The following is a 566,726-nucleotide window of genomic DNA, read 5'->3' as shown; positions in this document are numbered from 1 at the left end:
TATATATATATATATATATATATATATATATATATATATATATATATGGAATATTATTCAGCCATGAGAAAGAAGGAAATCCTGCCATTTGCGACAACACGGATAGACCTTGAAGGTATTACACTAAGTAAAATAAGTCAGACAGAGAAAGACAAATACTGTTTGATATCACTTATATGTGGAATCTAAAAAACTCGGACTTCCCTGGTTTTTTTTGCAGTACGCGCAGCGGTTAAGAATCTGCCTGCCAATGCAAGGGACACGGGTTCGAGCCCTGGTCCGGGAAAATCCCACAGGCCACGGAGCAACTAAGCCCGTGCGCCACAGCTACTGAGCCTGCGTGCTGCAACTATTGAAGCCCGCATGCCTAGAGCCCGTGCTCCACAACAGAAGCCACCGCAGTAAGAAGCCCTCGCACCGCAACGAAGAATAGCCCCCACTCTCTGCAACTAGAGAAAGCCCGTGCGCAGCAACAAAGACGCAACGCAGCCATGAATAAACAAACAAAGAAATAAATAAATTTATTAAAAAAGCTGAACTCATACAAACACAAATTAGAATGGTGGTTACCAGGAGATGGGGGTTGGGGGGAAAGGGGAGATATTGGTCAAAGGACAGAAACCTCCAGTTAAAAGATAAATAAGTTCTGGGGATCTAACGTACAGCATGCTGACAATAGTTAATAACACTGTATTATATACTTGAAAGTTGCTGAAAGAGTAGATCTTAAATGTTCTCACCCCAAAAAAGAAATGGTAATTATATGAGGTGATGCAAGTGTTAGCTAACGCTATCGTGGTAGTCATTCTAAAATAGATAAGTATATCAAATGAACATATTGTACACCTTAAACTTAAATAAGTCAGTTATCTCTCAATAAAGCTAGAAAAAAAACAAAGCTGGCACTCAAACCCTGCTGGGCTCACTTCAGGTTCAGACCCTTCCTACCACATCACACCACACCATACCCCATACTCTCCATCAAAACATCCTACGAGCATCTTCATCAAGTTCTGAGACTCCAACTGCTGACTTGCAATGCTACTGGAAGGATAAGATCAAGTGGGCACAGAGCTTAGCACACAGAGAATGAACAGTACCAAAGCAGCTCTATTTTTATGAGTTTCCAAATATCTAAAATAGGTTGTTGGGGGTCTTTTTTTTCATCTGCAGTATTATGATAGCTCTCTGAGGCCCCTAGGATACAGTTACAAATGATGAAGAAAGATTTGAGTTGCAAAAAATGTACAACTATTCCGGATTGCAAATAGATTTGTTTCTAAACATAGCGAGCAATGGAGAGCTCACTTTTTAATTCCAAATAACGGTGGTATTCTCATCATAATATAAATAGATGACAAACACCTGTAATGTCAACGATGAATATTGTAAGTGAAACATACAGCTAGAGCAAAATACCCTTAGCTCCAATATCAAAGATCTCAAAAGAGAGTATAGTCAGAAGGAAGTGTGGCCTTGGAGCACTCAGGTAGAAAAAGACCAAGGGAGGGGGTAGTGAAAACAATGACAAAGGACAGAAGTGAAGTTCTAAGGGGCTAGTTAAAGAAATACAGGGCTCCTTGCAAGGCAAGACCACTTTTCTATATGCACAGAAGACATAAAAGTGAAAGTAATGAGTTGGAATAGATATTATTAACTTTTAATTAAGTTACTCTTGCAAATAACACACAAACTCACCATCCACCCAAACATCTCAATTAAGAATGTATAAACGTGCACTCCTTCCAGCTTTTTGTCAGCTTTGTCTCAAATGGTCCAAATAGCTGAACTAGTTCAAAGACGCTACATGGAATAAATAAGCCTGGGGCTTGTTTTGAGCTTTCTGTAGAGATACTAAAATGGTCTTTTTTTTTTTTTTTCTGTGGTACGCAGGCCTCTCACTGTTACGCCCTCTCCCGTTGCGAAGCACAGGCTCTGGACGCGCAGGCTCAGCGGCCATGGCTCACGGGCCCAGCCGCTCCGCGGCACGTGGGATCCTCCCAGACCGGGGCACGAACCCGTGTCCCCTGCATCGGCAGGCGGACTCTCAACCACTGCGCCACCAGGGAAGCCCTAAAATGGTCATTTGGAATGTCATCCATCTTCAGAAAGAAGTAGAGCTGGGCATAAGTCTTTTAAAAGCCGAAAGTTCCCCACCCCCAGCCAGGTAGGCAAGGTCATGAGAGACCGGGAAACAAGCTAAGGTCCTCCACAGACAGGAAAACATTAATTAGGAATTCATAAACTAAGGTTACCTTTACAATTATACTTCTAATGTGAATTATAGTCAATTGTTAGTTTAAGGCTGACTGTATATTTCATTACTGTTCTCAGCATGAAAAAAGTTCTGGTTATACCTGGAAATTCAAACACACTTGATTCATGGCCATCAAAAACCCCAAACAATGCAAACTTTTTACTTGGAACTAATAAATTATTTGCTTTGATAAAGTACAAACAGAACCCTATATTACTAATTTTTTGACAGCCCTTTCCCACAAAAAAATTAGCTGGTGATCAGGTCTCTGCTCACAGTGAATTTCACCCTTTCAAAAAACATTCTAGACTCGTATCTCTTAAACTGTGCTCCTCGGAATATTAATAGCTTGGGATGTTAATATGTCTTCCATAAAAAGAGACTTCGGCGACCATATAACGTACTTTCTTAATTTTCAAGTTCACATTTTAACGTTTCTAAAATGGAGCTTCTCACAAACAATGTCAAAAAATTTTGCTAGTTGAATCTTTTTCCCCTTAAAAAAAAACTATTAAATTAATTTAATGGCATCTTAAAATGGAGGGAACGTGGTCAGTTTGTAAAAATAAAATTTTTATCACTTATACGATTCGCTCTGCACATTATCTTATTAAAGGGCCTGAAAATCCTATACTTTGAAAACAAAGCTGTTTACTTCACTTAACCCAGTTTTTCCCAAATATATTTGCCCATTGATCCCTTCTGGCATAAAACTCATTGTAACATTTCATGAAACTAATGTTCTGGTAACACATTCTGGTTACTCCTTCATTACCCTCAGCCAAGACGCTTTGCTCATCAGCTTTACCAAGACCCAGTGACAGGAGCCCTTCATCAGGAAGTGAAGGTAAACATGTTTTGGGATTGACAGAACTGAATGGATAACCTAAAACTCTCTGCAGAGGGAAAATTCCAAATGGGCCAGAGGCCGATTTATTCTGCTTGGGAAACATCTGTGGTGTATTCCTACTGATTGCTTTCTCCAACAAATGATGCACAGCTTTGTCTGTTTCAAATGCCTTTATGATGTGACAAGTGAATAGACTGAATTGAAGCCATCTGCATCATAGGATGGCACACAGTGTTTGGTGAAAGGCGTCCCTTTACATTTCCTAACATGTGGGGAAAGAGAAATCAATAATTTTCTAGGACTAGTTCCTAAATGTACCTGATCAGCAAGTTTCTGTTTGTGCATTCCTGTAAAATTGAATGATGTAAGTCATACGGCAAAATAGCAGGTGGCAGGAGAGTGTGAGAGCAGACACACAAAATGGAAGCAGTGACATGGCACTCGGAGACACAAGGGTCCATTTTCAGGCCCAGAATAAGTCCTAAATAAACTCATGTCACACTGCACAATATTTACCTGGCAATACCATATTAGCTTAGTTTTTAGCAAAAGTATTGAATATGGAAATAAAGCTAAAAGCTTACCACATGCCTTTTTTTTTTTTTTTTTTTTTTGCGGTACACGGGCCTCTCGCCGTTGTGGCCTCTCCCATTGCGGAGCACAGGCTCCGGACGCGCAGGCTCAGCGGCCATGGCTCACGGGCCTAGCCGCTCCGCGACATGTGGGATCTTCCCGGACCGGGGCACGAACCTGTGTTCCCTGCATCGGCAGGCGGACTCTCAACCACTGCGCCACCAGGGAAGCCCCACATGCCTTTTGAAAGACATACTCAAGCATTGTCTAACAGGTGCACCTGTAACGGTCACCCGCTTCTCTTGAACGAGGAGCATCAGCTTTACCTGGGATCTTATCAGAAGTGCCAGATCTCAGGCCCCATTCCAGACCTACTTGGCCAGAATCTGACTCGTAACAAGATCCCTAGGTTATTTTATACACATTACCGTTTGAAAAACACTGGTCTAGGGAATATACCCTTTGTCTGACTTCCTATTTATATTGATTGAGGCCCAGATGCTGTTAATCTTATGAAGACTGATAAATTGCAAGTTATTTTTGTCCACTAGACATGCAAATGATTTCTGCCTGGTAGAAAAGATAACTTCAAGGTTACAGTTCTTTGCCCTGCAGAACATAAAACATTTTGCACCTTGTTCCAGGATTCTTTCTTCCAGTGACTAGATGGTCTGTCTCTCAAATTCTTCTTGGAGCTACATCTACCATCTTGCTTCTCCCTCATGACTGAGTTAAATAAACCTTTGACACATGCTCAGCATACATGTACGACAGTCATGCTTGTGACGGTTTAAAGCAAAACCAGTCACCTCTCAATAGCAATAAGATACTTATTTCTAATGAAGATGGTAATAGCCATCCTTTCTTGGGAAAAATAGTCAGTTGTCCAGTAAGCAGTCATTGAGAACCTCCGATATGATATAAAGATGAATCTAGCATGGGCTGGTCACTCAGCATGGTATAGTATCATGTATAATCTAACTTTAAATACAAGGGCTGGCAACTGAGAGCCTAGAGTTCTGGTTCAGCTTGCAAACATGATTTGCAGCCAAAGAACATTTTGTTTTATTTTCACTTTTGAATTTGAAGGCCTTTAGGTGTCATGTAATGTGTATTCTCTAGTTCTCCACAGGCTCCAGTACTCCTCGTTATCTTCTACCAGGCTATTTCACACATACTGGCTACCTGTCTGGCCCCTGAAGGCACTTACAATTACAGTCCTTAAGGAAGACACTCATCTATTAAATCCATGTAAGCCAGTACTACAGTGGGAAATGGCTGGTCTGGAAATTACAGCATGCGCTGTGCAACCCTTTTGGGGCATCCTTTTGCAGATCTATCATGCACAGAACCTGGACAGCTATGATGAGTATGAAAAGGGTGCAGCTGCCAATCCAGCGGCCTTATTCATTATCCACCAGAGGGCAAATTATTTACGTGGATAACAATGCATTTCACATACAGTTACCAAGCATCATCATCAATTTCTTCAGATACAAAAGAGTTTCATCTAAACGGTTCTCAGGGAGCAGGCACCATGCCCACATGAAACAACAGAGATAGCTTCATTCTCAAAAATGAGCATTATTAAAATGTCAAAATAAATATCATGCAGAAATATAGCAAGAAGAGGCAGTGGGTATAGGCAATCACCTAGTCCCTCTGAAATCAGACCCAGAAGTTCAGAAGCAGCTTTGAACAAAACAAGACTTTGGCGGCGCCCATTATGTCTGGGGGAGGCTGTTTTCTGTCTTAGATGGATTGGTTGACAGCACATCACAGAAAGTTATTAAGTGTCTACTTTCACCAGGCATGACTTTCTTTTTCAAAAGTGCTTAAATTCACTAAACAAGGAAAAGCAGGCACTATACAAACAGAGTCATTAATAATATAAATCTCACCTAGAGTAAAAGAATAATATGGGCTGTCTCATTGTTCTGCATAAATAGTGATTTCTGTGGTTTTCCATTTGTCCCCTCTATGGATTTTTCTCCTTTGGTGCATCTCATCTCTCATTTTGTTCAAGTACTTTTTCAGGGGACTTAATGAACACAACTTGGAGGAAATCAGCTAATAATACCTCCATTTCTCATCTGGTCAGCCAAGAGGCCTCGCTAACCACCACGCTTCCCCTACCATTGGACCTTTTTACCCCTCCCAGTGAGGGCTTATCTCTTAATCTCTTAGTGCTTGCAATGGGGTCCTTAAATTGGTCTTCTAGCTTCAGTATATGGCTTGACAGTCCTTAATATGCATGCCATCCAGTAGGTTATTTATTCCTGGGTTTACTGTGAAACTGCCTGGCTGGAATCTGTGTTTTCTTTTCTTTTTTTTTTTTTTTTTTTGCGGTACGCGGGCCTCTCACTGTTGTGGCCTCTCCCGTTGCGGAGCACAGGCTCCGGATGCGCAGGCTCAGCATCCATGGCTCACGGGCCCAGCCGCTCTGCGGCATGTGGGATCCTCCCAGACCAGGGCATGAACCCATGTCCCCTGCATCAGCAGGCGGACTCTCAACCACTGCGCCACCAGGGAAGCCCTGTGTTTTCTTTTAAAACCAACTTCCAGCAGTTTTATATTCACTTTGTTTTTAACTGAGGACTGGGACGTGGTTCTAGAAGTCAATGGCAGCTACAGTATCATTTCAGAGAAAAACCTCCCTAGCTTCCTCACACTGAGCCCATCTTCCTCCATATTCTCCCCATCACATGGAAAAAGCTTTCCAAATTTCTCTTTGGTCTGCAAAACGCTTTTCCAAGTAAGTGGGCAGTCTATAACATTGGAAAATATTGGACCTGCAAGGCTTGTGAGAGACAGAAAATCAAAGAGAGCTGAGGTAGGGGCAACATGCAACATCAGGAAAAGAGAAATGAGCAGATCAGGCAAGACCTTGGTGAGGCACCACCCCCAGCCCGAACTTCTCCACTGCATTTAGAAGAGACTCAAAATCTTTTCAGTCTTTTGAAAGTTTACACTCTCTTTGGTATAAACTTTCAAAAGACTTAAAGTCAAAGCTACTATGAGGTTCCAGACATGTTGGCTCCCTTGGGAGACCCTCCATCCTCCCTAACCTGTCACCAATTATTTCTATACAGAGAAGAACCTCTCTGCTGGTCCCTGCCCGATTCTGAGCCCCAGTCTCCAACAATGAACTCAGAATTCACACGCACTTAGAAGACTGGCCTTAAATCCACTTCTCCTACATATCTGCTTATGGACGTAAATAAAAGTTAACACTGACTCTGGGTTTTCTGTATTTTTGTGTACTAGATCGTGAGTTCTTTGAAGTAAGTACAACTTCTTTGTCTTTTCCCTATTCCTACCTCATGGTACCTAGGATTCTTTAGCCACTTAAAGAATATCTGTTGACTTGAACTGGCTTCTACAGAAACGCAGGTACATTCTAGGCAAAGAACAACTGAAAAAGAGGACAAAAGAAAGTGAGAGAAACAAGATTAATGATCTAATGATCTCTAATAGATGGAAGTGGTTTTGGCTACCGGGGCTAGGGCAATGCATGGCCAGGGGTGTTGGAACCATACTAAAGAATATAAATTCCAAAAGAAAACTTACTCATTCTCCAAATTCACTGGCCCTAGTAAAACAGGTTTCAAGGTTCAATTATTAGTTTTATCTTGCAAGTGTAAAAATAGAAACAATAATGGCTCCCCAAAGATATCCATGTCTTACTCTCCAGAACTTGTGAATATGTCACCTTTGCAGACATGGACTTTGAATGAATACCTTTGAATTATCCAGGTAGACCCCACATCAGTCCTTAAAAGCAACGGTCAGGGGCTGCCCTGGTGGCGCAGTGGTTTAGAGTCCGCCTGCCAATGCAGGGGACATGGGTTCGTGCCCTGGTCTGGGAAGATCCCACATGCCGCGGAGCGGCTGGGCCCGTGAGCCATGGCCGCTGAGCCTGCACATCCAGAGCCTGTGCTCCACAATGGGAGAGGCCACAATAGTGAGAGGCCCGTGTACCGCAAAAAAAAAAAAAGCAAAAAAAAAAAGCAATGGTCAGTGAGAGAGTGAGACAGATGTGACAATAGTAGGAAGGTCAGAGAGATGCAGCATTACTGTTCTGAAGATGGAGGAAGGGGGCCACAAGCCAAGGAATGCAGGCAGCCCTTAGCAGCTGGAAAAAGCAAGGAAATAGATTCTCCCCCAGAGCTTCCAGAGAGGAACACAGTCCTGCTGACACCTTAATCTTAGCCCAGTGAGAAGTGTGTCAGACTTGTAACTTTATGAAACTGTAAGATAACAGATTTATATTGTTTTAAGTCAGGAGTAATTTGTTCATTGTAATGATAGAAAATGAACACAAAAGGCAATCCTTGGCTTCAGCATTGCCCTCTAAACTGGTGAACTGGCATTCCCTGTGTAGCCCCCAAACCAGAAAGATTTCTTATTCTAAATGAATAAGAAATGAATAAGAAATGAATTCTCTACTATTCCTTTCCTCCTTCACTTGGCTGGCTTTTTCTCATCTTTCAAGACTCAGCACAAAGTTCCTCTCCTCTGACAAATCTTAGTTTTATCTATATAGACTATGAATTTCTGAAAAGTGAGGACCCTGTCATATTCTTTGTAAATGTTAGTTTGAATGATGCAATTAATCAATCATCATTTAATGAAAGGGACAATAAAACTGCTTTCTTTCTAAGAAAGAAATTAGATCACTCACTAGGATCTACCTACATTCACATCCATGAAGTTCTACCTCATTCCTTCTCCTCTCTTTGGACACATGGGCATGCGCGCACACACACACACACACACACACACACAGCCTGGCAGGGTTGAATCCCAGTTTGTAGCTGTTCAGAATAAGACTAGTAAGCAAAACATTCATCTCTGATCAAGAGTATAAACTGTAGGGATCAAAGGCTGAAACCAGAACATTTCAAGAGAAATTTGAAAGGCACAGAAAAGTTCCAAAATGTGGAGTCTAAAGCCGGAGCTTAGGTTTGAGAATTAAATAACAGGACTTATGTTGTGGTGGTTTTAAAATACATCTACAAATATTTTGATGCTCCTTTCTCCAAACAGTGGAGACGAATTCTCCTCCCCTAGAGTATGGGCTGAAGTGAATCCCTTCTAATGAATAAAATGTGGCTGATGTGATCAGCATATGATCAAGCCACAAAAGGCATTACAACTTCCTCCCTCAGTAACAATCTCTGTCTGCCTGTCTCTTCCCTTCTCTTTCTTTCTCTCTGTCTCTGTCTCTCTCTCTCTCTCTTCTGAAGGAAGCCTGTTGCCAACAGCCACATGACTGAGCCATCTTGGGAGAACTTTCCCAAACCTGAAGACATCTATGGGCCCAGCCCACATCTTAACACCAACCACAGGAAAGTCCCTAAGCCAAAACCACTCAGCTAAGCTACTCCCAAATCTCCGAACACAGAAACTATGAGATAATAAATGTTTATTCTTTTAAGCCACTAAATTTTGGAATTACTTGTTACGCAGTAATAGCCAATATAGGTGAGATACAATCCCTGGAGTACAGGTTACAGATTGGAAGCCTAGCTCCTAATTCAGTCTACAAATATATTTTCCTCAGCTTGTAGTGATAGATTTCTTTTTAAGAGCCAACATTTTTTTTTTCCTTGCAGTATGTGGGCCTCTCACCGCTGCAGCCTCTCCCGCTGCGGAGCACAGGCTCCGGACACGCAGGCTCAGCGGCCATGGCTCACGGGCCTAGTTGTTCCGCGGCATGTGGGATCCTCCCGGACCGGGGCACCAACCCGTGTCCCCTGCATCGGCAGGTGGACCCTCAACCACTGCGCCACCGGGGAAGCCCAAGAGCCAACATTTTTAAATCATTAAATTTCGCTTAGAAATCTAGATTTCCAGCCTCTCTCAAAATTTTGGAGGTCCAGCCACACAAAGGCCCACATTCCCATCTGGCAGCCTCGTGCTGTAGAAGAGGCATGCTCTCCTGAGTCCACTGCAGTCCCCATTCAACCCTGCTCATCCCCACACTGACGCCAACAGCATGGCTTTTGCACTGCTATTTCTCTTTTAGTAGAAAAATATTTCTCAGTTCCTGTATCTCTATCAAAATTAGGAAACCAAAGGTATACTGAAAGGGCTTTGCATCTTAAGAAATCTAGGAGAACACTTGTTTCTTGGTGGGAGTGAAGAATATTCCTACATGCCTAATACGCCATCAATGTGTGTCTGTGTCAAATACATACAATTTAGGATCCTATATTTTCTTCCTCCAGTACCTTTGCTCATTGAGGCTAACAGACTGGACCCTGTAGCTAAGTGAGCTTGCTAAACCTGCTCTTTCTTACTCGGGGCTCCTTGAAATGGGGCTAGGATGTGGCATATGAGCTTGCTAGAGCTGGCTCTTCAGCAGCTTAAAGGTAGCCGCCAACATGACACCTTTCCTCTCATACTGATTGTTTTGAGAAGAACCTTGCTGAGACCACAGTATCTATTAACTCTTCTTCTGGTTTTGCACTTATAATAATTGTTTAGCATGAGCTGCTTATTGCTGGCTCAAATTGTGTCTGACCAAACCCATACTGACTAATCAGAAATAATCCTGAGTACAACCTCTACTTTACCATAAATGCATAATTTTCATTATTACAAATGTTTCTAGGAAATAAACATTGAACTAGAACAAGAGTTGGCAAATTGCAGCACACAGGCCAAATCTGGCCCACTGCCAGCTTTTATAAATAAAGTTTTATCAGAACACAGCCACACTTATTCATTTATGTACTGTCTGTGGCTGCTTTTACACCACACTGGCTGAGCTAAGTAGTTATGACAGAGACCTCATGACCTGCAAGCCTCAAATATTTACAATCCAGCCAATCCCTGAATGAGAAGGATAAAATACAAAGATTTTGACAGTTAATAGGCCAAGAACACATTGCGCTTCAAAGGAACACACGTGGGGAAAAGTAAAGACGCCATGCCCTCTCCAGAGTGTTTGCCTTATCACTCATAGTCAGTAACTCTAAAACTTTCTTTACCTTACGAATGGACATAAACAGAATGGGTTTTTAGGTTGAAAATGAACTCACTGTGGCTAGTTTCTGAACGTCTTCATCTGATGCTCCCAGAGATGCCAGGCCTATTTCTTGTGAAAACTGAGCAAACTTAGGATCCGCAAGTAGAGGAACATGTCCCAGGAGTTCGTGACATGTGTCTCTGAAAAGAAAAACATCACAGAGAAATGTTAGACAAGTTAAGCTATCACTGGCAGAACAAGACCTAAAATTCTAATTATAACCTTGCTACTGTAATTAATGTTACCAAATTTCACCAATCCTAAGATTTTTTATCAACTCTGAAATCCAGATACATCTTACAACCATGGCATCTTAAATTATGTGATATATAATATGTTAACAAAATAATAGTGACTACTATTTTCAAGAGCGTATCATATGCCAAACATGTGTTAAGTGTTTTATTACATGCACTGTCTCTTTGAATACTCAAGAGAAACTTGAATTAAAGTAACTTATTGGTGCAATATTCTATAGACCAGGGGTGTGCAAACTACAGCTGCAGGTCAAATCTGGCCTACTGCCTGTTTCTGTAAATAAAGTTTTATTGGAACACAGCCATGTCCGTTCATTAATGTATTGTCTATGGCTCCTTTTGCCTAAAACGGCAGAGTTGAGTAGTTGTGACTGAGACCATATGGCCCACAAAGCCTAAAACATTTACTAGCTGGACCTTTACTGAAAAAGTTTGCCAATTCTTGCTACAGATAATGATAAAGGCAAAACTTGAATCCAGCTTATCATGATTTCTAAACTCTTGTTCTCAACCCTTAAGTTACACTGCATCCCACGTTACACTTTGCAGGGCACTGGGAAACAGCAGAAGATCCTATTGTCATCAACAGATGTCTTTTCCCGTGGACCATTTATCTGTCTATAACACAAGCAACTCTTTTGAGCCTTCCCACTGGAAGACCCTCCCAGTCCCCTTCTTTGACTAGCCTGAACTAGGTAATAATAGAAGTTTACATCCTCTCTCATTTGCCTGTGCTTTCACTTGGAGCCAGAGACCAGGCAAAGGCAGGTATGTGTCACCATGAAGCAAGGCGGATGCCTTCCTGAGTCATTGCCATGAATCACAAACCGTTTCCTGATACCAAGCTATCCTGGAATATATGACTGGAAATGAATCAAAAGGCAACAATATTTTATTTTCTTGACAAAAACTAATGAGCCAGGTAGTAACTGAAAGATGCTTCCTAATTTCACCTGAGTTCCTTGTAAGTGTATCACTTCAAATAGATGCTATAACATAAATGCCAGGTACTACCACCAATATCACAAGTATAAAGTAAGTTGGATGGTCATGAGGCTGAAGCAAGGGAATGGTGGTCAAGGGCAGACGATGGGTGCCAACATAAGACATATGGCATTACTTGGTCAAAAAGTTCTGTTCCCACAGCTCAAACCACATGCCCAACCCTGGCCAGCCACTTCCCAGACACATCAGGTTGAAAAAGCAGCCAAATGAATACGTGGACATGATACTGAAAGAAACTCCAAATTCATTCTCTATCAACTGTGTGCCAACAGCCTCCTTTTTGTACAGAAATTGAATTTGTGGAAAAGCATATGTGGTGGTTACTCTCCAGTCACACTCCTTAAGGTGGTGAATCAGACTCATTGGATTTTAGGGCATAAGGAGAATTTAAATGTTATCAGAGCCCTTCATTTTACCTATGATTAAAGACGGAAGGAGGAAAAAAAGAAAGTTAACATAGTGCCTTCCCTGGTGGCGCAGTGGTTAAGAATCCGCCTGCCAATGCAGGGGACATGGGTTCAAGCCCTGCTCCAAGAAGATCCCATGTGCCACGGAGCAACTAAGCCTGTGCGCCACAACTACTGAGCCTGCGCTCTAGAGCCTTCGAGCCACAGCCACTGAAGCCTGCGTGCATGGAGACCGTGCTCCGCAACAAGAGAAGCCACCGCTCGCTGCAACTAGAGAAAACCCGTGCACAGCAACGAAGACCCAACGCAGCCAAAAATAAATAAATTTATTAAAAAAGAAAGCTAACATATACTGAGCTCCTATTATGTGCTGGGTACTGGGCTAAATGTTTTCATATCCCATTAGTAATTTCATCTTCACTTACAAAGAAGTCTTATTACTCCCATTTGACAAACGGGGAAACTAACATTCAGTAAATTTAAGCATTTTTTTCCCAAGGACACACTGTTAATAAGAGACAGAGACAAGATTTGAAATCAAATTCCTCTGACTCAAAGCTGTGCTCCTTCTGTTCTATTAACTTACAAGGTTGAGTAAACGAGAAGGGCTGGGCGGGGCACAGCTTCAGTTGTGGAGAACGTTTAACCAAGCTGGTTAGCACAGGTAAAAATGTAGCCAGTGTGTCCTAAGTCTCTTTTCCTGCCACTCAGTCTTCAACCCTCCAGATTACCCGAGGAGCCATTTTAAAAATACCAATGGGGCTTCCCTGGGCGCAGTGGTTGGGGGTCCGCCTGCCAATGCGGGGATGTGGGTTCATGCCCCGGTCCGGGGGGATCCCGTGTGCCGCGGAGCGGCTGGGCCCGTGAGCCACGGCCGCTGAGCCTGCAAGTCCGGAGCCTGTGCTCTGCAACAGGAGAGGCCACAACAGTGAGAGGCCCGCGTACCGCAAAAAACAAAAAAAAAAACAAAAAAACAATGACTGGGCGCTACATAAGATCAATGCAGTCAGACTCTCTGGGACAGGCCTGAGCAGGTATAAGACACAGGCAGGGTGGAGACCCTCTGTCGTAACAGACGATGCTCGGAACACCCTGAACAGGCTTCAAGCAACTAGTACTTAAAACTAAAGCTAAATGTGATTATGTAATTTTGAGCTGCCCAAATTTAATGCCACTAAAATTACATCATACAAACATACATACATACTGAGGAACAACGAAAGGTGGTAAGGAAAGCTCACTAGGTAGCAAGTTACTCCTCCACATGCACTTGACTCAGTTAGAGATCAGTTAAAGGTGTTTGATTCAGCATACTTCTATGCTGAGAGTGGACCCTGTAGACGCACTCCTGTGATCAGTTTTTTAAAGGTCATGCAGTCTGCACCAATGTTGGAATTGAGAGGCCCACCATGGATAAATCTGAGTACCCCCACTGTAGCTTATGATGTAAGTACTAAAACACTCCTACTGAACCAGGCAGAAAATATGACAACAATAATTTCAAAATTAGACCAGATGTCAAACTCCAGGGAAATACTAAAGATGGTGAGTATTAGCTCATGGTATGAATAAATAAATTAAACAGTAGCTAAAAGAACAACTATTGTGGCCAACAGGTATTGAATGCTTCCGATGGGCCAGGCACAGTGCTGGGTGCTTCCCAGTGTGAGAATGGGACAGGTCATGGTTACAGTGGTGGATTCTTGTTGCAAAACTGGGTTTACTCTTGAGCTTGTTAAATACTTGAAGAAGACAATCTTCTACCTGCCTAAGTACCAATGGAGTCCAAAGGCTTATAGGTAGAAGGGAAAGTGAAAAGTTGGCAGTTAAAAAAGGAAAGAAGAAGGAAAATACGAGAGATCCAAAGACTTGGAGTCAATTCTTTGTGGTAGAAAAGGAGCTATCACCTGAAATTTAAGTTAAGGTGTAATTATCAGAAACCTATAGCCCACAGCCAACTTAAGAACCTTTAATAGCATTACAAGGTAATCCAACCATACACAGAAGAGAAAGTATAAATTTGAAAGAAAAAAATCATACAACACAGCAGAATAAGTTATACTGTTTCATTAAGAATGAAAGCCTGAAGCAAGAATTCTAACAGAATTACTAATGGAATGCTCGGGATGCCTTTGCCCTGTTCTAAGTAGAAATGATTGCGCTACTTTGTACCTTCTTCTCCGCTCTGTCTCCACGTAGAGACCCTAAGAAGGAACTGCTGTTCAGATCTCTGAGCAAGTAGAGATGCAGTTCCTACAGGAACCCCACTTCTCACTGAATCAAGGCTCAAGCACCTATTTTTCAAGACCATAAATAACGTTATTATTGTTTATGACTTTGGTGGAACATTCTCAGAAATAAACACTGGGTTGTTCTCATCCCAGTGTCTTTGGCTAAGACACGTGGTATAGACAAAGGAAACTGAAGTCCCTGGAAACTCTTCAGACAACAAAGAAAGATGTTTAATGTTGCTAATTAAAGCAATTAATTAACTTTGAAAAGTTGACATTTTTTTTAGTTTCTTTGAGACCAAAGGACTTGGAAGCTGGGGTGACTAGCTTTCAGGGGCTGAAAGAGATTCCAGACTGTTGGGAATCTGCAGGAGAAGCCTGAGCCTCCTCTTCAAACTTTGTATCAATTAATTTCCGTGGGACTGAAGTCATGCTGTCTCACACCGCTTCACAAAGTGCAATAGCTATTATGTCCTGTCTGTAAAGTAGTTCACGATCCCTATGCTGGTGTTTCATCCACAGCTGGAACCCTGAATATCTAATTATGAACAGGTTTCCGATATGAGTCCACAACTACTGCCTTATCTCACCAGATCTCTCTTAAAAGATTCAATTATTTGGCTAGAATTGCACCTGTCAGCACACGCTGCCTCCAATCTCCATCCACAACAGCAAACTTTTCTCTTTTTAACTCACATCCCTTTGATGCATTTTCGCCTGAATAATGCTTCTCAGAGCCCTTTTCACAGAAGCACTGTTCACTGGAAATGTAGGACCTTTCAAAACTGTTAACACTGTAAAACATCATGTCTCCTTTTGAAAAAAAAAATAGAAAGAAAGAAAAAGAAAAGCTAGAGCTGATATCAGACACTAAACTTTTTGCTGCTCTAAATTGGAATCTTCTCTGATAAGCCCTGTTAAGAGGATTCTAAAGCTTACAAAGGGACCCAGGCAAAATGCCTCCAGGGAATTCTTAAATCATTCTAAGGAAGCTGCAATCACTTTGCTGCTGGGAAAAGAAGGGTCCTAGTTGTTAAGTTCAAATTCAAAATGGGTCTGGCATTCTTCTCCTCTTATCAGTTTTCAAAGCTGACTCATCCGCGTTGAACAACTTTTTATTTTTGCAGTAAATTAAAGCTTTTAAGAAGCAGTGAGTGGGCATGCAGTCTTTGCTTCCCATCCCAAATCAGCACATCTGTCTTTGAAACCCTATTGCTATAGGTTTTGTTTGTTCTAAATAACAGGGAAGCCAACACTTTAGCTAAATCATGAAGAGAGGAAAAGGAAGATGGGGTTGGGGGATGGGGGGTGGAGGTTGCACTGATGAAAAGAAGCTGGAGGAGGACCTGGAAGCCAAAATAGGGTATTTTTTCAGCTTTCACGCAACCTTTGGTGGGCAAGTGCGAGTAATCTGGGATAACACACTGGGACGCATTGAAAAGGGGGTGACTTGGTTTGTTTTCACTTCACTGAGGAGATAATAACAGGAATTAATTTGGTTCTGAGGCAATTGTTTTCAGTGCTTGTTTTAGACCCGTATACAGAGTTTCTTTAGATTTAAAATAGCATACTGTAAAATCTGGCCGATAAGATAAGGTTTTAGGCAGTTCTGAGGGTCACTCCGCCTTGTGTCCCTGTCAGGTTATAGATAAATACATATGTGGCCCTCTTTTTATGAAGCCAAGCACCTGGATGTTGCCCTGGTGGAAAGCTTCTTTCTTTTTTTCCCCCTAGGAATCATAAGGAAGGCCATCAATGCTACTCTTCTTCAGTACAACTCTATTAAGACTAGCAGAAGATATTACACTTATTTTTTTTTTGGAATTTAGTTCAGGAAGCATTTTTGTGTACCTGTTACATACCAAGTGCTATGTTAGGAACTGAGACTTAAAAGTAAATAAGACATAATCCTAGAATAACCCTTAGCAAAAGTTACCTCATGGTTCCATAAAAGAGCAAACAGCAAGTACTAACTTTCCTGATCTAGTGAAAGAAATAGTTTCCAGTTCTTACAAGTACCACAAAAGGGCTTCAAGGGAAACTGTCCATAGGTTTCCAGTTCCCCTTCATCTCAGATATTTCTTATCTCTTGAATAAATAAGAGATTTTTTAACTCTTTCCCCGTGTGCTCCCCCTCCCCAAATTTTCACTAGATGTTAAGGAGGTAATATCACATAAGGGTTATAAGAACTGTATACAGTCAGGAGTCAGCCCTAAGTCCATGTTGCACATTCCTGTGTAGGCAAGTTACTTCGCGCAGTGATGTGCAATAGGGCTTCCTGCAATGATGGAAATATTCTGTATCTGCATCGTCCAATATGGTAAGCCACTTGGTTCAGGTGATTACTGAACATCTTAAATGTGACCAGCACTACTGAGGAACTAAATTTATGGTTTTATTTCATTTTACTTAATAAATTTAAATAGTCACATCTCCACCATATTGGACAGCACGGATGTATTGTCTTTTCGTCTGTAAACTGGAGATTATAAGGGTCCTTATCTCATGGAGTTCTTAAACAGTATCGTAAGATAATGCATTAGAAACATAAATTCCCAACAAGTTAGGTATTATCACACATTAAATTATACTTACAGCTAAGTCTATTGTACTTCAGTAGGTTTTGCCCTTTGGAAGATATTTTATCACTTCAATAAGCAGCAGTAAGTTTCTCCAGGACACAGGACGTGCCATGTTCATCTCTGGGTTCCTGGTGCTTAGGAAAGCCTGGCACGTAATAGATGTTCAGTAACTGCTTTCTGAACTCAACAGAATCAAACAGAGATGGTGGGGTTCTACTGTACCATACAGAGGTGAATCTAAAGGAATCCCAAGCACAGTTTTCCTAATTTCCAGTGTAGCATAAGGGCTTGGTCTAGATCTCGGTTTTGGTATTTTCTAGCTGTGCGTCCATAGGGAAATGACCTGACTTCACTGATCTTCGGAATTGCCATCTGTAAAATGGTGACAGTCCTGCCTACCTCGTAGCCATGAGTGGAATGACGTCAGCCGAACAGAGCACATGTGGGAAATGTCAGAAAGGACATTTTTCCTTCTCTCCTGTGGTGGCTTCTCTGCCTGTCCATAGATATAATTCTCGACATGGTGGTGAAGAGGTACAGCCAGTGGGTTACCTCTTCCTTGCCTAAAATTCAGTCACTTTGAATTTCTTCTGAACTTGCCATTTTAAAAAGCAAATATTCCTAAAATAATTTTTTTCCCAGGTCACCTCCGTCTTCCACACCTGAAAGTACCTAAGTGAGCTTCTCCCTGAGGACATGGCACTGAGGGACTATGAACTGTGACTCAGGTGTGGATGCTTACGAGTGCTAATTTTGGGTTACAGGCACCACACAAGGAAGGCAAACCTTGGCGAGGGTGGAGCAGTAGGGAAAAAAAGGGATCCTGCTTTGAGTCTGCTAAAATATATACATACACAAGCTGAAAGCTGTATCCCAAGTCACTACCATTAACAGCCTAAGAGAACAACAGGGCTCTAGCAGGCACTTAGGTACAAATTTGGTTTCAAAATGCACAGGTTTTAAATAATGTATAGGGTTGTGTGCGGGGTGGGGGGGGGGTGGTTATAGAATGTCTATTGTTAGAGTGCTCGGAGCTTTGGAGACAAAAGGCTCCCATAAAAAGTCCTAGGGGTTATTTCTGCTTTGAGGCACCTCACAAAACTAGACACAGTATTATGATTGAAAACTTGGGAGTCCAGGTCTAGGAACGTGGGCCTTGTAACTAAGGATGCTCTGGAATGTTACAAGGCACCTCAGCCTCCACGTGAATTTAAGAGGTGGCAAGGAAGAGTAAACCTATTTGGTATTTATATAAAGCCTTTTTCTCTGCAAAGATCAAAGCATTATTTCATCAGCCCTCACACAGGGAGGTTAAGTGGCTTACCAACAGTCTCACTGAGAGCTGATAGTGGGGCCTGGAGTTTGGGCATGTGGTCCATAGGGCCTTCTGCCTGAGGATGCAGACAGAAGGATGCATCACTGCTCTGTAGCGAGGCACTTTCCCCTTCTTTTTCCCAGTGAAATAAAAGATGCCTCCTCTAGGGCTTCCCTGGTGGTGCAGTGGTTGGAGGTCCGCCTGCCGGTGCAGGGGACGCGGGTTCGTGCCCCGGTCTGGGGGGATCCCACATGCCGCGGAGCGACTAGGCCCGTGGGCCATGGCCGCTGAGCCTACGCGTCCGGAGCCTGCGCTCCGGAGCCTGTGCTCCGCAACGGGAGGGGCCGTGGCCGGTGAGGGGCCCACGAAAAACAAAAACAAACAAACAAACAAAAAGATGCCTCCTCTTGATAAAGGGGCAGACTAATGGTGGCCCTGTGAAGATCAAAGGAGAGAGTGGGCTTCTAACAAAGGCTGGTAGTTGGACCGAATGCTGGATGGGACAGCACAGCACTAGACCATCCAATAAGCACATCCAGTACTTAGGGTGGTGGCAAAGCAGGGCCACCAAATTCAAGAAAGAAAGTGTCACTCTCAACTATCTTACATAAGATTTATAATTGGAAAAGCAAGAAAGAAGCTATTCAACTTCAGCACATATACAAGTTTGAGTTTTCCTCTATAGTGTTACTTTTGAATATAGAAGAGTGGTTAACCCAAAAGATGCTGGCACTGCTCCCTGAGTTCAAATCCCGACTCCCCTATTTACCAGCTGTGAGACCTTGAGCAAGTTAGTTAAACGTTCTGTGTCTCAATTCCCTCATCCATAAATTCAGAATAATAACAGTAACTCACAAGCCAGAGGGTTGTTGCGATTGTTGAGTTCATCCACATACAACACTTAAAATAGCGCCTGCACATATTGATATATACATGCTGGCTATCAGTAGTAAAAAATATATTCTTATTGCTTCTGCTGCTGTTGTTGTTGTTGAACTTATCTATGCTGGAGAATGGAAGGGGTGAAAATATTCTCGGCTTAGGGCCTCTAACGTCTTAACTGACCCTGGGTGTAGCCCAAACCAAGTTTCTCCCGAGGGAGACGATGGCTGCTAAGCTTGGAGTGTGAGCTCCAGGTTAAAACTCAGGAAAGGGAGGCCAGGTGGGATCAGCTTCCTGAGAACATGCCATTTTCTAAGAATCGCTGGTACGATGCTGCTCTGCTCTCCTGAACAGCAAAATGATGATAGAACCGTGGAGGAAGCCAGCTGGCTGGGCAGGAAGCTCGGCGCTGTGCTTGGCAGGGATGAGGGTGATCTGTGGGAAAGAGCAAGTTTAAGCTAAACCAGAGCTCATACGAATGAAGGTGAAACTCTATAAAGCTCTGGCTTATCTTCCTGGCTCTTCAGTAAGACCTTGCCCAGATGTGACTTTAGCAAGGCCCAATATTAAAAACACCCATCACGGTCAGGGCTTAAATCAGACAAGTTCACAGACCCAGAATCCCTCAGACGGCAGCAAGGAGGGAAAGTCGCAAAAGGAAAGGTCCTATCTTCCCTCTCATGACAGACCTAGTGAAAGGCATCTCTTCGATCAAGAGAGGGGCAGTCAATGTTTCTTATAAATTTGAAAGCCTGTGTCTTCACCTGCTGGTATTGTTATTTAACAGATAATGTCAGGATTAATGACTGAGTCACAGGAAAAGGAAATGAATGACATCTGCCAGTTTTAGAGCGGGTTCTGTTCTAATAAGCAAGGGCTAAGCATCAAATTCACTTGCTTAGCTTAGAAATAGATGAAAACTAAATTTAGAAATAATTCACTTTTATTTTTCTTGTAAAAGTGGAACACAGCAGCAATGATAAGAAAAATCACCTGACTGTAAAACCTTTTTTAAACTTTAAAACAGTTATAGTTAAAAATAACATTAATTGCCCCTAAAGTTTCCAACTATGACAAGAAAGATTTTCCTTAACGCAGATGCATTTAGTTGCATTATGGCAGTAAACACTGCAGTATGAGTTAACGGTGACATGACTTTTTTCCTAGTGGTGAAAGTTTGCTCTCTGATTTGAAAAGTGACACAGTGGGAAAGAGCAGAAGAAGACAGATCTGCATCAGTCTGTACTGAATCATCAATCATCCCAATGCTGCCCTGAATCCGAAACTCCCTGACTGAATAAGCTTATGCTATGCCGTGCAAAGGATATTTCTGTTACTAGTGTATTAAGCACAATATCTGAAAAACAAAACAGAAAGCATATTTTTTAATGTTTTCATTAAAACATTTTTTAAAGGGATTTCTGGGGCAAAACGGCACTATTACTTTGGCGATAGCTCTACTGGAAAGACAGATATTGTACTGGCTTGACCTCCAAGAACTGATGTTGAAGAACGTATGTTTATATTGAAAATGCCTGGTTGCTTCTCCCTGAGCAGAGGACAAGGGGTGAGAGGGTTGTGCTATGGATGTGTGTTTCAACACTGCTCTGGGCAATGTTTTATGTTCCAAAGGTACAGAACCTTGAGGCATCTGGCCACCTCTGGTCTTCATCCAGAAATCTAGATGGGATGGGTGGGTTTGGCCTATACTGGAGAGAGCAAGACTGGATTATAATACCTTAGAAAATAGGACCTTCTTGCCTTACCCGCCTTCATTTCCAAGACCTCTGTCAGTCCAGTTTTTTCTGAAGAAAAGCATGAGATTTGACCCCAGGAAAATATGGTTTGATTAAACCGTATTTCTTATTAAAGAGCTCTGCATTTCTAAGATACCACTGGCCGTCAGGACTACAGATAAAATTGAAAGTCATATACACAAGTACATGTGCACATGCAAATTCAGTGAGCAAGTATTTAACATCCACCTTGCACAAAACACATTCAAGAAGTCTGTTGAAACTGTGAAGAATAGAGACCACAGATCCCCTAGAAGGAAGTGTCCGGGGAGGAAAAGCCAAACGAACTAAAGAGGAACTGGGGGTGGGCGGGTAGGATGCATATGACAGCTGAAAATCCAAAGCGCCCTCTGAACACCAGAAGGCTGACATCAGAGACGAGACCAGGCCAGACAAGACCAAGGAGTGAGGGAAAGATACCTCCCTCCAACTCTCTTCTCCCTGCAGTGTGCCCAAGACCAGTTTAGGAAACACACTGGATCTCCACCGCCCCTCTCCAGCAAGAATCTTCCAGAGGCGAATCCAGAGATGCTCCTACCACTGTTCTGGTGCACTGTCCTCCCCCTCCCTTCAGACATGCACAGCACACCCACACACAGGACAGTCCTGCAGGGACCTGCACCACTGCTTGCCAATTTCAGAGCGTATCTTCTTGATGTCACATTTAAGAAGTTCAAATATAACTCAGAACACATCACAGACTGACACTGTTTTTTAAGAGAGGGCAATGAGCTTTGCTACCATTAAGGTGAGACTATACTCAGGGTTTGTTACCCAAAGGGGGAAAATGTCTTCTTAGCACCATGTGAAGTACAGCTGGGTCTCTCTCTTTTTCCTTCCCTGCCTCTGCCTCTGCCTCTGCCTCTGCCTCTCTCTCTCTCTCTCTCTCTCTCTCTCTCTCTCTCTCTCTTATTTTCATAAGGGGGAGGTGGGGACAAGCTTCACATTTCCTTTCCCTCCTCTCCTTCAGCTTCACAGTGAACAACCACTTTTTTCTTTTGAAATGATCTTCATTCCCAAAGCAAAACAGATGAGCAAAACAGGTTGCCCCTCCTGGGTGTGATTTATTCTGGTCCAAGTGACCTATCCTCACAGCCTCAACTGGTGTCTAAAATCCCACCATTAATGGTTCATGACTTTGCCTGAAGACACTGAATATATAAAAATGCCTTATTGATGGAGGGGTGTCCAGCAGCAGTTCTTCAAATCAAAGCAGAGCTGCAGGAAGCAGTGGAGGGGCTGCAGCCCTGCAGATGGAGGTGCTACCACCACACAGGGTGCAGCCGGGACTTCCCCTGTTCCCTTCACTCCACAGATCTCAGACTGAGCCTGGGACTCTGTGCATGTCTCAAAACCTGGCACCTTCTGGTGGCAGTGGCATTCACGGCTTCAGTCCACTGTGGACTCAGTTTTTACTTTATATGCCAGGTTCAGGGATCCACTCCAACCTCAGTCTGGATCTTCTTGTTCCCGTATTGCCTTTGCCAGCTGGCCTTGAGTTAATCACATTCTGATGAAGGAGACTGACACATGAACAAATAATTACCATGCAGTGTTGTAAGTGTTAAAATACAAGTAAGGAAAAGTACTACAGGAATATCTAGCTCTGCCTGGGAAAGTCTTCACAGAAAAGGTTGCTACTGAGCTGTAATCCTGAGAATTAAAATGATTTCACAAGAGTCATTCCAGGCCAAATGAACCACCTGCGCTGGCTCATGCCTGTGCAAAGGCATGAACCAACAGGCTCATGGGGATGGTGAGAAGTCCAGTATGGCTGGAGCATAAGGTTTTGGAGGGGGTAGAAAGAGAGACAGAAGATGTGATTTGATGATATCAAACATTTTTGACTTTTTCCTTGTATGTACCAGGGAACCAACAGAGGTCAAACCAGGGAAGGCTACAGTCAGATTGGTGTTTTAGAAAGGAAACAAAGTCTACAGATTGCTTCTAAGAGAAAAATAATTGTCAGACAGAACAACAATGACCTGCCAAATTGCTTCTTCTCAAACAGTGGTTCTCACTGGGGAAGATGTGTCCCCCTGGGGACATCTGGCAGTTTCTGGAGACATCTTTGGTTGTCACACCTGGCACGAGTGGGAGTGTACTCTTGACGTCTAGCAGGTAGAGGCCAGGGATGCTGCTAAACATCCTACCACAACAAAGCACTATTTGGCTCAAAATATCAACAGTGCCAAGGTTGAGAAACCCTGTTCTAAAAGGTAAAATGGCCAGAGGGTGCAATATGACACAGACCACAATGGACTTCCCAGAGAAGCAAAGAGGAGAGCAGGAGATTGGGGGGATGGCTTCTCAAATTTTTGTCCTGCCACCATTTGCATGCCAGGTGATGCTCGCACACCCATGTAACTTAGAGCTCTGTCTCTTTCCCTGTCATTCCACTGAGTGAGAGGGATGCTCTTATTGGAATAACCTTGAATTTGACCCAATTGATTTTTTTTTAAAGAAATCATTTGTAAACTTCAATACTCGATTAGTGACAAAGTCGCTTGCGATCACAGCTGATCTAAATAAGTAGCTATGCGACAACAGTGTGCAGAATCCCTGCCTCAGGCAGTGCTCCAAGGGAGAAAGAGCCTCACTTCTAGCAGAATCAGTGACCTTTCAACCCAGGTAGAAACACATGGAAAAGCAACTCTTCCCACCAAGAAAATCAGGAGTCACTGATTCTCCAGGACTTTCTCTACTGTCCTCCAGGCCAGAACCTCCCCAGGGAAGCGACCCAATCTACCACTGCTTTTTAAATTCAAGCCCCAGTACCTGACCAGTTTTAAAATGTAAAATGGTAAAAACAACCTATGTTTAACACCCCATATGTGTTGAGAGCTAGGCTATCAAAATACATTCTTCCCAGACTGAAGAGGAAAATAACAAAATTCTTTTTTCGGATAATGTATTTTCGCTGCTTTCACTCCCATTTCTAGCTGCCTCTTCAGGGCCCGCCTCTGTCTCATTAGTGCTGCCTCAACTACAACAGCTCAGCAATTAGAAGCAGTTACTTGGAAGCAGCGTACAAGCACCAAACACAGGAGCCAAGCTGAACTTCACAAATTGGAGAAGCTGCCCTCTTGGCTCTCAGTAGAGGAAATGGGACTGCATTTCAAAGACAATGCCTGCGAAAGTGCTTGGGCAGGAAACAGCACTCCCGATCTAGTGTTTCATAGATTCAAACTACAGCATGTGGCTGGGAAGAGGCTTGGGACTTTGTTATACATACGGATTAAAGGGACCTTTACAGAGAATTGTGTTTGCACAGTGTATATCTGGAAGGACACAGTGGAAACCGGTAGCGGTGGTGGCCCCTGGGGAGGATGCAACAGGTGTCAAGGGAGCAGAGGAGGGAAAAAAGTCACTGTTCAGACTGTGCCCTTTCGTAAGCTTTGAATGCTAAATCATGTGCACGTGTTACCTACTCATAAAATCATAACAATAATTTAAGAATCAAATGAATGATATAAAACCCACAAAAAGGAGCCTGCCAAAACAACCCCAAGGTAGTGAATCCCGAGTTTCCATGTTCTGACTTAACTTCCTCTTGCCTGTGTGGTCAGAGGAGTCATGGAAGAAGAAAACACTCAGATCGATAGCAGGAGCTCTAATTCACTTCTGAACTCTCAGCCCTTATTTCCAACTGCCAGGGGCTTCTCCAACTGGAGGTCCCACCCATGGGCCCCTCAAAGACAGGATGCTCCAAACCCAAATCCTCCTCTTTGCTCCCTCTTTTATTCCCTCTTGCCTCCAAGCCTAATCCCCCTCCAATATTTTAGAAAAAAACTACCCATTCAGCTTCCCAATCTATTGATAAAAACCTTAGCATTGGGCTTCCCTGGTGGCGCAGTGGTTGAGAGTCCGCCTGCCGATGCAGGGGATGCGGGTTCATGCCCCGGTCCGGGAAGATCCCACATGCCGCAGGGCGGCTGGGCCCGTCAGCCATGGCCGCTGAGTCTGCGCGTCCGGAGCCTGTGCTCCGCAACGGGAGAGGACCCAACAGTGAGAGGCCCACGTACCGCCAAAAAAAAACCAAAAAACAAAAACAAACCTTAGCATTGCCTTAGGGACCCCCTCATCTCCTGGCCCTCATTATAGTCACCAAATACTGTTAATTCCATCTTGATGATCTTTCTCAGAGGTGACCTCTGGTCCTATCCCACTGATGGCTTATAAACTGTATTCCTTCACTGCAATGGGAGCTCCTGCTGGTTTTCCAGCTAGTTCATTCTCCATACTTCCAAGTCCCCACCCTCATCATCCTTCTCAAAGACGATTATCTGATCATGCTTAGGAGCCTTGGACAGCTCCCTGCTGCCTACAGAATTAAGCCCAAAGGTCCTTTTTGACAAATGACTGCTTACATTGTGGACAGAAGAGTCATTTCATCCCTAACACATACCTACGTTCTGGCCCCTCTAAAGTAACAAGCCTTGTTCATTTATGCCTCTTTTGTGCCTCCACATCTTTGTACTGGTTGTTTTCCTTGACTTGAAAGCTTTCCCCTCCCTCCCCACTCGGCTTTATCCAAAAAAGAAATTCCTACCCACCCTTCTAGACCCCCACTAATTTTTCACTTTCTCTGAAATGCCTTTCGGGACTGTTCCCTCCCCTTTGCTCCTCTGATACTCTGCACACACACACCCTTACAGGCCTAAACACATTCTTTCATAATTATTTATGTTTCTATCTCCCCTGCCAGAATGCAAGAGGCTTTAAGAAAACAGCTGCTACATTTTATTCATCTTTGGATCCGCTGTACCTCCGTGCTAGCACTGCACATAAATGTTTGCTGAATGAAGTGGTTGAAAGTACTTTGGTAAAAGTGTAACACATTATTCCCCCAATTTTATAGACCTCTGTGGCTAAAATCTCATCTCTTTGCCCTCTCTCTCTCTGCATACATTTTGGCAGCTACCACGGGTCTCAGGAGGGCCAGTTATTCAAAGGCAAGTAACAAAGTGCCTGCTATTTGTAAACCCTCTGGGCTAGATTTAGAGATTGCCTTTCTCAGCTCTGACAGCTCTCCTTTGAGCATTCATCCACTCTAAGAAGCATTTCTCTCCCAATGTCTGGAGTCCTATAAGTAACCTTTGTTTACCCTGAAAACACTTTCAGGGATGCTGAAAGGCGCTAAAAAAAGAAAAGAACAATGTAGTGACCCTGCCAGGTACCCAGCTGGTCAGTGAGCCTCTGTCCCCTAGGAAGAGGAGGGGGCTTCGGAGACTCAGCTCTAATCCCCGCCCACTTCTGTCACCATCAGCTACTTTACTGCTCTCTGCTCCCCAGTGAAGACCCTGGCAGCCCATTAATCATAAGACTATTCAGGTAAAACAGCATCATAAGCAAAGTGATAACCTCGGTGGCCTAAGGAACAGTGGTCTTTAGCGTTCCTGGACCCAATTTACTCTCAAGTGAAGTGAGCCCTGACCACTTTCCAATGTGGCGGTCTCCACCCAGCCCAGCTTTACAGTGTGGGTACTCACGGTTCCGGGGTGTAGAGGGGGTCCGAGCCATGGCGGATGTACTGGGTACAGTGGAACACTCTGTAGGCCAGTCCTGCCAGAAAGTCTCGAGGGCTCAGGTATCCAGCCACTGGTCTCACTGTGAAGCCAGACCTTTCTAAAGAGGCAACAGAAAGACTCAACTAAATATTAACCCGACAGGACTTGATGGTCCAAGCAGGGCTTCCTATTATTATAAGGCTGTTTTAGAAACAAAGTAATCAACGTCCTAAAACTCTTGACAATTGAATGACATACACTGTTAACAGCTATCGTGTTTGTGGCTTCGGATGACTAAAATACACTCACGAATGATGGTTTCCAGGGGCATAAGACATTCATTAAAATGGAAAGAAAGGCAAAAAAAAACCTTTAAGGATTTAAATTCAGAGGTTGAATTAGGATAAGAAAGCTCAAATACACAGGAGAAGATTACAGTCTAAAGTGATGTAAACTAAATTTTTGGTGGTGAGCACAAGGTAGTGTACATAGAAGTAGAAATATAAGGTTGTACATGTGAAACTTATATAATATTCTAAACCAATGTGACCTCAATAAGAAATATTTTTTTTAAAATACATCAGATGCAAAAGACTACACATGTTTTGATTCTATTTATATGATGTCCAGAAGAGGAATATCTATAGATAGAAAGTAAATCAGTGGTTGCCCAGGGCTAGGGGTAGGAACAAGGATTAACCATAAAGGGGCAAAAGAAAACTTTTTGCAATGATGGAAATGTTGTAAAACTGAATTGCTGTGATGGTTACACAACTCTATAAATTTACTACCATCACTGAATTGTACAGTTACAGTGGGTAAATTTTATGTTATGTAAACTATACCTCAATGAATGAAGCTGCTAAAAAATATAAATAAATAAAGTGATGCTTACTACAGATTACCTGATATCTTTCTAAAGACACACCTAGATAGGGATTCTTTCTGCGTGTATGTGGTCAGTGAACACAAAGCTAATTTACCGCCTTGACGGGCATCCTGGAATCAGTTCACACCACAGCTTTCTATTGTCAAAACCACCTAACCCCTTCAATTCCACATTGCAATATCCCATTTCTGTGATATTATGAAAACAATTATATTAATTACCGCAGTTTGAAAAGGTACTCGAAGGCTCTGCATGCTTTGTTGGTTTATGGTAAGAGGAAAAAAAACAAAATAAGCAGAATACAATAAAATCTATGAAATCAGCCTAGACTGCTAACCCAGTTAAGGACTGCTTAATACTTCCTGCTCATGAAAGCCCAGAAAATTTCAACAGGAGGGGCTCTTCTTCTGATATCAGCACTGTAAAGACTCCCATTCTGAAAACCTCAGCTCATTAGAAGAGCATCTCAGAATGATTAGAAATGGTTTTGAAAGATAAAAACCAATTAAGCATATAAAACAAGTCCACTCTGGGATTCTGGGTACCTACAAGGAAATAACCCTGTTCTCAGGCCTCCTCAGACCTGTAATTCTAACAGTGTTCAGTTCATTCCAAAAGTTCTCAGGTGGATTGACTGCTCTCCACTGAAAATCAAAAAGATAAGTGTATTTTTTTCTTTTTGAATTTTATGTCAATTAAGCCAGTATCCCACATGTGGGGTACAGGGGAAGCATCCTTTAGTTTAATAGTTATGTATTTTATTTTCTTATAAATTTAAAAATATATGTATCTATCACATCAAGAAATTTGAATTTGTGACTACGATTGCTTAAAAGTTTCCTATTAAAATAAATTTGGTATTTTAAAAGTGAGTCAATTTAAGAAATAAAAATACACACATTTACATTGTGCTTGCTGTGTACCAATGAATGATGCAAACTGAGTGCCCAGTACCCAGTTCATCAAAGGTGTGAAAATCAATAACAATAATAGTAGTAATAGTAACTAAAACTCTGCTATGCTTAATGTGTGTCAAGCAATAACTTTAGGGCTTTAAGGTATATCAATTAGTTTCCCCTCCCAACCCCGTAAGGTAGATAAAATTATTATCTCTGTTTGCAGAGAGGAAACTGAGGCACAAAGAAGTTAAGGTAATTCATCTATCTAAGGTCACACAGCCAGGAACCGGCAGAGCCATGACTCAACCCCAGGCATTCTGCATCCAGAAACTGTGCTGTACTGTACTGTACCCCTCATAAAAATATTAAGTTGGGTGACAGATACAGCAAAACTTATGAGACGGTAATCTAATTCCTGGGGTTTGAGAAACAAAGCAGTAAAAAGCATCCCCACATAGGAATAGTCAAGACCATGGTAAATATGTAATACGCACATAACTCCATGGGAAACAAAGAGGGACATGCCAGAGGCAGGGCTGTTAGGGAGAATATAATCTAGTTAAACAACAGCATAAGGCATTATGCATTTAGGTGATAATTAAATGACACTGATCACTGGTCCTCAATCTCTTTCTCTCGGTAACAAGTATCATGGATGACATCCACGCATGGGGCCCTCCCATCATGCTAAGTGTGGTTCTCAGTGGACCAGCTGTCAGGCCATGCCTACCTCTCTCCTGATACACACATGAGCTAGGATGAAACTGTGGTGGCTCCTATGATGAGGATTCATAAAGGAGGCAGGACTTGCTCTGAGCCTTGAAGAACAGGTAGAATCTGAGCAGGTGAAGGAATGGCTTGTCTAGCAAGGCACAGAGCCTAAGCAGTGGTATGAAGACCCACAGCTAGAACAGAGGGTTTGTGCGGTGCAGTCATAGCAGCAGACATACTTGGAAAGCTGAGTCAGGGCCGTGAGTTGAGGCTGAGAAGTTCAGAACGTGCGCGTACAAACCAGAGGCCAGCAAACTATGGCCTGTCGTCCAAATCCGGGTTGCCGCCTCTTTGTGTATACCTGTGAGCTAAGAATAGTTTTTACATTTTTTTTGGCCACGCTGCACGACTGGTGGGATCTCAGTTCCCCGACCAGGGATTTCATCCAGGGCCATGGCAATGAAAGCCCAGAATCCTAACTACTAGGCCACCAAGGAACTCCCTTTAATTTTTTTTTTTTGCGGTACGCGGGCCTCTCACTGCTGTGGCCTCTCCCGTTGCGGAGCACAGGCTCCGGACACACAGGCTCAGCGGCCATGGCTCACAGGCCCAGCCGCTCCACGGCACGTGGGATCCTCCTGGACCGGGGCACGAACCCGTGTCCTCTGCATCGGCAGGCGGACTCTCAACCACTGCGCCACCAGGGAAGCCCTCCCTTTACATTTTTTTAATGGTCACATTTAAACGGTTATAATAAGTACCTACCTAATAGCCTCGATTTTGCCTCTTGGCCCACAAAGTCTAAAATATTGACTATCTATCTGGCCTTTTACAAAAAAATAAAAAGTTCGCCAACCCCAGTAAAATCAAAGGGGAGCCACTGATAGCTTCTGAGCAGAGATGTCAGGAACGAAGAGATGCTTTAGGAAGCTTCATCTGGAAACAGTGGGCAGGCGAGTAGAGAGGAGAAGAAACAGGTGTCAAGGATGCAGTGATGGGGACCTCAATGTGGATGGTAGCAGCGGAATGGAAAGAAAAGGACAGGTTCACCATGGGTCACAAAGCTACAAGTGGCAATACCTGGAGACTGGGGTAAGCTCAGTCCTAATTAGGCCCTCCTAATAAGCCCCTACCCTAATGCCCTGAACCTGGGAATATGTTCCTTTAGATGGCAAAATGGACTTTACAGATGTGATTAAGTTAAGGGTCTTGAGCTGGGGAGATCATCCCAGATTATCTCGGTAGGGCTGATATAATCACAAGCATTCTTATAAGAGGGAGGCAGGAGGGTCAGAGTCAGAGGACTTGTGACAATGGAAGCAAAGGCTGGAGTGAGGTAAGAAAGGAGCCACGAGGCAAGGCATTGTGGGTAGAGACTCTAGAAGCTGAAAAGGCAAGGGAACAGAAGCCTTCAGAAAGAACACAGCCTTGCCAACTCCTTGATTTTAGACTTCTAATCTCCAGAACTGTAAGATAATACATTCATGTTAAGTCACTAAGTTTGTGGTAATGTGTTACAGCTGAATAAGAAGCTTATACAAAGGCTGATTAAGTGTGGCAGGGAGGGGAGTGGGGGTAGGACTTCAGAGGAGGAGTGTAACCGAGCAGAACCCTAGGAGGGGGCTTCCCTGGTGGCGCAGTGGTTGGGAATCCACCTGCCAATGCAGGGGACACGGGTTCGAGCCCTGGTCCGGGAAGATCCCACATGCCGCAGAGCAACTAAGCCCATGCACCACAACTACTGAGCCTGCACTCTAGAGCCCGCGAGCCACAACTACTGAAGCCCACGCACCTAGAGCCCGTGCTCCGCAACAAGAGAAGCCACCGCAGTGAGAAGCCCGCGCACCGCAACGAAGAGTAGCCCCCGCTCGCCGCAACTAGAGAAAAGCCCACGCACAGCAACGAAGACCCAACGCAGCCAAAAATAAATTAATTAAATTAAATTTTTAAAAAAGAATAAATTTAATCAGAAGTGAGAAAATGCAGAAAGAAAGGAAAACAGTCAAGCAAGACAAAATAATAATACTTTAGCCATTAAACAAAGTCAAGGACCTTTAGTTTTTCCTCAAGGACTATATAGATAATATTCTGAGCCACGTCCTTTGAGCTGTTTTGCAGATACTGAAACCCACACCAGGTGGAAGAAGTTAACTGTATGCTGTCCACAAGCTCTAGACCCCAGACCGGCTGGAGCCAGAAGGTTGATGATGCTGGCTCCCAATTAAGTCCCCACCGACCAATCAGAAGAACGTCCACGAGCCGACCACGCCCTGCTCCTTGAACACTGTAAGACTGCTCGCTACCCCCTCCAGGGCGGGCACACAGTCTTGAGGGCGTTAGCCCGCTGTGGACCCCTTTACCCGGCAAAGCAATAAACCTCTTCTTTTCTACTTCACCCCGAACTCTGTCTCCGTGTTTCTATTCGGCACCAGTGAACAGAGGCCAAGTTTCGGCAACAGGAATCCCTAGAGCCTGATGAGTCTAGAGAATCTATCATCACCGATAGAAACAGGGAAGACAGGTGAGGAAAGGAGTTCCAGGGAAAGAGGTAGGTGGCAAGGCTTTAGCTTTTAGAACTGTTATGCTTGAAATGGGGAAGAGAGAGAAAAGAGGAGAACCCGAGGACTTACCCGCCGTGAAGGACACCGAAGGAAGTGTGGCCGCTGTAAAACTTCACCTCCACCCCCATCCTCGCAAGAGACTGAAGTTTTCCCAGTTGCTATCCCAGGAGGGTCACTGAGGAGAGTGACCACACAGAGAACGTGGACGCCAAGGGACTCTGCTTCACCTCGCTCCTTGCTCTCACACCAGCACTACCGTTCCGGGCACGATTTATACTTTACAATAGCGATCTGATTAACTGACTGACCTCCTCCCCAGAGGAAAGTCACTATGCTCAACATTATCCGTGATATTTCTTCATCCAGTACATAATTCTTAGCAAAGCAAATACAAAGCTACCTTTGAGATCATTCCATGCCTATGTAGCCCAACAGAGTCGTTCCCGGATCAGAAAAAGCTCAAAGCTGAACTTGCAAATGTCGGTTGGGGTTCGCTGTATAAAACAGCCCACCGGAGAGACCTCACCAAGGCCCTGGGCTGGGTGAAGAGCTGAATCCATCTCCCCGCCCAGAGGCCCTGCTCTGCTTCCCACAGGTGGCCCAGGTAACTGTTGGTGCAGTGCTCCTCTTTTTAAATCAAAGGGAGCTCTTAATTGGAAAAAGGGCGATTGCTGCCACGTGTGTCCTTAGACGGTCCATGAGGATGTGCGGTAGGAAGAGAGAGCCCGTGTGAAGCTTACCTTTCAGAAAAACCGAGACGTCTTCAAGTTGGGGCACGTTGTCCTCCCTGTAGCCACAGTATTTAGTCAGCAGAGGGAAGTTTTTCAAATACTCCCGGCAAGCATGAGTAGGATAGAGTTTGGAGAGCTCTCGGAACACAACACCCCAAGTTTTAGTTTCTTCCTCTGTGTACTCCACTCTGGGGATGGGCTGACCACTAGGCAGGAGAGAAGAGAAATGAATGAATCTGGCTCTGGGTCACCGGGCTAAGTGTTTTCTCACCTTCATACCTATGTGAGTCAGATTCCTGTAAAGTGGGATGCCTGAGTGTCCAAAAGGATCCCACGAAGTGTTATTTTTTGAAGAAAATGCTAACCTAATTTTGTGTATGTGTTTAAACTTTCATATAAATGATTTAAGTTACATCTTCACACATCCTTATGGACATTTGATAAGATTCTTGTTCTGACACTGGGATCAGTAACAAGAGTTCTGGGTTGGAAGGAACTGGTTTAGGTCCAAAGCTGTGCTCTGAGAACCTTTTCTGCAATCACCTGACAACAGTAATAAATGGATGTTGTCTTTTGAAAATAAAATTGCCTGTGGGTCCCCTTTGTCCTTTGTAGGGAACTCACCCCAATCTCCTAGTGTAATTTTGAGGTTATTTGTTCAGTGAGAGAAATGTCTGAGAAATACTAAAAGCCTATGCCAAACTTAAGTGAGAGTTTTGCAAAGTGCAAAATTGGAACATTTATTATACATCATGCTGAGAGGTGCACACATTAAGCCCTGTCAGTTAGGAGAGAGGTCAGCAAACTTTTTCCATAAAGGTCTAAAAGGTAAATATTTTAAGCTTGTGCGCCATACAGTCTCTATCAAAACTGCCCACGTCTGCCACTATATCTTGAAAACAGCCACAGATAATATGTAAACACATGAACATAGCTATGTTCTAATAAAACTTGCATTACAAAAACAGACCAGATTCAGCCTGTAAGTCATAGGGAGCCAGTGCCTGGTTTGGAATATTGAGAGGCAGCCCTGGACTGGGGTGGTCAGGGAGAGCTTCCTTGGAGAAGGTACAACTTAAGCTGAGACTTGTTGGCCAGGCAGGATCTGCAGGTGCCCTGACAGAAGGAAAGGTGAGTTTAAAAATGCTCTTCTAACAGCAGCCAGCAGCCATGAGCAGGGACCATAGCTCCCAAGGCCACGTGAGGTCAGGAGAAAGGAGAGAATATGTACACGTGCTTTTGCAAACTATGGCTTGAAGAGCCAGAATCTGATTTAGCCTCTGATTAAGAAACCTATCCTGAAAGTGAAAACTTCTCATGACCCGCTCAACAGTAACCTGCAGTAGTCCCCCACTGCCCTCCCTGGCCACTTGTCACAGATTCTGCCCCTGCAGTCAGCAAAGACACACACGACATATGGAAGTCCAATATATACACATAAACCTGGGGATTCTGGCCCTGTGAGCTATGTAATCCAGTAACCCAGCCTGCACAGGCAGCAACTGGCCCTCAGGGCTGCTGCAGCCTCAGGCACCTTCAGCAAGCTGGGGTCATTCAGAAGTGCACCCTTAGGTAGAAAAAAAGGGCAGGAGGACAGTAACAAGATCAGGCTCATAAGCAGAGCCCTGTCCCCAGCCCTCTGCACACTTCAAAGTATTCTTACCGAAATCTTTTCTGTTGAAGGTTCAGGTCCAAATGTGATTCCTACTGCCTCAAATTATTTTTACTGAAAAAAATTAACTGCAGTACATGAGGGATGAGGGAACAACACATACTGAAGAAAAAAACAAATTAACATTTATTTTCTCTACGTATCAAGACTAGGGCTTATGACAAACCGAATTAGAACAAGATTAGCCCTGTTTAAATATGGCTGTTGATAACAAATAAAAAATTACAACCCGACAAATATTTGCTGAGAAGATCAAGACTGCTAAGGCTTAGCCTCTGTGATGAATTCAGAAGAAAGCTTGAAATGGAAAGATAAAAATAGAAAGGATGTAAGGAAATAAAAACATGAACGGTCTGCCTCTGGTTCCAGAAAATTCAACAAAATCAATTTGCGTTGGGGAAGCCAATAAAGCTGATAAGGGCTGTGCACAATCAGAAGGTGGAAAGCGATGAGGCTGAAACAATAAATGAAATGCTGAGAAGCCATTTGAAAAGAATCACTAGGTCAAACCTTCCCCTTCGATATCAGTCTGCAAACATGCAGCGTTTCAAAGGGGAACTGACTGTAAACAGGAAGCTGCAGAAGAAAGACGAGTGTGAGTCTGGGTAGGAAGAAGGAGTTATACAGACCTTCCTCCACTTACAATGGGGTTACCTTGTGATAAACCCAACGTTAAGTTGAAAATATCATCAGTCGAAAATGCCTTTAATACACCTAACATACCAAACATCATGGCTCAGCCTAGCCTACCTTAAACATACCCAGAACACTTACATTAGCCTACAGCTGGGCAGACTCATCTAACACAAAGCTTATTTTATAATAAAGTGTTGAATATCTCACGTACTTCATGGAATACCATACTGAAAGTGAAAAACAGAATGGTTGGCTAGCTACAGAATGATTGTAGGTGTATCAGTTGTTCACCCTGGCGATCGAGGGGGGGCTGACCATGGCTCCCTGCCGCGGTTCAGCATCACAAGAGAGAATTACACCGCATAGTGCACTAAAAAAAAGATCCAAATTCGAAGTACGTTTCTACTGAACGCATTTCACTTTCACACCATGGCGAAGCGGAATCATCTTAAGACGGGCCTGTCAGTACTTATCTGTTACTTAATAATGAATTCCTAGCATCACAACCTTGGGAATACAAATGACCACGCACACAGTCTCATCTGTTTCCACTTGTCTGTCCTGCCTGGGTAACTAATGAGCCTGCTCTTTAAGTTAATAGCTGGTGCAGTGCCCTGCAGCTACCCTGAACGGGTCTGACTGGTCACTCCAAGAGATTTCTCACACCGCTCTGACCCCCATATCCCGGGTAACTATTTAAGGTAAATGTTTAAAAATCAACTTCACACAAAGTAAAGGCTACTTTTATCCATTTAATTTCTGTTAAAAAAAATATCCCAAATACAGAAAAAATAAGAAATTTCCCACTTTTCCATGTAGTTAATCAAGGTATATAATAATAGCTCATCTTTGAGAACTTACTATTGGCCACTTTATTTTAAAGTTAAGTGTTTTTATATAACTTAGCCCATTTGATTCTCACAACTCCATTGAGGTAGACGCCCCCATTTTACAGATAAGGATATTAAGGCTCAGAGAAACTAAGCCATTTGACTAAACTCACGGTGCCAAGCTTAAAACCCAGTCTGTCAGGCTCAGGACCGGCTGTGGTCCTAACTGATCAGTGTACAGCAATGAAATAAAAAATGGATCCCAGGCACCAGCTTATTTTCACATACCAAATTAAAATAAGGCTTATAGGTATATGTACTTATATATAGAAAATCTCGTATACAATCATGTAATTATGATACTCGCATGTATTTGTATAGATCTCATAAAATACTTTCATATTTCTTCACTCCTTTAACCTTCTCAGTAAGACCGGTAGGTAGTGCTTGGGGTACCAGGAATGCAGGGACACCTATTTTTTTAAAACTTTGAGATTTGACATTTGGAAAAATAAAAATTGTCATGGGAAAAATCAAAATGTGTTGCACTTCTCTGTCCTTGTTGTGGGTTAGCGGGCTTTTTGTGAATTATACATGAGAAGAATGACAGAGGCGTGTCCTGATCTTTCTAGGGCCTAGGACATATACCCACATATCATTATGCATCTATCTCTGAGTACATGCCATAACATGTATGTAATAAGCATCATATCCCAGTGTCCTAAAACTGCTCTGGCCTACAACTAAAGTCACTTAAGTACTCCACATTCTAGAGAAAGCTCTCAGCAGTTGGAGCCAACCATCTCCCTGCAGGGCTTGTGAAGAAACGGCAGAAATGGCTCTACCACCAACAAACCCCCCTCGTACTACCCTTCCCACCCCATCCCCAAACTTCACCTACCAGTCCAACAGGGAATCAGACATGCAGGATTGTGGGGAAGGCTGGGGTGAGAAGCAAAGGCCCCGTTCCTTCTCCTTGGAGGAGGGAAGGCTGCGCCACAAGAATCACTTGTAAGGACTGCAGGCGCCCTCAAGAAGCAGGGTCTGGCCTCTCCTTTCCCATCTGGACGCTTGCGTAGCAGCAGGACGCCCTGCTCCCCCTGGTGCTGTCACCAGACTGGAGCAATAGAGACAGGCCCTGGGAGAGCGTCTGGAAGCCCAGGAGTACGGCGTGCTATGGGGGAGATGAGGGGACCCTTGACAGGTGTCCTCTGAAACTTGAGGTTTGTGTGAACATGGAGCCTGATGCCCAGTGAAATCTAGAAATTCCCATGGGACCCAATGTGGTGTGCCTGGTAGGAAGATGGGGAGGCCCCACCCCATCCAGGTCTGCTCAGTTCTCAGGAGACAGAAGAATGCTCCAGGGGCTCCCCTCATCCCTGGCGAGGAAGTACTAAAGGCCAGGTGCATGAGGGGTACCCAAGTTACGATGTGGCCAACCTGGAGAAAAGGATGATGTTGTGAGCACTGAAAGGCCAAGGGAGGACAGGAAGCTTATCTGCAGGGGTGGAAGTGGAGGAAATGGTCTTACCCCAAGAAGACTACACACAACACTATGCAGAGACCATTTCAACAGAGACCACCGCATCAGAAAGAACCTGTCCAAACCAGGGTGAGAGTGGCCAGAGGCCTGCCCACCCCTGACATTCTCACGATCCTGCCAAAAGCCCTCAGCCTCCTCTCAGCTCCCAACTCCAGAGGAACTAGGTCCTAGAAGAGAGAAGGAGAGGTATCTCAGAACCGTACACACACACACACACACACTCCAAAGAACTGAGGAGGAGGAGAATACACTTTGAATCAAATTTAAGATTAATCTTTTTTTAAATGAATGGGACTAGGTCTTAAATACCCCAATGAGACTCTACTAATAATTGAAAATGAAAGGAAATTAGTTGTTGCTAAGGAACTTGCTTCCCAGCAGGAAAGTAGGATTCAACACAATACAGTGGAAAGCAGTGAGTAGGGAAAATAAAACCATTTTACGTTGGTATAAACCCCAACAAGATGAGACTCCTCAACAAACTAATTACAAGTGAATATTATCATTAGATCTCTAGGGAATCTCCTCCACTTACATGGAATTAGTTGGGCTTCCAGAATTCTTAACACCCACCAAAATTATTATTCACAGATTCCTAATTTACTGGAGAAAAACAGATGTGACTTTCAGCAGTTTCCACTCAGCACAGATTCTGCCCTCTTGCCAAAGAATGGCAAACTAAGACTTTACAAACACGACAGGGAACCATTGCTCAGTGAAGACAGTACAAGGAAAAGGGCTGAAACCTTCACTGTCAGGATTTAGCTCGACAATAGGAAAAGCTTCCCGGTGCAATATGTGACTAAGAGATGACTAAGAACTTTCTCTGGAAATACTGAAGACTGTGGGAGGCAACTTTCTGCCTGTAAGGTTAAATCCCACTCTTCCTAGAGGCAGGGCGATGATTCTGAAAAACCTGTGCATTCTCTGCAGAGAGGAGAAAGTAGAAAGTGCATAGACAAATCTAACTGGGGGCAGGTACCGATAGAGTTACTCTATGTTAAGTCCTGAGCTTGTTAGAACAATGCTGTGTAACAAACACATTTTTACACTGAAATCCAGGGACATAAACCCCACTGGGGCTGAAATTATGGGAGTTCTCTCTCCAGCCAGATGAATAAGCAATAATGCTTTTGTTTTAATTATTTGTTTGATCTTCTCCTCCAGCAGGTCCAACAGCAAGCTCTTTTCTTATACATTTTTTTTTTTTAATTTGGGGAACTGGAAAACCTTTGATTATGGTGGTACAGCCTGGCTACCTCCTGGAGTCCTTGCTGCTAGAATTCCTAATGTGAGATGCAGTTTCTCTGCTTGTGTTATCTTTAAAGGAACTCCAGTGCGGGGAAGCAAGTCCCCTATTCAGTGGAGGAAGACGAGACAGGCTGAAGTTGATAGTATTTACATCAAGATGGCAAGACTGACTGAATCACAGTGCAGACTGTGTTCTTTGGAAACAGTTGGATTTCCTCAGTGGCAAGGACTAAACAGAGCAGAAGGGAAACTGAGAATTGGTTGAGGGGGGACCAGTGAATCTCGTAGAAACAGTTAGGAATGAACTCATTTTCTATTTTATTTCATTACATGTTCCTCCGGGCTGGAGATGCCTCACTTATTCAAGACCTGTTTATCTGCCTGAAATAAACCGTCCCTTTCATCTCCGCCTCATCTTTTCTCTCCTTCCCCACCTTAGGCATTTCTCTTGTGATTGACACTTCTACCTGGGGTGCCGAAGGGAAATGAAAACAGGAAATATGTAAAAATCCACCATCTTCGCAACTCATTAGCAATTAGTGGCTCCTCTAAGGGTTTGGACAAAGACTTTGGAGAACGATTATTGGAACATGAAGGCAGGAGGTCTCTGTCCTTCCTCGAATTATGAGATGTGTGTGCTGCACTCCTCAATGGGCATACCCTGAATTCTGCATCATTTCCAGGGAGCTATCTATAATTCACCCTCTCTCCTCATTCTAGAAAGCACATAAGAATACAGAAAAGTGAGACTGACATGATTCCAACATTATTCTAAAAATAATCTTGATTTTGATCTAATGTAATTTTAAAAAGGAAACATTCATCATTCACAAAACTTAATTATTACCCAGCATTTGTTATACTTCTAACAACGGAGGTGACACACCAACGTGTAGAAATTTCAATCAGTACTGAGTACTGACTCTCACCCATAGCCAGTGACGTAATGTCACCTAGTACTATGCTGGCTGGTACCCCCTTCATAAACAGTATCATCTGCAGCCAGGTGTCGCCAGAGTGGAGCCATATAGTCAATAAGTGTTCCACAAGACGATGGCTTACGCCTTTGAGACCGGAAAAAAATGCTGCTACAAGCCAGAAAAGAAAATCCTCAGTAGAGTGGACGAATTCCATTAAAGTTTAACCAGAAAGCAAATGCCATTTTTACCTACTGATTTTTAAGAGTCAGTGAGAAAAGTCTAAGGCTCTCGAATTTGATAAAATTACACTTCAGAATTCAGACCATAGAGGACACTCAATAACTTTATGATAAAATACTATCAGTAATACTCAGGGGAAAAGAACAAGTAAAATGTCCAAAATTACTATTCTGCTAAATCTATCCCCCCATTACCATGTACACTCCTTGAAGACAGGGATTTTTGTTTGCTTTGTTCATTTTCATATCCCTGCCCCGCAGAATTAAGCCTAGAACAGATAGGTGTTCAATAAATAATATTCGTTGAATATGTAAATCAACCGATCAGACCAAAACAAGCCACGCACTTAAAGTTTGAGAAAAAAGTATAATTGTTTATCAGGAAGTCTGGCAGATAGGCATTTGTCTTACCTCATCCCTACCTCATGTATTTTAATTGCTATGGAAAAAGCAACTCTTAAAAGACTAAGATTTTAAGAAGTTTTCTGGTAACTTCCGATTAACCTTATGTCCTGCTTACTTTACAGGTAGGGGTTTCTCTTTTCTAATTTTCTCATTCAGGTTTTCTAGGTATTGTCACCCATCACACTTATAGCCAAAATTTTCACCTGGAAAGAAAGCAGTCTATGCAAACCCAAAGGGACATAAATAAACACAGAGATGTTTCCTTGGCTAGATATCTTAATGAATGAACTCTCAAAGCCACAGGCACGATGATTAAATGCTATTTTTCAAAAAGGAAACTCACAAACCAAATCTTGAGCTATACCAAGATTTGAAACCATTCAAGTTATCTGACATTAAGTGGCTTGATAAGGGGTTCATTTGATGAGGAGATTGGGCAGACTGGGACAGCTAAATTACACCAGAAAGAAAACGTAAAGGCACAAACTCATTTTCAGCAAGTCCCCTAGGCTAGTCAGGTAAAGAGCATTTATGATCACATATTTTATTTGCTTTTGCAAATGAGTTTTGCGCACCTGAATTTTCGTAAATGAGTCTATGGGCCCTAAGGAACTTTCAGATGGTAGCAAACAGAAACGTTAGTTTGTTTTGGTCACATTGTTAATATTGGTGCTGCCTTTACAAGAGACAAAATGAAAATAAACTACTGCACCTAGGGAGCCTCAGGGAGAGGGAAGATTTAACTCCTGGAAATTATTTGTTTTTATTTGTCCTGTGCACCCCAGGATAGGGCTTCTCACCATCTTCTCACCTTGCAGAAAGCCCTTGTCACATTCTAGAGGAGTGATTTTCTTCTGCCAAAACTACCATGAAATTAAATATGAACAGCAGCAACAGTGGGTCTAACATTCACCAACACGTGCATGCTCAACATATACAAGGGGAACTCGGGGAATGCAATCCAGAAAAGAACTAAGTGTTAAGAGCAGCCAACAATCTCAGGCCACTAGGATGAAGAGACACAGGCTAGGGTCTCCAAGAACTCCAAGTTCAATCCCATGTATCTTGCATCTTGATCAACAGGGACCAAATGTTGCTGACCACTGGGCCCTGACCTCCCTCTTTCGGTAGCAGATGAGGGAATGCAGTTTTCCTACAGTTCACAGGCCTAATAATAGCATCCATCCATCCATCCATCTAACTGTAGCAATAACAATAATATAATAGCACATGACATGGATTTTGTCATATAGTGCTCACCTTATACAGCAATTAAATGACTGTTTATGGTTGCGACTGAGGCTTATAGACATAGTCATCTATCCAAGATGAAACAGCTAGTAAGTGGCATAGCAGGTACTTGGATTCAGGAAGCCTAGCTCTAGAGACCCCACTCTAAACCAACACACCTCAGAGCAAGGTCTTGAGTACCTAGCATTGAGTTTGGCCTCTGTTTCCTCATTTGAAACTGAGGGAAGTAAGACAACCACACAACACAGAGTATCAGATGAGACATCATCAGCCACGTGCCAGGGCCAATGCCTAGTACCTAACAGGTACTCGATATAGTTGGTTCACTTCCTCCAGGTATATAGAAACGAAAAAAAAAAAAATGTCATCACTTCCCTGCAGGGTCGGGAATAGGTCTGGAGATAAAAAACCACATTCTTCCGTATAAATCCATTCACCTCTGAGACATTACTTGTGAAAGTAATTTTAATCCTTCATGTTTGTGGAAATCATTTCAAAGTAAAAATACTCATACCTCATTCTCCGTGAAAGACATTAGAATTTGGTGCAACTTCTGTCCTTGTCAGTAAGCCATACTGTGTTAATGTCTTCCACAGCTGTGGGAGCCGTGCTATAATCAGACAACATCCTACTGAGGCACTGACGCACATCTAAAAAACCCACCAAGCCCCGAAAATGGAACGGAGAAACCTTTTCCAAATCAATTTTCCCTTTTGTCTTTCTTTGCGACTCTCAGGCTCCCTTCCTTTTCAGCCATTGAGTCAAACTCCAGGTAGAGAGAAACATTTGGCATGAAAATGATTCTCCCATAAAGCCTGATGTCTTTTAAATACTTACAAGCACTGTGCACTTCAAATATGCAGAGAATTCTATACAGAGAATAACTTTCTAGAAACCCATGTCATTTAATTCTGTTGCTCTTGTTTTCAACTTGTGTATAATACCACTTATGTCAAATGGAAGTAGCTATGCAGATTTTCTTTTAAGAAAACCAAAAGAAAAAAGTGTTGCCTCTTGGGCAGAAAAGATATTTAGATTCTGCAAGAGAGGGACTCCTGAAATCCCTCATGTGACCTTCCTCAGAAACTATTCAAGTCATCTGGGAAATGACCCTAGCACGACGAACATTTGGGTTTGTTCTGCTTTGCAATTTATCGCTCCATTTCAAAGAAATTAAAGCATCAACAACTGGTGCTTATGCAGGACTCACAAAGTACCTCAACAGCCGCATACATCTCAGCTTCGTTCAAAAGCTGGGAAAGCAAATCAATGGAGGATAATGGAACGGGATAAAATTAGCTCAGTCGGGGAGAAAACAGATTTGCCTTCTCGGGTGCCTCTTCTCAAATGGGCAGAGAAGAGAAAAAATTAAAACTTGGTCCCCCATCACGATAAAGCCTACAATTCATCAAGGTGACCATCTGCCAATGAAACTGATAAGGAAAATGTTATTAAGGATAAAACTTGCAACCTCCGTTAAGTTCTTTTCCCACTAAGGAAGCATAACTTTTCCCTTTCATTCTTCCTCTACCTTCTATTTATGCTTCCAATTAAGATCTGTCTGTCTAAAAATCGGTAATGTGGCACTCACGAGCCCTGTTAGTAATGTATTCCTCTAAGCTACGTTCTAAAACCAAGCAGGATCCATAAATCATGCCTCTTCTTGCATGAAATGAGAAATGCTACGGTCAACTGAAATTTCTAGAAAGGTGGAGAGGTGGAGCCACCCCAGTTATTTTTCTGCAATTTGCAATAATTGCAAATGCCTCCTAGGAAAAACTCAGCATCAGTAATCCTCCAGCTCACACGTAAACTAAATCATCACAGCTACCTATGAGCAGGGAAACCCCAGTATGCACAGCATTGGGCATCCGGAGGTAAGAGGAGGGGCAGCAAACAGCTCTACCCCGTATCTGTCTGGAGCCTTTGTCTCTATCATCCATTTCCTTCCTTTTCTGTACAAACCTATGGCTGACTCCTGCTGAGCCACCTAGTGAAGGGAAAACTGAGGAGACCTCCTGAGAAGTGAGATGTTGGCTTGGAAGCCCAATATGTTTATTCCAAGGCAAATCCATTCCACAATTATGTATCTATTCAACATCTTAGAATGCACCGCATATTACTGAATCTTAGCCCCAGAGGGTTTCACTTGACAACACGTGGTATTTGGGGCTGTGGGTGGGAGGAAAGAAGGTGGTAAGAAAATGCCCCTCTCTGCTTTGATGGGGAGAGGAGGTTAGAATCATCACTATTCCATGTTGAATGAGAGAATTTTCTCTCTCTCTCCCCGATGGGGCTGAGTAGAAAATTCACAAGCTCGCCCAAATTGAATGAGCCTGCTGGGCTGGGTGACTGCACTTTTCAAATATGCTAGTCCCCATTTGGGGCTATTTTGTTTTAGAGTCTCTGTTTCGCTGTGTACTTACACTCCAAGCAAATGAATCACAAAGGGTGCAATTTTGTAAATCAAAATATCAAGAAATAAATAGGCTAGCAACTAGAAAAAGCCAGAGAGGGACAAAGCCCTGGCAATTGTTTTTCAAGCCTCAGCCCAGCTGTGTTTATTTCCAGCTGATATATATCCCACGAGGGTCAGGCTTCGGGTGGGAGGAGATGAGCACAGGGCCTGAGAGAGCAGAGCAAAGTCGCTGTGCAGGGCGAGCATGTGGCTCTAACACGCCAGGGCCAGGCAGATGTCCTGGGCGCCTGTCCTGGGCGCCTCAGAGAGACAGCGCAGCCTTGAAGTCAGACAGGCTCCATAGAGTCTGAAGTGTATTAAGTACACACAAGAAATGTGCATTTCAAATATGCTGAATTCTGTAAAGAGAAGAATGGCTTTTTAAAATGCCAAGTCCCTTCGTTCTGTCACTGTTATAGTCAACCTGTGTATGATGCCACCTATGTCAAAGGGAAGTGCTATGGCCACTTCCAGACCAAAAAGGAGAAGAAGGAAAGAAAAGATGTGCCTTCTTGAGCAAAGAAAGACATTTAGATTCTATAAGAGAGGTACCCGTGAAAGTGATCTTATTCAGAAACTATTCTGGTCACTGGGAAATAAAACTAGAACTACAAAATATTTACTTTCATTCTACTCTTCAATTTACTACTCAATTTCAGAGAAATTAAAGCATCAACAACTGGTGTTTATGCAGGTGACACAATCTGCTGTGTCACCTTTAGTAAGTTTCTTAATGTCTCTGAACCTCAGTTTCCTTATCTTCAAAATAAGAGCAGTAATGGCACCTATCTCAAAGGCTTATTGTGAGGCTAATGAGAGACCATAAGCAACGTGTTTAATACAATGTCCAGCACGCGGCAGGAATTTAACAAAAGGAAGCTAAAACTGCCTGAGCCTGACGGCTGAGAAGTCCAGCTTTGGTGAACATTTCTACCACCATCAGCCATTCAGAAATGAGTCCAACACAGCCCAGCCACCATCTGCTCCCTTTAACCTTAGCTGAGACTCACTGGCCTGCGAAGGCATTCGAGAGAGTCAATTTTTCAGACTGAAGAAGCAAGCTGTGTGCATGGGTTACCTGAAACTGTAGTGTACACACACACACACACACACACACACACACACACACACACACCCCACATATTTTTTTAAAAGCTCCTTTAACCCAGTCCATCATGGAGCCTGAAATTCCCTAACTCGTTCACTCCTTAAGGTACTTTGTTCATTTTAGGTGAGCTTAACAGACGATTACACGGAATCGAGGAACCATCAGCTACTTAACACTTGATAATAATAATCATATCTATCACAGATTCAACACCAGTTTGTACCAATCTGCCCTGTAATCATTGATAATCCTCCCAACCATACAAGGTAGATATTGTGCCTATTTTAAGATGAGGGCACTGAGACCCAGAGACTAGGTCAGTGCTCACAGCCACAGAGCTTGTAAGTGATGGAGCAGGAATTCAAACCCAGTTCTGTTTAGCTCCAAAGCCTATACATTCTGCCACATGTTCCACTACACCATGCTACCTCTGCTTTCATGAGAATTAGTTCTGCAGAAAATGCATTAGTACCCACTGTGGTAGAGCAGTTAGGGAGGGTCTTAAAGAAATAAAATTAAACACAATTTAAATGTATTTGGTAGCCAGCCTCCAAGACAGTCCCCAATGAACCCTACCTCCTGGTATCAATGCCTGTGCGTAGTCCCCTCCCGCAGTGTATCAGAGTTGGGCTACGAAACCAACAGAGTATATCAGGAGTGATGGTAAGTCACTTCTGAGGCTAGGTTATAAAAAGCATGGTAGATTCTGCCCTGTTTTCTTTTGGACCACTTGATTTGGAGGAAGCCAGCTGCCATATCTTAAGGACACTCAGGCAAGAAATTGTGACCTCCTGCCAACAGCCATGTGAATAACCATACTGGAAGCAGATCTTCCAGCCCCCGTCCAGCCTTCAGATGACTGCTTCCCTGGTCAACACTTTGACTCTAGCCTCATGAGAAACCCTGATGCGGAACCACCCAGCCAAGCTGCTCTTTAATTCCTGACCCTCAGAAACTTTGTGAGATAATAACTTTGTTGTTTTAAGCTGCCCAATTTGGGGGTCATTTGTTACACAGCAATGAATGATACAGTACAAAAATCAGACGGAAGTCAGGGCTTAAAGAAAGCCTTGGCCAAGGGGAGTGAAGAAGGGTATTCACCAAAGGGTAATAAAAAGATCTGGTGCATGAGGATAGACAAAAAGGAGAGATGGTTTGAAGTGAGAAAAATATTGTAACAGTAGTAGCAAATACTAATACAGCAGTTCCTGAGCAGTGTTCAAAGTGCTGTTGATATATTAGCTCATTTAATCCTTACAACAATCCTACAGAGCAGTGGTAGAGTTATCCCCACTTTACAGATCAGGAAACTGAGGCACAGAAGACAAATAATTTGCAGGCATCATTCAGCTGGTAAGTGGTGAAGCTGGAATTCACCCCAGGCAGTCCAGCTCCAATTTCTGCACTCTTAACCACTCCACACACTGTCTCTCAGATCAAAAGAGAAACTGGAGAAAGCAACAAAAGCCCTCCAAGTGGATCAGGGGTCTGAGTAAACCCCAAGCTTTTGGTCTAGATTCCTTCATTATTGTTTTGATAAAGGTAATAATAAAGTACACCATAGAGCAATGTTCCATTGATTTCATTTTACCCTTAAAACACTCCCGGGAGAGAGGCAGAAGAGATACTATTATCTCCATTTTACAGAGGAGATACTATTGTCTCTATTTTACTGAGGCTGAGCGATGTTAAGGAATCACTTGGATCCCTTAATCTGAAATCAAATGAGTTTTCTCGGCAAATTAGGGAATTTTTCAACTTTAAGCAAATTCTGATATGTTGGAACTCCCTTGTTTACCTTACTCATTGATATTTGCATTTACCTGTTTACATTTCAGATTCCATGGGCTAACAAAATAATAAATCAAAGAGGAAGCAACCCCATGAAAAGAACATGAGATTCATATACCACCTCGATTTCAACCAGAAGAAAACACATTCATAACAAAACATAATCACAGTAGTATTCAATTTAAGCAAACAAGAGTGGCAAAATTAAAGTCAGAGCTCGGGGCCTCTTTCCAAGACAGTAAGATGGATTGAAATAACTACGGCTACCCTCACCAAAGATATAATTAAATTAAATATGCATGCCCATTGCTGAGGAATAATCATTACAGTAGCTCCCAAAGAAAAAGGTGTTTATATCTAGTCAGTTGAAAAAATATATATTACTGAGTTTTCTTCCCCAACAATACAGCAATGGTGAAACCTACATACAGAAATGTAGCAAAGCTAATGCCAGGCTTAAAATATGAAGGTGCCAATGGCAGAGAACTGGAGGGTTTCAGACAAACCTAACAGCTACACTCTCACAGTCCCCCTCCCCCAAGCACCTCCATTTCATCTGAACTGCACATCTATAGGCTCTTCACACTGTCTAATCACCGGGGGCTTCTTTTTCTGTTTATACTAGGATTTCTTTTATTTGGGTGGAGGAGGATGGGGTGTGATCTGCCCGTTGTCTCACCGATTATTTTAGAAACAGTGCCCTCCCCATCCACAGCCTTCCTTCTCAGGTCTGCTATGGAGAATGATACTTGCATTAATGAATGTTTCCTCTGCTGTTAATGGTCAGGCAGTTAGGCCTTCCAGACCCTCGTGGCCCCGCAGCTCAGGTCTGTCTGCGGGCCTCTGGGTTATCAATCCTGTTTCTTGGCAACGCTGTCAATCAGAAACTCCCCTGAGTGGCACCTATCAACAGTTCCCAGCAGGCTGAACGTCCCCACTCCCTCTCCCCTTTAGGTTTCATGGTAACACAGACTTTGAGCCTGCTGTTGTCCCATCGTGGAGTGGAATTTGTTTTCATTTTTCTCTGCTTGTGTTGATTCTTTCCCCCTGCTTTATCCTCTCAAGACTATCATAGAAAATACAGTATTCAACATGAATTCCCCAGAGGGCTTCTTGGCCGTGGTTTCAATATACATTACTCTGTATTTCTCTTCTTTTCCTTCTCTTGATCTTTTGACACCTCAGACTCCATCCTGCCAATTGCTACACCACCACCACCAAATACACCACCATATATTGGACTTCTTCTCAGGGCCCATAAACCTGAATGAATTACCAACAGGGAACTGAGTTATTCTCCCCATGTCCAAACAGTCCCTAATTTTAGTATTACCAAACTATATTTGCAGAGACGGCACATGCTGGATTTTTCAGGACCACCCCAATTTCAGATAATCTTCTCTTCAAGCCAGCGTGGTTCCAAGCTTTGGTTTGGAAAATCAGATCGCAGCACGCTGCCAGAAGCCACACAAATGAGCTGATTTTAAGTAATTATTGTATTGACGTCTTTTTCCTTTGCTCACTCGGAAAGCCATCAGCACTAGAAAAATACGTACTGCAATTAGAAATTGCATCTTTATTTTCTGTTAAACCAAAAGGAAACCTTCCTTACTACACGGCACACTGGAGACCGTGGCTCAGACCCACTTGGGATTTGTGAGCACCTGTGCCCCACCCCACCAGCACTACTGCATGAGCTTGCACGCGCATGTGCGCACGTGCACACACACACACACACAATGGCTAGCCCTTATCCATTCTCAAGGTCATACTCAGAGAAGCCACAGCAATGATGGCATGAGGGGCATTAAGGAACGATCCTTTTCTCTCTACTTCCCTCAAGTCTTAGGTTTGTGTTTTCCAGGATTAACCACTCCTGGCAGGCACTTTCCTCACACTGTCCACGTACAAGAAACACCTAAGGCAACGGGCGATCTGTTCTCAGTATCTTGGCAGCTTCCCGCACACACAAATGGGAATACGATCGCTTTCTATGAAATCTCTCCATAAAGAGCGAGGTTGGTCAGCACGAAAAGTATCAGTAGATGAGCAGCCTTTAAATGAGAAACTGGAGGAGTTTCCTTTCAAGGATTACTTCTACGGATGTTTGAGCTATAGTATTTGCTAAGGTGGAGCATAAACAATGGCGTTAACATAGCTAAAGAATAAACCAGTAGATCAGGAAACTGAAGACAGCCTGAGGAAAGGGAGAGGGAGGATGTAATAGCAGTAACAGGCACTTATGATCACAAATCATGTGCCATCTCCGTGCCCAACACAGCATATGCGTTCTCTTTCGTGATCCTGACATACGTCCCAGGTGGAGGACCTGAGAGGCAGAGTGAGGCTGCTCACCCAGCTAGGAAGTCGTGGAGCTACAGCTTGAACCCCACATTGCCTGACTCCAAAACCCTAGGTTTTAATCACTTTGTTACTCTACGTAGCCAGCATTGTCCAGGGGAGAGGGTTAATGTCCCTGGATTCCAAACTCCCTTCGCTAAACACCCTTTGCTTTGACTCTGTATCCACCGAATAGTGTAATTTGGCCTCTCTGGGGTCATGACTGGGGGAGTTTTGTGCATGCTGTGAGAGTGGTTTCTCCCTGTGTAATGATGAATTGGTGGTGCCCTGCCTACCTCAGCCTCCTGAACTAAGTCAGGCCCCTCCAAACCGGGACCAGATCCTGGAATGCTCTACCTGCATGCAGCCCTCCTTTGTATAAAACCTCCACCACGTCCAACCTCCAGTTCTTACTTTTGTCTTCCATAGACACCACACCTCAATTTCACGCTTTAGCTGAGGGAAAATGGCAAATGCAAACTCTTGTTAACACTTTGAGGGCCTCACCCTCCATTGTTTTAACTATATGCTCTTTTCCTCTCCTCTCCACATAAGTATGTTTTCTTTAAAACCGTAAGACCGCCCATTATCAATGTTCCTTGAAACTGGTTGACGCATACATACCAGTTTTATTAGTGCCACCACATTACCAGCTTGTCCTTGTCCAGTTTCTTGGCTCTAGCAAGAAGAAATAACTAATATTTGAGGTAGTCCCTTGGTCACCATGCTAACAAAATCTTTTATGTACATACATACATATTTTGTTCTTATATATATGATACATTACATACAGCATCTATGTACAAAATACATTTTTATCTATCTGTTTTATCTAAAGAGAAAGTCTCTGCCAAGAACTGAGCTTTTACCAAGTCCTACGCAGGTCATGCCCCAAAGGCCTGTCCTGCCTACACTCATCTATGCAGATATGACCTGATTCCACACGGAGGATCTGTGATCCAAGGGGTACTAGTATTAAAGCTCCATTTATCAGGGCCTGATGTGAAAAAGTGAATGTGGCCAATCAGAGTCCTCTCTTGGCATTTGCCTGGGAAACACTGGGAGATGGATCTAGTGAGTGACGGTGCTGAGGGTAAAAAGGGGGCATGAGGTTGGGCTCGGGCCAGGACAAGCTGTGAGCATGCTGACGTTGTGAGGGGGCAGAAAGTCACAGTTGTCTAAAGAGGGTCGAGAGCCTGCTTGGAACAGAGGAGATGGGGCTGGAGTAGACACACGTGGAAAAGCGTCTGCCAAAGAATCTTGGTTTTCATGCTAATAAGCATGGTGGAGAAAGAATGAAGGATGTCTGGGAGAAGGAAGAGAAGAGCAACAAAGCATCAAAGGAGGTTAGAAATGAGCAAATGACTGTCAATCAAAGGTGTGGTTGGGAATCCTCTCACTTTGCTTTAAGCACCTATATGTCAGATTCCTTTAAAAAAAAAAAAAAAAAGTAAACACTGGTACCGGCTGTAACATGTGTAATGTCCTAAATTCTCACCAAAGACAAACTTGCCCTACAGGACAGTCAAGATTCTCACTAGTCTCAACTAGAATAAGAAAGACACTTCCCTACCAGGTATGGATTTACGTTTTGTTCTGATCAGAAGATTCATGTAGGTGATCACATACCAAAGGAAAGACAGTGACTGTGCTACAATGGTCCGTAAGCTTTATTAGTGCGAGCAGAATAAATAGAGGCCTAACATCCATTCCAGCTTTCTACGTGTGGCCTGCGGTCATGACCACTGCATTGTTGCCGGTCACAAACCTCCTGTCACTGCCACTTAGCACCACGCACTATGCACAGTCCTCAGCCCAGTCCTGAGGCTCTCCACTTCCATCCCAACACTGATCCCGGACTGGATATAAAACTCTTCCATAAACCCTCCAGTTTATAGGAAGCTTTCCTTTTCCTGTAAAGCAAAGACATTTCTATTATGGCTGCTTACATGAGTCTTTTCACCATTCTTGCTGAATCCTCTACTTTCACTGGGGAAGCTGGACATGGAAGGGCGTTACTGAAAAGTCAAGTCAAAAGTAAAATTAGGGGGCTTCCCTGGTGGCACAGTGGTTGAGAGTCCGCCTGTCGATGCAGGGAACATGGGTTCGTGCCCGGTCCGGGAAGATCCCACGTGCCGCGGAGAGGCTGGGCCCGTGAGCCATGGCCACTGAGCCTGCGCGTCTGGAGCCTGTGCTCCGCTGCGGCAGGGGCCGCGACGGTGGGAGGCCCGCGTACCGCAAAAAAAAAAAAAAAAAAAAGTAAAATGAAAACACTTTCCAGGCCCTGAAGAGTGTACAAAGATGGCTCCTTGCCTTAGCTGAGCTATGAGTACAATGGTGAAAACGTAGCACTTGGTATGTGGCCCGCAGCTCTCATTATTTTACAATTATATCCCGGATGTCAAATGTCCGTGTTGGCATTTAAAGCCTACAGAGCTGGTGAGTGTTTAAAATGGTTCATGTCTACTTTCTGCAAAAGTTAAAGTGAAGAGAAGACAGGTCTGTTTAACACATCATGTGTTTTTCCTAACTCACCAGCAACAAGTCACAGGAAAGAGTTACACAGGTACTTACTATTTATAACCCATGGCTACATCCACAAAATACTTCCTTCTCTGTCGATAGACATTGTCTTTAAATCCCTTAAACAGAAAAGAGATTAAGTTATTTAACAGACTGCCAAAAAAATTAGCTGCAGAAGACCTAAAAAAAATCACTGTGATGTTTATTGAGTGTCCAATTCAAATGTAATTTTTTTTCCTTGGATAACCACCTTGATGACACAGGCAGAAGCGAATTGTACTTACAGTAAAACCTCATTAAATTTGGGCTGTCTTAATTTGGGATGTGTGGGAATTCAGACTAAAGTTAACCTTTCCATGAAGTAGGCAGAACGGCTTAGTTAAGCAAACTGATATTGTGAAAAATATCCTTTGGTTTTCAAGTATCATTTACATGCAATTGATCTTAATTACAAATTAATCTTATCTGTTCATTAAAATAGGTCCCTTTAACATGGATTTTTCACTAAGAACCTAAATTTAATTGCTTTGTGTAAATTACCAATAAGTGTACATGTATTAAAATTCTATCATTCAGAATAATCATCAACACCCCAAATTAGGATGAATAAAGAGGTTTTGCTGTATGTTATGAGTACAGCCACACAAATGCAAAATCGATTACAAGGGATCCACGCAAGATAGCAGGCTAGCTCCATTCCCCTGAGTTCCTATAGCTCTGACTAGTCTTCAGCCAAGTTCAAGATTTTACCCATCATCATGCACTTGGGAAATTAAACATCCTGTCTGCCATTCTCCCATCAAGTGGAATCCTTCTAAGAGGACTTCCTGGTTTACTCAATCATCTCCTCTAGTCAACAGACTTTCCATTTTCTTTTCCTTCAGCTAGTTTCAGACAATCAGTTCTTTCCAGGGTTGTTTGTTCAGACAGCTGGAAGCCCAGCAGGAGTTGTTTCAATCTAACTTCTTACCTGCTCAACCCTGAAAACCCAAAGGGAAACCAGGACTTGCTGACCAGTCTGAGAAGGGAGGCCAGGCAAGGAGACAGGCTGCAGGGGTCGTGGGCTCTGGAAGGAGAACTGGGACAGGCCCACAAAGGCCTGGACTACCTCTGCTCACCCAGTGTCCACTCAGACACTTACGCAAGGGGGCTACTCAAGAGGAACCTCAACTCAGAGAAACTCGTTCTGTTCTCTCTTCCAGCTGAAGGAGAACTGGCCTTGCGGTCAGAAATCTTCACAGGACCGTATGCTGAACAGAAACAAAGAACGTCCATTGCCAACAGCCTTTCTCTCAGGAAAGACAAAAGGTCACTAACAGAGGGAGACAGCGAGTGCCCTGAGGTCACCCAAAGGCCCTGCAGAAGTGAAGTACTCCCCGCCCTTAAAGCTAGAACTTTCTTTCTTCTGCTACAAATTGGGAGTTTTTAAACAGGAGTTCATAGGCAGGCTTGCGGAGCCTTCAAATGTGTATATGCAAAATTCGTGACCATAGTTACAAAATGTGTGACCACCTTTACAAATGGGTATGTGAGCTAAGAAAAGGTCTTATGCCATAGAGGGTAGACATGGTCGCTAGAAAGTATGAATTTCAACACTCACTAGTCACACCAAGCAACCTGGTGGTGGTAAACAAGAATTCCAAGCACCTTGATTACTCAAAAAGAAAGCAGCCCGTGACAAAAGGAAAAGAGTTATGTGAAAAGCTCAGCATCTGTTCCCTGGTTCCTGCCCAACCGGACACCATGGTAACAGCACCGTAATCTGCTGGGCTTCCCAGAGAATCTCGAGTATCTCTCCTTGGCAAACACCTGCACCTTTTCCAGGCATGAAAGAGAGTGATTTACTCATCATGCCTCATCAGCCTAGTGTGGCGGTGATTACACAAGTGTTATGGGTGAACCAGAGCTTCCAGCGTTGAACTGTGGACTGGCAAAACAAGACAGGGATGCTAGCTACACTAGCGATTACAGAGACACAGCATTCCTTGGCCAGCCATTCTAAATTGATGCCAGGGATAAGGTTACCAGATAAAAATAGAGAACACCCATGCAATATTTGGGGCATACTTATACAAAAAAATATTTGTTGTTTATGTGAAATGCAAATTTAACTAGGCATCGTATATTTTTATTTGCTAAATCTGGCAACACTAGCACCCAGAGAGTCTCTGCTGCACACTACCCTTCCTCTCTCAATTTAAATCAAGAGGAACTTGATGTAAATCAAGACCCAGCTGGCACCCAAAAGTGCTCAGCTGAATGTACGTTGGCTATCCCAAAAAGTCAACCTGGGGGAATACTGGAATCATTTGCGGAGCTTTAAATAACACTCCAAACCTGGACACATTCCCAGAGGTTCTGATTTAAGCACTCTGAGGTGAGATCCTGGCACAGGAAATTTTTTAGTTCTCCAGAGATTATCTGAATGGAAAGCTAGGGCCGAAAATCACTGAGTTAGGACATTAGTTCTCAAACTTTAGAGTTCATCAGAATCTCTGGCAAATCTGTTTAAATGCAGATTCCAGGGTCCGTCCCTGGAAGTTCTCATTCAGTAGGCTTCAGATGAGCTTCAACATATTGCATTTTTAATAAGCACCTTATGCAGGGACGTTGACTCACACTTTGAAAGACCCTCTCAGTGTAGATCCTTGCTACTCAAAGTGTGGTCCGCAGATCTCCACTGTAAGCCTCAACTGGGAGCTCACTAGAAATGCAGAATCTCAGGTGCACCCATCTGCATTTTGCAAAGATCCTCCACGTGATCTGTTTGTCCATTAAAGTTTAAGATGGATGGACCTACATATTTAACCCTTTCTAGGGAGCCTCAGCAGCCTGACACATTCCAAGCCCCTTCTGAGCCATCTCAGCACAAGAGTGCCATCCTAACGTAATCATCCCTGCCTTAGGACTGGAATTATTCCCAAGCACAAAAATTCCTTAGAAACTTTTTTCTATCTTCATCAAATAATAACTTATAAAAAACCACCAACTTACCAATATCAAATTGTGCATAATGAATATTTGGTGTGCTTATAAAAGAAATACATACGGTAAAAAAAAAAAATGATGAGTAAGGTAGGAGATTGCTAGGTACTTGCAATTATTTCAAATGGCTGCATAGAAAATAAGAGAAGGTATCATAAGGTGGGTGTAATTAGGAGTAATGGAACAAAATTAAGCCCAGGAAAATTTATGCTGGGTATTAGAATAAATTTTTTCACAGCAAGGTCAGTGGTTCCTGTGGTTGTTCTGACCCGCTTCTCCAGGCTGAGTAATTTCCAAACTAGACTAAGGGGAGCATTTGGAAATAAGAGGTTAGCAAAAAATCCTTTACTGTCCAGGCATTGATCAGGATGATTTAATACAGCATTTCCTTTCCTGGAATTAAGCATTCACTCTTGCCAAAATGCTTTCCAGCTGTTTTATTAACTAGGCTTTTCAAACACCCCCTTTGAGCTCAATAAGCATTTTATTTCCCCTTTTTACATAAAGAATTTGAGTTGCAGAAGTAAAGGAACTTGCCCAAGGTCATCCTCCAAATTAACAGCTGGTGTCTGGGCAGTCCTGTTACTGCTAAGCTCTTAAATCAGGCTTCTGTGCTAATTCTGACTCCTCTGAGGTGGAGAAGGGGAAGATAAACAAATGGACGATTATTAAAAACACTTCTGAGTATTTTTCTAAAGTTCAGGAGCTTACAAGTGAACTGCTGGGAATTATGCTGGCAAATATAACACACTGTGTCTTTGAGTGAATTCAGCTTTTTGAAAATCATGAAATTGAATTAGGTTTTTTTGACCATTTGTTTGAATGGTATGCTATGAATTGGTTTGAATTTGTATTTTTGCCAAAAGACTGGTTCCACTGAGAAATTCCCTCTTGCTGAAGTTGTCAGTTTCCTTTAAAGCAATGGTTCTCAAACTGAAGTGTGGGCTTGTTCAAACCAGCTCCCAGGTGATACTGATGTGGTTGGTCCCAGGACCACACTTAGAGAACCACTGCCTACAGTCTCACTATCAGATTTCCAGATATCCTCCATTTAAATAAAATGAATATCTGAAAACCATTACCCTCAGACCACAAAGTCTCCTATAAGCATGACCAATCTGCTTGGGTTTCACCCTTTAATATGCTCATTTTTAAAGAAGGGGCACGGGGGGGGGGGGGAGTTGCTTGTAACAAATGAGTATATTGATTGCTTCTCCCAGACTATTAACTGTACTTCATTCCGACCATAAAGAAGCTCCAGGCCTCTTGTATTAAATAAAAACTGATGTAAAGGGGGAGAGAGGGAATAATGGGAAATGCTTACTACATATCATATTTCTTTAAAGGTGGTCATTTTTATTGGAGTAGAGGAGAGATGGCGATAAATAGATTCAGGGTAGATGGGGAAAGAGAGGCATCTTCCATTATGGTCTTATTCTATCACCCTCTGCCTTTCCACTGAGACTGAAGTCCACCACATTACTCTACCCCTTACTACCTCCAAGCAAGAAAAATAGCAAGGAGAATTTTACTCTCTCACTGAGCCCCTTAATGCCTACAGTCCTTCCCAGTTTCCCAACTAGGTGATCAATTTCAGTTCATTGTTTTTCCAAGGGTCACCATCTTCAAGTATTTTTCAGGCTGTCTAATTCTGTTGAAATATTCTCCAAGGTTTATACCCTCCTCCTCTCTCCAACCCTTTTAAAAATAAATGCTAGGTGGAAATGCCATCCTTCTAACCTGCTTCCAGCCAACGCCTATGTACAGGGAAACTATCATTTTAAAGTCTGCTCTCAGTTATGGGGAATAAATAATAAACTGCTCTATAATACAGCATTACAGCACAGAAGATGGCACACTGCCTGGCAGACGGGTAGAGCTGGAAGAGCACATGTGGAATGGATTTTACTGCACACTTACTGGGTGATCGGCATCCAGCTCAGAACCATACATGAGAACTCTGTGAGAACATTTGTCTAACTCAGAGATCTTCCGGGGAAACCAGGGCACATCCTCTAGCTCTGCTGGAAACACAGTGCAGGTTCAAAATATTAGGTCACAGATTGTATTTTCCCCTTTGCAACATTTGTCAGATTTGCAAAATCACCCGACAAGCAAAAACTGGCCTTGCCTTCTTCCTCTGTCCAAATGTTCTCTGGTGGATTCAGCGTCACAATCGTGGTTTGAAATTTCAGGGACTGAATGAGCTCCTTGAATTCTGTTTTGCCACACTCACAGTCCACAAAGATTTCAACTTCCGAACTTCTTCGCCGGGATTTCCTGGACTCAATATGAACCATGTTGACATGTTTTTCCTGTGGAAATATAAGCAACATCTCTTAATCACCTTCAGGGCACAATAAAAGGGATGCCATGGGCTGCTCTTGTCCAACTTGTAAGCAAAAAGGTACCAAGTGCCCACAAAAGAGGAAAAGACAACCTTCTCACCGTTTGCTTGACTAAAACATGGAAATGTTTTCCAACCATTGTCTCTATTAATAAGAATAGTAACTATGTGTAGGATTTCCTGTCTCATTTTTAACAAGGGGAGGACATTAATATATATAAAGGGCCCTATAAAATGTGTGATAATTATGAACTTTATCATTTCCCAGATCAATCCACATCCCACTGGTGGTATGCATGATTGTTTAGTTTATTGTCATATAATCCCCAGATTTATTTATTTATTTTTATATATATTCCAAAAAAACCTAAAACTCAAACTACTGATTTTCTGGTAGTATAACATCTCTTTTTGAAATAAAGCTTAAAATCTTGGAAAAAATAATTAATCGTATGAATAGCAGGCAAATGAGACAGAAACTGGGAAGGTGATATGAAAATGACTGAAGTTTGGGAACCACTGGCCAAGGCGTGGCCCCATTGTGGAACAAAAAAAAGGAAGCAAGAAAAGTAGCTAAAAAAGGATCTCTGCAGGCAAAAAAAAGAAGAAGAAAAAGAAGAATCCTTAATGGGACCACTTAGTAACTGGTCTCTTTCAGCAACCTCCAGGCTAGCTTCATCCAAGGATATGTTGCTGCAACTATCATGATGGATTTCATGGCTAAAATCTCCTTACAATAAGGTGTTCGTAGAAGGGCAGAAATTTAATACTTAAATCTCAGGTTTAAATTTTCCCAGTGATACAGTCTTCCTTTGTCCTGAGTTAACTGAAGACTAAGTTCTCCTCTCCACCCTAACCTACCCCCAAATAAGCGGATCCCTCCCCATCACTCCATGATACACTCTGATTATCAGCATAATTCCACATCCAATCCTGGATGACCTCAGAATTTTCAGCACAGCAGCAGATAGGCAGTTTCCGGTACCAGACTAAGATAAAATCTGATGGCATCCTTTTCTGTATAAAGAAACTAGTCTTTTGACCAGGACGCTAAATGCTCTATTTCTGTTTTTAATAACTTTTGCAATAATGCCCTATTTTCTAAATCAGCAGATAATAAAGGTAAGACTAACATTAGGTTCAAAGTTCAAGAGTCTTCTCACACACTGTGTCACTTTGGGCTCTTAATGTCCTTTGGTTGAAGCAAAGTGGATATTTTTAGACAAGGAAACTGAGGTCCAGATGGGTTAAGTGATGTAACTAAGACCCCATGACTAGCTGATGGCCGAGTGAAAACTCACGGCTGCTCACTCCTTCTCCAGGGATTTTTTCCACTGCACCCAGCTGTCTAATTGAATTGCCCTGCCTTTGGGAACTGTATGGAGACAATGCTGGATGATATAATTATGCGTAAAATATTTCCCCAGATTTCCATTACCACTCTTTATGGTGCCTGATCCTTTCTTCAAGGTCAAAAAAGAACAAGGAAATATTTGCAAAAACAGGCTGCTAATTCCCCCTCTATGGTCATCAGAGACGCATCACAATAACGCCTCATATCTGTACCCTTTACAAAGCACTTCCACTCATATGATTTCATCACAACAACCCTGTTAGGTGGGAATTATTACTGCTATTTTTCAAATGAAGCAATTGAACCTAGGAAGCAGCTAGTGATTAGCCAAGCCAGGAGAACACAGGTCTGAATCCTCTGACTGCAATTCCAACCCTCTTTCCACTGCACCAGCAGCCCAAGGCACCATGCAGAGCTAGGCTCCCTATCCTACAGCTCTAATCACAGCCCGTGCCCCCAAACAAAATGCACTGGCAGAGGAGGTGCTTGCTGAAGGGTAGGGGAGCCATCAGGTGTGCCCTGGCCAAAAGGCAACAGTTCTCTGGCCTTTTATAACCTCCCCCTCAACGGGGCTCTTTCTTGAGGTTACAAACCACCCACCTGGGCTTAGGAAAAGGCTACTACATTTCTACAAGATAAAAAGAGAGCTAGCCCTAGCTCATATATAAGGAGAATGACTCATCTTTACAAAAGACACATTAAGTTCTTGAAACAATGGGGCTTCGGGGAATATCGAGTACCTATACTAATATATCTCATTTTATGCAATAAATGTGCTCTAGGACATGTGCACGATTCAAATATGAACAAATCAAATCAGGCTGCAGGCTCTTGATGTTTAAAGATACCCTCTTTGACCGCTTTTGTGTTTGCATTTCCAGGTGTGAGGCTCACGCTTTTTAATTACCGGCTTCCTCACCTGGCAACAGTGTGCAGAATTACTAATAGGCTGACGCTGAATTAATAAAACATGGTTTCCACGAATCTGCTTATTTCTTTGTTTGACAGACCAACTTGTCTTGTAAAGCCTCATGAAGGTTGGTTTCTTTGAAATTTGCAACACATTACCCAGAAATGGTTCAGTAATATTTCATAACAGATGACAAGTTTGTAACCCGGCACACAGACGGTTTTAAAGTTAGATAATGATATTTTACATTCACCTGAAAGAGTTTCAGTGCTTTGACCAATCCACCAACTTCATTTTTCAAGGAGAATACAACTGCCATCTTGCTGCTCTCGGTAGCAGTGTCACTTTTGCTGCTTCCCTTGTTGCCTTTTTTATCATCATTTTTGCCAGCGTTAGTTTTATTTAGCTTCAAGAACGTAGAAACACACACACACAAATATTAGTTAGGATTCCAGAGTTCTCTACAACTAGATTCTTTTTCAGACATTCCATTTATACGCTGGAAGCCCCAGCAATCACACAAGCTCGAGGAGAAGTTGCCAAGTCACTCATAACTTTCGTACAAGTCTAATTTACTCAGGGACACTATTTTCCAATGCTCAAAGATATCACCAGTGGTTGAAATTAAAGGGGAATCATACTTGCTTCACTTTAATAGCAACAAAAATCTGATCATCATAAAGTATAAAGTATCATGTATGAATAATTCCTGTCTTTCTAGGTTTATTTTACAGGATGAAATCTGATCTGTTAGCCTAGCTGAATCATATAGAAGCTATATTAATTACTAAACGTAACAAAATTAAGACTAAACATATAATTTTTGTTTCGATTAAATCTTAAAAACAAAATATTCATTTTGTTCTGAAATATGTCAGGACAGGCACTAAAATTGATCACCTTACATTCTGTAATTAGATCCACACTGTCAATGTGAATCTGTCTGCAGAAGTTCGCCACAGAGTGTATTCAGTTAAGGCCATCTGTGTCAGCAGATGATATCTGAAAAGTGGCTATTAAAATTCAGCCACAAGAAAAAAGTAAAGAAAAGAAAGAACTAGCTCATCATCAGGAGCCAAGAGTAGAACCTGAGAAACTGGAAAAGATTACCACTTTATTGGCCAGTCAAATACTATAATACATGACTAAGTAATGACTCTTAGTCTATTAGCTAAAGACAAAAATGGCAGATTCCAGAAACTCAGATCACATTGCCAGAAATATACAATTAAAAAGCTGGAAACTTTTACTTAACAGACAAATCAAATTAGAGTGTACTTTTTTGTGTTCTTTATATGCAAATGAAGAACTGGGCAAACAGAACCTTCTCCCTGGCAGAGAGTAATAGAATGCAGTCATTCCAATCTATTACTTCCTCATGAAACTGAAAAATGTACATTTGATATGGAACCCAGTGAATAGTGCTTTGCTATTTTCTTCCTCTGATTTCTCTACTGGCTTTATTTTCACACAGTCTCTACTGCCTCACTCACTAGGTTTATATGTCATAGAAATAAATATTTTATAATTTATGACTTGAGGGAGAGAAAAAGTTTATATAGGCATTGGCATTTGACAGTCTGTTTAGTCATTAAAAGCTCAAATGTTGTAGTACTCTCAACATCTGCCACAGATCTTATATATTTAAGTAGCATTTTTTATATGAAAGTATTATTATACATTAACCACAACTCTGAGTTTTCCTTGTTTTCCTTCTAGCAGTTCATTGTGGCTTCAGAATTCCTCACTGTAATATCGCATTCAAATATACATGTTATTTAAATGTTAGAAAACCTATGTACGTTTTTAGACTCATTTTTGCAAATTGATTTAAACAGTTCTCCAAAACTTGCCCTGATTACTTTTCAACATTTTTAGGAGTAATAATATACCAGTACAATACAACCCTCTGGCACATATTCGGAGCTACAATACTAAAACAGATTTTTCTATGATACAGACTAAATTTCAATTGGTTGATAAACTCTGGTAGACAGTAATGAAATATCATTTAATATTTTTAATAACTAGAAATCTGAATACATTTTTCTTTCACTATCTTTTTTATTAAATCCTATGACTATTACCCCATATCAGGATCTAAAATCCTGCAAAATATTACTTTTTTATTCTGTTATTATTTAAACACAGAAACTGCCTTAAACATTGAAATAAGTGGTGTATTGCTTTCATTACTCCATCAGTTAAACTGAAAAATAATGGAGTAATAAGGAACACAGGAAAACTTTTGAGAGGAATCTGATCTTTCTCTTATTCCAACAACCAGCACCTATAGACAAAAACAGAAAATATTACTTTGTGTTTAAAGACCAGGTTTTGTAGATGGAAGAGGGTACAGAAGACACAATAACCTTGCAGGAACCACAGAAATCTATTTAATTTCTTCTCCCTGTTCCAACTCATAATAAATGGTCTTTCAAAATTCTGCACACTTTTTTTGGTTTTGATATAAGACATTGGTTTATACAACCTCTCATTCATAATGTTCGGGAACTTCTTTACTTTCAACTTATAAACTTTGAGGAAAGGAAGTTTAGCACGTAGCGATCAGGACACCCACTTTACTTTATGGAGAGAGAAGGAAGAGTGGAGGCAGGGTAGACAGACGATAGAGGAAAGAATTGAGGTGTTTACAGCAGGTGTCCAAATGGCAAGGATAACTATCGCTACCCTAGAAAACACTCCTCTAGAGAGTGCCAGCTACTCAGTACTCACTGTTATGCTGCCAAGCAGCTGATGCTCTTCAGGCACTGCTGAATCCAGAGAAAGCCCTCTCCTTGCCCAGTATTTACTAGAAAACATCATCATTGCCGGCTGCATGGATTCCGATGTAATTTTCTCTCTCTGCAGCAGGGGGGGACTAGAGAGGCAGTAGCAGCGCTGGTGGAGATTGAGAGAAGAGGCGTGCGAGCAGTGGACCTCTCAGGGCGCTGCCCAGAACCCTGGTGCTGAAGAAAAAGCAATGTGAATCTTCCCCTCCCCAGGCACCTTTATATGAGTGACTGGGGACTGATGGAAGGCTGATTAGAAAGAAACTCATTTCTGGCTGCTGATGGCCACAGTCAGATTACAGACCTGAAGCCTGGGGTTATCTGTGTTTGTGGTGCTATTTGTTTCATAGGTCGAGTAGCAGTTTGGGCATGGGTGGTGGAGAACAATATCTAACGGTGTTATTTGTAAAAGAAAACATCTATCCCCTGACATTAGCTCTCATCTCTCAAATCTGCTACTGGCAAGTTAACCTCAGCCTTTAGGTAACTATGAATTCAAAGTTTTCCAAGGAAAATAATTCAAGAAAGATCAGCAAATGCAGAATCCCTAAGCCATTGTACTTTATGTTAATAAGCTTTTTCTGATCTGATGTGTTATGACTGTGTGTGTGCACTTGTGTGTGTGATGGCGTTCATAAAATACACTGCTTTCCAATCATGTGATGCCACTATGCAATGATGTTCAGGCAACTGTATTGTAAAGGAAATGTGAGGCTGTGATTTAGCCACATAGAGATATAGTTGAGACACTAACCCTAGAATCTTCCTAAGTGGGAAGGAAAAGGAAATGAAATGCCCATATAGTCATTCCTTTGATGACTTGAAACTAGAACAAGTCCAACAATTTGAAATGCACATATCAGTTGATGTACTTACTATTCAAACTTTAGTAAGCCACAAAATAACCATGGAAAATATTACCAGCCTCCTGAAGGATGGAAGACTCTTGACCAAATGGACTTGTTTGACTGTAAAACTAAACAAAACCTAGGACTGGCACTACTTGTCTACATAGAAAACAGGATGAAAATTTTTCAAAACAGGAATGGCTGAGCAAAAATTAACTGGATTTTAATTGTTTCCGGAGTCTGGAGGGGACATAATTATTACTTGATCTAATTTTTGAAATATTAAATATTTGGCTTGAATTTCCTCTAAAAATCAGCTCTGATAACCTAATAGGAAAGTGAAGTTTAAATATTTTGGTTGGGACTTCCCTGGTGGTCCAGTGGTAAAGAATCCACCTTACAATGAAGGGGATGCGGGTTTGATCCCTGGTCAGGGAACTAAAATCCCACATGCCGCAGGGCAACTAAGCCCGCGTGCCACAACTACTGAGCCCACGTGCTCTGGAACCCGCACACCACAACTAGAGAAGAGGCACGCCACAACTAGAGAGAAGCCCGCACACCACAACAAAGAGCTCATGCCGCAACGAAACATCCCACACACCTCAATGAAGATCCCACGTGCCGCAACTAAGAAAACCCGATGCAGCCAAAAATAGATAAAATAAATAAATAAACATTAAATAAATACACTGATTGAAGTAATAATAATAATAGTTAATATTACTGAGTGCTTAGTATTTGCCAATTCCTATTCTAAACACTTTTTTAGATAAAAATGTGATTCATCATCACAACCACACTTAAAATGCAGTAACTACTGTTTCCATTTTATATAAGGAGAAACTGGGGCACAAAGAATTTAGGTAACTTGCCAAAGGTTTACACAATTAAAAAGTGGCTGAGGCAGGATTTAAGTTCAGGCAGTCTGGCTCCAAAATCCACGCTCTCAACTATTACATTACACAGCCCCTTGAGTATTCCAAACAAGGTAACTCAAGAAAGTAGGTAACTTTCAAGAAAGTACTTTCAAGAAAGTAGGTAACAAGGTCCCTCAAGGTAGGCTCAAGAAACGATACATGGATTACTTCAGCTAGAACAGGATTTGGGAAGCTGTGTAATTTTGGGAAGCTGTAAAGATTTGCTAAGCACTCACTCTGTTAGCCACTGAAACTGAGTCCTGGGGATGCAAAGATAAATGAGATACAGTACCTACCCTCAAGCAATCACAGACTAGCTGAAAGAAATATACGTGCAAATAAATAAGTGAAATAAAATACACTGAATTCTCTGCAGAAGACATTAGAAGCACAGAGGACAGACTGCTCAATGTTATTGATATTTCTAATAAGATGAGTTTCCAGAAAGTGATATTTGTTATGTTCTGGCTTTTAAAAGGAAAAATTTTATAAATAAATTTCATAATTTATCCAAAAAAAGAAGTAATATTCAGCGAGTCACCAACTACTTGTTGATTTTTATTTTGACATTCCTTTTTCTAGTCATAACTGCCACCACTCTAGTTGAAGACTTTATCAATTTTCTTCCCTCTAACAGACTGTCCTGCCTAGACTACATCTTACTAAGGCATCATTTTCATTAGGCTATAGTCCCAATACAAAAATAATAAATGCTTCCTTTGTAGATATAAATTTTTTATCCTGGCATTCAAATTTCCAAATAATCAGTCCTTCAATCTGTCTTTCAAGTTTAATATTTGTCTTCCAAAAACTTATCTTCCCTTAGTGTTCCTTTTTCTACCTCTCTGACAATTATTTTTCTTTTCTTTTTTTGTGTTTTTCTTTTTCTTTTAAATTGCTTCTTAAATTTGGTGTTCCCCAGGGTTTTATTCTTGACTCTCTTCTCAAACAATATATTGTGAGTGAAGCTATATCACATAGATTCAGTTATTTGACAATACCTGAATCTCTATAACCAGCTTAGGTCTCATCAAGTTTTAAACCCATGTACTCAAATGCTTGTTGGACAGCTTCACTTTGGCCATTCACATGCAATATGTATAAGATCTAACTTCGAAGAGTTTTTTTTTTCTTAAATTGCTATTATTTATGTGTGGTCTGGTTCAATGAATGACACAATAATTTAACCAGTCCCCCAAGTCAGAAACTTGGGAGTTATTCTGGCACCTTTTTATCTGCTCCCACATCCAAGTAGACATGTTGTCCTATGGATTTTACACCTTAACATCTCTTTTTCTTCTCACTGCATGCTTAACGCTATTGCCTTCATCCAGGTCATAATCTCCTGGCTATATTTCAACTCCTAAGTGGTTTAGGCCTTCAGTCTTAAAGTCCTCCTCTGAGCTGCTACTTTTCTAAAATACCAGTATGGTTATGCTATTGCTTTGCACAAAGCCCTTCCCATTGATCTCTTTCCCCTACAGGATAAGGTGATAAAGTGAAATGCCCACTGAATGCCATTCAAGGTTTATCAGGATTTGGATCCCACTTTCCTCTTCAGTCTGTCTTTCACTGGCACCCTTGCCCCAAACCCACACTCCATCATTGTTGAGCAACAACAGTTCTCTATATATTTTCTTATATTAATTCTCTCTACCTGGAATCATCTCCTTACTATCTCCCATTCCATTCCAGTTAACAAATACAAACTTATTTTTAAATATTCAGCTCAGGCAACACCTCCTAGAAGCCTCTTTCAACTCCCCTAAGGTATTGGGTTGGCTGAAAGTTTCATTCGGTTTTTTTCTATACGATGGCTGTAGTAGCACTTAGGTGTCTTTAACTTCATTTAAAACAATTTTGTTAGATTGTATGTGACAGCTGTCACATCAGCATGTATTTTAAAAAAGACATCAAAATTGGTGAATTTTTGTGTAGTCATTTTAATATTGAAGATGGAAGAAGAAAAGCAACATATTTGGCATATTATGCTTTATTATTTCAAGAAAGGTAAAAACACAATCAAAATGCAAAAAAAGATTTGTGCAGTGTATGGAGAAGGTGCTGTGACTTGACTGAATGTGTCAAAAGTGCTTTGCAAAGTTTTGTGCTGGAGATTTCTCACTGGACGATGCTCCACGGTCAGGTAGACCAGCTGAAGTTGATAGTGATCAAATTGAGACATTAACTGAGAACAATCAACATTATACCATGCAGGAGATAACCTGCAAAATACTCAAAATATCCAAATCAAGCATTGAAAATCATTTGCACCAGCTTGGGTATTTTAATCGCTTTGATGTTTGGGTTCCACATAAGCTAAGCAAAAAAAAAACCCTCCTTGACCATATTTCCGCATGTGATTCTCTACTTAAATATAATGAGGGCTTCCCTGGTGGCGCAGCTGTTAAGAACCTGCCAATGCAGGGGACACGGGTTCAAGCCCTGGTCTGGGAAGAGCCCACAGGCCGCGGAGCAACTAAGCCCGTGAACCACAGCTACTGAGCTTGCGCTCTAGAGCCCGCGAGCCACAACTGCTGAGCCTGCGTCCCACAACTACTGAAGCCCACGTGCCTAGAGCCTGTGCTCCACAACAAGAGAAGCCACTGCAATGAGAAGCCTGCACACCACAACGAAGAGTAGCTCCCGCTCGCTGCAACTAGAGAAAGCCTGCACACAGCAACAAAGACCCAATGCAGCCAAAAATAAATAAAATAAATAAATTTTAAAAGACCAAAACGAATAAATGTAATGAAAACATTCTGTTTTTAAAACAAATTGTGATGGGTGATGAAAAGTGGGTACTGTACAATAACATGGCATGGAAGAGGTCGTGGGGCAAGCAAAATGAACCACCAGCAAACACACCAAAGGCCGGTCTTCATACAAAGAAGGTGATGTTGTGTATATGGTGGGATTGGAAGGGAGTCCTCTATTATGAGCTCCTTCCGGAGAACCAAACCATTAATTTCAACAAGTACTGCTCCCAGTTAGACCAACTGAAAGCAGTACTCGACGAAAAGCATCCAGAATTAGTCAACAGAAAACACATAATCTTCTGTCAGGATAACGCAAGACCACATGTTTCTTTGATGACCAGGCAAAAACTGTCACAGCTTGGCTGGGAAGTTCTGATTCATCCGCCGTATTCACCAGACATTGCACCTTCGGATTTCCATTTATTTCGGTCTTTAGAAAATTCTCTTAATGGAAAAAATTTCAATTTCCTGGAAGACTAAATAGCACCTGGAAAAGTTCTTTGCTCAAACAGATAAAAAGTTTTGGGAAAAGGGAATTATGAAGTTGCCTGAAAAAAATGGCAGAAGGTAGTGGAACAAAAGGGTCTCCCCAGGGCATCGAGGCACATATTGGACAAACCACAGATTTGGTGTCTGTGCTATGGGATTACTTGCAGTGTTCCACAAGTCCTTTTTGATCAGAATTCTTCTCGGGGCAGTAAGGACAAGGAGAGTATAACGGTTTGGGACATTCCCTGGCTGAAGCGATGCATCCTTGGCGGTGGTCTTCACACATTCCACGATGTAATTCTGGTATTTGGAACATGTAGCCACGTGCGCCCAGATCTTGGATCTTAGAGCAGTCATGGCAAGAAGTCTCTGTGCTTGTGCTGTCAATCTATCGCTGGAGCTCCAGGGCTCCGAAGCCAGGTGCTACAGTGCTGTGACACACTCCAGACTTCTTTGGTTTCAGACATTCCTGCAGGCATGCAGAGCAAAGCACGTGTCCATGCGGCACCTGAACTGTATTCTAGCCACATGGGACACTGGAAGCGGCCCAGGGGCTTGGCCTCCGCCACGGGCCCGGGCCTGGCCAGCCACACACTACCCTATCTCGGTCCTGCGGCTGCGCCACCATTTTGCCGCCAGGGGGGGCAGGGCAAAAGCAGGAGGTGGGGGGTGGGCGAAGCGGGAGGGAGCGGGGCAAGGACGTATTACTTCTGAAATAGGTGAATTCCCATATAGGAAACAGACTAAATTATCAAGCTTTCATGTTGTAAATAGTAGTATTTCCACTATTTCTGAAGAAGGAATACGTTTTGGGAAAAAAACAGGAGTTTTAGGGACAGTGAATTTCAGTTGACTGCAGTACTATCAAGTGACTTTAAACAGCATGCAATTATAAATGTGAGACTGGAATTTGGGAAATAGATTAGAGCTGGGAACAGTAATTTGAGAGTAATTCAGTGATGTTTGCTGATGCAGGACATGAACTCTCCAAATAAAATAATATATAGAGAGAAAAACCCTCTCTAGAGAGATTGGAAGCCTTTTGCACTATTGAAGGAAACATAAAATGGTACAGCCACTACGGAAAACAGTAAAGCGCCTCCTCAAAAAAGTAAAAGCATGGGGCTTCCCTGGTGGCGCAGTGGTTAAGAATCCACCTGCCAATGCAGTGGACACGGGTTCGTAGCCCTGGTCCAGGAAGATCCCACATGCTGCAGAGCAACTAAGCCCGTGCGCTACAACTACTGAGCCTGCACTCTAGAGCCCCGCCAGCCACAACTACTGAAGCCTGTGCTCTGCAACAAGAGAAGCCACCACAATGTGAAGCCCTTGCAAGACAACGAAGAGTAGCCCCCCAGTTCGCCACAACTAGAGAAAGCCTGCGCACAGCAACGAAGACCCAATGCAGCCTATAAATAATCTATTAAAAAAAAAAGTAAAAGCAGAATTACCATACGATTTAGCAATCCCACTTCTGAAAGAATTGAAAGCAAGGACTCAAAGAGATATTTCTGCACCCATGTTAATAGCATTGTTATTCACAAGAGCTAAAAGGCTGAAGCAACACAAGTGTCTATCAATGAATGAAGGGATAAACAAAACATGGTATATACATACAATGGAATGTTATTCAGCCATAAAGAGGAAGGAAATTCTGACAAATGTTGTCACATGGATGAACCTTGAGGACATTATGCTAAGTGAAATAAGTCAGTCACAAAAAGACAAATACTGTATGATTCCATTTATATGAAGTATCTAGAGTAGTTGAACTCACAAGCAAAATGGAGCTTGCCAGGGGCTGGGGGGAGTGGAAAATGGGGTACAGAGTTTGTTTTGCAAGATAAAAAGTTCTGGAGGTTGGTTGCACAACAATGTGAATGTACTTAACACCACTGAACCATGCACTTAAAATTGGTTAAGAAGGTAAATTTTATGTTATGTGCATTTTACCACAATCTAAAATTTTTTTAATAATAAATATATAAATAGAGAACCCAGGAACTAAACCATGAAAGATGCTCACAATTAAAGGCAGAATGAAAAAGAGAAGTCATCAAAGTAAAAAGATGATTAAAGGAGGTGATACATAGAAAGGAGATAAGATAAAACTTGTGGTCAACGGTTTCAACTAGAACAGAGAAGAGGAAAAGAATGAGAACTACAGAAAGACCATTAGATTTGGTGATGAAACTGTCACTGGTGACCTTAAAGAGTGCAGTTTTAACAAGAGAGAGGAAATAAAACCCAAATTACAGGAGTTAAAGGGTGTGGGTGCCGAAGTGTAGGCAATAGGTCTAGATCATTCGTATGAGATTTTAAAGGACTCTTTCTGAGTGTAGATTTCACTATTTTTGCTTCCTCCAGAAATCCTACTAAAGCAACAGTAAAAGACTTCCTTTCCTTTTTAAGGCACAGAAGAGTAGCATAAATTGGAGAAACAACAGCAACAAAAAACTGAGAGCTTAAAAGGAGATGAACAAATGATCAAAGACTCTGCAGACATGAGAAAGCTGAACCCGAAGCTATCAATGAAGAAGACTGAGAAGCAACTCAGTTAACACTGTCGAATCCCCTAAAGGATCAAATACCTCTAGAAGTGGAGGTAAATGGAGGAGACCGAAAAAGAATGGCTCAAAGACTGTTTAAGAAGCTGTGAAAAAATGTCAAGACTTAACAACAGTTAGACTAATCAAAACAGTGTGGTACTACAAGACGATCAACATACAGGTAAACGGAATAGAATTTAGAGTTCGGAAATAAACTCTTACGTTTATGGTCAATTGATTTTCAACAAAAGTGCTAAGGCAATTCAATAGCCAAAGAATAACTTTGGATATCCCCATGAAAAACAATGAAGTTAGACTCCTACTGAAGCAGAGCAGGACCCTACGGTCCTTGCCCCCCACATCCTCAACCTGCCTTTTGTCTGTGGAAAAACTTTAGCCAAAGTATAAGTTTAATCAGAGAAGTGAGAAAATGCAGAAACAAAGGAAAACAGTCAAAGGAGATCAAACAATAATAGTTCAGTCATTAAGCACAGTCAAGGACGTTTAGTTCCTCCTCAAGGGCTGTAGATAATATTCTGAGCCATATCCTGTGAGCTGTCTTAAAGATACTGAAACCTCCAGCAGTTGGAAGAAGTTAACTACATGATGACCAGGCTGCAGCCATGACGTAAGCTGCCACAATTTCGAGAATTGGCCTCAAGGAAATGGGAACCAACCAACCCTGGAACTGAAGATTAACTGTACCTAAAACAATCAAGATGATGCTGGTCAGACCACCAATGACCAATTTCAAGATGACTGTCTGAGCCGACTGTGCTGTTTCTGCATGGAGCCCCTCCCTCCACCTATAACAGCTCTTCCCCACTGACTGTCAGTAGGGGGGAGTTGGCCTTTGGACAGACGTCCATCCTATACCCCATCCCCACCCCCCAGTTGCCGGCATCCAAAATAAAGCAGTTTGCTTTCCCCTGACCTTGCCTCTTTATTTTTATTTTTTAATTTTTTTACTGTCTTTTTTTTTTAAACACCTTTATTGGAGTATAATTGCTTCACAATGGTGTGTTAGTTTCTGCTGTATAACAAAGTGAATCAGCTATACATATACATACATCCCCATATCCCCTCCCTCTTGCGTCTCCCTCCCACCCTCCCTATCCCACCCCTCTAGGTGGTCACAAAGCACAGAGCTCATCTCCCTGTGCTATGCGGCTGCTTCCCACTAGCTATTTTACATTTGGTAGTGTATATATGTCCATGCCACTCTCTCACTTCGTCCCAGCTTACCCTTCCCCCTCCCCATGTCCTCAAGTCCATTCTCTATCTCTGCATCTTTATTCCTGGCCTGCCCCTAGGTTCTTCAGAACCATTTTTTCTGTTTTTTGTTTTTAGATTCCATATATATGTGTCAGCATACAGTATTTGTTTTTCTCTTTCTGACTTACTGCACTCTGTATGACAGACTCTAGGTCCATCCACCTCACTACAAATAACTCAATTTCGTTTCTTTTCATGGCTGAATAATATTCCATTGTATATATGTGCCACATCTTCTTTATCCATTCATCTGTCAGTGGACACTTAGGTTGCTTCCATGTCCTGGCTATTGTAAATAGTGCTGCAATGAACATTGTAGTACATGACTCTTTTTGAATTATGGTTTTCTCAGGGTATATGCCCAGTACTGGGATTGCTGGGTCGTATGGTAGTTCTATTTTTAGTTTTTTAAGGAACCTCCATACTGTTCTCCACAGTGGCTGTATCAATTTACATTCCCACCAACAGTGCGAGAGGGTTCCCTTTTCTCCACACCCTCTCCAACATTTATTGTTTCTAGATTTTTTGATGACAGCCATTCTGACTGGTGTGAGGTGATACCTCATTGTAGCTTTGATTTGCATTTCTCTGATTAGAGATGTTGAGCATCCTTTCATGTGTTTGTTGGCAATCTGTATATCTTCTATGGAGAAATGTCTGTTTAGGTCTTCTGCCCATTTTTGGATTGGGTTGTTTGTTTTCTTGATATTGAGCTGCATGAGTTGCTTGTATATTTTGGAGATTAATCCTTTGTCAGTTGCTTCATTTGCAAATATTTTCTCCCATTCTGAGGGCTGTCTTTTTGTCTTGTTTATGGTTTCCTTTGCTGTGCAAAAGCTTTTAAGTCTCATTAGGTCCCATTTGTTTATTTTTGTTTTTATTTCCATTTCTCTAGGAGGTGGGTCAAAAAGGATCTTGCTGTGATTTATGTCATAGAGTGTTCTGCCTATGTTTTCCTCTAAGAGTTTGATAGTGCCTGGCCTTACATTTAGGTCTTTAATCCATTTTGAGTTTATTTTTGTGTATGGTGTTAGGGAGGGTTCTAATTTCATTCTTTTACATGTAGCTGTCCAGTTTTCCCGGCACCACTTATTGAAGATTGCCTCTTTATTGTCTTTTGAGCAGCGAGCAGTCAGCAAGCAGCCGGGCCCCGCTTTCGGTTATGCTACCTTACTTCATACACAAAAATTAACTCAAAATGGATCACTGACCTAAATTTAAGAGTTAAAACTGTAACACTCGTAAGAAAACATAGGAGTATCTTCATGACCTTGTATTAGGCAATTTTTTCTTAGATATGATAAAAGCATAAGCAACCAAATGTAAAGTCTGATTTCATCAAAATTAAAAACTTTGTGCCTCCAAGGACATCATCAAGAAAATTAAGACAACCCACAGTATTGGAGAAAATATTTATAAGTCATGTATCTGAAAGAAGACAGTATCCAGAATATAGAAGGAACTCTACCAACTCAACAATGAAAAAACAAGTAAACCAATTTTTAAATGGACAAAGCATTTGAACAGACATTTCTCCAAAGACTACATAGACAATAAGCACATGGAAAGATGTTCAACATCATTAGTCATTAGAAAAATGCAAATCAAACACAAAAAGAGATACCAGTTTATAAACCACTAGGATGGCTAAGATAAAAAGGACAGACAAGTACTGGAAGGAAATGGAAAAATTGCAAGCTTCATACATTGTAGGCAGGATTGAAAAATGATACAGCCACTTTGTTTGGTAGTCCTTCAACATGTTAACTATCAAGTTACCATATGACCCAGCAATCTTACTCCTAGATGTATGTTACTACGGTGTGGTCACTTTGGAAAAACATTTGGCATTTCCTCAAAAAGTTAACCCTAGAGTTACCATGACTCAGCAATTTTACTCTTCAGTATACACCTAAAATGAAAATATATGTCCACACAAAAACTTGTATGTAAATGTTCATAGCAACATTATTCATAATAATCAAAAAAACAAAATTCCTAGTAATTCAAATATCAACTACTGAAAAAACAAAACAAAACATGGTATGTCCATAAATGGTAATATAAAGGAAGTACTGAAATGTCTTCGGACATAAACGAACCTTGAAAACAACATACTAAGTGAAAGAAGCCAGTCACAAAAGACCACATATTGTATGGTTCTTTATATAAAATGTCTAGAAAAGGCAAAAAGAAACAAGAAAAGGGATGGGGGAGAGGAGAAACTGACAGACAGACAGACAGAAAGTAGATTAGTGGTTGCCAGGGGCTGGAGGGAGTCGGGAGGTAGGAATGACTACTACCGCGTACAGTTTCTTCTGACGGTGATGAAAATATTCTAAAATTAGATATTGGAATAGTTGCACAACTCTGTGAATATATTAAAAACCAGTGAACTGCGCACACTTTAGAAGAGTGAATTTTATGGCACATAAATTATATCCTAATGAAACTGTTATTTTTTTTAAAGGCAGTTAAAACCCCATATTCCCTTCTATTCTACATAGCCAAGCCACTTCCCCTCCTGCCCCCAGGTAGATGAATGGAGCTTATTCTCTGGGAACGGTAAAACAGAGGGCCTCTGGTTTGAAGGGCACTAGACGTGGTTGAGAATAGTATCACCCTGAAAGGAAAGTGATTAAATAAATGCATGCCCTGGATACTGAGACTCAAACCACAGGAGGCTGAGAACCAGGCATTTACCCTGCAGCCAGGTAGTGGGAAAAGCTTGGAGACTCTGACCAGGAAAAAAGGAAAAACCTAAAAATACATTAAGAGCTCTGAACAAAATGGAGCAATCAGATTACCCTATGGTAAAGCCCCCGTAGTTGACAAGCCCCAATTTAAACATTTGGTAGATTGGATTAGTGACAATTATATATAAAATCAGCAAAAAAAAAAAAAAAAACACCCAAAGAAACAAAAACAAAAAACCTTAATAAGAATTAACCCCCAAAGAAGAATGAAAGGGCCAAAGAAAGACACGTCTCAGCTAAGAACTGCACTGCCCTAACCAATATTATATCAACTATATGGAAGATGGAACAATAAAGAAGGGTATACTGTGGGAACTGAGGGGAGGGGGAAGAAAGCTAAGTCTCCATCTTTGAAGACAGGGAGTCAATGGATAATTCCTCAAACTGGAAATTAAAGTAGGAGCAACACAAGCATATCACAGCATTGAGAGATATAGAAATAAACACCAAAAGAATCAGCTGAAAGTTGAAAGTCTTGCCACTGGGAGGAGGAACTGGAGGGTAGGGAGAAGGAAAAAAAATTCTCATAACAAATCTTGTGGAAACCATGTGCATGTGTGATGTTGATGACAAAAATGAAAACTTTTAAAAATAAACTATACTGCAGAGAAATAGGGCATTGGTTTTGACAAACCTGAGTTTAAATCTTAGCTCTGCCACTTACCTAGCTGTGCTTGAGGACATGTTATGTCACATTTCTCAGCCTTCATTTCTGTAATACAGGGAAATAATACCTACATTTTTTTTTTCTTTATAAATTTATTTATTTTATTTATTTATTTTTGGCTGCGTTGGGTCTTTGTTGCTGCACGGGCTTTCTCCAGTTGCAGCAAGCAGGGGCTACTGTTCATTGCAGTGAGTGGGCTTCTCATTGTGGTGGCTTCTCTTGTTGCGGAGCTCAGGCTCTAGGTGCGCGGGCTTCAGTAGTTGTGGCTCGTGGGCTCTAGAGCGCAGGCTCAGTAGTTGTGGCACACGGGCTTAGCTGCTCCGCGGCATGTAGGATCTTCCCGGACCAGGGCTCGAACCCGTGTCCCCTGCATTGGCAGGCGGATCCTCAACCACTGCGCCACCAGGGAAGTCTCAATGCCTACATCTTATAGGGCTATTATGCCGATTAAATTGGATGTGTATAAAGTTCTTATCACAGTGTCTGGCAGATATTAAAATGCTCAAAGTGTTAGTTATCTCCCTATCCTTCACTGATTCTGAAGCCAGAGTGATATAAATAGGGGAACTGGTTTGGAATCTTTGGCAGAAATTAAGGAGATACGTATACCTAGGTTTTGATGAAGTGACTGTCCTTATAGTCCATGATAACCAGGCAGCCAACAGTCATAAGAAGAGCCTACAGAATTGGCTTGGACCAGGCACTTACAGAGCCCAAGAGTCAGAAAGTAGGAAAGTATAAAGTGAGATATTGCCAGATAAGGAGACCTTCAAACACAAGATCTTACCGATGAAGAGGGCCATGTGATCGTGAATGGCCATGCTGATAAACAGCTGACAGATGAGACAAGGCCCACGAAATTAAGGAAGTTTTGTTAAGGACATCAATGAGTCCTCAAAGTAGGTTATCTGTCCTACTGGAGACAGTTGTAAAAACAAGAGAGAAATAATATAAGCCAGTCCTTAAACCACCTGGAAAATGGAAGTAGATCCTAGGAGGCTGAAGACTTCTAGGAAAAAGATATGGAAAACGTGATATAAATAAACAAAGGAGTATCCATGGTGCACAATTAGGTCAGACCAATCTTTCCACTCCTATCAACTTCTCCCACTACACACACATACTTCCATTTGTAGGCAAAAGATGAGAGACCCCGAGGACTTCTTACTCTTCCCTCCCTCCATCACCACTCACCCTCACCACCCTGGCCAAATAAAAATCTAACTGGGAATAAAATGTCATCAAAGGAAAGCTAAGCTTCAGAGATGTAGTAAAGAAATGTGCTTGAGGGGAAGGATAAAAGGAAATAAACTGAAAGTACGAAAGAATTCTCCTGGTCATTCCCCAAGGTGAACGGAGAAGGCAGGTGAAGTTATTAAAGAATAGATATGGGATGTGAGAGTATGCAGATATTTGGAAAAAAATCAATAGTGATTACTTTGAGATTGGGAATCAACACAAAGTCTGATCTCTTTCCCTTAAGTAGCTTGTCTTTTTGGTTTTAAGCCATCATTCCAGCCTATCAAGTTTGTGTCACAAGCAAATTTGATAGGTATGCCTTCTATGATTAAACTACATTGAATAGAAGAGAAAAGGCTGAACTTTATAGCACAAAACCAACCTAATCAGTTTGGTTGGATTTTTTTTCCCATTGACATTTGACTCCTAGAGCTTACAGGGTACATTTTAGGTTCTTTGGCAGGAATTGTTCACTATTACTACCATCCACTCCTAATTCCTCCAACCTAACCACATGAATACCATACCAAAATAAATTTATGCCATAGCTAAAGTATTTTCTTGATTTGGTAGTATACTATCAATAAAAGGAAATGAAATGAGCCTGCCATGATTAACTTTTAAGAAACTCAAGCAGGCTTCTACATAACAGCATTTTCTTTTCAACATATTCACAAACCAACGTCACGTACGTAGTTAACGAAGTTGTCATCTATCCTGTTACTTTAAGTATCTGCAAATGAATTTAAAAAAAAAAAAAAAGGTAGCAGTATGGGGAAAAAAGCCTTAGGCTCACCTGAGACCTTAGAAGATCCCACTCTTTGAATGAGAAGTCTTCATAAAATTGATTATGCCATGATAGAGTGAGGGATGAGCCTGTGCTCACATGAAGAAAATCTCCAAACTATATCAACTCAAGTGGCCTCCACCACTTCAACCCGTACTACAGCAGATGAAAGTGAGCCTGCAACACCCATGGAAAAGAGATATACAATTTGGCCATACAACATCTAAAGCAATCTAAACACAGCTCTAGTTTTTTTTTAAAGCAGTCTACTAACCCATTGGGTCTGGTACCTCCAGACTAGTGTGGTGTTGGAAATATCTATTACTGACTGTTACAGCAAAAGCCCATTTCTGAAGTTAATAGTCTTCTTAATTAAAAAAAGCTTAAAGAGAACTGGACTGCTCATTGGTCATAGCTAAGCTTACTGGAATTTGTTCTTTTCACTCTACTTTTTCACATAGAGAGAGATGTGAGGAACAATATACCACAGAGATATTTGAGGAGAAACATATTTAACAGCTGACCTATTATCCTAACATTTCAATTCTAACTTTAGGGATTGAACTACATTAGGCAAATATGATATTTTTGATTCCGGAGCGCTCTTGAAGAAGAGACTTAGATTACAATCAGTTTTTCTTTACAGTGACTTTGTTAACAATGTAGTTTCCCATGGGCTAAAAGAGTGCTTTTGGATATCCCAAAAGTTATAGAAGTATGTCCAATCGCACTGCCCTACCCCACCCCACCTTTGCATCTAAGGATGACACACTGTTTTTCCCTAAGTCAAGACAGATAACCTGAAAAATAGGAGTCTATTTATAAAACAGTGAGAAAAATACTTGAAATCAGAGCAATACTCAAAAATCTACAACTTAAAACTCGCATATTATAAGGACCCAAAGGGAGATTAGGCCAAATACATTATATCATTCAAATGGCAGTATTCACATCAAAAGTACAATTAAGTACAGATGTTTAGTACTGGATAATCACATTAGATACTAATGGAAACCTTTCAGATTCATCTCAAATTTAATCCTGTTTCATGTTCAGAAATAAAATGACACTGAAAGTTTGTCTTCAAAATGTAAGAAAGGGGCTTCCCTGGTGGCGCAGTGGTTGGGAGTCCGCCTGCCGATGCAGGGGACACGGGTTTGTGCCCCGGTCCGGGAAGATCCCACATGCCGCGGAGCGGCTGGGCCCGTGAGCCATGGCCGCTGAGCCTGCACGTCCGGAGCCTGTGCTCCGCAACGGGAGGGGCCACAGCAGTGAGAGGCCCGCGTACTGCAAAAAAAAAAAAAAAAAAATGTAAGAACGGAGGGGGAACCTATGGGCTAAGATGACTGTCATCACTTTTTACTAAAAATGGTGACCAGAACTAGGGCAAATTCCACCTGAGAAAAATCAAGGAACTACTCTCTAACAACTTAAGGACTTGCCTACCTGACCATAAGTCAAAATGTTAAACTGTAAAATACACTACATAATTCCAGTTCTCTAACTTCAGGGAGGCTCAGGAACCACATGGAAGCCTGTGAAGCATTTTAATGCAGATTCCTTAACCTCACTTCCAAAGATTCTGATTCTGTAGCTCTGAAGTAGAGCCTGGACATGTATTTTGACAATACAGACCAAGAATTTGGAAATGAGCACTCTAAACATATTTTAATTAATGGAGGTTCAGCATATAAAATCATTAGCGTGGGTCAAATTATGTCATTATCCTCATATTATACAATTTATAACAATGGTTTTCAACTTTTGGGGAAAATCAGAGAACCTTTTGAGAAACTATATGACCTTTCCACCAAAATATGCATGTATACACACAAGATTTCAAATACAATAAGAGGTTCATGCATCTTCTGAAAGCCCAGTAAAGAAATGCAAGCTGGAATGATGTTACCTATTACATAGTTACACACAAAGTCAAGTGAAATTCTAGGTTCTTCAGTAAACATTTTGGGTTACTTTATACAAAGTATCTTTGATAATGGGCATAATTACATCAATTTCCCGTAAGAATTAGTTGGCATCCATAAAAACCTCTGGAAAGGTCAGGTTCAGCAAGAATCACTGTCATTCTCAAGAAGTTGTTTTCCTTACTCAAAAAAGCTTTAGTCATCACCAAGTTTCTAGCATTATAAAGAGGTGAAGAATCCTCGGCACATGAAACAATCAAAATTGGAATGATCTCCAATGCAAAAAGGTTTCCCATAGACTCCTATCAGAACTGTAAATACGTTTTACAGCTAAATTACTTGAATTTTAACTTTAAATATCATATAATATAGCACACAATATTTTACATGTTATTAGCATGGACAGAGCATCTTATGAAAACTGAAACAAATCTTTAAAAAGTTAAACTAAGACATTTACCTGAACTATCTATTTTAGCAATATCAAACAGCTCAAGTTCACATGGTATTTGCTAACTGGATTTTGAGGACTCTAATCAAGTAAGACTTTACTTAGCACTACATGAGTATCATTTCCATATAAAAAATGGGCTAAAGAGAAATTCAGACTGTTTAGTAAAAATGTTTTTAACAAGTAGCTTTAAAATAATAGAACTTGACAAAAGTTCAACTTACTAAATGTATTAAGATTTTTTAAAACTCTGAAGTAGATATTATATTACATAGTAGAAAAAAACTCCCCAAAAGCCCCTGTCCAGGAAGAACAAGAAGGACATCAAGATGTTCTCAGCAATTTCCTCAACAGCAGGAAATGAAAGGCTGGAGATGCCAAGGCTTTGATCAGTTTACTTTTTTTTTTCTCTCAATAGGCTTACTCATTATTAACTGATGAAAGATAACACACATATGATATTAAAAACTAAAAATCTAATGGTTCTACTATCATGACTGTCAGTTAATGCTCAAGTAAGAAAAAAGTTCTTTTGGTTCCCTAGCTCTCTGGGGGAAAAAAAAAAGCCACCTACTGGACCATTTTAGAACTGTGTAGCTTTTATTTTACATTATTAACATCAATTGTAGGAAGCTGATTTACTGATTCAGATAATTATATCCTCCAAGGCAACACTATGCCCAATTTCATGCTAATGAAAAGTTTCTTTAGTTCTATAAACGGTCATGTTTCTTGCTTATTTCCACAACTCATTCAAATGATTGTTTCTATCACATAAAAATATAAGATGCACTGGGGCCCATCTTGGATTTTTTTCTTCTGATGAAAAACTAGCAGATTATTTCTAGGTGTAATTTAACTGAAAACACTACTTCAACTTCAAATTGATTTTAATGATATGTACAGAATTTAACAAATTACAATTAAAATGGAATCAGTTATGTTAATTACACATAACTATCATGCAACACTGCATGGTAAAAACAACAGCTTCATTCATATACAAAAAAGTATTATTTTGAGACTTGTGATAGTATATTGAAATTTTTGACATAAGCTTTTGGTAAAGAGTATTTCATAAAAATTTAAAGACCTGATTAATCAGTTAATACATTATTAGGAAAGATAGTAAACATTACTAGTAAAGTGAGACTACAAGCAATTAACTTGAAAATTATACCAGATACAGGGTTGGATGTAGTCTCGTGAAATAAATGTTTGGTTAAGAAAATAGTTTTGAAAAAGATCTCATATTGAAGCTATGTATTAACTTTGTGAAATCAGGTTATATAAATCAATAGTCAAGTTTATTCAGTTAAAGAAAATATGCCTATCCTTTCTTATACTCATAAATAAGTACTTATACAGTCTTTATATACAAGTGAAGAAAAATTCAATGTAAAAATATACTGCCAATCCACTTCTTATGGTTGAAATAGCTCTTTATCTACACATTAAACTGCATTGATGAAAATGTCCAATTCATATCACATTCAACCAGCATAAATATTTAAGCTGTATTGTTGTAAACAAAAGAGAAAAACAAATTCTTTTATTTCATCACTGGGTAACAATCTACTTCTCAACTTAGAATGCTATAGAAAGGCTCAACATTTAATCAAATCCAAACCCACTGAACTTGGAGTAAACAAAGTGAATGTTTTAAAAGTGCACAATTTCCAACTCATCCACTTGTAATATTTATCCAATTCCAGTTCATCAGCGAGAAAATAAAATGTACTTAGCTATAAAAATACTAAGGAATGTTATTGAAAAGGAAAGGCTATTTGGTAGAAGTAACTACAAAAATAATTAGTTTAAATCTTCATAAAGCTTTAATGCAAGAACATCAGTACACTTTCTTTCCATAAACCTTAAAGCATGATCAATACCAAGATTTTAAATTTCCACCTTTCCAGTACTTGAAAAGAAGTTGCAATGAAGTGTCTCTTCAAAAAGCAAGAAGAATGATCATGCAGGTGTTACTCTGCTGACATTTGGGGACATGGATATCTCTGCTGGGTTGTCATCTCTGGCTCCACTGGCAGCAAGTACAGGCAAGGAGTTACTCTGAAATGCAGATGTCGGACAACTAGTCATGCCAACATTTTCATCTTCACCATTGTCTGAATCTGGTGTTGTAACTTCACTGTCCTGCAGCCCCAGGATCTCACAAACTGCTTGTGGCAACTCCTGAATAAGAAAAATCAAATATAAAATCATCATTCACCATAGAGGAAAAGTAATCACAAATTAACACTTCTATTTAATACTACATCTAAGCATTTGCTTTAACAGTGTAATTGTTATGCACCCTCTCAAACCATCCTTCTCCACTCCAAATGAAACCCTTAACCACTCTTTTTAATAAGTGGTTCTCTGACCTTCTATTCTGAATTAGCCACTCTCCACCCCATCCCACCACTCCCACAAGCATATTGTTTTCTAATATTTTGCATTTATTTCATTCTCCTTATTGACACCATCTTTCTCCCTCAATACACAGAAGTTCCTTAAACATAAGAAGTATCTCACTGACAGGTTTTTTGGGTTTTTTAAAAAAATTATTTTGGCTGCGTTGGGTCTTCATTGCCGCACACGGGCTTTCTCTAATTGTGTCGAGCAGGGGCTATTCTTCGTTGCAGTGCATGGGTTTCTCATTGCGGTGGCTTCTCTTGTTGCGGAGCACGGGCTCTAGGTGCACAGGCTTCAGTAGTTGTGGCTTGCAGGCTCTAGAGCACAGGCTCACAGTTGTGGCGCATGGGCTTAGTTGCTCCGCGGCATGTGGGATCTTCCGGGACCAGGGCTCGAACCCATGTCCCCTGCATTGGCAGGCGGATTCTTAACCACTGTGCCACCAGGGAAGCCCTCACTGGCAGGTTTTGAACAGAACAGCTATCAAATAACTGTGTGTAAAACTGAACCAAAATAAATATTTGGAACCATGATCAAATGACACGAAGACCAAATAAGAATTCTCATAAAAAATATGAAAACCAAAATACATCAAAAGTCTAATACTTTGGTTTAAATTCAGAACATAACACATCAACTTTGCCTTGTTTTTAGAGATTATTAAGAGTTTGACTGATACAAATGTAATGACATAGACCAAATACTCTTCATTTAATTATTTCTGATTAGCATCTGTCTTTACTTAAAGATACTACATATTTAATATGAGGTCCTATTCTGTGTTCTTTGATTAGGTAATTTATCAATGCTTCTGCAGCCTCTTTATTGTTTTCATTACTTTTGTCATTTTGCCTTATTATTATATGTTTCCTATCTAGCATAATTAACCAATTGTTTTCAATTAAGTGCTGTAAATTTATAATGGTAAACAAATGCTAGCCAATGCTTTGTGTCTGCCTTCAACTTGCTGCCAATTTTACTTCTGAAAGGAAAAATTCTTTCTTGACCTCAATCCACCAAAAACATATGAACAAAAAAAATCTTACAATTACTTAAAACACTGTATACCTTGCATTTTACCATCTGTAGAGAAATTGCTTCTGCCTTGCATAGTACATCTTCCACATCAATTTTCATGGACAATTCATTGATATGCTAAAATAAATCAATAAAATAAAATAACTGAAACTGAAACACTATTATATTCTACTATACAACTTATTACCAGTTATATTACACTGTAGATGAAATCCTTAAAATAAAAACACCCTCATACTACAAGTGAACAGGAAATTTAATGTATCTTTCATTAGATCATTTTAAGTTTTAAAGCTAAAGAATAGCTAATAAGCTTACGGAACATTAAATCCAGCAGTTGTCCCAAGTCTACTATCTCAAGTTATAAGCAAAAGAATTATTTTTTTAGAAAATTGAACTACATAAAAGAGCACTTGCTGAATTTCCTTTTCCTCCTAATTAGCTAGGAAAAATAACTGGCAATACGTACTTGCTGAACTGTCATTCTCAGAGAGTCAGTCCTAGTACTGACTGTCATTGATAAAATTTAAATTACTTGAGGGATTCAATAATGTTCCAAGGAAATGTATGTATATCAATACCACCAAAAAGAGGAAAGAGTCAAAATATTAAAATTTAAGTTAAAGTAACAACTACCTTAAGTATTTCATTAAAGCCATAATGCTTTTCCATTATTTGCTGCTTTTCTGATTCCAGAATAGCACAACAGAGAAGAAGATGGAAATTTTTACATGGTAGTTCAGTCCACATTACCTATAAAAAATAGAACACCTATTTAGTAAACTCTATCAATTCTAAAATATTTTCCTCACAGATACAATGCCGAACTCTGAATGACTTCTGTGCAAAGCACGAGTTGCCTTGATGGGGTAGTCCACTCTTTTTCTAGTTAAGAAATGAGGTGTGAGGAAGGAAAGTCTTACTTTTACCTACAAAGTAACTATTATATTAATAGTTAATATAATATTAACTATTATATGAATATGATGAGTTCCAAATGTGGCTCTTTAGGTAACTACAGTAACATTGAACCTAACCAGTATGATAAATGGTATTAACTAAGGAGCCACAGTCATGAGGTTAAAGTGTAAGGGCCAGAGGTATTTTCAGTATTTTTCTGAACCTTCAGTTTTTCACTTTTAAATCATCTTCAGTCTCGGTGGGGCGGGAGCGGGGGAGGGGTACAGGGGAGCTAAATCATGGGAATAAAGATTCAGTTGTACACTGCATGGAATTAAAAACACCCAGAGGTAGCTCTACATTCTAAACATCATATTATATAACTCAGAATATCTCTGACAAAAACTGAATTGACCACCCAAAATTTATACCCAAATGTATAAAACATTTGATCAATAGCTGCACTTCTTCCTAAGTATAGCCAATGCCCTAAAACTTAAGTTCTTAATTTCCCCCGGTTAATGTACCTAATAATATCTTTTTTAGAAAGATCAAAAGAGCCATGTAAACACTATTATTAAAGCATACCTGAAATGTTTTTACTTCTTTTACCAGAAGTAAATTAAGCAGAATAATTTTCAGACTAAATCCAATTCTTAAAAGTTTAATTACAATGCAATTAACCTCAAAAGTTTCATTAAAAGTTCCAATTTATTTGGTAAACACAGACTAAGGAGTTATTACAGCTATGTTGATAATTTTTTAAAAAGAAGTTGAGATAACAATTTAATAAAATTGATTAACTTTAAAATATGATTCTGGGTCAAGAACATGTGCGTTTTCCTTCTAATTTCAAACAAAGAAAGTGATCCTCCATAAAGTGGTGATCCTTCAATCAGTGCATCACCTTCTCTAATGGCAGCACAGTCACCAGAAGTACAGGAATCAATTTCCAGGTGTAAAAGCCTCAGGGTGCCCACTGTATACAAGTCTATTTATTATCCAAACAGATTATTTCCCCCATTCTTTCCTTGGGAATATTTCTGTCATCTTTACTTTTATAAAGATAAGGCATCAAGCAGTCATTATACCAATATTCTATTTCAAAAGCACATCCATCTGTTAACTTAACAATTAATAGATGTATAAGAAGAAAATAATAATTTTCTGTTTTTCATCAAGAGTTGCCCTGGGTGCAAGAGGGAATAAAAGGATATAAACCAAAAACATGATCATGAATATCCTCTAGAGAGGGGAAGAGGGAAATGGGGCTTGGGGTGGTGATTAAAGATATGAGCTATATCTTTAAATACTTTTTGTCTTGGAAAGAAAGAGAAAAAACCAGAAGTGAATACGGCAAAATATTTACATATGTTAAATGTGGATAGTGGGATATTTGTTATATTATTCTTAGTATTCTGCTGTAACTTAAAGTTCTTTAAAAAAGCAAAACACAAGTCAGTTCCCTCCCAATATTTCAGACTACAAATAAAGTACTATCTCAATTGACTGGCCTGCCAAAACTTCCTTAACTCTATTCAAATCTACACCCAAATGTGGCAGGGCCTCACATAAAGTCAAGCCTTCCAAGGAAAGAACACAGGCACAAGTGGTCCAGAGAACTGGTTCTGGGAAACTCACTGGCACCCAATCGCACAAGGATTTGATTTACAGAAAAAAGCTCCAAAGACCACACATTCATTTCAAGATGGTTAATTTTTTTTTTTTTTTTAAGGAGAGACCACAAACCATTAGAATTTTCAGAACGTAACTGCTTTAGAAATTTCAGTCAAGATATTATAATCCATTTACACTCTACAGATACAAAATGTTTCCATAAAAAATATTAATTTTTACAATAATTTAAGAACTTACCTCCCATAATCGAAGAATATCTAGAAAACTAAATTCCCTTTTAAATCTGATTAAAAGCCATCTGAAGCAAAAATAAAGGTATCCAGAGTCCTGGGATTCTACACAGAAAAAAATATATATATGGCTTACTCATGCTAATTATCTCAGAATACAGTGACCTATTTCAAACCCAAGTTTTTCTATTCATCTTAGGCTATTAAAAGTCCTATAAATTTAATTGCCTTCTACTAATTCAAGGAAACAATTTAAATTTGCAGGCTAACTTCTTTAAAAGAAAACCACCAAATAACAACAAATACAGTTGACCCTCCATATCTGCAGGTTCTGCATCCGTGGATTCAACCAATCATGAATGGAAAATTTTTGGAAAAAAAAAATTTCCAGAAAGTTCCAAAAAGCAAAACTTGAATTTGCCTTGCCTAGCAACTATTTACATAGTCTTTACATTGTATTTACAACTATTCACACAGCAGTTATATTGTGTTAGGTACAATAAATAATCTAGAGATGATCTAAAGTCTACAGGAGGATGTGCATAGGTTATATGCAAATACTGCACCATTTTATGTAAGGGACTTGAGTATCCTCAGGTTTTGGTATAGGGGTGGCGGGTGGGTCCTGGAACCAATCCCCCACAAATAATGAGGGACAACTATAATTCACTTTATAAATAAACTGTTTTAAGGCAAAATTATACAAGGACTGTTTGGTCCCACACTTTTATTCCTCAGAGGAACCCAGGCAACATTGGTAGAGTATATACATCTTTAAAAGAGCTCTTTACATTTTTTCTCTGTTCGTATTACCTTACAATTTGCTGGGTATAGTTTTGTTTCATTAAACTTACCTAAGTAACTGCAAAATCCACTGTCCAACAATCGAAGTAAGGTACTTAGCTGAATTAGCTGGGTCTTCATGCCTTGCATTTGTTCTTCAAAATTTTGATGCTTTAAAAAAATAAATGTTATCACATAAGTTATATTTAATAAATATTTTACAGTACATAATCACCGATAACTATGCCATGAATATAATGACAAATGCTGGATTTATACCACACTGGTTATATTTTTAAATCACAACTAATTAAAATGCTAAAGCAACATCAAAAAGGAGGAAAGAGAAACTTGGTCTCAAACTAAGAATTATTTTTTCCCTCTATTCATTTTTTTTTTTAGATAAAGAATAATGCAGAGACAGCAGGGGTAGACTGACTGATATATCAATACTTATTTCTTACGTCAAATAAGAGACTTGGTGAATGGAACACACATTGGAAAATAGACTTTTATCAAATCACTTCACTGTTAAATATTTCTTCAATTTAACATATGAAATAAAATTAATTTTAGCTTTAACATATCATGTTAAAGAATTAGCTAATTATTTCTTAGATTTGATGACATTAGGGAATCTATGAAGTCAAAACCATTTCATAACAACACTAACACAATCTATGCATTTTGCACTTTAAATTCCCCCATAAGTGTAAAGGCTATATGATGTGTGATATTGCAACAGACTGCATACAGGAGCGGATATGCAAGTCAGCTGTGTTCTATTAAACTAAACTACTAAACTAAACATTAAAGAAAATGAAAAATAATCCCTCTTCTCAGTAAACTGTTTTGGAAAAGTTATTTTTCATTAAAAAAAAATGTATGTATACCAAGATGTAGCATTTTTAGATGAATGAATAAATAAATATTTATAAATTTCCTAGCATTAATTTTTCATATGACAAACATCAATAGATATAACCCACATAAACAAAAGCTCTTGGAAACCTCAATAATATTTAAGAGTGTGAAGGGGTCCTGAGATCATAAAGTTTGAGAACTACTGTGGTTACACATGTTTTAAATAATCTTTGAAGTTTAACAGATTCCCTACCAACACTTCAGTCAAGATTTGGGGATGGGGAGTGCACCAAAATAAAGGCTTCTTAGATGATTCTGATCCCTTTAACCCTAGTGTTCTAACCCCTTTACGGTGAACTACTGCCCTAACCTTTGTGAAAGCCTAAGAACAACATCCCCTCCTTCACACTTCTTTTTTCGTTCCTGAGACAATAATAGTGCTTTATTAGAAGTATCCATCTGATTAGAAACCATTCATTCCTGGTAAAAAAGAATTTTGAAAATTAAGGGCTACTGATTCTCAATAAAATGGCTTCTCTTCAGTGATTTAAATAGTTTAATTAGTGAACGAAATAGTTTAACAGACTAACGCAAGCCTTTGGGATATAGTTTCTTCACATTTCCCACATGGAACTATAAGGGAAAGGCAGAATTAACTCTTTGATTAACAGCATAATTTTTGTTGTGACATGACCAAAAGCTAAAATTGGTTTGGAAGTATCAACATGGCATAGCCACTGCTACCCACTCTGCTATAAAAAGCAGCACTCCCAAAATGACAGAAGCCGACTTCAGAAAAGTAGCTACTCCTGGAGAAAGGGCAATGAGGTCAACAGTGGATATACACAGGGCATCAAGTGTAACTGTAAATAAATATGTGTGTGCATACGTATACATAGGAATGCACATATGCATGCATGTATAAATATATGTATATGTACATGTATACAGGTATGTGTGTGTGTATATATATGGATGGGGGTGAGAAGGAAGGGTGGGACAAAACTATATGGCAAAATGAATGGTGGCTATAAGAAAGTTCGTCAGATCGTTCTGCAAATATTTCTATATTTCGAAAACAAAGTCTATGCCTAGACCTACATTAGATGTGAGTAAATATCAACAAAAGTAAATCTACAGACACTGAATTCAGCCTCACTAAAGTAGTTAAAACTTATGTTAAATAAATCCATAAAACAAAAAGGAGTCAAACAGCAGCACAGATTCAAGGACACCAAAACAATAGCAATGCCGTGAAAAATAATTGTGCGGATTATTTTGATTGTAACTTATTGCCCTTTCATTCAAATATTATGAAGCAAAAGATGTTAGTAGACAATATATTAAGAGATCTTTTTAGAATAAAGACTAGAAAAATCCCCAGACCATTCTCAATGGAAAAGGCAAACAGAGAACATTTACTGTGAAAGAGACAGAACAAAGAACTTGAACCTTCATACACAAAAATGACAAATAGACTGTGAAGTGGTACACTGCAGATGTTCAGAAAGTAGTCTTTACATTTGACACCTAAATACATGCACACATATGCATGTATGTATGTATTTGGCACCACAAGCCAATATATTTGAACATGCCAATATTAGCTCAGTTTTATGAAAACTATTACTGTGAAACACTAAATAACGTGTGTTTGTGCTAATTCTTGGAATACCTACTGTAAGTAGAGGTCTAAACTAAGCACTGGGGAAATATTCATGTGTTTATTCTACAAAAATCTGTTGAACAAAAACCTCATGTCAGGCATTAGGAAAATTCTGGAAGCATATCAGAGAACTAGTTAAACAAAGACATGACCCCTTTATCAAGGTGCATACTAGCTCTAGTGCAAAGAGGATAAACAACAAAAACACAAGGAAAGCAGACAACAGTTTCTACACAATTAGTTATCAGTTGTACAGACCTTTATAACAAATGCCTCAGGTTTCTAGAGCACCTGGGAGTAATTGGAACTAAGAAGGCAGGTAAAATCAATCAATCAAAAAGGTAAGGAATACAAACTATGATATTACCATATTACTGCAATTAATAATCTTTCCAAATAATCCAAAAACATTAATTCATGGTATCTTATCAAGTATGGAAAAGAACTAGGAGAAGTGAGGATGAGTTGGAACCATGGATAAGAGACTTGAGGAAACAGATAAAATTGGGACAAATTAGAAGGGGAAACAAAAAACAGGCAAGCAAGAGAGGAAGAATAGAAGTAATCAAAAAATAGAACTAATCAAAAAATTTCACATCTGTATCCCAGACTCTCCACTACAGGGAAACATTTTATATGACTACATATTCAAATCTTTATTCCCTTGCAAGCAAGCCATTTCAATATCCAACCATCAAGGCCCAGCATCAAGTATATTTATTTTACTTTGAAACAGTACAGTGACCTATGTAGTCAGGTCTTTGGATTTCATATGCTTTTATATGCTCTTAGCCCCTTTGCTTTTTTTTCCCCCTTTCTAATAGATTACTTGAGAAGACTGTTCTATTTTCCTGTTAATACTGTACTATTGTCCTAGAACTCTGTCTTCAAGATGTACCAATGATAATAGATAAAATGTTCCTTATAATAATATGTATATATAGACACAGTTCAACTCTAATAATCGCATGCTTAAGAAAAAACTAAGAAGCTGTCAACGTTACAAATAGTTCAAACACATCTGGAGAAAAATCAGCCACTATGATGACAAAATACAAAATGTTCACAAAAGGTAAGGATATTACTTGGCATGACTAAGCTTTATCTCTGAAACAGATGATATGAAAGTTCAACTACTTCACAAGAACTGAAATCATCTATTTCATCAATATTCTATAATGACTCATGGTTCTTCTGCAGATCATAAGCATTTACCAATATTAAATCCTGATTATTCCTGTTCTATAGGCACTTATTATCTACTTTTTGTATTAAAAACAATACCAGCATTTCCAAGCCTCTTGAAAAGGCTATTTAAAAAAGAAACAAACAACATTGAGCAGTTTTTTTTAAGTTCTACCATAATTGGCTAAATATAAACATCAATCTTATAAGATTATTATGCAACTAAAATTTTCAGAATTAGTTTGGAATGGAACCTTACCATTTGGTCCATGTAGGAGGCAAAGCACCAAAAGGCATCTACTTCATTTTCCATCACATATAAAAGAGGGGAAAGTAAGTCACTCATTCCTTGCACATATCCTAAGAAGAACAGAAAAAACTAATCATATCTCTAAAAACCTAAGCTTTATGTATCCATCTGTGCATACCACCACCATTTCACTTAAAACTGCATCGTTTTTCTTGGTTTCAGAAACTGGTCGATACTGATGTTTGTAAACAATGAGGAGGAAATCTAGCAATCAGGTGAGAAAGGTGAGTTGTTTTGTACTGAGACGTCAACAGATACATAACTGCTAGTATGTGTCTTAGTGTAGATATCATTATCAAGGGAGGGTAATATTATTAAAAAATAATGTGCAAAAGCATTATGATAAAGAAGAGGGTTGAAGGGAAACCCAGAGGAATATCAAATTTAATAAATATTAAAAAAAAAAAGTCAAAGGGAAGAAAGCTGCAAGGCCAGAGTAGTCAACCACCACCAAACTACGATGAATAAGCCCAGTAAAATAAGAACTAAAAAGGGTCCAACTGCTTTATCAACCAGACACTGGTAATCTACCCAAAAGGAATCACAACAAAATTACCTCTTTTAAGTGGTTGTATTTATGTTCTCTTTTTTTTTTTCCTTTTGCTGTTACTCTAGACCCAACCAATGCTAGCAAATGGGCTTATTTAATCCAATCAATATTTTGTACCTAAAGCTACCATCTTAACCACCTTTCTCTTGTGCTCTTATAATTTCTCATCATGACACTAATTTGCAGCGTTAGATTAAAAGATAAATTGGAAAGTTAAAGAATCAGGCCCCTCACTTAAAAAACAAACAAAAAATCTTAGTTTTGCTTTTCACCTGACCATGTCAAATGTCTTATTTTTTAGTTCCATCTTATAAAATTCTCAATTTTCTTAATTGTTTTACAATTAGATTTCAGACTTAAGATACAGATTCTTGAATCCACAAAGGGACAAGAGCTCTTAACTAAGCCTTTTCACATACATATCATTCAACTTTGGTAACTTTTGTACATTCATTAAAGTTACATAGAGATTTTTTTCCCCAGTGATAGCTTGGGAAGTCTGTGGAAAACATACAGTCTTTCATTCGCAGGACCAACACTTACATTCTTATCGTTCACCAATATCTGTGTGCAATGAAGCCATTTAAAACAGTATACATTTTTAAAAGGGAGGGGATACTTCTGCTTGCAGTTATACATAATTTTACATCACTCTTCCTATTCTGGAAGACAACTTTAAAAATGACCCCAGGAAGCATGTAAGCCAGTCTCTTGAGAAAACTCAGATTAAAAGTGTAACAGAAAGAGACAGTTCACTTCAGGATCTCCTTACACATAAAAGTTTAGCTCTATCTGCTCTTAGCCTCTACCCTGTTGAAATGGAGCAGGACCCTACGGTCCTTGCACCCCACATCCTCAACCTGCCTTTTGTCTGTGGAAAAACTTTAGCCAAAGAATAAGTTTAATCAGAGAAGTGAGAAAATGCTGAAACAAAGGAAAACAGTCAAAGGAGACCAAATAATAATAGTTCAGTCATTAAGCAGTCAAGGATCTTTAGTTCCTTCTTAAGGGCTGTAGATAATATTCTGAGCCATATCCTGTGAGCTGTCTTAAAGAAACTGAAACCCCCAGCAGGTGGAAGAAGTTAACTACATGATGACCAGGCTGCAGCCATGAGCTGCCACAATTCTGAGAACTGGCCTCAAAGAAATGGAAACAAACCGACCCTAGAACTGAAGATTAACTGTACCTAAAACAATCAAGATGATGCTGATCAGACCACTGATGACCAATTTCAAGATGACTGTCAAAGCTGACTGTGCTGTTTCTGCATGTAGCCCCCTCCCTCCGTCTATAACAGCTCTTGCCCACTGACTGTCATTGGTGGGAGTCAGTCTCTGGACAGACGTCTGCCCTTACCACCCCCCGACCCCCACACTGACAGTATCCAAAACAAAACAAACTTTCCTTTCCACCAACCTGGCCTCTTTATTGGCTTTTGAGCAACAAGCAGCCAGACCCCACTTTCAGTTACAATACCATCTACTGCTACGCCTAATCCCTCCCAACCTCACTATGTCTACACTACACCCTGCGGAAAAGTATGTCTCTACGCACGTTAGCACACACACAAAAAAACTTAGGTTCCCGTGGCAGGTATCCAATTATTACAGTACCAAACAATGGAGTTACCAAGACATTTAGAGAAAAGTGCTAGAAAAAATGGCATACGACATGATATCTAAATGTAAGCATTTATACAAATTTATTACAGATGCTTTTTTTAAAATAATACATACGACATGATTAATTCTGTGTGTCAACTTGAGTGGGCCACAGGATGCCCAGATGTCTGGTTAATCATTATTTCTGGGAGTATCTGTGACTGTGTTTCTAGAAGAGATTAGCATTTGAATTGGTGAACTGATTAGAGCAGATGGCCCTCAGCAATGTGAGGAGGCATCACCCAATCCACTGAGGACCTGAATAGAATAACAAGATGGAGGAAGATTGAATTTGCTCTCTGCTTGGCTGGTTGAGCTGAGACAGCGCTTTGCCCTCAGTGCTCCTGGATCTCATGCCTTCAGACTCAGGACTAGCATCTACACCACTGGCTCTCCTGCTCTCAGGTCTTTAAACTACACCACCAGCTTTCTTGAGTCTCCACCTTATAGATGGCAGACTGTGGGACTTTTCAGTCTCCATGATCACATGAGCCAGTATCTTATAAGAAACCTTTTTTTTTCTTTATTCTTTCCCTGACTAATACAACACTTTTAAGAAAGAATAAGTAGGTTAGAAGGAAGACTAGACTGTTATCATCAGAACTTTCCTACATGGCAATGACACAGTGAAAGCAATGACAAATATAAAAGCTAAACCAATTAAAGCATGAAGGAAATTTATGTGAATTCAACAAAGTGGAAAAGAGTACCACTTTCCTGGGTCTGACCACATACAGTCTGTAACAGAAATATTTCAAAGCATGCTGTTCGAAAGGTTTACAAAGCACCTTTCCTCTGGGGCGGGGGGGGGGGAAGTGCTTTATTATAAAGTTATAATGAATAAAAATTTCTAAGAAGCTCATTTAATCCTTTAAGTCTTCAGCTTTCATATGGGATCACTACCATAAAGTTTTAGTTAAAGCAAGCAGTCAAATTAATCTTCATATTCTTGTTGCTTTTAATCTATTTTATTTTATACATGATGTTCTTTGGGGTATGTCATGAGTTGTGGGTGTGGAATTAATGTACAAATTCCTTTTAATTAAAGAAAGATTAAAGCTGTTTAAATTAGCATTCAGTGATGCTCAAATTCTGCACTAGTGCTGACTGATGTACATCTTAATCAGCACTACTACAATTTCTGAAGTAGTTCCCCAAAATTATTTTCATAGCAAAGTTGTTTCAGTGTGGAGGTGTGAGAAATGAACTCCTTACCATCCTAGCGTACACATTCTTAAAGAGAAAAAAAAATTTCATGTATATACAGGTGAACATTCCAGGTTAACTGAAGCTTATTCGGTTATTAGAGGATCAATTTTATTTTTTTAAATCTTAAGAGGTGGAAATCATTTTTTTTTTTAACTAGACACTCTCCTGCCTTCTTACATACAGTATTTTGAGTATAATTTAACCTTTTACTGCTTATTCAGGATCAAATTATGAACATACACTGTAAAAAAAAAAAAAAGATACCTCCCATAGAAACAACTTAGATATAGTGTCTGCACTAACTAAAAATTACTCTTCCTTGAGTTCTTCTGTCTGCTTTTGTTAATTTTTATCTTCTTCCTCACTATTAATGAAACTATATTCAACACAAATACACCTACATCTCATCTATGGGCTAAAAAGCCAAACAACTCAATAGGAAAGAATCAACTATAAGAGTAAATTTACAGCCCGGATTACTTTGCTATGAGTAAAAAGCAAGAAATTTGGTCCAGTGCTTTATGAAAACTACCCTGGCTTCTCCCAAGGCCAGAGTTCTTAATAAAATCCCTGGGTATGTTTCAAATAACTTAAAGTATTTGACTGGAAAGAATGTGGGGTTAATATAGACAAACGGGAACAGCAATTTATCCAAATAGCTGGTCTGGGACTCAGTTCCTGAAAAAACTGAGCATTCAGGAACTCCTTCTGAGAATATGCATTAATTCCTATCTCAAAATTACCAACTTAGAGTACAGGGCAATGCCTCTTGTTCCCTAGGACGACAGCCCTATTCCCCACAGTGGTTAACAGAAACTAAAATGGCAATGGGTCAGGGTGCTGAATGTGTAGAGGTAAGAATGCCAGGCTGCAATAAAGACCTGGGTCTCTACCCCCAGTCCAATATTTACTACTTGTACAACCCTGAGTCACAGTCTAAATCAATATAACTTTACTTATAAAGTGGGGATTATTTCCCCACTTCTTCAAAAGGCTTCTAATAGAATCAAAATTGAAATCAAAATTACGTAATAACAGCACTCTGTAACCTGAGAAGCACTCTACTAATATTTTCAACAATCCAATTTGAGGCTCACTATAGGTGTGACAGACAGGACTGGCTACATTTCACATTTTAAAGAGAAATCTGTGATATTCAACTACTGTCACCAGAGGCTGATGCCTCAAGATCCACAACAGAGTTTACATCTTCCCCTAACTTACATGTAAGAATCCAAAAGGAATTCTTTTGGATCAAGTTCTCTTGTCCCTTAAAATATTGGTTCCTTAGGCTTTCCATCCCTTAGCATCGCTTCCCCATGCAATCCCCCCAACTCCCACCACCAACCCCAGTCTTTCCAACCCATTCTTGGTAGAAAACAGACTAACCAAGAAAAGAGAGTAAAGCTCCACACGCCCTACATAATTATATGCACCATTTGTCTATAATATCAAATCAGCATTTTTCTTCACAAGGGATAAGCCTATCAAAAAAAGGTTCCCAAACTTTCTCAATTCACAGTACCCTTAGTGCCTCAGGAATTGTTTTCCAAGGCACCCCTAGGCTCAAAAATATTACTAACAATTTCCATTTATTAAACAGATCCAAACAACTTAATTAATATTTATATCCTATTTAACTTAGCACCTGTTGGGCACTACACTACTCAAAACCTTGGAATCCAATTGGATGCCACCATCCTCATCTATTTTCACACAGTACTTGCTTATCATGGCAAGGCCAAAAACTCTGCTTTGTAAAGATATAACTTCATCAGAAGGAGTCTGGTGATCTAATGATGAAACCCTGAACTACTCCAGTTAGTAGTTAGAGCAGTGTCCTACAGATGTCACTATATTTCCCTCAAATATTTAAAATATCCCACATTGTCCCCATGAGTTTGCATGAGCAACCCAGTGCTCCTTGGTGCACAATTTGGGAACCAAAGCCTTTTAAGTTTCCAGTCCCCTGTGGAACACCCCTATAAAAACTAGGCCACAGAACTATTTACATGTTCCTAACAGGTTAATAAATTTAAATTCTAAAATAAACATACATAATATCTTTAAATTAGGATGTTAGAGGAGAACTTACCTAAATCAAAATCATACATACAGTAGGTCATCAAAATGTCATGAAGCAAAATCAACCCTGGATTATCTTGGCCTTCATAAAACTTGTTTGTTCGATCTGTTCTGTTAACATCTTTTTCTGAGGAAGAAAATCATCACATATTTGAAAACCTTTAGAATAACAGATTTTTATAAAGCTCACATCTTACAAGTACAGAGTTATTCTTCTTGTTATTAATCTTACTCTCTTGCCAAGCTTTTAAAATGAAAAAATTCATCAAATTCCATTTCAGATATGCAATAAAGTAACATTTTGGAATTTTTTTCCGAAGTCAGTCAACCTCCTCTTGGGTATATTTTTAAATATTTTTCAATTTTTATCTAAACATAGAAATCTTTTAATTGAATAGCAGGAAATACATTCAATTAATTAAAACCAACACCAAGTAATAGTTCACATTAGTTAGCAATAAAAATGCCAGTCATGGGCTTCCCTGGTTACCCTGTGGTTAAGAATCTACCTGCCAGTGCAGGAGACATGGGTTTGAGCCCTGGTCCAGGAAGATCCCACATGCCACGGAGCAACTAAGCCCGTGCGCCACAACTATTGAGCCTGCACCCTAGAGCCCGTGAGCCACAACTACTGAAGCCTGAGCGCCTAGAGCCTGTGCTCTCTGCAACAAGAGAAGCCACCACAATGAGAAGCCCGTGCACTGAAACAAAGAGTAGCCCCCGCTCACTGCAACTAGAGAAAGCCCGTACAGCAACGAAGACCCAAAGCAGCTGAAAACAAATAAATAAAATAAATTTATTTATATAAAAAATGCCAGTCATGAATACATGTGATAGGCAGTATTACTTGAAAACAGTAATGAAAAAAGTTACTATGCAATCAAGTGTAATCAAACAGATTTGTTTCATTCATAATTGCTTCATTCATTATGAGAAGTACTGTCAACTTCTTTGTCATGTTCCATAACCATCTTTAGGACAAATTACGTCTTCATTCTCATATATACATTATTCAGTTTACATATAAAATAAATAAATAAATAGTTTACATATAAAATAAGCAATCTATTTTAATTTTGAAAAAAAAAGAAAATCCACATTTTTCTGGAAATGATTTTAAGACATTAAAAACAGTTTTAGAAACATCACCAGGAGTGTATCTCAAGTTGTACTGACAATTCAATTAATAAACACTGATACCTGCTAGATGCATCTTGTGAAACAACTAAAAAGGCATTCCCCAAACTTCAATCCCTCAGTAAATTACGAAAAAATAATTTAAAGAAATTTAAAGTGATTAATTTACTCTATAATCAATTTTGTTTAAAAGTTATAACTGTCCTCTCCCCCCATTAAATTTAATAATCTGAAAACATTCTCAATAATTGTTGTGAAGAGATGAGGAGGTATTTTTCAACAAAGCAATCTAAACTCATGATATGAGTTTAGATTCTATAAGGGCATTTTAAAAATCAGCAGAACAATATTCTAGCTTTTTGTTGAGCTATCTTAAAATAGCTTAATAAATATAAATATAGCATATATCTATAGAACTGTGAATACATTTTTCAAACAAGGAAAAGCAATACCAAAAAATCATGCTACAAATGTCAAATTTTATTTAAAAACACCAAAATGTTTCATTCTCATATCATAGTTGATAGAGGTACATGATAAGTTATTTTTTATTAACTCAAGCACAATTTACATAGTCATAATGCCAATATAGAATATCTGCCTTAATAGGTGTTTTAAACACAGTAAAAAGTTATTTGTGCCCTCATGAACTATCTGTCTCTCTTTCCTCTTGTATAGTTATTTAGTACTGACATGCCAGGCAGAAAACAAAAAGGTATCAACAATGATATCAAGGGACTTCCCTGGTGGTGCAGTGGTTAAGAATCCACCTGCCAATGCAGGGGACATGGGTTCGATCCCTGGTCCAGGAAGATCCCACATGCCATGGAGCAACTAAGCCTATTCGCCACAACTACTGAGCCTGCGCTCTAGAACCAGGGAGCCACAACTACTGAAGCCCGTGCGCCTAGAGCCCATACGGTAGTTCTATTTTCAGTTTTTTGAGGGACCTCCATACTCTTTTCCATAGTGGCTGCACCAATTTACAGTCCCACCAACAGTGTACAAGGGTTCCCTTTTCTCCACATCCTCACCAACATTTGTTAGTTGTGGTCTTTTTGATGATAGCCTTTCTGTCAGGTATGAGGTAGTATCACACTGTGGCTTTGATTTGCATTTCTCTAATGGTTAGCAATGCTGAGCATCTTTTCACGTGCCTGTTGCCCATCTGTATGTCTTCTTTGGAAAAATGTCTACTCAGGTCTTCTGCCCATTTTTTAATTGGTTGCCTGGTTTTTTTGAGCTGTTTATATATTTTGGATATTAACCAATTACCAATCCCATCATTTACAAATATTTTCTCCCATTCAGTAGGTTGTCTTTTCATTTTGTCAATGGTTTCCTTTGCTGTGCAAAAGCTTTCAAGTTTAATTAGGTCCCACTTGTTTATTTTTGCTTTAGTTTCCTTTGCCTTAGGAGACAGATTCAAAAAAATATTGCTACAATTTATGTCAAAGAGTACTGTGCTTATGTTCTCTTCTAGGAATTTTTATGATTTCACACCTTACATTTAGGTATTTAATCCATTTTGAGTTTATTTTTGTATATGCTATGAGGAAATGTTCTAATCTCATTGTTTTATACGTAGCTCTCCAGTTTTCCCAGCACCATTTATTGAAGAGACTGTCTTTTCTCCATTGTATATTCTTGCCTCCTTTGTTGTAGATTAACTGATCGTAAGTGCATGGGTTTGTTTCTGGGCTCTCTATACTGTTCCACTGATCTATGTGTCTGTTTCTGTGCCAGTACCATGCTGTTTCAATAACTGTAGCTTTGTAGTATAGTCTGAAGTCAGAGAGCATAATACCTCCAGCTTTATTCTTTTTTCTCAAGATTGCTTTGGCATTTTGGGGTCTTCTGTAGTTTCACATTAATTTTAGGATTATCTGTTCTAGTTTTGTGGGAAAATGTCATACATTTTCAACCTCTTCTCGCTCTCTCCTCCTTCTGGGACCGCCATAATGCAAATGTTGGTATACTTCATGTTGTCCCAGTGGTCCCTTAAATTGTTCTCATTTTTTAAATTTGTTTTTCTTTTTGCTGTTCTGATTGGATGATTTCCATTATCCTATCTTCCAGACCACTTACATGTTCTTCTATATCAGCCAGTCTGCTATTAATTCCTTCTAGGGTGTTTTTCATTTCAGTCACTGTATTCTTCAGTTCTGATTCTTTTTTTATATTTTCTAGCTCTGTGTTAAAATTCTCACTATGTTCATCTATTACTTTCCTTACTTCAGGTAGCATTCTTATTACTAATACTTTGAATTCTTTATCTGGTAAATTGTTTATTTCTATTTCATGACTGTTTTCAGGGGTTTTCTCTTACTCTTTCGACTGAGACAAATTCCTGTGTTTTCTCATTTTGCTTAACTTTCACCTAGTTTCATAGAGAAATCATTTAAAGGTGTCATCATGTGGGAGAACCCCTATACAGTTAGCGTGTGCCCAGTGGCTTTGGAGGGAGAGCTGGATTTGACTTGAACACGGATCACATCTTTCCTGAGAGCATGCTGGTAGCTATCACCTTGGTAGGAGGTGTGGTTGGAGATGAAGGGCCTAGGGCCAGAGCCAGGTGTGACCTGGGACTTCCCCTCTGCTTGGTGGCTGTCACCTCCCTTTTAGGGCCAGGGCCAAGTCCAAGCTCGCTTCCTCCCCTCGGAGTGTGCACCCCCATGTATCTCCTCCACTGGGGACAGTGCTGGAACAGGAAGGGCTGGTGTGGGCATTCCGAGTGTGTAGGGGCATGGGCTACGGTGGTCCAGCAAGGGTCAGACATTCACACTGCTTCTGATGTTCTGCCTGTGTAAGTGCCAGTAATGGCTGCCCCCACCCTGCTCATATGCTGCTTCAGGTCTGAGCTGCTTCTGTGTCTCACAGCCGATCTTCCAAGCGGGGCTGGGGTGTTTGCTTAGCTCAAGCCAGGGTGTGCACTGGGGCGGTCACAGAAAACCAACCAGTCACTTGTACAGTCTTCAATCCACCCCCTCCACCCTGCCTCAGGAGCAAGAAAGCATGTGCACATTCCTCAAGAGCAGAGTCCAGGCTTCCCACAGCCCTCCTGTTAGTCTCACAGCCCTCCAACCAGCCAAGAGGGCTTGTCTTCCCTCTGCTGGACCCCAGGACTGGGCTGTCCAATATGTGGCTCAGACCACTCATTCCCCAAGGAGGCTCTCCATCCATGTAATCTCCCTTTTCCTCTGAGTCTCCTCCCAGGGCCACAGGTCCCAACTTCATCACTTCTCTTTCCTTCCCACTCAATATCGTGTGTTATCTTTCTTACTGCACAGGAGTCTTTCTGCCAGTCTCCAGTTAGTTTTCAGTGAGAACTGTTCCACATGTAGATGATTTTTGATGTGTTTGCGGGGGAAGGTGAGCTCTGCATCCTCTACTCCACCATCTTGATCTCCTCCTCTCTGAGAGAAAGTTTTATAACCTTTATTATCTGGCCCAAGTTCACAACAATGTCAGCTTTCTTGGAGGGCTAGAGAGCCAGATAGAGGCTTTGCAGCTAGAAAGAGTGCCCAAATCACATTCTGAAGGCTGCCCTAGGAGGTTCTAGGTATTTCTGTGGTAAGAATCTTTGCCACAAGCCTCTGATTTTTCATTTGGGCCCTAACTCTGTAGTATATATGTGCATTTCTTAAATCTTATCAACACTTCCATGCAACCCTCTCATGCATTTTCAAAATTAAGAAAAAATTACCAATAAGACTTCTATAATCTCTTAACCTCGAATTTCTCTTCTCTTGTTCCTCGCTGACAGATTTCCACTGTAGTTTCATTCTGAAGTATTCATCACTGTAGAAAACAATTTTATACCAAAAAAGGTTATTTGAACACCTAAAAAACAAATTTAATGTATCAAAGCATTTATGGTGCTAGTGAGATGTAAATTTATAAATATGATAGTGAAATGTTTAAAGTTACAATCAAAGGAAAAATAAAATAACTTTATACATGTCATAAACTTTATTTAAACTACTAGAATAATTTAGATATGATTTTAAGGAAACATTTACTTCAGTCCTTAATATCAGAACTAAAATTATTCCAGTCATTAAATACTTTAGCCACTAAAGTTTCCAAATAATTACAAACCTATGAGATTTTTTTTTTTTTTTTAATGTGACATGAGAGTACCATTTTCCAACCAGTTTACTACAGAAACTTGTTGATGTGAAAATGTCTTAGAAGGACTGGCAAACATATTGAAAAGAGAAAGGACTGTCTGAATTTGAATATACACATAATAATTGAAAGTGAGCTTTAAATAAAAGGTTAGACTGACAAACTGGGAATAAGTATACCTGGGAAGTTGGTCTGTGTTTCTTTTCAAGTCTGATAATTACTTAAAAATAGAAACGCAATTCCAAAAAAAAAGGCCAGTTTATGTTATAAGAGCACCAGGAAAATAATTTAAAGGTAATTAACCTAAATAGCAAATACAATTATGAGCCATTTTTATAATTTCATAATAAATTGTAAAAATGAATCAAGATAAATGAGATATATTTTAAAATCTATATCTTAGTATGCTTAAAATGTTTATACAAGGGGACTAGAATTTTTTTTACCATCATTCTATATATTCACTAATGTAACTGCAATGAAGTCCCTTTAATAAGTGTTTCTGGTTTGAAATTATCTATAGTGCTCACAATATTTAAATTAAAAAGATGAAAATAAAAATATGTTCCCTTACCCTAGTCTATTCCATTTTATATGGATGAGTTACTTGGATTTCTTTAATGAGCACACAAAAGACCATTACTTACGTTTTTTGTTTTTGTAATTGAGTTCTTTCCTCTTTGGTACTGTCCCAAGGAAAATAACCCAGAAGAAATTTCCATGCTTGTTTTCTCAACACATGACTAAGTCCCTGAAGAAAACATGCATATTAAACACATTTGTAAAAAATGAATGCAATACTTTAAGTTCACAAAACTTGCACATAAACAGAAAAACTACTATTTAAGAGATAGTTTTATATAGGCATACGTCATTTTATTGCACTTTGCTCTACTACACTTCTCAGGTATTGCATGTTTTATTAAATTGAAGGTTTGTGACAACCCTGTGCCAAACAAGTCTACCAGTGACATTTTTATAACAGCGTTTGCTCACTTCATGTCTCCATGTCACAGTTTGGTAATTCTCGCAATATTTCAAACTTTTTCTTTACTATTGTATTTGATATGGTGATCTGTGATCAGTGATCTTTGATGTTACTGTTATTATTTTTTTTGTTTTGTATTTTTTTAATTAAAATACATATGCTGTTTTCTTAGACATGACGCTATTGCACACTTAATCGACTTAATACAGTATAGTGCAAACATAATTTTCATATGCACTGGGAAATCAAAAAATGTGAGTGACTCGCTTATTTGCAATATTCACTTTACTGCAGTAGTCTGTAACCGAACCCACAATACCTCCGAGGTATGCCTGTACATAAAAATAACTCAATTCAGTAAAAACTACCTTGTTTTTGACTTCCAGATTCTGAAGATGTAAGCAGCTGCCAGAAAGCGTAAACAATGAAGAGTAGACTGTATAGCAGACAGTGGAACTGATTAGTCTTTCTAAACCCAATCCTTACTAGACAAGGGAACTACCACTGAGGAACACAAATGCCTCCTTCACGTAACCCACAGAACTTCAAGTAAGAAAGAATACCTTTCCATAGGCTTAATGGTATATCCCTCCAACCCAACCCTCAGGGACATCACAAACACCTCACTCTGTCCTACACGGATTTTAAGGCAACACTCATCAAAAAGGAGTTCATCTCTCCCACCTCCCAAAAGAAAATGAAAACTTGAACACCAACAGTTTAAAAATACTAAAGTAATTACCCCTCTAAATATCATCTGCTTCATATTATCTACATTTAAAATTCTTCCTTCAGAATCAATATTCTTAGTCCATTCTTCCAATGATACTGGCTCTCTCCTTTGAACAACAGGTCGTTCGCCCAAATCAATCTAAAACAAAAAGATAAGCAATAAAGAGTACACCTTTAACAAGTGAAGTGAAATCAAGGTATATAGAAACTAAAACTAAAATACTATTACTCAGACATAAGTTCTAACATTTCTAATATTTTCCCTTAGTTTCCAATGTTTAGTTTATAAACTGCAATAGCATTCCATACATTTTACCCTCCTACTAAATACACAAATAACTGGGTTATAAATTCAGAAACAAAAAAACATTTGTTGTTTTGGGTTTCAATTACATAAGTACAGAACATTCAACACGTAAATTCTAAAACAGACCCTTCACACTAAATGGTATGCTATATTATTAAAAAAGAGTATTATTCCATTAATCATATTTAAAATTAGCTTTTCTTCCAATCTAAAATTTGTAGCTCTCAGAATTGATTCATGATCCATTAGCTCTACTTGGCATTTTCTACAGGTTTTCATTCAATTAACAGATGTTGGTAATTTTAAAATGCCATTTGCAAGATAAGCCCTTTAATTAAGTACTACAATTGAGATATTTTATAATGTTCTAACTATGTGCAGCCTAGAATTGTAGCAAATTCAAGTCTTGTTGAGCATATATAAAGATTTACCATAATTCAAGGCCAAAATCCATCTTACTTAAAAAAGAAAAGATTCACATAAGAATAAAAGCCCACGAGTAGTGTCCTGACTAGCTGCCTGTGCAGAGTGTCTGAGAAAACAAAAATTACGAAGAACAGAACTAGGGGCAACATGCAAGGCTTACTATTTACTCACTGCTATACACTCAATGAAACAAAAACCTGTTCATTATTATCAAAAGGTAATCAAAGAAAGAGATCCAACACTGATGAACAGAGAAGTATAAGTAGTAGTTGATGAAGAAACCAGGAATTTGGTGGCAGGACAAGCATTAGTCGTTAGATATATGAGTGAGCAAAAGTTATAAAGGATTGTGAGAAGAGGCAGGTATGACCAAAATTGAGTTTCTATTTCTATAACATTCAGTACACTTTAAAAAGCATTTCTCCTGCTAAAATACAAGAGCTATATTAATATAAACTCCACTCACTCTTGTGATGACTTCAAATCCTGGTTCTTCTTGCTGATTTATCTTTAAACCTGGAATAGCATCACTAAGAAAATCTGCCATCTCTGAAGGTGGTCGTTGATGTGCAGAAGGATCGCTGCCTCTTAAACTATCAAAAATGTAGTTTGTGACTTTGGAAAATCCTACCATAGTGGCTGTATAAGGGTCCTTTTTAATCTTCTATGCAGTAGAAAGAAAAATATTGGCAAAATTAATTCAGATAAAGAATAAAAATACCTCATGACAGGCAAAAGGGCAAAGGTTTTTAAAGGGGGGAAATCAGAACTAAAACAGAGCATTCTAAGATTATTTTAAAATTTTATTTTTTTCTGGGAAGAAAAATTTAAATTTTCTAAGCCAATTTTTTCATTTGGTTAAAATAGTACATTAAATAGCAAGCTAATGCTACTGATTGAATTGCAGATAAACACATGATTTGCAGGCTTCATTCAATCTGCACACACCAGAAATATCTGCAGTGCTTACTTTCCACTGATGGACGGCCCACAACAGCTTTCTTCTCTCTAACAGTCCTGCCTTCACAGAAAAAAATATTTCTTGAAGTGGGTAGTACCACACTAGTCTAACACAAAATATTTGATAGCTAAGTTTAAACGCTCACAATATTTAAATATTAGCTGACATTTTAATCTAATTATGTAACTGGTGAATCATGCCAACAAGAGTAATTTGTTCTGGACAGTGCTGTCCTAGAAAAGTTTTTCTACTGCTAGAGTTACTTCTAAATCCCAAACTGCCTGCTTATTCATATTTAGCAAAAATAGTTACTTCTTAAAGGTCTATCTTTAAAATGATTATTTTCACAATAAGAAAAACAGTTCCCTCACTTTTTATTTTAATCAGTATTTAGCTCTTTTGTCCTCCCTCCTAAAAAGTTCCCTCTTTATCTTCAGAACCAAAAAGAGATACCATGTGGGACAAAGAAGCACTCAAACATTTGTTGAATGAATAAGTGAATGAGTAAACAAAAATGTCATTAGTTTACATAGCAACCTGAGTGAAAAATAAATTATCTTTATTTCTGCCTGTGTTAAGGGCACATTTTTAGCCAAATGCAAGAATATACTCAAATACTTTAAGAGGAATTAGACTAAACTGACCCCAAATGAACCAACTTAAACATCAAATAAAAATTCAAACCAGATTTTTGCATAAGCTTATCACTGATTAATTCGAAGTGTCTTACCCAGTGACTTTTCACCTAATCAGTGCAAGCTATGATAATAAAAATCTGATGTCCAACTTCAATTATGATAAAGGGGAAAATTGCTGTAAGAGTAATTAAGAACCAAGGAAGCTTCTGAGTCTTACAAACAATATGACACATATTATTCTTTCTATAAAATTACAGAGAATAGTTCCATAAGGTTTACACATGCAGACACTTGCCTCATTCTGTATAATCTCTGAGAAAGTGAGAGGTAGGATGCATATAAAATAATGCGGTCAGACAAACAGATTAATATAAGATAGACTAAGGAAACATACTTGTATTATACCATATGCTGGTTCATCAAGAAGATTTTCAAAAGACTGTGAAAGACTCTTATTCTGACAATTCACAAGAAGTGTTCTTTTGTCTTGCGGAGATCTGTGATAGAAAGAAGGGATTTGTAGAAAACAGTAGCACTCCGCATCAATGACTACCTAAATAATTACTAATGCACAGTTATTTTTCCGTAACAACAACAACAAAAAACCTTAAATGTCCAGTTCTAAAAGTGTTTCCCATTAATTCAATATTAGCAAGTACTTAGTAACTATCTTAAGTGAGTTCCAAAACTACATGAAACATTAAATATTAAATTAACAAATATAAAAGGGATAAAGTATATTTTTATTCTAGGTAAAGCCAAGAGGACTAAATTATAATGAACCCAAACTTTTGTTTAGAATTATAGTAGAAAATTCTTACAAATATATCTTCCATTATAAGAATATATCTTCTCTTATAAAGAAAGTTGAAACACATTTTAGGATTCATCAGTATATATAATATGTACACTACAGGAAAATGTCCTATTTTGAAATGGTTTCCAACTTCACTCCACAGCTTGGTCGTACTGCAATATAAGATGTTAAAAATACAAGATACAATGTCTTAATTATTTGTTAAAGATCATTAATTATGCCAACCATTATTATAAACACACATGGTTGTAATGTACAGTTCAGGTACAGTATATTTTTAGTTCTTGCTTATTGAGCTCCGGATATGTTTTTCTCCACACTTCCTAATAACTACAGAATAAACAAAATGCTTTCCAAATAGACATCTAATTTGAAGTAATCAAATGAATTATCCAGTCTTTTTTCTGTTCAAAAAGTTTTATAATTTAGTAAGTCAGCTGTAATAAATCCACAACTTTTGTGTTTAAAAACAAAAATTAAATGCATTATTTTGCTGCTATCTACTTCTAGTTTATTATAAATGTTTGAGATAAGAACTTTAATAACAGTTATCTCTTCTCAATTCTAACATAACAGGATGCAACAGCAATGCTGGGGGGATATGAAATCCAAAACAGGATCTTATTCTTACTTAGAAACAGCACTCGATCATCAAAGACAATAGTAGTTGAATAAGCCCCTTAGCTTCTTAAAAGAGCTAAGGTTGAGTCATTTGAAGTAGGAAGAAAATAACTTTTTAAACGTTCAATTTTCATTAATCACCATTTTTCTGAACATCTTCTGGGGGTCATGCTTATTAACATGAAGACCTATAGGTTCTCACAAGGCATTTTTTAATGATAGGTCAACTTGTAAACATAGCACCAGAAAAAGAAAAGTAACTAGTATAGAAACATATTTTTTTCCTAACACAGTGCTGCTGGTACTATGGTTATTATTTTTTGTTTCTAAAAATAGATTAAGTCAAATTTTTTCTTTAAACTACAAATAAAAAAATGATCATAAAAGTCAAAACACTGGCTATGCATGCTGAAGGGGGACACATACGCAACCTTCAGTTATCTGTGCCCAGCCAATTATTATGGCTTCAGATCTAAAACTATGGTCACAAAGCTGGAGATGGGAAGAAGAAATGACTGCTCAACCAACAAAGAACCACAGATACTTTTTTACAAAGGAAGGATTTCTTTTTTTTATACCTAATGCTCTGTGATGAGGGGCTGGGGGAAGTCACATTAGACTCGGTTGACACTGAAGAAATCAACAAAACATTCTTTAAAGTATATCAGTAAGAGAACAGGTAATAATGTTGCTAAGAACTTCAGAGCTCACCAAAAGGAGGGCTGGCATTCCAGAATATTGTTACATTTCCACCTGCCAGGTTACCACACTGATTTAATCTGGGAAGATTAAATATTATATTTATATATTCTGGGGACATTATGGATTCTGGGAAGTTGATCACTCATGACAACATTATTCAAGGCTTTCAAAAACTCATTGCAGCAGTAAGATAGAACTTTTAATGATGCTAACATCAGCAATTCTATTACATCCTACTAAAGGGCTTAAAGAAAACCATTGTCTAATATCACAACTACAGACGCATTACTACTAAAACTTCAGAAGTACTTTGGAGTGAGCCTCTCCCAAAAGCTTCAGAATTCAGAAATTATAACAGTTGAAGAATTTTTGTGCACTGAGATGTAATAGTAACTATTTTATATTGCCACCGAGAAGACCAATATGGAAAGCTAAAGAAATAAAAATATCATTGCAAAAGATATAAAGCCAAAAAGGTTAATAAAAAAAAAGTACAAAATATTTACAACAAAACTATATAGTTTATTCTCATCCATATAATTTATACATATATATGTGTGTGTATGTGTATGTATATATGTATGTGTGTGTGGATATATGTATCTCACAAAGGGAATAAATGAGGGTCTAGGACCTAATCTCATAAATGACTGGTGCTATAAGATGATACAACCAACTTGGCTTTTTAAGGAAATATTTTACTGCTTGGATATTTATGTATTAGTTTTAAAAATGGCCCAATATATAAAATCATTTTAACAGAACCAACCAATAACTTTCATTCATATCCTAGCAACCAACTTGGTTCCAGAAATGTAACAAAAATGTATCTGTGGCTCATTCTTTTACCCAGCTGAATACCATGTTCTAAATAGTGATAAGTCAACACTAAAGAATATCAATGAATAGGACAATTTGTTTATCCCAGTAGATAAGAAAACCATTTGAGAAATAATAAGGCTCAAGAAGCTGGCCTATTTTGCACTGACTAATCCAGTTAATGAGACTGAAAGAAGGAACTGTGCATAGTTACCCAACCTTTACCTCGATCTTTCAAGGCTGCACATCCCTAGCAAATCTGCAATTTCTGTTTGTCTGTATGGTAAGACCCTTAATTCGTTACAGGGAGTGTTAGGAAGACATCATGGCCACAGGTGCAAGCCACATTCTTCAATTTAGGTTAATCAGAGAAAAAAAGATAATGTGGTCTGAATCTCCCTCTATTGATGTTTTGAACTCAGAAAACACAGGAAGGATGACCCAGGAACAGAGTGGCTGGGATCCCAGCGAAGCTGCTGACACCAAGGTTTTCCTGGTCTACCCTTCTTCTTCCGGTCTCCACAACAATCTGCGACCATAGGAACATGACTCTGGAAGTACCATTTTGCTTAGGATAACTGCTCCAGAGACAGGAAATGATACCTAATAAAGTAAAAAATGGGGGATATTTGGGACTTTTCATTTCTTTGGACTTAATTGTGAATTCCATTTATTTAGATCATAAGTAATGAACATAAAAAACAAGAACCTTTAACATCTCCCTAAGAATCTGATAATGGAAGATGGTTTATACAAATATGGGATTTATTTTTATACTGGTGACTGTTTATCTGGAATATCTATATTCTACCACCTGGACTCAGCACATATGACACAATGCAGTTGGGCATAATTTATGATGGGAAAGAGAATGGGGGGGGTGCTTATTTTCTGCCTAGTGTACAAAGGGGCCTTCAATTGGGGATAAAATATTTGATGTACTATTCTTACACATTTCAGACTATTCAGGGGGCAAAGAATAAACTGGCCCCTCAGTGTCACAGGAGAATACACAATGGAGAAGTGGCTGGTACTAAGGATGAAGCTTTTAAAGCTCACTTTACACAGCTATCTCCTCTCCCAGAAACAGCCACATCCTTGGTTGACCATAAATGTGATTAAGCCTAGTGGGAAGAGAGGAAACAGAGTGTAGGAAGTCAGACTCCTCTGCTAGGTTCTTCTCTTTGACCACGTCATTAAAGGCTATAATTAATCACATGCTTACATTCTATCCCATTTTATCCTCTTCTTAATCTCATTCTCTCTCAGAGCTTCAATTACTACTAACACACACACACACACACACACACAAACCTACATATTATCCTATTATATGCTCTCATCGTGCTATATTCCTGATTCATAGTACTTATTACAGCTGAAAACTTATGATTATTTGTATAAGCGATCTTTTTCTTTTCTGCAATAGTACAAACTCCATGAAGACAGACACCATATCTTTTTGACTAAGTGCTCCTTTCCAGCACTTAGTATGATGTCTAGAACATAGTAGGTCCTCAAAAAAAAAATACTTGTTGAATGAAAAAGTAGAGAGAGGGGAACACCATTCCCATGGCTTCTTGTTTCCAGGTGGAAATATGCACTCCTATTAAATAAAATCTTCACAGGGACACATCTGACTGCTGAGATCAGGAAAGAGTAAGGTGCATGCATGGCATAACCCCTTCCAGGCTCTCTTTATCTCTTGGATCTGCCTGCCAACAGAGAAGGTGGTTTCTAGTCTGCTCTCATTCATGTCATAAGTGGTCTGCCCTCACTAGGGAGACCTGTGGTTGTCCAAAAATGATAACTGGATGACTGCAACATTAATTTGGGCTGAATTATTATGATGCTACATATCTAAGCCTAACCAATACAGAAAAGGAAACATAGTTTCACTAACAAACGTCATTAAAACATCACCAACACATATTTAAGGTACATATTCTCTTATAAGCACCTAAGTAATTGTTGAGTCTATCCTTGAACCCATCCAGGACAGAAAACTCTCTACCTCATGAGCTAATTCCTTGTAATTTCTACCCCTCGAGCTATTTCCTTCTAGTTTATCTCTGGAGTCATACAAAACAAATCTAGTCTATTTCTTTTAACAATCCTTTTGAAATTATTTGTAAAACTGGTAAGTATCATGCCATTTATTCATTCAACTAAGATTTACTGAACAAATGGGCCAGGCACTCTGGCTAGGAATTTAGGAGAAAGTGTAAACAAGATAGATACAATCCCTGCCTTTATGGGCTTATATTCTAGAGGAAAACGTAACAGAAATAAACAGACAATGATTTTATTCTGTTAAGGGCCATGAAGGAAGCAAACAAGAGAATGAGAAAGCAAAAAGGAATGGGGGTGGGAACCTACATTAAATGGGAGACTAAGCATCCAGAAAAGCCCTTCTGAGGAAGTGACATTAAACTGAGACCTCAGGGATAAGAAAGGGAGAAGAATATTCTAGACAAAAGAAATACATATAGGACCCTAAGACAAGAAAGAGTTTAGGGCATTTCAGGAACTGAAAGAAAACCATGTGGCTAGAATATAGAAGAGAATGGCATGAGATGAGGTTGAAGAAATAAACAGAGCTAAGATAGGGCAGGCCCTCACTGACCATAGTAAGAAGCTTGGGTGTTTTTTTTGTTTTGTTTTGTTTTTTTGCGGTAGGCGGGCCTCTCACTGCTGTGACCTCTCCCGTTGCAGACGGAGCACAGGCTCTGGACAGACGGAGCACAGGCTCTGGACGCGCAGGCTCAGCGGCCATGGCCCACGGACCCAGCCACTCCGCGGCATGTGGGATACTCCCGGACCGGGGCACGAACCCGTGTCCCCCGCATTGGCAGGCGGACTCTCAACCACTGCGCCACCAGGGAAGCCCAGCTTGGGTTTTATTTAATGGTTCACCACAACTCCTTCAAGTTAAATCGCCACATCCCCACATTTTTCATGATACCTTTTGATCCCTCTCATTACACTAGCCATCTTTTTCCACGTAGTATAGTTAGTATAACACATCTAAAATCTAAAATGCAGTGTTTAAAACTAAGTGTTTAAAACTAAGAGTTCTCCAAAATATGATCTTATCAGTACAGAGTAGAGAGGGACTACCACTTCATTCTAGATACTATGCTTTAATCAACAGTCTCAGAATGAATGAGCTCTTCTGTAACAGTTACATCACAACACTGATTGATACTGAGCTTGCTATGATGCTAAGACCCCCAAGTCTTTAACAGCTGCTATTCAACAGCCAAGCCTTATGCCCCAGTCATGATAAATGCTCCTCCTGAAATCTACTTAACCCCGTAGGTGGTAGCCTATTCACAGCTTCTCACTTCAAGATCCAAGACCCACATACTACCAACCAGATCTGACTTTATGATTACAGGTACTAATCAGCATGCCTAGTGCCAGCCAGAGGTGGTCAACATGGTAAAGGAAGAGAATTTCATGCCGAAAAACATAGAGTCAATATCTTTCAACTTTTGCATTATTCCTAGCTTTATATAATCTACATTTAGGCATGACATTACTCTATTAAAGTGAGGACATTATTAATGAAGTTAACAATCATCCCTACGATTCCCCAAACTAAAAATCTCAACTTCTCCCTTCTTTTCTCCTCCACATATCCAATCAACCACAAACTCTAACACTAAATATTCCTCCAACACTTCTTTCTTGTCACTCCCCTAGTTCACGCTACTACAAGCTCACTAGATGACTGGAACAACCTCCTAACATGATTTACAAGACCCTTCATGCTCTGGCCTTAACTCAGCTCTTTGGCTTCATCTTTAAATCTTGTACCCTCCCTTCCCCCACTATGCAGACCTGTGATACTGAACTACTCTGTTCTGTGATTACGTAGTGTTTTACATACCTCCCTCTATCTAAAACATCTCTCCGTCTAAATATCTCCTTCCCTTTCATGCTAACGTTCACACAGTTGTCAAGTCTCAACCTAGATGTTACCTCCTCCAGAAAGTCTTCCCTGACCCCTACCCAACCCCCAGTCTGAATGAAGTATACTTCCTCCCTTCCTTGTACTTCCTCCATCTTATTTCTTGAGTTTATTGCTATTTACTGGTCAGCATCCTTCACAAGACCATAAACTCTCAGATATCCGAGAACATGCCTGTTTTGTTCACTACTAAGTATCAAACAACCAGCACAGTGCTCAGAACTAAATAGATACCACAATTGTATTTGCTGAGAGTGAAAGCGAGAAAGAGTATGTGTGTACAAATGCACAGGGTAAATAAATGGAAGACACAAGATTTCTGGAAAGTGAGAAAGCCCTAACTTCCACACTTACAATAATTTTATTTAGATTTGTGTGACTTAAATTTGTAGCATTACAAATGAAACTCTATGTTTAACAGAAACTACATAATAAAAGATAAAACTGGTAAATATATAATCTATAAATTATTGATGTATCATCATTCATTTGAATGTGTATTAAAATACTGAACCATTCTTTTCTTTAAAACACTAATAAGGTGATAAGTTGCAGTTCCAAATTACTAAAATGGCAAAATTTTATTCAGTCACTCATCCAAAGTAGTCAATATTCCAGAAAAAACAAACCTGCTTGAGCCCTAATATGCACATAAGTCACTGATACCCAATGACAAGTAAAAACAGTTCGCCTTGGGACCATCACAACAATCCGGTTTTGATAAGTAGGAAATAATTTGATACTTACTCACACAATACCACATATTTTTCAAGAGAGTCAATCAGTAGTTTGCTATCTCCTTGATGAAAGTGCAGAGCAGGGAGAACGACGTCATCCTTTAGACAGAATACCAAATACGACCAGCCCATACCCTCTTTGTTTTGCTTGATTGATTTCAGGTCTGTCAAACTGAACAGGAATGACCATTTGCTTTTCCCATTTCTATGACTTGGAGCATCTTAAAAACAAGAAAGTGGGGCAAAATATTTTTGTTCACCTTTTTAAAAGGTACTGACAGCACTCTTCATGACTGCCTAACAGATATTTGTTGAACCTAGGGAACAACTACAGCACTGATATTACCATGGCTTCCACCTGTATTAGAAATGGCTACATACATTTTCTTAAAAGAATAGTTTTTAAAATAATTATCTTACTGTATACAAATTGAAAAAAATACTACCCTTATTTAAAATATCAGCTTTGCCCCAAAATGATCATGGCTTTGGAAGCAAGCAGGCCAGACTCAAACTGCAGCACCACCATACTAACTGAATGATTTGGGGCAAATAATTGAATCTCTCTGAGCCTCAGTTTCTTCATCTGTAAAATGGAGATAATTATACTTACCTCCCAATGTTATCCTAAGAATTAAAAGAGATAATACTTGTCAACTAATGAGTACAGTGCCAAGTATATAGTAAATATTCAATAAATATTCACCTTTTCCAATTCCCTCAAATACAAATGGCATGATGCATTTGGAGAGGCATTTAAAACAAAACAAAAAAAACAAAAACAAAACCAACCTTTATTCCTCACTTCCTTTTGGAATTATTTTTACTAGATTACATTGAGTGAAGGTAAAAGTATACCAGTATAAAAAGTAAGGGGGGAAAGTGGGGGTGCGTGGGATGAACTGGGAGATTGGGATTGACATATATGCACTATTGATACTATGTATAAAATAGATAACTAATGAGAACCTACTGTATAGCTCAGGGAACTCTACTCAGTGCTCTGTGGTGAACTAAATGGAAAAGAAATCCAAAAAACAAGAGGACATAATGTATATGTATAGCCGATTCACTTTGCTGTACAGTAGAAACTAACACAACACTGTAAAGCAACTATACTCCAATAAAAATTAATTTTAAAAAAAAGTAACATTAGAGTGAGTACACAGACAGACATTTGCAAAAACCCAAAGAACAGTGGGGAATTGAGGATGAAAAGGTAACTAAGTTGTGAATGCTTCAAAGAGAATAAATACATTCAATCTTCCTGCTAAATCAACCTTCTACTAAATTAAGACCTCAGTTCAAACCAAACTATAGCTATGTAAAATAAAGCATTTCCTAGTGTGTGGGGGCTGTTTACAGAAGCTTAAAATCCTAGGTTTGTGAATAACATTGCAATTGATAACAAGCAATGTAAAGATTATCTATTTAAATAAAAATTTAAAGAACAAGGGAAAAAAGTTATCTAATACTTATATTTAATTTCTAATCTAAAAATGTTATTTTACTTGAACATTTTAACGCAGACTTAAGCATGTCATGTCTCTGAAATTTTAAAAGACCTTTTCTCTTATGTTATTTGCTAAGAAGTGTCATACTATCCTGTTATTGAAAATCTTTATTAATTCCATCCCAACACTATCAATTCCACAAAGATAAACTGTATAGATTATATCTGCTTATAGAACTTACTCAAAGGGTAGATCAGTCAGTACTGACCTGCATGTATGTCACCTTCCTATATAGTCAGAACACTACAGCTTCATCACCTCCAACAAAATCTCCTAAACTGACACAGAAACCTACAGCTTACAGAAACCTCTACCTGGCAAGGAATGCAGACACCATTACTCTTTCATGGACACTAGCAAGTTATCATTTGAATCAAAGTCCAGAAAGGCTAAGTAACTTATCTATGCAGTGCCCTGCCTACTTCCACACCAGTTCAGATGGTGAACTCATATCTAAGGCTGATACCAGATTAAGTACCACGTGCTCACTTTACGACACATCATGTTTCACTGCAATTTGTATTATAGAGCTCATAACACCATCACAAACTAATATGAAAGTGAGAACAATTCTAGAATTCCAACATTTTATGAATCACTTAAGTGTGAATGCACCTGGACTACGTCGACGTAGAAAGGATACATACTACTAGATTATCTGCAAAGACCAAAAATATTTTCACAGCAAAACCAGATACCATTTTTTATCTTAAATTCCACAAAAAGTATTTAATAAAAGTCATGCAAGAAAATCATATGAAGAATATTAAATAATATATGCAGGCATATCAGAAGTTTGTGCATATTCAAATGTAAAAATTTTACACAGATTTTTCCCTTGTTAATGGAAGAGACACACATTACATATTAAATACAAAAGAAAATTCCTCACACATTTCCTCACTTAAAGCTCTGATAAACAATGAGACAAACATTACAAGTCAATCCCAGAAGTCCCTTTTCTAGAGTATAAGCTTCATGAGAGCAAGAACTTAATTCTGTTCACAGCTTTATCCCCAGTGCCTAGAAGAGTGACTAGCAGATAGTAGGTAGTCAAAGATGTGTTAAATAAATGAATAATCTACTAACCAAGTCAACAGAAAAGTAATCTGCAATTTGGTCTACCAATAATATCTAACCAGAATTAGAAGTTGTTACAAAGGAAAACTAACAGAATCCAACAGTTAACTCAAAATTTCCTTCTTTCTCCTTAAACAAAGGTAAATAAAGCTAATTAGTTCTGATGAACTTACTGTGTTACCCAATATATGTAAAAAATAACTCCAACACACTGACGTGGGAAAAATGGCCATAACAGCAAAAAAGTAAACAAAACAATTCAGTAAGTCTCCATATGTCTTGAACAGAATTAACAGCAAGGACGTGACATTTTATCTGAATGGGTTTCCAGAACATCACGGCAGTCTGCTGTTCTGGGAAGATATATTTTCAAAACATTTGATCTAATATATAAAAACAAAGACTTAGCAGTATATTTAAGAAATATAAAGTTTAAAAAGTCTTCAATAGTCAATTTTTTTTAAAGGTTTGTCCCCATTTTGCTCTGTGAATCACAAAAAAGGTAAAAAGTGTGAAGTTTATAATAATAAAAATTTTATTTGAAAAAATGCTTTTCAAAAGTGTAAAAAATTATGGCAGAAATTTAAATTCTGAAACATCAAGATTAGAAAATGTCTTCTTTAAGAAGGAGTTTTGATGAAATATGATTGGATGAGGTAGACAGTCTAGGATAAGATGGGATGGAATGGGATGAGATGAAACAGAGTAAATGTACTTCATTAACTCCTTGTTCTGTTAAATATGTGCATGTGTATGCACACTGGGCCATACTGTGCAATGTGTTTTTTTCTGCTATCATAAAACTTTTTAAACAGTGGAGAAAAGAAAGAAAAAGAAATGTGTCCTTAACTTTTAATAATTACTAAATAAAGGCTCCTTACAAGGCATAATGCAATGCCAAGATACATAAGCAGTATTTAGATCTGTGGGTTTTTTGCTAAGCTACACAGCTACACAGAGGTTCTCAACTCTGCACACTAAAATAACCAGGAGGGCTTTTGAAAAATACAGAAAAATAGGGATGCCCAGGCTCCATCTCCAGAGTATGATTTAATTTGCTGGATGAAACCCAGGCACTGGTACTTTTTTCAAAAGCCTAACTTCCCCATGTGATTTCAATGTGCAGCCAGTTAAAAAACCATTAATCTAAAAAGACTTTTATTGTCAGATTATGCTTTTCTCAAACATGTAATGCTTCTTTTATGAAATTTTGAAAACTCACTCCTTTTGCTCATTTCTGTAACCTTTTTCATTTTCAAGGATTTAACAATATTAGGCAAACAAAAAATAGCAATTCACATAAACCAATCCTGAAGATCCAGTCTAGAGAAGTTAAAAATCCCTCACATGTTAAATATACTAAAATCCTGTGGTTTTATCCTTCCTTAACATTTCTGCATTGTTCTGGTTAAGAACCTTCCCTAGAATGGGAATGCAAAACAACAAAAAAAAAGACACATATGCATGAGCTGGCTGTTATCGAAAGTCTGTGACTTACTATTTCTTAATTGCCACTGTTCCCAAGAAATGATACAGTACAAAGTATAACTACTGTATGAGAACGATTCCCCAGGCCATACATGAAAATCAATTTTACTTAGTAACAATGCTATATAAACGTAGCAATACATATTCTAGTCAATTTAGGCTAGACTTTTTGAATCTGGTAAATGCGGATAAATCCTAAACTGAGATCAAAATCACTGAAAGATAAAATATCCTATTAGTTATAATACACAAAGAAATCAATAGAAAAAAATTTTAACTCTATACAGTGTTTAATATTTTTTAAAGAGATCACAAATAGGCGGGCCACATCACAGGTGGGCTAGCTAGATCATATCTGGGGTAGTATACATGTTCTATCAGATTGCTAGGTTGGCTCTTTTCTGTTATCTACATGTAGGTAGTCACCACACAGCAAACATAAATTTAATGTATATATAAAGGAGAACAGATGCGGAACATATACAAAGGGGAGTTGCAATGAGCTGTGAAGATACCAGTAAACACTGAAATTAGAACGGCATGGTTTAGTGGTATACTTCATCTCCCCCTGGTGCTTTAGAATGAAATAACATGATTTTTTTTTTTTATTCTACTGGATTAAGAAAAATGTGCATGAGAGATAGCCAAAGCAATTTTTTAAGTGTTTCTATTTTCTGCCATTAATAACTACAAAACAGAACAAATATTTTTAAAGCCTTTTTATGCGGTCACAACCAACAAAGCAACAAAAAGATGAAAAAGGAATATAAATAAAATGGGAATTATACATATTAATCAAAGCACCAACTCATCCTTCTTCTAAGAAACATTAAAGGATTTTCTTTGCACTTTTGTTTATATTATATAGTAGCAAATCAGTTTAAGATTTCAAACGATTTAATTCATACCTCCATTAGTATGTGGTTTCTTTTTAAATGAAATTGTATTAACCATGTCCCACTCTGCTTCGTAACTGTTCAGATGTTCCAGTCCTCGATGAGCTCTTTCTTTTGGGGCCTGGGTCCATTCCACGACTGAACTGGAGTCCTAAAATAATTATAACATATAAGATATTTAGGGACTAAGACTAGAATTTCATTTCAATCAATAACGTCTTCTCAGCTTCTATATAAATTAAGTTTGTAGGTTGTGGCAGATACCTCTGGTGGGAAAGCCAAACACTATTTCCTACCCTTTTCTCCCTGGCTCAGCTGACCAAAAAGACAAGAAAACCTTGTCCAGATTCTCCTGCAGTTAGGGTTGCCAATGAAATATAAGCATAAGTCAACAGTAGGGCCTTGGAAATGCTTTTGCTTTCCTAATAAAAGCTCCATCCCTTTTTCCCTATTTCCTGCTTTTGATGCAGCTATGCTGCCTAAAAACATAATAGCCACCTTATAATCATAAAGACAAACACTGCAAATAGCTCCAAACCTCCAGGCTTCTGGTTATTTGAGGAACATACCCAATGGTGGTTACTTATTTAAACCACCATTGGTTGCACATGTCTCTTAATCAAAATTAGCTAAAAGCTACAAATACCATATCTACATGTTCAGTTCTAAAGAACTTTCTATTTTAAAAGAGAATAAAACCAAAAGTCTAAAATGCTATGTTAATAATCTGACTAAATCAAAAAGTTTAACTTCTATTCAACAAAAGATACCACACATAAGTTAAAGATAAGCAAAACTGTGTGAAAATGTTTCCAAAACATATGGAAGATGACAGAAAAACATCCAGAATACAAAAACAACTCCTACCTATGTACTGAGAAATCAACAAACATCAAAAGAGAAAAATAAGGAAATGATATGAACAAGCAAATCAAAGAAGAAATATGAAGTGACAAACAAAGGAAGATGTCCACCTTCAGAAACAATCCAAGAATAGCAAGTAAAGATGAATTTAAATTTTTCTGGCCCATTCAATTAAAAAATAAAAATATGGAAGACAGTGTGAGGAAATGCTGTATCTCACACTGTTGATGACAGTGCTAATTAGTACTGACTCAAATGTATAATTGAGTCATATTTATTAAAATTCAAAATATGCATGTTTCACAATAACTCTCTTCTCATCTACTTTAGAGAAATACACATGTATACAAAGAGGCAGATACAAGAATTTTCATCACAGAGTTGTTTGTAAAAGTGAAAATCTGAATATATCTTATCATCCATCAATGAAGGAATAAGTAAATAAACTAGCGGGTAGCCAATAAAATGCTAGGCAGAAGTTTAAAGACTGATATCTGTTCATGTGTATATATGTTCAATAATGTAAATAAAACGAAGTAAATAAAATGAAGTTAAGAAACAACGTATGCAGTATAACAACTACATGGAACATATGTAATTAGAAACACACTAGAGAAAACCAGGGATGAATGAATGAATGGATGGATGGATGGATGGATAGATAGATATGATAGGAAATGTGTACCAATAAAAGTCTGGAAAGATATACATTAAACAGGGACAGATTAGGGACAGGGTTCTAGTCAAGCAGGACTTCAACTTTCTATTATTTGAATTTTTTATAACAAGAATGTATTCGTGTATTGCTAGTGTGTAATTCTTTTTAAAAATGGAAAAAGGGGGCTTCCCTGGTGGCACAGTGGTTGAGAGTCCGCCTGCCGATGAGGGGATGCGGGCTCGTGCCCTGGTCCAGGAAGATCCCACATGCCATGGAGCGGCTGGTCCCGTGAGCCATGGCCACTGAGCCTGCGCGTCCGGAGCCTGTGCTCCGCAACGGGAGAGGCCACAACAGTGAGAAGTCCACGTACCGCAAAAAAAAAAAAAAAAAAGGAAAAAAGAAGATTTATAGGAACAGGAATATATTATAAACAAAAGGAATTAATAAGAAATAGAAACAGACTGAAGAATAGGGGGAAAAGCTGAATGAATGAAGTTATAAAGTGTAGTGTTTTTTCCTCCAAGTCCTTCCTCTGATGTCATTTTTCAGGGAGCCCTCCTCGTTTGCCCAATTTAAAAAAATGCAACCCTTACCACCATCACTACCAACTTTCCCATCAATAGTAGGGAAAGCGAAGCAGCGTTTACAGAACCCCACCCCACACAAAGGCTTGGAACTAGTAAATCAGGTACTTCTGGAAACTAGAATAAAGGTTAAGCTGAAAACAGGACTACTAACAAAAGTTGAGAAGACTGAAGGTTTATTCATTGTAAAAGGTAAAACAGATTATCTGTGGATTAGGAGAAACCAGGGACACTGAGCAAAGAGATAATACACTGAAAACAGGAGAATTAACTGAAAGTTCATCTATATAATAAGTTGGCAAGACTCCCAGCTCTCTTCCTCCACTCAGTTCCCACAACAGTGGAATCCAGCTTTCCCTCTCCAGGCAGGAATCTGTAGATTCTTCTCTGACAAATGACTAGCCCACAAAAGAAGACCCAGGTTTCAATATCGGGGATTCCCCAAGGAAAACAGCCTAGCCAAGTCACCCTGAGTCCCAACTATTAACAAACCTACCCATACATAGAGAGAGTATAATCAGTTTTTTGTGTTTGCTGTTAAATATGAGCACCACAATACAAAGATCACCAAATGTCAAAGGCAAGTGTTTACATAAAAGATAAAGTCCAAATGAAATACGAAAAAAAAAAAGTCAATTAGAGGAGGTGGACTATATATAGAGATGAAAACATCTAAAATACTATCCCTCAGAAATAAGGAAGAATAGTACATCCATGAAGAACAGTATACTATTTTTTAGAAGAGGGGAAAGGGGACACATAACAAAATGTATTAGAAATCTAAAAAACATCAAAAATGAAAAAGGCAATAGAAGAACTGGAAGATAAAACTGAAGAAATTTCCTAGAAAATAATACACACATACACAAAGAGTTAGAAAATAGTAAAGTATTAAAATATTACAGGACCAGTCCAAAGCATGTAGAGTTCCAGAAAGAAAGAAAATAGAAAATGGAGATGAAGAAGAAATCATCACTAAAATAATTCAAGAATATTTCCTAAAAACTAAAGGATACAAGTTTTCACGTTAAAAAAAAGCCTATCAAGCACCCAACACAGTGGATAAAAAAGACCACAAGGGCACAACATGTCCAGAACATCTACAACACTAGAAACAAAAAGGCAATTCTAAAAGCTTCTAAAGAGGAAAAAAACATAGCAAGGATCAGGAATTAGAATGCAGCAGACTTAACATCAATAAAGGAAATTAGTCAAACCTGAGACAATAACTTTCAAAACTACGAGGGGAAAATTATTTTCAAACTGTAATTCTATGCCAGCCAGCTATCAATTCAGAATAAGGATAGAAAAGTCTGAAAACAGAAATGTTTTTGCCCTCATACACCCTTTTTCTCAGGAAGCACTGGAGGTGCACCAAAACTAGGGAGTAAACCAAAATATAAGATAGCAGAGGATACAGGAAATGGGGATTAAAATATGGGAAAGAGGCAAAAAGAATCCCCAGGATAATTGCTGCACAGCAAGCCAAAAGAGCAACCAGTTCAGAAGGAACTTGTAAGAAGGCTCTGGAAGAAAAGTTTCTAAGAAGATGACATTGGAAGATCATCTATGTGATTAAATATTTTGAGAAGAAATGTGGACAACTGGGCCATAGTTTCAGGGTGAATTAGAGATAAGATAGAGCTAAATCTCTACCTTCCATAGTGAGATGTCAACACGAAACAAACATTAAACATAAGTTAATCCAACTATTCCATTCCTGGGTTTTCAAGGAAAAATGTATCCACACAGAAACTTGAGTAAGAACATTCACAGCAGCATTATTTACATAAGCCTAAAAATGAAAACAACCTAAATGTCCATCAACCGATGAACGAATAAACAAAATGTGGTACATATCCATAAATGCAATATTACTCAGAAAAAAAGAAAAAAAGGAAAGAAACAAAGTACTGACAGGTGCTACAACATGGATGAACCTTGAAAACATTATGCTAAGTGAAAGAAGCCAGTCACAAAAGACTACATATTATATGATTCCATAGATACAATGTCCACAACAGACAAATCCTCAGAGACAGACAGTAAATTAATGGGTGCAGAGGACTGGAGTTAGGTGGGAATGAGGGGTGACTGCTAAGAGGTACAGTTTCTTTTCTGGAAGTAATGGAAATGTTCAAAAGTTAGATATTGGTGATGGTTGCACAACTCTGTAAACATACTAAAAACACTGAATTATATACTTTAGAAGAGTGAATTTTATGGTATATGAATTATATCTCAATAAAGCTTTTATTTAAAAAAAAATGGCATTCCTTCAGTCATGCATTTTTTTCTTAAATACCTTTCCAGCATACAGAATACTAGAAGAATCTAATGCATCATCCAATGGTCTCCAGTCCACTATTACTTCAGCATCCTAGAGAAAGAAATTATTAACCATATTTACTATTCAGCAATATCCTATATTTTTAGTCACCTATACTTAATTCCCTGAGCTGAAAATGAGATTTTTAACCCCTTAAATTTATCAGCACGTTAAATATGGAATATCATATGTAAACCACTATTTGACAACAATGTATATAGATTTCTAAACTCTGCCTTTCATTATAAAAAAATTATATTACTGCAACTTTTACATAAGTTTTAAAATATTCCATACCATTTTACTGGCTTATCTAAAGCATTTTATTTCTAACATCACTTCCATGTTAAATTTACAACCATTGCTCAATTACATAATTTTATCTTACATGTGAAATTCAAGCCTGCTGATAATGCCCCAATTATTAATTATTAAATTATTTAAACAATTAAATTAAAATTATATTTTATTTAAACATAAACAATTATTAAATAAAGTCTTTTACTAGAAACATACCTTTTCTAAAACACGTAATATTCCTGAAATCAAGCTGTCTTGGTCACTGGTCTTTCCAAAAGATGAATGAATATACACCCCTTCCTGTTCATATATAATCTGGAATGGCAAAAATAAGATTAAATCACATCATTTTTATTCAATACTATTTCAACGTTTTAAAAAAACTTAAGAGATTTTTTCCTATAATGCCTGAACCAAGTTTCTGGTTATTTCATATAAAAATGTATTATCTTAAAAATACTACTCAGACTTAAAAGCACTTCAAACAAAGATAAACTAGAAGGAAATTTGCTTTGTTATGCATGCAAGTTTTTTGGTTTAGTGATAATCATGATCTTGATCTTCTCCTTAAACAAAGATGTCAGGCTAATTGTTATGTGACCCTATATGCAAATTCCACTTAACATATATTTTTAACAAACATTAAGCAAAGTATTGGGTTCAAACTGAAAATATCCAAAAATAAGAACAGATGAAATATAATGAAAAATTAATGATTTCTAACTATTTCATAACAGCACATAAGTTTATTTTGGTGTGCTTTTGTAGCACAGTGGCATAGAAAATAAGATGGGACTATTAAAAAGTAATGATGAGGACTTCTTGGAAAAACTAGTTCAAACTAGTTCAAGCTCACAAACACTGAGTGCTTCTATATGTAAAAGCATGTAAGACAGTAGGTATAAGAAAATGACTAAGACATGGCCCCTGAACAGTGTCCTATGGGAATACAGGGGAGACTTAAGTAAATTCCGGAGTAAACTGAAACGTTTATAAAGTTAAGCCTTATGTTCTAAAGGCATAATGTTACATATTAAGATTCTAGGGAGCTTCCCTGGTGGTCCAGTGGTTAAGACTCCACGCTGCCAACACAGGGGGCACAGGTTCAATCCCTGGTTGGGGAACTAGGATCCCACATGCTGTGTGGCGCGGTCAAAGGATAAAACAACAACAACAACAAATATATATATATATATATATATATATATATATATGTGGAACAAATGGGGAAGAAATATTTGTAACATATACAATAAACATTTTAAAAAAAAGATTCTACTCCTGGGACCAATTTCAAACTATTAAAAAATTTTTTTCATTATGAAAATAAGTAAAAGGGAAATAAAGTAGTCACTTCCAGACATTACAAACTTACGTAATTTTGACATAAGTTTGGAATAGTGTACTTTCTATTTATGTAAACCTTTTATTAATACAATCACATCTCTATTCAGAATACCATGGGGACCAAGAACGCAGGACAAGCAACACAGGCCATCACTATCGCCCCCCAGTTGACATTTGTGGAACACTTATGCACTAAGAATTCCACGTTATAGTTTAATCCTTACAATAACCCAAGACCATAGGTTCTATAACTATATCATTATAACTACATCATTAGGATGAGGAGCCCATCTGTGTGAACAAGAAAATTGAAAGAGAACGATACAAATGGTAAGGGGTGGTGTGGAGTATGAAACCTGGGCAGCCTGACACCAGAGAACTGTTCTCTTAGCCACTGCACCACAAAGCTCCCACATTACTTTTACTGCCTCTCTTGTTATGTTAATCACTTGTGATATAGACTTACATCATGTCAAGAAAGAGTCCTTCCAGTAATCAAGATCACCAGAGAAGTTTTGATCTCAAAAACCCAAGATGGCCTTCAATGAAATAGTTGTTAAACACAAGACTCGCATTAAGCAGAAGGCAAAGACTGGGGACAGCATGAGTTGGGGAGTGGTGAGAAACAATTCTATACTGTTTGTATAGAAATGAAAAATCAGATTTATTCACTCATGTGCACAAAGATATGCATAAGAATATTCACAATAGTATTATTTATAACATGGTGGGTGGTAGAGTAGGAAAGGAGGAAAAGGAAGGTATGAATCTAAATGACCACAGAGAGGAAAATTATAAAATATATTCTGTGATATTCATTCTATGGAGAATACTATTCAGAAGTTAAGAGGTAGATTAAACAGACAGACATATATGGAAAAACCTTCCAATTATACATAATATGATGACACGTATACTTTTAAAAGTTTCTCTGTATCTGTGTAAAATACAGAGAACAAGCTCTGGAAGGACACACTTTAATGTTAACAAAGGCTACTTCTGAAAAAGATAATGGGATGGGGAAAGGTTGAAAGAGGAACTGTAACTTTCTATGTTAATGCTGAACTTACTTGAAAATTTCAAAGTATAAATATATAGTTATATATTACTTCAATAATTAAAAATTAATTTTAATGAGTAAAGTAAAAAGAGGGAATTCCAGAAGTATAAACTATAACCTTTCTGGACTTCCGTTTATCAATGTATAAAACAGGGGCCACAAAACAGAAGTATGAAAAGGCTATGGGAAAAATAAAATCCCTTAAAATCTCAAGCTTTTTTGACAAAAGATATCCAGAAACTTCACTTTAGCATATTGTCACCTAATACTCAGCTATCAGAACAATCAAGAGCTCTATAGCTGAAAAAGGGACACTCATTTGCCAAGAAAAGCTTGGTACCATTAATAGTACAATGAAAGATTCTGTGGTACTATTAATACTAAAGAGATTCCAGAGCCTTTATGAAATAAATGAACCCTAAAGAAAATGAAATACTTCAGGTAACTGAAGCACATTAAGCAGCTCTTCCTTCCCCATACATATGTTAGTGAAGTGTTGCCTTATTCTCTTTTTCATTTAAGAAAAAGTTGAGCTTCCGAAGTAATTTAGGTGGGAAAATATCTTAAAAAGTATTAAAGTACCAGGTACCTCACAAAAAGTCAAAACTGCACTCATCTCACGTTCTGTGTTCTTAACTTTTTAGCACTTTTTGAGGGACAAATTACATGCCCAAAATTCCACAATCCCAAACCCAGACTTGTACTGTCTTTCGAAAGCGGTCATGTTCAGCTTTTTGATTTGAAGAGTGTGATATTACATGCTCTTACAATATTACACCCTTGAGATATTACCTGCTCAATACAAATTAATTCTGCGGAAGGAATAAAATCTGTAAATTTACCTTCATGTGCCACTAAACCTTATGAAGTCTTATAAGACTTAAAGGCGCACAGGTACGTACACACGTACGTACACACACACACACACACACACACACACACACACACACACACTATCTGTATTAGTACATAATTTATTTCAAATATAAGATAATAAGTTTTAACTGAATAGCACTTTGTTTTCAAAGCACTCTGATTTCATTAAATCCTCACAGCCAAACTGAATGAGTCAGAATAGATCTCATTACCTCTATGTCCATTTTACAGAAAAATAAACTGAGACACAGACCTGTTCAGTGACTTTACATCAAAGGAAGGAGTGGATTTCATATTTCCTGGCATCTTCACCCATTAAATCTCAACTGTCTCAGGAAACTACCAGAAAAATTCTACATGGCTTCCTTAGAGGAAAGTGGTTTCTGAAATTGCTTAGATGTACAAACTAATGCTGCTTAAAGGACTAAAAACAATTTTTTTTTTTTTAGGCTGCACCATGCAGCTTGCAGGATCTCGGTTCCCCAACCGAAGACTGAACCCAGGCTCTCAACAGTGAAAGCAAGACGTCCTAACCACTGGACTAAAAACAATTTTTAAATGCCTTTAATTTATACATCAATACAGCAGCTAACTATTTAACAATTTGGCCTTTCAACAAAAATCCTTAATTTCTCCCCCATCTGAACTCCTAAACATTCCACAGAAAAAGCTTAGTCCCTTTTATAGCATCTTGGTTTGAATAATTCATTTTAATATTATAGGGAATGATTTTACTTATTTTTTTATTCATAGCATATATATGTTCATCACCACAGTCTGTGGATACATGTATATAATAAAATACAATTGTATCAACTACTTGAAACAGCTCAAAATATAGAAACTGAAGTCCAATTACAAATTTGATCTCAGGGAATTCCTTGGCAGTCCAGTGGTTAGGACTCCACACTTTCACCGCCAGGGCCCGGGTTCGATCCCTATTCCCACAGGCCAAAAAAAAAAAAAAAAATCGATCTTATAACAATAGCATGAAGATAATATTTCTTCATTAAACTCTACAGTGAATTGATTTCTAAGGAGTACCATTCTTCCATAGGACATTCTGCTTCTTACATTTATCAATGGTAACGATTAATACTTGAAAAGCTATCTCCAAGCTTGTTTGAAATGAAAAATTATTTTGCTACAGGGAACAATTATGATATCAGGAATTTCATCTAAGATAATACTTTCAGTAAAACAGGCTTCCAATTTCCTTACTCTGGTTTTGTTCATAATCTCTAATGCAAAATAAAAAGAAAGGTTCAAATGCTATTACTGGCCATGTAATATTTCTATAATGCATTACTCTACAAAGCATTTCTACATTATCACATTTGATCCTCACAACTCAATTAGATATGTGATATCACTCCCACTTTGTAATTGAGGGAAAAAATGCAAAGAAGTTAAGTGATTTGATCAAGGTTCTCCCATTACTTTGGGGTTCAGACTCAGGTCTGCTCTGATAAGTTTTATTTGCCCGAACAGTACATAATGTAAAAGGCCATCAACTTAAGGCTTAGCATATGTGGAACTGACAACATTGTTCCAGTATCCTATGTGCTCATATTCCAATCTAAAGCAGTCACCAATTAGCTACATGAGTAGGTCCTCTGTGCTACAGGAAGCAAAGAAAGGGCATCAGTAATGCCTCTTTCTTTCCACTACCTAAGATTTGAGGGGAGACGAAGAGTTCATAGGCATAACAGGAAAATAATATGTAAGTCAGAAAGACAGACAAGAAAAAAATTATATTCCAAGGAGGTCAAGGGCAATGAAAACTAATGTCAGGAAGCTGGCAAATGGAAAGCTATGAGAAGAAAAAGACTGAAATGAAAGTCTATACTACTAGAGATGTACAACTTGTTTGAGACTCCTTTTGCAAACAATCCAGACTCTGTGAGTTATCAGCACCAAACATCCCGAATAGCAAGACAATGTATAGTCAGTGAAGACTTCCCGTGATTGTTACCTTAGGGATACAAAGGCACTAAATGTAAACATAAAACAGTCTAAACAATTCTCTAGCATATATACCCGAGATATTACTAAAAGTCTATGTCAAATTCTCCAACCCTAACAACTTATTAATTTGTGATACTTTACAAGGGAACAAATTGCATGGCAAAAACATATCTGGAGTATATCTCTAATGGAAACAAAAATGTGTTTTCATTTTATCTTCCCGTTCATATGGCAGAGAAAGCTCAGTATGAAAACTGTACACAACAGAACATACAGTTGTCGTCAAAAATCAGGATTTGGGTGGTTTGGTGTGTTTTTTGTTTTGTTTTGTTTTTTGATGATTCCTGTATATCCAATCTTTTGAAATCAAGAAGTATTGTGTTTGATACAAGAAATTTAAATTCAAAAGTGATTCAAGGAAAAATAAGATATCAAATACCATGAAAGACAAAGGTGCAACTGACTGAGAAAAACAAAACTGGAAGTACCTAGTAATACTAAGTGGAGGACAGAGAAGGAGGACAAAAAAAAAAAAAAAACAGGATAGCAGTGTTTAAAAAAATGCTAATAGTAATAAAGAAATGAAAGAAAGTAAGTTCTATAAAAGTTAGGATAGTAGTTACTTAGGGGAAGAGGGGTACCTGCAAAGGTCTATTTCTTGACCACCGTGGTGGTTACAAAGACATTTGCCTTATGAGTTATTAAGTTATGTAAGTGTGATTTTCCGTATATAAATTTTGTTTCACAACCAAAATGCTAAAAATTACTGGTGATAAACACAAAATGTTGGGCTTCCCTGGTGGCGCAGTGGTTGAGAGTCTGCCTGCCTATGCAGGGAACACAGGTTCGTTTCCCGCTCCAGGAAGATCCCACATGCCGCGGAGCGGCTGGGCCCGTGAGCCATGGCCGCTGAGCCTGCGCGTCCGGAGCCTGTGCTCAGCAACGGGAGAGGCCACAACAGTGAGAGGCTCGCGTACCGCCAAAAAAAAAAAAAAAAAAAACCCACAAAATGTGAAGTCTTAAACAGAATTTAAACCATATCTCAAGGATAACAGAGGGATACTGTCAGATGCAAATCATGACATGAATTCAACAATGGAAGGACAGGTCTTGAGAAGAAGGAGAAGGATAGATCAAATAGATTTGAGGGAAAAGCACAACCTATTAATAATTGTGTGTCTCTGCCACCCCCCCAAAAAAAATTGGTGGGGGGTGGGATGGTGGCAGGGACAGGTGAAGGAATGCTGTTGTTGTAGAGAGTACCAATGGAACAGGGAAAAAAGAAACTTTAATATAAATTACAAACTGCTATAACCCATTCTATAAATGTGATGATTACCTTCAGCTACCCAAATATCTACTGGAATTCTCTAAATACTTAGCATTTCATAAAATTCTTGAATGTCTTGCTAACTATGTCACCTCTCAGAAGGTACAGAAGAGAATACAGACCAACAAGAAAGAAATATTTATTAACAAAAACTCTGGAAGACGGGCTTCCCTGGTGGTGCTGTGGTTGAGAGTGCGCCTACCGATGCAGGGGACACGGGTTCGTGCCTCGGTCCAGGAAGATCCCACGTGCCGCGGAGCGGCTAGGCCCGTGAGCCATGGCCGCTGAGCCTGCGTGTCCAGAGCCTGTGCTCCGCAACGGGAGAGGCCACAATAGTGAGAGGCCCGCGTACCCCTCCCACAAAAAAAAAAAAACTCTGGAAGAAAAAAGACGATCTCAAAGTTTGTAACAACAAAGGAAACAAATTTGGAACAAGGTAAAACAGTCAGCCTGATCCTGAAGGGGGGGAAAAAAAGAGTTGCATATAGAAGAGATATGAGAAGAGGTATGAATCCCACCAAAACTGGAGAGGAAAAGAACCCTGTAACAGCTTACACTTCCAGCCAAGAATCCCACCAAAAACAGAGGAAAAGGAACTTCCCTGGCAGTCCAGTGGTTAAGACTCTGTGCTTCCACTGCAGGGGACACAGGTTCAATCCCTAGTCAGGGAACTAAGATCCAGCACAGCGCAGTGGGGCCAAGGGAAAAAAAAAAAGAGAGAGAGCGGGGAAAAAAAACCTGTAACAGCTAACCCTTCCAGCCAAGATGGAGTAACAAGAGACTGGATTTACCCTCCCGCAAGGGAAAAAAAAGGCCAAACAATGGTTTTCATCAGGTAATGAAGGATGGTGACTGCTGAGTGAAAATAAACAAATGAGATAAGTTATACTATTGCCCTAGATTATTGTCTTGAGAGAGTTCCCTGCTGTGACAAAGGAGAGAAAACCCAGAAGATGCCCAGTGGTCTCCCTGAGTTGAGGACGCAGAGCTGGGAACTGGGCAAGGCCAAGACAGAGTACCAGACAGAGAAAAGTACACAGATAGAACTGAAGAGATCTGCAGACATCCCCGAGTATTCAGCAGAGAACTGATCAATGCACGCGCGTCAGTAAACTACTTAAGGTCAGAGGAAAACCACCTGAAATTATTAGAAGAAACAATCTGCACTCACACAGAGCTGCTCCCATCAGTGTGGGAAACTTCATAATTCACAGAGCACTAGGTAGAGTACTCAGAATTGTCTTACCTCAGCAATGGGGCAAAATTAGTTTCACATCAAATGCTGTGCTGATAAACAAGGTCCTACTGCAGAGCACAGGGAACTATATTCAATATCTTGTAATAAACCATAATGGAAAAGAATGTGAAAAAGAAAAAATATATATACATATATATACATATATATATACATTAACTGAATCACTTTGCTGTACACCAGAAACTAATACAACTTTGTAAATCAACTATGTGCCAATCAAAACAAAACATAAATAAATAAATAAATGCTGTGTTGATCCCATCTAACAAAGTTTAAAAGCAAGACCCAAAAGTATTAAATTGTTTCCACATAAGTGCCTTACAGAATAAAACTCAAGAACATTTTATAGGAATACAGAAATACCTAGCACCTAAAAAGATAAAATTCACAATATCTGACATCTGGCTTAAAAACAAAAACAAAAAAAACCCTAACAGACATGCTAACAATCAGAAAAATATGACTCATAATGAGGAGGAAAATAATCCAATTAAATATGACCCAAAATGACACAAATAATAACATTAAAAGAGAAAGACATTAAAACATTACTATAACTGAATTCCATATGTTCAGGATACTAGAGAAAAGTTAGAACTTGCTAAGAGAAGACATCAAAAACATGAAAAAGATCCAAACTGAACTTCTAGAGATGAAAACTACAATGTCTGAGATGAAATATACACTGAATTGGATAAGGACAGATTACACATTGCTGAGGAATAATGAACTTGAAGTTATAGCAATAAAAACTATATAAAACAAAATACAAAAAAGGGGGGGAAGGGACTGAGAAAAAATTTAACAAAGCATCAACGAGCTGCAAGGAAATTTCAAGTGGTCTAGTATATGTATAACTGAAGTACCTGAAACAGTTGATGGAAAAAAGAAACAGAAAAAAAAATCTTTTTTGAAAAAATAATTGCAGAAGTTTTTCCAAATTTGATTAATACTATAAACCCATAGATATAAACACCAATGAACTCCAAAATGAAAGCAAGAATCACAAAGAAAACTAGATACAGACACGTTGTAATCAAATTATGCAAAATCAGTAATACACAGAAAATCTGAAAATCAGCCAGAGGAATAAACATTAAATATAATAACCGCAGATTCCTTTTTAGAAACAATGAAGACTGAAAACAATGGAGCAATACTTTTTTTTTCCACTTTATTGAGGTATGATTTACATATAAGAAGCTATACATATTTAATATATATAACTTGATAAGTTGAGAATAAGTATACACTCATGAAACTATCACCATCAAGTCACAAACATATCCATCACCTCCCAAAGTTTCCTCCTTCCTCTTTGGAGCAACATCTTTAAAGTAATGAAAACAAAACAAAACAAAACAAAAATACTGTTCACCTACAATTCTATACCCAGAGAAAATATATTCAAAAAAGAAGGTAAAATACAGACTTTTTTAGACATATAAAAGCTAAAATAATTACTATCAGACCTACACTACAAAAAATGTTAAAGTAAGTCTTTCAGGCAGAATAAATTACACTAGAAGGAAATCTGGATCTACATACAGAAATGAATGCCACCAAAAACAGTAGCTATGTGGATAAATATATTTTTCTTGTTAATCAAATCCCCTTCTTTAAAACATAAACAAGCAGATAAATGAATACATGTTTTTTGTGGGGCTTGTAATATATGCAAAAGTAAAATAACAAAAGCCAGAGGAGAAGTGACAGTATACTGTTCTAGGTTCTTATACCTTATGTAAAGTAGTATAACAACTCTTGAATGTAAATGTCATAAGCTAAAGATGTACTCTGTAAGCCCTAAAGCAATCACTGAAATAGCAGAGTTATAGTGAATTAGTCAACAAAGGAAATAAAAAATAAACACAGAATAATGAAAACTACTTGACTAATCACAAAGAAGACAGAAAAAGAAAATGGAACAAAGGAGAGATGGGACAAATAAAAAACAAACAGCAAGATGATAGACTTAAACTTAACCATATCAGTAATCACATTAACTATAAATCACCTACAGACTCCAACTAAAAAGAGAGAATCAGAGTGAAAAGAAAAGCCCAAAATCTATGCTACCTACAAGAAAAGTATTTTAAATATAAAGACACAAATAGGTTAAAAATTAAAAGATGAAAAGATATGCCAACGCTAATCAGAAGCTAGAATGGCTATATTAATATCAGACAAAAATAAATTTTAGAGCAAAGAAATATTACCAGGTAGAAAGATATTTTCATAGTGATAAAATGGTCAGTGCCTCAAGATTACCTAACAATTCCACATGTTTATGCACCTAATACCAGACCTTCAAAATACATGAAGCATAGAGTGATAGAATTGCAAGAAAAAACAAACAAGTCCACAATTACAGTCAGAGATTTCAAACCCCTCTCTCAATAACTGATTAAACAATAGACAGAAAATCAGTAATAACACAGAAGACTTGATAACACCATCAACCAACTGGACCTAATTTACACTCAAAACGTTCCACCCAACAACATTTGCCAAGACATATCAAAACTTGGGCCATAAAACAAATCTCAATAAACTTAAAAGAATTCAAGTATATTCTGTGGAAGTAAGTTATAAATCAGTAATAGAAATATCTTCAGAACATTCTCACATATCTGGAAATTAATAACATATTTATAAATAACCCAAGGGTCAAGAAGAAATCAAAGGAAAATTAGAAAGTATTTGAACTCAATGAAAATGCAAACACATCGTATTAAAATCTGCGTAGGGCCGCTAAAACAGTGCTTACTGGGAAACATAGCATTACATGCCTTTATTAGAAAAGAAAAAAGGCCTCAAATTAATGACCTGAGCATCTACCTTAAGAAACTAGAAAAAGAAATGTAAATTAAACCCAAAGTAAGCAGAAAGAAAAATCAGAGTAGAAATCAATAAAAAAGAAAAATGGGGGAGGGGAGAAGAGATCAATGAAACTGAAAGCTAGTTCTTTGAGAATAAAACTGGTAAAACTCTAGCCAAACAGATGAGGAAAAAATAAGAGACACAAATTAACAATATTAGGAATTAGAACTTTAACATCACTACAAATGTATACAAGTAAAAGAGATACTAAGAAAATTTATGAACAATTTAGACTAATAAAACTGACAACTTCGGACTTCCTTGGTGGCGCAGTGGTTAAGAATCCGCCTGCCAATGCAGGGAACACGGGTTTGAGCCCTGGTCCAGGAAGATCCCACATGCCACGGAGCAACTAAGCCCGTGTGCTGCAACTACTGAGCCTGTGCTCTACAGCCCGTGAGCCACAACTACTGAGCCCAAAAGCCACAACTTCTGAAGCCGGCACGCCTAGAGCCCATGCTCCACAAGAGAAGCCACCGCAATGAGAAGCCCGCACACCGCAACAAGAGTAACCGCTGCTTGCTGCAACTAGAGAAAGCCCGTGCAGCAACAAAGACCCAACGCAGCCATACATACATACATACATAAGTTTATTTTTAAAAATTGACAACTTAGACAAAACAAATAAATTCCTTAAGAGGCACAGCTATCAACACTCACAGATGAAAAAGATAACCTGAGTAGCCCAGTATAAATTAAGGAAATTCAATTTTTTTAATTAATTTTTATTGGAGTATAGTTGATTTACAATGTTGTGTTAGTTTCTGCTGTACTTTTTTTTTTGGCCACACCGCGAGGTTTTGTGGGATTTTAGTTCCACGATCAGGGACCAAACCTGAGCCCTTGGCTGTGAGAGCACCGAGTCCTAACCACTGGACCACCAGGGAATTCCCTAAATTTTTAGTTAAAAACCTTCCCACAAAGAAAATTCCAGGCCTAAATGGTTTTACTAGTAAGCTCTGCCAAATATTTAAGAAAGAAGTAATACCAATCCTATACAAACTCAGGAAAATGAAGAGGAGGAATACTTCCCAACTCATTCTAGGAGCCCAGCACTACCCTGACACTAAAATCAGACAAAAACAAGAAAATAAAACTATAGACCAATATCTCACATGAACTTAGGTACAAAAATTTTAAATAAAAATTGAATCCAACAATATGTAAAAAGGAAAATACTTCATGACCAAGTGGGGTTTACTCTTAGGGTTGGTTTAATATTAAAAAATCAATCACTATAATTCATCACAATGAAAAATTTTAAAAAGAAAAACCATATAAATCATCTCAAAAGATGCAGAAAAAGGATTCAACAAAATCCAACATCTATTTCAGACAAACACTCTCAGCAAATCAGTCATAGAAGGGAAACTTCTTCAGCCTAATAAAGGGTAACTATGAAACAGTACAGCTGACATCATATACTTAAAAGACTGAATGCTTTCTCCTAAGATCAGGAACAAAGTAAGTATGTCCACCCTTACCACTTCTACTCAACACTTTACTTGAGGTTTCAGACACTACAAAAAAGAAGAAATAAATGGCACCTAGATCAGAAAAGAACAAGTAAAACAACTTATTTACAAATGACACGACTGTCTATGTAGAAAAGCCACTGAAATCTACCAAAAAGCTACTATAACTAAGTGAATTAAGGCTCCGGCAGAGAAAATATATTTGCAAATCATATTGTATATGTAATAAAGGACTTGTATCCAGAAGATAAAAAGAACTCTCAAAACTCAGTGACAAGAAAATGAAGAAAACAATTTATTCAATAAAATAAAGTGGGCAAAAGGTTTGAACAGACACTTCAAAGAAAGTATAGGGATGACATAAAATCCCATGAAAAGATGCTCAACATCATAAGTCATTAGGGAACTGCAAACTGAAGCCATCTATTAATTCTAAAAACAAACGTGCCAAATGTTTCTTTTGGGGGGGGGGGGCACCATGTGGCATACAGTATCTTAGTTCCCCAACCAGGGATCGAACCCACACCCCCTGCAGTGGAAGCATTAAGTCTTAACCACTGGACTGCCAGGGAAGTCCCCAACATGCCAAATGCTGACAAAGATGTGGAGCAACTGGAACTTTCATACACCACCAGTGGGAATGTAAAATGGTACATCTACTTTGGAAAATAGTTCGGCAGTTTCTTAAAATGCTAAACATGCAACTAACATTACAATCCAGCTATTCTACTCCTAGATATTTGCCCAAGAAAAGAGAACGCACATACTCATATGACACATACTCATATCAATGTTCACAACACCTGTATTTGTAACAGCCAAAAGTGGAAAAAACCCGAATGCCTATCAATGGGTGAATGGATAAGCAAATTGTGGTATACCCATACGACAGGAAACTACATGGCAATAAAAAGGAGTTAACTAATGATACATACAGCAACATGAATGAACCTCAAAATAATTATGCTGAATGAAGAAGGTCAGACCAAAAACAGAGTACATACCATATCATTTCATTTATATAAAGTTGTAGAAAATGCAAACTAATCTATAGTGACAAAAAGCAGCTCAGTGTTTGTCTGTGGACAGGATGAAGGTAGTGATAGATTACAATAAGTCAGGAGGAAACTCTGAGTGGTAGACATGTCATTCTCTTGATTCTGTTGATGGGTCCATAGTGTATATATACATCAAAAGTTAGCACATTATACATGCTATATGCAACTTACTGTTTGTCAAGTGGCACCTCAATAAAGCTGTATAAAAAATAACTTACAGGAAAAGTCTATTTTTTTAAACTTCAAAACGCTGTATAAAAGTAAATACATTAAGTAAAGATATTTTACTTTAAAAAAAAGCAGAAAAGAAAGAAAAAGAAGTTGATCCTGCCTCAAAAAAATTAAAAAATCACACCCTACCTGTTTTTCATTGTGGATTAAGTGTCCATAGGGAGCAAAAATTATCAAGGACATTCAAACACTTGCCACTTGGTGGTGCTAAACTAATTATCTAAACTTGAGTCGACAAACTTTTATTAGGCACTTATTATGCGCCAGACACCATGGAGAACAGAAAAATAAACAAGATAAAGTTCCTTGCCTGTATGTATCTGGCAATGTTATAAAAAAGATAAAATCTTTACACAAGCTAGAATATTCTAAACTGCTCCCCACCCTCTTGGGAGGAAAAAAAAGAACAATGTGTAAAGGTACTAAAGAAAGGAAAAAAGTTCTCCATTTGGAATAAAATTGTCTCAGGCCCTTCAAGTTCTCCTTTATTCTTAAATATCTGCTAAGATGCATAAGCAGGTAATTATATTTATAAAACTTCCAATGACAGCCTGCTGATGGCAATAGAAAATTCAGATTTTTTTCTTCCAAAGGAACCATGTCCGACATAACTCATTAAAAGTGCTCTGGGGACCACAGCAAATGTTTTAGAATAAACTTACTGACCTCTAATTTAGCAAAAGTTAGAATGAAGTTGCACAATATAGTAGCAGATAAATTTTTATATTACTCCTACACTTAAGTGGGATTGGATTTTTGTGTTACAATTATTATAATATTTTCAAAAACTAAAGATAAATGAAAACATTCAACCCAAATATCTGAAATTTACTCTTAGGCTTAGGGATAAAATTCTTGCCTTAAATCTCTGTCCAAACCTGGAAACCCAACATCTACCATACACAACATACATTCTTGAACTTTAGGAACTGTGAATTTTATAAGCTAAATTTAACAACAAGAAAGTTACAAAAATTCAGTTTCTTTGAAATCATTCAGCATATAAATAATGTAAATTTTGGATTAGAGACAGTATCACCAGGAAATGCCAGTGTAAGCCCTGAAACTCTAATGAGTTCTACACCCAAATATCTAAGCGGCCACTTGATATCTCCACTTGAATAATCCACAGGCATCTTATACTCAGTATGTTTTATCCTAAATCTGCTCTTCTGATATTCCCAACTCTGTGTAAGACATTCCATCCACGCAGTATCTTAAATGCCTCTTTCACCATACTCATCCTACCTCCTAAATCCCTCAAATCTTCTCTGACACTGACCCCTCATCATATGTAGCCTGGGTTTACTAAAATAACATTCTGGTCTCTCTTCCCCAAGCTAATCACCTTCCAATAATCTGTGTAAACTGTATAATGTATAACCACTGCCAAAAATGATCTTAATAAAACGTACATCTGACCAATCCACACCTAAGCTCAAAATCCTTCTGACAACACACTTTACATCTACAGCTATGCAACACCTGATACTTCCTGCCTTGGGACCCTCTGAACTCACCTGTTCCCTCAAAACCTTGTGCCTTTTTGTGTGTGTGCATTCTGTTCCTTCTACCTAGAACACTCTTTTATACCTTCTCTCTGCAAACAACTTCTATGAAGTCCTTCAAAAGAACACAATAGCCCGTCCAACACTTCCAATCACCCCCATTCCACCTAATCTGATTTAGAAGTTTCTTTACTCATACACATTTATTAGGCACCAACTAGATGTGGGGAGTAAAAGGTACTGGTGGAAAAACATACATCGTAAAAAGTGTCTAACTAAACTAGTAATGTCATGTAAATCAATGGTCACAGAAGAGTGTGATAGAAGTATGCACAGGATCCTGTATGAGATGTCAATTTCAGTTATTTCTTCAACAGATGTACAGTGAATGCCTAACAATGTGCCAGGCACAGAGTAAGCTTCTAGGTATAAATAAATAAGACTCAGTCACTGCCTTCCTAGCAATCTAATTGGGGATTAGGACAAGAAAACAGACAATTACAACATATGATGGAGGTTGAATAGGCTGCCACAGCAGACCCTAATAAATTATAGCTAACCTAGATGTAAGGGGCTCAGGCAGGATGAGAAATCAGGAAGACTTTAACTAGAGTGACATATAGCCTGAGACCTGAAGAATGGCAATTTTAACTAGAAGAGGGTATATGTTCTTGGAAGAAGCTGTATGTTCTATACAGAGAGCAGTAGTTCAGTGCATGGCTGCAACCCAGATCAGACAGTACTAAGAGTTTAGAGACAAGAGTAGAGACCAGATCAGATCATACCGGATTTTTAAGCCATGCTCAGGAATTTGGGAGTTTGGAATTCACCCTGAAGATGATTATTTGCCACTAGAAAGTCATTAGAAAGTTCTTGCAGGGAATGGTATGTCAGACCTGCCTTTTCTAAGCCAACACACCGGCTGCAGAGCCAAGAATGAACAGCTGCAGTAATCCAGGGAGGAAGCGATTCATGGTTGCTTGAACCAAGGCAGTGGCAGAGGGATGAAGAAAGGCAGATGGCTTGTAATGATATTTAGAAGGTCAAAATGATAGGACTTTGTGACTGATTAGATGTGGGAGGTGAAGGGAAAGGAGTCAAGGACAAAACTGAGTGTATGCGGTTATTCACTGAGAGAATACAGAAGGAAGAAAGTAAACAATGAGTTTTATTTGGGGTGTGTTAATCAGTAATGACTGTGTAACTCAAAGAAATGCAGAACACAGGTGGTTTTAAAAGTAACAAACCACACAAATTTTGAGAGTGAAGACAGAGAGATATTGAGATACTGAGGATGGTACAATTCTCAATAAAGAGCAGGCAGCAGAACTATTACTGCATCTTAAGCGTATCAGTGTGCCAAACAATGTCAGACAGGAGGGCAGTATGGAAGGTATAGTATAACAAGGATTAAACGAATGACTTCTCTTATACCAACGACTACAGACACACCATAGATTGCACAAGAAACAGTGAATGGATTTCATAAGGATTTCCTTCCACCAAAAAGTGAAAATTAAAAGGCTGGGTTACAATTTTTCATTTAGTCTCAGCAGCATTTTGAATTCTTCCCCCAAAAGTCGTGTTTTTATTAAATCACAAATTGAAATGACTTGTTGCAGACTACTGTGCTGTGTCGAGAATAAAGGACTCAGCACACAGAAGGTACTCAAATGTTTGTTAAAGAATGCTAGAAAAATAAAGAAGACATACTCATATTGTATCCTACACAAGGAAGGTTACTACCATGTTACAAGATCTAGTCTAAGAAAATTCTCCAGGAAAACCTGCTAGATACTAAGAATCTTAATCTTTCTTAAGCAAGGGGTTTCACAGGACTACAAGCATATCTAAAAGGAACTGGAAGGGACCAAATTTAAGCTACAAAATAAATTCTTATTAAAAATGCCATAAAAAAACTCAAAGAAAAAATAACAGGTGATTTCCCAATTGTTTCAAGTTATTTTCAATAGAACCAAATTCTAACACAGCCTAACACAGTAAAAACACAGACCTAGAGTGAAATGCAAATATACTAAAACAGGACTTTTTAACTCCAAAACAAGAGTGCTATTAGTGAACACACCTCTCTTCCTCTAGTCTCCCTTCATTTTTTTCTACTTTCTTGCTCTTTCTTCTTCACTGAATACCTACTATATGCCAGAATGTCTGCCAGACACAGGTAAAACATTTCAGGCCCTGCCCTCATGAGGATCAGTCTACAAGTCTCAAGAAAACGAACATTCACTAAAATTAGCACCACTTCAAGGACCTAAAACTCATATTTACTTTCTTATTTAAACAAGCAAGTGGTTTTTAGTGAATGTTTTCCTTCTGAAGAACTGAAGTCTGTAATCTCCAAGGTAAGGGGCTATCTGATGTATCCCCAGTGCCTAAAACAGTGCCTGGAAGAAAGCAGATACTTAATAAATATTTGTTGAATAAATGAATAAAAGTAAACTGCAACCATCAGAGGCACTGGGTATAAGGCCAAAACCTATTTCAGACTATCGCTTTTCTCCCGCCTTCTCTGCAATGAGTCAACTCATTCCATTAATTCAACTCATTCCATTAATTATCCTAAAGCAGGATAGCCTTTGCAGTCAGTGTCCCTATTTCTCCCCTAAAAATTCACAAGAGGATCTATATGAGAAGATGAGTGTTAGCTGAACCTACTGCGATAATCATTTCACAATATATATAAATCAAACCAATAGGCTGTATGTCTTAAGCTTATACAGTGATGTACATCAATTATTTCTCAATAAAACTGCGGGAAATAAAGATCACAGCCAGGAAAAAAAAAATTCACAACAGAATGTCAATCTTTCCCCCCTATTTGGTTGATTGTTAAAACATATGGTTCTATATATACATAGCAACAAAGAATAGCTGAACTCCAAGAACTAATCAGGGTTTATAATCAAACTCAAACCCACTTTCACAGGCTCAGCTAAGAAAAATATACATAGATGAAACACTGAATCCATCCACTCATGCTGACAACAACCTACCCCTGAATTCAGTCAAATCATCAGAGACCTAAAAACATCAAATCAGTACCCTGTATTCACTGAACTACTTAGCTAGCCACTGGTATAAAACCATCAGCATACTAATGGGCATTATAGGGTTGTGGGGTTTTTTAACCATAAGGATACAATATGCTATATAATCAAATTCATTATAGTACATAGTATAAAGAAACTACAGAAGAGTTTATCCTTGGATCTAATCTTCAGAAACTAGTTTTTTTGGGTTTTGCTCCTGGTTTTATTTTATTGTAGATCCTGTAATTCTTATTATTGATCAAGTTCCCCTCTTTGGCAAAACTGTAGCCCACTAAAGCATAGAGTTTATTTAATAATCGTACTTCCAGTTCCATTTACCTTTCTTACCCTTATTCACTTTCCTTTTGTGTTTTTTCCCTCTGATTTATTTTAAATAACTATAGTGCTTTAATATTTGTAAGCGGCCTTAATCTCTCTGTAGAAAGTGGCAGCAAAAATAAACATTCAACTACTTCCAAATCAATAATAACCTTACAACTTTAAGACCGTCTGAAAGATCTTCCTTAACAATAGTAATAATAGCAGCTAAAATTTAAGCACTTACCTGATGCCAGGTACTATTCTAAATGCTTTGCAAATATTAACTCATTTAATCCTCTCTACAATTCCATGATGGAAAATAATTATTACCCCCATTTTACAAATAAGAAAACTGGTGCACAGAAAGTTAAGAAATTTGACCAAATTAACACAGCTATAAAGCCGTGGAGCTAGGTTCTGAACCCAAGCAATCAGATTCCCATCTCCTTAACCACTGCCCTACTGTGATGATTTTTCATTCATCAAAACTATGTGACTTCTAAAACAAGGTATTTTTCAAATCCTAAAATAACACTGAGAGTTAGAACTGAAGTAATTTCAAAAACGAAGTTCACACCCATACCAAAAACCATATTCTAAACCTTTAAAATTCTGCCATACCCAACCAATGACTTGCCGGGAAATTAAGATGATGAATAACACCTACACAGTATCTACTACGTGCCAGGCTTTGTTCTAACACATTTACTTATTAACCTTAAAAATCCCATAAAGTATGTACTATTATCATCCCCATATTACAGATAAGGACACTGAAGCATAGAGAGGTTAAATAATTTGACTGAAGTCACTAGCAAGTGTGAAGTTAGTTTTTGAAACTTGTTTGGCTCCAGAGTCCAAGCTCTTGACTGTTATCTTACACTGCTTCTCCATATGACAGAGATTAACTTCCTCCCCCCATCACTTCCTACACTCAAAGTTCAAAGCAAGCAAAGTAGTCTTAGTAGAAAAGTTACTCTACATCCTAGATCTCAACACCAAGAGGTTCTAATTCAACAGAGTTGGGTTGTGGCCCAGCACCTATATTCTTTAAAAGTACCACATGTGAGTCTTACAAGTCTTGGTTAACATTCACTGCCCTAGGTTTCTAAATTAGACAGGTCTTAGCTGAACCTTTGGGGTGGCGGGTGAGGAATAAATAAATACAGAGAGACACACATATACACACTCTTTCATAAATGTGTGTGTGTGTGTCTTCTTTGCATTCCCCTGTCCCAAAGAAACAAGACTGGGAAGTAGGGAAGCATAAGACAAAGCCAGAAAGACAATATGGCTTTTTATGCCATGTTAACCAGCCTTGAGTATTATTTCAATGGGGACAATAACAAAATTAAGATTTTTTGTTTGTTTTTTAAAGCAAGAGACAATCAGACTTGTGCATTAGAGAATAACTCCAGTGGTTGTGTAGAGGAGACGGTGGGCAAAGAGACTGCAGACAAGGAGAAAAATCAGCCAAGAGCTCAAGACTAAATGCCTGAATGAACTAAGCACTGAGAATGAAGAGGATGCAGCAAATTTAAGAAACCTCTTTAAGGTAAAACTGGTAGGGCTTGGTTATTGCTTAGACGTTGTTATAGAAATGGACATCTCCAAGTTTGTTTTACATGCAACCAGGTGAATGATGATGCCATTAAACTAGATCTGAACTTGCTGAGGGAAGAATAAGTGGCTTTTGCTGGTCATCATACAATTATTTGGGAGAAGGGCAGCTTTGGGCATGGAAAAATAATTTAGATGGAGTGATGAGAATGGGTATAAATTTGCAATGAGTGAGAATAAATGAGGTGACGAAGCAGAGCTAAGAAATAAAAGACTAATAAGTCACATTATGAAAGGCAATGACTGGAAGGAAAGGGTGGAAAAAGTCTTATATTTTACAACTCTGCTTCATCTCAAGGGTTCTATCAAAATCAATCCACACCTGAAAAAGTGTAGTTCAAACAGAAAGGATCCCTTCTTGGAAAGTCCTAGATAAAAAAAAAATCAAACAATATAACCTTAAAATATGTAGTGAGCCAAGCAGAAGATCAGCATCCACCCTGAAGACAAAACTGACAAGACAACCAAAGACCGTGAAAATCTGAAAACGATGACCAACCCATCATTTAAAATACTCAGTATGGAGAAGTATGTAATTTTTTATAAAGTTTTTATTATTTCATGTAATCTTAGCAACTCCAATACAAGAAATAATGCCTGGCGCCACATCCATTCTGGGGATAAAGAAAATGAAGGACGGAGAATTCAGGCTTGCTCAATTTCCCAAGGTCACCCTCCAGAGTAACAGTACTGTGTTATTCTGGCTAGTGGTCCATACACTAAAGCACAAACGCTGTCAAATAATTCAAAATGGGATGGAGAGGGCAGCATAAAGAAAATGAGTGAAACTCAAGGAACGGAGAAAGCTATCTGCGAAAAGTAAGTAGTCCTTGGTGTTAGATGAGTCACTACCCGACCCAACTGTTTTCGAAATACTCGCGCAATGGGAAATGCTTCCAGTAGCATGCCACGATAGTCCTAACCAACAGGCATTAAGATGTGTCCTCGGAACATGAACAGGCACTATGCGATAAACTATCCTCCGCACCTAATCCGAATTCCTAACGAACTATCACGACGGGGTCAATGACCACCTCCGTAAGACGGTACCACAGAGTCTCCAACGGGAACATCACAGATTTGTCTAGGAAATAAATACCGTAACTAACGCCTTCCCAGACAAGCGTGCGATGCTGTAAATCTCCAGCTCCCTGAAGGGAAACATGCCCTGCTGTTCACCATCACCAACCAACTCGGCAACCTGGTAAAATGGATCCAATACACTCTTGGTTTGCACAGCTGCAAAGCACCTGTTTTCAGCTCTTCCCGAAGAGGACAAAGATGCCTTCACCAGAGTGAAGCAAAGGCGAGTTAGATTAGGAAGAGAAAAAATCCTGGAGTCCGAAGAGCAGACATAAAGAGCTCCAGTCAGAGAAAATCAAGACAGCAAAAGAAAGCAACGGGGCAACCACCTGTCTCTTAAGAAGGCAATACAAATAAAAGCCCCTCGCCCTGGAACAGAGCCGACCAGAACGGCGCCGAGGCCTAGCTGGCCTTGGAGCAGGAGCCGGGTCTCTTAATTCCCGGACTGAGCCGGCATTCTCGAGAGAACAGCTGACACCACCTAGTCATCTTCTCCTGCATCCTCCACAGGCTGTTCCTGACACAGAAAGGCCCTCGCATCCCTCTCCGGCCAGGCTCCAAGCAGCAAAAACAGCCCCATCCCGAAGAAAAACAGGAATGTTTCCCGCGGCCGTTACCTACCTTCCCGCTCACAACCACCGCCGCCGCCATGTTTGCTGCGCGTGCCTTTGATGACGTAGCAGCGTCTCACGTGTCTCTCAGACTCACAACAACATCCGGCAAAAGTAGGCTGATATCCGGGCGGGAAAGGGGCGGGGAGTGACGGGAATGGCGAGGAGTGACGGGCGGGGACGGGAGGAGCCTCCTGACGCATGTGCACTGAGTAGGCCTCGGAGGCCTCTCGGGTGGAGTCGCTGGTGCATACTGCGCATGTGCCAGTTTATTTTCCTTGGAGGGTAAGTAATTTGAAGTGTTTTTGCTTTGGGGATTGGCTGGGGGCGAGACTCCGAGCCGCTCGCAGGCCCCTTCAGTTTGGTATGATGGAAAGGACAGCATATTGGGACCCAGCAAACCTACTCTTGGCTTTGTGGCCATGGGCAAGTCACTTCCACTTTCAGCCTCAGGGTTTCATCTGTGAAATTGAGATAGGGCTGTGGTGAAGATTAAAGGAGCCCCAGCCCTCTATCAGAGGCGCACACACAGAGACTTCTCGCCTCTATGTGAAGTTTCTGAAGTTGAGTCTGGTAACTGCCACTCACACATGACCAAGAGCGAGGTATTTTGATAGGAACTGTTTTGATACCACGCCCTCGTTGCTCCAGAGTCCATCGCACGTAGCTCACAGTTCCTACACAGTTGCTTAATGGCTGTTTGGAAACAGGTTTCTAAATTTATCCAAGCTTCAGGATGGAAAATGAGAATTACCCATGGGGTGGTTGTAAAGATTTCATGGGACAGTGCATATGTGGTAAGATGATTTGTTGAGATATTAAGATAATAATTTGTTTTGTTAGTGCTGTAAAAGAATGACTGGATACTACCCCAGATAGCTCTGGCACAAGATTTGGGACTTCCCTTGCCCTAGGGCGGAATAAAAGGCCCCTTTGTACCAAAACACCTGTGCCCATTGAGGTACTTCTCTCTTCACACAGTGGAGAGAGGTTAGAAGCTTTCGAGGTTGGTTGAGTAAGTGGCAACCAAAGGGAATAACAGAAGAGGAGAGTTGCTGGTTCTGTGAATATTGGGGACCTAATGGGTGAAGGAGGTGGCAAGACCTTAGATGGGAATGGATGTGTAGTACTACTAGGAAGGCTGCATCAGAGATTTCAACCATAGCCAAGACCCCATGCCCAAGGTTGGCATTCACTTGGCAAAACAGCTCACCTGCAAAGGATAAACCAGCTGGGGAAATGAGCATGTTAGCAGTAACCAACATTGAATGAAGACTTGAGGGCCTTCCCCAAATGTATTGGACTAAGTATGACCCCCTAGAACTTTCATGCAATCTTAGGTGTGATGTGTAGAGCCATGATAATGACCCAGGATAAATTTTCCGCCAGCTCAGAGTAACAGGGTGTGATTACAGAAAAGTTTTAATGACGTTTCTTATGCCCTGTGTTTTGGAGAAAAGTTGAAGCCCTTAGTAGAGTACTAGGAATAAAATACTCAATAAATGGTAGCTATTATTTTATATAATAAGCTTGGGAATTAAAGATTTCTCATTGAAAATTTGGCACCCTAGGTTCATCTGCTACTTCATATTCTTAAGCCTTATCCTACAGCTGCCCCTTAAATTCTGGTGCTACTCATGGGCTATCCTTAGACTTCTTTACTTTTTTCCAAAAGCTATTCCTGGGCTATTATCTTCATATTCTGATATCACCACCTCCTAAATGCTGATGGCTCCCAAATATCTCAAGCCCAAGTCTCTCTTTCTTTCCTAAAATCTAGAGCCTACACCTACTGCCCCTTTTTACTTGAATGACCCACTCACACCTCAAAAAATCCTAAATCTTTACTACTCAAAGTGTAGTCTGCAGACCAGCAACAACATCATCACCTGGGAGCTTCTTGGAAATGCAGAATCCCAGGTTCCACCCCAGAACTACCGCATCAAAATCTGCATTTTAACAAAACCCCCAGGTGATTTGTGTACACATTAAGGTTTGAGAAACATGGTCTTAAATGAAACTTAAATTTTGCTTTTGTTCTCTGAAAATTACTACCATTTACTGAACTAGAGATGCAGTCAGACCACAATTTCTCCAGGAAAGTGTTGCTATCATGTTACCCCTTTTTGATGTCTTCTGGGGAACATCCCTATTATGTCTCTCCTTCCTATCCCCACTGCCACTCCTATGGTTCAGGTCTCTCATTACCTCTGGTTCAGACAACTACTGTGGCATCTTAATTCATTCTCTTGCTTTTGGCTTCATCTTCCCCCTACCCCATCATTTATATTCCTACCAGATTAATCTTTCTAAAGCATAAACATGATCATGTGAACTCCCTGCTTAAAATCCATTAATAGTTCCCTATCTCTTCAGGAAAGAGTACAGATTCTCCAGTGTAGCATAGAAGGTCCTTCATAAATTGTTGCTGCCTACCATTTTAGCTTTATCTTCCCAACTCAGACCCAGTTCTCCAGCCATAACCAAATAACTGCTGTACCCTGACTGTTCCATACTGTGTCCCAAGATTGCTTGTCACTGTAGCAGATTGGCTTGGCTTGGATCATGGAACCATCCTTGAGCCAATCACAGTGGCCCGAAGTATATGATGTTCTGATTGGCCAGATTTGAATTATATGCCCACAGCTCCAGTCAAAGTACACAGAATGAGAAGAAGGATAATTCCCAGGGGAAAATCCAGGAACCATTCCAGAAAAAAGGGGGAGTGGCTGCTGAGCAAGCGAGCAGACATCAATTACAGAGGTTCCATTTCTGCACTTTCATGGTGTCACACTGTAAAATAGTGGTTTACTGAACTTCCTTTCTTTCCCTACTAGGCTATGAATTATTGGAAAGCAGGGACTATGCTTTTTATATGTGCAACCACCGCACCTGGCACAAATGCCTGACCCACAGCAGACTTAAATAAGTGTTGGTTTAACAAATTAATGTCAACTAATTCCCCTTCCCCATTTAGAAATGGCACAGTTATACTTTACATTCAAGAGGAAAGAGACCATTTTCCTTTTTCAATAATATCCTCTGTCTATAGGCAAAGGGAAGAAAGAAGGTCAGGATTTCAATGTAATTTGTTTCATGTTTTAGGTTTTTACTACAATAGAAGGAAAGAAATCATAGTACACTTACATATAACAAGTTGACAGCTTTTTTAAAGCCACATGCATATAAGTTTAATATAAATAAAGTCAAGTTATCTATAACTTAAAATAATGACTGTTTTCATGGAAGTGAGTAATTTTATAGTTTCTAAGTTCACTCCCATAAACTATATGGCCATTCACTAATTATAACATCACTCAAAAAGTCATATGATGCAAAAGAATCTTAAGAAGTACCTTAAAGAAACTCTGGACCTGGGCGGGACTTTAGAGATAGTCTCCCAGGTTTTTCAGTTGAAGAAATTGAGGCTGTCAGAGATTAATGGTTTGCCAAAGTCATGAGCTGCTTTATGGCTGAATAGAGACTTCATTAGAGATACGTGTCTTAGTCAGCTGTGCTACACTATCATCTGAAAGCGATCACTCCCCTCTCTAAACTACAGCATGTATTAACTGTTCAGTTTGATTCTCTCGCCTCAGTTTGACTAATCTGTCTTTCAGGGCTTATCCCACATCACACATCACTTATTAAGATTCCCCCAACATTGCTGCCACTCGTTGATCCCTACCTTGCCTGAACCCTTACAACAGTCAGACTAAAAACTTGGTTTTAGCGCTTAACTATACAAGGTAGTGCCATGAAGGAAGCATAGACTTTGCTGACAGCCAAGAGAATGCTGGAGTTCTCTCAGGATAAATTGACCAGCTGAAGAAATCAGACCAGTATTGACAGTTGGGAATCTCCATTGAAATGACCCAACCATGTCATTCTACCACGAAGAACAAAGATCAACAAGCCCCATCTATATACCTAAAACTTCCAATCAGCTTTTCATTCCAGTCTCTTACATATGAACAGAGAACCATGGATCACTCCACATTTGAAGAAAATCTTTAAGCAGAAAGGCAGAGACTAAAATAAACAAATCAACAGCAAGCAATTAAAGACAAACAATGCAGAGAACAGAAGAAAATGTTTTAATTATAATTAATTCCTTTAGAGAGATGAGAGAAAACTTTGCATCCATGGAAAAATAAAATGTCAGGACTTCCCTGGTGGCGCAGTGGTTAAGAATCCACCTTCCCACGCAGGGGACACAGGTTTGATCCCTGGTCCGGGAAGATCCCACATGCCGCAGAGCAACTAAGCCCGTGTGCAGCAACTACTGAAGCCCATGCACTCTAGGGCCCTTGCTCCGCAACAAGAGAGGCCACCGCAATGAGAAGCCCGTGTACTGCAACAAGGAGTAGCCTCTGCTCACCTCAAATAGAGAAAGCCCGCATGCAGCGCCAAAAACCCAACTCAGCCAAAAAAAAAAAAGGCCATGTAAAGGAATATTTACAGGACCAAAATGAGCTCTTAGAAATTAAAAACATGATAACATAAATGAAAAAGTCCATAAGTGGATTGAAAGATAAACCAAGGAAATGTCCCAGATAGTAGAACAAAAAGACAAAGCTATGAAAATAAGAGAGAAAAGTTAAGAAAATTAGTGGATTAGAACAGGATATCTAACATCCAAATAAAGGAGAGAGAGCAGAGGATATGGAGGAAAGGAAAATATTAAACAAAATAATCAAAAAAATTTCTCAGAAACGTCAGATGTGCATTTTCAAACTGTATCAGCGCACTAAGTGCCCAGCATAGTGGAAAAGAAGACCAACAGCAAGGGACATAATTGTGACATTTCAGAACAATGGGAATCAAAAGAAGATCGTAAAAACTTGCACGGTGGGGTGGGGGGAGCAGAGGGGGAACCATGGTGCATGAAAAGGACAAGAATAAATATATCTTTGAACTTGCCAGTAAAAGCACTGGAAGCTGTAGGACAATGGAGTAAACGATTTGAATATTTTTAACCTAGAATGTTATACTCAACCAAATAATCAAGTGTGAGAGCAAAATAATTCATTTTCAGACACACAAGTTCAAAAAAATTGTATCTCTTACACACCCTTTCTCAGAAAGCAAATGGAGGCTGTGTCACACCAAAACAAGGCAGTTAATTACAAGAGAGCAACATGGAATCTCGAAAACAGGAAACAAACACAGGGGTCTAATGCAAAAGAGGACATTTCTGTTGGGAATGTGAAATGGTACAGCTACTGTAGAAAACTGTATGGCAGTTCCTTAAAAAATTAAGCAGAATTGCCATATGATCCAGCAATTTCACTTCTAGATATATTTTCAGAATAATTGAAAGCAGAGACAGGTATTTGCACACAAATATTCATAGCATTATTCACAATAGCCAAAAGGTTGAAACAACCTAAAAATTCATCAACAGCTGAATGGATAAACAAAATGTCATGTATACATACAATGGAATGTTAGTCTTAAAAAGGAATGAAATTCTGATACATACTACAACATGGATAAACCTTGAAAATATTATGCTAAGTGAAACAAGCCAGCCACAAAATGGCAAATACTATATGATTCTACTTATATGCGGTACCTAGAAGAGTCAGATTTATAATTACAGAAGGTAGCATAGTGGTCTAGGGGTGGGGGGCTGGTGAGGGAGAATAAGAATCATTGTTTAAATGGTGCAGTGTTTCACTTTGGGGTGATGAGATGTACAGTGGTGATGGTTGCACAGAAATGTGAATGTACTTAATGCCACTGAATTGTACATTTTTAAATGGCTGAAATAATAAATTTTATGTTATGTTTTTTATAGCACAATTTTTTAAATAATTAGAAAAAATAGGAGAAAAAAATTCAGGATATAGGATTAACAGAATTCTTGGACTTGACATCAAAATCATGATCCATAAAGAAAACGTCAATAAATTTGGACTTTATCAAAATTTAAAACTTTTGCTCTGTAAAAGACTCTGTGAAAAGGATGAAGAAACAAGCTACAGACAGGGTAAAACATTTGCAAACCACATATCCCAAAGGACAAATACCTAGAATATATAAAGGACTCCCAAAACTTGACATTAAAGAAACAGTGTAATTAGAAAATGGGTAAAAGAGATTGTATTATTTTTCTATTGCTATTGTAACAAATTACCACAATAGTTGCTGAAAAAAACCACATTTTTATTTTCTTATAGTTAGATATCACAGGTCTCACTAGTCTAAGATCAAGGTGTCAGCAGGATGAATACAGCTCTTTCTGGAGGCTCTTAAAGGAGAATCTATTTCCTTGCCTTTCCAGCTTCTAGTGGTCACCCGTATTCCTTGGCTCATGGCCCCCTATTTCCATCTTCAAAGCTAGCAATATTCCATCTCTCTGCAATCTCTGCATCTCTAATCTTTCTTCCTTAGTCACATCTCCCCCTGAAAGGTTCTCCGTGTAAGGACTCATGGGATTAGATTAAGCCCACCTGTATAATTCTTGACAGTCTCCCCATCACAAGGTCCATACCTTTAATCACATCAGCAAAGTACCTTCGCTGTGTAAAGTAGCGTATTCTTGAGGTTCTGGGGACTAGGGCATATCTTTGGGAGGCAGTTGTTCTTCCTATCACACACATCAACAGACATTTCACTAAAGAAGAAATAAAGATGGCAAAATGAGCACCTAAAAGATGATCAACTTCATTAATCATTAGGGAAATGCAATCTAAAGCCATAATGAGGTATCACTACATACTTATTAAAATGGCTAAAATAAAAAATAGTGGTAACACCAAACCTTATAAGGAGGTGGAGAAACTGGATCACTAATACATTGCTGGTGGGAATATAAAATGGTACAATCACTCTGGAAAATACTTTGACAGTTTCTTATAAAACTAAACATACACTTACCATATGACCCAGCAATTGCACCCTTGGGCGTTTATCCCAGGGAAATGAAAACTATGCACATACAAAAACGTGTACATTGGACTTCCCTGGCGGCGCAGTGGTTGAGAATTCGCCTGCCAATGTGGGGGACATAGGTTCGATCCCTGGTCCGGGAAGATCCCACATGCCACGGAGCAACTAAGCCCGTGCAACACAACTACTGAACCTGCACTGTAGAGCCTGTGTGCCACAAGTACTTAGCCCACATGCCTAGAGCCCATGTTAGCAACGAGAAAAGCCACCACAATAAGAAGCCCACGCACCGCAATGAAGAGTAGCCCCCGCTCACTGCAACTAGAGAAAGCCTGCGCACAGCAATGGAGACCCAACGCAGCCAAAAATAAAATTTAAAATAAACTAAAAACTTGTACATTAATATTCATGGAAGCCTTATTTGTAATAGCCAAAGCTGGAAACATCCCAAGTGTCCTTTAACAGATGAATGATGAAACAAACAGTGGCATATCCATACCATGGAATACTACACAGCAATAAAAATGAATGAACTATTGATATATGCAACAACTTGAATGGATCAAGAGAATTATGCTGAATGAAAAAAAAATCAATCCCAAAATGGTTACATGCTACATGATTCCATCTATATAATATTCTTGAAATAGCAAAATTATAGATATGGAAAATAGATTAGTATTTCCAGGGGTTAGTGATTAGGGAGGAAGGAAAAAGGGATGGGAGTAGCTATAAAGGGATAGCACAAGGAAGCTTTGTGGTGATGGAACAGTTCTGTTATCTTGGTCATAGTGATAGTTACATGAATCTACATGTGATAAAGTTGCATACTCTAGTCACTATTCACACACGTATACAAATAAGTGCATGTACAACTGGTGAAATCTAGTACATTCTGTGGATTGTATCAAAGTCAGTTTCCTAGTTCTGATATTGTACTACAGTTATATAAAATATTATCATTGGGAAAAAGTGGGTGAAAGGTATATGGAAATTCCCTGTACGATTTATTGCAAATTTCCAAAGTTTATATGTATATTAGATATTTTTTAATTCAGTTGTATATTTTCACAGGTATATCAGTTAGGATGCCTTTGGCTGCAAGTAGCAAACAATTCAAATAAAAATGTATAAAATAAGTGGATTTTGTTTTGTCTTACATAGCAAAAATTCAAAAGATAATCAGGGTTGATTAACTCACCACCTCAACTTGGTCATCAAAGACCCAGCCTCTTGCTGTATTTCTGCTCTTTCATTTTCAGAATGTTGACTTTTGTCCTAAAACTGTCCACTGAATCTCAAAATGGCTACAGCAGTCCCATTAATCACATCTTTCTACAAAAACATGCAAAGGCCAGAAGAAAGTTTCTTTCACGGATTCCTTTTTTAAGGCTAATGAAAAGACCTCAGGAGTTGTCCTCTCAAACCATATTGGCCAGAATTGCATCTCATTCTCATTCCTAAATTGTATGGCTCTGGAAATGTAGTAGGGACCTGAATATACGGCTTTCAATATCAGAAAGCAGTTAGCAACCAGTTAGCAGTTCCCTTTAAAAGAAAAAGGGAAAAATGGCTGTTGGGTAGACAGCCTATATGTCTGCAACACCATATGTACAGCTGGGATTGAAAAATTTGTTTAACCCTTAGGCAATTGAAAAGTAATAGCTCTATAGTTATCCATTATATCTAAGGCCACTGTCATCTCCCCCATGAATAACTGCAACAACTGCCTTGTACTCCCTCCCTAAAATATTGTTCCCTTCTAATCCTTTCCCCCCAATGAAGCTCAGTGATCTTCTTAATCTTCTTTTTTTTTATTATTTATTTATTTTGGCTGCACTGCTGGGTCTTCGTTGCAGCGCACATGCTTCTCTAGTTGCAGCACCCGGGCTCTAGTTGCTGCGTGCAGGCTCTAGAGCATGCGGGCTCAGTAGTTGCAGTGCGTGGGCTTAGTTGCAATATGTAGGATCTTAGTTCCCCAATCAGGGATTGAACCCAGGACCACTGCGTTGGGAGAGTCTTAACCACTGTACCACCAGGGAAGTCCCAATCTTCTTAATCTTAAACTTCTAATGACCCCAAGCTATTTAGGTTCTCTGAACCCTATGCTATTTCTTCCTTTGCTGATGGCTGGCATGTCCTTGCTTTCCATTTCCAAACCTATGCATTTCAACTAGGAAATGGCTCCTCATCCTTTAAGAGTCAACCAGGATATCAATCTTTCTCCTGGAAGGCTTCTCCACAATTCTTCGTCATAGCAGTGATAGGGAAAAGAGTCTCTACTAATAGAATTGTAAGAGGGAGCTAGAAAAGCAATAAAGAGCAATTGAAAAACTAATAAACAAAAACTTCAAACCCGAGGCATGGTTATATATAAGGAGTTTGTGAGTGTCAATTGTTTGTATCTCAGTGACAGCCTGTACATACCATAATTTTTTCTCTGATGTTATGATGCTTTGGAAATGAAAGACCTGTTACATGTATATATATATACATATATATTGAAAGACCTGTTAGGCAAACAATAAAAAATAGCTTCCCAAACTGCTGATTATTCATAAAATGTTTCCATTTATTTCAGAATCATAACATTGCTAACTATTGAGAAATGGAGTTATTGTTGAAGCCTGAGGAGGTATTCTTGTTTTCTCCTGTCAAGGCACATATTACCCAGTATCAAATGTTTCCTTCTCAGCTTCATTGCTAACCCACTCACATTTTTCTCTCCTTTAATGTGTCATGGAGCTTCATGCTGTTAAATGCTTTAAAAAAAACTATTTATAAAATGAAGAAAGAAAACAGGAAATTTATAAGCTATTTGGGGAGAAAAAGGAATATCAATGTAACTAATAATCATTTAAATTACATTGGTATGAATCTACAGCATTTCTCTTTTGTACTCTGATGAAGCTAATGGAAAACAAAACTAGCAAATTCAAATATATGCATAAATTGAGCCCTTGAAAATAACAGTTGTTACAGTCTACTATTCCATCCAAAGTTCCAGGGGGTATGCTTCTCTACAAAAGGTGTTAAGGCGTTATATGTGGATGTTCCCTACAAACAGCATGTGTGTGCATAATTAGTGTACTTTCTCTTACTTCATGCCCCCAACCTTGAGTCAATATTAAACATTAAGAAAAGACATACAGTATACATGGAACCTGATTCAATTAGCAGATAGATTCAGGAATCATACCTTCTAATCCTGTTATTGGGATTTAAGAATGTTTGGAGCCAACTACTTAAGTGAACTATTTGGTTTCCTTACCTGTTAAGGGCATAAAGGATAAAAGAGAAAAAACAAAAAGCCCTAAAGATCTACAGTGCAGATTCTAAACCAAACACCAAACTCCTAGGAGTGTAAGAAGAATTCCACTTTCTCCTTTAAGCAATTTGTATTGTCTGAAATTTTAAAAGTCAGTTTATTTTCCCCCCTCATTGTTAGAAAGTTCTTGTATTATACTGAAATTGGATTTCCTGGTATCAGTGGAGGCTGGTAATATATGAGGGCAATCTCGGGTAAATCCTTACCAGCAATATGACTCCGGGCAAGTGATTTAATCTTCTGATATTTGTTCCGCCAGCCTGTCAGTAGTTTAATCTGACAGTGCAATGATATATAAGATCCTGAACTTGTGTTCCTATGAATCAGAAGCCTTGCAGCTTAACTGGAACAGAGCCACCAGATGCCACACAAACCAGTAGGAAGTCCAAACTAGAAATCTGGATGAATTGCTGGAGGCCAAGCATGGACCAGCTCCAGAGTGTGAACCTTCTGGGGGCTGTAGCCATAGGCGGGGGTTACCATCTTCCTGCTGACTTCTTGTAAGAACCCCACCAGGCTCCCATAGCATTGGAGGATTGGGAGAATCCAGAGAAAGCCACCCCTCTCTACGACACTGGCTCTATATTACTTTCAAAATCATCAAATAATCAGAATATTTTAAAGACACTATGCCTGGTGATTCTGTATGTATCTTTTTTTAATGAGGAGAATCAAGAAATTCAAGCCTCCAAACACTCCCTTTATTCTATACAAAAAAAAAAATTTGAATATTTTACTTGAAGAGTTGGATATCATAGTAAAAATTTCCAAATAATTGATTTAGTTCTTCAGATATTCACTACTCATATTTTCTTAGTGCCTATTCTGTTAATATGCTGTGCTAGGAACCATGGGAATCAAGAACACATGGGAGAAGCCCTGAAGAGGATCATTTAGGAACAGACTCAAGAGAAGGGCCGCCACTTAACTGTTGTGTAACATTTGACAAATCAACCAATCTCTAAGTTAGGGGTTACAGTAAAACACAGGGACTGAGTTAGATGATTTCTCCATCCCTGTGTTAGATTGCAAAAATACCCACAATTATCTATCCCTTCCTGTATGCATGCCTTTTTACAAGGTCTCTTTGCAGCTCCTGGAATCAAAAGGTGGAATATATTTCCTTACCCCTTGAATCTGAGCTACACTTGGGACTTGCTTTGGCAAGGAACGAAGAGCACTAGAAATTTATCTTTTGTATATAGGGTTTCAAAAAAAGAGGAAACGTATCCTTCTGAACTCCTCAAAGCACCGTAAGACCTATTACTAAAGCAAAGCTATAACTAGCAGTTACTTCAGTAAGGGAGACCACTACCTGATAGAATCTTAGCAGTGTGTCAGAAGGAGGAAGTCAGAAACGGAATATTTATAGGACTTTGGATTCTGAGTTCAAGTGGTTTAAAATGGGTCTTTCAAGGCAAAGAGCTGATTGGGATCAGGCAAATTTGCGATATAATTGTTCAAAATTTAGTGGACAAAGAGAAGGGAGGATATTGAAGTGATTCTTGTGACTTGTCATAAGTATAAATTGTTGTAAATACTTGAAAGCTAATTGCAGAAGTGAGCAGTCTACTGTCTCAGATAAACTGATCTGTGGGGTTTTCTGAAGTGAAATTATTTATTGTTTACAGCAGTATCCATTCCAGGCAAAATTTCCTCAAATAGCTAAGTCAATTTGACAAAGGTGGTGTACAATCTTATCTAAGTCATATTTCCACAGATTCTGAATTCTTAATCCATTTCAACTTTATGGGCATAAAATTATTGATAATATCTTCTTGTTATCTTTTATATTTCTAATGTAACTATAGTTATATTTTATCATTCATTATATTACTTATATGTGCTTTCCTTTTTCCTTGAAAAAATTTCCAGAAGTTTTTCTATTTTAAGATTTTCATAGAACTAATTTCTGAACTTGTTTTTTCTGTTTATGGTATCTTGGTTTTCTCTTTCATTGAATTCTGCTTTTATATTTTTAATCTCCTTCCTTCTACTCGCTTTGGGATTTATTCTGTTGTTCCTTTTCTAATTTCTTAAGTTTAAACTTTATCTTATTACTATTCAGCCTTGTCTCTTTTCTAGTACAAACCTTAAATCCATAAATCCTAAAAGAACCACTTCTGCTGCATTTCATGAGTTTTGGTATGTAGTATTTTCATTTATCATTCAACTCTAAGTATTTTTTAGTTTACAATATGATTTCTTCTTTGACCCATAATTATTTTACATGTGTTTTTTAAATTTTCATATTGTTGGGTATTTTATTTTTATTCATACTTTCTTCCAGCATTATTTAGATATAATTGACATATAACATTGTGTAAGTTTAAGATGTATGTGTTGATTTGATACATATATATTGCAAAATGGTTACGACAGTAGCATTAGTTAATACCTCACATCACCTCATGTAGTAGCCATTTTTTTGTGGTGAGAACATTTAAGATCTACTTTCTCAGCAACTTTCAATTATATAAAAGTGTTAACTATAGTTAACTGTATTGTTAACTATAATCACCACATTGCATGTTAGATTCCCAGAATTTATCCATCTTTTAACTGGAAGTTTGAAGCTGTTGACCTAAAATCTCTCCAATTCCCCCAACTTCCAGCCCCCAGAAACAACCATTCTACTCTGTTTCTAAGAGTGTGGCTATTTTAGATTCCACATATAAGTGATATCATATAGTATTTGTCTTTGTCTGGCTTACTTCACTTGGCATAATGTCTTCAGGGTCCATCCATGCTGTCACAAATGGCAGTATTTCCTTCTTTCTCATGGATGTATATTTATATCCCCATATCTTCTTTATCCATTAAACTCTAGATAGACAGTTAGGTTGTTTCCAAATTTTACCTATTGTGAATAATGCTGCATTGACCGTGGAAGTGCAGATATCTCTTCAACATACTGATTTCATTTCCTTTGGAGATATACCCCGAAGTGAGATTGCTGGATCAAATGTAGTTTATTTTTAATTTTTTGAGGAACCTCCATACACTTTTCCATAGTAGCTGTACCAATTTACATTCCAACAACAGTGCACAAGGGTTCCCTTTTCTCCACATCCTCGCCAACACTTGCTATCTCTTGTCATTTTGATGACAGCCATTCAAACAGGTGTGAGGCAATATCTTATTGTGCTTTTGATTTGTATTCTCCTGATGATTGGTGGTGTGGAGCATCTTTTGATCAATGATGTTGTACATCTTTTCATGTACTTGTTGGCTGTTTGTTTTCTTTGGAAAATGTCCGTTTAGTTCCTCAGCCCATTTTTTAATCAGATTGGATTTTTTTCCTATAGAGCTGTATGAGTTATTTATATATTTTGGATATTAACCCCTTATGAAATATATAATTTACAAATATTTTCTCCCATTCCATAGGTTGGGAATTTTGTTGATTGTTTCCTTTGCTGTGCAGAAGCTTTTTAGTTTGATGTAGTCCCCACTTGTCTATTTTTGCTTTTGTTGCTTGTACTCTTGGAGCCATATCCAAAAAATCCTTGCCAAGACCAACAATAAGGAGATTTTCCCTATGTTTTCTTCTAGGAGTTTTATAGTTTCAGGTCTTATAGTTACATATTTAATTCATTTAAAGTTAGTTTTTGTGAGTAGTGTAAGATAGGGGCTCAGTTTATTTCTTTTGCATATGAATACCCAGTTTTCCCAACATCATTTATTAAATTGACTATCCTCTGCCCATTGAGTATTCTTGGCTTGCTTGTCAAATATTAGTTGACCGTATATGTGTGGGTTTATTTCTGGGCTCTCTGATTCTATTCCATTCATCTACGTGTTGATTTTTATGCCAGTACCACACTGTCTTGGTTTCTATAGCTTTGTATTATAGTTTGTAATCAGACGAGATCGGGCATGTTCAGGGTGGTATGGTCATAGACTACAGTGTTTAATCAGGAAGTGTGAGGCTTCCAGCTTTGTTCTTCTTTTTCAGAATTGCTTTGGCTATTTGGGATCTTTTGTGGTTCCATAAAAATTTTAGGATTGTTTTTTCTATTTCTGTGAAAAATGATACTGGGATTTTGATAGGGATTGCATTGAGTTTATATGTGGCTTTGGGTAGTGTGAGCATTTTAACAGTGTTAATTCTTTCAGTCTATGAACACAGTATGTCTTTCCATTTACTTGTATCTCCTTCAATTTTTTTCATCAAAGTCCTGTAGAAAAACAAATTAAGCCCAAAGTTAGTGGAAGGAAAGAAATAACGTATCAGAGCAAAAATAGATAAAATAGAAAATATGAGCAAAACTAGGAGATAGTTTTTTGAAAAAACCAACAAAATAGCCAATCCCTTAGCTAGACTAAGAAAAAAAGAAAGAAGACTCAAATAAATAAAATCAAAAAGGAAAGAAGAAACATTACAACTGATGCTTCAGAAATAAAAAGATCATAAGACAATTATAAACAATTATATACCAAAAAATTGTTTAACATAGAAGAAATCAATAAATTCCTAGAAACATACAACCTACCAAGATTAAATCTTGAAGAAATAGAAAGTCTGAACAGATCTATAACTAGTAAGAAGATTGAATCAAAAACCTCCCAATAAAGAAAAGCTTAGAACCACATGGCTTCAATGGTGAATTCTACCAATACTTAAAGAAGAACAATGCCAATCTATCTCAAACAATTCCAAAAAATTGAAGAAGAGGGAGCACTTCCAAACTCATGTTATTAGGCCATGATACCAAAGCCAGACAAAGATACCACAAGAAAAGAAAACTACAGGCCAATATCCCTGATGAATATAGACACAAAAATCCTCCACAAAATACTATCCAGTACATGAAAAGAATCATACACCATGATCAAGCACTGGCTCAACATACGAAAATCAGTTAATGTGATACACCACAGTATCAGAATAAATGATAAAAATCACATGATTGTCTCAATTGAGGAATAAGAAGTATTTAACAAAATTCAATACACTTTCATAATAAAATCTCTCAACAAACTAGAAATAAGGAAATTACATCAACATAATAAAAGCCATAAATTAGAAGCCCACAGATAACATTATACACAATGGTAAAAAACAAAGCTTTTCCTCTAAGATCAGGCGCAAGGTACGGATGCCCACTTTTATTCAACATAGTACTGGAATAGTGAGAGCAATAGGCAAGAAAAAGAAATAAAAGTCGTCAAAACTGGAAAGGAAAAAGTAAAATTGTCCCCGTTTGAAAACAATATAATCTTATACTTAGAAAACTCTAAGCACTCCATAAAAAAACTTAGAACTATTAAATGAATTAAGTAACATTACAGGATACAAAATGAACACATAAAAATCAGTTGTGCTTCTATACACTAACAACAAACTATCTGAAAAAAAAATAGGAGACAATCGCATTTACAGTAGCATCAAAATGAATAAAGTGCCTAGGAATAAACTAAACTAAGGAGGTGAATGATTTGCATACTGAAAACTACAAAATATTGATGAAAGAAATTAAACAAGACACAAATAAATGGAAAGCTATGCCATGTTCATTAACTGAAATACTTAATATTGTTAAAATGTTCATACTGCCCAAAGCCATATGTAGATTCAACACAATCCTTATCAAAATTCCAATGGCATTTTTTTTACAGAAATAGAAAAAAAATTCTAAAATTCATATGGAACCACAAAAGACTTCAAATAGCCAAATCAATACTGAGAAGGAAGAATGAAGCTGAAGGCCTCACACTTTCCAGTTTCAAAATATATTACAACACAAAGCTACAATAATCAAAACAGTATGGTACTGGCAAAAAGATAGACATATAGACAAATGGAACAGAATAGAGAGCTCAGAAATAAATCCACACATATAAGATCAACTCATCTTCAACAAGGTCCCAAAAATATGCAATGGGGAAAACATAGTTTCTTAAATGGTTATGGGAAAACTGGATATCCACATGCAAAAGAATGAAATTGTAGTCTTATCTTACACCATATACAAAAATTAACTCAAAATGGATTAAAGACTTTAGACATAGATGTGAAACTAACATTTTTAGAAGAATGCATAGGAGAAGAGCTTCATGACATTGGTCTTGGCAATGCTTTCATGGAAACAAAAACAAAAATAAACAAGTGGAACTACATCAGACTAAAAAGCTTCTGAACAATGAAATGTTCATTGTTCATTGTCAATGAAAAACTTCTGAAAAAGCAACGCAAACAACAGAGTGAAAAGGCAACCAATGGGATGGGAGAAAATATTTGTGAATCATATATCTGAAAAGAGGTTAATCTCTAAAATATATACGTACTAGAACTTAATATTTTTTTTAAATGACAACAAATTTTTAATGGACTTGAATAGAAAGTCCTCCAAAGAAGACATACAAAAGTCCAACAGGTATATGAGAAAATGATCATTGTTATTATTCATCAGGGAAATGCAAATTAAAACCACAATAAGATATCACCTCACACCTGGCATGATGTCTATTATCAATAAAAACCAAAAGACAACAAATGTTGGTGGAGAAATTGGAACTCTTGCACACTGTTTTTGGGAATGTAAAATGGTACAGCTGCTATGGGAAATGGTATGGAGAGTACTCAAAAAATTCAAAACAGAATTATCATATGATCCAGAAATCCCACTACTGGGTATTTATCCAAAGAATTTCAGTCAGCATCTTGAATAGATATTGTCACTCCAGTGTTCATTGCAGTGCTGTTCACAAGAGCCAAGACATGGACACAAACTAAATGTCCATCAGTAGATAAGTTGATACAGAAAATGTGGCATATACATACAATGAATACTAGTCAGCCTTAAAAAAGAAGGAAATCTGAAATATGTGACAACATGGATGAGCTTTGAGAACATTATTCTAAGTGAAGTAAGCCAGTCACAGAAAAACAAATACTTCACAATTCTACTCATATGAGTATCTAAAATAGTCAAATTCATAGAATCAAATAGTAGAATAGTGGTTGCGAGGGACTGGTGGGGTGGGGGGTAAACAGGGAGCTTTTAATCAATGGGCAAAAAGTTTCAGTCAAGCAAGAGAAATAAGCTCTAGAGATGTGACTATACAACACTGTACTTATAGTCAACAAAAATGTATACTTCAAAATTTGTCAGAGTGTAGATCTCATGTCAAATGTTGTTACCCCCCACACACACACACAAAGTAAAACAGAGGATTTGCATATTCTACAACCCAGAAGTCCCACTTCTAAATATATTCCCTAGTGAATCCTCCACGTGTATGAAGAGTCATGTGCAAGAATGTTCACTACAGCATAATTTGTAGTAGTAAAAACCTATAAACAACCTGAATGATCACCAGGGAGAGAATGTCTGTGGAATGCCATATGGCAATTCAAATGAATAAACTAGAGCATTTGTATTAGTATATTAGTATTATTTTTAAAATGTTAATTTAAAGAATATTTTTGAAATGTTTTGTTTAAAAATGTTTTCCAAAATTCCATGGCTCATTTATTTTTATGCACTGCTTGAAAATTAGTCATTTTTGTCTTTTTCATCTTTAAATGAATCCTCTTTACTTCTTACAATATCCTTCTCTTTTCATTTGTTAAGATATAATTTTATTGCTGTTATAACAGGAAGAACAATACTTGTTTCCTGCCTTGTTACACGATTGTATTTCCATTCACAAATTTGTCATGGTATATTAAAACACAAATGAGGTAGCTATAATCAATGGCAGTGGAACTCTAAAATACAATTACAGTGCTTCACAATTCGACTGGAAATGACAGATTGTAATTTGGATTACAGTGTGTTACAATTAATGCTAAATTGCCAACAGCGAATACATTTAACCTCCCTTCACACTTGTAATCAGTCAAGCATGAGATAAAGCATATCAGGGAACACAAATCATTACAAAATATAAAGTACAGGCACTTGAGAAAGAAATAATGCAATATCTATTTCTGTTAAAGTCAACTTTCATTTAATGCTTTTGTTTTGGAATGTAAAAGGCAATTCTTGTGATAAACCATTTCATCAAATATACTCACAAGAACCAGTTAATCTGAAAGAAAAAAAACTTCTAATATATTTTATGAAAATAGCTTACTCTTTACAAAGGACTAGATATAACTTATCCTTCTTTATTTTTTTTAACATCTTTATTGGAGTATAATTGCTTTAAAATGGTATGTTAGTTTCTGCTTTATAACAAAGTGGATCAGTTATACATATACATATGTCCCCATATCTCTTCCCTCTTGTGTCTCTCTCCCTCCCACCCTCCCTATCCCACCCCTCTAGGTGGTCACAAAGTACCGAGTTGATCTCCCTGTGCTATGTGGCTGCTTGCCACTAGCTATCTATTTTACGTTTGATAGTGTATATATGTCCATGCCACTTTCTCACTTTGTCCCAGCTTACCCTTCCCCATCCCCATATCCTCAAATCCATTCTCTAGTAGGTCTGTGTCTTTATTCCCGTCTTGCCCCTAGGTTCTTCAGAACTTTTGTTTTTGTTTTTTTTTTAGATTCCATATATATGTGTTAGCATACAGTATTTCTTTTCTCTTTCTGACTTACTTCACTCTGTATGACAGACTCTAGGTCCATCCACCTCACTACAAATAACTCAGTTTCATTTCTTTTTATGGCTGAGTAATATTCCATTGTATACATGTGCCACATCTTCTTTATCCATTCATCTGTTGATGGACACTTAGCTTGCTTCCATGTCCTGGCTATTGTAAATAGAGCTGCAATGAACATTTTGGTACATGACTCTTTTTGAATTATGGTTTTCTCAAGGTATATGCCCAGTAGTGGGATTGCTGGGTCATATGGTAGTTCTATTTTTAGTTTTTTAAGAAACCTCCATACTGTTCTCCATAGTGGCGCTATCAATTTACATTCCCACCAACAGTGCAAGAGGGTTCCTTTTTCTCCACACCCTCTCCAGCATTTATTGTTTCTAGATTTTTTGATGATGGCCATTCTAACGGGTGTGAGATGATATCTCATTGTACTTTTGATTTGCATTTCAATGATTAAGGATGTTGAGCATTCTTTCATGTGTTTGTTGGCAATCTGTATATCTTCTTTGGAGAAATGTCTATTTAGGCCTTCTACACATTTTTGGATTGGGTTTTTTTTTTGATATTGAGCTGCATGAGCTGCTTGTAAGTTTTGGAGATTAATTGTTTGTCATTTGCAAATATTTTCTCCCATTCTGAGGGCTGTCTTTTCATGTTGTTTATGGTTTCCTTTGCTGTGCAAAAGCTTTTAAGTTTCATTAGGTCCCATTTGTTTGTTTTTATTTCCATTTCTCTATGAGGTGGGTCAAAAAGGACCGTGCTGTGATTTATGCCATAGAGTGTTCTGCCTATGTTTTCCTCTAAGAGTTTTATAGCATCTGGCCTTACATTTAGGTCTTTAATCCATTTTGAGCTTATTTTTGTGTATGGCATTAGGGAGTGTTCTAATTTCATTCTTTTACATGTAGCTGTCCAGTTTTCCCAGCACCACTTATTGAAGAGGCTGTCTTTCCTCCACTGTATATTCTTGCCTCCTTTATCAAAGATAAGGTGACCATATGAGTGTGGGTTTATCTCTGGGCTTTCTATCCTGTTCCATTGATCTATATTTCTGTTTTTGTGCCAGTACCATACTGTCTTGATTACTGTAGCTTTGTATTATAGTCTGAAGTCAGGGAGCCTGATTCCTCCAGCTCCGTTTTTCTTTCTCAGGATTGCTTTGGCTATTCGGGGTCTTTTGTGTTTCCATACAAATTGTGAAATTTTTTGTTCTGGTTCTGTGAAAAATGCCATTGGTAGTTTGATAGGGATTGCATTGAATCTGTAGGTTGCTTTCGGTAGTAGAGTCATTTTCACAATGTTGATTCTTCCAATCCAAGAACATGGTATATCTCTCCATCTATTTGTATCATCTTTAATTTCTTTCATCAGTGTCTTATAATTTTGTGCATACAGGTCTTTCGTCTCCTTAGGTAGGTTTATTCCTAGATATTTTATTCTTTTTGTTGCAATGGTAAATGGGAGTGTTTCCTTAATGTCACTTTCAGATTTTTCATCATTAGTGTATAGGAATGCCAGAGATTTCTGTGCATTAATTTTGTATCCTGCCACTTTACCAAATTCATTGATTAGCTCTCGTAGTTTTCTGGTAGCATCCTTAGATTCTCTACGTATAGTATCATGTCATCTGCAAACAGTGACAGCTTTACTTCTTCCTTTCCTATTTGGATTCCTTTTATTTCTTTTTCTTCTCTGATTTCTGTGGCTAAAACTTCCAAAACTATGTTGAATAATAGTGGTGAGAGTGAGCAACCTTGCCTTGTTCCTGATCTTAGTGGAAATGGTTTCAGTTTTTCACCATTGAGCACGATGTTGGCCGTGGGTTTGTCATATATGGCCTTTATTATGTTGAGGAAATTTCCCTCTATGCCTACTTTCTGGAGGGTTTTTACCATAAATGGGTGTTGAATTTTGTTGAAAGCTTTCTCTGCATCTATTGAGAGCATACGGTTTTTCTCCTTCAGTTTGTTAATATGGTGTATCACATTGATTGATTTGCGTATATTGAAGAATCCTTGCATTCCTGGGATAAACCCCACTTGATCGTGGTTTATGATCCTTTTAATGTGCTGTTGGATTCTGTTTGCTAGTATTTTGTTGAGGATTTTTGCATCTATGTTCATCAGTGATATTGGCCTGTAGGGTGATGGTGGCCTTGTAGAATGAGTTTGGGAGTGTTCCTCCCTCTGCTACATTTTGGAAGAGTTTGAGAAGGATAGGTGTTAGCTCTTCTCTAAATGTTTGATAGAATTCGCTTGTGAAGCCATCTAGTCCTGGGCTTTTGTTTGTTGGAAATTTTTTATTTTTATTTTTATTTTTTTGCGGTACGCGGGCCTCTCACTGTTGTGACCTCTCCCGTTGCAGAGCACAGGCTCCGGACGCGCAGGCTCAGCGGCCATGGCTCACGGGCCCAGCCGCTCCGCGGCATGTGGGATCTTCCCGGACCGGGGCACGAACCCGTGTCCCCTGCATCGGCAGGCGGACTCTCAACCACTGTGCCACCAAGGAAGCCCTCAACACCACAACTCTTGAACTTTAGCTCTTAGTTCTGCATTTAAGGAAATTCCCCCTCCCCCACCCCCATATTTTAGAATTATAACCTTGTTAAACATTCCATAGATGAGAACTGCTTATATATGGCGATTATTTTGTAAATAATTCTACATCCAGTTAATAATTTTTTACATATTTGATTGGAAGAGGCAGCAGCACAGCTGTAGTTGTGGCAAAACAGTGAACCAAATGTTGAGGAATTAGGACTGTCAAATGTCAACCTCAAGGCAACATACCAAAGATAGGTTCTCACTAAATTAACAATGCCATACCTGACAATCTTCAATAAAGCTCATCCAGGATTATATCCTTAATAAATAAATTTCTTGTGCCATTACTGTTGGCCTTAAGATCTTTGATACGGAGGAACTACTAAATGCCACTTCTTCAGCTAAAGAACATTTTCAGGTTTAAAAACAGCAATATGGGGAGGGGGGAGCTTACATTGTATTGTTTTTGGACAAGAGGAATAACTTTCTCACCCAGGAGACAGCGAAAAGTCCTCAAAGCATCTTGTTCTTACTATATAGTTTTTCCTTTACAGGCTTTTTACATTTTGAAGGGTTGTCACTAGATCATTAGAAGTATTCACCTTTTGTGAATTAGTGCAGATGAATTAATGCAGACGAATAGAAGTTACTTCTTGATAACTGGTTCATGGAATAGTTTAAAAAAAAAACCAAAACAATGATTTCCCTCTATTTTCTTCCCAAAAGGACCAAGAAGGGACCTGGATAATTTAACTTTAAAAATACACTGTAGGGCTTCCCTGGTGGCACAGTGGTTGGGGGTCCGCCTGCCGATCGAGGGGACACGGGTTCGTGCCCCGGTCCAGGACGATCCCGCGTGCCGCGGAGCGGCTGGGCCCGTGGGCCATGGCCGCTGGGCCTGCGCATCCAGAGCCTGTGCTCCGCGGCGGGAGAGGCCACAACGGTGGGAGGCCCGCGTACCGCAAAAAAAAAAAAAAAAAAAAAAAATACACTGTAATACCAAAAATATTCTTAAAAGACACTTGGAACGATTATTAGGAAATCCTGATATTCATTAAGCTATCTTTCTGGCCTATATCTTCAATTTCAGGTAGGAAAAAGGCGACTCATACTCTCAAATTGGAAAGTGCCTTTAGAAGTACATGTTATATCATGTTATGGTCCCCAAATGAGCCTACTATGACTCAGAAATGGACTGTGTCCTGAGTTACTCTCTGGCAACAAGGCAACATCTGTCAAAGGCAAAGAAAACAATATAGATGCTTTTTTAAATGCATTTTTTTTCTAGATTAAAAAAAAAGCAGCCATGTAAACAAGCAAAAGGCATCTGTTTCTTCAGTGCTACAACAAAATCTGGAAAAGCATTTTGGACTTGAGGATTATTTAATTGCCACTTGAGGCTAGAAAACAAGTTATTTTATTTTAATTTGGCTTGAAAATGTATTATTTTGCAATACTCAAAATCAGTCTGGTCAGCTTTACGTCAAATTCACTATCAACTTCAACTACTGTCATTCTAATTACTGCACCTGACAAGTTTGACTGGTATATATCTATGTGATCAAATACAGAATGTGAACATGTGTGTTTGGCTGACCTCATATCCACAGATAAACTATCTACATCCTAGACTATGGGCAATGGTAATCAGTTCCCCATCTCCAAGCTCTCACTGTAAAGGAGGTCTGGTTCCCCTGTGTATGTTCTGGGCACTCAATTAATGAATGAAATTGATAGAACAGTCATGATGAGCAGAACATCTTTTAAATTTTTTTAAATACCATATGGAAACAATTAACAAAATCATGTAAACTTGTGCTTAACTTGCTTTCTGAATTATTTTCACTAAAAGTTAAATATGAATAAATTTGTTGTTCTGGAGCACATACATTTAACTTTGTGTCACAGCACTCACATGCTAAGCTATAGCCTTGACAGCGCAGAGAAGTACTCATAAAGTAATTGCTGAGGACACTGCAATGCTCCCCAAGCAGGAAAATATACCAAGAGAATGAGCCAACCCAGAATTACATGGGTATCAAGGACTTTGGACTTCCTCACCCCTTTTTACCAGCACCATTTCCACAGGGGGCAGAAACTGAAAATTTGATTTGACTTCCCCAGAATGCTACAGTTACTCCTTAAGCTTAATTTACGATAAACATAAAACATCTTAAGAGTCAGGTAGTTAACTTCTAGTTCAAGAAATGTTACCACTGATTTAACTTTCTTTAAAAAGGTATGATTCTGGGCTTCCCTGGTGGCACAGTGGTTAAGAATCTGCCTGCCAATGCAGGGGACACGAGTTCGGGCCCTGGTCCGGGAAGATCCCACATGCCATGGAGCAACTAAGCCCGTGTGCTATTAACTACTGAGCCTGCGCTCTAGAGCCCGAGAGCCACAACTACTGAACCCGTGTGCCACAACTACTGAAGCCCATGCACCTACAGCCCATGCTCCACAACGAGAAGCCACTGCAACAAGAAGCCACTGCAATGAGAAGCCTGCACACCTCAATGAAGAGTAGCCCCCGCTCGCCGCAACTAGAGAAAGCCCGCGTGCAGCAACGAAGACCCAACACAGCCAAAAATAAATAAATAAATAAAACTAATTTAAAAAAAAAAAGGTATGATTCAGGTTTGTTCTTGGAAAGTTGGTCAGTTGATTGAGGACAGAATTTGACATAGGGTAGAAATTGCTTTCAGGGAATTGAAATTTTATAAAGGCCAAATATAAATTAAAACATTTATATATGAGATACAGACACATACCAAATTGTTAACAATCCCTCTAAAGAGGGATGTGAGATGGTGGGGAGACATCTGAAGAGGGACTTTCATTTTTTATTATATATTAAAGGCACAGATCAAACAAGTCTTAATTTTTGGTAGCATGAAGTCTTGTGTTACGTAACTGCTCAAAGTTGTATAAAGACTCGTTTTAGTTTGCCCTGTCCTCTTTTCCTATCAACTATACCTTCCCTCTTTTTCCTTCTTCCCTCAAGTAAAAACCTATTCTGAATAAAGAAAAATCTGCTAAATTCCTGAATTTTATATATTAGTCAGTCAACAGGGGGCCAAAAGTAAAATACTTCAAATGAATTGTAGGCAGATGCCTTTCTAATTTCCTGACTCACATGCTTAAGAGACCCTGGCTCTGTCTAAGGTAAGCACTGGCTGGCATTTAAATTCTATGATTCCAGTGAACTCCACCTAATTGACCAGATTCCTTTGGGGAAGTTTTTTTTTTTCTTTTAGGCCACGTGGCATGTGGGACCCCAGTTCCCTCACCAAGGATCGAACCCATGCCCCGTGCCTTGGGAGCATGGACTCCTAACCAATGGACAGCCAGGGAAGTTCCTGGGGAAGGTTTTATGGAGAGTCAGAAGTTATATAAAAAGACAAAATACACCCAAAGAGATTTGGGAGAAATGAAAGTGTATATATTCACATAAGAGCTCCTAGACATATTGGTAAGAAAAAAAGCAAGTTGCAAAACATATGCATAGTAAGACACAATTTATGTAAAAATTTTAAATGCACAAAATTATGTATTTCTATAGGTAAATATATATGTATATAAATGCATAAAGAAAAAGTGATTGAAGAGTATACACTATAGAGCAATAGTTACCATTTGGGAGGGGGTACACTAGGGGCACTTCTATAATAATCTGTATTTTTTATTTTTTCCTAGAATATAGTCTTACTTAGGTAATTAAACACAAACTGAGGAAATTTTATACTTCTAGGAAGTACTACATAAGATGGTTTCCTTAAAAGAGCTTGCTACCACTGAAGATACAGTTTAGCAAATACCACTGTTCTGTTTTTCAACAACATCATACTTTATCCCTGCTGTCCCTCACCTTTCTCTCATTGCTCTACATACGTTCAAATTTAAGGAAATCATATTAGCTTTTTCTTGAGTATCTGATGATAAATGATTCAGTTGCCAGGAAGTATCAAAATCAAAGTGAGAATGATTCAGTGGGAATAAAGGTCATTTAAGTAGGCAGGCTCATCCTTTGGCTTTAATGCAATGTACTTGGAAATATGTGCAGTATTCTGGAGAGGACAAGATGCTTTAAGATAAGATTCTTTCTGGGTGGGCCATGTAACATGCCATGTTCATTATCTACTGCAGAAAGGTTAACACTCAAAAGCACACTCAGCTTCCTTAGAAAACAGATGATATATAAATCCCAGATAGCCCAAGCAGTGCTAAAGATCTATCAAAGTGATATTTGTTTAGAAGCAAAGTACTTTTGCTTAAAATTGGAAACTCTTAAGAGTATTTCTAAATTTTTCTCATTACATATGATTAATACTAAAATACTTACATTTAGGAAAGTTTGCTCAGAATTGTAATTAGTTTTTTTGAAAAGGGAAAAGCCATCCAAGTCAGACGTAGGTGTAGCATGAATTTTAGTCCACAACACCAAATATATTCCTCTGTTTGGTTGATAAAAAACTACAGAACAGCAACTTACTAGAATCAATGCCTACTATAAAATCAAATAAATGTGTTATGTTCAATGAATCCCAGCTTTTAATTATTAAAATCTAGGTAATGCATTTTATAATTTAGAAAAGAATACTTAAGGATCTACTTAGTCTCTATATCTTTAGAAATTACTGTAAGGCTCTTGCTGGTCATTACTATCTAAACCCTTTTCTAGAAGATCTCAACATTTTAAATGGTCACAAATTATGTATTCCCTCTTTGTCACACTAAAAAGACTGAAAACTATAATGGCAAACAGAAGTCAAAAGATAAATTTCAAAAGTCAAAGGCACAAGTCAAACCCTTCTAGACATAAGTGGTAATTATAAATGTAAGTTATATTATCTGAAAATAATATAAGATCAATGATCTAGACCCCTGGTAGCATTTATAATATAGAAAATTGCAAATTATGTATTAAAAGAAATAAACAGTATAACAATTCATTTTTTTAATGTTCTAAATATTTGGCACAATGCATAACTTGCCTTATTTAGAAACCATCTGATAAAAGTAATGTAGTATTTAAAATGATTTTAAAAATTGTCAGGTTGTAGAATTTCCTATCTACCTTTCATTCTACTTCTTACTACCCTCCTTGTCTATTTCTCAAATTTTACTTTTTCTTACTGAAAATCTAAAAATGAAATATCATTCTTCTGTTATTTTAATGCCAAATAAAAAGTAATCACTAATAATATATGGCTAATATTTTTTATAAGATTTCAATTTAGCTGTAACAGCCACAGCTTTAGGCTATTTTCAGGAGATAACCCCAGAAGAAAAGAAATTCAAACACTCATATTTCATATGGTAACGTGATGCTTGTTTCTTTTCAGATTACTGTTTACCCCAAAATTGTTGCAATATATTTAAAAACAATAATCTTCCTCTATAATCACAATGTAAAACAAGAAGCAGAATACGCATCATTACAGAAACAGTGATTGTATACTTTAAATATTCAGATACCTTCCTAATGACTACTTAAACCAATTTTTAATTATATATACGAAGAGTATACACTTACCAGTTGAAAAATATATTGGTTCTATCTACCTACTACTTTTAATACACAACACGATAACTTGTGTCTTCTTCCTAATAGCACAATTATAAGGACAGGAACACAAAAGATAGGTATTAGAAAGGTGAAGAAAGTATCAGAAAAACTTCCTCAGCCTTGGTTTATCATTTATCTTTCCTTTGTATACATGCTGCAATTGATTGGTCCTCTTTCATTACCCTTTCACCCTATTCCTATCTAAAGACCTTCTAGGCTTCAGAGCAATGTCAGGTATACATATTATCTATTGTTGCTACTGAATTAGTTTAAATTACAGGTTAAAAAAGAAGAATGAAATGCTTGAGGTGAAGAAGGGTACATAGAGGGCTTCCCTGGTGGTGCAGTGGTCGAGAGTCCACCTGCCGATGCAGGGGACGCGGGTTCGTGCCCCGGTCCATGAGATCCCACATGCTGCGGAGCGGCTGGGCCCGTGAGCCATGGCCGCTGAGCCTGCACGTCCGGAGCCTGTGCTTCGCAATGGGAGAGACCACAACAGTGAGAGGCCTGCATACCGCAAAGAAAAAGAAAGGTACACAGAAACCAAAGAATAGTAAAGAAAAAATAAATAAATAAAACAAAACATCGAGAGTGGTTGTACCATATCAATAATTATCTGGCAACTCTGGAGCAGAGGTTTCTATCTGGACTTTTATATCATTAATATAGGGTCAAAAATCGAGAGTACAACTCTCCAATTATCAGGCTTTATGATTTTATTTTTTGGAATAAAGCTCAATTTCATGTCTAATTAGTTTTAAAAACATACTTCACTCCAATGGAGAAGAGCTTCTTTCCCATCTACATCTACAACAGTAGAAATGACAAGGCTTTCTTTACTACCACTGAAAGAACCAGGAGGGCAAAAACAATTTTTTCTTTTATCTGTACTCATGATTTCCCCTGCCTCCCTCCACCTCCTGCATAAACAGTAACTTCACAGGAAACCAAGAGACTACACAGACAATTTTAGCTTATCTTCCTGAAGACTCTTTCCACTCCGCCCTCCCTAAACACACACAGTGGAGAAGCAGTGTGTTGAGTTTGACAAGGACAATAATTAAGGAAGGTAAAATGAGGCCTTATAGAATACTTAATACTAAGTTAAAATTCTAATATCATAACATCAAGGTGTCAATTTATTCAACTTTAACCCATCTGGGAAAGTTACTTCTTTAGTAACTATAACCTCATTATATTCTTTTAATTGCTCATGCTAACAACTTTATTGTATACTACTGCATCTTATAAGAAGTAAATCCAGGGACCATTCCATTTTATCTTAGACATAACATTTACTAGTTTTCCAAGCATGACAGAAATGGAAAAATATATATATTAGCACAAGAACAATTTGTTAATTTCCACAATTTGTGTTCCTTCTATGAGCAGTGCCTGATTCTATTCTATCAGTCCTATGCTTAAAGAAAGGAAAAAAAAAAAAAAAAACTTAATGAGAGACTAATTTACAAAGTATACAAGAATATAATTTTATAATAAATCTTTCCAGTGTTCGCTATAACTTCATTACATGAAATGTTTCCCTTCAAAGAAACTCAGAAGGATAGCTCTTATAAAATGAAACAAAGCTTTCTGTGTTCATCTCTGGCAAGCAGTGACCAGAAACAGCTTGCTCACAAAGGATCTAAAAGTGCTGCCTGTGGAGGAGAAGCTACCACTAACATGCTGTATGAATGAGTCTTGGTGAGTGGCTACTATCTGGGACTTCTTCCTCTCTTCTCCTACCAATGAGTCCATCTCACATAAAGCCTAAGAGAAAACTAAAGCCTTGCAGCAGTGAAACTCAGCATGCTCCACTCAAATACTTCTAAGGTAACCATTCTAAAGCAAAATGAGCAGAAGTCATCTCTTTTATCCAAACAAAAAACCCAGAAAACAAAAAACAAACAAAAAAACCCCCCACAAAAGAACAAAAAAACCCCCACCCAAACCAAAAGGCAAATGCTGTCGCTCAATCATTAGATGGATTTACAGAGGCAAAAAATGTGACAACAGCAATAATTCAAGTAAAGTATATGAGAAAATTTAAACACGCCACTTTCAAGTTAAGACAAAAGTGAAGGGGAGCTATGATCAGAGTCAAAAAGCTTAGACATTATCACCAAATGTTAATTCACTTTACAGTCATCAATGAGACTACTGTATATATTTTTGCACCTTGTGCTTGTAAAAGCAGATAAAATATTTAATATGTAATTTACAATGTATTTTATCAGCTCAGCATACAGGATGAATATAGATTATATCAAAGTGTAGTAGACAGTTAGGGGCCTGTGCAAACCCTGCAAAAATAGTACTTCAGGTATCTGCTAATTTTAAAAAAAAGAAAAACAGTTTGCTGTTTAGAAGTGATACAATTCAAACTACCACAAAATACAAAGGACTGCAAAAATGTATACCATTCCAACAACATATATAAGTTATTAAATAAAGATTTGATTTAAAAGAATATAAATGAAGCCTTTAAGTAGGTCTTTTCTACATGCATATTACTCCTTGTTAAAGAAAAAAAATATGTAAAAAGGCCATTGGTAACTGCTTTGTTAACATGTGTAGAAAATGCCAATTCTCTGGTCACGAACCCCACTAAGTTTAGCACTTAAGGTCTCTGCAGTGTTATAAACGTAATTTAAAATACTGTTAACTCTCTAATTCCATTGGTAAAATAATGTGACTTGGAATATGGCAGTCTTTGTGTTGAGGGCAAGGATCCACAGTTTGTTATTTTATTCCTTAGGGGTGAACAGTTATCCAGAAGAACAGCACCCTCCGCCACCGCTCTGGGCTTGAGGTTCATCATCAATAATTTGTACACCTCGCCTTGCAGCTCCTGGTTGACTGGAGCCATTGCCTTTTGCCCTTTCATCCACTTGTGCCGTTTCTATCATCCCTAAGAGAGGGAGAAAGCAGAAATTATTTAGGACCACAATTGGCGTTTTCTGTTTCTATAATTTCAGTTTACCACCATGATAGCTATTTCTGACTTTCAACCAACAAGGAAACTAGATAAAATTAATAGCAAGCGTACTTGTCCAGTTGTATAACAGCCACAGTGACATCACCAAAGAAAAAAAGGTTTTGATTTAAACAGATGACTGTATACAAGTGTCATCCTTAAGATTTTCCAATTATACTTAGAAATACGTCAAAGAAGGTCAAATTGTTCCAAGTACAAGCAATATTTAGGGTACAAGATTTATTCTTCAGTAAGTCATGTAAACTTTTAACCAAATAACATTTGAAAGAACAAAAGTGTTTAAGATGAAAGAGGAAGAACAAAGCTGGAGGACTCACACTATCTGATTTAAAGATACAGTAGAAGTTACTCGAATGATGACAGTGAGATACTGGTGATTGTGTGGTCCAGCACAATCTTTTCAAGAGATAGTACTGGAACTGGACATTTACGTGTAAAAAATAAAAGTTCAATCTATACTTCCCACCATATGTGAAAATTAACAAAAAATTAATTACAGTCTTAAATGTAAAACAAATTTCTAGAAGAAAACACAGGAGGAAATCTCTGTAGAAGAAAATCTTTATGACTTTGAGTTACCAAAGGTTTCTCATGTAAGACAAAAAACATGACTCATACAGAAAACCTGATAAATCAGACCTCATTAAAATTTAGAACTTCAGCTCTTTGAGAGACAGTTAAGAAAAATGAGAATATAAGACACAGACTAGGAGTAAATAGTTGCAAAATACATATCTGAAAAGATGAGGAAAGAAAAGAGAGTCCTTAAAACAGAATAAGGTTTCTTAAACTTGGGTCCAGAGATTGCTCTTGAACAATGGTTTCCAAATTGAGGTATACGGGATAATCCACTGAGGTAAAATTAGAAAAACTTCAATTTATTTTTCCTTAACCTTTCAAAATTTCTTTTTTTTAATGTATATTTTACAATATGGAAAATCATAAGTACTTATACATGTTCTATAATTTTTAAAATAAATGTATAGAGAATATTCAATTCTTTTATATAAAGATATGATATATAACATTTACAAGCCACTGATCTAGAACCTCAGTACTCAAAGTATGGTCTGAGTACTAGTGTCATTACCGCTTGGGTGTCTGTTAGTAAAGAGAAGCTCAGGCCCACATCAGACCCATTTTATCAAATTATGCATTTTAACAAGATCTCCTAGTGACTGATATGTACAGCAGTGGTTCTCAAATTTTAGTATGCATCAGAATCATAATGAGGGATTAAAACACAGATTCTGGGCACCACCTCCAGAGATTCTGATTCAGTAGGTTTGGGGTAAGGCCCAAGAATTTGCACTTCTAACATACTCTCAAGTGATGCTAATGCTGCTGATTGCAGGACCACATTTAGAGAATTAACACTCTAGAAGAATTATGAATGATCTTCAGGCTTACATAAAACTGAAATTTACTTCAAAGTTTGTATATATGTACATTTTTTTAGAGCAAAAAACCATCATTCTGAGGTCTATAACTATAAGGAATATAATTTGACAAAATCATTTCAATCCATTATTCTATAGACTAGGGTTTTCCTAAGTATAGTGTACATTCTATTGGTGATATGAGAAATGACTTTCAGATTGTATATAATAAACATTTTCCTTTCTCTTTTTTTAATATGGAAAAGCTCAAACATATATAAAAGTAGAAAGAAGAGCATAATGAAAATCTGTATGTCCATCACACAATTTCATCCATACTTGGCAATCATCCCTACCATTATTTTAAATCAAATCCCAGATACATAATTTTATTCATAAATTATTTTAATATGATTTCTAAAAGATAAAAACATTTTAAAAAATAATTCTTTTTTTAAGCATAACCACTACACAATAACCACGCCTAAAAAAATTTACAATAATTTCTTAATATCAATATCCGGTGAGTGTTCATATAGTCCCAATTGTTTCACAAATGTTCTTTTTCACTAGTTTGTCAAATTAGGATTCAAATAAGGTCCATCCACTGCAAAAGGTTGTTACATCTCTTAAATCTGTTTTATTCTGTCCATTCCCCTTCCATTTTTATTTTTAATAGTAATGCATATATTTTAATATGTATTTAGCAAATACTACACATAAGATTTCATAGCCATTGATTACTACTTGAAATAGGGCTAAAGAAGGTATTTAAGCTTCAAAAAATGAGTTAAAGATACTAAGTAAATAATAATACTGGTCGATGCGACAAATCATCAATATGGTCAAAATGGAAACTGTAAAACATCACCCCAGGGGCTTCCCTGGTGGCGCAGTGGTTAAGACTCTGCCTGCCAATGCAGGGGACACGGGTTCGAGCCCTGGTCCCAGAAGATCCCACATGCCACGGAGCAACTAAGCCTGTGCGCCACAACTACTGATCCTGTGCTCTAGAGCCCGCAAGCCACAACTACTGAAGCCCGCGCACCTAGAACCCGTGCTCCACAACAAGAGAAGCCACCGCAATGAGAAGCCCGTGCACTGCAATGAAGAGTAGCCCCCACCCGACGCAACTAGAGAAAGCCCGCGCGCAGCAACGAAGACCCAATGCAGCCAAAAATAAATAAATAAAATAAATAAATTAAAAACAAACAATCACTCCGAAATATTACCAATATTTTAAAAAGAGCCATATACCTACTTTTACAAAGGTCAAGAAAAAGTTCCTCAATTCCTTTGTTCTGTTTGGCTGAAGTATGATAATGTTTCGCTCCCACAGATTCTGCATACCTTAAAAAAAAGTAACATCAGTAATTGAAGTAAAAATATGTTTCATGTTTTTGTCATGACTGCCATTTGAACTTTTTTTACAATAGCAATTTTAGTGACTTATTACTAATTAACCCAGGTTTAGTGAAATTAAGATTATATACCATTTGACGTTTCTATATATTGAATCAACTTTTAAATAAGAATAAAACAAGACTTTTATTCTAAGTTAATCTGCAACCCAAATACTTCAGTTTTTGTGACTCACTGACTATTTGGCCATGATGGTTTTCTTTTGCATCACTCTTAATACTTTTTACTGAAACCAGAAAGAGAAGTGAAAGTGAAATAACTTTAAATGTCACCAAAAGCCAGAAATTGCCAGTGTAAACTCGCTTCACTGAATCCACTAGCTCAATCTATATTAAGAGGTTTGAGTAATAACTAAATGGTAAAGTACATTGTGCAAAGAGGAAGACTTCTTACAGAGAGTGACTGAAGGAAGGAAGAGAAGGGATAACACTTACGATTCTGCTTCTTGAATGGAAACATGTCTCTCCTTCTCCAAGTCTATTTTATTACCTAATTTGAAAATGTAAATGCCAGTCTTTAATATTGATTCATTTTTATAATGAAATTAAGCCAATTCTAAATATACAATTGCCATTTTAATCATCTGGAAAAATAATACAAATCCCCACCCACCAGACTTCTAAATGTCCTTCTAAATGTCCTGAAACTGTAAGGTTTCAGGACATTTGGATATGAGGGCTGATCATGACTGTCAAGGTGAATGCCTCAACCTCCCTCAAATGGCTCAATGCACATCCCTCCTGAAGCTGCAGCCTCTGTCAGAGAAAATAACTTTTCCAAAGAGATAAGCACTATTTCTGATTTAGGGTATAAATGGGACTAAGATTCACTAGGGAATCCTAAGGATAAACCTATGAGTCTTAGCCAAGTGTAAATGGTCCCCAATCAATAATTATGGTTCATGAAAATATATTAGGCTAGCCTCTTGGATCCTAAGAATATTTTGGTTTTCTCGATGATATTAACTGGTTAAAGAAAGCATTAAAATATATGGCTTTTGAAGTACTTCACCACTGCAGGGGAAGAAACTACATTTGTTTTAAAAACATGAGACAACTTAGTATATGAACATCATGCAGATTTTAAATTACTGAAAATAAGTTTAGCTCTCCTTAAACAATGGAACCAAACTGAGATTATGCCATAAAGCCACCAGAACAAAAGTGTAGGAACTGCAAAATGCAGATTCCTTATTATATACACAGTAGAGATTAAGGTAAGTAGGCTGGACAGAGTGCTAAAGGCAATGGAAATAACATACAGAAAAGGGGAAAAATACCCTAAGAAAGGACACTTTAAACAAATATTTTCATTTCTTCTATTATGACCTATAGGGGTAAAAAAGGAAACCTTGTAAATAAGGTCATTTTTTCTCAGGACCTTAGAGAGTCTAGAAGACAATTTCAGATAAAGTATTGAAGTAAGCACCCAATGAAAGATGTGATGCTTAGAACTGAGAGGTACAAGCCCAGAGGTTCTGTATATGAAGACCTCAAATAATCTGAGCACCTAATTACGTGCAGCTTTAAGCAATGATCTGACACCATAGCCTAAGGTTGAGGGAGGGAAGCAGACATTACTAAAGCTCAGCTGGTACTAACAAATTCAGTAATAAACTCTTCCTTCTTTGAACAGTTATCAGCCTATCTCAGCAAGAAGACACATATCAGTTCTGATTTCCCACATTATACTTTATCAATAAAATTTTAATTTGCTAAATATTACAACCAATATATCCAACAGTCACCAGTGGAATAAGTTGTTTCATGCTATGAAGAATGCACAAAGCACCACCTAGTGGCAGGCAGCTCCAACAAATGGAGGCACAAGATTCTGCCACTGTAAAAAGGTAAAACAGCCTCCTACAGATCAAAGGAGACTTTTGTTGCAATTAACTAAAACCCTATGAGTTGGTTTGTTAGAGTTTTAATGTCTCTTTTTTAAAAATCCACCATAATTACTAACATCTATTTTTAAAAACTGAGGATAGGGAAAGTAGACAATCACCTTGTTGCCTCACATGAATATTTGGGGAAAATTATTGACACTGCTTTATTATTTAACAGCATTTTAAACTTAACTAAACTTTAATAAAGCCAGTATTTTTTTGTTTTTTAATCTTTTGGCCATGCCACACGGCTTGCGGGATCTTAGTTCCCCAGCCAGGGATTGAACCCAGGCCACGGCAATGAAAGCGCCAAGTCCTAAACAATGGATTGCCAGGGAGTTCCCTAAAACCAGTTATTATTAAAATGGCTAACTATTTTAATAACATAATTAATATTTTAAACAAAAAAAAATCCCTCTACTAAATAACTACTATTTCTTTGAACAATTAAGTGCTCATAATGGATTAACAGCACAGACGAAATCACAAAACTGCCTGTCAGTGACTGACACCTTTCCAAAGTTCAAGACCTTTTTAGCTATGTTCTTTTAAAAGCAAGAAAGCTAAAGCTTGTGGTTGAGGCTCATATCTGTTTCAATACTACTGTGCAGCCACATTGGGAACTTTCTAATAGGCTTACAACACCTGAAAATAAGAATAACCACCAAAGTAAGCACCTACTTGAAAGTATAGTACAATAAAGGCTAGGGGGGAAAGCTGACGGAAGCTATAGGAGAGGAAAAGGCTATCCTGCTAAGAATACTAAAAATTTTATCTTCTTTAAAAATACCTATTTGAATTAAGAACACGGAAGGGATACACCCATTGCTAAGGGCAGACGGCCTTAGAACTTTATTTTGCTTAGACTGGATGTTGTGTGGCCTAGTGGAAAGAAATTTTTAAATCTGATAAAACTTGTTTTTAAGTCCTGGCTCATTTCAAAACTATAAGATTTGGGGCAAATTACTTAACCCCTTAGTCTCACTTTGTACAAATGTAGCTAATAAACTTTGCAAGGTTAATGTGAAAATAAGATATATGTAAAAAGTCTAGCACATAGGATGTGTTCAATAGAGTATTTTTCAGCCATCACAGTGAATGATCAAATGGAAAATGACAGTGAATGATCAAATGGAAAATCAATACTGTTATGAGAGAATTAAACTCATGATAATTAACACATTTCCTACCACAACCCTGGCTGGCTTCGGAAATCCCTTAACCACCACTCCCCCAATTTAGTTCGGTTTGCTTCTGTGCTATCACAGCACACCCCCAACCCCTTGATAGCATGTATCATAATGTACAATAAGAGCTTGTTTTTCTGTCTCACCCTACATGATAAGCTCTGGGGAGACAAGGACCATATCTATTTTTTAACTTATTCACTACATTATTCTCAAAGCCTGGTACATAGCCAGCAATATACATTATTGGTTAAGTATATGGGCTTGAAGTAGCAGACAGACCCAAATGAAAATCCCAGGTCTATCTCTATATACTATGTAGTTTGGGAAGTATCAAGCTCTCTAAGTCCATTTTCTCATGTGTAAAATGGAAATGGCAACAATGCCTTCTTGCCGTGTTGTCAGGAGGCTTAAATGAAATAAGTGTGTAGTTCTTAGAATACTTAGAATACCATTTATTGGCACTCAATAAATGGTAGCTATTATTAATAATAAATATTTGTTTAACAAACATACAAATATTAAGGACAGACTAGAAACAAAATACTCTATTAAACAGAGCAACCACAGCCAAGAGTGCTGATCAATGGATTAACTAAAACTAGAGGGAAAAGTCTGCTAGTAGAGTTCTCTCTTCCTGCTTTACACATTATCAGTGATTTAGATAAGGACCTAGAAGGTTCAGCATCTAATTTACACATGAAAAAGCCAGTAGATTATATATCAAACATAAACATTCAGAAACCTATGACAAGTTGAAATTCCTACACTTAGGTTTAAATAATTTAGTTATGTAGGAAGATGGGGAAAGCCTGACAGAAGACCAATACTTATAAAAAAGGAATTCTGATTTTTGTTAACTATAATCTACGTAAAAGAGAAATTGAGTTGACATGACTGCTAAAAAGTATATCCAATCTTGGGCAATGCTGGTAGAAGGACAGTAAGAAGATTTAAAAAAAGAGAGAGCTATAGTATACATTGAGTCAACAATGTTTGGATTCTAGTATTCATTTCAAGTGTAGGAGACACACTGATACACCGAAATAAACCTAGGAAAAAATAATCAGGATGATGAGGATTTCTGAAAGTTAGCCCAAACAGTTGAAAACTTAGGGAAGATTTTAGGTGAACCATCCAAGTAGGCTTCAAATGTTTGAAGGACTGTCTTGCGTAAAGGGAAAGGAACAAATATTTGTCATATGCCTACTCTATACCAAGTGTTTTCCAAATCATTATTTAGTCTTCATCACAATGCTATGAGGTAGTATTATTTTGAAGTTAGTTTTAAAACAGGAGAGAAAATAAACACTGAACATATATAGAATGAAATGAAAATGAAGACGTGGAAAAAATTATGCAGATGTCCATCAACAGCAGAAGGATAAACTGTGGAATATTCATAGAATTAAGTATTAGATAGCAAAGAGAGTAAAATGAAGTACAACTATATACAAGAACATAGAGGAATCTTGTAAACATAATGTAAAGCCAAAACAACAGACAAAATAGCTCCCATACACACATGATCCTATTTTCTGAAATTCAGAACACAACCAGTCCCTTCAGTAAAAAGTCAGGATTATGTCTGGGGTGAGGAGAAGGCAACTGGGGTAGTGTTGGGATGAGAAAGGAGCACAGAAAAAAAAAAAGAAAAAAAAGAAAGGGGGCTTCTAATGTACTGGTGGGGCTTCTAATGTACTGGTTACACAGATATGGTAACTTCGTGAAATTTTCCTTTTGTGGTAAATGGGCTCTCAAAATTCTTCCAACTCTGAATTACAAATAGAATTCCATGTCACACTTGCCAACGGAAAAGGGAGAGTGAGAGCCTTTTATACTTTATACCAAACATTAATAAACATTATATAACATGAAATGAGACGTATCTAACCCTACTTGGGGGCAGTAAGCTACCAGTTTCAATATTACTAAACCTTCTAAGAATATGAACATGAAGAATACAAAGTTTAAGTTAATTATCCTAAGTTTATTCACCCAGCTAATTTTTTTTTTTTTTTTTTGGCCATGCTGCGAGGCTTGTGGGATCCTTGGTCCCGGTAGCAGAGATTGAACCTGTGCCCCCCTGCAGTGGAAGTGCTTAGCACTAACCACTGGACCACCAGGGAATTCCCACCCAGCTAATTTTTTAAATGTTACTTTGTAACCTTGGTCAAGTAACAAGTTCTTGAGGCTTCTTTGACTTTCCTTTTTTCTTTCTTTTTTTTTTTTTTTAAAGATTTTTTTGATGTGGACCATTTTTAAAGCCTTTATTGAATTTGTTACAATATTGCCTCTATTTTATGTTTTGGTTTTTTGGCCCCAAGGCATGTGGGATCTTAGCTCCCCAACCAGGGAGGAACCCACAGCCCCTGCATTGGAAGGCGAAGTCTTAACCACTGGACTGCCAGGGAAATCCCTTCTTTGACTTTCTTAAGAATATGTTAGCTATGTTTCTTAGAATGTGTTACTTCCTTCCTCTCTTCTGAGAGATAACCAGAATCCCAAATCATCAAATCTTTAGTCATTCACCTACTATGACCACTTCCACTCCCAGTAAGTCCAATATACCAGACAGACAAAAGCAGGCCAAACTTACCAATGACTAGCTGCAGCTTTGGTCCCAAACTCCTATGTGGTCTACGACTCCAGTGTTCTTGTTTGAAATATTCCCATCATCTAGCCTAACATCTAGCATCTAGACTAAAAAGCAGGCCAGATCAGCTCCTGTTCCTCTCCCAAAACTTGCACCCTGATCTGGACCTGTAAAGTTTACCAATCTAATGGTGACAAAATGTAAGAAATGTAAACTCAGGTTAAAACAAAAAAATTCTTAAGGCTAAAAGCTGAATTTGCCCACGGTGACTACTCCATTCTATGTCCTCCACTAAAACTACCCTGGTTTCTCCCAAGCCATTTATCAGTTACATAAAAAGGAAGAGAGAAAACAACCTGAGGCTATTCATAAGGATTAATATCATAAGCAGAGGAGTCTGAATGACTCAATTTGAATCCCATCTCTGATAGTTGCATGATATTAAGCAAGTTATTAAGTACGTATCTCCAGGGCTCAGCTTCCTCTACAAAACCCTCATAGGGTTGTGAAGATTACATGAGATAATGTCCACTGAGTACACAGCATAGTGTCTGGAACACTTTATTGACCAATAATTAGCTGTTATATCATAGAAATAATACTCTAAAGAAAAAGGAAACCAAAGAGAAATGCCAGAAGTCCAAGAGTGAATTCTAGAGTTGTTTTACTTTACCTCTTAAGATATTTTTCCAGTCTAGTATATCATGATCTACTTATATCTTTGGAGTCACATTTGTTCTTAACTCAAAAATGGGTATAGTTAAATATACAGAACAAGAACACAGCTTAAGTCATTGATTTTAATTATATTGTAAAGTAGTTGCTGAACTCTTCTTTTCTAAAATAATCTTATGATGAAAAACCAAGGGTCAAGTTGAAGCAAGGCTGGGGGACTTGATGCCCTACATGTTTAGGGCTTCCCACTTGCTCCCCAAAGGCATTCCTTGAAGTACAGATGTCTGAACCTCCTGAAAGATCACTTCCAAATCCCAAATTATACTAAAATATTAAATACTAAAATACCACTCTTCTTTTTTCATGTAACTTTAAAATGAAAATTACTGATTTACTATTCTTTAATAAAGTGTTAAGGAAACAAAGGACATTTTTAAAAAGTAATGATGCTTACCAACTATACATAAACAGATTTCATTTCCCAACATTTTCCGTAATTCTTTGACCCAGTTTTTAACCTGTGTACACAAAAGAGTAAATATTAAAACAAATCCTGTAACAATGACTACCATTACAACACTCCAAAACTCAACACTGTCAAAATACCTCAAAATTTTGTCAAACAGTCCATGTGTTTAGTTGTTACTAGGAATGATTCACTGTAGGATCATTTATATCGCAAACCACACACACAGACAAACATCCAATGGAAAGATTTCTCTCTATATCTACACATAAGAATAAACACAAGCATCTCTAATTACAGACTTTCATAACTGCCCATAAATCCAAGCAAAGCTGTTCACCAAAGCAAAAGCATGTCAATTCCAGCCTCTGATAATAGATGCTTATAGAGAATCACTTTGGACTTAAGAAAACATGGGCTTAATTAAAAATCTTTTGTAACCCAACTGGGTCACAAATAGAGGGCATAGGAGCTTCTGTGTCACACATTTAAAGGAAAACAAAATGTATATAGGTACCAAAAAGAGTAAAATAAAATTTCATCCTTTGGCGTAGGATAGGTTTCTTCAAGTTCAGCGCTACTGATATTTTGGCTCAGATAGTTCTTTGTTGTGAGGGACTGTCCTGTGCAATGTATGATGCTTAGCAGTATCCCTGGCTTCCTACCCACTAGATACCAGTTCCATCCTCCAGGTGGGACAATCAAAGATGTCTCTAGACATTGCTGCCCCCTGGTGGAGAGCCCCTGGTGCACAATGACTCCAGTGGCAAACTGATTCTTCACTACGGATGGAGCAGAGCAGCAAGCACCGTGGGGAGTAAACTGAAATTAGGTTTTTTTTTTTTTTTTTTTAATGCTGGGCTTCCTTCCTTCCTTTCTTTCTTTCCCTCTCTCTCTCTTTTGCTGTGTCGGGTCTCAGTTGTGGCACACAGGCTCTTTGTTGCAGTGCGTGGGCTGTCTAGTTGTGGTGCGTGGGTTAAAGAGTGTGCGGGCTCAGTAGTTACAGCGCTCGGGCTTAGCTGCCCCGCGGCATGTGGGATCTTAGTTCCCTGACCAGGGACTGAACCCACGTCCCCTGCATTAAAAGGTGGATTCTTAACCACTGGACCACCAGGCAAGTCCCTGAAATTAAGCAATCTTTTGAACTCATGATTTTAAATATATTGATTACCATAAAACAGGATAAAGAACCAACTTGGGATACCTACTTTCATTTTTGTGTAATGGAATTTAGTACGTATGTAATCAAATGACACAGAACTTATATACCTTCCTAAAAAAATACACACACATCTACAAATAACAAAAATTACATTAGATATGTGTGATAAGCATTTACTGTGCATATGTTCCTATGCACAAAGTAACAGTTTCACACGCCTATTCTCTGCAAGAATGCAAAGGAACTGTAGTAAACACAAAATCTGTATAAAAACAAAGGTAATCAACAATTTATAATAGCACTGAACTACACTTTTCTTAGTACAGTCCCATCTTTTTGTTTCACTCACATATATGTATAACATGTTCAGAGAAGCATTTAACTTCCACCCTTAGTTGATTTCATATAAGAAAAATCTGACAGTACTGGTATAAAATGTACATCCTCATCACTTCAAAGGAAACATGCCAGAATCCAATTATGTTATTACCCTACTCCCTGTACATATAGTATCAAGACCTACTAAATCTAACCAATTTTTTAAAAATTTGTTATTCATCTGCAATCAGATCCCCCTCCACAGGCATCCTATTCATTACCCCCATACACTCTGTAATGAGTTAAAGATGGTCACCAATTCTTTGCCAAGAGTATTTCCTCTCTCTTTGACTCTGGGCTAGCCTTGTAACTTGCTTTGACCAAGAGAATGTGGCAGAACTAATGCCATGCCAATTCCAGACTAAAGCCTTAGGAAGGTCAGGCAGCTACACTCTTGGGATCCAGCTGTCACATAAGAAGCTTTGGCTGGAATATGGAATAATGAGAGCATGTGGAGAGAGTACTGGAGAATGAGACACCAAATGGAGTGAGAGGCCATGTGGAGGAAAACCAGGCCCTCTTGGATCCAGGTTCCCACCCAGCCAAACCCCCAGTTCAATGCAGCTGCATGACTGACTCCACTGACACCACATGGAGCAGAGGACTTGCCCAGTCAACCCTTAAAACACCACGAGAAATAATATTTCATTGTTTTAAGTCACCAAATTTTGGGGGTTTTGTTATACAGCCAGAGACAACTAGTTACTTTTCAACCTAATAGACTCCACCTTCTTTTAAGCAATAAAATACTTAAATCATTTCTTTTTATGCCAAAAAGGCAGGGAGGGATAACAAACAGCACCCCACATATATATCTTTTTTAAATGTCATTAAATCTGAAAGCTACCTATTGCTTCATTTTTCTACTCCTTGGACTAAGTTTTTCCACATGGCATTAATAATCCAAGGGCTAACTTGTACATCTGCTTCATCAGTTAAATACTAGGAAATAAAATAAAAATAAAAAACTAAAAAGGCAAGTAATTTCAACAAGTACAAACCTGTAACTCAAGGCAAGAAAAGTCTCTACCTTGGAAATTACCCCCTTTAGTTAAACATCCTTGACAAAGTTATTCCAAGAAGGGCTTTCAAAGAAAAGGTCAAATAAGTAACTAGTCACAATCCTAATTGTGATGAGAATTCAGAGGTAAGTTTAATGGTCACTCATTTTTGGTCCCAAACAACTATAAAAATTCTTTATTTTTGGTGAATGTTTAAAGAGGGGTTAAAAAAAATGGAGGAGCTTTAAAATGAACACTACCTAGATTGTCCTTTTAAAATTTATATTATATCCTCCAGGAAATTTAGTGAGAAGAAAAAGCTTAAACTTGATTTAGTTCTTCGTTTTCCTCCCCACAATTATGGAACCTGCCCATGCATCCATACCAAGTTATCAGGTGGCCAGTGTGTATGGAACCAAAAAAATGTATGTGATTTTTCTTTAATAGGGAGAAAAAAAGCCTCTATATTTTTCTGAAGCTTTACTTCAGATTATTTCCCTTTCCTAATATCTGAGAAAGCCATGTAATAAACTATTAATAAATGATATCCATATTGTTAACATGAATTAAATACTCCATTAAAAAAAATGAGTGGTCATCATTTATGCACAAACTGTACTTTACCTTTAAAGCCAAGGCTAATCACATTAGTAAACAAAAGATGTTAATGCAGACTTGAAAAAATCAGTGTTGTTCTATTAAGTCATCTACCCATAAGTAAACAGAATACCTTCTGAAACGAATCTTCATCTGTTATATCATAAACTAAAATAGCTCCATTTGAATCTCTGTAGTAAATTGGACCCAATGCATGGAATCTCTCTTGACCTGCTGTATCCTAAATAAAGCAATAAACTCTTATTAGATCAGAAGAAAAAATACATCTGTTACTGTAACTACAGTGAACTTTTGTTTAATTGGAAAGTGGGGTATAAATTTATAGATAACCCCAAAACACTGTTAAAAGAAACAAAACAGGTTACAAATAAAATTTTTAAGTCAAGTTATAATCAATATTTAATGTTTTACTGTTATATAAAGATTACTTCTCCCCTCCCCAACCTTCCTCTTCCTCAGCAATCTTCCCACCCTCACTAAAAAACCATTTCAGTTGCCAAAGGGTCAGAATGGGCCACAATGGCATTATAAGCCAGGAACAGGCCTTGCACTAAATTTAGGTTCTCCCCAGAGAGAGGAGACAAGGAGAAAGAGCATGCACCAGGACCACCTGCCAACAGGTACACTACTGCATTATCCTTGCCCTACTCTCCACTGGCCATTCCCTTGGAGGATTAGAATATGAAGATGGGGGAAAAAAGGCCAGGCAGGCTGTCCACCCCTTTCTCTGACATGGAATCCCTCTGAGTTGACCCTTCTCCAGCTAAAATGTTATGATAGAACTATTCATGTATACAATTGTATGCAAGATAAAATTCTTAGCCAGATTTTAGAAAAAAAATGTTTATTTAAAAAAGGTTTTGGGGCTTCCCTGGTGGCGCAGTGGTTGAGAGTCCGCCTGCCGATGCAGGGGATGTGGGTTTGTGCCCCAGTCCGGGAAGATCCCACATGCCGTGGAGCGGCTGGGCCCGTGAGCCATGGCCGCTGAGCCTGCGCATCCGGAGCCTGTGCTCCGCAACGGGAGAGGCCCCAACAGTGAGAGGCCCGCGTACCGCAAAAAAAAAAAAAAAAAAAAGTTTTTGGCTAAACTTCAGTTAACTAAAATAAATCCAGAAAATTTTGAGCCAATTAGTTATGAGAGAACCAGGAATAGGTACTCTAGGCCTTCACTCATACAGTTGAAAAGGTTAACTTACCCATATAGCAAGATTTACTCTTTTCCCACCAATATTTAACTTCTTTGTTAAGAATGATGCCTAAGAAAAGAGAGATATACATTAAACAATGTTTCACATAAAATAACATTTTTTATTTCCAAAGCTACAGATGAATGAATCATATCAATATGAAATAAGTTATCTGGGAGAAAAAGTAATCGCTGAGTTTTTATTAATGATTAAACATTATTTCCACTGAAGACAGAACATTATTTTTACTCTAATCTAAGAAAAAGATATTTTGTTTTATGAATACAAGTTACGAAAAGTACAAAAAAATGGGTAAATATGTTTTCTTAGTTTTTCCTCATTACAGCATTTTCTTCGCATTTAATTTGATGCCACCTACCTACTCATTATAGAAAGCGTCTAAGAGACTTCTAAGATGAGATAAAAGAAATGTTTACTGATAGTTAACTGTATGAATACCATTATTATTGGAAATTTTCCTGCAATTATTTTATAATTCAATTATTTAAACTATATCTAATAATTGCCCTAGGTACTAATGTCACAGAAATGAAAGGAAATGGTTCCAGCTTTCAAGGAGCTTATAGTCCACTGCAGAAACTAAAATATAAAGAGAATTAAAATACCATGTGATAATCGTTAAAATGGACGGTCTTGCCAAGTATACTATAGGAAAATGCTGAGGAAGGAAGTGTAAAGCCTGCTTGGATAAGTCACAGAAGGCTTCAGAAAGAAGGTAATGATCTCCCCTTTAGGAGAAGTAGTAGGAGAAAGAAGGTAATGATCTCCCCTTTAGGAGTAGTGGGGGTTTTTCCTGACAGATGGGTGAAGCCACCGAAGCCTGAAACACATAACTCCCCATCCTATGGGAAACTCCAAGTTGGTCTGGTGGACGCTAGAGATGAGACTACAAAGATAGGCAAAGGTTGAATTAATCGAAAAAAAAGTCCTGACTCCATATCTAAGCCTATGGACTTTACCTTGTGGGTCTCAATAAAACGTGTTCCAAGACACTAGACAAGTTTTTTGTTTTTTAATGTATACTACAGTCAGGTATATTTGGGGACTGCTGTATATTGCTCTATATCCCCTTTGTGCATTCACAGTACCTATTAGCACACTAAAATTCTGCCAAAAGGAAGGCTGACTAACTGCATTTATACAAGCATTTCCCAAACTCATTTGACTTCTTTTTCCCTAAAAAAACACCTAACTCATCCAAAGGAGTGTTAGGAAATAATACTGTTGACAATGGATAATCAATGAAGGGTTTCTAAGCAGTGAGGACATATAAGATCTATATTTTAAGAGAATGAATACGATAGGAAGAAAGAACAGGACTAGACCTGGAAGACAGGAGTCTATTTTAAAGTTGGAAAGAAAAACATAAGGGGCCTGAACTAAGTGCATGAGGATAGAAAAGAGAAAAATGAATCAAGTAATTGAAGAGGGAATATAATCAGAAAACAGAGTCAGTTGACCTGTTTAAAAAAGGAACAAAGAGCCAACTTCAAAGCTATGCAAAGACAGTCACATTTAAGTGTATATATATAGAAGAAAGTGCAGAGATGGAAAGTAAAACAGATAAAAGGCTAGGATGGTGAATTATTACTGAAGGAGAAGGAACCTAGATTTCAGGAAGGACTTTATGCTGTATGTATACCAACGAAAATTAAAACTAAGAAAAGGCCACCAGATTTAGTGATTAACTAAGGAATCTACAGAGACACAAATGGCAGAGCTGAGATCAAATCCAGCAATGTCTGCCTTCAAAGCCCAAGCTACACTCAAGATATTTTATTAAATAAAACACAGGTTAGGGGCCTTCCCTGGTGGCGCAGTGGTTAAGAATCCGCCTGCTAATGCAGGGGACACGGGTTCGAGCCCTGGTCCAGGAAAATCCCACATGCCGCGAAGCAACTAAGCCCGTGCACTACAGCTACTGAGCCTGCGCTCTAGAGCCCGTGAGCCACAACTACTGAAGCCCACGTGCCACAACTACTGAAGCCCGCGTGCCTAAAGCATGTGCTCCCCAACAAGAGAAGCCACCCAATGAGAAGCCCATGCACCGCAACGAAGAGTAGCCCCCCCTCACGGCAACTAGAGAAAGCCCGCGTGCAATGAAGACCCAACGCAGCCAAAAAATAAGTAAATAAATAGAATAAATACATTTATTTTTTTAAAAAAACAAAACACAGGTTATATAGAAAAGGGTATGAAATAAATTCAATGACAAAGAAATAACTTGGAATATGAGAAGACCAAATACATGTTACGACAATAAATATGAATAAAGGACTATTTCCCACTCATAGCATAAGGGCGAAGAATATAAACTTTGAAGCAAAACTTTGGATTTGAATCTTAGCTTTGCCACTTATTAGCTGTATAACTTATTTGAATTCAACTATTTGTTCTGTTTCAATATCAATGTTATATAAAGAAACTCAAAACCTGACTCCTATCCTAATATTTAATAGGTAAGTAAACTTAAATGCCTCCCTCTCTTCTTTCAAACATATTTAAACTGATCTTCCCTCCAAAATCAGCTTTCCATTCCAACATTAGTATTTTGATCATATTCTCCAAGTCACTGAGGTTTAGAATCTTAGGAATATCATCACTGAATATTCTTCCTCCCCTGTCATCCCATATTCTAAAAAAACCTACCAAGCCTTGCTTTTATATTTCCTCTGGAGTTCTATGACTACCAGTCTCGTATTATGTCATAATATAAATACCTTTGGTCTCACCTCACACTCTGGTTCTCTGGTCTACATGCTAAATTATCTTCCCAAAGCCTCCATGATTAAAAACAAATAAAAAAAACATTATCATATCCATAGCTGAGCTCTCTAATAAGTTATCATTTTTAATAAGTATGCTTGAACTACATCCCTGCTGGCAGCTAATACCATAATAGCCTTTTTGTCATGAGTTTTGTGGGGATTTCTCAGCAGAGGGGAGTGAATTATAGCTGGTAAAGCTCCATCATTTTCTTTCTACTAGTCCCTCTGAAACTTACCATCACTCTCCCGTAAGTTCAGAGATAGTGTTAAGTCTCTCCTAAGGAACTACGGATGTATAAAAACAATTTTATGGAAAGAGTGCTCATTACAGCGACGATTATTAAAAAAAAAAAAAAGAAAAAAGGAAAGAAGAAGAAAAAGACAATAACCTAAGTGTCCATCAATAGGCTATTTTTTAAAAATATACAAATATAGTCCATCCATACAGTGAGACACTACGCAGTCATTTCCACTACTATTGCTAACACTAGCTAACAGTTATTGAATGCTTACCTTCCACCAAGTACTGTGCTATGCACTTTTTAAAAAATCATTCATAAGCTTCTCCTTTATAAAAGTCAGGGAGCCCTAATCTACAAATAAAAGTCTCAAAGCCTATCTTTGTATCCAAGGACCTCCACCCTTTGTCCACATCTATCTTCCCAAGAAAGCTTCCAGTATTTCTCTACTTACTCAGAAACTTATATAGTCTATATTATACATTCCCTCCAATTCTGTTTGTTGATAAAATTCCTCTCTAATTTGGGTCTATTCTTTCTCTATCTGGATCTCACCTATCAAGACCAGTTCATGACCTACACCCTTCTTCCTTGAATTTTTAAGCTTTCTCATATGACCCAGACAACCCACAGTGAATTTCTCTATGCAGAAGAACTTTAGGGAACTTAATCTTGTAATATACAGCATATACCACCTTGTATTTTAAGTTAACTTTTCATGAGTATAAGTCTTCTGTTAACTAGAGTACATATTTTTATTTATTTAACATTTTCACAGTGCTTATAATGAAATGGGCAGTGTTCTAAAAGCTTTTCCATATTAATTCACTTCTCGTAACACTCTGTGATTAGATATAATTATTATCCAAATATTACAGATGTGGAAACAGAGACAAAGGAATGGTAAGTATATTGTCCAAGGTCACACAGCAAGTGACAGAGTAGGATTTGAAATGAAGGCAGTCTGGCTCCAGACATGACTCATAACCACTATGCTATGGTACCTCCCAGACTGAGATGTGAGCTAACACTTCTCTAATAGAGGGGACAGGAGGAACCATAGTGCTGCCCACAGCGGACTTGCAAATGTTGTTACCGTAGATAAACATATCCACAATGTGACTCGTATAACTCAATTTACATAAAAGATGTGTTCCTAAAAGTTTCCTTATAAACCAAATTATTTTAACTCAAATATGTGATGCATTAGTAAAGCACATTACCATAGGGTCCCCACTGTATCGTTTTCTTCCTTCATAACAAAAAACTTAAGTCCCACTCTATGGAAAGAGTCCTTCTGTAATACAAATCATCTCATTTTACATAAACCCTAAGTTTTTAATATTTTATAGATATTTTCTTAAAGAACAAACATCTGTTTTAAAAACAAAAACAATTATATTTGAGAATAAAGCTGCAAGATTTTATGTAACATCAAGACAGCAGCAAACAATCAAATGGTTGAAATCTGTTTTGGTCTTTTTTTCCTACTACCTCTATGACGCATACTTAATTTGGCCAGACTACTGAGATACCATTCATGGTTATATAATACTTACTCTGGGGCAGAGGTTCTTAATTCCGTTACATGGTAGTAAGAGTGGGAGGGAGGCATGATCATAGACTTCTTTGAGAATCTGATGAAAGCTATGAACCCACTCACTCTCAAGAAAACTGCTCATATGCACATATAAAATCTTTTCCCCACACTTTCCCAAGGGATTTATAAATCCCTGGCAATATCTCAGTGAAGAACCCCATCTAGAAAGAGCAGGGGACAGTGGCATAAACAACGTCAATTCAAAGGTTCTAGGAATATGGGAAGGAAAAAAAAAATAGTACATACTGTGTGCCACCATGCTTTGGCTTTCTCATTTATTCTTTGTAACAACCCTGTGAAGTAGGTAATTAGCCCTATTTACAGTTGTGAACCTGAGATTTAAGGAAATACACTGACTCACCCAAGGTCAGCCAACTTAGTCAGGTCCTTCAGTGGGTGGAAGCCTGTCTGACTCCACAGTGCTTTTTCCATTGCACAACGCTGCCTATTCCAGAACATACACACATTCTTAACTTGGCACTCCTCCACTTGGACACTAAGTGTTCCTGGACACCAACTCATCTCCCAGAATATTCTCAGGGTAGGCACAAAGTAATGAGGATCAAAGTAATAGTACATTTCCCACCTTACTCCTCCAAACCTGGAGTTACAGCACCACTATTTCTTCTAATTCCAATGATTTCATCTTCCAAACTTTAGGGGTACTGACAGACTTAACAATCTCATCAGACATCTGTCATCTGCACCTGATGCTTATTTACCCAACATCTTAACTGAAATCACAGTGGATATTTTTTTAATCTCTATTAAAAAAATAAGATTATAGGAGAGATAAAATAAGAACAAAGTACATTTGCCAAATGAAAGTCTTTTCATAACTTGTTTCATCAATTTTTTTTGCCTGTTTTTGTTAGCCAGATCACTTGTTCTTGCTAATCACTGGCAAAGCAAAATACCTAATGCAGCACAGTAACTGATTGTGGACAAATACTTTCCTGTCTTTATCTAAGTTCAATAGACTTTCATTAATAATATGTGTGTTTAACTCTTCGAGGAAAACATAGGAAGAACAGTCTTTGACATAAACCACAGCAAGATCTTTTTTGACCCACCTCCTAGAGTAATGGAAATAAAAACAAAAATAAACAAATGGGACCTAATGAAACTTCAAAGCTTTCGCACAGCAAAGGAAACCATAAACAAGACGAAAAGACACCCCTCAGAATGGGAGAAAATATTTGCAAACGAATCAATGGACAAAGGATTAATATCCAAAATATATAAACAGCTCATGTAGCTCAATATTAAAGAAACAAACAGCGCTTCCCTGGTGGTGCAGTGGTTGAGAGTCCACCTGCCGATGCAGGGGACACGGGTTCGTGCCCCAGTCCAGGAGGATCCCACATGCCGCGGAGTGGCTGGGCCCGTGAGCCATGGCCGCTGAGCCTGCGCATCCGGAGCCTGTGCTCCGCAACGGGAGGGGCCACAGCAGTGAGAGGCCCGCGTACCGCAAGAAAAAAAAAAGAAACAACGCAATCCAAAAATGGGCAGAAGACCTAAATAGACATTTCTCCAAAGAAGACGTACAGATGGCCAAGAAGCACATGAAAAGCTGCTCAACATCACTAATTATTAGATACATGCAAATCAAAACTACAATGAGGTATCACCTCATACCACTTAGAATGGGCATCATCAGAAAATCTACAAACAACAAATGCTGGAGAGGGTGTGGAGAAAGGGAACCCTCTTGCACTGTTGGTGGGAATGTAAATTGATACAGCCACTATGAAGAACAGTATGGAGGTTCCTTAAAAAACTAAAAATAGAACTACCATACGACCCAGCAATCCCACTACTGGGCATATACCATGAGAAAACCATGATTCAAAAAGACACATGTGCCCCAATGTTCATTGCAGCACTATTTACAATAGCCAGGTCCTGGAAGTAACCTAAGTGTCCATCAACAGACAAATGGATAAAGAAGATGTGGCACATATATACAATGGAATATTACTCAGCCCTAAAAAGGAACGAAATTGAGTCATTTGTTGAGACGTGGACGGATCTACAGACTGTCATACAGAGTGAAGTAACTCAGAAAGAGAAAAACAAATATCGTATATTAACGCATGTATCTGGAACCTAGAAAAGTGGTACAGATGAACCGGTTTGCAGGATGAGAGTTGAGACACAGCAATGTAGAGAAAAGATGTGTGGAAACCAAGGGGGGAAAGCAGCAGTGGGGTGGGGATGGTGGTGTGCTGAATTGGGCGATGGGGATTGACATGTATACACTGATGTGTATAAAATTGATGACTAGTAAGAACCTGCAGTATGAAAAATAATAATAATAATATGTGTGTATATAATTAAACAGTTATATTATTTTTGCTACAGTTACTAACATTGTTTCAGGCTTAAGTATTTAAAGTATCTATTGGGAGTTCCCTGGCAGTCCAGTGGTTAAAACTTGGCGCTTTCCCTGCCGTGGCCTGGGTTCAATCCCTGGTCGGGGAAATAAGATCCTGTGAGCAGGAAAAAAAAGTATCTATTAACTACTTTCAACTTAAGACATGGACATGAAAAGATTCAGCAAGATAATTCATAAAATTAGTCCTCTGTAGGAAGGCAATAAAAATTAGCTATCAAAAAACTAAGATGGGGGCTTCCCTGGTGGCGCAGTGGTTGAGAGTCCGCCTGCCGATGCAGGGGACACGGGTTCGTGCCCCGGTCTGGGAAGATCCCACATGCCGTGGAGCGGCTGGGCCCGTGAGCCATGGCCGCTGAGCCTGCGCTTCCGGAGCCTGTGCTCCACAACGGGAGAGCCCAAAACAGTGAGAGGCCCGCATACCGCAAAAAAAAAAAAAAAAAAAAAAAAAACTAAGATGAATTGCTACAATGGCAAAATCACATTACAATATATAAATGTAACAAATTAACATATTGTACACCTTAAGTTTATACAATGTTATACTTCAAATATATTTTAATTAAAAAAAAAGAAAGAGGGCTTCCCTGCTGGCGCAGTGGTTGAGAGTCCGCCTGCTGATGCAGGGGACATGGGTTCGTGCCCCGGTCCGGGAAGATCCCACAGGCCGCGGAGCGGCTGGGCCCGTGAGCCATGGCCACTGAGCCTGCGCGTCCTGAGCCTGTGCTCCGCAACGGGAGAGGCCACAACAGTGAGAGGCCCGCGTACCGCAAAAAAAAGAAAAGAAAAGAAAAGAAAGAAAACCAAGCTGGGTGCTTGAATACTTCATTTCTTGTCCTTTGCTTCTAAAAAGAGGTATTATAATCAGTTTAGAGTCCAAGTAAATACTTTGAAAAGGAGAGTCAAAAATTCACTTCTAAGGACTGGCTCAAAACACAAAGCAGAAAACAGCAGTCAGATATAGAATATTTATATATTAGGAGTTCAAAGCCATAACTCAGAAAAACTCTTCTTAAAAAAAAATCATCCACCCTTCTATAGCCCACATACTCTAGTAAAAATACTAAGGGAAAAAGGAAGGATTTCAACTACTGTATTTTATGAAGATATTGTAATCAAACTGGCTGAATCAACACTAAAGTGGCTTCAAGAACTACTTAGAAGATACTTCAGACATTCAAAACATTAATCTTACAAATAAGGAAATTAAGATTCCTAGACCAGGGGACTGTGACACCAAGTATAAAACCAACTGCTAGAACCTGAATGCCAAGTGTTGCTCAGGAGGTTAAGGTGTATGGAAGAAAAAAAAAGTAGTTGACCTAGCTTAAGAAAAAACGGTACACCATTACTATATGTGGGACCTCAGAAATCTAATCCAAGTCTTAGTTTCCTCATTTGCCAAACTGTTAGCATACTATCTGTATTCCCAGCCAACTTTACAGCACTGCTTTGCTAATCAAATGACAGGCACCTACCCTAGACTTCAGGAGGCAGATAGGTGGAATTCCAGTTAGAATTCTAAAAGGGAAGATGATTTATGGTTCTGATTATAAAGAATGTTACTTTTACACAGGAGACTAGTTGAAAGTGATAGAAGACATTTAAATTAAAGTGCATAATCTTACAATAAGGGGAAAAAGAGGATTCAGCTAAAGAAAAGGAAGTGATCACCCAGGAGCACAAATATAGAGAGATAAACCAAAGACAATAGAAACGGCACAAGCATTTAAGAATAAAGAAGAAAGCTAACAGCTGGTTAAAGTACCTTACTCATCTTTATTTTATTTATTTATTTATTTTACTGGTGAAGGTACTATAATTTTAATTACATATTAAATGTTAGAAAATGGAACTGAGGAGGGAATTCCTTATTTATATTAAAAGGTAAGTTACCAAAAATTCTATTCTTTTTTTTTAACATCTTTATCGGACGTTACTCATCTTTATATTCCCCCGTTGGCACAATGTTTGACATGTAACAGGCATGAAATAAACAATTCTTGAATTTGACTGCTTAGGTTCAGCAGCTAATTCCAGAGAAAAAGCAGTAAGCCCCTCACTCCAACTGTCTTTCTTGTCTCTGTCAAGTTTAACATAACCCCAAACCAATGAGAAAATCACATAAGAAAGCTTTGAGGACTCTACATAAGATCAAGTTTTCTTTGTAAGCAAGGTAAAGGATCTTGAGTTCTCAGAGAGCTCACCTACAACATTACTTCATAATTATCAGTAACCTAGGAGGACGTCTGCAAAAAGGGAGCAGTACTAAAACACCAAAGCATAGCAAATGTCACAATTTTCAAAACAGAAGTGACTTTCCATAAATGTTAATCCCAGACAAAACTGTAGAATGGATAACAAATACATATGTATGCATAAAAATATAAAATGTAGCAGTCCCTCAGACCACATGCATTCTCAAAATAATTCATGTCAAATTAACCCCACTACCTTTTTGACTGGGTTACTATGAAAGAAACCAACACAAATTAAGCACCATCTATTCATCAAACAGCAACAGCAAACATTCCTTAAACAAACACTGTGCCAGGAGGTTTAAATACTATGGCTCTCTAATCCACATAAAAATCCTATGAGTGAGAGTCTCCCATTTCATGGATAAAGAGCCAGCTACAAACAGTAGAATAATCTGCCAAAATCATGACGGCTAAAAATCAGGAGCCAAAAATTCAAACTAACTTCAAAGTCCTGTCCCTTTCTACTACATCATATGGCCTCCTAATGCAGAAAAAACAATGTATCTTGTTCTTTTCCAAGCATTTGACAAAGTATCTCATGATATCCCCTATGGGCAAGATTGATGTAGCTAGGGCAAAAAAAGTTAGATTTGTAACGCTGGAGTAGCCATTTTCATTAAAGGCTTCTTGTCCAGTAGGTAGCAGCCCACAACAGTCAGTCTTGTTTCCTGTTTCTATTACCATTAATATGTATAACACTCCATTTATAACTGTTTCTCAGTCAAGAGGAAAGAGGACTGTGGCCTGTGCATGATCTGGAAAAAGCTCCACCCTAAGATTCTTCATATTTAAAGAGAAATATACCTCTGGTCACGTGTCACTGGACTATAGTGAGACTTGTGAAGAGCTCTGTACTTGGCCCTCTCTCTCCCCTTTCTTTCAGAGTCTGTTAATGACTGATGAGAACACTGAAGACATTCTTACCAAATCTTCAGGTGACAAAGTTAAAATGAGTAGCTAATCCAGCAGTAGAGACCATGCCTTATTTTTCTTTGCATGTCCAGGACCCAACCTAGTGGCTGACCCACAGGAGCTCCATCAATGTTTCTTGAATTACAAAATCAAAATTCAAAAGGATATTAACAGACACTAACCACTGGAGCAAGTTTATCAAAGCCAACTTTAATAGATCAAATTCATTAGGGAAAAAAAGATTTAACTACAAAATCAAAGGAAAATGAACAAATGTAAAGTTTTTCTTTCTTCTTCCCTCCCTCCCTCCCTCCCTTCCTTCCTCCCTCCCTCCCTCTGTCTCTTTTTTTCAGCAAATAAGTCTAAGACAGCAGGCCCAATATTAATCAATGGGACAGCTGCCCAAAAGCTCAAAGAATCTTTTCTGTAATACTTCAGTATTAGAAAAGGATTCTCCACAGGGGAGGTCATAGCCTGCACTTCTTTGCACAGATCAAACCACACTTGGAATCATTTCTACAGTTGAAGGCATCATATTTTAAGAAAAGTGGACAATGATTAGTGAAATGTCTAGAAGAGATGTCAAAATAGTGATATGATTTAGAACAATGTTATAGGAGATCCACTAAAAGGAACCAGAGGTGTTTACCCAAAAGAAGACAAGACTCAAGGGGATGTAAGAGCCATCTTCAACTATCAGAAGGGATGCCATGTATGACTAAGATTCAGAGAGCAGGGAAAGAGATTTTGTCTCTAGACGCAGAAAAATGAATTGGAAAGTAGACCTGTCCAAAAATGAAATGTGCCACCTCAGGACATAGAGTTTTCCACCTTCTATAACAGTTCATCTCACCTCCAAGATGTTCAGACTAAAGTAGACAATCACTTGACTGAAATATTAAACAAAAGACTGAATTAGTGAACCATAAATTATCTTGGGTTCCTCTCAGTCTTTAAAATAGGAATGCATGAGAGTGTACTTTGCAAAGCATAAAATATTTTACAAAGATAGGTAGTAGGTAGTTCCGCTGACAAGAAAAAAAGAGAAATTCTTCCCCTCATATCTCATGATGCATTAGCTCCTCTCCATCTGGAAATGAAAGGCATACAAGACTGTGTCTTATGGGTCTGATGGAAGTCAAATTTCTCTGAAAACATTATTTAAAAAGATGAAATGAACTGATATCTAAGAGAAGAAGATTGAATATAATGCTGTTTCCATACATTGGTATGGAAAAATCCTCAATTCTGGAACATAGTCCAGATACCGTTTGTGATGACAGTTATATGCTATGCTTTTGATACTAGAGATCTACCATAACTTCATTCTCTCCTATGTATCAATAGATTTCAGTGGTTTCCTCTCAGATATTTAAAATCTTTAGCCAGCTTTTAGCTTCGAGGATGTTTTTGGAATGTATAATGAAAGTGTAATTTTTAGGTTGAAGGGCTAAATTATCTTTAAAAAAATTAAGAGCTCAGTTACAATGGTCTTCTCTTTTCTCTAAGGTCTGTAGCACAAAAGAAACCACTAAGGGGTGGTTTACCAATATCCAGAGATAGTGTGACTTATTGCTCAAAATCTGAAGTCATAACTAGATTCAAATTTCAGCTTGGGCACCAAGACTTGTGGCAATAAGATAGCCAGCAAATTACTCAACTTAACCACACCTGTCTCATCACCTGTAAAATGAGGTTAATAAAACTATCCACCTCAAAGGCTGTCATAAGAACTAAAAGACAGAAGAAAAGTAAAATACTCATCACAGTAAGAACTAAGTGTTAGCTATTGTTATTACTTTACCTAAATGAATTTCTAAATTTCCAACTGAGCATAGGTATTTACCCTAAGAATTTCCTTGATCTCACTAATAACACTCAATTGTAATTATCAAAATTGTGTTAAGTGACCTTGTATAAGAATGTAGGGGAAAAATGCAGGTTCCTGACATTCACTTTTTCAGATAGTATGCTTTATATAGGAGTAAAAACAGAGGTGTAAAAATAGAACATGGAATCAGAACCAGAGCATCTTTGTAAATTCTAGACTCAGTGGTTTAATAATAGCATCAAACATCAAATGTCACAACAATCAGGAGACTGTGCATTCTATTAAATAGTGTCCATGTACTTACACACTACACAATCACTAATTAAGATCTATTGTGCAATTTAGGGTAATAATAACGATGGAGAACTTACACTGGACCAGCTCCTAAGTGCTTTTATGTATACCTGTCCTGACAACCCAATGAACTAGATACGATTATTATGGCCATTTTAACAGATGAAGAAACTTAGGCACAGACAGGTTAATTAACTTGGCCAAGATCACACAGCTAGTTTAAACGGATGGAGGTGCGATATGAACCTAGACAATCAGGCTCAAAAATTCATTAGACTTGACTGCCTCTGACTGAATTGATCAAGGCAGATTCGCTGTATATTTCTTCTAATACGTGAAAACTGATTTCTTTGGAAGAGGGGGAGACTCCAACGACCTCAAAGGTCTGACTTCACGCCCAATGAATTATTACATTTTAACACTTTTCTGACTAACAATCACGTATCTGCAGGTGAAAGCCGGCCCTACATTACAAGCAAAGAAAATAAATAGCAGCAGCAGCTAAGCTGTTAGTTTGAGGACCAACTGTTGGCCAGTATTCACATGACGTTTCCATGTGAATATGGGTCGTCCCACATCGCCGAATATGTGACCCACAAGTCAGCAATGGAACTGCGTAACCCACACGGGCAAGCGGTCATTTCAAAAACCCTCCGGAGAGGAATGTCTTGCCAATCAGCACGTTACTCGAAGACAGGACAAAATGGAACTTGCACAAACACTTAGTCATCAGTAAGCGCTGAAGTTACAAATCACCTAGTTAGCAAAATCAAATCCGCAGCTAAATTCCTAATTCCGAAAGAAAGAAAAAGGGCTGACACTCGGTTGACTGACCGAGTGTGAAGTAGGTCAGTAGGGTGTAGGCACCCTACTGAAGTAGGGTGAAGGCACCTAGGGCCCAAGCGGAAGCAAATCAAAGGGGAAACACTAGCGCACCGACGGGGATTCCACGACACGCGCTGCCACACTGGGGACTTTTCAGGGCCCTTCCACTCCCCTCCCAACAGCCTGTCCTTACGTGTCCAGGCTGCCCCGACCACGCGTGTTCCCAGGGCGAATTCGGAAAGGCAATCCGAACGCGGAGGTGATAGGCCTGAGATGTGAGAGCCCACACCCAGACGACGGTGTGGCAGCAAAGTCCTCAGAGCCCCGGAGGAGTAGGGGCCCCGAGGCGCCACCTCCCGCTCCCCGGGGCCCGCACCTGCAGAGTGGTGATGTGCTTGTCGTTGAACTTGTTTTCGCAGTAGCGCAGCACCAGCGACGTCTTTCCCACGCAGCCTTCCCCCAGCAGCACCACCTTGAACGAGTAGGCTCGCCCGGCCGCCGCCCCGCCGCCGCCGGCCGCAGCCATCCCGTCGCGTCCCCGCCGCCGGAGCCCTAGAGCCGCGCCGAGCTCTCCACAGCCGCCGCAGCGCCTTCACAGCCGCGGCCGGCGCAGCCCCTCCTCACCGGAGCTGCCAGCCCCGGGCGCCGTCTCCACTCCCGCCTCCGGGCGAGGCCTGGAAAGGCCGAGGGAAAGTCCGAGAATGAAGGGCCCCAGCCACCACGTCAGGCACCCGAGGAAAGGCGAACAGCACTCCCTCTCCGCCTCCCTCTAATGGCGTCTCCTTCCTCCTACGTCACACTTTCGGGTCACATGACCGCCGCGGCCCCCGGGACTCGGCCCAGGAGAACATGCCTGGACGTAGGCGGGGCTTCTGAGCCTCTTCCCGGGGGCGAGCTGGACGCGAGGGGACCACGTCTGGGCCGTCTCCCGCAGAGCTAGGCCGTCTGCGGGCCACTACCACTCTGCAGTTGGTGGGAACCTGCGGGAATAAGGAATGAATAATTAGAGGCAAGCCCAGCTCAGGTGGAATATTGAAGTGCAGAATGTTCTCGTTCTTGCCCAGGGGCTGTCCACCTCTCCCATCCGGGGTCCCCGTAAACCGAATCTATCAAGGTGTCCTTCAGTACCTTGACAGTGTTTCTCTGGGGGATCCCAAATCCTAGCTATTGAACTTCTTTCAGTTCCCCAGACCACCTGGACTCCTCATCTTTCAGGTCTCAGCTTAAACAGGAAAGGCTTCCCTGACCACCCATCCTTCTCCCTCTGTCCTTCCATCACTCTCCCCACCCAAGTTAGGTATTTCATAACACTGGTATACCTTGTCTAGCGGCGCTTACCACGCTTCGTGGAAATTACTTTGCTGAATACTTGTCTTTCCTTTTTAGGCTGTAGATTTGTTAAGGACAAGAACTAGGTGAGACGTGCTTTGACTTTCTGACTCCAAGCCAGGCACATAAGAGGCATTCTATAAATATTTGGGAATGAATGAGTAAACAATACATCTTAAGCCATTATGCCTTGGTTTCCTAGTTTTTCTGTCTTCCATGAAGCTTCCCGCTCCCCCACCATTAAACTTCTGACCTTTTCTATTGACTCCACCTTGACAAACCTGGCTTGTTGGATCATCACTTATATTTCCTTATCTGCCTCCCCTTTCTTTCATGAAATACACTCTTCCAAGAAACCATACTAGTGTTTCTAAAAGTTTGCAACTAGAAATGTGACGTCAGTTAGGTAAACATATTCTTTCTCATGAGACTCCTTTCCCACGTCAAACCAGATAGTCCATTCATTCATTCAACAAATATTTGAAGGTGCCCACCATATGCCAGGCACTGTGCTGAACAAGATACAATGTCTTTCACTGCAGCACTATTTACAATAGCCAGGACATGGAAGCAACCTAAGTGTCCATTGACAGATGAATGGATGAAGAAGATGTGGCACCTATATACAATGGAATATTACTCAGCCATAAAAAGAAACGAAATTGAGTTATTTGTAGTGAGGTGGATGGACCTAGAGTCTGTCATACAGAGTGAAGTAAGTCAGAAAGAGAAAAACAAATACCGTATGATAACACATATATATGGAATCTAAAAAAAAAAAAGTTATGAAGAACCCAGGGGCAGGACAGGAATAAAGACGCAGACATAGAGAATGGACTTGAGGACATGGGAGGGGGAAGGTAAGCTGGGACTAAATGAGAGAGTGGCATTGACATATATACACTACCAAATGTAAAATTGATAGCTAGTGGGAAGCAGCCGCATAGCACAGGGAGATCAGCTCAGTGCTTTGTGACCACCTAGAGCGGTGGGATAGGGAGGGTGGGAGGGAGACGCAAGAGGGAGGGGATATGGGGATATATGTATACATATAGCTGATTCACTTTGTTATACAGCAGAAACTAACACAACATTGTAAAGCAATTATACTCCAATAAAGAGGTTTAAAAAAAAAGATACAGGGTTTCCCTGGTGGGGCAGTAGCTGAGAGTCCGCCTGACGATGCAGGGAACACGGGTTCGTGCCCCGGTCCGGGAAGATCCCACATGCCGCGAAGCGGCTGGGCCCATGAGCCATGGCCGCTGAGCCTGCGCGTCCAGAGCCTGTGCTCCGCAACAGGAAAAAAAAAAAAAAGAAACAATGTCTTCGTCATCAAGAACTTACTCTTTATCAGGAAAGACAGACACGGTCATTATATGATAGAATGCTTTCATCTTGATAAAGCAGTTCAGGGTATTTTGCAGATGTATATGGGGACCCAATTGGTTTAGCATACTAGGGAAAGCTCCTGGTATGCTACCTTTGATATCCCCAATGCTACATTTGGGTAGGAGTAACCTAGGTAAGAAGGAAGGAGAGCTTTGCCAGCAGAGAGAATAGCATGTCCTACAGCCTTGAGGTAGGAAGGAGCATCAAAAGATGAGAAACAAGTGCGAGAAGAACACGGAGAGCTTCAGATGAGACTGGCATGGAAACCAGGAATCAATACTGAAAGGACCTTTCAGCAAACGAAGGGTTTTAATTAAAGGTGCTGATATAATCAGAGTCGACTTTTAAAAGATCACTCTGGCTGTAATTTGAAAAATGGATTGGAGAAGGATAATACCACTTCAATTTATTTAGAATCAGCCATTAAAGAGAGCTTATGTTTTAAAAAATATATATCCTCTACTTCTCTCTGCATTCCTCCTCTCAGGGTCTTTGCATATTCATGAATTCTTCCAGAATAAGGAAGAAACTTCACTTTGAATGGGGCCCTTTCCATTATCCATTCTGAATTCTTAATATTGGATTGAAATTTGCCTCTCTCTGCCTGCAATTAATTGTTCCTCATTCAACCTACACAACATGTATCTAATCTCTGTTCTTTGTGAAACATCTTTATACATATGAAGAAAGCTGTCTGATCTTCCTTTAAGCCTTCTTTTTTCTTCCCTCCTCTTTTCAATATAGCCAATGCTCTCAACCACTGTTCAAATGATATGGATCCCAGATCATTTAATAGCTTGATCATCTTAGAATCTACATGCAGTACTTTGTATTTATCACTGAAAAACAATGCTAATTTTTTTATTGTAAAATAAAATAAGTTTAAAGTTAAAATAATTTTCCAGGTTTAGCTTACACTGGGATTTAAGGAATGTGTGCCAAATGTTCACAGAATATAATAAGTCAGTTTGGCATAATTTTGAGCACAGAGTGGGTAAATATAGATGTAAGTTGTGGCAGGTTGGTAATGGCCCCTCAAAGACATCAGGTTTGAATACCTTGTGCCTGTAAATGTTGCCTTATTTGGAAAATGGGTCTTTTCAGATGTGATTAAATTTAGGATCTTGAGATGGAGAAATTTTTTTGGATTATCTGGGTGGGCCGAAAGGCAATCACAAATATCCTTATAAGAGGAAAGCAGAAGGAGATGCTACACACACAAAAGAGAAGGCAATGTGACCATGGAGACAGAGATTAGAGTGATGCAGCCACAAGCCAAGGAAAGCTGACATCCACCAGAAGCTAAAAGAGATGAACAGATTTCCCCCCAGAGTCTCTGGAGGGAGTACAGCCCTGCCAACACATTCATTTCAACCTAGTGAAACTGATTTTGGACTCCTGAACTCCAGAACTGGAAGAGACTAAATATATGTTGTTTTACACCACTAAGTTTGTGATAATTTGTTACAGAAGCCATAGGAAACTAATACATAAGTATACTGGAGCTACACAAGTGGCTTATATTAGTCTAAGCATTGAAAGAAATTCAGGCTAATTCTGAGATAGCTTGTGTGCTCATAAGAACTTAGATCAGTTTTGGAGTCAACTGTGATTGGTCTGTATAAACTTGATAGAAGATGCCACAAAAAACTGGAACTCTAGTGCCTTCATAGATGGGAGCTACAAAAATGTGAGGACCCCTCAGTCAGTAGATATCTCAAAATAGATTCCTGATTGGTGAGGGCTGAGGCATGGTAGGGTGCAAATTCCAAAGCATACAGCTCCTTTTCACCAAAAACAATCGTCTTCCTGCCTCCCTCTCCCACCCACCCAAAAAACCCCCCAAACCCCAAGCATAATTATACAGGTGAAATCTACTTAACCATGAATGTGTAGCACAGTATCATATGGGAAAAGTTGCCACAGAAAGGTAATGTGTAGCTCTAACAGCTTCTGTAAAAGGGGAAGAATCATCCCACCAGTTTTGTGGTGGTTATCAGATTGGGTTTATGGACTACTTTTAAAGTCTGTAAGTCCTAGTTTTTTTAATGGCCCCTTCTTTCTCTCCCTGTTCTTATACTATATTGTGGATTAAGACTAACCTCATGGTCTCTAGTGTGACTACCTGGGGCTCTCAATTGTTGAATTTTGATGAACTATCCAGTATTGAAGAGTCAGGGAATGTTTATTTGTTCATTTGGGAGGGAGGGTGACTGTCGATGGCCTTTTGTACATCCTTGTTTCATTCATTCTTTGTTCATTCATTCATCATTGAACAAGTATTTATTTAGCATTTACTATGTGTCAGATACTGTACTACAAATGTAATCCTGTCAGACATGACTTCTGCCCTTATGGAATTTATACTCTAATGGGCACCACAAATAATTAAAACAGTTACAATAAAGTATGGTAAATGGTCTATAGGACAGGTACAAGGAGCTATGGAACCACATAGGAATAGCAACTAACCCAGCTGTTCCACAAGATAAATCAGATCAAATGGACACATTCCTTTATCTTCAATTTTCTCAGTATTTGGGCAGATTTGACTCAGCTGACCACTCTCTCTTTTGTGGCATGTGTGCCTCCCTTTGCTTCTGGGTCATCACAGTCTTCCAGTTTTCCCCTACTTTACTGGCTGCTTCTTTTCCATCTCTTTGCTTGCTGCTCCACCTGTTCCCAACCTCTAAATGCTAGTGGGCTTCCAGACTCAGTTGTCTCCAATAAAGCTCTCCCTCTAAGTGATCACACCCAGTCCTTTGGTGTGAAATATCTGTTACATATTCATTACTCCTAAATGTACATCTTTCACTCCTGATCACTCCCCTGTGCACCAGATACGTATAGGCAACTCCTATTTAACATCATCACTCAAATGTCAAATAGACATATCAAACACGATAGTTTAAAACGGATCCCTCAATTTCTCTCCAAAAGTTATTCCTCCCCTGGTTTTTCCTGTCTTGGTAAAGAGTTCTATTATACATCTATTTGCTAGAGCTAAAACCTAGCTGATATCTTTTTGTTTTCTCTTACTCTTCACATCCAATCCACTACCATATCTAGTCAACTGTACCTCTAAAACAGATCTTGAATCCATCAGTTCTCCATCTCCACCACCCTAGTCCAACCCACAATCAACTTTTTCTTAGGCTACTACAATAGGCTTCTAACATGCCTCCCTGCCTCTACTTCTGCCCTATTACCCACTGCAATCTATTCTTCAAACAGCTGCCAGAGTAAATTTAAAAATAAACAAACAAACTCAAATTCCTTACCATGACCTATAAAGTCCCTACCTAATGAGGATGTTGCCTGACTTTCCACCTTAATCTCATCCAATCTTCTCTTCCTATCATTATGCTCCTGTCTTACATGCTTCCATTCTGATCATCTTATAGGCTTAGTCCCTACCTGCCTCTCGGCTCTTGTTTGGAGCAGAGAAAGGTGTATTGCAGGGCCAAGCAAGGAGAATGGGTGGCTCATGCTCAAAAAACCCCAAACTCTCCAATTTCAGGGAAGTTTTTATAGGCAAAATTTGGGGTGAGGGCTGCAGGGTGTGTGAGTTTCTTCTGATTGGTTGGTGGTGAGGTAACAGGGTGGTGCTCTAGGAATATTGTCCTCAGCCTAAAGTTGCCATCCTCCACCTGGATGGGGGTCTTAGTTCCTGCAGAAGAACTCAAAGATATTGTTATATATATCCCTTGAGGAAGAACCAGGACCTTGCCCCATCCTGCACTATTTTTGCTTGACTGCTCCTCCCTTGCTCCTGCATTCCCTCACTTCCCTGATTAGTAACTGTTTGAATATGCTCTTTGGAACTCAAGGAAGGTGTAGGAGACTGAAGCCTTTTTCCTGCAAACAAGAAACAGGGGACACGGAAAGGATTTGTACCCAGGAGGGCCCCACAGGTCCTGCTCAGTTTCAATACTTTTGTCATACTACTAACATTTATTTGTTCCCATGTTTATAAGCTCCATGAGAACAGATACCTTGATGACTGGCATACCATTGAGTCTCCAGGGCCTAGCACTGTGCCCAGCATATAATGGTCACTCAATAAACATTTGTTGCATGGATTGAGGTAGGATAATATCTTGATATTTTAACCTATGGGAATTTCCCCCTAGTATTTCCATAAGCTATGAGGCTTCCTATGTACCAAGGAAAGATAGGGACAGCAGAACACAGTACAACAAAGATTTTAATTTTTACATTTTGATTTTTAGAAGCCCAAGCCACTGGTATTTAAAGTTGTTGGGTTTTTATTTTTGTTTTTTGGTGGTTTTTTTTTGCGGTACGCGGGCCTCTCACTGTTGGGCTTCTCCCGTTGCGGAGCACAGGCTCCGGACGCGCAGGCTCAGCGGCCATGGCTCACGGGCCCAGCCTCTCTGAGGCATGTGGGATCCTCCCGCACCAGGGCACGAACCCGTGTCCCCTGCATCGGCAGGTGGACTCTCAACCACTGCGCCACCAGGGAAGCCCTGTTCTGTTTTTTTTAAAATAGAATGTATAAGCAATCAGAGTCACTGCTTGATTAATAAGTATTAGTCAAGGAGAATTAGAGTACAAGCAAGGGAGTTAGACGTTGGTGAGTATTCCTGCAGCAGATACTGACGTTTCTCCAACATTCCAACCCCTTCTGCCTTGTCTTCCTCTACTACAGAGATAAGAAGAAAAACACTCGAATTAACAGTCTTTGAGTTATGAGTTATATTACAACTCTGAGGATCAAAATCATGTACTAAAGATGGCAGAGCAGTAAGTTAGAAATAGTCATGAATGGACATCCTAATCCACAAATACCTAATTTATATAATCCACTGTAGTATGATTATCTGTTATTTGCAGCCCAATATATTCATAATGATAGCATCCCAGATAGTTTTGGGGAATATATGACCGAAGGAAACAAATTTCTCTTTTCCTCAACAAAGCCCGAGAAGGTAACAAGCTTTGTAAAGTTCACCTGTATCTAAGATAGACATGGAGCTATAGAGTAGCGGTGGCTGCATCACGTGTCTAGAGAGAAAACCGGAAATAAACTTACAGAGCTTCCTCAATGCCAGTATTAAGAGAGTCTTCAAATGTTTCTACAAGCTACAGAGGAAAACTCATAGAGTTAGACTTGGAGACAGGGTGATCTATCATCCCAGTTTGCCTAAGACTGTCCTGATTTGAGCACTGAGAGTCCCACATCCTGGGAAACCCCTCATTCCTGGACAAACCAGAATTCTTGGTCACCCTACTTGAAGAGATTTTGTGGCTAAGACAAGGAGGACACAGCAGTACTTGAGGGCCAAGTGGCTATGAGAATGCAATAGGTGACAGATGCCAGCACGTTTGGATGATGATAACTGAGACCCCGATGCCCAGCGTCTCCAAATTTCATAGTGTTACCAAGTCTGTTGCCCCAGAATCGTCCCCCTGCCCCTCCCTTGAATGGAAACCAATTACTCTTATCTAAATTTCAGGAGGAAGTTGCGAAGAGTAAAACAATAACTGGTTAGAACCAAGTAGGCCCAAGATATCAGAAGATTTGACTTCCAGTAGACCTTGAGCCTCATTATACGCTCACTGTAATACATTAGCATACTAAATGACACACCCACCAGCACCATGACAGTTGACAATTGTCATGACAGCAACCGGAAAAGCCCATACAAGGACTGAAAAGGAGCGCTGCATCAGTTTCGGGTCCAAATCACACCCCTGTTCTTCGATAAGTTATGAATATTTCTCCCTCTCTTTCCAATTCCCTCCCTTTTACCTCAAACCTCCTATATATATGGTGTCTCCGCCCAAATCGGGTTGAGAAGTTGATTTGCGAACGAAGTTCCTGCTTCTCCATTCTTTGGCTATTGAATAAAGCTTGTGCTGTTCCAGTCTCAGCATCAATTTCTTTATTGGCTGTACAAATCTGAGCAGAAAAAGAAGCCGAGACAATGGGTCTCAGCCCGGGCTAGGACCCCGGCGTGGGTACAGTCAACCGATTCATGAACAGTAGGTCAAATACTGATATGACCTGGGCAAGATGTGAAGGACACTCTGAACTGACTAAGATTACCCACACTGAGATTTAGTTTCTATTATCTAGTAGAAGTCAAATAAGTTCAGTTTTAGAAAAATTAAATTTCTTGTTTGTGGACAAAGGTCATGTACCTTCTATAGAATAAATAAATGATCTGAACATTGGAGGAAGAGTAGGAATCAGCCAAGCAAAGAGATAAACATTCAGATTTCAGGACACAGCATGCCATTAAACAAGCACCAGGAATGAGGTGAGCATGGTGAGAAATGAATGTAAGGAAGTAAATGAAATCATGCAGAACCTTGAAAGTCATGCTAAAAATTTGGGGCTTGATCATAAAAACAGTGAGAAGTCCATTAGGACAGTGTGACACAAAGTATGGTCTGTAGGGCTTCCCTGGTGGCACAGTGGTTGAGAGTCCGCCTGCCAATGCAGGGGACACAGGTTCGTGCTCTGGTCTGGGAGGATCCCACATGCCGCGAAGCGGCTGGGCCCGTGAGCCATGGGCGCTGAGCCTGCACGTCCGGAACCTGTGCTCCGCAACGGGAGAGGCCACAATAGTGAGAGGCCCGCGTACCGCAAAAAAAAAAAAAAAAGTGTGGTCTGCAGACCACCAGCATCAGCTGGAAGCTTGTTAGAAATGCAGATTTTCAGTCCCCACTCTCACTCTCCCCCTTAAATCAGAATGGGGCAGGATCCAGGAATCTGAGTTTTAACAAATCCTCCTTGTGATTCTTATTCACACTAAAGTTTGTAAAGCACTGATTTAGGGGACATGGTTAAGCAAAGCAAGAGAGACAAAGAGGAATTGGAGCCCTGCATTTCTGGCTTAGGCAACTGGTAAATGGTGATGCCTTTCACTGAAATAAGAAACACAGTAGAAGAAAAAAAAATTGGTTCTGTTCTTTTGGCTTGGGGCATTTTTATTTTGAAGCCCTGAGAAATTCCCAAATAGAAATATCTAGTATTTATACCTGGCTATATGGGCTGACAGCATAGGAGGGAGATATTGGCTTGAGGCAAGTATGAGAGAGTCATCAATATAGACAGGGACGTGGACTCCACAGGAGTGGATGAGATCACACAGAGAAAGTGTATAAAAGTAAGCGGCCCCAGGGCCTAGGACAGAACCCTGAAAGTACTGACTTTTAAGAGATGGGCAAAGAAAGAGGAACTGCAAAGGCTACCCAAAGAAGTAAAGGGAAAACTAGGAGAAGTCAACGTTAAGGAGAAGAGAAGGTCTTAAAAAAGAAGGAATCATGAAATACTTTGGAGAAATCAAGTTAAATAAAGACCTGTGAGTGCCTACGGGTTTAGCTACAATGTAGCAATTAGAGATGTTGGTTTAACAGTTTTAATAGGTAGGGGTTGAATTAAACTTGTAATGCTTAGGAACTAACTGAAAATAGTTGATTTAGTTCAGTGGTTCTCAACCACAGGTAATTATGCTCTCCAGGGGACATTTGGCAACATCTGGTGACATTTTAGCTACTGGCATTTAGTGCAAAGAGGCTAGAAATGAGGCTAAACATTCTATAATAACGCACAGGACAACTCCCCTCCCTGCCCCAACGAAGAATTATCCTGCCCCAAATATCAAAATGCCAAGGTTGAGAAACCCTGCTTTAGCCTAATAAGTATGTATACTTTTGCAGCCCATCATAATTATAAATCCCCTAGGTGTATTATATTATTGAGGCCAACAGAAAGCATGGCTGAACAAGTAGTAAAAGAATGAGAAACTCAAGAGCTCAGGAAACTATTTCCAACTTTGCCACTATTATCTATATATATCTTTTAAACAATCATTTAAGTGTTTTCTCAGCTGCATTTCTTCATGTAGAATCATCTTGTATCCCCAAGGCATTTATAATCCTCCATGAACATTCCTTCCATTAGCAACTGTTACAGGGAATACATTCTTATTCTAATTAGGTTTCTCCTTAGGGACAAAAAAGGAATTCAAAAATACCGCTATAACTACTTATATCAATAGAAAATTCTAATATAGATGCACTGTTTCTGTATAGCTTTTCTACAGATACAAAAAGTTTGGGTTTGGGCTTCCCTGGTGGCGCAGTAGTTGGGAATATGCCTGCCAGTGCAGGAGACATGGGTTCAAGCCCTGGTCCGGGAGGATCCCACATGCCGCGGAGCAGCTGAGCCCGTGCGCCACAACTACTGGGCCTGCGCTCTAGAGCCCGTGAGCCACATCCACTGAGCCTGTGCTCTAGAGCCCATGAGCCACATCTACTGAGCCCACGTGCCACAACTACTGAAGCCTGTGCACCTAGAGCCCGTGCTCTACAACAAGAGAGTCCACTGCAATGAGAACCCCATGCACTGCAACGAAGAGTAATCCCTGCTCGCCGCAACTAGAGAAAGCCCGTGAGCAGCAACGAAGACCCAACGCAGCCAAAAATAAATAAATTAAATAAATAAATTTATTTTTAAAAACTTTTTAAAAAAGTTTGGGTTTAATATACTATAATATGCAATCATTTGAAAAAGAATATATTGAGTATTAGGAGATAAAGTGGAGGAAAAAACAGGGATACAATAATAGAGATAAAGGAAACAGAGGAAACAAAACTAAAGATATTATTCCTGCAGCTGCCAGAGCAAAGGGAGCTGAAATTTGGTGCTTGGCAGCAAAACAGGGATTTTTCAATATAATAGTCTGATGTACTTTCCACTGGGGGCTAGAACTCTGTCTGTCACATTTTTGTATCTCCAGATCCTGGAATGTAGTGCTCAATTCATATTTATTAATTAAAAACAAGTGAATAAATAAAGCTAAGCCTGTAAAATACTGAGGTTTGAGAAATGCTCTTGGACATAGGGGGCTTTGTTAAATGAAATCAAAGCATTTTCCATCTTAAGCATCTAATAAGAATAATTAACAATAGAAAGAAAAATAGCTATCATCTACTGTGAAACTTCTGTGAACTAAACCCATTTGTTCCTTTATTTGCTCAGTTGTTCAGCAACCTTTGTTGAATGCCAGGCAAGATATTTCTGCCTTCACGGAGCTCATATTCTAGTGTGGGAGGCAACACAGAAGTAATTACGAGGTGTAGTGGCCATCCCAGCATCCACAATTCCTTCTCCTTTCAAGCAAAATCTGGTCCTTGCTCACCTACTCTCTCCTGTGCAGCTATGTGCACCTAGCTTCCGGTTGGTTCTGATCTCATCTCCCTGCGGTTCTTTCTAGCTTTTAGAGGCCACTGTTCATGCATGTGAAGCAGCAATTCAAATGCTTCTCCCTGGCAAACAAAACTGAGCTGTAATTGTAAGCACTGGCCACAAAGGGGCACAAGCAGCTCGATGAAATTTACCAGATTGGCCAGAGTACATTCAAGACTATGACTTAGAAGTAGATTCTCTTCTGAGTTGTAGAAAACAAGAATATTCCAAGGGACATATAGGCTAGGGAGGGAAGCCATTTAACCTTAAGGCGTCAATGTTAACTAAAAGTGTCTCAAGACAGGAACAAATACGCAGATGTAGAGAACGGACTTGAGGATACTAGGAGGGGGAAGGGTAAGCTGGGACGAAGTGAGAGAGTGGCGTGGACATATATACACTACCAAATGTAAAATAGATAGCTAGTGGGAAGCAGCTGCATAGCCCAGGGAGATCAGCTCGGTGCTTTGTGACCATCTAGAGGGGTGGGATAGGCAGGGTGGGAGGGAGATTCAAGAGGGAAGAGATATGGGGATATATGTATATGTATAGCTGATTCACTTTGTTATAAAGCAGAAACTAACACACCATTGTAAAACAATTATACTCCAATAAAGGTGTTTAAAAAAAAAAAAGAAAAGAAACCAACCTGGAGCTTTCCCTCCTATTCCCAGCCCAAGACTTGTTAGATGTCTTTTAATACCCTGTACCTAATCTTTATTAGACATGTATCTTACTGTATATATATAAAAAAAAAGTGTCTCAAGAAACTTTACATATTCTTGTCCAAGAAGGAATTTAAGTCAAACCTGCAGATTCTCAGAACTTACCAATTTATACTAAAAATATACAACCTCAAGAGTTAAAAAGGGAAGGCAAACAAAGAAGCCAAAGAGTTTAAATGTAATGTGCATTTTATATTACTATTTATAAATTGTACGTGTATTTTGAAATAACCAGAGCATGCGGTTGTATCAGATGAAAGTGTACGTTTGACATGCTTGGCAATAGAATTGTGTACCAGCAGTGTGTACCGAAGTACCCTACTAAAAAGTTCCGTTCAGAAAGGTGGCAAGCAGTCTGAGTCAGTCTCACTTTTTAAAACTGGATATCAGTAGTTAAATGGAACTGGAAATTCTGAAGAGATCTGTCCACTTAAACTAGGTCTGAATGACTGTCCTTTTCCATCTTCTTGAGAAATAAGTCAGTGTAAAGACGGAAAAGCCTCTTAGAAAAATTGTTTTGCCCTGGTGAAATCATTTGGCTGAGGGCTCTAATGGGAGATTTGTGATGTTGAGAATGGAGAGCTTTTTGATAGCTGTGGATGGTCTAATGGGAAATTCGTAAGTAGTACACGTAAATACTGAGGATTATAGCACTCAGTACCATTTGCTTGAGTGTTTTCTTCTCTTGGCTATTCATTCCTGCCTTGTACGGTCTCATTTAAAATTTTACCATTCCTCTATACCACTTTCTAAATACTTCATGGCATGTATCATTGAGTATTACAATTACCTATTTATTTATCAGTACTAAAGCTGTAAGCTCTATGGTAGTAAAGATCTGTCTGCCTTGCTCTCCATTATATCCTATGTCCAGAATAATGCCTGGAACATGGGAGATACAAAAAAATTGACCAAACCTCCCAAATACCAGCTCTCTTAGGCCTTCATTTTCAGTAAGGTTTCTTTGCCTTTGTACAAACCTCCAATTCCTTGAACCTTCATCTGTCACCAACTCCCAACCTCCATTCGCATAGATGTCTCTCTTTTGAATCTTTTTGATGAAATTCCAGTCTTGTGTGTGAAGGGTGGAATTCCATGAGGCAGGGCAAAGAACAACTGCTGAGGAAGGAACATTTACAGAGGAGTTGTAATGCAGAAAATTCACCCCCATTTCCCAGTCCATCTATCAGCTTTCTCTTGGTCTCTCTATCCCCCCTACTTCTAGCTCCCTCATATTCCCACTCTCCTCCATCACTATGTTTGGACTCCTTACTGAGCATCTAAATTCTCTCTTACCAGCATTCTTGATTCTCTTATATCCTTATATGTCTACTGCATCATCACAGAACACTAACCTTCAAGTAAACTTCTGGAAAATTATTCTGAGCCACCTAGATTATGTGCATCAATACAGAATCATAGTCATCAACTTCATTCTTGGGCTACCTGTCAGTTCTTTTACTTTTCTGGCTTCAGCTTCCTCCCACCCCCTTTTATCACTATTACAAACTTTCCTCAGTCTACTTCTGGTCTTAATTTAAATTGTTCATAGGATCTCATTATCCTTTTAGTCTCTGTGCATAAATAGTGATTTCCCCTCTTTTATTCCTGATATTGGTTATTATATATTCTCTGTGTATTTTTCTTGGTCAGTCTGGCAAGAAATTTATCAATTTTATTTATTTATTTTTCTAAGAATCAGCTTTGATTTCATTGATTTTCTCAATTATTTTTCAGTTCTTAACTTCACTGAGTTCTTATCTTTGTTATTTCCTGTCTTTTGCTGGCTTGGCTTTAATGTGCTGTATTTTTCTCCAGCTTCCTATGGTAGAAGCTTAGATTACTGGTTTGAGATTTTTATTCTTTTCTATTTAAGTGTTTATAATAGCTGCATCCATAAATTTTAACACTGAATATTTTCATTTTCATTCTGTTAAAAACTATATATCTATATGTATTTTATCGTTTCCCTTGGGATTTCTTCTTTGACCCATGGGTAATTGTGGCAGGCACAATTATGTCCCTCTTCTCCCTCTCTTCAACCCCAAAATGTCTATATCCTAATTCCTGGAACCTGTGAATATGTTAGGTTACACGACAAAGGGGAATCAAGGTTGCAGATGGAATTAAGGTTGCTAATCATCTGACCTTAAAATAGTGGGATTATCCTGGATTATCCAGGGGGGCCCAATGTAACCACAACGATCCTTAAAAGTGCAAGCAGGAAACAGAAAGGATGTGATGACAGAAACAAGGTCAGGGTGATGTGATCCACCTTTACCAACTTTGAAGATGTAGGAAGGGAATCATGAACTAGGGAATGCAGGTGGTCTCTGGAAGCCAGGAAAAGCAAAGAAACACACTCTTCCCTAGATCCTCTAGAAGGGAAACAGCCCTTTCAACACCTTTATTTTAGCCCAGTGAGACCCATGTTGGATGTCTTAACCTATAGAACTGTAAGATAATGAATTTGTTTTGTTTTAAGCCAATAAAATTGTGATAATTTGTTATAGCAGCAATAGAAAATGGATAGTTATTTTTAAATGTCATTTAATTTCCAAATATTTGAGGAATTGCCATATACCTTTCTGCTATTGATTTATAAACTTAACTATTATGGTTTGAGAACATACTTTGTACGATTTTATTCCTTAAATTTGTTTAAATCTGTCTCACGACGAGGAATCTGGTCCTCAGTGAACATTCTATGTGTATTTGAAAGGAATGTGTATTCTGCTATTGCTGGGTCAAGTTTTTAATAAATGTCAACTAGGTCAAGTGAATTGGTAGGGTTATTTTGATCTTCTCTATCTTTATTGATTTTCTGTCTACTACTTCTATGTTGAAATCTCCAACTCCAGTTGTGGATTTGTCTAATTCTCCTTTCAGTTCTGTCAGTTTTTGTTTCATGTATTTGGAAGCTCTGTTGTTAGGTGCATATGCATCTAGGACTGATATGTCCGGAGACATATCTAGGACTGCGCGTCTGGAGCCTGTGCTCCGCAACGGGAGAGGCCACAACAGTGAGAGGCCCGCGTACCGCAAAAAAAAAAAAAAAAAGAAAAAGAAAAGAAAAGTAGGGGGGAAATATGAAACAACTGGACAACAGGCAGCACAGGACTGCGATCTTTCAGCAAAGGGAAACAAAGTAGGTGAGCACTAGGAATGCCCTGGCTTTCTCCCTAAGGACAATTTTCATCACAGTGCAGGAAAGTCTCATTAAGATGAGAAGATAGAGATTAAAGTTCAGGGATGCCAAGACAGCTAAAATGTGTGGGACAGTGAATAGGAGAGAAAGGTACTAGAAAAAGAACTCCAGAAGTTTTTCACAGATGTCCCTCCTTGATTCTTTCAGACTAAATTCCAGTCTTGTGTGTGAAAGGTAAAACTCCATGAGGTGAGGCAAAGAACAACTGCTGAGGAGGGAATATTTACAGAGGAGCTGTGATGCAAGAAAATTCCTAGGGCTCACACAAGACTTGGGATCATTCTAGTGCCCATCAGACAGAGTGAACACATCTCACTGAATAAATGGGTCATTCAGTAGAGATCTCAGAGGTTCCATCTTAGCAGTGGAGCTAAATTGGTTCTCTGTTTCTCCTCTACTTCTCTTTACCAATATGTTAAGGTCTTTAGAATAATTTCACTCTCCTCCTTCTTCCCTCTGTCCATGAGGTCTTAGAAGTTTTTAATTCCTCTCTTCTTCCACTAACCCTCTTAGATTTTGAGAGTTTCATATTTTGACTTCTAGATTCTTAGTTTCCTTTCAAGTTTTTCTATTACAAATTTACTTTACACATGCCCAATCTATCCTTTTCTATTTACATGTAACTCTGCATATACATAGCAATGTGTATTGCTCATTTTGTTTCTCACTATTTTGAAGCATTTGTGCACATTAATTTGTTGTCTTTTCTTTAATATTTTTCTAGATGAGGCATGGGAATGATCAACTCTCTGAGTTATTGCACATTCTCAAAGATCGTTCTTTCACTTGACAGATTAATTGTATCATAGCTAGGTAAAGAATCTTGCTTTTTCTCTCTGTAAAGATGCTAATCTACTGCCTTGAAGCTACTAGTGTTACAGATAAGAAGTCCAATGCAAAGGTGATCCTTTTTTTCAGCAGCTTGTTCTTTCTAAATGGTAGCAAATAATATTTGTTCTTTAGAGTTCAGGAATTTTACCAGATTGTGCATGTGTCTTTTCTATCAATTCAGCCTGCCCTGGAATTCTGGGAGGCTTTTTAATTTACAAAATTAGGTCTTTTTCTCTCTTGAATGTGTTTCCTTTCCTCTCTCTAGAACTTGAGAGTTCTTTGTGATTAGCAGTAATCTTATTATGTGTAACCACATATATTTCCCAGCCAAAAAAATTCATATATATATATATATATATACACACACATATATATACACACACACACATATATATATATGTATGTGTGTGTATATATATATATATATATATATATATATATATATACACACTCCCCTACCTCTTTGGAGTAATTCCTCAGAGCTACTGAGAGACTATTTCCCAGTCTATAGTCCTCAGTGAGGCCCTGAATAAAACTTAACCTACAACTTTTAAGTTGTGTGTTTTTCTTTCAGTTGACACTGGCGGTGTAGAAAGCAGGCAGGTTGTCACCTCTTTTACTCCACAGAGGTCTTACAACAAAGCAGGTAAGAATGTGTACTTTGAAGCCAGACTGCCTCAGCTCAAATACCAGCTCTGCTGTTTACTAGTGATGTGGTCTTGGGCAAATTATTCACACTCTATGTTTCAATTTCCTTATTTATCCAATGGGGAAAATTATGAGTATTCTTATGGGCTTATTGTGAGAATCATGAGTCTACTTTTGTGAAGTACTGAGAACAGTTCCTGGCAAGCATATGGGTTGTTTTTAAAAGTTCCTTCTGAAAATAGATGCATATGTGGTGAACAAGAACTGTTAAAACTCTGAGCTTTTTAGCTTTCTCTTTCAATTGTACTCAGTTTTGGCTGCACATCTGAATCACAGAGAATCTTTTAGAAACTCTCTTGCTGTACCCCAGGCTAGTTAGATCAAATCTCTCCATAGGAGAAACAAGGCAATAGGAGTTTTCAAAACTTCCCAGGTGATTTCACTCTGCAGCCAACTCCTTAACTCCTACACCAAAGAAAATTCAGTGTTTGTAGACTGATCTCCTCATGTATTAGTCATTGCAAATGAGTTTCCTCAGATTCTTTTGCTCTGCAGAATACAGATCTTAGAGAGAGGACTACAGAGTAAGGCTAAATTTCAGAATCACGGAAATTTGGAAAAACTTTGCAGTCATTTTCCATTGCATTGAGATAGAATCCAAAGTCTGACAAGGCAAGGCTCTATGGAGGTCCAGTCCCTGTCTGCTGGGGGCTCGACCCATCCTCCTTGAATCATTCTCCCCACTGTTCACTATGTTCCAGCCTGGCCAGACACCTTTGTCCTCCTTTAACAGGCCAAGCTCTTTTCTGCCTCAGGGCTTTTCTGCTGGCTGTTTCTTGTTTCAGGAATGCTCTCTACTCCCCACCCCGCGCCCCCCCACCCCGCGCCTTTTCTTTAACCTGGCCATTGCCTAATATCATTTCCTCAGAAAAATATTTCTTGACTTTCCAATACAATCAGTCCTTCTAGGTCCCGTTGTTGTAATCATTCACCAACATTATAGTTTTCTTCACAACACCTATCACAATGTGTAATTACGTATTTACTGGTGGGATTATTGGCTTAAGGCCTAAACTCCTAGCTAGACTATAAGCTTTATGTTTATTTTGTCCTACTTCCTTGTCTCAATGCTTTATGCTTAATACTGTACAATACAGACGGTCCCTGATTTACGATGGTTCGACTTACAATTTTTCTACTTTACGATGGTGCAAAAGTGATACACATTCTGTAGAAATCATACTTCGAACCTTGAATTTTGATCTTTTCCCAGGCTAGCGATATGAAGTAGGATACTCTTTCGTGTTGCTGGGCAGTGGCAGTGAGCTGAAGCTCCCAGTCAGCTACACGACTGTGAGGGTAGACAACCGACACAGCCATTCTGTACCCAGATAACCATTCTGTTTTTTCACTTTCAGTACAGTATTCAATAAATTACATGAGCTATTCAACACTTTATTATAAAACAGGCTTTGTGTTAGATGATTTTGCCCAACTGTAGGTTGATGTCAGTGTTCTGAGCACGTTTAAGGTAAGCCAGGCTAAGCTATGATGTTTGGTAGGTTAGGTGTATTAAATGCATTTTAACTTATGATATTTTCAGTATTCATTGGGTACATCAGGATGTAACCCCATCATAAGTCAAGGAAGATCTATACAACCAATAGCTCATGAATAAATATTTAATAAATGAAATTTAGTCCTGAAAGGAGTTTTTGATCGTCCATTTCGAATAGGTTGTGGTTTGGATAAAGAAATTGACACTCAAGCATTTAAGTGACTTGCCCAAAATCATTCAGCTAATTAGTGCTAGAATTAGGATTTGGTCTCATTTCTCCCATTTCTCAGTCCAGTGAACTTTCTAGCATTAAGTGATTTGCTGCTGCAGATATAAAACAAGAGAATCAAGAAAGTAATTTAGATATATGGAATGAATGAAAGTTTAATTCAGTCATCATTCAGAAAAACAATTTTTACTGTACAATAATGTAAAGTGAGTACTAGAAGATACTGGAAACTGAACTGAGTTTCAGTTTTCAAGTGAAAGCAGAAGTGACTAAAGGCTTAATTGTTTCGAAAGTTTGTTAATCTTTAGTTCAGACTGGATTACTATTTGGAACGTGCCCAGTTCCTCAGAAAAGTGTACCATCAATCAGTAATAAAGCTACCAGTCATTAAATTCCTCTACAAGTGCTTTGCATACATGAACTCCAAATCTCTTTGCAACTTTGCAAAGTAACTATTCACAGATAAGAAAATTAGGCTTGGGCTTCCCTGGTGGCGTAGTGGTTAAGAATCTGCCTGCCAATTCAGGGGACACAGGTTCGAGCCCTGGTCCGGGAAGATCCCACGTGCCGCGGAGCAACTGAGCCTGTGCTCTAGAGCCCGTAAGCCACAACTACTGAGCCCATGTGCCACAATTACTGAAGCCCGTGCGCCTAGAGCCCATGCTCCGCAACAAGAGATGCCACCGCAATGAGAAGCCCGTGCACCACAACGAAGAGTAGCCCCTGTTCGCCACAACTAGAGAAAGCCCGCACGCAGCAACAGAGACCCAACGCAGCCAAAAATAAATACATAAATAAATTAATTAAAAAAGAAAATTAGTCTTATCACACAGTTTGTAAATGGTTAACATAAGGGTTAAAACCACATTGGTGGATTCAAGTTTCTCATCTGACAACAAGGAAAAAGCTGAACTAATAGAATCTACAACTCTTCTTTGATTTATCAAAGAACCAAGGTCACAGGGCAAACTACTTCCCCCAAAACTGGAGAGACAGACAGGTGGATACAGAGAATCACAGCTAACAGGGAGCAGCAGCCCAGGAGCAAAAGCCAGCAGCCGGAGCCAATATAAATAGAAAAACTTTAAACTGTAATTAACAAACTGCTGGAAGCTCAGTGTAGACTGCCTGAGAGTTAAAAACTCCTAGGGGGCCCCGAATTAGGGAAGCCCCATACTTTCCTGAATTTTACCTCCAAGAGCCATACCAAATTCTCACTGTAAAGATCAGAGAAAATCCCTCCAGGGGGAGGAGAAAAGTAACCATTTAAAATATGCCCAGAGCTTTCAGTTTTCCTTACCAAGGTTGTCCCTCAAGGAAAACTATTTTACTAGAACCTAAGTGACTGCGATTTCACCAAGCCTAACCCTCCTGGGGATGGGGAAATACCCAACTCCAGCCTCCTCTAGCTTTTGACATGGGGAAAGACTTTTACTAATAACACAAAGGAAAGAGGTACCATCACTACCAATCTCATAGACACTAAAAGGATAATAGAGGAATATTATAAACAACTCTTATTTCCACAAATTTGATAACTTAGATGAAATGGACCAATTCCTTGTAAGACACAATCTACTAAAACTCACACAAGGAGAAATAATCTGAATAGGTCATCTATTTAGGAAATTGAATCAATAATTAATAATCTTCCAAAATAGAAAGCACCAGGCCCAGACGGTTTCACTGGTGAACTTTACCAAGCATTTAAGGAACAAAAGATACCAGTTCTCTATAATCTGTTACAAAAAAAATAGAAGCAGAGGGAACACTTCCTAGCTTACTCGATGAGGGTAGCGTTACCCTAATACCCAACCAGAAAGGAAAACTACAGACCAACATCTCTCAAGAACATGGTTTCTGTGGGTCAGGAATTCAGGAGCATCTTAGTTAGGTGGAGTCCCTATGAAATTGCAGCCAAAATTTTGGCCAGGCTGAAGGCTTGAAGAGTACTGGAGGATTTACTTCACATGGTGCTGGTTGTTGACGAGAGCTCTCAATTTCTCTCCATGTGGGCTTCTCCACTGCTTGCTTAAGTGTTTTTGTGACAGGAAGGCTGGCTTTCCCCAGAAATGAGTGATCCAAAAGAAAGCAAGGTAGAAGCTGTGATGTCTTTTATGAACTAGCCTCAGAAGTCACATACTATCATTTCTTCCATATCCTATTGATAATACAGGCCAACTCTATTCAATATGAAAGGGGACTAAACCAGGGGCCATCTTAGAGGTTGTTTATGACATCATACAATGGAATGCTTTTTAGCGATGAGAAGAAATTACATACACATGTAACCATATAGATAAACCTCAGACCTCATAATGAAAAAAAAAAAGCCAGACACAAGAGTACACACTGTATGCAATTTGTATGATGTTCTAGAACAGGCAAAACTACTTTATGGTTATTACCCCTGGGAAGAGGAAGAATTGACAGGAAACGACACAAGGGGATTTCTGGGGTGATGGAAATGTTCTATATCTTGAAAGGGTGTGCTTCACATGGGTGTATCATTTGTCAAAGTTATACAGTTAAAAATATTTGTGTTCCAATGTAGAAAGACTTACTTCAAAAAATAGAACCATAAGAAAAAAATCAGGTGAAGACTGGGAGTGAGTGGCAGTATAGATGAAACAGGAATGGCAGAATGTCAATAATTGTTGAAGCTGGGAGATGGATATACCAGGGCTCATTATATTATTCTGTTTACTTTGTATGTGTTTGAAAATCCCAAACTTAGAAGTTGAAAAACTAAAACCAAACTGTTTTGTGTAACAAGCTTCCAATTCCTTTGTGTAAAAGTGTATCGCTTCTTTTGTTTTACAGTGCTAATTATAAGAGCATTTGTGTCGTGTGAAGGCTGCATTATGAATTGCACACTAAGTCATCTTAGCAACCCTGATTATAACTGGGAACACAAAAATGTGGTGGTGGGAGGTGGGCAGTGAGAAAAATCTTACAGGAGCACATTTTAACCTGTCATTATGTAAAAATTGGTGAGAGCCATCCAGTTCTTAAGGAAAGTGGGACAGCAAGTATGACACAAAGATGGCTCAAAGACATTTCCTCTCAAGCTGGTTGATGTTTCTCTTCTTATACCAGATGGAAGCCCAGCAGGGACCATGGTGATCTGGATACTTAGACAGCACCTCCTACTTTTTGTAATAGCTCTTGTCTCTTCCCTCAAAGGCTCTAAAGGTAGGAATGTGGGGGTGGGATATGAGGTGGAAATTAAGTAAAAGAGTAAAGGAATTTGGAAAGTGGACACAGAGGTTATTTTCCATAATCCTATCACTCAAGAATCTAATTTATCATGTGGAAGTACATATGTCTTCTCACAGATGCCAGTGAAATTCCTGCCAGAACAGAAGCTAGAACCCTCTAGTAAGAATGTGTGGAATAACATGGAGATATCGAAAAGCATAGGATATATTCTGGGACTATTAATAGTCCAGATGGCCCAGATGCATGAAGCATGAGTAGGGAAATAACCTTAATAAGTCTAAACAGCATAGGGAGACTTGTACTTACTATTAGGCACCCATTATCTCATTAGGAGAAAAATCATCCCAAAAGTTTAAGAATGAGGTTTTGGTTAATATATTTTAATGTAAAAAAATATACTTTTCTTCTCTCTTGCAAAATGAATTACATGAACCCAGTTCATTCATATAATATTGGGAGTTATCTTTTTCATAGAATAATAACAATAATACCAAATATAAAAGTAGAAGCAACTTGCATTTGCATGGCACTTTAGATGTGTCAACTAGTAAATGATAACATTTACAGACTGCATATTATATGCTAGAGACTGTGCTAGGTATGTCAGAAGACTGAACTCATTTGATCCTCACAGCAACAATAGCCCCATTTTATGGATGAAGAATCTAAGACACAGAGAGGTTAAGTAAACAGGGTCATGGAGCTAGTGAGTGGCAGAGCTAGGATTTGAACCCAGACAGTCTAGCTCCGAGCCTGTGCTGCATTATGCTGTCTTTCAAAGCTGACATGGTCTATTAGTTCTGTGGCTGCTGAAAAAATTACCACAAACTTAGTGACTTAAAACAACACAGATTTATTACCTTACGGTTCCGAAGGTCAGAAGTCGTAAAATCAAGGTGTCAGCAGGGCCACCTTCCTTTCTGGAGGCTCTAGGGAAGAACATGTTTCCTTGCCTTTTCCAGCTTCTAGAGGCTGCCCACATTCCTTGGCTTGTGGCCTCCTTCATCCATCTTCAAAACCGGCATCTCTCTGACCCTCCTTCTGTTGTCACATCTCTTTCTCTGATCACAGCCAGGAAAGGTTTTCCACTTTTGAGGAAGCATGTGAGGAGACTGGATCCACCAGGATAATCCAGGATAATCTCCCGACCTCAAGGTTCTTAAGCTTAATCACGTCTGCAAGCCTCCTTTGCCAGGTATGGTTGTCACAAGCTCCAAAGATTGGGACATGGACATCTTCTGGGGACCATTATTCTGCCTACAACACATGATTTCTTCAAAGGCTTTTCACTCACATGACTGATTTGATATCAACAATATGTGAAAATGAAGTATACCTATTAACCCCATTTTCCATACAGAAAGACTATGTTTTGCCCCAAGGTCATATAGCTAGTATTAGGGCCCTCTACAAATGGATCTCAAACTACCTCTCTAGTCTCATTTCATACAACTTCCCTCTACCTAATCTCTAGTCAGAGCGAACTTTTTTTTCCCCTCAAAAATGTCACACCCTGGGCTTCCCTGGTGGCGCAGTGGTTGAGAGTCCGCCTGCTGATGCAGGGGACACAGGTTCGTGCCCCGGTCTGGGAAGATTCCACATGCCGCAAAGCGGCTGGGCCCGTGAGCCATGGCCGCTGAGCCTGCGCGTCCGGAGCCTGTGCTCCACAACGGGAGAGGCCACAGCAGTGAGAGGCCCGCGTACCGCAAAAAAAAAAAAAAAAAAAAAGTCACACCCTTTGCAATTCAGTATTTGGATGTGTTGTCATACCCTCTGGGAGGGAGTCCCCACCATCTTGACTTGGCAAACTTACTCATCTTGTAATGTCCCACTTAATGTTCTCTGCCAGGTGTTCCCACATCACCCAAGCAGCTAGTGGCAGGGTTCTCACTGCCTTTGTCATACTCTTGCTATACACTAGCCACACATCGTAACATATGTGAACACATGGTGTTAGGATGCAAATGATTCTAACTGCCTGGTTTTGATGGAGATGCTACTATGATTGACATCAGGAGACTAAAGTAAGGATAACACACACCCCCTTCCATAGAGAAGCTGACAACCTGTTGCATAACTCCTAGACTCCTCAGCCAGACCCGAGTTATAAAATGGGGCCAGAGAAGAGAAAGCTTCTGTGAGGAGAGTAGTGAACAGTTTCTTTAGAGGGAGTGGTAGCCGGGCTGTGAGTCCCCAACCTGGGGACGAAACTTCAAGTGCACCTTTGGAGAGTGTTTCGTTTAGTTGAGAGAGAGAGAGATGGCCCGTGCCTGACTCATGCCTGAGAAAGTTAAAGCCAACATTCATCCTGGGGGCTGACTCCTACCTGGGACTCCAGGGGGCAAGAAAGTGCCTGACTCCTCTTTGATGGTAAAGCCAGAGGTTGCACTGAGATTGGCTAGCACTTTCAGAGGTTGTCAAAGCAAGGGATTTTCCCCATGGAGCACATGAAGTTCACCTGGTGAAACCTTATCATGAGGTTGTCTTGAATCCTATCCAATACAGTTACCTGAGAGGTGAGAACACCACAGCGGAAAGAGGCTAGATGTCCAGGAGCTGAGAAGTAACAGTGGTAGTTTGTTAGAATAATGGCCCCCAGTGCATCATATCTGTCACCTTTCTCCTTTACAGTGTGACTCTACTACTCTTTCCACGATGAGGTGGAGTACATTTCCCCACCCCTTAAATCTAAGTAGCCTTTTAACATTTTGGGCCAATAATTGCCACAGAAATGATATCATGAGACTTCTAAGGCTAGGCCTTGAGAGAACTTGCAGCCCCTACTTTATCCTTCTTGGAACGCCTGTGTCATCAAGAAGCCTACTGGAGGATGACAGATGGGTCACATAAGCCCAGCCAAGAGTCAGCATCAAGGTGTCAGTCGTACACATGAGGCCATCAAAACTAGCCCCCCAGCGGACCTGTCAACTGACTGCAAACATGGGTGAGTGAGCCCAGCTGACATCACGTAAAATCGAATTGCCCAGCTGAGCCCAACCCAAACAGCCAGCCACAAACTGAGAAAATAGTTTTTGCTGTAAGCCACTAAGTTTTGGGGTGGTCTGCGTTAATAGATAACTGATGCAAGCAACCATTTGAACTAGAGATGCATCTGCTGGTGTAAGAACTGTAAAAGAGGGGCTCAGCAGGAAACCTCCAAATAGCCCACAAAAGCACCCCCAAGCCAATACCAATTTTAACCTTCTATACCAGACTCATCCAATGTCACCAGCTTTTGCCATCTGCCATGCCTGGAGAGGCAAAAGTATCATTACAGATTTATCTTCTTCCTGCCTCTATCTCCCTTCCCACTTCTACAGCAGTGTCTTAGTCTGTTCCGACTGCTATAACAAAAATACCAGAGACTGGGTGACTTATAAGCAACAGACATTTATTTCTCACAGTTCTGGAGGCTAGAAGTCCAAGATCAGGGTGCTAGCAAGGTCAGATTCTGTGAGGGCCCTCTTCTGGGTTGCAGATGGCCATTTTCTCAAGTGTCCTCACGTGGTGGAGAGGACAAGCGAGCTCTCTGGGGTTTCTTTTATAAAACACTGATCCCATTCACGAGGGCTCCACCTCATGACCTAATCACCTCCCAAAGGCCCCCTCTCCTAACACCATCACGTTGGGGGGTTAGGATTTCAACATATGAATTTGGGGGGCAAACAGTCAACCAGCATCAGCAAAATTTTAGTTTATTGAAAGTCTCAATTCAGCATTTAGAATAGCCAAACCTTTTTGTTTTAAAAAACAAAAGCCAAAAAAACCCAAATCCCAACCCTCACCCTGGACCTGCTTTAGCTGGAAGCCTGCAGTGGGAAAGGGGAACACGGTTCTTTGCTCTTTCACAGTTCACCTGTTCTCCTACCTGTTTCTAAGAATAAGAAGAAATGTTCATGGCTTACTGGAGTTTTTATATAAGGTTATGGGAAGTTTAAAGGGCCAGTAGAAGATAAAAATAAAGTCACTTTGAAAAAAATAAAGTCACTTTGAAAAATCACAGACCACATGTCATATTTGTTCAACATGCTAGTTACATACATTTGTCTTCCCCTCTCATCGCACATGGATGGCACAGTCCTTGTTTCATTCATCTTTTTTTTTTTTTTTTTTTTTTTTGGCGGTACGCGGGCCTCTCACTGTTGTGGCCTCTCCCATTGCGGAGCACAGACTCCGGAGGCGCAGGCTCAGCGGCCATGGCTCACGGGCCCAGCCGCTCTGCGGCATGTGGGATCTTCCCCGGACCGGGGCACGAACCCGCGTCCCCTGCATCGGCAGGCGGACTCTCAACCACTGCGCCACCAGGGAAGCCCTCTTTCATCTTTGATTCACCAGCTTCAGACACAGTGCCTAAGGCATAGAGACACCAAGAGAATGTTGCACTGGATTTATGTTGCGCCAAACCCCATTTTACTTTTAAATTCACTGCTAATAAGGTCTTTTATAAAGAGAAGGAATACCATTTAAAATAACAATGGGGAAGGGTAGTGGGGAAGAGGGGTTATTCCCAGAGATTATTTTGTTTACTTTGAGCATTTTTTGATTTGAAGAAACATATTTGACTGTAGACTTTTTAGGAAAGTATTTAAAATTATTTTTGTATAAGTATTTTAATAGCAGTTTTATTGAGATATAATTCATATACCATAAACTTAAAATTATTTACTTTAACAAAAATAAAAATCATCTGTAGTCTTAACAGATAACACGTTAATGTTTTGGTATACATCCTTCTAATCTTTTTTCCTAAACAGGTTTTTCTTGGGTGTAAGTACCTGACTTGAAGCAGCAAAATGATAGTACAAATTATAACAACATTTCACTGATTAAGAAGAATATATGTTAGGGCTTCCCCGATGGCACAGTGGTTGAGAGTCCACCTGCCCATGCAGGGGGCACGGGTTTGTGCCCTGGTCCGGGAAGATCCCACATGCCGCGGAGCGGCTGGGCCCGTGAGCCATGGCCGCTGAGCCTGCGCGTCCGGAGCAACGGGAGAGGCCACAACAGTGAGAGGCCCGCGTACCGAAAAAAAAAAAAAAAAAAAAAAGAAGAATACATGTTAAAGTACACTCAAAACAAATGTTACGTGGAAAATATCTCAAATTTCTAGCAGTAGTTATCTTGGGGAAGGTGGGAGAAAGCTAGGTTTGCTGAGGAGTGGAGGCAAAGCATATTTTAGTTTTACCTCTAATGCTGTAATTTTTTAAAAAGAAGGATAGATTCTGGGTATTAACTATGCATTTAAAAAAAAGAGAAAAAACTCCAAACATTAAAAAAAAGAGTTGCCACATGTATAAAATAAGTTTTGAAGGGGGTGGTTATGATAAATGTAAAAGAATGAACATGTCTAGTCTTGGCAGGAGCCTTGCCCTGCTAACCTGGCCTCACCCTCACTCCTTCTACAATCAGCTCCTGACTCCTTAGTTCCAAAGCCATTAAAACTGCATCACATGATTGAGAAGTGCCGGCGTCATCTCAGTCCTCTGAAATTCAGGTAGCTAAACTGTTTTTTTAATTTTTAATTTTCTTCCAGAAATATGTTCCTGATTATCAACTTTCAGTGATTCTTAAAGGGAGAACTGATTAGCGTCAAATAACTTAACAAACATACATATATTAAACACTTACATATTTTAAAAATGTTCAGTTCAGTTTCCAAATGTTCCACTTGGAGTTATAGCAACAGTACACCATAGTTAGGCTGCATAATTGTGTTTTCAGGTTTAAACCACGTGCAAGCCACCTGGGATTTGGTAGCTAAGTACAGTCTTTTCTCGTTGCGATGGCATCAGGAACATGAGATGATGGGGGCTGCAGGTCACCCACTATGCAAACGTGCGGCAGCTGTTCATATTGCAGGCATGTGGCAAAGTCTGCAATATGTCACCGCACATGATTTTTCTCTATACTAGGCCTATACCTAATTGGGATGAGGCTGGCATTTCTGAAGCCAGCATCCTACATGTAAAGCAGCTAGAAATAAGAAAGAGACATATGGGGCTTCCCTGGTGGCGCAGTGGTTGAGAGTCCGCCTGCCGATGCAGGGGACACGGGTTCGTGCCCCGGTCCGGGAAGATCCCACATGCCGCGGAGCAGCTGGGCCCGTGAGCCATGGCCGCTGAGCTTGCGTGTCCGGAGCCTGTGCTCCGAAAAGGAGGGGCCACAACAGTGAGAGGCCCGCGTGTGGCAAAAAAAGTAAAGAAAGAGACATATGCCCCTAGGCTGATGCGTAGATAACTCAAGTAATGAGAAAAGCTAGGAATGGAATGACCTGTTGTAGCAGTTCACTGTTCTGCCGGCTCCATTTGACAAGTCTTCAAAGCTCTCCTTCGGGAGCTGCCCTGAGCCACATACACCTTGCTCTTTTCTACTGTGTGACAGTATGGCAAGAAGTAGTACATATGCCTGTAAGCTGCCTACGTAGGCAGTAGTACACATTATTTTATCATACAGCTACATGGAGCTCTTTCCATGAGAAGTGTTTTTTACACAAACTGTTTACTGTTTCTGTAAGATACATATAAGTTTTTTTTAAAAGTGCTTCATTTAAAAAAAAATCTACACTTATCATATCCAAAAGTGCTCTGAAAACAGAAAGTTTCTTCCTAAATTCTGCGACAAAAACTGATCTGACCTGATCTGAGGCTCTCATAGTCTCAGTTAACACACTTACTGGTGGTATTTGCGTTTGATAATGGGTGCCATCCTAGACTCTTGGGATTTTTTTGTTTGGTTGTTTTTTTTAAAGAAGATGTTGGGGGTAGGAGTTTATTAATTAATTTATTTATTTTTGCTGTGATGGGTCTTCGTTTCTGTGCGAGGGCTTTCTCTAGTTGTGGCAAGTGCGGGCCACTATTCATCGCGGCCTCTTGTTGCGGAGCACAGGCTCCAGACGCGCAGGTTCGGTAGTTGTGGCTCACAGGCCTAGTTGCTCCGCAGCATGTGGGATCCTCCCAGGGCTCGAACCCGTGTCCCCTGCATTAGCAGGCAGATTCTCAACCACTGCGCCACCAGGGAAGCCCTCTTTTGGGATTATTGAGTAAAATATTTTATAGGTACCCTATCACTTTCTAAAATCTGAAAAATTTTGATTCTAAAACACAACTAACCCTAGGTTTTCAAACAAAGGATTGTGAAGCAGTATGTCCCCAAAGTGTTACTGATGTGGTGATTCTACCAAACCCCAAATGGCTCCAATGAGTATTTTTGCCCCAAAGTATGTCATGAGGATGAATCTCCAGGAAAAGAGAAAAGAGGCATGTTAGAACAGCTGTAGGAGTAAAGAGGCTGCACAAAAAACTGCCACAGGAATGATCTGGTAAGTGATGTAGCTCTAAGACTGTATAATTACCAGAAGCTATCCATCCATAAACACAGCACACGGCACTGCTGCTAATAGTTGTCTGCATAAAAATGAAAATTCCCACTCTTTTGAGACTTTTAGGTATAGGATATTCTTTTCTTTTTTATCTTTTTTTATTGACATACGACATTAGTTTCAGGTGTACAACACAATGATTGGACATTTGTGTATGGATATTCTTATTTAGTCGTTCTCAACCTGTTTAACCATTAGACTATCCCAGGGAGGGAGCTTTCTAAAAATGAACCATGCATGGGTCTCACTTTCAGACATTTTGATTTACTTGGTCTAGAAAGGAGCCTTGACAACAGCGTTTTAAAAAACTCCCTACATGACTCTAATGGGCAGCCAGAGATTTAAAATGTCCCAGTACCCAGGCTGTACCCCAGACCAGACACAATCTTTGGATGAAGCCCAGACACAAGTAATTTTTGTAAAGATGCTCAGGTGATGCTAATGTATACACAAAGCAGATGGGTTGCGACCCACTGAGTTTCTTGGCTTAAGGCTTAAGTGTGTCAATTGTTTTTTTAAAAATTCTTCCTGGGGCTTCCCTGGTGGCGCGGTGGTTGGGAGTTCGCCTACCGGTGCAGGGGACACGGGTTTGTGCCCTGGTCCAGGAGGATCCCGCGTGCCGCGGAGCGGCTGGGCCCTTGAGCCATGGCCGCTGAGTCTGCGCGTCTGGAGCCTGTGCTCCGCGGAGGCAGAGGCCACTGCAGTGAGAGGCCCGCGTACCGCAAAAAAAAAAAAAAAAAAAAAATTCTTCCTTAACCAAGTCATTTCTAGATAATCACTGTAGCAGGGTCACCAACAAAGAAAATAAAGCTTTCTCCACTCTGACAGTGGCTTATTCATGCAATCTCTCCTCAATTTTTTTATGAATGCAAAAGGGGAAGGGGAAGAAAGGTATGGAAATCACATGAGAAATATTTCAAAATACTTTAGCACAATAATCCATACTACGTTAAACCCCTTTAGTACGTACATCAAAGTGAAGAACAAAACTGAAACGCAGAATTCACTTTGTTTGAGGTTATATGTAAAGGAGAGCACAACTTAGAAGGTACATAATAGGAAATCATAGCATCTTCCAGTGAATTCTAGGACAGCAAATGAAATAATAATTGCAATAATTTTCCAGTGGCTCTTTAACTGGTCAAGATGCCAATGTAAATCAGATTCCTAGACAAATTTCAAAGAAAGCTAGAAAATACATTAAAAATATTAAATTCGGGACTTCCCTGGTGGCGCAGTGGTTGAGAGTCCGCCTGCTGATGCAGGGGAGGCGGGTTCGTGCCCCGGTCCGGGAGGATCCCACATGCCGCAGAGCGGCTGGGCCCGTGAGCCATGGCCGCTGAGCCTGTGCGTCCGGAGCCTGTGCTCCGCAGTGGGAGAGGCCACAACGGTGAGAGGCCCGCGCATCGCAAAAAAAAAAAAAAAAAAAAAAAAAAAAAAAAATTAAATTCAAGATAATTTCTACTCAGAGACAAACTAAAACATATAGTAAGGTGCATATTTTTTAGACGTATCTCTTTTCCTTTATCTAAAAATAAATTTTTTTCATGCATTCTAATGGTCACATGAAAAAGACATTTACTTTTTTTCATCACTAACCCTGAGGAAGGAAGAACAAACGTGGAGTAGACCTCACAGCTCACCAGGAACCAAACTCCACACTTTTTTTTTTTTTTTTGCGGTACGCGGGCCTCTCACTGTTGTGGCCTCTCCCGTTGCGGAGCACAGGCTCCGGACGTGCAGGCTCAGCGGCCATGGCTCACGGGCCCAGCCGCCCCAACTCCACACTTTTTACAATAATAAATGGCAAGTAATGGGAGAAGTCCAGGATACTACACTTATTCAGGCTTCCACACACATCGGTTTAAATACTGAAAACAGATACAACATTTGGATAATTGGCATGGTGACATTTCTCTGCCACAACTGAGCCATTTAAAACTTTTATTACTTTTAGTCCCTTTACTGATTTAAACAAACAAAATAAAATTTATATCTACCATGCAGGAACTTTCAGTTCAATATATAGGGACATTATAGTTTCACGGCTCAAGTTCCATTCAGCAGAAGAAAAATATGCATAAATTCTATGAGCCTTGTCTTTCACCAAAAAGATATTAGTTGTTACAATGGAGTTCAGAGAGAGGAAAAACGTGGAGTTCCATTGTAATGGAATAGAGGAGAAGCTGGCCTTTCTGCTTTGTCATTACAATTACTCTTCTTGGGATGAGACTTGGAATTGCAAATTTAGCTGAATTTACCGAAGTTTTAACTTTAGTAAATGAAATAAAATTCACTGTCTGGGCCAAAAACCCCAAGCAGCTGCTGTTGGGAGCAAGAGGGCGACAAGGACAGAAGAAAACAGATTCACGGCATTGTTATCAAGAATGGGTTTCCCTGCTATGTACTTCACCTCATTCGCTGGGCTGCTGACCACCATGCCAGTGCTTTCATCCAAACCTGCAATGAAAAAGAAGCAAGTGAGGTGGAAAATCCAAATGACTTGAAAAAAAAAATTAGCTTTCTCCTCCAAAGGAGATAATCTTTCAAAGATTCTCAGCCATTCGTAAAATGACTTTAGAGGATAATGTATATGATGAGTGATACAGAACCCATGATTACAAAAGGTCTCTTTGAATAAATGGGTTTCAATACACCTCAATGCTGCTCTCTCAACAATGCTGGAATTCTTTCCAAAGTAGAAGGGAGAAACTGAAAAGCAGAGATGGCATGAAACTGGCAGACAGGGCTTGCCTTCCCAGTGGCTCCCCTCCTAGAACCAACCTGTGAGACTCCTGAGAATAGGAGCCTCTACAATGGATACCCAGGAGTAGCAAGGTGCCTACACAAAGAAGGCACACAAAGATGAATCTAATCTGCTCCCCAGCCCACATTTTTTTCCCCAACCCACTCAATATGATCAGAAACTTCCCAGTTAGAGCCCAGTTTAGAATAAAACCTAGGCTCTTTACAAAAACGTATAATGGGTGTGTGTGTGTGTGTGTGCACGTGCGTGTGCACATATAGTTACTAACCCTTTAGTATAAATTAAAATCAGATTGCTTCCTCCTCAGCATCTAGATAAGACTAATGAACCTGAGAGAACAAATGTTCTGATGGTGGAAAGGGGAGTGGAAGGACAAGTCGATTATCTTGGGACATGAAGAGAATTGGGAGCAGCGAACCATTCTCCAGATGTCTAGCCTCTTCACTGGATGAATCAAAGGAGAAAACGTGGTTGGTTAGAGGGTGGAGCAAATACACACCTAACAGAACATGTCAGTACACTGACATGACAGGAGAGCCTTAGATGCAAAGCACAGAAAATTCTGGAGAAAACGGGCTCTCTCATATATCTTGAGTGGGACTAAAAACTCAGTGGGGAGGATAGCAAACATGATGTCACAGTAGAAAAGTACATCATATGTGTAGAGTCAGATTATTAGAGTAATTATTTCTCAAATGGACTTGGAAAATAAATGGAAGGAGGGACATTATAATGATCTGACTCCAAAATTCTGCGTCCGTGGGATTAGGTAAAGTCCCATAAGCAAAAGCATCTGTCTCCTGCACTATCCTATCTTCCCTGCAGAGCTTCTACTCACTGCTCTGTAGGAGTAATTCTCTTTCAATCAATTTGACACAAAAGAATGAGAAATTCAAAATGGTAGAGGAGACTTTGCTCTTTCATTCTGGGTCCCCCAACAACCTGTGTCTTGGCAATTGTTTTTATTATCACATCTCTTTTTTTTCCTTTTCCATATTTCTTCCCCATTTCTTTCTTTTTTTAAAGATTTATTTATTTATTTATTTTTGGCTGCGTAGGGGTTTAGTTGCAGCACGCAGGTTCTTCGTTGTGGTGCGCGGGCTTCTCTCTAGCTGTGGCGTGTGGGTTTTCTCTTCTCTAGTCGTGGCGTGCAGGCTCCAGGGCACTAGAGCTCTGTAGTTTGTGGCACGCAGCCTCTCGAGTTGACGCGTGCGAGCTCAGCAGTCATGGCACGTGGGCTTAGTTGCCCCACGGCATGTGAGATCTTAGTTCCCTGACCAGGGATTGAACCTGCATCCCCTGCACTGTAAGGCGGATTCTTTACCACTGGACCACCAGGGAAGTCCCCCCATTTTTTTTAAGGACACATTTATTCAGTGTCATGATCAGACTACTGCATTTAACAGTCAACAGCATGGGTGAAAAAAACAACCCTACATTAAAAATCCTTGTTGTAATGCTCTACACTTTCCACAGAAAAGAAACTAAAATAACTTATTATACAATTAGTCAAAAATACAGTCCTCGAATTTTTTGCCCATAAACATGAGTGTTGTCTAAAACATATCTTCTTTGTAGCAGCTAGGCCCTGCCACCAGTGTGCATGGCTGAGTTCCCATTTCTTTACTACACCAATAAGTTACAACAATAAGGTAATGTTCTTACCACTAAATTGCATGGTAGCTCCTAAATACGAATCCACAATTGATCCTAGTAATCCAGCCAGACCCCCAAATGCAATAATTGGCCACTGAGGAGCAGAAACGTCTAAATCATTAACAAAAACCAACTGCGTGAGGAAGTATGCAATGCCCACAAAGGTCCCTCCAAGGAGACTGGAGGCAAGGCCCACCATCGTAACTCCTCCGTTGGTCCCTAAAGAAGAACATGGATAAAATCATCTGGTTAACAATCAGCAAACACATAAAGTCAAAAAAAGCAAAATATTTTGGTACCTATCTAATCAAGACTAATTTAAAGAAAGGGTTCACTTTGATGCAATCCAAAGACCATCCTACTTAGAAAACAGGCTTTTCTCCTCAGTAACTCCTGACATTCTAAGCAGTGACGTGGAATAGTTTAGTAGAGCTAGACTGCCTGGTTTCAATCTTAGTCCTGTCATTTCCAAGTGTGGTTACTGTGGTGAAGTAACTAAGTTACTTAACTAAGTTACCTAACTTCTCTATGCCTTAGTTTACTCATTTGTAAGATGTAAACAATAAAAGGACCAATTCACATGGTTATTAAGAGTAAACAGTAATCCATGGAGAGCAGTTAGAACACTGCTTTGCACATAGTAGGTACTCAAATATGTTAACTGTTATGATGATGATGATGATGATGAAGGCGAAAAGAAGGAAAATGAGAGGAAGGAGGAGGAGACAATGATGAAGTACTAGTAGCAGTACTAGCAGTAGCAGTAGTTGATAATGATAATGGGGAAATGAGATATACATTGAAGCACTAACCACATAACAGGCTCCCAAGAAATACTGTATCATTTCCTTCCTTTTCCTTTCCCACTGATAAGCCTGTGGGCCAATCTCTATGTTTCTATATTATTTATCTAGGAATTACCAACACTTCCTGCAAATATTATTTATTATCACCAATTTAATATCCTATAGCGATTTTCCAATTAAGGAGACAAACTGAAATTCTTAAAAGGCTTTTAAATAAGAAACACAATAAATCAAGAGGCTTTTTGTTCATTTTTTTTTAACATCCTTATTGTAGTATAATTGCTTTACAATGGTGTGTTAGTTTCTGCTTTATAACAAAGTGAATCAACTATACATATACATATGTTCCCATATCTCTTCCCTCTTGCGTCTTCCCATTTTTGTTTTTTAAAGAAACTTAAATAAAGACTCACCTACTGGAACTTTCTCCCAGGTTGTTATCAGCCTCGGTGGGCTTTTACTCAGAACAGTGCCAACTTCTGAAGCCCATGTGTCTCCAGCAGAGCAGGCCAGTGCAGCCAAGAGAGACAAACACATCCAAGAAGCAGTGTGCTGCTTGGAAAAATCTATTGGGATTTCCCCGGGGCCATTTTCTATCATGTATAGCAGGGCCAGCTCTGTGGGCACAGCTCCATTACAGAATACCTGAATCCAATTCCTCTGCCCACCTAGGAACAAACAAGGGAATGAAAAGGACAAAAAATGTTTTCTCCTCAGGAGGAAAATCATGCATTTTTAGGAACTTACATTTCAAAACTTAAAAGAAAAATGACTAAAATTTCAAAAATGACTAAAAGTAGGATGGTAACTTTGCCCACATTCTATATTGTTTTAGAATAATGAATGATAGACTTCAGTATTTCTACAATTCTGCTGTTATTTGCTATTGTGGTAAAGTAATAATAAACTATATCAGGCTACTACTAAAGTAATTCTCATAAAATTTATGTTTCAATAGTCTAAACATGTTCTGATTAAAAGCTTATGATATGTTAAGATGAAATAAAGGTTCCTATTTTAAGTAACGTTAAACATAATTCATTCTACCTTCCTTGTATTCTGAATCTAGACGTTTCTTTGTTTCTCCCCTCCATTTAGTGAGTCTTGAGGAAGAAAGAAAAAACATCAGCAAAGAGGTGAAAAAGCTGAAATTTGCAACGGTTAGGATAAATCCAACCACGAGCCCTGAAAGAAACACATATATACATAAAATTACACTTAGTCCATACATTAATGCTGTGAAAAAAAGAATGATTTTTTTTCAGTTATTTTCATATTATAACTGGAAATGTTCATTTCCCATACCTTTACATTTTTACCAACTAAGATATTACCAAATAGTATAGGGTCTTTCAAGTTTCTATTTTTTACATTTTCCCCCCATAGCCTGGGATGTTTTTCTACTTTACAAGGAAAATTCAATAAATAGAGCATCCAAGAGTAAATCTGGGAGAGAGAGGCATATAGAAAACAAATTCCAACATGACAGAAGTAAGTCTCCCCTTATTAGTAATTATTTTAAATGTAAATGGGTTAAATGATCCAATCAAAAGATGGAGACTGGCAAAATGGATAAAAATACATGGTCCAACTATATGCTGTCTACAAGAGACTCACTTTAAATCCAAAGACACAAATAGTCTGAAAGTAAAAGGATTGAAAAAGATAATCCATGCAAATAAGTGACCAAAAGAGAGCAGCAGTGGCTATACTAATATCAGACAAGAGAGATGAGCTCAAGACAGCATTCATGTGACATGATCTCCCTCTCTCCCTCTTTTTTTTTTTTTTTAGCATTTCTTTTCTTTTGGGCATAACAAAATGCTCAAGGCTCATCTTAGACCTACCTTGCCCCAGCCCTGGAAGCAGCCATTTCTCTGAGGAGCTCTGGTTCATTACAGTGGGGAATGGAGGGCAGAGGTCAAAATCTAGGCTTATGGTGTGTTCTACTATATTTGCTTTTTGTGGACAAAGCAAGTGAATACACACACACACAAATATACACACATGCATATATATGAATGCTTATATATGGGAACATACACATGTATATATACATACACATAAATATTTGGGGAATCACAAGATCACACCAGTAACTCCAGTTCCAATCTAGCTCCACAGGTTCTCTCTTGCTTTTCCCCATTCCATATTTGTATGCCTTTTTCCTTAGTTAGAACTCTGGCCTCAAACAACAATTACAATTTCACTCATCTGCTCAATCTCTATTACATCTAAAAAACTGTTTTAGAATTGCTTCACCCATACTACAACAAAAACAAACCTACTAAAAATAGTAATTTGTAATTCTCCCCTTCCTGTAACCCCAGACTGAAGGAATAAAGAATATAGTTAAATACTGGGTCCATAAGTTACTCTTTTTCTTTTTCTCCCTTCAGTGAGCTTATAGTATTCAATTTAAAATTAGTTTAGTTTGCTTTCAGTTTTAGATCCCCCCCTTCCCAACTTCACTGATATTCTTAAACATGCTTTTAAAAGTCACACTTATACAAAAAGGTATATTTAGAGAGGTGTCACTTCCTCCCATGTCCCTTCTGCCCCTCCCTCTATATTTTGCTCTCTTTCCATTCTTTGTATGTATTCAACATCATTGTTCTCCAGTTTATCATTCCTGTGTTTTCTTTTATGAAGATAAGCAGATATATGCATGTTTTCTTATTTTTCCTTCTTCCTTACACAAAAGGTAGCATACACATGTGTATGTGTATGTGATTTTGAACTTTCAAGCACACTTTTGACAATTTTATCTTCCTTCTTTCAGGGAGAGAATGTGCTAGTCTGCCACTGAGTACTCAGATCAGTGGCACCCAAGAGTGGCAACCATGGGGTTCATGGTTGACCATTTCTGCTCTCTGGAACTCTTAAGATAAATAGATTGAGTTTTGCTATATTAAGATTTATTTTTATTAAATAACACAATAAGCAAAGTTCTACTAAGTAACAGAATAGATATTAAATAATTATTAAATAAGTTACCATGTATTTAATAAATAAGTATTAAATAATAGAACAAGGGACCAGGTTCCTATTTCTGTAGCAATAGGAAATTTTCTATTGGTTAGCTCCATCCTGACTGATTGATCCATCCAGAGATACTCGGTTATTGGCATTTTACTTATGTTTAGTACTTTTTTACTGAGAGTGCAAGAAATCGCTATAATGCTGTATAAAGTAAAATAAAGTGCTTCAGCTCTGGAGTTGAACAGTCTCGAGTTAAAATCTTGACTCTTCCACTTACTTCTGCATGACTAGATGTTACCTAACTTTAAGCCTCAATTTCTCATTGGTGTATTAAGAAGAATAATTCCTACCTCACTGGCTTGATGTGAAAAGTTAAATGAGATAATTTTTATAATATGCTTATTATAAACCCAGCATGTAAGAGGCCCGTAATAAATGTTATCTAATATCATTGGCAATAATGGCAGTTACAGTGGCAAAACCTCAACAAGAACATCATTATTATTGCAATTATGTGTTATTATTATAATAACAAAGATGAATATTGTTATGTTACCCAACCTTTAAGTTTTTTCAATTGTTTTTAAACTTATTACAAAATTACTACATGGGTATTGGAGGGGAAAGCCAAAACATACAGAAGTCAAAGTGCCTCCTTCCCTCACCACCGCCACTCCCATCCCTTCTCCATGGTCAGTCACTGTTAACAATTTGTTCCACAGTCTTAAGCACACCCAAAGTGAGATGGCCCTAAAAAAACCTACACTGATATGCTACAAAAAGGAATCTACATCCTTTTTACTTCAAACACCTCAAAATATCACATGAAGTGATCAGTGTTCAAGTTGATGACAGGTTCGGAATGAGGAAATAAATTGAAGCTAATGTGCTTTGAAGGAATGATTTATTTTATGTAGTCTAAAAAATATCTTAGAACTTTTTGCATCTCCCAGTTATGACAACTTTTAGATTAGTAACTGCTAACTCCACTTGGTGTCTTTTCCACCTCTTCAACCCACCTCTATCATGTTTAATCGTCCGTGCTAAGGAGTTAATTTGCATAACAATCGGATGCTCCCAAAGACTGTGAAGACTCAAGAATTATGGCTGCCTTCTGAGCTTAAAACAGGTAAATTCTATAACTGGCAGATGCCATCTAGGGAAGTAAAACAACACTGTCTACAAATGTCTTTGATAGTGGGAGTAGAGTTACCCAAAATTCCAACCAAGGGGACCTGGGAATAATATCTGGGAGACAGGAAAGGGAAAGGTAGGACTGGAATTTTATAACTTAATAAACTCAAACCTAATCAATTATATTATAAGTAATTTGCCTAGAGAAAGACTATGGGAATCAAAAGAAGGCTGGTTAGCCCAAAATATAGAATATGAAGGCCAAGAGAACCAGAGGTTGGCAGACGTAAATACTATATAAGGGACAGGACTGTTTGACCTGTGGATTTGCATTACTGACTGTTTCTCAGACTCTGTACTCTGCCAAAGCAACCTTCTCATTACAATCTGACTTCTCAAGTGGTCTGACTGCAAGAACTGGACATGTCTGAACAGTGATGTTTGTATTCCAGTTGGCCCAGTAGTTCTATATTTTATCAGATTAATAAAGTAGCATTCTGGCTCATATATTAGTCTCTTATAACAATGGCAACATAAACCAGTTTTCTTGGCTCTAATCAACTCTGGGTACCTGATAGAATGAGGTTTCTATTTCAAAAGACTGAACGCCAGACCCGAATTATGATAACCAAAGAGGTAAGGCCATCCTTGTGAGAACACACAGAGCACAACCACTGGCCCTTCCTGACAACACCTCATTGGCTGTGCACTTCCATTACACTTACAGCATCTCCTTCTGGGGATTAAATGCCTCAAACCCATCTTAGTTATCATCTGTCTCCTCTGACAGTGGGATTTTTATCTATTTTGTTCATTACTAAGTCTTCAGTGCCCAGAACAATGTCTGGCATACAGGGGACCCTTACTAAATATTTGTTGAATGAATGAATAAAAAAAATGGGAAACCATTAAGCCTAAGCGTCTTGGCAAGTGAAATTAAATTTAAACTTGTCAAGCCAAGAGACTGATGACAAACTGTCCACACAGACATGTTCAAAGGAACACACTGAAAAACTAGACTAGACAACACTTTCTTGGAGCAAATCACCTGCACAGTGCTTTACAGTTCACAAGTACATTCTCACATAACCCCTCATGTGATCCTCTCCTTATTCTAGAAGCATTCTTTCTCTCAAGGAGACAAGAGCCCTTCACTTCAGTGTCCACCCTAAGCAATGCCTCAACCTCTCCCCTCTTCCTTCAACACTGAGGTATATGTTCCTGTGTCACAAAGGACTCTAAATACCCAGATCCTGAGGAAGTTCTGAAACTCTTCTCAATCCCAAGCACACTAAAGACATGGTATGGCAAACCTTAGTAAAATTCCTATGACTGTAATAGTAGTTGTGGAAGGAAAACAATACTAACATTTATAAAATACATGTTGCTATTTTATGAGTGCCAGGTCCTGTGCTAAGCATTTTACACGTATGACTCCTCATGATAAGTCAATGCTATAGATAATATTATTCCCTCTAATTTGATGGGTGGGAAAATTATAACACAAAGTTTAGGTGACTTGCAGTTATACTTCAGGACGGTATTCCCAAGTACTATGATATACCTTGAATCAACATTACAGCTTTTTGTCCTTAAGGAAAAAAAAAAGCTCCAAACAAAAAAGATACCAAAATTCCACAGAATGCAATGACTAGGAAAAGGGTAGTGGTTTTAAAATCAATCTACATATATTTCCTAAGCACTATTATAAGAGCATGTAGCGCTATTCAAAAAAGCTTAGGACACAGAAGAATATGACACACTCTGTGTCCTTGGGGAGTTTATTGTATAATACTTTATAGTTTAAAAAGATATGTTGTCCCACACATTATCTTGTTTGAGCCTCACCAATAAGCCCATAAGGACCTATTTCATAGGAGATGAAGAAAGTGAGTCTCTGAGGAGTTACGTGACATGGACAAGTTCACAAAGATAGCAGATGGCAATGCTACAATTCAAATATATATCTTTTAATTCTTTTTTTGAAAAGTCTTTACTGAATTTGTTACAATATTGCTTCTGTTTTATGTTTTGGTTTTTTGGCCACAAGGCATGTGGGATCTTAGCTCCCCGACCAGGGATCCAACCTGCTCCCCCTGCACTGGAAGGTGAAGTCTTAACCACTGGAACACCGGGGAAGTCCCTACATCTTCTAATTCTAAATCAAGCCAGGTAGGAGAGGAGTAGAGGCCAAAGGCCCAGGAGGCAGAAAAGGAAATGGTAGTAGGAAAGAAAAAAAGTGGAGATCAGAAAAGTAAGAGGAGAAACAGGATCATATACAGCATGGAAGCCAAAGGAAGACAGTACTTCAAGAAGAACTTGACGCTTCTTCCCACAGGTCAAGAACAATGAAAACCAAGGCAAGGCTATCTGAGAAAGGACATTTTTAGCAAAGCATAACTCTATATTGTTATATTCAAATAGAGATTGCTCAAATTATTTGTTATAAATGAGTAATTACTTTCAAAGTGCTAACAACAGATTTCTCAATTTCTCAACAGAACTTGACAGTGTATCTCAATTATGAAGAAGGAAAATGAGCATGATTCTGAAGAACTGTGCCTAATAATAAAAAGCACCCTATACATGTTGGCTATGTGCTAGGCTCTGAGCTAAAAACTTTATAGTAATTATCTCACTTAATTCTTACTGCAATCCTAAGAATGAAATCAGGGGTGGATCAAGATTTTGTGGGTCCTGATGCTTATAAATTGGGGGCCCTCTTTTTAAAAAAAAAGCACAAAAATATCTTTTACCTCTGTAAAATTTACAAAACAAGAAGACCATGAGAGCACACTGCTAGGGCTCTTCCTAGAACCTTGAAAGGTACCGTTGTAAATGAAATGCCATGAAGTTTAAGCTTTATTACTTTCATGATTTGTCCTTCTCTAGGTTAAATTTTTTTTTATGCACAGGAAGCATTTATTTATTTTTTGAAATTTTTAAAAATTGAAGTATAGTTGATTTACAATGTTGTGTTAATTTCTAGGTTAGATATTAAAAACCCATTTCTCTGAAAACTGAGGTACAGAGAGGTTACGTGACTTTTCCAAAGCCATAACTATTACTCAAACTCATCCTGCCTGATTCTAATGCTTGTTCTTTTACTTATCAGGCTATATTGCCTCCGTGAAGGCCTGCTCTAGTTTATAAAACTTCATGAAACATCTGCTGTATGTGAACACAGAGGGGATAGGGTGTCTCTACAGTGCATTAGGGCTAATGATTATCAGCATTTTGAAGGCTAGGTAGGCAGCTTCAAGACCTGCCAGTTCTAAATAATCCTTATCCTGTAGTGATCTCAGCCTACAGGAAGTATTTGGTGGTGGTGGTGGTGGGGGGAATCCTCATGTCTTGGGGCTTATAACACTGGTAGGATATGAAAATCCCAAAGTCAGATCAGATCCCATCAATCCCCTGGTTCAAGGCAGGGGGGATTCTAGTTTGGGATAAAATCTTTACTGTGTCCTGATAAGCCCTGTATTATCTGGCCCTTACCCACTTCTTCAACTTTATCTTACTCTACTTTTCCTTTTCTTCCTATTTTCCAGTCAAATGAGCCTTATTCTCACACCTGAACAAGCCAGGCTTGAACATGTCAGGGCCTTTCTACTTGTCTGTCAGCGGAACATGCTTCTCTCAGATCTTCTCATTTCTGACTTCTTCAGGTCCCAGTTCAAAACAACCTCTTTAGAAGAAAGGTTAATCCAGACCCTATCCACAGAAGAATGCCCCACATTCCCCAATATATACACTTTATTATCTTTAATATTTTTCTCATAAACTTTATCATTATATTAAAAGTTTTATGTATTTTATTTGTTTATTATCTATCTGTACTAAAGAATAAAAGTTCCATAAAATCTGAAATCAGCTATATCCCCAGTTTCTAGAAGAGTGGCACACAGTAACTGCTCAACAAATATTTGCTAGGAGAATAAATAAATGGCCTGTCCCCATCTCAACTCTGAAGAATGAATCAAGAATACTCAGTTGGGACTACTCTGCCTCAGGCTATTAACAGCAATTTCCAAGTGCTATTCTTCTCAATGGCTCCTCTATTTTACCTTGAGGAAAAATGTTCCAATGTTTCCGCTAGCAGAAAATTTAAACCAACTCAGGAGCAGAATAACCAAGGTCCTCAAAAGTCTATCCTACTAATCTAGTTGTTATCAATTACAAGGTTCAATTTGTACATCACACTAAAAGGGTATGTTAGTATCTGAAATTTTGACAGAATAGTAAAGTTGAGTAATGCATAACTTTATCATTGTCTAAAATATGCAACATTGTGATTCATAGGCTCATATATTCAGAATTTAGAAAACATGAGTTTAAATTATATAAGCAAGCACTTATTATATGGTTAAACACTCAGAAGAAAAACATACCTCCTAAAGCTCCACTATGATTTAGACTTTTCTTTTTAAAGCCATTAGAGACGATCAAAACGGGAACAAAAACTGAAAACAGCCAACGCCAAGGAGAAATAGGCTGTAAGTTACCTGAAAAATTATAAAGGTAGAGCATAAATTGTATGAAGCCTGCACAGGTTACCTTTGGCTGCAAGTTTTTTTGTTTTTTTGTTTTTTTTTCGGTATGCGGGCCTCTCACTGTCTTGGCCTCTCCCGTTGCGGAGCACAGGCTCCGGACGCGCAAGCTCAGCGGCTATGGCTCACGGGCCCAGCCACTCCGCGGCATGTGGGATCTTCCCGGACCGGGGCACGAACCAGCGTCCCCTACATCGGCAGGCGGACTCTCAACCACTACACCACCAGGGAAGCCCAGCTGCAAGTTTTGATAACTGCATTCTGGATTAAAATACTGTGGTACGTAGAGAAACTGAGATAAAGCCACCAAAGTAAAATATTCATGTTGAGAATTATATATTTTCAGAGAGACAATCCTAGTGGGGAATGACCAAATAAGTCCTGTCCAAGTTTAGAGAACCATTTACAACTATTTATAATAATGGGTATTTGATAGATATTTGGAGATCTGAAATGAAGCTCTGGTTCTTTATTTTTTTGGAAAGGAGGCATGTATTCATTCTCAAGAACTGTATAGAACAAATACCTTTCTTAACAGGATCCAATTATTCCTCTCTCTACCTTTCACAGAGAATTTTTTTTTTTTTTTTTTTTTTAAATTTTTATTTATTTTTTATTTATTTACTTTCTGCTACGTTGGGTCTTCATTGCTGTGCACGGGCCCTCTATAGTTGCGGTGAGCAGAGGCCACTCTTCGCTGCAGTGCGCGGGCCTCTCACTGCAGTGGCTTCTCTTGTTGCAGAGCACGGGCTCCAGGTGCGCAGGCCTCAGTAGCTGTGGCACGTGGTCTCGGCAGCTGTGGCTCGTGAGCTCCAGAGCGCAGGCTCAGCAGTTGTGGCGCACGGGCCCAGCCGCTCCACGGCATGTGGGATCCTCCGGGACCAGGGCTCGAACCCGTGTCCTCTGCACTGGCAGGTGGACTCCCAACCACTGCGCCACCAGAGAAGCCCTCACAGAGATTTTTTTAAATCCTCCCACAGGCTACACAACTCAGGACGCAAAGGTTAGCAACTGATTTTTCCAAAGGTTGCATCCAGCTCACAGATGTTTTGTTTAGCAAGCATAATTTTTTTCAGTTTGAATCAATATTTAAAGTTTAGGAAATTTCGTATAAAAATCCAGATTCTTGTTTTCTGTTTTTAAAAACTGGAAGTTCAGGCCCACGTGGCAGAATTGACTACAGGTAGAGAAGTCACCTCCTTTAGACAGGTCATGGCTTTCCCATTTAAAGTCCCCGCCATTCCTGACAGACTCTTAAACACCAAGGCTGAGTGATTATAGTAAAGAAAAGTGTGAACTATTGCTTGTGCCCAGGTTTCTATCAAAAATTGGAAAATGCAACACAAAGAGGGTGAAATGTTAAAAAAAAAAATTGGGAAAATTCTATTTCTAGAAGTGTAAACTGTTCCCATGTGCTTAATATGCACAGTAAAGCCTTGGAGAGCTTCACTTATCTGCATCAGGTGCCTGGCCCCAAGGAGTCACTTCAATTTACAAATCCTGATTTATTCTATGTAGTTCAAGTCATAGTTAATACTGGCATTAAGGAGAATCTTCTCACATACCTCTCCTACCCGAGCCCTCATCCCCTACTGGGAATCATTATGAACGAACAGCCTTGAAAGCACGTGTAACCTGGAGAACACGCACTCGATTATTCACATGTTTTTTTGCAAAAGGACTAAGGTCTAAAAAGGTAATCATTTATGATAAAACCATTTATAAGAGTTTACTTTCTCACTCTGTTTTTCACTTTTCCTTTGAACTGAACGGTATTGTTTTTATAAAGGGGTACCAATGAAGTTTGTACAAAGGCATACTTATGCTCTAAGGCAGTTTCAAAATCTTAAAGATTTGAGGGCTTCCCTGGTGGCGCAGTGGTTGAGAGTCCACCTGCTGATGCAGGGGATACGGGTTCATGCCCCGGTCCGGGAAGATCCCCCATGCCGCGGAGCAGCTGGGCCCGTGAGCCATGGCCGCTGAGCCTGCGCGTCCGGAGCCTGTGCTCCGCAACGGGAGGGGCCACAACAGTGAGAGGCCCGCGTACCGCAAAAAAGATTTGAGTTCAGAGTACCTCATATTTATGCAAATTGGCTTCAGCCTTTAAAACAAGTCTGTTCTTTTGCAGTGACCAAACAGCAGACAAATCTTCCAAATCTAAACATTGTATCATCATTTTACTTTTTATTTTTTACAGGACACATGAAACTGATAAACTTCCTTACTAATATTCTTATTAAAAGCATCACTAAAATTGCTTTGCAAAATTATGTTTAACCTCACTTATTTTTCACCAAGCTAGATGTAATAATTACATGAAATAAAAGACATTTTGGAACCGGTATAACTAGTATTATGACAAGCAGCATTTACTAAAAGCTTTAAAACGTTCAAGGCACTGCATATTTCCATGTTAGTAAATGCAAATCAGGCCGTGGAAATTAAGTAAACACAACAGTTTATAACCATTCAGAAGATATGAGTTTTGGCGTTCACAATGGTACTTTCTAAATTTCACCGATTAGGTTATAGAAAGACAATTTAGAACATTTATACTCACCATAATAGGTGCTTGCAGTCATAGACATAATCCAGAAAGCTAAAGAAATGCAAATGATCAGACTCAATATAACTATATTAGTTATCATCTCTATGTATTTTTTGTATGTATTGTGGTCAAGATCTGTCATGAAAAATAACAGTCTGAACACCTGGGGGGGGGAAATATCTCGCGTTTCTGAGAAAAATAGTCATTTAAGTTGCCAGCAAAACATTCGTGTAGAGGCGAACATAAATGCCAACATCTTCCACCGTCCGAGAAAATAATATAAACCCAAACTATTTCTGGAAACTGGGCTGGTGGGGCGCTGCCGCAGAAGCCTGAGCGAGATTAACGCCTCCCTGCGAGAGCAAACCGCAACCTCTCAGACAGCGGCGGGCTCGCAGACCGCGGTCCCTTCACACCTGAACTTCGCAACCGGGAAGGTGAAAGGGAAGCGGAAGCAGCCAATCAGCGGCCCGGGAGGGCGAGCTCCGCCCCCACCGCCCGCCCACGCGCTGACGCTGGGGGTCGGCAAATGCAGAGAGGCGAGGCGCGGTGCCGGAATTTGGGGTGTCCCGGTGGCGAGCCCCGAGTGACGGAGTGCGGTCACTCTCGACGGCCGCCCGCGCAGCCCTAGAGGCCGGGTCCAGGCGGCCAGGGCCGAGGACCCTGGAGCTCAGCTCGCTCCTCGCCGCTTGTCAGCGTCCCGTGGCTCGCCTCCTGCGCGCCTGCGCCGCGGCCACCCGTGGGCGTCGCCTCGCTTACGTGAGCGTTTAAAGGGCGGCTCCAAGGTCCAGAGGACCAAGCGAGGACTGCCGTCGGCAGGGCCCTGGTACGTTTGTAATGCTCTTTAGAGTCTGGACCCTTGGAACACCTATAAAAGTCTTGTGTTTGAGGACATACCCAAACGCTGAAAAGTGAAACCACCACCAAGGCAGTAACAGCATAGAGGAATGAAAGCAAGTGAACTTAGACCCAGTAGACCATGTCAAGCATCAGATTCGAATGCTTTTTCGTCTGTGAACAGTTCATGGCATACAATATTATGGACTTCTTTGAGGTGGGGGATATATTGGGCTGTGGAAAGGGAATTTTATGACTGAGAAGATCACTTAAAAACAGCACCTGTAAGGTGCTGGACACTGTTAGCCGCTGGAAATGTAAAGATAGCTCGACATAGTTCCTGCTATTGAATTCTCAAGTAATTATTATGTGGAACATTGTGGAAATTGTTCCCGCACCTCTCCTATTTAAAGTCTGTGCATTCAGTCAATTCACTTAGAAAGCAGAACGGCTTGTCACCTTAAACAAATGAATCTTGTGGCTTATTTCACGTTTTAATTAATTTTTGTTTGCTGGGTTAACAGTAACTAATTGGTAATTACATTACATTCTGAACTTTTTCAGTTAATTGCTGACAGTGTAAAAAGAGGAAGCAACTCACTTTCAGACATAGTACTCAAACGTGTTTTAACCTGCTGAAAGTAATTACTTTTTGAAAACTCACACTGTATTATATGCCAAGACTATTTGAAGCCCTTTCCTTTGGTAAGGCATACAATTAATTACCTGAGAACCAAATTTGTGAAGTAGGACTAAACAGTAGTGGACTTCTCTTACTATATGCATATGTAGTCTTTATGCGGAAATTATGTGCCCACTTAAGTTTTATCTGGTTCTGTTCAGCACAGGTAAGTAATTGGATTACCTTAGAAAGCTGACTGGCCCATATTAGTGATACTAGACAATTAGGCATAGTTATTATTAATAAAACCTAATATTTTTGTGGTTTGCATAGTGACCTTGTTTTTGTCTTTGCTTAGACAAAATTATGAACTGGTATTGCTTTCCCCCCCCCCCTTCACTTTAGTACAGTTACAGGGTTATCTTGCCTGATTTTGGTGTTCTATGAGATTTTTGTGTCTAATAGGAAACCATGGGCTGTGCAGGCCATCTTCTAACAACAATGAAGGCTAGCTTTGTCTGGCTAGTTCCTGAATGTCATGGATGATTTTCTCTCTCATGAATACGTAGCTAAAATTGCATATTAAATAGTAACAGTGTTGGTGACTGACTCTTCAAATGAATATTTCTCTTCCATTTTTTCCCGGTGTCCAATTATTGCTGTCGTTCTTCATAAAACAAGTTATTTGAGCTTAAGGCTGAAACAATTTGGGGGAATTAATGTAGTTAAAATATTCTTTAAAAAGAAACAATGATTTTACAATCTGATAATGTTTAGAGACTTAATCTGAAAACATTTCAACAAAGTCTTTTTCTATTTGCTTTAAAAGCCACTTTCTAGCAACAGAGAATTTTATGGTTAAGCATTTTCTAAACTATATTCCTCAAGATATTGGTAGGTACGCTACCCTCCACCACCACCTCCCCTCCAAAATACCTCTGATCAAATTTAAGGTTCAGAAATTTTGTTTCCTCATAGGACTGTTAGAGTGCACTAAAGGCTCTGAGAAGTTAAGAAACTTTGAACACTTTTGTTAAATCTTTCCAACAGAGTTAATTGTTTTACCACAGATTACTTTCCCTCAGAGAACATTACAGTTTGAGAATTGTTATTGTAATCAGAGCAACAGACTGAAAATTCATTGTTGGAGTAATAATCTTTAAATTTCACAATATAAATACCTATTTATGTTTAAGTGTTCTTTGACATAAACATTTTCTGGGATAGACATTTGATACATAATATCAATTGTACAAATCATCCCAATGGCAAAAAGCACTTACTGATGCTAGGAAAATATCAGTGGGTTCTATGTACAGTCACTTTGAATCTAAGCCAAAGGAGTGATTTAGATTTTGTGAAATCTAAAGAGAAATGTGCTAATATTAGAATGGCTAATATATACATGCCAGACCCCTGAGTCCCAAAAAGAAAAAAACATACATACAAACACACACTGCCTTGAAGGAACACAGAAAATGAAGACAGATGTGTAGACAATAACATTATAATGAGATGATGACTTTATCCAAGTTATGTATAAAACAGGACTCAAGAAGAGAAGCACTTACGTCACTTTGGTACGTTAAGGAAAAGTGTCACAGAGAGAGAGGGAGCATCAGAGCTAATACTTAAAAGATGGCAGGGGGATTGCTAAATGACCAAGCTAAAGTAAGGGCAATATGTAAAGATGTGGTGGTTAAGAGAGTGAAAAGAGAAATTCATGAGCATGGAGGATTTAGACATAAAAAGGTCTGAAATACCAGCTAAATAAGTAAACTGAAAATTCATCTGAGAGATAGGCACTATCTGCTTTCTTGGCATTGAACCCAAAGTTTTTATTTTTTTAAGCTTTCGGAGCACAAATTTTAAAAGCCTAGGCAGCAATTTGAAGACTGGTATGTTGTTTTAGATTCAACTTATTCTGAAAGGGCATTAGGAAGATGGTAGGGGACAGAGAGGGCAGGAATAAACAAATGGAATTTGTTTTTTCCCCCCGTAGACTTGAGGACAGGAACCATTTCCATCTGGTTCATTCTAGTTTGCTCAGTGTCTCTTAGTGAATGTTAAAAGTGTTTTTTAAATTAAAGTACTAAATAATATTTTAATACTTAGAAAAAATTAATAAGAAAAAATCATATCTTATTTCCTTGCTATTAAAATAATGCTTTGGTAAGCATATCTACAAATAAATCTCTGTGTGAGCCTCAAATTATTGTCAGGGTAGACAGAACATTTTTATAGCCCTTCATATATCTGGTGTAGATTGTATAACCAGTATTTAAAACAGTGCAAATAAACTATAATGTATGTTTAGATTTAATTTGAGCCATAAAATGAAAATGATAATTCCTCTTCTAGGCTTTACATATCTTTATTTTGCTTACAGTTTGCTTCAATTTAAGGAGGCAGACTTCTACAGAAGTATTTTAGGGGATCAATTTAGGGGATGGATTTCCACAGAAATGTTTATGTACATATTTTAGAAATAATAGGCATGACAGTAATTTCCTTGGAAAAGTTTTTAATATCAACATACTCAGAATACATTTTTTGTGAAAACAATATGCAATTGTTTAATATACATTATAAAATCATTAATTTTATGAAGTTTCCAACTGTCTAAATACTAAAACAATCCCATATTCTGACATAAAGAGGAACCACTTTCTATATTATACCAAAATTAAAATTTACCCGTATTCTAACATTGAGAAATGAGATTAGAAAAACCCAACATTATAAAGTCTACCTCAAAGAGATCAACAATGACTTCACAGACTGTCTTTACTGTATATATACACACAATATTTTTTATTTTAGTTTTTTGAGACACATAACCTGTCCTATTTTAATGATTCATATATTTAACAGAAGGTTATAATGTAGAGGTCAGAGAAGAGGATTTGGAGGCTGAAGACCAGTGTTCAATCTAGAACTTCCTAGATTACTGCATTTCTATCCCTTGTGCCAGCTGACACATAAATGTCTGAATGAATAAATAAATTACATTAACAAGGATTTCTTCATCTATAAATTGAGATAATACCACCTACCACACAGAATATGTGTGTAGAGCAAGTAAGAGAACTAACTGGTGCCATAGTGCTTTGTTCACCTTAAGACTCTGAGTTAAAATTATTTTTAAAGATTCGTGATAGGGTTTGTTGTTTAGTAAAAACATCAAATGTCAAACTTCAGTCTTGGCTTTGATATAATATTTTACTTACTTATGTTTTCCTTTTAACAAGGTATCATTAACAACAAATTTGTTCAGTGTTCATTTTAACGGGGAAAAAAAAGTCTTACAATTCATTAAATAAACACTGTATGTGATTCAGGTCAACACCCATGTCCTTCTAGAAAATCTCCTTTGGTAAGTCATTATAAGAAGAAAATCTGTTTGTTTCAAAAGAAAACTGGTTCATTGTAAAAAGGTCTAAAGTTTACACGTTCTCATTAAATTCCAATTCAAAGCGCTTCACACATACATCTTTCATAGCATTTATCACATTGTATTATGAATAATAGTTGTTTCTCGCAAGAGACTTTGAGCAACTTAAGGGCAGAAAATCATGTCATATTCATCTTTATATCAAATCCTAGCCTTTGGCTGGTCCTTTGTAGGGGTTAGTGCCTGGTAGACATAGAATGAATGACAGGCATAAAACAGAGGATATGTGTTGTGTCAAAGCAGAGGACAAAGAACTGTTATAATTTTGATTAGTTTTATGGTCTATGAGCTAAGTGATAAGTTTATCAACAGACTGAAAACAGGATTTTTAAAAGATTCCTTTTACGTTTTTCTCTATGAATAAAAGTAGTTTTAAGGTAGACAGATGTATGTTAAAATAATTTGATGCAGGGAGAGTTTGGAGCATGTTATTGGAACAGTAACATGAAAATGACATGGAAAAACCAGCAAAAATTTTTATTTTAGAATTACTGAGTGGTAGTTTATTCAGTGCTCTCAAATATTAATAAATGAAGTCTAAGTAACTTTGCCAAAAGCTTGTTGTATTTTATAATGCTTTATTTTTGTGATTTAAAAATGTTATATTAAGATATCAGAGTATTATTGTAGATGGGAATCAGCCTGCATTAGTGTTTTGTTTTGTATTGGGGAGGGGCGGTGAACCACGTGAGAGTTTATACTTGGGAAATATAGTTTATGTTTAAATGATTACTTGCCCAACTTATTTTGAGGTATAAAATAGAAATGGTCAGTAAGTGTTTGCTGATGTGTATGTTTGAAACCATATAAAGATAGTTGAAAACATGTAATGACAATTCCAAGGAGCTACATCCAATATTAAAGATAACATGACTTAAAAAAAAAAGATAACATGACTAACAAGGTTTACATTACACACAAAAGAATTTTCATAAATATTTATTTTAAGTGCCTGATGATAACTAAAAGAGACGTTTCCTGCCTTTGTGCATCTAGTTGCTTGGGAGGCATTCCTTATTAAAAGAAAGGGTGCTAATAATATAAAAAGACTTTTTGCTAGGATCTCAGCAAATGTTATAAAAAAATTTTTATCACCAAGTAGCCATTACCTTATGGGAAGGATTTACAGTAATATGTGATTATGTATATGCTACTTTCATATGGCGGTGTCAGAAGCTCAAATCAGGCCTGGGTAACCTGATTGTACATTAATAAATTTTTACATGATTTGACCAAAGCTGTTTGAAGGAAAGGGTTCTTATTAAACATTTATCTGGTAAAATAAGGCAAACCCTTTAATTGTTCAAATGGAAACTATAAGAATAGTTCTGATATTCTATTTTGTAAAATAATTAGCACTTGCATAGCTTTATCAGAGACACATGTATTTTTAAAAAGATCTACATTCTATTTGTTATGCAGTATGGTTGCTCTATTTGACTCTCACTAAAAGAGGAGACAAAAATCAAGCTGATGTGTAAGATAAATTGACTTCATTTTAGGTTATAAGTTGTAAAGATATAATATGGTAAGTACTTTTCTATAATTCAATTCTATTGTGGGTTTATGGAAAAAAAAGAAAGCTTAAGAATTTTGGTATCAACACACATGGGGACAGAGGGAATATTCCTAACATGGAACTGTGTAGCATGTTTGCCTATTAACGTATCAGTTTTGACATAGAATATGTAATATTTTTATTATGAGAATAAATGTGGTATACATTTATCTTTTTGTTTAAAGTAAAAGCTAGATCTCAATCTCTGTTATTTCATAACATACTTTCTTAGAAGGTGAATATAATCAGCTACCTGTTTTTAGTAGTCTGAGTTACTTGGATGATGCAAAGGTACTTCACATTTGAAAATACTATTTTCAAAATATTTTACAAGCTATTGCAAAAGCTAATTTTGTTATGAGGGAGGCCATGATTAGCTCAGTTTTACTGATAAAAAGATATGAAAAGTTTAAATAAAAGAACTTGCCCTGTACTTCAGGTTTTTTCCTAAAATTTTTCCCAATCACAGTGCCAAAAATAATAATTTAATTAATACAAAATCCAGCAGTTTTAAAGTTTTATTTCATGTTGGTTAACTCCTACTAGGCAAATTACTTAGAATGTAATATCCCAACTTTGGTACAGGAAAAAATTTTTTTATAATATAATTTAAAAACATTACTTGTCATAGACTGTTCTTTAAAAGAAGTTTAAAAAGACAAAAACACAAAACACTTTACAAACATACAATTTCCTAGAAAAAATTTTAAGTACATGATTCTCACATAAGGCACTTCCATTCTTGTTCAAATAAGTTTCATAAGAGGTTCTCCATTTTTTTTTGCAACCAAGTCTTCATAAATAAATTATGCAGTAACGTTGTTACTTCAGGTAAAACTTTATTAAATACCCAATTTTGGAATAATTTCCTTAAATATCTTTACCTTTGAACAGAATGAAGTTCAAGCATCAAATCCTAATTGAAGGTACTTTTAGTCTGTTTGCAGTTAGAGAATTGGTAACGTTTTACCTTGTTGATCTTGTTCAAGAATCTTGAAATCTTCCAAAGGAAGACTGTTTAAGGCAGTTGGTAAAATGTGTTCTGATGTGCCCTTAAGTAATATATTATTTGCTTCTAGATTCTTCACCAAGCACGTGGCTTTGATCCATCTTCGAGTTGCTCTGCGTTCCTTCTGTAGGCAAGTTTTCATTTTCCTTCTTAAACTTGCTATTTCCTTTTCCAGTTTAATTATCCTCTTTTTTGCTTCCATAGGGTTCCTAAAGGCATAACTGTGTTCAAGTAGTACTTGCTGACTACTAATGTTTGATTTTAAATTAGGTGGTCCGTTTGGAGTACAACTGTTGTTTTTCTTCAGAAGATTCCTTGACTTGAGTTTCTGAGCAGAATAAAATTAGAAGGTTGAACATAAATTATGGAATATCACAAATAAGTAAATTTTGTTTTGGATAACAGTATTTAAACTGCTCTTTTAAAAACTGATTTTAAAAATTTGATAGGAAACATTAGCAGCCTATCTCATGTAGTCATGGATTCAAGTTTCTCAACTGGTTGAATTAACTCCAGCCACCTATTTCTTTTTGTCTTTTCTCTCCAGAGAGATAAAAGCATTGGTCTGGAAATAGAGAATGGACTTCCTAGGTCTCTTCCAAATTATTGAATATGATTCTGTAGAGACTTAAAAAGATTCTTTGCAATATTCTAAGGCCAGTACAGAATGCATTTAGACATTTGGTTTATTTGTGATACTGATTTGATCTCTTTTTTAGGTAAATACTATCTTCTCAATTTGATTAATATTTCAGACGTGTGGTCCTACTTAATACAAACATATTCCAAAGTATCAAGCTCCTGAATAGATTTACCTATTTAATTATGCACAGTTATATCTTATTGATACATTCAAGGTTTTAAAATCTGGCTAGAAACTTTCTTTCCAAATCAGAAACCTGAGGACCCTTTTTTCCCTTTATCTCTTTCATTCAATTAGTCATCAAGTCCTATTAATTCTATCTCCTAAATATCTGGATCACAAATCCTCGCCTCTTCATCATTCTTTTTTTTTTTCACTCTCTTCATTTCTTTTTTTTTAATTTTTTTATTTATTTATTTTGCAACACTGTGCAGCATGTGGGATCTTCCCCGACCTGGGATCAAATCCACGCCCCCTGCAGTGGAATCGCAGTGTCTTAACCACTGAACCACCAGGGAAGTCCCTCCTCTCCATCATTCTTAATGCTACTACCCATATCAAGCCCATATCATTCATGTCTGGCTTGAATATATTAAAAACTTCTGTATTGATCTCTGGCTCATTTTGATCCTCACTAGTCTATTTTCTGCCACACAATAATTTTCTAACAGATTTGATGATTTAATACTGGCTAAATTCTTCTTTGCCTCCCTATTATTTAAAGAAAAAAATATCTTTTTTATATGCCAAAATATCTACATGGCATACTGTACCATTTAGGATCTCACCCCATTCTGCCATTCACCATCTTTTTAAAAATTAATTAATTAACTTTTGGCTGAGTTGGGTCTCCATTGCTGTGTATGGGCTTTCTCTAGTTGCAGCGAGCGGGGGCTACTCTTTGTTGCGGTGCTCGGGCTTCTCATTGCGGTGGCTTCTCTCGTTGTGGAGCACAGGCTCAAGGCGTGCAGGCTTCAGTAATTGTGGCGCGTGGGCTCTAGAGCGCAGGCTTGGTAGCTGTGGCACATGGGCTTAGTTGCTCCACAGCATGTGGATTCTTCCCAGACCAGGGCTCGACCCGTGTCCCCTGCATTGGCAGGCAGGCGGATTCTTAACCGCTGCACCACCAGGGAAGTGCTGCCATCCACCATCTTAATTTTTACTCCAATAATATTAAACCACTTATAGTTCCCAGATTATTTGATTAATTTCATAGCTTTGTCTTTCATTCAACATTTATTGAAACACAGGAATTCATTTATGAATTCCTGGGGACACAACAGTGAACAAGTAAGATAAATATGGTTCCTGTCTTCATGAAACCTACAACTGGCATTCCTTCTGTCTAGGGGAATTGGCAGGGACTCTTTTTTGATCTGTATATTCCCAGCATCTAACTTGGATTTTGACATAATGTAAAGTTTAGTAAACATCTGTTGAATGAATAAATGATCAAAATGTCAAAAACAAGGTATACTTCAAATTCAATAAATGTATGAGTTTGTACTATGTACCAGGCACTATTTGAGGTTCTGAGGATTCAGAAATGAAATGCTTGCCCTCCTGGAGCTTTTCTGATAATTGGTTTACCACAATCTCCTCTCCCTTCTCTTCCATTCAGATAGTAACTCATGTAGATTTACAAATTTAACTGTCAAAAATAACTCAAGAAAAGCAGTGATTTTTCCTCTCCGAGAGGAAAAGATGTCTATCTTCCTTTTCAAAGCTAAACTCTTTATTTTGTTGACATTTCTTTGAGGATTCTTACATGAGGGAAAGGCACTTTTCAATTTCCACTCTGACAACCTCCCTTCTGAACCTTTCAGTGACGCTGTCTTTCTCAGCTAGCTTTTTCCCCTCTGATCAGATCTTCCCTAACTAGATAAAACATTGTTTTAATACATTCATACTATACCTTAAATTTCTCCTTCCTTTTAAATATCACTTGCTAACACTTATTTTCCATTCACTCCTCAACTCATTATCTTTTGTTCTTATCATGCTATTGCAGCTGCGCTGTGCAAATTCAAGAACCCTCTCCTACGTTCCAAACTCCAAGCTCAAGCCCAGCCGAAATGTCTGAGCTCTATGAGGTTTTCTGTTATGCCTCCCTCTGAACTTACATTCTTTGGTGTAACTCTGGTATTCTTTGGGTGTGCTGCCCTGAAAGCACTTAACACACATTATTTGCATATCATCTTAAAATCAGAGCAGAGCGATGCTGGAGGTTTCATTACCATTTCTCAGTTTTACCAATGGGTCAATTATTGATAATAATAAACAATGATGTAAAATTCCAATATAATAAAACAGTTTAGGTTGGGGAAAGAATATTGGAGTCAGGAGTGCTGAGCACTAATTCTAGCCTGCATCTTTACTTCAGTTTTGCAGTTTTCTTGAGGCACAGTATTATGAATATGATATGAATTTCATATATGAATTTCAATATATTCTTTTTTTTGAATTTATATATGAATTTCATATATGAATTTCATGAATTTCAATATATTCTTTCAATATATGAATTTCATATATATTCTTTTTTTTTTTTTTTTTGCGGTACGCAGGCCTCTTCTCACTGTTGCGGCCTCTCCCGTTGCGGAGCACAGGCTCCGGACGCGCAGGCTCAGCGGCCATGGCTCACGGGCCCAGCCACTCCGCGGCATGTGGGATCTTCCCAGACCGGGGCACGAACCCGTGTCCCCTGCATCGGCAGGCAGTCTCTCAACCACTGCGCCACCAGGGGAGCCCTCAATATATTCTTAATTGTTCCATGTTACAAACAAAAAGGGATGGATTCTAAAAATGGTTAAAATGGCATAAAAGTAGTATTACTTACCATGGACTTTATGTGGGTACAAAAATCAAAAATGGTTGGAACAGCATCCATTTTAAGTCGTCTAGTTTGTCCTGTTAGGTCAAAACAGGAGGCTTCAAAGTGCTTTGAACAAAGAAAAGTATGTTTTCCTGGCACAAAATTTTTGCGCCTAACCAGGCGAACCCATTCTTTTCTTCTTTTAGGATCCAAAGGAAACCTTTAAAAAAAAAAAAAAAAAGGCAACTCAAATTCCAACTATCACAATTCTGGTTGTACCTCAATGGTTAAAAGAAAATTTGAAAGGTAACAATTTAAAGTGTCTTACATTCACATATAAATTTAACAATTTCCGGTATCCAGATACTGGAACAGAAACCAATTCATGCTCATTTTTATAAGTTGTAAAAAAGTTAACAAAAAACTAACTTAAGTGGTTTAATTTTTCAGGGTTTTAAAAAGAGACCTTTCTTCCCAAACTAGTCCTTAACAAGGGCAGTAAAATAAACAAGACTAAACTGATCTAGATCAAATTTATGTAGATCCATTATAAGCAGGAATAATTTTACAGTGCTTTGATCTGCTGCTCATGTACGTGGTCAAGACAAATCAGATCATCTACAGATTAAATTTTATCAAGACAGATTCTGGTATTCCTTCCTCTGTGTTCATTATGATACTTACTACATTGCTTTGTAATTTTCCATTTTAATAAATTTCCAGTGAAATCAAAGAAGATTATAAGTTTCTCGAGGACATGGATCATTTTATCTTTTTTTTTTTTTTTTTTTGCAGTACGCGGGCCTCTCACTATTGTGGCCTCTCCCGTTGTGGAGCACAGGCTCCGGACGCGCAGGCTCAGCGGCCATGGCTCACGGGCCCAGCCGCTCCGCGGCATGTGGGATCTTCCCGGACCGGAGCACGAACCCATGTTCCCTGCATCGGCAGGTGGACTCTCAACCACTGCGCCACCAGGAAAGCCCTCATTTTATCTTTTTATCTAACTTTAACACTTACGTAGTGCCTTGCAAACAGTTGGGACTCAACAAAAATTTGCTTAATTAATGTAAATACAGAATATATGAATTTATAATTCACTATATTACTTGCATGAAGTTAAACTGCATATATTTTTAAAAAATGACCTCTTAAGCTATGTTGTACAGTAGAAGGCATAATTAATTTCTACAAAAAGTAAAATGCTGATGACAAGCCCAGCAGGAATGTTTTTCCTTTTATATTTATTTCAGATATAAAATATACTGATATGCACCCAGTGTACACCTGTTAAGGAAGAGAAAAATATAAGGGACTGTCTAAAAATTCGAATGGTAACTGACTTGCAAATGTTGACTGACTTGCAAATAGAGGAATCAACATTCACATGTAATAAGTTTGAACTCTTCTTTAGTTTGACTACCTTATCCTTGAAGTATTAATTATGAACTCACTAGTACCTAAAAAGAACCATTAAATTTATGTTAGAAGATCATGTGGCTCAAAAACCCCCAACTGAAGCTTCATTAGGTAACAGCTTTGGCTGTGTCAGGTATACTAGTCTTGCTCAAATTACCAGCAGGGAGGGCCACAGAGGTGAAGGCCCAGACTTACTTACTTAGACACCCTGCCATCTCATGTCCCAACCCCCACTGCCCCAAACACACCCTCACCTGGGGATAACATTCGTGTGTCACTCTGCAGTTCACATGTTTTCATATATGTACGTTGTTTTGCATTTCACTAGAAATACAAGTCTCTCTAATGGAGACTTTATCTACTCGGCCTAGCCCTCACCTCTTAATAGTAATGTATTCTCATCTCAAAGCTTTCTGATCACTTTCTCATCTAAGTGATCTGAAAATGTTTCCTGAGGATTAAGCTAAAAATTAAGCTTTAGTTTATAAGCACACTTCTTCTTCTTGGGACTTCAAGCACAAATAAGTACTATCAGCACTATTGTATTAGCATTTGTATAAGACTCTTCAGATATATGAAGACTTTCTTTCAAATATTACCTTTCACCCCCTCACCTTTTAGCTCGTTTTTAAACTAAAAAAAAGTTTTAAATTATGAAACCAACGTCTCCAATTGGACCTTAACGTGATCAAATTCTACTTCTTTCTTTTAAGACTCAGTTTAGGAATCCTATGTTCCTAACAAGTTTTTTTATGATCAGAAGACTTGGTCAGATGTTCCTATATCATATAGCACTAATATAACTGTATTCTAATTGTTTACTTTTCTATCTCCACCACTAGATCACAGGTTTCTCCTGGTTAGGAGCTGTTTTTTCACTACTTTTTCCTGTTAGTAAGCATTCAATGAACTTTTTGAGTGAATCAATGAATATACAAAGTAATGGAGTTAGTTTGGCATTACTAAATAATCTTGAGATTACCTGTGTTGAAATAAAATAAGAATAATCAACAATTTTATATTTGATTTTAGATAATGTTTTATACAGTATTAACCTTAATCATGTTTTTGCACGTGTTGTTTGGATTTTTCTCAGCAAATTCAAAGGGTGGGAGAAGCAGCCCATAAACTGAATTTAAGTAATAATAAATCATGTAAATATTAATTTTAAAAAATTAACGTGGTGTTAATAGATGGATATATTCTTGTTTACACAATAATAGAACCAGGCTTTCAGAAACATTAGTAGTTTTGGAAAATCACTCAGTATTTTAACAATGCTATTTTGCTTGGGTCTTTAACAGCTGAATGCCTCTTACATTCCAAGCACTGTCCTAGGCACTGAAGACATAGTAGTAAACAAAATTGATCTACCTTTATGATGTCTACCTTCTATGTGGGTATACTGTAATGGGGAAGGTAGAGAATCAAATAGCTTGATGTAGTAGAAAAGAGTGGCTGAAAATAGTCTCTGTAATCAAACCAGGTATCAATCCCAGCTCCTTCGTGTAATAGCTGGGTGACTTTAAGAATGTTGTTTAATCTTTTTAGGCCTCAGTTTCATCATCCATAAAGTGGAGTAATAACGGTACCTAGTGTGGTTCTGGGGATTAAATGAGACATTGTGAGTAAATGCTCAGCCCAATGCATAGTATGTGGTAAATACTAAATAAATGCTGTTTATTATTATTATAAAAGTAATTACAAGTGTCATGAGTTTATAAAAGGGTAAGTACAGGATTGCACGGAACCATAAAACAGGAAGAGCTAATCTCGTCAAGAAGCCTTAAGACAGTACGAATTAGCTAGGGAAATTAGGATGGTAGTAGTGAAGAGTGTTAAAGAGTACCTTGGGGACAGGAAGAGTGTTATGATATGAAACGAAGATGGAGGACTTTCCAAGTTAAAGAGTAATTTTGAACTTTATCCAAAATGGCATTGGTAAGCCATTAAGAGGCCTAATTTAGAGCTGTCAACAGAAAATGTTTTAGCTGGTTGTTAAACACAGCCATTATTAAAAATTAAATTATGTAAGTTTGCATTTAAATAAATTAAAAACAAAGGTAATAAATACTAAAAACCCATCACTTCCTAATTATTTTACTGTTGTCTATACTCTTCAGGTTACTTAATGTCTGTTACACCTGTATGGAATAAATGCTATAGAATAGGGTAGTATTGCACGTTTCTTCCCAACTCCATGATCAGTGATGTCATATTGGTAGCTTATAACCAGTTATGGTGGGAGTATTTATATCATGGAAATTGGACAAACATTACAAATCAGGGCTTTCCCCCTTTCCTGGAAATCCTGTTGTTAAAAATTTAGCAACACACTATTGATTATAGACGAGCGGTTAGGAATGCATGAATGGAAGCAGTGAACCAGTTAAAAGGTTGTAATAATCCAACTGAGAGGGAATGGTGAGAAGTCAAGGGAGGATGACCTCCTAGTTTCTGGGTGGATGGTGTTTCCATTTACTGAGAAAGGGAATATGGGAAGTGGTGTAGGTTTGGGAGAAGGGCAAGTTCAGTAGTACAGTTTTAGTACGCTGAATGTGAGGAACTGAAGAGACCAGGGAAATAACTGAGACACTTTACCGATAGGTCTAAAACTCATTAGAGAGAGTCGGACCAGAGGTATTGATTTGGGAGGCATTAACAGGTAAATGTTAACCAAGACCACAGGAACCATTGCAATCCTTTTGATAAGAGTGGGAAGACCTTGGTCAGGGGGTGGAGTGGCAGAGGAGACTGAAGTTAGGCCAAAAAAGTAAGATGAAAATCACAAAATTAGTGTCAAATAATTCAAAATAGAGAGTATTTCAAGGAGGAAATGATCACATGCCATGAAAAAAGGACGCTGGAGTGACAATTTATGTTAGCAAGAACAGTTTCAAAAGATTATTATTGGCAACACTTAGACTGGAATGGGCTGAGTAAAAGAAAAATGGTGACAGTAAGTTTGGGCAATATAAGCTGTACATGGGGATAAAGAAGTCTACCAATGTCCTAGGAAAGCAGTGAATAGTGTTAATTATGAAATAGGGATTAATTTTATTATAAATAATGTTATTTTAACACCTAAACTTATGGGGTTACACATGAAAATGTTAATTTCATAGCAAACAGTCAAACATGGAGAGGAGGTATGTATGTTAGGGTACCACTGTGCATCTCCTAAATATTCATTATTGGTCCCTTGAATCCTCCCTCCCCCTCATTTTCCAAATCAAATGACCTTATATGGTAGTTTCTCCTCAAACATTTCTCAAGCCTGTCCACTTTCCATCTCTACTGTCAGTACCACTGTAGTCTAGGCCACTGGGTGGACTCTCCATTGTTTTACTACAGGTTCCCAACTTTTTTCTCTATCAACGCTCACCTCTCCTAATCTAGTGCTGATTGTGCCAGCAACAGAAGTACATTTAGTTCAGTTGATGCTGTAGCAGGATATCCTTGTGAAATAGCAGGTGCATTAACATTCTGTAATAAGCTCCTTTCTGTCAAATTCATCTCTTGATGATGCTTGACCAGCTCTTTAAGTAACACTGTAATTCTCTGCACTGCAGCCTGAGGGCTTTTTAATATACAAATCTAATCACGCCATTCTTTTTAAGCCCTCCATAGCTTCTCAAGTACTCATTGGATAAAATAGAAAATCCTGTAAGTATCGTACAGGACCAAATCTATGTCATCTTTTGGTCTCGTTTGAAATTTCACATCCTTTGAGAAGTGTTCTTTGACTTTCCAAGGCTAAGTTAGAGACCCTGAAGGTCTCTTCTTTGGCACTTGACCACGATTATTTATGTTGGTCTTTCTCATTCCAACTCCAGGAAGGTTAAGAATTCTCTGGATCCCTAGCACCATGTCGGGGAAATAAGAGCTTGGTACACATTTGATGGATGAATGAATAAAGCACTACATTTGCATGAAGTAGATGAAAAACAGAAACACCACAAGGATTTTTTTTTTAAGTGGTAACTTTTAATAAGTGGGTACACTTTGTCATAATGAAGTAGGGAGAAAGGTCAAGGATATCATTTTCTACATTCTAAGATCTTAAGTTGTGAGGTATATAAAATCAGAACTGTTTGTACTTAACTTTTTGAATGCTTCTTTTCTTCAGGCATATGGCAGGCACTTGCAGAGAAGGTAAACATTTACCAAGTACTTATTATGTTTCATGTAGGGTTCAAAGCGCTTTCCAGAGTTCTGATTTGACAGAAATAAAGAATTTTGATTGCTCTTCCAGCAAACGAAGGCAAAACATAACCTGGGTTCTTTTTATATTACTCTGTTCTAGTAAGAATAGAAAGCTTATTTTTTCCACTTTCATTAACATCGCTTAATTCCACGGCTACTTACGATGATGACTCAATTTTTCCGCAGAGTTACTGTGCGTGACTATTTGAAATTTAAATGCTTCCCATGTCAATCCAGCTAGTGAGAATTGACTAATTATACGGGAACACAGCAGGCTTTTTAGGTGACTGCTGACTTGAAAAGGCAGATCTTGCTTCCTCTTATGGCGTCATTAATATCAAAACTTGGTCTAACACATAGGGAGTAAAAGAATAGAAAATTAAGGTATCCTCCTGTCACTTTCTAGAGAAGGAGTAATTACGGAGAGAAGTTGGCTCTCTTTTACAAAGTGAGTAAACCTTCCCCGAAGGGAGCGAAAAATTGGACAGATTTGAGAAACACACACAAAGGGCAAAAATGATGCGTCCCTGCTACTAGCTAGCTAGCTAGCGAAGTTATTAGAATTAGTAGAATCCTGTTCTTTCCACACAAGCGATACCCAGCCTAGGAACTCCCGTTTCCGTCACCCCCACTCCCTGCCCAGGTTACCTGTGGAAGCTGATGTTAATGTGCTTGTTGTAGGTAGTAGCACAACCCGCCGCGGCGCAATTGGTCGGCATTTCCCTTTCGCCCTCATTCGGCGCTGTCTTAAGCCTAATCTGAGGCGCGGGCTGCTACGCTTTCTTCGGGAAGAGACTGGGCAAGCGAGGCTGGGGAAGGGCCCACCCAGCTAAGCTGAGGGAGCTAGGTGGGAAGAAAGGGTGTACGTATGTGTGCGGGGAGGGGGGGGGTGTCAGCCTTCCCTTTCTCTTTATTAATATGGCGGACTTGAGCCACAGGAGCCGACAGTCCTGGAGCTCTAATTCCCTTCGTTTGCCTTCACCAACATGGCGGACGCACCCCGTCCTCTCTCAGGCTCCCAAAAGGGAGTAGGACTACTGCTTCTCTTCAGCAGCTGTCCTCCGAGCAATTAAAAAAAAGACGTGTGTCCCTCCCATCCCCCTGAAACTCTCACGGCCGAGATTAAGAACGGGCCCGCCTACCCCGCAACGCACCCAGAAACCCCAAAGCAGCGTCTGGAGTGGGGACGGGCCTCAGACTGGAAGGACAAACTCTAAGCGAGAGCCAAAAAAAAAGACTACAACTCCCAGTGAGAATCGCGTTGTCCTAATTATTATCGCGTGAACTGGGAGCCTTGTTTCCTGCGTGCCGCAGGAAGTGACGTCACGAGCAGAGCCACTTCCAGAGCTCTCTTCTCGCGAGGCGGAAGAGCCCAGATCGCGGAGGAGCAAGGGGGCGCTAGGGCAGGGAAGTGGGTTGCGACGGTCCGGCGAGAAAGAGCTGGGGTGCGGGGAAGTTGGGGAGCAGAGCCCGCTAGGTGAGCAAGTAGGGTAAGGCCGCACCGACCGGGTCCGTTGAGAAAGAAGGAAACTGAGCAGGAAGGCAGCTGACGGGCGGATCCCCGGACAGAGCGCTAAGGTTGTGTGGAACGCGCTGCTCCCGGGATGGCGACTGCAGATACTCCGGCCCCGGCCTCCAGTGGCCTCTCGCCCAAGGAAGAAGGGGAGCTTGAAGATGGGGAGATCAGCGACGACGATAATAACAGCCAGGTACGGAGCCGGAGCAGCAGCACCAGCAGTGGCGGCGGGCTGTTACCGTACCCGCGGCGAAGGCCTCCTCACCCGGCCCGGGGCGGTGGATCCGGCGGAGGCGGTGGCTCCTCCTCGTCATCGTCCTCTTCTCAGCAGCAGCTGAGGAATTTTTCACGCTCGCGGCACGCGTCGGAGCGGGGCCACCTCAGGGGACACAGCAGCTACCGACCCAAAGAGCCGTTCCGGTCTCACCCGCCCTCCGTGCGGATGCCTTCGAGCTCACTGTCCGAAAGCAGCCCCCGGCCGTCCTTTTGGGAACGGAGCCACATCGCCTTGGACCGTTTCCGTTTTCGAGGCAGGCCTTACCGGGGTGGGAGTCGCTGGAGTCGGGGGCGAGGAGGGGGTGAGCGAGGAGGCAAGCCGGGGGGCAGACCTCCTCTGGGAGGAGGAGCTGGATCCGGATTCGGCAGCAGTCAGAGCTGGCGAGAGCCCTCTCCACCTCGGAAGAGTTGTATCCTTAACGTGGCGGTCTGCCCTGGGTGTGTCACTGAAGTTCCCTTTAGCGTCTTCTCAGATCTGTGAGATGAGTAACTTTTCGGAACCGTCAGAACCGCTTGTTTTCACTGTGTCAGTATACTTAGCGTAGGCGGTTCTTTGGTAATCTCCACCCATGTGTCAAACTGTAGCGTTATTTCTTAAAATTGCTTTATTGGGTGTATTGCTTTTTAACATGAACGTGTTATGGATGGGGGCCAAACTGGTGGAATCTGAGACAGTGTAAAATCAGATTTGCAGTATTACATCAGAAGCCCAAGTTTCATTAGCCTTTGTTTTTGCTAGTACAGGAACTTTGTTACGTGAAGTTGCCTTAGATTGTTAGAGGGAGAAAAAAGATACTGGCCATAAAAAGTTTGGGGAATACTGTTGCTTATTTCATATTGCAGTGTCACATTGAAAATTGTGAGGTTTCATCGTTCATAATCCTACTGGTTTTATTTGTGATTCTGTTTCTAGCTTTCTTGATTTACTCTTACACACTGCCGCTTTTTTAAAGTTAAAAAAAAAAAAAAAGAACTGGTATCTTCTTCGCCAACTCAAATTCAGAGGTTTGAAATTAACATATCTTTGGGGAAAACTTTACCTTCTTAACTTTTCTATTATGTTCACATTTTGGACATTTTATAACTCTTACTGCTGACAAATGTGGGCTAGATAGAAAATGAAACTTAACAGCATTTTTATTTTAATATATTGGAAACTATGGGGTTTATGGGAAGGTGGAATCTATGGAGAGGTTAAGAAGGAAAATAGCAAAATAATCTGTTTTTTGTTCCCTCTAATCTTTTTCATAGTTATCGTAAACATTCCTGAGTTTACTCATCTGAGGGTTTGCCATTTTAAGACGTGTTTGTAGAACTATGTCTTAAAAAACTTTTTTTTAATTGAAATATAGTTAATTTACAACGTGTGTTTCAAGTGTACAGAAAAGTGATTCAGTTATATATATATTATAATTTATTGTAGTAATGTAATATATACTTTTTCAGATTTTTTGTAGAACTGTGTCTTGACATATTCCATGATAACTGCATAAAAATAGTTTACTTAGAACATTTATTACTGGTTGTAATTTCCATGGTGTAATGATTTTTTAATATATTCATTATATATGAAACTTACATATAAAGACATTTGTTTGGGAGACACTCAACATTTTTTTCACGGAATACTTAGGACCAAACTGTCTTTCCCAGATGTCGGGATCGGAAGGGGACCAGAAATGTAGGTTTAGGTAAGAAGTAGGAGCTTCTGGTGCTACTGCTCTGAAAAAACTTCTACAATCAAAAGTGGGTTAGGAGCACTCCAGGATTGTTTCAGAAAAAAAATCATGTAGGTATTTAACTTTTAAAAAGAGGAATGCTCTTTCAATAAAATTAGAAAACCTCTGCCCAAGATATTTTTTTAACCAGGGATTTGTTAGTTGTCAATTCTGAGCCTAAAAATGGAAAGGCTATTTAAGTACAAATATGTAAATTTTTTAAGAATACGAAGATGTAACTTCTAATTTGTGTTGGAGAGGCAAATGTAAATAATTATAGTTCAGTGTAAAAGGTTCAAATTCAGGTATGTAAAAAGTACTATGGGAGCTTAAAGTTTTTTCTTAGTTTATTTTATATTAGAGAAGGAAGTGGTACGTGGACTTGCCTACCTCCTGCCTTTGCCTTCTTTCTGTCCATTCATTCAATACCTCTACCACATACCTTTATTAATTGTTAATCTTATATGTTCTTTTTAATGAACAGGCACATGATGTTGTGAAACAAGTATGGGAAAATATCCAGTTTGATCTCTGTAGTAACTTATCAGAAATGAGCTCTCTTGCTGTTTTTCTTTTCACAGATGCTGCACTTAAGGATGATTGTTTTGATCTTCTGCTCATTGTTTTCCTTGTGAAGTATCACTAATCCATCCTAGAGGTGGTATTCTTTATAAGAATTTGTGAAGGAAAACATAGCTCCCAGCCACTGTTCTGTAATGTGAGCAAACAAAATTTGTAATACAAAATATTGTTAATTCAAATTGCTTTAATACCATGATTGTACTAAGTTTAATTCATATTTCCACTGTATGATTGTAATAATGACATTTTACAAATATTGCATTAAGAAAGAAGGATTATTCTGTGACTCACTTCCATAATCTAGAAGTGAGGTAGCATGAATGCAGGTGGGTTTTTGTTTTTTAAAACTTTTTTTTTCTGTAATAATTAAGGTATGCTGGATGCAGCTTTAAAGAAATAGAATAACCATTATTCTATTTAGATTCTATTTAGATTCTATTTTACTTAGATCCATATTCTATTTAGATATTAGATTCTATCAGAATGTAATACACTAAATAGATTCTATTGCAGTAGTTATTTTCATTCTCATTCATTTTTAATTTTCCTTAGTGAGAGACACTTTGTCAATCAATCTTAGCATATATCTCCTTTGGATGGCTGCTGATTTAAACTTTCAAATCTGATCAGAGCTAACATAATGAGTCCAGTGTCTCATCAGTAGAAAGTCATTCCATTTTCACCTGCAATTGTAAAGGTTGAATGGCAGTTCTTTTTTTAAACCAGGTTTCAGTTAGAAATTGCATCTTGACCAATTTCAAATCTTTTAAGTGCTGGTATCATCGTAGCTGTTCTACATAGACAGAAGTAGGAGATTTCATTTAGCCTTGAAGGAGATTAATTAGTCATAGCTCAGTTGCTTCTCATTTTTCTGTCCTTTAGTTATTTTATTTTTTTGTTAGCGTATTGAATCTTTTCCCTTTGTGAATGTTTCCAAGGACTCTAGTCATATTTTTTTTTTTAAGTTACTGTAGCTACATTGGAAAAGTGAGATGTAAATGTAGATAATTACATAGTTTATGTACAGAGAGTATGTAACGTTGGGGTGGGGGAGCAAGTAATTGCCCGACTTCACATAGTGGGTGATATTTGAATTGGGGTCAATTTGAAGAACAGAAGAACCTAGACACAAAGCTATGCATAAATTGTGATAAACATGGAAGAGGTGAGATTGGAAAGGAATCATGAAAGCATTATATGCCATTTTAAGGATTTTGGACTCTATTCTTAGATTAAAACAAGGGATGAGATCTGATCAGATTTGTGTTCTAGAAAGATTAGTCTACCAATAGGATGGAGAATGGCTTGTGGGAGATAGAACCCTAAATGGCTATCACCAGCCAAAACTATGGGAGTGCATTAGAACGCTCAAAATTGACAGAGAGAGACTAGAGCTCACTGGCGAGCACCATTTTTGCAGTAGTTGGAAGAGAAAGGAGTCATGAAAACTTACAGGCAAAAAAAAAATAAGGAAACAAAGGGAGAGTAGAGTTACGGAAGCTAAGAGAGAAGTAGTTTACAGTGTTTAGTGCTGCAGAGAAGTCAGGGTGGATAAACTCAGCCAGCAGAAGCCAGATTCCATTTGGTGGAGGAGTAAGACAGGTAATGAGAAACTAGTATTGTTTCAAGAAACTGAGCTCTGAAGAGATCAGAAAAACAGATTTACTAGAACAGTTTTGCTGCAGAACTGTTAAAGATTTTCAGGTGTAGTGCTCATTTAGTTTCTAAAATATTTGGTGGTAATTCCCATTCTTAAATTGGTCATTAGGGAAGTTTAAAAATTTTGGGGGCTTCCCTGGTGGCACAGTGGTTGGGAGTCTGCCTGCCGATGCAGGGGACGCGGGATCGTGCCCCGGTCCGGGAGAATCCAACATGCCGCGGAGCGGCTGGGCCCGTGAGCCGTGGCCGCGGAGCCTGCGCGTTCGGAGCCTGTGCTCCGCGGCGGGAGAGGCCACGACAGTGAGAGGCCTGCGTACTGCAAAAAAAAAAAAAAAATCTTTGTAGATTGCTTTTCCGTTAAGTTGTTACACAGAGAAGAAACTATTTAGGGAACTGTAATGTTATATCGTAGCGAATTTAATGATCTATAAATGACATATTAAAACCACTACTTGTCTTTTGTTAATTTCTAGGCTGGAGAAGTGAGGTGGAACAGTTCTCATATGTATGAATTAATTTGAATAAAAATTGTAGTTTGGAACCTTGTAGCCATTTCCAACCAAGAAGTTAAGTTTTATGTATCACTATGTTAGAGAAGAAAAAAAAACAAAAGTAATTGGTTTTAGATATCCTTTTCTTCAGGGGAAAATTAGAAGATACATTTTGAATACAACTTAAGGTTTTTTTTTTTATTATTTAACTGCCTTCATTGTCTTAGTTATATATATGTTGGATGTTAGTATACTTGATGAGCTCTGTACTTGTTATCTGTTAGGTTTTTAATACAGTGTTTCTTATTCATAACTTAGTCTTAACTATTGTCAGTGTTAATTTTTTATCTCTTTTTAAAAATTTGAGACATGACAAGAAACTAATTAAAAAGAAGAAACGTTTTCTTCTGATTATCTGAAGTGTAAATTATCCACATCTGTGACAAACCATTCAGTTTCTCCCCTCTTCCTTCAGAAAGGAATCTCTAACATCCAGCTCATTATGGGCTTTCCTGATAACCTGCAGAAGGAAGGATGCTATAACCTAACTAGGTGTAATACCTGTGGATACAACAGGTAATAAGTGACACGAGTGATTTTGTAAGTGGACTATTTATATGCATACTTGTTAATTTTAAAGTATGGGCACATAATGAAAGTGGGCATTAGCAGCACATGTGTTAAATGGCATTTAGTAATTTTAAAATATCAGTTCATCTTCCTTGAAGAACATGAAAAAGGGAGACAATTCATCTATAGTCTAATGTGTTTTTGTTAAATTAACTGGAAAATTTTTGGAAACTGGTTTCCTTAATATGCTGTTCAGCTAAAAGTTTTGGAAGATCTCCATCAAGAAAACAGAATTATTCATCAAAAAGTGAAAACTGTGGGGAAGAAACTTTTGAAGATTTACTTTTGAAGTATAAGCAAATACAGTTGGAACTAGAGTGCATCAATAAGGATGAAAAACTAGCTTTGAGTAGCAAAGAGGAGAATGTGCAAGAAGATCCTAAAACACTGAACTTTGAGGACCAAACAAGCACTGATAATGTCAGTATTATAAAGGACTCAAGTAAAGAAGTAGCTCCTGAGGAGAAAACACAGGTCAAAACGTTTCAGGCATTTGAATTAAAACCACTCAGGCAAAAATTGACTTTACCAGGAGATAAGAACCGGTTGAAAAAAGTTAAAGATGGAACAAAACAGCTTTCCCTGAAATCTGACACTACTGAATCTAGTCAAGGTAATGGAATTTAAAATTTCAATTAGTGATGATATGCTTCTTCCTCTAAAGGGGTAACTAGTTATTTTGGTAGTGTACTTCATTGAAATGATTCTGGTGTTTTATCTGTGAATTCTTTTTGCAGATAGTAGATAGTCGTATTGTTGGGTGATGACAAGTTTTGTTTCATTCTGATCTTTCACCACTTTTGGCCTTAAGTGCTGATCAGGACTAATAATACAGTTTTTAACATAAGTGGTAGTGGGCACCTTTGTTCCCTAACTTACAGGGGATACTTTTGCCATTTACTTTTAGATATGATGTTGGCTAAGTTTATTGTAGGAGTCCTTTATTGGGTAAAGGAAGTGTTCACCCCCACCCCAGCCCCCATTCCTTGTTTGAAATTTTCAGCATGAATGGATTTTGAAGTTTATCAAATCTTTTTTCTTCATTTATGGAGAAGAGCATCTAATTTTTCTCCTTTAATTTATTAGTGTAATGGATTATATTAATTGATTTTTGTAGTGTTAAACCACCCTTGTATGATTGGGATAAATCCAGTTAGTTCATGATATATCATTTTTATACATCATGAATTTGGTTTGTTAATTTTTTCTTTTCCTCTTTTTTATGAATGTATGATTTATATACAGTAAAAATTTACCCATTTAACTGTATAGTTCTTTGAGTTTTGACAAATGCAAGCAGTTGGGTAACCATTGCCAGCCATCACTATCATAGAACAGTTTCATTAACTCCCACCGATTCCCTCATGCCACCAACCCTACTTGGTAACCTCTGGTCTGTTTTCTGACCCTATACTTTTGCCTTTTCCAGAATGTCATATAAATGGAGTCTTGTAGAACATTGCCTTTTAACCCTAGCTGCTTTCCCTTAGCATAGTGTATTTGAGATTGATCCATGTGGTTGCTTATGTCAGTAGTTCATTTCTGTTTTATTGCTGAATGCCCCATATGGCTATGCTACAGTTTGTTTATCCATTTCCCACTTCAGGGACATTTGGTTCTTCCAGTTTGGGGCAGTTACAAAACCTTCATAGATAAAGGTTTGCTAATGTTTTGTTTAGGATTTTTCACGTAGGTTCATAGTCTGTAGTTTTGTTCCTTCTTTTTTCCTTACAAGTTTTAGTATAAGGTTATGATGCTCAGAATGAGTTGGGGAGTGGTTTCCTCTTTGTTCTCTGGGATAGTTTTAAGGTTGGAATCATTCCTGGGATATTTGGTAGATCTTGCTGATAAAATTATCTGGGCCAGGATGGCTTTTTTTCTGGGAAGGTTTTAAACTACTGACTGTTTATGTTTTCTATTTCTGGTTAAGGCAGTTTAGGTAAACTATTTTTCTTGTAATGTGCTCGTTTCCTGTAAGTTGTACAGTTTATACTAAGTTATTCTGAAGAATCTTACATTTTTATTATCCACAGCAGTTATTAATTGTGTCTCCCATCATCTTTTAAAAATTTCCCCAGAAATAAGTCCACAGCTTTTAAAACTCATTAATTTTTAGCCACTCTACTATTAACATCATTTGGGGCTATGAAACTTCTACTTTAGCTGCATCTCAGTTTGTCATTTGTAAATTTTTTTCATTCAGTTCTAAGTGTTTTCTAATTTTTGTTATTCTTTGGCCTATAGGCTGTTTAGAAGTGTGTTCCAAAACACGTAGGTTTTTTAGGTGTATATTTTGTCATTGAATTCTAAGTCAATCACATTGTCAGAGAATGAGATCTATATAGTAGCAATCTTTTGAAATATTTGTAGAGACTTGCTTTATTGTCTAGTATGTGATTGATTTTCGTAACTGTTGTGTGTTTGAAAGGAATGTTTGGATTGTTAGATCAAGCTTTTTTTTTTTTTTTTTGAGGTATGCGGGCCTCTCACTGTTGTGGCCTCTCCCATTGCGGAGCACAGGCTACGGACTCGCAGGCTCAGCGGCCATGGCTCACGGGCCCAGCCGTTCCGCGGCATGTGGGATCTTCCCGGACCAGGGCACGAACCTGTGTCCCCTGCATTGGCAGGTGGACTCTCAACCACTGCACCGCCAGGGAAGCCCCTAGATCAAGCTTTTATGTTCACATCTTCCTTCTAAGATATGAACATTTTTTGATCTGCTTGATCTGTCAATTGCTGAGAGGCTTGCTAAAATCTGCCAGTATGGTAGTGGATTTCTAGTTTTCAATTTTTGCTTTAAATACTTTGAAGCTGGGGAATTGACTTATTATTCTCATTATTATGTAGTGATCTCTATCTCTAGTAATGTTTTTGCCTAAAAGACTATTTTGTCTCATGTTAATAAACACACCGTCTTTCTCTTGTTAAGTATATATGCTTTGTATATCACTTTCCATCCTTTCAGTCTTTCTGTATCTTCATGTCCCAAATGTTACTTGTACATTGTATGGAGCTGGATTTCATTTGTAGTTTAACCTGACGATCTTTGTCTTTTAACAAGAACATATAGTTCACATTTTTTCATGATTACTGATATTTGTATTTATTTCCTTTTCTTTTTTTTCTGTCTTGCCTCTTTTGACTTTTTTTTTTAATACAACTTTTTTTTTTTCTTTTACTCATTTGGAAGTTAGATACAAAGTTTTTGGTCTCATTGATTCCTTTAGGAATTGTAACATGAATTCTTATCAGTGTTTAAAGTTAATCAAGTTATTTACCCTTTCCCTGATATACAAGGATCAGTATTTGCCTACCTTTGCCCATGTATTTAACACTTTCTTGGCTCACTCTTCCTTCTGTGTCTAGAATCACTTATGCTTAAAATACATTTTTAAGAATTTCCTTTAGTTTGTGTCTGCTATATGAAAACCTTATTTCTGTTTATCCTATTTTAAAGACAATTTTCTTAGGTTTAGAATTCTAGATTAGTTAATTATATTCTCAGTATATTGAAGATATTTTCTGGCTTCCATTGTTGATTTTGAAAAGTCAGCTATCTTTTTTTTTAATAAAACATTTTTAAAAATTTATTTATTTATTTTTGGCTGCGTTGGGTCTTCGTTGCTGTGCGCAGGCTTTCTCTAGTTGGCGAGAGGGGGCTACTCTTCGTTGCAGTGCGCGGGCTTCTCCTTGCGGTGGCTTCTCTTGTTGCAGGACACAGGCTCTAGGCGCGCGGGCTTAAGTAGTTGCAGCATGCGGGCTCAGTAGTTGTGGCTTGTGGGCTCTAGAGCGCAGGCTCAGTAGTTGTGGCGCACGGGCTTAGTTGCTCTGTGGCATGTGGGATCTTCCCAGACCAGGGATTGAACCCGTGTCCCCTGCATTGGCAGGGGATTCTTAACCACTCTGCCACCAGGGAAGCCCAACTTCTGTCTTTTCAACTAGACTTCCGGAAAGGCTAATCTACGCTGACTCCTTTCATTTCACCTGTCATTCCTTCTTAACTCAATGTAGTTTGCTTTTCTGACCCTACCAGAATACTGAAACTACTCATGGCACAGTTACTTTGACCTAATTGCAAAATTCATTTTTCATTTTCATTCCTTTTTTATTTCATTCTTCCATTTATTCAAAATTTAGTTGAGCACTTTATTCCAGCCTCTTGGAAGTACATCAGTGGAAAATAGACAGTCATTTATGCCTTCATGGGCTTGCATTTTAAGAAGAGGAGACTGTAAATATGATGAGTAAATAACAGTTGTAGAGAGAGAAAAAGCATAGCAGTAAGTAAGTTAGGATGGAGATAGTGGGTATAGGCTGCAGTATTAATGGGTGATCAGGAGAGGCCTGAATTTGAAGGTGAGATTTAAACAAAGGCTTTGAAGACGGTGGGGGAATAGCCAAATGGGGGAAATAGGTTTCTAGGCAAAGAGAATAAATAGCTAGAGCATTGATTTTCTAACTGTGGTCCTTGGACCTTCTTTACCTGGGAACTTGATAGAAATGCAAATTCTTAGGCCCTACCCCAGATGTACTAAATTGGAAACTCTGGAAATGGGGCCCAGCAATCTGTATTTAAGAAGCCCTCTTGTTGATTCTGATACTTGATAAAGTTTGAGAATCACTGAACTAGAGTAATGACCCTTAGGCAGAAGGGTACTGGCATATTTGTGGAATAACAGGGAAACCAGTGCCACTAAAGAAGAGAGAGTGATGGGGAATGAGTAGTGGGAGAGAAGAGGTCAGAGATAACGAGTTGGGACAGATCATGTATTTTGTAAGATGGTTTTTATTCTGAGTGAAATAGGAGCTGTTGCAGGGTTTTGAGCAAAGGATTGGCATAATTTGTTTTAAATTCTCAAAGGATCACTGCTGCTATGTTGAGAGTATCCTGTAGGGAGTAGACACATCTGTTATATTCAGTGATGTTTTTCTCACTAATCCTGAAATTTGGGGATTTCTATGCTACTGTACACATCAGTAGTTTCTTGCAACTTTCAGATTTTCCTTTTTTAAAAAAAAATACTTTTCCTATGTAACTTCTTAACTGTTGATGTCCTCACCGTTCTCTTCTCCTTGGGTGTTCTCAGTTATTATGGTTTTAGCTACCACCTATATCCTGACTGTCTCTAGCTCAGTTTAGAATTTCAGGTAATAATTTTAAAAATACTGCATGACTGCACAAGACCAATTTTCATTTCGGAAGTATTGAGTAAGAATTGAAATAGAAATATTTTTATAGAGATCCATGATAGTGGTACGACAGAAGGACCAAACTACATGTTTGGTCAATTAAATCATAACCTGCTTTTATTAATCTTTGTGTAAAGTTAGATTTATGGTCTGAAATTTACGGTTTGTGCTTGTTTTTCAGGTGACATTGTGCTCATTAGGTAGCTGCCAGCTTAGTGCATAGTTGCCTCTATGCTCCCTTAAAGGGAGGTGCTGCCATCTTTTATAGATGAAAGAGAGCCTCATCAACTAATAAACTCTCATGACTAATGACTCATAGTATAGGAGAAAAGTTCTTTGTACATTTATTGTGGAAAGTCTGTCTTTATTTTTTTTCCTTGTTCATTTTTGTCTAATAGTTATTACTATTCTCTTATTCTTTGAAGTATGGTCAGTTTTGTTATAAGGTGACATGCATTCCTGGAAATCACTACACTGCAGAATTGCACAATAAAAGGCACAGGGCTAGGGGCAAATGGTGTTAGGGAAAACAACACTCAAAAACCTTGTCAGTGGCACATGAAAAAAGATTGGAATCTAATAAAAACGGTAATGCAGGTTTACACATTAAATGGGTAAAAATGCTTGAAATACTACAATAAATATGTCACTTTACCTTGGAAAAGACCTAAAATGTGCTTGTGGAAGTAGATCTGCAGCTTATGAGTTACTGTGAAGTAGAACAAGGAAGGTTATTTGAAATTGGACAGTAAGTTGCAACACCAGATGGGGATGGGTGTGCATATACAGTGAACTGAAGTAGCTGGTAAATTGATCACCATGCGTGGGATTTGTATATTCCTACATGGATCACCTGGGTGCAGCTTTCTGCATTCTCTTAGTGTTTCTTGGACGCAAATTGTACGTAAGCAAATGTGAAATTTGTGTTGTCCTCAGATTATTTTCTAATATATCAATCATGTTGCAACAAATTCATATTTCCAAAACAAGCCTTATGGCAGAACTGACCTAACTCAAAGTTTGGTGATTGCCTTCCATTTACTTTTTCTAGGTACTTGATATAATAATTTTTCTATGTATTGAATAAGTTGCCTATTCTTTTATCAGTAGGTCTTGAGCAATCAAATTAGGATATTTGGAATACTGGTAGTGGTATTATGGAAAGAAAAACTAGGCTTGGAGTTTAGACTTAGTTGAATCCTAGCTTTGCAAATTTATTTGTGTCATCTTAAGAAAAGATTTTCTTAGTTTTTAACTTAATCTGTTTTAGCTATGAAAGTGCCTCTCTCAGTACTATTATATATGTACTGTAACTTTACTGTGTAATTTGTAGAGCTGTCATAGATTAGATAATATATAAATAAGATTTTGTAATAGCTTAATCAGAAATCTGGGCCCAAGGCTAGAATTCTGGAAAATGTGTGGAAGGACTTAATTTGGTTGATACTTAACCTACTTCTGTTGATGCTTTTCTGCATAAATAGAGAACATTTCTTTTTTTTTCTACTTTTTGGCCAAGTCCCGAAGACATTTCTTTAATGAATAAATCCAATACAATCTCTAAATGTTGAATTCATTTCAACTTTTGAGGTCTGAATTAATCATCACATATTCTTTTCTGTGTATTATCTATTCAGTAATGAAGCTTTGTTTCTTGTCTGTCTGCTGTGTAAATTCTGTTCTTATTTGAAATAATTATTTTTAGTTCAGAAGTCATTCTTACCATAGTGCAGTTTTAATTTATAATTTAATATTTTGAATTGTTTTTGCATTATAACTTTCAGAAATGAGGCTGATGTGGAAAGTTTGTTCAGATTTTCATTCTCTCTAACAACATTCTTTCCTTTTGGTTGAGAGATTGAGAAAATGAGACCCTTTAATGAGACCGTTTAAAATAAATACTAGTAAATATCATGTAGCATTTTAAATTGATTGTGGCAACCTTTTAAAGCATTCAGAATATGCTGTTTTATTTTAAAGGATTAGAAGATAAGGAACAAAATTTAACGAGAAGAATTAGTGCCTCAGATATTCTATCTGAAAAGGTAAGATACTGCTTTGTGAGATTGGATATCTCTGTAAGACTGATTCTTGCACTGCTTTACTCTGTTCTTTTGAAAGGGAAATTGTCTTGTTTTTCACTCATTTTTTGTTTTTCAGCATTGCTATACCTTCATTTGGATATAAGCCTTAAAGATAAGAAAATCTGGAGAGACATCTTGGAGTATCTCCACTGGGTTCAATTAGATTACATTTAATTTAATTGAAATGTTATATGTATCTATAGATAATGTTTTTGCTTTTTTGGTTTTTTTTTTTTTTTTGGTGGTATGCGGGCCTTTCACTGTTGTGGCCCCTCCTGTTGCAGAGCACAGGCTCCGGACGCAGGCTCAGCGGCCATGGCTCACGGGCCCAGGCGCTCCGCGGCATGTGGGATCTTCCCGGACCAGGGCACGAACCCGTGTCCCCTGCATCGGCAGGCAGACTCTCAACCACTGCGCCACCAGGGAAGCCCTGCTTTTTTGGATTTTGAAACTTCTCATTTTCCTCCACAGATTTTCTTTTCCTAATTTTGGGGGATTATGCTGTGTGAGAAAGCTTTGGAGTTAGACAAACCTTGACCTGGTATCCAATTCTAGCTCCTCTTATTAGCTGAGTGATCCTTGTGTATGCTGTTTAGCCTTTGCTTGCCTCTGTTTTCTTTTCTACAAAATGAGTTTAATGTCATCTGTTCTCTGGGTTGTTGTGAGGTTCAGCAGGATAAAGTACAAGAGCATCAAGCACTGTGTTCGACGTGTAATAGGTATTCACTGGCCCAAGCCTTTTGTTTGTTGAATTAGAGATCTGAAATATCTGCAGTTTCTTCTATTAAGATTTCAGTTTTTTATGCTTTTTATGGGTAAACTGAAATGATGCAAAGAGCCTAGAAGCTTTAGGAAAGAGAGGGTCCTGAATTTAAGGATGATAATATAATAGATACACACGCATGTGCACATACACGTGCGTGCATTTATATGTGTATGGTTTTGAATAACTCTGTAAGATAGGTTGACATCTCTTTTACAGATGAACTAAGATTCATGTGCATAGATTAAGTGACTTGCCTAAAGTTACATAGGACTTAGGCGTCAGAACAAGGAGTTTGAATGAGGCTCAGTGCTCTTGCTGATCAAGTAGCTGCTTTAAGTAGCATATAGTTGAATGACAGAATCAGTGGTCTCTTTCATTCCAGAAGGGTTAGTAGCAAAAGATAATCAAAGACTTTTAAGTCTCAGTGGAACAGTAATGATAGCTTTATTTTACTTAAGCTCTGGATCAGCACTGTCCAATAGAATTTTCTACAATAATGGAAATGTTCTATACCTGCACTCTCCAGTATGGTAGCTATTAGCTACATGTGGCTATTAAGCACTTGGAATGTGACTAGTGTGGCTGAGGAAATAAAGTTGTTATTCAATTTTAGCTAAATTTAAATAGCCATACATGGCTTGTTGGTCCCATTTTTGGATAGCATGGCTGTAGGTCTTCAGTACCAAGCAGTAGAATTTGATATGTTTAAGTTACTTGGAGTAAAAAAGACTCATGATAATTTTTAAGCTCATTTGTTACATATATTTCCCAAAAAAGGAAAGAGTAACTGTATCCTGGCTTGGTTAAACTGAAGTACTGAAATATGTGTTGGTAGTTTAATTAGAGATTTATAATAGTCTATATAAGGTTAAACTACTAGGTAGGATCCACTGGGTTTTTTTTTTATGTTTAAGAATTAAATAATTTATTGGATTTTAAAAATGTAATTACAATTCACCTATAAGGGAAAGTTACTAGATAAGCGGGCCTTAACCTTCTTGAGTCTTAGCCTCTTTTGAGTCGCCCCTCCTTTTCCATATATACACATAAAGGAAAAACACATACAGCTTTGTATTTAACTTCAAGGAGTGGGGATGCCAAAGGACTCCTTATCTCTCTCCCACTAAAGTCTCATGGACTCCAATTTAGAACCTCTGCTTAGGTTGCCTGACATTTTCAGTTATATTTTAGCTAAAATGTACAGAATAGAATAATTTTAAAAGTTAACTCAAAAAAAGTGGAGTGAAAAAATTAAGAAGTTGCTTCAATTGAAAAAAAGTTCTCATACATTTGTTCCTAAACTGTTTTCCTGTTTTAGCTTCCCTGAAGAAGTCTTGGGTGTTCAGAATATTTTCAATATTCAGATAAATATCTGTAGCTTTAGAACATGGAATGCTCTAATACAAGCAAATCTTTACATATTTTTTCCTTTAAAACTGATTTAAAGGGGGCTTCCCTGGTGGTGCAGTGGTTGAGAATCTGCCTGCTAATGCAGGGGACACGGGTTCGCGCCCTGGTCTGGGAGGATCCCACATGCTGCGGAGCAACTAGGCCCGTGAGCCACAACTACTGAGCCTGCGAGTCTGGAGCCTGTGCTCCGCAACAAGAGAGGCTGCGATAGTGAGAGGCCCACGCACCGTGATGAAGAGTGGCCCCTGCTTGCTACAGCTAGAGAAAGCCCTCGCACAGAAACGAAGACCCAACACAGCAAAAATTAATTAATTAATTGATAAACTCCTACCCCCAACATCTTAAAAAAAAAAACACCATGCTTCATCAATGTCTTCTTAAAAAAAAAAACTGATTTAAAGATTTATAAAAGATTTATAAAATATATATTTTAAAAAGTTTGCAAATTTGTATCTTGACATTCACTGTGCCTGTTCTGTGTAGTACTTGTAAGGCTAGTACAAGTACACATGATTATGGAACCACTTCGTTCTTCATTCCTTACCTCCCCTGGGTTGATTTCTTCTTGCATTCACTGCCATCAGATTTCTACTCCTGTTTGGGAGGCAGTTAAATGCCAATCTCTAACGCTTAACTTTTTTTTTTCATAATCAGTTGTACTCTCCCCTTCTAACCCTTCACACTTACATATAAACACATACCCTCTACAGATTGATCTTCTGTTTGTATTACAGGGACTGAATTAGAGTATAGGGCTATGGTAAGTTATTCAGTTTCCTTATTTTATTTGTATTAATATTTACCATTTAAGTATTTGCCTTAAAACTAACTAACTGATCTTATAAAAGATTTGACTTGGTAATATGTTTAAAGTCAAATAATAGAATCTTTAAATGGCAACTGTTTCTTTTTTTAAAGAAGCTTGGTGAAGATGAAGAGGAGCTATCTGAATTGCAGCTTCGTCTTTTGGCTCTTCAGTCAGCCAGTAAAAAATGGCAACAAAAAGAACAGCAGGTGATGAAAGAAAGCAAAGAAAAGCTGACTAAGATGAAAACTGTACAGCAGAAAGTTAAAACCAGTACAAAAACACATTCGGCCAAAAAAGTTAGCACTACAGGTGATCATTTCTGTTAAATTCTTTTAATTGATTTCCTATATCAGTATGGTTTTTAGATTTTAATTCAGAAAGTTTTGAGCTGAGAATTATATCCTGACTAAAGTATAATCGTATATAAATGAACTTAGAGGAGCAGCTGTATATATGACTTAATAATGAAAAAAATTGTTAAAGCTCTTATTTTCTTTTATCTTCTAGAAAATTCTAACCCTAATAGATACTGATGTTTCTATATTTTTTATTTAAAGCTAAACAAGCATTGAGGAAGCAGCAAACAAAGGCATGGAAGAAACTACAACAACAAAAAGAACAGGAAAGACAGAAAGAAGAGGATCAACGGAAACAAGCTGAAGAAGAAGAGAGAAGGAAAAGAGAAGAAGAAATCAGAAAAATTCGAGATCTCTCAAATCAGGAAGAGCAATACAATCGATTCATGAAATTGGTTGGTGGAAAGAGGCGATCAAGGAGTAAAGTAAGGAGTTCAAAAATACAAAATCAAAATATTACTCAAATTTAACTGTCCTTATAGTCTTATTTCATAAATTCAGTCAACTAAGAAAAAGTATTACGTTCTTTTGTTTGATAGAGCTCATTATATAAATAACTCTTGGGAAGAAGGGAAGGTAGGTTATAATTGAGAATGAGTCGTTTTTATAGTTATAGATATTAGAAATAAAAGAAATGAAAGGCTAATATAATATTATGGTTAGAAAAGCTTCCTTTTGACTTTTTTGTCATTTTCTGTTTAGAAGAAAGTAGCATTACTGAGTTGTAGTGAGGACTTATTCTTAAAATGACTGTTCCCTATTAGTTTTCCATTTTTTAGTAATGTAGAATTAGAAATGTGTGATGATTAATTGATATGGACTTTTTTTTTTTTTTTTTGGCGGTACGCAGGCCTCTCCTGTCACGGAGCACAGGCTCCGGACGTGCAGGCTCAGTGGCCATGGCTCACGGGCCCAGCCACTCCGTGGCATGTGGGATCTTCCCGGACCAGGGCTTGAACCTGTGTCCCCTGCATCGGCAGGCGGACTCCCAACCACTGCGCCACCAGGGAAGCCCGATATGGACTATTTTAAAGAAAGTTAAATCATCATATAGTCATAGCGTTAGTGCATGTGACTTTAGTTATCAAGCATTTGTGAGCCTTTATTATGTATAAGTCATTGATAATGACTAAGTCATTTTCTTTTATGGATCGTGTTAGGAAGTAAACTGGAGATTTAATACTGATCTACTGCTATCAGCAGTGACAAATTTCAGAATTCTGAGCTTTAATAATACACTCACGAGTGTAGTCTCATACACTCGTGGGTGTATTATTAAAGAATAGAGGGATATTTAAGAATAAGAGCTATTTAATTGTAGCAAGTCAAGAGTTAGGTTTGCTTAAGTAAGGAATATATAAGTATTCATACTTTGAACTTCCAGAAAGCACTTTGATAGAATCTTTTTTTAGAGAAGTATTGTATTAATAGTTGTATGTTACTCTTATATCCATCTGGATAGTTTTTTTTTAATTTTGCGGTACGCGGGCCTCTCACTGTTGTGGCCTCTCCCGTTGCAGAGCACAGGCTCTGGACGCGCAGGCTCAGCGGTCATGGCTTACGGCCCCAGCTGCTCTGCGGCGTGTGGGATCCTCCCGGACCGGGGCACGAACCAGTGTCCCCTGCATCGGCAGGCGGACTGTCAACCACTGCACCACCAGGGAAGCCCCAGATAGTTTTTGCTAGTTTTCAATTTGTTATAAACTGTCTCCGAGTGGAACATTTTAAGAAGTAAAAAAAAAAAGAAAACATACGAGCATATGACAAGAGTTTTTAGTCTTTAGTTATCATTAGTTTATTCATAACTAAAATGTTAAGGATTATTTGGGCAATATTCTAAATATAGTTTTGATTACATAAAACTTGAATTCATTTATCTGATTTCTTAGCTTACAGAGAGAGGCTATTAGTATTTATGAGCTTAGGGTCATCTTATTTTCTAGAGGAATAGCTGATTATTTAGTGGCTCAGCTCACTCTGGGAGATTTCATCTGTATATATAGTACTTGCTAGTTTCATTTTCTGACAGTTGTAAAATGTCAACCACAGTGTACCTGTCATGTGTGTTGAATTTCCCCAATCAGATGTGATAGGCAGTTCTAACTGGATCATCATGATTTTTGATACTGTTCTACATAAAATATAACTATTAATTGTTTTGTAATTTCTAGCCTAAGAATAGATTAAGACAGAAAATATTGTGAAACTAAAAAAAAATCTTGTGTAATTAGTCCTCAGACCCTGACCTGAGACGATCCTTAGATAAGCAACCTACTGATAGTGGAGGAGGCATTTATCAATATGATAACTATGAAGAAGTTGCTATGGATACAGATAGTGAAACCAATTCTCCAGGTATGAGCTAAACCTTAAAACATATGCATGTTCACAATTATTAAGTAGAAAATCGTCACAAAGCTACCCAAAACCTTGCAAGAAATGTGTAATGAAAGTGAGATTTGCTGGTGGGCTGTACAACCATAGACATTATTTGGTGTTATAAATAATTCAAGAGCAAACCTCAAATGTGTAATATTAACCTTTATTTCTAAGTATTTCTTTCTATATAGCATTTTAATAAGAAGGCAGTGTTTTACTGTTAACTATGTGATCTAAAAAGTGAAGATTGTGGGAAAGGTGAGAACACTGTTTTAAAAAACAAACAAACCTTTGCTTTCTTAAGTATCTTTGTATCTAAGGCATTCTTCGCTTTAGTTAAAAAAAGGGGGGGGGGATCTTTCTTGATTTTAGGCTTCCTTCCTCCTTCCACTGATGATAATCTGTAGGAATAGGGAGATGGAAAGTGATACTAGTGGTGTCTTAGGATCAGCTGGTTAGAACTGTTAGGGCTGTACCTCAGTTAGATTGCACATTTTAGGGTATGACCATCCTTGCGGGCTAGAGGCTCGCTTTAGTTGATATTCAGTGGTGATCAGCTGTGAGAGACCTGTTCTCTTACTAATTAACACACATAAGACTGAGGCAGACAACCAAATGCAGTTGGTGTTCTAGGAACTAGAATACTTACCTGCAAGGCCACATGATCAGTGTTTTTCTTCCAGTGGTCATATTGTGAGACCAAATTAAACTAGAATTCTACTTTAGTGTGCCTAGAGAGAAGGCAAAATCTGTATGATTTGGTAATGTTAATAAAAGTGCTCATTTTCAGGTTACTATGTTTTGGTTCATATTTAATAATCTTGTATTTTGATTTCATAGTTTAATTCTCTTTGGTCAATCTTTAATTTTCATATTTCCAGGTTCTTGGAGATGATTCATTGTAGTTCCCAAGTATTGACAATATTATTATTACTCTTTCTATAAAATAATTTTATGATCTACCCTCTTAAAAGAATTTTGTAAAAAATTATTATACAGAGAATGTACTCTACTCAGTTTTGTAAATTTTAACTTTTTGCCGTATTCATTACAAATATTTATGTTTTTAAGAAGCAAAGTGTTCTAAAGGTCAGTGTATAGTCAAATGGCATCATTTGGGCCACAGGTCAGCCCCATATAAGGCATGTGGTTAATATCCATATTGACTTGAGAGACAACGGGGACAAAGAAGAAATTTTAGTTTTCCCTAAGGTTGTATGGTTATTGAGTAGCAAGAGTAGTCTTTGAATCTGCCAGATTTCAGTGAGTCTAAAGAAACCACTGACAGTAAAAAGTGCAATTATCAATATTTTTAGCTGCTGCCAAGGAAGAAATGCTAACAATTTAACTGAGATGCATCAGTAACTATTTCAGAATTATTAATGTTTATTTATTTATTTATTTGGCTGCGTCAGGGTCTTAGTTGCAGCATGTGGGATCTTCTTGTTGCAACATGCAAACTCTTAGTTGTGGCATGTGGGATCTAGTTCCCTCACCAGGGACCAAACCTGGGCCCCCTGCATTGGGAGTCTTAGCCGCTGGACCACCAGGGAATTCCCCAGAATTATTAAAATGTGAAAAAGTGTACACTTTAATAATTAAATACAGTGGGTAATTCTTTTCATTCCTAGTCCTGTTTGCTTTCTATCCAATTTAAATAGTCCATTTCTTCACTTTTCTCCACATGAAGGGAGGAATGGAGTCACCACATCACTGTTTTCCTTTGGTTAGGACACTTTGGCAGATTCAGGGGAATTTTTTGTTTTACTATTTCTTAAAAAGTATGTTTATTTCCAAAAAAAAAAAAAGTGTGTTTCTAGCCTTTCCTGCTCTATTCCCTGTTACCACCACTAGGTGAAAAGTAGAACAAAGTAGAGAGTTTTGAGGGACTAAATATCAGCGTAAGTGGATGGCTGATTTTGTAATGATATAAGGAAAATAAGGAGGTGGTCTCATGGAAGTCAAATATTTTATTGGAGATTAATAAAATCTCACTTGTACTCTACTTAGATGCAATTTTATTTCTTCAAAAATACCATAAATTTAATTTATTCCTATTGAAATACATCTATTATTAAACTCTTACAAAAAATTTTTTTACAGCTCCTTCACCAGTGCAACCACCATTCTTCTCTGAATGTTCATTGGGGTATTTTTCTCCGGCACCATCTGTTTCTTTGCCTCCACCACCTCAGGTTTCTGTAAGTGAGAATTGATACGATTTCTACGAAAATTTTGTAGCCTTATGTCTTTTCTAATTTGTTTTGAAAAGCTGGCCTGTAATTAATTGTTAGGTTTGAAGAGAGCGTAAAATCAAAATTGCTTATCAGAATTAATAGCTATGAAATCTAGGGAATAAACAGTTGATTAGTTATTGGCAGACTATCCATTTGGTAGATTTTTTTCGTAGCTAATTTTTTTTTTTTAACATCTTTATTGGGGTATAATTGCTTTACAATGGTGTGTTAGTTTCTGCTTTATAACAAAGTGAATCAGTTATACATATACATATGTTCCCATATCTCTTCCCTCTTGCGTCTCCCTCCCTCCTACCCCTCCAGGCAGTCATAGCTAATTTTTAATCTCATGTTGACTTTCTTTCAGTACTTAGTATGTTTCCTTCTTTCTTCTCTTTGTTCCTCTTTGTTCCTCAGAAAATGTATTCCGAAGCAGAGTAAGAATTATCTATTGTTTTGGATTTTTTTAGGGGGAATTGGGATTTAAGTGCATTAAGGTGCTTCTAGAAACTTTTTTCCTTTCTCCTCTTTTGATTAAATAGTTACTTTTAATTTGAAAATTCAGTAAAAGGAAAGCATTGTCTATGCAAGTTAATTTCTTTTCCCTACCTTTTGAAAGAACTGCCAGTCCCCTGTTAAAAAAAAAAAAGAAAGAAAAAAAAAGGAAGTGGGGGATCACAAAGTAAAATTTCTGAAGTTATTTCAGATGAGAGAACCTAGAGGTCACACTGGATCTCTCTTAATAGGTTAGTGGGGACCTTGCCATTTCACAGTTCCTAGGTAGATATCTGGTGTCCTCCTAGGAAGTTGAAGATGAGGGGAATATTAGAGCAGAGAGTGAGAGAGAAACATTTTTATTTTTTCTTTCTTCCTTGAATTGTTTTATATGCCAAGGGAAATACTGGAAAGTCTTTGAAGCAAAAATATGTGCAAATTCAAGGATTTGGGTAAAATTGTCTTTATAGATAATCTCGAAGAAGCCATTTCACAAGGATTTTATGAGGGTAGTGGTGACTCTTCTTTACAATTAATTCTTGAGATACTCTAGACTACGCCCACCCAGAATCCCTTTGGTTCCTAAGTTTTGATTTTTACTTAAGTGTTGTATCTGATTTTTTGTTATCTGTTTGTTTTCAGGTAGTCATCTAGGCAGATAGACACTGTAAAGTTTGATTTCTCTATTTTTAAGTTTATAAATTAAATGTTTCAAATATTGTTGATTTTTTGTAAAAATTATACTTTTTCATGGCTGAATATTGGATTTGGTTAGTTTTGAGATTTCCAGTATTCTTAGTTCACTTATGCTTACAGTAAAGTAATAACCTGTATACCTTTTTCTAATTTAATGTTACTCTAATGATAAACACTTGGAATGGGTAAAATTTGCATAGTAATTATTATTTCTTCTTTTTTAAAAACAACTAGTCAATACCACCTTTGAGCCAGCCTTATGTGGAAGGCTTGTGTGTTTCTCTTGAACCTCTACCTCCTCTACCACCTTTACCACCTCTTCCACCTGAAGATCCAGAACAGCCTCCAAAACCACCTTTTGCAGATGAGGAAGAAGAGGAAGAAATGCTGCTCCGAGAAGAGCTACTTAAATCTCTAGCGAATAAAAGAGCTTTCAAGCCAGAGGTAATTTAGGTACCTGAACCTCTAGGTGGTGCTATTGAGCTTAGTTTTAGGTAGCCCTACTTTTCTCTGCTAGTTTGGGATTCATTGGGCTTTTCAGTAAAGTGGGGATAAGTCTGATAGTACTTTGCTCAAGACCTTTAAAGGGACAGAAATTTCTTTTCATTTAAAATTGCTTCATATCTGTCTCTTTCTTCTTTAGGAAACATCCAGTAATAGTGACCCACCTTCACCTCCAGTTCTGAACAATTCACAGCCTGTGCCAAGAAGCAATCTGTCGATAGTCAGTATTAATACAGTATCTCAGCCTAGGATACAGAACCCAAAGTTTCACAGAGGACCTCGTCTTCCACGAACTGTGATCTCGGTAAAAACAAACAAAATAATTAGTCTTATTGTTATTTAAACAGCTTGTGAGAAATTTGTCTGCAGTTTTGCTGTCCTATTCCCTAACTCCTAGTTTATTATATACAAACATATATGTATTATTTTTTATTTATTAATAGTGAAATGGGAGCAGCTTCTTCACTTGTAAACTGGTAGAGTTCATGATAATATTTTTTGGGAAGCATTATTTTCCTCAGAGAGGTATTTTTTGCCATTTCCTCAGTTTTTGTTCCATATAACTTGGTCCATTTAGATTTTCTGTCTAGTCAGTTTTAGCAAATTATATATATTTTTTATTTCTCCCATCTTGGCTCATAATTTTTCAATTAATGACTGTACTATAATGGAAGAACTTATGATGTTTTTCAATTTTATTAAGGAGATTGAAATGACAATTTATTTCTACTTTGTTTTCTAATGGGTTTAAAGTAAAATAAATGGAGCAAAGCCAAGTTGAAATCTTGCCTCTGTTCGGTAAACTTATTCTCCATATATAAGCACAAAAGCCAAAAAGATTTATTAATAATAACGTAGAATTATTAATTTTTTCTTTGGCTTTAAAAGGTTAATTTAGATTGCATTATGGTTCTTTATAGAAAGTTGGAGAAAATAAAACTTAATGAAGAAAGTGATGATAGTAGTATCTAGAGAGACTGAGAATATAATCAATAGAATATTTTTATGTTTTTGGATATAACCAGTATCTGTGGAGTGGGACAAAGTAAGTCAATTAATACAATATAAACAGGAGGAACCATAGACTGTCTGCTTGAAACCCATTATTTTTATGAATTTAAATTCGTACAGATAAAGTGACTTGTTCAAGGTCATGAAGCTAATTGTGGTAGAGCCAAGAAAAGGATAGAGATACTTCTGTCATCAAGAGTAATAAATATACTGTCTTTGCAGCTTCCAAAGCATAAATCAGTGGTTGTAACCCTAAATGATTCCGATGATAGTGAATCTGATGGAGAGGCATCCAAGTCAACCAATAGTGTTTTTGGTGGATTGGAGTCCATGATTAAAGAAGCAAGACGAACTGCTGAGGTAAGTGCAGTAATGAAAGATGCAAAGATTTATTGACAATCATTAAAGTTTGTTTGTTTTTCCTGGAAATTAGACCTTAGAGGTTTAGATTTTTAATATATCGAATTATGGAAATATAAATAAGAATTATGGAAATTATAAATAATACAAATAAGTATTTGTATTATTAGGAGTTTATATAATGAAGTGTGTATAAATTTAGATAGGTTTAACTATTAAAAAACTCCTTTTTTTTTGTTTCCAGTTGACTGTCACTTTTTTCAAAATAGTAAAATTGTGTGGATAATTGTCCTCTGTACTAAGGAAATTTATTGTTTTGGAATTTTGTTATATTACCAGAAAATAGTGTTTTTATCAAAGTGTATCACCTAAATACAACTTTTATCCCTATTCCTAATTGCAACAGTTGCTTAGATATGAAATAGTTCAATTATTTTCAAACCATAAGTCTTGACTACTTACTGGGATTGTACAATTAATTTGGTGGTTAATGGCCAGCACTGTGTTTTTTTAAACGGAATAGAAAATAATGATGAAGATATTTATTTCTAAATATATAAATGTGCACTGGATAATGTAAAATATAGATCTTAGTGTGGGATTATAAAAGCTTTTGATCTGGTTGACTTCAAATGTTTTCTAGCAAGCTTCAAAACCGAAAGTACCTCCAAAATCTGAAAAAGAAAATGATCCCATGCGAACACCTGAAGCTTTGCCTGAAGAAAAGAAGATTGAATATAGATTGTTAAAGGAAGAGATTGCCAAGTAAGTGGCATTTTATGTAATTAGCTTTAAAGGTGTGTACTATTTTCGGTGCTTAATCTGTATACAGTTTATTGGCATTGGGAAATGAAGATGATGATTTTTATCCAAGATGAAGAGTTAATGTTTTTAGAACTTGCACAGGAGGGGGAGCCAGATGATCATCTATAAGCTTGAAGGCAGTGATGCACCGAGGTATAAACAGCTTAGAAAAAGATAAAAGCTGTTACAAAGGAGAACTACACTATCAGCTCTGAATGCCAACTTGGGTCATGCATATTGGTCATCATTGTTATTAGTCAATATGTTAGTCACTTAGTTAATATTTTTACTTTATTTTATGAAATAGAATACATCTTAAAAAATAATTTCAGTTTATTTTTTGGTATAATTTATTAATCTTTATTGATTATTTTAGTCGTGAGAAACAGCGTTTGATTAAATCAGATCAGCTGAAGACAAGTTCATCATCCCCAGCAAACTCTGATGTAGAAATTGATGGGATTGGCAGGATAGCAATGGTTACTAAGCAGGTTACAGATGCAGAAGCAAAACTTAAAAAACATAGGTGAGTCTCATTATCTGATTAAATACTGTATGTATCTAAGTGTTCCTATATTAGAGGGATATATTTTTGTGGTGTATGTCAGTAATAAGTATACTGTGTGATTACTAATTCTTTCATACTTGATAGGCCTAGAGAAGGCTATCATTTTGTTGAATTATACATTTATGTGAAGTAATAGTATTAATGTTTAAATAAAAATATCAAGACTTCAAAAGAAAGTTTTCCCCTTCAGATTTATGTATGGCTTTAAAACCTCTGGCATGTTTTTTAAAGACCTTTATTGGAAGCATATTTTTATTGTTAAAATTGGTAGACTTGATTGTTGGAAATAGTCATTACTTAGTCTGTTAAGTAAGACACATGGTCAAATATTGTGTTATTACAAAAACTATGATATGTAGTAACATTAAGATGTACCCTGATATTAGAGATCTGAAAAATGTTACTCATAGATGAAATATTGTGGTGACCATAAAATCTCCAAAATTATCTACGAGAAATAGTACTGTGTATGTTTTAAAAGAAATTAAAATAAATTCATTTAGAGTCCATTTCTTTAATAACTTTTATAACAAATGAAAAGATTTTTAAAAATTCTTTGTCTTTCTATTCCCCATTCTCTTTATCACATATTCTCTGTTTTTATGATTCATTCTAGATGTCATGTGTTGTGACTGTTTGAAATATGGTATCTTTCTGGGACAGATGCTTCATTTTTTTTTTTTATCATAATGTTCAGTAGTTGAAAAGATGAAAATCTGTAAATTTGTCTTTTTGTCCTGATTTTTACTTCTCAGTTCCAGTCTTTACATCTGTCTATTGTTTAAAAATTAGATTTCTTTTTCTCTCCTTTGCTTTGCTTTAGATAAAATGAGTTAGAGGTTTGTAAATTAATTAAATGTGCTTGATTATGTTTATTAGATGTTTATTTGTGTGTTTATTATTAGGACCGTTATAAATGAAACTAAACATAGTGATTTTCTGTCTTAAGTCTTCATTTTTCTTTTTTTATTTGAGGTTTTTTTATGTTTTTAATTTTTTGCGGGGGGGGTGTTGGGTCTTCGTTGCTGCATGCGAGCTTTCTTTAGTTGCGGTGAGCGGGGCTTCTCTTCATTGTGGCGCGTGGGCTTCAGTAGTTGCGGCACATGGGCTTCAGTAGTTGTGGCTCATGGGCTCTATAGTGCAGGCTCAGTAGTTGTGGTGCACGGGCTTGGTTGCTCCACGGCCTTTGGGATCTTCCTGGACCAGAGCTTGAACCTGTGACCCCTGCATTGGCAGGCAGATTCTTAACCACTGTGCCACCAGGGAAGCCCTCTTAAGTCCTCATTTTTCAGGAGTTATTTAGGGCTACATTGAAGGTTGCTATTAATAGCTTTTCAACTGTAATTCACATTACTCAGACGCATGTTTTGTTTTGTTTTTTTAAAGATCCGACCCAGGGAATTCTCTGGTGGTCCAGTGGTTAGGACTCTACACTTTCATTGCTGAGGGCCTGGGTTCAGTATCTGGTCGGGGAACTAAGATCCCGCAAGCCGCGTGGTGCTGCCAAAAAAAAAAAACGGCCAACCCATATTTGCTTTCATAAAATTTAACAGTGTCTATCTGAATACTTATTTTATTCTTCTAAATATTCACCTCTGTGTATCATAAACATATTTTTAAAAATGAGCTATTACTTCGTAAGTTTTTTATTCTGATGGTGTCAGTCCACTAGTTTAGAAAAACGTTCATAAGACTTTTGTTATTTCCCAATTAGGATTCTCTTGATGAAAGATGAATCTGTTTTAAAGAATCTAGTACAGCAAGAAGCTAAGAAGAAAGAATCTGTTCGAAATGCTGAAACAAAAATTACAAAACTTACAGAGCAGCTTCAGGCAACAGAGAAAATTCTCAGTGTTAACAGAATGTTTTTGAAGAAGCTTCAGGAACAAGTAATGTTCTTTTCTTAAATTCAAATATTGTAGTCCCATGTTTACTACACATTTTTATGGGCCAAATTTTTAATAAAACCATAAACCAAAGCCATCAAAATGTGTAACCTATACATTGTTCTCCACTGAGATGTAATATTAGCATATTTTAAATTTTCATTTGAATACCGTAAAGAAATTATGTTTAAGAAGGTATTTCCTCTCCTAAGATTTACATACTCAGAATTACCCTATATTTCAGATTCACAGAGTTCAACAACGTGTTACAGTTAAGAAAGCTTTGACTCTGAAGTATGGAGAAGAACTTGCTCGTGCAAAAGCAGTGGCTAGTAAAGAAATAGGAAAACGTAAACTGGAACAAGATCACCTTGGAGTAAGTTGTTTGTAGAAATATTTAATGTTTGAAAAGGAGAAGGTTTTAATTATTCTTTTGAGGGTAAGAGATGCATAAAAAGTTCAAGCTTTTCCCTGCAGATTTAAAGAGAATAAGATTAAAGGTTTTTTTTTGGTTGTTGTTTTTGTTTTGTTTTGTTTTTGTTTTTGTTTTTGTTTTTTGCGGTATGTGGGCCTCTCACTGTTGTGGCCTCTCCCGTTGCGGAGCACAGGCTCTGGACGCGCAGGCCCCGCGGCCATGGCTCACGGGCCCAGCTGCTCTGCGGCACGTGGGATCTTCCTGGACCGGGGCACGAACCTGTGTCCCCTGCATCGGCAGGCGGACTCTCAACCACTGCGCCACCAGGGAAGCCCAAGATTAAAGTTTTGTTTTTAAATGGCACCCACATATTTGGAAACTTTTTTTTGTTTATTTTGACTTGTTTTGTTTGTTTTTGGTACCTCATAGATTAACTAGCAAATCTGTTGGAGGCTTTTGTAAAACTGTTTTAGTCTCATTATTGACTTAGTTTTATAATGTTGGCATTGTATTGTAGGGATAGCACAATTATCTTACCAAAAATTGTTTATAAAGTCATAGCAGTATAAAATATTGATAGCATTTTTTCCCCCCAGCCTAACAAAATGATGAGACTGGACAATTCTCCAATATCAAGTCCAAGAAAGCATTCAGCAGAACTAATTGCTATGGAAAAAAGACGATTGCAAAAGCTAGAATATGAATATGCCCTGAAAATTCAGAAACTAAAAGAAGCCAGGGCCCTTAAAGCAAAGGAACAGCAAAATATTGGTCCACTTGTGGAAGAGGAACCTGAATTTTCTTTGCCTCAACCCTCACTTCACGATCTGACTCAAGATAAATTAAGTCTGGACACTGAGGAAAATGATGTTGATGATGAGATTTTGTCTGGGTCAAACAGAGAAAGAAGAAGATCCTTCTTAGAATCCAATTCTTTTACTAAACCTAACCTTAAGCACACTGATACACCTAACAAAGAATGTATAAACAAACCTACTAAGAATGCAGTAGAAAAACCAGAACTTTTTCTAGGGTTAAAAATTGGTGAATTGCAGAAATTATATTCAAAAGCTGATAGCTTAAAACAACTGATTTTAAAAACTACCACAGGCATTACAGACAAGGTTTTGCATGGTCAGGTAACTGAACATTTCATATTCTTTATAAAATCTAGAATTCACCCTAGCCTTTATTACTTTATGAAATTTCTCTTTTCTTTTGCAGGAGATTTCTGTGGATGTGGATTTCGTGACAGGACAGAGTAAAACAACAGAAGTGAAGCCATATCCGTTTAGACCCTACCATAGTCCCCTTCTAGTTTTTAAGTCTTACAGGTATAGAAGAAAGATTCAGTAAACTTGAGGTTCAGGATTGCTCCTTGTTCTTAATGATATCTTAATCTGGATGTGTGATGACCATGAAAAAAAATTGAATCATGGCTGCTCAGAAATGAACTTGTCCTTTTAGGGAATATAAAAATTTAAGTGCCTTGTTGTCAAACTTGAACCAAATAGGAATTAAGATTTAACTCACACTTGGGTTTACTAATTCTTATCAAATCCTAATTTCTGGCTACTGGTGAAATTGTGGAGAATTCTGAATTACTATATCTATTAAGGATTTTAGGAAAAATAACTGGAGTCTTATGAGAATTTAAAATTTTTGCTTTTTAATTTTATTGTTATTCTAAGGAATGCATTGGCTAGCTTGCATAAAATTGATTTGACACTTTCCAATGATTAACTTTGGGAGGTTGTCTCTTTTTTTTTTAAAGACTCTTTAGAAGCTATGAGACTATTAAATTGGTATGATTTAATCGTAAAATCGTACAACACCTACCAGGTAGTATAGACTTTTTCTCTAGTTTTTTGGTTGGCTGGTAATGTGTGGAAGAAATACCAGTGTTATACACCACTTTATTATGTGGTAGGAAAACACTACGTTTAGAATACAGGATATTGTTGTTCTTTGTTTTCTATTTCAGATATTTTATGTCTGGGTATAAAAGTAGTTTGTCCCTATGACTTGATATTCTGGTTGTTTTCTAGAGTTAATTTTGGCATTAAGTAATTAGATAAATAGTAAGCTCAAAGTATAGAAACTTTAATTGAGAAAGAAAAAATGAAAAAATTTCTGAGGAATGTTTATGGAGCATCGTAATGTGCCTCTCTACCTCTCTTCTTAGATTTAGTCCATACTATCGAACCAAGGAAAAACTTCCCCTAAGCTCAGTATCATATAGTAATATGATCGAACCAGATCAGTGTTTCTGCCGTTTTGATTTAACAGGAACATGTAATGATGATGATTGTCAGTGGTGAGTAGTTTTTATTTGTTAACATTTTATAATTTAAAAGGCAGTCTTGGTTATGTAGCTTTGATATATACATGATTATCTTTTCTGTGTTATTTTATTTTAGGCAGCATACACAAGACTATACGCTTAGCCGAAAACAGCTATTCCAGGACATTCTGTCATATAATCTGTCTTTGATTGGTTGTTCAGAGACAAGCACTGATGAAGAAATTGCTGCTGCAGCAGGTTTTAAAGACCTCTTGTTTCCCAAGTGAAAATTGAATTTAGGCAATTTAAAAGTTTTATATTCAGTTGTTGACATCTTTAAATAGCCATAATAATTCAATACATTCATCTATGACACTTTATCTAGATCTGCTCTGTCCAGTACAGTAGTCACTAGCCATGTGTTGCTATTTAAATCTAAGTTAATTAAAATAAAAATTTGGCTTCCTCAGTCACACTAGCCACATTTCAGGTGCTCAGGAGGCACTATTGAGCTCAGTATTGGTAAGTGCTTACCGGTAAGACAGTGCAGATGTAAGACATTTCCATTATTGCAGACAGTTCTTTTGACGGAGCTTATCTAAATATTTCACTTTATTTAGAAGAATATGTTAACATAGTATAGAAATATTACCAGTGATTTAAAAATAGACCCTATTTAATTTACTATTTTCAAAAATAGAGGGGGATTAGAAGTTGAGGTGACTATAGTTTCAGATTCTACAATGAAATAAAAAAGGACTTTATACACTTTGACACTGTAGAAAGCATAGATTACTGCCAGACATTGTGAATAAATGTTGTTAAGCTTTTCCCCAGATTGAGTGCCAAATATTAAACCTTAAACTACAAGTCTTTTCGAAGTAGGGGGATTAGTGTTTGTTAAATTCAGTATTATCACAACTCAGAGTGATTGTGACATCACTGAATCTATTTAGTCATTCCTAATTAGGGACTTTAATTTTCACTTGCTTAGGTTGTTTCAGGAAATACTTTTTTTCAGTCCACATTGGGGTGCATGATATGGTAGGATTTGCTGTAGTAGTTAAGATAATGTAGACCCTGCCCTTTAGAAGGCCATAGGTGTTTTTGACTAGTACCTTTAATTTTTAAAGTATTCTTTACTTCATACTCTTTAATTAGCCTCATCTCTGTAATCCATATTTTTTATACTTTTTATGAAGATAGCATTGCTCTAATTTCAGAAAAATATGTTGAGAAACTTTTTGGAGTAAACAAAGATCGAATGTCAATGGACCAGATGGCTGTTCTCCTTGTGAGCAATGTCAATGAAAGTAAAGGCCATAGTGAGTATATGTATCTTTCTCTCGCACAAAAGGACCTTAGAGTTTATGAGAACAATTTTTTTGGCATTATGTAGAAATATATATATACCATGTCTGAGTAACATGATAGAATAAATTCAGCTCTTTTTGAGTACTATTTGGGTATCCTTCAAAACTATAAAAGACTAGTTCTGTTAACCAGCAGTCTTCTCCTGTCTACTTTAGCACCTCCATTTACAACCTACAAAGATAAAAGAAAGTGGAAGCCAAAGTTTTGGAGAAAACCTATTTCAGAGAATAATTTCAGTAGTGATGAGGAACAGTCTACAGGACCTATTAAGTATGGTAAGAAGTAATTTAAGATCCAGAATCATTAAATTGTCGTGTTACACTTTGCTAACACTTTGCTAATCTTTTGGTGTAATCTACTAGCCTTTTAAAAGTTTCTGTTTTCAAAAAAGTGATGCTGCTTGGCGTTTAAGGCAATTAGTTCTTCCTTGGGCAAGACTGTGCCTTATATTGCAGGATGTTTTGTTTTCATGACCCCTGCCCAGTAAATGCATGGATCACCCTTTAGTAAATGTGACAGCTTTAAATATTACTTGAGTGGGGAGAGGGGAGCAGTGCTGCTTCCATTTGAGAACTACTGCCTGGCCTGTGTCCTTCTTGAGAGCAGGAGTTCTGTTTTGTTTTATCTTTGAGTCTTTGTTTTCTGACATGCAGTAGGCTCACAGAATGAATGAATTAAATGAGTGAACAAAGAAATGTATAAATGAGTGCCTTATTGTGGAGTACATCTTACATTATATTCTCAAGTTTGCATAATTTAATTGCCTACTATTTGTGGATTAGCAAATATGCTCTCCTGTACTTATTTACATTAACACTTTTTCTCTAATTTAGATGTAGTGGAATATGGAATAAACCATTTTCATAAATTATTATAACTTTCTCTTAAAACTTAATGAATGTGAATTATCAGTTGATGTCATTTACGCTTAGAGTAGAGAGATCATACTTCTGGTTTGCCCAGCAGAGTCCTAGTTTATACCTGTCATCCTGGTGTAATTTGTATTAACATCCCTTTTTACTCTTAGAAGTGTCCTGGTTTGGAGAATAAACTATATGATTGCTCTACCTTAAAGCTATGAGCTTTAGATTTTTATATTATTTTAAAGATAAGGCCAATCGTTTTTTCTTGGGTTTGTGGATTTAGAGAAATTGTGAAGCTAATAGTGCTTTTTCTTATAGTCTTCCAGCCAGAGAACCGAATAAATGTTCCAGCTTTGGATACAGTTGTCACTCCAGATGATGTCAGATACTTTACAAATGAGACTGATGACATTGCTAATTTAGAAGCAAGTGTGCTTGAAAATCCTTCTCATGTACAACTTTGGCTCAAGCTTGCATACAAGTACTTGAATCAAAATGAGGGGTACGTCCCCTTCTATCTTTGTGTAAACTGGTGCACATTTATATTTTTATGTTTGAAGTTTATTTCGTCTCTGGTAATCAGGTTTCCTTGCTACTATCAATGGAGTCTTTGTTTTTTTGACAAAGCCAAAAGCACTTAATTGTTTTAAAGCTATTAGAAAAAGTTTAAGATTAGATCTTGAGTTATGTGCTTGGCTTAGTGTATGGGTAATAAATTAGCTACAGTTTTTAACTTAAGTAGGCTCTTATTTCAAAGTAGTGTCAGTTAAAACAGTAAATTCTGAGTGGTCCAAGAATTAATCATTGGATTTTTTAATACGTCAGGTAGTCATGGTCTCAATAAAATTGTGATAAAGACACAGTGGAACAGGTTAAATTTTATGTTAATTTTAATTTGGAGATTTAAAGCTTGTCTAAGAAACTCTAAATTCTGGTGAATTGACTTTTTTCTGTGTGTGGTGTTATATTATGTGTATTCAAATAAGATAAATAGTAATTTATCTCAAAAATGACAGCTCCTATTAAATAATTGTGTTTTTTGACTCCTACTTGTTGATAGGATTGCCAGGAATAATCTCTTATTATCAGGAGTAATATTTATTACTGTAATTTTAGAATTACAATAGTAAGGTGTTTTTGTTTTTTTTTAAACAGGCTGCTCTGTCTTAAAACTTGGTATAAAAACTTTTTTAAGGTAGCACTGCAGAATGCTAATACATCACACATACCTGAATATGGTGCTTATTTAACTTACCTTGTGTGTCATTTTCATGTTGATAGGATAAGTTACAATGTTTTCTTTTCTGACTCATTTACTGAGTGAAGGCCAAAAAACTGTACATTATTTTATGAATAGGATCATGAGAGACAGTTTTCTCCTCCAAGAGATAGTGAGCCCTTGACTGTTGAAAAGAACTATTATATTGAAAGCTTTGATTATTTTGTGCTAGTAGTAGCTGGCCTTGAGGGAGAATTGTTTAACTTTTCCCATTCCCAGACCAGTGGAAATCATAAAAGGTATTGCTGAATATGGACATAAAGCACATTTGAAGTTGATAATCTAGTGGTTTTATAACACTGTGTTTTTATCTGGTAAATGCGCATTGAACATCCACTTAAAAGGGAATTGTTGGGTCAGTGGGAAATCGGGACCTGTTTTGGATGGATGTGATTTAAAATCTTAATCTACCTCCCTTTGTCATTGGTGATTCTAACTTCTTGGTAGGTTCTAATAGAAAATGGAATTAAAAAGTTGACTTATTAGAACTAGACTGATTTAAAAAGTATCTTCAAGTGTTAAAAAAAATGGTCCTGGTTTTTCTTTCAAACATGTAGGCTATGTTCCGAGTCCTTGGATTCTGCTTTAAATGTTCTGGCTCGAGCTTTGGAAAACAACAAAGACAATCCAGAAATTTGGTGTCATTACCTCAGATTGTTCTCAAAAAGAGGAACCAAGGAGGAGGTGCAGGAAATGTGTGAAACAGCTGTTGAATATGCTCCTGATTATCAAAGTTTTTGGACTGTGAGTAGAAAAGATAAAGTTGTGTGTGTGTTTGTTATCAATAATTCTTTAGGTTATCTTAAATATTGATGTGTAGGTTAATAGATCATATGTTTTGTCTGCATATAGATATAATAATAACCTTACTTTCACTGTCCAGTAACCTCAAAGCCACTTCTCTGGGTCAGGATTAACTTAGACTAAACAAGACAGTATTTAGTGAAGAGGTGATTTTTGTTGTTGTTTACTTTATTGGTAATGAGGAAACAAACATTTTAAAACATTTTACACTAACCTATTCTTAAGCAGTTTTGGTTTGGGCAAAGTTAAATGAACTTTTTGCTGAGCACCTGAAAATAATTTAATAATATTCTTTTTATGCTTATATAACATTTTCATGAAAGCTAGGAAATAATTTGGTCTTTTTATTATATGCCCTTGTTACTTATGGAAAAAACTTTATCTGTAAATCATACTAATATCGAACCTTGCTAAGTTTAAAAGATTTGGTGAAAAAGTGGGTTTTTCCTCATTCTCTGAGAAAATGGGGTGTTTCTTACCCAGGCTTAAACTTAAAATTATGATTAATTCACTTATAAAATAAATATTCATTAATATGTGAACTTTTACCAGCTGAACTCAGGAATTATTAGATTCAGATAAACTTTCATATAAACTGTTACTATCAGATCTGTCATTTACTTGCTAACTGAAATTCAGAACAGACAGATTTGGATAACATAGTATCCCTTAATGAATGAACTTGCCACTTTGTTACTCTCCTAACTCACTGAATAGATTTAGACAATGAAAAATGCTTGGCTTTTAACCTGCAGCCTTGTACCAAAGTTAATGCTATTGATCACCACAAATTATAGGGTGTGATGTTTTTCCTTAAGTTGTTTGGTCTTTAAAGGACCTTTTAATTTCTTTAAAAGATTAAATCTTTTAATTATTTTGTCACATATTTCTTATATGAATGCTATTCTCAAAATTTTTATACAGTCACACACCTGAGCAATTCAGATTGTATGTGATCATAAACGTGAGCTTTTGGAGATCCATCATGGTCCTGCTGCCATTTATTGATTCAAGGAAAGGAGACGTGAAATTGCTTTAGGGATAATTCTGAGAGTGTATCTGTATTGTTTTAGTTTTCATCTGATTCCACTTTCCAACTTGTGGTAGAAGGGGAAATCTAGGTTATAGTACTGTACAATGGATTTATACATATTTGTAATTATCCTTTTTATAGAAATTGAATTTTTAATATGTGATAGTTTCTTAATGAAATGTGAAAAATCTGTAGTTTTAGATATTCTTATGAAGCAGGAGTAATCATATGAAATCCATTTGGGCAGTTTCTGCACCTAGAAAGCACCTTTGAAGAAAAGGATTACGTATGTGAGAGAATGGTGGAGTTCCTGATGGGAGCAGCCAAGCGGGAAGCATCAGATATTCTGTCCTTTCAGCTTTTAGAGGCTCTTTTGTTTAGAGTTCAGCTACACATATTTACTGGAAGATGCCAAAGTGCACTTGCAGTTTTACAGGTAAACATTTATTATAGCATTTAATGACATTCTGTAGAGAATTTTTTAAAGGTTTAAAACAGTACAGGTAGCATTGTTGAAAGATAAGGACACAGGCTTTAGATTTGAATCTTTGCCACTTACTGGTAAGTTGTGTGAATTTGGGTAAGTTTACAGCTGTTTCCTCCTTTGCTTATTTAGTAGGGATAATATCTTAGAGTGTTTATGAGGTTTAAATGAAAATAATATTTGCTGAGTACCCACCAGAATAAACTTCAATATTCAAACCATAAAGGGAAAAAATTAGTCCATAGTGGAAATCTTCTATATGGGTGTGGTGAGGTTTTTTGTTTATTTTTACTCTTTTCTCTTTATCTTATTAGATTTTGAATCTCAAAATACTTAAAATATACAAATAAATTTAACCTTTTCATTAATTATGTCATAAACCGTAGCATAGTAAAAATTATGTTAATCTGGTATTGATATCTCTAAAGAGTTTCTCCATTCAAAAAATTGGTGAGTATCAGAATTTTGACTTAGGTATTTAAGAACCATGCCAAAGAAATAAAACACTTTTAATCTTCTTTGCCTTCACAGTTGAATCTTATTAGGAATATTTTTAAAAACACCTTCAGATTATTTTTCCATTTTACCTAGAATGCATTGAAATTGGCTAATGATGGAATAGTAGCTGAATACCTTAAAACAAGTGATCGATGTTTGGCATGGCTGGCCTACATACATCTTATTGAATTCAACGTTCTCCCTTCAAAATTTTATGATCCGTCTAATGCCAATCCTTCAAGAATTGTTAATATAGAACCATTTCTAATGCCGTGGCAAGCAGTTCAAGATGTAAAGACTAATCCTGACATGTTGTTAGCAGTATTTGAAGGTAAGTATAAATGTTTATAAATTATTTAGAACATCAACTTATTGCTTATTATGATTCTTCAAAATTAAATGAAACAAATTTATGTATTGCAAGTTTTACACTTTATTATATAAATGCTTAAAAAATTAAGGATTGAATCAGATAAGATGGGCATTGGCATCTATGAAAGCTACGTTTTTCTGATTATGGCAAAGGATATCAGCTAAATATGTACATAATATAGCATATTTACATAGGTTTAATGAGTTGATTGAATCATAGAACCAGGTAAATTTTGTAAAGCAATCTATCAAGGTGAAAGTTAAAAGATAATATCTTATTTTTTCAAGTAATTAATATTTTTTCCATCAGTCAGTGAGTTTGATTACTCTATGTACTAACCGAGGTATCTGCTTTGGAACATATATAAGATATAAAGCCTGTTCCCTTCTAATAAGTATATAGCCTAGTCAGAAGATAAAATCTATACATCTGACATAATTAATAAACATATGAGGCCACATAACTGTCTATTAGTATATAGTCTAAATTCTGTGCTTAGAGAAGAGACTGGGATCTGTGATTTAGAGAATTACATGGTACAGGCCATAAACCTGAAGGAAAGAGATTATTGCAGGTTGGCATGATCAAGTATGTCTTCACAGACAAATTAGGACTTGGAGCTAGACTTTGAAGCTTGCCTATAATGTGACTGACATGGTGGACCTCCTCCTCAAAGATGGGACTCTTGTCTTATTTTTATATTTCTCAAGGGCCTATAATGTCTGGCAGTGTACTGAGCGCTTAGTAAATGTTCATTGAATAAACTAGGGAAGAAAAGAAGTAAAAGGACATTCCTATTAGGGGAGCTAAGTAAACAAAAAGCAACAAGTAGATAGGAATTGGTGCAATGGATTTAAAGGGAGCTTAGAAGAAGGGAGAGTCCTTATCAAAGTGAGACTTTTTGTGCTGGAGAACAGTAGGAATTAAGCTTGATAAGTGGAAATGATACCAGATTTTCAAGAACTTTTAAGTATGGTAGGCTTGATGACAATAGAAATTCTTTAAGAAAGAAAGAATATGCTGGAGAGAAATGATACCAAAGGTAGGAAAACCAACCAGAAGCTGACAGCCATAACTGAGGCATTAAAAAAAGTAACCTGGGAAAGAGAGAGTATTTATTGGAGACATTTTAAGTTACCATATAGAGATTAGGGACAGATTAAATGTCAGGGAAGAAGAGAAAAAATAGTCAAAGATGATTTCAGGGTTTTGAGACCAGGAAAAGGTAAGGGTACTAATAGAAAACTGGTGAATTGGGAAGACTGATTTTGGTAGTAGGAGTGGTATTTATGAATGATAATTGGTCACCCAAGTGGAAATGCTTGTTGGCAGAAGGAAATAAGGAAGTGCACCTTAAATGGACAATTATGGATAGAGAAATGGATTTGAAAGTTATCAACATAGAAATTATTGTATTATATAGTGCTTTACAGTTTTTAATGTGCACTCCCAGTAAGTTATTCACCAGCTGAAGCTATGAGATACTTTCTTTGAGGAAATGGAGATTTTAAAGTGTAGCTGTAAGGGGTAAAAGGGAGATTGAGTCAGTGAATGAGACCAAGAGAAAATATAAACAATCTCTTGGAAGCAGAGGCAAGAAGAAATTAAAAAGAAGAGGAAGAACATTATCAAATGCTAATCAGATAAAATGAATGTAGAGATAGATTTGTTTAGATAGGATCCTTATAAGTGAACTTCAAAAGTGCTGTTTCAGAATGACATTCATTTTTAAACTCAGCAGTTCTGGGAAGTCATACCACCTTGGGCAAGGAGGAAATGGTGACAGTTGGGCAAAGTGAAACAGTGGAGGACTTTTCTCTACGAAGTAGCAAGATCGAGTAAAGGACTCTTTACAAAGGGAAAAGTGTTTTGAAGGAGTAAGGAAAAGATCAAGTTTAGAGGGAGACGTTTAAATGGCTGTAGATCAGCAGAGCAAGGCCTCTTGAAGTGGGTCGGAGAAAGATGAAAAGATAATTCATTCTTTAATTTCTTTGACATAATTTTTCAGGAATTTAGTATAAATGCAAAGATGCAAGAGCTCATATTGGGTGTTTTATTCTTAACAGGAAAGTGAGGGTGAAAGATTTAATTTTAGGAGTTTGGAGATACCTGAAATACCTCCTTTGGGTGAAAACCAGGAGTTTAGTAAAGGTGAATAAGATGTAGTCAAACAAAAGAATAGGCTACCTTAGAGTTTAAATAACACAGTCAGATAATTCATTTTATGTTTGATTCATGTTATTGTGGTGTTTTTGGATAGATGCGGTGAAAGCTTGCACAGATGAGAGCCTTACTGTTGAGGAAAGAGTAGAGGCTTGTGTTCCACTTTACACAAACATGATTGTTCTGCACCAGCTTCTTGAGAGGTAAAACTTAATTGACAAGCAGTTAACCTCATATTAAAAATTGATTTTTTCATGTGTTTAAATGTGTGTTTTTCTTGTGAAGGTATGAGGCTGCAGTGAAGCTTTGTAAATATTTATTGGAATCATGTCCCATGAACTGCCAGTTGTTGGAATCCCTTGTTGCTTTATATTTGGAAACAAATCAGCACGACAAAGCTAGGGCAGTGTGGCTTACTGCATTTGAAAAAAATCTTCAGAATGCAGAGGTTTTTTATCATACGTGCAAATTCTTCATCTCGCAGGTAAAAAAAAAAAGTCATAATTCTTAAATATGATATTTTTATGTTTCACGTTTATTCATCCTTTAAGATGTTTCAGGCATCAGCCTCTCTAGGATTCTTTTACTGATCCTTTTGCCCTTTGCAATACTGTTAGGTATTCCTTCTCTTTCTGCCATAATACCTCATGCATAGTTCTACCATTGCACTTAATTACATTACATTGTAATTTTGCTTATAGCTACTTTGTATACTACTCTAAGAACTCCCAGAGGGCAGGGACCATGTCTTATTCTGATTTAGAGCTCCCCTACTCCCAACACCTAGCACAGTACCAAACATGTAAATAGAGCTTAATGGCTAATTGGTGAAATTGGTGAGTGAAACTTGACCTTGTGGTATATTGGGTGTTAAACTGTTTAATGTTTAGTTCAATTTGGAGATCAGAATACAAAAGTCATCTCTACCTCCACCTACTCAAAAAACCTAATCTAATCAGTGGTTGGGGGGGCGGGGGAGGGCTTTTCCTCCCTTGAAAGATTTTAATTAAACATTGTAAGCCTAATGTGTATCCCTCCTCTTTCTTTTAAAAATAGAATCGAGGAGATAATCTTCTTCCATTTTTGCGGAAATTTATCGCATCCTTCTTTAAACCTGGGTTTGAGAAGTATAGTAACTTGGATCTGTTTCGGTAAGTTTGTAGAACTCTTGATTTGTAGAGGAATGAGAAATAGTGTAGCTCAGTGGAAAGATTACCAGTTTCTTGGTGGATTGATTATATTTTAGACTGATTTTTTTTTTTAAGACACTTGAATACCCTCTTACAGAATTGTTATAAGGGCAGTAGAATTTAATAAAAATAGACACAAGATGTAAAATGTTTTGCATTCTTTGGATTAAGAACACTAAATTTATGTTAACACCATGGTGATTCATGCTTCTTTTAATTACTGTCATTGTTAATTTTAGCAATTAATACTGTAGCAACAAATTATCCTGAGACAATCTCAGTGATTTTCGAAAAAATGAGTTTTAATTTATTGGATTGGTGATTTTAAAGTGAATGTAAATAATATGCCTTTTTTAAAAAAAAATTCTAAAGAGAACCGCTTTAACTTCTGAAAGTTGTTGAGTAAGAAACTTTGGAGAATTCTTTTCTCAACCATCACTTTCTCAGTAGCTTATATAGAGTTCTGTATTTACTACCTTTATTTGCTTCCCTGTGAGTTCTTGTTCAGATCCTAAAGAGTGGGGTTTTTTGGAGGCTTTTAACGTTCTCTTTCCTTCTTCCTCATCTCTCTGTAGGGATCAGCGAACTTTTTTCCTTAAGGGCCAGATAGTAAATATTTTAGGCTTGCAAGCCATATGGCCTGTCACTACTAGTCAACCTTGCTTTTGTAGGAAGAAAGCAGCCATAGACAGTATATAAATGAATAGGCATGGCTGTGTTCCAATAAAAGTTTATTTATGAAGGTAGGTGTAGTTTGCTGATCCTAAGTAAAACAGCATCAAAAGGAAGATATTTGTCATGACATACTTTTTTATTGTATGTTAGGAAGAACTGAGAGAAGATAGGTCTAAGCTGGATATCTCCTAAAAAAATATTCTTGTGGAAAATACTAAGTGAAGATAGAGTCTTAGATTTATATATGCAAGTCTAATGTTTGCATATATTTTTCTTTTCTTAGGTGCTCCCTCCCTGCACCCACCCACAGTATAGCAGTGTTATATAAAAAAATATTTTCAAAAATAACCCACATTTTGTTAAGTCAGTGGTCTATCCACCCTAGAATATTTTGTGAACATGGCAGTTTTATTTGAGATATGGCAAAAAGTTTGGGGTCACCATTCTTTACCAGACTTGAGTCTTTACATCTGTCCTCTTACGGTAGATAGCCAGTTTATTGACATAGTGATGTTAGTACTCTTCCTGAAAGTCTTTCTGCTTTGCTACATATAGATTAACATCTTATAATTAATTACAAAAGAATAATTTGAAATGCAAATTAATAGAGAAAAATTAAACTATTGTATGAGAAATTTAGAGATTGTTTAGCTTCCCCATGCTGACTTTCTCCCTGTTTAAATTAGATTGCTTTAACATCTCAGACTTAAGCACAGGATAAATTCAAGGCTGAACCAGACTTTTAAAGACTTGCTGGTTCTGATCTTCCCTTCAGCATGGAGGTAATTGCTTTAGCTTTGAAGAAGATGCTGCCAGTTTGTGCCATGGTCAAAGATCTTCAGATCTTCTTGATGTCAGCTTAATGAAGCAGAATAAATAAGTGACAATAAAAATGTGAAAGTGGGCTACCTCCAAATAATCTTCTCATTATTTGCTAAGTCATCTTGCTTTATTATTTTTTGTGTGTAAAGTTATAATTCATAATTCACCAAGAATTATGAGGAAAAGGTATCCTGTGCTTATTTAGACAATTTGAAGTCCTTATTTTGGGTAGATGCGGTGAAAGCTTGCACAGATGAGAGCCTATCTATTTTTTAGATATTTATACAAAAGTCAAATATTAAGAGAATGGCAGTAAGTGAGAGAGTTTTCAGCATTGCCACACTTAACTTGGTATTGATAGAAATTTTTAAAATTTATAAAAGAGCCGAAGCTTATTAATAGGAGAAGTCAGTGCTCTTCATAAGTTCAAAATACTTTTTTATTTCTTGAGTAGAAATTGTAAAGCAAAGTACGTAGAACTGTAATATTTATTTAGAATTAGAGTCTGTCATTTTTCTTTCTATATAACATTTAGTATAAATTTTATACTGGAAAATTTTATGTGTAAAATTTAGTATAAGGACAGACAGAAAGATTGAGATGGAGTAATTTTCGTGTGTTTCAAATCAATTTGAAGACTAGTAGATAACCATAAAAGTTAACTTGGGGATTTCATTCACCTTACTGAAGTTGGCATAGGGATAGTTCTATATAGATTAGATTTAAAGTTATCTCTTCTTACTTATTGCAGTTTTCAGTTGAGAAAAGTCAATATTCTTAGAAGTTAAGTGATTAACTCATGGTAATACAGCTAGTTACGGCCAAGTCAGGATGATAATCTGCCTTCTAGAAGTACCATTTCTTCCCTTTCTTACGGCCCCCAGCACACAACCTCCCCCACCCCAGCCGCCATACAGCCTCTCTAATCCATTAAAACTTAGTTCCTTGAAATAATTGCTAAATTCACTGTGAACAGTTAATACTAGGTTGTCATTGTCGAAATCAATGTATTGCCTTTAAAAACATTGTTCCTGAAGATGCTAGTAATGTTATACACACAGATTCAAATATATTGGGGGGAAACCTGAATTACCAAAGTAAAATAGATTTTTTTACTGATTGGCTTCTTAGAGCCTTTAATATCCTAATATGTTTTGTGGCTTTTTAAGAGGGGGCTTTAATTTGCAGTATTTCTCAATCTTATTTGATCATAGACCTCTTTTTGACAAGTGCCTTATGGGCCAATATGTTATAGAATACGCTTTTATATCATGTCTAAAATTAAATGTAGAGTGGTATTTGTGTGTATGTGAGAGAGAAATTGTTTTCAGATATCAAGTTTTATAACTCAAAGATTTTTTTTTTCAAGAAAGTACAGATTTTGTGGGAAAATTTTAGATACTTGGTAGTCTCATTTGTTATTCTCTGTTTTTAATTAGGTTTCATTAGATGATTATGGTGGTTTGTTTAATTTGGGCTATAAAATTTTTAAAAATCATTATAGAAGAAGAATTATTCAAGTAAGTATAAGATAATAAATATATGATGCTAGAGATGTGACCAAAGCGGTATGGTATACACATGAAAATAAAGTCTCATTACTGTATAAACAAGGAAGTTTTAGTTGAAACAGGATTTTTTTTAAAAAAAAGCAATAGTAATCCATGTGTATATAGGCATAATTTTAAACATGATATTTTTCCTCAGGTATCTCTTAAATATCCCAGGACCACTTGACATTCCAGCCCGTTTATGTAAAGGAAATTTTGATGATGAAATGTTTAACCACCAAGTTCCTTATTTGTGGCTGATATACTGGTGAGACATTATCTACTGTGGAGAGAAATGTTGCATACTAGGCTTGCATCTGTTATTTATTACTGAATTACACTGTGTTAAAATTAACCTGTTGCTAAAGTCATTGAAGCAAAATTTAAGGGATGCTAAGGTTTATATGTTATTAAAAAAAGAAAGCTCAAAAGAAGGATTCTATTGTAATAATATCTGTAATGTTTATACTTTGTCATTCCTTTACCTGATCGAATTGAGGTGTAGGCATACAATGTTTTCCTTCATTTTTTAAACAGCCTTTGTCATCCTCTTCAATCAAGTATTAAAGAGACAGTGGAGGCATATGAGGCAGCGTTAGGGGTGGCCATGAAGTCTGATATAGTGCAGAAGATTTGGCTGGAGTAAGTTTAATTCCTCTTAATAAGAATGGGATTTGAAATAAGGGGATATGGTTGGGGAAGGGTTGATGAGCTTTCTTGTTAGAGAATTACTGGCTTAATTATTCTAAATTATGATGTTTTTCTTTTGGCAGTTATCTTGTCTTTGCCAATAATAGAGCTGCTGGATCGAGAAACAAAGTCCAGGAATTCAGATTTTTTACTGATTTAGTGAATAGATGTTTGGTTACAGTCCCTGCCCGATACCCCATTCCTTTTAGCAGTGCCGATTACTGGTCCAACTATGAATTTCATAATAGGGTAAGAATTTAAAACTTATTTTCTTTAGATATTTATACAAAAGTAGGGGACTTAAATGATAGCAAAACTCCTGTTTAATATTGAGAGATTTTCCTAGGACCACTTTACTAGCATTTACTATTGTTCTTGACTACTTTTTCTATTTATCTCTTCAAAATCTAGGCACAGAGCCCTTTAAGGTTCAGTTAAGATAAAATGTGCATATTGATTATCTTCTATTTAAGAAAATTTAGCATTGAAGCAAAAGTGAAGAGATGTTAAGGTTTAATACGTATTAAAGAAGAGAGATCAAAAGAAGTAATTGTAATAATGTCAGTAATGTTTTGCTTGAGTAATTGGAAATTTTACTGAATGAAAAATTCTATAACTTCAAAATAAGTAAGAATGTGCTTACATGTTATAGCTGCTCTTTTTATCAGTATTTTGTCAAGCAGATATAGCTATACATAGGACATAAGAAAGCTGAAATCAGATGCTGTTTGGAATTTTAAGAGTAGAGTCTGGATATTGATATATTTATAAGGTCATCTTCTTATAGGCAGTGAAGCAAAGGGTTTTTTAAAAATTGATTTATTTTCAGAGACCCCTTTTATTCAGTGCGTGTAAGCTAAAAGCTACTAAAGCTCAGTATAGACTAAAACATCTCTGTGTTTTATTTATTTATTTTTTTGGTGGGGTGGTTTTGTTGTTACCGGGATAACCAATTATTATGCTTTGTACTTCTATGCCATTCTTTATCCCAGGATCTCAAACTACTTTATGGACATTAAGTCATTTACACACGGGCATTCCATGAGCAAGATGTGGCAGGTATTATTAGCCCTATGACTTGCCCAGCTATACAGCAAGTAAAGGTAGACTCAGGAATGAAAACCCGGACTCCTGGCTTCTTGTCAGTGTTCTCAGTCCATGGCTCTCATCACTAGACCATATTTCCTAATTCATATTTGGAAAGTCACTAATATAATTAATGGTAGGAACTGTAACTCACAGCATCATACATTGTTATAATTTATACATTCATGTCTTAAAGACCATTTTGGTTTTCTCATTAAAACACATAGGTAACTGGATTTCACATTTTGTTGTATTCCTTTCCCCACCTCCCCAACCTTCACAGGTTATTTTCTTTTATTTGAGCTGTATTCCAAAGATCCAGCATTCCAAAACCTTGGAACGGTTTTGCTCAATTATGCCAACTAATTCTGGACTTGCACTGAGGTAAGAAAAAATAAAATTCTTAGCTCAATTGTATAGGCTCTTCATATAAAATTATTCTTGAAAACTTGCTAATAGTCTGCTCTTTGGCTATTGCCTCATTTCCACTTTAATTTCAAAGTTGTTAAGCAATATGTAACTATTCGTGTAAAAGTCAATGTGGAGAACTAGTTACTTCAGAAAACTGCAGATTATAAGGGGGCATATAATTCAAGTAAAGTTCACCTGTGTCCCCTAAGCACATACCATCTGTCCATAGTACATGCATTATAAGCACAAAGCATGTTTTATGCAGCAAAGGAGTATTACTTAAGAGGTTTTTAAGTGTTAAAGAGATAAGCTGCACGCGGGCTTTCCCTAGTTGCGGCGAGTGGGGGCTACTCTTAATTTCGGTGCGCGGGCTTCTCATTGCGGTGACTTCTCTTGTTGCGGAGTACAGGCTCTAGGCGCGTGGGCTTCAGTAGTTGCGGCACGCGGGCTCAGTAGTTGTGGCTTGCGGGCTCTTGAGTGCAGGCTCAACAGTTGTGGCGCATGGGCTTAGTTGCTCCGCCGCATGTGGGATCTTCACGGACCAGGGCTCGAACCCATGTCCCCTACATTGGCAGGTGGATTCTTAACCACTGTGCCACCAGGGAAGTCTCGACTTACTTTTTTTAATTAATTTATTTTATTTTTTATTTATTCTTGGCTGCATTGGGTCGTCATTGCTGTGCGTGGGGTTTCTCTAGTTGCAGCGATCGGGGGCTACTCTTCCTTGTGGTGTGCGGGCTTCTCATTGCGGTGGCTTCTCCTGTTGCGGAGCACGGGCTCTAGGTGCGCAGGCTTCAGTAGTTGTGGCACGTGGGCTCAGTAGTTGTGCCTCACGGGCTCTAGAGTGCAGGCTCAGTAGCTGTGGCGCACGGGCTTTGTTGCTCTGTGGCATGTGGGATCTTCCCGGACCAGGGCTCGAACCCGTTTCCCCTGCATTGGCAGGCGCCACCAGGGAAGTCCTACTATGACTTCTTTTCATATACGTCAGTCATTCTCAAATATTAGCATGTATCAGAATCTCCTGGGATGGTTATTTAAAATGCAGATTCCTGAGCTAGAGCCCTCAAACCACATTTGAGAAACACTTATCCAGGGATTTCATACATTCAATTACAAGATTTTTTTAGAGCATTTCTTTGTAGTTTTTCTGCTCTGATAGAGTAAAACCCATTTCAACCCTCAGGAATTGTGCTTTTTGATTCAAAAAGGTACACTGCATACTAAAGCTTTGGCTTCTACTTGTGCTGTCATTTCCACTGCATCAGTTGTGTCTTATGTTTCTAAGCTTGTTTTATGGATTATAAGGTGCCTAAAATAGTTATCAAATATCCCTTTGTGTTCTAGAGCATTTACATTCCACTTAGCATGTATGTAGGAAAATGGTAATAAGCATGCTAATCTGCCAAAGTTAATTATAGAAATTTGTATTATAAAACATCACCTTTGATAAAACATGTGAAATAGAAAATGTGCTGATGTGTTGAGTAGTTTCTATAATGATAGGCATTTTGGAATATAGGTAGTTTAATTGTTGGTTTTGTTGGTAAAGTTCTACTTTTGATACTTCTTATTTCCTTAAGGTCATCCTTGTCCTTTTTTTTTCAGAATAGAGAACTTAATAATTAGTCACTGTACTTATTACATTTTAGCTCAAGAAACATTCACAATTAAGTATACTGTGTTTAATAAAGAAAGAAAAATACCAAGAAATTGCACTAATATATCAATTCATTATTTTAGAAAATTTACGGGGAGGGAGAATGTGGAGTGTAATTTGGAGAGAATGCTTTAGTATCCTATAGGAATACATCAGCCTTATTTTAGTTTGTTGAAGATGGTATGGGTCTTGACTAGACCTTTTGCTAGTTTGCATGTTTCTTTCCCAGGGTAAGTTTTGTAAGAGGCATTCTACAAATACTTGCTGAATAGCCTTGATAGAATTTAACTGACCAAAAATTATGCTTCATCAAACATTCTGCTCATAGAGCTCAAGTTCCCTATACTTGCAATGCTTTTGTTCATTTTCCTGAATGTACTTTACAGGCTACTTCAACATGAATGGGAAGAAAGCAATGTTCAGATTCTGAAACTTCAAGCCAAGATGTTTACATATAATATCCCAACATGCCTGGCCACCTGGAAAATGTAATGCAACAATCATGTACATGTTTTTATAGCTATTGCTTTTATTTATAAGGTTTGCTCCAGACAGGTAAATCTGAAATGACATCTATTTTTTCCCCCGGAGAGATCTCTCTTCTAATTTAGATTTGTTTTGGGCACTTGCTGAGGTTTTATACCAAGAGTGAAGGCGTGCTCATTAACAATTGCCTCTAGAAGCAAAATGGATAGTTTTAATTTTCCTTGAAGGAGAACATATAGATAACAATACTGTTACCAAACAAACAGATCTGCTATACACATATTAAGACTATCGCTTTTGAAATGCGGGGTTTCCCCCTATTATAATCTGATGTCTTCTTTCTTTTAAAGGTGTTAGTGCCAAGTATTTTTTTTTTACTAGTAATTATGAGTATTTTTCATGAACGTTATTTATGTTCAAAACACTGGTCTGCTTTATTATTGTAAAGTTGATAAAAATTGTTGAATTTTTCTTTTCACTATAGGTTACCCTCCTTGGAAATTTAGCCTGTTACTTTCAGGAAGTTTTGTACTCAGATTCCCACAGTCAGTATTCTGCCAGTGGTAGTATCTCATTTTGTTCAAAGATATATAAATTTTTCTTTTCCCTTTTCTATATTCCTTTTTTTTTTCTTAGAGCCATTGCTGCTGAGATTGTTCTAAAGGGACAAAGAGAGGTAAGCCGTGATTGACTATCAGATGGGTTGCTTTTTTTTTTTTTTTAAATAGCTATTCTGCCCTTTTTGTTGACTTCTCAATTTAAAAGGATTAAAGCATAGAAGTTAACATCCTAAGAACTCTAAATGTTTGGAAACTACAAAATCCAGCATAACCATGTTGTCTTGAATGTTGTTATATTATGAAGTACCATTCAAATAGTTAGGATTATGAAGGTGTTTTCCACCACATTTCCTGATGGAATTGTATATATATCTATCTTATAGGTCCACCGTTTATATCAGAGAGCCTTACAGAAGTTACCTCTTTGTGCATCACTGTGGAAAGATGTAATGCTTTTTATCTTTTATTTCATCTTGAAGTTTTCCTATAAATTTTCTGCATGTGCCATATCCATTGATGTGGTAATGCTCAAAATCTAGCTAAGTCTTACTTCTATGCTTCCCTGTCTTTTACAGCAACTCTTGTTTGAAGCGTCAGAAGGAGGTAAAACTGATAACCTGAGAAAACTAGTTTCCAAGTGCCAAGAGATTGGAGTCAGCCTAAATGAGCTCTTAAATTTAAACAGTTACAAAACAGAAAGCAAGAATCACTGAACACTGGGTGCAGTCAGTTCTAAGTCCTTATAATAATTGCCAAAAATTATTTGAATGATCCTTCAAGATTAGGCTGATCCCTGGCTAAGGTCTGTGTAAGGCAGACAAGCATTACTGATCATATCAAGTCCCCTACAATATCCTATCCTCAAAACCGGAAGCAATGAACATGACCCTCTTCGCTTGGATAAATGAACTTCCTGTTTGGCCTGCTTCTAGGCCCTGCCAGATTCTCATAACATCATGTACGTAAGTATAGTTCCTCAAAGTGACTGACATTTATTTTCATTTTGCTTTGTTTTTGTTTTTATTTTTTACTTTTCCCCCTTCCTTTATGTTGTGCTATTCCTGATTCACTTGACACTCTCTGATGCCTGAGAGATTCTTGTTTGGGATTTAATTTCCAGGGCTGTGTTTACAGTAAAAAGCCGGCAGTCCCTTTTAGTTTTTCCTCTTTAAACCTTTTGAGATTCTTCATTTCAGGATTTAAAACTTAAGCAGTCCATCTTAAGGAAAGTGTAACTGCCATGGCCACAAGTCTGCTAGTTGCACTTGAATGCTCTAACAGGGTTGTTTATTGCCCTTTCTACGTTCTGGACTCCTTGCCGAGACTGTTTAACTTGAAGATTAAAGAAACTATTGCAAATGCCAGTGCATCAGAACCTAAGAGTGGTCAAATATTATGTGCAATTTTTTTTGTAAAGAAATTTTAATTTATAATAAAGTTTAACAGTTTAAAGAACAGTTAATATTTGAACTGCTTTGTATTGCAATACTACTTTGTAGTATTAAAATTGTTTATAAAAATATTTTTAATATAAGTTAACTTTTTGAAAAATGTTGCTGTCTTTATTCACTTTTCACATTCCGGTGGGAAAGGGTTGAAGTAGGAGATATGGATATTCACTATAACTATATCAGTACTTCTTATTTTGAACTGCTTTCCCATAAAAACATTCCAGTGTCTTTTTAAATTCACGAGAAGATGGGTCCTGTTCTATTTTGAGGACAGTGAACAGATAGGCTTGCACTATCATTCAATTTCTTGTTCTTACGACCACGGGGTTTAGAAAGTATCTCCCAACTATAGTTTGAATGATTTGCTTAGTGACATGCGGTCTTACGTTGAATATCAATATGACCAAATGTAAAGGTGACTTTGTTTTTGTTTTGCTTTGTTTTGTTTTGTTTTCAGTCTGTAGTGGGTTATTTGCGCTTGGTAGAAAAATTGTTAATGACACACACTGCCACAAATCTGGTCTTACAGCTACAATGCAATCTAATTGTGAAGACAGAGCAACAGCCCCATGAAATACTAGGCAAATTTGTACATCTGTGCATTTTTATAATGCTTAGTTAAAATAAAGCCATGTTTTGATGCTCTACTAATGTGCCTACCAGACGGTGCATATTTAGCTAGTAAGTGCTGTTTCGTGAGGTCAAGAACAGAACCCATTTGTCTAGCGTCTTTCATTAAACCAAAAAGAGGCTATATGGTTTCTATCTAAAACCAAAGAAACTTGGGTGGAAGATAGTAATCCCAGAGGGGTATTCCCCCATTGTATGCATTTAACTATTCAACCTTGAAAGTTTTTCCTTCCCTGATTATTTGAAAACCACTGTTAGGTGCTTGGAAAAATATTTCCAGTCTGTCTCCCCATAGTGTAATATTTTTGGTATTAATTGAAATGTCTCATAGTTTTTTGGAGACTGCTGAATTTTTGTAAATTCTAACTAAAACCTACCATTTGTTGCATTAACAATTCCATCAGCAGTAATGTTTGTCTCTTTTTTTAAAAAAAGAATGCAACTGCAAGATCCAGCCATGCAGGCTGTACATTGTGACAAGTCCAGAGGTCCCAGTTCACATGCTCACAGTCATGCAGGCAGAGGCCTTAGCATATGTTAAGCAGCTGTTTCCTTTTTGATCAGTTGTCGTATTGCTACTTAAAATCATGAAGCTATCTTATAGAAATTATATTGCCTTAAAGATAATGTCACCTTTTCTTCCTGTCATTTTACAGACTCACTTTAACCTCCACAAAAGAATAGCAAGCACTGCTTATGAGTGAGGTATATGTTCCTGTCATCCTTCCATATTCACTTTTACTTTCTTTTTAATGAAGTGCTTTGAACAAGTAATAATTAGAATATTAAACAAAACTTGGGGTGAAAGTTGATAGTTATTATAGTAACATGAATATAATATTTAACATTATGACTAAAGTCTTTCTTTGGGCAAAGAAATGTTATACAGTGAGAAAAGATTAGTCATTGAGAACTGTAGTTCCTTACACTCTCCCACTCCTGTCGGGGGGAAAAACACAAAAGAGGCATTTTAGGCCATGGGGTTTTATCTCCAATAAAGGAAGTGGTGTGGCAGATTGCAGTGTATTTTTACGTGTTTTTCTTCATTTTAGAGAACAGCCTAATATTTCTATTTGCCTTTTAACGGAAAGTGGACCTTGTAACATTGTTGTCACTGGCTTATCTAAGGCGGTTTGCTTTCAATTAAAGGGCATATAAACCTACATCATAAAGCAAGCAAGAATCTCCAGGTGCAACATCTAAGAACTAAAGGCACTAAGCAGACAAGCAAAAGCTGACAACAAATGTAGAGGGACTTTATTGAAGATTGGAGTTTAAATATTTATTTTTCAAGGTTGTTGAAAAAGTAGGAACATGTGGCTATAATACAAAGCAGGACCAATATTCTTGCTGAAAGCTGTCATGTTTTCACAGATAGGTCATAATTTCCTTAAGTCTGCTTTCATATCTCTCTGTTAACATTAGTGCGAGGGAAGAATGGGGAAATATGATTTTAGTGACCTTGCAGGTTTGGGGATTATGCCTGCAAATGTATCATTGCCCCTCAGTACAAATTAACAGCCATCATACAGAGCATTTTGGAACAAGAGCTTTTCAAGAAAAGGTAGGCTTCTAAGGAACATTTTTTATATTCTTTTTTGTCCCTCACAATTTCACAATTGGGTCTCTATCTTTCCAAGTCATGGTACTTTTTAGTGTAGGTCATAGAGCTGAGCTGAAAAAGAGTTTGTTTTTTTTAATTAAAAGAAATTTTTTTAGGGCTCTATTCCATATACCACCAAAAAATGTCCTCACTTTCTGCAGGTGTTCTTCAGTTGTGTGCTCACTGTTTCAGGGGCCAGTGAACAGCCATCTAAGGGTGTGTGGCCCCACCCTACTCTCATTCCCATCTTCCACCACCACTCACATAGCCTTCCTCAGTAATCGTTAGGTGATATTTTTTGAGTACTACTTGATTGAGATATCTGCATTAAATGTGAAAAGAGCTTTTCATTTTTTTCTCTCTGACATCTTTGAGGTAGATACTAGGAAGCTGTTCTGTCTTTCATAGATGGTGAAACGGCTATTGAATTTGTCTCCACTTTTCATTCAGTGACCTTGACAAGAGGGACCCAAAAACATGTTTTCAGAGGCCCCATAGTAGAGAGTCAGGCATTTTTTCATTCCAGAATCAATTTGAGCACTGTGCTAAGACACTCTCAACACAAGGATGAATAGAGGTCCCTTAGTCTAACAGAACAGAAGAGTATATGCCAAGGAAGCATTTCCAAGGGGGCTCCAAATTTGGGGTTGGAGGTTGGGAAAGTCTTCCCAGATAGAAGTGGATTATTGGCTAAGTCATAAAATAGAAGGATGAAAACTTGAGGCAGGTAATACTATTTTCAAAAATTATGTGGCACTTACACCTAAATGTTGTAGGATGATTTGCACTGTTTAAAAACCTGTGGATTTTTAAAAACCTAATGTATTTGTGGGGAGGAAGGTGATCTTGATGTCTTACTCTTCTGCCATCTTGAAGCTCCTCTCCTAAAAACCTTCTCTGGCTTTGTGCTAATTATGCACAACTGACAATTTGTTAGACATGATGACACTGTAAGACATGTGAAACTCCATAGCAGCCACACAGGTCCAGAAGAGAGACCTCTTGAGGCATATTGTGCTTCTAAATCCATATGAGTATGATTGAGTAGGAGTCAGTCTTATCAGGCCCAATTTAAAAAGCCTTGACAAAGAAAGTCAAATTGGAGTTACAACTGCTGCTACTAGTGTTTTCCTTTCTTTTTTCCCTAACTTTGGGTAACGTATGAATAAAATGCTACTTTGAACATTTACTAGTATCTGCAACTTGCAGAGCCCTGTTTCATTGCCAGCCAAGGCTATAAGGTATATTCTGTGGCTCTGTTATGAATCATGGTTGTTATTCTATTTATATAGAAGAACTACCTGGAGATGGCCCAGTCTTCAGTGCTTTAAACTGATTTTTCCAAATGACATATTTTAGCCCAGTTCCAAAAATGTTTCAATTGACGTGGAACTCAGTAATGCCAGGAATAAAATAATTCACTTGGGGAGGAAAAAATTTTGCATGAACTTAGAAGGAATATATGCTTCCTGTTTTCAACAAGAAAGCAGAAGATCTGAAATATTCAAGGCCAATTTGATTGGTCTTAAGTGATGTGACTTTGTGGCGAGTGCTGGTGGGTCTGAATTTTTTCCTCCAGTTTAAAGACACAACTGCATAGAAGACAGTGAATAGACTGTTAAGAATATAAGTCTGTTGTATCACTGCTACCACATAGAATTATGAATATTTTGCTTTTATGCAAAGTTTTTAGTAAGTTTTGGAGCCCACCCAAAACAGAAACAAATACGATTCTTCAAGGGCATCTTCAATGTATGAAGTAAAAGCCCAAATCCAAACATGAAAGCTATTTGCGCAGCTGTTCTAAAAGAGAATATACTGCATTTGTCCTTTACTTGGTCATTTTAAAGCTTCAAGATGGAATATCAATTCAGCCAAAATCAAAGGTGGGTTTACAATGTTGTTTGGTCTGTCAAGCAAATTAAGTCTTGCAAATGTTCTTACCTAGTGATGTAAGACTTATGAAAGAGAATAGCCAGCAGCCTAAGGGAGCTGAACCAATTAGGAAGGGTGATAGAGGAGTTGGTGAGCTGTTTGCATTAATGGAGGTAATCAGGACATCTCCTGCCAAGACCAAAACCAACACTCAGCTTGGCACATCCTACAGTCAAAATTATGAGACTGCCTGTGGATATATTTGGCACTTCATGCTGGTTGAAATGGAGCTACAAAGAAATAGAGGAGTGTGAACCATTGTAATGAAAAAAGCATATCTAAAAGATCTGGATATTAGATTTAGCTCCCACTAGCTGTGTAATCATGACAGGACATTTCATTGCTTCTTGTCTGTTTCTACATATACAAAATATGGAAATATGAGTACTTACCTCAGGGGTGTTGAGAGATCATATAATAGAAGTTATCTTTAAAAAAATAATATTTTGAGTTTGGGATCATTTTCCAAAATTTTGAGGGCAAAGAGATGCTATAAAATAACAATTTGCTTTTTTTGGACATAATTTCATTGCCATCAGTTGGAGCATATGACTACCAATAGTCAAGCATGAGTTAATTGCTGTCTAATTAAAAAACACAACGGCGATCACTGCCATCTAAATTCAGTGGTTCATTCCTGGTGTTATTGCCTAAAATAACAGGTAAGACAATCCATTAGCAGATGGTCTTAACTTTTAAGTCAAAAGGGTCGATATGAAGACTCTATTTTTCAGTTCTGAGGATTCTCAGCATGTTGGGTGGGCTCTTTTTATGGTGTAATGGAGGATAAAGACCACTCCTTAATTCGGGACTCAGTGTTCACTTGTTGATGGGTCTAGAAAGAACATTCGTTGCTCGTTTAAGTGCAAAGAATAGCCAGTAATCCAAGCCACTTTCCATACTTTTTTATTGGAATTGCTTATAAAGGGCATGGCAGTATTGACCAATTTAAGCTTGCTTATGCTTCCAGGCAGAAGTAATAAAATGACCTAATCAGGCAAGAGAAATTGCATAAAGTTTGCATGATCCCCAAGCTGGAAGACAGCCCTCCAGGAACATAATCTTAAGAGTAGAGAATTGCCTTATTTTTAACTATGATTTTACTTTTTATTGTAATGAGGCCAAATCTGGTGGGAGCTCTGGTCCCAGTGGTGGAAAGAGATAAAAATCACAGAACGTAAAGCAGGAAGTAATTGGCAGCATTGACTTTTGGTGACTGATTAATGCAGTACTGAATAAAAGCAATGTGATCTAGTGGGGGGTGGGAGAGGAGAGTCTGAGTAGAAATAGCCAAGAGTAAAATCCAGGGCTTCCAATATATTGTAAATGAGCCTCCTATGTTAGGACTGGCAAATGAAAATAGCAGTGGCTTAGATAACCAACAAGGACCTACTTACTGTATAATATAGGGAACTGTACTCAATATTTTGTAATAACCTATAAGGGAAAAGAATCTAAAAAAGAATATGTATATGTATAGATATTTAACTGAATCACTGTGCTATACACCTGAAACTAACACAACATTGTAAATCAACTATTAAAAAATAATAAAATTATGCAGAAAAATAAAAAAATGTAAAATTGGCTATAAATACAAAAAAGAAAGAAAAAAAGAAAGAAAAAGGAAGGAAGAAAGAAATGAGGAAAGAAAGGAAGGGAGGAAGGAAGAGAAAAGGAAGGAAGAAAATTTCTCAAGTAAAAATCTAGGCGATGTGGCAGGAAGGAAGGGAGGGAGGAAGGAAGGAAGGAAGAAAAGTTTCTTAAGTAAAAATCCAGGCAGTGTGGCACTCCCTGGTGATAGAGGGCCTAGGCACCTTCTGTCTTGTGTGATCACTATTCCCAAGAGAGCTGCCACATATGGTTCTGCTTGTCATGTCCTGCACATGGTCAAAGCCCATGATCAGCTAGCTTATCAGGCATCCTAGGGCACTGGTTGAGTCGGTCTGGAGGAAGGAGGGTCTTTTTCTAATTCACGAAAGGGGACCACCTGGACCCCAAGTTCTATGGGGAGGGTGGGCCTTTTTCTGAATTGCACAGAGCAGTGTCATGGTCCTGATGGTTCAAGATGGCTTTTCCAGTCCCAGGCCTTCTGTTCACATTCTGTTTAGCAGGAAGGAAAAACAAGGAGAAAGACAAACCTCCTCTCTTAAGAGTACTTCATAGAAGTTAAATATAACCGTATCCACTTTTGTCCCGTTCTTCTGACATCTGGCCACTGCAAGCGGGGCTGGGGAATGTAGTCTTTATTTAGGTGGCTATGTGGACAGCAAAAATTCGAGGATGAAGCATAGAATACATATTTGGGGACAGCTAAACATCTCTCCCACAACATCCAACTAAACAGACTATAGAATGAGGTTAGTGGCTTGAACCTAGTTCTGATCTCTAAATAAAACTAATGGTGAACCACTAAAATCCCTTCCAGTTTTATAATCCTACTCTATAAATCTATAGTTTGGAATAGGAAAACAGAAAGCACATTTCCCAGACTTAGCTGATTAAAGTAGGTTCAGGGATGGGCATTTAATAACTAATGCTTAGTTGAGGCCTTAGTCTATATCAGACACTGTTCTAAGTGCTTGAGGTTGATTAACTTATTTAAATTCTTATATTAGCCCTATAAGATATTGTTAAAATCCCCATTTTATAGGTGATAAACTGAGTCACAAGAGGTTAAGTAACTCAACTGAGACACAGTAAATGACAAACCTGGGAAGTTGACTTCTGAGTGCATGCCCTTAGTTGGAAACCTGCAACCTCTAAAGTGACAAGTTGGTTCACTGAGAAGCAATCCTGGGGCCTTTGGGGGAATTATTGAGAGGGAGACTCTTTGTTGTTGTTGTTACTAAACTAGTAGAACATAAACCTGGAACTGTGGCAGCCTGGAACTACTTCAGAAGCAATGTGAAAGCCCATTGGGAATGAGGTCCAGGAGGAACACGGAACTGAGATGGGGAAAGAGATATTCTGGTGCTAGCAGGATTCACTGTGTCTGAAATCAGATACCCCTAGATTTTTCAGGTATTTAAAATTTTTTATTCTCATCACTACCTCCACCTGCCCCACATACCTTTTTTTAAATTGAGCTTCTGAGATTCAGTAGAGTTGTCTTCTGACAACACAGTAAGTAAACCAAATTCAGTTAACATTTGTGGACCTATGTCTGAAGATCATTAAGTTGCATCACTGATAAAGACACTAAAGACAGAAGATGGAGTATGTTCTTAGAGCCACATGAATTAAGCAACTTAAGTAGTAACTTGTTGAGAAGTATGGAAGAACGGAAAGCAAGAAAGTTGCATATTTAGATATGTAGGGGGTGGGGCTGAGAAGAGAAGACTGAAAATTCAGAGACAACTATCACAATAATGCTTAAGGTCTCTTTAATTTGCGTTCAACGCCTGGCTACATAACCTTGGGAAAGTTCACTCCTCTAAGCCAACATTTCTTGTGTAAGAGGAGATTAAAGCTAGCATTTATATATCTTATTTGAGGTTGTGAGGATAATATGATCATACAGGTTAAGGGCTTAGGCCAGTGCCTGGAACACTAAATACTCAATAACATTAGCCTTCCGTAGCAGATGTGAGATTATAGAAGCAGTTTGAGGGAAGAAGCTTCAGAAATGTGGGTTAGGGCAGCATTTCAGTGTAACTAGAGAAGGCTTGTGGTTGGGGGGTCTAATTACTTTCAATTCCCGAGAGTAATTAAGACCTGAAGAACAAGTTGGGACAAAGAAAGTGGAGTAATGCTCCATTATATATATATATATATATAAAAATAACATGAAACTAGTTTGGACCTATATTTATTTGGCAAATAAAGTTCCATTGAAGGTTTGGAAACAAAACGGTGCTGACGGATGGGGATAGCACTTGCAAAGAGATGAAAGGAAACTATGGCTTTTAAAAAGTTGGAAATTCCCTACTGTGGGAAATGTACTAAAGAGATTACAGTGATCTAGGCCTTTTCTCCTCAGAGTGATTCTAGATCTACAGCATCAGGAACATCTGGAAGCTTGTTAGACATGCAGAATCTCAGGCCCCACTCCACACCTACTGAACTGGAGACTACATTTTGATAAGATCCCTGTATGATTTTACGCACATTAAAATTTGGGAAGCACTGGTCAAGGCTAGAGAAAAACGCATGGATTTCATTGTTTGAAATACAAAAGAATGCAGGAATGTGGTCCCAAATCACTGGAACATCTAAATGTTGGGAATACAGTGGCTACACGTAGCATAGTTTTCTTCAGGCTCTGTCTCATTTGAGGTGTGTGCCTACCAAGTACAGAAACGTAGCACTAACCATTGATCTACATCCTATCAGTGTTCTTCATACTAAGACTGATGCTAAGGAGTAATTCTGGCTCCCCAAGTTTTAAATCTTTTAAGTGGTCTTGAAATTTTAGTGAATGATAACTCCTTGTTTATTGTGAATAAAGGAGAGTTGGATTAGTTATGTATTGCTGTATAACACATGACCCCAAAGCTAAGCAGCTTAAAGCAACAAACTATTCTATCACGGTCTCTGTGGGTCAGGAATCCAGGAGTGGCTTAGCTGGGTGGTTTGGCTCAGAATTTCTTATGAAGCTGTATCAAGCTGTTGACAGGGGCTGCAGTCAGTCATCTGAGGCTTAACTAGGGCTGAAGGATCTACTTTCAAGCTTGCTCACGTTGTTTGCAGGCCTCAGTTTCTCACCACATGTATGTATCCATAGACTGCATGAGTGGCTTCATGGAATGGCAGCTGGTTTTCCCAGAGCTAGTGAGCCAGGGGAGAGAGACAGAGACAGGCGGAAAGAGACAGAGAGGGGGCATTAAAGTGGAAGTTGCAGCCTTTCATAATCTAACGATGGAAATGACACACCATCACCTTTGCCATATGTTGGTCTCACAGACCAACCTTGGTACAATATGGTAGGGGATTACACAAGGGTGTGAATATCAGCAGGTGGAGGTCATTGATAGGCCATCTTGGACCCTGGCTACTCCAGGTGCAGCTTGTATAGCTGGGAGTGTCTTCAGTCTCTATGGAGAGGAGGGTACTGAAACAATGTTTGGCTGCAGATCTCATACCCATATTTAAACTTCAAGAGCTACTGATCCAAGCAGAAATGGATTTTAGTCCTAATTTGTGGGGGAAAGAGGGGAATATGGAAGCAAAGAACACCTATTCACTTGAGATTGCCTTTATATTCCAAAAAATTGGATGCAGAACACTCTCAGCAGTTCTTTAATTCATAATTGCATCAAAAGTGGGGAAGGGATGTTTTACTTGAAAATAGTCAAACCGACTCCTCTAAACAGGCCATACTTGCCCGCGTACTAACCTTCCTACATCAAAGGTTGGCCACAATGAATGATGAATATAACCAAATGTTGGGAAAACTTTTGCAACTCCTCTTATCAACAGGCCTGCGGATTCTGCTTCAGGTGATGCCATATGCTTCTGGATCAGCTCTGTGCATCTTTATGCAATCTCTCACACTGAACCGGGCCTATGATGAACCCAACCCACTTTACCTCCCATTGTCTATATAAACTATTAAAACTGAAAAAAGATTGTATAGAAGAGCTATTGTTGCCCATCTCCATGGAATTTTGGCTGGGATAGATACCTCCAGTTCCTATATAAAAAGTATTTAGGGACTTCCCTGGCAGTCCAGTGGTTAAGACTTTGTGCTTCTACTGCAAGGGGCTTGGGTTCGACCAGGGATCTAAGATCTGCATACCATGTGGCATGGCCAAAAAAAAAAAGTTTTTTTCTTCTTCATTACAGAGGTATTCAGAGGAAAAACTCTGAATACATCACTAATCATCAACATCACTAATCATCAGGGAAATGCAAATTAAAACCACAATGAGATATCACATCACACCTTTAGAATAAACAAGAAATAAGTGTTGGAGAGGATGTGGACAAAAGGGAACACTCATGCGCTGTTGGTGGGAATGTAAATTGGTGCAGCCACTGTGAAAGTTCCTCAAAATGTTAAAAATAGAACTACTATATAATCCAGCAATTCCACTTCTGGGTATTTATTCAAAGAAAACAAAAACACTAATTTGAAAAGATATATACACCCTTATGTTCATTGCAGCATTAATTACAATAGCCAAGATATGGAGACAATCTAAGAGCCCATCAACAGATGAATGGATAAAGAAGATGTGGTACATATGCAAGTTGTTACCTGTGCTTCTGACAAATTGGCTATGGGTGGAATGTTCCAAAGACCCCCTCCTGGAGTTCAATACATTTGCTAGAGTGACTAACAGAACCCAGAGAAACATTTTACTTACTAGATGACTGGTTTATTATAAAAGTTTATAACTCAGAAACAGCCAGGTGGAAGAGATGCATAGGGCAAGGTATGTGGAAAGGGCTCTGAGCTTGCATGCCCTCTCCAGACCCTCTCCCCAGATCTGCACATGTTCACCAACCTGGAAGCTCTCTGAACCCCAACCTTTTGGATTTTTATGGAAGCTTCATTACACAGACTGATTGATTAAATCACTGGCCATTGGTTATTGAACTCAATCTCTAGCCTCTTTCCCTTCCCAGGAGGTTGGGGACAGGGTAAGGGGGTGACTGGGGGTGAGGTGGGAGTGGGACTGAAAGTTCCAACCCTCTAATCTCAGGGTTGGTTCCCACGGCAACTGGCCCCCATCCTTAGATCAGTAGGGACTTCCCCAAAGTCACCTCATTAACGTAACAAAAGACACCTTCAGGGCTCTCCTCACTTAGGAAATTCCAAGAGTTTTAGAAGCTATGTGCCAGAAATGGGTAACAAGACCAACTATATATTTCTTATTATAAATCACAATATCACACCTTGTAAGAAGACTAACACAAGAATTCAGCTAAAGCATTGAGAATTGAAAAGTTAGCCATTATTTGATCAAACGTCTCCTTCAATATAATGGATTTTCTTTGGTATCCAAGACTTCTGATAAATGAATCTTACTTAGATTAAACCCAACTCTGTCTCCCTGAATTACTCACCAATTAGTTCTTGTTCTCTGAAAGAGTAGTTCAGCTTACTCTATGACTGCCTTTCAAGTGCTATTAAATAAAAGTGCAAGTTTTAATACTAGGTCCTCATCTTTGACCTTAGGGAGTCACTTAAATACTTTGACTCACTGTTTCTTCAACTGCAAAATGGCAAGTCCTACTTTGTTCATGTCATAGGGTTGTTGGGAAAGTAACAGTAACCATTTATTAAATATTTACTATGTTCTAGGTATTAATGAGAACTTTATACACTGAGTTATTAATACTTCTAATCCTATGAGGCTGATGGTATTATTCCCATTTTACTGAGGAGAAAGTTGAGGCTGAGAAAAATTGAATAACTTGGCCAACTACTACAGAGTCATAGGACTAGGATTTGAACACAGTTCTGTCTGGCAGCAAATTCCTGGACTTAATCATTTTACTCTTTGGCCTGCTATGAAAGAAAGTACTTCATAAATTTCAATTATTCAAATATTTCAAATGATTTCCTTTAGCCTTTTCTCCAGGTGAAACATTCTCATTTTTTTTCAGTTATTCCTTGAAGAACTATCATTTCCCCAGCCCATATCATTAGATTCACTGTCCTCATGGAGTAGCATGTTTTTAAGGTTCCCACTTAATATATCCCAGCTAGAATGGTAAGTGATGTCCTAATGTGGCTAGAGTTAGGAACAATATTCCACAATGCTTCTCCAGCTCATAACATGTATGTTCTACCTGTTTCTGAACCCAGACAAGCTAAAGCTTTGTTATCATCCTCCTCAATAGGCTGCAAGGGTCAAACATGCTGGAACTTGTGTCTGAAATGAATGAATCAGTGTAGAATCTGAGTTCAACATCTTTTTTTTTTTTTTTTTTTTTTGCGGTACGCGGGCCTCTCATTGCTGTGGCCTTTCCCGCTGCGGAGCGCAGTCTCCGGACGCACAGACTCAGCGGCTATGGCTCACGGGCCCAGCCGCTCCGCGGCATGTGGGATCTTCCCGGACCGGGGCACGAACCTGTGTCCCCTGCATCGGCAGGCGTACTCTCAACCACTGCGCCACTAGGGAAGCCAGAGTTTGTGGATTTTTAAAGAAATAAGTCAGAGTGGATTTTTTTTTCCTTTAAAAAAGTCACACCACTGACTTGCATTTTCTTGAGTGGGAGAGAAAGGGAGGGGTGGGCTGCCGGGACGTTCCTAACTTTGGGTACCCAAAAGCAAGTATGTGGAGAAGAGAGACTGAGATCCACTGCTTCTGAGGCAACTTTCGTATCAGCTGCCTGGGCTAAGAGGTATGAGATTAAGAACAGTGAGATTATGTTATGGCCCTTGTTTCAGCTGAAGACAAAGTGTAGACTGCATAGTAGGATCCCACTGGATGCCTGTTAAGTAGGTTAGGTTGAAGCATGTGATTATATCTGATGGATGGGTGGGAAACTCAGTGCCAGGTACCCTGGAGGTGCTCAGTCAATATGGGTTCATCTTAGCAATAATGCTGAGGCTTCAACTACTACTTGATGGTTTCATTTTACAATTTGTACAGGCAGAGCAGGAATCATCATCGAAGCTGGGAGGGTCTAGCACTAGGTGTTTAGAAAAATCATTTCATTTCTTATGTTTTGGGGGATGAGAACTAAAGGGGACTAGTGTATTTCTTTGTGCCCCGAGAATCGCATGTATTTATCTTTTGGCCTTGACATGGTCATAAAATATGTTTTCTTTAAAGGAAAAATTTATGGAAAACTCATATTCATGTTGAATGATTTTAGGGTTGATTTGTTATTTATGCATTTCTTTCTAATTGTGTTTTTTTCTTTTTACATTGCAAAAGAAGTAGACTCTGGCTATGAAGTCCAAACTATCACTGGGGAAAATGAACTTCACCAAGTCATTTGTCATGACAAAAATGGCTTATCAGTCATAGTTAAAACAATCTAGGAGTTGGTAAAGATATTTTGATTTGTTCTTGTGAAAGATTTACTTCTTAAGACAAGTCCAGAATACTTAAAATACTGAAGTGCAAATACTTAGATAGCAAATGTATTTAAACCTCAAAACTCAAAAACGTTTAGGAGACCATGTATTTGCCTATGGGATCAATAAAGCACTTGAAAATATTTTGTTTTATAGTCACACATTTTATTACAAATTTCTTTTATTTTGTACCTAATAGAAAAGCAAGTTTGGAGTCTATTTACAAGTACTATATACATTTACATATATTACATACAGTTAATGAATTTAAAGAAAATGGGCAGAGAAACACAATATATATGGAAGAATATGCCACTGTACATGGTTTATTATCATGGTCCTTAGTATTACTGAATCTTTACTATAGTAATAAATACAGTTCTATATTTACACATCTTATAAAACATCTCATAAATGTATTTTTTTCAATTCCAAGTTAAAACATCTGATCAAAATAAACATGCTTATATAAAAATAAATCTACCTAACAGTCTTTTGGTTTGGATGTAGTGAAGCTAATGTAGTATAATAGAAATTATTAATTCATCCTTTGACCTTTAGTATTTAATAATTTTGCCTTGTACAATACCTAACACATGTATTAGATATGGAATAAGCAGAGAAGTCATGTTCTTGACATCAGGTAGGTTGATCCAAAGACAACATAGCTAAAACCAAGCTAAATAAACAGGATAATACATTACCAAGTTCCTGTTGAGTCAAAAGTGGTTTCAGACATTGTTGCTAAAGCTACTAGAGGTACCTGTGAGAAGTTATATCAGTGGATTTAGTTTATGCTGTGTCTGCATTTGATTGTTACCTTATGATGCACATCAGTTTGAATCAAGTGATAAAACCTCCTGTGAAAAACGTGCACTCACCCAGGGGGAAAATAATCCCAGGTTGCTTACCGTCTTTTCTGCGAATGTCCATTGCTGGCAATGGAGTTTTCTTCGAACCTCTGGGCACCAAGGAGTTAAAAATGAATTAGACAAGACCTCATCTGTACATCATTGCCTTCATGGCAATTTATGAATTTAAGTTCATTTTCCTTTCAAAGTATTTGTAAGCAGTTTTATTCCACTGAGGGTGGAACCATCTAGTGCTGATACATAAAGTCTAGCATCTCTAAAAATGATGTGACTATGAATGAATTAATAGTGCCTTATGTTATCCATTCACAGGGGTATTGGTGACCTGGAAGGATCCTTTCTGAGGAAAGGTGATGCAGTACTAAAACATCTCCACATGGTCATTAAAATGAAATCCTACTGGTCACAACCATTACTTAGTAATGTAGGCCATTTAAAAACTTTTATTTTCCTAATACCTCCAACCATATATGAAGGGGTTTTCTGGTTTAAAACCCCTTTCGTAAGCAAGTGAGTTGAAAAAGAATTACATTGAAATCATGGAGAATTTTTTGAACATTTCAATCTGTTTTTAAAATATTTATATATATTTTAGGCTTACCTGAAGAGTGTGACTGAGTTATATAGCTTGAACGAGTTGTATAAGCAGCATTTAGACTTATTTTTCACTCTCTTGTATCGATAATTATCAGCTTTTTGACACTGAGAGGTTTTTTTTTTTTTTTTTTTAAATCAAGTTTCCACTCAGCTCTTTTTAGTTACTGCTCTGATATACTCAACCTCACATTTTTGGGTTTTCAATTTTTGAAAACTTTCTCTCACATATTAATTAGAGACATGGGACAAATGCCACAGATGAAAGATGACAGCTTTCGGTCATCGGATAAGCTGTTGGTGACCCAGAATTGGAAGGCAGGTCATAGGGTCTGCTGGCACCGGTGAAGGTTACCAAGGCCTGGGTTGAGTCACAGGACTGTTTCTCAACATCATCAGAGTTAATAGACATCAGGCTTGTGTGTTTCGATCTTGTCCAGAAGTGGGTTTGCTTTCCCAGGCTCCCCAGATCCTCCTTAAAATGAGGATTGAAGAGGATGTAGAGAAGGGGATTGAGACATGCAGGAAGGGGGACAATCACCAGAAGGATAAACTTAATTACTTCAGGGCTGATGAATGTGAGGTTCAGTAAAGAGGAGAAGGACAAGAAAGCCACCGGGCAGTAAAGGATACAGTTGGTGAAGAGCAACAGAGCAATGTGCTTCACCATAGAACAGTCCCAAATATTCTCCAGGTCTCCCTTTTCCAAATTGCAGTAGAGCTTGGTGTAGGCAATGGTCATCACGAGGAAGCAAAGGGAATTGAGCAAGACGAGGGCCACCATGTAGCCTGTGGCGCTGGGCTCCCCAAAGGGCAGAGGCAGGCAGAGCGGGGAGGCGCTGTACTCGCTGCCGCCCAGCAGAGGAACCGCGGCGATGGTCGCCGCCAGCATGGCGCAGAGCGCAACGATTGCTTTCAGACTGGAAAAAGGAGTTTTCGTTTCGAATTTTGCAGAGCATTTCACAGAGAACCCACGCTCCAGGGCTGCCAGGGTAAGCAGGAAAACCGAGGATTCCGAAGCAAAAATGGACAAAAACCCGACGACCTGGCAGCCGACCCCCTGCTCCCACCACGCACCGTGCTGCGCAAAGCTGCCAAAAGTAAAGGCATCCACGCCAGCCAGCACAGCACTGCAGACCCCCGTGAGCATGTTCACCACGGCTATTAACCCAATTAACAGTTTTACGGAGGAAATGTACAGAGGGGCTCTGAACACGGTTGAAGTCACCAGGGCATTACACGTCAGGGCCAAAACTGCTATGGTCCACACTCCAATGCGGATCAGCCAGCTACCGAACAGGTATTCGCAGAGTTTGAAAGGGCCTAGAGGTCCAAGGAAGAAAAAGACTGGGTATCAAATTAGGGTTCACAACTTTTGCCAAATTACCTCTTTGTTTCTCTTGTTAGGACACCAAGAGATAGAGACCAGTAACAGCCATGGTAACACACAGTTCCCTTATGGCATACTCCACTTTATTAAACCACTATTTAATATAAAGGTGAATATACCGGGTGCCCAGATTTTCAAGCTATGCCCAGAGAAATGGAGCCGGGGAGTTTAAATCACTGGATTCAGGTCCCCCAAATACAGCAGTGTGAGGGCCAGGTAACAAGTCAGATCTCTGGTTTTTGTTTTTTTTTTAATAAAGTTTTTTTTTGGTTTGTTTGTTTGATGTGGACCATATTTAAAGTCTTTTTTGAGTTTGTTACAATATTGCTTCTGTTTTTTTTTGTTTTGTTGTTTTGGTCTGGAGGCATGTGGGATCTTTTCTCCCCGACCAGGGATCGAAGCCGCACCCCCTGCATTGGAAGGCGAAGTCTTAACCACTGGACCACCAGGGAAGTCCCTCCTGGGCGTTTTATGATATTTGTCCAGAATGCTTCAAAAAAGGTTCTGTAAACAGGGAAGGAGAATCCTAGGGAAATACTCAGTGATGTTAGAAGAGGAAGTATGAAGGTGCATTTCATGAGAATGTCATCTTAGGTTTACATTGACGTTTGACGTTTAGGTGCAAGGAACCATCAAATTGTTGAAAATGAAATATCAACCCTCCCCAGCTGTCTTTTTTTTTTTTTTTCAACTGGCCTATCCTATTTCAGGGAATGGGACAAACAATTAAGTGAATAATATATATAGTTTTTACTTATCTCTAAAACTATTATTTGCTTTAACCAAATAGCTATTTAGAGAAGACTTACAAGAAATCACTGTCAAAAATCAGTGATTACATGAAGCAAGACTGTTGCATACCAGACTAAATAGCTAATATTATTTTAAAAATTACATATACTTCTAACTATAAGATTGGTTCTTTCATTTCCATTAATCTGAATCAAAAGTCTCCTACAAAGATCCTATTTATGAATGGAGACCAACTCCAGGGAACGAACATTTGTATTTTAAAGGTCCCCATGGGGTGGGATATTGATGAGCTGCAAAGATGGCACAGATTTTGCCTTGAAGTGTAGCCAAATGTCCCTGATGGCCTCGGAATTAAGGGTGGGTACTGCTGTTGAGCAGTTCTGATGCCTTTCTCACCTGGGGAAGGTGAGCATTGCACCGAATGAAGGGCTTTCAGGTCTTCCTCAAAATCAAGCAGGAAATCTTCAAGATCACGCTCATCTGCAGGAATGAGAAGTTCTGGAATGATTAGTTCTGTCTCTCTTTTCAGGGGCCAACTTCCAGGGAGGAGAGTCCTGGATTGCCCTAGAGACATGAAATGTCACAAAGGGAACTGAGGGTCAGACATCCCACTTTTCCCTGGGCTTTCTTGCAAGTCTATTATAAAATTGCTTTGGGATGTTCTACTCAAGCTACTATATGACAGAATTTCAGCAGAACTGGGGGCAAGGGACAGTAACCCTGGACTCCCTGTCACAACGTCGAAGCTCTCTCATTCTGTTCTTGTTCCCTGGAGCTCACGATGGCCCCAAATTGCACTGACCTAAATTAGAGAGAGAGCGTGGGCCTCTCCATTCAGTGGAAGAACCACTTTATCCAATTTTCTAACACTTAGATAGCTATAGTGCAAATGTTCTGAGCTGTGTTCTCTGAGTACAAGAGGGAGAATTAGTACGTTTCTATCTTTCTGGGGAATTCTGCTTAACAGAGGACAAATCAAGTAACTGGTGCTTGGATTAGCTATCCATGAAACAGGAGTTTTGTGATCTAACACACTTACTGATTTAATTGGTCTGGGGTGAGGTTTGGGCACCAGTGTTTTTTAAAAGCTTCTGTGTGATTACAATATATGGACCAGGGTTGCAAATCATTGTCCTTGAAAATAAACTCCACGAAGAACCTTGTCTCTCTCATTCATTGTGTGCCTCTAGGGCATAGAACAGTGCCTGGCACACAGTAGACACTCTAATTGTTTATTTTTTTGGGGGGAGGGTTGAATAAATATAGTAGAAATTAGGGTGGGTGAGGCAGAAAAAGCAAAAATGAAAGCAAGAACAAGAGCAAGACATGTGCTGTAGCCTAAAATAAAAAAGCCAAGGGCTATAATATCAGCTCCTTAATCAGGTCTGTGTGCAGGAAGAAAAGTTAAGATAATGTGCAGACAGACTGAATCGTACTTGCTTGGGAATCAACAAATCATTAAGACCCAAAGGAAGAAAAGCCAGTCTATTTAGACTCTGTGCAAACTTGCAAGGTTGGCAGGGAAAGGAAATTGGGGGCTGCCCAGAGCACTGCCTCATTACCACAGGTGTGGTTTGAGGTACATTGTTGTCTATTTAAGTCAGGTCTTGCTTCAAGGAAAGCCAAGTGCTTTACAGACATTATTTCATTTCACTTTCCTGACAGCTAGCCTTTGTGGGGGGTAGGTGGGGAGAATGTTTTAGGATTAGTTGGATAAGAAGTTGGATTCTTAAGCCCTTCTGCTGAAATATGGAGGCATCTAAAATGTCTATATCCTCCACTCCCCACTGGGGTTTAAGAATAAAAATAGATTGTATTTTCTGGAGAAAAAAGCACAGAAGCATGTTTGAAAAAGTTATCCACAGGGATAAGGCCCTCAAAAAAGTTTATGAAAATATTGATAATCAATTTTAATATTTACCCCTGAGGACAATATGTACTAAAAGGGATCTGATTGTAAATATAAGTATTAAGAAATCGCTTAGAGAAAAGATGACTTTTTAGAATGAATCCTAAAGGAGTTTTCTCTTTCTCTAAGAATCTTTAAAAAGTGGGATTGATCCTCAACTTGCTGGGGTGATCACATAGGGACTTGTTTGGAGTTCAGATGATCTGCTCGATGACTTTTCAAGCCCCGTTCAGACACAATTTCATCACAGTGACATAGCAGCTCTTACCTTGAACTTGAAACATTCCAGCATCTTTCTTATGAAGGTCATCTGCACTGCTGTTGTCGCCTTTATTCCATTGATTAGAAATTTTATAGACATTTTCACATACTCCAAATGCACAGCACTGATATGCATAAGGCATTTCTATAACCCTTTGAATGAACAAAATCAAACAAAAACACATACTTAAAGAAATAGATTGTTAAATACAGTGCTCATTTTTCACTTAATAATTCTGCCTGTGGATCTTAGCCTTAATAAGTAATCTAAAATATTAACTATGTGCATAAAGATGTTGATTACAGTGCTATTCATAACAACGGAGTTATTAAAAATTATTGCCATGAAATGTTGACAGTTGCTGAGGCTGAGTGATGGATATATTATTTTCTCTACTTTTGAGTTTGAAAATTTCCATAATAAAAACACTAAAAAATGACTGTTAGGAAAATTGTAACACCATTAAAAAGTGCTTATGGTATGACATAACATAAAGTGACAAAAGGTGATATAAGTTTGTATACGTACTATGATTCTAACAATTAAAAATACATTGGAAACAAAATCTGGAAGGAAATAACATAAAACTTTGTTTAAGGGTATTTGTAGACATTTTTTCCTCTCTTTTATTTTCTAAACTCTCTTTTGGGGTTATGGTTTTAAAGTATGTAAAAAGTACTGTGGTTTAATATATATACAGAATATATATATGTGTATATACATATATATATATAATCTTTCAAGGGACTTTATCGCTAATAAGTGTAACAGGTTTTAAAGAGCATTACTTAAACAAATATTAATTTAGTACATTTTATTAGAACATATACATAAGCAAGACGAATTTAAACATGTCAACAGGAGTACAATTATGTTATAATGTTATTTAATTACATGTCCTAGTTTGTATCTCACGGATCAATGGTTTTCAAACTCTTTCCATGAACTCTGTGGTTCCAGGAGGCATCTTTGAAGAAGGAAGGAAGTGTGGTCAGGAAGACACGTTCTCCCACTCCAGGGCTTGTCCTAACAATGCCCCAGGGGTGGGGGACTTGAAGGCATGAAATGCAATTCAAAAGAGTCCCATAAATTTTGAAAACCACTATAACACGTCTATTGTTTCACATGACCACAAATGTATCTTATTAGTTTTAATGACAAACTCACTTGAGTTCTGGAAAGTTTTCAGATGATATCAAGCTCTGTAAGGCATGATTTCCTGTTAATTTTAAGTGAGTTAAACCATGTAACCCAGTTACAGGAAAAGACGACAGGCGGTTGGATGATAGGTCCCTGCAAAACATCAAACAACAATTGGCTTTTAGTCTGTGTTAGCATAAAACGATTATGTTAAAAAAGCAACCTAAAGATGATTAAACTGCTCCATAAAAACTTCTAAGCAGGGTCCTTCCTCTTAATGGTAAAAGGAACCATTTTGGTTTTAGCTCCTGAGCAACTCTTCTATTTACCATCAGAATTGCAGGAGAAAAATGTTTTAATCACACCCAAATTGTAATTTCTACATTCAGCTTAATTCTGCCAGATGGGGACATCGAAAATCAAGTGGAGGGTGCTACACATAATTTGAAAAGTGGTGCTGACTAGATCAAGTTAGGGGTGAGGGGGAAAACATTGTTGGGGGTTTATTTTCTTCCTTCTCGCCATAACTTCTGTCTGACCAGTTCCTTCTTTGTCTCTGAGACACAGGAGAGAGGGAGAGGAAAGAGCAAGAGATGGAAAGGGAGGGAAAAAACAGACAGGAAGATTTTCTGTTAGTCAGGATGGCAAACTGTAAAATGAAAGACCTTTAGAACTGAACTGATTACTTAGTCCATTCCACCTGATGGCTCAGCAAAATTGGAAAATTTCACCTCAATCACCAGAACCAGCTGTCACCCAGATGGTCATTTATCCACATAAGGACGCACATGGCCTTGGAGGGGTGGGGGGTGGGAAGTGGGGTGCTCCTTTCTGGTGTGATCCAGCTCCAGTGCAGGAGACACTGAGGGCTGGGCATTCTGTGTACTCGGGCTTTTTCAGCAAAACCAACATTTTTGATTAATCAGATGGGGCCCAATTATTAAAAGACATGCCATAAACAAGTCATGAAATACTCACAGCTTTCTTAGAGATGGCAAAGTGGAAAATGCATTGGGGTGAATAATGGCAATTTTGTTCCAAGCTAAATTCCTATTAAAAAAAAAAAAAAAGGCAAGTGAGAGGATTATGTAAAAGAAGACTGTGTGAAGTTTTACCATATATATTCATTCTTCTAACAAAATGTGATTTCCATTCAGGACAGGAGCAATTAACTTATCAAATCATCTTTCAGAGGCAGATATTAATAGTATAAAATGATGAAAGAGAATTTTAAAGCAACCTTGTTTAAATCAATCCAGGAAAATCCTTCAGGTGGATACTTCAGATTTTACTCTCTTCTTGCTAAAAAGTTGACTTTAACATGGTTGTAAAATTTTATTAGGGCATTTCTAAGATGAGTAGGGGTCAGGGAATTGGAAGAGACAGGAACTTCTGAGGCTCTTCCTCTGACAGGCAAGTAAATTTTAAGTTATAAAATGTCCCCGGATATGTAATGACACTCAACAAAAATTTGTGTACATTGTCCATGTATGTCAGGCCTTAAGAGAAACACAGAGATACTTTAAAAAAAAATTCCCAATAAAGAGAATGGACATTTAATTCTTTTTTTTTTTTTTTGTGGTACGCGGGCCTCTCACTGTTGTGGCCTCTCCCGTTGCGCAGCACAGGCTCCGGACGCGCAGGCGCGGCGGCCATGGCTCACGGGCCCAGCCGCTCCGCGGCATGTGGGATCTTCCCGGACCGGGGCACGATCTCGTGTCTCCTGCATCGGCAGGTGGACTCTCAACCATTGCGCCACCAGGGAAGCCCCTGGACATTTATTTCTTAACTGGGAAATGAAGAAGAGAGGGGCTAGCATATGTTAGAAATAAAAGCCTTTGATAACAAAATCTACAATTTATTGAGAAATAAAATTCACTCACCCCTTCCCTCCACAGACATATATGTAATGAAATGTAGATAATTTTACAGGAATAAGAAATTTCACATTTTAGAAAAAGAGCAATGAACTTAAAATTCGTATTTTTAAAATTCATAACTCAGAAGGGAACTAAAGTGTAGACATTTGAGGAAACTGAAAGTGATCACTGTCAACTTTTCTCTAGCACAGAAAAGTAATTTATTCATGGTGTTGGGCCCCCTGAGTTACTTAGGATAAATGGTATTCACAGAACATTTACATTCTCATTTGAAAGGCCCCTGAACTGGGGAAAACTGGAAGCCTTTTTAGTTTTCTCCTTTCATCGATGGCAGAACAAAAGAAAATTCCAGCTAACGAGGGGAAGGAATGGCATGGAAGGAGTGGGAAAGCTACAAATGGGAATTGGGCAGGAGACTGTCTTCTGTTGAGCTGCTCATCAAATACGTGTCCAGTGAGGGTTGCAAGCCCTGCCATCTGCACTAGATGCTGGGGATGAGAAGATGAAAAAATTCTTGTCGTTTTCAGGTAGGGCGTGGTGTACCTGATGGCGGTGCTGAGTGCTGAGTCCTGTAGCAGAGAATGTGCAAAGCACATCAGAGTGGAGAGGGCTCAGAGACAGGAGATGTTGTTCTTATGGGATGGACAGGGGCAAGTTAAGAGTGGGGAGGAATCCAATGGGCAACAGGACCAGGAGAAACAATGGTCCATGTGTCAAGGGACTGGGAACTGGTGGGTGAGAGATGAAGGTGTTCCAGGGGGTTGGAATCAGATTCTGAAGGATGGTGCTTGGAAGTTTGGTTTTGGTATTGAAGACAATAGGGGAATAACAGAGGATTTTTGAAGCAGGGAAGTAACATGATTCAATTTCTACTTAAGAAAAATTCTCTTTGGAGAATGAGATGAATGGGTAAAGACTGATGGTGGAAAGTCCGGTAAGGAGGGTGATGACAGTGATCTAGGAGAGTGATTCATGGGTCTTTGGTAAAGAATATTTAAGTTCTACTCTCTTAGCAAATTTCAATTGTACAACACAGTGTTATCAAATATATCAACCTTTGATATATTTGAAAAAGAACTAACTTTTGGAAAGAGCCAGAACTCCAGCCTGGTGAACAAGGCAGGTAATAAAAGTAGGCAATGTACAATATCTTTGTTTTACATTTATTTTAAAAAGTTAAAGAACTTCACAAGCCGATTTTAGACCAAAAGTAAGGAAAGGGCAACACAATTAAATTCAGAGCAAGATGATTTTCAAAGTGAATTTTTGGGAGAAACTGATTCTCCAAGGTGAATTTAAAATGTTTTGAGGAATGGTATTATTTTATGAAGGTATAGTCTCTTAAATGTTAAGAAAAACTTTAGGAAAGAAAGGGTTTTTAACAACATCCTGCAGTTTAAACATTACATATTGTCACCGTTCACCAAAATTACATCGAAATCCAGTTTCAGGATGGAAAAACATCTGTCATGCACAAAAAATCTGTTACCGTTTTTTTTAAACTTATGGTTAATATATGGTATTTTCAGGTAGTGTGTGGTCTACCTGATGTCAGTGCTGAGTGTTGAGTCCTGTAGCTCAGAATGTGCAAAGCACATCAGAGTGGAGCGGTATTTATGGTATTTTCAATATATATTAATAATATAATAATCTATTATAGTATATATTAAAATATAATATATTATACATTTACATAATATATTAATATCTATAATATATGTCAAATATATGGTATTTTCAATCATAAAATGGAATTTAATATTTACAAATCTTAGTCATCTGAGCAACAGAAGCATTTTCCAGGACAGTTGTGCTTAAACCTTAGTGTACTTGTTAAAATGCCGATTCTCAGGCCCTACTCCAGAGGGTCTAACTCATGAGGCAAGTGAGAACCTGGACTCTGCATTTTTTTACAGTCACCTCCAGGTGATTCTTAAGCACTTAGAGAGACTCACATTGAAAAACTATTTGACCAGGAGAGAAAAACAGGCAGGAAGAACTGTGTGGTCACCCCGGTTTTGCAGGCAGAACAATCTCCGCCAATTCCCAGCTAGGAACAGAAACACATTTTGTAGGCAGTTCAATAGCTTGGCCTCCTTCCTCTTTATCAGAGTTTCACGTCTGCTGACTGGCAGAGGGCAGATTGCAAATTTACTGCTTTTGAACCTGTTCCTGGAAATGATCATGAGCAAAATGTTTGCCTTCTCCTAGCAGATACATGCACAAAGGCCCAACAGTACAAGTATACAGTGAAAAGAAAATATTAGGGGAAGACCCAAAAGAGATAAAAAGTGCTCAATGTTGGGGAAGCTGCCGAGAGAGAGTACTCACAGAGAGCGGAGGCTAAACAACTGCTGGAAGGTGTTGGCTCGAATTTCACACATTTCATTATGTCGCAGGTCTCTGAAATGACAGGTTCCAAAGATTCATTTCAGAGCCACAGGTTTCAAAGATTAGTCTTCAGAGAACTTTTACAAAGGGGTCACCTGCCCTCAGTCACAGGAACACATGAACTACGACTACCGAGTGACACTGAGAAAAATTTCTTTTTGTTTAAAAAAGAACACTGCAATGTAACCACATAAAAAAGTATTGCCTCTCCTTCGAAGCCGCTCTTCCCTTTGGGTGAATCTGAAGCTATATTCCAAATGCCAACATCATTCAAACACCTTGAGGATGCCTCTCTCTGCCCTCTGAGTCTTTCTTATATCCTTGGAGGGTCTTCAGGAGTGTCAAGTCGTTACCTTTCAAGGTGGATTTTTTTTCCCCTCCCTTCCTCGCCCAAAGGCATTCGGAGAAGAATTAAGCAGAAAAGGATAGATGGTTAGTATTGTTTTGACCAAAACCAAAGCATGACTATAAAGCAACAACACTGATGTTTTCTGGAGGAGGCAATTTTCAGAGAGGAATTCTAAAATGTTTCATGCATAAGTAGCATCAATGGCACCTGAAATATGACTAATACGGCACCTCTTCTGAAGCTTACTATTGTGGTTTAGAATGGAAATTTTTTTTTTTTTTTTTTTGGCCGCACGCACGGCTTGCCGGATCTTAGTTCCCAGACCAGAGATCAAACCTGGGCCCCCGCAGTGAAAGTGCCAAGTCCTAACCACTGGACCGCCAGGGAATTCCCATGAAGGTTACTATTGTGAAGCAAACATACCAACAAAAGTACCCCCATATTAAAACGTAATGCCATGCATATGAGCCTCACTTGTGTTCAGGAAAAAAAACAAAACAAAACAAAAATAATGCCACTCATTGGAGGTGTAAGTTCAAAAAAGTTCCAAAGCTCAAATAAACCCAGTTCATTACTATACCAGGTTAGGAAAAAAAAAAAAAAAACCCACAACATACTAAATGCCTTACTTATAGTATAATGCATGGTAAAATAATATCGTCTGTGTCTCCCAACTTTACAGACATCCTATACAGTCACAGCTCCTGTGTGTAAGAAGGGAAAGCATCACATGTCTCCCCAGTGAACCACAGGGTAAGCAAACCAATGACCCCTGGAAATGTGAGTTTTGGCTCTTGGTTTGCGCTTGGTGACTTAGAGACTCTTACAGACATACATTTTCTGAAGCTTTCGGCAGACTGAAAAACTGGGTAAATCTTCTAGCAGGTTATAAGATAGATCTCTGAAAAACAGAAGGTACAAAAGGGAAAAATCTGTTACATATTAATTGTAAGGAAAGATGCTTTGCTCTCTTTTCCCCTCCACCATGATCTAGCTCCCAAAGGCAGACTATGAACTTTTCCCCAGCCCTGATGTGCAGCAGGTAGTCATAGGCATTATTAGATTAAGCAGTAGATTCAGATGTCAACTGAAATGTAACTGTTATACTTCTTTAATTGATTTAAATAATTTACTTAATGAATTTATTTATGTTTTGTTAGTGATGATCTACAATGTTCTAGCTATTATCTTACAGAAATGAGTACAAATTAAATTAAATAATTGTGCCTCTGTTTCTAAGAGCTGCTGTATCTCTGCAGCTGAGAGAATCATTGTTGGTTCTTTTCTAATCAACAGAAAAAGAATCCCAACAACAATTCAAAACATAGCACTAACTTTGAAATCAATCATTACAAGGGGGGAAAAAGAATCTAAGAAAGTCTTCAGCCCAAACTCAACAAATTACAGAATAACAAAAACATCTGGACATATTTATAGTATAATATAACTAATCTGAAACAAGCCATGGTAATTTGCAGAAAGCTTAAAAAAAGAAAGCTGGTAGATAAAGTAACAGATATATATATATACATATATATATATATGTGTATATATATATATAAAAATCTTGCCTCATGTTTTAAAAGTTATCAGTTAATCAACTAACTCACTTTCATGCCTGATTCTAATTCTTAAAACCAGATCACCACTATGCAACTGAAAAATCCATATTGTTTTCTGAGAGGGTTTTAAATTACTTCATTTTTGAAATTGATCACTTTATCTTACATTTATTGAATAAATAGAACTTAAGTGGAAATACAGTTCAATTTACTACACATGAATAATTCAGATAAAGCTGTGTGCAAACACAAATTTGTAGTTTACACTAGAGATTTGAAAGACCAAACCAAACCAAACCAAACCGAACCAAAACAAAACAAAAATGCCCCACACCTATGCACAAATACAGCCGATTAACAATATGGTGTGTATTTTTGGAAAGTAGTGAATGTGATAAAATGGACACACATATTATCAAAGCTGATAATAATCTGGTTCACTCATTTCCACAGACAGCAAGGGGAACAATCCTTCCTGTGTAATTCTTAGTAGAGGGTACATGAAACCTTCTTCTACATAAAGACACAGTGTCACCACCTTCCTACCTATTACCTAATGATTTTCATGGCTAGCATTGATCAAGCACTTCTTATATATAGACACCGTGTTTACAGCTTGACCTGAATTATTTCATTTAATCTTTGTGGTCACCTTATGAAGGAAACATCTGTGTTGATTCCCATACAAAGCAAAGACTAAGATCACCAGCTAGTAAGTGGGGAAAGCCACACACAGTCAAGTCATTCCCATGGAGAAGAAGCAACTTGGAGGCAAAATCAGTCATGTACAGTGACATTGCCTCATGTAACAGCTACTCAGTGGATGACGCAGCCAAAGGAAGAGAGCTCTCAGACCAGTACTTCCAGAACAGAAAGCAGAGTGGAGTAAATGTCATGACCCCGGGTTCTACTATCAACTTTAATTCTACTTCGTTGATATGCTGGATGAAGCACTGATGTCTTTTTCAATTCTCTTCTTTAATGAGAAGATACGTGCTTTGCTGATCTTGCAGGGTTGTTGTGAAGAGCAAATCAACGCTACAGGTTGACGTGCTTTGAAAATGGCCGGATACTGCCATTAATGCAGTTGCTGTCTTTCAGGCCTTTCTAGGTTTCCACTCCAGGAAAGAATAATGGTGTAAAGGAAGCGAGAAAGACGATGGTAAGAGCTAACATGGTCGAAGAGTTTGCAGTGCTCCAGGTGCTGGTATAAGTGTCTGACGTGTAGTAACTTATTGCGTCCTCATGACGATCCCCTGAAGGAAGTGGCTACATCTCTTATTTTATAGGCTGGGAAATGGAGCCCCGGAAGGGATAAATAACTCGCTCAAGATACTGTGATAGCATAGAGGCCGGATTTGAACCAGAAAAATAGACCCCAGAGCTTCTGCTCTTAATCAGTTCGCCAGTCAGCCTCGGTGTATGCAGCTTTAGACCCGGGTGGTTTACCATTCGCTGTGTGACATACTGGAGACAGATGCGATATAAATACTGGCTCCCTATTTATTAGTTACAGTATGTGAAATCCTGGTCATGTTACTGAGCCAGCTTCCTGAAGAAATGAGGATAATTATGCTTATTCTTGGTGTGGTGGGCAGAATTCGAAGACGGCTCCTGAGATTTCCACCACCTGGTGTCTATACTTGTTCTCCCAGTTATTCAATCAAACCATCTGCATTTGAATTCGAACTCTGCTACTTTCTTGCAGTGTGATTTTGACAGATGTACTTTACTTCCCTAATTCTCTCTTTCCTCACCTGTATCTATACCTTCTAGGGAGATACGAGGTGAGGAAGAGGAGACTTGTTCTTAATCCCCTTCCTTTATACATGAACGACTCACTTTAAGGCTGTTACGTGGTTTATTGCAACTCCTATCACTGAGCAACTGCGGTCTGAAAGTGACGTAGTGGGCTGGGGAGAGGGGAAGGCAGAATCACTGAAGAATGTTCCCATTCTTCCACTTGACATTTGTAGAGCTGCTTGTAGTTCTGTTACTCCGGAAGGCTTGTGCTGGAATCACAGGCATTGGACTGCCGCAGAAGTCTGCCATGTGAGAACAGAGCCATGCGAGAGACTAAGGGTGCTTTCACTACAGCCCAGCAGTGCTTGAGAAGGTGATCACAGGGCGTTGAGGGGGGAGGCTGAACATGGAAGGTCAGAACAAGGCTCTCCCAATTCCTATAAACTACTTTTTGTAAAATGTGGGAAGGGCAGAGGAAAAAAGCCCCAAGTCAACAGAAATAACATATGCAAGCTGTTTAGCCATTAGATGAAACATTAGAACATGGCACCAGCAACTATACCGGAAGAATGTTTGGTTGCCTTTATCAAGGTCTGTGTGGGTCTGATAATTTTATTTTGGCATCCATATTGGGTTTTTGATCCATGATTTTCTTTTTTTTTTTTTCCTGCTCTGCAGAGGATTTGGGGCTGGGGGCAATGAAGTTATTTTGGCTTGTTCATATCCATTTTCTGAAGGGAAATGTGTGCTAGTTGAAACTCGAATGGGAGACTGTTTGGGACTTGGAAACAAGGGGTATGTCGTTGCCATTATTACCAGGGTCACATCTGAGAGCCACTTCCCTGGCCCCAAGTAGGCAAAGGAGGCCTGACCTCCTGAAAACCTGCGAGGAGAGAACTTTCTCCTCTTTTAAAGGATTATTGAAATAATGTTGGTCATTTCACCCCCGTTTACACAACATTAGTGCTTTACTGACACGCACAGCACTTGGAGATTCGGTAACTGATCGCAGACAGTTTGAGGAAGAGATGAGATCTGCGCTCCAGTTAAAGTCCTGTGGAAACACAAACCAGACATCATTCTTGTATTTAGGCATCATACAGTGACATATTTTGATTCATTGATGTTAAGACTGGTCAGGCTCGAAGGGTAGTGCAAGTTCTGGGCAAAGTCAAGAGCCTACTCAAGTACTTACAGACTCTCCAGGCTCGCGGTACCAGTTAGATCAGGAAATTCAGTTATTTGTGAGGCACCATTCAAAGTCCTAGAAGGAGGAGTACATGAGTATTACTGGGAGAAGATTCTAGGAAGGGGTCATTTTTATGGCCATTTCAAAGCACTTGAAATGTTCATTTGGTCTTCACAGCAACCTTGCAAAGGGAAAATGATCTGTAAGAGAAATAAACACTTACAGTATTCTTAGTTCAGGTAAATGTTGAAAAGCAGATCTCCCAACAACCTGGATAGGGTTGTCATAGAAATGTCTGAAAAAATCCAAAGACCAACGTCTTAGTATAAAACTTGAATGACAAATGAACACCTGTTCAGAATTTCAACAAATGCCTTCAATGTACTTGTGTAATTTTGATTACTTGGTTTCAGGTAAACCTCAAAAGTATTTTCATTCGTATTATGAGACTTTTGCTGAGAAATCCATACTACATAAAATTGAAAATCTCTGACAGCAAGGCAGATATGAATGTCAGCTCCTATGGAGAAAAGCAAGTGAACTGACTACAGTTATACTTAAAGCTCTTCCTCTGCCTCCAATATCTGTGGTCTATCCATTAAGTGGCAAAAGGTAGTTCAAGGTGCTGGCAGTTATATCATTAGCTAAAGAAAGATGAAGTTCTATATAGTCACATGAGGGTCATATCCTCTGGTCAAATCTTATGACACACACACAAAGGATCCTTCAAATTATTTGAGAGTAAATTTGCTACTCTGGGTTTTTGTAACATTAGATTTAAAAAAATCAATGATTGCTCTAAAAGGTAAGACATTATTAGAACTTCAGAAATATTTTGTTTTACAGATGTTTTCAGTGTAAAGGTATTTGAACCACCTGGTCAATGGAGTCCCACAAACAGTTCTTAGCTGAGACATCCTTCCAGTTCAATTAAATTCAACAAATATTTATTGGTGTCTCTTATGCTCAAAGCATGAGGGTAGGTACTGCTTGCCGTTAAAGACTGATTTATTAAGGAGGCTGTCATTAGCTACCTACTATGTGCCTGGCATTATGCTAGATGCTGGGGATGTGAATAAGAATGATAAGGTGTCCCTGCCCTAAAGAAGCTTGGAATCAGTTGGGATAAAACAAACAAATAAGGGGATATGACTCTCTGGTTGACAAAGCATTTTCATATCTAGAGCTCAATTAATCCACCTGCCAACTTTATAAGATCCACGGCATAGACACTTAGGTACTATTTCCCTCATTTTTGGAGGAAGAAGCTGAGGCTCAGATATTTTGGTAAGCTCATTATCTCCCAGAGCTTCAACTTTCTAATCTGTTAAACTAAGGTAATAATACTTAGTAGTAGGGTTTGTGTACACATTAAAAGAGCTAATGCACATGTAACATCTGGCACAGGGCCTGGGATATAGTTGTCACTCAACATGCCAAATCCCCGTCCACACTCCCACCCTCTGACTTCTTCTTTTCCCTTCGATTAGACAACTGGTAAGAGAAAGGGCTAGAGCTGGACTATAGGTCTTTTTTGTTTGTTTTCTCTTGTACATCTTTTTATTATAAATCTTTTTCTAAAATATTTTTATTGAAATATAGTTGATTTACAACGTCGTGTTAGTTTCAGGTGTACAGCAAAGTGGTTCAGGAATATATATATATACACATATATTCTTTTTTTTCATTCTCTTCGATTATAGGAGGACTATACATCTTACAATTTAGAAACGGAGTTGTCCTCAGAATATTACATTATCCCTTATCTACACTATGTGCTTGTTTGTATGTAATTATGTTCATATACCTGCGTGCATGTAAGTACAATGGGCAGCTATGAATACACATGCTTATGTACATAAGGCATAAGTATCACAAACACAAGGCGGAGCTATAGGGTTCTCAGGAGGGAGTTCTCTCATGAGGTCAAGAGAAACTTCATGAAAATGCCATTTGAAATAGACCCTGGAAAACAGAATTTCGACAAGCATAGTTAGGGGACGGAATCATAGGAGCAAAGGAAATAAAGGAGGGGATCTGTCCTATGAATGTAGCTTAGTTGGTCTGGGTTATGGCGTAAGGTAACTGAGGACTGGGTCAGGAGGGTTGGCTTGGGCCATGTGGAAAGCTGGGACTGTCAGGGAAAGGAGTTGGCGTTTAATGTAAACAGACAACACTGACTGTATGTTTCACAGCAAGAGAATGACAACGTGGATGCTGTGCTTCCAGGGTGAGCACTGTGCTAGTGGTAGAGGCAGGGGGGTGAGCCTTAGACTGGTAGAAATCTAGAGGTAATGGCTAGCAGAGGGGCTGGTGGCAGAGGGGATGGAAAGAAGTTATGGATAGGATGGGGACTACAGAGGAAGAAATGAGGCCTGGGTAGCCAATGGACAAGGAAAGCAAAGAAATCTGGGTTGGGGGGAGTATGGGCGGGGACGGTAGTGACAGAGATAGACATGGAGGCAGAAGCAAGGACAGAAGAGCTTCCAGAAGAAAACAGTCAAGGCCAGCAAAAAGTGGAGAGAAGTGCTAATAAGTATTGGGGGGCTGTTAGTCCTCTTCAAGGGGTATTAACATATCAAAAGGGTGATTAACAAAACCAGTCCTGTGGCTTCAAGGAAAGAAGGGGCAAAGAAAGGCAATGCAATCTGCCAACTTCTCAGTATGTAAATACTCTCTAATGAGAACTAATGTTTACTGGCAACAAACTTTAACCCCCTTAGTTTGCCAACATACTGTCAGAACGTTTCAGAAATGATGAATGGTATTTTTTTTTCTCAGTTGTCAGGGCTAGTTGGGATTCCAGCTCATTTGTGACAAATGCTACACGGCTCCAGAAAGCCTCTCTATCAAGTTGGCACAGGATGCCGAATATCTGCCAGGAAGTGCCCTAGAGTCCTTTTCAGAAGTCGTCCTTACTCTCCTCCATATTTCAGACCCCCCACCCGTGACCTTAGGCCAATACTATGTCCCAAACCTGCCAGTTGTCTTTTAATTAAGAGCCAGCCTATTACTTACGTATTTTCACCTCCCTATATGTACCTACACAGGATCAATTTTCTGTTTGTGCTAAATATGAAACATAGAATTAATCCTACTTTGAAGTTATAACTCTATCTTATGCCATTATGGCATACAGATCCTCATATACACCTTCCTAGAACATATGCACCTTTCCAGAATTACATCCTAGTTTGTATAAATGTAACTCAGTGTTTGGACTCGAGAATGAATGGGTATCGAATGGCTACTTAGCGTAAAGCAGTAGTCTCCTCATCTCCCCCTCCTTGCGGTAAAGGACCTCTATCATATATAATAATGTATGTATGTATGTATTTCTATTTCAGCTTTATTGAGGTACAATTGACATATAAAATTGTACATTTAAAGCTTACAGTGTGTTGATTGGATATAGGTATACACGGTGAATGGATTCCCCCAACCTAGATAATTAACTATTTATCATATATTTATCTTTTTTGGGGTGAGAACATAATAATTTATGTTTCTACTATACTTGGGTTCAAGTTCTGAATGACTGAATGACAATGGTGACCTTGACATGGATGCTCTAAAAATCAGTTTTATTCCTTAGGAAATAGAGATAAGCAAAAAAGCATTTCGTAAGATTATTGTGCAGTGACACAAGGCATTTGAAGATACCAAACATAAGGCAATGCACATTGTAGGTCCTAAGAAAAAGAATCTCTAATATTGCTTCAGCATTTGGCTAAAACTTAGCAAAACATCTCCATATACACTACAGTGACCGAGACAAAACTTGGGCAAATATAGTATATGCTTAAAAGTGCAATTCATGCTATACTGCAGGATAGAAGAATCGAACAGAACTATGGCTACTTACATTGTAATAAGAGAAGGGTTGCCTACAAAGGCTTTCTCAGGTATCGACTTGATATTGTTGCTATGAAATCCTCTAGAAAGAGAGGAAAAGATAATTTATAGAAAATAACCTGTGGGGTAAAATCATTTAATAGTCCCCTCACCAAACCCGTGGCAATAATCAGCAATTTTAGTAACTAGAGGATAAGGTTAAATTCCTCTATGCATTTTGAAATGTTTGTGCCCTCACGTACTCTCTAGGAGAAAAAGATATCACAGGCTGTCATCTGGAAAGAGGAATAAAGAATCTGAAAATAATAACTGTGCTTTATGGAAACTTACAACCTAATGCTATAAAAAGAAAATCCATCTGTTAATATCCAATAGAGCATCATGGTATAACAACTTGAGACCGAGGAAACCATCTTTGGAGAGAGGATTATGATCGCTCCTCTTTACCCCATTTAAAGCCAGGAGAAGAGAAAATTGACTTAAGCTGCAGTGAAGTAGAGAGTTAAGTAATCTCCTTATGAGGACAAAATTTCCTGAGCTGAAGAAAGGTGCCCCAGCTCAGTGAGTCTGTAATAACAAATTGATTCTCATCTGTCAGTGCTAATGTTGTCTGACTGGCAGAGGGGTAGAGTCAATGGTCTTTGGTCTATGTGGGCCTGTGGCTGAATGAGGTGAATGGCAGTCTTGGGGCTGCCTGACCCAGACAATGATGACTTCCCAGCTAAGCCCCGTGTGGGGTTTCCTGAGGCAGAACCACATAGAGGTTTTTTCTTATAAACAAGCCCTGCTGTCTACCTCCTTTAGCTGTGTGTCTTATTTCTCTCTGCCAAGAGAATAGGCTCTGTGTTTATTTTCCTTTCCAAGTGTTAGAACATTACATAGGTTATTCACATTTTTAGGTACAAAGAAAAGTAATTATAATATATAAAAGACAATATATGCAACCTAATAGCTGAAAGTTCGCTTTACTGTAGTAAAATGGTGAGTTTCTTTAAGAATTAAATAAGATTTATGAAACATTAAAAAATATGAAATAATGTATATGAAGGCATCTAGCACTACACTAGGCACATATATTGTGTTCCTCCAGTCCTATGCAACCTAGGAAAGTTTGTCTTTTTGAAATGCTCAGCAAATAACTGAATTCCGATAGAGTTCTCTACAAACCTATAACGTATATAAATGTTGGGAAAATGTGGCTTAGAAAAACAGTATGGCTTAAAGAAATATGTATCCTTTTTTCTAATATATATATATATTAGAGAAATCCATTATAAATTAAAAAATGATTATCTGCCGTTTGTTGGTGATAGAAGCAAATTAAAATATATTTTGGATGTAGTTAATCATTATTTACATGACCTTTTAAATTTTTCTAGTAAGTCGTATTAGGTGCAATTGTCAAACATACTTTAATATAAATTCACAAAGAATAGTTCTCCCACTAAATTTGTCCTACTTACAGTTCTTTAAGGTTGGACAGTGTCCTGATTGCAGTGGGGAATTCATCAAGATTATTATAATTTAAATCTCTGAAAATAAGTAAATAATATGTTCAGTTTTTCACTTAAAAATTCATATATATTACATTTACAAGGAACGTTAACATGCTCTTCCCATGGACCAGTATCATCGATAACAATTCTCATTCCTTTTCTTAATGAAGAGAGATTGTGTTGGTTGTCTGACCACCATCATTCCACAAGTATCTGCATTAAAATGGTCATTAGACTGGTCATGAGAAATTTCAAAAAGTCACGGCTCAATGGCACTGGGCATTAAAAGAAGGGAGGGGACATACAGCAGCGTGAATGTCCAAGCGGGAGGGACGCTTGGCCAGGTGTTGGCGGCTGGCCGCTGTAGCTCTTCACCCGAACCCCGCTCACCAAGCTATCAGCTAGTCTGTACCCTCCTCGGGGCTCCTGAACCACATCCGCTTTCCAGTCCCCTCCTCCGTTCTCTGACTTTGTCCCACTGCTTTTCAGATGTCCTAGAGGACATCTAGGAGAGTGGCTTTGTTCCTGACTCTGGTACAGTTCCTGTCTTTCTCCCAGCCTGAGGTCCAGGATGGTAGCCTACTTTTGGAGAGGCTTATGTGGTACAGGGTACTCTCAGGAAGAACCTCAGGTCTAGAATTTCCACATGGTCACAAATAAAGATTCAGATCCGAAGGGTGACGTCTGTGAGGCAAAGCTCTCTATCATCCTTCCTGCATAGAGACGGAATGGCCAAACAATCTCAAATCATTCGTTTCTCTGTTATGACACAAATGGCTTTTCAGTTCCATTACTCACAAGCGCTTTCTAGACTTAACTCCACCGTTTATCTACATCTCCATATGAAAAAGTAATTTCCTCCTTGTCTCTGGGAACGGCAGATTTCCCAGATGACGCAGAAAAACCTTTTGGTCAGGCAATCAGATGTGGTTAGATCTTCCTCTGTGGGGAAGAATTCCTATTTAACTTTAAGAGAGAGATAATTTGACCAAGTTAAACATGAATCAAGATTCCTACTTGTCTGGCACAAACCATCCTTAAGCTATACAGCAGGCAGGAAACTTGTGTCTTTTGTGGACATAAATTTTCTTCCTGTTTGTAAATCTCTCCAGATGCTCTGTTTTGATTAAACGAGGATTGGGTCCTTATAAATTACTTAGATTTCTAGTGAGGGAAAGGAAGAGGTTGGGAATAACCAATCTACTGAGCCTCTGTAGCCCTGGGCAAGGCGAGGGAAGAGGGGACATTGAGACTCACATGAATTTGCCCTGAATGCATGTACTGCATGAATTTGCAATCCTGGGTCCTTACCTCAAGCGCCCTGTAGTGGGGGCGGGGGGGGGGGGCGGTGAGGAAGACTATTTATGGAAATACCTATCAAAGCCCATCTTGTTTTTATGTTCCTGTTGTGTTGAAAAGGACTGAAAGGTGCTATCCATTGCTAATATTCCCCAGCCCGGCCTTTGTGTAAATAAGGGAGATGTTCTAATTTTTCCAAGCCGCTGATGGGAACAGCTTGCCTGTGCCTTTAAGTCGACTTCAAAGTCCTGCCTGGACAAGTTCACCTTTGGCGTCTCCTTATGAGGATGATTCCTCCTTTCTAAGAGGAAGCACAGAGTGACTTAAGTAACCCTGGAAGGACAGCTGTCAGGTCCCGCAGGAAATGAGTGGACCCAGATCTGGTTAGAAGCTAAATTGACCAGGTACAAAGTGCTAAGCTCTGTATGCAAGTGAACAAGGGCTCCAAAGCCATATGAGATGTGGTCTTTGGTCACGCCCTTCCGCAGTCCTGGTCAGAGCCAGTGTTGCAGATTCAGCGGCGCTGTGTGGCTTATTACACTTGAGTGTTAGAAACATGGAGGTGAGGAGGGCGCAGCTGGAACCACTTCCTCTCCCAGCACACAAGGTGATCTCACTGCCTGTGAGCACCCTCATTAGGCCTCTTACTCAACAGGGCAATGAAGAGCAGCCCCTCCCCTAGGAAACAGCTCAGCCCTGCGGAGGCCTGTAAGAACTGTTCTCGCTGTGGCTCTGGGTGGTCAGCTGGCTGGACTCTATGTATTTTTATTACAGACCAACTCAGAACTGAGGTTTTGACCCACTCTTTGGAAGTAGGGTATAGTGGTAAGCATGGATTTTGGAGTCAAACTAGGGAAGGAAGCAAATCCCAGTTATGCACTGACTGGCTATGTCGTGTTGATAAAGTAACTTAACCTTACTGGAGCCTAAAATGGTATGGTAGCACCTGCTCTCATGGGATGCTTGTAGGAGTGACTGAAACAATGTATGCTGAGTGCTCAGTACAATATTGGTTAGAGATACACTCAATAAATGTACTACTGTTACTACTTTGTAGACTTCCGAGTTGCTTCAGCAGGAAGCTTCACCATTTGCTAATGAGATGCCTGTTCCTTCTGGATTGGACAGAGTTTGGCATTTGCTACTCTGCATCCTCTCATTCGGGGGGGTTGGACCAGACTCATGAATAGTGAGCCTGAGTGACAATATGGAACTGATCCTTGACAGAACACATTCCTAAGCAAACAGTCACTGCTCAGTAGAGGACATCTCATTTAGCTTATAAGGGTTCTAACTAATTTATCACTCTTGATAGATTAAAACAAAATCTGTTTTATTGTTCAGCTCTGTAGGGTGTGTGTGGGTGGGTAAGATGAAGCCACTGTAAATATCTGTTTAAAGCTCAGGCAATTAACCAAACCAAATAGCAAGTCTGACTTGAAGGCTATTTCGATTCCTTCAGAATAGTCATGAAAACACTGAAAAAAGGGAAACATATAAAAGGTCAACTCACAGAGTCTCCAGGCTATGGAGCCCATCAAAGCATTTCTTTCCCAGGGAGTGGATTCTATTGTTATGGAGATGCCTGCAGGAGAACATTACTGACGGTCAGGAAGGCACACTGCACATGGAAACTTAGGCACAACATTTTGATTGCTGAAATCCAAAGAAACTTATGCTAAAGAATGCACTGATTATATATAAGAAATGCTTTGTTTAACGTTTTTGTTTGTTTGTTTTAAAGGCTATCCGCTCCGTTCACTCTTATCACAGATGATGCTATACCCCAGAATTTAATAGGCAGTCACAGTTTTACCTTTTGGGTTTGAGATAGCGTGGAGTGTATGATAATCACGGAGTGAGCAACGAGACTGATAAAAGTAAATTCAGGTTGTTCAGTGTGGCTTTGGGATGTAGGATACTAAATAGAGATTCTGACCAACACTGACAAATGGAGGATGGAAGGAAGGTCCTAGGTGTACTAAGCACGTTTTCTATTAAAGCTGATGGCTTATCATGGCTACATTCCCAGGGTGGGGCTACAGGTTAAGAGGAAACGACAATCTCGGCCACAGAGAATGGCGATCAGATGTTTTGGCTGCCCAAGGAGAGTAGTTATCTTGACATAGTATAAATGACTCTAATTATCATCTTTGGCTCAATGGTTAAATTGGTTAGGTCAGGGCCAGTGAGAACAGCTGTGTGCATAACTGAAAACCGGACCAAGTCCCAAAGGGGTTTTTGGAAAATGGGCTTAAGGACAGGGGGAAAAAGAATAGCTGGATCTCTGTAAATACATTCCCCCTAGTGGAGGGAAAAATTAAAGCACCTACCCAGCTTCTGGTGGGATAGAACCGTCACCTTTGTATGTGAAATTCAGTGTAGAAATTTGTTACTATCGCCCCACATGTCCTATCCTTTCAGACTAAGGTTTTCATTCTAATAAATATATGTTGGTTTCATGTGACATCTTTGTGACATTTATTGAGGATTTTTTACATGCAACACATGAGGAAAGAGGGTTGAGGGGAGCCTAAAAAGATGGATGAGATGCTGGCCAGCCGTCAAAAGAGTATATACTGCAGTGCAAGAGACTGACGTGTCATCAGGAAAAGTGGAGTGATTGAAGAGAGCGATGGGCTGGTGGGGGGCATGGAGCAAAGCCAGAAATAGTGCAGAAGACGCCTTCCACGAAGTCTCCATGCACACTGCTCTTAGAGGCTGTCAAGCAGCTACTGTTGTCCTATATCAGGATTGATCGACATAGTTATAGACGTGGGACATCCTTCTACACTCTTGAACTGATTAGTTTTCAAACTATTACTGGAGAATCTTTTTGATTTACTTGAAATAGTGAAATCTGGACCTCAAAGGAAAAAAGCCATACAAATGCATAGCTCGCTGTCAAGGGTTCATTCCTCGCTTCTGTTCCCTTGGAAGGGGGTCAAGAAGTTCTTATTAAATAATAAGAAGGGCATATTTCAATTTGACCTGCATTATAAATTATTATCAGAAGTAAGGGATTTTTTTTTATTAACTTTGGTCGCAGGACTAACCATACGGCGTGGTGATTACCTGTACAATACACAATGGCTTCCCTAAGACAGAGGTCGTATTTTGTTATCTTTGAATGCCTAGCAGTGCTTGGCCCTTGGCAGGTGCTCGATAAATGCTGTTTAATTCTTCTACACAATTAGAACATTTATGAGTCATTTTGGGGGGTTTTCCCTCCCTTAAAATGTCCCTATTCAAAGTCTGAAGGGCTATCTGTTTAAGGTCAAGGTCTTACGGTGAATTACAAGGTGTTACAGTGACTTTAGAAACTGTTAAAAGAGAGAGGAAAAAAATCAATAAAACTTACAGAACCACCAAGCTGGAGAGGTTTCTAAAGGCGTAGTCTGGTATGTGGTGTATTTTGTTCAGGGCCAAGGTCATGGCCTGCAGCGCTGATAAACTTCTGAAAGCCTGGACAGGGATTTCTGTCAGAGAGTTGTCATCCAGCCACAGGTGCCTCAGAGAATACAGCCCACTGAAACAGCTGGGGGGCACGGAGCTGATGTGGTTGGCATCCAGACGCCTGGGGAAGAGAGCAAAGCAAGAGCAGAAGAAGAGAGTGAAGGCCAGGCACAGGATGCGCCTTTGCAGGAAAACCTCAATCTGCTGATTCATAGGAGAGAAACAGGGCTCGGGGTCCTCAGGACGCCCTGACACCTGGAGCATTCTGCTCTCCTGGTAGCCTCTTCTCACTCATGAGTAGAACCATTGCTGTAAAATTCCACAGTGCCTTGATTCTCTTCCAGCCTTGTGGATAACACGCTTTCCGGCAAGGGAGTGGCCTTCCCTGGGGTATAACGTTTCAGCGTGATCTTTTAGCTTCCCTTTCTGACACCGGGAGAAAGACACCTTCTCTCCTCCTTCCCACCCCAAGACAAACAAATGCTTACTTTCCTGGACTGTTTTGAACATACAAAACATACTTATTGACTAGCTCTGGGAAAAGATTATTTCAGTATTTGAAAGGGACCAAGTAGTATTTACAAGGCTGTCAGAGGCATGCCTCAGGGAGAAGGGAGGTGCCCCCCCGCCTTTTTCTTACTATTGTGCTGAAAAGCCTAAACCTGCAGGCTTTCTTGCTCATCCGAACCAAAGACATTGAGCAGATGTTTGTTTTTCCTGACATTTTAAATGAACAATAAAATTAACAGCTTTCCCAGTTTTTGCTTGCTTTTTCTACACACTGCTTTTTTTAAAAAAATGGGGAAATACATCTAAAAATAGGTCTAGTTAATAAGCTGTTACAGCTTCAGAGCCAGCAGAGGGAGTGCAATACATTTATTTCACCCTAATCCAACATAAACAATGGCTGTAATGACAATGCCTTAACTTTTCATATTGAAGTGACCAGGCAGACACAAATTGAAATTTTCTGTAAGGTGCATGAACAGACCCATCAACATTCAGCTATGCATCCAACAGCCCTCAGTCATTTTTTCCAGTGTGTTCTCAAGGCTCACACATTGGTTTGCATTTTCAAAGCTGGGATTAAAGAAAGAGAAGAGTTGCGTTTTAAGCAGCGCATGTATTAGGAAGGATTAGAAAATCACGAGTGGATTTTGAAAAATGTTTTAGGAAGCACTTAAGACTAAACAGATGCAGGAAGCACACAAGGATCACAAAATAATCCCCTGCAGACCAAGTTTAAACAGTTTAGAAATCGAGTTCTCTGTGGTAGGGAGTTAATCTCAATGGGAAGCAGCTCCTCACTTTTGTTCACACATTTCACTCCACCCATGCCCTCGCTCCTGCTTCTCCTGACTGAATGGGGAGGGATGCCCTCAAGGTCCTGGGCCAAGTTTTTTTTTTTTTTTTTTGCGGTACGCGGGCCTCTCACTGCTGTGGCCTCTCCCGTTGTGGAGCACAGGCTCCGGACGCGCAGGCTCAGCAGCCATGGCTCACGGGCCCAGCCGCTCCGCGGCATGCGGGATCTTCCCGGACCAGGGCACGAACCCGTGTCCCCTGCATCGGCAGGCGTACTCTCAACCACAGCGCCACCAGGGAAGCCCTGGGCCAAGTTTTGATACTGAGATAAGGTCACTTGGAACAAACAAGTCCGGTGTCACAGCCCACTCACAATTAAATCTCCAGTAGAACAACTATCACTGCAGGCAGCAGAAACTCAGTTTCCAAATATCTCAAGGTTCTGTCTACAAATGGAACTGGAAAGGTTTAGACGAACTCAACACCATCTCTTCCCCGTATTCCAGCAACAACATGCTCGGCCTGTGTTCAAATAAGGTATAATGTCATCGGGGCATGAGGAGGTGCTTGATTTTGTTTGACTAAGAGTAAAGCACATATGTAACTCTCCTTAATGACTACACTGATTAAAGCATGATGATTTTATTTAAATAATATGAAGTTCCGAGTTTTAGTTGACGTACTGATGATTGCTAGTTGCTTATGCGTTGAAACTACAAGTGCTTCTAAGTCCTGAAAAGGACTGACATTCAGGTTCAGTGTAGCCATCAGGTTACATGTACGGAAAAGGCTTTCTCTGCATTGAGTCACAGGCTTGTCTTTTTCGCTATTCAAGTTACTACCAAAGTTTCTGCTGGATCTTAAAGTGACCCTGGTATCAGTTTCCACTGTTAAAAAGTCCATTTCTCTGGATAGGTGTCTTTTATGAATCATCTCCCACCTCCAGTAAAAAGGATGTAATCTGCCTTCTACACCGTGATCTTAGAGCAATGTGCTATCTAAAATGAGTAGGACAGGGCAATTCTTCACAGTCCTAATACTCCAAATACTAATACACCCTGACCCAGTACTCAGGTATCCTGAGTGCAGCATTAAGCTTTTCTCTTTCTCAACAGTTTCTTCATCCAAGAAGCTCCCCATAAATGGTATTCCTTCTCAATGCGGTGTTTTTGAAGTCCACGTCCACCTGGCTGCAGTGGTCCAAACCTATTTCAGAAAGTGGTATATTGTTCACGCTCAGAGGTATTATCTGAGTCAATCTTAACAGAAGATCCCAAGGCAAACCAGAGTATAGAATTCATCATCCAGCCACTCATACAGGTGGTTCTTACAGAGCAAGGTTAAGACTGTGGACAAAGCAGCTGGCAGGGCACGAGTTGTGCCTATTCAGTGAGTAAACAGAAAGCTCATATTATGTCAACCTGGTCTGGTGGGGCAGCTGGGCGTTTTCTATTCATATGCTTGAAAATGCAATTGTTAAGCACTGGAGTGTAAGTAAAACGCGAGAACACAGTACATGAAAACACACGTAGAAATGTGGTTCTATAATATTATCAGGAGCAACAAGAATAACTACATTATACGGCTGCACTTTATAAGGGTTTTTTGGTTTTCATTTCTATTTCCTGCAAGTCACAAAGGTGTGTGTGCGCGCGCAGTCAGCTCAGAATCTGTGAATCAGTGCAGAGGTTTGGGATGAGAAATTTGGGGTCCAAATCAGATAACAGCTGTATGACCATGGCCAAGTCAACAGACTTCAGCGTTCACATCTGTAAATTGGGGGTAACTCTATCTTACTAAAGAAAAGAACACAACAAGACTTTGAAAACTATAAAGCACCTTAATGATTTTTAAATCATTACTGCTTGAAGTGGGTTAACAGTTTGCATTTTTGTCTTTTGACCATAAAACCAGTCAGAAAAAAAGAAGTCAATTAAAATTTTCCCTTAGTCAAAAGTTGGTTAACATGAGTGCTAGCTTGTCAGTGAATTTCAGTTCTGAGACATGCAGACTATTTCTTTCATCCCTCATAACAGAAATGATGAAGAGGTGTCTGCGATCAGACACCCTTACTTTTCAGCCTTCAGTATTATCATTATACGTACGTGTGTGTGTGTGTATCTATATCTATCTACCTATCTATCTACCTATCTATCTATCTATCTATCTGTATCTCAGTATCACAAAGGGCAAATAGTTGTGTTCCTGATACATTACTGAAGAGCACATCTTCACTCTGAAGGCAAAGAAGAAGTGGTGACATGGGATAGATGGCATATTCTCAGAGAAAGTTCCTAGCAGTGATCTTGGCATTTAAGTATCCATCAGTAATGGGGCAGAGGCAGCATAAAGCCTGCAGTGCAGTTAGGTGTAGCAAAATGAAACACTTTAACAAAGGGAGTGGCCTCACCTTCTTCTGGACAAACAAACCTCTTAACTATGATCTTGAAATGCAATCTGAAAAGTAATCACTATGTAGGAAATGGCACCCATCTTATGCTCCGTATGTTACTTATAAGTTACAGAAAATGATAGATAAAATAAAACGTTACCCTACTTCCTATGTCACATGCAACCACCTACATAATGAGCATATGGTAGACTGGAAAGTGCACTGAGTTAGGAGAATTAAGACACAAATTTAAGTCAAGACTCTGTCACTTATTAAATTCTGAGATTAGGGGCATTCTGATTAATTTCTCTGAGGGTCAATTTTCATATGTGTAAAGCAGAATCACAACATGTCACACAATTGCTATGGGAATTAAATGAGAAAAATATATGCAGAAGGGTTTTGCAAACAGTAAAGCACTCCACAAATGATAGGCTTATTACTGGAGAAAAATCTTCACATTTAGGAAGTAGTATCATTCCCCCTGCCCTGAAGTTTCTTTTGTTTGCTCTGAAGCATCTTAATCCTTTGTAATTTCAAATCTCTCTATCGGAGATTGCCATTTTTTTTTTTTTTTTTTGGTCATATGGACTGGCAGGATGGCTGATTTTCTACTCACTGTACATCCTTAACACCTATGTCCAGCACTGCATGTTTTGATTGGTGTTATAGGAAGGCTTCCTTCACAGAGAAAAGGAGATGCACACATCTTTTGTGTTTCTCCAGCAAAGGTCCAAAAAGTCCCCAAAGGCGAAAATGGCTGAGGAAAAATATGATATCATCTAGTGCAAGAACAGAATTTTTATTAACTATGAGCCTCTGCAGTGCCACTTAGAGGACCACAAGTGATGAGAAATGGATTCGTCGTGCCTTTTGGGCATACGTTGAAACTCCTTCTCTGGAGGGAAGCCTGGAGGTCGGAGGGCTCTACCATTGCCAAAAGGGATTCTACTGCACAAACTGCTGGGCCAAGGCGGCTGTTTCTCAGGGACTCTGGGTTGTCTCTCCTCACCACTGGCACCTGGTCAGGACCATCCATTTCACCCTGACAGGCTTCAACAACTTTGCATATCCAAGGTAAGCGTTTGGAGTCTGAATAACTTCACTCCCAGAAAGTTTCTGGATTACTAAACCTATGAGAAACGTCTCACCTTCCCCCAAGTGATCTTCAAGATCTGCATAAAACTATTTCTCTGGGATGGGGGTGTCGTGTTGTCTCCAGAGTGAACACCCTAATAATGGATGTGCTGTGGAAAGGTCAGTCTGATAGCTGTGTGCAAGAGGGGCTGGGGGGACAGGAAGTGATCAAGGCAGTTGCAGTCATCAGGGTGAGACAGGAGGAGTGCTTTAAAGAAGTATGGGAATGTGGAGGAAGGCCTGGTATGAAGGATGCTAAATAAGTTGGTCTGACCAAACATGGTGATTTGCTAGATGTGACCAGAAGGGAAGACAAAGAAGCTATGGTGGTTTAGTGTTCTGGGCAACTGGGTGGAGGGAACCATGCAGGGATGAACGTTACCCAGTATTATACAAAATAAAGATAAAACAGAACTGCATGTTCACTGTGAATACAGTTCTGTAATATCAGTGTATCTTATGTGAGGAGGAGCTGGAACGTAACAGGCAAAAAAAAAAAAAAAAAGTGCTTATTTTCTTAACTTCTCTCTCTGAAGTTTTTCCCTAATGTTTTCATGCATAAAAGCTTAATTTTACAAATTTTCTCTTTTAAAAGAAACATTTTGCCTACCTGTTCCACACTCCTGAAAGGAATTTTTGCTTTATAGATGGCATTATAGTAGGGATTAGAGAATCTATGAGGTCACTCTTGCTATTGTTTCTCCAGAAAATAGCCCTTTACATATATCTTGTATATGCTACCTTGCCAATGTATCACACAAACTTATACCTTTGTTTGAGAATGTCTTTGATGAGCCATTAACTACAAAGAAGAAAGCATTAGTCAAAAGATAACCCATTGATATTGGCTAATTCCCATCTCTCATGACTGTAATATTGTCAATTATTAACATGGATGACTGGAGGAAAAAAAAGGCAAAGGTGTGAAGAATGCTGCAGCTGCAGGTATAATACAGCTTATGGGGACTCTTACAATAAACAGAGCTATGAAGCACAGCATTTGACACAGCTATTTTACATTTGGATGAGCATTTTTCTTCATAAGTTTTAAGCGATCAACTCTCTTGTACACACATTTGTACATTTTATGAGACCATTTTGAACAATTCCTGAAGAGTCAAATGAACACAGTGATTTAGTTCATTTATAAAATTTTAAGAAATGAAAACTGTTTCCATTATTATCTAACTTTTACTATGAAATGAAAAGCATGTAGTTCCAAGCTTGTATATAACACAATTTGACCAATTCCCTAAAGTCTTTGTTATGGTGAAATTTTACTGAATTTTATTGCACTGAAACCAGTGGATCATTGGAATTGAATTTGTCAGATCACTATAATAATACTATCTGGATAGAATTTTATCTATATGAACTCTTACGGATTGAATTCGTATTGATTTATATGAATTCTTCCTAATAATATGAGTCATTTTTATTGTTAGTATTGTGTTTTAATATTTATGAAATCATGACAATGTGGAATTCCACCTTCTAATGAAATTTCCCATCTATAACCTAGGAAGATACTAAGCATATAAACACCATGATTGCTTATATGGGAATTTTTTCTTTCATCTTTCTATTCTCCATCTTATTTACTGGTAAACTTAATGTAAAACCAGGAAGAAAAATTATTGCTTTAGACTTGTCTCTGAAAAGATAAAAAAGTTTTTTCCATCTTTGCAGCTTGGGGAGAGGGAAACTCTAGAGGTTCATTGAAGTGTAGTAACTTAGAGACTAGTCCCAACTCTAGTTTCTGTAATTACCTACAGATGGACAAATCCACTAATGGTGATTGAGGTCAACTTCTTTCACCAAAAAACAAACCCTGGAGTTCTAATTATAACTTTTCTTGGGAAGGGGCAGATATGCTCCTGTCAGAACTAATAGTCATATCATTTATTCTTTCTCTCGGATGATTACCAGGAGTTTTTGCAGGATTAAAAAATATATTTAGTTACAAAAAAAAAATAATGTAGAGACTAGTCAGCTGGCTCGACTAGTAGCCGGATGAAGTGTCTAATAGAACCAAACCTCTGCCTCTCTGGCATCACTGGGAAGTACAAGACTCCAATGAGAAATATATTTTAAAGTCAATTTACATGGAGTTGCTCAGTTTCTCTGAGGTCACCATGGCTGTGAATTTTTTAACAGGGAGATGATCTACAGCCAAAGTAACATGAGCGTTGACTTTTTTAGCTTCATTTTTCTCCATAGAAAACAAAGACCTCCTTTTTGTCAGGAGCACCGTTAGTCTCCCAGCTACCACCAGGGTTTGAAATCCGGGGGTCATTTTTGCATCTTCCATTGCTGTCCAGACTAACATTCACCAAGGTCTCTCCATTTATCTTCATCTCCAAGAGTGTCGACTTCCACTGCCTATTAAGTCTCTTATCTCTTCACACCTGCGTCACTGCAACAGCCTCTAGCTGGTCCTTTTGCTTTTGATCTCTTATCTCTTCAATTAATCCTGCAGGCTGCTGCCAGACGAGTCTCCCTACAACTGGGCTCTATGTCGCCCCGTTAGGAATCCACAGTTCTCCCATGTTACCATTCCTTTTAAACCCAAATTTTCCATTCTTATATTCAAAGCTCATTCACCTTATCTAGCTAAACTTTTCTCTTATTTCTGTGACCAAGTCAAGTCCCTTTTGTAGCTTCTTCCCACCGTATCTCTGAGCCTTGTGTTCAGGAACATCCTCTCATTCCTGCCTAATCTGAATCTCATCAACCTGAGACAATATTAGGGTTCCTCTCTCAACCCTACTCTTGAAGTGGGGAGTCCTCAGCTAAGCCAATGGGAAAGCTAAATCTTGTAGACGGATCAACTTCAAAATCCCTCAAGGAAACACTGGGACCCAACTCTTAGCTCAGGGAGGGCAGGGAGGAAAAACCAGGGTACAGAGATAAGAGTTGGGAGCCAGGGAGATCAGTGAACGCAGGCTACAGTCAAAGCGGGGGAGATTAGCTGATCTTGAGCATGTTTAGAACATCATTTAGAGTTTGATGCTTTGGTTCAGTTCAACAAGTATTTCTTGGGTGCTTTCTTTGCAGGTACAGTACCTGGTGCTGGAGATCTAGCAGTAAACCAGGCAGACATGGTTTATAGAGCATGTTTGCTAAAGGGTAGTCAGTCAAATCATTACAATGAAGTGTTAGGTAACAGGAAATGCATGGTAGAAGGATCTAACCTAAGTTTCAGTTTTCTTTGAGATCTAGATCTGGATTTCAAACTGCCTATGTGACATCTCTACTGAGTTGTTCTTCCTTAAACAAGACATTTGGTTTTGAAAATGTTCAAGACCAAACTCATTATCTCCCCAAATGTCATGCTCTACCAGCATTTCTTATCTCAGTGATGGGTCTCAGTAAATATGTGATTATATAAACCAGGAACTTAGGAATCATCCTCCACACCTCTTTCTCCTTCATTCTTTGTAGCCAATTCATTACCAAATACTGCTAATTTCATCTAAAAATTTCTCAAATCCATTTCCCATTCTCCATCTCCACTGCCCCCATCCTGACAAAGGTCTCCTTTCTCTCCTAGACTATTTCAGTAACACAGATCCAATCACGCCCTTTCCTATTCAAAATCTTCCAGTGGATTCTCACTGCTTTTACAATAAAGACTAAAATTCGTGACATGTCCCAAAGAGCTTTCAAGGGGTCTGGACTCCACCCGCCTCACTAGGCTCTTCTTGCACTTTTCCCGCCACATGCTTCCTGCTTTGGCCACACTGATCTTGTTTCTGATCCTTGATGTACCAGCTCCCCTCTCCCCGCACCATCACTGCAAGGTTTTGCACATGTAGTTCCCTTTGTCTGGAAAGTTCTTCCCTCTTCTCTTTGTCTAATCAACTCTTACCTTTGCAATATGAACAAGATACCCTTTTCTCACCTATAGTTTCCTCATAAGGAAAGTGGAGACAAGTTCCATCTCCCAGGTAACGAGGGAATAGACAACCAAATGCATAGGGAAACACTAAAAAAGTTTGACTGGTCAACACATGAATAAATATTGCTCTCGTCCCTTCCTCAATTTCTTTATTTCTGTTCTGAAGCATTACTAGTTTTCCTCCTTTTTGTAAACCTCCATAACCATATACCTAGAGGTACTATTCGTTTCTGTCAAGTTCCTTCCCCTCACATTAGTGCATTCTGTTGCGTGCCCATTCTCTGTAGTGGATTCGCTCAGGGAAGCACGATAGCGTAGTACTAAAATTGGCAGGTTTTGGAGCCAGAAAGACCAGAATTTTTATCCCAGACTTACCTCTAGCCTGACTCTATTAAAGCCAAATGACCTTGAGAAGATCAATTAAGCTTTCTGAGTTTTCTCCTTCCTCATCACTAAGGAAGGGATAATCTTGGCTCCCACCTCATGAGGTTTCTTCGAGGGTGAAGTGAGATGATGCAGGTAAGAGTTTTAATAAATATCGATGGCTCCTGCTTTTATAACCGTGGGTGTTTTTGATTTTGTCCTTGTCCTGTTCCTATACTTTGCTTCTTCTCTTTTTTTTTTTTTTTTTTTGCGGTACATGGGCCTCTCACTACTGTGGCCTCTCCCGTTGTGGAGCACAGGCTCCGGACGCGCAGGCTCAGTGGCCATGGCTCACGGGCCCAGCCGCTCTGCGGCATGTGGGATCCTCCCAGACCGGGGCTCGAACCCGTATCCCCTGCATCGGCAGGCGGACTCTCAACCACTGCGCCACCAGGGAAGCCCCCCTTTTGATCTTTTAATCTTATCCTCTCGGTTACCTCCCGGTGCTTTCTTTTCTTCTGCTCCTTGTCTTCTGTTACTTCCTTCCCACTGTTTAGCCTGGGTCTGAAACCCAATAGGCTCCTGGACATTAGCAGTGGAGAACTGCTGCTGGTTCCAGGCTTGCCTTACTTTCTGCTCGGCACTGCGAGCCCTGCCTCTTCCTCCTCACCTCCTCTTCCTGCTTATTCTCTTTCTGGATTATTAGTAGCAAAACCCTACTATGAAGAGTTGAGGTGAAGTTATTGACATTTCACAGGGTCCAAGGAGGGGGGTGTCTGTAGCCCTTAAGCTGACGTCACAATAAGATGCTCAGGCAGATCTTGTTCCAGGCAGGAGTTATATATTCTTCTCGGCTTTTAAAATAATGTCTTGTACTCTAAAGAAGATTATTAGCTAATTGGAGAATAGAGAGAATGCTAAAGACATGTCTAATTCTCCCTTCATTTTCTACTTACCAACTCATTATTTTTGTGATTGTGCATTTTCCACAGTTAGTTTTGCTAGTGCAGACTTGGCATGAAAATCAACATGTATTAAGTAATATCCTGGTTAACTGGACAAACATGAATGTGTCATTCTCTTTGATCACCTTGAACTTCCACTAATGACAGTGAGGTGCTTGAACATCATTAATGACAATCAATAAGTGAAGCAACGATTTTTTTTCATAGATCGATTTCTTAACTATTATTATTATATTTTTTTTTCGGTATGCGGGCCTCTCACTGCTGTGGCCTCTCCGTTGTGGAGCACAGGCTCCGGACGCGCAGGCCCAGCGGCCATGGCTCACGGGCCCAGCCGCTCCGCGGCATGTGGGATCTTCCCGGACCGGGGCACGAACCCGTGTCCCCTGCATCGGCAGGCGGACTCTCAACCACTGCACCACCAGGGAAGCCCGATTTCTTAACTATTAATACAAAGGTGTGAGGTTATGGGAGGGTTAAGTTTTGAGTTTCCATCAAATCACTGTAATCTGATCCCAGTCCGTAAATGACTATAATGCCCAGAGTTTTTTGGTGAAATCCAATTCACTGTGAATTCTGATTACATTTCCTATTCCTTTCCAAAAAACAGAAAGGAAATTAAGTTATATTTGATTACATTACAAAAGGCCAACTGGTGTCTGGGCTGTCGTTGCCTTGTCAGAAGCCTAACGTACATATTGTACAGGGGCAGGCTCTGGGCTACCGGGCTCTGGCACATGGACAAGCCCTCTTATTCTTTAGCTGAGCAGTTCGTAAGCAACAGCAGAGAGTTCAAAGAACACAAATGTACCTATGTGTTTTCATTATGAACAAAGCCAAATATTTGCTGTTTACATGGAATCAATGAAAATTACATCCCTTGAAATATAAGTATAATTTGTTTCTTACTCAGAGCAAGGTTACCAAGTTCAATATAAATCAAGTTTCTTAAAGTTTATTCAATGAAGCCAAGTCTGTATGGGTGGGGCAAAGTATACCCATGATCTATTTCAGTAGTTCTCAACCATTTCTGGTTTGTAGACTGCTTTGTTCATGTCATAGATGCTAAAAATTTTAATTCTCAAATGCACCATGTATAGAAATCCCCTGAGGATTTTGTTAAAATGAAGCTTTTGATCAAGCTAGACAGAGATGGGGCCCAAGGTTCTGCATGTCTCGGGAGGTGTTGATGTTGTCGGTCCATGGACACATTCGAATAGCAGAATAATACCGCATGTGGCCTCCTAACTTTATCTGCCCCAGACTGTCAGTAGAACTAATAGGTAGATGTGAGCTATTTCAATTAAGCACAAACAAGGCGACTTTTTGAATAAAAGGCCCATTACTTTTATCTCATATTAGTTTATACTGGAATGCAAAATATGGACTTTGTTATTATATCAAGTTTGAAGAGTTCAGGAGGATATTTGCAAATCATCTTAGGACACTCATTTTCCCAATCTTCATTTAGGAAGCACTTACCTATATCATTAAACCAGTTAGAAAACACTGATGTTTGGGTCTCCTACTCAGAGGTTCTGATTTTCATTGGTCTGGGGTGCAGCCTAGGCTTCCGGACTCTCCAGATGATTCTTCTTTGCAGCCGGAATTGAGAAGCCCCCCTTTAGAAGTTGCAAAGCCGGGAAGGCATATGGGTGATGCACTCCCAGCCCCTGGGGAATGCAGAGTGCTTCTTAGAGAGTGAATGAATAATACAAGGAAAAGAATAAAGTGGAGAAAAATAGAGTGAATTCAAGAAAGAGAAAAGAGGAACCATTAAAAAAAGGGCTAAGTGAAGGTCTAAGGGTTGACTGTAGTCCAAGAAGAGCTGGATAGGTAGCTGAACGGAAGCCTCCCAGGTGTCATGGATGAGACGGGTTTCACCCTCTTTGTTATTCGTATTGATATGAAAGTAGCACGGAGGCTGCAGTACGCATGCAAAATGAATGCACAATGGATAAGGAATGCACGTTTGCAATGACCATTAGACTCAAAGCTGTTTTTATTTTTGGAACTGCTTGAAGGAAGTGGGAGAAGTACTATTAAACACCTTGCATCTGGGACAACAGTAAAACTTTAAAAGGGCTCACAGTAGCCCAAACCTCCAGAGTGGGTAGGGGACTCCTTTGGTTGGTACAATGCAGTTTCTGTGGGGTTGGTGGTTAAGTGTATGTTCTTTTGAGTCATATCTTCATGCTTGTACCAAAGTAGCACAAAAAATGTAAGTGAGACAAAGTGTCATAGCTGCACACACTGCCAACATTCAGCACCTCACATGGTCTGCCGTGCTCTGGGCGAAGGGACCCCGGACAAACGTTACATAACTGGCCGATACAATCCGGTGTGCACTGGGGGCTGAAGATCTATCTCGATGCCTCAGTTTGGATGCGATAAGCATCCTGCTAGAAAGTTAACCCTTGGCTTTTTCACAGGGAACACATATTTATAAGGTTTCAAAAGTCATTGTTTTTGTGAACCAGACACCAAATGCAAGAGACACCTGGTGAACAATAAATATCTAGACGGTAAGAAACTAAATCTGAACACCTTGATCAGAGAGGCACCACCCAGTTCGAGCGAACAAAAGATTCATGGTTTTCGCTTTCTCAAAGGGTTCACTTCTGTGGGTGTTCTGTTTGTGATCTTCTTTCAGCTGATAGTGGCTTTTGGTTACCAACTCTTATCCTTCTATCTTCTGCCTGCCTCACAGCTGTTTAAAGATCCTATTGGCCACTGCTATTATCTCGTTTTTCAATTCAGCCATTAGACCCCGTGCCCTGACACAGATAACCCACCTCCAGGGTGTTTTGCTGTTCTGGCTGGTTTTTTCCTTCAGGAAAAGGCTTGTGCCACAAAGGGGGAGTGATACTGTGATGTCATTACAGAGTTCCTGAAAATGCAGCAGACCTACCCCCTGCCACAAAGGGGCTCTTGTGGGCTTGTTTATCTCTAGGCTGGTGAGAACCTAGGAAGTCACTTTGTTCGACTGGAATAAAAAGCTTAAAATGGTCTCAAGTACAGATTTGCTTTCATTAAAAAGAAGAAAAAAGATCAAAGGAAGAAAGTAGCATCTCCAGATCTCACGTTCCTCCTTCTCTTGTATCACTTCAGTAAAAGACACTAAGCAAACTATGTGTAATTGTTAACCGATGTATTCTTTACAATGATGTTCAACTCGAGTCTGCAATATTTATTTGCCTTTTTTATGCATTTATCTCCCTCATCATTCTAGACCAGAAACCACTATTTTGTTTGACAGATGAGGACCTCCAGTGTAAGTAAGATGAAAACATGTATCACACATGTGGATATTGGAAATCATGCAACATTTCCAATATACTTGTACATTCTGATGAGATGCAGATACTGATCAAGAACTCATGGCATAGTGTTGCCAAATAATCACTGTGAACCACTGCTTACAACCCAAGCTCCAAAACATCTAGCTGGTGAGAAAGTTCTTTGTGTGAGGAATAACTACTTTTTATTCATTCAGAGGTTTTAAATCAGAGGAGGGTGGAAACTCCTGATGGAAAAGTTGTGGATTCAGAGTAAGGAACACCAACACCATTGCTGTGTGTGTGTGTGTGTCTGTGTGTGGTGTGTGAATCTGAGGTATGTGTGTGTATATCTGTGGGACTGTTTGTGAATATGTTTGTACGTCTGTGTGTGGCGGTGAGGAAGCTCCTGGTTAGTAGACTTGCCCAGTATGACTTTAAGAGATATCATTAGATCTTAGCTTCCTGAATTGAGGACCCCTGGTATACATACAGAACTCAAAAAATTAAGCCTTTATTTGACTCAGCAAAATTGCATTACAGGGCAGCTCAGATAATCTAAAAACAGAAGAAACTGAAGATGCCAAGAGGTCTAGATTTTGACTCTCATTTTTCTAGATAAAAGGAGAAAGTATTATTCCTGATTTGAATTCAGGAGCTAAAATACTGTATAGGGGAGTATAGGACAAGATACTGGATTTTTGTCCTGTGATACCAACATATACAAGAGGCTTTTCATTGCATGTTTTCTGATTAAGTCTCTGCCCTGAAACCTCAAACCCCAACACTGGTCTCACTCATACATGTTTAATGAGGATGCAAAGAATTGTTGCTCTAATGGAAACTCTCACTGGCAACTTATTTAGGTATGGTCCCCACCCAAGGAACTTACTAAAATGGTCATTTGGACATTTCAATGCTCCTTCCCAAACTGAGAACATGTTGGAATTTCAGCTATACTTACAGTGATTGAAGGCTTCGCAAATTCTGTAGAGCTTCTGTGGGTACCTGTCTTAGATGATTATTCTGCAGCATGCTGCACATTGAAACAAATGAAAAAAAAAACATTAAAGAGAGCAATAATTAACAATAACTGGCATAGCAGTGTCAGGCACTGTTCTAGGTGTCAGGGAAACAGCTGAGCATCAGGCACAGCCTTGGCCTGTGAGGAGTGACAGATAATTTAAAATTAACAAATGATATATAACTTGAGACAAGTGATAGGTACTATGAACAGAAAACAAAACATGGATTTGGGATAGATGGTAACAAGGGGTGAGAATTTTATTCTAAAGGTGGTCAGAGAAGCTCTCTCTTAGGAGGTGATATTTGAGTAGAGACCAGAATGGCGTCATGGAACAAAACATGGGAACATCTGGAAAGTTACTGAGGAAGAGGGAAGAACAAGTGCAAAGGCCTCGAGGCCGGAGCTTGCTTGACTTGTTAAAGGAGGAGCAAAGGGTCATTGTGACTGAGGAGGAGTAACTGAGAGCAAGAGATTGGGAGACAACCTAAGGACATCTCATGAAGGACTTGCAGGCTTTATTTTAAATGTGGTGATAAACTCTTATTGAAGGGTTTAAGTGGGGGGGAATGATGTGATCTTATTTATGTTTTAAAAGGATCACTGTGATGACAATTAGATTAGACAAAATGGAAATAAGGATAAGAGTAGGAGGATATTAAAGATCTTCTCCCTCCTTGTGCATGATCATATTTTGATATAAAGTAATGCTTCTTGTGAACAATTACACTTTTGCTCACCTAGGTTCAACAGTTCTGATCAGAACATGGGGACTACAGAATGGAGACACCTGGCAACAGTGAAATAAAATATATCATTGCTAGTGGGAAATAGTATGGAAAAATTCCCACTAGATTTCTTATACTTTGCTACCTCATTCATAAATGTTTATAGCGCAATAATTTCGCAGCCACTCCGCCCAACCCCCAGCCAGTATTTCATGGTCTATGTAAGCCAGAGGCAGGAAAGTATTTTAGGAAAGCATTTTTAAAAGACATTTTAAATAAATATTTCTACTTATTAGGTCACAAATTTATACTTGGATTTTCAGAAATAATTTGCCTGGTTCTCTCATCTCCACAATTGAAGTCTCTTTTCATCAGATGACTACCTGGGATTCAACGCCAGGTATGTCTGACTCCAAAGCTTGATGTATTTTTTCCACTGTCCCTTGCAGCATTCTCTTGAGGAATAATCGTACAAATTCTCAGGTTGTACGCCTTTCACAGTATGATTAAGAGCATGGGTTCTCGGATCTGACTACCTCTTCCCTGCCAGTAGCCCCGTGGCCTCAGGGAAATCATTCAATCTCTCCAGGTCTCAGTGATCAGTAATAATATACACCCCCAGGGCTTATTGTGATGATCTAATGAGCGAAAGTACATAGAACAATACCTGCTGCCTGGTAAGCATTCAATAAAGGTTGGCCCTTTCTGTATAAATTGATAAGTACTCTTCTCAAAACTAATGATATAGTGACATTTTAATTAATGAGAAAATAAAATTGGCCAAAAAAAATCTCTATGCCAGTGGTTCTCAAACTTTAGGGGTCATCAGAATTCACTGGAAGGCTTGTTAGAACACTGTTTTCTGTGTTCCACCCTCAAAGTTCCTGGTTCAGTAGATCTGGGTATGGGCCAGAGAATTTGCATTTTTAACAAACTCTCAGGTGATCTTGGTGCTGCTGGGCAAGGCACCACACACTGAGAACCACCCTATGCTCTGCTAAGTATTTCTAAGAATATTTTCACCTGAACTTGAGGCTACATTGAGATTGGAGATAAGGTCTAAGTTTTGAGTCTTGGCAAGCAAACCATTTACCCTTCTTGACCGTTGGACTTTTATCTGTGGGATGGGAATAGAATAATACCATCTGATTGATAAGTTGTTTGCGGATTACAATATGAAGGCATTTATTATACTTTCATATATGCAAATATGAGCTCATATCAAATAAGACGTGTAAAATATTTGGAGCTCATAAAATTTATGCTCTTCTCACCATGGCTGAGATTCTGTTTTCTAAGGATCATAATTCTGTCACTTGTAATCCAACAGTTTTTTTTTTTTGTGGTACGCGGGCCTCTCACTGCTGTGGCCCCTCCCGTTGCGGAGCACAGGCTCCGGATGCGCAGGCTCAGCGGCCATGGCTCACGGGCCCAGCTGCTCCGCGGCATGTGGGATCCTCCCGGACCGGGGCACGAACCCCTGTCCCCTGCATCGGCAGGCGGACTCTCAACCATTGCGCCACTAGGGAAGCTCAATCCAACAGTTTTAAACAGGTAATTTCATTATTTTAAACTTGGATTCAATTAACATTTCATATATCAAAAGTCTCAAAACATGTTGGTTCTTTATGAACAAAGTCAAGATTTAGAGAGACTTCACACTTCAATTACCGGTTAGGTAATTGGGAAAACTGTAGCTTGAATGCCGTATTTTGCATAATTTACCTAAATATTAAAAGTTTACGTTTATATGTTATTTTATACCTTTCCAAGCAGTTTGAATTTATGATATAATTTTAACTTGACAGAAATGTTTTCAAAGTCACTCACTAATTGTATGATAAATTTAAGTGATAAGATACAGATAATAGACTTAATTGATGTGTAAACTTTGTAGGTAATATATTACTGGCTCAAAGTGTGTACCGAACTGTCCTCCTATGCTTTGCTAACCAGACAGTGAAACTCTTATAATGTGGTCTTTCTAGAATATTGGAAAACTGGAGTAGAGGATAAGAGATATTTAAATGGCTTTTCTTCATTGAATAGTTGCAAAGTTTCTCAGTAGCTCTATATATCTACCTTCAGAAAATGGAACTTAAACAAGCTTTACTAATGATACCTTTTAAAGCTACCCCTGAGCTACCTCCCAGCAATTTAATTTTCAACCACTTCTACCAGTTAAATACCAAAAATATAATTACAGAAAATCACTTAAGTCCTGATCTCTCCTTGAATAAAGAACTTTTGTTTAATTACTTTCAAATGACAAAACAAGAGCAAATTATCTCCATTATAACCTTATAGGTCTTCAGTGAGTTAATTAGAAAATCCTGTTTTTGTTTAAGATATTCCAGTGGGAAACAAAACAATTAAAGGATTCATAGCACTATGGAGTGCAATTAGAACAGAGCATTCACAACATGGTTGCAGAATTCTTTTATAAATAATCCTTTATTCAATGCAGCAAGTACAAGCAGAATGTACCACGAACTGAATATGGGTTTAGGCACTTACAACTTCATTTTTATCATTCACATATGGGTGAGAAAAGAAAATGAAACATTATCTCTAGGGGCAAAGGATGACTTCATATTTTCTTAATCTCTTTCCCTGAGGAGCTTTAAAACTGTAAAATATTCTCAATTACATACAGTGTCCCCAAGCTACTTTAACAATAAATTTTTTGTTTTTTGTTTTTTTTTTTTTTGGCCAACAGGACTAAATAAGGTCAAGTACAGGTACTGTGAAGCAGGTGAGAGGAAATTATACGTTGAAAGAGGACTCTAACAATGGCTTGATCCTTAGGTATTTCTTCTGCCTACTTGTCCTATGTTTAGATATCAAGTAGCTATCCAGGCTCTTTTCTGGGAAGGAGAGAATTTTAGTTGTGACTTTCCTATGGTTAGTTTTATCCATCACCTCCATGTGGCTTTGGTTCTGGTGCTGGTGGCAAGAGGATAAGCCATTCCTCGACTGAATGGCCTACACAAGAAAATGAACCTTTGTTGAGGATAGCCTGGTTCAGAATTCCATGGAACTGGGTATTTTGCAATACTAAGCCAGTAACCTTTTATGAGGCCAATATTTATAGGGATAATCATCTTAAATTTTAGTGATCTTCCAGAGCTCACAGTAACAAAATTTCTGATATAAAACAGTCCTCACCAAGGAGGGCTGTTGTTATCATTTCCTATCTTCTAGGATTGGATTACTCTTATCTTTCTCTTCTTTTCCAGATCCTTTCTTACTCTCCTTATATGATCAGGGCCCCAGATGAATATTACTTGTATATTATCTTTCTCACCATGCTACAATATAATCAGTTATTTCTTTCTTCCAATGACTTTTGGACTTTATAAAACATTTGAGTCACTTTCCACAATGGTAGGACCAGGCCTGTCTTGTTCAGCATTTTACCTCTAGCACTGTGGTTCTCAACCCTATTGGACCTAATTCTCCCTTTAATACCAAATATTTTGTAATGCTTCATCCATTATATTAAGACAAAATTCATAAAGATATAGCCACTTACACACATCATTTTAAAGAAAAAATATCAACATAATGTACTGCCTTAACTGTATGATAAAGGAGAAATAAAAGTAATTTATAATAAAGGGATTATATGTATTATTATATATGTGATGCTCAGATATGACTATCCTAGGAGGTATTTCTATGAAAGAGTCAGATGTTTGCCTCCACTTTTAATGAATAAGGTTGGGTATGAGAAAAGTAACATGATCAGAAGTTATTCTGTGCAAGAACAGGGAGATGAGAGTAGAGGTCTAAATGGATACTAGAATAAGATCTACAGTTAAGACATATAACAGATTATACTTATTTTATGTAATGCTTTATAGGAAAGAAGGAAATAACTTTTATTAAAACAAAGATAACATACCAAGACATATTATAGATGTTGCAGTGGAGAAAATAAGAAAGTGTTACATTCTCACAAATGAGTGTTCCTTATAGATAAGAGTGATATCAAAATAATTCTCTCTCTTTTACGAGATAGGACTGAAATACCACAGAGAACATCCATCCTATCTCAAATCCATTGCACGCTGAGGTGAGCATCTGTTCTCCAGTACTTCAAGAGGCCCTTGGGAGCACACCCCGCCATAGGTAAGAAGGAATTGAGGCTAAACTGGAAAAAGAAATAGTCATGATACCACCTGCGTAGAAGTTGGTTGGTAGACCCTGCCGGATAGTGGAAGAGTAATATTAAAAATGCAACAGGCTACCCCCAAATAAATAAATCATTATATAGTTATCTCCGCACAGATTTTGTATGATCGTGCTCCCAACATTTTAAAAGGCCATATACGAAATATTTATAAAGCAGACTTTGTTAATGAGATTCAATGAGAGCCCTGTGTTTCATGTTTCTCTGCTAATTTAATGATAGTTATTTTTAAGAAGACGTTTTACAACTTCACAGTTACATAGCTTTAATTTGTTTTGTGGTTTCTGAGGTAATTCTTCTACTGCACTAATATCATTTTCAAATAAATATGTGGGTAGAAATCACAGGATGCACGATCTGTGTTAACTAGTCAATGATTTTGAGAGATTATATTTATACCATTTAATTTTTCCTGTACAGATTATTAGGCGTATGCAGAACTTCATGTAAAACCTTTCAGTTTGATTACGTATGAAAGTATTATTGATTGAAGTTTGGTGTGAAGGTAGAGTCAGAAGTCAAGAGGGATGCAGGGGAATTCTTTATGCTGGGCTGAGCAGCTCATCACAGGACAAGTTACTACATGCCTATCACCTGGAAAACCAAAGATGCTTCCACAAATTTCCAGAACTTTCTGTGGCAGGGGTGATGACCATGGTTGAGAAGCATTGCTCTAACACTAAATACTTTCCAAATATTTGACAATTGATTTGCTCATTGAATACTAGTCTTTAAGTCAGCAAAATAGAGAGAAGAGTGAATACTATTCCTGGCAGGGGTCTTGCTCCTTTTGAATCCCCCTCACATTGATCATGATCCAGCTGAAGTGCAAAGTCTGAAAGTGTCATTTTCTTGCTCACATCTTTTTCTTGGCTTCTCATCATGCTTAGGACATAATAATGTCTATGCTTTTTTGACATGACATACAGGATCCCGGTGACCAGGACCTTTTCTCTCTCTCCAGGCTCTTCTCCAGATACCTTCTCCTGAATGCTTAAGTACCACCTGCGTAGGGCTGTCTGTTCCTCCCAGGTTCCTCCTGCCTCTGTGTCTCTATGTATAGTGTCCCCTCAGTCGGCTACCTTATGTGGATGGTTGGTTCAAGGTTTGGCTTCTAGGTCAACTCTTTGGAGAAACATCTCTCCTAGGAAGTCGAATTTGAACCATCAGACTGGACAGAGTCCTTCCCAACCTCTGTAGTTCCACAGAATCAGAGTGATCTGTTCATCTGTCTTGGTCACAGTATCTTGATCCCACAATCTACCACTAGATTATAAACTCTTCAAGGGCATGGCCATACTTATTGATCTTTGTCTTTCCAGCAATAATTTGTTCAATGCCACTCTGAGTAGTGTGTGTGCATACATGCACACGTGCACACACACACACACAATCTAGTTCGGTGTATCCAATATACATTTTGTCAATGAATTAAAATAATTCATTCCAATATAATTTATTTAACAAGTTTCCAAAATACTTAGTGGTACCTATTTCGACACAGGGAAAACATCTTAGGTGTCTCATCTAAACTTGATTTATGTGATGCATTTTGAATGGTTCCAAATATTTTGCTGGATTCGTGGAAATATAGGCACATTAGAATTGGTGTTACAGCCTAGAATTTCACCACATAATGGATTAACCTTAGGATTTGGAAGTATGACAACTTAAAAATATTGCTACCTAATAGTAAAAATAACTCAAGGGTAGGGAGATCAAACCCAATCACCTAAGTAGACCAAGACCAAATAACAGTTCTGCTTTTGAATTTACCTTTTAACAAAATATTAAATTTAAATAAAATTGCTTTTTAAAATAGCCTATGTATCCCTCAGGTCAATGAAATGCAATTTCTATTAAGCAGAAATACATCAAATGCCTTTTTAGAGTTTATAACTTTTATCTCAAAGGAGATAAAATCAGGTTGTTTTCCCTGAGATAAAACTTTCCTGGTATGAATTTCAACTTGTGTTATCTATTTTCTCTACCAAGGTCCCTTTCTTTTCTACAAAGAATAAACTGAAAGAAAATTAAACAATGGGTACTAGAAGCAGGAGGTATCAGTGATAATGAGTTTTCTGATAGAAAATTAGGAAGTTGGACATTAAATAGTAAGAAAGCCCATTTTTTACAAGTCTCAAGGGATTAACATTTCTCAATTAAACAACTACTCATTGTATCTACTATGCACTAGGCTTTTCTACATCTATTCATAAGTGGAACATAAACTTGATTTTTTTTTTTTTTTACCTGAGCCTTATTCAGCGCATCACAAGGAAACAAATTCTGCAAATGGTTTGAGGCTGTGATCTCATTATGTCAGCATAATAGTGATTTATTCACTTGAATCAAAATGACTCAAAAAACTCCCCCCAACTTCATAGCACAAAAGGAAAGGGAAATACGCTTTCACAAGTTTGAGTTGATAAGTTGGTTATTTAGGGGCAAAGTTTTGACATTAAGGTTAGAAAAGGAGAGATGAAGTTTTTTCACACACAAATCTAGCCAGGTATCACATGTTTCTATGGTATCAAGGAAGGCAGACTGGAATTTAGACGAATTATCTCATGACTCTAAATAGTTTATTGGAGGAACTCAATCTTTACAAGTTAATTAGCATCCACTTGACACTAAAATCAGAATTATAACAAGCAATACTCGGTTTACTTACAGAACTTTAAGACTGTAAAGGCCAGCAAATGCTCCCTTGGGAATGTATGTCAAAGCGTTTCCGGCAAGACGTCTGCGGGTTTCAAGGGAGAGGAGGGAGAGTAAGCATAGCTCTCTTCATGTGGAATTCATTTAGTTGTTAAAAATGCAATACAATTATGTGCAGACCACGAATGCCAAAAGCAACTCTAAAGAACCTTGTTTTGTTATATTTTGCAAAAAATTTCTTTAAATCTCTAAACAAAAAGCTGGCAAAAGAAGGGCCTAAGAAGAAATATAATAAATTACCTATTTTACAATAAATCACTTAATAGCTTACACTATGTATATAAAACTCTCTATCCGTTCATCTGTTGATGGACATTTAGGTTGCTTTCATGTCTTGGCTATTGTATACAGTGCTGTAATGAACACTGGGGTGCATGTATCTTTTCGAATTATGGTTTTCTCCGGATATATGCCAAGGAGTAGAATTGCTGGATCATGTGGTAGTTCTATTTTCAGTTTTTTAAGGAAACTCCATACTGTTCAAAACAGAAACAGACTCACAGACATAGAAAACAAACTTATGGTTACCAAAAGGGAAAGGTGGGGGGGAGGGATAAATGAGGAATTTGGGATTAACACATACACACTACTATATATGAAATAGATAACCAACACAGATCTACTATATAGCACAGGGAACTCTACTCAATATTCTGTAATAACCTATAGGGGAAAAGAATCTGAAAAAGAATGGATATACGTATATGTGTAACTGAATCATTTTGCTATACACCTGAAACTAACACAACATTGTAAATCAGCTATACTCCAATATTAAAAAAAATTAAAAAAATAAAACTCTCCTTTAAAAATTTTTTTTTATACAAAAAGTAGGCAAGGTAATAGAGAGGGAGCCATGGGCGGTGATTGTGAGGGCAATGGGCTATTATTTACAGGTACGACGGTTGATGGTCGGGGAAACCCCTCTGCTGAGAGGGCATTTGAGCAGAGGACTGAGCCATGCAGCGACCTATGTGAAAGGAACAGTGGTACAAAAGGCCTGAGGAGGGAGTGTGCTGGCGTGGTCCAGAAACTGCAAGAAGACCAGCATGGCTGGAGTGGAATGACCAAGGGGAGAGTGACAGCAGGTGAGGTTGGAGCAGTGTCCAGAGTCACTCCACACAGGGCTCTGGAGGCCACAGTAGGGACTTCGAGCAGGGGAGTGATGTGATCAGTTCTGTGTTTTAAAAGGGTCCTTCTGACAGGACCCTTTTCTTTTTTTTTTTATAAATTTATTTATTTATCTATTCATTTATTTATTTTTGGCTGCGTTGGGTCTTCATTGCTGTGTGTGGGCTTTCTTTAGTTGCGGTGAGCAGGGGCTACTCTTCGTTGTGGTGCACGGGCTTCTCATTGTGGTGGCTTCTCTTGTGGAGCACGCGCTCTAGGCACACGGGCTTCAGTAGTTGTGGCGTGCGGGCTCAGTAGTTGTGGTGCACAAGCTTCATTGCTCCGCGGCATGTGGGATCTTCCTGGACCAGGGCTCAAACCTGTGTTTTCTGAGTTGGCAGGTGGATTCTTAACCACTGTGCCACCAGGGAAGTCCATGACAGGACCCTTTTAAAGGGGGAATAGACTTTGGGGGCAAAAGTGGAAGCACAGGAGGCGACTAGAGCAGTTCAAACAGGAGCTGCTCGTGCAACACAGCTGTGGTGGAGGAGGTAAGTGGTGGAATACGGTGGAGAAGAAAGAAAAATCCCACCTGGCAAACCATTTGTGTCAAGGTGAAACGTAGGTAGCCAACATTTCATATTTATGGTTATATTCTATATAACCTACATGCATTTGATTAGTTATCCAAAGTACTATACGTAAACTGAAGGACATGGTTTGCATAGGACCGTGCTATAAAAGAGTTGCTTATTGAATTAAGACAGACTCAGACTTGGTTGACGATCACAGGTGGCTTAACTGATCAGACTAAACTGACCAGGAACTGTTATTTCAGCCAAAATGTCCTTAACTATCCTGTTCATAGTCACGATTTCAACAGTACATTTTTTGAGTTCTAAAACCTAGCCTGAAAATGGGGGCTTATCGACTCTTACTGCTGCTATGTGATCGAGTAGCTTGATGGTTTCTGGGTCACTGACTTTGGAAATGAAAAGGAGAAAGTAAAAACGTTCTATTTATTTATTTTATTAGTTTAAATTATTGTTAGGGTAAATACCTTTCTGTTACATTTCCTGAATCATAGCTCACTTCACATGAATTGTTTTTCTTTTCTGGGCAAGGACTTTGAGAGCCGCAGACTATATTCAGAACTAATCTGTATAACCACTGACCTGTGTTATCAGGGGAATTTGTCTTAAAACAAAGGAATTTATGATGGGCTATTAGTTATTCGTTGTGCTGGTGAAAGATATATCTCATTGCCCAAAAGCACAATTTAAGGAAATCATTGCATCCTTCCCCTCATTTCTTTACCACGTGGGATGGTTTTAGCAGTTAAAAAATTAAATACATATAAACTATAGGGAAAAAAAGACTTCTATATAAATGAGTACACAAATAGTGAGAACTGCACACAAATCTTTCCTGTGAAGATTTGAACTAACAAATCTCTGGGCAACTACGTTCCAACCCTTGAGACCCACATACCATTTGGCTGGAAGGTTTTGTTTTTTGTTTTTCTCTCTGTTTCTAAAATTATTTCACAGAAATGTCTCTTGCATCATCTTCATTTCTATAATAAGATACAACTTAATAGGAAAAACTTTTATATCTTTTTATATCACATAAAATTTTTTTATCCTTAAAGATACCTCTCCATATAGAAGACTCAAATCGTCCTATCATTGTTAGTTTTGCTGACTTAACTGCCATAAAAAGTAAAAAAAAAAAAAAAATCAGTAAGTTACAGTAGACACATTCCTCTTCAGATAAATCAAATAAGCAGAGGTTTGGCTGTTGTCACAACCAACTAAAATATTTTTGAGAATGTATGTTTCTTTGAATCTCCACAGTAATTTGAATCTCTAAAGGAATCCAAGGGTTGTTTTGTTTGTTTTTGGTAGCTTTGTTTTGTAAAATGGTGGGATGAGAGCAAAGCACTCAAGTGTGGGCCCTGATTTCTCCTCTCTGGACATTGGTCTGGAGGGAGAGAGGTGAGTGAACAAAATGGGATGAGCACTGAGAGTGGAAGAGGTACTTGACCCTGTTCTCTGATTGGGACCCTCGGGAAGATGACTGTGCGGGGAACCATGGTCCAACATCGGTCCCTTTGGCTGAGCAGTATTTTCAGAGGTAAGTGAAAGGGCCTGGTGAGTTTTAATAGGCTTTCCAGGTCATGTCTTCCAAGAACCCATTTGTCTTTTAACACTCAGTTTTTTTTTCTTTCCCTTTTTGGCTTACTTTTTTCTCACTATTAACTTGCTGCAAGACTTCACACAAGTCATTTAACTTCTCTGGACCTTATTTCACGTATTATTTTTGGCCACACTGTGCAGCTTGCGGGATCTTAGTTCCCCAACCAGGGATTGAACCCCGGGCCACCACAGTGAAGGTGCTGAGTCCTAACCACTGGACTGCCAGGGAATTCCCTTATTTCACTTACTTTTAAAAAATGATAGGGTTCTTCCACTAAAGTCTTTTTCTGCCCTACAATTGTTTTTGTTACACATGGATTTCCTCCTTACCTTCATTCTTTTCTCCCTTATCCTCCCTCCACCCATCTTTTTCTTCTTGTTTATTAAGATTTCTTTATTACACGTCACCAACATTTTTTATAACTTTCTTTTTTTTTTTTTTAGATGTTGGGGGTAGGAGTTTATTAATTAATTAATTAATTTTTGCTGTGTTGGATCTTCATTTCTGTGCGTAGGGCTTTCTCTAGTTGTAGCAAGCGGGGGCCGCTCTTCATCACGGTGCGCGGGCCTCTCACTATCGCGGCCTCTCTTGTTGCGGAGCACAGGCTCCAGATGCGCAGGCTCAGTAGTTGTGGCTCACGGGCCCAGTTGCTCCGCGGCATGTGGGATCCTCCCAGACCAGGGCTCAAACCCGTGTCCCCTGCATTAGCAGGCAGATTCTCAACCACTGCGCCACCAGGGAAGCCCATCACCAACATTTTAAAATCACTTTCTCATACTTTATATCAGGAGGTAGATCAGAGGTTATTATGCCCATATTTTGAAGATACAGACACCAAAGTTCAGAAAAGCTTTATGTAAAATGAAAAACATCATCTCTTTCCTGATTTCGTGTAAGTGTAATCTAGTCCTTCCTTATGGAGCATGGAAGCTATCTAACAGTGGTGCTACTTAAATAATCAGAGCAAAATGAACTTGAACATGACAGCCCCTATGATTTAAAAGAAGACATTTCAGACTACTTAGCAATTTCATGCTGGCTCCTAGTAATTACTGCTTTATTTTCCAACTCTTACAAAGTACATGAGATCTAGAGGGCACACATTCTATACATGCTAAATTAATTTGTATCAGAAATTTGGTAAGGGCTAACGTCAGGCTTAACGGTAGTAGTTTTTCCCCTTTTCCCATTCTTAAGATCTGCCTGTTTCCAGTTTTCTGGTACTATTTTCTGTCTCGTGGTTTCCAATATTAACTTCAGTGGCTCTGTTCCTATTTCTGAATTTCTTTTTACTCTTCTGATTTATAATTACCTGAATAATTGTAGTTAAACTATCACTTAAACATAAAATTTCTGAAATGTCAAAATGTTCCCACTTGAAGAAAAATTCTCCTAAAATAAAGTTAGCATAAACCATACTAATATTGTAATTAGTGACTTTCAAAAGACAAAGTGATGCAGGCAAACACACTAGTCCATTCCGATTGACTATTCATAATTCAATTCGATTGACTAAAGCTGGGCTCTGGGTTCCTGCATACAGGAGCCAAGAGTCTGGGTCAGTGAAGTGTTAGACACAAATAGGATGAAACTCATAGTCTGATGTAATCTCTTAATCTTGCCTCCACTGGCAGTAATGCATCATCACTGTAACCGACTAAGTTCACCATGGTTAGGTTTGCTTTCATAAGATGCCTGTGCTAGTTGGAAGGGCCCAGATACTTAGCATTTAACCCTCTGACATTCATCTTTGGTAAGGTTTGCTGAAGCCTATTCAGCAGGCTTGAATACAAGGATTATGACAAACCACGGATCTTCTCAGGGTAGAAAAAAGTGTCTTTCTTAATACGCAAGAAATTGAGATTTTAGAAAACCCTTTCTCCCCCAATAAGTTAAGCATATCTAATTGGTCAGGTCCAGCCCCAAATCATTCCTCTTAAACTGTGTATTTATGAACTGTCCATTTTGTTTTCCTTATTACATAAGATCAAAAACATCAGATTTCAATGTTTAAGGGCTAAGACCACTGGCCTGAATAAGTGAGCTCTTCAGGTCAACAGGGAGATCCTTTAGTGGTTATATGGCCCTATGGTTTCTTTAACCACAGACTAATGAAGTTCAATTTTCAACTCCTTTGTGAAGTATTCCTAATTACCTCAGTCCACAGTCAACTTTCCTATAGGTTATATTCTATACAATGCTGTCTATAAAGGTTCATTTTCTACCATTTTATATGTAGTCTACTTGATTTGATTATAGGCTCCTAAGGTCAAGAATCTTATTGCCTGCCTAGAGCAGGGAGCTGAATTAATATGTACTGATGGATCATTTGATCTTGTTTCCAAAGACAGTTGGCCATAGTGCTAGAGTTACTTCAGGTCTGGCCTAACTATTGCAAGATCGCTGGCTAGCCACTACATAAACAGATCAGAAACAGCTGAAGAATATTCCTTCTTCATTATGAATCAAATTTAAACTCAGCAATTTATTTGAGCACTTTCAATATGCCACGTACAGTCCTTTGGGTCACAAAAATAGTATGTACTTTTTGTAAAACAACTTACAAGTTCTAGGCACAATGTAAAGTACTTTATATACATTGTGTTATCTAGTGATTTTAAAAATCACATTAAACAAGTGACATGATTATTCATTCCCCTTTTACAAGGAAACTGGGCCTATGTGCTCATGCTTACGTAGAAAAGTTTACACAAGAGAATTTGGTTCAACCATAGCATTTGGGCTCCAATATCTGAGGTTTTAAACATAACTTTGGTCAAAAGTAGGTTGGTCTGGAGCTTGGGTTGATCAGGAGCAACCAATCTGAAACAGGAAAAACCCAAGGATGCAAGTGACTGCATCACTTGAGGTACTGGCCATAAGAAAACCATTGTTCACTGCCTCTTTTTTTTTTAATATTATTTTACAATCTACTTTTTATTTTTATTTATTTATTTATTTATATTTTTGGCTGCATTGGGTCTTTGTTGCTGCACGTGGGCTTTCTCTAGTTGCAGCGAGCAGGGGCTACTCTTCGTTGCAGTGCACAGGCTCTAGGTGCGCAGGCTTCAGTAGTTGTGGCACGTGGGCTCAGTAGTGTGGCTTGCGGGCCCTAGAGTGTAGGCTCAGTAGTTGCGGTGCAGGGCTTAGTTGCTCCGCGGCATGTGGGATCTTCCCGGACCAGGGCTTGAACCTGTGTCCCCTGCATTGGCAGGTGGATCCTTAACCACTGTGCCATCAGGGAAGCCCTGCTCCCTGCCTCTTATTCAAAGTCCTCCCCTTGCCTTCCGGATCCTGTACAATCTTTCTGCTCTCATGACTATGGCTGGTTGTTTCCCTCTCTTCTTTCTAGCCCCTCATTTTTTTTTTTTTTTTTGAGTATAGTTGATTTACAATATTGTGTTAGTTTCAGATGTACAGCAAAGTGATTCAGTTATACGTATACATGCATATATATCATATATACATTCTTTTCAGGTTCTTTTCCCTTATAGGTTATTACAAAATATTGAATATAGTTCCCTGTGCTATACAGTAGGTCCTTATTGGTTATCTATTTTATATATAGTAATGAGTATCTGTTAATCCCAAACTCCTAATTTATCCCCCTCCCCACTTTCCCCTGTGGTAACCATAAGTTTGTTTTCTTGTCTGTGAATCTATTTCTGTTTTGTATATAAGTTCATTTGTATCGTTTTTTTAAGGTTCCACATATAAGTGATACTATATGATATTTGTCTTTCTCTGTGTTCACCCCTCTTTTAATGCTCATCTTCCAAACATAGATGTTCTTCAAGTTTCTGTCCTCACACCTGTCTTTCTTCCTTTTATCTAGTGGCACTCAAAGTTTAGTGTGCATTGCCATTGTCTTAGGAGTCATCAAAAATTCAGATCCCCAGGCAGGCCCCAACTCAGGTTTAGTGACTTAGAGTTTCTGGGGGAAATGACTCAGGAATCTGCATTTTAATTAGCAGCCCAGGTGAGTTTAATATGGATAGAGACCCATACTGGGAAACAGAGCCTCTACCCTCTCTCAAAGTCCTCATCTGCTCCGGCACCTTCCGCAATCACCTCTTTGTAAACAACTTTCCAATCATTCTCTCTAGAACAGAATCATCACACTCCAGACTTACATTCCAACTTTGTTAGTGACATTCCCATTTGGATGTCCTGCTGGCACCTTGCACTTAGTAAACCCAGAACCAGACATCCTCTTGCCTCCAAATTATCAGTTATTCCCCTTGAATTCCCTGTTTCTATTGACAGTGCCTCACCTGTCTCCTAGCACCTAATGTTATAACCTTACTCAGAGTCATCTTGCACCTTCAGACTTCCTTTCAGTCCCTAGGTCCAGTCAACGATGAGTGCCTGACTCTCTTCCTCTGCTGTAAAGCTTCCATATATCCCAGTGGGTCCCAGCCCCCAGTAGAGCTTTAAAAGAATGATGTCTGGGTCTCTACTGAGACCCATTAAATCAGAATCTCTGAAAATGGGCCATGGTAATTAGTAGTTTTAAAAATTCTCTGGGTGATTCTAATGCCTCTGCAAGGTGGGAAACTCTGAAGCAGTCCTCACAGTTTCATACTGATAAGATCATCTAGAGACCTTCATGGTCTCCATCCCCGGAGACAATGATTCAATTGTTAATTATTGGGAGAATCAGGAGAGGTGATTAGTCAACAAATTTGAACAGTTATCCAGAGGAGACAGTAAGAACCTGAACTAGGTGGTGATGAAATAGAGTGAACAAATGGGAAAGACAATGCGGAATTATGAGCTTTAAGACTTGGAAATTGGCTGATACAGGAGGTGAGAAAGAATGACAGATGCAAAGGCAGTGACAGACACAGTGACCATAAGTTTGGATAATAAGAATGCTGATGGTGAGAAGCAAAGGCAGGAGTAAAATCTTCTTGTGGAGGATGGTTTGTGTGTTCATGAATGGATCTGGTTCTGCACTTGCTGAGTTTTAAAGTATTGGTGGGGTAGGTAGAGGTGTCACTGGGGTAGTGGAGGATTCTCAAAGTGTGGTCCCTAGATTTGCAGTATTGGTATCACCAGAGAATTTGTTATAAGTGCAAATTCTTGACATCCTCCCTTTCCACCTTCAACCTGCTGAAGAAACTCTGTGGCAGGGTCCAGCAATGTGCGGTTTCACAAGCACTGTAGGTGATTCTGATGTCACTAAAATTCGAGAACAACTGGCCTAGAGTAGCAGTCCTTAAACTTCATCATGCATCAGAATCACCAGGAGAGCTTGTTAAAGGCAGTGTCCTGAGTTCAGGGTTTCTGATTCATTAGGCTGGGGTGGGGCACATGGGTTGGGGTTTGCGTTTCTCACAAGCTCACGTGTGGTGCCGATGCTGCTGGTCCAGGGACCACACTTTGAGAACCACTGGTCTAGCAGTCAAAGACAAAAGAGATCTCAGCTAGAAATATGGATTTGGGGGTCATCTACATAACAGAGGTCGTTCAAATCTTGACTCTCTTTACCAGACAACGGTAGTTGTCTCCTAATGAGTTTGTAGCCTCCTAACAGGTCTCTCTGCTTCCGTAACACCCCAAGTTATTTTGCATACAAAAATCAGAGAAATCTTTATAAATCATAATCCTATTTATTGCACTAGCTGCATACAATCCTCCACGGCTTCCCATTGCTCTTATTTGAATTCTATACATAGCCTGATTGTTCCTGCATGATTTGGCCCCTGCCTTTCTCTCCAGCCCCATCCCCTGTCACCTCCCCTCCCTCTCACTCTGCTCTGGCCACCCTGATCTTCTTTCAGATCCACAAACATATCACTTTCTTTCCTACCTGAGGGCCTCTGCTCACACTATTCTCCTACTAGATACACTCTACCCTAGCTCTGCAGACCACCAACTCCCCTCATCCTCCTGAGCTCAGTTCAGATGTCACCTTCTTTGAGACACTTTCCCTCCTTGTCATCCCTTGTTATTTATTCTCTACTTAACCATGTTTGTGTTCTTTATCACTCTTGTCATAATCAGCAAATATCATCCGTGTTTGTTTCCTTGCTTATCATCTGTCTCCCCGTCTAGATTGTAAGTTTCCCTGGAGTGGGGACTTCTTGACTGAACGAATGAAACGTAGAAAGTCATATTCATTCTTATGTCCCCACTGGCTAAATAAATACACGCTGAATGAATGAACTGAAGAGAACTGAGAAAGGAGGCAATCTAGGGAATGTCTATATGTTAGGGGTAGAGGAGAAAAGAAGGCTAAGGAGAAAAAGAGGAGGCAGAAAGGTAGGGCACTTTAAGAACAGTGCCCTAATCGCCATTACAATTGTATATATTATATGTATATATATATAATATACACACACACACATACACACACATGCACACACACATATATACATATACACACGTATATACACACACATATGTAGATACACATACATACACAAGGACAGATATCTAAATCTCTATATCCAGCTGTATGAATAGACATTTGGAAGAGAACATAAAATAACACTAGAGAAAAAAAAGTTTCAAAGAGGCAGCATTTTTTCTTTTATTATATTTTAAATTAATTCTTTAAAAAATTTTAATACAAATTTTAAAGGTAAAGAGGCAGCATTTTTTTTTTTTTTTTTTGCGGTACGCGGGCCTCTCACTGTTGTGGCCTCTCCCGTTGCGGAGCACAGGCTCCGGACGCGCAGGCTCAGCGGCCATGGCTCACGGGCCCAGCCTCTCCACGGCATGTGGGATCTTCCCGGACCGGGGCACGAACCCGTGTCCCCTGCATCGGTAGGCGGACTCTCAACCACTGCGCCACCAGGGAAGCCCAGAGGCAGCATTTATAATCAATTACCAGATCTATGAAAAGGAGAGACTGAGCACTCTGACAAGGCCAAGGGTCAGGAAGATTATTTATGGGCAAGAAGGTGTTTTCATTTCACTAACACAATCCAATAGGTGAATTAGAGTTTACCAAAGTTCTTTCATCATCAATTCATTTGATCTTCAGACAAAAATCTCAAAAGACAGGCAGGACAGCTCTCACTATTTTTAGCAACATGATGAGGAAGTAGAAGTAACAAGCATAGACTGTACTTTCAGGAAGTTTGGTGGTATTTCTCATTACTAATTTCATCTGAAATAATAGATATCTACTATTTATACAGAGATTCTTTAAGGCCAACCATAATATGAGCAAACAGTTCCAGGGAACAATAGTAACCTAAAAACAAACCTCCCTAGAGCATCTCAGGTTTCCTTCCTAAATCGAGTATTTGATTCCAATAGCATTAGAATCTGGGAAGATTTTACAATAGTACTGGGAAACAAAGGCCTTTAACTTAGACTGTTTAAAATGGTAACAATTCATTTTTCCCTCTGGTTTAATCAAGCTACCAATCTAAGTTTAAAGGAACTTGTACATATCAGCATTAGGCACGACCTTTTAGTTCCTAACATCTGAACCACACTCTGATGGACCAAATGTGGGATTTATTATTTGTCCAAATAGCAAACATCAACATGAAGTCCTTAGTAGAACTGAAGAAATAGAACTGGGAGAGATACTGTTGGAGAGAAATGCAATTATTGCTCAGGGTGTTCAAACTTGGTAAAAACTATCTGCACTGGTTGCCTATATCCGTTAAACCTCATGGTTGGAAACAGTTTTTCCTTCACAAATCCTGGATCCCTGGGATTACTCCAAAATCAAGCTCATGAAATAGGAAAGAAGGAAGTGAGAATCCTCTTGAAAGTGTTTTCATTTCGCTAACACAACTCAATATGTAAATTATAGTTTACCAAAGTTCTTTCATCATCATTTCATTTGATCCTCAGAATCTCAAAACAGGCAAGGGCGGCTTTCACCATCATGCCCTGAGGCCCAGGGAGGTCAAGTGGATTATCCCCTAGTAAGTGGCAGAGTCAGGACAGGAGTCCTGGGCTTGTTTCTGCTTCTAGGTACTGTGTTCTCCTCTCTACACAGCACACAGCCTAACCACACTCAGATTTTTTTTTTTTTTTTTTAGGAAAAAGGCTCTCTCTCTTCCTTGTGATATCACGTTGCACCAGCAGGGCGTTTGGCCTGTGCATGCCTGGTCACCTTGCAGAGTCATAAAACAAAAATAACAAATAACAAACAAGACTTGAATGTACCAAGACATGTGACACAGGTAGTAAGTGTTCCAGAAGGTCAGGAGGAAGAGAAGAAGACCATTAATCGTGATGGCTTTAATTCTTCTTAAATATTTGCTCCACATAGCCACTTTCTCCAGGGTTACAATATATTTAAAAAATACGTTAGGGATACCTCTAGGACTTTATTGATTCTTAGAGGATTTTGAAATACGGGACCAGTGATGGATGAGAGATGAATCATGACTGTCTACACAGCTTATGACATAGATGGATTAAACTAGGGAGATGATAATCGGGCAATTAGAGCTAAGGGGAAGAGTGGTAACTTGGCTTTATTAATAGTGTTTTTTAAAAATTGAGTTTTGTGGTGGGAATTTTATTAATATCATTGAGAATATCAGTACCAGTTTCTGAATGGATAAACAATAAAGCATAGAGATGAGCTGAGTAAACTGAGCAAAAGAATACTTTCAGAACAGTTTAACATTTGAACAGTTTGTCATAACAAAAGATACACACACACAATAACAGATACAACAACAGATGTAACACATACAATAACAGATATCTAAATGTCTGTTTCTAGCTGTATGGATGGTCATCTATTAGTTCATTTATTATTAGGTCATTTATTTACTATAATATCTTATGGAAAAACCTGGACGAATTTTTTGGCCAACCCAGTAGAATACTATATAAAACATGCTGCTTAAGTATATTTATGCATATGTAAAAATAATAACTAAGGTTTTGTTCCTGTTGAGTAATGTGAAATTCTGCACCTGAAAATTATGATGATACTTTTCTCAGAGCCAATATATGAGGGTAGTGAACAAATAACCTGCATATCCAATCTCTCCCTGCTGGGTAGACAGCTCTTTCTTGCTTTCTGTCTCACTCTTTTTCATTCCCTCACATATACCCAGACACAGACAGATGAACACACCTATCATTACAAAGCTCAGTTTAACAAGAGTTTAAAGTGTTCAGCTGTGCAGACCACTATACTAGGTACTATCGGGGAAAAGAAAAGCACAGGTGAATGAAGAACAATTCCAAAGCCTCCTTCTGCTTTCTGAGTATGGCTTTGAAAGTGAATTTGAATCTTAGTTCTGACACTTATGTACTCCATTATCTTGGGTAAGTTCCTTGTTTTCTCTGTACTTGTTTTTTTTTTATAATTTTGAAGTGAGAATAATAATAATATCTACTTTTATGGGGTTGTTAAGAGGATTCAGTGGGATAATGTGTGCAAAACATTTTGAACAGTGCCTGTCACAGAGTAAGCTATTACTGTTGTCAGTATAATTATATTATTATTTCGAAGATCTTATACTCCAGAAGAGAATACAGACTTAAACATAGCTGAGTCTAACGGAAACAATCAGCACATAACAAAGGCATGATCAAAATGCTCTGCTAAGTGGATGTGTGTGTTTAAACCCACAACACCCTAAATTTATCCTTGGGAAGAAAGGAATAGACCAAGCAGAGTTGATCATTTTTCCAGGTTCTATAAATATTATCCCCTTTTGCCACTAAATGAATAATGATGTCTTCAAAACATCAGTTAGATGCAGCACAGAATTATATATGGGAAAGTGGTCTTGCTTTTAAATTCATCAAGTTGGCCAGCTCAGCAGAGGGAATTTCAGAACAGAAGGAGGAAATGGAATGAATAGTCTTTAAAGGGTCCCATCTACTTCTGAAATTCTATGATTCCATGGTCAAGATACTTGATGGAGTTTCCAGAGACATAAAAATAAGGTAATTTGTAAAAATAGGCTTTTCAAATGGTAGTTCCCTCACCTTCTTTCCCTTTTTTTTTCTCTCGATTATCTTTTGAAGAACTGGTCTTGGATGAAAATTAACATTCACCTCATGAAGAAAGAGGAGTTATTCTGAATGAATTGGGTCACCAAAGGAGGAACTCTATTAAACAAAGTCCTTGGGGAAGTGAATTATTTATTGATTTGGTTTGTGGTCGAAAGCTGAGGTGTATGTTGAAGGAGAATGGAAGCATTTTGCCATTGCATATTATAAGGAAATTAAAGAGAAAGGCAGTGGGAATGCATATTTTAGAAATATGGGGGTAAACAGGACTAAGTATTGTATATTAATTATGGTGAGAGAGGGCAGATGAGAAGAATGTAAACAAGAAAAAAATGCTGATGTTTGAAATTTGCTAAAAATAATCTAAAAATATTGGCTCATGTCAACGAAATCTGTTACTTTTTTCTAAGGCGGTGAACAAGTATAAGAAGCTCCTTTTACATGTTTTGCTTTCTCTTTAGTTCATTCATTCATTCATCAAAAATGTATTGATTATTCATTACACACCAGCCAAGACTAGGACAGACATGGTCCCAGTCCTGATGAGGGTTAAATTTTTAGCAACAGAAATGGCCAGAGAGAAAAGAGAAGAGGAGCCTGGACAACCCAAAGTGAAAATCCATTTTTTGAATAATAAAAACTTGCTGTATAATCTAGTAATCTAAGCTTTTTTACCATACTCCTCGATAACAATCTGGGCATGTTCAGCTGATTTCAGTAGTAAAATAATAACATTTGTGAGAAAGCTAACGCCATCAAAAATAAATATAGATCCAACTCTAAAGGGGAGAAATTTGAGAATATTATCCTCTTGAAAAAAAATGATCAGTGTAGTGTAATTTGGTTGTGATGGATGGTTCTTTCCACCTCCCAAGGTGGATCGTGTGGTACATCAACAATTTAAATTACTCCCCAAATTGGACCCGGACTCTAGGAATTACAAAAGGGGTATTTTCAAAAGAGGTCATTGCCTAAACAATTCCTTTAATCAACAGTCAGAGGATTTATTTAGCTGATGGTGCCAAACCTTCTTCATGAAGCCTATGACGACGGTGCATCCCTCCCCTAAGTCCCCGTCCCTCAAAAGAGTAAGAGGATCAAATGAATTTTTAAATGCAGATTTTGGTTTATAGAGTTCTTTTTCATCTTCTGGAAAGTGATTACCAGACTTAATCAAGATTCCTCTGTGTATCATTAGCTAATTTTAGCTTCCTCCTTTTTAAAAAAATTGAATTTTATTTTTTTACAGTGAGTTTGGGAGAGACCAGTTTTAAGTCCTCTGTGGATTTCATGGTTTTCAGTTCAAGCCTTCAGGGAAGCTCAATTTAAAAGTAGGAAAACAGTAATTAAAAGTGATTAGGACAAGAAGTTTTGGTGCTATGAAATGAGGACGCAATTCTCCCCGTCATAAGCCAAACCAAGAGGCAATTTTTGGTTTTGATTATGGCTTTACTTGCAATTTTAATAAACATGAACCAGTATTCAAACTTCTAATATCCTGCTGCTTAACTATTTCCAAAGAGCTCTCCAGCTCTTTTAAACAGCTTTTGTTTTAAACTTTTAATTTGTTTGGCTCAGCCTCACCTTAGAAAGTTGTAGCTTCATGGTAAACCCTTTTATAAGTTGATTTCCAGAATCCTAAGCGATTCTTTCTTTTCCCCTCCCAGCTAAGTGTTTCCTCATGTGCCCAGATCGTTGGTGCTGACAGCTTTCCTGCCTTGTTTTATCTGGTTCTCACAGTAAGGACGAGAGACAAATACAAGAACGTGTCCAGTGTTGACTAGATGCGGCACGACTCCGCTGATACTTACAGCTCCTCCAGGAAGCGGAGACCGTGCAGAGGATTCGGGGGAAGCTGACTGATGTTGTTCATACTCAGGTCTCTGGAGAGGAAGAGAGGCAGTGTGTGAGGAGTGGCGTCTGCCACCACAAGGCAGTCCAGCTGTTCAGTTCACACATTTGCAAGCAATACAGCCAAAGGAACTCGTTGTGTTGCTTGACAAATGAATCGCTCTTTTGCACGTTAAATATATTCCTTTCCTCCCATGTCCCCCCCAACATCATGGGCTCTCAGTCAAATCAGAGACCCTAGGAGGAGCTGATACGGAATTCAAAATGATAGACCATTCATGGGCATGGTTGTAATTCTTCATGTTTAAAATGACCTGAGTAGACCAGCAAAGGGAACAGACATAACTCAACCACCCTAGACATAACTCAGCGTCGGGTCCTGCTTTAAATTTTGTGGCAAAGAGAAATGTCTTCACCATGCAATTCTGGAAGTCCTCTTTCTCTGGGACTATAAGCACCTTGTAAAAACAAATGTTTTGATTCAAAGAAACTTAAAAAAAACAAAACAAGACAAAAAGCCTATTCCCTCCTTCGAACATGTTCCTTTTGCAGGTTCTCGGATTGCATTAAATAAGTGAAATGAACCATAAAACAAGGGTGTAATGCGATCCTGCTCTGTAGCACACTTCCTGCTGGGCCTGCACAGTAGTTCCTGGCACAGGAAACAACAAGCCACTTTGGGCAGAACTCAATCAATTTTTGTTTTAAGCGAAACTCCGTGTAATTAGATTTTATTGTTTTTAATTTTCTATTTCTTTACTGTCTCCCACATAATCCTACAGCATCACTGGTATATGCTGTCTGTATCTCAGAGGCCAAAAGACCAAATGATAGGCAGAGTCTACTCAAGACCAACTAAGACCGCATAACAGTCAGCTGAAGGTTGACTTGAAAAATGACATGCTCAAACGCCAAGACTCAGAGCTAATGCCATTATAATCTCAGAGCGGGTCTACATACTTAAAATTTATCTTGAGATAAGATAAGGAGCTTATTTTTATTATTTTTAAAAAATGATTCAGTTGACATATAACATGGTATTAGTTTTAGGTGTACAACATAATGATATATGTACATATTGTGAAATGATTACCACAGTAAGTTTAGTTGACATTCATCACCACAGAGTTACAAAATTTGTTTTCTTGTGATGAGAATTTTTAATATTTACTCTCTTTAGCAACTTTCAAATATACAATATTGTATTATAACTGCAGTCACTATGCTGTACATTACATCCCCAAGACTTATTTCTTGCATAACTGGAAATTTGTGTCGTTTGACCACCTGTGACAATTTCACCCAGGAGCTTTTATTTTTTTAACATCTTTATTGGAGTATAATTGCTTTACATTCTTGTGTTAGTTTCTGCTGTATAACAAAGTGAATCAGCCATACATATACATATACCCTTATCCCCTCCCTCTTGCATCTCCCTATCCCACCCTCCCTATCCCACCCCTCTAGGTGGTCACAAAGCACCGAGCTGATCTCCCTGTGCTATGCAGCTGCTTCCCACTAGCTATCTATTTAACATTTGGTAGCGTATATATGTCCATGCCACTCTCTCACTTCGTCCCAGCTTACCCTTCCCCCTCCCCGTGTCCTCAAGTCCATTCTCTATGTCTGCGTCTTTATTCCTATCCTGCCCCTAGGTTCATCAGAACCATTTTCTTTCTTTCTTTCTTTTTTTTAGATTCCATATATATGTGTTAGCATACGGTATTTGTTTTTCTCTTTCTGACTTTCTTCACTCTGTATCACAGACTCTAGGTCCGTCCACCTCACTACAAATAGCTCAATTTCATTTCTTTTTATGGCTGAATAATATTCCATTGTATGCATGTGCCACATCTTCTTTATCCATTCGTTTGTCGATGGACACTTAGTTTGCTTCCCTGTCCTGGCTATTGTATTGTAAATAGAGCTGCAATGAACATTGTGGTGCATGACTCTTTTTGAATTATGGTTTTCTCAGTGTATATGCCAAGTAGTGTCACCCAGGAGCTTTAAAAAAAATCCGGATTATTCTTGTTATTGAAGTGGCCACAACCATTGCACCTAACCAGGAGATTTCAGTGTTGATAGCTTGATACCTTTATCAAATATTAACTTTTAATCAGTGGTGCCAAGAACTAAGGGATCGTTCACTCTGTGCCTTTAAAAAGTCACGAGCATGTACAGGGAAGATAAAATATTTTGCTAAATGTTTTAGAGTATGGCAAACCCCCAGAGTTATTAATTTTAATATTTATTAATTTTAATTATTAATTTTAATATTGTTGGTAAACAATGATGTAGCTGAATAAAATGCTATATTCTCAAGCTAAAACTAAACAATGCTAAAAATATAGACTAAAAAAATTTGTTTTGTCCATATATTCAAAATCTGATTTTTTTTTCCTGGCACTGTTTAGATAAGAGAGCCAGATAATTGATTCACAATTTTAGTTCCCTGTGCAGATGTTTCTCTGAAGTAGCAAGGTTGTTTAGTTCACTGAACAGGCATATATTAAACTAAACACTACAGTCTCTGGATTCCTTACAGTGTCTATATAATCTCTGCAAAGACCTGATATTTCTAAAGCATATTCACTTACTTTTAACTGATATCCCACTTATTTCCTAAAAGGACCGGGTGGTTTGCTTCTAGAGCATGTTTATTAGTAACTTAGATCAAACCAGTCTCAAGACAGCTGGTGTGGATAGCACTGACATTCCTCTCCTCTCGTATTTCCCTGTGTGATGTGCAAATCAGTCTGGGACAAACACTGATCTTGTCTATTGCAGAAAGCTCTAAATAGAACAAGGAAATTTATGTTTAAGGAGATTCATAAGCACTCCACATTATTTTACTATTTATTACCCGATTTCAGGCACCTGGAAGTGAAGCCGACATCAGCATTCACTCTCAGGGTTCCCCCTGGAGCATTTTTATGGTGGAGCAGCAGAAAGAATACAGGCATTGTTAGTGTACAGTGTCTTGGGTTTGAATCCTGGCCTCCCCATGTGCTAGCTGCACGATCTTGGGAAAATGAACCTCCCTGTTCAGGCTTCCTCGTATTTAAACAAGGGTGTTCCTACATTAATAGTTTCATACCCTATGATAGCCGTTTCCAGTCAGGAGCGAGAGACTTAATTTGCTTCTTGAAAAGGAGAGTACCTCCCTTTCCCAACAGGAAATTAATCACTTCTCCCTGTTACCTGACATTGTGGTTCCTCCCAGAAAATGAGCTCGTACATTCGGCCCTCCATATCCGTGGGTTTCACATCCCAGATTCAGAGAGCTGATTGTATTCGTTGAACTACACCATTTTACATAAGGGACTTGGGCATCCTCAGACTTTGGTATGCGCGGGGGCTCCTGGGACCAATCCCCCAGTCACACCGAGGGACGGCTGTATTGCTAAACCGACCCTTTACGACTTGTTTTCTAATATAGACTGTTTACTTTCTTTTTCTTTTTTTTTTTTTATTGAAGTATTGTTAATTTACAATGTTGTGAAGGCGGTTTTCTTTTAAAGAGCTGCTAACAATGCAGATAAACCTATGGCACAAAATAACTTAATAATAACAATCTAAAGTAAAATGAAATAGACTTTTAAAACATGAATCCAAAGTGGGTAAGGTAAAAATTAGTCGCATTCACCTTTTCTGTGTGCACCTTTTGCATTGATGTTCAAATGTAACACTGGTCTAGCTCAGAGTTTCCCAAGCTGTCCATGGTAAAAGACCAATGAAAAACAAGTTCTACTTTGTTGTGGACTTATATTTTTATAAAATTAATTAATAGAAAAGTGAAATAACACAAAGATATGCAAAATACAAGCCTCAATATTTTGTTATGTGACCTGACAGATTATTCAATTTCTGTGAAAGTTTCTAAACCTTTACTCTCAAATCCTTATCTGTTGTGGATTAGTAAAAAATAACCCTGGCCTGGGAGGGGTCCTCAGACCTTGCCTTTTGGTGAGCAATGCTGTTCTTGCCTTCGTGTCAAGAAGGGCAAGACTTAAATTACTTTTAGCCAGTTCAACTTTGAGTAAAACATGATAGAATGAGAATGTTTGGCTGCTAGAGAGGACTGGCACTCAGCAGGGTGAGGTCGCCCACTTAAAAGGGAAGAAAATGAGATTCACGGAGTTGAGAGGTCTCCAAGTCACAGTGCAATATTTAATGGGAAAGCCCCTGGGCTGGAGCCTAGAGCTCTACTTGCCCTTGGTTTTTTGCTTTTCCTTTTTTCCAACAAATTTTCCACTCTGTATAAAAACATCCTCATTCTCACTCTTAAATTATTTTTTAAACTTTTCTGTTTTTTCTTCTGTAGTATTTCGTCTTTCTGACCCCTGGAACACATATAACTTTAGCAGAATAAAGGGATCTTAAAATAGCTTCCAAATCTTTGCATTACTTACTTTTTAAACTATCATTTAAAAAAAGTCCCTATTTTGCACCACATTTGACCCATGGTTCAGTTTCCTAAAATCAGTGAAGCAATGTAATACACTTCTTTAATTTTTTTCATCTTTTGCCAAGATGTTGAAATTAATTTTGAAGAACTGGTCACTAGGTAAAAGGATTTCATCAGAAATGGAGGATTCATTGTGACAAGATGGTCAAATATGTTAAACCATTCTTCCCTGTCTCTGACCCAGCTCTTGTCTACACTGTGTTAATGACCACATCTAGAAATCTGGAATAGGATTTGCAAAGTTCCATGGGAGCAGCTGACTATCTACTGGAACCATTGCCGGAGCTTTAAAAAATATAGATGCCTGGGTCCCATCCCCAGAGTTTCTGAGTCAGTTGGTCCGGTATAGGCATTGGGATTTTAAAAAACTTCTCAGGTTATTTGAATGTTCAGCGAAGGCTGTGAACAGTGCTTAGGAAGAACTCTTTCTAAATTTCTAGATGGGTGCTCTGAGTTCTACAACTCACTCAAAATTTAGGAGGCTAACTAAAGATATTGTTTCCTCTGGGTAGAGAGTTCCACCCAAGCAGACAGTATCTTTCTCTTGAAAGTGTCTTTGTTGCTTGCAACTCTATTATTTATTTTTCTTCATGTGACAAAATATTAATTGAGCATTAATTGTGGTCAGGTCTAGGAAGACAGTGGAGGAGAAATCTGAGTCATCTTCAACTTTTCCCTTTCCTGCTGTCCCTATGTCCCCAAGGCACCCAGTGTTAATTCTGCTACAAAGCTTGCTCCTGCATCTGGCCTCACTTCTTCCTTCCTGGCTGCTACTTTTGGTCAGGTCCCTGCTCTGTTGATAACTGTTCTACTCTCCTGTTTACCGTGCCTCCTCATTCTAGGTCATCTTCTACACCACGGCCAGAGAGGTCACCCTGAAAAGTCCATCCGATCATGTCACTCCACTCAGAGACATTGCTGGCCAATGAGAAAGGCATCCCCTCGGATGATTTGGAGAAGCGCTTCCCCTCTGGGAGGGGAGGGTGGTAAATTAAAGAAAAGGTCATTTGCCTCCTGCAGAAGCAGCCAGGGAGCAGAGTGAGTGGGGTGGCAAAGAGAGCTTGGCTTGGAGTTCAGCCCCCCATGGAGAGCTCCGGTACCAGGCACAGCCTGCACAACCACACCCAGCTGGGACTCCCCTGCCTGAGAACTTGGGTGGACTTCAGGCCTCTTAGAGGAACCAATGTCCCTACCTTCGTAGGCTCTTCACAACCTGGCCTAAAGCATGTTTCCACCTTGATCTTACGCCACCTTCCTCTCTGCAACATGTGTTCCAGTTACACTGAAATTCTTTCTGTTCCTCTTTGCATCTGTCTTTACCCATGTGATTCTCTTACCCTAGAGTGCATTATCCTCTCTATTTCCAAATGACTACTCCAGTGCTTAACAGACCCCCATGTTTCAGACACAAACTCTTCTCTTTCCAGCTTAGTTGTTCTCTATTTCCACCTCTAGTCCTTGGATACTTCCAGGATCAAAGACTTGTCTTAGCCTAAGATCATACATTGATCTCCTGGATCACCATCTCACCAGCACCCTGAACTGTCTTTTGTTTCCCACTACTGGCAAAACCCCAGCTCTGGGAGAAAACCTAATTCATCTTCTCTTTTACTATCTCAGTGGACTGAGTGCCACTAGAAAAGAAAAACTCACAAATGTGCAGATTAGTTACTATAAATTCATGGTCTTTGTGGGCTCTCTACACCGCTGCACAGTCCTGTTATTTGTTATGGCTCAGTTTACTCCTGCAGGGACTGCTGCCAACCTTCACCGCTTGCCTCAGACCCCTTAATGGACAGCCACTCCCATCATGGTCACCTTCCCTCTGACTTCGTGGAATTAACTGGGACTCTTTAGATCAAACACGACATAGGCCAAATTTTTGTTCTCTTTTGTCCCTTGCTCAAGACACCCACAGTTTTCTCTTGCTCATGGGTCCTATCTCCCCACCCCCAGGATGCTACAGCACATGATTTCATGAACAATTCCTTCTGTTTCCTGCATTTTCAATTTCTTTCTCTTCCCTTTCAATGTATAAATGTAGTCAAGTCTTTTCCATGAGTAAAACAAACAAAAAACCAGATCTTACGATCTCATGTCTTCCTCTACCTGCTACCTAATCTTTCTCATTCCCTTTGGTGTTGTTTCTAAGTCTCCAGTTGTAGTCTCCACCTCCTATTCCCTTCTCAGCCCATAACACACAGGCTTCCAGCCCTACACGCCAATGAAACTGCTCTTGCCATAGAAACAATGACCTCCATGTTGTCAAATCTAATGAACACATGACTTACTGGACCTCTCTCCTACACCAGACTCTCTCTTTCTGGAAGCACTATACTTTATAGTTTCCAAGGCATCATTCTCTCAGGATTCTTTCCCAACTTTCTATAGACTCTTTGTGGGATCGTCTTCTATCTACCCCTTATATGGCAGTATTCTCTGGAGCTCTACCCTTGGCCTAGTGTTCTGCAATCTCTGCCCTTTCTTCTTGGTGACTGTTACTTACTCTCACGGGTTTAAGTATCACTTAGATGCCCATTACCCCCCAAAGCCATATTCCTAGTCTTAATGTTTCTCCTTCAGAATCATTTATCTAATTTCCTTCTGGATATGTCCGTTTACCAATATTGCAGGAATGCACTGTGTCTAAAATGGAAATAATTATTTTCTATTCCGAACTCATTTCTTTTTCTGTGGGGCCAGTTTCTAGTTAATGCCACCACCATCTTCCTGTCAAAAAGCTCAAATCTTAGATGCTATTCAACTCTTCCTATTTTTCTTTTTATCCTCTCTGTCTATCCCCTTTTCTCTCTCCTAACTCTGCCCTCACTCTCTCTGACCCAATCATCTGAAACTGCCTCCCACCTCTGTGGCTGCCTGCTTCCAGAAGCTTCCTGCTTCTTATCCTTTGAGGCCCACCCTCTGAATGGCAACTAGAGTGATCTATCCAAAAATGCAATTAGCCACCCTACTTAAAACTTTTCAATTCCTATCACCTCCCAGATGAAATCCCCATTTGTTAGTATTGCATACAAGCTCCACTGGGGAGCACACCAACCCTTTGTCACTCTGGCATATTGATTCTAATTCATCCTTCAAGACTCGGGTTGGGTGGGTGTCATCTCCTCCAGGAAGCCTTATCACATTTGTGTAAGTGATTTGCTCTCCGTCCTCCTCTATCACCCCATACATTTAATGACATCATATTGAAATGATGTGTTCATGTGTCTGTCTCCTGCAGTAGGGTGTATTCCTCATGATCAGTGGCCATTTTTTCATCACAGTACTCCTAGTATCTAGCCGCATGTTTGCATACAGAAGATACTCAATGAATGTTGAATTGAACCCTCTTCTACTGCCTCTGTCCTATGAGTGAGCAGATGATCTTACCCAATCCATTAAAAAAAATCAGGTTTCTCATCAAATGGCTACATAATCCTAACTGTGAGGCACGTAATCCTTTTGGTATAAAACACTTTTGGGAACAAAACACACTTTGTGTTGTGCCCACCTTCCACAATGGCTTTTGCTCACAATTAGCGTTGTGGTTTCTCTTTTCAGTCAATCCTATTTGTTTTCTGTCCTAGGGATTCCTCAGAGATTCTCATCCATTGAAAGTCCCCTTCTACCCCCATTGCCCAAGTACATTTATGCTCATGTTCCTCCTCCCCTCCCCCACTCCTTCTACGCTTCTGCTCCTGCCTATATCCCCCCTCCTGTTCTTCCTCCTTCTTTTTATTCCTGTTCCTCCTTCCCCCTTCTTCTTATTTTTCTAAAAAATTTTTACTGGAGTGTAGTTGATTTACGATGTTGTGTTAGTTTCAGGTGTACAGTAAAGTGAAGCCGTTATACATATAAATATATCCAATATGGGACTCTTTTCCCATATTGGTCATTACAGAGTAGTGAGTAGAGTTCCCTGTGCTACACAGTAGGGCCTTATTAGTTATCTATTTTATATATAGTAGTGCGTATATGTCAATCCCAAGCTCCCAATTTTCCCTCTTCTTCTTTCCTTCTACTTTTCCTTTTCTCCTCCTCTCCTGCAAAAATATCTACCCTTCTTATCATTTCTATGGATTTGTTGTGGGAGAGGCATGACTGCAGTAAGTATTTAGTCCACCATCTTAAAATCCGGCCATACTGTCTCTATTTGAGACTTGATACGCGAATCAGTGAACAGAGAGGCCATTCCTTATAGTGTGCTTATTAAACAAAAAAAGCAACAACAACAAAGGTTCTTTAATCTCTGCCACAGTTGAAGACAAATATTTTCTTCTTTAGCAGCACCATGCAATTCCTATTTCTTCTAAGTACAATCATGTTAAATTTGTCTTGGGAGATCCAATAGCATTTAGCTTTTTGCCAGACACCTTTGTTAACAATGAATGGATCCAGGATGGAGACATTCCAACACTTTTTAATTGATCACTTTTTAAATACATTTCTAGAGATAAGCCCTCCTGTGAACTTCAAAAGGAAAGGTGCAGGCTTGAGTAGCATTTTATGACAGTATGAATAATGTATGTCCGGATACTTTTCTCATGTTATTGTTTTTAACTCCAAAACAATGTATCTTTGAAAAATACTTTTTACTGAAGTATAACATATATGGGAAAAGGAATAAATCCTAACTAATAAATCCACTGAATTTTCACAATGTGAACTCACCCTTGTAAACCAGCACAAATCACTGCTACCACCTCAGAAGCTTCCTAACTCACTGCTCCCCCCAAAAGGAACCAGTCTGCTGACTTCTAACATTTTATATTAATTTTGCTTGATTTCAATCTTTCTATAAATGGAATCATAAAGTGCATGTTTTTTTTTTAAAGACTATTTTTAAGAGCATTTTTAGGTTCACAGCAAAATTGAAAGTACAGATATTCCCTATATACCCCTTCCCCCTCCCCACATGTATAGTCTCCTGCCTTATCATCATTCCCCACCAGAGTGGTACATTTGTTACAACTGATGAACCTACTGATACACCATAATCACCCAAAGTCTGTAGTTTACGTTAGGGTTCACTCTTGGTGTTGTACATTCTATAGGTTTGGACAAATGTATAATGACATGTATCCAGCATTACAGTATCATACAGAGTATTTTCACAGCCCCCCAAATCCTCTGCACTCCGTCTATTCTTCCCTCCACCCCTGGCCCGCACAATCACTGATCTTTTTGCTGTCTCCGTAGTTTTGCATTTTCCAGAATGTCATATAGTTAGACTCATACAGTATGTAGCCTTTTCAGATTGGCTTCTTTCACTTAGTAGTACAGAGAATAGCTTTTTGTGTTTTTCTAGCTTCTTTCCCTCATTTATGAGATTTATCCATGTGTTGCACGTAGCAATAGTTAATTCCTTCTCAATGCAATATGTGTCTCATTTTGTTGTTATACTACAATTTATTTATCTGCTGAACTACTGATGAACATTTGAGTTCTTTTCAGTTTGGGGCTATTATGAATGATGCTGCTATCAACATTCTTAAATACGCCCTTCCTTGAACGTATATATAAGTGCATATCTGTTGGGTATATATCTAGGAGTGGAATGGCTGGGTCTAGGTATATATGTATTATATGTTCAGCTTTAATAAATCCTGCCAAATAGTTTGCTAAAGTGGCTATATTGATTCATACTCCCACCAGTAGTGTATTAGAATTCCACTGGCTTCCATTTGTTACAGCCAAAATTGATATTATTCTTCTTTAAATCTTAGTTGTTTTGGCTAAATGTATGCACAATGGTATCTCACTATGGTTTTAATTTGCATTTCCCTCATGTCTAGGAGAGTTGAGTGCCTTTTCATATGACTTTGACCAGCAGGATACCCTTTTTCTTGAAGTGCCAGAAGAATATTTTATTTGATGACCTTCAAATTAAAACTTACTTGTAAAAAGTGAAGCTATACATTGATATGTAAAGAAAAAGCTAATAATCTCCTTACTCCTCTTCTAATAGTATTTTCTTTCTGAGGTTTCAAAGTTGTTCTTTGAGATAGTTGAGGTGTAATAGTTAGGAGCATGTATTCTGGAGCTATTTTGCCTTAGTTCAAGTCCTGGCTTTGCTATTTCTAAACTGAGTAACCTTGAGCAAGTTATTTAATAGCTCTGTGCCTCAGTTACCTAATCGGTGAAATGGACTTAATAATAGTATCTGCTTTATAGAATTGTTGTGAGAAATAATTGAGCTAATGTATGTAAAGTACTTAAAACAGTATCTGGCACGTTATAAGCACTACATATTTGCTATCATTATTATTATAAAATAGAATCTCTTTTATGTTTTTACAAATTAAAACTCTTACCTATACAGATGTATCAAGAGCAGAGAAATGTTAGCTTACTGGTATTTATGGTTATCCTGAAAAAAATCTCTTTAAAGTTACAGGATGATTTTAAAAATGTTTAGAGACAGTAGGCTTATGTTCTACTGGTCCCTTTGCTTTATTAATTTTTAATGGAAGCTTTGAAAAGACAGAGCCTCAAAGCTCTGTCAATAACAAGAGAAGAGATAGATACAGTTTTTGTGAGATCATTTATCTAAAAACCTCATGTACTCAGAACACACCCCAAAATAGAAAACTAAGCAAGCAGAGAACAAAATAAAACAAAACAAATGAACAAAGGAAAAAGTAACAATAGCAAACCAAACCTTCTTTGAACAGTCAGAATAAGAAGCCCACAGAGCCAGTCGTGAATGTTTATGTACTTTTCTCAGAGGAAAACGTCCCAATCAGAAAGGAAGTATTCTTTATTTGGGCAATCTTGTTGTTTGTTTGGTTTGGTTTTGAAATCCATGGTGGCAAATTACTCATGGGAGGCAGACTCAACAAAGTTGGCAATGATGTGGGAAAGCAGATTTAAGAACTAAAATCATCATCATCATTATCATCAAACACATAGATCTTTATCCATCTAGTGTAATAGTTCTAGATATACCAAAAGCTTCCCACCCAATTTGGAACCAATTTCCCTGCACCTCCCACAAGATAGTATAGAGCTTTATATGTTCTAAAGGATGGAATAATCATCAAAAATCATCAGAAAAGTTTAAGAATCTAAGAATACACTAAGGTTCTATCTTTTCTACTTCTCTCTATTCTCTGTGAACAATTTCCAGACTTGAACTTACACCTGCACTACAGATCTTTCTTTCTTTCTTTTTTTTTGCAGTACGCAGGCCTCTCATCGTTGTGGCCTCTCCCGTTGTGGAGCACAGGCTCCGGAGGCGCAGGCTCAGTGGTCATGGCTCACGGGCCTAGCCGCTCTGCGGCATGTGTGATCTTCCCGGACCGGGGCACGAACCCGCGTCCCCTGCATCGGCAGGCTGACCCTCAACCACTGCGCCACCAGGGAAGCCCCAGATCTTTATTTCTAACAGCTTTATATTTGGCCTTCTCCATGTGGTTAATTGACCAGTCACCTACAGCCCAACACATTTCAAATTGGACTGTTTTCTCTCTTTTTCCCAGACCAGCTTTTCTCCTTGTATTTCCTCATCTTGAGTAATGCATCATTGTTCTCTCAAGCAACCAAGCTGGAAACCTCAGGTTTATTGGTTTTTTTTTACGTCATCCTATCATTCATCGTCCAAATGGCCATTAACCCTATTGATTATATCTCTGAAATGTTTCTGGAATAATAACTAACATTTAGCTGACACATACACACACACAGTCTAATGAATCTTCAGATAACAACCCATTTTATAGATGAAGAAACAGGGACACACAGAACTTTAGCTTTCCCAAGATGACACTGGCAGTAAGTGGCAGAGCCACGGTCTGAACCTGATCTGTCTGACTCCAAAGCTTTTGGGATCAGCCCTTTTCAGCTACACTATATACTAGAATCCAAGTTCTCATTTCAATTTTTGGCTGCCATAGCTTAAGTTCCGGTCCTAATATTGCATCACCTTTCTCACTCTTAAGAATTACCACGCATGTAAGGAGATAGCTCAGGGAAAGTTTGCTCCGCACTTTTCTGAACCTGGTCACAGGTTGGTGGAATTTCTGGCTGCTTTTACCTCTTGGCCAGCACTTTTGGAGTGACTATTCAGACCTCTCTGTACTACCGACTCTGCTTCCACTTAGCCTTTGTACACCCTCTTTTGGGTCTTTCTTGGCTTCCTGGTCTGTAGCCCCTGGTCCATCTCTCTTCCATCCCCAGATCCCAGAATTCCAGTCATAACTCTGGGTTTCACACTCATCTGTGGGGGCGGGGGGGAGTTCAAGCAATTTCAATGGGATCTTAATGGTCCTCTCTACCTTCATTCTTCCCTCCTTCCCAGTCCATCTGGAATTATCTGAATTTTTTCCCTGAAGGATAAAGGAGCTAATATTTTATACTGTGTTTCATTTTTTTCTTTTAACAATAACTCCATTTATTTGTCTAGAACTGTACAGTTTACAAAGCTCTTTCATGCCCACAAATTTGTCTTTGTATGAGGTATTTGAACATGAGTATTTGCAGAGTCCAAACTAAGACTGTACTATAATTCACAATACTAATGTTCACTTGAGGAATATATTGATTTTCTTTATGCTTGAAAAAAAAAATCAAGCAACTGGCTTTGGAACTAGAACAGGGTTTCTCAGTCTTGACTCTATTGACCTTTGGGGCTTGATAATACTTTGTAGTGGGGGGCTGTCCTGTGCATTGGAGGGTGTTGAGTAGCATCCCTGGCTGTACCCGCTAGATACCAGGAGCACCCCTCCCCCAGTGGTGACAACCAAGAACTTGACTGTTATGGGCTAAATTATATTCTCCCCTCCCCCCAAATTCTTATGTTGAAGTCCTAACCCTCAGTAACTCAGAATGTGATTGCATTTAGAAATAGGGATTTTAAAGAGGTCACTGAGTTAAAATGAGGTCATTAGGGTGGACCCTATTCTGATATGATTGGTGTTACTATCAGAAGAGGAAATTTGGATGTAGACAGATACAGAGGGAAGACCATGTGAAGACACAGAGAGAAGATGGCCATCAACAAGCCAAGGAGAGAGGCCTCAGAAGAAACCAACCCTGCTGACACCTGGGTCTTGGGACTTCCAGTCTCCAGAACCATGAGAAAATAAATTGCTGTTTTTTAAGCCACAGCCCGTGGTACTTTGTTACGGCAGCCCTAAGAAACGAATGCACAGACATTGCCAAATAAATGTCCCCTAAGGTCAAATTGCCCCTGGTTGAGAATCAGTTAACCAGTACATATGAATTACACACAAGAAAAAACTATTAATTTTGCCTTTTGTGATGACAGAAAAAGTAAGTTTCCAATGACCTTTTTTCTTTGAAAGAGGGAATTTAGAAAAACCTTCCCTCCCTACTCCTCTTTCACATCATAAATTCCTTATAGCAGAAAATTTCGTTACTTTATTATTGAACAACGAAAATATAAAACAAAGAGCAGAGCCAAAGACTATAAGATATGGTTCATGTATAACCCAAGGAGTGACTCTGAGGCTGTGTCATTGAGTCTTTTAAACAATTCTGGAGCTGTGGCTGCACTGAATGTTTCCATAATAATTACCCAGAAAAGACTCCCAAGGCAATATTTCAAAGAAAATCTTCCAAAAGCTTTCATGAAAGGAGCTAGATCTATTTTATTTCACCCAGGCAGAAATGCCCATTGTTTTCCCTGCCCTGTGCAATAAGTAAGACACTGAAATATCTTGCAGTTAACATGGTGTGACCATGGGACCCTTCCATGCCAACAGGACGAAATCTTTCTCTCCCATCCACATTCCTTCTAATATCCTGAAGCACACACAAAGGCTCTGAGTTATTATTAAAAAAGGCAGATCTGACCCATCATCCTACCTCATCCCATGGGTTCAAAAGGCCTTTACTGCTTGCCATCATCTGCAAAATGGATCCCATGTTGTTCTTTAGCTGTGATATGAGGATAGCAAAATGGGTTACAGTTTTGAAAAAGAGGTCAGGGTCTCAAAAGATGGTTCCGCCACCAACTTGCTTATTGTCAGTTTTATGTTTTTCTGGTCTTAACTTCCTAGTAGGTATTTCATGCTGCCATGGTGAGGATTAAATGAGATACTGTAGGTGCATGCCCTTAGCTCAGCATCTGGCACTTGAAAGGGCTTTACTGGTTGTTGGCTGAATTCTCCATGGTCCAGTCCTGATCTACTGGATTAGGTTTACCTCCATCTAAACTCTTCCAAACAGTCTATATTCCAGTCGCACCAGATTGCCTTTTATTCTCCCAAGGTGTCCTGAGGTTTTACCCTTTAGATGGACACAAGATATATTTCCTGTGAAGCTTGTGTTCAAGGGAAGGGATTTGGAATCCTGTGGCTTTCTGTGCCCAGGCTCTGTTGGAGTCACACAGACTAGAGAAGCTGCATGTCAAGCGCCTGGCACAAGGCTCCATCCTGAGGGAGCAGCCGTCATCTCCTGTAGTCACATCTGCCCACCTGTGTCCCACTCAGTCTTCGTTCCGAAGTGCTCTTGCACTTCCTGCTTCTACTCCTGGCTCCTCTGCAGATGCCCCACGTGGCGGCCAAAGGTAGCCCTTCAAAACCGAATTAGCTCATTCCCTGGCATGGCCTGAAATTCCCCCAGTGGATTCCTGTTTGCTCTTAGGTTAAATCCAAATGCCTTAGCATGGCATTTTGTGTGTGTGTGTGTGAACAATAAAGTGGGTTTATTTAAAAAGACGACGACAAAATTTGACATTGAGAGAGCTATAAAAGACCCACAGGATTTAGAATTATTAAATACAAAAATGATTGGCTATAAACAACGTAAAAATAATTTCCCAGTCCCCCAAAAGTATGGCAATTATAAAATTTTTGTACTGTATGTGCATTTCCCTTATAATTTTTAAGAACCATTCTAACAGTCTATTTGTGTACAATATAAATTTACCATAACTGTTAATAAAAAATTATTTTACATTTGAGTTTACTGAGTGTGCCTTTTTCTGTAAGTAACAGTATCTTTGGTTTCAAGTTCACCTTGAAATTTTTATTTACCACAAAGATCTTTTTACCCCTAACTCCTTCTACAATAGAAGACCGAGGCTAATCAGTCATGGGTCCTGTAAAAAACAATGTGAAGAAAGGTTCTAGAGTGACCCAAAATCCCAATGCAGATATTACCTTTCGGTGGCCAGCTAAGAGGTCCATTCTGCGCCAATGAAACAAATGGAAGTGAAACCTCAGAACAGCGGAGTTTAAGTTCCACGCCAACATACTGTGGATGTGAGGCCAGCAGAGGACATTCCATCAAACTCAACTGAGCCCAGTGCATGAGTGGGGACCCTGAGGAAGCCCAGATGGTCTGCTGTGAATCCCAGCTGGGTGCAGATGATACTTAAAAGGACAACGGTATAGCTGGATGTGAAATTTGAGAACCTGCCTACCATAAGCTGCTTATCTTTGAACCCAAGACCTTAGACCCAAGACCCACGCTATTTCTCCTCTCTGAGACAGCACACCTAGTAAAAACAGCATCCAAGATTGGTTTCATTATCTCCTAAGCAGGTAGTGGTGACATCACCACTAGCACTATAGCATCCAAGCTCTGATACAAATGGATAAGCTTCTGAGTCAGTAAGAGCAGAAGCTGTGTCTGGCCATCTGTGTCTGAAAACCATCCACAACGCACAATTGGCAGATGAGAAATTAAAAAAGGATGAGGTCATTAAACTGTCTCACTGGAAACATGATTCCACTCTTTCAGACAGAAAACCTACTAGCCTGGGAGACTTTCACCAAAGTACTGAAGGATCTGATGCATGGGCTCATTGCCTGAGACCTACAGTCTTGAGTCAAAAAAAATCTACCAGGAGGACAAGAAAGGTCTAGTCTGAGAACCACTTGGTCAGAAAGGTCCTGTTTAAAAAAAAAAAAAGGACCCACTTTAACAAAGGTCTTGTTCAAAGTGCCCTGGCTGGTTGGCTCTAAGACAGCCTGCCAGCAACAGACAGTTCTTCCACATTATCAGAACTGGTTATGAAGTGTCTTCTGAGAATAGTTTGACTACTCCCTTACACCATCAACAGTATTAAACTGGGCAGGAATCTCTGGATATTCACTTCCTTGAGAAGGTCTCCTCATCCTCATACCGACTCACCGTCCCTTCACTCACCCACTCAGGCTATACCTGCCCCTGGGTGGTTCCTCCTAGATCCCGAGTGCCTTCCCTTCTCAGATCTTCTCCCATGACACTCATCTGCACCTCACCCTCCCTTCCAAAGGCTGTTCCTCTTTGTTCTTAAATATCGCTTTTTCAGATAAGTCTTCCTGACCTTCTAATCTAGAATAGGTCCTTTCCCATATCGCCTTGCTCTTCTTCCTGCCTCCCTCTATTCCCCTCCCACCCACCCCGCCACCTCCCACCATCATTCTTTTCCCTTAAGAATAGTTTTTGGTCACATCTTTGTTTTTTATTTTTTTAACATCTTTATTGGAGTATAATTGCTTTACAATGGTGTGCTAGTTTCTGCTGGATAACAAAGTGAATCAGCTATACATATACATATATCCCCATATCTCTTCCCTCTTGTGTCTCCCTCCCACCCTCCCAATCCCACCCCTCTAGGTGGACACAAAGCACCGAGCTGATCTCCCTGTGCTATGCGGCTGCTTCCCACTAGCTATCTGTTTCACATTTGGTAGTGTATTTACTTTCCTGTCCTCCTTTCTTGAATGCCATGAGGGCAGGGGGCTGCTAAATCACCAGCTTTTAGCGCAGTGTCTGGCACATGGTTGACAATCAATAAACACGCTTGTTGAGCGACTGATGAGCTGAATGCATGTCACATTCTCTGGCATTATTCCCTTCCTTTCTTATTTCTAGGCGGATTATTTTTACTAAGGATGTTTTGAGTCTCAGAGGATAGCATAGCATGCAGATTAAAGAATACCTTGTTTTTCCTTTGGACAGCTGGCTAAAGTGTACTTTAAAAAAATAACTCTACTATAAGTGCTAATCTATTTATCAAAAACGTATTGATGAAAAATAGATTAAAAAAGAAAAAGAAACCCTATAAATCTCACTAATTTTTGAGTTAGCTTCTGGTTGAATATGAAAGATGTAGAAACATGATTGTATTTCAAAATCAAATCGGGCATACATTCTATACCTATTTTGCTGTTGAACATTTTATGAGCCTGCATAGACACATACACTTTTCTCTAAAATAAATTTTTTTCTCCCATTAAACGGAACAGTCTTTACTGTTCTTACCTCAGTGGTATGGAGAATGTGAATTCAATGTTTATAAAATGTATTCTGAGATCCTTTGAAGCCTATCATATATTTAATGAACTCTTGTTATTTCTGCAATGCTTTAAGGCATTTAAAACTCAAAACAAATTAGTAAAAACAGAAATGTAATTCCCAAAAAAGCCAAAATGCTACAATATTTGAATTAAATTAAACTACCCAAGAGTTTGATTTACGCATTCCTTTTCTAAGGTGTTCCTAAATACTGACTTGCATTAGAAAGATGAGAGACAAAAGTTTCTCCGTGTTGCAGTGGAACTTTTCAATTATGCTATGGGAGTAATATCCTAGCTTAATGTTAGTCTTCATTTCAATCTGGGGCTGATAGACCAACTCTAAAGAGATACTATTCACTTTCAGATAAACTGTTTTTCCATTTAATTTAACCAAGATTCCAGTAGAGGGAGCAGAGTCAACAATTAGAGAAGAGAGACTTTCAGAGTTCAGACACTCAACAAGGAAAAGACCAAGGGCTGAATTAATTTGAGAAATACATAAGACAATTTTAGCTACCAATAACTTGGCTTATCTATCTACCTTCCGAAGTACTGTGGTCATGAAAAGCAATTGTCTGCCTTTCCTTAACTACTGCCATGGAACATTCATTTATATGCTTCTAAGTGCTGCAAGAGCCAATAAGTCACTGATGAACTTTTGAAATCAACCAAAGGTGTAATCATTCATTGTTATTAGTTAATGAGTTGCAAAGCTCGAGAAAATGTAAAAATAAGTGAAACATTTAGAGCCTTTTAGACCAAGTCTGACTACATATACAATCAGAAATTCAAAATGTCAGTGTAAGCTATATCAAATGTACAGTTATTAACTGAGAAAAAAATGGAAGAGAAAAAAACCAGGGAAACCTTAAAAAGGTAAAACCTGTGCTTGTATTTTTACAATGAATCTTGTTAAGGGAACTGAGTCAGATGTGGGAACTCAATGACTGCGTATTGATGATGAAGCTAAAAGAGCAACACAGGTAAGGAATTGTACTAAGCACGAGGAAGTGAGTTTACAAATCTCACTACAAATTAAACAGTAAGAAGTAGAGTTCTAACACTGATGGAAACTTACCATTAGTTGTCACACTGCCAATTCCAGTTGCCCTGGAGTTGGGGCATACACAGCTTGTGTGACGGTGTGTGGCAAGCCTACTTACTAGGTCCCTGGCGGTTCAGTGTCATGAAAGGAGGCCATTATTAAAAAGAAGAATCCCCAGGGCTGTTGGTGGAATAAATGATCAGTAACAAGATAAGGATTTTAAGAATTAATACAATAGTGTGTAGTTTTAAATGTGTTTTCATGAATATGATACTTTTTATTCTTTTACTTCTTTAAATTATAATTAAATTTAAATTTTATTTTAGGTCAAAGTGATTACACACACACACACACACACACACACACACACACACACAAACACACACACACACCTTTGTACCTACCTACGTACATATATGTATATCAAACAACTACAAGCCTTATGATGAAAAAACAAACACAAAAACAAAGTCACCAGGCCCCTGTGACCCTTTCCATCCCTGATTCCCACTTCTCAGAGGCAACCATTTGCACCTCATACTCCAGAATGTCTCAAGGGTCACTCTCTTCAGACTGTAACTTTCCAGTCTTCTATCAGGGTTATTGTTTGTGGTGGGAGTTTGGATGGTGAGGAGACAGTTGTCTGACTGTGTGAGCTAAGGAGATATTTAGCTGCTTATCATTAAACTTTTCAGTGACTCTCCCTATTTTCAATAATCCTTGACCTTCAAAAGAATCCTCTTCTAGGATTTTACCCAAGAATTGGCTTGCTTCTTGACTTAGCCCATGCCATTTCTCTGCTAAGTCATTTCACGAATTTGTTAACACATCCTGCCTATTATAATTTTCTCTCCTGTTCTCTTAGTTTTTGTAGGTTTATGCTTTTTAAATTACTTTTCTGCCACTGAGATAAACATCTGTTTAATCTGCTTTGTGTTTCTGACATTTTTCTTAAGCTGAAACCACATGCCAATTATTCAAATATTACTTGTTTCAGGTATAATGTTTTACTTTTCCAATCCATAACAGCCTGATTAAAAATAGTCATGATATACATGGCTTTTCTCCTAGTCATATTAAGGAACTTTAGTCCCCAATACATTTTCTTCCCAAATCGTTCTGGAAGTTCCAGCCTTGGCTGCGATGACAAGAACTAGTTCTTTTTTTTTTTTTTTGCGGTACACGGGCCTCTCACTGTTGTGGCCTCTCCCGTTGCGGCGCACAGGCTCCGGACGCGCAGGCTCAGCGGCCATGGCTCACGGGCCCAGCTGCTCCGCGGCACGTGGGATCTTCCCGGACCGGGGCACGAACCCGTGTCCCCTGCATCGGCAGGCGGACTCTCAACCACTGCGCCACCAGGGAAGCCCAAGAACTAGTTCTTTTGACCACAGCGTGGTATCCATGTTTACCCCTTCTTCTGCCCTGGCTTGCTATGGTGATGTGTGAAAATGCTGTCAATGATCAGTCAGCTGGGCTCCAGATGCTCAACCCAGGCATTTTCTACCTGAGACTAAAAAGTATGTGGGGCGCTATTGGTACCATCATCACCAATGCCACCACCACCGCTGATGCCACTGCTCTTGACTTTTGCAGGTGGGCACAACTCCTTTTACATCCTTCCTACAAGGGTCTTGGGTCCTCCATGTAAATAAACCCTTCCTCAGTTATTCTTGAATCCCAGAATAGATACAGCTTGAGCACAAGTTAAGTAACCTTCCCAGGGTGATCCCACTTAAAAGTCTGTATGCCTCTAAAGAACATGTCTTTACTTACTGCCTGTCCAGAAAGCTGTCAACACATTTTCCATTAGTTGGGAGGGCTTCTTGAAGGAGATGAAGTTTCAGTAGCTTTTTTTTGGTGTTAAAAGAATAGTAAGGTAAGGTGGGCATTCAGAGGGAGTGGTTGGAGTTCCAGTGGGTGGGTCTGTGTAACTTTGCAGTCCACCTACTGATCTGGGTGGTTGGATGGTGTCCTATTCTTCCCTCATTAATATGTGAGTCCCATCTGACTGCTCAAAGAAAACAACCTTCCTAAATAGAGGAATCCTATGTTTCAATCATCGACATATTGGTGATTTTTTTCTATCCTATAAGCATCTCCAAGCTAACTCTCAAAGTCCCAAGGTAGGAGTAAAATGACCAAGGGGGACATGAGATGTACACAATAAAAGCCTTTTTTTTTTTTTAAGTAAAATAAAAATGGTAAAAGTTTCATAGTCCTATGGATCTAAGACCAATTTCCTCATAAAATCCCTCCCAGATCTTAACTGGTTGGGAATTAATCTCTTCCTTCACCAAACTCTCAAAGGACTTTCTTTTTACTTACTTTAAACAAGTAATTATGTTTCTGCTATCACAATCCTAAGAGGTATCCTACACTTAAACTGAGTCTTAGAGAGATGTATTGGCTGAGATAAAGGGAAGTGTGAGAGGGAAGAGGGTTCTCAGGGAGGACAGCATGCACGCAAGCACCAGGGCATAAGAGAGCAGGCTGCTCTCCAGAAATTACAAATAGGCTGGCATAGTTGAGTGGAAGTGCTTGTGTTGCAACATGACTCAACATAAGACCTGAAAAGCGTTAAGGGCCAGAACCAGACCAAGCCGGCCGCCTATGTCATGTTGAGAAGCTCAGAGTATCCTGGAGGCTCTGAGAGCCACTGCAGGATTTTAAGCAGAGGAATGACATCATCTTTGGATTTAGTAATTCTCTTGGGTGGTAGTTCTTTTTCTTTTATTTAAAGACTTTAAAAGGGGAGTGATGTTTTGTTTTCAGAGATTGTGTAGTATATTTTCTCTATTTCTTGATAGCGAGCATTGAATATTTTGTCATTTTTTGTGCATATTCCATATTAATTTCGAATTAGACACACTAACAGGCTTCAATTAGAACAATTCTTCACACGTTCTTTCTTTTGTGGTCAAGAAATCTTCCTAGATGCATTTTTAAAAGCCTTACATGTCTGCTAGCCTCAGACAGGCTGTAAGAATCTTCTTGAACCTTAATTGCAATTCCAATTAGTCATAGATCAAAACATTAACGTGGACAGATTAAAGCAGAAGCCCTCATGCTTTATTTCCTAATATCATCTGTCTTTGCTTTGAAAATCACACCAACGGAATCTTCTGCATCTGCACACCCCAAAGGCAATTTAATCTCCCTTGGCCAACATTAAAGCTTTAAAGTAACTCTATGCTATGATGTATTTTTCCTCCTTTTCCAAGTTCAAGTATTATATAATTCACTTTTTATCAGCCTTATTCTTGTAGATGGTCAGTTGCCACATTGTTTATAGTTTTAACATCATCTAAAAGAAAAGCTTAAAGTTAAGTAAATTGATTTTTCCACACATTGTCATGTAGAACTGAGCATAGTCAAGGACATAATCTAGAGTGTATTAACATGTTGCTTTGTAATATTTCTATTAATTCACTATTTTAAAAGATCTTGGAAGTAAACCACTCATTTATAAGCCTTCAATGCAAACACGAGCAATTTCTCCCCACTTACTGGATGTGTTCTAGAATATATATTTCATAGATGTGAGTTTCCCACATAAATTGAATCTTACCCTTTAAAATGCCTAACTTTTTTAAATGTTAAAATTTCACATATAAACCTTGAATTTTTTAAATTCTATAATGCCTTCTTAAGAAGAATTAAAATGTTTCTTGATATTCATGGTTGCCACCTTGATGGCAGTACCTGTGCTGGAATATCTTTTGACTATCGAGTGAGGTCTGTAGGATTCCTTGTCTGGATAGCAAATGATGGCAGATAGGCTGGTTTTATTTTGGGGGTCTAATCTGGGCTTAATTTGGGGATCTACTTTCTGCTATTGATTGGATTATCAGTTGATAAGTCTTGCAGTTACCAGTGAAAAGCGGAAAATGTCTTGGTGTTTAGCTTTTATGTAATTGTAATTTATACTCAGCATGCATTCAGGAGCTAAATAATCAAGCTTATCAAGATTATATGTAAAAGAAAACAAACAGGATATGAAAGAGAGTCAAAGGCTCCTTTTTAAAAGAGGCTTTAGTGTATGGGATTTATACAGTAATATTTGACACTCAGAGTCCAGTTACATTTCTTGGCTCTGTTTTAAGAGGCTGAAGTTGCTAGAAGGCTGACCTCTGGGAAAAGGAGGCCTTATTCATCCGGCTGGTATGACTCCGATTTCTTTAATGGGTGCAGATGAACACAAAGTGTATCACTTTGGGGTCTGAAGACATACATAACTATTTTATAATTCATTTGTTGCATACAATAACACCAGTAATCTGATAAAGTGAATAATCATCATACTCTGAAAATTAAGGGTGATGTAGGTTATTATCCTAAATTTACTCTTCTTTTTAATCACATATTAAAAACATTTTAAAGTGAATTAGACAGGACAGTGGAAATTAATGGAAACATTATTGACTTTTCTGAAAACTCAAGCTTGTCATATTAATTCATTTGAAGTTCATTCATTGATCATTCAACAAATTAATAACGAACATTTAAAAAAAGTTGAATAAATGTTAATTTATAAACACATTATGTAATTTCCCCCCAAGTCATAATTCATTCACTTATGCATTCATTTATTGACTCAACCAACATTTATTGAGAACCTTTTATGTGCCAGGCCCATGAAAAGTGCTGGGAACGCAGTAAGACATGGACACTGTTAAAAATTTCCCACCTGGATTGTTAATCTCTTTGAAAGCAGCGATTTAGTGAGAATTAAATACTAAAATATGATTATGCTCACATATGAATTATTTATAATATAGTGTATTTGGGCTGAAGCCTCGACCAATGGATTCATTGAATACTCAGTGAGAGAGAGAATTTAACCCGAAGTCATAAAGTTGAATCTATCCACTGCTATCCACTTAAGATTAGTTTTGCATTATCCTTTTTGATCATAGGATGTGCTTCATACAATCAACTCATGCTGCGGTATGCATATGCCATGTGTAACACATTTTTTGCTACTGACTACAATGATTGAAGTCAGATGTTATAAGCACTCGTTTAGCCAGTATTCTTAATAGTGTCATAATGCTGGTGTTGAGAGACAAGGATCTCGCCTGTGTGGTACAGACCCCCCAGGCCTATCCTTTCTCAGGTTATATTTGTTTAGCAGCATTCTTGAGACAAAAGCTCTGCCTATTTTCCATTTCAAAAGAATATTTCTTATTGTAAAATCTCAGACAAGACAGAAGGGCTTGTTGTGGCAGTTTGATGTGGGAGATGTGTTTAAATAAGGAAAGCATTGTGGAGCCTGTCATATCCATTCAGGCAGTTCTGTCTATGGCCCATTACCCTACTTGTGGGGTAAGTATATGTGGGCACACTTGCAGGAGAGCCTGGCGTACCAGAAAGGGCACTGACCTGGGGGTCAGATGCCTCCCATTCTGCCACTTATAAGCAAGTTATCCTCAGCCATAAAAAAGAACAAAATAATGCCATTTGCAGCAACATGGATGGACCTAGAGATTGTCATACTGAACGAAGTAAGTCAGACAGAGAAAGACAAATATCATATGATATCGCTTATATGTGGAATCTACAAAAAGGGTACAAATGAATTTATCTACAAAACAGAGAGTCACAGATGTAGAAAACAAACTTATGGCTACCAGGGGGTAAGGGGGGGTAAGGTAAATTGGAAGATTGGGATTGACATACACACACTACTATATATAAAATAGATAACTAATAAGGACCTACTGTATAGCACAGGGAACTCTACTCAATACTCTGTAATGAACTAAATGGGAAAAGAATCTAAAAAAGAGTGGATATATGTATATGTATAACTGATTCACTTTGCTGTACACCTGAAACCAACAAACATTGTAGATCAACTATACTCTAATAAAAATTAAAAAAAAAAAAGCAACTTACCCTCTCTCTGTATCCCTTTCTTTGTCTATAAAATGGGGATAATAACGGTTATCTCATAGGGTTGTTCTGTGGATTAAACTGCAACATAATGTGTGTATATGCATGCATTTTATTATGAATTGTTCATAATATACATAGGATGGCTTAGCAACCAAGAATATTATATATGTTATAGGCATGTCACCATTTGTGAAAGAACTAAGACAGTTAATATTACAAGTACGTTAACATATGTCATATTTTCCCCCCGATTCAGAATCCACTAAGTAATCCTTTAGCAATAATGGTAGCTATGGACTTCCCTGGTGGTCCAGTAGTTAAGACTCTGCACTTCCACTGCAGGGGGCACGGGTTCAATCCCTGGTCAGGGAACTAAGATCCCGCATGTGGCGTGGCCAAAAAATAAATAAATAAATACATAAATTTCCTTTAAAAAAATAATAGTAGCTAATATTTATTGAGTGCTACTATTTCACAGACGCTGGGCTAGGCATATGCATCCTTCACAATGATCTTTTGTGGGACGCACTGTTGATAGAAAAGAGACTGAGTTACAGAGAAACTAAATACCTTGCCCGTGATCACTAGCTGGTAAATTGTGAAGGATTCAAAGCTAGGCAATCTGATTTAGAGCTCTCACTTAAAAAACCCCACAACTGTGTTGAGATATAATACCATACAATTCTCCCATCTAAAATTCAGTGAGTTTTATTATATCCAGAGAGTTGTGCAATCATCACCAAAATCTAATTTTAGAACAATTTCCTCACCTAGAAAAGAAATTCTGTATCCATTAGCAGTCACTAACCATTCTATTTTCTGTCTCTATAGATTTGCCTATTCTGGACATTTCCTACAAATGGAATCATACACAAGGTTTATTCATGCTGTGTCATTTATCACTACTTCATTCCTGTTTATTGTTGAATACTGTTTCATTGTATGGATATACCACAGTGTATTTATCCATCCAGCAGTTGATGGACATTTGGGTTGTTCCTAATTTTTAGTAAAGCCCACATTCTTACCAGTTAAGGTAGGCTCCATTATTTAGAAATTGTTTACTATTATTAAAGTTTTGGTTATTAGATATTCTGCTTGTTTGCCTTCCAGGTAAAAAGAATTTGTTAATTCATAAAACATTTATTAAACAAATATTTTATTCCAGATGGGTATGTCAGGGACTGAAACAAAATTGCTGTCCTCATGGGGTTTATAGAATAAGAGGAGAGAGAAATAATTAAAGAGTTACAGAAGTGATAAGTGTTTTAATGAAGATGTAACCAAGATGCTGTGGGACTCAGTGGAAGGGACCTGTTCAGCCAAGGAGAGCACAGGCAGGGTGGGTGAGATCATGGTGCAGGAAGCCTTCCTGGAGGGTGGCCTAGTGCTGAGTCTTGAGGGGTGAGTAGCGATTATCTAGGTGGCGAAGAGCGTGGAAGACCATCTAGGCAACAGGGACAGCATATGCTCTACAGGAAGCCCAGCGCATACTACACATGCTTATTATGGTTGTTACTAGGTGCACATAAGGCTGCGGAGGGAGCTAAGCCCGCCTGGAAACAGGGGTGGGAGTAAGACTGTATTGGGACTTATAGGTCATACAAGGAGTTTGGGCTTTATTTCATAACTCTGTGTTTCTCCCAAACTACGCAGGCGTTATTTTGCCATATAAGGGCAGTAACTGAACTATTATTTTATTTTTTCGAATATTCTTTTATATATCTATATGTTGTGTATATATTTGTGTATAGAGATGTACCTATAGATGTAGATATATATTGACTCAGATTACCTAGGTAAATTTAATAAAAATGAAAAATTTCTCTTACTACCTATAAATAGAAAACCAGTATCACCTGTCATAAATAGAAGACCATTGTTAAAGTATACACAGTGAAAACCAAATAATGTTATTAAATCCTAGATAGATTCTTAGTTAGATTTGCCAAGTCAAGCTAAGCCTGAAGCCTGTCTTCCCTGTGATAAGATGGGAGTTTAGTGGGTGTAAGAGAGGAGTTGAAGACAAACTAGCTCTCATTGAGACTTTCTTCTTGATGAAGCCAGAAGGGTTGAAAGGGAATGAAAAGGGAGTAACTCTCCCACTATATGATGAGACCAAGTACCACTACTCAGGTACTGCTGGTGGTATGGATACCCCTGGGAAGTCACTGAAGGATTTTTGGCAGAAACACTTACGGTATTAAGATGACACTTCTGGAAAGATTGCTCTGGTGGTGCCCTACAGAATGAATTGGAGGACGGTCAGGTCAGAGGGGGCCATTCCAAGAGTCCAGGAAAAGCTGGTATGTGTGTCCTGTGATGCTACCCTGGTTATGGGTGAGCCTTTTTTAGGTTCTAGCTTTTAAAAGAAAGAGCAGGAAGCTGACTACTAGGCTTTCTAGCTATTGCAGGGAGGGATTTGAGGCTCATGTGTCCAAACCCATCCTTCACGGCACTCGGCCTTTAATTGTTGCCAAGGCAGTTAAGTGGCAGCGTTTCTCCCTGGGCTGGGGGCGGGCGGGGCCCACTGAAGTGAGCCGACAAACCGCTCTAAGCCTTCATGTGTTTATCCTTTCAGCTTCTACTTCACTGGATTTTCTGTTTCTCCGCTTTGACCTCACCCCCATCTCCTGCCCCTCTCAGCTTCTTTGTGTCAGTGTCGCTTTCTGTCAGATCACTGTCAGCGACCTGGGGAAATGGGCAAACAAGGCCAGAGCGTGCTGCCCCTGAACCCGCTGGCGCCCGGGGAGGCCCCAGAGCGAGAGGCCGCACCCCGCCGTAAAGTGACTCATCCAGCTCTCTGGGGACCCGTCAAAAGAGAGGAGGAGCCTTCCTGCCTGTGAAATCGCCTCAAGATCTCACTGAAGTGAGTACGAGAAGGAGGACAAAGTATAAAGTGGGGCCAGTTCTCATCCACATTGTGACGGGCTCATACTTTAAAATTGCACGCAGGATTTTACCCTATAGAGAAACGTTTTGAATATAATCTCCTCGGCAATGGGTTACTCTTTCGGCTCCATAAATTTTACCTGGACCATAAAACCAATGGCTAGATGCACAGAAGAATGAAGGTGGAAAAAACAATGATGCCCATATTCGTTAAAATCTGATTTGTAATGTGTATGTGTCTGTGACATTCTAGAAGTCTAAAGTAATCTATATATCGACATAAAAACTAAAAAAAAAAAAATCTAAACACCTTTCAAAACCTTTAATTGTGTATTTGAACAATGTTGCACTAAACTTTCAATACCGGGGTGCTATTCACGGCCCTATATTAATAGAAAGGTAACTGAGAAAGACACTCTATATGAACAATTGCCTGGTAAGAGTTTGTCTAATACTCACTGGCAAAAAATATATACATAGGTATCTTCTGAGCACAGGAATATATTAGAGGAAGGCTTACTGTCTTCTTTTTCTGGGCCACATGTAGGAATTCAGCAAAGATGTAGAAAAAAAAAGGCAGGAAAGAGAAAACTCAACGGCGTGTCCACACACCTAAAAACCAGAGGCTACCACAGAGATCCTTCAAAGTCGTCTTCTATAGTGGGAGGATTTCCTTTAAATCCTTTTCAAAAGCATATGGCTGGCTTTGAAAGCTTAAATGGCATTTGTCAACCATCAGTAAATCTTTAAAATTGTTTCTGCAAATAGGCCAACTCAGTTTCGGCTTTTCCCATTAATCTTTAGGTGGGACCACTGAAGACTTTTTCAGAGCCTAGATAATGCCTTGATTAAAAGGCTCATTCAGGACGGAAGGCTTCAGCATTCACCTTGGGTACATAGTCATTTCTCCAGGGTATTCATGCGTTGTTATTGCAACTCTGCAATTGTGCCCCAAACAAGACATTTTTGCCACAAAGCTTTGAGTAGAGACATTCTTTAGTGAATTACTGAAATCTTGCCCTTCTGTTTATCACAGCTTGTTATTTTTTATCAAGTGCAATGAGTTCAAATAGGAGCCTCAGACTGACAACTTTACAATTGTTACTATTTAAAACAGACAACGTTTTGTTCTTTTTTCCACGTGCACCCGTGGTCCTGCTCAAACTTCATGTACCTGTCTCGGTACTGCCTTACTTACGAGTTCATCATTTATAGCACAGCTTCTGGCAAGCAAACATGGAAACAAATTAAAATAGATGAAGGCTAAAGCATGAACAATATTTGATTATCATTTTAAAAAATTAATAATGTCTAGTGAAAATTAATCTACTTATCACACATTACTATTACATAATGTCCCTTAGTCTATATAATATTTTTACAAGTATCTCAGTTTTATAGAAATACTGTGAGAATTAATAAGAATTCAGATAAGGCTCTGGGAGATGTTTGGATGTAGTGGTGCTATACAAGTTTAAACAATAAAATACTTCTTTGGATTTTCATGAGGTTAAAGTACACCTAATTAGGGATTTCACCTGAGGTTCATCTCTAGAACTTACAGCATTGTCGTGGAAATGGCATGAACAGAATGAGTAGTTTATAGGCACAATATTCAGAATTAGGGCAACTACAATTTCTGTCCACATCATTTTCACGCAACCTGCCAAATTAGTGTCAATTATTCTATTCTTTCAAGTCCAACAGAAAAATCAGCTCTGATCTCTATCGTCATTTCAAATATTTTTTGATATTACTAATTACACTGAAGTTACATGCAGGTAACACTCTCCTTAGGAAACAGCACCATTAACTGGCAAACAAACAAACAAAACCACTTTGATTACCTCAGGAAAGATCACGATAATTGGAGACACATTTGAAATGACAACTAGCCATTCCTGATGCAGATGTTAAAAATGACAGCAAATGGGGAGTGTACAGTATCTTCCGTACTGAGTCCCCTGGCATTTATTGTGCCACCATTTCCTCAGGCCAAACTCACTCCAAAGGTACTGTCACACCAGTGAAACCTTGAACAGTTCCCGCTCAAATATACAATTACCTTCACCACCTTTTAAAGTAACTTTTGTTACTTAAAACTTCAGCCTTCTGAAAGCAAGTTAAAATCTTCATCACAGATGATCTTACTAAGGCAAAATTCATATTTGGAAATTCTTCTTGGAGTCCTGGGGAAAGCATAGGCTTTGGAATCATACAGCCTTCTTTTCAAGTTCCCTCTCTCCACTATTTATTAGGCTTGTGACCTCAGAAAATTCTTTAACTATTTTGATTTCTTTACTTATGGAATAGAAATAACAAATCTCACTGGTTTAATATCACGAGTAATTAAGATAACATATGGGCAGTCTGGCATATCATAAATGGTGGCTATTTTTGTTAAAAAAAAATCTGGTCTACATTATTTTCCTTTTCTCTTTCCTCATCCTCCAAGTATTCAGACCCTGCCTCAAATAACTATTTTGGTAACTCTCATTATCACTCAAGATTCACTGCAATGTTAAACTCAGTTGCATTCTCCTTAATTCCAAGGAGGACAGATTTCCAATTTCACTAAATAATAGCTCCCCAAAGAGCCATAGTTATGTTTCTAACTCCTCAGTTTCCTTAAATTTGGAAAATCTGAAAATGACAACCAGATCTTAGATACCCAAGAAAGTCTTTTAATTTTTCAATTCCTTATCATTTGCCAAATCTTCCTCAGATACTACCCATAAAAGGCCAGGGCAGAGAGAGGAAACTATTAATCATATGTAGAATCTATTTTGTTTTTTCTTGGCAGGTAACCCAAATGCAAAATAGTATCGTGATGAAGAATCATAGATGCAGAACATCTTTTGTATTACTTTCTTTTTATCCCCAAAACAAATGGATGATTTAAAATTTTAATCTGCTACATTTACTTTCCATGTCTTCATCATCTTCCCTTTTTATTTTTAAATTTAAATTTTATTTATTTTTTTATACAGCAAGTTCTACATCTTCCCTTTTACTTTAAAGGTGTCAGTGCAAGATGCTTTTTCTTTGCATGATACCCTCAATTCCACACCATCTAATACTTTACCAAGCAAGAAGTCCTGAATTACTGCAAGCTTAGTAAGAACACTTAAACTTTTTAAAACTCTATTTCATAAAAGAAAAACGTGGCTAAAATGAAATAAACGAAGTTAAGCCCTTTCAGGGTTGATGATACAGAAGTAACATAATTTCATAATCCTCCTTGCTCCTTCAATTCTCCCCTTGATTCATAAAGAAGGATTATACCAGTATATTTTGTTCTCATTAAAAAAATACAAACAAAAAACTGTTCTGTTCAATGGATAATCCTCATAGCAGTCTGTCTAGGTACTGTAATTCATGACTTTCTACTTCTACATAAAGGCGTAGGAATGACTCAAGTACACCAGCCATCTAGTTGGTGGCCGCCTGCCAGCGTTCCCAGGTGCAGTGTTGGATAAAAAATTATCTCATTCTATTGAGTTCTAACAGTGTGCTAGACATTGTGCGATGAAAAGGAGCACGGAACAGGTGTAATTACTGCCTTTCAAGAGTTCAGAGTTGAAGACCAACAAAACGTCTTTGCTGCTGTTGTTTCACTGAATTATTTTTGTTTAGATTTTTCTGAGAGGTTAGGAAGTGGCCATTTGATAACCTCTGTGCTGTGGATAATGAGAGACTGCTTGTTTTCTCATTTTCAGTTAATCAGTTTATGTTACCTGAAAAGGGGGTTCCGAGGTAAGTTTCTAATAGAGGAACTGAGAAACATACTTTTGTCAGGTGTTAAGTGGCAGGAGGCTTACCCAATGGACCAGGAGAATAGAAATGTAGGAAGAGAGGAAGTTTATGCAGCTGGTTGGGAGATGAAGTTGGGCTAGTCTGGTAGTATTTTGAGACTCTTTTGTAACTCTCCGAGGAATCCTAGGAGACAGAGTTTTGTTTAAAAGACAGGTGGAGAAAAGCCAAAGAGCATAAACATTCTTTGGGACAGGAGAAACTCACAAACATATATACACATGATTAAGGCAGGAAAGGAACTCGCTAGAAAGTTAAAGGAATCTGTGGAAAAGAAGAGAAAGAAAATGGAGAAGGAGGAGGAGAATTAAAGTCTGAAATAATTTCCAAGATCCTGTTGAGGTCTGGTCACTCTCAGAGTGGCACTGCCTCACTGTGGTAAGTCAACTCTGATTACTTTCCCAAGAAACATGGCACTCTGGCCAGTTCCCTCCCTCTTCCAGACTAAATCTTTCTTGACCAGTTGTAGCGGATGTTATGGTATGCCTCTCAGATGCCCCCCTTCAGGACTGAGTTGCTCCTCCAGCCAGCTAGAGCTCCAGCTGAGTCGCCCTACTGAGAAATTAAAGTGAGCCTCCTTGCTCAAGGTCACAGTCTGGATGGGGGGATGGGGGGGCGGGGAGGGTGTGGAAGGGAGAAACCTACATCTGATAACTGGTCAGTGTGAGGTATGAAGGGACACTTCAGAAGGGCCACCCCAATGGTAGAGCTCCCTGGAGGCTTGGCTAAGAACTTTGCTGCAACCTCATCCCAGTTCAGCTTCTTCCTCTGCCCAATCCTGCCTCCTTCACTTCCCTCTCTCCCTGCAGGTGTGATCCTAAGGGCATGCCCCAGGAAACTTTCTGTACTCAAATCTCCAACTCTGAGCCTGCTTCCCAGGAAGTCCTTTGTTTTCTAACCTACACTCCTGTTTTCTGAACATAAAAGTCTCATGCCGGGCTTCCCTGGTGGTGCAGTTGTTAAGAATCTACCTGCCAACGCAGGGGGACACGCGTTCGAGCCCGGGAAGATCCGGGAAGATCCCTCATGCCGCGGAGCAACTAAGCCCGTGCACCACAACTACTGAGCCTGCGCTCTAGAGCCCACAAGCCACAACTACTGAAGCCCATGAGCCACACGACTGAAGCCCATGAGCCACAACTACTGAAGGCCGAGCACCACATCTCCTGAAGCCCATGCCCTTAGAGCCCGTGCTCTGCAACAAGAGAAGCCATTGCAATGAGAAACCCGCATACCACAATGAAGAGTAGCCCTCGCTCGCCGCAACTAGAGAAAGCCTGCGTGCAGTAAAGAAGACACAATGCAGCCAAAAAAAACCAGACAAAAAAGAAACCAAAACTCATGCCAATTTTTCATGCTCAGAGAATTTCAAATTAAATATCACTACTAGACTAAACCAAAACAATTATGATATTGAATGTACTTAAACAACATACATATCCTCACGCTGTCTAGCCTGTTGAAACTCACTTTAATAGGACTTAGGACAATTTTCTGCCCATCTACTTGAGGGCTATAATTGTAGCTTATGTGATATAATTCTGATTTTTCTTAATTTGGTTGTTCATTTTTCTGTCTCTTTCACTCCGGAGTCCTATCTCTCCTCTATTTATGTTAACCCTTCTGGACATTCATCATCTTCTTCCTAAAACATTTATTAAGAGTACTGGATGGTACATATTTCTGAATATGTTAGATGCCCCTAGCTAGACTGTAAACTTTGGTGGGCTGAGGTTGTCTTAGTCTTTTTTTGTACTTCACAAGCAGTTCAAAGTTTATTCCGTGCACTGCTCCTGGTTCTGTAATAAGCACTCTATGCGGGAGTATATAGATTCACCTCTCCCTTTCTCCCATCTTCCTTCCTTCCTCTCACTCAACAAGACCGTACTGGCACTTTCTATGTGGCAGGTACTGTACTAGGCTCACAGGATTCTACAGTAAACAACGCAGACAGAGTTCCTGTCTTTCTAGAGTCTGACATTGAGATATTTGTCATGGAAACAGACATTAAACTAATCATAATGCAAATAATATTTAATCACAATTGTAAATGTGAAGCAAAATAAGATATTTTGACACAAAAGCATGATACGAATAATCTTTTTAAAACTAGTATTTAAGTCCGCTATATAGTACTATATCCTGGCAGAGGCTTCTCTATCACTTTGGCCAAAGATTCACACATCAAAGGGCCATCAAGTAACCTCTGACACAGCGCGTTGTTTTTACCTATGCCAACAAAGGCCTCCAAACGCCTTTGGCTTAAAAGCCAGACAAGGCCCCACATTTTATATGGTTACATGATATACTGGAGATTACATACACACACACACATACACATGCACACACACACGCGTGTATATTACATACACAAAATACAATTCATATATGCTAAAATGTATTCTAATAACCTACAGAGAAATAATAAGAAATGCAAGAAAGATAGTAATCTTTTCAAGTTGAATAATCAATTAACTTGTGTTAATAGTTCCTTCAGTACGATGTGAATTAGTCTTGAAGCTACCCAGCCAATTAGAGATTTGAAGAGAGAGACTTAAAAATCATCATTGTCATCATCACAGTTGACATTTATTGACTGCTGTCCATAAGTTAGGTGCTGTCCTGAGTGCTTTGTTGACTCAGTCTATTTTTTATCTTCCTCTAGAGTGACAACCAGCATTGTATACAGATGTAGAAGCTGAGGTTTTGAGATAAAGTAATTTGCTCAGGCACACATCTAAGTGACAAAGCTAAGATCTTAACCGAAAATTTTTTCTCTCTTTCTTTTAGTTGAAGTATAGTTGATTTACAATGGTGTGTGTGTGTGTGTCTGTGTGTGTGTGTGTGTGCGCAATATATATGTATATTCTTTTTCAGATTCTTTTCCATTATAGGTTATTACAAGATATTGAATACGGTTCCCTGTGCTATACAGTAGGTCCTTGTTGTTTATCTATTTTATATATAGTAGTGTGTATCTGTTAATCCCAAACTCCTAATTTATCCCTAACCTAAATGTTTTTGATGTTAAAGTCTGGATAAAACTCTTGACTGAGGCTAAGAGAATATGCAGTCAGAACTACTCTAGGTTGCTGCCTAGCGCTGTGCAGCCGTGCACTGCACAATTCCCGGAGTTGTGTGATCCAGTGATTTTGATCACCTGTGGCACTGTTCAAAAAAGATCCCCAGGTTCATTTCCAGATCTACCAAATCAGTCTCTGGGGTGGTACCAGGAATGTGGACTTAAAAAAATCTCCATGACTGATTCTAATTTTTGCCCCAGATGTGAACTATTGAACTAGAGTATAAACGCATTCAAATATTTATGGAATTTTATCTCATCTGTTGTTAAGTGGCTAAATTAAGTGCACTACCACTATAATACTGTGACCAGATTTTTAATAGAATATCACCACAGTTGATGTCTTTTTAAGTACAGTTTTATTTGCTTATTTTATCTGATAATTTGCTTATTTTATACTGATAATTTTATACTGATAATCCTAGTCCATGACACAATTAACATTAAAAATTCAAGCCCCTTACAGCACGTTGGCCCCCACATACGACCTCAGCTACATTGGCTTAAGTTTGCCCTGAAGAGTGGTTGACAGATGAGAGAATTAAAGTTATCTGGGACATTTTAGTGAAGTGTTTTGAAGCCTTGGATAAAGATGTTAGGTTTGAGGCACTGGACAATGTTAAGACAAGGTGGATCTTTAAAGTAAGGAGTGGCACAGCCAAAGCTGGCAAGAGGAAGACAGGATTAGCCAAAGTGCAAAGGTGAGCCGGTGGGGCAGGGGAAAGTGTGAGGAGGAAACTGCAGCGGTCCAAACGGGACTTAACACGAATGCATCATAGAAGAGAATGACTGGACTGGCATCCATAGTGCGGGACAATTACTCCTGGCCGTGGAACTGGACGTGGCGCTTAAGAAGAGCCTGAAGGAAGGATTTTCACACATGGAGATGGAAAAACAGCCAGTCCAGCCAGAGAGAGTGTATGAACAGAAGTACAGAGGCAGGAAAGCAAAGGAGCAAGTTAGGAAAACGGGGTCTGGTCCAATTTGCCTGGAAATGATGGGAAGGTGTGGAAAATCAAGGCCGAAAAGGTAAAATCATAGAATGACAGCGCTAAGAGGAGCTTTCGCTTTCAATTAATCTAATATCTCAATTTGCTCATGAAGACACCAGCGACAAAGAAATATTAAATGACAAGTAGAAGGAGGCCAATGTGACACCAGGGACCCCTCTCCAGTGAGTCTCGGTCCTGCAGTGTGCCTGCTGTTGTTGGAGCACAGCTGGGCATGATCTGAGCTGGTCGCGGAGACCTTGCGCGGGGGGCGATGGAACGGGAGCTTCCCGGTCTCTGGGTGTGGCTGGAGCTTTTCTGAACCGGGAAGTTTAGGAAGATGCATTTGGCAGCAGTTGCATGTGTGAGATGCGGGGAAGTAAGGAGAACAATTAGGAGGCTGTCCGTGTGTGGGCCAGACATAGATAATAGGCGTTATTAGCCCCATTTCACAGATAAGGAAACTGAGCTTTGGACTGTGGCCAAACCCAGGCCTGGCGGGTTCCAGAACGTGTGTGCATTCGGAGGCTGGAACCGTGGAGGACTTACCCCGCTGAGGGAGGGAGCAGGGGATGGTTGGCAGAGTCCACTCCAGCTGAGCGGTTGGGAAGACGGAGGGCTGAGAGAAGACCATTTGGATTTGGCAGTAGGAGGTCCGTGGTGGTGTCTAAGAGGGTGATTTCAAAAGGAATGAAAGGGTGAGTGGGTGGTAATGAAATGGTGGCAGTGAATATAGCCTCCTCATTCAAGAATTCTGGCAGTGAGAGGAAGCAGAAAGAAGGGAAAATAATTTGAGGAAATAGCAGAACAGAGGGAGGAGCCCCTCATTCCACCCATAGAAAATATTTATAGAACACGTATAGGTGCCAGGCACTGTGCTAGGCCGTGGGGAACACGATGATAAATAGCCTATAGAGGGAGCAGTAGAGGACGTCATCATAATAACTACCTTTAAGTGGAAATCCTATGGGGTAACATGCCAGGTTACCAAATTTAATATAGTATGGAATATAAGACCAACCTTTTCTTTTCTTTTTTTTTAACATCTTTATTGGAGTATAATTGCTTTACAATGGTGCGTTAGTTTCTGCTTTATAACAAAGTGAATCAGCTATACATATACATATGTCCCCATATCTCTTCCCTCTTGCGTCTCCCTCCCTCCCACCCTCCCTATCCCACCCCTCCAGGCGAAGACCAACCTTTTCGATTTCAAGCTTCCAGAAGAAAAGGACCTGGTATTGTCTTTATCTTTGTGTCCTCCCAAAGCACCTTGCATGGCACACTCTCAATAAATGTCTGCTCAGTAAATAACCCACGGGTCCCAGGAGATAAGAGGGAAATCCAAGTTGGGGGTAGCTTTGGAAAAGAGACAGGACATGTCCCTTCTGAGACATGAGGGAGAGGGAGGTGGGGTGCAGAGGACTCGTAGGTCACCAGAAGCCTGGAGGTCTAGATAAAGCTAAACTGTGGATTCCAGCTGCAGTGCTCAGGGCCAGAAAAGCTGCATGAGTTGAGATTACAGCCCCCCAAATGAGAATTGATAAGGGGCACTTCCTGGGGCAGATCTGTCATCATCCTGTTTTCAGCAGAGGCAACAATGGCCTCAGAAGTGGGTGGGATTGAGTTTCAAGATACAGCAGAGTTGAGAGCGCCATCCAGAAATCATTCATTCCTCTATTCTTATTTCAGAGGGTGGGAAAAGATGTGGAGAAGGACGAAAATTAACCTTCTTTTACAGTTGGAAATGGAAGTGGAGTCTAAGGCAGCTTGGAATGAAAGCCACTATGTAAGCAAGGAGGATGACTCCTGAGAAAAGAAGCTGCTGTGGAGAAGGCCCCCAGTCTTATTTCACTTCTACTTTTCCATGGGTCTGTGGACTTGCAATGCCTGTGCATGGATGGGGGCATTAATTTGCAAGTCAAGTATTCCAGGCTCTACATAAAGTTAAAATGGACACTGGATGGATTCTCTCATTTAGCAGATGACACACAGATCAGAAAGGGTAAAGGGTAGCCCTCAGTCATATGATTAATCAATTGTAGGGCGAGATTACAACCCCAGGCCTTAGAGGTCTGGTCTCCTGTGGAGGGCCCAGTCATGTGTAGACCTAATACTTTACTTGGCAGGCATCAGTCATGATTAGAACTGTACTTTACCAAGTTTCTCTATGCTACACGCAGTCTCTTCTTGCAACTTCTTGGGGCCACTCAGATACGTTCTGTACTCTCTCTCTCTCTTCAAAGCTCTTCTCAATCCCAGATGCTGTTGCCTCACATCCAGCAAACCGGAAAATGTCCTTCCGTGTGCTTTCCCGCTCCTGTGCCTCTGCTGATGGGGCTCCCACATTCTGAAGGACATGCCCCATCCATGTGGGAAAATCCTCTCCATCCTTTAAGGGCAGGGCAAACGTGACCCTCTCTGTGAAGTATTTTCAACTCCTGGTGGAATGAGTGGTTTCCTTCTCTATGTTTCCATGGGACTTTATACTGACTTCTGTAATATTTATTGATAACGAAACTTACCTTGTATTTACTACCTACCAGGCACTGTTCTAAGTGCTCTGCAAATAATAACCCTCATGAACAACCCTAGGAGAAATGTTCTGTTTCACAGATGAGGAAACTGAAGCCGCAGGAATTGAATGATTTGCTCAAGGTCATACGTGATAGTGCCAGGATTCCAACAAAGAGCCTCTGACCCCAGAATGAGGCTCTTAACGACTCTACTGCTTTGGTTTACTTGTCTGTCGTCCTCAAGCAAACTGTAAACTCCAGCGAGCAGAGGCTGCTCCCTAATTCATCTCTGTTTCTTAGGCTTAGTCTAGAACTGCCTGACAGTAAGTGCCCAGTAAATGTTAGATGAATAATTGAAAGAACGAATAAATGTGCACGCTTAGGTCTGACCAGTTCCCCCTTGTGAACAAAAGTTGGAAGAGTTTACTGCGAATGAGAGAAGGACAGAGGGAAAATCTTGCCTTCTACTTCTTGGCTTCCCATTGAATCCAGGAAAAACATACAGGTTACCACCTGCATGCAACACGTATATGGTAACATTCAACATGTTACCACCTCCTCTCTTCAGGTTATTATTAGGGGTGCAAATAAATGAGTTCATAATTGTGTTTCAGCAGGACTGAAAATGAATTTGTATGCCCAGTAAACTAAACGCTAGTAAAGCAGAAAGTATCCTTATGAAACCAGAGGACAACTATAGAGCCCCTTGCCATACAGCTGTTTGTAATATACTCCTAGGAGAGGGTTCCTAGTAATGATAGGTCAGATCTCACAGGAGGACCCTGTTCCCTAGGAGTGAAGACCTCCCGAAGTACAAGGTACTTACTGGTCCTTGGCATCATACTTTATGTTACAGTTGCAGAAAGCATAGAGAAGAACTCAGCCAGTGCTCAGACTTAAACAGGAAAGTCTGTCTAGAATGGTCTTTCCCTCTCTTTCTTCTGGCCAACTCCAACTCGTCCTCCAAGTCTCAGATTAAATGTCACTTCCTAATGGAAATCTTCCCTGACCACCAAGACCAGAAGGTTCTCTTTTCGTGCACTCGCATTCTCCATCACAGCTATTTCATGATCTTAATAATATTCATTTAAATAAGCCTTTTCTTAATGTCTGTTTCCTCTGCAAAGGCAGGGATTGTGTCCATCTTGGGCACTGCGGTACTCTTATCATCTAGCACAAAATAGGCAATCGATGAATATAAATTTTGTGAATGGATGTGGAGAACGTGAAGCTGAACACTGTTAAGATCTCCTCTACGGCCACAGATTGGCTTCTTGGTCCTTATAGTTGGCACCTTTTCTAGACCTTATGATAATTAGTCACAAAGTGAAAACAGACTTATTTGCATTTTTAAACACTTCTATTACTAAGAACTTTTAAGAGTTAAAATGTTTGTTGACTGTAGTTGTCCAAACTAAGGGGAAGATATGAGAAAAAGTAAATCAAATGATTTTGAGGAATTTTAAAAACAAGGTAGAAGAGCGCTCTTATTTTCTAGTTTCCTTTGGAATTACCGTACTCTGCAACAATAGTTTCTATATAACTTGGAAACTTGGTGAGCTCCAACCTCACGGAGAGATCCTTTTAAAAGATCTACTTATTTTATAAGACACAATGAGTCTGACATGAAATGCACACTTTGGTAACTAAGAACCCTAGCAAAGGAGATTAGTAGTCAAAAAAGCAATTAAGTTTACAGTAGGGTTACAGATACCATATCTAGTACAACAGCTTGGAAAAGGAAGTAATGCAAAGGTCGTATCAACAAGAAAAAAAGGTACACTAAATAGTGGATTTTTTAAAGAAACAAAATCCTATATTTCAAAATCTTTCCTTCTCATCTAATAACTACATGTGTTTGGGTGTTTAGAAAAAAAAACAGGAGAGGAGGATGTGGCATTCGTGAAGTTGGTAACTGGCACAAAAACCGGTGAACCAGCCTGTGAAATTTAAGCATCTGGGGAGTCAGGTTCCTGATTAGCCTTTTCAGTTTGATCTCAGATCTCACTCTAGTATATCTAAGATTGTAGAATCCCAAGCTGGCTGTGCCTGTGTGCTTTAGAGGAGTCGTGCTTCAGGATTCAAAAAAACACATCCAACTACTCCAACCACTTAAACAACTTAAATGCAGAGCTTTTGGAAAAACCAACAGTGTTTCTAGGACGAGGCAATAATCATACCTTTTCACATGAAGGTAAAGGTCTCCCCACAAAAGGACAGGGCTATATGACAGATACCAATTATAAATCACCCTTTGTAATTCTATTTAGTTACATAGCATTGTAGGTCCCAGGATTTACAATGGCTGTGCAGCCCAGGAAACTATCTTTAGCTGGAGCTCCTCTTCTGTGTCAGTATTCTATTTTGAACTAACAATGCTCTCAGATGAGCCGAAAAGATGTATTTAGCTCCCACCATTACAATTTCTGATCCTCTTTCCTTTAGCTCTTTTGAAATAACATGAAAGCTTTGGCTTGCTAATTACTTTTATCCAGCCCATAGAAAAATTAGTTTATCTTCCTGATCAAAGCAAATTAGGCAGATCATGGCTGATTAGAATGCAACAGTAAAATCGCCATACTTTCTCTCCCATCCCCTTTCTCTCAGAAATAAGGCCTGTGTCAAATATGTAGGTATTTCCCACGGCCAGGCCGGACTCTGTTTCCAACAGGGACTGCAGCTTGGACAATGGTTCTTACACACACACTAAAGTTCTTTAGTTCAGTCATTGTGTTCGAAAAGAACTAGTCACCCCTTAGCTAGCATTTGATGAAACATCTAGATTTACATATTTCCTTAATTGCATTTTTGAATGTGAGTGAGATTTATCTGACCAGAGTTAAATGCCTTCTTTATTCCCCTACTCAAGGCAAAATTCAACTCCATGCTCTTAAAAAAAGTGAGGTGGGGCTGTGTGTGTAGGGAATCTTACTCAATTCTGATCTGAATGAATTTTAGGGTTTCAATAAAGTGGGATGAGGGAGTTATATTACCAAAGACAGGAAAGATAGACCTTTACCTCTCAAAGTGGAAATGTCAACTTCTAAAGCTTTGGCTTGCTCAGCTCTTTCCAAAAGCCTATTTTGACTTTAATACTGAATGTGATTCCTTGCTGCCAAATTCCTCCAATCAGTAGCTAAAGGGCTCCCAAATTATTGTCCTTCATAATTTCTCACTAAAATTTCTACGTGACCGTAAAAACTTGAAAGTTAGGTTTTATTTTCTTTGTTTATTTACTATAAATTAACAGTAAATCTTGTATTTAGCTCCATTTAAACCTCCCTCTGCAGCTGCCCATTTGAAAATTAAAATGGTTGCCTTCTTTCACTTCAGTGGGCACAATACAAAACATCCATTGAGCTTTCTCTTTATTGCAGCTGCCAATGCCCAGCCGACTTTTAGCAAACCAACCAAGCGGAATCACAATGCAGCTGCAACATTTTATGGTATTTCTGTTGGTTCTCTTTTGAGACTGAAGGTGTTAATTAGGAATCAAAGAACACAACCCTGCCAGCTTTCTTTCACAAACCATACCCTGGTCACTGCAGTTTTCAGAAGAAAATAAATCTAATAAAGGGATAAAAATGTTGTTTGTCACACCAGTAAAGTGTACTTAAGACCCTTTGATCAAAAGCTTTTTATTTAGTCTTGTCAGATGGGCTGGAAATATTGTATTTTTCCCTTTTCTCTCTCTTCTTCATGCAGACTTCTCTGAATTTTGAATTTAATTTAAGACTGTCTGGAAGAAAAAAGGGCTAGCATGGTCATATGGGGGATTCTTTATAGGTGCTAACTGGTCTCAGAGAGTAGAATCATTTTGCTTCTTAGAAAATTATTCATATTCAACAGTTCATCATGTTACAGCTTCCCGCAACACTGGGCCTCCTATTAGCGTGTTTACAACATTCAGACTATAGGTTCTCATGCTTATACTTTACATACGCATCTGCCAATACCATATCTAGTGTAATGATTACTTATTAGGTGAATCTCAGTGTTTTAGAGGATCCATTTTTTTCCATCACAAAATTGAGTATTTTCATAAGCATATAAACCACATATTTATACATATACACACACATGCAAACATATATAATGTTAATTTATCAAATAGTTTGTCATTTTGTATCGTTTCTTTAATGCATCTTGAGTATCATGCATTCAAATGTAACAGCGTGAAGTCATTACCTTTCATCTTCAGTCAAAGTTAAAAGCCTAAAGTAAGTTTATGAAGTTAGCACTGCTGGGAATTAGTCAAGCCTGCTAGCTTTCTCAGCACGAGGTTTTGCTGCTAGATGCACAAATCATGCCAAAATCCATTAATCCTGCTTGAGAGAGGCAGAAAGAAGGTCTGCTTGTTGATTTAATGTTAATGAAATGAATGGGCTCCAGAGGCTACCTACAGAGGCCCTCTAAACTGTAAAACAAATAAAGTCATTTTAAGTGACGCTCACTGCAGGAGGGTAAACAATGCTCCCAGAACTGCCGCACAAAATGGGTTTGACTGTGGGTGTGTGGAAACCTCCCATTTTCTACAATCCTGCCACACCTGCCCTAGGCCAATACCCACACATGTCAAGCTGATGGACTCATAGAATGATCGATTTAGGAGCTATCTCGGAGCATGTGCTCACTTCTCTCACTTTACAGATGTGAAATTCAGGCAGGGAGGCTCTGCATCGGCTGATATCAGTGGGGTAGCTAGACCTAGTTCAGGGGTTCTCAAAACTTGACTGCACATTGCATTTGCCTTGGGGAGTGAAAAATCATTCTGATGCCTAGCTTCTTCCCCCAGAGGTTCTGATTTAGTTGGTTTGGTGTGTGATCTGGTCCTGGAGATGGTTCACATTAGGTCTCACATGGAGCTGAGATGCTGACAAGCTTGAGAACCGTGGATCTGGACTTCTAATCTAGAGCACTGCTCCTTTGCATGTTTTGGTGTTCTTTGGTTTTGCTGCACCATAATAGTAATGATTTCCCAACTCTTAGCAGTGTGCCAGTTGCCTTGTGGATAGAGTAGATACATGTATTTCGGGATGTTCGGGAAACTCCAAAAGGAGTTTCCATTGTGTAAATGCAGAGATGTGCCTGTGTGTGTGCCTGTGTGTGTGTGTGTGTGTGTGTGTGTGTGTGTGTAGATCTTTGAAGGACTGAACTCCATCCTTTGGGTGAGCCAACCCCACAGCAGAGACAGTAGCCAGGGTCTGTGCCACACTTGACAGCTTGTCCTATAGCCTCACTCTTCTTCTGGTCCTTCAGTTCACCTCACCTTTGAGTCTCTTGACACTTTTGAAATCCCTTCCTTATATGTCACAGTCTCCTCGGGAGAGTCACTTTCCTCTTACTCCCCTTCCACCTAAAGAACTTTGCTTTGCCTGAGAGACAGACCCTTCTGACTCTTCATTTGAAGTTGTTCAACTTTTGCTGCCTCCGATCCCCCTTGGTTTAGTGATTATCTAGACTGCTTTCTAAAGCCAGGCTGATAGATCCCATTTCTCCAATCTGTGGTGCTGGATAACACATAATGTCTGTCTGAAAGTTTCTTTTAATTCTGGCTTTAGGGCTTCAAAATAGATCAGCTTCCTACTTTAGTAATTCAGTAGGCACTTGAGAATTCCAGAATCATCTTTTCACATTTAGTAAGAGAGAAAAGTGTTCCTATGGGGGAGATTTCCCTTGTCCTTTGCAGACCTGCTCTCTTGATTCTGTTGGTCATGGGTAAAGTGGCTTGCTTCTCCTGCAGAGGGGTGCCGAGAATCTGTAGAGATGGTGACATGGGCTTATCCAGCAGAGTTAAAAGACTGTCCAGTCCAATAACCACCCATGCATCTCCCCTCTCTGCTGGGGGTCCACTGGACCTAATTCCAGAGGCCTCGTGCTTAAATATAAGCAGAGTGGTACTCTGATCTCCTATTTAACTTTGAATCCCGCCCCCAATCCCAGATTCAAGTCACTGGTATCTATGATTCCCCAGGAAATAATTTTAGCCTCGTTGTCATCACTGACTGCAAACATCCTTCCAGTAATTGCATAGAACTGCTTATTTACTGAAAACAGCTACTGAAATTCCTCATGAAAGTTCAACTCTTTTGAATGTATTTTCAGATAGACATAAGCCTATTCCTTAAATCAGTTTTTTTCCTTAGAGTATAATTATTTTTTCAGTTGTTAATATAAAAAGAAAACACATTTTTTGTGTGTGTGTGTGGTACGCGGGCCTCTCAGTGTTGTGGCCTCTCCCACAGGCTCCGGATGCGCAGGCTCAGCGGCCATGGCTCACGGGCCCAGCCGCTCCGCGGCATGTGGGATCCTCCTGGACCGGGGCACGGACCCGTGTCCCCTGCATCGGCAGGCGGACTCCCAACCACTGCGCCACCAGGGAAGCCCCACATTTTTATTTTGCTGAAATTTTGTTTTATTTCCCTGAGTGCATCTTTGGCTCTGAGGAAAGGTTGGGTTCCCTATCTCCCTCTTAGTCCCCCTAAATCCATCATTTGTCGCCTGCTGCTATAGCAAGTCAACTGCTGGGACGGAAGCTTCTAAGAGCCCAAGAGGTTACCAAGCTGAATTTACCCCACATACTCAGGAAAAATCGTGGGGATGGGTAAGGTGAAAAATGAGAGGATAAAAGCAATTCAAGCCCAGGACCACAAATTGTGGGCCATTCATGAAATCACGTCTGAGGACTGTACTCCTAACATTGGGCCACCAGCCCACAATCTGTGACAAAGGCTTCACTCAGTGTCAGCCACCCTGGAGATTCGTGCGGTGTCTACCCAACGCTATACACACACGTGAAAATGTGGAACTTCATTGAATACACAGAATCTTTTACCTGTTTGGTACCGAGGATCAGAGATGAAGGCTAAATTTTACTTTCCTTGAACAGGTACTGGGTGATGCCTTACGCACTTCAAACTTCCCCTTCTTCCTTCCCCTACTCTTGTACCCAGTAGGCATCTTGTTCTCCTCTCATTTTTAACATTAAAAAATCTTGTTTAATGAAAATTGCATTTACACTTGTAAAACTTTAGGGCAATTGATTTAACTATTTTGGGGGGATAACAACAAGAGGCAACACTGTGTATTTGAAAAACATGGGTTTAGTGTTATAACGACTGTAACACCGTGGCCGACAAAACCAATAACATTTAACATTTCATGCATGCTCCACATATGAGGTACCACGCAAAGTTCTTTACATACGTTATCTTACCAATCTTCACAACAATCCAGCGAGGTAAATGTCATTATTATGGCCATTTTACTGATGAGAAAACCGAGATGCAGAATAACCTGCTAAGGTTATTCAAGACAGGGCTGTGAGCTTTGTGAAAAGAAAGTAGGGGTACTCATAACTAGTTTATGAGACTCAAATGAGAAATTAGGGGTAAAATTGTTAAAAAGCACTTTTTGATTTTTTTTGTTTTGTTTTGGGAGTTTACAAAGAATGCAGTCCGCCAAGTTCAGAGGGAAGGGCCTCTTGGTCACCACATTATAAGATTATCCCGGAGAGTCAATCAGCTTATCTCACTCTCTGTTATACGTTTGGCGGCACCTTGTATCTTAGGCGTGGATGATGTGCGAGCCTTACGTAGAGTTTAGGGGAACAGAGAGTGTCCCCTAGAGAGGGAAAATGGTGTTGACTGTCCCTTAGGTGTGCCCCGGCCGTAACGGCTTTTGAAGTTGCCCAGGCACAGGCATGCAGGGGCAAAGGGTGTTTGAAGATGTAGGTGTTAAAGTTATTCAGGTAGAGTATTGCCTATAGAGCACAAGATGACTGCTACTGAAAAGGCGGTTTGTCATTCACAGTTGCCAGGAGCAGGGGGGCACATCGGCCATGCAGGACCACATGGTGGGTGAAGGAGGAGAAGGAAGAAAGCAGGGGCAGGAGCCTTTACTGTGGTTTCCGTGGGAAGGAATGGGTGGGACAGGCAGACTTAGAATTGGCTAGTTTGAATAATGTCATCAGGCTCAGGGTGTAGGTGTTGCCCCAAGTTATCTGGTACCTGGCCCTGGGGTGATTAGGGCAGGAAATATTGACCTAGTGTGTAAGAGTCCTGCAAGAGCCTGATAAAGAAGGAGGTTGGGGGTGTGGGCTTTGGGTTGCTTGGTTTGCACATGAAAGGCGCACTTGCAGGGGGAGCCGCTGCTATCTCCAGGGATAGCCCTGGGCGAGGCAGTCCCTCCTGGGTAAGCAAGGCCCCAAGATAGCAAAGCATCATAAAGTACAGAAAATGAAAACCATGATTGGTACCTAGGGATTCTGTGTTCTAATCCAGTGAGACTCCTTTCTTCTTTGGTCCAAGAAAATCTACAATTCAAGGGGAGTATAGAGTCCAGTAGTGAAAACAGACAAGCAGATCAAGTATGGTGATCACAGGTGGTGAGTGCTGGGACAGCCTGAGCTCAGGACGATGTGGGAGCATCAGACAGGTTTCGAAAATGGTGGGTCACAGAAAGCTTTCTGGAGGAGGTGATGTTTGAACTGAGTATGGAAAGACTCACAGAAGTTGGAAAGATGAAAAAGAAGAAAGGCATTCCAAGCAGAGACCAACACATGTGAACACCTGGGGAGGCCTGAGACATGGAAACTGCAGGATGTGGTTTGATATGGCTGGAGAGGAGAGAACGTGGGGGGTTGGGGAGGGGGGACTGGCAACAGGGTTTGTGAGTGGGGGATGAGGCAAGACAAGTTGATTTTGTGGGTTAAACTAAGGAGTTAAACTCTACCGTGAAAGCCACAGGAAACCACTGAAGGATTGAATGTATGGGAGACGTGAGCAGAATTTCATCTTGGACAAACTCGTGGGGTGGCAGGGAGTGTGTGTGTCTTGGGGGTCTATGCAAACCAAGATAGGAGACTGCCACAGTTATCCAGGCAAAAAGGGAGGAGAGCCAGAATTAATGCAATTTCAGTGCTAGGGGAGAAAGGGAACAGATACAAGAGACAAGAAGGCTACCTGAATTTGGTCAAATTAAAGTCCCAAGTGAAGTTTAAGTTACAGTAAAGACATGTTTAAAGACTATGAACTGAAATTTGGGAAGTTATTTATTCCTCAAACGAAATCTGATTGCTTCTTTCTGCCTTAAGGATTTTTTAGGTGATAACAGAGACACTTTATCTGTATCTACAGTGGGCCAAAATCTTATCAGGTTGAGATTCAGGCACATACCTAGATATGAACATATAATATGCATAAGCAACAGGATACTTGGTAACATCTAGAAAAGTAACTGGGAGTTTTAGAATTCACTTGAGTATCTGGCATTGGAATGAAAAGGTGGAAAGAAGGAGCATTCAACCGGGGATTTTGGGAGACTTGGGTTCCAATTCCATCCTTGTCAGTTATGTGATTTTTGGGTATGTTGTTTACCTCTTATAAGCATGAATTTCATCATCTGTGAAAATGAAGGTGTTGGATTAGGTCATCTCCAAGGTCTTTTCTATTCTAAAGCCTATGGGTAGACATAGCTTTTGACTCATCAAAAACCTCTGCAACCCATCTAAGTGATTTTAATTCCACTTATTTGCACAATTAGGGTAATGCTCTAGCAATCATGATTAAATTTCAGTTTTGCACTGTGTAACGTGACCTTAGGTATACAGCTTAGTCATTCTGGTAATTTGTGGATAAAAGATTATCCTTTTAGTTCTTTACAGTAGAGCTTACTCTAAATGTAGTTAGCTATTAGTGCGAGCTCTGAATTGGTTTTACTGTAATTAACATAAATCTACCAAAATTAGCCTTTCTCTTCCCATTATACAATTAACTATGTTCTGAGGAGTTTCTACAGCTAAGGCAAAGGGGGCTTCAAATTACTCTGTAATAGTCATTCAGGACCAGACCATATCCACCTAACACTTCTCAGGATTACAAGACCCTGGGGCAGTGGACTTTATGCTCAAGCCAGCAGCTGTAAGTTGGAAGGTGGATCCTTGCTCTCAGTTAATCATGCTGCTAAAACTTCTGAGATCTTCAAATGAGATAGGCTTACACCCTGGGAGAATCTGGTTTAACTAGGATTTCCTTTTGCTAGCCGAGCTTGAAGACTCAATGAAAAAAGATCTTGAACTTCCTCCTGTACTCCGCTGCACTGAGCCCCGGAGAATAACAGCTGCTGGGGGATGGGGGCTTCAGTGAGTTCAGGTCTCCCACCACAGGGATGGTGGCTTCCCCAAGTTAAAACCAAAGACCCCGATTTCAGTGTGTTTAAGAGTTGATAACTTTAATCCCCAAGACTCTTCTTTCTAAACTTCCCTTCGTCTTGTAGATTGAAGCCCTGTGGGGTAGAGTGTCTGAGATAAGGAAAATGCATCCTTCCAGTCCTCCTCTGATACTCTCTGGAAGAGAGGGATGGAGAAGGATAAGGACAGACTCAGGAGAAATGTACCAACCGGGGCTGAATGCCTAGCGGAGGTCTCACTGTCTCTCTGTTCTGCCTGTGCTATTTCTTGGGTGGCAGATTTCCACACACCCTTTCCATCTCTCTTGCCATATATTTCTAGGCTTTATTCTATTGGGCAGACAACACTACTAATTATAGAGTACATCTATGGCTAAATGCAAGCAGGGTCTGCTAAGGGTCCCTTCAGGACAAGAAGTATGAAGAGAAAATAAAGAGGAAGATTTCTTATTTCAGTCTTTACTAGAAGACTCCAAACTCATTCTGTAGATTCATTCAACAAACATTGTGAAATAAATGTTTATTGTGAACATCTTAATATATACACATAATAGATGATTAAGGAATGTAGCTCCTTCCATGGAAATTTTTATAATCAAATAATCTTCACCGTATATGTATACGAAAAGTGAAAGGTTATTTTTGTGCTGATAGATTTAAAGACCAATTGATTATGTAACAGAGTTCCTTCAAATAAGTGCCTCACAAAAAAATTTATAACCTAAAAACTTCAAGTGCCATGTGGTATTTTGTGTGTCGAACCAATAAACTCATTAAAATAACATTGGGTAAACCCAAACACAACACAATGAAAGTTCTAACACAGCCCACATTAACCAACCAACTTTAAAATAATATCTTTGTTACGTGCTAAGGTTAAAAAATCAGCAAATTCTTTATATTTTTTCCACTTGAGATCATGTGTGGTTTTCTACTTTCCCGAGAAGTACACTTTTGTGGCTTTTTTGATCAAAGGAAGGTTATTTTTGCAAAGAGACATCTTTTGTAGAGGTCCCTGTTCTACTTAATCAAGGTTTCAAGAAAAAAAGGAGCACTAGAGTGTTTACTAGTTTTTTTAGCAAAACATAAAAATTCTTAGATTCTCTTCTTAGTGTGGACTTTGGAAAGGAAGGCGTGCATGTACGGTTCGTCATCACTGTGTGTGTGTGTGTGCGTGTGTGAGAGAGAGAGAGAAACAGACAGACAGACAGAGAGACAGAGACAGAGAGGGAGAGGCAGAAAAGGAGGTGGAAGGAGGAAATAAAGGAATTTGGCTGCCAAATTGAGTAACAGTTTGAAACACTTGGCTTCCAGTTGTGAAAGATGAGCAACAATGGGGAAAAGTTTGGGCTAACAAGGGACCACTTGAGGAAAGCTTAATCTCAGCTGGCAGGCTGACGAGGAAGGTCAGCTCAGTGCACGCGTTCCCAGCTGGAGTTGGGCTCCCATTGCCAGAACAATTGTCTTCTGCATTGCAGCTTCTGAAGCTAACTGAAGGTGCCTTCACAGCCAGTTCCTCGGTGTCTCCCCTTAAAAAGGTTGGCTCTCCGCTGCCATGCCATGTCAATGTTATGTATCATTTCCACTGAGCAAGTGGCACAAAGGAAACTGTTTCTTATTGGTGTGTTGCTGTGTGTGTGTTAGTGTGTGCATGAGAGATGGCTTTCTTTCCCCTTGACCATCACAGTCTTCGTTAGGAGATGAAATCAAACTCCTTCTGAAGCCAAGAAGGGCAAAATGAACATGGAAAAAATGTGCATATGTTAAAAATGAGACACCTGAAAGTTAGGGATTGCTGAATAATTTTTTTACATATATATTCCTTTTCATATTCTTTTCCATTATGGTTTATTACAAGATACTGAATATAATTCCCTGTGCTATACAGTAGGACCTTGTTGTTTATCTATTTTATATATAGTACTGAATAGTTTGTATCTGCTATAATTTTAAATGATTAATGTTCACAGAAAACTACAGTTGAGTGTACTGTTGTAAGAGCTTTTAGAGATTATATCCCAATGTAACCTAAATTTTCTAAACATCAGTTCTTCCTTGAGGAGGTGTTCTTTACATTGAATATGCTTTATAATTAATTGGTCAGCTATTGATTTTTCATGTTGACTTTGTAATACAATAAATGGTTAACACATAGGTTTACAGCAGCAAATGAACTGAAGGACTGAAGAAACTAAATGGATAGTTCAGGAAAAGTTCTTCTTTGTTTGAAGGAAGGGACTTTTCTCTGACTTATCCAGATTTCTTATTTACACAGACGTCTGTATCACTGGCTTAATTGTTAAACTGTGCAGAGCTTACAGAGTGATCGATAAGTAGATAAAACTTTGAAATAATTCTCCATTCTCAATCAAATAAATGATGTGTCACTTCATCTTATCTCATCAGTTTTAAAGGTAAATACAAACTTAAATAAAATTGGCCTATTAAGAAAGTTCATGTCTCTCTGAATTGACAAATAGTTCCAAAGAATTCAGCTACTTTATTTGACACATAGATCTGGTCATAGAAAAAAAAAGAAGTTTCATTTTTAACTTGGAAGTTATTAGTCAGCTGATCACTCTTTATAATACTTGGGCACTACCACAATTTATCTTCGGCTTGGAGACAAGAGAAATAGTTTTTGTGGTAGTAAGAAAATGGATATATGAAAAGGTATCTACTAAACTTAAAAGATTGGCCCTAAGCTATATAATATTATTCTCATTTTACTGAAAACTAAAAACTGCATTTCCCAGGATTCCTTGAAGAAATATTTGTGGTATTAGAGCTTCATAAACTGTGTTCCTAAGAAGAAGTATTTCAGCACCAATTACAATTACTATGAGGCATAGCTAAACATTAGAAGGCTGGTTTTCTTGTGTTTCTGGTAAACTGGCCCTGAAGATAATTTCAAAGAGGCCCCCCAAACATTTTGAGCAATGGAAATAGCCTTGCAATAAGCTAACGGGCCCCCCAAGATAGGGATGATAATAGTACCTGTGTCAAAAGGTTGTTGTGGGATGTGGGATTGAGTAAAGTAGCAGCATAATGCCTGGCACTCAGGAAGAACAGTATAAACGTCAGCTGTTATAATTAGTGTCATTACAATAATAAAGTAATTTAGACATGTAAATTCTGGTGTGTTTGTTAAACAAGTCACGGCATCATTTAAGCAAAATACAATTTATTTGTATTTCCAATGGGGCTGAGCCATAATTGTGGGATACCAGTAGCCTTGTGTTGTTCTCTTACTTGCAGACAAGTAGTTCTCATCTGTCTTTCTCTGGGCTCTTTTAGCCACTGGGATTTCAGCAGCTGGTTCAGCCAATTCTATTCAATTCAACATTACAAGTATTTACTGAACATCTCTTCTGTGCCAGGCACTGGTGTGGGCACTTGGGAAATAAAGTAGAAAATTTCCTAGCCTGGCAGAGCTCACAGTCTAGTGAGGAAGATAAACCCTGAAGGAAAGACAGCCCATCATTACCTCCCGGAGAATTATTCCATCTGATTTTAAGGAAGATGGTTTCATGGACAATGGTTGGTTCTTTTGCATACTTTTAAAGTCAATTCCAGCTTTTTCAATCCCAGATTTAAACACTGAGAATGAGGGTATGAGGAAGTACTCCTGCTTACGAAGCATTTTAAAAATAGTTAACCCAATGTGTGGTTAATGGATGTTAACTAGACTTATCGTGGCTATCATTTTCGATACAAATATTGTATCTTTATGTGTACACCTGACACTAATGTTATACATCAATTATATCTCAATTAAAATTAAAGATTTTTTAATTAAAAAAAGGAAAAAAAGTTAACCTACTAATTTGAACACCCTGTTAACAGTCTTTTAGCATTACTACTAGATAACATTATTCCATATTGTGAAATCAAATGATCAACGTTCTTCTACCTACCACTTTCAAATAAGGCATTTCCACTGGGCTCAATCAGTGTTAAAAAAAAAAAAAAAAATTAACTTGAAGAGGTGGGAGAAAATGCCAGAGATTTCAAGAATGAGCCTGTTTCCTACCATGTCACCTATGGAGAACCAAATTAATTTTGAATTATGAAAATTTTTATAAAAAATTCCACCACACAGCCTATGCAATGTCTCCTTTTCCCAGAGCTAAGGAGTTCCATGGGTGAAACTGAGCATGTAGTTGGCGTCTATAATGACTGAATAAAACTGTATATCGAAGCTGACAGATCCGGGAATAAAAGAGTTGTAGTAGGTTGGAACTCATGGGTAGTTTAACAAATGAAATCCTAAGGTACATCAAAAATAGCAATAGGACTAAATTATCAGCTTGGTAAGTAATATATCAGTGGTGGCTCTAACGCCAGTCTGATTCATTTTTCTACTACAAAATGAGACTGTATAAAGGAAAACACTGCCCCAGGAGTGAGGAGGTTGAATCTCATAGGAAGGAATTTGCCTTCTCATGAAGAATTCAATTTACCAGAAATATCCACTTGTGGGTGTTTACAAGGAAATGTGCCATTTAGCATTATTCTAAATTTATATAAATAACTGAACAAAACCAAAAGAATTACTTCACAAAATTGCTCAGTGCAGCACTCACTACTGTTTTTCATTTCTATGTTATGGCATATGATTTGGTTTAATTGGAAACATACTTAAATTTATAGCTAAAATGACTTAAATGTATACATTCAATAGAAGAAATATATAAAATGTTTTATTAAGGTAAGTAGATATTAGGTATCAGTTGTAAAACTATAAATATTCCGCAATGTCTCTAATTTTATGATAGTTAATTGTTTACTTGGTTATTATGTCTATGCTTTTGACAGTTACATGTTTTGGAAATTAAAAACAAACAGTTCAGTTAAAAACTTTGAGAAATTATAGACTAGTTTTGTGTTTCTGAACTTTTTAAAGCACATCCAAGTGGGAATGGTTTCATTATTAAAGTATAATTTTATTTAATTACAAAGGTTATTTTTTTATTCCAATCTTCTAACTCATTTGTGACTGCCATCTTTCGTTGCAGATCAGAACTCTGCCTTTACTTCGAAGCAAATGTGTAACGGGAAAAAAGATCGAAGATCTGATTGAGGATCATGCTTACTGTATGTAAAAATTCATTATTGTCACAAAAACTCTGCCATGCACATGTTGAACATATTCAGTAAAATATTTATTCTAAATCTACACCACAAAATTGTTTGAATCAGAGCCACTACTTAAAAAAGAAATCACTCAGACTAACTCAGTCATTTAGTTTCAATAATTGCCCCCATAACAAAAACACTACTAAGAAAACCCGGGCATCCTGAAGAAAAAGAAAGAACTTCATTAAAACGCAGAAAAGTCACTGATATTATTATATTTTTAACGAATTTTGCACGTAGGTTGTAGAGCAAACTATGAATTTTGCAACTGACCTAAACTGTTGTAACAATTAAGGCTTTTGTAACCATCTCTAAAGTACAAAATTTTCCTTCATTTAAAATAATTTTCTTTGCTTGAAGAGAAGTAGAAATATATTAAATAATTTTCAAGGAAGAGTCTGAAAAGTTTCTTTAATTTTGAAACCGTATCTTAAGTGCTTAGAACACATGTATGACACCAGGGCATCCTTAATTAGTTATAATTGAGATTTTTGATTGGTTTTTTAAATTAAAACTAGTTTTACCAGTTATGTGTAAAATTAAATTTTGTTACAAAGTTACATATGGAAAAGTAACCAAACTACATAAAAAAAAATCTTTCTCTTGGTTCCTTTAGTTTATGTGACATAAATTTGCCTGTGGATGAAATGTTCATGTCTTTAAGCAATAGCAGGGAAAAACTCAGTTTTCGTTTAAAAATAAAATGGCTGTTCTAGATCAATAAAGAAAAGTATATTTACTATAGTAAGATATTCATTAGGATTTAGTTTTCTATTTGGATGCCACACTAACTGGATGAAAGATACATCAAAGTAGTATAGGCAGCTTACTTTTAAGACCTTATTAGCAAAAATGTCCACATTTGATGCATTAAAATAACTTACCTATAGTAAGATTAGATGCTAGCACTACTTTCTTTCTGACAGATCACTACTGCTAGGTTGAGATGCACTAAACGTTGGAAATAATTATTGTCTGCTTTTATGTCTTAACCTTGGTGTGTTCCTTGTTTTCTGCTGAGTGAGCTTTATTAGCCCCTGTTGTAAAATCGGAGCCCATAATCACTGGAAGAGAGAAACAGAGAGAGAGAGAGAGAGAGAGAGAGAGAGAGATTAAGATTGAAAATTTCCAGTGTTTATACCACGCATGTTCAGTGGTCCAATTACAGATCCACTGGAGAATGCAGTTCAGTAAGAAAAGAGAGTTAATGTTTGGACTGGCTTAAGACTTAGCTTTTCTGGGGAAGAAAGATTCTAAAGCTGTACATAAACAGCTCTAACCTTCTATGAAGAGACTGAAGAAACTTTCTTTACCTACGAGTTGGACTAGCCCGTTATCAGATTGTGGCAGATGTATTTGCCAAACGTGTACAGCTGGAAGTTGCTACCATCAGTCTGAAGAAAATGAAATGCTTGTTCTTTTCTGGGGAGAGGAGGAAGATTAAGAGATAACATTTTCACTCAAAGAAATGGTGGTAACTTATTACAAACAATAAAAGATAGTAGTCTGGTCTTTCACCCACATCAGTCTTTGCACACTGCAACTTTCTCATCAAAGCTTAATTACCACTGGGCCCCAGTGGAGCGGGTCTATAACTTCGTGTTCCCATTTAAGAGCAAAATGAAGTTATCTCTTAAAATAATACAACCAGTAAAGCACATGCTTATTTATTTGAATATGAGTAAATAAAGATTTCTCTTTCAGGTTGTGAGTGCACAAGTGAAGGAGAAATGGTCACTTAATTCTAGGTGTAACCAAAAGAGGGCACCATCTACCCTTAATGTCGGCACAGAGTTCCTGAGGTTGTCAAAACAAACCCCCCAACCTCAAACCCTTCAACCCACCAAGGCAGGGCATCCGATGGCCTCTGGCATTTTGTACTCTATAAGGAGACCAATTCTGAAATTGCCCATCACGAAGAACATCAGTTTGGTTATTTACTTCAGGACTGATTTCTACACTTAGCACTCATATTCCCTGAAATGTTAACCATTAGATGCAAGTATTTGACATTTCACTGTGACACTTTCCACAGACACTCTGAGTTTAATATTTTATATGACAATGAGAACATTTCCCCTTAGGCCAGGATACAGGCTGTCATCAAATAGCACGAGAAAAAGCTGACAATTAACTTCCTAATGGTATCTTAACTCCAAGGGGTTATCCATAATGATAGATAGGGAACAGTGGCAGTCAGATCTCCCCAGCACACGGAGGATGCAGTTAACTGCATTTGAGGTATGTGGGAAATGATTTGAAGCAGTATTTTACTTACACCAACTTTTAGTAACAGAAGCCTAACAAATGAGTGAGAGAAAAAAAGTCATGACATTTATTTTCTGTATCCTTAAACAAGTTTTCTAACAAGTGTATTATTTAAATAGGTAAATGACTGGGGGGAATGCACAACTCCCTCGTGTATGGCCAGTTTCTTCAGGGTGATAGGGAAGAATAGTTCTAGGCTCTTCAGTGCAACTGCCATCCGCTCTCAGAAATTCACGATACAGGAGAATATGTGATTCTTGAAACACTGAGTTTAGCAGTTAAACCCAGAGACTGGAGATGAATAGTACAGACATTTCATAGTACAGATAGTTGTTTAGGAGGAGGAAATGTGAATTCTTAGAGAATGATCACTTAGGCGAGCAGATTTCCATCACTGTAAAAATATCACTACACCATGCAATTAAGTGCCACTGAAGGGAAACCTGGTGGGGAAATAGAGTAAGTTTATAAACTTTTCAGATAGGGAAAGCAGCCAAAATAGTTTTATGGTAGGTGAGGAAGGGACTGCCGTCTACTAACACTAAAATCTAGCAGGATAATCCCTCCCTTTCAACGCAAAATCAAAGCAAGTTAAAAAGAATGTTTTTTTTTCCTTCCTCACTCTGTCTCTAGAAAAAGAATCACTATCTAGTGTAAAGCGTTGTGCAAGCCTCTTCATGTTTCTTCCCTCCAGAAAACCACTAAACAGAGGAAAGACCGAGTTCACAAACATCCCAACTCACTCCTGCCAAGGTACATCAGAGAAGCCGAAACTGGGATTGCCAGGGTTTGGGGTGGGCTCACCGCAGTGCCTCGAGTTCAAACCTAAACGTGTAACCTTGTGGCCACGAGTGCCCCTTTTCCCGAGTGGTCCCGACCCCTGGTCTCTCTGCGCGAAGGAAGCGAGCCCCAAATTCTCCACAGGGCGATGGAGAGTTGTCGCCTTGGTTCCCAAGAATCGGGTTCCTCCTGGGTCACTACATCCACCCGACCACCTGTTACCCTCCGGGCCTGGATTTTCCAGAGACCAGATTATGAAATGAGCCGCTGCCTCGTCTCCGTAGTTGGGGTTTGGAGTCTGTGGTGGGGGGACGACGGGCTGGGAGGATCCCCGAGGGATGACAAAGAGCTTCAGGTCTCCACTTGGGTGTCTGCGCCGCTGTTTACCCGCCCCGCCGCCTTCAGCCCACTTCCCTTTCCTCCCCCGGAGGAGGAGATGGTTAAAGATTACACCGTGGCCGCGGGCACTTCAAAGGGCGGCTCGGGCAGCCAAAGGTAAAGATAACGTTCTGGCCGCTCTTATCGGGTTTGTGGTTGCCACATTATAATCACTTCATTTAAAAAAAAGGGGGGGGCGGTGGGAGAGAAAGAAAAAGAAAAGAAAAGAAAAGAAAAAGGTTACATCACGCGACTGTGCAAGAGATGCAGAGTAAATTCCTTTGGAGCTGGACGAGTTGGAGTTCTCCTTTGGGGAAATTTTTACAGCCCATCTCTTCGTGGAACGCGACAGGACAAGGAGGGGAGGTTGGGGCAGGGACCAACTGGGAAGCCTGCCCTTGGGTTCCAGGCTCAGGGGCACAAATGCCCACACTGCAGGCAAATGCCTCCAGTCGGAGGAATTCGCGCGGCGACCTGCCTAGAGCTGGACCGCAAAGCTGCAGCGCACTAGCGCTTTCCCGGGCTGCACTTGAAGACGCTTCTCTGCGGGCCCAGAAAGTGCGGGCGTGCTACCCCGAGACACGTGCATTTCCCAGGGGCCCAAACACGCCTGGCCAAGACGCCCTTTGCAAACTCGCCCGCCCCCTCCAGAGCAGGCGGGAGCCGAGGAGCCCCCAGCCTGGCCTAGGGCCCGCCTCCTTTCCTCCCTCTGTCCCCTTTCCGGAGCGGAGTGGAGGCGCACTTACAGGTAGGAGGTGAAGACACTGAGGTTGGAGGGCAGCTCCGAAAGCCCCAGGTCGGAGCAGTCCACCCTGAGTAGCATCCTGCCGTCCGGCTCGCACTGACAGTGCGCGGGGCACCCCCGCAGCAGCGAGCCCGGCCTCGGCGAGCCGCCCCCGGCCGCCAGCTGGAGCAGGACGGGCAAGGCCAGGAGCAAGCCGACCGAGGAGGTGTCCATGGTGCCCGGGCAGGGGGCCGCGAGCGGGGCGCGGCGGGAGGGCAGCGTCGGGCTTGCGGCGGACGGTGGCGCGCCAGGCGCAGCTCGGCGGGCTTCTGCGGCTCCGCGGGCGCCTACAGCGCGGGGCGCAGCGCTCCTGGCCCCCGGCGGGGGCGCCGAGGAGAAGCGCTGCGGGGCCCGGCCGTGCCCCTGCCGCCACGCGGGCCTCGGGAGCGCCCTGGCTGCAGCCGCTGCGGGGGCCGTGCACGCTGCTGCTGCAGGCGGCCTGCTCGGTGTGGAGCAGCATCTCCGCTCGCACGCTCGTTTTTTAAAGCGCTCCAGCCCGAATCGCGCGCCCAGTGACGTCAGCGCAGCCCGGCTTCCCAGGCACCCCCCGCCTGGCCCCACTTTCCCTCCTCCGACCCCCTCCCTCCTTTCCCGACTCCGCGGCTTGGAGGCGGCTGGCGGCGCGAGGTGCAGGCGAGTTCTCAGCGCTCGAGCTTTGCCCCCGGGGCGCGAATTCCGGCGCTCAGCACCTCAGGAGGGGCAGGGGACCCCCATCCCCACCCCCACTCCCTCCCGCGTCCTGGCGACCCAGATCAGAGAGCCGAAAGGGACCTGCTTCAGACGGACGCAGACAGACGCGCAGGGGCCGAGGGATGCGGCACGCTTCCTCTAAGAACACTTCAAATAATGGAGGGACTACATGGAGTGCTTAAAAAAAAAAAAAAAAGACTACAATTCAATCCAGAAAAACAGTTACACTAACAGGGTAAGGAGGCAGGCGTCCCCAGGCGAAGGATGGGTGGCCTTTTTGATCCTTACCTCAAGCCGCCCTGTCTGGCTCGCTTTTGCCCTAAAATCGAAACGCTGGGCTAATCGCTAAGTAAATACAGCTTGTGAGCAAGCACTCCAATTCTGTCTAATCCACGGGGTAAGAAGTCGAAGGGACTGTTTTTTTTTAAGTGATTTAGGATCCTCTGGAAGTCAGTCACCTTTAGTAAAGCAATGCGGGACAGACAGATAGATGGGTGTTTGCTTTTGTTCGGCGGCCTTTTCATCCTAAGTGTCCCAGGGTTTTCTAAGTAAGTGCAGTCCCACCCAGGTGTGAGAACCATTGCCAGTGCAAAATGCGTGTTCTCACACTCTTCAAAAGTGTCCTGCAGGGAACCCGCAGGGGAAAGGAGGAAAAGGACTCAGGGCATTCTTGGAGAAAAGGCCTCGGTGAGGAGCCAGTCGACGTCTGCAGACCTGAGTGAGTGGCTGAAAGAAGTTAAGGCCCAAGCCTGCCACTTCAACTCTCACAAAAATGTACAGTTTTCACTCCAGGCACAATGTCTCCTTGCTTCATGAAGGTGGAGAACCCGTATGGCTTTTAAGGCCTCTCTTAATCTTCTTCCATCCTGCTGAGTTTCCCATATAAATTTCTGAAGTTTACAGCTGGGAAGATTTTTTTCTTTGCGTGTATTTACTTTCCTTCATTTAAGAAGTGATCCCCAAAGCTGGCTAACCACCTGTGGAACGTGAAAAAATAGATAGATTCCTGGACCTAAATCAGTATTCTGAACATGCTCCTTTCTATGGTGAATCCCATCATTAGCAAGCTTGTGATTCTTTGGACTGGATGGAAGGAGAAAGTGGCTAAGCTTTATATACTCCATTCTCTTCATTTTGCAAATAAAGATCCTGCAGCCCAGAGATTTTGGAAAATTTGACAGTGGCTGCTGAAAACTGTGAGTTAACCCTGATTTCTGGATATCAGTGCAGTGCCTAATTCTGTCCTGGTCCTTCACTTGCCCCTTTGCACATCGCATCCGCTACCATCCCTTTGCTTATTCTCACGTTATTCTTGCTTCTCCCAGCCATTCCTTCCACATTTATAGAATGCCTACTGATTACCTATTTTCCTACCCTTTTTTAAAAAACCTATCCCCAGATTTAAGATTATAAGATAATTTAAGATAATTATAAGATAATATCTTATAATATCTTATAATATCTTATAATTATAAGATAATTTAAGATTTAAGATAATAAGATTACTTATTTTGTAAGTAAGCAGTTCAAAACTTCCTCTTTCTGTAAAACCTCCTGTAACTATAGTCTAATTAATCATCAAGCAACAAATCTTTGTAGAATAGCTACAATCATGATACAGCAATGACCTAGGGAGGCAAGTTACCTCTCTTCATGGAGCTTGCAATCTAAGAGGAGCAGACTCTGCACAGGAATCCCAGGAATCTCAATGAAAGTGTATGTCATAAATACCACATAATTGAGCCCTAAAGTTTTCTTGAATGCTGATCTGTTTTGTTTTCCCAACTTTATTGTGATAGCTTTGGAGACGGGGAGTAGGCCACTTGTCTTTACCTGTAGGACTCATACAATGGACTCATGGTAGTGGACACTTAACAAATATTTATTGACTGACTGATTTATCAACACAGGCATCCAGATATGGTTGTGTCCATCATCTTACTGAGGGCTTTTGTCAACAGTTTCTATGATTTCAGGGTTCCAAAAAGAGCATAGCACTTTGGTTGTGGAATGAATCAGGCAGAACTCGATTTGAATCTAGGTTCTGACAGTTTTAGGCATTTGATCAGAAGCACAGAATGAGCCTATCTAAGTCTCTGTAAAGGAGGATTATTATTTACCTAGGTAGTTCTAGATGTGAAAATCTCTGGAACTTGCCTTAGAGCAGAGTAAATTTTCAACCTGTGTTAGTGCCTTTCCTCTTCTGTTCAGGAATTGAAGCTTGTTCACAAATTCATGTAAAGCAGAGGGATTTCTGATTCAATTACAAGGAAGAAAGACAGCTATGCTGGATGAAGCCGGGTGTAATGAACGTCTGTTACTTATTTATTTGTTTATTTTTCACATGCCCAACATTTCTCCTCTTTCTTTTTGGTAAGAGCACTCCACACTTTTCCTTTGGGAAACTACCTCCCAAACCTTAGGTGATTCTGGTAGAGCTGTCAATCATGTAGCCCCACTTTCCTGCCCCTGGGGTAAGTATATAACCGAAGCAGAGCGATCGGAATGCATCTGGGGGATTGTCATTTACTCGGGTGAGAGGCTGTTTTCTGGCTTCATGAGTTCTAAGGACAAGGAAGCCTGGAGCTCAAGGGAGCTGTCATTCTCCCTTGTGGAGAGAGCTCACCAGGAACTGAACATAAGCATCAGTGAGGAGAAAAGCAAAATCCTAAGGTCCTCTTTTAAACATCTGGATCTAAAGCTGTTTCTACTCCATCACTTCCCAACTGGGTGAACCAATCAATTTTGTTTTGTTTTGTTGCTTCAGGTAATGAGGAAGGATTTATCTGTGATCACTTGCAATCAAAGATGCTCAGGAAAAACCTGCAAGTCCAGGAAGCATGAATACGTGAGTGAGACCTGATGAAATTCAAGGTCGTGTAGACCTTAAAACATAGAAAATCATATGGGTTGAAAATAAGAATGGTTCTTCTAATAGTGATTTTATTGTCTGAATGCATATATGTTAATTACTTTATCTTAGCTAATAAAGAAGAAAATACAGCAAACCAGATTCCTTGTGTACTACAAAGAAAAAAAAAAAAAGAAAAGAAAGCAAGCTCTAGTAAGGGCTCTGAGTAGTGGTCTCTCTGTTTTATGGCAAATAACATTTAATTTATAAGATCAAGTTATCAAATTGCATGATAAGGACCATAAGCATTGACTCAGCTCTTTATACATTTACATGTTCCCACTCAGTCCTCACCTCATACCAACCTTATGAAGTCAGCATTATTCTTACCCCAAATTTAAGGATAAGAAATGGAAGTCATTTTCCTAATGGTGACTAACAAGTCAGTGATGCAACCAAATTCTAACCTGAGTCTTTTGACTTTAAGTTCTTTACCCTTTCCCAAATCCCTTGGGAATTCTAGACATACAGAGGGTTAAACTGGATAGTATCTTGGGTTTGCTATTGTTTTATTGAGAAAGAAATTCACATATTTTGGTAAAGAAAAATAAAAGTGTAGTCTTTTTGGACTGCAGTGGAACCATCTGGAGCAGAGAATGGTGTTTTTTTCCTGTGACAGAAAGGACAAGTATATATTCAACATTTTCCCCCTTAAATATATATATTTCTAGTTTCTTTCGACAACCAGTTACCCACAGGAATACATAGCAGTGAGATGTCAGAGAAAAACAACTCCACCCCTTACATGTGATAGTAAGGTTAGTAGGCTAAAGTAGATTCATTTGGTATTATGTCTGGGTGAGATGTTCATATTATTTATGGTTTTGGAAGGTATCTGCCTGTTAATGAGCTGACTGTTAATGGGAATATCTCACGCCAGGACTGAAATCCCTTTTTACTTCTTAGACTCTTTGCAAGTTCCTAAAATCAGTTCTGGTAAAGAACAGTTTGTGTAGTTTGTGTTTCTGGGCTTGCTAAACGGATGCTTTCCTAATTCTTTAATCTTTGCTAAAAGTCCACAACTAAAAACATTTGTGTACACCGCATGAATTACTAATAAGCTTGGTTGAAGCATGCCAGGATAATTTAAGTTAACAGGTAAGTCAATAGTTCTTTTACAAGTATAGTGAAATAGTGTTTACACAACTGGTGGGCTATTACGGACTTATTTAACTTGTTTGAAAGAGTATAGAGCCCATTATTTGCCCTGCTCATTTTACATTCATGATATAATCAGGCTTATGCTGAATTTCTTAACTTCCTTTTACCAACAAAGTCTAATTAATTGAGAAAGGAGGAGGATTTAAGAATAAAGATCTATTTTCTTTCAGAATTATTTTTTTAGCAAGAAAGCATTAGTTCAGCTAATTCATTACTTTGAAATAGCTTATTATGTAATATCAATCAGATCTGTCTTTGATATTATCCAACACAAAGGAAACCTTTAAATATATCCACATGTTCACAACACGCTAAAAGAAAGGACAGTGGTACATGATATTATTAATTCTTTAGCTCATTTTGATCTCCTTGTTTTATTTCATGTATGATAGTGAACATGATTCTACTGGTAGGCAGCCTGCTTCCTGGGAACATGTGTCCAGTCAAATTCACATGTAAAGCAGGGAGAGGTTTTCTTTTCAAACTAAGAATAAGATTAATGAGAAGAAAAATAATAAAACACTTAAAATTAAATGATCTTCCTGCTCATTCCCATGTTTTTTAAATTCTGCCAAATATCACCTTAGTATCTAGACAAACTGTTCCATGTGCCCATTGTGGTGGATCTTCTTATGGTTTCTTTAGAACTACGCTTTTAGGATTTTTAACCATCTCTCGTGTCCACATGCTCATATTTAAATGTCAGGGTTCAGACAGACCACACACCTTGCTCCAAAATGATGAGAGGCTAACAGGTTCCCTTGGCAGAGATGCTTCTCCCAAGGCCCATTGCTAGAGTATATTCAGATCTACAATCTCTCAACTGCAATTCTGAAATCATAAGAGCTCTGAAAAAGGAAAGGTTTCTGAAACAAACTTGGTGGCACAATGTGAACTGAACGGACATGAATCTGTTTATAGTCTTTTTCTTGTTTCGTGTTAATATTCGCTCAGTTTGCCACAGAAATGTTGATGTGTTTGATTGCAGGGTGCTTCCTCAGATTCCACTGGGGGTTTTATATAATATATGGGATATCATTCCCAATGTAGTCTATCTTTCAAATCCTCCAAAATTCTGCCTTTGCAGCATCTGTGACCTTGACATTTTTGACAAAGGGATTATGAACCTATAAACATTAGCAAACTTTGGAATATTCATCTCATAAACAATTTTCAGAAGAAAGACAGAAAAAAGGAGCATTAGAACTTGTTGGATGAGGAAAGAGAGGGAAGTACCTTCGAAAGCACAACCCAGAGAGAGAAGAAAGGAAGTGGTTAGCTCAGGTGAGTGAGCGGCCATCACTGGACACATTCTCCTTTGCAGAGTACAGGGCAGAACTTCCTGTCTCTTCTTCTGGGGACATATCTGTAGAGTAGCTAGTAGAAACCATTCTATATGTTAGGAACAAGCTCTATCTCAAACACTAGAGAATAAATAACCATTGATAAGCATATTTCATGAAAGAAAAACAAGAGGTGTTGAGCAGATAGTAATAGTAGAAGTAAGGGGAAGGAATTGTACAGCTCACTTAGAAGAACAAATTTATGGATTTTATTCCATGGACATGCAGGATTTATAAAGGAAAGTAAACAAATACAGAGCACGCTATTTCCCCAAATGCTTTATTTTGATAAGTATGGTGTATTTTAATTGAGTATGCATAGTAGCATTTCACTGCAAGTACAGTCTCATAATGCAGGGCAAAATATATTGTGCAAACATTGTGGCTCAAGTCAGTGAGTCATAATAAAACATTGTCCAGATTGCTGCAATTAAAATTTACAGAAGCTTTTTGTTGAGTGTTGTTAGGTTTGTGGATTAATAAAGTGAGCCTGTTTGTTTTAATGCTTCTTTAACAAGGACTAACATTTTGATTTTAAGTTTCATAGATTTTTCCTCTTTTGCATAGATTTTAGATTGTATTTTGTAGGAAGAAATCTCATTACAGCTTTAAAAATATATAGATATTCTAAATACATTTTCTAAGAGGCGATCCCTCTCCTTTTCTTCCCATCCTTCAGTCTCCTTTGTTCACATTCTCTCTGTGAATGTGAACATTTTCTCCCTAACTTCCCATGGGGATGGCTGGGAGAGGGTGGAATGGTGTGAGGGTCATTGGCTTGGTCACCCAGGAGAAGGGCAGCATAACATAGCAGCACAGTACAGGTTTTGGGTTCTCACAGACCAGGGTTCAAATCTCTGCTCCGTCATTTACAAGTTGTGGGACTTGGAGGAACTTCATCTGTGAGGCCCAATTTCCTCATGTGCACGATGAGGAGCCATTAGCAGAACAAGACTTAATGTGTTACAGGGACTTCCATGCAGTTAGCACTTAATATATGGTAGTAATAAAGGACCTTCCATTCTTTTCTTGAACTTTTTCCTTGAGAAAGTCTATTGAACTCTATAGAGCCTTTCACTTTTTTCTTTCGCTAATGACATGGTACTTTGAACATTTACTGTGGTTTCCCATGAAAGTAGTGTGTTTCACAAAATTTTGAGATCACCTTGGTCGGGAACATTTGCCAGTGAAACAGTCTGAGTTACATTTATCAGGCCTCGGTTTCCAGTTTTAGTAAAGCCTCAATTCCCAGTTTTAATTAAAATGTATCTATCCAAAGACATATATTGCACATTCAATAGATACCAAGCACTGGAAACGTGGGGACAAATACATATGGTGCCTGCTTTCAAGTAATTCACCACTGAGTTGAGAAGACAGACATGAAAAACAGAAAATTAAAATGCAGGATAATAACAGGGATAAAAAAATGCTGCTAGGGTAAAAAGGAGGGAGGAACTAACTCTGCCTCCGAGAAAGGCTTCACAGAAAAGGTGATATGTGGAGCAAGTTCTTGAAGGCTCAGCATGAGTTTGTTAAATGAAGAGAAGTGGAAGGTCATCCCTGCGAGTGTGATGAGGACAAAGGTAATTTTTTAGACGATGATTAGCATGGTGCTAGCTCAGGGTGAACATGTGTGAATCTTGGGAAACTGGCATAAGGAGAAGCTGGAGAGATACACTAAGGCAGAGGGATTGTGAAAAGGGTGTTATATGCCATCTTATTAAGCTTGGGCTTGATCCTGGGTGCAATAGGGGGTCAGGGCATCTTTAAGCAGGGGAATGATGTCACATTTTATCTTTGGGAAAAGAGAACTTTAGTGTCAGCATGGGGCACTGTGAGAGCGGGAGTCAGGAGTTATCACTGATTTCAGTATATGCATATTTGGGCAAGAGGTGAGAAATACCACAATCAGTATGTAGCACTGGACATGGCGAGGTAGTAGGTGTTAGATTCCTGAGATATTTCAGGGGTGGAATTGGCACAACTTCGTGCCTATGATACCTACAAGGGACAGAATGGTTGTAATGTCTTTGTTGCCTTTAGCCTGGGAGGCTGGGTAGATGATGATTATTTCCTGAAAAATGTTGTTACCATTTTTGAGTCCTTATTTGTGCCAGGTGCTGTGCTAGGTGACTTAAATGCATCTTTTAAAGAATTTATCCCTGTCAACAACTTGTAGGGGAAATATAATTATCCTCTTTTAAACAAATAAGGAAAGTGAGGCTCAGAGAAATTAAATAACTTTCCAAAGTTTCTTTTCCATTAAGTGGCGAAGTTGACATTGAATCTGTGGTCCAATAGGACTCCAAAACCACACTTTTAAGCCCCGGAAGAGGATCAGGCTTTGAATAAAAGATAGTAAATATAACTTTGGATACGTCAAGTTTGCAGTTGAAAAAAGTTTTCAAAAATCACTTAGGGTGCTGACTATAACATGGAATTTTACAGCTTCAAATCTTTCTTGTGGATTCTTTGATTTAAGCCAGACATAAATCCTTGATCTCAGGCTTGATGCAATGGCCTCTGTGTTTGTGTTGCTCTCTCCCAATGGTAGATCACATGCAGGGCTCAGAAAACCCAAAATTCAAGAGCTGTGACAATGTCCTAACCAATTACGGTGGCAAATATTTTTGGCAGTTGATTTCTAAGGTTCTTTATTCTACTTGAGCTTTTTCCAGTCACATAATGGCTGAAATTTAATGCATTTTGAAGACATAAAAGACTTTTCCCCCTTTTATGAATGATATTACCCAAGTAATTAAAACTTTTTTCCTCTTATTAACTGTCATTTTTCTTCATCTTTCTGTTTCATCAGGCCATAATGTAGTTTCTGAAGGCATTTTATAAATGTTTCTTTGATAAGTCAGTTACAAGAGGAACGAATACAAGCTAGTTGTAGAAATATTGAACATAAACAATTATAGAACACAATTCAAATCATGTGCAACCCCTCCACTTGAACATAAGAGCTGTTAACATTTTACCTATTTCATTTCAGTGTTCTTAGTACATATATATATATATATATTTTACCCAATTGTGGTAGTTTTCCACTTATAATGGGAAAATATTATCCCTCATTAATAATATTTGTAAATACCAGTTTTTTTTTATGTCTTCATGATGGTTTATTCTCCCTATCCCACAGATGAGGGAACTGGTGCTCAAAGAACTTGAAAAACTTCCCTAAGTATGAAGCAGATTTGACCCCGTTCTATACACTATGTGACCTGTCAATTTAGCAAGGAGGATTCACGATTGAGAGAAATGACCAGACTAGAATGCAGGGTATGGGAAGTTCGTTAGGAGAAATTCAGAGGTTATAGGAGTTTGGAGGCAGAAGGGAGCATGTCCTGCTGGTAGAATTAGGGAAGGCTTTATGGAGCAGCCTGCATCTGAGATGCGTCTTAAAAGCAAGGGCAGTCATTTGACATTGGAGAAAGATATTTAAGAGCAGGGAACAGTATGAACAAAGGGATGATGGCAGGAAAGCTCGGAACCTATTTGGGAAATTGTGTTTCATTCAAACTTGGTTGACTTTTGGGCTTTTAAAAAGTTTTTTGTGCAAAGCTATAAAATTGAAAGTTAGGAGAAGATTGAATTAATTTCAGATAGATGGATGGGTAGGAAAGGAATTATGCCTTAGGAACCTAACTTTGGCATTGGGGCCTGGGGCTGAGTGAAGGGAGAAGGTGGCAGAAAGACTACTGATTCAGTGTATACTTATTGGGCACTATTAAATTCTGGGTATACCAGCTAAAACAATACAACAGACAAAGTTTCCAAGCTGGCTGGTTGAGAGAAAGGTGGTGCTATTAAAAAATGAGCAGATGAGGGAAAGAAAAGTCCAGATTTGGGTACGTTGAGTTTGGGTGGCCCAGGACTCAACTGGATATTCAGGCTGGTTCTTCAGAGAGAGGGGAGGGATAGACGTCCATATGTTTCAGAATTCTAGCTGATGAGGTGGTCATGGTTGATACTGATATTGAGAGGTGATGGATGTAAGTGTGGGAACTGGTGGAGTTGTGGAGGAAGGGATTGTAGATAAATATCTTACATTTACTGACTATTCATCAGGCACTGTTCTAAGCATCTTGCAGGTATTATCTCATTTAATCCTCAAAACAACCCTATGAGGTAGTTACTATTTACTTCCCCACTTTGTAGATACCCCCATTTTACCTAGCGATGTGGATTTGCTTCCAGACGACTGCAATATAGCAAGCCACACAAATTTTTTGCTTTCCCACTATGTAAAAATTATGTTTATACTATGCTGTAGTCTATTAAGTGTGCAATAGCTGTATGTCTAAGAAGCCGATGTACATATCTTAAAAAATACTTTGTTGCTAAAAATGGTACCCATCATTTGAAACTTCAGTGATTCATAATCTTTTTGCAAGTGGAGGGTCTTGCCTTGATGCTGAGGGCTGCTGACTTTTCAGGGTGGTGGTTGCTAAAGGTTGGAGTGGCTGTGGACGTTTTTTAAATTAAGACAACAATGAAGTTTGCTGCATTGATTGACTCTTCCTGTCATGAACAATTTCTCTGTAGCATGTAATGCTGTTTGAGAGCATTTACCTACAAGCAGAACTTCTTTCAAAATTGGAATCAGTCTTCTCAAATCCTGCTGCTGCTTCGACACCTAGATTTATGTAATATTCTAAATCCTTTGTTAACAATCGATTAAATTCATCTTCTCATATGGGTACAGTTCATGCACCCAAAACAATTAGAGTAGTAACATCAAAGATCTCTAGTTAAAGATCGCCGTAACAAATATAGTAATAATGAGAAAGTTTGAAATGTTGCAAGAATTACCAAAATGTGACACAGAGACACAAAGTGAGCAAATGCCGTTGGAAAAATGGCGCTGATAGACTTGCTTGACACAGGGTTGCCACAAACCTTCAGTTGTAAAAAATGCAGTATCTGCAAAGTGCAATACAACGAGATATGACTGTATAGACGAGGAGACTGAGGCCCAGGATCACACAGCTGGAGAATGTTAGATCTGGGATTTGACCTCAAGCGGGCTGACTCTAAACCTATGTTGTCAGGCTCTCCTTTCTGCTTCCCAAGGAGAAGAGAGAGAGAAGACAAATCTGAGAAATCTCAACACTTCGAGGAGAAATCAGGAAGAGGAGTCAGCAGAGACCAGAAAGGAACAGTTACAAAAGGGCATTAGAAGGAAGCCCAGAGAGGCTGTCACCAGGAGGATGGGTAGGCACGGTGTCAAACACTATAGGCACATCTGTTGAAAGGCACATCATTGTGGGTATGAAGCAGGTGTCAGTGAAACACTAAGGCTGCATCTTTGTGGTTTGAAACAAGGTTTTTGTTCAGTTACTTAGCCAGGAAGAATATTCAGAAGAAGTATGGTTATTAAGCAACTGGTACCTGGTTGGTTGATCATGGTCTCTATCTACATTTACATATTCTTAGTTTTCAATACCAGGACTAATCACTTATTAATGGAAATCTGACATAACCTCACCCACTAATAATTTTGAGTAGCTGGGGGAGTAACTCATTTGAGGGAGAGAAAAGTCTGACTCATATGCTTTTTGCTGAAAAGAAATATGTTTACTAATTTAGAGTACGAACAAAAGAGAAAACTACTCCTGGAATTGGGTTTAACAAAATTGTGTCAAATTAAACACATGCCTGAAGGAAAGTTACAAGTGACTTACAATTATTATTTCAGTGGTTTTATGAGTACATGTGTAGTTCCAGAACCACCTTCCTTAAGGCTATCCTCTTAATTTAATTCAATAAGAATTTATTGCCCACTATTACAGAGTTAAGCTGTGCCAGGCACAAAGAGTGCCCTAAAAGGGATATTTACTTATTTATGGAATAAATATTTACTGAGAACTTACTTGGTTTGGCACTGTGTTTGGTACTGAGGCTAGAATGGTGAGTAAAATGGAAATGGTCCCTGATCTCCTGGAGCTTCTGGTCTAGTGGGAGTCATAGACATTGATTAAAACCAGACACACCACAAATAAGTACTCGTTTACAAACTGATCTGAGTGCCATGAATGATCTTTTTGGGAAACAAGATTTACCAATGAGAGAATAAAATAAAATGACATGCAAAAATGAGTGGCATTGCCTAGAATGATGTTTATACCATTAATTTGTTTAGTAATCTCTCTTTTAATAGATAGATGACGTAAACACTATTCCGAACACTAATAAAATTATTATCCTTCTCAATTAGTATGAGTAATTGAGTTTTACTCAGTTGAGTTTTACAGTTTTACTTTCATTCACCCTTTTCCTGTAGGCATTGTTTATCTCTCTCTCTTTTTCCTTTGCTTGTAAAACTGTATAATTGTGGTGGCAGCTCATTGGTCTGTAGGTTCATGCTAGTGGCAGGCAAACGAGGACAATGGAGGAGGAATCATATTATTGAGAGTTTTAACACTTCAATTTTGAGGCTGTTTTGAGTGTTGTAAAGGTGTGTGTGTCATCTCCAGCAAGGGGACAGGTGGCTATACTAAGTAGCTGAACTTCCTCAGATACATACTCAGTTGAAATCTCTTAAAAAGAGAGATCAATGTTTTCTACGGTGTTAAAAAGTTTCTTGCATGACCACTTCAGTGCCAAGTCACTGTGGACAGTCAATTGTTGATCGACATTAATGTTGACTTCCAATGTTGGCTTGAGCCGTTGGTTTGTCTGTATATGAAATGTCAGAAGAGGTGTTGTTTTTCCAGGAAATTCAAAACCTTTGAGAATGTGCTTTTCATTTCATTTCCAAATGCTTTTCAACCTTCACACTGAGCTTGTACTCATAGCCCAGGACAGAACATGTGGCAAAAATCTGGCAAATCTTTTTCAGAGGAAGAGATGTATTAGTTACAAAGAAAGAAAAAGTGAATATCACAGACTTTGGAAATGGAGAAAAGCTAAAAGAAGAGGCCATCTTGAAAATAAAATACAGCTTATTCTGAGGTATAAATGGAAAATATAATATGATTTCTAAAATTGTCTTTCTTTAGAAACTGTCAAGATAGGCAACTCTTTTTCACTAAAAGTCCTTTAAAAGTAGAGTTTTTGTTTATTTTACATAATGTGGGTAAGACAAAGGGAATTTTAAAAAGTTATAAAAAGTCTGTGATGGAAGAGTATTAAAAAGAGTAATTCCTTAGATGGTAAAGTTAGAATAGTAAAGGAAAACATTTATTCTAATAATAATATTTAGTTACTATCTCTGGCTGGTAGAACTTCAGTTCTTATGTCAATTTACTGGCCATAGCTCTAGGATGGCTTTTTATAAGAATCAGGATTTCTTGACATACTAGAGGATAGTAAAAACAAAAACCAAACACTAAAACCCCAAAAATGCGGTTAACAAAAATTTGTGATGGAATTTCACATGTCCTGTGATTTCTTCCCCTGTTGGATGTTTCACTTAAGGTTCCAGGTTCTAGGATGAAGAAATGGATTCTTTTCATGTTATTGAAAACTCTTAGGAAAAAGGGGAACTGCTTCCTGACTTCTAATTTAAATTCTTATGTATATTAACTATAATTCCCCCAAAGTGCTGTTTTGCAAAACACATATTAGGTCGTTATCCCCAAAGAGAAACAAGAATGGAAATCCTTAGAGGGAAAAGAGCAGCATATGACTGAGGTTTAAGTTCTGGTTTGATGTATAAACTAAACTTAGTGTGGTGCTATAAAAGGAATGTGTTTGCCTGTAGTTTATATTTATCTATGAGTAAATATACACACATACATATATATATATATATATACACACAGAGTATATACACAAACAGAGGATGTTAAGGGACCAACTGTTTTACATGCTATATAATAGAATTTGTTTCATAAGCAAGTTAAAATTTAAAATTGATCAACTTAAATGCCAAAAGCCTTAAGGCTTTAATTATATTTAAGAGGTTAATTAACATTCTATTCTTGGCCTAGGAAAACTAGCCCGTCATCATTTTCACTTGTTCAACAAATATTTATGGAGTACTTGCTATGGCAAGATGGCGTTCTTAGTTTTGGAGACACAGCAACCAAACAAAATACACACAAATTCTTGCCCTTTACATTCCAGAGCGAGTGTACATTCTAGACAGGCACACAATGAACCAACTGATAATTAAAATACATAGAACATCAGGTGGTAATTAGCAAAAGTAAAGCAGGAATGGGGAGGTAGGGAGGGTGAATTGCAGTTTTAAGTAGAATGACCAGAGTAGAGTTCAAAGAGAGGTGACATCTGGATAAGACCTGAAGGAAGTAAGAGAGTGGGTCGTGCAGGCGTCGGTGCAGAGGACCTTTCTGTGAAGAAGAAATAGCAAATGCAAGGCCTCTGAGTGGCAGGGGCAGGACTGCCATGTTTGAAGGACAGAGAGGAGACCAGTGCAGCTTGAGTGCCCTGAAGACAGAAGGCAAGGCTACTGTAATCCGGGTAATGGTTTGGGCCAGGGTAGTAGCAGTGGAAGTGATGACAAGTGGCTGGTTTAGGGGTTAGAGTCTGGAGATGTTCTGAAAATAGAGCTGACGGAATTTGCTGATGGATTGGATGTGGGGTTTGTGAGAGGGAGGGAGGAATCAAGGAAGAATTCAAAGTTTTTGACCTGAGCAACTGGAAGGATTGAAGTTGCCATTAATTGAGATGGGGAAGACTGCAGGAAGGAAAGGTCTGGGGGAAAGAAAAGAAGGTTGGAATTGGACATGTTCATTTTGAGAGCATATTGTATGTCTGAATGGAAACACTGAGTTTGTAGTTGAATATGTATGTCTGGCATTCAGAGGAGAACACCAGGCTGGCAATTTAAAGTTGATAATTGTCGGAACACAGGAGGCATTAAAAATGAGCTTTTCTTTTTTTAACAATAAGATCCTTTCAGAAATTTCTAACTACTTTGTAACTGCATGACTTAACCTGGTGACAAAAGCAGTTATTAAAAAGACCACCTTTTCCAAAAAAAGAATAAATAAATAAATAAAATAGAATAAAAGCAACAAGACTTTCTGAGATCATTAAGGGAGTGAGTGCAGATAGAAAAGAGAAGAGATCTGAAGACCAAGCCTGAAATACTCTGAAACTACCCTATAAAAAGTCTACAGTAGAGGTTGAGGCACTGAAGCATTACCAGCAAAGGTTAGGAAGGAGAATGGCCAGTGTGGGAGGAGGAAAATCAGGAGAAAACGGTGTTCTGGAGGCCATGGGAAGGAAATACTTCAAGTGGGAATGAGTGATCAACAGTGAAATATGCTCCTAACAGATTTAAGATGAAAAGGGAGAATTGTCTATTGGGTTTAGCGTAGTGCAGGTCATTAATAAATCTTAGCAAGAGCAATTCTGATGGAGTGATGGGAACAGTCAGTCTACTTGGAGTACATTCATTTAACCTGTTTGAAACAGAAATAGAAGTTATCTAATCTATTTGAGAATGTCTGAGATAAATAAAACAGTCGAAAATATTCTATGTTCAAAAGACCTGAAACAGGCTTTCAGATATTGAAACAAAAAATAACAACGGACATTTATTCAGCACCTACTTGTGCCAGGTACTATGCAAAAGTGCTGTAGAGGCACGATTTTATCTTTCACAATAAATCTATGAATTAGGTGCTATTATCTTCATTTTATAATTGAGGAAATTCAAGTTTGCCAAGTTTAAGGGGCTTTGCTAAAGTCATGTAACGAGTAAGTGATAGAGCTGAGGTGTTGGAAATATTTTCATAATACCCTTAAACTGACCAATGATTTTGTTTCTAAGTTATATCTATTGATTTTGGAAACTAACAACCTCATTCTTTAGAAACTATTATTCTTTCATTTTGTTCATTCCATTTATTTCATGTATCTTTATTTTCCCAATATCTAGCACTTCTGCAATATTGAAAATTTATAACCAGTTTCTTTGATAGTTTGATTTTTTTTTGATGCAGAGAATTGAACGTCAAAATGTTTCAATTTATAGAATTTGATTGAGGTGGCCAATCATGTTAAAATGTTATCAAAGACCTATATGGGAAAAGAATCTAAAAAAAGAGTGGATATGTGTATAAGTATAAATGATTCACTTTGCTGTACACCTGAAATTAACACAACATGGTAAATAACTATACTCCAATAAAAAACTTAAAAAAAATAAGTAAAACAAGCCAAAAAAATGTTATTGAAGAGAATGTAATTTTCTATTTTTCGTACAGAAGTTTTATTTTGAGGAACTTGATTAAATTTTTGGAAGTACATTCTTTTTTTTTTGATTGAAGGATAGTTGATATACAATATTATATAAGCTACAGGTGTACAATATAAAGATTCACAATTTTAAAGGTTATATTCCATTTACAGTTATTATAAAATATTTCCTATATTACCTGTGTTATACAATATATCCTTGTAGCTTATTTTACACCGAATAGTTTATACATTCTTAAAGTAATGATATGGAAAGCCACTGAGCATTGAACATGCTCATTTCATGTTCACGACCTCTCTGTGAGGTGGACATTATTATTATCTACATTTTACACTCATGGAACCAGATGTTTGGGGAAGTCAAGTAAATTGCCCAAAGATACGACTTGTAAGTGGTGGAGTAAGGATTGACCCCACGTCCTCTGAAATTATAGTCCATGCTCTTTCCACTACAACATGCATGTAAATTTAGTTAATTCCAAAGCTTGGCTTGAAATATTATATCTTTCCTCATCTGTGTAAAATTGATTACCCTCATTTGATGCACCACTGTAATTCTAACAGCTGGTGCAACGAGGGGTCGCAATTTTAGGAAGCATGTATACTTTTTAAAATTAAACATGTTTTCTCTGGGAAACGTGTGTACATTGATTTTTTTCCCCTGTATTAAGAATGGCTCTACATAACTTCAGAGAGGGAAGAGCAGCGTTACTGTTTGCTTGGGTATGCTTTTCATAGTTGCTGATTCTTTTTGAAGATGTGGCTAGGATTGGTGTTGGTAGAGAATTAGGGTAAACACAGATTATGCCATGGATTCTGGAGCCTGCCATGAAATGGGCCTGGGAGTATGTCATTGTCTTTCTAGAATGACTCTTATAACTTCCCACTGCCCCTGAACCTCACATTTCATTCACAACAAAATGGATGGTTTCTTTCAACTGGCATGCCCTTCCCACTTCTGCTTTGAGACTCTTTTTTTTTTTTTTGCTTTGAGACTCTTTAATCAAGTTTCCACTTTATGACCAGATTGGTCTAATAAAAATGCAACTCTGACAACCCACTTGCATGCTTACAATTCTTCAGTGGCTCCCCATTACATTTAAAGTAAAATACAACCCCCTTCCCGAGCCCACAGGGCCTTACATGACCTGGCACTTACCCTACCCTCTAACCTCTTCTAGCACCGTGTTCCCTCTCCTCATTAGGCTCCAGCCCAAGCCTTCTTGAAGTCTTTTCCTGACTCAAGATGCACACAGTAGTATTTCCTCCACCTAGAACGTTCTGCCTTCCATTGTCAGTGTAATTGTTAACTCCTCAGAGACTTTCCCTGACCGCCCAATCTAAATTAGATACTCCTGTTATCATTTCTCTAATTACCTTGTGCTTTTCCTTCAATGTACTTATTATAATTTAGGATTACATCTTATTTATATGTTTGTTTAATATCATCTTTCCCCCACCTGAGTACAAGCCATGAGGACAGTTTCTATACCAGTTTTTTCCCCACCACTGACTAGCTTATAGTAGATATTCAATAAACTTTCTTGAATAAATAAATGCCCTTTCAAAAGCTGTTTCTCAGCCTGGAATGCAACAAAAATAGCTAACATTTATTTTGCACTAAAATCCTAAGCACTGTGATAATATTACAAATCAGTTGATCCCAGAGCTGGAGCAAAGGTGGGAGGTGCAACTAGGTAGCGTGTAATGATAAAGACGTTCTATACATAGGATGCTAACTTTTTGTTCTTCTGCTGGATTTCACTGACTGTTTTAAAAGCAATTTATAGGGAAAGAGCACAGAAGTATTCGGTCAAACATCATAGTCTATCCTATTATAATCTAGATATTCTTGTGTTATGGAGAATACAATGTAATTGAAAAGCTGAGATGTGTAAGAGGATCGATGTGGGTTTGTTTTAAAGAGATGAATGCTCATATCAACTTTTCAATCCTTTTGGTGGGGATAAGTAAGGATAAAACTCAACTATCTTTCATTTTCTCTAAATTTGAAAATAGTCTTTCTGCCCTCACAGCTGTTTGTGATTGGGAGCAGAGAACGGACAAAGCTATCGTTTGAGCTCCCCCTGCTGGTCGTGAGTGATGCTTTTACCGGAAGACAGATGAAGAGAGTGCAAGCAGTATGGCTGAAAGGTGGGGATGAAACAACTTTACCGTTGCTGTTACACTCCCCATGGTAAAGGTAGGAAGCACACATGCTAATTTTAAAACAATTTTTAACAGCCATGTTGAGATATAATTTACATGCCATAAAGTTCACCCTTTTAAAATTTACAGTTCAATAGTTTTTTTGTTTGTTTGCTTTTGCGGTACGCGGGCCTCTCACTGTTGCGGCGTCTCCCCTTGCGGAGCACAGGCTCCGGACGCGCAGGCTCAGCGGCCGTGGCTCATGGGCCTAACCGCTCCATGGCTCACGGGCCTAACTGCTCCGCGGCATGTGGGACTTTCCTGGACTGGGGCACGAACCCGCATCTCCTGCATAGGGGGGTGGACTCTCAACCCCTGCGCCACCAGGGAAGCCCTACAGTTCAATAGTTTTTAGTATATTTACAGAGCTGTGCAACCATCACCATAATCTAATTATAGAACATTTTCATCACCCTACAAATAAAACTTCTATCCATTAGCTATAATTCCTTATTTCTCACTCCATTCTCCCCTGCCCTTAGCGCCTGGCAACCACTAACTAATCTTTCTGTCTCTTGTCACTTACCTATTTTGGACATTTTGTGTAAATGGGATCATACAATATGTGGTCTTTTGTGATTGCCTTACTTCACTGAGCATAATGTTTTTGAGGTTCACCCATATTGTAGCACATACCAAAGTTTCATTGCTTTTTGTTGGCAGTTAGTCTCCCACCGTATAGATACACCACACTTCATTTATCTATTTATTAATTGCTGGACATTTGGATTATTGTTTCTATTTTTTTGGCATATGAACAATGCTGCTATGAACATTAGACATTAGTGTACACGTTTTTATGTGGACATGTGTTTTCAATTCTCTTGGGTGTATACTTCAATAGAATTGTTGGGTCATATCTGTTTAACATTTTGAGGGACTGTCAAATTGTTTTCCAAAATGGGTGTGGCTTTTTACCTTCTTACACAATGCTCTCTTGGATAGATTTTAAAAGTAGTACTTCAGGGCTTCCCTGGTGGCGCAGTGATTGAGAGTCTGCCTGCCGATGCAGGGGACACGGGTTCGTACCCCGGCCAAGAAAGATCCCACATGCCGCGAAGCGGCTGGGCCCGTGGGCCCGTGGGCCGTGGCCGCTGAGGCTGCGCGTCCGAAGCCTGTGCTCCTCAACGAGAGAAGCCGCGACAGTGAGAGGCCCGCGTACCGCTAAAAAAAAGTAGTACTTCAGATAAAGATAACTTCCATTTTAAAAAAGTAGTACTTCAGATAAAGATAACTTCCATTTAATAAATGTGCTTTATCAATTACACTTTCTTCTATTATACGTGTGTATTTTTGCATTGTCCCCATTTGCTTTTTTATTGCTGCTCCATCTATCTCTTCTTCATTATACTGTGAAATCTCTCTGGTTTTCTCCCCTGTAAAGATGGGTGATGAGATGATGTCCAAATTCTTGCTCAGCTCAGAAATATTAGGTCAGGATGAAAAACGGAAGTGCTGTCTCGATTGCCTGCTTCCTCAATGATATTCCTGGAAAACTTCTGGAGAAGCGTATCACAACGGCTTAGATTGTTGATTCTGGAGTCAGACCATCTGGATTTAGATTTTTGGTCTTACCACTTTCTCATTGCATAACCTTGGGCAAAGACTTAATTTTCTAACTCTCATGCGTGAAATGGGAATACTAACAGTAGTAATCTAATGGGATTGTTATGGAGACCGAGTGAGAAAAAATGCTTCACAGAGTGCCTGGTACATAGATCAGGAGCTCTCAGTAAATACTGGCTATTATTGAGTCTGTCTTACTCTCAGCTCTCTGAACCTGGCACTGGAACTACAAATAGGTCTGTAGGTGTAGAGATTGCTCCTGGAATGGGTATTTCATTAACTTGGGACTCCTGTAGAAAGCAGGAAGAGAACAGGATAAACAATCAAGACGGCTGCTATTTTATCAATGTCTTCAATCAGCGGAATCTTCAATCTATAGCTCTGTCTTCAGATGCAAAGTGCTCAACCATGGCAAAAATTTTGTGGCATTGAAGGACTGAAAGATAGTATGAAATAGAAAATTTGCACTTCTTGTTAATTTAACTCCTCTAAAACTTGTTTTGGGGGGCCATCTACCATATTTAAAATTTTATAAAAGCAATGAGCCCCGTCTACATAAAATACTAAAATGTGTATGCACCCTAAATTTGCATAAACTTTCCGGGTAGTCGTGTATTGAAGCATTGAAGGCCATAGGAGTCCATGTTAATAAGCACTGCATTAGACATAAAAGATTATTTATTTATGTAGCTTCCTGAAATTCTTTTTTACTTTGAAAAAATTTTATTCCCATTCTTCTCAGAAAACCTGGAAAAATGCATGTAAATCCCATGCTTACACCATTAAAATGGTCAATCCGTTTCCCACCCATACTTTAAAAAATTATACTCATGGGATTTAGGGAAAGATACTATGAATCTTAAGTTCTTGGTACAATAGAGACAAAAATGATACTCAGAGAAAAATGCATGGCTTCCATGTATGTAAAGATTTTTGAGCTCAACTCTGGGATACTAAGGCTGTGTTATGAGAGCCTTGAGCATTTTGCACATGAAGGCAAGAGAGTAGAATGGAGAATGTGATGTCTTTTCTCCACATTGGGATGGACGGGAAGGCAGCACTGAGTGGGACTCTGTGGTCCCTTCTGAGGTTTCCAGAGGCCTGGAGATCTGGGAATAGTCCAAAATCATCTCCCAGATCTTGGAGCTCTGTCAGCTTCTCAGAGACAGAGGGGTTGGACAGTGCCTAGTGCTTTGGGATTCGTCCCTTGATGGCTGAGAAGTTCCCACTTTATCTCTAGAACTTGCAATATAGGGTTGAGATTAGATATGGAACGAAGCACTTTTTTCATCTTTACATAGATGCTGGTAGATGAAGATGGTACCTCAAGATTTCTCCTCTGTTCCACCCTCCTCTTCGACTGCCATTCTATTACCTCCTCAATTCTTCTCTGCTTGCTTTTGTCCTGCCCAGTTCCCAGCCCTGTGTGCACAATGCAGGACTTACCCTTCCTATACCCAGGAGCTCTCGTTGGATCCACTGTCTAGTGTCCGGAGATGTGGCCAAGTTTTCACTCTTCACTCTTTTACCCATAAATTTAAAATAAAACTCTGAATTCTAAATCAAGAAGCTGAATCTCCAGTATGGGAGCTGATAGAAAAAGTTGTATGATCACTTATAAATTGGAATATTTTTGGCTAAATATCTTACATTTGCTCTCAGGAAATTGAAAGTTATAAACTGCAGCTCCAATCTGCTACTGTGAATAAGTTGATAACCAAAGGTTTTATTTTATTTTTTCATGAGGGCTCTTTGGACCTGTAATGCAAGAGGCATTTCAAAGTTTGGATCGCCCTTAAAAAAGAAAATGCCAAGTATGTTAAATTGTGCACTTAGCTTTCAGTGTGGAGGAACAAATCCCAGATTCAATGAACTAACACAAGTTTTCAGAGCTTGAAAGAGCATTTTCAATTAAGACACTGTACTTGCTGTGCACTGGCCGATTCTTTCTCCTGGAAAGCTTTGTTTCTCTGTGAAACTGAAAATCCTGCCATTGATCTGTACTCACAAAACCCTGTTGATTTAAACAGGACTCCCAGAGGTGGAACAACAGCAAAACCAAGAGACTCAATTTACTGAGCTTGGGTTACAGGAAACATATTTAATAGCAGACAGTTCCTGTTTTCATTGTTTTCCATCTAAGTTCCTACAAAATCAGATTGTCTTTAAATAGATGCTGCTGCCATTGGGACAAGGTTCAGTTTCACATCCCTAAAGAAATAAAGAGTTTTGTAAAAATTCACTCTAGCTTGGCCTCACATATAATGGGCTTAGGTCAAGCCAAAAGGATCAAGATGGATATCACGCTAAAACAGTGATAGAATAACGACACCAAAGATGTGAAACACATACTTTTTTAGACTCTTTAATGTAACCCTCAATAATCAAGGAATGAGTGCTGGTGGAAGGAAGTGAAAAGGGATTTCATTTGAGAGCAACCTCTTTTTGTCTTTTTTAGAAGCATAATACAGGTTGGTTTTAAAGACTTCTAAGGAAGAAAAGCAGGGGAAGTAGTTTGAGAAAACCATCACTTAATGATTGATCTCATTGTTTGGAAAGATCCTGGGTTTGGCAGGATTCCTGGAGTTTTGCGTTGAAAGAGATGAACTTTGACCAAACAGTGATAAAGCTAATGCTAATAATGATTATGATGGCGATGATGATGGCTCATATTTATTGAGCACATAGTATATGTCACAGGTCCTATGCTAAGCATTTTCTCTCTCTACAATCTTGTTTAATATAATAACAATTCATAATGCTTGGATTAAGGCTCTACCCTGGGTGGCCTCATAGTAAGGGAAGGTACAGGGTTTTAGTTCTTCTCCCACCATGAAATAAGTGACCTCAAGTAAGTTATCTCTGAGTCTTTGTTTCTTAATCTGTACGATGGCACAGTAAGGCCTACCTCATTGGTTTTCAGAAGGATTAAATAACACAGGCCAGCCGTGGAGACAAACAAACTGCCTTACAATTTGAATACAGTGAGATCCATGGGATATGGATTAAAGCACTGGGAGCAGCTTGCGGAAGGATTTTCTGCTCTCCCAAGACTTTGGGGATGCAGGACTCCTGGAGAAGCTGCCCTCTAAGTGGACCCCTGGGCTATGGATGGAAATAAGTCAGGAGAAGCTGAGGGAAGGGTGTGCTAGGTTGAAGGATTAGCATGTTTGTGGGGAATTGTCTGTTGCTGAGCAGCCTTGATGCAGGGAGGGGAAAGGCTGAGAGAGAAGCCAGAGAAATAAGCTGACCCAGGTCCTGAAGGCTTTGGATGGCGTGCTAGGGAGTTCGAACTTTCTCCTGAGGTCAGAGGGTAGCCGTTGAAGAGTTTTAAATAGGAGATTGACATAATTAGATTTGCTTTTCTGTGAAGTTCATTCTCTTTGAGATTAAAGATACTGTCTGTCAGGACTTCCCTGGAGGTCCAGTGGTTAGGACTCCACGCTTCCAATGCAGGAGGCATGGGTTTGATCCCTGGTTGGGGAACTAAGATCCTACGTGTGGCGCAGTGCGGTCAAAAAAAAAAAAAAAAAAAGATACTGTCTGTGAACAGAGACCCTTTCTTGACCTCATGTTTGAGCAAATTCATAACCTTGACCTCTGGTTTGGGGACTGTCATCAAGTGAGCTAGCAGGTGTTTGACTCGCGCTGCTCTGGCTGCTGTTATAGCATTTTATTGCTTTGACTTGTTTCTTATCTGAGATAAGTGTGGTGGTTCAGAAGATGGAAGGCTGCATCTCTGCTCGTAGGCATGGCTGTGGTCCATGGGGTGGACCGCCCGAATACATTTTTTTTCTTTTTTTTTTTTTTTTTTGACTGTGCCGCATGTGGGATCTTAGTTCCCCGACTAGGGATTGAACCCCGGGCCCCTGGCAGTGAGAGTGCAGAGTCCTGACCACTGGACTGCCAGGGAATTCCCCTTTTTTTCTTGAGTTGCCTTGTTTGTGGATTATATACTTACTATATTATATGCAGCTAAAATTTAATCTCAGATTGACTTTCAACTGCTTTCTTCTGGATTGCAACCATTTCTGAGAGGTGGTTAGGCAAAGAGAATCATTTTCTAATGTTAATCTAAGTAAAACAATAGTAAAGAACATTTGTAGACATCCTGTCTCTTCTTACCCTCAACCTGGCTGCTTGTTATTTGAGTAAAACACACAATAAAATCCAATTGCCTGAGTAATTTCTTTTGGAGTGGGGAGGGTTATCTGTGCTTCTGCTCGCCTTGAATAGAAAATTGACTCCATTTTATGACAATATTATATTCCCTGAAAAGTCCAAGAAAATCATATTTAAAAAAAATTAGGTAGTAATGTCTTTCTAGGTCATATTTTGTTAAATGATTTGCAATTACTATTTTGTAAAATATTTGTCAAAATATCAACTCCTGCATAGTTACAAGGTTAAAGTTAGATATGACAAGAATAAAAAGGCACATTAGACTGTTGGATTTCTGGTGAAGCAAGCATTTAAATATTGAAATCAGGTGACTGCTTATTTAGAACTCCATATGTTCTATACTTGTGGTAAAATTAGAAAGTTGTTAATATATCCACAAATAATCTGTGCATAGTGTCCAAAGGGTAAATAATTATAATTTAATTTTAAGAGAAATTAAGTGTCAGAGGACTATGATAAAACTTTTATTGGAAAATTTTAGAATTTCTTAAGAAAGAAAAGTATGTATAATGGAAATTAAATATATTTGCTTTGAGTTGTTCGTGAAGTGACTTAGCACTCTTGGAGCATTTTATGTTTTACTAATGCTGTTAAATCCCATCTGGTGTTTGTAAAGTCTTTTACTATCCCCTGCTGGGACAGGCAGACATTGGTTTGCATGACTGTGTGTTCCCAAAATATTTTTAAAAAGTATCTAGTGGATTTATACCAACTGTAGCAGGATGATAGAAGACCACATTTCCATTATAATGCCTTCAGAAATGGAGACAAATGTCATCAGGTCACAAAAGATCCATCAGTTTTACACTGTGTGACATTTGGGGAAGAATGTGAATGATTAGTGGTTTCCAAAAGTTGTTTGGAATTCAATATGCTGTGTAGATATTACTTGAAAAATATTTATAGGTTCTGAGTCAGTGAGATGCAATTTATTCCTCCATGGAATTCATTCTAGAATGTGTGGAATATTGCCTTGAACCTTAGTTGTTCCGATATATTCCCTGGAAATATCATTATTGTCAACAAACAGGTTGTTCTGCCTCCTTGAGTGCTTTTTATTGTATCTTGACCACCCAACATCTCTGGAAATCAACAAGATCTTTGTGTAGAGAAAATAATTTAATTCAGCAAGAATTTATTGAATAACTTCTATATTTAAGACAGTCTGATAGGCATAGGGAGAAATGAAAAAGAATTAGACACCATCACTATCTTCAGACAGTTTATAGTCTAGATAAAAAAGAAGATAAGCTAAGAGTCAGGAGAGCCAGATGAAAAACAAGGTTAGTTAAGTTTCCAAAATGAAATATAATAAAGATGTTATACTAACACTGAGAAAGGATTGATTAAATTTGATTGTGTGGTTTAAAAAAAAAGCACCATGGTGAAAATAAAATAGGCCTTAAAAGGTAAGTATACTTTTAATTTAAAGGAGGTGGTAGGTAGAGGTCAATATAGGTAAAGTAAGTAGCACATGTTAAAATTTATTATATTCGGTGGGAATGTAAATTGATACAGCCACTATGGAGAACAGTATGGAGGTTCCTTAAAATACTACAAATAGAACTACCATACGACCCAGCAGTCCCACTCCTGGGCATATACCCTGAGAAAACCATAATTCAAAAAGAGTCATGTACCACAATGTTCATTGCAGCTCTATTTACAATAGCCAGGACAGGGAAACAGCCTAAGTGTCCATCAACAGATGAATGGATAAAGAAGATGTGGCACATATATACAATGGAATATTACTCAGCCATTAAAAGAAATGAAATTGAGTTATTTGTAATGAGGTGGATGGACCTAGAGTCTGTCATACAGAGTGAAGTAAGTCAGAAAGAGAAAAACAAATACCGTATGCTAACACATATATATGGAAGCTAAAAAAAGGTTATGAAGAACCTAGGGACAGGACAGGAATAATGATGCAGATGTAGAGAATGGACTTGAGGACACGGGGAGGGGGAAGGGTAAGCTGGGACGAAGTGAGAGAGTGGCATGGACATATATACACTACCAAATGTAAAATAGATAGCTAGTGGGAAGCAGCCGCATAGCACAGGGAGATCAGCTCAGTGCTTTGTGACCACCTAGAGGGGTGGGATAGGGAGGGTGGGAGGGAGACGCAAGAGGGAGGGGATATGGGGATATATGTATATGTATAGCTGATTCACTTTGTTATAAAGCAGAAACTAATACAGCATTGTAAAGCAATTATACTCCAATAAAGATGTTTAAAAAAATTTATTATGTTCCAAGATAAAGTCATGTAGAAGTCAGAATGCAGTGAAAAGAATTGGTGGCTAGACATCTGAATTTTAATCTTGGCTCTGGAACTAACAGTGTAAACTTAGGCAATGCTCAGCTAACATTTATTGAGTACTTATTCTCAGTCACTGCTTTACCTCCTGGAGTTACAATGCTGCTGACAGTCAGGGTATCTAATAGTACGCATTTTAGCTGGAGGAAATGAGAAGAAATAAATACAAAAATTAATGGAAAAAAAGAAAACAGCAGGTAGTAACTAGTACTGCGATAAAATAAAGCTGGGTAATGTGATAAGGAGATAAGAGTGGGCTGCTTTAGGCTATCATGAGAAAGGACCCATCTGAGGAGGAGGTGACATTTCAGCTGAGACCTGAATGACAGTGAACTTTCCATGTGAAGGTCTGTGTAAAGATAGTTCCAGAGCAATAGCAAATGTAAATATCATCTTTCTATTCCTCACTCCCCCAGACTCAAGAAGAAGAGATAGCAGGATGTAAACTGGAGGGAAGGCAGAATGATAGCCAGGTTCTAATTAAAGAACTAGTAATAGGGCTAGTGAGTTTAACCACAGGGCTGGACCAAGGGCAGGGAAGCAGGTAGAGGCAGTATCATGGGTTGGTTGTAAGTAAGCACATTAAAATGGTTCCTCCATTTGTTTATATTTTTCTGTATATCAAGGTCTGATCAGTGATATTTCAAACATTATTGAGCTGACTGATCTTTTGCTTTCACAGTAGTTCTTCCGATATCTTTTCATTATAATATCATGTTAATCCATTATCTGCCTTTAAAAAGTGGTTAGTTGTTGTCACATCTTGTGTTGCAGAAATAGTTGCTTCCTCTGCTGCCTCTGATTTGGAGTGTGATTTGTGTTGACTTTTATGGATGGAGAAGAGGAATGAAATGAATTATGTGATAAAAGGGCACTGGACTGGGAGCCAGGCATATTGAGTTTTAGACAGTCCCAGCTCTGCCAGCTGTGTGACCTGGGATAAGACACTTAATATCTTTGGGCCTTGGTTTTCTCATTTGTATAACTAGCGAGTTAGATGATCTATATAATTGAACAGTCTGTAGTGCGCTAAAATCCAGCCCATGGGAAGACTATAGGATGTAATTTGAAATACTCATTTACAATAGTCAGTGTTATCAGTGGGTCGGCAATAGCTGCAAATAATAGTGGAAAGCACACACTGAAAGTAGCTTTAAGAATAGGGGAAATTTACTATAACATAAGAAAAAGATTCTGAGGTAGGTTGGCTCCAGGTTTGGTTAATAATATTTATTACCTCCTAGGATTATTATGGTTATTCTATGAGGTGATAATGTTATTATCCCTACTTTACAGATGTGTCAGCTGAAAGCAAGAAAATTAATTCATTCATCCATGGTCACAAAGCCAGCAAGTGGCAGTGCAAGGTTTTACCCTCCCAGGCTGTCAGACTCCAGACCATATTCTTAGATGCTCTGTCGCCTCCTTTTGGCCGTTAAATCAGGATGCTTTAAATTACATTGTTTGCTTTGTTGACTGATTATCAAGATTAAGTGGAAAACCATGTGGAACCTTGAAAAATAGTCACCAGATTGACTACCAAGTAGCAGGCTGTGGGCAGGGAGAGCGATCCTTGATCCTGTGACTGGAGAAAGGTTTCTATTTTTACATGCAGTGAGCGCTTTTGGACACTAGAGGACACTTTGCAGACTATGAGCTTAAGTCTTCAGGCAGCACCATGTTTTATGGCCTCAGAAAAGACGCTACTTTTACATCTGGCTACCGCTCCAGTTCTGTGCCGTAAACTCCTAGAGGCCATGTTGGGGTCTTATCTTTGTTTCAGGGCAGCCCGCATGTCGGAGTTGTCTTCCAAATCTCAGTATGGGCTCCCTCAGCCCTTTATGGCCTTCCCCTTTTCACCCAAGGTACCTATTCTGCAGGTAATGCTCCAATATTGTACTTTCTAGTTAGGCTAAATGTCCCCGTCTTCCCATTGGCACATCTGCTTCAGGTAACCACTGCCTGTGTTCTACATTTAGTTAAAATGAATTATGGTTTTCACTCATTCCTCTGCTCTTGAGTAATCATAATAACAACTATTAGAAAAAAAATTCTAGCATCGGCTAGTGTTTGTTTTATTGTTCCTTTTTTTTAATAAGTGAGTTTAGGTTTGTTCATATCGATATTAGTATAATTTGTAAAAAATCCTTTTTTTTTTTAAAACAAAGTCTTCAACACATATGGGTGCTTAAAATGCCATTAAATGATGAAGTTGATGAATTATTCATAGTTAAAATTCAACAGGACAAATTTAAACCAGAAATACAAAGTTCTTCTGGATAATAGACAATTTAATTTACAGGTTCTTAAATATGCTTGCCACACAGTCATAGGGTAGAGAGGACAGCGTGACAATAGAAGTCCTGCTGTGTCACTTCAGTTGGGTGAAGATGTGAGGAGACCGCGGGGCAGGTTGGAGAGCAGCCGTGCTCTTCTAGCCTTGCAGCTGGGTCAGCCTGGAGGAAGAAAATTCTCAGCTATTGATGTCAGTACTGAGCTAGGTTTTTAAAATGAACTACCTTCCCTTTGTTAAAAACTGTAGCATAGATTTATACTTAGAGTGCTTGAAGATATGGTGTCTATGAAATTATTAATTGGGATACTTTGTGGAGATAAAAGTATAAATTTTTAATATATTTATAATTTATGAAATATATAGGAACCTATTACAATAGATCTTATATATTTTTCTTTTAAATTCAGGCATGAAGTGGGACATTATTATACCTTAATTCTTAATTCCATTTGTTTTTAAAGGCCTAGGTCTTCTGTTACACCTATTTACCACCACTTATTACATGGCTTTGCAAGTCAACTTGTCTCTTTCCTCCACCAGACTCTTTCCTTAACTGTTGTTGTCTTTAGTAGACAAGAGGGTTTGGAGAAGCTTCCTGTTACAAACACCTCACTAGTTGTTTGGTAGGAGAGTTAACTTGCTGCTGGTATAATGGCACATCCAAGCACAACAGAGGGTAATGGATCGTCTCCCAAGGTGAGGGGCAGGTACCATGAAGAAGTACACGTACAGGACTCCTCAGTCTGTTTTATATGATCATCAGCTATAATGAACTTAAAAACAGATAGTAAATCATCCCTTTTGAGTTTTCTTTCGATTCTTCTAATTAGTTCAAAAGAAAGGCTTAGTTTGGCATTAATCACACTTACATCATCTGACACTTTGAATCTCTTATTTGAAGAGGGGGACTAGGTCTCACACGCAGTCTTTGCAGGTATTTATGTAGCATTAAAGACTTCTTTTTGTTCTTTTTTAAACCTTTAAAAATAAAGGTTTTTTTTTTTAAGAGTTGATTTTAAAGAAAAATATAAGTAAATAATAATACAGAAATACAGATTGTCTACAAATATTTCAACCACGTGAAACTCATATCTGACTGATAAAAGCTTGTGAAACATTGATGTAATTGTGTAAGGGCACAGCCTTTAGACTTGAATACTGTCTCTTCCATTTCATCCGTGGGGTATGAGGGCATGAAATTCTCTCTGAGGCCTGGTTTCCTCAACTCTAGAATGGGTTGATAACAGTACCTATATCATAGGGTTATTTTGAGGATTAAATGACATTTAATATTAAGTTCTTAGCACATTGTAAGTCAAAGGGTGTCAGCTTCCTCTACTTCTACTACTATTTCTGTTACCACCATTACTTTTATCTGTATTTTTGGTCAAATCATATACAGATTTTAAAAATTACAAATAATAGGGATCTACTTTCATCACTATAGCTTTATTTTTATGAGCACAATAAGGCCCTCTACTTCCCTTTAGATAACTTAGTGACTAAAATATATTGAATTATGATTGATAAGGTTAGTGAGATCTCTGAGGATAGTAAGGGTAAAGTATGGGGGTGGATGGTAGAGCAAGGAAAATTTAAGAAGGAAAACACAAAATCAGGATAACTCTTCGGCTGACCTTGAGGAAATGAGTCTAACTCCTCTAGGAATCCAGACAACTGATTTGTAATACTTTTTATTCTCCCTATTTTAGGTAGATTTTATTTCTCCTTATGAAACTTAAGGACATTTCTTTAAACATTTGTTCTATTTTATTATAATATTCAAAATTTTTCTATATTAATTGAGTATAGGTGATCTATAACAAAGTGCATTGTGCCTTTTAGAGTCGAATAATTAGAAAAGTAAATCCATGAAGCAGCATAGTATAATGATTTTCTGCTCTGTTGATAGAAGTGGGTATGGCCTGTATCCACTCAAAAGAAGAAGTGAATTTATTATTCCAGGTAATAGACTGCAGTTTTATTATTCAATAATTATAATAGAATTTATTACGAGGTGAGTTAATTAAAATGACATAAATAGCATGCTAAGGCCATCCAATGGGAAAAGGACAGTCTTTTCATCAAATGATGTTGGGAAAACTGTATATTCACATGTGAAATAATAAAATTGAACCCTTACCTTACACCGTATATAAAAATAACTTGAAATGGATCAAGTGGACCTAAATGTGATCAATGGACCTAAATATGAGAGCTAAAACTCTAAAATTCTTAGAAGAAAACATAGGGCTAAACCTCATGACATTGGATTTGGCAATAATTTCTTGGATATGACATCAAAGCCATGGGAGATGAAAGAAAAAGTAATAAGTTGGACTTCATCAAAATGAAAAAGTTTTGTGCATCCAAGGAAATTATCAACAGAGTGAAAAGGCAATGCTTGGAATGGGAGAAATTTTTGCAAATCATATATCTGATGAGGGATTAATATCCTGAATATGTGAAGATCTTCTACAGTTCAACAACAGCAAAATAACCCAATTAAAAAATGGTCAAAGTGAGGATGATTATAATTTTTGTGACTTTCTGTTTGAATAATAAAAAAAAATGGTCAAAGGACTTGAATAGACATCTCTCCAAGGAAGATGTACAAATGGCCAATAGCACATGAAAAGATGTTCAACATCACTAATCACTAGGGAAATGCAAATCAAAACCACAGTGAAATGCCACTTTACACACATTAAGATGACTATTATTGAAAGAACCAACCAAACAGAAATAATAAGTGTTGACAAGGGTATGGAGAAATTAGAACCTTTGTGTGTTATGGGTGAGAATATAAAATGGTATAGCTGCTGTAGAAAACAGTACGGAAATTCCTCAAAAAAGTAAACATAGAATTACTATATGATCTAGAATTCCACTTCTGGGTATACACACAAAAGAAATGAAAGCAGAGAGTGGAACAGATATTTGTACACCCATTTTTATAGCAGCATTATTCACAATAGCCAAAAGGTGGAAGCAACCCGAGTGGCCACTGATGGTTGAATGGAGAAGCAGAATAGGACACATACATAAGATGGAATATTTTTCAGCATTAAAAGAGAGGGAAGGACTTCCCTGGTGGCGCAGTGGTTGAGAGTCTGCCTGCCGATGCAGGGGACACGTGTTCGTGCCGCGGTCCGGGAGGATCCCACATGCCGCGGAGCGGCTGGGCCCGTGAGCCATGGCCGCTGAGCCTGCGCGTCTGGAGCCTGTGCTCTGCAACGGGAGAGGCCACAACAGTGAGAGGCCCGTGCAACACACACACACACACACAAAAAAAAGAGAGGGAAATTCTGACACATGTGACAACATGGATGAACCTTGAGGACATTATGCTAAGTGAAATAAGCCAGTTACAAAAGGATAAACATTGTTCGACTTCACTTATATGAGGTACCTAGAGTAGTCAAATACGTAGAGACAGAAAGTAGAATGGTGGTTCCCAGGGGCTGCAGGGGTGAGGAAGGGGAGTTAGTGTTTAATGGGCACAGAGTTTCATTCACCCAATCCCAACATTCCCCAAAGTCTCAATGTATTATAGCAGCAACTTGAAGTCCAAATAATCTAATCTCATCTAACTCTCATTAGCTCAGAGTCCCAGATCTCATAATCTAACCAGATATGTGAGATGCTCATCTCTAATCCATCCTGAGGCACAATTTCTCTCTATTTATGAACCTGTGGAACTCAAGAAACAATTAGCTGGTGCTAAAATACAGTTGTGACACAGGCACGGGATAAAAGTTATAGACCTTCTCACTCAAAAAGGGAGAAAAATGGAAGAAGAGAAGGGGTCACCAGTCCCAAGCAATTTTGAATCCAGGAGGGCAGGTGACATTATGTTCTAAGGCCTTGGAACAATCCAGTGTGGTTTCTGGTTCCACCCTCTGGGCTTGGGCCTCCACCTCTGGAGTTGTCATTTTTTTCATGAAGGGTAGCATGTACTTGGAACTGAATAGTTTTGTCAGTCTGTTTTCTGCTTGTGGAAAACCTTTCATTCATCCTCTGTCTGTCCAAACTGATTCTGCTTGTCCAGATTGGTTCTGTTTGTGTAAAATTCTCAAGAATCTTGTGGGTCTCTCATGTATGTGTTGGAAATTATTCCGTGAAACAAGAGGTTCTTCCACAGGTCTTTCCTAGATAATCCCATCCTTACTTTTGGCTTTTGTTGAGCTGGCTGGGGAGGATCTATGAACTACATATTTAAATTTTTCAAAATACTCCAACATTTTGACCCTTCTAAGGAAATAGCAATACATATTACACACATATGAATACTTATTTGAGGTATGATTAATATTCAATAAAACTTATAAATTCTAAGTAAACAGTTTGATGGATTTTAGCATGTGTATGCATCCTTGTAATGCCCAGATCACACTATAGAACATTTTAATTCTCCTAACATTCTTTGGTGTTGTTTCAGCAATTCCTTCAGCAACTTCCCAGAGGCAATGATTATTCTGATCTCTATCACCATAGATTAGGTTGTCTAGTTCTTGAATTTCACGTAAATGAACTCCACTGTATATACTCTTTTGTGTCTAACTTCTTTGACTCAAGTAATATTTTTGAAACTCATCCCTGTGTGCTTGCAGTGTGTGTGTGTGCATGCGTGTGTGTGCCCTTTTTCATTGCCAAGTAGTTTTCTATTGGCTAACTTGGGAGAGGGAAGCCAAGAAAAATTTCTGTTGGATTGGATGTAGGATGTGAGGGAAAGAGGAGAATCAAGATGATCCCAAGGTTCCTGGCCTGAGAAACTAGAAGTTGCTATTCACAGAGATGAGGAAAACTGTGAGGGGCGTGGGTGGGAGGGCAGGGAGTTTAAACTGTCAGGCACTCAGTCTAATGGAGATGTTGAGTAAGCAGTTGGGTGTATGAGTCTGGAGTTTAGAACTAGTGTTATAAATTTCGGCATCCCTGGCTTTTTGATGGTCTTTGAAGCCCTGAAAGTTGAAGTGATCTATGTATAGAGAGACGACTGAAGAAGAAGTGCTTCAATATTCCAGTTAGGTGTTAAGAGATCAGGAAGTTGAGGAGGAACCTGCAAAGGTAATGGCGAAGGAGGAATCTATGAAGTAAGAGGAAAAGCAGTAGCATTGCTACCCTGAAAGCCATGTTAGAGTCCTATGAGGCATTATAACAATGCTAAATATTTATTTTGTGTTTAATTTATTTTAACATAAAATCACTTTTAAGGTTCTTAAAAAGTTTATAAACAACTGCATTAATACTGTTTTTCCAGGACTACAACTAGGGAACTGGTGGCTATTACAAAAGTGGTCAACAAATTCTATCACTAATAATTTTGAAATGACTAAGGATCTATTAATCAATATTCTTTTATGGTGACTGCTTACTTTGGACCTCAATTTGATACTTGGGCTTTGTTAGTCCCTGAAACTGAGCTTCTCTCATGAGAAAATTGGCCGTGGTAAGCTTCTCAGGAAACAGATTATAGAACTAGAGACCCAAGAAAAATATCTGAAATCCATACAGCATCAAATAGAGGTTTTAAAAAAGTCTTGTAATTCCACACGAACGAACAGGCCGTGTGTTTAGACATCCTTCAACTTTTAGAGAGAGTAGGGAGTTTCTCTTTAAATCTCACCCTAAAAGTTAGGATTTAGCTGGAATAAACTTAAACGATGCACCTGGATAAGCTAAGTCTGGGCTAATTTCCACCCCAATATCCACTAACAGTCAGCCAAATGACATCCCAATTGTTCCGAGTTTCTCCCAAGCAGTGATTGTCAGCTCTGCTTATATCATTGCTGGCTTTGGTTTTCTAATGAGAATAATGACTCCTGGAACTAGGTAGCTACCATTAAATTTTGTTTTTGATGTGATTGTAAGCAAATCACAACCATAGAACCTTATATTACTTATGATACGTTTATGGAACTTTTGATGCTAGTGATGAGAATACCATGTGTGCTAGTCTGATAGCATAAAACTGTAAGTGGGAAATTATACACCAAGTCATATTCTCCATCCTAAACATTTTTCAGATTTCCCAGAGCTGTTTAACACAATGGTGCTATGTGACCTTCATGCCTTCAGAGAGGAAATGATATAGAAAACGACTCTCAGCAGATTGACTGATGACTTGCTAATGATGGCAGTGTAACCTGTCCTAATGGAAGAGTTGTCAGCAGCATTTCAGATGTCTGACCACATGGTGCTGTGGTCTCTGTTACAGTTCCTGGTTGGTTTGGTTGGCAAATGCCTGCTTTTTTAAACTGGCTTTTGGAGGTAGGTGAAAAGGGCATTAAATTCCCTGGAAGAGCTTTCCCTCCTGTTTTAAATATGATTGGAAACTATTTTTTATTTATTGAGAGTGAAGTCATGGCCAGATAAACAAAGATCTGAGCAGTGAACTAATCAGCATCAAATTTAGGTATGATTGACCAATAGATGCCTTTTTGTATTGTTATCTTTTTGCTTAGTTTTCTGTGTGTGTGTATGTGTGTGTGAGAGAGAGACAGAGAGACAGAGAAAGACAGAGAGAGAGAGGTGTGTGTTCTGAAGATGTGGAAAGTTGCTTTCTTTTATGCAAATATTGAATATCAAATATGGAATTGACAAGCATGTTTTTCCACTCCAAAGATGTGGGGACTCAAAATGTATTAAAAAAAAAACAAACCCATAGTCAATGCTGATTAGATTATTTGGTTTTACACTGTAGGTCTTGTATTTTTATAAGGTTTAACTGCCTGGCTCAGAGCAGTTGATCAGTAAATACTCATTGAATTTAACTGGGGAATTAAGTTGGGCTGGGCTAGAAATCTCATCATCATTAATCAGTTTCTTTTGCTAGTTTATTAATTAATTCACCTATGCACTTATTTTTATAGTTGATACCTGACATCAACTATAAAATATACTGTATTTTATAGTATAGTTGAGTGTGCTAGGTCTTGTGAGGAAATATAAGGAATTTGACATGGACCTTGATTTCTAAGGGTTTATAATTTCAAGTGGGAGATGATATATATGCAAGGAACCAGAAAATGAAGCAGAAAATTATTACAACTGGAAAAGATATTCTGAGTTCCAGGTTTATAAGTTCCAAGCTCACAGATTTTTGAACCCCAAATGGTAAGCTCAAGGCCACCTGTGAACATTTATTTATCTTTATTTACCTGTTAAAAACTCTTTAAAAATGATGTATACAGAATTTTTATTTATTTATTTTAATTTATTTATTTAATTAATTTATTTTTGGCTGCGTTGGGTCTTCGTTGCTGTGCGTGGGCTTTCTCTAGTTGCGGTGAGCGGGGGCTACTCTTTGTTGTGGTGCACGGGCTTCTCATTGCAGTGGCTTCTCGTTGCGGAGCACAGGCTCTAGGCACGTGGGCTTCAGTAGTTGTGGCTCGTGGGCTCAGTCGTTGTGGATCTTCCTTGAAAATATGAATGTGAAAACTTAATATATGATAGTAAAAACCAGTTCCACTAGTTACACACCTCGTATACAGTGGTATAGAACTTGTGTATCTATAGTTCAAAGCATAAATTATTTTAGCCCTTTTTCAGATGACTATAATACTGTTTCTCTATCCCCATGGTCAAAATTTGGCCAAGGGAAATGAGAAAACCCAGGAGGTAAACGCACAATTAAAACCATTTTAAGTTGGAAAATGTGTTCAAATTTTTAGTTTAGTTTGGAGCTTAGTGTTATATTGGCAAGAAATTCTATCTCCCAAAATAAAGTTTTCGATTTCTTTATTAATAAAAGCACCATTAGACATTGTGTTGCCTAAGTAGCAGATCTGGTAGAAATGTTCAAACATCACACTTAACAGAGAAACCTTAGAAGCCTTCCCTTTAAGGTCACTAACAAACAAGGACGCCTGCTATGACCCTTTCTGTTCAACAAAGGACTGCATGTCCTGGACAATGAAAGATGAGAAGTAAGAGAAATAAGGGTTAAGAGTAGAAAGGAAGAGACAAAACTGTCAATATGTGTAGATGATTTAATTATTTATATAGAAAACTCAAGAGAATCAACAGACAAGCTATTAACGCTAAAAAGAGAGTTCAGCATGGTTGCTTGAGCACAAATCAATAAGCAAAAACCAATAGAATCCTTTTACACCAATAGCCAGTTAGCAAAATTAGTAGACCATAATATGATATTTACAATTGTCAAAAGGAAATAAATAAAATATATAGGAACTGACTTAAAGATGCAAAAGTTGTTATGGATAATATTTAAAAACTTTTTTAAAGGACACAAAAGTAGACTGGAGTAGGAAAAACTAATGTTGTATGTCAATTGTATCTCAATGAAACAAAAACAAAAAAACCACATAAAAATAAAAAACCCCATCAGCAGTGAATTGGGCACATACAAATCCACACATAGCCAAACCAATTCTTAGAAAGAAGAACAATGTGGAGAATATCTTAGCAGATATTAATACATGTTATCAAGCTATAGTAATTCAGTGGGATACTGGTTCTAGAAATGCCAAATAGACAAAGAATAGGATATGATCTAAGACAAACCCATGTGTGTATGGGAACTTGATAAGTTGTTGGTAGATCATTGAGGAAATGGGAGAAACAGGATTTTGAAAACTGACAAAATATTTGGAGAAAAAACAGCCCCAAAACTCACACCACAACATCATACAAAAATAATCTCCCATTGGAATAAAGATCGAACGGTAAAAGACAAAACTATAAAGCTATTATAAGGTAATGTTGGAGAAAGTCTTTGTAAAAACAGTGGGAAAGGATTTCTTAAATGAGATGAAAAAAAAAAGCACAGACCATAAAAAAATGGTGTAATTGATGACATGAAAATTAACGATTTCATGTTTTGTGTAAGAAACTATCAACACAATGGGAGAAGATGTTTGGGATGTGAACAACCAATAAAGGATTAAAACATAATACAAAGTGACAATTCACAGAATGGGAAAACTAAAATACCTAAAAAGCAAATGAAAAGAAGCTTTATTGGATAACTGCAAATTAAAACTTTGCACACGAGAATGGCAATGATAAAGAGAGTTGGATAATATCAAGTACTGCCAAGGCTGTGGGAATCAAGAACCCTTCATCACTGCTGGATGGGTATACGTTTGTGCAGCCATTCTGAAGATTTAGGGACAGAAGGAGGATTTAGGGACATGGCATGTGCACAAACCCACTGCCATAACACTTCTGTGACTGGATATACCTCCCAGAGGAAATCTTGCACAGGGGAACAAGGAGACATGGATGAGAATAATCTTATCAGTATTGTTTGTGATAGAATTTTCTAAACTTACTGAATACCTACTTCTTTTACTCTTAGAACATCTAATTGGACTGGAATTCTGTAGCAAACACTAGGGAAACAGTGATTTTAGTGAATAGTTCTTTTTTTAAAAAATTTTAAAAAACTTTTTATTGGAGTATAGCTGCTTTACAATATTATGTTAGTTTATACTGTACAGCAAAGTGAATCAGCTATATGTATACATATATCCCCTCTTTTTTGGATTTCCTTCTCATTTAGGTCACCACAGAGCATTGAGTAGAGCTCCCTGTACTATACAGTAGGTTCTCATTAGTTATCTATTTTATACATAGTACCAGTAGTGTATATATGTCAATCCCAATCTCCCAATTCATCCCACCCCCCCTTTCCTCCTTGGTATTCCATACATTTGTTCTCTGTGTCTCTATTTCTGCTTTGTAAGTAAGATCGTCTATACGAATTTTTTCAGATTCCACATATATGCATTAATTTGTTTTTCTCTTTCTGACTTCGCTCTGTATGACAGTCTCTAGGTCCATCCATGTCTCTACAAATGACCCAATTTTGTTCCTTTTTATGGCTGAGTAATAGTCCATTGTATATATGTACCACATCTCTTTTATCCATTCCTCTGTTGATGGACATTTAGGTTGCTTCCATGTCCTGGCTGTTGTAAATAGTGCTGCAATGAACATTGGGGTGCATGTGTCTTTTTGAATTATGGTTTTCTCTGGATATATGCCCAGTAGTGGGATTACTGGGTCATATGATAGTTCTATTTTTAGTTTTTTAAGGAATCTCCATATGGTTCTAGTGAGTAGTTCTTAAATTTAAGGTCGTGCCCAATTAGAATGTCAATGAGGGTAAGTACATTTCTACATCACTATCAAACAAGATCAGCTTGTCTGGCATAAAATTATCTATTTAGTACAAAATAGAATTGTACTCAGTAAAAGTGCTCTAGACTTGTGCCGCATTTAAACCATACCAAATGTAATTTATCATAGTTTGAGAGTTTGCTAAACTCTCAAACATAGTAACAGAGTTTGCCATCTCTTTCCCCGATTATCTAAGGTGGAGAGTGAAGAGACCATTTAGTTCTGAGAACTGTAGCAATTATGGGGATGATTATGCTTTAGAAAGATACTACCAAGTTGAGAATTTCTTTAAATAGAAATGGAGTATTTGTGGAGCCATTTTTAAATATACCATCTAACATGTTAAACAGGATCTTAGCTAATATATGTATACAAATTAAGATTATGGACCAAATGGATATGGCTTGTATCTCTGGAAAATGAGATTGCTAATGTTTATTTTTTTCTTTATACCTTTCTGTATCAAGTAAATCTTTTATAACTAGTATTTACTGATTTTTAATCAGAAACACAATAAACCTTTTTCCTTTTGAAAATAAATTGCGTATTAATTTCTCTAACAATGTAAAGAATGAAATAGTAACTATTTTCATCCTCCATATAAGTTGAGGAATGTATTACACTTTCAATTCCTTCTCCTATCTCCTCCCACTTTTGAGTTTCATCAAAAGAATCTGGGATTTTTAGATCCAGAATATTATTACTAATGTTTTTTAGCATCCTGTATCGTATCTTTTAAGATATATACTTTTTACTTTTGAACAGTTTTATGGCAATATTAACAACAATTAGGTAATACATTATGTTCCATTTCAGGATCTATTGCTATGTAACAAACCACTCCAAAAGTTAATGTCTTAAAAAACGGCAATTTGTTATTACCTCTCAGAGTTTTCTGGGCTGATGGGGCTTATTTGGGTGGTTCTCGCTTGAGGTCTCTCATGTGTTTACAGTTAGATAGAGGCTGAGATTGGAGTCATTTGAAGGCTCGACTGGGCTAGATGTCTGGGGCGCTTCATGGCCCTCTATGCGGCCTCTCTCTCTAGCAGAACTGCTGGTCCTTCCTACAGGGAGCTCAGAGCTCCGAGAGGAAGGAAGCAGAAGCTGCCAGGTCAGTTAAGGGCTTTGTCTGGACCGAGCATAGTGTCGTGTTTATAGCTTTCTACTGGCCACAACAGTCACAGGTCTAACCCAGAGGCATGATCGTGGAGAAATAGATTCTACCTCATTGCCGGGGAGCAGCAAGCCACATCACTGAAGAGTTTGTGGGAAGGGAGATAATGTTGCAGCTGTCTTTCAAAACTTATCACAGTTGTTCATTTATTTTTTTGTTATGCTTTTTCCATCCTTAAAATACTTTGATTCAAGTCTCGGTTAGAATACTTCTTAGTGTAATTATTTCACAGAACTGATATACTTCCTGAATCTTTATAAAACTTTTAGTCCTTAGATGTGAATGAATTCAGAATCCTTGGATCACAGTTTTTGTCTTTAAAAGCATCCAAAGCATGTAGTGTTGTAGAGGAGATGTCTGTTTCTAAACGTTTTTCTCTTCGTGCATTTTCTCTTCTCTTCTCACCTCCCATTCCCTGTCTCGTCTGGGAATATGTAGTTTTCTTTTCCTAAAGACCTCAAATTCATTGATTTTATCAGTAAATATCTAGGTTTATTTCTTTCTACGTAAATTTGACCTGTCATTCATTAATCCATTTGGGCTGAAGAAACAAACCTCTCATAAGGAAAAGTTGTTCCATAATTTCTAATTTTTATGATAAAGTAATGATTTACTTTATATGTTCTACTCCTACACAGAGTTCCTATTATAAGCAAATTCTACTTTGTCAATTTGTTCTCCGTGTCTCTTATTTTTGCATCTTTAAAAAAACAAATTTACAGATTCAATTTTCTATAGTAACCTCATCTAAAAATTGATATCTTGTGGTAATAATGCTTTTGAATAAAACAATATTTATATACTTTAGGTTATTCCTTTTTCATAGATACAGTGTATTTTCAACTCTTGCTTGGAATACAGGTAAAACATTTGTAATGCTGTCTCCCATTTCTTTCAGAAAAGTCTGTTTAGAGGGAATTGTTTACCTAGTGCCTCTTTCAAACTACTAAATAATGTCTTAAGTTGAGTGGTCTTTCTCTTTTTTGAAAATTCCCACACTGGGGATGCAGGGGTTGATGTTTCCCCACCATTTGGAGTTATGAATTTTGTAGATTATGTGGATTGCCATTCAAATCCTTTAGATGCTAACAAAAGAATAAAACACTTGTTTGTTGTCGTTACTAGTTCAGAGGCTGGTAAGTGGAGGAAAGGAGGTTTGGCGCCTTGTCCCTTTCAGGTTTCAATTGTAATGCCACCTCTTCAGAGAGACCATCATTGACCCTTTTATCAAAAATGATCTATCGCAATTTTTCTCCCTCTCAAGGGTTGGCAGACTACAGTCCACAGGCTAACTCTGGCACACTGCCTGGTTTTGTAAATGACATTTTATTGGAACACAGTCACACCCATTCATGTATGTTTTGCCTGTAGCTCCTTTTGTGCTGCGACAGCAGAGTTGAGTCGTTGCAACAGAGGCCATTTGGTCTGCAAAGCCTAAAACATTTACTGTATGGCCCTTCAACAGAAAACATTCTCTTACACCTGCTCTATCTCATCATCCTGTTTGTCTCCTTTATGCTGTGTATCACACTTGTAATTGTCTTATGTATTTCTTCGGTTATTTATTATCCATCCCCACAAGGATGAAAGCTCCGTGAGGTCAGATACTTAGTCTGCCTCTTCATCTATCTTTGTATCTCCCATCCTGGCACAGTGTTTGAAACGTGATATTTGCTGAATACATAAATGAAATAGATTTTTAAAATGTTATATTGATCTACTCATTTCACTGGGAATTTGGGAGCAGGATGGGGGGAATTAAATGTATCTTGGCTCAGTTAACATATTAAATTGGAAGTAGGTAACAGGAATATTTAGGGTATGAAACAAAGAAAATTTAGAAGGGAAGGTTCAGATAGAGGAGGCTAAGAGCTATGAAGAAACCCATAGACAGTGGTGCCCAAAAGTCAAGAGCAGGATTTCAATGGCAGGGAGTAAAAAATTTTGCCAAATGCTATAGCAAGACATCAAACTTAAAAAGTCTTAAAAATTGCCCCCTGGATTACAAAGAGCCCATTATGACATTGTTTCAGTGCAGTGGCTGGGAGCTGTATTAATTTGCTAGGGCTGCCATCACAAAGTACCACAAACTCAGTGACTTAAATAAAGTGACTTAAATAAAGGGAACTTTATTCTCTCACTGTAAAGAATAAATCAGAAGTCTAGAAGCTAGAAGTCTGAAATCAGAGTGTCAGCAGGGCCATGCAGACTGGAGCAGAGGATCCTTCCTTGCCTCTTCCTAGCTGTTGGTGGTTGCCAGCAATCCTTGGTGTTCCTTGGCTTGTTGATATATCACTCCAATCCCTGCTTCCATTCTCACGTGATGTTCTTTAGGTGTGCCTCAGTGTTGCTATGCTTCCATATGGCCTTCTTATAAGGACACCAGTTATTGGATTTAGGGCCCACTCTAATCCAGTATGACCACATCTTAACTTAATCTCATCTGCAAAAATCCTATGTCCAAATGAGGTCATATTTACAGGTACTGGGGGTTAGGATTTCGCCATATCTTTTTTGGGGGACACAATTAACCCACAATGGGGGCCAAAGTCAGGTTGCAGGGGGCTGAGAAGTGAATGCTGCAAGTAAGTAAAGACAATAAAATCTTCAAAAATCTTGGTAGTGAAGAGAAGGAGAGAAGTAGAGCGGTAGTTAGAGAGAGAGACAGGGTTTAGAGAGATGTGTGAAGGGCTAAGAGGAAGATGCACTAGAGGGAAAATGAAAAGATACAGGAGAGAGAAAACATGAATATACTGAAGAACACGAGAAGGCAGGAGAGGACTGTGGTTGACACTGTTACTTCTCCCTCAGTATCCATTCTTCCTGTCTCTGCTTCCCTTGATTTTTAGCTATGTTCATTTAATTGTTCATATTAAGAATAAATTTCCTAGCTTGTTTTGCCGCTATGTGGGCCTTATGATTAAGTTCTGGCCAACAAGAGGGAAGCCGATGCATTGTTTGTTGACTGGAATGCATACACGTTGGCTGGAGCTCAGTAGTTATCTTGGACCATGAGGTGGAAGCCGTGTGTTGAGAATAATGGAGACACATGTCAAAAGGAACCCTATCTCTGATGACTGTGGAGATATTATATTAGCCCTGATTTGTTTATGTAAGGTCTTAATTTTTACAAAAGGGAAATACATTTTGTGTATTTCCTTCCCTTGTAGTTGAACTTAATCGTGATTGAACATAGATAGATCTAGAGCATGGTGTGAAGATTAGGTTCAGTTCAAGCAGAAGATAACCTAATTCACTGAAATGGGAGGGAAGGATGGAATAATGGTTGTGAATATAGATGCACTGCTAAGTAGATGGTAGGAAGTTTAGGAGTTCCTATCTTAAGGCACTGATTTTCTCTGTAAGTTAAATGTAGAAATTAGTTGTTGAGAACAGCAGAAGAGAGATTTTAGTAGAGCAGGTTTGAGGTTTAAGGTAGATAGTGAAGATTTAACAAAAAGTTGTGAGGCATGAGAGAGGGCTAATGAGTAAGGGTTTGGGAGTGGCATTGAGATTAGAGACTACATAATTATAATGGTCAAGTGAATTCCTCTTGTAGTGTTCTGTGGGATGGAAGAAGGTTCGCAGTAAAGGATCAACGACTAGACTTATGCTTTATGGGAATAAATAAGGGACCAGGGGACTTAGCTACTGTCAATTCGACATTTTCTATATGGTAGGTGGACTACACAAACATGCCAAAATGCAACAATTCAGATTTTTCTCCAACTGTGAAAGGAACCAGCTTGGAAGATTTGGCCCTTGAAGAAAGCTCCTGAACACAACGGCAGAGTGTGTGGGGAAATGGGTGGGTACCACTTCTGAACATGTTGAGAAGTGAAGAAATGCCCTAACATTTCATAGTTTATACCATTATTACCATCTTTAAGACAAAGGGAAATAAATCTACCAGGGCAGGTAACTCACTGCTGCTCCATGCTTAATTCTATTCAGAGTTATTAGGACTTTTGTACAAGTAACACAACGTATGGAGAATGCAGCAAGCCCTACTTCAAACTTTTTTTTAATGTAAAGAAGTCTTTTTAAAAAATTTATTTATTTTTGTCTGTGCTGGGTCTTCATTGCTGTGCACGGGCTTTCTCTAGTTGCGGCGAGTGGGGGCTACTTTTTGTTGTGCTGCACGGGCTTTTCATTGCGGTGGCTTCTCTTGCTGTGGAGCACAGGCTCTAGGCACGCGGGCTTCAGTAGTTGTGGCACATGGGCTCAGTAGTTGTGACTCGCAGGATGTAGAGCACAGGCTCGGTAGTTGTGGCACACGGGCTTAGTTGCTCCGCGGCGTATGGGATCTTCCCGGACCAGGGCTCGAACCCGTGTTCCCTGCAATGGCAGGCAGATTCTTAACCACTGTGCCACCAGGGAAGCCCTGTAAAGAAGTCTTTATCAGACTAATATTTTGTTTCGGTTTTATCACTGTGGTGAAAAAAGTATTATCATTTAGAGACAAAAGGAAGCATCTGAACAAATAGTGATAAAATCATGATGAAATTTGTGTTACAGATTTAGTACCTGGCAGTTTTCAAGATATATTCCAAATATATGTTCCCTCATTTAATCTATAAGCATCACTGTAAGGCAGGTTTTATTATGACTACTTAATTTACAAATAAGGACATTGAGACTCAGAGGTTAATGATTTTTCCAGATCATATAACTAGCAAATACTAGAATCCAGTTTTGCCTCCAAAGTCCAATGGGTGCATTTTACCATGTTCATCCTCAATATGATGATTACTCACAGTAAGTAATTAGTCTGGACAGCTCCACCATGAAGTAGGCAAGGTTTTCATTTTCCATGAAGGGTCTCCAAAAGTCTGAGGCTTTTTCAAATTATTATTTAAAACTTCAATTTGTGGTTTGTGGTTGTTAGTTCAAGGCAATATATCCACCTAAAGTGGAACCTCTCTTCTCTTGAATTTGCTCTATTTTCTAAAGCCTATAAATCTTAAAGTCTTGAAGATTGTACTTCGAGGCACTGTTGAATGAATAAAATATATCACATTCATGTTGGCCTCTAGAGGTCACAAATGCAACAGAATCTTGTTTCCTTCTCTTCTCTTCAAGAGTGATTTTGACAGCCCACAAACCACAATGGTTTTGATGCATGTGTGTGGTCACTGTAATTCTTGTGATTCTAATGATTGCATTACAAGGATAAGTTTGCTTACAAATATGTTCAGAACCTTACTTTTAAAACCAGCATTTTCTAAATATTAATAGCCTTGGAGAACAGGAGAAAGCAATAGAAAGATGTCTTTGGAATCTCTGCAAATGTTTTTTCAAAATGCAGAAAGTGAGGATATATTATTCTGAAGAAGACCAGTTGGAATTTTTTGCTATCACTTTTGTGTACCAATAACAAATAGAAAACATTTATTTTATATATTCAATAAAAATATTTGAAAAATATGTATTTGTGTATAAATGGAAAAGTACTGTTGGTGTGCTATTTACATAAAGTAGTTAAAACATAATTTAAATTGGTTAAAATATTATGAAAACATTTTAAGAAGCAATAAATCTGGTGGTCAGTAGAGCTCTGAATTTTTTAATATTTTAATTTTGTGGTGTTTTCTAATAAAAATCTCTACCACTTATTGGTCATTTACAACCCATGAGGCATCACCTAAATGCTCTTTAAACATATTATTCCATTTACTTTCACAACAACCCTATGCAGACCTTTTGCTAAATTTAAAAATTGATGCTTTTTATTTGCTTGTTTTTTCTTAGGAAGTGTTTCCAACAAAGAGTTGGAAAGACCCATTTATATTAATCTGGAGAAAATAAGCATAGGTATTTCAAATTTTAAGTAACTATTTGAAATGAAAATATCGGTCAAACAAGTACATAGATTCATTTAATTGAGAGACAATTAAAAAAAAGAATGCCAGGTCAATATAGGCAGTTAATAAAACATGACTATTATTGCTATATCACTATCCTAATTTTTGCTTACTTTATGTTCCCTAGAGATTACTTCATAAAGCCACTTCTCAATATTTTGCAAGCTATGAATTGCAATAATGCATACTAAGTATTTAGTAGTAATACTGAAACGGAGCAGGACCCTATGGTCCTTGCCCCCCATGTCCTCAGTCTGCCTTTTTTCTGTGGAAAAACTTTAGCCAAAGAATAAGTTTAATCAGAGAAGTGAGAAAATGCAGAAGCAAACAAAAGCAGTCAAACAGGACAAAACAATAATAGTTTGGTCAGTAAGCATAATCGAGGACCTTTAGTTCCTTCTCAAGGGCTATAGGTAATATTCTGAGCCATATCCTATGAGCTGTCTTATAGACACTGAAATCCCCACCAGGGGGAAGAAGTTAATTACGTGATGACCAGACTGTCATAAGATGCCACAATTCTGAGAACTGGCCTCAAGGAAATGGGAAAAAACCGACCCGGAGCTGAAGATTAACTGTCCTTAAAATAATCAAGATGACGCTGGTCAGACCACCGATGACCAATTTCAAGATGACTGTCAGAGACTATCGTTTCTGCACGTAGCCCCTCCCTCCACCTATAACAGCTCTTACCCACTGACTGTCAGTGGGGGGGAGTCGGCCTCTGGACAGATGTCCCCCCTCCGCCCCACACCGGTTGCTGGCATACAAAATGAAGCAAACTTCCCTTTCCACTAACCTTGCCTCTATATTGGCTTTTGAGCGGCGAGCCGCCGGACCCCACTTTCGGTTACAATACCAACCCAGGAACCAATGTTGAAAATTACTCAATCTGTCATTTTTATAGAAGAAATGTTAAGACCCAGTGAAATGTACAGATATCATCAGGGGAATTGTCCTCTCCCGTCTGAGCTTGCTTCTTCACAGTGTGGAGAGAACATGCCTGGGCTTTGGAGTTAGAGCTGGGTTTAAATTCTGACTCCTTTATCGTGGGCAAGTTATTTATCCACTCTGAGCCAGATTTCTCTCTGTGAAGGGTGATAATTATATATTCTTAGCATGAAGCTGCCAGCATGGTGACTGCCCAGCCTTCCTCTCCTCTTTACCTTGCTCTGACAGGCAGTCATTAACTCCTTAGCGCTACAGGAAAGAAGGAAGGAAACAGCTGTGAGGTGGAGTCTTCCCTGCTCTCCATTATCTTCCACACTTCCTCCCCAGCAGAGTTCTATTAACTCTCAGCAGTCACTCTCTTTTAATTAGATGATTGGAAAAGGAAAGGGATCATGGAGACTACTGGCTGGCATCTGGATTAGTTGGCAAGGGCAGTTTGGATGAACAAACAACGTGAATAAAGGGTTTTGTACCTACGCCCCAGGGGTCTCAGAGCAAATCTTCAAATACAAGAGATGGTAAAAGAGAAATACTATTTGTAAAGTGGACAGACAATACAGCAGAAGAGTTGTGAGAAGGGGTTGCAGAGCCAGACCGCCGGGCTTTAAATTCCACCTCTGCCACTTGCCTGCTGTGGAACGCTTTGCAAATTACTTAACCTTTCTGTGCCTCAGTTTCTTCATCTTTAACCTGGTGATTATTAGAGTCCTCACCTCAGGGGCTGTTGTGAAGTTTCCATGAGTTAATATGTGTGAAGCGTTAGAACAGTGCCCAACATTGTAAGCTCCACATGGGTGATTATTGCTGTTATGAGTGATTACAAAATAAACCAATGCAAACGTGACTGCCTACGTTAAGAAAAGTTTAAATTATGCTCTTTAAAAAAATGTCATTAATATAGGCTACTTCCTTCCCCACCTTGAATTTTGATCCTGGTATACGGGTTTGAATAACTGAAAACAATGCACAGTTGAAGTCAGAGTGAAAATTCCAGGAGATGAAATATAGCAGAACCCCTGCTTACAGTTACACACATTACAGTTTTCATACCAAAGCTAAAATGAATCCAGGTTTGCTTTAAGCTGGCACCTTTGTTTTGTTTGGTTTGGTTTTAAAGAGTAGGTTGTTCCTAAAAGACAGTATGGCTTTTGGTAAGTGTTTCAAAATGTCTGATGAAGCTTCAAAGTTTGAACTAAGACCAGGCCAGGTGATTTTGTCATTAAAAAAATTGTGTTGATTTGCAAAATGCAGTTAAGACCTCTGAAAAGGAGACCTAAATCGTGCCAAATCTAATATCATAAAGACACAATGATATTATCTACCTTTGTTTGTCTTTTCTTTTTCCCTTTTCTTTCTTTTCTTTTTTTCCCCTGCACACTAATTTAAGAAAACTCAAAAAATAGAGTAAGACCTGAATTTAGACTGCATTTACTTGCTTGTGCATGGATAACTTCCCTCACATCCAGATGAATTTTTACATAGATATCTACAGTTATTTCAAACTCAACACACTCTAATGAAACTTATATTCTCTTTTAAAACTCTGTCATTTGTGGGGCTCCTCTAGTTCCATTAAGAGCACCGTCACCCACCCAGTTTTCCATCTTGATACCTTTGAGTCATCATTTTGATCATAGAATCTTGTTAAATCTACATCTGGAATGACTGTGAAGTCTGCCTTTTTCTTTCCCAGGGCCAGCCTCACCCTCTGCCCCTCTTTGTCCCACAGCTTTTGCTTGTCCATGTTGGATAGTCTAAGTAATTTCCTGGTTTTGGGCCTCAAATCTAAAAATTTGCAACAGGTTTTTAAAAATATATTGTTTTAGTTACTCCCTAGAATCTCAGTTTAATTACAGTATTCAGCTTCTCTCTCTAGCCATCCTGGAGATCTTCTCCTGTCTTTGTTTCCTGAGTATTGTGTGTCCTAGAACATGGTAGATGTTCCGTGAATGTTTGTTGAATGAATGAATAAGCCCCCCAAAGAGTGTCAATTTATTCATGTGCCAAAATGGTTTCACACAAGGAGGTGTCAACTATGAAGTAGTTCTAAGAAACAAAATGTAAACATAAATTATTTGAATTGATGGCTTGAAGAGATTCTAGTTTCAAAAGCATACACATTTTGGTAGGAAATCTAAGATTTGAAGAGAAGTATTTGTGAAGACCAAGTTTATTTAACACTCAGAATCATAGATGAGATCCGCAATCAGATATTTTTTAAATGTGGTAGGAAAAAAAAAGCCAGTTCCCCTCCCGTAAGTGAAATCTATGGCAGGAATGGCCAGGTGTCCACCAGAGATTTATGCTCCACCCTCTCTAGTGTTGAGTTGTTGCTGGGAAGCAGCTGCCTAGCCAGCCCTCCAGGTGTCGGTGGGGCTATGTCATTGTTCCCACCAGTGGGTAATAGGGAAGGTGAGTTATTTCACTTCTGGACTAAGGAGGTTAAGAAGTGGCGTACCTTCTTTATTCTATCTTTCCCCATCTGCCAGCTAGCATCAGAGGACTACAAGACTTCCAGCAAGTGACAGAGAAACAAGGTGGAAAGAGCCTGTATCACTGCATCGTTGTTGTTGTGATTTTTAAGAATTAACCTTTGTTACATAGAGTCTGGGATGTTGGATGATGAGCTCTGATTCAACAAAAGGCCACAAGGGAATTGAAATAGAGAAGCTTGTGACTCAGAGGTCCTGGAGGAGGTACATGGTATGCCTCAAGGACCTTGTGGGGAGGCCAAGAAAGAGTACAGGAAGAGAGACAGCAGAACTTGGGACTCAATGCCTTTATTAGGGTCTCTGAGTAGAGTAGTTTGGCATTCCTTGGCTAAGACCAGATTGGTCAGTTCAAACCAAGAGTGGGTGAGAACGCTTATCACAAGTTGGCTGGGGGAACATATCAGGAACTTACATCTACTTGCAACTCTATGGGCTGTTATCTAATGCATGTGCTTGAGGGAGGGGCAAGTGGCAGTTTAAGGCCCCCCACAGGCTACTTAGCCACACAAAACATATGCCAATGCAGCGATATTATATAATCATCAATTGGAGGGAAGCCACTTTCAAACAAGGAACATGCACAATAGACTCTTACATGAATACGAAATAGACTTTTATTGGGTTAGGCCAGCAGAATTTTGGGGTATATTCATTATAGTATTGCTGGTATTTGTGTGTATTATATATGCTAGTATTCCTCTAACTAATACACTGTCTGATTCCCATGTATTCATATACCGACTCTATAATAATATTGCATGTCCTTCACAGGCTGGCAATGTGTCTCATAAATTTCTGTACCTACCATAACACTTAATCTAGGGCTGATCACATTCTTTTCAATTCATAAGCATATATGTTCATAAAATTGTGTATATCAGATAAGATGATTGAACGTTGTTTTGAGGGAAACCATCTTCTACGAAATATCTCTTGCTGTCTTCTTAATACATAGGGCAGTTATTTGAATGGTAAAGTCATTAAACTTGGTTGCTAGTTTTTTTTTTTTTTAATAACTTGAAATTTATTGAAGAATTTTCAGCTCAAGTTTGACTTTACAGAGCATTTCCTGACAACCTTACCTCATATGCCCCAAGGTAGAAATAATTATCCCTCTTTTAAACTTGTAAAGACATTTCTATGGTAACTACAACCCTGTATTGCTTAGTTGCTTGTGTATCTGTCCGTCTCTACTCTACTATAAGCTCTTTGAAATCAGGCACCATGTCATATGCATCTTTTTATCTCAATAGGCTAGAAATTCACTAATGACAAGACTTGGCCTGTGGTGCTCACTGGCTTTTACTTACTAGTAAGTAAGGAATAGATGTTTCAATTTTTACTTTCTGTATTACTTTCTCTTCCTAAACTAAGATCACTGAAGAAAATTGTAATTTGTTATCAAGAGCAGAAATATCTGAAATGAGATCAAGATAATAATAAAAATTTAAAATATATCAAAAGTCTTACCCATATGCAAACCTGAAAATGTGAGAATGTTTTAAGATAAAACAGTTACTACTCTTTCTAGAGATGAACTCATAAATGAGAGAAGATGAACAAGACAAATCACATATTTGAAAAACATGGTCGTACACTATGTGTTAAATCTCAGCATTTTAATTTATTAAGTTTTTTAGTATTTTTAGAGAGGTAAAATGATAAAATAGCGGATGGCTATATTGTGAGTCTTGATTCTAAAGTGGACTGGCTATATATTATTGGATAAATCAGTCACTTAACCTTTCTGGGCATGAATCAAGTTCTTATCTGTGAGATGGGATTGTTAGACTGTGCATTCTAATTTTATGGTTTCAAGACTCATTATGAATGCAGGATGATTAAAAAATATGATATTCATTTAAAATGTTTTGTCTAGTATTTATTCTCATATATATTATCTTCAAAAGGTTGCATTTTAAATATTTGCAATCACTTTAATCTTGTGGCTTAGTTTCTTTTCTTGTTTATCAATTACTAACCTTTTAAATAATGTAATTTTTTAATTATTTTGATTTGATTTAAAAATACATAAAAGTATAAAGAAAAAAGTATAAATCACTTAGAGTGTTTTCACCAAAAGGAAGAAAGCACTTCATATTTTGTTATAGGTCTTTTCAGTATTTTTATTGTACATATTTTAAAAATTGGAATTGTGTTCTATGTAAAACATTTTCTCTCTCTCTTTCTTTCTTTTTGATTGTAACATTATCTTTAAAGCATTTTCACTTGTCACTGATTTGATTTTTTTTTTGGTATGGAAGATCCAGAATTTATTTAACTATTTCCCTGAATTTACTGTTTAATTATTTAGTCATTTTCACATTTTTAGTTTAAAATAAGCTACTCTAAACGTATTTCATTCACATCAAGCCCTGTTTATCAAAGCTGATTTTGAAATATAGTAAAGTGTACTTCAAATAGAAAAGACTAAAATTCTATATTCTTAAGTTAGTTTTCTATGCACGAGAAGTCAGCCATCTATCAACTTACATTTTACTCTTAACTAAGAATTCCTTAATTACTAGTAAAGAAAAAAAACCTGGAAAAACCAAATAGCATGAGAATACCTTTTATGGATCAGGAAGTGTTTTGAGAAACCTTAAATAAGTGATTAGCATGGTTTATGTTCTACTCTTTTAAGAAATTATTAATTCAAGTGGCACAGAGTCAAACTTATAAATCACAATAAACCCATTTATATAATTTTCTTTCAATAGTATTTAGGCATTGTATTTAATCACTATTATGTTTATATTTCTTAATGATGGATAATGATGGATAGAGTCATTTGTACAAAGTTGCTTTGTGTTCATAATATTTTCTGCAAATGAAGATTTCACTGTTTGTATTAAAACACTACACATTTCCAAATATTGTTCTGAAAAAAAAAGTGCATCCTGATGAAAAATTTCTACTACGACATTATTTAAAGAGTCTGAGCACTCCAGGGAACTAAGGGCATGGTGCGATGGAAGGGCACAGATCCAGAAAGTCTATCTTTTTATCTTGGCTTTGTAACTCTTTAGCTATTTGATTATAAGTGAGCAAACCTCCTTGTGCTTCCACATAGAGTAAATGAAAGGATTTGAGAGCATAATCACTCAATTCCCTTTCAGCTCTAAAATTCTATACACCTCTGATTCTCCTTTCCTAAGGTGAGGAAACAGATTGTATCAGAAAAATCTGATTCTGATCTATGATACATTGATTGCAGAAATGGCCCCAATTTTCCACCCCTCCCTGATTTGTACCCATTGCCATGTGACTTTGAATTTCTTCCTGTTTGAAGGTAGAGTCTATTTCTCTACTCCTCGAATCTGAGTTGGCCTTTGACTTGCTCTGGCTGGTAGAATGTGCAGAGGTGAAGCTGTGCCCAGTTCCGAGCCAGGCCTCAATAGGCCTTGTGAAAGCTTTCATGCTCCCTGGCTGAACCTTGCCACTGTCTTGAGAATGAGCCTGTTGGAGGATGAGAGATTATGCTGGGCAGTGCTGAGTCAGCCCAGTTGTCACAGCCAAAACTTTAAACCCAGCCAAGACAGCTGGTACCTGACTACAAAAGCATGACTTGAGTCTAGCTGGGACCAGAAGAACCATTCAATCACCAGCAGAATCTAGAACTAAATCATTGCTTATTATTTAAAGCCATTGAATTATGTAGTTGTTTGTTATGTTGTGCAGCATCCTTGTGGCAAATAGATAGCTGGTACATAATCCTTCAGAGCATTGTGCATACCTTGTTTGGCCCTTACTCTTGAGAATTCAGCTAGGGGTGTTATTTTCTTCTACCAATCCAATAGCTTACCTGAAAGTACTTGGTCCTGTGGGCATTGCACATGCAATGTATTTATGATTGATGTCATCATTTCTCCCCCTCTGCATCACACCAGAGCTGCTCCTTATGTATCTCCCATCTTGGTAGATATAGTATCACAATTCTTCCAGGTTGCCAACTAGAAACAGTCCTGGAGACACACTTAATACTCTTTCTTTTCTCCCCTGCCTCGCTGCCCCTTTTACTGCTGCTGTCTTAGTTTCAGCCTTAACTTTGCTTCAGAAAAGTTGCATTAAGTTTCTAACTGAGCTCTCTTAATATATAAATTCTCCCATAAGCTAAGCCTGGAGGCTCTGAAAGACAAGAGCCCATGCTAAACTTTCCATAGAGAAAAGAAATGTATCATTTTTGGACACTTGATCAAACTATCAAAAGAATATAAGATCAGCTATATACACTATGAACCCAAGTCAACAGTTTTGTTGAATCTGCCAAAAAAAATAAATCTTTAAAATCTCAGCAATACAGGAAAGAAAAACCAATTGTTACCACATCTAAATAATTTTCTTTGCTGAAACATCATTTCTTTGGGGAAACTTAAATACTTGCTGGGAAATATTAATGAAGGAATTCATCAATCATGGCACTGAAATCACTAAAACGCTATTTTTTTTAATGAAAGTTTTTGTTTATCTGTCCATTGCCTGACACATATAGACACTCGGCAAATATTTGTTGTTTTTCTTTATTTTAATCATTGGTGCTGTGTGTCTGAATTTCACAAGTGTGATGGGTGGAATTTCACATTGTTGCATTGAATTCCATACTTAGGTTCTGTAAATATTTTCACACACTGACGTGTGTAATCAGGGCAGAAGATATTTAAACTGACACATGGTTTTTCTTCAGTCAGAACTAGAAACAGTCACTTTATTTTGTGGCTTTATGAAAAGTACACTTCTGTGTGTGAACATCAGCCTCTGTTTTCAAAGATTGGAATAGCTACAAAATGAAAGAGGGTCTGTGGTTGTTAAGACAGATGCTGGGCTTACAGTGAGAGTAAATAGGATTTTGTGGCTGGCACCTAATTTTTGGTGAAGATCAAAAGGGTGAAAATAAAATGTACTCACTGCTGAGGAAAGGAATCTGGGGCCTCTTGAATCATCATTAAAGTGTGGACTAGATGCAGCAGTCTTGCTGGGAGAGTCTTCTGGTGCAGGGGTTCCCGAATCTGAAATGCCATGAGGACCATCTGAAGAGTACCCCAATCAAAACTAACAGAGTCCTCAGCCAGACCCTTTAGCGGGGCCCAGTCCTCTGTATGCTTTATAGACTGACCAGATAATTTCAATAACCCGGCATATATGGGCTCCAGTATAGGATAAGGTAGCTACAAACTTTTTATTTTTTTTTAGGGCAGTGCTAGTTTTCCCAGTGCTAATTTTCTGAAGCCTCTAGATACAATTTTTTGGAGAAAAGAAAGACATTATAGTAAGACTTTTTTGAAAAAATAGATCAGAAAAAGGAATGGAAGTCAGGTAGATTTTTTTTCTCTCCTGAATATTGAGATTTTTTTTTGGTTGAGAAACTATATAGGCCTCTGCCAGTGGAACCTAAAAATGTTGAACTCATAGACACAGCAGAATAGTGGTTACCAGGAGCTGGGGGTAGAGGAAATGGGGAGATGTTGGTCAAGTGTTCAAACTTCCAGTTATAAGATGAATAAGTTCTCCAGAAATAGACTCACAGACTTAGAGAAGGAACTTATGGTTACCAGTGGGGAAGAGTGGGGCGGGGGAGGGATAGATTGGGAGTTTGGGATTGACATGTACACACTACTACAATATATTTAAAATAAAATGCCTTTCCGTGAAAAAAAAAAAAAGAATAAGTTCTGGAGCTCTAATGTACAGCGTGGTGGCTATAGTAAATAATAATGTATTATATACATGAATTTTGCTGAGAGTAAGCCTTAAGGGTCCTCACCACACACAAAAATAGGGCAACTATGTGAGTTGATGGATATGTTAATTAGCTTGATAGTGGTAATCATTTCACAGTGTATACATATATCAAATTATCATGTTGTAGACCTTAAATATATGCAAGTTTTATTTGTCAACCCTAACTCAATAGAGCTTGAAGAAAAACATTAAAAAAAAGCTAAGCAGAAAAAAAAGAAACTATACAGGTCTCTTCTTATGATGAATTTTTGTTACAAACCTTAATACTGACATTTCTCTATTTAACCAGAGGACAAATCATTTATTTTGGGTGATTATAATTCTAATTTCCTTTATTTTGCCACCTGAGCATCTTATGATAGGGGATATTGTGCAAATGCCTTAAAAATAGTATGCTTATTGATTCATAAGGCTTATTTGCAATGTCACCTTGTTTATTTTGTACTGAAAGTTAAAAACTCTTTTTATAGCCAGTAAGCTATCAACTGTGACAGTTGACTGCAAAAAGAGAGAATTCCTGAAAGAGAAGGAAGATACGAAGCCTTTCTGGGAAAAGTTGGTCTGAAAACAAGTTTTAAAAACTGAATAATTTCTCTAGGGACAGAGGGTTGAATTTTGTCAAAACATTGGCTGCCTTCATTACAAAAAAAAAAAAAAAATCAACTGCCAAAGTTTTAGCTAAAACCACTGAGAACTGTCAAGAATCAACCCGATGGCAGCCTACCTGCCTGATGAAGCTGAAAAATTAAAACAACATGTGAATGGGAACACACGAAAAAGAAGCAGCTCTTCAATTTGTCTGTTTCTACTTGGAGCACTTTTTTTTTTTTTTTTTTTTTTTTGCGGTAGGCGGGCCTCTCACTGTTGTGGCCTCTCCTGTTGCGGAGCATCCGGACGCGTGGGCTCAGAGGCCATGGCTCATGGGCCCAGCCGCTCCGCAGCATGTGGGATCTTCCCAGACCGGGGCACCAACCCGCATCCTCTGCATCGGCAGGCAGACTCTCAACAACTGTGCCACCAGGGAAGCCTACCTGGAGCACTTTTTAAAGGAGCAAATATATGCAAGGCCACAGACCACGTTTAATGCATCTTTTTTTAAAAAATTAATTTATTATTTTTATTTATTTTTGGCTGCATTGGGTCTTAGTTGCTGTGCACAGGCTTTCTCTAGTTCTGGCAAGCAGGTGCTACTCTTCGTTGTGGTGCGTGGGCTTCTCATTGCGTTGGCTTCTCTTGTTGTGGAGCTCGGGCTCTAGGCGCATGGGCTCAGTAGTTGTGGTGCACAGGCTTAGTTGCTCTGTGGCACGTGGGATCTTCCCAGACCAGGGCTCGAACCCGTGTCCGCTGCACTGGCAGGCAGACTCTTAACCACTGTGCCACCAGGGAAGCCCTAATGCATCTTTTAATGATGTTTTGAACCAAGAATAAATTCCCAAAAGATAATCCAGTGCATAAGTCAAGAATAAAAGACAGGGCTTCCCTGGTGGCGCAGTGGTTGAGAGTCCACCTACTGATGCAGGGGACACAGGTTCGTGCTCCGGTCCAGGAAGATCCCACATGCCGTGGAGTGGCTGGGCCCGTGATCCATGGCCGCTGAGCCTGTGCGTCCGGAGCCTGTGCTCCGCAACAGGAGAGGCCACAACAGTGAGAGGCCCGCGTACCGCAAAAAAAAAAAAAAAAAAGAATAAAAGAGATTAATCATGGGTGCGAAATAAAATGGAGTTTCAGTTATTCAGCAAATGTTTCTCTACTGACAGGTTACTTTGTTCCACACTGACAGGTGTGAAACACTATACATTTGCTATTAATATTGATCTAGGATAGTTTCTTGGTCCTTTAAAATTTGTTTTTATTCATTTAGTTAACAGATTTGAATATCCACAGTGTGCTAGGTGCTAGGGACACAAGAAAAGATCATTTCTTGCCCTCATCAACCTTTTGGTTTAGATCATGATCATCAAACTATGGCTACATCTGGCCTGTCACCTGTTTTGGTAAATAAAGTTTTATTGAGACACAGACACATTCATTTGTTTACATATTGATCAGGACTGCTTTCACGTTACAATGGCAGAGTGAGTAGTGGTGACAGAGGGACTGTATGGTCCTTTCCTAAAATACTTACTATCTGACTTTCTCAGAAAATGTTTGCTGACCCAGGACTAGGTTCTTTCTAAAGCAGTAAATCTAGGATGGGGAAAGTAAAGACAAGACACAAAAACACCAGGGCTATATATCTTTTAAAAATCACTGTGCCATACATATAGTACATAGGTACTAAAAAAGTCTTTAATTGGATAAGAAATATCTTTTCCTGGCTAGCTCAAATAGTTATAACAGCATGTTAACAAGTCCAAGACCATATTATTGATCCTAATAAGGGACAGTTATCTTCCCTCTAGGTATTACCATCTAGACTATGAACACAGACTTAACTATCAATGCCAGTGAACTGTGCTGCACGTTAATGGTGCTGTTTATAAGGGTGAGAGGTTGAAAGCGTGTGACTTAATCAATGCAAAATTTCCAACATGGCAGAACAAATAACTTAAAGCATATCCCTTTCCAGTGAAGGGCTTATAGTGTCTTTGCAGGTTAAACTGAGAAGGAAGTGTTGAGGAAGAGTAATGGCAGATAGAAAAGAGACCGCAACCAGTCTTAGCACTTCTAAGATAGCCTTTCTGCTCAATGGGAGTGGCTGATGTCACAGTCAGATCACTATCCCCTTGGAAGATATTTTAGTTGGGAAAAATCAAGATTCCCATTTTGTAAGACAAAATTAAGGGACAGGGGCATAGTGCTGCCTGTGTATCACTAAACTGCTAGTTTAAGAATCTCCAGTATTGCCCCTGTAACCTTGAACCACATGGAGAAAGCCTGCTTCTAATTTTGGGCTGTAAAGTAGAAGGGTCACCAGGGAGAATGCGGACATTACTGAATTTCTTGTCTGCCTATGAAGGTGAATCCATCACCAGCTCCGTGCTGCCATGACTGCATCTATTGAAGCCTGACAACCCTGCAAGGGTACAGAGGAAGCGACTAGCTTTTCACTGCATTGCTCTACTAGAGGAGGAACACTGGGCTTCTCCCAGCTCTGGGAAATTCGGGCTAAAGATATTCCTGACTTCCTTATGTCACAGATAGAGGCTAAGCTTACTGTATATGCAGAATGCCTGGGGTGGGATAGGGAGGGTGGGAGGGAGGGAGATGCAAGAGGGAAGAGATATGGGGATATATGTATATGTATAGCTGATTCACTTTGTTATAAAGCAGAAACTAACACACCATTGTAAAGCAATTATACTCCAATAAAGATGTTAAAAAAAAGCCTAACAATTGATTTTAAAGTGGCTTGGATAAATGACCTCAATGCAATGCTTTGGGTTGGGAGAGAAAGTGAGATAATGAACAACTCAACTTCACTGAATCATGCAAATCTTGCAATCATGCAATCTTGCAATCAAAGAATGCAAGATCTCATTTTCTTCAATTAAAGTAGCTTTACTTGTTCATAATTTGACTTAAGATATCAAACTCGGTGAAACATATAAATTGTCTGATTTTTAGTAAATAGGGGTGACAAATTCAAGCAAATGACTTCACTTGATCCAGGAAAAATCTAGTCAATACTCAGTAGAAGCCCTAGAGAGAGAAAGGAATAACATCCCAGCAGAGTAAATTTATTTAAAAAGATCAAGCTTGGTGAATTAGGCAGACTATCTGGTTTCAGCACTTTGGCCTTTAATCTTGGCCTAGTGAATTCCTTGCTGTGTCACTTTAAGTTAGCTTCCTGCCTCTGCTTTGTCTTCAGAGGTTTTTTGTTTTGTTTTTGTTTTTAACAAAATCAAACATCCCGATTGACTAAATGTATAGCTCTCTCCATTTTCTTCTTCTACTTCAAAACGGAACTGGAATTTGGGGAAACTCAGTTACTTTCCTAGAAAGTATCTCCATAGTAAAATCAATGCTGCTTAATAGGTAGTTGAAAAGTGCAAATATAAGCTGATGTATATAAGCACTGTTGAACCATCATCAATATAGAGGCTGCAAAGAACAAAGAGCTTTATTTGGGGTCTTAAGAATTGCGATTTGGGAGACACAGATTTGGATAAAACTGAAAGAGTGTTCTGGGGAAGAGAAAGAGTCAGGAGCTTATAAAGGCAAAGGCCACAAGGCTGTACCCTGACACAAGAAAGGAAATACTTCTCCTTAAGGGATAGGCTGTTATGAGTTCTTTTAGGTAAAGGGTCTGATAATAGATAGGCTGACACAAGTTATTTTAGGGTGAGGGTCTGATAAGTATCTTGGGTTTCTGACTGATGTTCTGGATGTCTTCATTAGGACGATAAGTGCTCAAAAATTCAGATTCCATCCAGGCTGAGATGTGCGTAAGTCACACTTCCTCTATGGCCTCCAGGTTCCTTTTTAGAGAGCTCTCTTAGTGATACCAGCTGCATTTGGATTTTCCTTTCACAATATGAAAAGGTTGTTTTTTTCTTCTTCCTCTTCTTATAAGCTTATTCTTACTGGTGGTTCTCTCTAGTTCTTAGGTCCTTCAGCTCCCTGTTCAATCTGGTTGAGCTGATAACTAGGGTGGCCCCAGCTTTCCATTCCTCCTAGAATCAGGGGGAAGGATACTTTCTTTGACACTGTTTTCCTTCTTTTATAAAATTGGGATTATTGTAATAACTAACTAGGTTTCTCATGAGGCTTAATAACACAATGCAGAAAAACACTTAGCAGAGTGTCTGGCACATAGTAAGTGTTAAATAGATATTAATTATTGTATTTCAAAGTCCAAAATAAAATGTGGCAAACATTTCCCTACCCAAACAGTGATTGTGATTGAGGGGGTGTGTCCCTTGCTGGAAATCAGAGTTCGTGGGTTTAAGTCTCAATATGGGATTCTAAATATTTAATTCAGGAGAATCCAGCCTATTTTTCTGAGCAGGAATAATTTCTGTTCCTCAGAAGACCCAGATCCTTTGGGTGTGATGGGATGCTTTGTCCTGAGCATCAGGGCTGAACAAAGGGGAAGTGAGGAGCCCTCATCTTCCCAGGAAAAGAGAGTGTGACTTAGATGTTCTAACCATTCAAGATGGGTTTTACATTATGTCTAGGACCCGGGTAAGAGACATGATGATAAAGACCTAGAGAGGCTAGATATCGCTTCTGGAATGTGTATGTGTACTGTGAGTCAGAATAGGTATATTGTAAAGGAGATGTGACACAGTCTGGGAAGGCAAATTATTCACTTCCTGACTGTGCAGAACCATCAGGGAGTTTTTTAGAAAAGAGTGAGATTGTTGGATTGAGGATATATAGAATGCCCACTGTGCTATGTGCTTAATGTGGGTTATCTCATGGGAACCTCACAACAACCATATGAGATGGCTATTATTACTTCCGTACACAGATGATAAAAAAGAGGCTACAAGAGGTGAATCCATTCTTCTGAGATGCATAGCGAGTAAATAACAGAGCTGGGATTAAAATTCAGTTCTCAGACTCTAAAGTGTATGTTCTTTTATTTTAACTTTTAATTATAGGTTAAAGGATGTTAAAATAGGATCTTCCTTTAAAATAGGATGTTTGGACAAGAAGACAGAAACACACGCAGAGAAAATTCATATACTAAATATCTGGCGTTTTGGGGTTGAGAAACAGCCTTAAAGGAAAACCCAAAAGCCCAGGGCACAAGAAATTGAAAACAGAGGCTGAGCCATGTTAACAAAAGTTGGGATTTGTGAATGGGAAATTGATCTGAACCACTGTGCCTTCAACCCTTCTTACTGCATCTCACACACCTCTCATTTAGAGTGATGTGGCTGGAGAAAAGGGAACCCTCTTGCACTGTTGGTGGGAATGTAAACGGATACAGCCACTATGGAGAACAGTATGGAGGTTCCTTAAAAAACTAAAAATAGAACTACCATATGACCCAGCAATCCCACTACTGGGCATATACCCTGAGAAAACCATAGTTCAAAAAGATACATGCACCCCAATGTTCATTGCAGTCTTATTTACAATAGCCAGGACATGGAAGCAACCTAAGTGTCCATCGACAGACGAATGGATAAAGAAGATGTGGCACATATATATAGTGGCATATTATTCAGCCACAAAAAGGAACAAAATTGAGTTATTTGTAATGAGGTGTATGGACCTAGAGTCTGTCATACAGAGTGAAGTAAGTCAGAAAGAGAAAACCAAATACCGTATGCTAACGCACATATATGGAATCTAAAAAAACGGTACTGATGAAACTAGTGGTAGGGCAGGAATAAAGATGCAGATGTAGAGACTGGACTTGAGGACATGGTGGGGGAAAGGGGAAGCTGGGACGAAGTGAGAGAGTGGCATGGACATATATACACTAACAAACGTAAAATAGATAGCTGGTGGAAGCAGCCGCATAGCACAGGGAGATCAGCTCGGTGCTTTGTGACCACCTAGAGGGGTGGGATAGGGAGGGTGGGAGGGAGACGCAAGAGGGAGGGGATATGGGGATATATGTATACTTATAGCTGATGCACTTTGTTGTACAGCAGAAACTAACACAACATTGTAAAGCAATTATACTCCAACAAAGATATTTAAAAAAATAAATAAATAAAGTGATGTGGTTGGGGGACAGCATGATGCAGTAGAAAGAGTCCAGACTTCAGTGATGGATAAACTTGGGCTGAAAGTTTTTCAATTAATTGGTGGCTCTGTGATATTAGGCAAATCACTTAACCTCTCTTAATCTGTCGAATGGGGATAACCACACATGTAGTTGAAGAGAAAAACTATGTGAATGATCTAGCATAATTATAATATTAATCATTCATAATCCCAGAAAATCCCTGCTTCTTCACGTTGAACTAATCCACCCTCTCCTCCACTTATATTACCTTTTATCCTAGGGACATAGACTCTGAGATGGAAATTTGCAGGCGGGAGATTTATTTGGGAGTGTTCGCAGGAATAGCACCTGTAAAGGGAGGAGGGAAGCTGTACTGGGCAGTGGGAGAAGTTGATCTGTGCTGCATTTGCAGCAGAAGTCCCAGTGGATCCCATCCGGCACTCTGAAGCTGGGACGGCACTTTATGGATGTCCTGAGGTGAGCCTTTGGATGCCTTTTCCTCCAGCCATTGAATGCAGCTGCCTGCGGGACGGGGTATGGCTTTGGGAGAGACACCTCTATTCAGGCCATTCCCTGAAAGGGACTCTGCTGTGACCTGTCAGCAGGCAACCCTGTTGGTGGCCGTAGGAAGTGGGGCTCCGGCAGCACACCACAGCATCTCTGTTGTCCCAGGTTAGCTCACCATCCACTTGCATCCTTCACTGTCCCTTCACTGCTTCCTTCTTTCTCCTACCTCACTCCTTCAGTCTAGGGGACAGAGCATTCATGTTTACTATCTTTTGTGTACCTGGTACTGTGGTGGTATGTAGCACATATATAGTCATATATGTTACGTAAGGCATATAACATATGCAATCTTATTTAACCCTGTGAGGGAGCAAAATTTGCCACCCCAAAATGTGTCTCTTTGGCCTGAGGTTTCAATTAAGTTGACCTTTTTTTTTTTTTTTTTTTTTTTAGCAGTACACGGGCCTCTCACTGTTGTGGCCTCTACCGTTGCGGAGCACAGGCTCCGGACGCACAGGCTCAGTGGCCATGGTTTACGGGCCCAGCCGCTCCGCGGCATGTGGGATCTTCCCGGACCGCGGCACAAACCCGTGTCCCCTGCATCGGCAGGCGGACTCCCAACCACTGCGCCACCAGGGAAGCCCTAAGTTGATTATTTTTAAGGAACAGAAGAGTCAGGAAGTCTTTCTTTTTACTTCCCCCTTAGTTGCCTAAGGAATTTAAATGGAGGACCATTCCAGAAAGGGAGGTATCACCATAGTTCACTATAGTATGAACTAGGTATAGTAGACAAGGAGGAGTATAGCAAAGTCTGCTTGTTAAAATTCCTCTCTGTGTCCCACTGTCTCTGCAGGGCCCAGCAAACATTTATTTACCAAACATTTGCTTTTCTATCTTCGTGTCAATTGCTTTCCTCCCCTTGGAAGTTCCAAATCACTAGTCCCAACATCCTCTGTTGTCTTTAGCTGAAGGTGATATTTAAAGTGAAGGTTTCAGCCATTTTGGTGAGTTATTCAGTTTTCCTGGGTCTCTTCCATGTATATGTGTTATTAAACTTTCGTTTAATTTTCTCCTGTTAATCTGTCTCATGTCAATTTAATTCTTAGACCAGCCAGGAGAGCCTAGAAGGGTAGAGGAAAATTTCCTCCTCCCCCACAATCCTCAAAACAGTTCTAAGAAGTAGGAAGAAACTGAAGTTTATAGAGTAACTTGCTAAAGGTAGCCAGAGCCAGGGCCATGTTTCAAATGCCAAGCAGTTTATGGCCAAAGGCCATGGCCCTCCCCCAACACTGCTATATCTCCTCTTTGCCCCCATCATCTCCATTCCATTTACAGTTTCCAATATGACTATTTCTCGGGTTCCCTCTGCAGATATCTCTAAAATACACCTTACCACGTAGCTTTTTGAAAATGTGTTTATTTTATTTAAAAATACCTACATCATCCCTTTTAATACACTGTATTTAATTTACAGGGAGTTATACAAGTTAAAGTCTGGTAATCATCAAGGATCTATAAATATTAAGGTGAAGACAAAATAATTTCATTATGTTTGTTGGAAGCTCACTAATTTAATTAAAAATTTTTTCATCAAAAATCCTTACAGTACGATAAAAATTTATCTTTAGGTTGGGATCAGTTTTTTTGACCTCACATACTGAGTCATTAAATTCTGTCTTCCCCTAACTTTCAGTAATGGAGTTAAGAGAATCACCTTGGAGAATCACCTCTTGAAAGTAATAACAATCAAAGAAGTTCATCTGACTATAATAAATTGTGAATTTTTTCAAAAAATGAGGATAGTAAACTAATGTCAGCTTAGTAACAGATAAAAGGTAATTTTCTCTCCTTGATTTTTTTTCTCTGTGAATTTTCATAGTACTTCCTAACCCCAAACAGATCATCATTGTTGTTTTAAAGAGGTGTCCAAGGGAGAAAAATGTTTCTTGGTCAAATTCTTTCCTTTCAGAACTGTTGACAGTTTAATAAATCTTATAACAATTTCCGGTTCTTTCCTTTCCTCCAAAGAAATCTTTAAGATATCTTTGAAAAACTTTTGTGTGTTAGTCCCACAGATTATCTCTAAAATATATAGCTGTGAATCAGACTTTCAAATCAGTACCTTCTTTTCCCTACTGTAAATGGTAATGTAATTCTTTAGTAGTCTTTGGACACTAAATTTCCAAGTCCCAGACGCTACTGGTTTTTTATACCCACCTATCAAATCAACAAATCCTGCTTATTACAGAGATGCCTCTAGAGAATGCTGAAAAAAATCTTATTGCTTCTTTGCTCCGTGGAAGGAGCTACCTTCTGTTTTGTGCAATTCCCTACAAAGAGTAGATTTAAGAAACAAAACTCACCTTTCAAAGTCAAAATCATGGTGCTTACCAGAGAAATGTGGCAAAGTCCATGGCCAACATGCCACTTTTTCTTCCATTCTAGGAGCAATGGCAGAAGTGAATTTTAGTTTCTGACCTAATAGTTGATTTGCTTTTTCAGGTAGTTCACTTTTTTTTTTTAATTTTTTATTTTATATTGGAGTATAGTTGATTTGCAAAGTTGTGTCAGTTTCAGGTGTACAGCAAAGTGATTCAGTTATACACATACATATATCTATTCTTTTTCAGGTTGTTTTCCCATATAGGTTATTACAGAGTATTAAATAGAATTCCCTGTGCTATACAGTAGGTCCTTGTTGATTATCTATTTTATATATAGTAGTATGTATATGTTAATCCCAACCTCCTAATTTATCCCTACTCCCTTCCCCTTTGTTCTTTTTTTTTTTAAACATCTTTATTGGAGTATAATTGCTTTACAATGGTGTGTTAGTTTCTGCTGTATAACAAAGTGAATCAGCTATACATATACCTATATCCCCATATCTCTTCCCTCTTGTGTCTCCCTCCCACCCTCCCTATCCCACCCCTCTAGGTCCTCATACTTGCAGCTAGACTCCTGGGCAGTCTGTCCCCAGGAGCCTTCTCTGCTAGAGTTTCCTAAAGGTTTACTTGGTGCAGACTGGCCGCCCAGTATTATAGCAATATAACTTTTGGAAGGCTCTCTGTTTCTTTCATGCCATGTCCTTCTCCATTCTTTTATTTCATTTAAAACCAATAGTACTTTTTTTTTTTAAGTACCCTACTGGTTAAGCATTTTCCATCAGCATCTCAAAGAAGAGAAAGTGTTTTGAGTTTTGACCACCCTGATTAGTAAAAACATTGAAGCACAAAATGATTTAAAGTTTGTATGCTTTAAAGATCAAGTAATTAAAAAATACCCTTTGTTCTTAGTTTTATGTGTAGGAAAATGTTGAGGTTAATTCACTGACCGTGTGGGATAATTTGACTCTCAATCAGTAAATTTAAAAGATCTTTCATAACATAAAAAAGATCTAGCCCTGCCAAGGACAAATGACTGGCACTGAAATTCCTTTGTTAGCTTAAGTCATTGATATGTAAAACAAAAGAAAATTATTTGGCAGAAAACAGAACAATGTCCAGATGGTTTCTATCTATTTTCTCATTGATTGTATAATTAAAATCCCCTTTAATCATCAGAAAAATTGAGATAGAATGCTTGTAATAGAACAGTACTGTGTTTTAAAGAAATACTTCTTTTGTGGTAGGTTCACTAGTAATGAAGTAAGAAAAGTTAAGGTAGAATATTTGTAATAGAACAGTACTGTGTTTTAAAGAAATACTTCTTCTGTAGTAGGTTCACTAGTAATGAAGTACTGGCAGCAATATTTTGTGAATTTGCCCTGTGCAGAAAAGATATCCAGATAGTTCACCAGGGGATGTGACTGTCTACTTATAGCATTATGTTGGTTGTGTCAGATAAGATCAAACACTGATCCATTAAAATGGATATGAATTAGCAATGATCACCTGATTTTCACGTAATATTTTTCCTTACCTGAAGCAGGATTCACACCTTAGATTAATTAAGAGGTGGATTAGTTTCTTTGTGAGGTTAGTTACTAATAAAAGCACTAATAAACTAGTTAGTAAACTACTTATGATGACTTATGTCATCAACAATTACGAGATGGAATTTATTTACTCAGGGAAATGATCTAATCTTGCTACACTATATTCTGTGAAATGATGTTTCTGCTGATCAACATGGATGATATTGGTCAACAGAACTACATTCCCTTGTGTTCCTTCTTCATTCTACATCATTAGGTTGTATATTATTACTCTATACATATGGAATGTGCATGTATATGCATGATTTTAGTTGATGGATGACTTTATCTTTTTAGGTTGAGTGACTACTTAGAACTTTGTGGTGACCTTGCATGACATCATATCTATGTCTAGATCCAGATCTAGATCTCTTTGTATCCTCCGTTTGTAAATGGTGTCAGTAATGGTTTTAAAGTGGAAAACAAACAGACAAAAGCAAAAATTATAGTGACTGATCTATAATTTCTAGGGTGTTTTTTTACTTAGTGGTTATTTTCAAGGTCTTTACTTTGGTCTGAGGAATGAGGCAATATTGTCATGATTTAGGATGCTGATGAAACAAAATACAGGAACATAGGATCTCCTTCCCAGCAGTTCTGAGAAAAGGCTATAGGGGTATAAAGTTATGGTGGACCCAGTACTACAGAGAAAGCAGTACTGTTATTCTAGTTGCTGGGTTCAGGAAGAAGGAGTGGAGAAAAATGAGGATAGGGTTTTGTTTTTTTATGGCTCCTTGCAAGCTCCTCGTGTAGTTTCTGTTGGGTAATGACTCACAAAAGGCACAAGAGGGTAGGGTAAAAATCATAGGTTCAAATAACTGCTATGCTTATTAAGTACTTACTATAAGCCGTGTGCAGTGCTAAGGACTTCACACAGATGATCTCATTTAACAGCCAGAGATGTATACTGTCATTATCCCCATACCATGCATGAGGAGAGCAGAGGTTTAGGGAAGTTAGTTAATTTGGAGGATCTGCAATTCAAATCTGAATCATTTGATGTGAGAAGCATGTCTCAGTCATTACATTGTTCTGCCTCAAAGAAAGACTTTGAAACATCTGTATCAATACCAGGGAACATTCCAAGAAGGGAAACTGCTGTCTGCTTCTGTCTTTTGCTTTTCTTTCCTCTCTCTGAGCCTAGGAGATTCAACAGGGAGTAATGGTCATAGGAAAGATTGGAAAGGGGGTGGACGGCACTCAGGGTTTGCCCTGTAGTGACTCTGCTTGACAGTTGCAAGAATGCCTCAATACCTGCTGTGTATTTCCAAGCCAAGATTTGTTTTTGTGTAGGTTTTGTTTGATTTGGTTTTATGTGACTGTTGTTTTAGCTAATAACTTAGAACTCTGTGGTGATTCTGCAACATGACCTATTTTTTTGGCACACTGCTTTATTTAATTTTCCAATAATCCAAGGAAGCAGATATTATTACTATATTTCCTCAATGCATTGCATCCTCCCTTCCCCTCATATTTTAATATCGCTAAGTCAGAATGTCTTTTGGAATTGATGGTATGTACGAATCTAGTTTAGTTGGTGGTACTGTTTTTTCTTTTACTTAGTGGCACATAAAATAATAGCACAGCTTAAAAAAAGATGGTGTTTTGGATGCAATGAGATACAGTATCTCCATTTTTCAGAGGCAACTGTAGAGATTAAATAATTTCTTTTAGGTTACCCAACTGGAGATTGGTTGTGACAGGTAATGGATAGCTGTTGAGAAAATCAGTTTCTTTTTCATCCTGGGCACAGTTGATCTACATTTTACAACCTCTCTTGCAGTTAAGTTAGGCATGAGACACAATTCTGGACAATGGAACATAGATGGATAACTGGACCCACAGAAACCACTTGATTTTCTCCACTCTTTCCTAGTCAGCCAGTTGGATACCAATGTCCAAGGCAACCGTGGGAGTCCCCTGTTGAAGACAGCTAAACTTCTGCCAATACAGCTCATGAATGACTGCATGGAACAGAGCTGCCTTCCCTCCCCCATGTTCTTTAGTCTACAGACTGGCTTTACATGCATGAGAGAAAAACATAGTGTGTTAAAAAACTGAAATTTGGGGATTAATGGAGCCTTGTAAATACGTTTCAAATTATACTTATATAGAAACTTCTCTAATCTTAATGATTTTCTGGTGTTACATTTTCCAGCCTAGTCAGTAAATTTTCTATCCGTTCAATGACCTTAGTTACTATAAAACTGATTTTGTGTAAATTATCAAATAATAATTTTTATTAAAATTCTTTTGAGGACAGGGTCTGAGGTTTTCTTATTTACCACTGTATTCACAGCTTCCTGGCACAGTATCTAGTGCATGGTAGACACTCAGAAAATATATGCTACTCTGGTTAAAGGGGTAGCATGGGATAGTGGAAGGGATGTTGAATTAAGTGTTAAAATGTGTCCCTAGTATGGAATCTGTGAGTCTCAATTTTCCTCATTTATAAAATAAGAATACTATTATTCCATTTACTTAAGAAGATTCTATGATGATCAAATGAAATAATATATTATTATTAATAATAAATAATTATTAATAATTATTTCACTTTGTGAAACTGTAACATAAGATACTAGTACCACTACTGGAATTAAATGTGTAGAGTTCAGGAGACTATTTAAAACATATATTTTCCCACAACTGTTTGGCTTTAGTACAGACTTTATATTACATATGGGTGATAAAACTGTATCATATGTCTTTTCCCCTCGGAACATGAGGGAAGTTGAACCTCAGTAAAACTTGTGTGCTCATCCTTGCTTAGGTCCCAGAGTTATCCTGTTTTCTGAGCATGTCACAGAGTCACATGGAAATGCATTCAGCAAGTACTTAAAAGAAGGATTTAAAGAACAACAGAAGGACCAGAAAAAGTTAAAAACCACATAATGAATAATCTTTTAGATAATTTATTTGAGAAAAACAGAATTCAAGTTTGGAAGTCTTTTTTCTTCCTTTCTGAATGTTGCTGTATCTGCCTTAGAAGGAGCAACACATTAATAATCAAAAGCAGATTAGTGTCTGAGTAAGTGTCCTTCCCATCAATGTCTGATTTCCCTTCGGTTCCGTGTAAGAAAGGGCTCATTACTTTCATTGGCATAAGCTTCTCATTTTGAAATGTGCTTGGTTGGAATGTGCCCTGTGGTACTGAGTATTCTCCTTGTTAATGTACCTTGTATATTGGATGTGTTGTCGAGTTTATTTGGACCCTCTCTAAGTGCTAGCAGTGAAATTATCTTGGATTGCTTTCCTTCAAACATGAATCTTTCGTCACTGCTGGATCCGATGTTTTTATTGCCAAATGACAGGACCACATGTGAGGGGTATTTTCAGGCAGCAATATATGGTGCTGAAGCAAGAGAAGGCAATAAAGCTTTAGGTTTTGGTAATGCACTGAATGGCTTACTCCCTTTTCCAAGAAACAATTCCAGAAACAAAATGTTTTCTCCTGAGCTTAAATGAAAAGCAGATACAACAAAGGCTTTAAACTGAGAAATAATAGATTCCCTGGCATCAGGTACTGAAGAAATTGCACATTATTTAGACTTCTCAAAAAATTGGCTATGCTTCTTAGCTGGGGGTCCAAAAATTCTCTGGAAATTATTGTCTATGTTAACCATAAAACTACTAAACAGTTTATTATTGTCAAATTCACTTAAAATGAATAACCTTGATCTCTAAGTAATTCCCTTTAGGGAATCTCCTGTGGTAAGAATATATTCTAGAAGTCCATTGTTAAGCATTTCAATAAATCAATATGATTGAGGAAAATTTGATATTCCTATGGAAATTTCCATGCTTTCATTGCTCTTTCCATATTATTAAGATTAGTGATTCCCATGCTAAAGAATCTGGGACTGACATTTTCTCAGTTTAAAGTATAGTTTATGAATACTGATGGAAAGAATGTTACTGTGGAAATTCATTTGTTTTCCTTAGTCTACATTATCTATCTTCTTCTTCTCCTAGTTTACCTTAAACTCCTGTCAACCTAAATTAGTTCTGTTATCCAATCATAGCTATAGCCTACATATTTACCATGAGAGGGATGCAGGCCCCAAATATTTGCTTAACCTAGTTTTCTGATGGAGCCTTATAAAAGTTATTGTTGAGATCATATAGAGATGCTATAATACAGATTTTAGTGATAGGTAAACAGCCATCCCTGTTTGCCCAGGACTGAGGAGTTTCCTGGGACATGGGACAGTTCTCTGAAAACTTGAACAGTCATCCTAGTGTATTAATAATATACATTAAAAATTATATGAAAAATACCTAACTCGATAGCATAACATTAATTGTGAAATGTATATGCCAAGCAGGTCTTCACTTTTGGGGGGATTGACGTTAGGATTTAACTAATTCTTTGAAATATTACTTATTTAATTACTGATCATCTTAACAAGGAGATAATTGGATATTTCTGACTTTAAAAAAAATAAAATTTAGTTATTTATAGATACCTATATTTAGCCCAGATTTTACTATGTTAAAAATACAGAATTTGCTGTAAACCTTTTACATTATTTCTTAGTTTTCATTCAATAAGACATAAGAGATTACTGACCAAGAACCTCATTAAGAAATATTTTTTATTAATTTCTTTTCCAGTTGCTTATTTTCTGTGTTGAGATATTTACTTTTAGAGGTCACTAAACATATTTCTACTTCTTTGTAGTCTGAGCAGAGTAATTATGAAGTTCCCCATGTACTGTTTTTGCTGAGAATCAGACACTCAGGTTTTACATGTCTGAAAAATAAATCTCTTGTCAACACTCCTTACTCCTTTTTCTTTTCCCAGAGCTCTGGTTTGCGAAACAGGCTTGATGTGTGTTGGCTTTCTCTTATAGATAACTCTGCTCCCTCTCGTGAAATGCTGTAATCCAAAACTCCAAAGAGCTTGAATTATCCCAAATATTGAATATTTTAAGATTTATTTCAGTGAGACATAGAATATGAGACAAAGAATACCTAGCAGATTCCTGGAGACTTTGAGCTTGGAGGAACCATCTTAGAAAAAAAGACTCTCCTTTCTTAAACGTTAATCTGAAGGGCTTTCCTTCATTCAGAGTTGCAAAGAATCAATTTTAACCTGCAGGAGTAAAGTGGGTCATAATATTGAACATAAAAGGTTACAAAAGCTCATTAATTCACTCTGGTTATAACTAATAGTTGCATTGTATGGGCACACCTATCTGGTCTGTCTATTCCTGCTGATTGGACATGGAATGACAAATGCGTTGAATGCCCATTTCATTCCTGAAGGTGTGAAAGGAAAATAAAAATGGAGTTGGTACTAAGAGAGCTCTCTAAAATGGAGCCAGGGGGCCACTGAGGAAGTGTGACTTATGCACATCTCAGCCCAGATGAAATCTGACCTTTGACCACTTACTGTCTTAACATAGGCATCCAGAACATCTGTCCAAAGTTCCAGAAATGCAAGATACTTATCAAACGCTTACCCTAAATAACTCATGACAGCCTATTCCTTAAGGACAAGTATTTCTTTTCTTGTGTCAGAGTACAGCCTCATGGCTTTCCCTTTATAAGCACCTGACTCTTTCTTTTCCCCAGAACATTCTTTCAGTTTTACCCATATCCGTGTCTCCCAAATTGCAATTCTTAAGACTCCAAATAAGACTCTTTTCTTATTTGCAGGCTTCTGTGTGTTTTTGTTTTGTTTTATTTTTGTTTTTTGTGGGTTTCTTTTGTTTGTTTTGGTCAACAAAGAAAGTGAGAGGAAATAGAAGGTCCCCTTCTTTAGGAACTTATGGAAATAGATGTTCTAATATTATATGTCAGGAGATGGCCGTATTACATGATAGAATTAGTTGTAACCACGTTTTCCTTTCTTTTGTAGTTCATGGGCTGTTTTGCCATACTGCACATGATCAAGGCCTCAACTGCCCTCTGTGGTCTTCTTCTCTTCATTCTTTAACAGTGAGCAGACCCTAATACAAAAAAGGGCAAAGGCAATAAAATGGAAGAGATATAATTACTAAAAAAAAAAAAAAAAAGGGGCAAAGAGTTGAACTGCATGCCATACCTAGTGTCAGGTGAAATCCCGCTTTCAGGAAGAACTAGTATCATTTCCTTTGTAGGTCCTATGTAGGATCAATCTCTCAGTATATATATATTTTATAATTATATTTTAATTATATAATTATACTTTAAATATTTTAATGTTATTTAATTATATTTTAAATATTTTAGTTTTTAGTATATTTAATATTTTTAATATTCATATTATATATTTTTCCAATGATAAAAGACAGATTTTAATTATATCACAAATAGCTTTTTAAAAAAAATTGGTGTATAATTGCTTTACAATGTTATGTTAGTTTCTGCTTTACAGCGAAGTGAATCAGCTCTATGTGTACACATATACCCTCCCTCTTGGACCTCCCTCTCAGCTGCCCCCATCCCACCCTTCTAGGTCACCACAGAGAACTGAGCTGAGCTCCCTGTGCTATACAGCAGGCTCCCACTAGATGTCTGTTTTACACATGGTAGTGTATTTATGTCAATCCCAATCTCCCAATTTATCCCACCCCCCTTCCCCCTCTGTGTCCACACATCTCTTTTCTATGTCTGTGTCTCTATTCTTGCCCTACAAATAGGTTCATCTGTACCATTTTTTCTAGATTCCACATATATGCATTAATATATGACATTTGTTTTTCTTTTTCTGACATTTCACTCTGTATGACAGACTCTAGACACTATAAAACTCTTAGAGGAAAACATAGGCAGAACACTGTTTGACATAAATCACAGCAAGATCTTTTTTGACCCACGTCCTAGAGTAATGAAAATAAAACCAAAAATAAACAAATTAGGCCTAATTAAACATAAAAGCTTTTGCACAGCAAGGAAAACCATAAACAAGACAAAAGACAACCCTCAGAATGGGAGAAAATATTTGCCAACGAAGCAACTGACAAGGGATTAATCTCCAAAATATATAAACAGCTCATGCAGCTCAATATCAAAAAAACAAACAACCCAATCAAAAAATGGGTGGAAGACCTAAATAGACATTTCTCCAAAGAAGACATACAGATGGCCAAGAGGCACATGAAAAGATGCTCAGCATCACTAATTCTTAGAGAAATGCAGATCAAAACTACAATGAGGTATCACCTCACAAGTAGCTTTTCACGACACTAATTTATACCTACAGATCTGGCTGTAGATATATTCCTTGAGTCTAAAATAGATATAGATAGATAGGTAGAAGGATAGATGGATAGATAAACAGATAGGTAATCTTCTGTAAGGGAATAAAGCTGCATACTAACTCAGCAGTATTTCACGATGCCTTTTCCTACTGCAGTAATTCAGTCGCCTATTCAGGATTTCTACCTGACAGTTGCACAAGAAACGTTACTTGTTTTTGACTTTTTTAAATTATTTATTTAAAAAACTTAATTAATTAATTTAGTTTTGGCTGAGTTGGGTCTTCGTTGCTGCACACGGGGTTTCTCTAGTTGTGGTGAGCGGGCGTGACTCTTTGCTGTGGTGCACGGGGTTCTCATCACGGTGGCTTCTCTTGTTGCAGAGCACAGGCTCTAGGCACGTGGGCTTCAGTAGTTGTGGCTCGAGGGCTCTAGAGCGTGGGCTTCAGTAGTTGTGGCACACAGGCTTAGTTGCTTCGTGGCATGTGGGATCTTCCTGGGCCAGGGATTGAACCCGGGTCCCCTGCATTGACAGGCGGATGCTTAACCACTGCGCCACCAGGGAATTCCCTTGTTTTTGACTTTTGAAGAGTAAATTTGTGTTTCTCTCTTTGGGTAGTAATGGGAAAACCAGGAAATGTAAATTTTAACCCCTAATGACCACCTTTAAGATTTTGTTTCCAGGTCATTCTTTTTTTTAATGGTTAATAGTCTTCCTTATAGTCCTAAGCAATGTATAGCAAGGTATCTACATCCTAAGAAATGTAAATCATACATTATCTTTATTCAGAATTAGAACATCTTCTGGGTTTTCCTCTCCAGCAAATTGTTCTTTAACCACATGTACTAAATTATTCATTCCCTGTCAGCAGTTTCTCAAATGGAGCCATGGAGGAAGCCTGAAGTGGTCAATGGTTAGCTGTTCTCTGGACAGTCATAAATATACAGTATGTGTAGCTAAGTACCCATGAACAAGGGCAGAGTGCCAGAAGTAATTAGGCATCAGGGCTGTGCAAAAGTAAGCTGAGGGGTTAAAAAGGAAGTAAATAAACATGGCATTTCCTTCTGATGGCATCTTTTGTCAGGCATACTGTTTCCAAGGAAAGGGTAATAGTTCTTCACCAGACTTTAATACTGAAGCAAATTAACCATCCTATACTCGTGGGACCCAAAGAAAAGTCTTCTGAGTCTTTCTCCCTTACTTTGTTTAGATAAATGAATTAGACATGAGAGATCTCTAGGAATCTCTGTCTTTCAGAATTTCTATTGGGGAAGAAAATCTGAGGAATTTGACATCTTGGTGAAAGGAGAGCTAGTGAAGTCCACGAGAGCAATGCTGGAGGAAGTGGGACCTGATAAGTTCTGAGTCTTTCATGTCTTCTCAACTTTTTACTGAGGTTGCAGAAGAACCTGCTGTTCTCTGGCAAATAAAAATTGTATGTATTTAGGTTGTACAACATGATTTTTTGAGGTGTACAATGTGATGATTTAATATATGTATACACTGTAAAATAATTGCCACAGTGAAGTTAATTAACACATCCATTAACTCCCACAGTTACCATTTGTGTGCATGTGTGTGTGTGTATGTGTGTAGAGTCTTAACAAATTTCAAATACACAATTTCAAATTTCTTAGGATCTACTGTCTTAGCAAATTCCAAATACACAATACAGTATTATTAACTACACTCATCTACAGAATGGGAGAAAATATTTGCAAAACATATATCTGATAAGGGGTTAATATCCAAAATATATAAGGAACTCATACAACTCAAATAGCAAAAACAAAACAAACAAACAAAAAACCCCAAAGAATTTGATTGAAAAATGGCCAAAGGACCTGTATAGGTATTTTTCAAAGATGACATACAAATGGCCAACTGGTTCAACATCACTAATTATGAGGAAAATGCAAATCAAAACACAATGAGATATCACCGCACACCTGTTAGAATGGCTGTCATCAAGAAGACTAGAGATAACACACTCTGGCGAGGATGTGGAGAAAAGGGAACCCTTGTGCACTGTTGGTGGGAATGAAGATTAGCGCAGTCACTATGGAAAACATTATGGAGGGTCCTCCAAAAACTAAAAATAGAACTACCATATGATCCAGCCATTCCACTGCTGGGTACATATCCAAAGGAAATACTATTCTTTTTTTTTTTGTGGTACCTGGGCTTCTCACTGTTGTGGCCTCTCCCGTTGCAGAGCACAGGCTCCGGACATGCAGGCTCAGCGGCCATGGCTCACGGGCCCAGCCGCTCCGCGACATGTGGGATCCTCCCGGACCGGGGCACGAACCCGTGTTCCCTGCATCGGCAGGCGGATTCTCAAACACTGCGCCACCAGGGAAGCCCAGGAAATACTATTCTTTGAACTTGCCAAGATGCCATGCTAAGCCTCAGAGACTTTGCATTTGCTGTTCTCTCTGCCAGGAATGCTCCTTCTCCAAATCTCAGAGTGGATCTTTCACCCTCCTCATTCCAGTCTCAGCTCAAGTGTCTTCTCAGGGAGGCCTTGCCTTGTAGACCACACTATCTGCTTTACTGTTTCCACTAGAACACTTATGACAGAGAGTCTGAGACTGCACAGCTGTATTCACTCACTCATTTAGTATCTGTCTCAGCCACTAGAATGTAAGTTCCACATGGGCTGGAGGCTTGTCTAGCTTATGACTGCACCCCCAGCCATATATACTTCAGGTGCTTGATAAATGCTTGTTGGTGAATGAGTGATTGGATTTAGGGTAAAATAGAAAATGTCATATATTAACTCTTTTACCGTAAGGAGGAAATACTAATTTCTCAAGTAAGAAGCACAAAGAATCTGTTTCTGGCTTTAACATATGCCAAGATAAGGTGAGAAATTGTAAATTATAATAGACACTAGATGGTGAGTTGTATTGGAACAAAGGTCCGACTGGGAAAAAAAATGACTCTTAAGATCGAAATCAGAAGAAGATCCTGGATATGCTTCCTCTGCAGGCAATCAGCAGCATCATCATCCGCCAGGAACACATGCATTTTGACCAGTGAAACTGTACCTGCCTCTCTTCTGACGATACCTATAGGCAGCAAGGAAGAAGCAGGTGGTGACTGCAAATGAGAACGAGCATGAGAAGGGGCATAAAGATTATGGGGCCATATTGGCTCTAAGTCTCTTCCCAGCCTCATTTTAGTTAATCACCCAGGAGCATATGGCACTGATCACTCACTACTTCTTGAAAATATTCCTCCCTCTTGCCTTCTATGAAGATAGTTTCCTGATGTCTGTCTACTGCCCTGTTATCTTAACCAGCTCCTCTTCCTTCGTCTACCCCTTAAAAATTGGAGTTCACTAGAATTCTGCCCTCTGCCCTCATTCAAATCCTGCCTAATAGCCTCCCCTGTCATCTTCATGCTGATGATAATTCCTTAACATATGCCTCTAGCATCAACATTTCTTTTGGTTCCCAGGCTCGAATTTCCAACCGTTACTTGATATCTTTGCATAGATTTTCCTTTCGGTACCTCAAGATTATGATGTGTCAAACCAAGTATGTTATATCGTTTCTTCTACTTTTCTCATTTTATTGGATTGGCCAAAAAGTTCCTTCGGTTTTTCTATACCATGTTATGGATATTTTCTAGTCAACTAAGGAGCTATCTACTTCTTATCCCACATCTCACTTGCTGTCTTTTGTTTTTCTCCTCATCTTTTTCTCAGTCACTCTGAAGCTTAGACTTTCATCATTTCCTATGTTGACTAATATAGTAACCAACATGGCTTCTGATATCATCATTTACCTTTCCTGCAAGCTCCTTGCTTTTTTTTTTTTTTTCCCAGAAGAGATTTCCAATTTCTTTATGAAGGCGTAGAAATTCTCCTGAAATCTGGTCCCAAATATCTTTCTAGCTTCACATGCTCAGTCTCAACACACCCAGCCACACTAGATCGTTTGTGCCCCTTGGGTGTCCCCAGGTCTATCTCCTCTGTGCCTTTAAGCGCACCCTGGTCTCAGTTTATGTTCCTTTCCTTGATTCTTTACGTATAAAAAAATCCCATTCACTCTTTGAGATGCTGTTTAAACGTCTACTATGAAGCCTCCCTTTGCACTTTGAGAGCTCATGTCTCTCCATTTATTTAATTCTACCTTGTGTTAGGATGGCTTTCTCCCTCACTAGACTGCAGTCCCCATTCAGATCAGCTGCCTGACCGGTCTCTCTGATTCCCTTCTTAGCATCTTCTAGTATAGTGCCTTGACTATAGTAGACATTCAATAAATGTTCCTTAAGATGACCTCTGTTATATGTCTTGGGCTCATAGTAAAGTGCCCATTCTAAGTGATGGCTGATAAACTATTGAAGATTCATTGTCTCATACTTGTAGGATGCCATTCATAAGCTCTTCATGTTTGGCAAAGTGGTTAAGATGTGGGCTATAGAATGAAGCAGATCTGGGGTTGAGTCCTGGCTTTGCCATATACTAGTTCTGAAGCCTTGGGCAAATTACTAACCTCTTGTAAACTTCAATTTATTTACATACAAATGGGGCATAATAATATTAGATAAGAATATCTAATGTAGGGTGGTTGTTAGGACTGATGAAATACTAATATAAAGTACTTAGCACACTGTCTAGCACATAGTAGGTTTTCAATAAAAACGACTTATTATTTCAAGCTTCTAAATAGTTATGTCCAGTCCAAAGATATCTTCATATCGAATGTTAGCTGGAGAGCACACTTCCCATGTAACTCCTTTATGTCTTCGGAAATAATAGATGTGTCTCATGATACAACGTCTTTGATGGTATAATTTCTTGATATGCTTCTTGTCATTCTTGTCTTTTGTCTATGGTCTTTTGAGAAAGCAAGACAAATAAGTATAAACATTATTCATGGCATAAACAATGCTCATCAATGATATGAAAACAAAACAATTGTAACCTGATGTGGATTACAAGGATAGCACACTGGAGTCACCAAGATTGTCCTTTTTACTTTCCTTTTGAACAGCCATTGAAAGCTAAATTAATTTAGATTGCTGAAATATAATCTTGGCTACAGTTTCTGGCATCTTAAAGCCAAAAGTAAAATTACAGTTTAATTGGCTTCCCTGACTTTGGCAATAAATAGTATAATAGATTTTACTTAGGAAATTTTGACATTTCCAAAAGAATCATGATTTTTTTTTAACAGTCTCTAAAAGACTATATTTAAACCTAGGAAGAAAGAGAAGGAGAGAAAGAGGGAGAGAGAGAGAGAGAAGTAATCATGAGAGAAGTATATATTCTGGCTCTGGACAAGTATACTTTTTGGACAAGAAATTGGGCTGAGGTGGTGTTTGTAAGGCAGTTTAAGCTTCGTGAAAGAAAACTGGCATTACAAACACAGAGTTATGATCTGCATATGTGTTTATGTGGCATCTATCTATATGCTGTAAAAGAATTTAGAAAGAGATATTAAATTGACGTTATTGAACATGAAGGTTATCAGGTTAGCACTCCAAGGAGCACTGTATCCTGGAATCTCTAAGGAATCCCCAGAGTTGTCTAGCCAAGTCCTCTCCTCTGCCCAGAAATATACTTAAGGTCTACAAGGAAATGGCTTCTCTGGGTTCATCTAAAGGCTTTCCACAGGTAAAACCTGTTGGTTGATCTCAATGTGTAATAATCTTTCCTGGGAAAAATGCTTCCATTTCCTGAAAATCTAGTCATCATTGGTGTGAGGCTACTATTTTTGTGCCTCTCTTATCTGAACACAACTGTCTTATTTGCATGTGCACTTAAAAATTGCTATTAAAGAGTGACTAGACTTAACTGTAGTGATCATTTCACAGTATATACATATTTTGAATCATTATGTTGTACACCTGAAACTCATATAATGTTATATGGCAATTATATCTCGATAAAAAATAGTAATGTATGTGCATGCAAATAGTTAAAACAGGATAGAGGTGTGCACATGGGAACAGGAAATTTTCCCTTTCCTCACCCTTGTCTTACTCCTCAGAGAAAACTTTTTGATCTCAGGACCCTTTTAGACTCTTAGAAATTATTAAAGACCCCAAAGAGCGTTTGCTAATCTATCAATATTTATCACATTAGAAACTGAGAAAATTATAAAATATTTATTTATTAATCCATTTAAAAATGATAATGATAAACCCATTGCATATTAACATTAAAAAATGCCATTTAAGGAAAAAATAATGAAAAAGATTTTCTATGATAGTGAGAAGAATAGTATTGTTTGTTTTTGTACATCTCTTTAATGTCTGGATTAATACAAGGCAAGACGATTTTCATCTCTGCTTCTGTGTTCAATCTGTTGTAATATTATTCATCATGTAGCCTCTAGAGAACTCCACTGTACAATGATGTCAAAGTAAGATTGAAAAAGGAAAATAACATTTTGGTATTATCAGGAAAACAGTTTTGACCCGTGGATCCCCTGAAAAGGGTCTGTGGACTCACTTGGTCCTGGGCTATATTTGGAGAATCACTTTCTCCAACAAAACTATTTTGGACCATTTCTGGATTTGTCTTTTCTGATTATTAAGTATTAATGTTACATATTATGCTTACACCTCTAGTTGTTTACTTTTTAGTTAAATTTGTATCTGATCGCTCCCCCTCCTTAAATTGTCTCCTGATAATTGTTAGACACTTCTCTTTCCTTCCAATTATATAAGATGAACCCTTTGGTCCCCCTCCTCCGTTTCTTCTTTTCCTTTCTCTTTTCAAAATCTGCCAACTGTTAGGACTTTACATGTACCAGTACTTTACATGGTCAAGTTTTATAGCTTGAATTCTTTGCCATTGTTATAAACAGAGCTTTCATGTCATTTCTGTAAATTGAATTTGAAATGGAAACTAATAAGCATTTAAAATATGATGATTATGTAAATATTTGTAAAAATCCATGTGTAAAAATCCATGGAAAAAGAAACAGAATCAGAAGAGGTGGCATTTATGTGGTGGGTGAGAAGCACTATCGCTTTTTAAAAAAAATATTTATTTCTGTATTTGCAATGTTTTTTTTTTTTTCTTTTTTTTGCGGTATGCGGGCCTCTCACTGTTGTGGCCTCTCCCGTTGCGGAGCACAGGCTCCAGACACGCAGGCTCAGCGGCCATGGCTCACGGGCCCAGCCACTCCGCGGCATGTGGGATCTTCCCGGACCGGGGCACGAACCCGTGTCCCCTGCATCGGTAGGGGGACTCTCAACCACTGCGCCACCAGGGAAGCCCTGTATTTGCAATGTTTATGAATGCTTGTAATGTTTATATTCATGTATTACTTGAGTAATTTAAAAATACAAATACATTTTATAAATGGTTAAAAAAAAAAAAGAAAAAGAAACAGAATCTTACATCCCTAAATCTGTACAGTTTGGAAGAAGATGCTCTAAGCATAAAAGTCAAGCATGTTGTCTTTCTCAGATGTCTATTGCCCCAAACAATGACTTTTTTTTTTTTTGGCCACGTGGCTTGTGGGATCCTAATTCCCCAACCAGGGATCAAACCTAGGTTCCCGGCAGTGAAAATGCAGAGTCCTAACCACTGGACTGCCAGGAAATTCCCAAACTGACATTTTAATATGCTTCCTACTTGGATCGTAAATTTCTTCTACAGTTTTAAATTCTTTTTAGTTTCTAAATGCCTTTTGTGGTTTTTGTTTTTTTCAGAAAAAAAACTTGTGCCTTAAAAAACTATATTCCTAAGATAATTCAGTTTCTTAATTACGCTATTTGTTAATATACACCAATATGTGTCCTAGGCCTGCTGTAGAGGCATTATTATGGGTTCTCTTGGATCTTATTTCTTCCTTTTTTTTTGGTTTCCTTCTTAGTTTAACTGTAGTGTATCTTCAAGTAATGTTTTTTTCACAGAAAGGGAAATACACCTACTGATTATCTGTAGGTACAAAAATGTTTTTATAACCTCTTTACAGTTTGATTGAAACTTTGGCTAGGTACAGATTTCTAAGTTGAAAATAATTTCCTGTTTTATCTGTGAAGGCATTGTTTCCTTAGTTTCCAAGAGTCAGTGTGTCTGATGAGAAATGTGATACTAATCTGTTTTTTCTTCCTTGTAGGTAACTTCTTTCTTCCTGTGGATACTTTTTGGTCATTTTGTTTGTCTTGCTATGCTGAAGTTTTTTAAGTGTGCCCGTAGGTATGGGTGTGATTTCGTTTATCCTGCTCTGCCTCCAGTGAGACAGTTTAATTTGAAGACTTCTGTTTTTGGTTCTGACAAGTTTTATTCTATTATTTCTTTTATTATTTCTTTCTCTTGATTTTATGTTTGTCTCTGGAACTCTTATTAAGTGGAAATTAGATATCCTTGATTGATTATCTTTTTGTCATTTTTCTCTCATATTTTATTTTTATTTATTTATTTATTTATTTTGCGGTACGCGGGCCTCTCACTGCTGTGGCCTCTCCCGTTGCGGAGCACAGGCTCCGGACGCACAGGCTCAGTGGCCATGGCTCACGGGCCCAGCCGCTCCGCGGCATGTGGGATCTTCCCGAACCAGGGCACGAACCTGCGTCCCCTGCATCGGCAAGCGGACTCTCAACCACTGCGCCACCAGGGAAGCCCTCTCATATTTTAAATAATTACATCTTTTTTCTTTACTTGTGCATTACCTTAACTTTTTCTTCCAGATTTCTAGTGAAAATTTATCTTGGCTATCAGATTATTATTTTCCAATAGCTTTTTCTTTCTTATTACTCCTTTTTGAGCCTTTTCTTTATGTGTTGTTAAAACCTTCCTTGATGTCATTGACAACATTAATTAAAAATTCTCTTGATTGGATCTGAATTATTTTTGTTTCCCCTTGGGTCAGTTCTATTTATTCAGCTTGATCCTTTTCCTTGGCTTTGCTGGTCTTCCCCATGTGTCTGATGACCTCGGTTTTCTGTTTATATTTGTGAATGAAGAGTGAGGTTTGACTCATACAGATAAGTGCTTTGCTGTCCACCTGACTTTACTAACCTGTCTCCTGAATGAGAGAGGTGACTGAGCTTTGGGTAACGTGAACAGCTTGTTGACTGTTGATCTCACTCCAGGCTGTATAGGCTTGGAACAGGAAAGCAAAATTCTCCACCCTAACCCCCTAAGACTTGCCAAAATACTGAGGGCTCTGCTATGTGTCTCCAGTCCCTGACTTGGAAGCCTTAATTCTTTTAAGGCAGATAGCTCCGTTTCTTCACAGCATAATTTTCTGCTGCAGCTTGGGTGCATATGACCCTGCTGCACAGGAAGGAGTGGGACAGCCACTCAATGCAGGCATACTGCAAACAGTTCTTCAACCCATCGCCCTGTTTTCTCTCCTTCTTTCTTCTTACTCTCACTCTCTGTTTATTCCTACTTCTGCTCTCTATCGGCTGTCTGGGTTAGGACAGGGCTGGAAAGAGAGCTCAGCAATGAGGAATTCTTCTATTCCACTGATGTTTTCTCTTGAGGGTCTCTAGGCTTGTAATGCAGTGTTCCTTAGTGTATTTTTGGCCCCAGTTAAACAAGGTGGTCATTAGCTTTGCTTTCAGCCTGGCTGAAATAGCATGTCTGGTCAATTCTCATTTTCTACTTATACCCGGAGAAGACAGTTTTGGAGCCTCCTGAGACCAGATGGGCATGTGTAGGCAAGCGCATCTAACTGACACATTAATTGGTGAAGCATCCTGCTGAAGAATTCTTAAATGGTTTGCCCTTTATGATTTCAAACATTATTTGAGGAAACCTGACACCAAGACCTGCAAACTTGGCTCCATTTGAAAGAGGTACGGAGTCCCCTAGAAGTACAGGGAGGCTCCAAAAGCAGTTCTTTGGAACACAAGCTGCGTTTTTGGGCAGAGAGAAAGAATTCTGCATGTTAATTAAGATGAAACAAGCTTGATTTAATGAATGCACGTGCATTTTTACAGCAGCTTTCTAAGATGACGCTCTCAGTGATGTACATAAGCCTTTATGAACAAAACAAGAATGTTTGCCAAATGATATTTTTAGGAAGCATTTAATGAGTGCCAATAGCTTACAGGACACTGAAAGGAGAATAACAAGTGTTGCATTTTATCGATGTCAGTAATAGCTTGTAAATCTCAGATGTGACTTCACACCCAGGGGTTGCTTCACTGCCCGGAATGAAAAGCCATTTTCAAGGGAACTCCTGGCATCCGTTTTAAGAGAACGGCGTGCATGGCCACACTGCGAGGCTTCGTCTGAAAGGCAGAAGTGGCAGCTGGTGAGTACACAAGCCTCTCACCTCTGGAGGTCTGAGTTTATAACTCAGCCTTGCTTTGCCACAAGAAATAACGTACTTGGTTCATTCTCTCCCTGCTTAGCCTCATTAGAAAACCACCACATCATCTGGCTTGGTTTGCTCCAACTGGCAGTGTCTGTTGAAGGGGAGGCCAGGGGTTGGGTAAACAGGACCCGGCTGAGGTGTGCTGGCTCTGCCTGCCACCTGCCTGGACGTGTGCTTGCTTCAGGCCAAGCGCTATTAATCCTTCTCTGTCATGAACATGAAATCCATGTCAAACTGTTTTTTATCTTAAAACCACTTCATTAGGTATTTGCTCTTCTGAAGTGGGAATTGGGAAAGGGTTAAAACCTGAGACCGATTGTAAGTAAAACTGTTAACTGCCATGGGGTCCTATTTTTGAAAACATTTTGTTTTTATCTCACCGGGGTACTCCCTAGCCATTCGTGTGTTACAGTTGGTTTTTTTTCGCTTTTTTTTTTTTGTGGATTGGAAGTAAGGTGTGAGTGTTTAAGGTTTTCCATCTGAGACTGTAAAAATAATGGGAAGAGTGGAAGCCTTTTTTTTTTTTAACATCTTTATTGGAGTATAATTGCTTTACAATGGTGTGTTAGTTTCTGCTTTATAACAAAGTGAATCAGCTATACATACACATATATCCCCATATCTCCTCCCTCTTGCGTCTCCCTCCCTCCCACCCTCCCTATCCCACCCCTCTAGGTGGTCACAAAGCACCGCCGATCTCCCTGTGCCATGCCTTTTGAAACAGCTTTAAGGGAAACAAAGGATTATCAGTGCTATAGGGTGGGAAGATACTGACAAATTCTGCTCTTTCTGCACCATGAATCCTAAGGACTATCTTGATCCAATGACAATAGGAATCTCCAAGGTTTTATATTTGAGATACAAAGTTTCCTCATCTGCTTTTCTGCTGCAGCACACCAGGGCCCCTGCTCCAGCCCAGGCAGATCCTCACTTTCTGTTCTTTTCTTTCGTGGACGGCATCCACCCCTCCACCCTCTCTTGTCTCTGCCCAGCTTGGCCGCTGCACCTGAACATAAGCATGCTGGCCCGTTCAGTTTTAAAATTGTCTCCAAATTAGCCTCAAACCTCCTAAGTTCTTATTAGGATTTTAAAAACTTTCTCTGAAAATAAAATTACACATTGTCATGAAGTCAGATCAAAGAACCAACAGGGAGGAATCTTTTTTAAATTTTGGGACAAAAGAGATTCAGGAAAAATTAATTTCAGTATTTTAAGGGGATACACCCTGATTGTCCCTTGACAGATCTGTTTTTAAGATAAGCTGTAAATGATCTGTCTTTCACTTTGCTGCTCCAATTCTGCCATTTGGGGAGGGAGGGCAGAAACTTTTAAGAAGCTGAGATTCAAGAGGAAAGAACTCACAGAGGACACAGAATCTCTGAGGCTACATTCTTTGACCCACTAGAGGCAAAGAAGTAAAGATATAAGATGTGTTTCTACTGGCAATCTAAAAGACAAAAGTGTTTCTGGAGGGGCTTTGTCTCTGAATGATATTTTCAAATTCTCACAGCAGAGTAGAGAGACTAGAGGAGTAATCAGAGTTCACACCTTAAATGTCACTTCCTTCATTAAACCTTTGTCACCAAGGAGTCCCCAGGGATCGCTCCCCTTCACTTTTGAATTTAGATCTCTACCAAACACCTGTTCCACAGATATTTATCCAGCACCGTCTATTTGCTAGGTACTGGACTAAGTGCTGGGGATAGTGATAAGTAAAGTAGACATCGTCTCATCTTGGAAGGAGCTTACATTCTAGTGACAGAGACAACCTATATGTTCTCAGTTTTATCCTCCTTGCAAGAGTCTGAGTTTCATCCTATTTGCAAGCTAACAAGTTAGCCGCTGGAGTTTCACGAATGCTGTTAGAAGAGATGAGGCACCTGGATCAGAGATAAAGGTCATTTTATTACTCAGAGTAATAGCAGTTGCTGGAGAGTCAGCATTTATGTGCAAGTTCCTCAAAGCCCACTTCCCGCAGGGTGCATGTGAAGAGGGCCAGATGATACCTGCAAGGGCAGGAGAGGACCGCTCCTGTTTAGCAGTTTAGGAGCCTGAATCCACAATAATGGGCAGTAAGCATGCCTGGCCTTTATTTTGGAGAGAGACATTATCTTTTATTATGCTGGAAAGTAAGCATGCCTGCCCTTTTCCCTAGAGGGAGACCCTGTCTCTGCCTTCCAAAGCTGTTCACTATATAAACATCCTGAAAAAGGTGGTCTGGAACAAAAAGCTCTCAGTGCCTCATTTGCAAGACGTGCAGAAACAAGAGAGACCTGTGGAGAATTCTTTTCCAACAGTTCAAAGCCATGGGCTGATTCATCAGATTAGAGACAGCTCTGCTTATAGGGGTGAAAAGCAGTTTTTTCAGATGCTGCCTCCTGGGACTTTTGGATGTGACCACAATACTAAAAGGGGCATGTCTTTGGGTGGGACAGAGGAGGAACAGGGCTGAGCCAAGGAAACCTCTGATGTGTCAGTTCAGTTGGCAGCTTCCAACAGTCCTATGACAACATGAAACATTAACTATGCATCTCATGATTAGAAGGTTGGGCTGCAGGTGTCAGCCACGCCAGCCACCAGGGTGACCAGGCATCCATCCAGGGTGTTGGATGAAGGGCTTGGAGAAGAGATGAGAGCTAGGCATGGAATAGTTGCATTAAAAAAAAACAAACCTGTTTTTGATGTGAATTAGTTTAAATAAGTGTTTTGTGTTGGCCAGGATATATTTTATTTGAGCCTGATATACAGGAATTTAGAAACAGCCATATGGATTTTCTTGAACGTTGGTAGAAACAAAATGTGCTTCTAAACTCTCTGCCAAGTTTCAGCCTTAGTTAATTTTTATGGATGAGTTTAAACTCCTAAAAAACAAATGCACAGTAGAAGAGCTGATGTAGACATCGACTTAACTGTAAAAACATGCGGTGGAAGCTGAGACAGACATCATGGAATTTTGCAGGAAGAGTTTGATAAAGGTGCATTTGGTATGAGGATAAATTTGAAACAGAAGTAAAATGAAGTAAAAATAAGAAAATACTTACTGGTGAGAAGGATGTGTAAAATGAGTTATAATGTCTCTTAATCAGAAATCCAAGAATACAGGATGTGTATTTCCTGAAATTCTCAGTGCATATCTGTCTGGAGTAACAAATTGACCTGATGAAAATTGTTGTTGATAGGATTCTTGTCTGAATTCTTCCTCACTAATACCATTCACAAAGTAGTAGCTGTATAGCTAATTTTCCAGGCTGCCTAGGAGAGAAGCTACTGTGCATTTATTTAGTCTTAAATTTTTTTTTTTTAATCCCCCTTCTATATACTCGCTGTGCCAAAGCTTGCCATATGTGTGCTGGAAAAGAATATTTGTGTTTAATTTTTTTTAACATCTACAAAGTGCTTTTGCTACATTGTTGTGTTGGATCCCATTTGTTCCTAAGAATTACACTTTGCATAGAGGAATTATTATCTCCTTTTTACAGATGAAGAAACTTGAGACAAGTGGAACCTCAGTGATTGCCTAGAGCCATATCACTAATGAGAGCACAGGATAATGAATTGTCAAAAAATACTCCAACTTGGTTCCTCTTGAAACAACCTCATCATGTAAACAGCTTATTTACTTGGTGAGATGGCAACTTCTAGTTTTAGATAAACATTACAGTGAAATTATCTCCATTAAGAAATAGTAATAAAAATATGTAAATAAACAACACACACAAGTGTTTTCTGTGGTTCAGTTTTATAAGAGGAGAAATTATACCCGTTCTTTCAGTGCTTCAAAAATAAAGAAAAGGAGAGAATTAAAGGGAAAAAAAAGGATGCCAGGCAATGCCTGAGATTCTTTTTGGAACTTAATTTCTGGGCTATGAAAACTTAAGAAGTAGGGGCAAAACTGCTGGAAGATTTGGAATTCAGGAGATCACTTTCTCTTTTAAGAAATTATACATCCTATTTTGCTGAATGATTAGGGGAAAACATAAAAAATTCATTTACTTAGTAAATATAGTCTAAGAAAACAAACGTTTTTTAACAAGGAGATCAATTTTAACTACTCAGAAGATGTTAAATATATTTAAACAAATTTAATTCTATCCCATACAGTTTTGAATGATTTCTAGTTTAAGAGATAAACAAATTTTAGGGCTGGTTTAGTACTAAATTCAATGGCAACTGACATTTTCATGGTGAAGAAAGCTTTACCATCATATAGATAATAAATTCAGCAGTAGCTTAGCAAATAGAATTAGAAAACTGTGCCAGTATTAACATAATCATGAATTTTTAAATCTTTATGCAAAGAAAGTTGAAGTCAAAATTGATATAACTGCCATACCTCTTCTGCTACACTGAGAATTATGACAGTCATAAAACACAAAATAATATGAGACCACAGAGATCCATTCTGCCTATGCTTCTGTTTCTGATAGTGACCAAGAGATAGATTAACCAAATCCATTGCTTTCTGCAATGGCTATGGTAAACTTTTAAATGAAAGCCCCCCTTCTCCCTAACCTCTCCCTCCATATACAGACACAGAAATATGAAAGGCATAACTTGCCTCATCCTGAAGATGGGAAAGGTGGAAATAAGTTGAAATTTAATAAGGCTTAGAGAATGAATTTATGGTTACCAGCAGGGAAGGGGGGGAGGGGTAGATTGGGAGTTTGGGATTGACATGTATACACTGGTATATTTAAAATAGATCCTCAACAAGGGCCTACTGTATAGCACAGGGAACTCTACTCAATATTCTGTAATACCCTAAATGGGAAAAGAATTTGAAAAAGAATGGATACATGTATATGTATATAAGTGAATCACTTTGCTGTACACCTGAAACTAACACAACATTGTTAATCAACTATACTCCAATATAAAATAAAAATTAAAAAAAATAAGGCTTACAGGATTTACCAAAGTTCACAAATACTATCATGGCTCTTTGTGTGGTTCCCTGCTCCCAAATACAAGCACTACGAGATATCCTAGTGCTTAAAATTTCACCAGTGGATTTATTATTTTGGGTTTCAAGTGCCTTTGGGTCATTGAGAATCTTTCTGGGAGAAATAACACCCAGTATTGGGTCTGACACACAGTGAATGCCCAATAAATGTTTTTAAATGGAATTTTTATTACCTTCTTATGGGGATTAGTTGACAGCTAAGTGAGAGTAAGTTAGGTCCTCAGTTAAGACTGGGAGCAAATAGAGAGTATCTCAGAAGCCAGGAGTGAGGATATGGGATATGAAAGAAAGCACAAAGGAAACCCTTTGTTCAGATTCACTGAGGTTTGTCTTTCTTATAAATAATTTTTCAGAACTTATTTTCTCTTCCTTTTATTCTTTCTCCTTTACTAATTTTTCACTTTTATGTCCTCTTTCTCCCTTCCGTTTCTTCCTCATATGCCTAGTTCCCAAATGGATTTAAAGGTGTACTAGAAGTCAGCATTATTAGAATCATAGGTATTATGAGCGATAAGTAATTTGTATGGATGGTAAACTAGAATTATTTCAGCTATGCATCAATTCAGAGAATTTTCTGTATCTTTCTTATGCCTTTCCTCACTGCTTTTCAGGATGTTTAGAGACATTAACACATTTGGAAATAGTGTACATTTCATTCTGAATTCACAGAGGAGCAGCCAACTTGCCTTACTGTCTTTTCCTTTAATCCCATAGTTAGCATTAAATAAATCTTTACTGATGTCAGAGGGTGGTGAGATCACTACTTAATATTTAAAATAAAAAGACAGCACTGAATTTGTTTATAAGGGAGAACTATGCGTGAGAAGTCTCCCTGAGAAGAGTAGACTGCTGATGTTATATAGGGTTTTTGAACCGCATGGGGTTCAGGGATTGGCCTACTTTGAAAGGCATAAGTAGGTTGACATCATCTGTTTAAGCATGATTATTCAAGTGAGATTGTTGCTGATTGGTTGGCATTCAGAGGCATTTTTCTTAGAGTGAGTTTGTTTCTCATTGGCTGACTTTTTGAAGCGAAGACCTGTTATTGATTGATTGGCTTGCAAAAGCATGTTAATTGAAGCAAAATTGTCATTGATCAATTGAATAAATGTAAAAGTGGTTCTGATGGCTACTTGCTACCGCAGCTATAGAACAATCATTCTCTGTCCTAAGATTGTGAGAGTATCTTTGTTTGCACTCTCCCATTTTGGTCCTTATCCAGATGAAGCTGCAGGAAGATTGCCAAGATATATACTACTGTTGTTTATTCTCAGGAAGATGAGATTTCATCTTTGACCAACATGTTTTCATTTTTTAATTATTTGTTAAATCATCTGTTTGGACGGTGGCTGTGCAGAATCATTTAAGACAACGAATAACAAATGTTGAATAACTGTGGCACAGACAAGTATAACTAGAAGTGTTACAAAAAGGGCCTAGAAGACACTCTGGAACCATGACTCAAGATTTCTCAGGCCTGGTCAGGAAAATAAGAATTCCTGGAGTCTAATTTAGAAAGAATACTTTTTCTTTTAGCTTAAATATATATCATTCCATCTCACCTGTAACATTAATCCAGGTATAACATGAAGTGGAAACAATGGTGTAGAATCCTCCTAGTTGACCAAAGTAAATAAATAATAAGTAAACAAACAAACAAATACACACACAAATAAAGAAAATCCAAGGCTATTGTATTGGATTAAGGAATTAAATTGGCTTATTGTGCCCTCATTGCCTGAGCTGATTTGTTAGTGAGGAAACAAATATTTTTGATGACTATACCAAGCTATCTAGCTCATCTTTAGGAGAGTTATTACTTATTTCCCCAGTCATTTTCTGCTGTGTTTATTAAAAAATAAAATAGACAATTTCATGGAAGGTCTGAGTTAAGAACAAAACAAGAAAAATTATATAATATTAAGTATGGTAAAGGAAATATAACTCTAAATATTAATAAGATTAATAAAATTTTATGAATGTTATATGGAACTGTCTGGTATAAATTGGAAATTTTATCACATAGTTTATTAGGTAATTTAACAAGCAAAATATAAATACCAGATTTTTCCCTAAAAAAGATAAAAAACCTAAGTAGACTAGTTGCTGTAAAAGAAATTAGAAATGTTGTTATAAAATGTTACAGAACACTCAGTATTTTTAAACATATGAGGCCCAGGTGGTTTTACAACTGTGTTCTAAGTAACATTCGAAAAGAAATAATTCGTGCATAATACAATAATTCAGGATCACAGAAAAACTACAAATACCATTTACAAAGCTAGCATAACCTTAATGTCAAACTCAATACTGACAGTATAAAAATTATAGATCTAGAAATGTATAGGCAAATAACATTTAGCAGTGTATTAAAAGAATAATACATCAAGTAAATTTTGTTCCAGGAATGCAAACATGGTTCAATTAAAAAAGGCGAGCAACATAACTCATTTCATTATCATATGAAAGAAGAAAAAAAACCCACTATCATTCTACCAATAGTCTTTAAAAAGCGGATTAAATTAAATTTAAAATTAACTGCATTTATAATAAATAATGCTAAGAAAAATAGTGACAGAGGAAATTATCACAACACAATAAAACCACTTATCAAAAAGTTTGACAGCAAGCCTCAAAGTAAACAATAAAATATTAGCGTTATTCTCATTTAAAGTAAGACTAATGCTAGGATACTCTCTGTTTTCCTCACTATTAAGTGCTGTTTTGGAGGTTCTAGATAAAGCAATGAGACAAGAGAACAAAGGAGTGGTATAAATATTAAAAGGGACAAACATCCTTATTTATTTATTTACTGGCTGTGTTGGGTCCTCATTGCTACACTCAGGCTTTCTCTAGTTGCTGTGAGCAGGGGCTACTCTCCATTGCGGTGTGCAGCTTTCTCATCACGGTGGCTTCTCTTGTTGCAGAGCACAGGCTTTAGGCATGTGGGCTTCAGTAGTTGCAGCATGTGAGCTCAGTAGTTGCAGCACATGGGCCCTAGAGCGCACGGGCTTCAGTAATTGTGGCGCGTGGGCTCAGTAGTTGTGACGCCCAGGCTCTAGGGCACACAGGCTTCAGTAGTTGTGGTGTGTGGGCTTCAGTAGTTGTGGTGCATGGGCTCAGTAGTTGTGGCTCGCGGGCTCTAGAGTGCAGGTTCAGTAGTTGTGGCATGTGGGCTAGTTGCTCCGCGGCATGTGAGATCTTCCTGGACCAGGGATCGAACCTGTGTCCCCTGCAATGGCAGGTGGATTCTTAACCACTGCGCCACCAGGGAAGTCCCAAAAGAGACAATATATCCTTAATTGCATGTAATTCAAGTGATTCTACTAAAGGTATTAGAGTTTGGTAGAGTGGCTGGATATAAGATTACTGTAAAAACAAGTTGATTGTTCTTCTTCATATTAGTAAACAGCTAGAATGGAAGGAATGCATTTAAAAGAACATTTAAGGATTTGTGTGGACAAAACTATAAGACATTATTGAAGGTTCTAAATAAATGAAGAGACACGCCCTGTTCCTGAATTGGATGAGTTAATATTATGAAACTATCAGTTACTCAAAAATGAATATATAAAATCGAGTTATATATGTTCAATCAGAGTTTTCACATGTAATTTTTAAAATAGGAAAAAAATTTTAAATTCACCTGGAAGAATATATGTTACAGAATTGCCAACAATTCTTGGGACAATATTAGTGGTGGGATTCTTTCATTACCAGATATCAAAGCTTATTATAAAGCTGTTATCTATAATCAAACCTGTACAGTTTGGCACAGAAGTAGATGAGTAGATGAGTAGAGCCAAATAGAGAGTACATGTGTATAGTAGAGCCTAATATATTATGAAGATGACATTTCAGTTGAGTGGGAAAAATGATATGTTTAATAAATGGTGCTGGCAGAAAGACAATTTAGTTGGGAAACACAAAGTTAGATTCTTATCTGTTGTCATATATTAAAATAAGTCAGTCAATGAAGGCAGTCAAAAGGTACAAACTTCCAGTTATAAGATAAATAAGTACTAGGGACGTAATGTACAAAATATAAGTATAGTTAACACTGCTGTATGTTATATATGAAAGTTGTTGAGACTAAATCCTAAGAGTTCTCATCACAAGAAAACAATTTTTTTCTATTTTTAAAAATTTTATATCTATATGTGATGATGGATGTTCACTAAACTTATTGTGATCATCATTTCATGATGAATGTAAGTGAAATCATTATGCTGTACACCTTCAACTTATACAGTACTGTATGTCAGTTATATCTCAATAAAACTGGAAGAAAATAAAAGTGAAAAAAAAGGAAAAGAAAAACTAAGACAGAAGGAACACAAAGAAATAAATAGATGGATGACTGTAGAAAACAAATTTCTCTATATGTGGAACTACATCGTTAAAAAAGTCAAATGACAAATGCGGAGAAAATGTTTTCAACACTAATAACAAATAAAGGGTTACTGTTGCAAACATTTAAAGTATTGCTACACGTTGATTAGCAAAAAGACAAAAAGCCTAGTAGAAAAAAAAAGTCAAATGTCCTATAAATATTTGAAAATGTGATCAAACTTACTAGTAGTCAAGAAAATACATCATAAAGCAATAATGAAACATAATTTTCACCCATTATATTGGAAAACATTAAAGAGCTTGATAACATTAATATTCATATTTACCTGGAGTGAGCTCATTTAATCTTCAGGAAAGTTATTTGTCAGCAAAGTCCTCTTTTGGGACTATGTCCAAGAGAAATACTTGCCCAACTGCATAAGGAAACATGTACAGTTGACCCTTGAACACTACAGGTTTGAACTGCGCGGGTCCACTTTAACATGGGGGAACTCAGCTCAGTGCTTTGTAATAACCTAAATGGGAAAAGAATTTGAAAAAGAATAGATACATGTATATGTATAGTTGAATCACTCTGCTGTACACCTGAAACTACCACAATATTGTTAATCAACTATACTCCAATATAAAATAAAACTTAAAAAAAATTTAGAATATTATATAGTAAAAAAAAAAAGTAAATACTACAGTACTGCACTATCCACCGGTGGCTGAGAATAGGGAGGAAACACGTATATAGAGGACCAACTATAAGTTACATGTAGATTTTCTTCTGCGAGGTGGGTCAGTGCCCCAAACCCTATGTTGTTGAAGGGTCAACTGTATATGGATGTTTGTAGTAGAAACACCTGGAAACAAACCCTGAACGTCTATCAGTTTAAAGAATTACTGAAAATATTTAATTTAAGAAATCCACTTTGTAGAATATGATGCAGGTCAACTCAATTATATATATGTGTATATAATATGTATATTCATCTACAGGCATGTCCAAGATACATTTTTAAGTGAAATAAAACAAGTTGCAGAGTAATATATAAAGAACAATCTGAATTTTTAAAAATATGAAGTAAGCAAAATTCGATATATGTATATATATGTTGGTATATACCTTAATGAGTATAGAGACAAGATTAGATACCACACAGATGACATTGGTAATCTCTTGAGATGGGATTGATTGCGGTTAATGGAGATTATTAATTTTTCTTTTTACTACCTCTCTATTGTTTACTTTTTAAAATGAGCACATACTACTTCAAATAGTTAGAATAGTAAAAGACAATCAAAATGAATATTTATTCATAGACAAATAGATCATGTAAAGCATTTTAAGATGTTAGACCTCTTAGAAAGTTAGGAAATCTAAGTCAAAGAATAAATCATACAAACGAAACAGGTACACTAAAGGCGTTTCAGGAACCAAGGGAATGAAGAGAGATGATAAAAATCCTATGTATTTTTGGACTTCCTATAAACCATAGCTCTAACATTGTTATAACGCTAGATAACTAGTTGTTAGGTATTAGTTATTATATCCTACATCTGTGTATTCATGACCAACTTGAACTAGTGTATATAAAAAAGCAAGCAACAGGCAAGCAAGAACCTTGAAGACTGACTGCTGGAGGTTTATCTCGTGGTGGGGATCTGGAATTATCAGTCCTGAGTCTTGTGTCAAAAACACAACCACTGGTTCTCTTGGTTCTCATCCAGCTTTGCCGTCCATATACAGATATGGTATTTAAAGTATTCTCTGAGGACTCCCCTCGTGGTGCAGTGGTTAAGAATCTCCCTGCCAATGCAGGGGCCACGGGTTCGAGCCCTGGTCTGGGAAGATACCACATGCCGCGGAGCAACTAAGCCCGTGCACCACAACTTCTGAGCCCACGTGCCACAACTACTGAAGCCTGCATGCCTAGAGCCCGTGCTCTGCAGCAAAGAGAAGCCACCGCAATGAGAAGCCTGTGCCCCACAACGAAGAGTAGCCCCTGCTCGCCGCAACTAGAGAAAGCCCGCGTGCAGCAGTGAAGATCCAACTCAGCCAAAAGTAAATAAATTAATTTATTAAAAATAAATAAAGTATTCTCTGAATCACAATAAGTTAACCAAAATAATTATCACGAGAAGTTAACAATGAGGAAATTGTGATTCAGGAGGTTCTAACTTGCCAATGTTCAGGTGAGTCAGTGGAGAAGTTGAGATGGGCCCCAATCATTTTAAATAAAATTCTCCCTCTCCTTCTGAATTTTAGGTACTAAGATAAGCCCTTGTAAGATTATGCCTTTCCCCCCAGCAAGCCATAAATAATGCTGCTTTAACATAAAAATGAACACATGTGATAAGACTGTACTTGCTTGATTTTTGAAATACCTAAAGGTTGTCTCATTATTCATAGTTTTGGTTTTCAGTTTGCTTTCTATAGCCAATATATAAACTGACTAGATTAGTAGAGATTTAAATCTCACAGATATCCTGTTCCTGTGTTTTTCCTGCGGTGACATTTTAGAGGAGATAGAGCCAGAGATAACAGAAATGCAGTATAAGTAACGATGTGGATGCTTATCTGAACTCTGTAAACATATATGGTTAATTCATTTAGATTCTGTGCATGAGTTTAAAGTGAACAAAAAATATATAATGAAGCTTAGGCCCTCAAGAAGGTCCTAATGGGTACCCTTATATTCATGGAACAACCTTTGATTTTCCCTATAAATGATCATTTAGAAGAAGAAATGTTTACATTTAAGGGAATATATCTCTTAACAGAGTATATTTTTTCTACGTATATTTATAGTAAAGACCCTCATGTGTCTATAGCATGATGCAGGCATATCAGGTCAACCATTCGAGGTTGAAAACTGAAATAAAGTTACCGTTTGTACGTATTTTGAGTTTGGTCCTATATAAAAAAATACTTAGGCACGTTGGAGAAATGGCTTTAAATTCAGCCCCTTTTTCCTAATTGGAAACAGCTTTGCGTGGAAACATTTACCGATGCTTGTGGAAATGACTAGAGTCTAGGACAGCCTGCCTGTTTTTGTACTGACCACGAGCTGAGAATGGTCCTTACATTTAAAATGATTGATTGAAAAATATTTTTAAAAAGAATATGTTATGACACATGAAAATGATAGGAAATTTAAATTTCAGTATCCATAAATCACACAGACCCATTTGTTTTTGCATTGTCTATGGTTGCTTTTATGCTACAATGGGAAAGTTGAGTATATATGACAGAGACTGTATGTTCATCAAAGTTTACAATAGTTATGGTATGGTCCTTTACAGAGAAAGTTTGCTGTCCTCTGGATTAGAAAATTCCTTAGTGTATTTGCTGTGAGGACTTGTTTATGTTTTGTTTCTTTTGTGGAAGCCTGAATGACATTAATTCATTCATTTATTCTTTTATTCTTTCATTCAATTAAACCTTTATTGAGTACTGATGCTGAACCAGGAGTAGGAGTAGAGAGATGTGTAGGTCAAGTTCTTTGTCCTAGAGAAGATGATATGAAACGATTGCATGTTATTTAGACAGTCATACTAAAAATTTTTACAAAACAACACCGAATTGGGCAGAGAACTATAGTAACTTTAGGTCCTCCAAATTCTTTCCTAAGAAGAGCTCTATCCCAAGGTTTGATGCAATGCGTGCAGACTGTGAACTTTTCTCTCCACCCTCCATGCCAGCATCCTGAACCTCTTTTCTCTTCCCACATGGTTACCCAAGTTCCCTGCTCTCTGGAGATGAGCACTGTGCTTCCCTATCATGACAGTTTTAGAGGTCCAGATTTGTGGCCAGGGGCTTTGCTTAAATGATGCCTTTTGAAATCTCACATGCTGTAAGGTCGGCATGATCACCTCCTTGTAAATGAGGAAACAGAATTTCAGTAAAGTCAAATAAACCGCTAGTAAGTGGCAGAGGCAAGGCTTCAAACAAGGTTGCGTGTTTCCAAGAACCAGTTCTTTCTGTGCCAGTTTACTAAGTTTGCCTTGTTTTTAAGACAGATTCTCTCCCTGCAGTGCTGTCTTTTGAGGCTACTTTTGAGATGTCAGTTCTTAGCTAAGTTTTCTAGGCTGTGGCTATGGGATAGAAAATAAATATTTTTCTGGAAGTATGCTGTTTCCATGTTTGTGGGTGGCAGTGTCTTTACACAAGAACTAGCTTCACCCTGAATTCCACTTTTGTTTCCTACCTTTGTTTTTAAAGCATTTGTGTTTACTAGGATGAGAAGAATTTTCCAGGCAGTGACTCACTGTAGGTTAGAATCACAGGGTAGGTGGCAGAAGAAACATGGGTTCAGATTTAGACTCTGCCACTTTCTTGAGTGAGCCCTTGTCAACATCACTTCACTCTCTTAGCCTCAGTTTCTTCATTTGTAAAATCATTCGTGGTGGAGTTTAAGATAGGTGTCTGTCTATTCTCCATAGGAATAGGGCCGTCTTTAGAATGTTTCCCACCCAGTCCTATGTCTTTGGCTTTGGCTGGTAGGATCATAGACTCTTAGAGTTGGGAGGAGCAATATAATAGATAATCTTTGAAAACAGATAGACTGAAGTCACTACTAGCTGAAGGATCTGAGGCAACTGACTTCATTTCCTTGAGTCTCAATTTCCTTATATGTAAATGGGGGAAGTATCATACTACCTCAAAGGAATCGTAATGTTAAGTGCTTACTATGTGCCCAGCACTGTTCTAAGCACTTTGTATGAACTGAATGATTTAATCTTTATAACTCTATGAGGTCATTACTAATATGAACCCCATTTTGCAGAAAAGGAAATTGAGATGGGGAAAATTTTAGGAAGTGGAGAAGTTAGAATTTGAACCTTAATAGCTTTGTTCTTGAAACCAAGTCCTTAATAATTATGCCATAGCTCCCAGAGAACTATGTTGAGGTTTAATTAAGAAAAAACACACAAAGCCATTAACACAGAGTGGATTTTCAATAAATGTTGACTACTCTCCTTTGAAGAGTGTTTTTAAAAATGTGACCCACGTTCACATGTATTGAAATCACCTGGGGTGGGGGGTAGGTTTGTTGTCAGAAATGCTGATTCTTGGACTCCAATCTGGACCTGCTGGATTTTGGGAATTCTACCTTTTAAAAACATGCTTCTTGGCTGATTTTTAATACACCAAAGCTTGGGAGACTCTACCTTAGAATGAATCCAGCCCAGTTTGCTAACGATGCAGAAATCCTTTCATGGCATTACTCCAATCATTTCCAGGCTTCTTGGGAGTTCCTGAGGATGGCGAGCTTCCTCTCACAACAGGAAGCCCAACTTGTTTTGAAAAAGGCTTGGATTGTTAGAAACATCATCTTTGTAATTGAATGAAAAACATCTTCACCTTACTCTCTCTACAGCTGACCTATTCAGTCTTCTGAGTCACGAAGATTATCGGCGAGAAAGCCAATGGGAAAGCCATTGTGGGAGCATATGGGACTTGGGGATTAGATATGTTTACAAGTCTGACAGGTGGAACAGTCTCCAGAGTCAACAGTTCCATAAGGAGGATGTCCTCAAGGTGATGTCTATCCCAGCACAGTGACAGGGAACGTGTGCATGGATCAAACACAGAAATCCAGGTGGGGAGGCAGACAGGTGATAGCATCATCGGGAAGATGATCAAAGCATACAGAACACCAAGGACTCAGATGCTGAAATGGAGAATGGAGTTATAGCTTGGTCACAGGATAAGAGTGCATAAACTCATTGTGGAGTCACCAATAATTTTACTTGACTCTGAAACAAGTGAGTTGCTAAATCAGGCTTCTTTAAGTTTTCCCTTAGTAGAGACAGGATTCATGTTTCCACATAGTGCACATTAGAGGTATTTAATGAGTGAATAAAAATGGTGCCAGGTGGAGATCTTGTGGAGATCGCAAGACAGAGAACAGGGCACATTTCGATCATCAAAATATTCAAGGGAAGGCTTTCCTTCTCCAGCTTAAAAAATTCTGAGTTTTTTCTGCTGTCCAGCATTGGAGCATAGGATCTGTTTTCTGGAGCCCTTTCCAACTGGCAGCATCTTCAGACACTTGGGTTTGTCGATATCCCTCTTAAAATGTGGTACTCAGAGCTGAACACAGGGCACTGATGTGGCATGACCATACTAAGTGCAACAGGCCCTCTAATTCCCTTATTTGATGTGTTACACCCTCACTAATGGCCACACCAAACTGTTTCCTAATTAAATGGGCTTATATCATAAATAACTCACTTCTGCTAAGGCAGCCTACACTCGTACTAGCTTTTCTAGCCGCCAAAGCATGCACTTGGCTCATATGAAAAATTCTGTCAGTGAAATCCCTGAAGTTTTTTGTCACATAAAGTACTACTAAACTAAGACAAATTTGGCTTGTAGTTGTGCAATTGAGTGCTTGAACCCAAGTGCAGGATTTTACATTTATCTCTACTAAATTGCTTCTTGTTAGTTTTGGCCCAATAGTCATGCCTCTAGAGGTATTTTTAAATTTTATTTCTGTTATACAATATATTTAGCTAACCCTGCCATCCTTGTGCCATTTAAAAATATTACCAAGCTTTCTATACCCTCATCCAAGTCACTAATAGAAAATATTTGACAGTAATAGACTTGTGCATTTCCCTAGGATCTCCCTTCTAGATGACATTGCTGCACTTGGCAATATTCTCTTAGGTACCTATGATATACCAAATGACACATTATGTCCTAAGGATAAATTATGAACTGCTTATCCCTGCTATCAAGAGGCTCACAGCCTAAGGAAGAAGACTAACACATTAACAGACAAATCAACACTAGAAGGATACACGAAATACACAGGTAGAATCAGGACTTGAGTAGAATAAGCATGGAATGATGAAAATCCATTTGGGGTCAAGTAGACCTACATAGTTTAGAAACACTTGTCTCAGGTAGTTCCAATCTTATGAACCCTTTTCGTCACTGTTATGCAACATTTAAAAAATGACCACCATTGTGGGTTTATTGGCCGTTAGGCTGAAGGCCCAGCGATGGTGTGGTACTGAACTCTTCATCTTGGCTGGATGCTCTTTACCAGATAGATGAGAACAACCACTTACTGCTCTCTCATGAAGACTATTTTTGACCCTTTTCCTTTTACATAACTTATCTATGCTCCCCCCACCCCCGATTCTGCCCCATACCCATGACTAAGGTGACTTCACTTAGTCACAGATGGCAACAATTAGCTGTTTTCCATTTCCAGTTACACTTGTGTTTGTATTTAAATGATAGTTGCTCTAGTCTTGTTTAACCTAAGTTGGGGTAGAATGCCAACGCAGCTTTAGAGTGCTTCTAATCGGGTCTCCCACACAAAGCAAAATAGTTAAGAGGAACAGTTAGCTCCCTGCTCCCCACCCACTCAACATCATTCAAGCCAAAAACCTTGCCTCAAGAGTCCATGGAAAATATTAGTTATTTTTATATATACAAGTCAGCTCTGAATTAGTTTAGAAATCGTTTTTTTTTGTCTGTTTTCTTTTAAGCATAAAATGAAGCTAGAGAGATTTGGAGAACCACCCAGATGGAAACTGGACTAATTCAGTATTTGTAACTTGGGCCATTTCTAGTCATTCCCATGTGTAAAAAAAGGGCGGGGAGGTGCTGGGCTCCTTTGGATTGAGTGCTGGTAATGGTGGGTGGGGGAGATAGAGCTGATTAAGTACAATTTAATTTCATCCAGCAGCTCATTAAAAAAATCTTGTTTTTTTCCCTTTCAGGGAATTGTCTTTAAGTTCTCTCCTCTGGTTTCTATTTCTGTGGCTATTTTGTGGGGTGTTGTGGATTAAGGATTTGCTTCTGGAGTCAGATGGACCTCGGTTTGCATCTCATTCCTTTGTAGCTGTGTGTCCTGGGTGGGTCACATCCTCCCTGTGCCTCAATTTTCTTGACCGTGAAATGGTGACAAGAGTTTATCGCTCATTGGGCTGTCGGGAAGATTAAACAAGATATGAAAATGCTTAGGAAGGCACATGGTATAAAGAGACTGCTCAGTAAATGTGAGCTATTTTGTTGTTGATCTTAAGATAATGCTTTGAAGACCTGGATGATGAAACTGAAAAAATTAAAGTGAAATTATTGGAATCCCATAAGTAGAGTACGATAATTCTAGGATATTTCTAACATTGTCTCAGGGATTTCGTTCTCTGAACTAGTATTTATATGTCGGACCAGATGATTTTCTCTTTTTTTTCCTTTGGGGGTGTTGGTGCTATGGTGTGCCTTGTAGAATGTTTACCAGAATTCCTGGTCTCTACCCACTAGGTGCCAGTTGCACCCCACCCCCAGTGTGACAACCAAAAATGTTTTCTAACATTGCCAAAATGTCCTTTGAGAGACAAGTAGTCCCTGGCTGAGAACCACTGTTCTAGGTAAAGAATGATCGAAAGTCACTTTCTTCAGCTGTAGGATCACATAGTTCCCATTGTCTTTCCTGAGAGCTGTGAAATTGAGTTTGGCTTTGGCGGAGTGGATCTCTGTAACATTTCATTAGGTGTATTCTTTAGAAATAATATTCATGTTTTCATATTGCTGACAATGTACCTGTCTGACACACATGTACCACTCCATTGGGCTTCCTGGTATAATTCTGGAGTGGAGAATAACAGCGCATTGCATTTTCAGGTTATTTCACTTGCTACTTTTGATCCAGCACTGAATTCTGCAGGAGGAAAGAAGAAATTTTTATTAACAATAAATGCCGTTTTCAGTAAATATTTTTAGGACTCATTAAAGGTAAAACACTGAACTAAGAAAAGGAGATGGCAGAAAAGTATTATTCACGTAAAATAAATGTGCTAATTGGCAAGAGTGGTTCAACAGGACTTCTCTGCTCTCCAGACACTTTGAACTTTGCCCATTTTTTCCTTGGCAGTGCAGTATAAAATTGGATACTGTGAGCCTCTCGATGACATTTTTTTAGATGCTAAGACATATTGCATTTAGATTTGTGATCTGCAAGAATTCCATCTGTACCATTCACTGGAGACAGTGCCACTGATGATGATTCCAAATGGTCTACTTTTATTATTTATTTCCCTGGCTAATAAAAGCAGATTAAACTGAAAGAATAGTTTAACTTGATTTGGAGAATTCAGTCAATTATTTTATGTCTTAGAGTGGTTTGTGTGGAACGAAAAATGGTCCACATTTTGTATAGAAATAGTTAATTTTTTTTTTGTTGTTCCTGAATCCACCTCAGAGATTTTTAAAGAAACTACTGTCAAAGGACCCTCTTACCAGGTGAGTGGTAGAGGTAAATAGCATAATAAAACCTACAATTATTTTAAATCAATTACTTTTTGCCTTTTATCCTAACCCAAGTTAATAATGTCAGTTAATTTAATGAGTCAACATTGTACCACTTTCTAGATGCTGTGATTCTTTGAGGGACAGGCCCCCATGAGAATGAAACACAAGTCGCTGGCTCAACCTTGGAGGACCAATTATGTAGATTCAGTTGGTGGCTATTGTCATGGCCACTTAAGTGTCAAGGCTTTTGATATCCATTTGTAACCATAACCTTACATTTAAAAACACTACTACTTTCTTTGGCAGCCATCCTAACCTAATTAGGAACTAACGCAGACTTGTACATTTCTTGTAAACACATCCCGGACCATAGCATCTGGCCAGGGCTAGAGCATGATTGGAGCTTGATTGAGGGGTTTATCTTTTTCCTCCTTCCTATAATGCTCTTACAGGTCTGGACTATATTCAGCAGAGCTGCTTTTCCTTTTATTTCCCAGTTTTGACATTTTAAATTGATTTACGCTCTTGTTCTCATTCTCTTGCTCTTTAGTCCTCTTTGGCTTTGCTTCCCCTCCCCCCCCACTATTTTGTTTTGCTCTTTTTAAAAATTGTTACAATGTTATCATTTAAATATTAACAGAAGAGCTAGTCTGACAGTGAGGAACAAGACTTAATGATGACATCAGGGATGATGGTATTTTTTGCGGTAAGCGGGCCTCTCACAGCTGTGGCCTCTCCCGTTGTGGAGCACAGGCTCCGGATGCGCAGGCTCAGCGGCCATGGCTCACGGGGCCCAGCCGCTCCGCGGCATGCGGGATCCTCCCGGACCGGGGCACGAACCCGTGTCCCCTGCATCGGCAGGCAGACTCTCAACCACTGCGCCATCAGGGAAGCCCGATTGTATTTTTTAAAATGAGAATTGTATAAGTTTGATATTTTTTAAAAAACTTATTTTGAGAAGAGGGCTGCTCTGTTTCCTGGATGGTTCTAGCAGTCGTTTGCCATCCGATGAGCACACAGAATAAGATACCTATTCTGATGTAAGCCGTGGTGAAATGAGCACTTTTGAGTCATCAGGGCATACAGTTCTACCCTAGAGATGAGTTTTGGTGGACCATGTAAATATTTTACATATTGCAGATCACCAGTGATAAGGACATAGTCACCAATCTGGGTTGTAAAAAGTAGTAACAGTATTAATAGCTAATTTTATGTGTCCACTATGTCTCAGGTTCTGTGCCAAGTACTTGACCCATTTTTCATATAATCTTCACAACAACCCTATGGGTATGAAAATCATTTTCATCACCATTTTGAGATGAAACTGAATCTCAGGGAAGTTATGTAGCTTTCATATAATCATGCAGCCAGTAAGTCTGATTTCAAAACCTATATTATCAGACACTACCTTTGACTGTCTCCCCATTAATTTGAATATAATTCTTTCTATAATCCCCTAGAAAAAGAGCATGAAAAATTGAATCGATAAGATAGAGATGAGCAAACATTGTTTCTGGTAAATGTCTGTCTGGACCTGGGCTAAGAAAAATCCTGTTGGGTACTGGTATTGTCTGTGCCTTGTATTATTCCCTGGGTGTACTAACAGGTTTTGGCAAATGATAAGGGGCAATGTGGCTTTTCTTTCAAGATTTGTTATGTTTCGTCTGTAAAACCTGTTCTTTGAAACTAGTTCCTCTACCAACTTTGGAAACAGAGAAGTCTGTTCGGCATAGAAATGAGCATAACATGCAAATAACACCTTTTCCTGTGGCCCTTAATCTCCCTAGTGAGTTTTCAGCTAATTGGAGGTGATAAGAAATGGAGCTAAAATTATAACACAGTTCTTGAACTTCAAATGATGTTGAACTAGATGGTGCTGCTGTTGGCCAGATGATCTTCCAGGTTTTGGCTTTTAAGATGAAAATGCTGAAGAGTTGTTTCGAGATTTGATGTGAAAGTATTAAATGTGGAAAGTTAAAACCAGGGTTTTGTTGTGATATTTACAGGATGAGATGCTCAGGTACAGATAATTAGGTATCTGGTCCTGCGTGCTTCCTGTGTGGCTTGGGAATGCCTGTGGGTACGAGGAACAAGCGGGGGCAAAGGAAAAAGCAGGAAAATAAGAGAACAGAGCAGAAAAGGAAAGGATGGAAAGGGAAGGGAGACCTGGAAGGAAGTAAGATTGATGGAGTAACAGGAGACCGGTAGAAGAAAGCTGTGTTCATGGTGGGAATAATTAACTGTTGTCTCAGGCAGATGCCTATGTCATGGTCTATAGTTTAATCCCTCTAAACACTGGTATGGGAGAATTTATTCTATCATTGAACGACTTCCATGATGGGATAACAAACCCCTTGAAGAATGATTCTTCTTTTGTTTTCCTTTTCTCTTTTATTAAACAAAAAGGAAGCATATGATACATGGCTGTTTGCCTCTTGCTTTTTACACTTCATCATATATCTTGGAGATTGTCTATCTCAGAACACTGAAGACCTCCTCAGGTTTTTTGTAAGTAACTTAGTATTCCTTTGGTGATATAGGCTGGTGCATATAATTAATCCCCTGTGTTTTTTTTAATCTTTATCTTTTTCAAACAATGAGGCAATTACCAATATTGTACACACCATGCTGTGTGTGAGCAGGTTTATCTGTTGGACAGATTCCCAGACTCAGGATTACTAAGTTAACAAGTGAATGCCAAGTTGACCTCCACTGAGTGTTACTATTTTGGGACTTCCAACAGCAGTGTATGACTATTCGGTAACCCACTGCATTAATACTGATGACAGTAAACATTAAATGACTGCTTACTATTTGCTGTATTTTGTGCTAAGAACTTTAAATGTATTATTGTATTTAATGTACCCTGAGTTAGGTAGTATTATCTCTTTACATAAGGAAAATGAGACACAGAGAAACAAGTAACTTGTGCAAAATTGAAGACATTTCAAACTCTGGTAGCCTGACCTCAGAATTTACATTCTCACTGTCACAATCTGCTATTCCACTGAAACTGGGCAGGTCACCAATGGCTATTTGTTTCCAAATCTAACAATTCTCAGTCCTTATCTTTATCTTTTTCAACTTCGTGGCTGCATTCAATGCAAGGGACTAAGTCTTTGAAGAGTTACTCCTTAATTACCCCTCATTATGGCTAGTTTAGGCCTTTACTACAAGTAAAAGAGAAAATAAAACATATGTAATTTCCAAAATTATTTAGGAAGAAAATGCCATATGTCAGTTCAGACTTGATGAAAACACCCTTGAATAAAAAATTAAAGTGTCAGGGGTTTCCCTGGTGGCGCAGTGGTTGAGAGTCCGCCTGCCAATGCAGGGGACACGGGTTTGTGCCCCGGACCGGGAAGATCCCACATGCCGTGGAGCGGCTGGGCCCGTGAGCCATGGCTGCTGAGCCTGTGTGTCCGGAGCCTGTGCTCCGCAACGGGAGAGGCCACAACAGTGAGAGGCCCGCGTACTGCAAAAAAAAAAAATTAAAAAAAATTAAAGTGTCAACAAGAGGTCTCAAAGAGTTTCTGCCATTTAATAATAATGTTAGAAATTTGTAAAAGTCTCTACTAAAGCTAAGATTTTAAAATTTGGAAATACCTTATTTTAATGATTTACGTAGTTGGAGGAAATTTTCTTTAGCATTCTTAAATATTTATACTTTGTTGTTCATATAATTACTTAAGCAATATTTATTTGTAAGAGTAAAAATTTTGACACTATACATCAACTTTCTGGCCTGGCCTTGAGAATTCAGGGTAATAAGTAGGATAATAAATTACACTATCTCTGGCCCTGATTTAGTCTTGGATAAAAGAGAATATGTGGATAAATACACATATATTGATATTTTTTAGTTCCATGATTAGGTGGAAGGTAGAGGAAAGTAGAAAATCTAGTTCTCAACTAAACCATATGTTAACTGGTAATTAAAAATTGCTCAACATCACTAATCATCAGAGAAATGCAAATCAAAACTGCAGTGAGATATCACCTCACACCAGTTAGAATTTCTGTCATCAAAAAGATAAGAGATAACAAGTGTTGGTGAGGGTGTAGAGAAAAGGGAACACTTTTGTACTGTTCTTGGGGATCTAAATTGATATAGCCACTATGAAAAATAGTATGGATGTTCCTCGAAAGATTAAAAACAGACCTACCGTATGTTCCAGCAATCCCACTTCTGTGTATATCTCCAGCGAAATTGAAATCAGGATCTCGTAGAGATATCTGCACTCCCATGTTCATTGCAGTGTTACTCATGATAGCCAAGATATAGAAACAACCTAAGTGTCTGTCAGCAGATGGAACAAATCAAGATAATGTGATACATACAGACACATGCACACGCATGCACAATGGAATTATTCAACCATAAGAAGGAAATCCTGCCACTTGTGACAACATGGATGGACTTTGAGGGCATTATGCAAAGTAGAATAAGTCAGACAGAGAAAGACAAATACTATATGATCTCATTTATGTGTGGAATTCAAAAAAAACAAAGTCCTGGAAACAGAGAGTAGAGTGCTGGTTATCAGGGGTTATGGGGTGGGGAAAATGGGGAGATATTTGGTTAAAGGATACAGACTTCCAGCTATAAGCTTAACAAGCTTGGGGATCTAATATACAGGATAGTGATTATAGCTAATAATACTGTACGAATGTTGCTAAGACAGTAGATCTTAGATGTTCTCACCAAAAAAAAAAAAAAAAGAGGTATGTGATAGAATGGAGGTGATAGTTAATACCATGGTGGTAACTTGTAAATTTATAAGTGTAATTTATGTTGCAATTTATAAATGTATCCAATGAACATGTTGTACACCTTAAACTTACACAATGCTTTGTGTCCATTATGTCTCAGTAAAGTCGGAAAATATATTTCTGGGAGAAAAAGCCTAAAAAATTGACAATAGTCTTGAACTAGTTGCTCCTTTTCTTCATTTCTGAGAAGGCAATTGAACTCCTCTTGAAAATGTAAAATATGCTTTAGTTAGTTGCTGAGAGTATCTGACCTCTCAGTTCCACCCCTGCCCTTCTCTATCCTCCTCTCCATTTTGGGGGCCGAAAGCCTGCACACCACTTTCCCTGGATTCCCTGGCCAGTTGCCTTCCTATTAAGTTCTGCTAATGGGAGACACTGGCAAGTGATTAGGAGTTGGGAAGAGGGCAGGAGCCATGTTCTTCCTCCTGGCATCTGGCAGCTGCGTCTGGCAGTAGACAGACGTCACTAGACAGCGTGGGCTCTGAATTCTTGCTCCAATGGCAGCTACGGTGGGGGTTTGAAGAGGCACTGGCACCAGGAGCCCCAGTGGAGCATCGCTAGTAGGGGTTCTCGGCAGCCTGAGATGCCCACACTCTGGGTTCTGGTAATACCATCTCCTCTTTCACTCCTCTGGTCCTAGAGGCTCCCTGCGGTTACTGATTTTGGAGTGAACTTCTCTCTTCTGGCTCATGGAGCTCTTCCAGCATTTTTGTGACTGGTTTCCTGTATTAAATTCTCTCTGTTTGAAATGCACAGAGTGGTTTCTCTTATCCTGACTGGACACTGACTGATACAGTTTATGAAAGTTTTTCTCTAGTCCAGAAACTAGAGCTTATTTCCCTTAAGGTGATGGTACCCAGACAGGAATGGTGTCAAATTTTTATGGCAATGGAGATATTTATGGTACAACTACACGCATGCCAAAGCAAGTGACTATAAAGCTAAAGTGAAAAGAATCACAGTCTTCTCGTGCTGTTCCTGTGTGTGTGCCAGTGCCCCTCTCCTGTCACTACATTCTTGGATTGAACTTCCAGCAATTGGTAAAATCTTTTATACTGCACAAATATGGAGTTCTTTTTTCCCCTTACCTGAAGGGCAGTAATGTTGGGAGAAAAATGACTATTAAGAGCCATATTAATTTCTACCTTTTGTGGCCACATGTCTTATTATAGGAGCTCATTAGAATTATTGTATAAAACGATTGTCAACCAGTTTGTAAATGTGTGTATGTAAGAAGTTATTGATAAACTTTCAAGGCAGACATTTGTCTCACTTTTGATTTTATTGTATTTTATGAAATAAGTGGTCCATTCCTGGGCTACCAACTATTATGTGTCCATTAGAAGATAAGACACTTACATCAGAAGGCAAATCAAGTACATCATTAAGCATACAGAATTAATTCACTAGTTATTATTACTGTAATAAGGCTTTCCTGATGAAGGAAGCAGTGTATTGACTTATTTTAAGGAGCACTTCTCAAGAAGACTTTAATAAAAGGTTCAAATTTAGTGCTCCCTTCTCTATAGTTTCATATCATTTTGCATATACTGTGATATAGAATTTAAGGATAATATAATATATAATAATATGATAATATAAATAAGAATTAGTTGATTGTGACTTTGTCTTCCTAATTTATTATGGCATCTTTGAAGATTACCTGTGGCCTAATGATAATAACAATTTTTAAAAATTATTTATCTTTAGGAACCCTATTAGCATATTCTAAATACTTGTTAAATGAATGTTGCACGAACATATAAAGATAAGTTAGATTCTCATTGTTTTTGAGGAGTGGAAAACTAGTTAAGGTATAAATAAGGGTAGGAGAATAAAACTAATGATTTCTATAAAGGACAACTCAAGGAGAGTTTATTTAAAAAATGAACTATTTACAAGGGATAGCACAGGGACTAAGGGCTAATATCAGCTCAATTCTTACCACTCATAGGCACAAAGAGATGAAGCAGAGAGCAGTTATTGGAATTAGAAAGAACCACAAAGGAGAGAGAATTAACCTGAGTTGTGTTGAGCAGACCAATGAACTTTGGTGGATGGGCAGGCCAATTCAAGGCAACCTAGCAGAAGGGAGGCAAAGGAATAAATATTTTGACCTAAATTTACCCCTTCCATTTGATTTCTTGGGTGCTCACCATTGACTGAGCCCAACCAGAACCCAGAGGATGGGGAAATCCTGTTGATGCGGTTGGTCCAGGTCAGACTCCCAAGTCACAGAGCAGGGTTCAGAAATATGGTGAGTGGAATGGAAGATTATATACAACTGTAGCTTTCTTTCAAAAGATTTCTCTTTTGGTCCACTGAAGGAAAGGATTTCTAAAAGACATCCATGAAAAGAGAGACATAGGGTATTTATATGAATGGAAATATCTCTCTCTATAGCATTGCCACCTATTCTGAGGCTACTTAATGATATTTTCATTTTAAGAATTATTTCAGACCTATATAAGAAGGTTTATATAGAGAGCACAGTCATATACCTATCATCCAGCCTAATAAATAACACATTAAGAAAAACAGATGGAAGCCCCTTGGGTATTCTCCTCATTCACTTTCCCTTCCACCTCCACAGAGGTAACCAGCATCTGGAATCGTGTGGTTATCATTCTCATTCATGTCTAGAAATGTTGCCATATATATATTTTTTAATGTTTTAAAATTTTATTTATTTATTTATTTTTGGCTGTGTTGGGTCTTCGTTTCTGTGCAAGGGCTTTCTCTAGTTGTGGCAAGCTGGGGCCACTCTTCATTGCGGTGCACGGGCCTCTCACTGTCGCAGCCTCTCTTGTTGCGGAGCACAAGCTCCAGACGTGCAGGCTCAGTAGTTGTGGCTCACGGGCCTAGTTGCTCCACGGCATGTGGGATCCTCCCAGCCAGGGCTCGAACCTGTGTCCCCTGCACTGGCAGGCAGATTCTCAACCACTGTGCCACCAGGGAAGCCCATTACCATATATTTTTACCTACCCCCAAATTTATAGAATTATTGTTGAATCGGTTTATAGTCTCAGTTATGCAGGATGAATAAGTTCTAGAGATCTCCTGTACAGCATAGTACCTACAGTTAACAAGATGGTATTGTGCACTTAAATATTTGTCAAGAGGGTAGATTTTGTGTTGTGTTCTTTCTTACCACAAAAGGAAGGAAGGAAGGCAGATGGAAACTTTTGGAAGTGGGGACATATCTATTACTTTGATGTGGTGATGGTTTCACAGGTGTGTGCATATGGCCAAACTCATTAAAATATACACATTAAATATGTGCAGCTTTTTTTTTTTTTGGCCTTGCCACATGGCTTGTGGGATCTCAGTTCCCCCACCAGGGATTGAACCCCAGGCTGCAGCAGTCAAAGCCCGGAATCCTAACCACTAGGCAACCAGGGAACTCCCACATGCAGCTTTTTATATAGCAATTATACCTCAATAAAGCTGTTAGAAAACTATAGAAATGATATCACACTGCATGTACCATTCTGCAACTTGATTTTTTCACTCAATATTTTTATTTTGGGGGATCTCCTCAGGGTGATACATTTAGCACTATTTCTTTTTCATTCACTTTCATTGTTCTACAGTATTCTATGACTTAATGACACAACTTCACTTTCTGTTTTCAACATTAGAATCCTATGATTTTAAAATTCAGAATATTTACTATAGCTATGCCTTTGTATTTTCTTAATATTAGTTCATTTCCTTCTCAGGTTGCATTCTGCAGTAGTGAAGATTAGTGAATCCCAGTAATTTTCTTTTTTTAAGTTACTCCATGTCAGGGGAAGCCCTAGGTAAATTTTATCTTCCACTGTCTTTATCATGACTTGCAACCTCAAATGTGTTAACCTGTGCAAAGTGCTTGGAAGGGAATGAGGCACAGAGTAAGTGCTGGAGAACTATCGTCTGAGGAGCACTTGGGAGCATTAGGGTAAGAAACCAGACGGTCTGGGTGTGAATCTCAACTGTGCTACTTGGTACCTCTGTGTGACTTTGGGCAAGTTACTCAGCCTTTCTGTGCTTCAATTCCCTGATCTGTAAAATGGAGGTGTAAGAATAGTCCCTACCTTATAGGGCTGTCTTGAGGACTAAATGAATATATGAGAACTTACAGAGAACACAGAACATACCCAGCCAGTCGTAAGTTGTTTTTGTTATTTCAGGAGTCGTAAGTTGTTTTTGTTATTTCAGGTTCCTCGTGCCCTCACTCCGGGCATTGTGCACCCTGGCCCCTGCACGCTCTGCTGACTCGGAACCTGGATACTCCAGCTCTTGCCAAGGTGCTGGTGAGTTGCTACACCGCTCCTTTCAGTGGTATTTCCCTTTAACACACGCATGCTGATGGTGAGCGCACCTTGCTGGTGCCACACTTCTATTTCCATCTGGTCTAGACCATCTGCATCCATTCATCTTCCTTCGCAAGGTGTTATGACACAAGAGACTTTCAAATATGCTTTGTTTTCCTTTCTACACGAATGTACATTTTTGTCGAAAAAGCTGCTAGGAGCTGAACTGGTGACATGACTTAAACTTTGAAAAGTTTTTTTCCTTTCCTTTCAGCTTAATGCTTCTTACTCATGCCACGTTTCTTTCCTCTAGCTGGAGGTAGGGGGTGGGAACGATGGTCTGAGCCCTGTTTGGTAGGAAATCCAGTCTTTCTCACCTCATTGAGTTTTTCCCAAGAAGTCTGACAGGGCCTCACACATAATAAGAGCTGTGGCCTCTCCGTCTGATGCCCTTTGCTTTTGCATTGCTGTTCCACGAACCTTTTGTTTCAGTGAGTCACCGATCTGCTGCCGCCCTCATTGCCCATTTGCTGCTAACCTTTAGGCACTCTGCTCCCCTCCCGCTAGGCTCAGACCCAGGCATGGACCCAGATCGAACACAGTCCCTGGAACCCATCTTCCTTGAAGTTCAGTCTGCCCACTTGGTCAGGCTGTTGTCTCCATTTGGGCAATTTTTGTTTTTGTTTTTGTTTTCAATGCTGGACTTTCTCTTCCTTCAGTCTGGTTTCTTTCAGGGAACCCTTGTACCATATAATGGGCACATGTCCAAACTCCAATTGCTGGTCAGGTTTCAATTCTTTCCTACAGAGCTCCGGGGCCCATGCAGAGTAGGGTTCCTGGCCATTCCATGTCAGGAAACAGTCTGAACTGCTTGGAGCACACAGGAGGCATCTAGGGGTGGGGTGGCCTGCCTCTTCAAGTCATCCTGAAGGACTGCTCTTTGTACCCAAGATCATATCAGCTGCTTGAGTTTCAAGGTGGATATGGCAGTCACTTTATAAGCAGAAAGCCCAGAACCTGTAAAGCTTTAAAAAATGACAATTATTTGAGTATTCAAATAAGAGTGTTCTTGTGAAACCACAAGAATGTAGAATATCAGTGATGGAAAAATTTTAAATCCTAGACAATGTTCTGTCTATAGGGTATGAAAGGATTATGGGAGTCTTTATGATTGACAAGTATCTAAAGAAACCGATATAACACGGTTCCCTTCATAATGTTGCAAATTAACCAAGTACCGTTTTGTACCACAAACATTGTTGAGACTAGATCTGACCATTGCCAGGCTGTGTTCGGTAAAGCAAGCTACGGTAATGAACACAGGGAAGCTCCCTGCTTTCATGGAGCTTATGTTCTAGAAGTTTTGGATTTGATTAGACTATATTCTAGGAGATTTGGGAATCTAGTCATTTCATGTGCAGAAAAGGTGGCTCTTCCTAGTATGAAATTGTATATTATGAGAGACAGAACTGTCTGTTTGAGGATAAGGGGAAAAAATGAATGTTCAGAAAATAGTGAAGACGTCAGATGTGAGTATAGTTAAAATATAATATGAAAAATGCTATGGTAGCATGTAAACAAGATATACCTTAGAATAACGGGCATTAATCAGATTTCACAAGAGGGTAAATTTAGGCTTTAATAACAACCTAATAAACGAGTTTCAGGAAACAGCACCAAGCTGGACCAGACGAGAGACTTCCCTAGCTGAGAATCAAGGAGACATCCAGGAGGTAATTACAGGATAGCTCAGGACATCTGAAATATAAGAGAGGAGTCTCACGAGCAGATATGGGTAGACCTTTCTCCCTGAGGGTCAGAGGTGAAGGCAGGTCAGACAGCAGTTATAATATCTGGGGGAATGGTGGAGGCATGTCTAATATAATAAAATAGCCAGAAGCCCAGATTCATAGCTTGAGAAGCTCTGCTTTCTGGTTAGGCTTTGCATCATTGTGAAATAGAAATAACAGGTTATTAAAATAATTCAAATTCTTACTAAAAGGAAGTCTCAATAACAGAAATCTCTTGCAATTCAAAGTTTATTATATGAAAATTATACAGTAATTGGTAGGATAACATATGGTTCCTTTTCCCAATTTCCACTTAAGAAAAGGAACAGACTTTAGTCAAGTTAGATGGGGTTAGAATAGGGCAGGAAAACTTTATTCTCCTCCAGAATACTCTCAATTTAGTTGTAATAATAATATATCTTTCATATAGAAAGATGAAACTTTTGAACCACCATTAGGAGGGAATATCTTTTGAGGGTTCCCCTAACCACCCCCTCAAAGGTGGGGTAATTGGATTGGTGCCCTGGTCTCACCTCATAGCTAACATGCTGGCTACCAAATATATGTGTGCAAGGTACTAGGAACATAAAGAGGCATGAGATGTGATGTATATTCCCAACCTTCATAGAGCTTAAAATCTTCAGAGAAAGACACAAGAAAAAGCAACACCAGGTAGGGTAGCATTAAGGTGTAGACTAAGGTCTTGGATCAGAAACCAGCTGTGTTGCCCATACGCAAACCTGGAACCTCGATAGAAGAAGCATGTGTAAGCAACTGAGGCTAGACATTTCTCCAAACAATTTCTCAGGACAATTCACTAAAAATAAATTTCCAAAAAGTCAATATGTCGAAATTGATGAATTATGGAAGATTTTTTTCGAAGTTTTAGTTTTGTTATAGTCTTTCCACCTTTTACTAAGGATTTATCTGTCCAATTTAGCTGGATGCTAATTTCACACATATTTTACACTCCAGAAGCCTAGTATTTTTCAAATGCTTAATGCTTTATCTGTGAATGTGTGGTCTTTTAAAAAATATCCGGTTTATTGCTGGACTATTTAAGGCTCATCTGTTATTGGGACTTAAGGGTTTATTTTCTTTCAGATCCCTCCTATTCCTCCTGAGATCTACGTAAAGAAAGGGGAAGCCCAAATGGGAAAGGGAAACCTATTTGAAGCCATGAAAACACAGGCATTACTGAATTGTTTCAGTAATGTTTTATTGTCAGAAAAAGATTCAAAAGATAAATCAGTATGGGCTGCCTGGAGATTATGTTATGGGAATTTTGATTATCAAATAACTAAGATTTACTCCAGGAGGCATATTTGTAGTCATTCCTTGCTAGGGATAAAAGAGGGTGATGTAAGCTTCAAGAGTAAAGTAATGTGTGATATATTTTGGAAGAAATAACTGGAAAAAAATAACAAGAACTTCTGGCTTGATGTTCCAGGAATACAGCTAAGCAGACCAAGATTTTATTAAAAGAGAAAAATTGCATATTACAGAAATGAGAAGACAATGTTGCATGGGTAAAAAGGTGCTGTGATGTTTTAAGCTGGATGAATAAAATAGAAGATGACAATGGAAATATGAATAGGAGGCATAGAAATGGGGGCTAGAAAAAGCCAGATGTACAAATTTTTTTTCTGGGAGCAGAGAGAAGTTCATGTTGATAAATGAAACCACTGTGAACCTGCCTTATAAATGAACGTGTGAATTTTGAGGAGTTGGTTGACTTTTGCCCACATGGTTAGAATATTGGGAAAGTTGCATTTTAAAAATTTTTTAAAATTTTATATCGGAGCATAGTTGACTAAGAATGTTGTGTTAGTTTCAGGTGTACAGCAAAATGATTCAGTTATATACATATACTTGTATCCATTCTTTTTCAAATTGTTTTCCCATTTAGGTTATTACAGAATATTGAGTAGAGTTCCCTGGGCTATACAGTAGGTCCTTGTTGGTTATCTATTTTAAATATAGTAATGTGTACATGTCAAGTCAGACAGGGAAAGTTGCATTTAGTGAAGAGATAAAAAAATCTTGATTTGAGGAGGAACGTATTTTTTTCTAGGCTTTTAACATATTTGAATAGAAAACATAAGATAAAGAGAAGATGAAAAAAATTAGAGGTAACCAAATTTGATCCTGCCTGTATTTTGTAGAAGCAGAGAAAAGATTTCTTAAGGGAAAAAGAAAATATTTTTATTAATTAAACAATTATTCAGAGGGATTGGAGAACAGAAGGCATAGGAAAAAATTTCCCTGTGTGACGCATCAACCTGATTCTTATTCTGTGACCACTAACCTGTTAGAAGGTACTATCTGCTTAACAGGCTTTTACTTTTCAATTTTATTTTTAGCTGTTAGAAGAACCAAAAGGACACTGCTATAATTCAACACTGCTGGCAACATTATGTTGGGACATAAATTCCAAGAACTGTATTATATAGAGTAAGGGCAAGATTGTATGAGAGTAAGATATGATAGGAAAAGAAGAGAGGAATAATGAAAACGGACACCATAACCATGTTCAGAAGAGAACAATGAAAGTAGAGTAGAGCACTGGGGAAAGTGCTCTGGCTGAGGCCCAAATTGTCAGAGAAAGGCTTTCGAAAATTAGAGTATTCATAGAGAATGTGTCAAGTCTTATTTGATACCCCAATGTGTATAGGTCCGGTGGGGAGTAGAGAGTTTAAGCATCTTTGTATTTAGAGAAAAGACCCCATGATCGTGTGCTTCCTGTCTAACTTCCTTCCCTTTAAGTGTGTCATTTTGTCCCCTTCAATGTTATGTGGGATCCCAAGGCAGTAGGTCACAGATTCTGTAAGCCTGTGGAGAACAGTGCAGGCAAGAAAGGCAAACCCATATTAGGAATCTGTGCGGATTTCAGTCTAGATAAATTACTGCATTTTCCAGGGTGAAAAGAGTCTAGTGTAATCAACTTGACACCAAGTTGGTCTGGAGAGCTGGTGCCTTATTGGCTGCTCAGAATTTGTCTCTGTTGCTGGCAGGTTTGGACGTTCAGCAGAAGCAAAATTGAAATCAGCTCTGGAGAGTGGGAGCCCATGCTGTTAGGTGCATGCCCCCGTCTGAATCACCATGGCTGTCCTGTTCATGTCCACATTGTGCCAAGACGGAACAGAGGCTGCTGATAGCCACTGGCAGTCATTCTGTCTACTTCTTGTTTATTGTCTTCTCTGCCATAGGTGTTCTCTCATGGATGAAATGCAGTACATTTCCCCACTCCCACAGGTGTCTCCACATATGCCTTTCCAGACCTTTGTGTCTTCAATCTTACCATTTATTCTTTAAGCCATATTTATTCTTGACTCAAACCCTTCTCTTTCCGCACAAAGTGGATGACCAGGTGGACTGCCTAAAGCCCTACGTATTGAAAGGATTTCCCTCCCCACTTCCTTTCAGGGCTGCTCTGAATTGGGCTGTACAGCGGCAACCGTCTATTTTCGGCTTATACTCACATATGGAGTTGATCAGGCTGTGAAACAAACTTGGCCATTTCCCTCCTCCATTAGCTGATCATACTGGACTCCCCACGGAGCCATAGCTATGAGCTGGGAGAGAGGTACTGGTGTGATGGTGGTAGATACCACGAGGGTCTGGGGCAGCTTCTATGCAGCTTGTTGACACCTGATCCCAAATGTACCATTTGCATCTTATGGGATGCTGCTGGGCCCACCCAACCTCATGTTTTGGTGGGTCTGGTAGAACTCAGCTTGTGGTGGGCATGCATGTCCCATAAAGTCTGTCACATCTCTTCTGTGAGAGAAGAATCTCTTAATTCACTTAAGTTTCTGTAGTTGGCTCTTTTATCAGCAGCTGAATACAATTTCTAACTGACACAAAACTTTATATCTCACAACATGATACTCGAGCTGTGTTGTGTAAGCTACTGTCAGTCCTGGACTTTGCTAGCAGTGGCAATAAAACCAGAAACTAGCGCCAGAATATAGACCACTTTCTTCACTAAACACACTGTGCAATTCAACTAATTTTTTTGTGGGGGTTGCAAGATGTTCTCAATCAATGAAGCAGTATGATGATTTATTTTCTGGTGTAAGCTCTTTATCTCATGATGGACTGGTAGCAAAGAGTTTGTATACTGCCACCTTAAGAAGCACTGATCTAAGAGATATATCCCAAAGTGTAATTTTGAGACAGATGCACTGGGAGATAACAAAAAGAGATAAACAAAAATTCTTTCATTCAACTGTTGATTCCATTTTGAAATTTAAAACTGTCATTATTGACTGGGACTACTGAGAAATCTTCTTCTTTTGTTTTTTTTTTTGCGGTACGCAGGCCTCTCACTGTTGTGGCCTCTCCCGTTGCGGAGCACAGGCTCCGGACGCGCAGGCTCAGCGGCCATGGCTCACGGGCCCAGCCGCTCCACGGCATGTGGGATCTTCCCGGACTGGGGCACGAACCCGTGTCCCCTGCATCGGCAGGCGGACTCCCAACCACTGCACCACTAGGGAAGCCCAAGAAATCTTCTTTTAAGGAATCCCTTAACTACCTCACTTGGAAGCATGATAGTGAAAAATTATTACACATGATTTGGTTTCACAGACTTCTGTAATCACAGCAGTGTCTGACATTTTGTTTACTTGAAAGCAAAATAAAAACTTTTCATTACATGCTTCTTAGTATGCCATTTGTCTGACAGCAAACTTTGCATACCACAAAGCAGTTGTTTTACACGTAGATTGGGCTTCAGTTTCAGAGTGGAGATCGAATTACATGGTTTGCCAGTACATGTAGTAAGTGCTAAATATATGGCAGCTTTTATTCTTATTTGAACTTGGGTTAGTTCAACACTATTTGACCCCCATCCCCCAGATCCTACTGTGTTTATCAGAATGTATTTTGTATGGATGGAAATAAATGGACAGACCTGTGTAAGCCTTTAAGGACAGTCTTTATTACTGCTAAAATTACTTAGCTAAGCCCCAACCTGAACCACTACACTTCTATCTTTATCTGTAGAAAACCATGGAATAAGCACCAATAGCTACTCACTGCTCTAGATCCCATAACTCTTTCAACTTTCTAGTGAGGGTTAAAATACTCTCTTTCAAGATCATATTATTCTTGGGAACCACTTACTCTGACTGTATGCACAACTTTTCTTTCCATATGAATTCAATTGGCATTAATTCCATTAGAAATTTTGCCATAGAAAATCTTTCCTCATTGCCAAATGATCGAATGGTACGATTCTTACCATCTTTTTAGTCTAATGAGGTCAGCCTTCTGGATATGGTAAGGATAATGCTTTCTTAACTACAGAACTCAATTTCCCTAGTCTGCCTTTCAAGGAAATGTACTCTTTGAAGAAATTCTATGGCCAAGTGGAAGACATTTCTAGCTAAGTCATCTGCAAATCAGTGGAGGATGCTCATATAAAGAGGGACAATAGCTAGAATTTCTACTTTTGAACGAAAATGGTCTGTGACAACTGGGCATGACCAGGTTAGCATCTTAAATTTTTATGGGATTAGAAAGGGAAGAAACTAATTTTTCTTCACAACAGTGACTGAAACTGAAAAACCAAAAACCAAAAACACAGGAAAGAGAGAAGGTCTAGGTGGGAGAGGGGTGTTGGAGAGGGTGGAATGCAACCGAGGAGAACATCACCAGTGGGACTCGGAATGGCTCAGGTTTCCTTCCCTTTTTAGGTCAGTCCTTGGGGGGTGAATTAGGTGCTCTCCTGTCTTGTGTTTCTTCTCACTTTTCTTATTCTAGGGACTTAATGTATTTGTATTTAATTTGACTTAT

General features: G+C 38.6%; 7 protein-coding genes, 1 long non-coding RNA gene and 1 pseudogene across 25 annotated transcripts in view; 2 read left to right on the top strand and 7 right to left on the bottom strand.

The window, feature by feature from the left end:
• TPH2 (tryptophan hydroxylase 2) overlaps positions 1–77,284 on the bottom strand; it is a 105,361-nt gene extending 28,077 nt beyond the window's left edge. Inside the window, exons 1-9 of the mRNA XM_027107051.1 lie at positions 76,147–77,284; positions 61,793–62,025; positions 59,310–59,462; positions 56,577–56,760; positions 56,366–56,466; positions 51,512–51,579; positions 32,503–32,699; positions 26,685–26,820; positions 10,730–10,856 (exon numbers count right to left, since the gene is read on the bottom strand). Coding sequence (XP_026962852.1) covers positions 10,730–10,856; positions 26,685–26,820; positions 32,503–32,699; positions 51,512–51,579; positions 56,366–56,466; positions 56,577–56,760; positions 59,310–59,462; positions 61,793–61,897 — 1,071 coding nt within the window. The 5' untranslated portion in view covers positions 61,898–62,025; positions 76,147–77,284. The remainder of the gene's footprint in view (positions 1–10,729; positions 10,857–26,684; positions 26,821–32,502; positions 32,700–51,511; positions 51,580–56,365; positions 56,467–56,576; positions 56,761–59,309; positions 59,463–61,792; positions 62,026–76,146) is intronic.
• Positions 66,760–67,492, bottom strand: LOC113620760 (E3 ubiquitin-protein ligase RNF114 pseudogene; annotated as a pseudogene).
• A 2,101-nt stretch (positions 77,285–79,385) lies between the features above and the next one.
• Positions 79,386–143,524, bottom strand: TBC1D15 (TBC1 domain family member 15). 4 transcript variants are annotated; one of them, XM_027107048.1, is made up of 17 exons: positions 143,445–143,524; positions 121,972–122,070; positions 121,432–121,506; positions 117,033–117,171; positions 112,053–112,263; positions 104,765–104,867; positions 103,238–103,435; positions 102,049–102,177; positions 100,966–101,069; positions 99,894–99,988; positions 95,061–95,177; positions 89,492–89,532; positions 85,589–85,688; positions 84,742–84,839; positions 82,603–82,719; positions 81,997–82,083; positions 79,386–80,706 (listed from the first exon to the last, which is right to left on the bottom strand). In XM_027107048.1, exons 1-17 carry the CDS (start codon positions 143,472–143,474, stop codon positions 80,485–80,487), a joined length of 1,965 nt encoding a protein of 654 aa, XP_026962849.1. In that variant the 5' UTR covers positions 143,475–143,524; the 3' UTR covers positions 79,386–80,484. The 4 variants fall into 4 exon arrangements, with proteins under 4 accessions (XP_026962849.1, XP_026962850.1, XP_026962847.1 ...); XM_027107049.1 differs by having other exon boundaries at positions 89,492–89,529; XM_027107046.1 differs by having other exon boundaries at positions 89,492–89,592; positions 143,445–143,522.
• A 27,508-nt stretch (positions 143,525–171,032) lies between these two features.
• RAB21 (RAB21, member RAS oncogene family) lies at positions 171,033–201,198 on the bottom strand. Its single transcript, XM_027107045.1, has 7 exons — positions 200,819–201,198; positions 187,306–187,365; positions 186,222–186,329; positions 182,939–183,002; positions 176,573–176,627; positions 175,978–176,066; positions 171,033–173,250 (listed from the first exon to the last, which is right to left on the bottom strand). The coding sequence occupies exons 1-7, from the start codon at positions 200,966–200,968 to the stop codon at positions 173,108–173,110; spliced, it is 669 nt and encodes a 222-aa protein (XP_026962846.1). The 5' UTR covers positions 200,969–201,198; the 3' UTR covers positions 171,033–173,107.
• Positions 201,199–201,222: 24 nt separating this feature from the next.
• On the bottom strand, positions 201,223–247,315 carry TMEM19 (transmembrane protein 19). Of its 9 annotated transcripts, none has more exons than XM_027107039.1 (8): positions 246,635–247,314; positions 243,916–244,029; positions 236,456–236,593; positions 235,822–236,076; positions 234,612–234,821; positions 232,593–232,639; positions 214,086–214,224; positions 201,311–201,422 (listed from the first exon to the last, which is right to left on the bottom strand). In XM_027107039.1, exons 1-7 carry the CDS (start codon positions 246,762–246,764, stop codon positions 214,111–214,113), a joined length of 1,008 nt encoding a protein of 335 aa, XP_026962840.1. In that variant the 5' UTR covers positions 246,765–247,314; the 3' UTR covers positions 201,311–201,422; positions 214,086–214,110. The 9 variants fall into 9 exon arrangements, 7 of the variants coding, with proteins under 7 accessions (XP_026962839.1, XP_026962843.1, XP_026962840.1 ...); XM_027107041.1 differs by having other exon boundaries at positions 214,086–214,221; XM_027107040.1 differs by lacking the exon at positions 201,311–201,422 and adding an exon at positions 207,627–207,823.
• A 3,273-nt stretch (positions 247,316–250,588) lies between these two features.
• THAP2 (THAP domain containing 2) lies at positions 250,589–264,320 on the bottom strand. The gene is made up of 3 exons (XM_027107037.1): positions 263,831–264,320; positions 257,585–257,780; positions 250,589–254,430 (listed from the first exon to the last, which is right to left on the bottom strand). Exons 1-3 carry the CDS (start codon positions 263,899–263,901, stop codon positions 254,041–254,043), a joined length of 657 nt encoding a protein of 218 aa, XP_026962838.1. The 5' UTR covers positions 263,902–264,320; the 3' UTR covers positions 250,589–254,040.
• On the top strand, positions 254,857–313,848 carry ZFC3H1 (zinc finger C3H1-type containing). 5 transcript variants are annotated; one of them, XM_027107033.1, is made up of 36 exons: positions 254,857–254,864; positions 265,111–265,384; positions 270,251–270,667; positions 277,225–277,289; positions 280,423–280,621; positions 280,870–281,093; positions 282,900–283,023; positions 285,151–285,248; positions 286,710–286,919; positions 287,119–287,283; positions 288,213–288,350; positions 288,994–289,115; positions 289,531–289,680; positions 291,437–291,611; positions 291,853–291,984; positions 292,620–293,162; positions 293,248–293,357; positions 294,209–294,340; positions 294,444–294,565; positions 295,531–295,632; positions 295,837–295,956; positions 296,863–297,046; positions 298,381–298,567; positions 299,908–300,096; positions 300,736–300,973; positions 303,276–303,381; positions 303,464–303,662; positions 304,235–304,329; positions 307,573–307,683; positions 307,953–308,057; positions 308,189–308,354; positions 309,475–309,575; positions 311,646–311,747; positions 312,382–312,421; positions 312,689–312,751; positions 312,881–313,762. In XM_027107033.1, exons 2-36 carry the CDS (start codon positions 265,141–265,143, stop codon positions 313,016–313,018), a joined length of 5,616 nt encoding a protein of 1,871 aa, XP_026962834.1. In that variant the 5' UTR covers positions 254,857–254,864; positions 265,111–265,140; the 3' UTR covers positions 313,019–313,762. The 5 variants fall into 5 exon arrangements, with proteins under 5 accessions (XP_026962834.1, XP_026962832.1, XP_026962833.1 ...); XM_027107031.1 differs by lacking the exon at positions 254,857–254,864 and having other exon boundaries at positions 264,432–265,384; positions 312,881–313,848; XM_027107032.1 differs by lacking the exon at positions 254,857–254,864 and having other exon boundaries at positions 264,619–265,384; positions 280,426–280,621.
• Positions 313,849–328,427: 14,579 nt separating this feature from the next.
• LGR5 (leucine rich repeat containing G protein-coupled receptor 5) lies at positions 328,428–448,112 on the bottom strand. 3 transcript variants are annotated; one of them, XM_027107028.1, is made up of 18 exons: positions 447,623–448,112; positions 390,125–390,196; positions 375,004–375,075; positions 367,347–367,418; positions 352,950–353,165; positions 351,102–351,173; positions 348,257–348,325; positions 346,804–346,875; positions 343,162–343,233; positions 342,945–343,013; positions 342,732–342,803; positions 339,280–339,345; positions 338,036–338,107; positions 334,803–334,874; positions 333,852–333,977; positions 332,691–332,836; positions 330,910–330,993; positions 328,528–329,693 (listed from the first exon to the last, which is right to left on the bottom strand). In XM_027107028.1, the coding sequence occupies exons 1-18, from the start codon at positions 447,832–447,834 to the stop codon at positions 328,606–328,608; spliced, it is 2,724 nt and encodes a 907-aa protein (XP_026962829.1). In that variant the 5' UTR covers positions 447,835–448,112; the 3' UTR covers positions 328,528–328,605. The 3 variants fall into 3 exon arrangements, with proteins under 3 accessions (XP_026962831.1, XP_026962830.1, XP_026962829.1); XM_027107030.1 differs by lacking the exon at positions 352,950–353,165 and having other exon boundaries at positions 328,428–329,693; positions 447,623–447,874; XM_027107029.1 differs by lacking the exon at positions 346,804–346,875 and having other exon boundaries at positions 328,512–329,693; positions 447,623–447,873.
• Positions 416,979–422,535, top strand: LOC113620752 (uncharacterized). Its single transcript, XR_003432899.1, has 3 exons — positions 416,979–417,137; positions 417,413–417,700; positions 422,346–422,535. It is a non-coding gene; the product is annotated as an uncharacterized LOC113620752 (long non-coding RNA).
• Positions 448,113–566,726: the final 118,614 nt, after the last annotated feature.

This window comes from Aethalodelphis obliquidens, unplaced genomic scaffold (genome assembly GCF_003676395.1).
Source record: "Aethalodelphis obliquidens isolate GAN/ISIS:26980383/991018 unplaced genomic scaffold, ASM367639v1 scaffold8, whole genome shotgun sequence".
Classification (NCBI taxonomy): domain Eukaryota; kingdom Metazoa; phylum Chordata; class Mammalia; order Artiodactyla; family Delphinidae; genus Aethalodelphis; species Aethalodelphis obliquidens.
Note: the sequence above shows the minus strand (reverse complement) of the source record. Positions and strands in the feature narration are given on the sequence as shown.

Excerpts from the sequence above, each read along its gene's own strand:
- TBC1D15 (XM_027107046.1), bottom strand. The coding sequence starts at position 143,474 with ATGGCGGCGGCGGTGGTTGTGAGCGGGAAG. Across the intron at positions 104,868-112,052 it reads AAATATGTGGTATTGTGTGA|ATCTCCGCAAGACAAAAGAA; the intron begins GTAAGTATCAAA and ends TTTCTATCACAG. Across the intron at positions 84,840-85,588 it reads TGGATTTTGCAGTTACTTAG|AATCCCAGGACTCTGGATAC; the intron begins GTAAGTTTAATG and ends TTTTCTGTGTAG.
- RAB21 (XM_027107045.1), bottom strand. The coding sequence starts at position 200,968 with ATGGCTGCGGCCGGCGGCGGCGGGGCGGCGGCCGGGCGAGCCTACTCG. Across the intron at positions 176,628-182,938 it reads AATCTGTTTATGTATAGTTG|GTAATAAAATAGACTTGGAG; the intron begins GTAAGCATCATT and ends TTTTCAAATTAG. Across the intron at positions 173,251-175,977 it reads TTTTCTTGACCTTTGTAAAA|GGATGATAGAAACGGCACAA; the intron begins GTAGGTATATGG and ends TCCCTCTCTTAG.
- TMEM19 (XM_027107038.1), bottom strand. The coding sequence starts at position 246,764 with ATGACAGATCTTGACCACAATACATACAAAAAATACATAGAGATGATA. Across the intron at positions 234,822-235,821 it reads CTGGGAGAAAGTTCCAGTAG|GGACCAACGGAGGAGTTACG; the intron begins GTGAGTCTTTAT and ends GTTCTTCTTTAG. Across the intron at positions 232,640-234,611 it reads AGCTACCATGCAATTTAGTG|GTTTGGATGAAAGCACTGGC; the intron begins GTAAGAACATTA and ends TTTTCATTGCAG.
- THAP2 (XM_027107037.1), bottom strand. The coding sequence starts at position 263,901 with ATGCCGACCAATTGCGCCGCGGCGGGTTGTGCTACTACCTACAACAAG. Across the intron at positions 257,781-263,830 it reads ATTAACATCAGCTTCCACAG|GTTTCCTTTGGATCCTAAAA; the intron begins GTAACCTGGGCA and ends TTTTTTTTAAAG. Across the intron at positions 254,431-257,584 it reads GTACCCACATAAAGTCCATG|AAACTCAAGTCAAGGAATCT; the intron begins GTAAGTAATACT and ends TATTCTGCTCAG.
- ZFC3H1 (XM_027107031.1), top strand. The coding sequence starts at position 264,787 with ATGGCGACTGCAGATACTCCGGCCCCGGCCTCCAGTGGCCTCTCGCCC. Across the intron at positions 294,341-294,443 it reads AATGATGATGATTGTCAGTG|GCAGCATACACAAGACTATA; the intron begins GTGAGTAGTTTT and ends ATTTTATTTTAG. Across the intron at positions 308,355-309,474 it reads ACTATGAATTTCATAATAGG|GTTATTTTCTTTTATTTGAG; the intron begins GTAAGAATTTAA and ends CAACCTTCACAG.
- LGR5 (XM_027107028.1), bottom strand. The coding sequence starts at position 447,834 with ATGGACACCTCCTCGGTCGGCTTGCTCCTGGCCTTGCCCGTCCTGCTC. Across the intron at positions 343,014-343,161 it reads TTACCTGAACTAAGAATACT|GACTTTGAATGGTGCCTCAC; the intron begins GTAAGTGTTTAT and ends TCCTCCTTCTAG. Across the intron at positions 329,694-330,909 it reads GCAATGCTCACCTTCCCCAG|GCCCTTTCAAACTCTGCGAA; the intron begins GTGAGAAAGGCA and ends TTGGACCTCTAG.